This window comes from Odocoileus virginianus, chromosome 5 (assembly GCF_023699985.2).
Source record: "Odocoileus virginianus isolate 20LAN1187 ecotype Illinois chromosome 5, Ovbor_1.2, whole genome shotgun sequence".
NCBI lineage: Eukaryota > Metazoa > Chordata > Mammalia > Artiodactyla > Cervidae > Odocoileus > Odocoileus virginianus.
In genome coordinates this window covers 19,254,399-19,804,873 of record NC_069678.1, presented here as the reverse complement: position 1 = coordinate 19,804,873, position 550,475 = coordinate 19,254,399, and the positions used below count along the sequence as shown (strand labels likewise).

At 43.2% G+C, this 550,475-nt stretch overlaps 5 protein-coding genes and 1 non-coding gene across 12 annotated transcripts; 4 read left to right on the top strand and 2 right to left on the bottom strand.

The window, feature by feature from the left end:
- Nucleotides 1–25,506: 25,506 nt before the first annotated feature.
- Nucleotides 25,507–52,020, bottom strand: UHMK1 (U2AF homology motif kinase 1). Its single transcript, XM_020872860.2, has 8 exons — nucleotides 51,573–52,020; nucleotides 49,983–50,275; nucleotides 49,044–49,235; nucleotides 47,119–47,213; nucleotides 40,882–40,958; nucleotides 40,636–40,734; nucleotides 36,434–36,522; nucleotides 25,507–32,540 (listed from the first exon to the last, which is right to left on the bottom strand). The coding sequence occupies exons 1-8, from the start codon at nucleotides 51,838–51,840 to the stop codon at nucleotides 32,394–32,396; spliced, it is 1,260 nt and encodes a 419-aa protein (XP_020728519.1). The 5' UTR covers nucleotides 51,841–52,020; the 3' UTR covers nucleotides 25,507–32,393.
- A 56,855-nt stretch (nucleotides 52,021–108,875) lies between these two features.
- SH2D1B (SH2 domain containing 1B) lies at nucleotides 108,876–138,630 on the top strand. Of its 2 annotated transcripts, none has more exons than XM_020875035.2 (4): nucleotides 108,876–109,165; nucleotides 128,431–128,494; nucleotides 130,833–130,998; nucleotides 132,824–138,630. In XM_020875035.2, exons 1-4 carry the CDS (start codon nucleotides 109,032–109,034, stop codon nucleotides 132,859–132,861), a joined length of 402 nt encoding a protein of 133 aa, XP_020730694.2. In that variant the 5' UTR covers nucleotides 108,876–109,031; the 3' UTR covers nucleotides 132,862–138,630. The 2 variants fall into 2 exon arrangements, with proteins under 2 accessions (XP_020730694.2, XP_020730695.2); XM_020875036.2 differs by having other exon boundaries at nucleotides 108,878–109,165; nucleotides 130,833–130,989.
- Nucleotides 138,631–145,715: 7,085 nt separating this feature from the next.
- Nucleotides 145,716–491,054, bottom strand: LOC110125760 (uncharacterized protein C1orf226 homolog). Of its 6 annotated transcripts, none has more exons than XM_070467692.1 (13): nucleotides 490,485–491,054; nucleotides 407,036–407,107; nucleotides 252,648–252,740; nucleotides 240,633–240,706; nucleotides 209,425–209,533; nucleotides 196,618–196,759; nucleotides 175,204–175,370; nucleotides 173,340–173,519; nucleotides 169,429–169,470; nucleotides 165,777–165,942; nucleotides 164,246–164,398; nucleotides 149,935–150,244; nucleotides 145,716–149,128 (listed from the first exon to the last, which is right to left on the bottom strand). In XM_070467692.1, the coding sequence occupies exons 1-13, from the start codon at nucleotides 490,587–490,589 to the stop codon at nucleotides 148,633–148,635; spliced, it is 2,109 nt and encodes a 702-aa protein (XP_070323793.1). In that variant the 5' UTR covers nucleotides 490,590–491,054; the 3' UTR covers nucleotides 145,716–148,632. The 6 variants fall into 6 exon arrangements, with proteins under 6 accessions (XP_070323793.1, XP_070323794.1, XP_070323796.1 ...); XM_070467693.1 differs by having other exon boundaries at nucleotides 240,633–240,691; XM_070467695.1 differs by lacking the exon at nucleotides 169,429–169,470 and adding an exon at nucleotides 163,951–163,952 and having other exon boundaries at nucleotides 149,935–150,234; nucleotides 163,989–164,398; nucleotides 240,633–240,691.
- Nucleotides 154,979–157,670, top strand: SPATA46 (spermatogenesis associated 46). Its single transcript, XM_020875046.2, has 3 exons — nucleotides 154,979–155,163; nucleotides 156,279–156,392; nucleotides 157,047–157,670. The coding sequence occupies exons 1-3, from the start codon at nucleotides 154,983–154,985 to the stop codon at nucleotides 157,592–157,594; spliced, it is 843 nt and encodes a 280-aa protein (XP_020730705.2). The 5' UTR covers nucleotides 154,979–154,982; the 3' UTR covers nucleotides 157,595–157,670.
- LOC110125762 (large ribosomal subunit protein eL39) lies at nucleotides 176,078–176,436 on the top strand. The gene has a single exon (XM_020875047.2). It carries the CDS (start codon nucleotides 176,132–176,134, stop codon nucleotides 176,285–176,287), a length of 156 nt encoding a protein of 51 aa, XP_020730706.1. The 5' UTR covers nucleotides 176,078–176,131; the 3' UTR covers nucleotides 176,288–176,436.
- Nucleotides 491,055–502,672: 11,618 nt separating the features above from the next.
- LOC139035351 (small nucleolar RNA SNORA70) lies at nucleotides 502,673–502,801 on the top strand. The gene has a single exon (XR_011488014.1). It is a non-coding gene; the product is annotated as a small nucleolar RNA SNORA70 (small nucleolar RNA).
- The last annotated feature ends 47,674 nt before the right edge of the window (nucleotides 502,802–550,475 follow it).

The following is a 550,475-nucleotide window of genomic DNA, read 5'->3' as shown; positions in this document are numbered from 1 at the left end:
GAGCCACATGGGAGGAAGCTTCACACATGTTCCTGGAGCTGGGAACGGCCTCCAGCCAGCAAAGATACAAACAAACAAAAATCCAGAAATGTGCAGTCCTGCGGCCACAAGGAAATAAATTCTGCTAAAAGTTGACAGCTTGGAAGTGGACTCTACTCCAATTGAGCATCCAGAACGCAGCCCATCTGACACCTTGATTGCAGTCCAGTGAGACCTTGAAGCAGAAAGATAACCCTTGGCCAACATCTTGACCATAGCCTTTTGAGAGACGTTGAACCAGATGCCCCAAGGAGCTGAACAAGTTGGAGAAAAACACACAACCATTCTGACTGGAGTCACTTTAAATTCATAGTCGAAGTCACTCAGTAATGTCCGACTCTCTGCGACCCCATAGACTATAGATGCTAGGCTCCTCTGTCCATGGAATTCTCCAGGCAAGAATACTGGAGTTGGTGGCCATTTCCTAATCCAGGGGATATTCGTGACCCAGGGATCAAACCTACGCGTCCTATACTGCAGCAGATTTTTTACCCCTAAGCCATCGGGGAAGCCCAATTATGCAAACACCATACACGAAACTTCTTTAGTCTTTGCAATTCTTCCAGATAACTGTTTCACCTTGCTGTTCTTCTTGATAACCACTAATTCCAAAGAAGCTGAAGTTGAATGGTTCTATGAAGACCTACAAGAACTTCTAGAACTAACACCAAAAAAAGAATGTCCTTTTCATCATAGGGACTGAATGCAAAAGTAGAAAGTCAAGAGATACCTGGAGTAACAGGCAAATTTGGTCTTGGAGTACAAAATGAAGCAGGGTAAAGTCTAACAGGGTTTTGCCAAGAGAACGCACTGGTCATAGCAAACACCCTCTTCCAACACAAGAGACAGCTCTACACATGGACATCACCAGATGGTCATTGATTTGCTGCTGATTTGCAGATTGATTACATTCTTTGCAGCCAAAGATGGAGAAGCTCTCTACAGTCATCAAAAACAAGACTGGGAGCCGACTATGGCTCAGATCATGTTGCAAAATTCAGACATAAATTGAAGAATGTAGGGAAAATCACTAGGCCATTCAGGTATGACCTAAATCAAACCCCTTATGACTATACAGTGGAAGTGAGAAATAGATTCAAGGGATTAGATCTGATAGACAGAGTGCCTGAAGAACTATGGACAGAGGTTCATGACATTGTGCAGGAGGCACCAACCAAGACCATCGGCAAGAAAAAGAAATGCAAAAAAGCAAAATGGTTGTCTGAGGAGGCCTTACAAATAGCTGAGAAAAGAAGAGAAGCTAAAGGCAAAGAAGAAAAGGAAAGATATACCCATCTGAATGCAGAGTTCCATAGAATATCAAGGAGAGATAAGAAAGCCTTCCTCAGTGATCAATGCAAAGATATAGAGAAAAATAACAGAATGGGAAAGACTAGAGATCTCTTCAAGAAAATTAGAGATACTAAGGGAATATATCATGCAAAGATGGGCACAATAAAGGACAGAAATGGTATGGACCTAAGAGAAGCAGATGAAATAAAGAAGTGAGTGAAAGTTACTCAGTCATGTCCGACTCTTTGCAACACCATGGATTGTAGCCCACCAGGCTCCTCTGTCTATGGCATTTTCCAGGCAAGAATACTAGAGTCCTGAGGGCACTGGGAAGACCCTGGCATGTGTTGTAAGCCATCTTTCTATCTTCTCTTCCTATAACATAGGGCAAATGATAGACATTAATATCACAGGCTGCATTATTATGAAGTTGTTGTAATGGGCCTTACTGCTCCCAGCAAGGAAATAAAGGATCCTGTTGCGGGGCTTGAGATTCATTTTTTATTTTCCTTTTTGTCCAAAAGAAAGATTAAAAGCAGAAAATTTAAAGACTGAAACTTTCAGTGCTTTTAAAAGTTTTTTTCTTAATTCTTTTGTATTATACAAGTATCATAAATATTAAAATTTGGAACGTACAAAAGAGGTAGGAAAGGAAGGAGAAAGGAAGCAGGAGAGAGGGAAGGAGAAGGAGAAAAGGGGGAGAAAGAAAAAGTGATAGAAAGGAAGAAAAGCAAGGAAGGGAGGGAGGGAGGAAGGGAAAGAAAAGGCAGTGATAGGAAGAGAAAAGGGAAAGAAAAATCATCCCAAGAACCTGCCACACAGAACAAGTCGTATTAGCAATTATGTTAAAGTATTTTTTAAACCACCACCCCAGTTATTCTCCCCAGGGAATTGAGAGGAACAGTGCCTTCTCCTCTAAAGTCCTGACTTCATTTAGGATGTCACACCCTGCCCTAGTTGAGCTCACTTCTCATGCACAAGTTTTGGAAAAGACTTCCTGGGGTTTAAGAGTCCATGACCTTTTTATCTTTCAGTTTGTTAATGTGGTGTATCACACTGATTGATTTGTGAACATTGAAGAATCCTTGCATCCCTGGGATAAAGCCCACTTTGTCATGATGTATGATCTTTTTCATATGTTGTTGGATTCTGTTTGCTAGAATTTTGTTGAGGATTTTTGCATCTATGTTCATCAGTGATACTGGCCTGTAGTTTTCTTTTTTTGTGGCATCATTGTCTGGTTTTGGTATTAGGGTGATGGTAGCCTCATAGAATAAGTTTGGGAGTTTACCTTCCTGTGCAATTTTCTGGAAGAGTTTGAGTAGGATAGGTGTTAGTTCTTCTCTAAATTTGTGGTAGAATTCACCTGTGAAGCCATCTGGTCCTGGGCTTTTGTTTGTTTGAAGATTTTTTTTTTTTAAATTACACTTTCGATTTCCATGCTTATGATGGGTCTGTTAAGATTTTCTGTTTCTTCCTGTTTCAGTTTTTGAGGATTACAGTTTTCTAAGAATTCATCCATTTCTTCCAAGTTGTCCATTTTATTGGCATATATTTGCTGATTGTAGTCTCTTATGATCCTTTGTATTTATGTGTTGTCTGTTGTGATTTCTCCATTTTCATTTCTAATTTTGTTGATTTGCTTCTTTTCGCTTTTTTTTCTTGATGAGTCTGGCAAATTGTCTATTTTATTTATCTTCTCAAAGAACCAGCTTTTAGTTTTGTTCATTTTTCCTAGAGTCTCCTTTTTTTCTTTTTCATTTATTTCTGCTCTAATTTTTATGATTTCTTTCCTTTTACTAACCTGGGGGTTCTTCCGTTGTTCTTTTTCTAGTTGATTTAGGTGTAAAGTTAGGTTATTTATTTGATTTTTCTCTTGTTTCTTGAGGTAAGTTTGTATTGCTATGAAGTTTCTCCTTAGCACTGCTTTTACTGAATCCCGTAGGTTTTGTGTTGTTGTGTTTTCATTTGTTTCTATGCATATTTTGATTTCCTTTTTTATTTCTTCTGTGATTTGTTGGTTATTCAGAAACGTGTTGTTTAGCCTCCATATGTTTGTATTTTTAATAGTTTTTTTTTTCCTGTAGTTGATATCTAATCTTAGTGCATTGTGATCAGAAAAGATGTAGACATCAGTTAGGTCTAACTGGTCCATTGTATCATTTAAAGCTTGTGCTTCCTTGCTAATAATTTTCTATTTGGTTGGTCTATCCATAGGTATGAGTGGGGTATTAAAGTCTCCCACTATTATTGTGTTACTGTTAATTTCCCCTTTCATACTTGTTAGCATTTACTGCATGTATTGAGGTGTTCCTATGTTGGGTGCATATATATCTATAATTGTTATATCTTCTTCTTGGATTGATCCTTTCATTATTATGCAATGTCCTTCTTTGTCTCTTTTCACAGTCTTTATTTCAAAGTCTATTTTATCTGATATGATTATTTCAATAGATGCAGAGAGAGCTTTTGACAAAATTCAACACCCATTTATGATAAAAACTCTCTAGAAAGCAGGCATAGAAGGAACATACCTCAACACAATAAAAGCCATATATGATAAACCCACATCAAACATTATCCTCAAAGGTGAAAAATTGAAAGCATTTCCTCTAAAGTCAGGAACAAGACAAGGGTGCCCACTCTCACCACTACAATTCAACATAGTTTTGGAAGTTTTAGCCATAGCAATCAGAGAAGAAAAAGAAATAAAAGGAATCCGGATTGGAAAAGAAGTAAAACTCTCACTATTTGCAGATGGTATGATCCTCTACCTAGAAAACCTTAAAGACACCACCAGAAAATTACTAGAGCTAATCAAAAAGTAAAGCTGCAGGATATAAAATTAACACAGAGAAATCCCTTGCATTCCTATACACTAACAATGATAAAACAGAGAAATTAAAGAAACAATCCCATTCACCATTGTGACAAAAACAACAAAATACTTAAGAATAAATTACCTAAAGAAACAAAAGACCTGTATATAGAAAACTACAAAACACTGGTGAAAGAAATCAAAGAAGACACAAACAGATGGAGAAATATACCGTGTTCATGGATTGGAAGAATCATTATAGTGAAAATGAGTATACTACCCAAAGCAATCTATAGATTCTATGCAATCCCTATCAATCTACCAACGGTATTTTTCAGAGAACTAGAACAAATAATTTCACAATTTGTATGGAAATACAAAAAGACTCAAATAGTCAAAGCAAATAGCCATAGTAATCTTGAGAAAGAAGAATGGAACTGGAGGAATCAACCTGCCTGACTTCAGGCTCTACTACAAAGCTACAGTCATCAAGACAGTATGGCACTAACACAAAGACAGAATTATAGATCAAGGGAACAAAACAGAACGCCCAGAGATAAATCTATGCACCTATAGACACCTTATCTTTGACCAAGGAGGCAAGAATATACAATGGAGAAAAGACAATCTCTTTAACAAGTGGTGCTGGGAAAACTGGTCAACCGCCTGTAAAAGAATGAAACTAGAACACTTTCTAACACCATACACAAAAATAAACTCAAAATGGATTAAAGGTCTAAATGTAAGTCCAGAAACTATAAAACTCCTAGAGGAAATCAGGCAGAACACTCTCTGACATAAATATCAGCAAGATCCTCTATGACCAACCTCCCAGAGTAATGGAAATAAAAGCAAAAATAAACAACTGGGACCTAATTAAACTTAAAAGCAATTGCATAATGAAGGAAACTATAAGCAGGGTGAAAAGACAGCCTTCAGAATGGGAGAAAATAACAGCAAATGAAGCAACTGACAAAGAATCTCAAAAATATAAAAGCAGCTCATGCAGCTCAATATCAGAAAAATAAGCAACCCAATCGAAAAATGGGCTAAAGAACTAAACAGACATCTTTCCAAAGACGACATAGAGATGGCGAACAAACACATGAAAAGATGTTCAACATCACTTATTATTAGAGAAATGCAAATCAAAAGCACAATGAAGTACCATCTCACGCCAGTCAGAATGGCTGCTATCAAAAAGTCTACAAACAATAAATGCTGGAGAGGGTGTGGAGAAAAGAGAACCCTATTACACTGTTGGTAGGAATGCAAACTAGTACAGCCACTATGGAGAACAGTGTGGAGATTCCTTAAAAAACTGGAAATAGAACTTCCATACAACACAGCAATCCCACTTCTGGGCATACACACCGAGGAAGCCAGAACTGAAAGAGACATGTTTACCCCAATGTTTATCACAGCACTGTTTACAAAAGCTAGGACATGGAAGCAACCTAGATGTCCATCGGCAGACGAATGGATAAGAAAGCTGTGGTACATATACACAGTGGAATATTCCTCAGCTATTGAAAAGAACACATCTGAATCAGTTCTAATAATGTGGATGAAACTGAAGTCTATTATCCAGAGTGAAGTAAGTCAGAAAAAAAAAAAAAAAAAACACTAGTACAGCATATTATGGTGTCACAGCAAACACCCTCTTCCAACACACAAGAGAAGACTCTACACATGAACATCACCAGATGGTCAACAATGAAATCAGACTGATTATATTCTTTGCAGCCAAAGAAGGAGAAGCCCTATACAGTCAGCAAAAACAAGACTGGGAGCTGACTGTGGCTCAGACCATGAACTCCTTATTGCCAAATTCAGACTCAAATTGAAGAAAGTAGGGAAAACCACTAGACCACTCAGGTATGACCTAAATGAAACCCCTTATGACTATACAGTGGACGTGAGAAATAGATTTAAGTGACTAGATCTGACAGACAGAGTGCCTGATGGATGAACTATGGATGGAGGTTTGTGACATTGTACAGGAGACACAGATCAAGACCGTCCCCAAGGAAAAGAAATACAAAAAGGCAAAATGGTTGTCTAAGGAGGTCTTACAAATAGCTGTGAAAAGAAGAGAAGCAAAAAGCAAAGGATAAAAGGAAAGATATTCCCATTTGAATGCAGAGTTCAAAGAATAGCAAGGAGAGATAAGAAGGTCTTCCTCAGTGATCAGTGCAAAGAAACAGAGGAAAACAATAGAATGGGAAAGACTAGAGATCTCTTCAAGAAAATTAGAGATATCAAGGGACCATTTCATGCAAAGATGGGTTTGATAAAGGATAGAAATGGTATGGACCTAACAGAAGCAGAAGATATTAAGAAGAAGTGGCAAGAATACACAGAAGAACTGTACAAAAAAGATCTTCATGACCCAGGTAATCACGATGGTGTGATCACTCACCTAGAGCCAGACATCCTGGAATGTGAAGTCAAGTGGGCCTTAGAAAGCATCACTACGAACAAAGCTAGTGGAGGTGATGGAATTCCAGTTGAACTATTTCAAATCCTGAAAGATGATGCTGTGAAAGTGCTGCACTCAATATGCCAGCAAATTTGGAAAACTCAGCAGCGGCCACAGGACTGGAAAAGGTCAGTGTTCATTCCAATCCCAAAGAAAGGCAATGCCAAAGAATGCTCAAATTACCGCACAATTGCACTCATCTCACACACTAGTAATGATCAAAATTCTCCAAGCCAGACTTCAGCAATACGTGAACCATGAACTTCCAGATGTTTATGCTGGTTTTAGAAAAGGCAGAGAAACCAGAGATCAATTTGCCAATATCTGTTGGATCATTGAAAAAGCAAGAGAGTTCCAGAAAAACATCTATTTCTGCTTTATTGATTATGCCAAAGCCTTTGATTGTGTAGATCACAATAAACTGTGGACAATTCTGAAAGAGATGGGTATACCAGACCAATCGGCCTGCCTCTTGAGAAACCTGTATGCAGGTCAGGAAGCAACAGTTAGAACTGGACATGGAACAGACTGGTTCCCAATAGGAAAAGGAGTATGTCAAGGCTGCATATTGTCACCCTACTTATTTAACTCATATGCAGAGTACATCATGAGAAACGCTGGGCTGGAAGAAGCACAAGCTGGAATCAAGATTGCTTGGAGAAATATCAATAACCTCAGATAGGCAGATGACACCACCCTTATGGCAGAAAGTGAAGAGGAACTAAAGAGTCTCTTGATGAAAGTGAAAGAGGAGTGAAAAAGTTGGCTTAAAGCTCAACATTTAGGAAACTACGATCATGGCATCTGGTCCCATCACTTCATGGCACATAGATGGGGAAATAGTGGTTGACTTTATTTTGGGGGGCTACAAAATCACTTCAGATGGTGACTACAGCCATGAAATTAAAATACACTTACCCCTTGGAAGGCAAGTTATGACCAACCTAGATAGCATATTAAAAGCAGAGACATTACTTTGCCAATAAAGGTCTGTCTAGTCAAGACTATGGTTTTTCCGGTGGTCATGTATGGATGTGAGAGTTGGAGTATAAAGAAAGCTGAGTGCCGAAGAACTGATGCTTTTGAACTGTGGTGTTGGAGAAGAATCTTGAGAGTCCCTTGGACTGCAAGGAGATCCAACCAGTCCATCCTAAAGGAGATCAGTCCTGGGTGTCCATTGGAAGGACTGATGCTGAAGCTGAAACTCCAGTACTTTGGCCACCTGGTGCAAAGAGCTGACTCATTGGAAAAGACCCTGATGCTGGGAAGGATTGGGGGCAGGAGGAGACAGGGAAGACAGAGGATGAGATGGCTGGATGGCATCACCGACTCGATGGACATGAGTTTGAGTGAACTCCGGGAGTTGGTGATGGACAGGGAGGCCTGGCGTGCTGCAATTCATGGGGTCGCAAAGAGTCAAACATGACTGAGCGACTGAACTGAACTGAACTGACAGTATATTAATGCATATATATGGAATTTAGAAAGATGCTAAAGACGACCCTATACACAAGACAGCAAGAGAGACATAAAGAACAGACTTCTGGACTCTGTGGAAGAAGGCAAGGGTAGGATGTTTTGAGAGAATAGCACTGAAACATGTATATGTGAAACAGATGATCAGTCCAAGTTCAATGCAAAGAAACAGAGACAACCCAGAGGGATGGGATGGGGAGGGAGGTGGGAGAGAGGTTCAGGATGGGGACACATGTACACCCATGGCTGATTCATGTCAATGTATGGCAAAACCACCACAATATTGTAAAGTAATTAGCCTCCAATTAAAATAAATTAATTAATAAAGAAAAAAAAGAGTCCATGTCCTTTCTGACATTGTACTCAAGTAACTTCTGACTAGGTCTTGTCTTGGTCATAAGGCTGACTTTAAAAAAGATTCTGGGTTTTTTCTCTTGACAGAAAAAGGGTAAATTTAGTTGTACTATATTTTCAGCAGTTATAATGAATGAGTGATTAAAATATAAATGGGCCACCCAAGAACATAATACCCTGATTGAAATGAACATACAAACTTTCATCTTTTCACCAAAATATTACTAAATTACATCAGGGTAGAATTCTACTGATCTGTGTTTTTTGAAAGTTGACTTTTCCTTTTATTTATTTGTCACTGTACTATCCTATATGGGCTATACTATCCTATATGTACTATACTATCCTATGGACTTTCCAGGTGGTGCTCATGTTAAAGAAGCTGCCTACAAATACAGGAGACGTAAGAGTCAAGAGTTCAATCCATGGGTCAGGAAGATCCCCTGGAGGACATGGCAAACCACTCCAGTATTCTTGCCTGGAAAACCCCATGGACAGAGGGGCCTGGCAGGGCCCATAGGGTCTCAAAGAGTCAGAGACAACTGACTGACTTTTAATTTTTCATATTACCCTACTAGTATTAGGTTTTATTAGGTTCTATTGTAACTATGAAAAAAAAAACTTGTAATAATTTGTTTGAAGATCATTTTTGTTTAAATAACTATTTAAAGATTGATATTTATTGTTAGCCATAAAAGATGCAGCTTTAGGTCACAATTTAGTATACAGAAATAGTAATTTTATAAAAAGTAATTTAGAAGTTGAAAAATGTAAATGAAACTTTCCAAATGGCAGTTGGTGACTCATTGATTATGGCATCTGATTATAGTCAGCTTGGATTATTTTTAGAATAAGGAAAGTGCACACTCAATTAACAAACAACATGAAATCTTTCCAAATATGTACAAAAATTTAAGAACATTTTCTAATAATTATTTTGGTCATTTTTTCATTGCCTATTCTCTTCACGATTGATCCAGTAAAAGTATCCATGAACTATGCAGAGTCAGACATGATTAAGCAACTTTCACTTTCACTAGAAATATTAAGTGGCTTTTGCAAGGTTTCATACCAGTTGAAGATTTTTAATTTGAACACATATTTGTCTGACTAAAAATTTCATGTTCTTAATCACTATTTCAATAAATCCATATATCTCCAACCTTTTAATTTCCAAAATAGTAAATAATATTCTCACCATTCACCATCCATTTAGATAAATATTCCGGTCCTTTAATGGACCGGAACCTGCTGGTTCCGAGAGTAAGAGAGAGAAAGAGGCTGATACCCCCTGGTTTACGCGGAAAGCCAATAGGGCCCTGTTCTTAGGGCGGCGCGGCTGCACGTAGGCACCAGGCGCCTTCTCGAGAGGGGCTTAGAAGCCCGGGCAAGAAAGTGAGCTCAGCAGGCCTCCGCGCTCCAAGGAGTTAGCCAGAAACAGAGAGAGAGAAAGACAGAAAGAATAGAAAGAAAGACACGGGGACCAAGGCTCTGATGGAGCAAAGGTGTTTTAATCAGCATGGCGTGGGCACATATACTGTCTTACAAGGTGGTTATTCTCAGCAAAGACAAAGATCAAAATTCCAGACTTACAAAACGTAAGATGACCCCTATCAAAGAGACAGTTGCAAAGGATAACCTTTTACCATTTGGCTCATAAAAAGGAAGAGGGTACTTATCACTGTAATGAGAAATGCCTGGATTCCTCAGCCCCGGGAAAGGCGCGCCTCTCCTCTTAATTCCTGAATATTCAGGAATCAATAAGGACCAGAGGGTTCCGGACAGATCCAAAACAGCACACAGGAAGCCTCTCGTTAAATGCTTCCTGACAGTGAAGTGAAAGCTGTTCAGTCGTGTCCAACTCTTTGTGATCCCATCGTCTATACAGTCCATGGAATTCTCCAGGCCAGAATACTGGAGTGGGTAGCCTTTCCCTTCTCTGGGAATCTTCCCAACCCAGGGATGGAACTCAGGTCTCCAGCATTGCTGGTGGATTCTGTACCAGCTGAGCCACCCGGGAAGCCCAAATATTGCACGGTGATGTCTAAAAAAGACAATGGTAACTAATTAAGTATCTGTATACTTCTAATCAGTAGGACAATGATACCTTATGGTTTTAATTTGCATTTCTCTGATGACATATAATGGGGAACATTTTTTCATGTCTATTCACCAACCATCTATATATCTTCTTTGGTGAGGTGATAAGGTCTTTGGCCCATTTTTAAAGAACTGAGTTGGTATATTATTTTTTTATCTTTTTATTTTCAATCAGCTGTATCATTAATTCTGAAATTTATCTCTCATAGACAACGTATAATTGTATCTTGACCTTTGTCCAGTTTGACAACCTCTGCCACTTAATCAGTGTTTAGCCCATTTACATTTAAAGGAATTATTAATATGATTGGATTTATACTTGGCATTTTGCTATTTGTTTTCTTTAGATCTCATGTCTTTTTTGACTTCGGCTCTTCCCTTCTTGCTCTCCCTATGTTAAATATTTTTTGTGCAGCATTTTTAATTTCTCTGCTGGTTTGACTATAATTGTTTGCTGCTATTTTCCTATGGGTACTTTAAGAAATACAGTATGCTTTCTAAGTTTTCACAATCTACTTTTGGTTAATAGTAACAATCCTGGCAAGCTGAACAACTTTGCTCCAATATAGCCTCATTTTCTCATATATATTTCATATTGATATAAATCCAAAAGTGTTAAAATTATTCTTTTGTATAGGAGGTGGTGACAAAAACCATCTCAAGAAAAAGAAATGCAACAAAGCAAAATGGTTGTCTGAGGAGGCCTTACAAATAGCTGAGAAAAGAAGTAAAAGGCAAGGAAGAAAACGAAAGATATATCCATCTGAATGCAGAGTTCCAAGGAATAGCAAGGAGAGATAAGAAAGCCTACTTAAGTGAACAATGCAAAGAAATAGAGGAAAACAATAGAATGGGAAAGACTAAATATCTCTTCAAGAAAATCAGAGATACCAAGGGAATATTTCATGCAAAGATGGGCACAATAAAGGACAAAAATGGTATGGACCTAACATAACCAGAAGATATTAAGAAGAGATGGCAAGAATAGAGAGAAGAACTGTACAAAAGAGGTCTTAATGACAGGGATAACCACAATGGTGTGATTACTCACCTAGAACCAGGTATCCTGGACTGTGAAGTCAAGTGAACCTTAAGAAACGTTACTATGAATAAAGTTAGTGGAGGTAATGGAATTCCAGCTGAGATATTTCAAATTTTAAAAGATAATGCTGTTAAAGTGCTGCACTCAATGTATAGAAAATGTAGAAAACTCAGCAGTGGCCACAGGACTGGAAAAGGTCAGTTTTCATTCCAATCCCAAAGAAGGGCAATGCCAAAAATAGTTCAAACTACCACACAATCATTTTACATGCTAGCAAGGTAATGCTCATAATCTTTTAAGCTAGACTGCAACAGTACGTGAACCAAGAACTTTCAGATGTAAAGGCTGGATTTAGAAAAGGCAGAGAAACCAGAGATCAAATTGGCAACATCTGCTGGATGATAGGAAAAGCAAGAGAGTTCCAAAAATCATCTACTTCTGTTTCATTGACTATGCTAAACCCTTTGACTATGTGAATCACAACAAACTGTGGAAAAATCTTAAAGAGATGGGAATACCAGAATGCCTTACCTGTCTCCTGAAAAACCTGTATACAGATCAAGAAGCAGTAAATAGAATTGGACATGGAGCGACAGACTGGTTCAAATTTGGGGAAGGAGTACGTCAAGGCTGTATATTGTCACCCTGCTTATTTAACTTCTATGCAGAGTACATCATGTGATGGATGGATCCGTGAAAATGATCCATCCATCCATCAGTGACAATGATCCATCCATCCAGTGACAGTGGAAACAGTGGCAGACTTTATTTTCTTGGGCTCCAAAACCACTGCAGATGGTGACTGCTGCCATGAAATTAAAAGATGCTTGGTCCTTGGAAGAAAAGTTATGACAAACCTAGACCGCGTATTAAAAAGCAGAGACATTACTTTGCCAACAAAGGTTCATCTAGTCAAAGCTATGGTTTTTCCAGTAGTCATGTACGGATGTGAGAGTTGGAGTATAAAGAAAGCTGAGTGCCAAAGAATTGATGCTTTTGAACTGTGGTGTTGGAGAAGGCTCTTAAGAGTCCCTTGGACTGCAAGGAAATCCAACCAGGCAATCCTAAAGGAAATCAGTCCTGAATATTCATGGAAGGACTGATTCTAAAGCTGAAGCTCCAATACTTTGGCTCCCTGATGTGAAGAACTGACTCATTTGAAAAGACCCTGAAGTTGGGAAAGATTGAAGGTGGGAGGAGAAGGGGACAACAGAGGATGAGATGGTTGGATGGCATCACCAACTCGATGCACATGAGTCTGAGCACACTCCGGGAGTTGGTGATGGACAGGGAGGCATAGAGTGCTGTAGTCCATGGGGTCACAAAGAGTTGGACACAACTGAGTGACAGAACTGAACTGAACTGAACTGATCATGCAAAATGCCATCCGGATGAAGCACAAGCTAAAATCAAAATTGCCGGAAGAAATATCAATAACTTCAGATATGCAGATGATATCACTTTAATGACAAAGTGAACAAAAGAGCTTCTTGATGAAGGTGAGAGAGGAGAGTGAAAAAGCTCTTAAAACTCAACATTCATAAAACTAAGATTGTGGCATCTGGTCCCATCACTCCATGTCAAATAGATGGGGGGAAAATGGAAACAGTGATGACACTTTATTTTCTTGGGCTCCAATATCACTGCAGATGGTGACTGCAGACTTGAAATTACAAGATGTTTGGTCCTTAGAAGAAAAGCTATGCTATACCTAGAGAGTGTATTAAAAAGTAGAGACACCACTTTGCCGACAAAGGTCTGTCTAGTCAAAGCTCTGGTTTTTCCAGCAGTCATGGATGGATGTAAGTTGGACTATAAAGAAAGCTTAGCACCAAAGATTTGATGCTTTTGAACTGTGGTATTGGAGAAGACTCGAGAGTCCCTTAGACTGCAAGGAGATCAAACCAGTCCATTCGAAAGGGAGGAAATCAGTCCTGAATATTCATTGGAAGGACTGATGTGAAGCTGAAGCTCCAATACTTTGGCCATCTGATGCGAAGAACTGACTCACTTGAAAAGACCCTGATGCTGGGAAAGATTGAGGGCAGGAGAAGGGGACGACAGAGGATGAGATGGTTGGATGGCATCACCAACTCAATGGACAAGAGTTTGAGCAAACTCCAGGAGATGGTGATGGGCAGGGAAGACTGGTGTGCTGCAGCCCATGAAGTCATAAAGAGTTGGACACAACTGAGTGCATGAACAACAAAGACAATCTTAGATCTTTTTTTAAAAAGTTAAGAGAAGAAATATTAAAGTCTGTTTTAAAGTCATATTTACACACATATTTACCATTTCTGATACTCTTCATTTCTTTGTGTGATTTCAAATTGCCATCTGGCATCACAATACCCTTTCAGCCTGCAGTATATCCTTTAGCATTTCCTGGAGGCAAGCCTACTAGGAATAAATTTCCTAACATTTTTTAACATATGGGAATATTTGTAATTTTCCTTCATTTTCCTTTGCTCTCATTTTGAAGGACAGTTTTCTAGAACATGAAATCCACTCGTTTGTTTCTCATAAAATTTGCCATTTTTACTGACAATGCCAGTGAATATGGATTTCTCACTTTCCATCCACATCAACCCAGCCCCTTCTAGCAGTGAAGCCGCTGGTTTTTACAGCCAGCCCCACCTTGGTAGTACGATCAAGCTTGGGCTTGGGGAAGAGGAAACATTCCCAGGCAAGAATAGCACAGACTCCCACTGCTTGTTCAGAAGTTCAGCAGTTTCTCACAAGTAAATACTTCCTACTTTGTTGTCTTTGGTCTTTTCCCAGGCTCCTGAAATGATTGTTTTTTGAAAATTTTGTCTAGTTTTACACTTGTTTCTGAAGAACATTTTCTGCTAGAAATACTGCTCTCTGGTTTTATACAGATTAGATATTCTCATAGAATTAACCCACAGAACAGCCACGGACTTAAGAACACTTTATAATTTTGGCTGCTCAGGGCAGTAGAAGTGATTTTCCGTACTATCATAGAAACGTGTTGCTTCAGAATATCATATTGTAACTGCTTTCTGCTGGAAGTACAGTTAATTCCTTTTCATCAGAGATTAGAGGAGACTTTCATTCACTGAGCATATATACCAGGCCACCGGAGTGATACATTCTCTACTGCTCTATTTCTTTTCAAAAGAATGATTGTGGGCTTTTTGTAATTGTAAATGCAACATACACTTGTTTTTGAAAAGTTGAACAATACAGAAAAGAGTTCTCTCTCCAGAAATATTTTATAATGGTACCACTTAGAGAAAGACATATACAGTGTCATAATCTACTTCCCCTCTCCCCTTCTCTCCTTTCAATCTGTGTGTGTGTGTTTGTGTCTGTATTAACATTAGCTTCAGGAGGTGCACATAGATCTCCTATTGCTCTGAAGATCATAGCCCTCTTCCAAGGTTCTAAGATTTGTAAAAAATCTTTCTCATACCAACTACTGGGGTAGAAGAGAAAGTTATAGCCCTCTGAACTTGAAGAGTACCTAAGACGTACATTTTGGTTATATAAAGATCAACAAAGATTTTGTTCTTTAAGGAAAAACCAGATGTTTAGCTCCAAAAAAAAAACTATGTTGCTCTTGATATGCAAAACTTTTCTTCCTTGTGAGTACATATTTCATCCTTTAAGAATCTTTAAAATATAACATGGACTGAGACCGATTTGCTCTTAAAAACTATCATTGACAGTAGGATGGACTACCATCAGGAGAAAACTTGGACTAAGAAAGAAAAGAATCTTGAGTCAGCACCACCCTCCCTTTTTATAGGAAACAAGAAGTATTTATAGCCAGGCCTAGGAAAAAGCAAATCTTCAATTACTAAGGGGATGTTGGTTAAAAGGAGCAGCCAAATTAATAGTCATCTTTAATGTTTTATCATGTTTCTTAAAGGGAAAAAATAAATGCACTTGGTTAGTTTGAGTTTTATTCATTCTTTAGGTGAAGTCAATAGGAAATCTCTGGTTACTGTCATTGATGGGGAAACAATTGGAACTGGAGCATTCTCTTCATGCTCAGTCCAGAAAGAACAGCAGGTTCCCCTTATCCCAGGAGCTGACACGGTCTGGAAAGGAGTCATCTTCATCATTTAACCAAAGCTGGGAGCATTTCCCTGAAATGCTGAGGAAGAGTGAGAGAAGAAAAAGTTCCTTCTTCAGTAGGTGGGGCTAGAATTTCCCAAGAGAATAGTAGCTGTGGGGCGATTCGATTGAGGGCTTTTGATGGCAGAGGCTGTGAGAGAACAGAGAACTGAGGGAAGAGGGGGTGTGGAAGAGGCTGAGGGCCCAGTCAGCGGCATTCTGAAAACCCATTTGGTAGCCATGATGAGGACCTGCTCTTGACTCAGTTCTAGGGAAGCTGTTAGTCTAAGATGTATGTTGTCACTGCACCAGAGTTCCAAACTATTTCAGTGGACCCAATGTGTACGGCACCTGTACTGTAGATTTTTAGCTTCCTGAGAGCAACGTATTTTTGATATCCAAACAAAATAATCCCAATTTCTTGTGTTTGGATTCCCCACTGGCAGAAAATCAGGTGACCACTCAACTTTCTCTGTACCCAAGGAGCACAGTCCTGGCTATACAAAGCAGTTTGGCTCCTTATTTCCAAATGCTAGTCTATGAGCACTACCTTTACCCAGCCCAAATGCCCATTAAATTGCTCCCCCAAAGAAAAGCTGAATTCTCGCTGGAGCTATGAATTTGCAACTTGTAAAATCATAATATTTTTGCAATCTGTGATGGTCACCTCAAAACTCTGTTAAAATGATCAGGGATTCCCTGGTTTCTTGTTCAGATCTTATATATAGTATCTTAATTATTCCATCTAATTTTTTTTAACATGGTACCTGTTTTATTACAAATAATATCTTTAGGAGGGCGAAATGCAACTTCATCTATCACAGAAGGGTTATGTTATCCTGCAGGCATGGCTGCTAACTCAGCATGGCCAGGCAAACCTGCCCTCTTCTGTAGATGGGCTATGGGCATTTGCTGGGCAGTTCTAACAGAGATCAGTTATGGTACTTACCTTGATTAAGAACTTTGTTTTTCCATAAACAAAGTTTCAAGTCTCTATGTTGCTGAGGAACTTTAGAAGGGCTGAACGGTAGTGTGGTGCAAGAATAACGAAAGGCCTGTGAAGTCAGGCAACCAGAAGGCTGAGACATGTCATGGTCAAAGTCCATTCACATCCTCTGAGGTCACTCATTACTAGTGTGTGTGCCTTTTGTTTTCTCTGAAAAACTAGAAAATTAGTGTCCCAGATCATGTTTCTGGAACTCAAAGAAATATCATAAGCAATGAATGAAGTGTGGATTTTATCCAAGCACTACAGTCTGCCTACACAGAGCATAGTCATGTGGAGCATTATCTATAAAACTGTTCAGCAATGTTGAAGCCAACTGTGAAAAGCATAACTAAGGAGGGACTTAAGGCTGGAAATTCTGGCCACACTGGGGATAGACTGAATTAGGTCACAAAACTTTACTCTTGACATATTAAACCAACAGCTTAAGAAAAAAATTAGCTCATGCAGGGTCACACCTACATTAACAGAAAAATATCTTTTGTAAATTAATTATCAGGCAAACTACTAAGTTTTTCATCCTGAAATAATAATCCTCTTTCAGCTAATCACACAGCTATAAGCAATATGCAAAGTGAAATGCTCAAAATCTTTGGAGAGAAAAGGGAATACTAAAACCCAAAACAAAAATCTTGCTCCAATCTTCATTTAGACCTGCCTGATAGCAAAACTGTATTAATGAGCTTAACTTCATAATAATTTTATATGAAATAAAAATTTGATGGTTGCAGTATTTATTTTTTGCCCACAACATCAAAGGGTAAAGAATATATAGTTTATACTTACTTATTCCCAAGGAAGGCTTAAGAACTTACAATAATAACAGTAATAACAGGGAAGAATGAAAAAGCCTTAATAATTATACTCTGAATCCACCATAGTTGACACATTTTCCAACAATTCCAAGGAGAAATGACTTTTCCAACTGCAAACTTGTTAGAAATAAAAAAGGACGCACTTGCAAAATAAAAAAAAAACCTTCTATTTGGGATGTTTCTTACATCAAACGTGGTCAGGATTAACTGTGTACTAAACCAAAGGGTCGGAAAAATGGAGATAATACTGAAAGGAGAAAGCTGTGAAAAGTTCAACATTTCGCCTGATACGATTAGAGGATGATGCTGAAAACAACGCAAAAGGAAAGAAGAAACTCTTAATGGGGCACTTCATGTGAATTAGCTCACTTAGTCATCATAACAATTTTATGATGTAATTACAACCATTATCTCTGTTACAATGAGTTAACCAAGGCTTGGAGAGTTTAAGAAGCTGCTTGCGTGCATGTCTGACTCGTTGGGACCCTACGGACCGTAGCCTGCCAGGCTCCTCTGTCATGGGTTTTTCCAGGCAAGAACACTGGAGTGGGCTGCCATCCCTTTTCCAGGGGACCTTCCTGACCCAGGGATCCAACTTGGGTCTTCTGCATTGCAGGCAGATTCTTTACCGTCTGAGCTACCAGGGAAGTCCTAGGCAGCTGCTTAAGTCATGGTATTAATGATGGGTCTCTCCAAGTCTAAAACTGAGATGGCGAATCATACAATCCCTTATCACTCAAACTTACCAGTCTGTCTGCATTTCCAAGTCACTTCCTCTGCCTGGTCTTTAAATGTGTAATTCCATCTCTGTGTCTTTCTCTTTGTCTCTCTCATACACTCACATGTATGGCATCGGATTATCTCTTATTGTAGTAATTTGGTCTTTGTAAGCAGACAAGTAGCCCTGATGTTCTGTCCAAAAAGATACTGGGGGAAATACAGCATTGAAAAGAGCAGATACTAAAAAGAAAAAGAACCTTCTGTTCCTTTAACCCTGGCCATTATGTCCAATTGGTTATGCCAATCGGTGTTGCTCCATCAATAGGCCTTGCCAGATAGATTGTCCCTATTCCTAAAGGTTAGCCAGTTAGCTGATTTTCCTTCGAATGGGAAGAAGAAAATGATCATGTGCATAGACAGGTATATAAATAAGTTTATGGAAGCCATTTTGAGTGGCAGAATTCCAATCTGCCCAAACCTTGAAAATGACACCAAGTCACTACTCTGAAGCAGCCTAGGTCAGAGGCTACATACAGCTCCGTGTGACCTATCATCAGAGCACCAACCTCCAAGTTCTCTTGGCTACCATCTAAAAGTCAGATGCTGAGGTCCCTGATGACTATGCAGCAATGACAAGAAGAGATGATGAGTTGGGAACCATCTCTGAATCAAAGTGCTGGTTGAACACTTAGTCCCCACTTCTGCGGTTCCATGTAGAGAGAACACATTTAGAGTTTCACTCTCGCCATCAGTCCATGTTCTGACCTACTCATGTCTAGAGGACCGTGAGTGAATCAAAGGGTAAATTTGGGAATAGGAAGTGGGGCATTCATAACTCATCTTTTCTTTGGCTCGGCACAAAGCATAGGTTTTCTGCAAATGTCAGCCACTTGGTAAGCTTAAGTAGCAAATCCTCTGCACTTTCTGGGAGAGGCTGTCACTGGATGCTAAGTCTAATTCTATGGTATGGTATTAGAAAGCTTGTTGTAGTCATGCACCTGAACTGCATAAAGGTCAAGGAATAAATTTTAAATGGTATTTAAGGTGTAGGATGGGCAGGACTTAACTGACTGCATATTGACAATGAGGGAGAAACTGGGTGGTTCCTGTTCCCAACATAGGTAACTGGGTGGATAGGCTATTACCAGGAAAGAGGACAATCAAGGCAGGTTTTTTTTTTTTTTTGCCACACAGCATGTAGGATCTTAGTTCCCTGACCAGGGATCAGACCCACGCCCCCTGCATGGAGTCTCAACCACTGGACACCAGGGAAGTAAATACTTGATTTTTTTCCAAGGTAAGTTTTGAGATATCTCCTCAGCTAATGAGCAACTGTCCCTTTTACAAGGGCTGCTCCTTGCCAAAGGGAGAGTCACAACAGTCTGCACAGTGGAGGCCAGCATCTGGTCGTATCTTACTGATCTAGAATGGACACTTAAAAATACTGTGCCAAATCGTTAATCTTTTCTGATAGCTTGAGATCAGATCTATAGAAGGACAAAGTTTTTAAATCGTGGCTGGAATTTTAACTGTTTGTGCTGTGAGCAACCATATCGAGAGAGGAAACAGCAGCAGTAGTAGCCGTAGCAGGAGCAGGAAGAGGAGGGAGAGGAGAGACACGACTAGAGCAGGCACACCCCCAAACAGCAGAGAGCAGGAAGGTAACCTGAGAGAGTACTGGCAGCTTCCCAGTTTTGGCCCTTACGTCTGGGCAACACCTGGCTACATTGCTACCCATGTATTTCATAACCTCGGCCTTATGATATTTTTTGTCTCTTTTCTATTAATTCAGCTCTATTTTATGCATCATGTAGGGATAAAGATCACATACTGGCTTTTGGACATATCAAAATTTGAAGTATCCAAACGCAAGTATCTGTAGGATATTTGATATATTAGTCTGGTGTGCAACAAAGGGAGGAAACGGCTGGGATGAAATACATATTCGATAAATACATGTTTGGCATACAGGTTGAGGCTGCGTGAGAATGGCTATGGTCACTTAGATCATAGGAAAGGAGCTAAATATAATCATCTTAAAAGAGGATTAAAGTGCTAGGGCTGCACTCAATATGACAGCAAATTTGGAAAACTCAGCAGTGGCCACAAGACTGGAAAACATCAGTTTTTATTCCAAAGAAAGGCGATGCCAAATATTCAAACTACCAGACAATTGTGCTCATTTAACACACTAGCAAGGTAATGCTCAAAATCCTTCAAGCTAGGCTGTAACAGTACATGAATCAAGAACTTTCAGATGTATAAACTGGATTTTAAAAACGCAGAGGAATCAGACACCAAATTGCCAACATCCACCGGATCACAGAAAAAGCATGGGAATTCCAAAGAAACATCTAGTTCTGCTTCATTGACTATGCCAAAGCCTTTGACTGTGTAGATCACAACGAACTGTGGAAAATTCTTAAAAGAGATGGGAACACCAGACTACCTTACCTGTCTCCTGAGAAACCTGGATGCAGGTCAAGAAGCAACAGTTAGAACTAGACAGGGAACAGACTGGTTCAAAAATGGGAAAGGAGTATGTCAAGGCTGTATACTGTCACGCTTCTTATAACTAATCATGCAAAATTCTGGGTGGGAAGATTCACAAGCTGGAATGAAGGTTGCCGGAAGAAATATCAACCTCAGGTATGCAGATGATACCACTCTAATGGCAGAAAGTGAAGGGGAACTAAAGAGCCTCTTGATGAAAGAGGAGAATGAAAAAGTTGGCTTAAAATTCAACATTCAAAAAACGAAGATCATGGCATCCATTATCTTCAAAAAGCGAGATCATGGCATCCAGTCCCATCACTTCATCATGGTAAACAGATGGGGGAAAAGTGGAAATAGTGACGGATTTTATTTTCTGTGGATGTTGACTACAGTCAGAAAATTAAAAACTCTTGCTCTCTGGAAGAAAAGCTATGACATACCTAGACAGTATACTGAAAAGTAGAGATATCACTTTGCTGACAAAGTTCTGTATAGTCAAAGCTATGGTTTTTCCAGTAGTCATGTATGGATGTAAGAGTTGGACCATAAAGAAGGCTGAGTACCGAAGAATTGATGCTTTTGAACTGTGGTGCTGGAGAAGACTCTTTAGAGTCTCTTGGACAGCAAGGAGATCAAATCAGTCAATCCCAAAGGAAATAAACCCTGAATATTCACTGGAAAGACTGTTACTGAAGCTGAAGCTCCAATACTTTGGCCACCTGATGCGAAGACCCAACTCATTGGAAAAGACCCTGATGCTGGAAAAGATTGAGGGCAAGAGGTGAAGGTGGCAACAGAGGATGAGACGGTGGATGATATCACTAACTCAATGGACATGAGTGAGCAAACTCTGGTAGACAAGTGAAGGACAGGGAAGCCTGGCATGCTGCAGTCCACTGGGTCGCAAAGAGTTGGGCATGACTGAGCAAATGAACAACAAGAACCACAACACAAGACACTGATTCTGGAGGAAAGTCCAGAATAGCAGGAAAGCCTGCTATTTCTGAGGGCGTGAAAAAGATCCTTTGGTTTCTGTGGTTAAAAACAGAATTTTCCCTAACTTTTCAAGTTATTAAGTATGACTAGAAACATAATTAATCTAATAATACTATAAGTGATGAGTTAATGGCAGACTGTATTAGAAAGAAACTTCTACATGCAAAATTGACATAGTAGCATTTATTCCAGACAAGCAAGAGTGTTCATGCTATTTTCCATCTTCTTTCAGGAAAATCCAGCTACTAGTGGACAACTTTGATACCCTGTCACCTAATTCACAGAATACACAAAGCCAGGATACAGTACAACTGATTTCACTAAAGAGTTTGGGAAGGAGTTCTCCAGTTAGCTACAAATGATGACCAGAATGCCTCATGGAGTCAAAAAACTTTACCACACCTAGTAAATTAGCAGGGCCCCTGGGATGTTATGTGGTATGATTCCCAAACATGTGTTAAGCATTATTTGTCATGGAACTTTGTGCAATAAAAGTTTATCTTTTTTTTAAAGATCACAAAGACATCTGTCAATTAAGATGGTTCCTTGGATCTTACTTGTTCCTTCCTTTTCTTTTTGAAGTCACATATTCCATTAAATTATTTTTTTTAAGTTTAGGCCTTGAAGCATATGCCATTTTCAGCATGCCAATTCTTCCGCCCTAAATCCACATTTAGTGACAAAGAAAAAGGACAGGAAAGAAACATATTTTAATTCTTCCAAGTTTTCTTTGACCATAGAATTTATGTCATTGGAAATAGAATTTTTTTAAAAAAATCTACTTGCTTGTACATTAAATTTAAGAGGCATAGGGCTTCCCTTGTGGCTCAGTGGTAAAGAATCTGCCTGCCAATGCAGGAGACACAGATTTGATCCCTGTTCTGGTAAGATCCCGGAATTCCCTAGTAGCTCAGCTGGTAAAGAATCCACCTGCAGTGCAGGAAACCCCTGTTTGATTCCTGGGTCAGGAAGATCTACTAGAGAAGGGATAAGCTACCCACTCAAGTATTCTTGGGCTTCCCAAGTAGCTCAGCTGGTAACGGATCTGCCCACAATGCAGGAGACGTGGGTTCTATCCCTGGGTTGGGAAGATCCCCTGGAGAAGGGAATGTTTACCCACTCCAGTATTCTGGCCTGGAGAATTCCATGGACTATATAGTCTACAGGCTCACGAAGAGTCAGACAGGACTGAGCAAGTTTCACTTTCTGAGAAGATCCCACAGGCCGCAGAGCAACTAAGCCCATGTGCCACAACTACTGAGCCTGTGCTCTAGGGCCAGGGAGCTGCAATTACAGAATCTGTGCCACCGCCACTGAAGCCTGCGCGCCCTACTGCCTGCGCCCCACAACGGGAAGCCACTGCAGTGCGAAGCCTGCACACCGCAGCTGGGCGGCAGCCCTTGCTCGCTGCAACCAGAGACAAGTCCGCAGAGCAATGCAACCCCAGCACAGCCGAAAACAAATGAAGACAAGTTTTCAAACACTCAAAGGCATGGTCTTGAAAATAGTTACTTTTCTGTAGGATATTTACTATTTTGTCAGACATAGTCTTTAACTAACTATAGTTCTACTTCCCCTGTGGACTGAGAAATGCACAAGATAAAATATACAGTTCAGGGAATATTGTTTCCCCTAAAAACACACATTTTATTTTTAAATTTTTTAATGTTTTGGCTGTGCCACATACCTTATAGGATCCCGATTTCCTGACTAGGGACTGAACCCATATCATGGCAGTGAAAGCACTGAGTCCTAACCACCGGACCACCAAGGAATTGCTGGAAAACACATTTTAAATGAAGCATTAGCATTTATTACAAGAAAAGGGACAGATTTAAATATAAATCTAAGCTAAATGTTTTGCGAACTATTCTGCAGGACACTAATATCCCACAAATTCCCAATAGGCATTTTTAAACACAAAAGAGTTTTGATTGGGTCTTAGGGAGGAGAAAAAAAAAAGGTTATAAAAGATATTGAGACAGTGAGACAAACTGAATATAGACTGTGTATTGAATATTTCTGTGTCAATGCTAAATTCCAAGTGTGTGATAAAGCTTTCATGGATGTAAAAAGGTTGGGCAGACTTAGCTTCCACTGCAGGTCCAGCCAGATGCATGACAACAGTGGTCCCTGTGCCTGACCTTAGCAGTTCTCCACCAATAGATCCGCACTAGTGTTTTTGTACGCACGGTACCTGTCCTCAAATATAGGAAAAAGCATGGAATGTGTAAAAAGATGGGTAGTTTAGTATAGACATACATTATAAACAGAGAGAGGGAGGAAACGCAGCAGGATTTGTAGAAGCCAGATTGTGAAAAATCTTATGTGCCAATCTGAGGGAATTATATTATTTTGAAGGCAAATAGGCAGGAAAAGAGATAGGAAATAATGTGAAGAATTTTTGAAGTGCAGAGTAGCATGGTCAGGTTTGCTTTTGAGAATTAAAACTGTCAACATTGCAAAGTAGAGGCTGGAGGGCATGAGACTAAAGATGAGGATCTTGTTAGAAGATAAAGTAAGGAGATCAAGGACTAAAATAAGTAGTATCAGAGGAAATGGAAGATGGCCCATAATTGTTGAGCTAGCTGGAAGGCAATCCAGCATAGTGGTGTTAAAAGAGCATTATTTTAGAGCCAGGCACTCATTTACCTACTATGTAACCATCGGCAGTAAAATCATCTAAATGAGCATTTCCCCCCAGCAATGAAGTGAATACCAGTATCTTCTTCACAGGCTTGTGATTAAGGATTAAATGTGGGGTAAAAAATGATAATGTACAAAAAAGCATTTAGCACAGGACCTGGTACAAAAGAAGTGCTTAATTAGTTACTTATTACTGCAATCATTAGGGAGCAAGAAGGGATTGAAAATGACTCCCAATAAGCTAGAATCTGGTCTGGCTTTTCAATCCTACAGCCCACACCTTTTGTTGAGACCAGTGCTTCTCAAAGGATGGTCTCCAGAGCACCAGCAGCAGCATAACCCAACAACTGGGTAAAAATGCAAATTCTCAAACCCAGCAAAAACTACAGCCATAAACTCTAGAGGTGAGGTCCAGCAATCTACATTTTAGCAAGCCCTCCCAGGTGATTCTGTTATACACGGAGTGTGAGAATTACTAATTTAAATACTCATTTTCCCTAGTCTGAGCTCTTAAAACAGTCTCTTAGGGTATCCTTCTCGGCAGTCTCTTTCCCTTGAATTCATCATACAGAACAGCCACTGGTTTCCTAAAAAACATGCCACACCTAGAGAGACCACAATATGATTACCATCTCTAAGTCACAGTAAATGTTGGGCAAGTTTATTTATCCTATTAGGGCTTTAGTTTTCATAAACGTAAAAGGGAACATTAAACATGACATAATCTAAAATAGTACCATCATCTAGGAGATGCTCCACAACTGATGGTTGAACCTACGATCTCATACTGTTGTCAGAAATTAAGTCACTTGATTAAAGTCATCCAACTTGACAAAAGATCCAAGATTAGAACACAAGTTTCTCAATTATGAATTCTGGTTCTTTTCATGAGATAAGGTTGTTTCTACATAATCAAAAACATTTATTCCAAAATAAAAAATTACATTTTGGTATTGTCAGTGTATGCACTATTTTCAAAAGTGAAAAATTATACTCTTTAGAAATGAATGAAGCTACATGAAAAGTTTTCAATGGTAGCTCTCAGTAAAAATTAAATCATAAATAAGTATACTTACCTATTATCTAAACTTGAATGTTTATACTAAACACAGAAACAGTTGAAATATAAAAAGCAATTCATTTGTTTTTAAGCTTTATTTTATCACCCTTATCAAACACACATCAAAAAGCATATCAACAGTGCATCTTATGGTAAGTCAGTTTACAACAAAACTGAACAAGGCAATTGTGTTTACAGATAGAGTTTTCAGCAAAAAAACTATATGCAATTCAGTTAATTGAAATGCTGTGTGCATACATTTTTAGCATATAGGAAAGTGGAAAATAAAAGTTCTTTGCTACTCAGCAAGAAAAAACATGTTTAAAAGACTTGAATAGAAATCAGAAATATAGAGATTTGAGAAAAGAATTTCTTGGTACTGATACACATCTACATTTATAGTCCCACTCAGTTACTTAAAAAAAAAAAAAAATCACAAAAAAATAAGACATCACCAAGAACAGAGAGCCATTGTGCCAAGAAATGCCAAGACCAATAAATTATTGAAACAACTGGTAGAAATGTTATAGACAGCTATTGTGTACTGTAATATTCTTGTAGTTCTGAGGTGAAGGTAAACCAACAGGAGAGAATACTCCTTATAACTGGCTTTGGTTTAAGTGATCATTCACATTTTTCTAACCATACCTTCTAAGCAAAAACACAGCTATTACATGTTATTGAGGGAAAACAGTAGTAGGTTTTAATATTCACAACCAACCACTCCAGTGCCGATACAGGAAGCCATAAATTATCAAAATCTGTTGATCATAACTGGATTTCAAAGAGTGAACAAAAGAACAAAGATGGAGTCCTTTCGGGGGGGAAAATCTGTTCTACCCCAGATTTGACAGTTAGGAGAATATAAAGGAATGTTAAATTATTTACGATTTTTTTTCAAAAAAAAAAGAATGAAGGAGTTAAATTCTGCTGGAAAGAGATATGACAGCTTTACACTCTGCAAAGTAAATATTCCACAGAGATGCATCTTAACTTTTCTTTATTGTACTTAACACTACTTACTTTCATAAGATGCTACAACACTGCAGCTAGTACATACTAACGCCACCCACTGCACCCAATGTGCAAAGGCAAACACAGAGATGGCGAATCCCGTTTCTTTCTGACCCTTAATTTGCATAAGTGTTGATGTATGCCAAATACACAAAAGATAGAGTCTCATTTAAATATTTTTTTTAAAAAATTTAACCAAACTTAATATGGATATTTAATCTGGTCTCATACACTCTTAAAATAATTTTCCAGGGAAACAATGATGAGGAATGTATAGAAAAGGCAATGTTTCTATGTCACAGGTACCAAACTTGGATTTTTAAAAATAAATATCATTTTTAGGTCATAAACTATATGAACAATTAATAACACCTGAAAAAGGAAGCCGTTTTCTTTCCCCCATCTCTTTGTTTATATTACTTTTCTCTTCTTTACTCTTAAATCTGGTAGATTTCTGACAACCCATGCTAATAAAATAATGTAGCTATAGATAATTCAAATAACTGAAAAGATTTTGAGTCCATAAATGCATGATTTTGGATGTGTGATACAGAACACCTCACTACATTTTCTTTTACACACTCACTATCCTGACACCATGAATACTATTAAGGAGAGAGTTTAGAAAGGGAAGGGAATTCCAACTGGGACAGAACTGACTACACACAATTCTCTTGCTGACAATCAAGAGTTTATGATAAGAAATAGGACCTAAGAGTTTTGCAAATAGGAATAAAAATTTTGACAATTCCAGTTTGGGGTTTTTTCTTCAGAATGTGATTTATTTTCGTTATACAAAGTAGTATAACAAAATAAGCTCTTTTACTTCACAACGAGGATCAATAGTCACATGGATCAATGGTCACATAAGGCAAAACAAAACAGAATGCTCTGTTCTCTCTGACCACAAAGCTAATCATAAACCATACATGACTTTCAAAAAAGCCCTCAGTTTCCTCTAGGATGCTGTGACAGTTACTCTTTAATGGGAAATAGCTTGCAATCATTTGATAAATTTCCCATGAATTTTGGCATTGATAGTGCCACAAATGTAACTGCCATGATTATGACAACTCTCTGAAAAGCACAAATAAAGCAAATAAAACATTAATCCTTCTAAATAGTGTAACAGACAACAAAAGTGCTGAGTTGTAGGAAAATGAATACAAACTTCACATCAGGAGAACAAAGGTTATGTAAACTGTGTATCTCATATCCTGAAGATCACCTTCATGACCACCCATAGACAATTTCCTAAATGCTCTCTGGTTTACAGGTATTTCTTTTACAGCCCATTTCTCCTATAAAATTCCAGTATTGCAGCAGTTAAAACTATTCACCTTCTTAAATGTCCACAAGTACTTGTGTAAATCTACTGGGCAATCACTGTGCGAATTTAAAAAGCAGTGAAAAACACTGGATAACAAACATGATATATCCTGTGGTGTCAGAGAAGATGCTAACCTAAAACAGAACAAACTCTCTAACATTTGGGGTACTTCAAAAACAAAAACAATCATACTCCTCTAACACTAAGAAAATGTAACTTACCCAAATATACCACAAGAGGCTCAGATGAATTCCATTTCACAGAGATTCAACATTCTTTTATTCACTGAGAAAGCTAGGAAGTGATACTAACCTGAAAAGGCTAACATCTCAAAAGTAAAGGTGATTTATTGAGCACCTTAAGAAATGGAAATTCTTTTGAGCTGTGACCAAAGTGTGGTCTGTATTGTGACCACAATTAACAAGAAATAAATTTTATCAGAGAGCTAGAGTAGTAAGATTTGAAGAAGGAACGTAATATTAAAAATGGAACTACATCCAAGGAAGAATTATATTCTGCTAGACGACTCTGGCTTTCCATTATATGTAATACTGGGGAAAAAACAAAACAAATATGAACAGTTTCACACATACCAAAAAAAAAAGACAAACCACGGAAATGTTGGGAGTTTTATACTACATGACTCAAACCAGTAACTACTATCATCTGGGAAGGTTTCACCCAAATTAGTATTTTCCAGGAAACACAAGGCACTTGCTTAAATCTTTGACTGTCTACACACCCACCAGACTAAAAGTCCTGATGCGCTTCCATCTGCACCCTAATCTGAATAAAGCCACCTGGCACGTACCCTCGCCTGAAAGTCCAGGTAAAACACGTGGTCACTGAGTGTCTCCCCCAGCCCCTCACCCAGTAACTATGTCAGTATAATTACCGTCAGTTACTACGGTGCTGATTTTCATTAAATTATAAAAAATAAAATGTCACACTGCCAAATATAACTAGTAGCAGAAATTATGTAAGCTAGGCCTAATTTTATAAGGTTAGGACAAAAGCCTAAGAAAATGATGCCAAAATGCCAGTTACCTGCATTTGAGAAATAACTCAAACGAGTCCTAAAACAGCATCTGAGTAATGTAATTCTGACTACAATTTATTCCAGAAAGGTAACTGATTCCCTTAGCAGGGTGAAAGCCCAGTGTACTAAGACAGAAACCAACGTTATGCCCATAGTTTCTCTTCAACTTCCTTTACATGGCAGCACTCTTTCTGGCAGCATCCCTTATAATAAATTTGCTCAAAGGTTAAGATATAAGTACAAGTAACATGATTCTAGAAGAGAAGTTAAATAATAATTCAGATTTTTTTTTAAAACGGCTAATTTAACATAGCTCAGCACTCTTTTTATTTAGCAGCCAGAGTACCTTTAAAAAGAAGGCAATACCTGTCTCAATGAAAACAGGGAGAAGGATGAGAAAAACTGTATTTGTGGTTTTGTTCTAAAAGCAGCCATAGTAGTGGCCCAAGGCATAGCAGAGAATTTTTTTCCTAAAGATGTGCTATACTGATGGCCACAAGACAGGGAAGACATCCAGTAATAATAAATGCAATCAATCTCTTATTGCAAGAGGCTCATTTTGTTATTATGCCTTTAAAATGCAGCAAATAGTTTCTTTTAGCTAGTGCTATCTTTTACTGAGGCATCCAACCCCATTTCTTCTTCTCTAAATACAGCATTAAAGTTTTGAAAGTGGCCAACTAGCCACCTCCTCCAAATATGTTTCCAAAGAACCAAAGATTTCCTACAGAATAATCAATTTACATGCCTTTTCTGGGACAAAAATGTACCAGGACCACATCATGGGACAATAAGGAAGAAACCTGAAGGCAAGAGGGAAGGAAGCACAGATATTAATTCAGGGAAAGAAAAATTACCTGAGATAAAATTTTCCCAAACTGGTAGGGGTTACGTGAACATGAACCTTCGTATGTTTACCCTACCTCTCCAAAAGAAAATTTGTTTTTAAAACTTCAAGGAATCAAAATCTCTGTGTATATATTTCATCCTAAAGGATGATGAAAACTGCATCTTTTAATATTTGGTTCAGGTTTAAAAAAGTTAACAAGATTAAACTTCTCATAATATTAGAAGAGGGAGAAAAATCTGCAAATGTCATCTTTGGTAGTAATGGGCTAAGAGCTATAAAATAACAATTTAAATCAAAGGAGGCATCTTTTTTCAATTTTGTGGCTTAAATATAAAACATTTAATTCAATGCATGATTACTTAGGCTCATCAGTTATTCCCTCAGCACACTTAAAATCTAGTTAGCATCTGCTGTAATAAAATTCTACAGTGTTAAACACTACATATACTCATGATGTATACTCATCAACAATAAGACGATCAAAGAATGCTGTGAAATTCAGCATGAAGATGTTAGCAGCACACTGCAGCACTACGCTTAGAAGCCCACCTGCAGTTTACTTGTAAGGACTTTTCTTTTTGGTGGTGGTGGGGAAGGGAAATGAGAAAGGTGTATGTGCTAACCTAAAATACTTGCCCTTAAAAAGAACTCATTTGCACTGTGTTCATCAGTATGTATGGAAGGACATGGTGTTTTTAATCACCATAGAAGCTGCTACCCATACAAATATTTATGTTTTAGGAAAGCTTAGGTCTCCACAATACTCTCTTGAATTTTTACCTGAAACCAAACCAGCTAATAAACCTCTGAAAGGGCCAAAATGAAAAAGAATAGCTCTTCCTTCTAAGGGGACATATTAGAAGTTACTTATAAAAATTTCCCTTGGGCACCAGGCCACAAGGTCTTTTGGCAATTCATTATTTATCCTCCTTATACCAAATTTGGCTTCATAATAAATATTAAAGAGAGTTTTGAAGAATTAGGTAACTATGATTAACTAAAATATCAAATAGTAACTGTGTGAACAGGGTAAAATAATTCATCCTCTAAGACGTAAATTCTTAATTGGGCTCTCAATAACCTGCATGGCACCCACAGGGAAAAACTCTATGAGAAGCCTTCCAGCAGGGAAAGATATAAAAGTGTTTTCCTTAGGAAAATAAATAAATAAATAAATTTTTCCTTTAGTTAAGAAAACAAAAACTCACAACCTGTATATAACTTTTTTTGTATAATCAGTGCTTTATAAAGATTTCCTAAGATTTAAACCTCTGAAGACAATCTACTGTAATGTGAGAGGAATCCATTGATTATCATTCCTAAAACCACATAATCAATCTGTGCCCATGAACTTAGGAATACTAGTAGCCTCTATTTGGGGTCACGTTAGATTGCTATGAATCTTTTTAAGAATTCTTCATGAGTTTTTCTTTCTTTCTACTTCCACCTTATTATAGCTACACCTTTCTTAACTTCCTTGCAGTCAAAAGTCAGACCACCTGACCAACTAGGATGCTTTCCTCTAACTTCTCTTCAGCTTAGGATAGAGGTAAAGAATGAGGGAAGAGGAAAAGAAGGTGTGGGAGGGAGATGAGAGAAAAAGGAAGAAATAAAGAATCCTTGATTATGCACCCTTCACCTTTTTCTTTTCCTTTCACTGAACAATTAATTCTTTTTAACCAACATAAATTTTCCATCATAGTAGACAGAACTCTATCTTGAGAAATCTTACAATGATCCTAGAAGAGTCAGTATAAAACAGATGAGCTAATGCAGGGTCTAAAGCAGACCCTGAAAGATGGGCAATCTATGTGTACCCAAACTCTTACAAGAGTTTTCTCACTTTAAGAGTGTTTCAATGTAATCCGGTCTAGACTTGTGTGTTCTGGGCCTCTCAGGAATGGACTATTTTCTCATTTCATTCTTTCAGACACACCGACTCCCAAAAAACCTGTATCCTAAATCTTATAGACATTAAACAGGTAGGGAAGAGATGGGCATAGACTGTATCAACCCACAAGATTCACACTATAAAGAATGCTACTCAAATATTCTCTAACCTTTCATACCTGCACACTCACTCAAGCATACATACTAGACATAAAAATTGTGCAAGATCAAGCATCAGCTTTCTATTTTAAAAGCCTTAATTAAAAAAAAATATAGAGAGAGAGGCTCACCGCAGGTTCTTTAAAGGAATATTCAGTACTACATACTCCTTTAAAAAAATCATAACTCAGTGTTAAGAACACAGTAGGGAACTGCTGCTTGACAATTACTTACAATCACTGACAGCATCCAGTGCCAACTACGGATATCAGCAAGGAAGAACCATCTAACAACATAAAGGAATAATCTGTAAGTGATGTCACCAACGCTAACAAATTCGTTAATATACCTGTGACAAGACAGTATTCGCCCCTGCTTCATGATCACATGAAACAGTCAGTATCTTTTAAAGATACATACTGAAGAGCAGCACTGGCCCTACTGCACAAAAAAAGATGCCCCACGGATGCTCTAAAACCCTCAAGGTACAGCTAAGAGGTCCTGTCCTACTCAGTGCCAAACGTCTGCGAGGCAGTCACTGCTCGAGCATGGCTGCACATCAGTAGGGTTGAATAAATATACAAAGTATTCCCTTAAAATGATAAGGGCGGTACTCCTGCATTCAGATGTAGAATAACCCAGGAAATGGAAGAGGAGAAACAGGAAATAGTCCTCAGGTTACTGATTAAAGCAAAGTTTGATACAGATATCCCCTCTTGTAGGCACTCAGTGGGTAAAATGTAGCCACAACAAACTTTCCATCAAACATCCTTCCAGTCAGTAATTTCTGAGCAGCTTTGGAATCACCAGCATTGGCATACTCAACAAAGACCTGTAAGAGAACAGAGAAAAAAAGTAACTTCATTTTCATGAAAACTGTTTCAGAACAGTGCTTCTCCAACTTTGCACGTGTGTGTGTGCATGCGCGTGTGTGCACGTGTGTGTGTGTGTATATCACTTAGTGACCTTGTTACAATGCAGATTTTGCTTCGGTAGATCTAAGGTGGGGCCTGAGTCTCTTCATTTCTAAACCAGATTTCAGGATACGCTAATGCTGCTGGTCCACGGACCGGCAAAGTTTAGAATACTTAGAACTCAGTTCAATTCTGAAAAAAGTTCCATCAAAACATACATCCTTTTGCCAAGTTCATAAAAGTATGTGGAACAGTGCTAAACACTTGCTGAAGACAGGGTCGAACAGCCCAGAGAACAACGACATTTCAACAGTGCCTCAAAGATTTGTAGAAGCCATAACTATAGTAAGGGAGAAATTTAAAACTAGGTACTTCCTTTCCTAGGTAGATGAAATAGCTTAATTTATTAGTCTAATTTATTATGACAATCTAAAGCAAAAGTTACAAGCGAGTGAACTGACTGATCCTCAGTTACTGTGTAAGTGTGTGAACCAGGGAAAGAACTGCCTCTCCCACCTCAGTCGGATGCCCCCTTTGTTCCATCAATATTCTTCACACTGAGGTGTCAGCACTCTAGGACACTCAAGAGACTTTCAAGGTGGATGCGAGGGTAGACAGACATCAATCTCCAGATTCTTAACTGTCATTTGTACCTTTGCCTAAAAGTGGATCTACCTATAAGTTCAGGCAGGTTATCCCTTTTCACTTTCCCTCTCTTAGGAACCCTTTTCTTAGCTGAAAAATCAAAGTATTTCCAAAGGGCATAAAAACTTCCAGGACATAAAAAGAAACAACTTCAAATCCAATACTTTTTCTTTTTTTAATGGACTCTGCCTGCATTGGTCATGCAAATATTTCTGTTAAGGATAAAGTGTGACAATTAGACCTAAGATATTTTGGCCTGTGATGGCATGTTCTGAATTCATTAATATTGTAAAATGGACATGTAGAACTGATTCTGCCTCTTCCATTCTATGACATTTTAAGCTATGCATTACTCTTAAAAGAAAAAGTTTGAGACCATCCAATGCTAAAAATTGATGCCCATTTTACTCATCTTAGATATAGTTGATATTTTATATCTCTTTTTCTCCCCAAAACCAATGTGTTTAGCTGTAGTTTCTAGCAATAAATACTTTTTCATTAAATATAAAAGGAAGATTAAATGATGTCCAATGAGAATATGAAGTTCTTTTTGATTTTTTAAATTGATTATTACTCCAAAATCTATTAACCATGTTCAATAAATGAGTAGACATGCACTTATACAAGAAATACAATGCTTCCTATCTTACTTCTTGCTTCATGGATAACCTACAGTTTTACACATTATATCACTGTAAACTAAATAGAGGAAACACATTTTATAACTTATTATGTAATTAATTAGAGTTCTATCATTTTAATCTTGACTACTGTTTATAATTGTAAGAAGCATCCCATAATCTATATTCCAGTATTTTTTTAATATTCCTTAAAAAATTAACATGCTATTTTGAACTGAAAAATTCATGCTGACTTTACCAACTAGGCAACATCTTCAATGATTGAAAGAAGTTAAACCTGTGATTTCAGGAATTTATCAAAAGTTGCATTCACTCTCCACTTAGAAGCTTATTTCTTTTGTTGATAAAGAAACTTACTCTTTCTCTCAGTCATGTCAGTTCAGTTCAGTTGCTCAGTCGTGTCCGACTCTGTGACCCCATGGACTGCAGCATGCCAGGCTTCCCTGTCCATCACCAACTCCCAGAGCTTACTCAAACCCATGTCCATCAAGTCAATGATGCCATCCAACCATCTCATCCTCTGTCATCCCCTTCTCCTCCTGCCTTCAATCTTTCCCAGCATCAGGGTCTTTTCAAACGAGTCAGTTCTTCACACCAGGTGGCCAAAATATTGGGAGTTTCACCTTCAGCACCACTCCTTCCAATGAACACCCAGGACTGATCTCCTTTAGGATGGACTGGTTGGATCTCCTTGAGGTCCAAGGGACTCTCAAGAGTCTTCTCCACCACCACAGTTCAAAAGCATCAATTCTTCGGCACTGATAAACCCAATGTCTTTTTGCTCATGAAAGTGAAAGTCACTCAGCCATGCTGGACTCTGCAACCCCATGGAATGTGTAGGGGTGAATCCTCCAGGCCAGAATGCTGGCGTGGGTAGTCATTCCCTTCTCCAGGGGATCTTACCCACTGAGGGACAGAACCCAGGTCTCCTGCACTGCAGGTGCGCCACCAGGGGAGCCCCAGACTGCACTGAGAGCAGAGGGGGGTTCTGCTCCATCCCTCTCTGGTCACAGGCCCAGCACACTTCAGCGGCACCACGCTGCTGTTCCTCTTTTTGGTCATACTTATTTTTTCCCTATCATCTTAAAAGATGGATACTTCTCCCCTGAAAAGACTTTCCAGTTTCTCTATCTTGCCACTCAGATTCAGTCAGATCATGTTAATCCTTAATTCAAAAATCTTCCAACATCCTTCCTTCCCATTCCTTGATCTGTCCTATACTCCCATACTTCCCTGATCTAATCTCCCATTATTCTCCATTCTTCTCACTTTGCATAGTCACACTGCCCTCCTCAAACCTAACAGGCATACTCAGGGGCTTGAAATTTGCTGTTCTCTTTGCTAGAATTCTCTTCCTTACCTCCTTCAAATTTTGACTCAAGTGTAATCCATTATGCTCTTCCTCACCTACTTTTTTAAAACTGCACTCCACCCCTCCATAGGACTCTCTATATCTCTTCTACCATCTCTTTTCCTCCACAGCACTTATCACTATACATTGTTCTGTCTGCTTCATTCACAGTTGTATCCCACCTGTTACGCTCAACAAATATGGTTGCAAGGATGCAGTTATTAGTATGCTCCTGACACTGAATGAGGTAAATGCTGTTATTACTAGACTGGCAATAATAACTGTTCACTAAGAGGAGAGTGAAATTTCTTTCACTTTTTTTTCAGTTGCCAAGATTTTTCCTAATGTTTAACCATGAAAGACAAAATCCACAACCAGAGGTGATTTCACCAGGAGACATGTGGCACTGTCTATAGAGACATTCCTGGTGTCACAACTGAGGAGGAGGGTGGAAAGAGACCAATCCAGTGAGCAGAAGCCAAGGATGATGTTACACATCCTATAATGTACATGACAGCTCCCCAAACAAAGAATTATCCAGCTCAAATGTCAGTGGTGTTAAGATTAAGAAACAGAATAAAAGTATATTCTATTTTCTGGAAAAAAAAAAAACAAAAAACAAAACCTACAGATACAAGAACGACTTAATTTAGGATCACAGAGTTTTCTTCAGAAACTGTGATCATACTCTTGGCTTATACATTCTATAGATGAAAAAACTAAGGTTCCTCACAAAACAAGCCAAGCTGAAACTTGAACTCAGCTTTCAGGATATTTCAGTCCAGTACATTTTCCTTGTTTAAATTATCACTGATAATTCTATTACAATCAGAACCTAACCTAAATGGTTTTCCAACTGTACTTAATTAGAAAAAACTGGGCCAAATATTTCTGTAGCTGACCCTGACCTAAATTAGCATATGATTCAGCTGGCTGTGTATAATGGCTTAAAAGTAGATTTAACACTTAAGAAAAATTTTCTTAACTGATAAAAAGTACATGCATATTATAGAACTTTTGGAAAAAGAAGTACAAAAAAAGTAAAAACCGTGATAATACAAATTCTTAATTCCTAGCAACATTTTGTGTGTATCTTTCTATAAAATTGAAACATTTTGTACAGGATTTTAAAAACCACTGAATCATTTTCAAATTATGAAAAATATTCACTTACTTGTCCTCTGCCCGGATTTTCTTTTGGAACAAGCAGAGATACCACTGGTCCATATTTTTGACATTCCTCTTTTACATCTTCTACAACATCTGATTATTAATAAATACAGCAGTAATCACTTTGATGTAATTTGCAAGCATTCATTATTTTCAGATTTTAAATTCAAGAATTCAAGAATCCATATCTAGGTAATGAAGTCATTTTCTGCTTAAGTTAAGAATAATATAAATTTAATGCATTTAATAATTTTGTTTTTATATTTTAAATCTGTTTTGGTTAATACAGTCAAATAATTTGAAATCCAAAAGAAAAGCTTTCTTGCAACTTTCCAAAATGTCATCCTGTTCCCCTCTCTGAAGACAATAAGCATTATTAGTTTCTTTCTGTAACCTTCCAAAAACTTTATAAGCTTACACAAGCAAACATAATCATATATGCTTTAAATAAAAAGTTCCACTCTTTTTTAAAACTACATTTTTAGACCTTTCAATATCATTACACAAAATTTTCTCATTTATTTTTATGGTGATTTAATATTTCACTCTATAAAAGATTGATAAATTCTCTAATGTGTCCTACTGATGAATAATTAAACTATTCGCAAATTGCTTGCCATTATAAACAATACTGTAATAGATAAACGTGTATATACATCTCATTTCACTTATGTACTTACAAATTAACTTTCTGGAAATGGAACTGCTAGGTCAAAATTAATATGAACGTGTAATTGCTAGAGTTACCAATTTGCTTTTCATATAGGTTCATCAACCTAAACTCTCTCCAGTGACATATGAGAATATGCTTTCCTATACCTCACCCACATCTTCACTGTCGATGTGACAAGTGACAAAGATATCAGAGTATAGTATTAATATTACAAGTGAGAATGAAATGTGTGTGAGATACGTTGCACATCCTTTCATATAAATTGTTTGTGTCCTTTACCCACTATCTCTTGGCTTGCTTTATAAGGGTTCTTTCTGTGGTAAGAACTGTAAATATTTTGTCTATGGTGGTTACGTCAAGGTAAAATTTGTTGAATTATAATTTTGAATTCTGGGCACACTAGTGCACACTACACCTTCTCCACTCCAGGAATATATATATATTTTTTAATCTCCTATGATTTTTTAGCTACATTTTTTTTTCTTTACCTGCTCCTGCCTGCCTGCCCTTTTTCCTTCCCTCCTTACCCTCTCCCTTCTTCCTTGTTTTAATACTCTAACATATACAAAACTTGCAATTTATTTTGGTCTCACTAGAAGGTTTGAATCTAACTTCTTCCCCACTACCATCAAGATTACAAGACAGCTGTCCTAACATATATGATTTCCAGCAAGGCAAACTTACCTAAAACTATTGTAATTTGAAGATGACCTTGCTAATCAGAACTAACAAAGGTATTTAATGGTACTAAAAAGTCTGCTGCACTTTAGTTCATGTAAGACTCTTAAATAGTAAGATTTAATAGCATTTAAATATTTAAATACCATTAAATGTTTAAATTAACATTTAAGCATTTAAATGCTTAATGTATTTAGAAGGAGGAAAAAAGGTGTTACACAGCAACATACACAGAAAAGAACAGATACACTCTATCCTGAGGTTTACTCAAGAAAGTCCATGCTTGAATTTTATAGCAATCAAAATTATTAGGAGGAGACAGAATTAAATACAGTAGGTAGACACTTAAAAGGCTTAATAATTTGAAATAGATGTCAAGAGATTATTTAGAACTACTGTTCCATAATGACCTAATTAAAACAATGCTGTTGTTGTTTAATTGCTAAGCGGTATCCAGCTCTTTTGCAACTCTATGGACTGCAGCCCGCCAGGCTCCTCTGTCCATGGGACTTCCCAGGCAAGAATACTGGAGTGGGTTGCCATTTCCTTTTCTAGGGGGTCTTCCCAGCATAGGAACTGAACCCACATTTCCAGAATTGCGCATGGGTGGTTCAGTGGTAGAATTCTCGCCTGCCGCAAGGGAGGCCCAGGTTCACCTCTTGGCCCATGCAGCCATAGCGTCCCTTTCCAGGCTTCCCTTGTGGCTCAGCTGGTAAAGAATCTGCCTGCAATGCGGGAGACCTGGGTTTGATCCCTGGGGTGGGAAGATCCCCTGGAGAAGAGAAAGGCTACCCACTCCAGTATCTTGCCTGGAAAATCCCATGGATGGAGGAGCCTGGTAGGCTACAGTCCATGGGGTCACAAAGAGTCGGACACGACTGAGGGACTTCACTTCATTTCACCCACTCTAGTATTCTGAGCTGGAGAATTCCATGGATTGTATAGTCCATGGGGTCGCAACGAGTCAGACACGCAAGAGTCAGTTCACTTCACTCCTGCATTGCAGGCGGATTCTTCACAACTGAGCCACCTGGGAATTCCAAAATAATGATGAGGGTAAGACTATTCTTCCAGATAAAAAGGCATCCTAAAAAGTATAGATTGGAGATTCCTACTACTGTCACAGATTCAAAGAAATCAGGTTTGTTTCATCTGTTAGGTAACTATATAAAGCTGAGGGACATAAAATGATTTACCCTTACAAGAAACAGTGTGGTAAAATTAGCTCCATCAGTAATGGTTTAATTTTCCACAAAGAAAATGTTCAGCACTAAGCAACTGATATTTCTGGACTTCCCAAGTGGGGGAAGTGGTAAAGAACGCACCTGCCAATGCAGGAGACACAGAAGACCCAGGAGACCCGGGTTCAATCCCTGGGTCGGGAAGATCCCCTGGAAGAGGAAATGGCAACCCACTCCAGTATTCCTGCCTGGAGAACCCCATGAACAGAGGAGCCTGGAGGGCTGAAGTCCACAGAGTTGCAAAGAGTCAGACACGACTGAAGCGACTTAGCATGCGCACAATTGATCTTTTTAAGTTTGGTCCTGCTTTTTAGTCTATTCACCACTCTGCTTCCAGAATGCTCTTATTAAACCCAAGTTTGACTATAACACTCTCCTAGTTTAAATTTTAACGGCTCTTTATTGCATTTTACAATGGACAAATGTTTATTGAATAGTTATAAGAAGCCAGGAACTATTCTACCCCTGATACAAAGTTCCTTTGTGTAATTTATATTCCAGTGTTACTATCTCTGAGATTAAAGTCCAAATTCTTAAACATATCAAACAAGTCTATTAGATACCTGTATTCTGGCTATCTTTTTAGCTTTAACTGACTGTTCCCCAATATCCTAAGATACAGCCATCCCAAACAATTTGCTGTTCTCTGAATATGCCACACTTTCTCTCATTTCTGTGTCTCTGAGCTACTTTTAGCTCAACCCCTCAACTTTTAGTCAAGCAACTTCAATTACTAACAGAACTCAGATACTATATGTCTGGAGAGATGCCCATTCATGCATCACTCCGACAGAGTTAAATAGCCCTCCTCTCTGCCTCAGTACTTTATTGTAACCTTCAAATTTATATAACTAATTATTTATATACTTGTAATTGTTTATATAACTGTCTCCCCTATTACACTAAAGACAGGAAATAAATCCACGGTGGTAAGTGCATACTCAGTAAATATGTTTTGAGTGAATGAACTGTTAAAAGTAAAATAAATAAATAAAAGCTAAAAAGAAGTGAAAGCATAGGGCAGGAATAGCACAGACAGAAAGAAAGAAGTTGCTGGGAAAGATAATCTTTATGTATTTAGTAAAGGTTTATCAGATGTAAAAGAGTTGAAAGGATCTGAGGAATTGTTCCAGTCTGCCTGGACTGCTCTAACAAAATGCCACACACTAAGTGGCTTAAACAACAATCACTTGTTTCTCATAGTTCTGAAGGCTGGAATTCAAACATCAAGGTGCAGACAAATTTGATGCCTGGGTGTAGACAGCTGCCTTCCTGCTGTATACTCACACAGGCAGAGAAAGTGAACAAAGAGAAAGACTGCTCTGTCTATTCTGTTTTAAAGGCCACTAGTTCCATCAGAAGGGCCTCAGCTTCATGACCTAATCTAACCCTATTACCTCCTAAAGCTCCAACATTGGGGCTTAGAGCTTTCTCATAGGAAAATGGTGGGGGACACATTAAATCTGCTGCAGGCATCAAAAGTAAGTGTACTTCAGAGATCATACAGCTCAATATCCTCACTATATAAACTAGCAAAACATGAGAAAGCTATGAAATGGTATGTCTATTCTACACAGGAAAGACACATTAAAATAAAATGTAGGAAGCACTGACCTTCATATTCTTCTTCATTCTCAAGATAATCATCGTCCAGCACATTCAGCAGTCTTAGCACTGGCGTAGGAAGCATCACCAAATCTTCAATATGAGGGGCTGTTAAATTCATTACAACACGGTGAAATGCTAACTCCTCCAAATAAACTGATGAATATTAGGCAACGGAGCTTGGGAATATAAATTAGTTGATATCTTACTTGATTATAAAATAACCAAGAAAAAAAAAAGATGTATACAACTTACCAAAAGGAATGCTAAAGAATGGGCTGCACAATGCCATTTCAGCAGGAATTCTTCTGCTTGGATCATCATGAAGCATGCTAAAACACAAAAATAGGTATCTGTACATCAAATCTTTTGAAAATATAACCAATAAAGAAAATAAAAATGTCTAAATATCCAGCACAACATTAATATTAGCATGACTTTCTGAATCATTCAACTACAAAAAATATAAATGCCATTTATGAGTAAACAGTTGAATAAATTATTATATATACCTAAGACATAAGGCAGAAGAACCACAGATCAAATTGCCAACATCCACTGGATCATCGAAAAAGCAAGAGAGTTCTAGAAAAACATCTATTTCTGCTTTACTGACTATGCCAAAGCCTTTGACTGTGTGGATCACAATAAACTGTGGACAATTCTGAAAGAGATGGGAATACCAGACCACCTGACCTGCCTCTGGAGAAACCTACATGCAGGTCAGGAAGCAACAGTTAGAACTGGACATGGAACAAGACTGGTTCCAAATAGGAAAAGTAGTACGTCAAGGCTGTATATTGTCACCCTGCTTATTTAACTTATATGCAGAGTACATCATGAGAAATGCTGGGCTGGAAGAAACAAGCTGGAATCAAGATTGTCAGAAGAAATATCAATAATCTCGGATATGCAGATGACACCACCCTTATGTCAGAAAGTGAAGAGGAACTAAAAAGCCTCTTGATGAAAGTGAAAGAGGAGAGTGAAAAAGTTGGCTTAAAGCTCAACATTTAGGAAACTAAGATCATGGCATCTGGTCCCATCACTTCATGGCACATAGATGGGGAAACAGTGGAAACAGTGTCAGACTTTATTTTTTCGGGCTCCAAAATCACTGCAGATTGGTGACTGCAGCCATGAAATTAAAAGACGCTTACTCTTTGGAAGGAAAGTTATGACCAACCTAGATATCATGTTAAAAAGCAGAGACATTACTTTGCCAACAAAGGTCTGTCTAGTCAAGGCTATGGTTTTTCCAATGGTCATGTATGGATGTGAGAGTTGGAATATAAAGAATACTGAATGCCAAAGAACTGATGCTTTTGAACTGTGGTGTTGGAGAAGACTCTTGAGAGTCCCTTGGACTGCAAGGAGATCCAACCAGTCCATCCTAAAGGAGATCAGTCCTGGGTGTTCATTGGAAGGACTGACGCTGAAGCTGAAACTCCAATACTTTGGCCACCTCATGCGAAGAGTTGACTCGTTGGAAAAGACCCTGATGCTGGGAGGGATTGGGGGCAGAAGGAGAAGGGGACGACAGAGGATGAGATGGCTGGATGGCATCACCGACTTGATAGACATGAGTTTGAGTAAACTCCGGGAGTTGGTGATGGACAGGGAGGCCTGGAGTGCTGCAGTTCATGGGGTCACAAATAGTCGGACACAACTAAGCGACTGAACTAAACTGAAGACATAATACTATATTTTAATTTAAAATGTTTTTGATTAATAAACACAACATGAGAAAATGATCCACATCCTGTAACACTAACTGAAAAAAAGCTAGACACAGATTTACAGTAACTGAATTTAAAAAAAAAAAAAAAAAAAAAGAGGTGAGATGACTTTTGTCTTGTTAAAGCCTCCTAATAATAAAGCAACTTGATAGCAAAATTAAAAAATTTATGGATAACATCTCTAACAAAAGTAAGTAACCTCACTAGACAACAAAATCCAAGTAGCTAGGGACAAACCATCGATAGCAATAAGACTTGCACCAGATGGGCTTCTATGTAGAAGGAAGCAGAGAGAAACAACAGTTAATCTGATGACCCAGAGAAAAAAATAATCCCCCCAAACAGGTATTCACTGGAAAGCACAAAAAAACCAACTTGAGAAAAGCACTTTAAGCTAATCAAGGGGTTATAGATTCCAAATGAATGCAAGGGGTCCTCTGTAAGATTTGAGGGGGCTGAAGTAATCTAGACACTAGAACCTCTCAAAACCAATCAGCTGAAGCTGCCTTCTAGGGCAGAGTCCCGCAGAGAAAAGAAGTCTCGGGAAGAGAACCCACACTGATGGGGTAAATAAAAACTGAGAGAGAAAGAGACAAAGACATCAGGAAAAAGTAGGGAATGGGAAGAGCCCACAGGATCTCAAGAAAAAAAAAGAGACACACACAAAACAACAGGAGGAGGAGCTGTGTACAGTTAGAAAAGCTACACCTTTCTAAGTTTAGGAAAACGAATTTCACATAAAAATGAGCCACACACAAAGTATTACAGCAAAGTTCCTAGACAAGGAAAGTAGACTGCAAAATAACCTGCCCTCAGACAGCAAATGCATGCAAGAAAGACATAACCACAACACAGAGGAACACTGTTAACCAACCATCTGAAAATGAGCCCAAAGTATTTTTTACAAAGATACAAGATACTAAAGAGTAACAGTAATCAAAATTAGAAAATACCAAAAATCAGGTAACAAAACTCAGGAAAGAATTAGGAATAAAAGGAAAAAATCATTTTATAAACTAAGCTTAAGCTAGAAGTAACATAAGGATGAATAAAAACAAAAGATGATGTCCTAAAGATAAACAGAAGGCAGAAAGGAGAAAAAATTGTTAAATCAAAAAGAAATAATAAAATAAATAAAAAAACTATTCAAGAGAGTGATAATACTGAATAGTCAGAGAAAATCTATTAATAATGCATATAGAATGGGAGTGCTTCAAAGAAAAAAAAGCAAAGTAATGGAACAAACACTAAGAACTGTAACTTAAGAATACTTTCATACAACAAACAAAAAGATCTAAAACTACCTATTTCCTGAGAATTCAGACCCAGAGCAATCAAAATGTATTATTCTGGTAAAATCACTAGACTTTTAACAAAAACATGAAATTCTCATGGCATTTAGAACAAAAGACCAAATTACTTAAAACAAAGTGTCATTGGCACTGTGCTTTCAACAGCAACACTATTTGCTAAAAGAGAATGGACTACAGTTGACCCCTGAACAACTTCAGGTTAGGAGCACACCCTCTCCCCAGCTGAAAATCCACTTAACTTACAGCTGGCCCTCCATATCCACAGCTTCTCTGTATCCACAGTTCTGCAGCACGGATTCAACCAACTGCACATCAAGTAGTAACAAAATCTGTGTATAAACGGACTCACATAATTCAAACCCATGCTGTTCAACGATCAACTGTAATATGTTTAAAATGCTCAAGAAAAATGTCTGCCAAGGATTTTTATACTCAGATAAACAAGACTTTCAAGTGTAGTAACACAGTTTAACTATTGTTAATAAGCAAGAGCTCAGAGAATATTAATCCTACGATCAAAAGAACATGCTTCAGTAGACTAAAATGATTAGAATACAAGGACCAGTGATGAATATTAAATATCCAGTTAGACACAGAACTAAGACTAAATGAGAGCGTTTGAAAAATAAAAGAGTGCATAGCACGTAATAGCCATATAATCTGACAACACGGTTATAACTTTTTTCAAAGGGGAGAATAGGAAGAGCATATGCAAAAGCAACTGTTTTCAGTAATCTTACTATAGCACTATTATTGAGACTGTTTTAGTGTAATGTGGAATAAAGCAAATGAGTAATAATGGAATATTCTAATCTGGCATTCTCTTTGTCCTTAAGAACCATAATTCTTGACATAAAAGAAAAGAGACATAAAACAGAAGAAGTAAAAACACTGTGGTACTGAATTTAAGTCAGAAGTATCAGTATGAACTCCACCCACTTAACAGGCCTGGAAACAATGATCTCCCCAATAGCAATGAGTACTCTTAATACCCAGACTGTGGTTCTGAGAGCTTGTCTGGGCTTCCCTGGTGGCTCAGCTGGTAAAGAATCCACCTGCAATGCAGGAGACCTGAGTTCGATCCCTGGGCTGGGACGATCCCCTGGAGAAGGGAACGGCTACCCAGTATTCCGGCCTGGAGAATTCCACGGACTGTAAAGTCCATGGGGGTCGCAAAGAGTCGAACGTGACTGAATGCCTTTTACTTGGAGGTTCTAGCAAAGAGCACAGCTACTCGAACACCCTTGACCAAAGACCGGTTCTCCTCTATCGGGAATGGTCATCCCCTTCGCCCGAGCGCACAGCTCCGGGAGGGCCGCACATGGAGCTGGGAGGGAGGGAGGAGACAGCTGCCCAGTCAGCCAGTTTAGCTGAACGGGGTGACAGATGTCACAACCAGATCGCCTCACATCCCAGACTCTGGTTTTAAAACACTACCTCCTACTAAAAGAAACCAGGCTTCTTGGAGAAATGGCTACTTCCAGGTCTGGAGCAGGAAATGCATACTTTGAACTGGAAACATCTTATCATACCAGATAGTGATGAAGCTATTAAAGGTAATAAGGTATGCCAAAGCTAACCTGCAGAGCCTCAAGTTTATCAAAGATGAGATAATTTCAGCTTCAATTAGTATAAGAACTGGAACAGACTGAAATACACCAAATATATTTAGACTCATTAGTTAATAATGATATTTTGACCTTTCAAAAAGGAAATGATCCACTTTGAAAGATAAGCAATCAATTCATTATGAAAACAAGCCAATTAAGAGAACCAAGCATTTATTTCATCTTTAGTTAAAGAGGAGACTAAAAACATCACTGTTCTACAACTCCTAACAAAGTAATGGATCTGAGCATTGAGTATTAATAGCTGTTAACACATCAAATGAAGACAGCCACGTTATGTACTAACCTAAAAACACACAGTACCATATATACAACTACCAATTTACAGAAAATAGGGCAATATGTTAAACTATACTACAATAACACCATCTGTAAAATTCAGACTGTGGACAACTATACTGAGTCAGCAATCCAGGTTGTTCAACAAATAAACAAGGGAAAAGGCGGGTAGGAGATGGAAAGGGACCTTTTAGAGTAAATGAAACTTAAAAGGGATTCTTAATAGAACAGCAATATTAAACTATAGTGTTAATTAGCCTCCAACTAATAAAAATAAATAAAAAAAGAAAAAAGAAAAGAAAATCCAAAAAACTAAATAAACTATAGTGTTTAGGGATGCATACTTACGTTAACAGAACTATAATAAAAACAAGGAAGTAATAACAATGACACCAGGGCAGAGGTTCTTTTAGGGACAAAGAAGGGGCTTGCAATTGGGATGGAATACACAGAGGACTTCTAGAGTAGCTGGTAAAGTTCTATTTCTCAACCTAAATGGTAAATACAATAATATTCCTAAGTATTCACCAGGCTATGCATTTTTTTTCAGTATTTATGTTTTATTCTAAAAAAAAAGATTTGAATAATTTGCATGCATACACAACAAAATACGAAGGAAAATACTGAAAATACAGCAAAGTGCTAACACTAGAAAATGAGCTTATAATTTTTTTCTCATCACGATTTTTTATAGCTTCCAAATCTAGTATTAGTTGCAGAAAGAAAAAGAATAAAGCTATCATTAAAAACAAAAAAACTCTCAAGCTAAATAACAAAGTCAATGCTAGAACTTGGACTTCTGAGTCTGTCTTAGAATCCATTATATAATTTGACTTCTATCCTAGAATCCATTATATAATTTTACACTGCCTCTTTTCAATATAAAATGCTACATGCAATACCTAGTATCAATCAGCTACTAGCAGCTACTTAAAACTACTGTAATTTGTAAAACACACACACACACACACACACAAATATGTGCAAGTAAAACTGATGAGATCTGAGTTCCATGGACTCTAATATCAATTTCCTAGTCTTGATATTGTACTCAGATTTTTAAGATGTTACCACTAAGGGAAGTGGGTGAAAGCAAAACACTCTATCTGTCCCCAGAGTTTTCAATGGTAATTATTTAAAGTATAATGTATAATTACTTTACATGAAACATTATTTTGGCATTCCAAAGTAAACTTGGTCTTTAGTTAGTAAAGACTCTTTAAACACCTATTCTCCATCATTTACAGAACTGCCAGAGTTACAGAAGGCCCAACATACAGTGACTCGTCACCTATCTTCCACTGAACAGCGCAAAGTAAGAGCCTAATACCTGGTACTTGCCAAGAACACTCTTTTGAAAATAAATTTACTAAAATGACTTGACTACTTTGTTTCTTATTAGAAACCAGTCTGTATAGAATATCTAAAGATTTTTAATTCTAAGGAGGCAAAACCTCTACATGATTAAGCAAACCAGAAAATAATATAAATTCATTCAGGAAAAAAAGCAAGTTTAAAGTACATGTAATGTACCTTTTGATAAGGTCTCTTAGGTGATAGGCTGGAATTGCGGCATTCACCACTGCTTTACTGGCAAATATGTGATCAATAATAGCAGAACTATTTGCCTAAAAAGACAAAAAAGTCCTTCTTTGGTTATTCAATTCAGTCCTTATTTGTTGAGTACTAGGCACACAGCACTTAACAGTTTGGTAAGAATACAACAGAAAACACTCTCTTCTGAAAGTTTATAATCTTAATGAAGGAGATTACATACATTATTATAAAACTTCTAGAGACGAGGAACATTTTTTCTCTATTCTCAGTATCTAACACTGTGTGAACATTTACTAGGTGAATGAATAAAGAAACAAATACCAAGGCAAACACACAGAAATGTAATTTAATGCAAACTGAGAAAATAGATGTGTGCTAGGTGACCCAGAGTGTCCTCATGATGAGTCCTCAACTGGTTTTCAGATGGAAATAAACTATCAAGGAGAAACCAGGGCAGAATTTAAAAATTGCATCTGTCACATTATTCATACCTTAAATCCTTGGGGAACAAAACATTAGATATCATTTCAACACTCTTATCATCATTTTACTGAAAGTAAACTACAGTTTAGTAAACCTAAATAACTAACTTAGAGGTGAAGAGAAGATATAAACCCTAAAGATTTAACTTCAGAGCCTAAGCTCATATTTGGTAACTGTACCTCCAAGGAAAGTGATAAAATATAGAATGATACTTTTACCTAGGGGCAAATAGGGGGGACTGCTTTAATACACATCAGCCTCTAAATTTCACCAAAAAAAGAAAAAAAAATTAAATGCCTAATTTAATAATTAACTAGATCACTGAATGTGATCTAATTCTACCTGGCCCTGTCCTAAGCAGAAAAAGTCTGAAGAATTCAAAGTTAGTCAAACCTAGTGCAGGAAATTGATGTGTTTATCTGTATAAGCACTAGAGAAAGTAGCCCCAAAGTACACTGGACTGTTTGCAGGTACTAATGACAAAGAGTGATACTGGTTTTACTCCCATGGCAGCGTTGTTTTTTTTTTTTTTTTGCCAAAAGTAAGGTACAACTACTAGGCTATTAAAGTATTCCTTCCAAGAACTGTTTCACCAGATATAGATGACTAGGGGTTTAAGAGAAATAAAATTCTGTATAATAGCCACACACACTATGTATTATATGCTCAAAAAAATACTTGCTTCATATCAAAATCAGTAATCCCTAAACACCGTATTGCTTTTCAAACACCTAGCCAAAAAGGGACTGATACTATCACAACATTCAAGCCCCAATATGTTTGAAAAGATACTGCAGTTAATTCTTAACTCACAAATATGCAAAAAGTAAATTCCTATGTTAGCTGGAACTTAGAACCCATGTTCCCAAGCAAACAATGTTATAAGCAGCAGTCACTTTCTCAGGATAGTTCACAAACAGAGCACAAATAGGTAGCAGTGTGGAACTGTGGACAGAACACTGAACTTCTGACTACTAGGGACAGAATTTGGTCCAGAACATCCAGTTGTATGACCTTGAGCTAGTGGTTTTACATATTCGTGCCTCCAGGTTTTGACACATAAAAGAATAACCAAAATCCATTCTAACAATCCTCACAGAATACTACTGTATTAGTAATGTTTTAGAATGTAATACAATTACTTTACTAAACAAACCACTTTTGCTTCCTCAGGAAAAGGCATTCATTCAAACACTTTATTAAGCACTTATAACATGCCAGACCTCAGCTAAAAACAGTGAGCATGCAACGCTCCCTAGCGCATCTGTAGCGATGGGACTGATGAATGGCATTAAAGGTAACAGTAAGGGGAATACGGAGGAGATAAAGCAATCAGAGTCCTCAACGAAAATCATTATAAACTGAGTACTCTTACACTGGGATTAAGGACCTGAAAGCGAAACACTGGTTCAGTTTACCTTCCATTCCTGAGATCTGACTGTATGTTTCAATTTCATTCCTGAGAACATTTCCAGTAAAATGATTCCTAGGCTCCACAGATCAACAGCTGAGGTACATTCTGTATCACTCTGCAGGCCAGCCTGGGCCAAGCAATTCTGCAGTTCTGCTTCAGGAGCCCGATACCCGTCTGTCTGAATATACTTTACATCCTAAAGAAAATGAGTAAGTATTATAACCAATCAAAAACTGCCCACCTTCCATCCATCTCTACAGTGTATTTACCTCTCAGAATGTGTGATAAGCCAATGTCAAACTGAATGCCAGAATTTTTAGTCCTTGGGGATCATAATTCTTTGGTTCATTAACTAGATAGTTCTCGAAGGCAAGCTGTACATTTTCCATACAACTGCTCATTTCTTTAGATACTCTCTTGCCTGTGAGGCACTGCTGATAAATAAGGACACTCGGCAAAGAGCAGATAAACTATGGAGAATGGACCATTTGCCAGAACTGTCACATGAGTTCTTCCATCACTGAAGACATCAGTAATTCAGCAATTAACCAAACGGTCAAAGAAAAATAAAGTGTTCTATGTAAAGTACTTTTAATAATTTCAGAGCCCTCTTGTACTAGCTCTCTCCTACCTGACTCAAACGTGTGTTAGACACTCAGTCGTGTCCGCCTCTTTGAGACCCCATGAACTGTAGCCTGCCAGCCTCCTCTGTGCATGGAATTCTCCAGACAAGAATGCTGAAGTGGGTAGCCATTCCTTTCTCCAGGGGATCTTCCTGACCCAGGAATCAAACTTGGGTCATCTGCGTTGCAGGCAGATGTTTTATCATCTGAGCCATCAGGGAAGCCCCAAATATCTCTTAAGTCTCTACTAAATCACCTCTGTTATTTAAAAATATTTGTTTTAAACCACTGAGGGGCTGGAGAGAGAAAGTATGTCTTACCTGATTGCCTTCTTTGAAGCTAAGTCCAAAGTCAATGAGTTTAAAACATTCATTCTCGGCACTCCACAATATGTTACGTGGCTTGAGGTCTGCATGGACATAACCCTCATGATGAAGAAAAGCAAGGGCCTCTAGAACATCTCTGGCACAATGCTGTATCATCCACATGGAACAACCCTGGTGACTGGAATATAAAAGCAATTCCGAAACACTGACGTCCAGGAGTTCAAGCAACAGACAGCGTGATGGCACATTTGGAGAGAAGTGGATTGTGAAGACTCCATACAAAGTCACTAGAAAAAGAAATTAATTACAACACTTTAAAAACCAGACTCAGAATAAGTGACTAGTAAGTAGATAAAAATCTGGGGTAGTCTAGATAAGGATAGCTTTAATGAGCAAGCCACTGTAATTTATTTTTCCCATGAGTAAGATTTTTGGGCAACTCGGTTATTTTATCTTAACAAAATGAGATGAGATGACCTTCAGCAGCAGATTACTACTAAAAGATATTAAATATGACACAATAATTCAAACTGTGTTTCCCAAGCACTCAGTGATGGGTGAATATGCACTTAGGGTGCCAAGCAAAACTGATCAGAAGAAAAATCCAAATACTAAGTACTCTTAACGTAAATGTCACAACGTGCAAAATCAAAACTGAAGATCCTTTCCTGATCCAGAATAGCACTCTATAATCTAAATATTAAAAGGAGAGATTAAGACATTCAAGATGACGTTTTAACAATCTTGTAGATTCATCAAGTACTTAGGCCAAAAAAATTCCCTCCTAAATAGCCAGGTTATATACACCATTTAGCAACCCTTGAAAAAGAAAAGGAAAAAAAAAAAAAAGCAACACTAATATTAAGAAATTCTTCTTTAAATGGTAGTATTAAAGAGGTCACTCTTCAAATTAAATATGGATCATGTTTGCCAGGAAGACATTTATTAGCCAAAGCCGTAACTAATTATAAGCTCTCTGTTGGTATAATAAGAATGAAAACTGTTTTCGCAGATCAATCACCAGTAATCATTATATATCTTACATTCTAAATATCTGAATGATGAAACATGGTTTTACCTGGCTAAAAGTATAAAGTGCACATGTATAATTTTCACACTTCCATACGAACACCTATGTAAAATTTAGGAGTCATTTCTCCCAAATCCATACCAAATATGTATCAAGAACAACCTATACGAGTTATTAGTATTGACGTCACAAGTACGAGAAATATTTCCCATTTTTCACTGGTGTGCAAAGATTCAAAAATTTCCGTACAAGAGATGACAATCTACTAAAGATACACCTCCTTTCACTTGAGAAGACAATTCTCTATGCAACATTCTCTAATGAGAATTGAAGCAAAACAGCATTTACTGAGCATCTACTACGAGCAAAGCAGACAATCTTCCCCGTACTGCAGAGTGAAAGGGGGATGGGAAACGGCCTTGTACCCGGTGATGAGTACAGGGCGAGACCCACTTCTCCAGCCTAAAAGACGAAAGACGGAACGCCAGGCTGAGAGAGACAGCACGCTAAAACTGGGATCTGGGCAAGACAAGAAGGGAGACAGCGGCAATTACCGATGTTTCTGTGCCCCTGTAACTGCTCCAGCGCCGCCCTCTCTTTGCGGAAACCATACTCGGCGGCCGAGGCCGCAGCCCCGGTGGTTCCTGGCGGTAGGAACTGCTTCAGCGCTCCTGGGGGCGAGCCGGGTGTGCCGCAGCAACGCACCCGATACACCGAGGCCGAGGAGCCGCTACCCAGGCGGCTCTGTACCTGCCACAGCCGCCCGAAGGCTTCCAGAAACCGCGGCGGCTCCGCGCCCCACGCGCAGCCGGATCCCGCCATCGGTGCGGACTGAGGGGGCTGACACGGAGCTGACTCGACGCCCGGGGCAGGCCGGCAGGGACTGCGGTCACATCCCCGCCAGCCGGACCAGCGGCTCCGCAGGGACGGGCCTGCAGCCGCCTCACCGACTGCCGGGACCTCAAGCCGCCATGACACCGGAAGCCGTCTCCTGGGGCGGGGTGGGGAGGGAGGTCCCAGAAGCCGGAAATAGGGGAAGAGCCAATCCTTCCGGCTGAAGGAGGCGGGCCTAGAGGGGGCAGGGCCTAGGGGTGACGAGATCGAAATTGGCTTGGGGGAGACGCCGGAGGTTGAGAGGTGGTCAAGTTTGGAGTCCTCACTGTTCCAGGCCCTACATAAACTGGTCTCACACATGTTGTGCGTGCCTGCATGCTCAGTCGCCTCGGACTCTTTGCGACCCCATGAACTGTAGCCCGTCAAGCTCCTCTGTCCATGGAATTTCCCAAACAAGAACACTGGAGTCTGTTGCTGTTTCCTCCTGCAGACGATCTTCCTCACCTAGGGATCGAACCCCTGTCTCTTGCATTACCAGGCTGGTTCTTTTACTGCGCCACCTGGGAAACCCCTCACCCACGGTTACCTGACACTAAAGTTGCTCTTTTTTCCTGTTGAGGCACCTCACCACTGGAAACCTAGGAAAATAAAGCCCTGCCTGTATTTCTCGTAGCCAGTGTCTCAGAGGGAACACCCCACTTATTAAAACTAAAGGCATGAGTTTACTACCACCTCCACACCCATGGTCACTTGTGGCTATAATTCTGGATGTCCAGGCCTCTGTGCCTCATAGTCTACTTGGCTTGTGGCTGTCTCATCAAAAAGCATGCAATCCCAGGCAGATCTTCAAATGACTGCACCTCTGGTTGAAAGCTTGACTGCAAACCCTTGAGAGACCCCCTAAGCTAGAACCACCTATCTAAGATAGTTTTGAATTTATTCCTGCAGAAATTATGGCAACAAATATGTATTATTATATGTTCCTAACTTTTGGAGTAATTTATTATGTAGTTAAAAAAAACACTAGAAATTAGAAGGGAATAAATATATGGTTAATATCTGCAAAATTTATGATTGTCACAAACCTGTTTTGTAGACTAGTTGTATACATCTATGTTCTCTCTAATCAGCAGTCAAAGAAGGCATGACTTACTATAAACATATCAATATAAATCATTGTGATTAAAATTTTTTCTTTTTAATTTTATAAATAATAAATGATGTTTGATATGGTTTTTATTTTTGTTATTATTAGTAGTGTACACCTTTTTCATATTTTAATCAGCCATTTTAATTTCCTCTTCTGTATGTTTTCTTGCAGAATCACCTTGTAGGTTTCCTTTTCCCCTGTACTTTCCTATTCCAATGTTCTTTCTGATTAGATCCTTTTTTTTTTTTTTATTAGATCCTCATCTTTCCACATGGCTGGTACCCACCAGGAAATACTAGCCACCCACTTGGAATTTCAGTCTCTTAACTGAAAGGAATTTACTGCCCCTGTCTTTCTTGTTCTTTCTGCTCTCCTGAACAATATCTCTTTGCAATGTGCTATGGATTGAACTTCTCGGTGACCCTAATTCATATTTTAAAACCCTGATCATCAATGTGATAGTATTTGGAGATGAGGACTTTGTGAGGTAGTTAGGTCATGAGGGTTCCACCTTAATGGTAGGATTAGTGCCCTTATAAGAAGAAATGCAGGAAAGCTTGCTTTTGATAGGGACAGAGTAAAGGGACAAAGTAGGTGATTAAATAGTGAATCTCACTAGGGGGTTGTAAGTAGAAAAAATATGGGAGACCCTTGTAAATTAAAGATTATCCAAGAAAACAGGTTTGCTCAGCCACAAAACCAAGCAGGCTTGCTTAGTCACAAAACCATGCTACAGAAGCATGAGACATGCCCCCAAGCAATAAAACAATGGTGGCATGGGACCCACATGCTGCCCAATGAGCTCAGTAAGTTAATGATCTGTAGGAGATGCTCTCTGCACACACAAAAAACACTAATTTGTGGACCTAGCTTGACCATGTCAGTCAGTTCAGTTCAGTCGCTCAGTTGTGTCCAACTCTTTTCGACCCCCTGAACCACAGCACGCCAGGCCTCCCTGTCCATTGCCAACTCCCGGAGTACACCCAAACCCATGTCCATCAAGTCGGTGATGCCATCCAACCATCTCATCCTCTGTCGTCCCCTTCTCCTCCTGCCCTCAATCTTTCCCAGCATCAGGGTCTTTTCAAATGAGTCAGCTCTCCGCATGAGGTGGCCAAAGTATTGGAGTTTCAGCTTCAGCATCAGTCCTTCCAATGAGGACTGATCTCCTTTAGGATGGACTGGTTGGATCTCCTTGCTGTCCAAGGGACTCTCAAGAGTCTTCTCCAACACCACAGTTCAAAAGCATCAATTCTTCGGCGCTCAGCTTTCTTTATAGTCAACTCTCACATCCGTACATGACCACTGGAAAAACCATAGCCTTGACCAGACGGACCAGAAAATTCCCCTGCCAAACCTGGAGGAGAAACTGTTGATAAAAGCATGACATCTACTCAAGAATGAACAAGAAGTTCTCCCTCACCCTGATTTTCCTTTCATTATAAAACTGTAGTGCAGTAAGTTCTTGGGACGAAGCATTTCTTGCCTGTCTGCCTGTAAGCCTCACAAGCATCCTGTTCTAATAAATCACTTCTTCAGTATCACTTTGCCTCTCACTGAATTCTTGCTGCATTGAGGCACAAATGGCTGTGTTATCAGAGCTCTTTGGAGCCCTGGAAATGACACCAAGTGGTTTCACCTTCTCCTTCTGCTGTCTGTTGTGTGAGGCCACAACAAGAAGTTGGCAGATTCTAAGCCAAGAAGAGAGTTTCATTAAGAACCGGACTATGCTGGTACCCTGATCTCAGACTTCCAGCCCCCAGAATCATGAGAATATAAATTGTTATTTAAGCCACCCAGTCTCTGGTAATTTGTTATAGCAGCTTGAGCTAAGCACAATGATTATCATAAACTTTGGGCCACCCGAGTAGTCCTGTAATAGAACCCATTTCTTTCGGTATTTCAAAAGACTTTGTTCTCATTGCCTGTTCTACACCTGAGGTAGGTGGACCATTTTGGTGGTCTGTCATGACATTTACCATCTTTTCAATATCCACATCCTCTTTAATGTCAGAAGTAGCTCTAGAAGGAGGCTGAGCCAGGGCCTTTGACTGGTGCTTTTCCTGTGGGTCTGGAGACCACACCCTGGCTTCAGAGTCAGACTTAATTTCAATCTACCATTTAACTGTCTATGTAACTCTAAGTAAACTAACCAAACTCTCTTAGGCACAAATTCTTTGGCTAATTTGAAGACAGGATGAAATATCTGCCTTGCTTTACCATCTGAGCCACCAGGGAAGTCTATTTGCCTTGCTATAATTAAATAAAATAACAAATGTAGATGATCTCATGGAGTACTTGACACACAGTAGGTGGGATCTCAGTAAGATTTGCTTATTTCTATAATTCTACACTTGGACTTAGAGTGACCACTAGAACCTTTCTCATCATGACTCCTCCTCGGGGGACTGCAAAGTTCCTACAGATGACTAATTGTGTTTCTTGGCACTACCTCTAAATATTTCCTCCAGGTATTCTGTCCCCTTGTGGTATGTAAAGGACTGAATCACACTTCTTTTCCCGTCAAGGTTACTGCCCTTCAGATGGAGGAGGATAATGTGGTGCAGGATTCATTCTGCAGACACTTTTTGGAAACTCGGTGTGAGCCAGCTATGACAGGGAATTCCGTCACCTCCAAAAGTTTGAAATCTTAGTGTCCTGGAGGCTACTGGTGACTCACGTGGTCTGGGAGAAAGTTAAACTTAGAGGGTGCATTGGTTCCCTCTATTGTTACAATGGAGAAATTGCAGCCTCTGAGGCCCTAGAGCTATGTCACAAAAATTGCAAAAATAGTCTCCCAAACTCAGAGTAAAACAGAGATACAGAGTTTTGGCTTTTGTTTTTTATTTCCGCCCCTCCCCCCCCAGGTTGTAAAACAGGCAGGCTGAGAGGGACAACTGATTCACCCACTGGCTCTGATCCCAGGAGCACTGTCCTTGGCCAAATGGCACAAGAGAGCTAGGCAGAGTCTCTGATGCAGGAACTGCAGCCCAAGGAGGGATGGAGTGACTTGGGGGGAAAACTAATCTGTGATCAAAAAGGAGAGATTGTTTTGAGAAAATATGGAAACTAAACTTTATAGAGGACTTATTGTGAGCTGTTATATCATGAGGGCTCTTTGATAAACAGTAGCTCTTCAAAAACTGTACAAAATTACTGCTTCCTATCTACAACACTATATCACCCTTTGCAGTTATCTTCTCAAAGGAAGCATGGCAAAACTTAACAGAGATGGTTTTTCCTTCAAGCGACTTTGGGATCAAAAACCCAAAAGAATAAATTGAAGGGATATAAAAGGAGAGAGAGAGTAACTCAGCTATGCCTATGGTTAGGTATGCCTTTTCCAACTCTCATTCTTGTCAGGATAAAACAAAGTACTATGCTTGAAAAGAGTTTTCAAAGCTATAAAACATGGTATTATCATTATTTTCCTTTAGAGATGAAGGCAGCAAAAGTGGAGAAGTCACAAATAGATCATGTAAGTCTCCAACCCACTTTTTTATGAAAAGTGGGTGCTTAATAATACAGGTGGGTCTAAATAACAGAAACACTTATTACTCAAGCATTAATGAAAATCAGTCTAGTCTTGGCCTTAAGACCAAGATAGAATATTCTAGAGAGAGGACTGTGAGCCCAAATCCAGAAAGGCAGAAAAGCCAGGTAGCTTGAAACAATTTATTCATTTTTTTCCTGACTTCAATAAATATTTATAAAGAACTACTACAATTTCTGGGCAAAGAACTCAGAGTCTGGTGAAGGAAACAGATAAGATTTAAGAAAAATAAATACGAATGATGAACTATGCTTAGAACATAAGAAAAAGCTCATTATTTAAGACTGGAGAAAGTTGAGATAATACTTGTGGGAAAGTGATCTAGTAAACTGAAAAACAAAGATGACCCCAAACTTTCCCATTAAGGTGGTGTGATATCATCATCCCAAGAGGGAAGGGGAAAGAGGTGGACATTGAAAGAGAAAATAACTTCAGTGAAATGTATTGAGAAGGAGGGTGGCACTAAGCTTCTCTAGATTCAAAAGTAGGTTTAAATGGAATGGTACGTAGTTGTCCTGCAGTGATCAGAGCAGGGCAGAAGTTCCAGGACCCCAGTAGAATCCAAATTCATGGATGCACAAGTGCCTTATATAAAATTCTATAGCCCAGAGGACCTTCCATATTGCAGATTCCCCATTCTTAGATTCAACCAAACCCAGAGAAGACTGAAAATCCTGAATATGAAACTGAATGTGGAGGGTAGAGTGTATTTTGAAATTAGATTTGAGACTGGATTTTTGATAATATTTAGGAGGCAGTTCTGCATTATATACACTGTTGAGGAAAAGACCAAAGTAAGAGGTGGGGGTATGCCTCAATGTCACTCTTGTCAACCGGCCCCAGCAACTAATTGTCTCGAAAAAAAATTTTGACCTGGGAATGCCAAGTCAATGCTTTACTAATATCTCAAGCTTAATATATTTAAAACTGTACCCCTGATCTTTCTTCCCAGTCAGCTTCCAAACCCTGGAGTTATCCTTTGATTTTTATCTTTCTCCCATCTTCAAAATACCCACGGAATTCTCCAGGCCAGAATCCTGGAGTGGGTAGCCATTTCCTTCCCCAGGGGATCCTCCCAACCCAGGGATCAAACCCAGGTCTCCCACTTTGCAGGTGGATTCTTTACCAACTGAGCTATCAAGGAGTTCCCTTCAAAATATACTCAACCACTTTTTTTTAAAGCCAACTTCTAATTACCAGCCTGCTCTAAGCTTCCATCACTTCTTGCCTAGATGATTGAAATAACCTCCTAACTGGTCTTTCTGCTTCCACTCTTGTCCTCCTACAGTCTCCTCTCAACACTCTCAGGCCATTCATGTTCCTATCTTCCTTTCTTCCCTTTCTCTCCCAGCTCCAACTCTTACAACAGCCGTCTTTGCAGACAGTGACATTTATATGATGCAGACTTCTTGTGGGAGTGTTGAACAGTGAAAAGAGAATCAGCTAAACCAAGGAAAATCAAAGGCCTTGATGATCCCGAAATTTCATGAACAGTTATATATAATTAAGAATTGTCTCTAGATTCAAAAGTACTGTGTTTATATTCTTGATCCTGAAGTAATAAAAATCATAACAGAGAGATATAAATCATCACTTGTCACTGTTTTACTTAGTATCACAAATTGCCTTAATTACTAATTTGCACTGAGCTGCATTATTATTGCTTCAAGTGCTAACAGTTTTTCCTCTAAAATCTTAAGACTTTACTTATGAATTATTATCCTGATTGTTACAGTTTGAGCAAATTTCATTAAACTTTTTGTTTCATGGGTTCATATCTGATATTAAGCCGCTGATCCTTGCTAAATTACCATGTCTATATATGGGTACTATATATTTTAATGTTATATCTTTTAATACAATTTTATATCATATTTATTCTTTTGGAAAGAAATGGATGCAGAGTGAAAGCAGTTTGAAGTTTCTTTCTTTCTTTTTTCCCCCCTTGGTTAATCTTGAACTGTATTATAACATGAAACACATTGATGAGATATTGGCAAAGAAACCTAATTGGTGTCTACTGGAAAAAGATAGATTCTATTCTATTAATATCTACACCCATCTCTTCCCTGATAGCTCAGTTGGTAAAGAATCCACCTGCAATGTAGGAGACCCCGGTTGGATTCCTGGGCCGGGAAGACCCGTTGGAGAAGGGATAGGCTACCAACTCATATTCTTGGGCTTGCCTTGTGGCTCAGCTGGTAAAGAATCCACCTGTAATGCAGGAGACCTGGGTTCAATCTTTGGGACCCCTGGGTTGGGACACGACTGAGCAACTTTCACTTCACGGCACACCTACCTCAATCCTAACAAGGAACAGCAACAATTCTTTGATGTGGTAAGGATGGGTGAAGAACAGGAGAACATTTTCCTTTTCCCCGAAGTGGATCTTGCGCCTTTCTTACTAAAGTGTTCAACCTCTCTCCACACAGTAGCCGGGCATGACGTTCAGCCCATTACATAGTGCATTAACAGAGCCTACCTTAGAAAGTCAGAAAGGAAAAAAACACTAAACTTTTCTAGTTGGAGGATGTGGGGTTGGAGGAAGGGTAGATTTAGCAAATTCTTAAAAATAAAAATCCATAAATTAGCAAATGAAATTTCCCAAGAAGATAGTGTGTCTAATATGTTTAGTATTCATCATCTAAAGTCTCTGTCCTGCAAGTATGTAGCAAACCTCAGCAGAATTCCCAGTTGGGTAATACCATTTATTTGTAGATGATGTATTAAGACATCCAGGGTGATGGTTGAAAGCATAAGCTTTGGAGTGGAATTGTCTTGCTCCTAACCCTGGATTCACTTCTTTGCCATCATGTGTGTGATCTCAGTCAAGTGACTTCTCCTGACTAAACTTTCCATTCTTCAACTGTAAAACATCATTTGGTTACTATGGAGACTAAAAGAAATACTGTGTTTAAAGTGGTTGCCAAAGAATAAGTACTCAATAGATGTTAGCTATTCTTCTCTGGATTTTGACCTATTTACCATGTGACCCCTCAGACTGCCTCGGAGAATCAGATTGAAGAACTCAAACTGTCTTACTGGTTGGGGACCTACAGATGGTGCTATGACCTCATCTGCTCTATTTTCTAGGGTAGTGGTAAGCATTGGTCAGGAACCCCTCAGCAAGATCCAGTGAGTAAGGATGCCAGCTGGAACAGCAGATGAAGTAGAAGGCAAGAAACTGAACTGACGCAGTGGAAAAATTCTTCTCTTTTATCTTTGAGCCCCATCTTGGACTGTTTTCTCTGAAATTTAGCCAATGTGTTTTATTGAATGAGTAGACTTGATACCTCCAAACCCCTCCCCTCCCCAAGTGATCATGAACCCAAGACATTACCCTTAAAACTATCTTCTTTTTAATGCTAGTGGTAAATAATCGGCCTATCAATGCAGAAGATGCAGGTTCAATCCCTGGGTCAGGAAGATCCCCTGGAGAAGGAAATGGCAACCCACTCCAGTATTCTTGCCTGGGAAATTCTATGGACAGAGGAGCCTACAAACTACAGTCCATGGGATTGCAAAGAGTTGGACACGACTGAGTGCACACACACACACACACACACACACACACACATACTATAATTTTAATTTGATACACTGGCCCTGTCAGAAAAGTATGTTCTCCAAAAAATTTTTCAAGACATGAAATCTTCATTAGTTGCCGCATGCGTGCATGCCAAGTCACTTCAATCATGCCCAACTCTTGGCAACCCTATGGACAGTAGCCTGCCAGGTCTCTCTGGCCATGAGATTCTCCAGGCAGGAATACTACTTGGTTGCCATAGCCACTTTTCACACCTTTTACCAAAAGCAAGAATTATTTTTAGTCTTCTGGTTGTTGTTACTACCCAGACTAGACAAAATTCAATGGCAGGGGCTTGCCTGGTGGCTCAGTGGTAAAGAATCTGCCTGCCAATACAGGAGATGCATGTTCCATCCCTGGTCAGGAAGATCCTTTTAAAAATTGGTAAAACTGATGATTCTGAAACAAACACTATTCAGTTAGGCAACTTTCTATAAGTTTTTACCTTTATATCAAAACAACTTAAACTTTTAGATATAGGGTTTTTGCACCTAAGATTTTCTGTATTAGTCTTCTGTATAAAGAGAAAACCTAAGGGAAGATATTTTCTGTGTGTGCATTAACTTTGCACATGTAGTATTGGAGACTAATGATACAATACACCTATACATAAATTAGGCAAAAGATCATGAATATCAAAAAGGGTATGAGAGAAATATGCTAGTGAATCAGCTATAATAAGAAGAAAATATAAAATGGGAGAGTCATGTGAGTTACAAGCTAGTCAGTTCAGGCTTCACAAGAAACCCCTTGGTGAAACTTTTGAACAGTAGTGCATTATAGAGCACTAATGTTCAATGTAGACTAGAATGATTCTTTTGGAACTCAGTGCTCCCTAGATTTTTTATTTCACACACAAAAAAATCTCAAGCCATCAGGTACTAAAAATATCATCTTATTACTTGAAAGATGACAGTGAAAATTTTAAGCTATTGTAGCTGTATCATTTACAACATCATATGGCTTTAAAAGCTTGAAAATGACATTCCCATAAAGCCATCAACTTAAACTGTTGATGAAAAGTACAATCTACTTAATATGGTTTTCACTGATCAGAATAGAAATATATTAAGAGGATGGGAAATGTATTCTGTTGAGGAACAATTACACTCAATATGTTCAGTTAGAAAGTTTATAAAGATATAATTATGTGATGATATATGCTTGGAAATATTCCCCATTCTCTGTTAACAGAAATAGAACGTCCTAAGTAGAACACTTGGGAGATGTCTTGGTTAGCAGGAAGATGCAATGTGCCAGTTATCAATTTATTGCCTTTGATACAAATCCATCTTTCTTTGGCCTGCTTTGGGACACTATGAACATTTCTGCATTGCCAGCTGTCTTTATTAAGAATATTGAGGGCACTTGGAGGGACTCTACCAGAGGAGGGGGCTTCTCTCCCTGCTTCTGGAGTCCTTTGTTTTCCACCTCCAGTGTGGCTGCAAGTGACACGAGAGAGGCCTGACAGAAGCACCTTACAGTGCTTTTTCCCTGTAGACTAAGCTGCAGGGATACTGACCAGGTTCTTGGCCTTCCCCAGTTCAGGTCAGTCACTCAGACATGTCCAACTCTTTGAGACCATGGACAGCAGCACATCAGGCTTCCCTGTCCATCACCAACTCCTGGAGCTTGCTCAAACTCATGTCCATCAAATCCGTTATGCCATCCAACCACCTTATGCTCTGTCGTCCCCTTCTCCTCCCACCTCCCTTCTTTCCTAGTATCAGGATCTTTTTCAATGAGTCAGTTCTTTGCACCAGGTGGCCAAAGTATTGGAGCTTCAACTTCAGTAGCAGTCCTTCCAATGAATATTCAGGACTGATCTCCTTTAGGATGGACTGGTTGAATCTCCTTGCAGTCCAAAGGACTCTCAAGAGTCTTCTCCAACACCACAGTTCAAAAGCATCAATTCTTCAGTGCTCAGCTTTCTTTATGGTCCAACTCTCACATCCATACAGGACTACTGGAAAAACAATAGCTTTGACTAGATGGACCTTTGTTGGCAAAATAATGTCTCTGCTTTTTAATATGCTGTCTAGGTTGGTCATAGCTTTTCTTCCAAGGAGCAAGCATCTTTTAATTTCATGGCTGCAGTTACCATCTGCAGCCCAAGAAAATAGTCTATCACTGTTTCCATTGTTTCCCCATCTATTTGCCATGAAGTGATGGGACCAGATGCCATGATCTTCGTTTTTTGAAAGTTGAGTTTCAAGCCAGTTTTTTTCACTTTCCTCTTTCACATTCAACAAGAGGCTCTTTAGTTCTTCTTCATTTTCTGCCCTAAGGGTGGTGTCATCTGCATATTTGAGGTTATTGATATTTCTCCCGGCAATCTTGATTCCAGCTTGTGCTTCATCCAGCCCAGCATTTTGAATGATGTACTCTGCATACAAGTTAAATAAGCAGGGTGACAATATACAGCCTTGATGTACTCCTTTCCCAATTTGGAACCAGTCCATTGTTCCATGTCAATAGAAATTGACTAGAGGCCAGACAAGAAATCCAGGCAAGGCTTTACTGGGATTCCTGCTGCAACAGAAGGAGAGTGAAACAGACAACATTTTCCCTTGCTTGCTCACTCCCCAGGGGGTGGCGGGGGCCAGCTTGTTCTTTATATGGGGTGAGGGTAAGGGTTTGTCCAGATGTGGACCCTGCTTTTACTCCCAGCCCCATAGTTTTGCTCTGGACTCTTCATAAGTGGATTTTCCAGTCTGTTTGCATCTTTTGCTCAGAATTTGTCCCAACTGTGCATGCACAGTTATCTTTAGTGCCATATGGTTTCTTTGTGTTTTGTGGCTGGAGGAGAACACTTCAGCACAGCACCGAAGGGTCCCAGCCCCCAGCCTGTCCCATGGCCACACTCTCTCCCCCAGGATCTGAACCTCAGCCTAGTGTGGTGGGCACGCTCTGCCAAGGTCTTTGCTTCCTCTTTGGACGTTCTTTCTCTCAGCCCTGGAGGTGGAAGCTGCTTCTTCTATTTCCTCTTCTTGTTCTCATTAGTGTCCTCTCTTAGCCCTTTCAGCTAACTGCCTTTTACCACAGAAATTCTTATGTTAAATTTTGCCTGCTCAAATTACTAGTGTGGTGTCTGACCCCTAGCTGGATCCGGATTAATAAATGAGATAAGAAGAGGAGGCCAATTGACTGCTGAGGCCAGCCTTTCTCAATCTACTTACCCTGGAAAAAAACCCGGAAATAATTTTCAGGTCCCAAGGAAGCCTTACTTAGAAATTATTAAATCTCTCGTTTATATTATCAGGAAGGTGTAGATAATAATGGTCAATGCTCTGTTTAGAAGAAAATGATGATTTTCTGCAGATTTACTTATTTTGACCCACCTACTACTGTATTTTCTTGTGTGGTTCTCCCTCCCTACAAAGGATCACAACTCTACCACAAATTGTTAGTGTAGATAGAGAAAACTTTCCTAATTTTCCAAAGTTTTCCCTCTGTTACCTTGACTTTTTTACCTTATCCAACGAGGCCTAAAAGTCTTCTAACAAATTCCTACTCTGTGAGATGCTAATGAGGTATACTACGTGTACTATTTCCTAGTTTTCTCCTATTTAAAAATTACTTTTTAGCTAGACTTTCTTGAAAAATTTTGGAATTAAGTTTAGCTTATCTTTTTTGAAATCAATCTTTCTTTTCACAATTTTTTAAAATTCATAAGGAAACAATGAATTTTTGTTGGATAACTGACTTAAACTGAATAAGACTTAATTTTTCCTAAGGTAGGCTTAGGTAATTTAGATTAAATAACAGCTATATATTTATTTTAATTAATGCTATCTACATGACATTTTATTAATACTTATTGAATAGTTAATTTATTTAAATCATAAGCCAAACAAGCTGAAAAAAAATCTAGTTAAGATACAAATTTATACAAGAATTAAAAAACATTTTCTTGATGTTTGCTGTGATCTGGCTCAAATATAAAAGCAGCAGTAACAAAATTAATATATATATGACTTTTTTTATTAAAGCATTATTTTTGAAACTACAAGTGCAGAAAAACTTTCTTTAAAAAAATTTTTTAAGTTGAAGTATAGTTGATTTAAAATGTTGTGTTAGTTTCAAGCATAAAATTTATTTCTGTAATGTGTAATCTGTGCTAGATTTTCTTTTTGCTACACAAATATTTAATTTTCAGTTGAACTTGGAGTGAATTTCATTTTCATTTCATTAAAATCCATTTAAATGGATTTCATTTAAATTTCATTTTAAAATGAAATAAGATCATTTTTTGATCTGTGGTGACCTAGATGGAAAGGAAATCTAAAAATGAGTGGATATATGTATACAAAAAAATGATTCAATTTGCTATGCAGCAGAAACTAACACAACACTGTAAAGCAACAATACTTCAATAAAAATTTATGTAAAGAATTAAATGAAATAAGATCATTTTTGTCTATCCTCTTGATGCTTGGTATACCAGAAAAAACATTCTTACCCATGTAAATAGTTGAATACTGCAGCAAAATGTTTATTGTTTTTCTTTCTTTTTTTTTAATCTGGCTGTGCCAGGTCTTAGTTGCGGCATGTGGAATCTTTAGTTGCAGCATGTGAACACTTAGTTGTGGCATGTGACATCTAGTTCCCTGACCAGGGATCAAAGCCAGGCCCCCTGCATCATGAGCTTGAAGTCTCAGCCACTGGACCACCAGGGAATTCCATTATTGTTTTTCTGTGAATGGCAAAATCCAAAACTTGTCTAGGGGCAAGACAGTACATCTCATCTTTGGTGTGTGATCAAATCGTAGATCATGAATTTCTCTCTTCTATCAAAGCCAAGCACAGAACATCCAGGAAAAAAAGTTTCCTCAGCCAGTCATCCATTTGGATTGGAAGTAGGAAAAAAAAAAAACTGTTCAGTTTTATTCTCTGTTATTTCCAGGCCATTTTCAGTGAAACTCAAAACTTGCTGGTTTCTTCTAATCCCAAGCAGCAGTGAAAAGTGAAATTTTGCTTTACAATGTGATTTTTTTCAAAGACTCAGTTTCCTTTTAAATAGAAGATCTTGTGTTTACAAATTTATATTTACAAATACAAATCTTGTCACTTAAGTTCAGATATTTTCTTCAGGGCCTTACAGAGACTTATTCAGCTTGTTCATGGGATAAAAAATGTCTGCTAAGAACACTGGTTTCTGTAGTTATTCTTCATCTTCAAAGTACCCAGCAAAAGCTGGCTTCCTATTTTCTTGAAAGCAGTCCTGCAATTCACCTTTCAGTTCAAACCCCCTGTTAAGAAGTCTTCCTTTGCCAGCCACCAGATATATGTGGGTAGCAGGACACTTGTGTTCTTTGTCCAGTTTTTTTTTCATAGACTTTTAAACATTTTTTAATGAATAGGTCTCTGTTTAATAAAGTTAAGCATTTTTTGTAGCATCACCATAAGTTTTTTAAAACATTTCCCAGGGTTTTCCAATAGCACCTCTCTTTGAAGAAGTCAGTCTGCTGTGATAATATCAGGATTTTTTTTTTTTTAAATAACTAAAGGTGAAACCTCTCATGGAACCAGCCATTAATGGGACACCATTAGTTGTACTTGCCTCCAGGATAACCATCTTTTCTAGAAACTAAGACACTCAACATTTCCTGGGTTTTTCTTGCTTTGCTCTACACTTTGCCACAGAAAAGGTTTCCTTAAATATTATCATCATTTAAAAATCTTGCAAATACTACAGAATATTTATTTCTGAGGTCTGTTAACTCATCAACCTGGGTAAAGAAATTCTGCTTCTTCAGTTTCTTATACAAAGCCTCTTCAGTATCATGTGACTTGTCATTGCTGTTGATTTGCTGTACTTTTGAGAGTGGAACATTCTCAGTGTCTCATATTACATGCAGTAAACTAAATAATGGCCCCCAAAGATATCCCTAGAAACTGTAAATGTTAACTCTGCTCTGGCTTCACATCACCTTCTTCTCTATGTCAGCTACCCTTCTCATCTCCCTCTTATAAGAACGTGTGACTGCATCACCATACAATATGAGATAATATCCTTACCTTAAAACCATCCGCCACATCTGCAAAGACCATTTTTCCAAATAAAGTAACATTCACAGGTTCTGGGGATCAGAAGTGGACTTGTCTATAGCAGTCAACATGAGCCCACCAAAATGGACTAGGAGAACTTCAAATACCAGTCCATGTGAAAGCCATTGATAATCGCCCTTTACTGTAAAAATGAACTTCTTTTATGTCTTTTATTTTACCAGTGCAGTGAAGTTATTCAGATGACTGTCATTTTCATCATTAACCTCAAGAGAACTTTCCACAAGCCTAGGTCTAAACTGTTTCTCTTTCATCTTATGACTCATCTTTGAAAATCATCACAAGTGATCATTGGTCATGTAAAACATAATTATTAATATAAAATGGAAAGGTATAAAAACACAACCAAATGAAAAGATTGCAAGGAATGTGAGGACTTTACAATACAATTTAAAGTTTACATACAACAAATAATCCATGTTCTGCAATGTTTACAATAATAGCAAAGCTACATGAACAGCTGTGTGTGACACACCAAACTTCCTTCTTTAGAATAAAAATTTCCCTGTGATTTTCCATTATACTAGGTAAGTTTACTCACCACTTTTAAGGCAGCTGGTGGCTTGGTGGCTTACAAGAGGAGGTTTGGGAAGGCAAATGGAAAAGAGAGGCTGATGTCATCAGCGTATAATCACCCCATCCATGCAGTACAGTCCTCAGCAGTTATCACATTGCAAACTGAGAATGAGCTAACTTAACGAGCATGGTCCTACTGTGTGTCACACAGTGAGGCTAAAAGGCCTCTGAATGAAATTGCTAGCAGGGCTGTTGGGTCACCATCCCTCACTGTAAGCTATAGCACTGAGCAGCACACAACATATAAAAACAGTAAGTTTTCATTCACAATTTCTTGCTGAACTCACATGTGAGATTTCCATGGAACCTGACTGTAAACTCTGATTTAGACTTTTGGTGACTACAAGAGTGAAGTAAGCCAAGAACATACGCTTTTTATTTTTCTTTCTTTAAAATACTTATGGGGGTGGTCTTAAGATGGTGGAGGAATAGGACGGGGAGACCACTTTCTCCCCCACAAATTCATCAAAAGAACATTTGAATGCTGAGCGAATTCCATGAAACAACTTCTGAACGCTGGCAGAGGACATCAGAAAGGCAGCCCATTGTCTTCGAAAGGAGGTAGGACAAAATATAAAAGATAAAAAGAGATAAAAGAGTTAGAGACAGAGACCCATCCCGGGAATGGGAGGAGAAGTTTCCAAACACCAAGAGACCCTCTCACTGGTGGGTCTGTGGGGAATTTTGGAATAACAGAGGGCAACATAACTGGGAGGGAAAATAGATAAGTAAAACCTACAGATTACGTGCCTAACCAGAGGAGAAGTAGCCCAGAGGCTTGCATCCACCACCAACAAGCGGGGACTGAGCAGGGAGGTGTGGGCTGCATTGCTTAGGGTAAGGACCAGGCCTGAATGCCCTGAGGGCAATCTGAGATAGCAACCGGAACTGTGGGATAGCCAGAGAGAGAAAAAAGAGAGAGAGAGAAAGAGAACTATCCCACAAAAAGCCCTAACCTAAGGCTTTTCTTAAACCTAACTGCCTGGCCCACTCACAGAACAAAGGACTGAGCGAATACCAGAGGAGAGCTAGCGGCTGCGGACCAGCCCATCCCCCGCTGGAGGCAGGGAGGCAGGCGGGCGGCAGGCAGAGCCAGAAGGCAAGGGACAACCTCGGCCCCAGAGACGGCATCCCCTACCAAACTGCGAGCAGGCTCCCAGTTGCTAACCAAGACTTCCTGGGATTCTGGATGGTTGACATCCGCCAGGAGGGTCGCAGCCAGAGATCAGCTCCCCGAAGAGACACACAGCACGCCTGGGACGTGGACAGCGGCTGGGACAGGGGAGGGGATAAGACGCGCCGCACCCTGGGGAGACTGCGCTGGCCAAGCACCTGGTCGCCTGAGCTGCTCGGACCTGGGAAGGGCACAAACCACAGGCCCAACCGAGTCTGTGCCCCTGTGGAGTACCCAAGAACCTGAACCGGAGCGGCTTAGACCTGGCAAGTGCACACAACCCAGGGCCTGCTTTAGACAGTTCCCGGCAGAGCAACCTGGAGCCTGAGCAGTGTAGACCGGGGAAGCACACACGCCGTGAGCGGGGGCAAACCCAGTGCGGCCCAGGCACTGCGAGCGCTCCCCACACATGACAGTGGTGTTTGCTCGCAGTGAGCCTCCCTCCCGGCAGCACGACTGAACAAGTGAGCCTAGATAAGTGACCACCTTCGCCCCCTTGTGTCAGGGCGGAAGTTAGACACTGAAGAGACCTGCAAACAGAAGCCAAAATAAACAGAGGAGACGGAACTGCCTTGGAAGTGACGGGTACAACAGATTAAAACCCTGTAGTTAGCACTGACTTCAATGGAAGGGGCTTATAGATTTGAGAAGTATAAGCTGAAACAAGGAACTATCTGAAACTGAACTGACCCCACACTGCCCGCAACAGCTCCAGAGAAATTCCTACATATATTTTTACTATTATTTTTTAAACTTAAAAAAATTTTTTTTATTTTTAAGTTCTCTATTACTCCTTTAATTTTCATTCTTATAACCTACTATTACCTTGCAAAAAAAAAAAGGCCCCTATTTAAAATAAACTTATTTGTTTTGATATTTAAAACAAACTTCATATATATTTTTTAAAATTTTTGTGTTTTTTTTTTAAATATTGTATTTTTGAGAGTCTAACCTCTATTCTAGATTTTTAATTTTTGCTTTTTGGTATTTGTTATCAAATTTGTACCTTTAAGAATCCAATCTTCAGTACCCATTTTTACTTAGGAGTGTGATTACTGGCTTGATTGCTCTCTCCCCTTTTGACTCTCCTTTTTGTCCCCCAGGCAACCTCTATCTCCTCCCTCCCCCTTCTCTTCTCTACCCAGCTCTCTGAATCTCTTTGTGTGTTCCGGGCATGGAGAACATGTAGGGAACTGATCACTGGCTAGATCTGTCTCTCTTCTTTTGATTCCCCCTCTTCTCCTCCTGGTCACCTCTAGCTCCTTCCTCCCTCTTCTCTTCTCCACATAACTCTGTGAACCTCTCTGGGTGTCCCTCACTGTGGAGAATCTTTTCACCATTAACCTAGATGTTTTATCATTGGTACTATATGGATGGAGAAGTCTTGAGGCTACCATAAAAATAAGACTGAAAACCAGAGGCAGGAGGCTTAAGTCCAAAACCTGAGAACATCAGAGAACTCCCGACTCCAGGGAACATTAATCAATACGAGCTCATCCAAAAGCCTCCATGCTGCTGCTGCTGCTAAGTCACTTCATTCATGTCGAACTCTGTGCAACCCCATAGATGGCAGCCCACCAGGCTCTGCTGTCCCTGGGATTCTCTAGGCAAGAACACTGGAGTGGGCTGCCATTTCCTTCTCCAATGCATGAAAGTGAAAAGTGAAAGTGAAGTCGCTCAGTTGTGTCCAACTCTTAGTGACCCCATGGACTGCAGCCTACCACGCTCCTCCGTCCATGGGATTTTCCAAGCAAGAGTACTGGAATGGTGTGCCATTGCCTTCTCCGTACCTACGCTGAAATCAAGCACCACCCAAGAGCCAATAAGTTCCAGAGCAAGACATACCATGCAAATTCTCCAGCAATGCAGGAACATAGCCCTGAGCTTCAATATACAGGCTGCCCAAAGTCACATCAAACCCATAGACATCTCAAAACTCACTACTGGACATTCATTACACTCCAGAGAGAAGAAATCCAGCTTCACCCACCAGAACCCTGATGCAAGCTTCCCCAACCAGGAAAACTTGACAAGCCACTTGTCCAACCCCACCCACAGGGAGGAACCTCCAAAATAAAGAGGAACCACAAACTGCCAGAATACAGAAAGGCCACCCCAAACACAGCAATCTAAACAAGATGAAAAGACAGAGAAATACTCTGCAGATAAAGGAACATGATAAATGCCCACCAAACCAAACCAAAGAGGAGGAGATAGGGAGTCTACCTGAAAAAGGATTTAGAGTAATGATAGTAAAAATGATTCAAAATCTTGAAAACAAAATGGAGTCACAGATAAATAGTCTTGAGACAAGGATTGAGAAGATGCAAGAAATGTTTAACAAGGACCTAGAGGAAACAAAAGAGTCAATCAATAATGAATAGTGCAATAAATGAGATAAAAAACACTCTGGAGGGAACTAACAGTAGAATAATGGAGGCAGAAGATAGGATAAGTGAGGGAGAAGATAGAATGGTAGGAATAAATGAAGCAGAGAGGAAAAAAGAATTAAAAGAAATGAGGACAACCTCAGAGACCTCTGGGACAATGTTAAACACCCCAACATTCGAATCATATGAGTCCCAGAAGAAGACAAAAAGAAAGGCCATGAGAAAATACTTGAGGAGATAATAGTTGAAAACTTCTCTAAAATGGGGAAGGAAATAGTCACCCAAGTACAAGAAACCCAGAGAGTTCCAAACAGAATAAACCCAAGGCGAAACACCCCAAGACACATATTAATCAAATTAACAAAGGTCGAACACAAAGAACAATATTAAAAACAGCAGGGGAGAAACAACAAATAACACACAAGGGGATTCCCATAAGGATAACAGCTGATCTTTCAATAGAAACTCTTCAGGCCAGAAGGGAATGGCAGGACATACTTAAAGTGATGAAAGAGAAAAAGCTACAACCCAGATTACTGTACCCAGCAAAGATCTCATTTAAATATGAAGGAGAAATCAAAAGCTTTACAGACAAACAAAAGCTGAGAGAATTCAGCACCACCAAACCAGCTCTTCAACAAATGCTAAAGGATCTTCTCTAGACAGAAAACACATAAACTCAAACCCAAAACAACAAAGTAAATGGCAATGGGATCATACTTATCAATAATTACCTTAAATGTAAATGGGTTGAATGCCCCAACCAAAAGACAAAGACTGCCTGAATGGATACAAAAACAAGACCCCTATATATGCTGTCTACAAGAGACCCACCTCAAAACAAGAGACACATACAGACTGAAAGTGAAGGGCTGAAAAAAAGATATTTTATGCAAATGGAGACCAAAAGAAAGCAGGAGTAGCAATACTCATATCAGATAAAATAGACTTTGAAACAAAGGCCTTGAAAAGAGACAAAGAAGGACACTGCATAATGATCAAAGGATCAATCCAAGAAGAACATATAACAATTATAAATATATACACCCAACATAGGAGCACCGCAATATGTAAGGCTAATGCTAACAAGTATGAAAGGGGGAATTAACAATAACACAATAATAGTGGGAGACTTTAATACCCCACTCACACCTATGGATAGATCAACTAAACAGAAAATTAACAAGGAAACACAAACTTTAAATGATACAATGGACCAGTTAGACTTAATTGATATCTATAGGACATTTTACCCAAAACAATGAATTTCACCTTTTTCTCAAGTGCACACGGAACCTTCTCCAGGATAGATCACATCCTGGACCACAAATCTAGCCTTGGTAAATTAAAAAAAAAAACTGAAATCATTCCAAGCATCTTTTTTGACCACAATGCAGTAAGATTAGATGTCAAATACAGGAGAAAAACTATTAAAAATTCCAACATATGGAGGCTAAACAACACGTTTCTGAATAACCAACAAATCACAGAAGATATCAAAAAAGAAATCAAAATATGCATAGAAATGAATGAAAATGAAAACACAACAACCCAAAACCTGTGGGACACTGTAAAAGCAGTGCTAAGGGGGAGGTTCATAGCAATACAGGCTTACCTCAAGAAACAAGAAAAAAGTCAAATAAATAACCTAACTCTACACCTAAAGCAACTAGAGAAGGAAGAAATGAAGAACCCTAGGGTGAGTGGAAGGAAAGAAATCTTAAAAATTAGGGCAGAAATAAATGCAAAAGAAACAAAAGAGGCCATAGCAAAAATCAACAAAGCTAAAAGCTGGTTCTTGGAGAAGATAAATAAAATTGACAAACCATTAGCCAGACTCATCAAGAAACAAAGAGAGAAGAACCAAATCAACAAAATTAAAAATGAAAATGGAGATATCACAGAAATGACAACACAGACAAACAGACAACACAGAAATACAAAAGATCGTAAGAGACTACTATCAGCAACTATATGCCAATAAAATGGACAACTTGGAAGAAATGAGCAAATTCTTAGAAAAGTACAAATTTCCAAAACTGAACCAGGAAGAAATAGAAGATCTTAACAGACCCATCACAGGCACGGAAATTGAAACTGTAACCAGAAATCTTCCAGCAAACAAAAGCCCAGGACCAGACAGCTTCACAGCTGAATTCTACCAAAAATTTAGAGAAGAGCTAACACCTATCCTACTCAAACTCTTCCAGAAAATTGCAGAGGAAGGTAAACTTCCAAACTCATTCTATGAGGTCACCATCACCCTAATACCAAAACCAGACAAAGATGACAAAAAAAAAGAAAACTACAGGCCAATATCACTGATGAACATAGATGCAAAAATCCTTAACAAAATTCTAGCAAACAGAATGCAACAACATATTAAAAAGATCATACATCATGACCAAGTGGGCTTTATCCCAGGGATGCAAGGATTCTTCAATGTTCACAAATCAATCAATGTAATACACCACATTAACAAATTGAAAGATGAAAACAATATGATTATCTCAATAGATGCAGAGAAAGCCTTTGACAAAATTCAACATCCATTTATGATAAAAAGCCCTCCAGAAAGCAGAAATAGAAGGAGCATACCTCAACATAATAAAAGCTATATATGACAAACCCACAGCAAACATTATCCTCAATGGTGAAAAATTGAAAGCATTTCCCCTAAAGTCAGGAACAAGACAAGGGTGCCCACTCTCACCACTACTATTCAACATAGTTTTGGAAGTTTTAGCCACAGCAATCAAAGAAGAAAAAGAAGTAAAAGGAATTCAGATTGGAAAAGAAGAAGTAAAATTCTCACTGTTTGCAGATGACATGATCCTCTACATGGGAAACCTTAAAGACTCCACCAGAAAATTACTAGAGCTAATCAATGAATGTAGTAAAGTTTCAGGATATAAAATTAATACACAGAAATCCCTTGCATTTCTGTACACTGAGAAAACAGAGAAATTAAGGAAACAATTCCATTCACCATTGCAATGAAAAGAATAAAATACTTAGGAATTAACCTACCTAAAGAAACAAAAGACCTATATATAGAAAGCTATAAAACATTGATGAAAGGAATCAAGAGGGCACAAATAAATGGAGAAATAGACTATGTCCATGGATTGGAAGAATCAGTATAGTGAAAATGAGTATACTACCCAAAACAATCTATAGAGTCAATGCAATCCCTATCAAGCTACTAACGGTATTCTTCACAGAACTAGAACAAATAATTTCACAATTTGTATGGAAATACAAAAAACCTCAAATTTGAGAAAGAAGATCAGAAATGGAGGAATCAACCTGCCTGACTTCAGGCTCTACTACAAAGCTACAGTATGGTACCAGTGCAAAGACAGAAACATAATCAATGGAATGAAATAGAAAGCCCAGCGATAAATCCACTCACCTATGGACACCTTATCTTTGACCAAGGAGGCAAGAATATACAGTGGAGAAAAGACAGTCTCTTTAACAAGTGGTGCTGGGAAAACTGGTCAACCACTTGTAAAAGAATGAAACTAGAACACATTCTAACACCATACACAAAAATAAACTCAAAATGGATTAAAGATCTAAATGTAAGACCAGAAGCTATAAAACTTCTAGAGGAGAACATAGGCAAAACACTCTCCAACATAAATCACAGCAGGATCCTCTATGACCCACCTCCCAGAGTAATGGAAATAAAAGCAAAAATAAACAAATGGGACCTAATTAAACTTAAAATCTTTTGCAAGAAAACTATAATCTAGGTGAAAAGACAGCCTCAGAAGGGAGAAAATAATAGTAAACGAAGGAACTGACAAAGAATTAATCCCAAAAAATATACAAGCAACACCTGGAGCCCAATTCCAGAAAAATAAACGACCCAATCAAAAAATGGGCCAAAGAACTAAACAGACATTTCTCCAAACAAACACATGATAAGATGCTCAACATCTCTCATTATCAGAGAAATGCAAATCAAAAGCACAATTAGGTACCATCTCATGCCAGTCAGAATGGCTGCTGTCCAAAAGTCTACAAACAATAAATGCTGGAGAGGGTGTGAAGAAAAGGGAACACTCTTACATTGTTGGTGGGAATGCAAACTAGTACAGCCACTATGGAGAACAGTGTGGAGATTCCTTAAAAAACTGGAAATAGAACTGCTACACGACCCAGCAATCACATTGCTGGGCATACACACCAAGGAAACCAGAATTGAAAGAGACACATGTACACAAAATGTTCATCACAGCACTGTTATAATAGCCAGGACATGGAAGTGACCTAGATGCCCATCAGCAGACGAATGGATAAGAAAGCTATGGTACATATACACAATGGAATATTACTCAGCCTTTAAAAAGAATATATTTGAATCAGTTCCAAAGAGGTGGATGAAACTGGAGCCTATCATTCAGAGTGAAGTAAGTCAGAAACATATATATGGAATTTAGAAAGATGATGATGATAACTCTATATGCGAGATAGCAAAAGAGACACAGATGTACAGAACAGTCTTTTGGATTCTGTGGAAGACAGTGAGTGTGGGATGATTTGAAAGAAGAGCATTGAAACATGCAAATTATCATATGTGAAACAGATCACCAGTCCAGGTTCGATGCATGAGACAGGGTGCCCAGGGCTGGTATGCTGGGATGACCCAGAGGGATGGGACAGGGAGGGAGTTGGGAGGGGGGTTCAGCATGGGGAGCACATGTACACCCATGGCTAATTCATGTCACTGTATGGCAAAAACCACTACACATTTGTAAAGTAATTAACCTCCAATTAAAATAAATTAATTAAAATAAATTAATTAAAATAAATAAATAAAATACATGTGTCAGGCATTGCTCTACACACCTTACATACATTAATTAGTTTAATCTTCAGATCCACCCTTGAGGTGCATACACTATTACTGTCTTAATTTTACAGATGAGGAAACTGAGGTCATTAAGAATCTAAGTAATTTGTCCAAGGTAATACAGCTAGCTGTGCTTCTACTAGGTCGCTACCACTTCTGTCCTTTATTGTGCCCATCTTTGGATGAAATGTTCCCTTGATATTTCCAATTTTCCTGAAGAGATCTCTATTCTTTCCCCTTCTATTGTTTTCCTTTTTTTTATGCATTGTTCACTGAAGAAGACCCTCTTGTCTCTCCTTGCTCTTCTTTAGAACTCTGCATTTAGTTGGGTATAACTTTCCCTTTCTCCCTTGCTTTTCACTCATCCCAAATCCCAAGAAGGGCAGTACTAAAGAGTGTTCTAACCATTGGACAGTTGCTCTCATCTCCCATACTGGTAAGGTCATGCTTAAAATCTTGCATGCTAGGCTTCAGTATCATGTGAACCAAGAACTTCCAGATGTCCAAGCTGGGTTGAGAAAAGGCGGAAGAACCAGAGATCAAATTGCAAACATTTGCTGGATCATAGAGAAAGCAAGGGAATCCCAGAAAAAAAATATCTACCTCTGTTTCACTGACTACGCTAACGCCTTTGACTTTGTGGATCATGACAAATTGTGGAACGCTCTTAAAGAGATGGGAATACCAGACCATCTTACCTGTCTCTTGAGAAACCTGTATGCAGGTCAAAAAGCAACAGTTAGAACCCTATATGGAACAACTGATTGGTTTAGGATTGAGAAAGGAAAATGACAGGATTGTCTATTGTGACCCTGTTTATTTAACTTATACGCTGAGCACATCATGAGAAATGCCAGGCTGGGTCAGTCACAGGTTGGAATCAAGATAGGCGGTAGAAAGATCGACAGCCTCAGACATGAGGACGATACCACTCTATTGGCAGAAAGTGAAGAGGAACTAAAGAATCTCTTGATGAGGGTGAAGGAGGAGAGAGAAAAAGCTGGCTTAAAACTCAACATTCAAAAAACTAAGATCAAGGCATATGGGCCCAATTACTTCATGGTAATTAGGAGGGGAAAAGGTGGAAGGAGTGACAGATTTCCTCTTCTTGAACTCTAAAATCAATGAGGATGGTGACTACAGCCATGAAATCAGAGGATGTTTGCTTCTGGGCCAAAAAGCTATGACAAATCTAGACAGTGTGTTGAAAAGCAGAGATATTGCTCTGCCAACAAAGGTCCGTATAGTCAAGGCTTTGGTCTTCTTCATGGTCATGTACAGCTGTGAGAGCTGGACCACAAGGAAGGTAGAGTGTCAAGGAATTGATGCCTTTGAACTGTGGTTCTGGAGAAGACTCCCAAGTCCCTTGGGCAGCAAGCAGCTCAAACCAGTCAATCTTAAAGAAAATCAACCCTGAATACTCATTGGAAAGACTGATCCTGAAGCTGAAGCTCCAGTATTTTGGTCAACTGATGTGAAGAGCCGACTCATTGGAAAAGTCCCTGATGCTGGGAAAGATCAAGGGTAGAAGGAAAAGAGGGCATCAGAGGATGAGATGGCTGGATGACATCATCATTGCAATGGACACAAACTTGAGCAAACTCTGGGAGAAGGTAAGGGACAGGAAGGCCTGGTGTGCTGCAGTCCATGTAGTTGCAAAGAGTCAGACATGACTGGGAAATTGAACAACAATACCGCTAGCTTACACTGGGCACTGGTAACCCTAATGATAAACCAATTTATCCCAATTTATGAATGACCAACCCTCTTAAGTCTTCCAGAGATGTTAAGATGATATTTTGGTATTTAAATTAAATGAAGAAACATTTTCAAGTGAAATTATAGATTAAAATATAGCATACATAGCAATGCATCCAAGTTGTGGGTATACGGCTAAATTTCACGAAGTGAAAACACCCAGGTAAGCAGCACTCAGATGAAGCAAATTTGACAGTCTGCTGATTTAACAGGCATTTATCTTCTTTTATTCCTTACACTTGGGACAGACTCTAGTTCACTCCAGTTTTTCAGCCTACGGGTCAGGGAGCCAAGGTAGAAGCCACTGGTCTTTATAGTAATGAAACCTACCCCATAGGTCTGTGGATGAAAGCACTTTGTAATCTGTGTGATCTTCAGAACCCTCTGTGTACCACAAAAGTTTAAGCACTTTCTAAAGTCTCAGCTCCAGGTTCTTCTCCACCGCAAAAGTTGCCGTCTTTGATGATGCCATCCTGCCAAGTTCTCCTCTCTTTAATCGTTTATAGGACTCGTGCTGATATTATTCCACTGATAGTCATTCTGTGTTTCTTTTTATATCTCTGCTCACATGAATTGTCAGGGAAGAAAATATTTCTTACAGCTGACAATAATAGATACTCAAGAAATTTTTGTGGGCTTGTCCGCTAAATATTCACCACTCACTTTGCTTTGGTATACTGAGAGTGAATGAGTGTTCAGATGGACTGAATGTTTGTGTCCTATCCCCAGATTCATATGTTGAAACTCTAATCCCCGGTATGATGGCATTATGAGGCAGACATTTTAAAGTAATTAAGATTAAATCCTGTCATAAGGATGGAGCCCTCACTGAGATTAGTGCCTTTACAAGAGTCACAAGAGCTAGCTTCCTATGTTCTGCTCTCCATCATGTGATGATACACCTAGAAGCTGCAGTTACAACCCAGAAGAGGACTCTCACCACATCCTGACTATGCTGCGCACTGATCTCAGACTTCCAGCCTCCACAACTGGCAGGAATAAATGTTTATTTTTATAAGCCATTCAGTTTATGGTATTTCATTACAGAAGTCTGAACTGACTAAGACAGATGTCAGGAAGGGCTGGGACACCAGATAGATGTTTGCATGAGTTTTATGGAATAAGATTATTAACTGGAATATTAACAATACCATTAACTGGAGTTATTAACAAGATTATTGAATGGAATAAAATTTCAGAATCCACTTGTGACTTCTGCCTGACATTTTCTATGTGCAGTGATTTATACTCTCAGAAGTTACCAAGCAGTAATGGGACTGAATGGGAGGTTGTTATTTTTAGGTATAATTGACATATTACATTAGTTTCAGATGTACAATGCAATGATTCAATGTTTGTGTATCATTGAGAAATGATCACCACCAATGTCTAGTTAACATTGTCAACACATGTAGTTACAAAAAAATGTTTTCACTCTCATATGAAGAAGAAGTAAAGAGTCTCTTGATGAAAGTGAAAGAGGAGAGTGAAAAAGTTGGCTTAAAGCTTAACATTCAGAAAACTAAGATCATGGCATCCAGTCCTATGACTTCTTGGCAAATAGATAGGGAAACAGTGTCAGACTTTATTTTTTAGGGCCCCCAAATCACTGCAGATGGTGACTGCAGCCATGAAATTAAAAGACGCTTACTCTTTGGAAGGAAAGTTATGACCAACCTAGATGGCATATTAAAAAACAGAGACCTTACTTTGTCAACAAAGGTGCGTCTGGTCAAGGCTATAGTTTTTTCAGTAGTCATGTATGGATGTGAGAGTTGGGCTGTGAAGAAAGTTGAGCACCGAAGAACTGATGCTCTTGAACTGTGGTGTTGGAGAAGACTCTTGAGAGTCCGTTGGACTGCAAGGAGATCCAACCAGTCCATCCTAAAGGAGATCAGTCCTGGGTATTCATTGGAAGGACTGATGTTGAAGCTGAAACTCCAATACTTTGGCCACCTCATGCAGAGAGCTGACTCATTTGGAAAAGACCCTGATGCTGGGAGGGATTGAAGGCAGGAGGAGAAGGGGATGACAGGGATGAGATGGTTGGATGGCATCACTGACTCAATGGACATGAGTTTGGGTGAACTCTGGGAGTTGGTGATGGACAGGGAAGCCTGATGTGCTGCAGTTCATGGGGTCACAAAGAGTCAGACATGACTGAGTGACTGAACTGAACTGAACTGATGAGGGAGATATATTTAATCTGAATATGTCTGTTTTGCCCTTGTTAAAATGTTAATACATTTAAAGGTGTCAACAATGAATATTATGTGGCAACTAGTCGTGTAAGCTGAAATACATAATAAAAATGGTTTATTATAATTTTATTATAATTAACAAGTTTGCCATTGGTATCTAGTCAAAACAAACTTTCCAGTGTTCAATCTAATGGTACTGCCATTCTTAACTGAACAGCCTTAGAGTTTGGCAAAGACTATGAACTTGCTAGATCAAAACAACTATGAAATTATTAATGGCTCCATTTATTCATGTATTTTTTCATACTCACTATGTGTAAGTCATTGTAATAGCTGTTGGGCAAAAGAAATAGACCAACATGTGGCGAGAACAAATAATCTTTCTAAAACCAGAAGAGTTCAAGAAAAGAATGTCTCACTTGCGAACATAAATGCAAATAAGATATTAGCAAAATTATACTGAATGAAAAAAAGCCTTAGAAAATTGTGTACTTATCTTATGATTCCATTCGTAGGAAATTGTTGAGCAGTCAAAACTAATCTATAGTGAAAAAGATCAGAATAGTGATTGTCTGGCAGGCATGGAAGCCAGGAATTAACTGAGATGCGGCATAAGTAAACTCACAGAGATGATGGTGAAGTTCTATACTTTGATACAAGTTTGGGTTTCAGAGGCATATGTGTATAGAATTGGGGTCAGTCAAAGATGCTGAAGCCATGCACTTCAAATATGCTGTAAAAACGTTAATGTGGTATAATGCAGAAAATGCGGGCTTCTTGGTGGCTCAGACGGTAAAAAATCTGCCTGCAAGGCAGAGACTTGAGTTCGATCCCTGGGTTAGGAAGAGCCCTTGGAGAAGGTAATGGTTACCAACTCCAGTATTCTTGCTTGGAAACCCCATGGGCAGGGGAATCCACAGGGTCACAAAGAGTCGGACATGACTGAGAAAGTAAGCCCACGCACACACAATGCCGGAAACGTCCTGGGAGCGGGTGAGAGTCCATTCATGCATTCAGCGAGCTTTTATTGACTAACTGCTCGGTACAATATGCTGCTAAGGATTTTTAAAAAGTAGTCCAGTGGAGTTCTTACCTTTGAGAAGTTGTTCTTAAACTAGAGGTTCTCAGCAGATGCCTTCAGGAGCTAAAAAAATATCATAGAACCAGGTTGAATATAAATACAGCAAAAATACAGTTATTTAAAATGGTTATTACAAAAGCAGAAGTTGGATTGCAACGTGTTAAATAGAGCTGAAGAAATGGAGGCAGTGGGTGTAGAATATATATGAACTGTTTGATGAAACATACTTTCTCAATCCAGAGAATTTTATAGATGACACGAACAGTTGCAAAATGTTTATTTTTAGCACTGCTCAAATGATACATTGTGTAAGTTTCTACTGAGTTTGGGTAATATGTGGTTTATTTTTGAGCTGTTTTCTGGGAACATAACTCCTTATAGTGAGTATCAAAAGTGCATTCTACCACTGCTTTCTGCAAACCCATGTCCTAGATGCTCTCAGGAAGACAACTGTAGAAAAGATGTCTGAAAAAAAGAGGTGTCTGGATAATCCTTTAGTTCATTCTTTATTCATTCCACATACATTTATGACATGCGCATGGAACAGACACTCTTCTAGGCACTCTGGAAATATCAGTGAACAAAATAAAGATCCCTGACTTTTTGTTCAGCTTACATTTTTACCGTACTCAGACAAAAACAGTAAACATAATAAATAAATTAGTAAACTACATTGTACACATGAAAGGTATAAGCGCAATGGTAAAAACAAAAAAGAAAAAGCAGAACAGGGAGAACCAAGAGTTCATAGAGGTGGTGTGCAGGAAGCTGCAGTTTTACAAAGAGCATAACAGGGTTGAGAAGACGCCATATGAACAATAACTTAGAGGAGGTGAGGGAATTATTCAGGTGAATGAGGAAGAAGTCCAGCAAAGAGAATAGCCAGTACAAAGGCTTTGGTTCAGAGGCACGCCTGGCACATTCAGGAGCGATTAGGAGGCCAGTGTGGCTGGAGCAGAGTGAGCAAGAGGCAGAGTGAGCAAGGAGACCCGAGTGGAGAGGTGCAGGAGAACACGTCACGCAGGACTCTGTGGCCCTGCAGGGTCCGTGATGTTTACTGTGAGTGAAAGGAAAGACCATTTGCCAAATGTTGAGCAACAGGAAGACAGGAATCTGACGAATCTTTTAAAAGAGCACTGCATATATGACCCAGCAATCCCACTGCTGGGCATACACACTGAGGAAACCAGATCTGAAAGAGACACGTGCACCCCAATGTTCATCGCAGCACTGTTTATAATAGCCAGGACATGGAAGCAACCTAGATGCCCATCCGCAGACGAATGGATGAGGAAGCTGTGGTACATATACACCATGGAATATTACTCAGCCATTAAAAAGAATTCATTTGAATCAGTTCTAATGAGATGGATGAAACTGGAGCCCATTATACAGAGTGAAGTAAGCCAGAAAGAAAAACACCATTACAGCATACTAACACATATACATGGAATTTAGAAAGATGGTAATGATAACCCTGTATGCAAAACAGACAAAGAGACACAGATGTACAGAACAGACTTTTGGACTCTGTGGGAGAAGGCGAGGGTGGGATGTTTTGAAAGAACAGCATGTATATTATCTATAGTGAAACAGATCACCAGCCCAGGCTGGATGCATGAGACAAGTGCTCGGGCCTGGTGCACTGGAAAGACCCAGAGGAATCGGGTAGAGAGGGAGGTGGGAGGGGGGATCAGGATGGGGAATACATGTAACTCCATGGCTGATTCATGTCAATGTATGACAAAACCCACTGAAATGTTGTGAAGTAATTAGCCTCCAACTAATAAAAATAAATGAAAAAAAAAAAAAAAAGAGCACTGCAATGAGTATATTGAGAACAGACTGAAAGGGGGCTAAACCAGAAGCAGAGAGATGGTAGGAGGCTATCCCAGTAATTCAATGATGTACCCAAATCCATCCTCCAGCCCTATACCAATGCCCATTAGAGACACTCAAAGGGTGGGTAAAGAAGCAGAGATATCATCACTGAAGGACCTGGTGAAAGAAATAAGCACAAATCTGTGGTGGGTCTTTACCACTAGCTCATATAAGTGGATTAGTTTACCTGGTGAGTAACCCCACTAAAGAAATAACTGCTCCTTGAAGTGATACACAGTACAGGTCTTATGCTTAAATGTGAAAATTCAAGATCTCAGGACCAGCAAGGCAGCATTGGGTAGCCTGGCTAGGACTAAGAAAGCTAAGCAAGAGGAGCCTATAAAGTGAGGGGAAACAGTGATACTGAGAGCAAGCTTCATTCATCCACAAGGTATTTATGAGTATCTCGTATGTCCTAGGAATTTGACTAGGCAGTAGAGAGAGAGAAACAGAGAAGACATAGACACTGCCTTCAAGAAGTTCACAGTCATGTTGAGGAGATGAAAAAGAAAACGAATAATTGCAAACCAATGAGCAATATTTACAGGATGAACTAGGTACAGTTACAGCCACAGAGGAGTCATTGGTCAAACTTGTCCAAAGAAATCAAGGAAGGCTCATATGGGAGAAGGTATTTAAGTTTGATTTGGAAGGCTATATTTGCCAGTTAATCAAAGGAGACTGGTATCCCAGGAACTGGAAAATGTAAGACATAAATATAGACATAGATGTAAATAAAAGTATATAAAAACAGGGTCATTTGAAAGACCCTGTTCTCTTGGGGATATGCAAGTAATTCCATATGACTGGATCTTATGTATGCAAAGAAAAGCGGAAGGAAAATAGTCCTGAGAGAAAAGCAGAGGCCAAAACTCAAAGGGTTTTGGCTATTCTAAGGAATTTGCATTATATCCATGTATTTGCTCTCTTGATTCTCTACTAAATATCAATTTTGTACCACCTTCTTCATGCACAATCCAAGTGACATGACTCCTGGCTCTAGGAGCATGTCATGATTACTCTGGGCTCCCCTGGTAGCCTGACAGTGCAGGATACACAGGAGCCGGGGGTTCAATCCCTGGGTCAGGAAGATCCCCAGGAGAAGGAAATGACAACCCATTCCAATATTCTTGCCTGGAAAATCCCAGGAACAGAGAAGCCTGGTAGGCTACAGTCCATGGTGTCTCAAAAGTGTCGAGCACAACTTTGCAACTAAAAACAACAACACGAACACTCTAAGCTATTTTTAATAACCCCATAGACCTTGACAGTAGTCGGTTCAGGATCTCTAAACCAATCTGTGGATGAACTCCCTTAACCAGAGAGACAGGTTCAGGAGTTGTACACATGATGACAATGATCTAATGAAATTTGAAAAGTTTGCTAGAAGCTTCTGGGTAAAGTTTTCTCCCTCCTAAGAAAGGAAGGAAGAAAGAGGCAGTTTATTCCTCTCTCCAGCATTGTAATAATGAGTACCAAAACTGCTGCGGTCCCCCTGAAACCTACCTGAAGAACAAAACTCACAGTGGGAAAGGCACACATCAGAGAACTACAGGGGAATAGTACCAGAGCCACCAGAATAAGTCAGCACTTAGGCCTGCTTTCCCTCCCAGCTTTGTGTTACATCAGCTAAGATTCCCTACTGAATTTCCTTATTGAATTAATTTGAGATAAGTTTTCTGTTATATGCAACATAAACCATCCTAACTCATACATCCCAGTAGGGAAATGAATATATATTTTTTTATTTCAGAAAGGTCAAGTTGGGGATTTGGAAGGGGTAAAACTAGAGGTAGGGTTTAGCAGAGAGATAACTGAGCCATTCAGAAAAGATGATGAGACTGTAAACTTAAGTTACATATATGGATGGGAAGAAATGGATACAAGACTATTCAGGTGGAAAGAACATGATTAATCACTGGATGCAGGGATAAATGAGGAGGAATTTTTAATAATCTCCAGCTTTGAGTAGACAAGCTGGAGAGTAGTAACATTTAGAAAGAGAATAAAATTTGTTGTTGCTGTTGTTCAGCCACTCAGTTGTGTCCGACTCTTTGCAAGCCCATAACTGCAGCATGCCAGGCTTCCCTGTCCTGCACTATCTTCTGGAACTTGCTCAGACTCAAATTCATTGAGCTGGTGATGCCATCCAACCATCTCATCCTCTGTCATCCCCCTTTCCTCCCGTCTTCAATCTTTCCCAGCATCAGGGTCTTTTCCAAAGAGTCAGCTCTTCGCATCAGATGGCCAAAGTATTGGAGCTTCAGTTTCAGCATCAGTCCCTTCAATGAATATTCAGGGTTGATTTCCTTTAGAGTTGACTGGTTTGATCTCCTTGCAGTCCAAGGGCATCTTAAGAGTTTTCCCCAACACCATACTTCAAAAGCACAAATCCTTCAGTGCTCAGCCTTCTTCATGGCCCAGCTCTCACATCCATACATACACATGACTACTGGAAAAACAGTAGCTTTGACTAGACAGACTTCTGTTGGCAAAGTAATGTCTCTGATTTTTAATACACTGTCTAGTTTGGTCACAGCTTTTCTTCCAAGGAGCAAGTGTCTTAATTTCATGGCTACAGTCACCATGCAGTGATTTTTGGAGTCCAAGAAAATAAAGTCTGTCACTGTTTCCATTGTATCCTCATCTATTTGCTATGAAGTGGTGGGACCAAATGCCATGACCTTTCTTTTCGGAATGGTGAGTTTTACTTCAGCTTTTTCACTCTCCTCTTTCACTTTCATCAAGAGGCTCTTTAGTTCCTCTTCAATTCCTGCCATAAGGGTGGTGTCATCTGCATATCTGAAGTTATTGATATTTTTCCTGGCAATCTTGATTCTCAATTTTCCCCTCTCTTTCCCCCACTATATCTGCAAATCCATTCTCTACATCTGTGCCTCTTTTCCTGCCCTGCAAATATGTTCATCAGTACCATTTTCCCTAGATTCCTAACATATGTGTTGTAATATTCATTAGAAGGACTGATGCTGAACCTGAAGCTGCAATATTTTGGCCACATGTTGGGAAGAGCTGACTCACTAGAAAAGACCCAGATGCTGGGAAAGATAAAGGGCAAAAGGAGAAGGGGGCAACAGAGGATAAGATGGTTGGATGGCATCACTGACTCAATGGATATAAGTTTGAGCAAACTCCAGGATATGGTGAAGGACAGATAAGCCTGACATGCTGCAGCCCATGGGGTCTCAAAAAGTTGGACATGACTTAGTGACTGAACAACAAAATAATAATAGTATCATCAGAATTGTTAATAACAGCAATAAACATTGAATGAGTTTAAGATTTCTTTGCAAGTCGTACATCCTGTAACAGCTGGACCCTTTGAGGCCTTCCCAGAATAGACTGCAACCCATTAGGGTCCTCTGTCTGCCTTTTTAAAAGGGTTAAAAAACTGTATAAAAACTTTAGTCAAAGATAAATTTAATCAGAGAGTTGAGGAAACACAGAAAGAAAGGAACACAGTCAAGCAAGATAATGTAATAATACTTTAGCCCTTAAATAAAGTCAAGGAGTTTTAGTTCTTCCTCAAGGACTGTAGAAAGTATTGAGTCATGTCCTTTGAGGTGTTTTGTAGACACTGAAATCCCCGCCAGGTGAAAGAAGTTAACTTTATGCTGCCCATGAGCACATAGACCCCGGACCAGCTGGAATCAGAAGGTTGATGATGCTGACTCCCTATCACCTCACCATCAACCAAAAGAATAGCTATGAGCTGATCATACCCTACTCGTTGAATACTAGAAGACTCCTCACTACTCTCTCCAGGGTGGTCACACAGTCTTGAGGGCATTAGTCTGCTGTGGCCCCAAAGCAATGAAGCTGTTCTTTTCTATGTCACCCCAAACCCCACGTCTCCACATGTCTATTTGGCACCAGTGAACAGAGGCAGCATTTCGGCACCAGTCCTTAGATATCTTACACACAATATACAATGAATATATGGGGCTGCTTTTCTGCAATCAAACCAGCCTTAGGTACAAGAGTACTTCTCATGGATCTGCCTTATTACCATGACCCTCTGTCCGAGGGAGACTGTGAGACCTTGCTTTTGGTGGATGGCAACTGTCTGTTAAATGGTGAGCCCTGTGCATCTGTGTCTCATGAGAAGTAGCATCATCTTCCACATATTTGGAACCTTATGTTAAACATAGGACTGATAACAAGTAGAAAAGAAATTGTGCTTCACTGTTCTTTACACGCATTCTACCACCTCTGCTTACACTATTTAAAATAGTAATATTATCTTAAATACTATTAGTATTACACATTTTTATTTAGCTTTTATTTAGATTTAATATTTATTTGTCTCTGTCTCTCTCTGGGTCTACTAAGGTAAGTATAAATAATCACTATTATTTAGATAAATAAGCAAGCCCAAAATTTCTCAGATGACTTGCTCTCAGTAAAATCCATCTGATATCAGGTCAAAATGCCAGAACTATCCTACCAAAGTGATTGCTTAAAGGCTAATGTAGAAAGCAATGCTGACTTAATGATAGTCTCCCAATAGACTATGGACCACTGAAACTTTTTCACCTTTTACCTACAATAGAAGTTAAAATCAAATGAGTCAATCATAAGAAGAAGATATGTTTCTCTGGGGATACAGAGATGAGACAGGTAGCCCTAAGGTGTTCTGGGCCTATTGGAGGAAAGTGAGTTGAACAAATACTGTAGACTTAAAATTTCCAACTCTTGCCCATCTTCCTGTGCCAACAATGAAACTTCTGGCCTTCTTGGACCAGTTCTTACCTGGGTCACCACATGGATACCAGATCATGCAATGAACTACCACCTTCACTGAGTCTCTACTTCTGCTGCTCCTGGGGTCCCAACTTGGCTCTGCATTGAAGCAATTTTATTATTTGAGACTTCCTTTCTAGTCTTTGTTTTTCTTCTGTAACCCAGTTCTTTCTCCTTTTTCTTACATATATTTCTACAGAAACTTCTGGGTCCCTTATTTCATAGTCCACAAATTTCCATATCTCTTTCATTTAATTGCAGGATGTTCACTTTATTAGTTATCCATTATTAGAATCAGGCTGGCTATCAACATTACTCTCATCCGCTTCTGGGGCATCCCATAACATATGGAGTGATTAAAGATCCTTCGGAAGTCTTATGAGGACCTGCCATAGTCTGATTTGTCTCTTCAGCCTCATTGCTATTCTTCTCTGCCTTGAAGTTAACACCCCAACAACCTTAAAATGCTGTGGTCTCTCATTTATATTCCTGGCTCCAGCTATGCTGTCTGGAATGCTCTTTCTCCCACCCCTATTTCTTCTTCTTCTACACAGGGTAACTCTTAATCATTCTTTAAGAATTAGCTAAAAATAGGACGGTAGTCTAGAGGCTAAGATTCAGTATTCCCAATGCAGGGGGACCCCAGTTTTATCCCTGGTCAGGGAACTAGATCCTACATGCTACAACTAAAGATCTTGCACGCAGAAACTAAGACTCAGCCCAGGGACTTCCCTGGTGGTTCAGTGACTAAAACTCCACGCTCCCAATGCAGAGGGCCTGGGTTTGAATCCTGTCTGGGGAGTTAAGGTCCCATGTGCCACCAGTAAGACCCGGCACAGCCAAAGATTTTTTAAAAAGACCCAGCTCAGCCAAATAAATACATAAATATTTTTTAAAAGAAAAGTTTATCAATTTTACCTTTAAAAGCCATTTTTAATAAAAAATGGAAGAATTTGCTAAAGATAATTAAAACAGCAGTTAACATTTATTAAGGGCTTGCTAAGTGCCTAAAATATGGATGTTTTCCTTTAAGCCTTTCAGCACTCAAATGTGGTAGGTTTTATTATTTTTATCATTTTCTAAATGAGACAAATAAGACTTTGAGAGCACCTGAACTGCTTTCTCCAGGAGGACCCCACCCACAAACAGGGATAAATGTTCCCAAATTATTATCCTATGCATATTCTTATCAATGCACTTAGCACATAGTATTACAAGGTTATTTGTACATGTTTTATTTGTTTTCACTGGGCCAATGAATTCCTTGAGAACAGAGATTGTTTCCTACTTATCTGAATTTGCAAACCTAGCAAGATGGCTGAATTGTTGAATATTTGCTGCATGAATATCTCACTTTATGAATGAATGAATGGGTGCCATCAAATGGCCTGTTCAACTATTATAAAAACATAGAGAAGGTAACACAAACTGCCTAGGAGCAGTGAAAAAAAAAAAGGACTCATGGAGGAGGTGTCCTCTCAAATGAACTTGAATGAAGAGTAGGAGATGTCAGACAAACAAGGGAATGAGAGAATAGCAATAGCTTCAGTTCACGCCTTGCACAAGACCTCAGATTTAAGGTGTCCCAATATGTCTGTGCAAGGCTGAGAAGTAGAATATGTATATTTAGAAACAGAAGATGACAATATAAAGGGAAAGGCCAGATTATAAAGGGCTTTGCATAAAGTACCTTGAATGATTATAAGCAGGGAAGAACCTGATTAAATTATTTCAATCATCTATTTAGACAGTGCTTGGAAAATGGTTTAAAAGGAATATGAAGCAACCTGTGAGAAGTTAATTGAAACCAATCAGGAAAAAGAAAAGGACATGAGCAAGGGCGATAGCAATGAAGAAAGTGAAGAAGGTGGAATGGATATAATTTATAGGCTGTATAGATATGAATATATGGATATGATGGGATGGATATGAATAATATAGGCTGAAGTGATTGAACTTAGTTACAGGCTAATTGTGGGAGGTGTGAGAGAAGTTTCAAATGACTCCAGTTTTTTACTTCAGAAATCAGAAATGAGAAAATAGCGGTGCTATAAGCCAGTAGTGGAGGAGGAGGAGGAGGAGGCGGGGGGGAGGAGAAGAAGGGCAGATTTTGGTGAGAGGAGGCACAGACAGAGAGGAGAGATAAAGAATTCTGTTTGGGATATATCAATTCTGTGATACTTATGTGATGTCCAGGTAGGTTACATGCATTATCTCATTTATTATTTGCAAAACCCATCTTCGGGAGGTAATATATCCCTATTTTGTGGGAAAAGGAATGGAACTTCTTATTAACTAATGTGTTCCCTCTCTTATCAATGTCCCTAATTCCAGTACTCACGGTGGTCCCCTTGGAACTGTGCTGTAACACCCCAGGCAGGGAACTTGCCCAAGCTGGGAAACTGAGGGCTTAGCAGCAGATCCTGATATGTGGAATCTTGCATTCTGCTTCCTACAGATGAGCTACCTTTTCTTCTTTGCAGGCTTCCTTAGTGGCTCAGTCGGTAAAGAATCTGCCTACAATACAGGAGACCCAGGTTTGATGCCTGGGTCAGGAAGATTCCCCTGGGGACAGGAATGGCAACCCACTCTAGTATTCTTCCTGGAAAATCCCAGGGACAGAGGAGCCTGGCAGTCTACAGTCCATGGGGTCTCAAAGAGTTGGAACACGATTGCGTGACTAACACCTTCAATTTCCTCTTTATGGGCTAGAATAGCAATATGCCAACTTCCAAGCTTTCACAGATCTAAATGAAGACATTATGGAGAAGGTCAGAAGTAATGGAAGGAAGTCACAGGAGAGAGTTGGCCTTTAGCATATAGCACCAACCAGAAAGTTATGTGGTAAGCATGGACAGGATATGTTTCCTGATCTCACAGCCTGATACAGCGTGCAGAAAACACCAATGTGCAAAACATGGTCTGTGCAGGTGATACTGTGAGGTTAGAAGTTGGAACTGGGTCTGGCTTTATAATCTGTAGAGTCACAACAGAATAGATATTTGGAGATGCATGGAATTCATCAGCTGGTATGAAGGGAAAGGAGGAAAGTAGCTTTCTGTAGGAAGGTTGCAGGTGAGAAGAACATAAACCATGCTCAGGACCTGCTCACTGAGGAAGATGGCAATTAAAGAAATCAGTTAAAAAAAAAAAGAAAAGGCCTTTAGAAAGTCTCTACAGTCTAAAAAGTCACAGTCTTTATATATTTTATAGCAGTTCATAGTAGAAAAATCAAGCAAAATACAAAGGCATAAAGAAGAAAGAAGAAACCTTACCATATACTAATGATCCTTATTAATATTTTGGCAAAATTCTTTCTAGACTTCTCTCTGTCACAAACATATGCAGATACACGTACACATAAGCACACACACACACATACAAAGCCACACACATATGTGCTTAGGTGGAATCTTCTGATTTTTCTGATCTACTACATTTTACAACTCAAAAGATATACCATGGACACATTTATACATCCATGAAAGCATGTATTTGTAATAATTTTATAATCACCCAGTGTTCCATTGAGTGTATGTATCAGTTCAATTCAGTTCAGTCACGCAGTTGTGTCCAATCTTTGTGACCCCATGGACTGCAGCACGCCAGGCTTCCCTGTCCATCACCAACTCCCAGAGCTTGCTCAAACTCATGTCCATTGAGTCAGTGATGCCATCCAACCATCTCATCCTCTGTCATCCCCTTTTCCTCCTTTCTTCAATGTTTCCCAGCATCAGGATTTTTTCAAATGAGTCACTTCTTCACCTCAGGTGGCCAAATTATTGGAGCTTCAGCATCAGCATCAGTCCTTCTAATGTATAATCAGGACTGATTTCCTATAGAATTGACTGGTTGGATCTCCTTGCAGTCCAAGGGACTCTTAAGAGTCTTCTCTAACACCACAGTTTAAAGGTATCAATTCTTCAGCACTCAGTTTTCTTTATAGTCCAACTCTCACATCCATACATGACTACTGGAAAAACCATAGTTTTGACTAGATGGAACTTTGTCAGCAAAGTAATGTCTCTGATTTTTAATATGTTGTCTAGGTTGGTCATAGTTTTTCTTGCAAAGAGCAAGAAAAGCTTCTTTAATTTCATGGCTGCAGTCACCATCTGCAGTGATTTTGGAGTCCAAGAAAATAAAGTCTGTCACTGTTTCCATTGATTCCCCATCTATTTGCCATGATGTGATGGGACTGGATGCCATGATCTTCATTTTTTGAATGTTGAGTTTTAAGCCAACTTTTTCACTCTCTTTTTCTTTCATTAAGAGGCTCTTTAGTTCTTCTTTGCTTTCTGCCATAAGGGTGGTGTCATCTGCATATCTGAGGTTATTGATATTTCTCTGGCAATCTTGATTCCAGCTTGTGATACATCCAGCCCATCATTTCACATGATGTACTCTGCATACAAGTTAAATAAGCAGGGTGACAACATTCAGCCTTGACGTACTCCTTTTCCTATTTGGAACCAGTCTGTTGTTCCATGTCAGGTTCTAAATGTTGCTTCTTGACCCGCATACAGATTTCTTAGGAAGCAGGTAAAGTGGTCTGATATTCCCATCTCTTTTAGAATTTTCCACAGTTTGTTGTGATCCATACAGCTAAAGGCAAAGGAGAAAAGCTATAAGCAAAGGAGGAAAGGAAAGATGTACCCATCTGAATGCAGAGTTCCAAAGAATAGCAAGGAGAAATAAGAAAGCCTTCATCAGTGATCAATGCAAAGAAATAGAGGAAAACAATAGAATGGGAAACACTAGAGATCTCTTCAAGAAAATTAGAAATACCAAGGAAAATTTCATGCAAAAATGGGCAAATAAAGGACAGAAACAGTTATGTACCTAACAAAAGCAGAGGAGATTAACAAGAGGTGGCAAGAATACACAGAAGAACTGTACAAAAAAGATCTTCATGACCCAGATAACCACAATGGTGTGATCACTAACCCAAAGCCAGACACCCTGGAGTGCAAAGTCAAGTGGGCCTTAGGAACCATCACTATGAACAAATCTAGTGGAAGTGATGGAATTCCCGTTGAGCTATTTCAAATCCTAAATGATGAAGCTGTGAAAGTGCTGCACTCAATATGCCAGCAAATTTGGAAAACTCAGCAGTGGCCACAGGGCTGTAAAAGGTCAGTTTTCATTCCAATCCCAAAGAAAGGCAATGCCAAAAAATGCTCAAACTATTGCACAATTGTACTCATCTCACACACTAGTGAAATAATGCTCAAAATTCTCCAAGCCAGGCTTCAACAGTATGTGAGTGTATGTGTATTGATTTACATAAAACTATAAATTTTTTCCAGCAATGTAACAATAAAAGTTTTCATACTTAACTTTTTTAAATCAATTAATTTATTTTAAGCTTTCTCTTGCAGTAAATTTATAGAAATAGTACTGTTTGGTCAAGCACTTGTACATCTAAAATTTTGATAGGCATTTACAAAATAATCCTGCTGCCCAAATATTGTACCAATTTACAACATGGAAAATTCTTCAAGTATTCTGTGTGACTTGGATTCCCCTGCTTGTGTCGTGTCATGGAAAAATGAAGGTGACACAAATAACATCACACCCTCACACACATTCAATTTTATTTCCTCCAGATGACCTTTAAAGTTTGTTTAAAACAAAAATTAAAACTCCACCGTGGAGGTTCAAGAAGGAGGGGATACATGTATAAAGGAAATTAACACAACATTGTAAAGGAATTACACACTAATTAAAAATAAATTTAAAAAAGAATATACGTGGAAAAAAACCCAAAAACCTCAAGCACGAATATCAGAACAGAATGTGAGCAGGTTTCTCCTGAGATGCTGGTCATCTGCAGCTGTCGCACAGGCACATCTCCTTCATTTACTCTATAGAAACAGGATGCTCTTCCACCACAAGTGTGGTTCAAATGTCAGGCCGACGGTGCCACCCACATACCAAAAGGATCTGAAAGGTTTATTACTCCTATGATGAGACTTTCCGGCTAGAGCAGGCAGTCTCCTAGAGCTGGTCTGAAAATGAATGGAGAAAGCAATGAAAAGTGTTAAAGTCAACCACAAAGAGAGATCAGACTTGAAAATTTTCTGGGCGAGCAAAACCAGTTTAGCTATGCAAGCAAAGCTTCACCTGGCTTATTTTGCAAGACAAATGAGGTTAACTTGACTTGGGTCATTTCCACTTATGCCTCCTGAGAATCACAAATGAAACTTAAACCAATCCCCAAAACTGATGTCAGATAACCACTAACCAATTCCCGTTCATTAAGTAATTCTAATTTTGTAACAAATCACTGTAAAGAATAAACACTCCCTGCTTTCACATTACATAAGCTACTTTATAGCAATATATTTTTGAGCCTCATTTCATGTTTTGGTTTGTAAATTGTCTTTTTGTGTGTGCACAACAAACCTTTACTAATTACCACTTAAGTGATTCGCTGGTTTTATTTATGTTTTTAATGAACTTTTGACAAAGGAGACTGGCTTAGGGCTTTCACGGGTACATTGGAGTGGGGCTGGTATGAGTGTGGGGCTCATGTGTTTTGAACTTCTTGTTTATGGCAAAGGAGGGAATACCCAACCTTTCTTAACAGCTTGATCAACTTACGGAGTTGTGGGGCAGAAGGGAAAAGGATGCGATGAGGCTTAAAAACCATCAGCAGTCAAACATCAAAATTGAAATGTGAGTTTCTTATTGCAATTACAAGGCCAAAACCCTATCCACAAGAGTTTAGCAGTTTCATGAAGAGCAGAAACGGAAGTCTATAGTCTTCTTTAAACCTCAACTGAAAATACCAAGCTGAAGATTGACAAATGGACTGTGTAAGATCTAAAGAAGTTGAAGCTCCAACACTTTGGACACTTGATTCGAAGAACTGTCTCACTAGAAAAGACCCTGATGCTGGGAAAGATTGAAGGCAGGAGGATAAGGGGACCACCTTCTCCGACAGGTGACATCACATGCTACCTGTTGGATGGCATCACCGACTTGATGGACATGAGTTTGAGCAAGGTTCGGCAGTTGATAATGGACAGGGAAGCCTGGCATGCTGCAGTTCATGGGGTTGCAAAGAGTCAGACACGATTGAGAGACTGAACTGAACTGAACTGAACTGAAGATCTAAAGAGTTCTCATTTCTGAAATGAGAATAAAATTCCCACTGGAGAATTTCAAAAGCCTAAGGTGTGCAAATATTAGAGAGGATTTCATCCGTCTTCTTATTCCTAGAACTGTCATCCACTGAGGTCCAGCCAACATGTATGCATTGAAGACCTATATCAAATAGAGGAAATCCTTTTCTATGGAGAGCCAAATACCTACCAAGAAAACATCAAGATCCACATTTATCAAGTCAACTCAATTTGTTTTACATTACAATAAGAAATTTAAAATGTTTCATTCATAGTTTTAATATTAAGCACAAGATATATAAATTTATAACTATTTTTAAACAAGAATACTACTAATAATATATAATGGATATAGGGGATGAATTGGCTAAAGACAATGTGGTATAGATCTTCCTTGACTTATGATATAATTATATCCTGATAAACTCATCATGAGTTGAAAATATTGTAAGTCAAAAACGCATTTAACACACCTAATCCATTGAGTGGGCTTCTCAGGTTGTGCTAGTGGTAAAGAATCCTTCTGCCAATGCAGGAGGTGTGGGTTTGATTCCTGGGTTGGGAAAATCCCCTGGAGTAGGAAATAGCAGTATTCTTGCCTGGAGAATCCCATGGACAGAGGAGCCTGGCAGGCTACAGTCCATGGAGTCACAAAGAGCCAGACACAACTGAAGCAACTTAGCACAGCCAGTATTCTTGCCTGGAAAATTCCATGGACAGAGGAGCCTAGCAGGCTACAGTTCATGGGGTGCCAAAGAGTCAAATATGGCTGAGCAATTGAGCACACACACGTGATCCACTGAACATCACAGTTTAGCTGAACCCACCTCAGATGTGCTCAGAACACTCACATTAGCCTACAGTTGGGCAAAAATAATTGAACACAAAGGCTGTTTTTAATAAAGTATTGAATATATCATGTAATGTACTGAATTCCATACTGAAAGTGTGAAACAGAATCATTGTATGGGTACAGGATGGTTGTAAGTGTATTGGCTGTTTCACTGTATCAGTGTGATTGTGGACCGACTGGGACCTGTGGCTGCCGCCACTGCCCAACATCAAGTGAGAGTATAGATGGCATATCGCTAGCTTAGGAAAAGATAAAAATTTGAAGTATGTTTTTTACTGAGTGTGTATTACTTTTGCACCACTGTAAAGTCAAAAAATCATTAATGAAACCATTGTACCCCAGGGACCATTCATTGCTATTGTTCAGTTGCTTAATCATGTCTGACTCTTTGTGACCCCACGGGTACCAGCATGCCAGCCTCCTTTGTCCTCTAGCACCTCGCAGAGTTTGCTCAAATTCATGTCCGCTGAGTCAGTGATGATTTCTAATCTTGTCATCCTCTGCCACCCCCTTCTCCTCCTGCCCTCAATATTTCCCAACAGGAGGGTCTTTTCCAGTATGTCACCTCTTCACATCAGGTGGCCAGAATACTGAAACTTCAGCTTCAGCAACAGCCCTTCTGTTTTATTTCCTTTAGGACTTCATATGAAGAGTTTCACCATTCATACCTGGAGAAAGAAATGGCAATCTATTCCAGTATTCTTGCTGGGGAAATCACAGCTCAGAGGAGCCTGGTAGGCTACAGTCTGTGGGGTTGCAAAGAGCTGGAGATGACTTAGCAAGTAAACAACAACAATATATATACATATTACTCAGCCACAGAAAAGAATGAAATCTTGCCATTTTTGACAACATAGATGAATTGAGGGTATTATGTTAAGTGAAATAACAGAGACAAAAACAAATATTGTACCGTTTCACTTACACGTGGAATCTTTCTTAAAAATTCAAGCTCATAGATAAAAAGAGCAAGTTGGTGGTTGCCAGAGGTGGGGAGTGAAGGGGGTGGAAGAAAAGACGGAAGGAAGACAAAAGGCTCAAACTTCCAATTGTAAAATAAAAGTCATAGAAATACAATGCACAGCTTGGTGACTATAATTAATAATATATATCATAATATCTGAAAATTGCTGAGAGAATAAATCTTGAAAGTTTACATTACAAGAAAAAATGTAACTCTGTATGGTGACAAATGTTAATGAGACATATTGTGGTGATAATTCCACAATATATACGAATATTGAACCATTATGTTGTACACCTAAAGCTAATATAATTGTATATGACAATCATACCTCAATTAAAATTTTTTCAAAAGGTAGAGCCTTCCAATGAAGTCTTTTGGGTTTGAAGTTTTCTTAGTGGGAATCACTTTCCTAGTTACATGTTTATTGAACTATAACATACAGAAAAGTATTCATATGATAAATTAAGAGATCAATAAACTATCAGAAAGTAAACCCATTAGTGTCACCACTACTAACATCAGGAATTAAAAATTACTTGCAGCTCTCAAGCACCATCTCTTGCCCTCTCCCAGGAGTGTACCAACATGCAGTCTCTCCAGAAAGGTACCAGATATTCTGACTTCTATCACCATAGGTTAGTTTTGCCTATATCAGAACTTTACACAAATGGGGTCATATAGCATATGTCTTTTTCCATCTGACTTGTTTTGGTGAACATTATATTTGCAGGAGTCATTCATGTTTTAGAGGCTAGCTGAAGTTCACGCAGTCATGAAATCAAAAGACATTTCTTCCTTGGAAGAAAAGTTGTGACAAATCTAGACAGCATATTAAAAAGCAGAGACATTACTTTGCTAACAAAAGTCCATCTAGTCAAAGCTATGGTTTTCCAGTAGTCAAGTATGAATGTCAGAGTTGGACCTTAAAGAAAGCCGAGCACCAAAGAATTGATGCTTTTGAACTGTGGTGTTGGAGAAGACTCTTGAGAGTCCCTTGGACTGCAAGGGGATCAAACCAGTCAATCCTAAAGGAAATCAGCCCTGACTATTCATTGGAAGGCCTGATGCTGAAGCTGAAGCTCCAATGCTTTGGCCACCCATTGGAAAGAACTGACTCATTAGAAAAGACCCTTATGCTGGGGAAGATTGAGGGCAGAAGGAAAAGGGGGTGACAGAGGATGAGATGGTTGGATGGCATCACTGACTTGATGGGCATGAGTTTGAGCAAGCTCCAGGAGCTGGTGATGGACGGGGACTCCTGGAGTGCTGCAGTCCATGGGGTTGCAAAGAGTCAGACACGACAGAGTGACTGAACTGAACTGAAGTTCCCTCATCTTCATTGCTATATGGTATCCTCTGTATGTGTACATAACACTTTATTAATATATTCTACTAGTTGTGAGCATTTGCTTTTTCAGCTTGGCTCTATTGTAAATAATACTTCTATCAATACCATGTACATTTATCCATCTATCTACCTACCTACCTATCTTTTTATTTATTTATTTGCACTTACATGGTCTCATTTATTTAAGGTATATACCTAGGAATAGAATATTACTGCTTCATAGAGTATATCTATATTTAAACTTTGTGTATGTGTGCTAAGTTACTTCAGTCATGTCCAACTCTTTGTGATCTGATGGACTGTAACCCACCAGGCTCCTCTGTCCATGGGATACTCCAGGCAAGAAAACTGGAGTGGGTTGCTATGCCCTTCTCCAGAGAATCTTCCCAACCCAGGGATCGAACCTGTGTCTCCTGCAGCTCCTGCATTGCAGGCATATTCTTAACCACCAAGAACTTTGATAGATAATAAAATACCATGTTCCAAAGAAGTTGCACCAATTTACCCTTCCATTTATAGTATATGTGTGTTCCCACTGTTCCACATCTCATTGGGCCACTGATGATGCCTAGTGTCATTAGCCTTTTTATTTGAACTGTTCCTCCTGGGTGTATCTTGGTACCTTAATTTAGTTTTAATTTTTATTTGCCTGATTCCTAGTGAAATTGAAACATTTACAAACTTTTAGTAGTTTGTTAGATATTTTTCAACTCTTTTGCTCATTTCTGTATTGAGTTATCTGTCATTTCTTTTTCATTTGTATAAATTCTTCATCTATCCTGGATAAGACCATTTTGTTATATGTTTTGCAAATATCCTCACCTATTCTGTGCTTTCTTTACTCTTTTAATGGTGTTTTGATGAGTGGAATTTCTAAATTTTAACTTAGTACATCTTATCATTTCTTTTAGGGTTATTTCTTTTAGGTTTGGTTTAAAACTTCTTTCCCTACCGCAAAGTTGTATAGAATACAGATATTCTTCTACAAATACAGTATCTTTTAGATTTGTTATTTTACATTTCACATGAGGGTCTACAATACACTTGGAATTTTGTGTGGTGTAGGTAGGGTACACACTTCATTATTTCCCATATAGGTGGATAGTCAACTGATCTAGCACTACTTGTGAAAAACTGGTATTTCTCTACAGCTCTGCAATACTTTGCCATATGTAAGTGTCTAAATACATCCAGTTGTGTTTCTGGAGCTTTTATTCTGTTCCATTATTCTGTTCGGCCTTTCCCCTGTTTCTGAATTGAAGTAGCTTTATAGATTTTGATATCTGGTAGAAATGGTTCTGACCCCTTTCCTCATCTTCAAGGGTGTCTTGAAAATCCCTTGGACTGCAAGGAGATCAAACCAGTCAATCCTAAAAAAATCAACCCTAAATATTCATTGGAAGGACTGATGCTGAAGCTGAAGCTCTAATACTTTGGCCACCTGATGCAATGAGCCAACTCATTAGAAAAGACTGTGATGCTGCGAAAGATTGAGGGTAGGAGAAGAAGGGGACGGCAGAGGATGAAAGGGTTATAGCATCACTGATTCAGTGGACATGAATTTGAGGAAACTCTGGGAAATGGTGGAAGACAGAAGAGCTTGGCATGCTGGTGTCCATGGAGTCACAAAGTTGGACATGACTTAGCAACTCAACAGCAACAGAGTGTCTTGGTGTAGCAATCCCTTTCATTTTTATATAAATTTCAGAAACATTTGTCATTTTCCACACTAAAAAAACATGCTGTGATAGTGTTTGGAATTGTGTGTATATACATTAATCTGGAATCACTTACATCTTTGCAACATTTCTTCTTCCACATTGTATACATATTCATTCATTCATTTGCATCTTCCCTTATATCTCCAAATTATGTTTTATGATTTGATTCTGGAAATCTAACACATCTTTTCCTAGATTTACTCCTAGGTCCTTGAAGTGTTTTGATATCATAAATGGCATCATGAATATTTTCACATTTACTTTTCTAAATGGTATTGTTATATTCAAACACAATTTTTTCATAGACTTTGCATATTGCACCTTTCTATGCTCACTGATTTTTAACAAATTATCTGTATATTCTTTGGACTTTATTGTCTAAACAATATTGTTTGTGAAAAAGGATGATGCTAATTTTTCCTTTTTTATTTTTCCCCTTTTTCCAATTATTATTTCTTCCATACATAGATTATTTACAATTCTATTTCTTGTTTCAAAATACTATAAGATTTTTTTAAATCTTCTGATAATTATTCATAGTCTACATACATTATCATAAGAGAATATTATGGAGCGAATATGTCAAAATATTTTGCCTTGTGGGTTTGTCTATTTCTCCTTATTGGTCTATCAATTTTATATTCTATAGCTTAAGTTATCTTACTAGGTGCATGCAAATTTTGCATGTGTGTGCTTGCTCAGTCATGTCTGACTCTTTGCAACCCCACGAACTGTGGCTGGCCTGCTAGGCTTCTCTTTCATAGAATTTTTCAGGTAAGAATACTGGACTGGGTTGCCATTTCCTCCTCCAGGGGATCTTCCTGATCCAGGGATCAAACATGCATCTCTTGTGTCTCCTACATTACAGGCAGATTCTTTACCACCTGCCCCATGTGGGAAGCCTGCTCGCAAATTTTAAATTGTTACGTTGTTGTTCAGTCGCTAAGTCATGTCTAACTCTTTGCGAACCCATGAAATACAGTACGCCAGGCTGCCCTGTCCTTCACTCTTCCAGAGTTTGCTCAGACTCATGCTCGTTGAGCTGATGATACCACCCAACCATCTCCCCCTCCGTTGCCCTCTTATGCTTTTGCTTTCAATCTTTCCCAGCATCTGAGTCTTCTTCCAATGAATCGGCTTTTCACATCAGGTGGCCAAAGTATTGGAACTTCAGCTTCAGCACTCATTGAATATTCCAATGAATATTCAGGGCTGATTTCCTTTAGGATGGACTGGTTGGATCTCCTTGCAGTTCAAGGGACTCTCAAGAGTCTTCTCCAGCACCACAGTTCAAAAGCATCAATTCTTCAGCGCTCAGCCTTCTTTATGGTCCAACTCTCACATTCATACATGACTACTGGAAAAATCATAGCTCTGACTACATAGACCTTTGTCAGCAAAGTGATGTCTCTGCTTTTTAGTATGCTGTCTAGGTTTGTCATAGCTTTTCTTCCAAGGAGCAAGCATCTTTTAATTTTATGGCTGCAGTCACTGTATGCAGTGACTTTGGAGCCCAAGAAAATAAAATCTGCTCTGTTTCTACTTTTTCCCTATTTGGGGAAATTGTTAAATATATAGCTATATTTTAAGATTATATTACTAGGTGCATGAAAGTTTTTTTTTTCCATTTATTTTTATTAGTTGGAGGCTAATTACTTTACAATATTGTAGTGGTTTTTGTCATACATTGACATGAATCAGCCATGGATTTACAAGTATTCCCCATCCCGATCCCCCCTCCCACTTCCCTCTCCACCTGTTTCCTCTGGGTCTTCCCAGTGCACCAGGCCCGAGTACTTGTCTCATGCATCCAGCCTGGGCTGGTGATCTGTTTCACCCTAGATAATATACATGTTTCGATGCTGTTCTCTCAAAACATCCCACCCTCGCCTTCTCCCACAGAGTCCAAAGTTCTGTTTTGTACATCTGTGACTCTTTTCCTGTTTTGCATATAGGGTTATCATTACTATCTTTCTAAATTCCATATATATGCATTAGTATATTGGTCTTTAGCTTTCTGGCTTACTTCGTTCTGTATAATGGGCTCCAGTTTCATCCTTCTCATTAGAACTGATTCAAATGAATTCTTTTTAGGTGCATGAAAGTTTTTAAATGTTATGTATTACTCATAATTATGTAATGTATTACAAATTATTATATAATGAACCCATTTCATTACAAGCTGAAACTCTTCATGAATACTTTTGTCATAAATTCTGTCTGTCTGACATTAATATTACTCCAATTTTCTTCTGGTTCATATTTACATACTATAATCTTTCTCTATGCTTTTATATTCAGAATTTTTCTGTTCATGTGTTTTATTTTTTGAAGGACTAAATGTATGTTTTATTTTCCTTTCAATTTTATTTTAAATTGGAGTGTAATTGCTTTATAGTACAGGAAGCTCAGCTTTGTTATCTGTGATGACTTGGGGGGAGGGAGATACGGAGAGGGAAGCTCAAGAGGGAGGGAACATAGGTATACATATAGCTGGTTCCTGAAATTTGTATGTTTTGTATGTTCCTTTAGTAAATATTAAGAAGTTAGGCTTTGTTTATTTTAATCCTATCCATCAATGTTTGTGTTTTACCTGGAGCACTTAGCTCATTTACATTATATATAATTACTGATATATTTGAGTTTATGTTTCACGTTATTCACCAACTTTGTAATTATTCTGCTCTTAATGAATTTTTTTTCTGATTTAGGGGGATTTGAAGAATATTTAGTAATTCATGTCACATCTTTTGATTTGCACTGTTCAAAATTATATTGTGCTGTTCTTAGTCACTCAGTCATGTCCAACTCTTTGAGACCTCATGGACTATAGCCTGCCAGTCTCCTCTGTCCATGGGGATTCTCCAAGCAAGAATACTGGAGTGGGTTGCCATGCTCTCCTGGAAGATCTCCAGGAGATCTTCCCAACCCATGGATCAAACCCAGGTCTCCCACATTACAGGCAGATTCTTTACCAGCTGAGCTACCAGGGAAGCTACCAGGGACACCTTTTGATTTGCACTGTTCAAAATCATATTAAATATAACCTATCACTACATTTGATATGCAACTCAACAATGTACTCTTTTATGAGGTTTTCTTGTCTCTTTTTATGTTGTGTTTTTGTTTGCTTGTTCATTTAATTTGCCTATACACAGGGAAGTATGACAAGACTCTGTTTGTGGGAAAGGCATAAGGGTGTCAAAGAGAGTTCTTGGGATGTTGGTTGATTGAAAAGTCACCCTGGAGAGTCAGAATGTCTAAACATATTTCTAAATTGCTCGTTGCGGGATGTGCAAGGTGAACCTCTCCTCCTCTACCTCTACTGCTGCGAATCTTCAGTAAATTCTACTTTGCTCACCAACCCTTTTATAAACATTTTTAAAATTACTTTTTATTTGGGGGCTTCCCTGGTGACTTGGTAAAGAATCCGCCTGCCAGAGCAGGAGACACAGATCTGGGGGGATCCTCTCCGCCGCAGGGCAGCTAAGCTGGCGCGCCGCAACTGTTGAGCCCGTGTGCTACAGCGGGGGGATCACAGCCGTGAGCCCATGCACCACAGCTGCTGAAGCCTGTGTGTCCCGGAGCCTGTGCTCCACAACAGAAGCCACCACAGTGAGAAGCCTGCACACAGCAACTAGCAAGTGGCCCGGCTCGCCGTCACTAGAGAAAAGCCCACACAGCTTCTGATGGCACAGGGAGCAGAGTGCTCCCTTCATAACTAGAGAAAGGCAGGAAGAGTCAGCCCAGCCAAAAATAAACAAATAATTAAAAATCAATTTTTCTTGGCGTACAGTTGCTTTACAATGTTGTGTTAGTTTCTATGTGCAGTAAAATGAGTCAGCCACACATGTACACATATCCACCCCCCCTTCTGAACTTCCTCACTGTTCAAGTCTCCATGGTGCATTAAGCAGAGCTCTCTGCTATCCAGTATGTTAACAGTCCTTCCTTACGAGTGCATGTTAATTTTGACAGGGAAAGGCATTAGAAAAAGTGGTGCAGTACTGCCCTCTGCTCCGGGAGTTGCTGATGGACAGGGAAATCTGGCTTGCTGCAGTCTATGAAATCGAAAAGAGTTGGACGACTGAGTGACTGAACTGAACTGAACTGACTGCTCTCTATGTCTACATGGCAGTGTTAGGAGAGGCATGAGGCACAGGAACTTGGAGGCAGAGGAGATCATGAAAAAGTGTGTCTCTAGGAATTTACGGGCTTCATGGCATCAAATCCCATCCCTTAATGGCAAATAGATGGGGAAAAAGTAGAAACAGTGACAGACTTTATTTAACAAAATAAGTAAATTGATTTGGGCTCCAAAATCACTGTGGACAGTGACTGCAGCCATGAAATTATGAGACACTTGCTCCAAGGAAGAAAAGCTATGACAAACCTAGACAGCATATTAAAAAGCAGAGACATCACTTTGTCAACAAAGGTCCATGTAGTCAGAGCTGTGGTTTTACCAGTAGTCATGTATGGATGTGAGAGTTGGACCATAAAGTAGGTTGAGCATCGAAGAATTGATGCTTTTGAATTGTGGTGCTGGAGAAGACTCTTAAGAGTCCCTTGGACAGCAGGGAGATCAAACCAGTCAACCCTAAAGGAAAGCACCCTGAATATTCATTGGAAGGGCTGATGCTGAAGTTGAAGCTCCAAAACTTGGGCCATCTCATGCGAAGACTCATTGGAAAAAACTCTTATGCTGGGAAAGATTGGGTCAGGAGGGGAAGGGGGGGAGGATGAGATGGTTGGATGACATCATTGACTCAATGGACATGAATTTGAGCAAACTCTGGGAGTTGGTGAGGGACAGGGAAGCCTGGCATGCTGCAGTCCATGGGGCTGCCAAGAGTGGGACACAACTGAGCGACTGAACAATAACAGGGATTTACAGAAACACTGAAGGAGTTTTCCCAGGGCATGGACCTGGGGAATTCAGGTAATTCTACCTAAATTTCAAGTGGTGGGGAGGGTTCACTGCAAGCTGTGTTATGTACCTCTGGAGTTCTCCCTACATTAGCCAATCAGTCAGCTGCATTGTCTCTGAAGTCCCCAAGAAAAACACTTTATATTTGGGAGAAACACCTTAGACCTCTGACATTAGTACGTTTGGGTGGACATTAATTAATTAAATTTATCAAGCCAGTGATTGTGTGAGCAGAAAATCTCTGAAGACTAACCATCCTGACCACTCACCACCTGAGATTAGTCAAATTGGTTTGCTGAGCCTCTGTAGAGAGACTGCCCTGCCCAGGGCTAGCCAATTCCTAGAACTACTAAACAGCTCAACCCACTTCACAAATGCAAAGAATAGCTAGTCCAGAGCCTATCCTCCTGGTGGTTTAGTTACTAAGCCGTGTCCGACTCTTGTGATCCCGTGGAATGTAGCCTGCCAGGCTCCTTTATCCATGAGATTCTCCAGGCAAAAATACTGGAATGGGTTGCCATTTCCTTCTCCAGGGAACCTTCCCGACCCAGGAATAGAATCCAGCCTCCTGCATTGCAGGCAGATGATTTACCAACTGAGCTATGAGGGAAGCCCAACCTCCTGACCAGCCTCCATTATCTCATACTCCCAGCCACCAGCTTGAATCACACAGGGCCAGATACCAGAAAACTAGGAACAGGCTCTATGTTCCAGAGCCCACTGAAATGGTTCAAACCAGCCAATTCTAGGCCTGCTGACCCTGCTTCGCCTATTCCTTCCCAGGGAAACTGCAATAGAGGTTACAGCTTCAGACCCCTTCCCTGGCCCCCCCTCCCCTACATGCTCTTGCAGCTGTGATCTGTGCCTTTCCATGAGCCCCCTTCTCTTGGGAACTGTGAGAAATAAGGTGGTGGTTTTTTTCCTGGCAATAGTCTCCTGATCCTCAAGCTTGCTATGAATTCACTTTATTTTAAAACAGCACCATACCTAGATGGCGCTTCCTGGTAGTTCAGCTGGTAAAGAATCCGCCTGCAATACAGGGGACCTGGGTTCGATTCTGGCATCAGAAGTTCCCCTGGAGAAGGGATGGGCTACCCACTCCAGTATTCTTGGGCTTTCCTGGTGGCTCAGATGGTGAAGAATCCACCTGCCATGCAGGAGACCTGGGTTTGATCCCTGGGTTGGGAATATCCTCTAGAGGAGGGCATGGCAATCCATTCCGGTATTCTGGCCTAGAGAATCCCCATGAACAGGGTAGCCTGGTGGGTCAGGCATGGCTGAATGACTAAGCACATGTTTGGATGTGCCAAATTCCTAAGATGTCCAGGATTATAAGGGGTGGGAGCACTTTTCACAGGAGAATGCACATTACTGGGAAATAAGTACCTGTGATACTGAATGGTTTGCCTTGGAAATAAACAGAGATCATTCTGTCATTTTTTAAATTGCACCCAAGCACTGCATTGTGGATGCTTTTGTTGACTAAGAGGGCTATTCCATTTCTTCTAAGGGATTTTTTATTGTTGATAGATTATATTCTATGCAGCTAAAGATGGAGAAGCTCTATACAGAGCGCAAAAACCAGACTGGGAGCTGACTGTGGCTCAGATAATGAACTTCTTATTGTAAAATTCAGGTTTAAATTGAAAAAAGTAGGGAAACCAGTAGTACATTCAGGTATGACTTAAATCAAATCCCTTATGATTATACAGTGGAAGTGACAAATAGATTGAAGGCATTAGATCTGATAGAGTACCTGAAGAACCATGGACAGAAGTTCGTAACATTGTACAGGAGGCAGTGATCAAAACCATCCCCAAGAAAAAGAAATGCAAAAGAGCAAAATGGTTGTCTGAGGAGGCCTTACAGATAGCTGAGAAATGAAGAGAAGCTAAAGGCAGAGGAGAAAAGGAAAGATAAGCCCTTTTCAATGCAGAGTTCCAAAGAATGGCAAGGAGATAGACTTCCTCAGTGATCAATGGAAAGAAATAGAGGGAAATAATAAAGTGGGAAATACTAGAGATCTCTTCAAGAAAATGAGAGATACCAAAGGAGAATTTCACACAAAGATGGGCACAATAAAGGATAGAAATGGTACAGACCTAACAGAAGCAGAAGATATTAAGAAGAGGTGGCAAGAATACACAGAAGAGCTATGCAAAAAAGATCTTAATGACCCAGATAATCACAATGGTGTGATCAGTCACCTACAGCCAGATATCCTGGAGTACAAAGTCAAGTGGGGCTTAGGAAGCATCTCTAGGAACAAAGTAGTGGAAGTGATGAAATTCCAGCTGAGCTATTTAAAATCCTAAAAGATGATGCTGTGAAAGTGCTGCACTCAATATGCCAGCAAATTTGGAAAACTCAGCAGTGGCCACAGGACTGGAAAAGTTCAGTTTTCATTCCAATCTCAAAGAAGGACAATGTTTTGAACAAAGAATGTTCAAACTACTACACAGTTGCACTCATCTCACATGATAGCAAAGTAATGCTAAAAATTCCCCAAGCAAGGCTTCAACAGTACAGGAACCAAGGACTTCCAGATGTTCAAGCTAGATTTAGAAAAGGCAGAGGAACTAAAGATCAAATTGCCACCATCCATTAGATTATCAAAAAAGCAAGAGAGCTCCAAAAAAAAAAAAAAAAAATCTACTTCTGCTTTATTGATTATGCCAAAGCCTTTGACTGTGTGAATCACAACAAATTGTGGAAAATTCTTCAAGAGATGGAAATACCAGACCACCTTACCTGCCTCCTGAGAAATCTGTATGTAGGTCAAGAAGCAACAGTTAGAACTGGACATGGAACAATATACTGGTTCCAAATTGGGAAAGGAGTATATCAAGGCTGTATATTGTCACTCTGCTTATTTAACTTATATGCAGAGTACATCATGCAAAATTGCCAGGCTGGAGGAAGCACAAGCCAAAACCAAGATTACTGGGAGAAATGTCAATAACCTCAGATATGCAGATGACACCACCCTTAAGGCAGAAAGCAGAGAGGAACTGAAGAGACTCTTGATGAAAGTGAAAGAGGAGAGTAAAAAAAGCTGGCTTAAAACAACATTCAGAAAACAAAGATCATGGCATTCTATCCTATCACTTCATGGCAAATAGATGGGGAAACAGTGACAGACTTGTTTTCTTGGGCTCCAAATTCACCACAGATGGTGATTGAAGCCATGAAATTAAAAGACATTTACTCCTTGGAAGAAAAGCTATGACCAACCTAGACAGTGTTTTAAAAAGCAGAGACATCACTTTACCAACAAAGGTCCATCTAGTCAAAGCTATGGTTTTTCCAGTAGTCATGTATGGATGTGAGAGTTGGACTATAAAGAAAGCTGAGCGCTGAAAAGTTGATGATTTTGAACTGTGGTGTTGGAGAAGACTCTTGAGAGTTCCTTGGACTGCAAGGAGATCCAACCAGTCAATCCTAAAGGAAATCAGTCCTGAATATTCATTGGAAGGACTGATGCTAAAGCTGAAGCTCCAATACTTTGGCTGCCCAATGAGAAGTATTGACTCATTAGAAAAGACCTTGATGCTGGGAAAGATTGAGGCAGGGGGAGAAGGAGATGATAGAGGACAAGATGGTTGGATGGCATGATCAACTCAATGGACATGAGTTTGAGCAAGCTCTAGGAATTGGTGACCGACAGGGAAGCCTGGCATGCTGCAATCCATGGGGTTGCAAAAAATTGGATATGACTGAGCAACTGAACTGAACTGAGGCAGTCATATACTAAATGAAGGATTGACAAACTGGAGCCGGAGTCCCAAATCTTTCTATTGCCTCTTTTTGGAAATAATACTACGTAGGATGGCTTAGTTCCTCAAAAAGCCTTGGAGAAAATGAGGAGATATTGGTCAAAGAGTAGAAACTTCCAGTTATATGATTAATACATTTTGGGAATCTGAAGTACAGTATGGTGATTACAAGGAATAATACTAACTACATGAAAGTTGCCACAAGAGTAGATCTTAAATGTTCTCACAACAATAAAGAAATAGTAAGCATGTGACAAGATGCCCATGTTAGCTAATGCTATGGTAGTAATCACTTGCAAATAAGAAATTAAATGATTATACCTCAAATTTATACAATGTTACATGTCAATTGTATGTCAACAAAGCTAGGAAAAGGAGTCTTAGAAATTATAGTTAGGATGAATTCTGATCCTCAGATAACAGAAACAGTCTTTTCCAAGAATATCAGTTGATCTAAGTAGGAAAGGCTCAGCAGAAAAGATTTTTCTTGTCAACACCAGGGTAGCTAAGTGTCCTGGGTTGGATAGACCTTTTTTGGTTTTTCTTTATAAGTAACATTACTGATGCCCCAAAGGATGGAAACCTCAAAGGACCTGAGGTTTTTCAAATCGAAGCCTAATATGTTCTTTTCTTCCAGTTGGAGAAACATCCCTACACTCACTGTGCATATCCAGATCTCCCTCCCGTGTGCACCGGCCCCTTCCCCAAGAGGCTCGATGCTAGAAGATGTTAAAAATAGCCTTTGTTCACCAGTGGCTAGGCGCCTTAGCCAGGCGATAGTCCCCCCAGACCACCCTCCCCCACAGTGCCCAGGGCTTCCTATTCCCATCACTGTCTTACATTTCTCATGTCATTTGATCCATGGATGTCCTACCTTCTCGATTGTTCCACTACCTCTGGATATACTTGGATTCATTCAGCATCTGTACACTCCTTTGAGCACCTGTTCTGAGCTGAGCACATCATACTCAAAGGTGGCTTCAACAGGAGATGGGATTCCCTTTCAGCCAAAAGCATCCCTGGAAGGGAAGCCATGAGCCAGAGAAGCTGAAAACTGGTGACTTAGGGTGAACTACAAGGATGGCTGCAACCAGTTCTTAGGCGCTTGTGTTCAGCATTGAGCTTGAGCCACAAACATTGTTGATTCCACTGTGTATTTCAGACATAGTTTAACCCACTTCCGTGAGTCATACTTGGGCCACTTATAGGCTGAAAAGTCTTGGTCACTTCATCACCCCACCTCTCTCATTTCCTGAATCTTGTGAAACTATCTGAGTCCCACAGAGTAACTTTATTTCACTCCTACAAGCCAGAGCAGGAAGAGGTATTTCCACACGTCCCATTTAGGCCAGCTGCCTCCAATTCTCTCCTCAGATTCGTCCCTTGACTTGGGGTACTGGAGGGCTCCCCATGGATCTGCCTTATTACCATGGCCCTCTGTCCAAGCGAGACTGTGAGACCCTGCTGCTCAAGGAAGGAGTGGATGGCAACTATCTCTTAAGAGACAGCGAGTCTGTGCCTGGAGTCCTGTGCCTCTGTGTCTCGTGAGTAGCCTGACCTTCCACGCATATGTTAAGTGTAGGACTGATATCCAGGTGGGAAAGAAACTGTGCCTCACTGACTTCGCAGCCCAAATGAGCAGAATGAGAAATAGCTAGACACTGCTACGAGGGAATGGAAGGAACAAGTCTGTCTAAGCTCCTCCACCTTTCCTTCTCTCCATGAGCAGATCTGTGGAGCAGCAGAAGTGGGGCTGGTGGTGAGGATAAGGCTTCAGGAAGCATAGGAAGGGAGCAGAGAGACAGAGAAGGCAGCCATGTGAGAAAGCTCCTCTCCTACAGAGGCTGATTTATTTAGTACGGGAAACACGACACTTTAACCTGAGAGGCCAAGTTTTTACATGGCTGGCTCTGCTTGTGATTTTTCAGATACTAATAACATTTCAAACTTTATTACATTTGTAAAAGGCTTCAATGGACATTATCTCCTTTCATCCTGCTTGTAGTCTGTCAAGGCTACCATTTTGTAGATGCAGAAACAGACCCTGGGATGTCTAAAACAACTTGATTGTGTTGTAACACATCGGGTGTTTCCAAAGAAGCTGAGTTCCATATGAAAGTTTACGCCAGAGCATCAGAGCTACACTACTGAAGGAAGCTGCTTAGCCCAGTTTAGAAACCAACCTTAAACAGATATCAGGGGAAATCTACTATCTTTAAAGGACTCTTCTGTTTGTGGAGAACACTGAACTTTTTCTTTACCTGTTACAAGAATCAAAACCCAAGTGTCTCCAAGGATAAGCTTCATGCTTCTTAGAACTGGGAGCTACAAGGCCAAAAAAGAGTGTCATTACTGACAGAATAGACAGGGATGTCCTTCTTTCTTTATGTGACACCAGGAAGGCAGCCTTCAGGTGTTAGCAGTTTGAATTCAAGTTACAAGTGATGTTGAGAGTGCTTTCATACATTTTTTAGCCATCACTAATTCTTCTTTTGAGAACTGCATAATGTCCTTTACCCATATCCTTTACCCATTTTTAGCTTGAGTTGTTGTCTTCTAATGATTTTTTTCAATTTCTGTATATGAAGGTAAAACCTCCCCCCCCCCAAAAAAAAGACAAACACAAGAAAACTACAGACCAGTTTAAATTTCATTTACTACTAATTTTCAATAAATTATTCACAAAACAGAAGCCAGCAAGACATTAAAGCAGGAAATACACTGTGGTCCAACCTAAGAAACCAAGGATGGCTCCATGTCAGGAAAAGTATCAGTTTAATTGTGTGTTAATAGGTCAGAGGTTGCAAACTGTATAACTCATTCAAATTTGCTTAAAAGGTACTAAATAAAATTCAGCATCTACCGCTCAATTAAACACATACTCATGTGTGCACATACATGCACTCACTTACACACTCCTAACCATATATAGCTAGATAGATGCTTCCTTAACACCAGATGAAGTGCTAGAAGTATTACCCCTAAAATCATGAATGAGCCAAAGTGATTATAAGCACTATGTTACTATGTAACATTTTCTAGGAGATATCAGCAAGTGTAACTAATCAAAAGAAATAAATGTAAAAATTGAAAAGGAAGATGCAAAATTATTATTTACAGTTGACTTTATACCTTTGAAATCTAGATTTAACTGAAAAAAAGAAAAACTACTAAAATCTTTAAGAAAATTGAGTAGTGATATCAGCTTTTATAATTGAAATCTAAAAATCAACAGCTTCCATACTGAAATAATAACTAGTAAGAAAATATAATAAAACACCTCATTTACATCAGCAAAAATTAATAGTACCTAGGAATAAATATAATATGAAATGTGCAAACTTAAATATCTACTGGGGAGCTCACTAGAAGACTTAAATGGAAGGAAGAATTCAATTTGGAAGCTTACCAGTTCACAATAATTAATCTATAAATTCAGCATTTTTCTAGCAAAAAAAAAATCAACAGAATCGTAAATTTTCTCTTCAAAGATAGTAAAATTTATCCAGATGGGAAATAAAACACAGGGAACCTGCCAGAGAGCCAGAAAAGTTTTTATTAAAAGAAGGGGGACTAGCTCTACCAAATGCTAAAATACATTACTACAGTAATTACTACAATAATTAAAAGAGTTTGGTACTGAGAGATCAATTAAATATTTGGAATATAGAGTCTGGTAGAAATAAAGCCAAGTACATAAGGAATTTACTTTATATTTAAAAGATCATCTCAAATCAGTGAGGAAAATATGAATGATAATTAACTGTGTTGGGACACTTGGCTGGTCACTTAGAAAAAATAACCTGAATCCCTTTCTTAATTCTTAAAGTTAATTCAAAGTGGTTCTAATACAGAACTTATTTTTTCTAAATGAAACCATGTGTAGTAAAAGAAAATAGGAACTATTAAAAAATATTCCTGGAATTGAGAAAGTCTTTCTAACAAGACATAAAACCAGAAGACAAAAAAGAAAAGATGGTTAAATATGACCATTATAATGAGAACAATGACAAAAAACTGTTATTAATGACAAACCAACAGAAGAAAATAAAAACTTCATTAACATGGAAGAGCTCTTTAAAAACAATAGAAAACTAGACAAAATGCAAGAGGAGGAGATTCTCTGAAATGGAATACGAAAAAGAAAGAATAAGAAAATATTAGATAGCTAAATAAACACAAAAGAATAATGTGATGTCATTTTTACCATTTCAGTGGTCCAGAATTAAAACTGAAAATACCCAGAGAAAATTCAATTTTGGGAAAGTAAAAGTGCTTACACTTGCTGAATGCAACTTCTTTGAATGGTGAATAACAATTCAGTCACTGGGCTTCTCTGGTGGCTCAGACAGTAAAAGCGGCTGCCTACAATGCCGGAGACCAGCGTTCAATCCCTGGGTCAGGAAGATCCCCTGGAGAAGGAAATGGCAACCCACTCTAGTACTCTTGCCTGGAAAATTCCATGGTAGGAGGAGCCTGGTGGGCTACAGTCAATGGGGTCACAAAGAGTCGAATATGACTGAGCGACTTCATTTTGTTTCACTTCCTATTCAGTCAATAAGTCGTGTCCAACTCTTTGAGACTTTGTGGACTGTAGGCCGCTGGGATCCTCTGTCCCTTGGATTCTCCAGGCAAGAACACTGGAGTGGGTAGCCATTCCCTTCTCCAGGCGGTCTTCATTACTGGGGGATTGAACCCATAGCTCCTGCAGCTCCCGCACTACAGGCAGATTCTCTACCGCTGAGCCATTGGGAAAGCCTAACATTTGACCGCAAATCTCATTAATAAAAATGCATCTTATCGTTATTATTGCATAAGTATGTACAAATTGGCATTAACAAGATTGAGTAAATCCATATTTAATATGGAAAAAATTCCAAGATCTATTGTGAAAAAGGCAAGATATTAAGTATGATCCCATTTGTATAAAAAAAAAAAGAAAAAAAGGATGCCTATATCCCTGTATATCCATAAACACTTTTTGAAATGTATATTAGAAATTCACAATATTGGTTACAGCTGGGAAATTTAGGAGGAATAAATGAGGAAGAAAAGTTTGTGGATTCATTCTTCTTACTGGATAACTTTTTCTCACTGTTTAAATAGTTTATATGTGCAGATATTACTTTGGTGATTTTTAAAAATGTTTATAAATATGTAGTGAGTCCCTACTATCTAGGCAAACACTGTGCTAAGGCTCTGGGGGATTCTAAGGTGATTCCAATAGACAACTTACAATTTTTTCAACATGTAAATAAATAAAATAAGGGTAAAGTATAAATTTCAGAAGAGACAGTTTTATACAAATTTAAAATGAGAGGAGATGATCAGTAAAGTCTTCTTAGAGGAGGTGGTATTTGAGTTGGGACTTAAAAGAGTAGATAAGATTTAGTTACACAGAAATGAGATGGAAGGCATTGTAGGTTGGGGGAAAGGCAGGAACATAAGTCCAGAAAACGGATATTTTAAAGCATATAGGAATCACACAGGGTTCTAGAAAGGTAGTTTGGAAACAAATCAAAGTCAGTTTGGAGTAATATTATGGGTCTTAAAAGAATGACTCTGTAGTTGATGGGGAAACATGGATGGTTTCTGAGAAAGGAAATGACAAGACTGGTACTGAGTTTTGGAAACTTCAATCTAATAAGGATAATATACTGAAGTTGGCAGATAATGATGGCAATAGAGACTGCTGTGTCTCTAGATGGGAGATGGTGAGGCACTTGCTATGGTGGGGCAAGCAGTGGGAATGGAAATTAGAAGAAGGTGCAAGGGGGACTTCCTTGCTGACACAGTGGAGAAGAATCTGCCTACTATTGTAGGAGACATGGGTTCGATCCCTGGTCCAGGAAGATTCCACGGGTCGTGGAGCAACTAAAGCATGCACCACAGCTGCTGAGCCCATGCGCCTTGAGCCTGTGTTCTGCAACAAGGGAAAGCAGCTCAGTGAGGAGGCTGAGCACCGCATGAAAGAATAGCCCCCGCTCAGTACAACTTGAAAAGGCCCATGGGAAAGCAATGAAGACTCAGCATAGCCAAAATAAAAGAATAATAAATTTTAAAAATTAAAAAAAAAAAGGAGGTGCCAAGTATGTGAAATAGATAGGAGGGACCTCGGTCAAGATTTCAGCATAGGTAATCTAACCTATACTGGGATTCTCTATAATAATTGACATTTATGCACAACTGCTCTATGATACATCATGCTAACTTAAATATTCATCCAAAGCAAAAATCCCTAAAAAATTGAATACAAATAATAACAAGAAATCAAATGGAGAGGCAGGAATAAATATCCATTAGACACCTGCAGTTGATCAAGGTTCACCCTCTTCCCTGCCCATGTCACTAAAAGACAAACAAAATTTCAGGCACCCTCAGCCTTAAGGCTCAGATCAAATAGTCCCCTCAAAACCCGTTTGGCCCCTTTCATAGTTCTTGTGAAATTTTATCACATCAGTATAGACCATTCAATTGTAATTTTTCAACAATTTTTTAAAGGCTCCCATGTCAAGGATTTCCCTGGTGGCTCAGATGGTAAAGCGTCTGCCTACAATGTGGGAGACCTGGGTTCAATCCCTGGGTCAGGAAGATCCTCTGGAGAAGGAAATGGCAACCCACTCCAATACTCTTGCCTGGGAAATCCCATGGACAGAGGAGCCTGGTGGGCTACAGCCCATGGGGTCACAAAAAGTTGGACATGACTGAGTGACTAAGCTTTCGCTTTCATGTCAAGCACTATAGTAGATACTCAGTTAATGCCTTCAATACACCTCAGAGTCTAGAGCAAAAAATAGAGAAGTAAATGGGCCCTGTGAGGTGTGTGATAACTGATGACTTACGTTAGGGCATGATAGGAACTGAGAGAAAGGAATGATTCATTCATCAAGAAGTCAAGAGCCTTCATGGAAGATAGGACTTGGAGGGTGACTAAAACCATCATTCGTTCATTCAACAGCACACACTGAGTGCCTACTATGTTCTAGGTATGGTCCTATGCATTGGTGAAATAGTAATAAATGGTACAGACACTAGTCCTGCCCTCATGAAATGACATTCCAGTGAGAGGAGTCAATAAAGTGAAAACAAATCAGAGGCACATTTCAGCAAGGGCAGAGTCTACCTTAGGTTGGCTTTAGGAAAGGCTCCTCTGAGAAGGTCACATAAAGCAGTTCATATTCCAGTACACACCCTGTGTGAGCAAAGTCAAAATTATCTACAACACAAGTGTTAGCCTGTTTTTCTACATCAGTGCAACCAGAGCCACTATGAAGGTGCTTTCCATGAGCCAAAAATTGTGCTAAGCATGTTACATCAATTATTTATGCTTTGGAAAGCCATCCTTGGTGGGTGATATATCCCTATTTTGTGGGAAATGGAATGGAGCTTCTTATTAACTAAGAGGTCCATGATCGAACTGTCATAATAGGTTGTTATCTTGCCTTTCTTACCAATGTCCCTAGTTCTAATGCTCAAGGTGATCCTTTTGGAACTCTTTAAAGTGCCCAAGCAGGAGCCTTCCATGCGTTGGGCTTGGCAGTAGATCCTGGCATGTGGAATCTTGCATTTTGCTTCTTAGAAAACTACTGTTTCTTCTTTGTTGTGCTAGAATAGCAGTATACCAACTTCCATGCTTTCACAGATCTAAATGAGGGTTTTAGGGAGAAGGTTAGAAATAAAGGAAGTCACAGAGGAAAGTTGGTCTAGCAGCATATTATCACCGACCAGACAGTTATGTGGGTGGTAAGCATGGACAGGAAATGTTATCTGATCTCACAGTCTGATACAGTGTGCAGAAAACACCAATGTGAGAAACACTATGTAGGTGACTTGACAGAAGTTGGAGCTGGGTCTAGCTTTATAATCAGCAGAGTCAAAATGGAATAGATATTTGGAGATATAAGGGATTCAGCTGCTGGTATGAAGGGAAAGGAGGGACTTTTTGTAGTCATAGGAAGGTTACAGGTAAGAAGAACTCAAACCATGACTTATGGCAACAATAGAAACAGTGAGTGAGAGAGATCCCAAAAGTCATTTCCAGCTTTCATATTCTGAGATCTTTGGAAAGACTTGAGTTCAGAAAGTAAGAAAAAATTAAGCTTTTTTGTTTTAGAAAAATCAAATGTTGAGAAAGGTATAAAAAAGAGAGCAGAAATTATCTCAGTCTCACCACTCAGAAATCACCTTTCTTGATATTTCAACACACATCTCTCCAGACTGTTCTCTATTCATATGCATGTATAAGTGAATATTATATATGTACATAAATTACTCATTATATATATGATGATTTGTGACTTTCTAAAATTTTTAATTGGAGGATAATTGCTTTACAATATTGTGTTAGTCTCTGCCACACATCAACTGAATCAGTCATAGGTACAACTTCTTTTTCAATGTATCATAGGTACATTTCCAGATCAAAGAAAGCCAATAAACATCATAATTTTATGATTGCTTACTATTTATTGATTGCATATGTCATAATTTATACATAACTATTCATTTGGGCTTCCCTGATGTCTCAGACAGTAAAGAATCTGCCTGCAATGACGGAGACCCAGGTTCAATCCCTGGGTCAGGAAGATCCCCTGGAGAAGGGAATGGCTACCCACTCCAGTATTCTTGCCTGGAGAATTACATGGACAGAGGAGCCTGGTGGGCTACAGTCCATAGGGTAGCAAAGAGTTGGACATGACTGAGCAACTAACACTTTCACATATTTAGGTTATTTCCACTTTGGTCCAATGGACCCAATATAATTTGATACAACTAATATTTTTGTGCTTACATCTTTGAGAGTTTGCCCAACTCTCTCCTCAGGATAATACCCTAAACATTTTAACATTTTTACACACATTGACAAATTAGTACAATCAAAGTTTGCATGGATGTACACTCCAATCAAGAGCAGTGAGAAAGCCAAAAGTCAAGTCTTAAAACATTCTTTATTGACTTGTAACTTGTTTTATCATCCTCTTAGAAGTATATTTCAAAGAATAGAAGTTCTTGATTTTAATGAAGTTAAATTTATCTTTTAAGAGAAAAAGATGGGTTGTGATTTCAGTAATATGTCAATATATAATAAACCCTTGGCTAATGTAATTCATAAAGGTTCTCTTCTATGTTTTCTTCTAGAGTTGGAAAGTTTTAACTTTCACAATTAATGTAGCCCATCCTGATTTTTGCATTTGGATAAGGTTGGGGTTGGTGTTTTACGAAATATGGCCACATAATTGTTCTAGCTCAATTGTTGAACAGATTATTCTTTCTCCCAATAAATTGCTTTGGTGCCTTTGTAAAACAAAAACTATTAACTATACAAGTCTGGCTCTATTTCTGAGCTCTCAGCCTTGATTTTTTTTCTTTATGCAAATTCTATATTATGTTGGTTAGCATCAGTTTATAATAAGTCTTGAAATAAGATGGTGTAAATCACTCAACTTTTTCAAGGTTATTTTGACTATCTTAGATCCTTTGTATTTCCATACATATTTCAGATTCAACTTTTCAACTAAGATACACACACACAAATACTGATGATAGACTGAGATTGCATGAATCTATAGGTCAATTTGGGGAGAACCAACATGATAATATTAATTCTTCTGATCCATGAATATAGTTTAACCTCTTCTTTCATTTGTATCTTTTATAGTTTCTCTCAAAAATGTTTTGTAACAGATCTTGTACATCTTTTGTCAAATTTATCCCTAAAATTTCAAATGCTTGATGTTATTCTACATAATAACAGGTTTTAATGATTTAAATATTTAAATTATTTTAATTTCACTTTCCACTTATTCAATTGAAGTGAGTGGATACACAATTAATTTTTATGTATTGAACTTATATCCTGCAACCTTGCTAAATTCACTTATTGGTCTAGTGGCTTTTTTGGTAGAATTTCTGTATGATTTTCTATATGCCATCTGCAATTAAGATAACTGTACTTCTCCCATTTCAATGTTTCTGTTCCTTTTTTTTTTCTTGCCTTATTGCACTACCTAAGACTTTTAGAACAATGTGGAAGTGATGAGTACAAAAATCCTCATCATTTTCTGATCTTGCAGAAAAGTATTCAGTCTTTTCCTGTTAGCTATGTTTTTAGCCCTTCTATTTCTAGTAGGGCTGAGTTTTTTGTGCATCAACTTAGATGGTAGTGTGAATTTTTGTTCCTTGTCTCTTAATCAACAGGTTTTTTTTTCTTTTAAGATTCTATGTATAAGTGATGCAATTTATCTCTGACAGCATTTACCTCTGTTAGCATGATTGAATAATGTTCTACTGTTTATACATTCCACATCTTCTTTATCCATTCATCAGTTAATGAACTTGTAGGTTGTTTCTTTATCTTGGATATTGTGAATAATTCTGCAAAGAATAAGGGCGTACAGATATCTCTTAGATATCTTGTTTTCATTCCCTTTGGCCATATACTCAGAAGTGGGATTAATGAATAACATGGTAGTTCTATTTTTACTTTTTTGAGGAACCTCTATACTATTTTTCATAGTGGCTGTATCAACTTGCATTCCCACCAAGAGTGCACAAGGGTTCCCTTCTCTCCACATCTTTACCTGCACTTGCTATCTCTTGTCTCTTTGATGATAGCTGTTCCAACAGATGGGCTTCCCTAATGGCTGGCTCAGTGCTAAAGCACCTGCCTGCCAGTGCAGGAGATGCGGGTCAATCCTGGGGTTGGGAAGATCCCCTGGAGAAGGAAATGACAACTCATTCCAGCATTCTTGCCTGGGAAATCCCATGGACAGAGGAGCATGGAGGGCTGCAGTCCATGGAGTCACAAAAGAGTCAGACACAACTTAGCAACTACACAACAAAAATTCTAACTGGTATGAGGTAATACCTTACTGTTATTTTGATTTCAGTTTCCCTCATGATTAGTAATCATCAGGTTGAGCACCTTTTCATGTATCTCTTGTATCTGTATATCTTCTTTGGAAAAACATCTATCCTTTATGCATTTTGTAAAAAATACTTACATACATAAACATTTAGGGTTGTTATATCCTCTTGATTAATTGACACCTTTATGTCTTTGAAAATCCCCTTATTTATTCCTGGTTAGAGTCCCTGCTTTGAAGCCTACTTTAGCTGACATTGCTAGCTTTACTTTTATTAGTGTTAATAGGATATATTTTTCCCATCAATTAACTTTTAATTTAATTGTGTTTTTATTTTTTTCAGTTAATTATTAGACTTTATTCTGAGAATTTCAACAGGATTGCTGTTCCCCAGTGGACAGTGGGATCACACTTTTCTGTCTTTATTTTTATATCAGGTGTCTTGTAGGAAACATAAACTTGAGTCTTGCTTTCTTATCCAGTCTAAACAATAACTTCCCTTTACTCAAGGCTTCTCTTGTCCCACCTAAAAAAGATTTTAAGTAAGACTCAAAAATATTTAACTTTTTCCAAGTATATTGCACCCTTAGAAATGTGTTCAATAATATTTACAAGAATACAAAAATATCCATCACCAAATGAGGTAAAATGTCAGAATGTTATATCTGATATTCAATCATATTGATGATCATATTAAATGTAAATGGTCTAAACATTCCTATTAAAGGGAAGGAGAAATGTTAATCAATAGGAACAAATTCAGAAATGAACCAACATCATTTTTTAAAGACATTAAGATAATCAATGTCCTTCTGGGTTATATTACACCAGAAGAAGAATTGACAAATCTTTGTGGTATGACCATGACTGTGTATTGCTATTCTTCTCAAATGGAGGCAAATTGGTTCTGACTACTTTGCTATTAGGAATTTCAGATAGACAGATGGTTTGCTTTTGCTTGGCCTACAGCAAATCTTTTCACAGACCTAGGTGCCAGATTTGTAATTATTTTATCCCCAAAATGTGCACATCTAGAACAGCAGTTGAAAATACAATAACCTTTGATTGATGTTGCAATAATTCATAGTCATTCTCCAAGATATATCTAGTGATTGCACTGGCCAAATGGATGAGCTAAATGAGAATGTGGTAGGAGTCAACACACCACACAATTCATGATTTGATGGTGCTCTTAGTATAGAAATTTCTTCTAGGGATGTGAATTGCTTCAGTTTACTGTCTTGGAAGATGAAACCAGCTATAGGGGCTCATGCTTGGTGCTTCCCACTACTATAGTACTCATTTTATGATTCAAAGAACCAACAAGATTTTGCCAGTTTCCAAGTGTGTAAGTGTTAGAGACTCTTTGGGACTCCAAGGACTGTAGCCTGCCAGGCTCCTCGATCCATGGGATTCTCCAGGCAAGAATACTGGAGTGGGTTGCCATTCCCTTCTCCAGGGATCTTCCCAACCCAGGGCTCAAACCCAGTTCTCCTGCATTGCAGACAAATTCCTTACTGTCTGAGCCACCATAAACACCTCAAGATGGTTGGATGACATCACGGGCTCAATGGACATGAGTCTGAGCAAACTCCAGGAGATAGTGAAGGACAGGGAAGCCTGGCATGCTGCAGTCCATGGGATCGCAAAGAGTCAGACATGACCTAGTGACTGAACAACAATGAAGTATTTAAGTACATTCTGGAACTGGAGGAATAACCATAGGATGGTCCTGTGGTCCCACTGAACCCACTCAAAATGGACTCAGGTCAAAATTTATTATATCACCTGACCTCAGGAGTTCTCATTCTGAATTGCCGGATCAGGGGAACATTTGGGTCTCTGAGGATTAGTGTCAGTTCAGAGTCACTATCAAATAACCCTCAAAAACATGAGCACTTTTCCTTTTTCCAGTACACAGTCCCCCTGTAGGTTTTTCTGGGAAAGGCTTGAAGTGTTGTCACATTCCTTCTTAAAGGAGCCCAGAAACCCAACGTTCCTTTCAATGAAAGGGATCTGAGACTGTGGACTGGATTAAATCTATAAATTGAAGAAGTCACCCAAGAATCCCTATTCTGTGACTCAAGTCAGGGTTCTTCCACCAGCCCTAGAAGTTCTCTGTTTACTTTATATCCAACAGAACTTTTGACTGTCTATTATCATTCTCTGCTTTGCAATCCAGTGAATCAATTAAATATCACCACAAATGTCCAGTAAGTTGTTTCTTATACTGTTACATCTCTGTGGTTTTTGATAACTGGCTCTCTTTGTCTCTCATGGAACACCAATACCTAACCTCATTGTTTCAGTGCACCCCGTTATTTCCAGTGAAATCAGGGAACCCAGTTCCATTGCAGAATTCCTCAATGTCAACCCTAGCTTACAGCACAAAGCCAGAGTTTTTCCAAAGATGCTGGTACTCTCCTCGCAATTATTTTTTAGGGCATCATTAAGTCCCCTAAGGGGCTTACCTGGTGACTCAGAGCATAAAGAACCCACCTGCAATGCGGGAGACCTGGGCTGGGAAGATCCCCTGGAGGAGGGCATGGCAACCCACTCCAGTATTCTTGCCCAAGGACAGAGGAGCCTGGCAGGTGACAGTCCATGGGGTGGCAAAGAGTCGGACATGACAGTGACTAAGCATAGTTAAGTCACATAAATGGGGGAAAGGAATAACTAAATAGCTTGCATAAATACATTTATCATGACATTCTCATCTTTCTGAGTTTTTAGATTCCTTTCTCTGTAGAATGCCAAGGAAATTTTAGCATTTTAATCTCTATGGAATGTGAGCCATTATTAAATCTATGCTTTAATTTACCAGTCTAGCAAAATGTTTATGTCACTCCCAGGTACATGAGCTAATATACTAATTTCAAATCCTGGGTGAGTGTGCCTTTATTGATGAATTCAGCCTACAAACGTTCTATTTTCTCCTTTTTGGTTTAACATCTTTTTATCTATTTCCACATGTACTCTTCGTACACATGTCTCCCACTGACTAAACCAATCAGAAGTCTGAGAGTAAGGGAGCCCATAGAGGTCAGAGCACAGAGCAGAGTGGGGAAAATTAGAAAGAGGATCTGGAGATATGGAAAATATCCAGCACGCACACATATATATACTGGTACTGGATGTATTAAATTTGAAGTGCCTAACAGACATCCAAGAGAAGATGTTAAATAGTTGGAAAAAATTGAATCTGGAGTTCAGGGGCAGGTTGAAGCTAGGACTACAGATTAAAATATAATTTGGTAAGTGTTTATATTTTTACAATAGTATTTCAGTTCAAAAACATTCCACCTCCTTTTGTTCTGTGAAGTATTTTATTGGTTAGATTTTCCATATGTGTTTGGCACATTTCTTATTAAGATAATTCAATGCAACCCAACAAATAGTGAGAATATGCTATGAGACAGGTAATGCACTAGAATGAACAAAGCAGACACTATTCTGATCTGAGTGTGAATTAAAGATGTTGTTGAGATACTAAGTCATGTCTGACTCTTTGGGACCCCATGGATTGTAGCCTGCCAGGCTCCTCTGTCCACGGGTTTCTCCAGCAAGTATACTGGAGCGGTTGCCCTTTGCTTCTCCAGAGGACCTTCCTGACCAAGGAATCAGACCTGCACTGTAGGTGAATTCTTTACCACAACCACCAGGGAAGCCCCAAATTACAGAAGAGGAAGTGGATAATTAAAATTCAGTGTGTGATAAATGTGTATTTTCAAAAGTTCCCCTTTCCTACTGATGAACCCCAGGATACCTGACCTGAAGCACTAGGTGCCCAGACAGCGCAGCTGCCTTGCTCCGCCAGGTCTTTGAACAGTGCCTGGATGGCAGAGGTGTCCTGTGGCTGGTTATAGTGGTCTTTTAGATGTGACAGTATTGTGATATTGATTATCACAGTTTTATAAGATTTGAGACCTGGTAAGACAGGAATATACACACACCAGGTAAACCCCATCTACCCATCACTCCTCTCCCCAAGAGAATCAGCCTGAAGTCACCCTATCCTCTTAAAGGAACAGGGGGAAAGTCAAGGACACATATGTTAAGACTGTATTCACTTTAGATCTGTTTTTTGAAAAGTCTTTTTCATAAATATTGAAAAAAGTAAATCCTCCTTAAAAGAAAATTACTAGAGAATTAAAACATAGCCTTTACCACAAAATAGTGGACTTCAAAAGGGATAAAAGGAGTGAGGTTGCCGGCAAAAATAATACATATTCAGTGGTGGGAACTTTTTATCTCTTTGTTTTGCTTTGTGTTTGGACAAAGGCTGTTTCAGAGCAGTGGTAATTTTCTGGAATCTAGAAAGCTAACTGCTGAGATTACTAAAGGCTTAAATAACAAACTCTGTAGCTTGGTTTCCGTAAAGAGATATTAACTACTACAAAGAGTCAAATGTTCATAAAAGATTTTTTCCAAGTTGCAGAACAAGAGATGTTTGTTTGAAGATGAACAAACCATCAGAGAAGATTTTCCTAGCTTATTCTTACATCTTTAGCATCCCTCAACTAGTGTAAACAGAGTTCTGACAGATGGAAAAACTTGCACCAAAACCCCTCAGAATTCAAGGATGACACCACTGATACCCCTTCTTTCTACATTCCTTCTTCTTCCTCCCTTCATCCCTTCATTTTTTCCCTTTAATCTCAAAATTGCACTAAAAAGCTATTTTTATTTTAAATTTTTATTGTTAATTATAATTTTAAAGTTTTATGGAGTGTTATTTTTTGATTACTGTATTTTGATTAATTTAATCTGATAATAGTTTATATTAGAAAATATACATTTTCACTAATTTATACTTTTATTTGTACTTTGTAATATACTTATGACTTTTAAAGTATACTTAAATATAACAAATACATAGTTTCACTGATCTTTGCTTTATAAGTAATAAAATACTGGCATTGTCAATTTCAACAGTGCCAATGTGAATGAGTAGACACTTGGGCTCATGGTCTGTACACAGTTCAACTTTACTAAGTTTTGCCAAATTGTTCTCTAAGGCTTTGGTATCTAATTACACCCCCATTAGTAGTATATAAAACTTTGTATAGCTCCATATAACAGCCAATATTTTGAATTAGTAACTCTTACATCTTTGCCAGTTTGGTATGAGATGATATCTAATGTGGCTGCTGCTGCTGCTAAGTCGCTTCAGTCGTGTTCGACTCTGTGCGACCCCATAGACGGCAGCCCACCAGGCTCCTCCATCCCCAGGATTCTCCAGGCAAGAACACTGGAGTGGGTTGCCATTTCCTTCTCCAATCTAATGTGGCTTGATTTCTATTTCCCTGATTATTAGTGAAGCAAATTTTCATTTGCTTATTGATCATTGTACTTATCATTTTCTTATTGTACATTAATGTTTTCGTTTTACATTAGGGTTGCCATTATCTTCTCCCAAATTGTGGACTTTATCACAAAAGTATATAGTGTACTTATAGTATATTTTGATAAATAGAAGTTTTAATTTTAATATAGTGAGTTTTATTGATCTTATCTTTTGACTGGTACTTTTCGTGATTTAAGAACTCCTTCCTTAACTCAAGGTCATTAAGTTGGTCACATTTATTTCTCCTAAGTTTAGTGCTTTGTTTCTTTATAATTGGGTCTTCAATTAGAACGTGAAGCAAGAATCCAATTTTATTTGTTTCCACATGAAAACATTACCATTACCATTTAACAATCCTTCCCCTCCTCACTGATTTGTTATGCCAGCTCAGTCATATGTCAAGTTTTTACATATTTATGGGTCTGTTTCTGGGCTGTTTTATTCCATTAATGTTTTTTCCACTACAGAGCTAGTTCCTCACTGTTTTAATTATAGCTTTATAAGGAGACTTAAGACAGAAGCATCCCACTACACACACACACACCACACCAGTTTTATTTTTCAAAAGTGACTAGACCATATTTTTACGCAGAGGAACGACATGATCTGACTCATATTTTTAAAAAGGACTACCCTGACTGTTGTGCAAAGAATAATAATGACATCAGAGAGAGGGGAAAAAATTGCTAGAACTATGTCCTTGAATAGATGAAAGTGGATGACAACCAGTGGAAATAGGAAGGATTAGCTTTGTAGATCAGCATGCAAAGTCCATCCATGGTGATAAAGGCAGAATCTATGCCTGCAGATGTGTGGTGATGGGAATTTGGAAATTCTCTCCCGATTGCTTTAATCTTCTCAGTGAAGTCATCAGTTATGAGTGAAATGTTGAAGGTTTAAGAAGAAAGCAAATGGTATAGAATCACTGTTTGAGGGGAATAGGAAAATAAATGACTGCCTGGAGGAATTACGGGTCCAGCTGAGATTTGTGGTCATTGATTTAAGTGAGAACGATGAACATGGCTGTGTGTCTACCAGCCACATACAGTGGTAGTGAGTTGGACTCAGTCAGGATTCTGGGTTTGCTAATTAAGGAAATAAAACGAAAGATGGTAAAGGAGTTGAAAAGAGTGATTATAATGGTGGGCAAGCCGTCTAATCCAGGTAAAGAAGGGAGTGAAGACAAGTGAGTGAAAACCCTGAAAAGTGATAGGATTGATGGACTGGAAGGTCTGTGGGGTCAAAGGAATGTTGGGGTCTGTATACTAGGGAAAGAGAAGATGGAAAGCAGACGAAGAGAGTGGGATGCATGAAACTCATGTTATGAGAAGGTTTCCATTATTGGCAATTATACGGTCAAAGCTACAAGTGAGGCTGGCTTTATGGCATGCAACCTTATGCAGCCACACAGGGCCTGACTCAGAGAGCCTTGTACTTGGTTATCAACCAAGTACTTGTACTGCTGTTACCATCCCCAAATTCTTAATAACTTTTAAACAGGGACCCTAAATTTTCCTTTTTCTCTGGGCCCCACAAATTATGAGCCAATCCTAGTGATGAGCATGGGAATGAGTGGGCAATGTAGGGGAAGACAGGATTATTGGAGGAGGTGGGTTCAAGGAATGGAGAAATTGGGGTGTTAAAGAATAGTCATCTTGTGAATTGAAATTGCCAACAATTTAGATAGGCATAGTACTGAAGGCAGTGACAGTGAGCGAGGAGCTAGAACCTAGAGAAATGAAAGACAATAACCCAGAGTTCAGGAGTGGTCATCAATAGAGACCTTTCGATTGGGCAGTAGGTGATATAATCTACACGAAACTCAAAGCTAGAGTTTGGAGACAGGAAACGACACTGAGATGCTACAGAAGCAAGACCTCTGGCCTCTCATCCAGGCCTGCAAGGAGAGGTTATGCAGGTAACAGCAGCATCCCTTTAGTGGAGTCCCAGAGAAGCAGGGTCCTTGGGACAGAGACTTTGCCAAAAAATGTCCGTCTAGCCAAGGCTATGGTTTTTCCAGTAGTTATGTATAGATGTGAGAGTGGGACTATAAAGAAAGCTGAGCACCAAAGAATTGATGCTTTTGAACTGTGGTGTTGGAGAAGACTCTTGAGAGTCCCTTGGACTGCAAGGAGATCCAACCAGTCCATCGTTAAGGAGATCAGTCCTGCGTGTTCATTGGAAGGACTGATGTTGAAGCTGAAGCTCCAATACTTTGGCCACCTGATGCGAAGAGGTGACTCACTTGAAAAGACCCTGATGCTGGGAAAGATTGAAGGCAGGAGGAGAAGGGGATGACAGAGGATGAGATGGTTGGATGGCATCACTGACTCAATGGACATGAGTTTGGGTGAACTCTGGGAGTTGGTGATGGACAGGGAGGCCTGGAGTTCTGTGGTCCATGGGGTTGCAAAGAGTCAGACATGACTGAGCAACTGAACTGAACTGGCTGGGACAGAGACAGTGTGTCCAGGTGTCCTTGGAGCAAGAGGGTGACAGGGATGGTCAGAGAAGAGGTTGAAGATAGAGGAGAATTTGATGATGGCAGACCCTGAGCACTAGAGAACACAGGAAGGATTTCATGGCTGGGAAGAAGGGGAAACAATAAGGCTGCACAAAGCCTTGCAGGATTAGGACACAGGGGGATAGACAACATGCGAGACTGGGATTCCTGCAATGACTAACAACAGGGATAGAGGACATGATGAGATGAGCTGAATGGATTCCAGGTGAGGGTGGAGGGAAGCCTGTGAGTGCTGGAGGATAAAGATGACTCCCTTGTCACCATGGTGAGGGGGGCAGAAGGCACCAGGGTCTTTTTACCTGTCTTAAGTGTAGATGCACGCTGAAAAATCATGTATCTTTTTTTAAAGTTTTATAAATGTCATCTATAAAGTAATAATTAGAATAGGCATTAAAACAAGTTTTTATGTTGACCCAATAATATTGTGGGCTTTCTAGATGGCTCAGATGGTAAAGAATCTGCCTGCAATGTGCAGGAGACCTGGGTTTGATCCCTGAGTTGGGAAGATCCCCTGGATAAAGGAATGGCAACATCCAGTATTCTTTCCTGGAGAATCCCAAGGACAGAGGAGCCTGGTGGGCTACAGTCCATGGGGTTGCAAAGAGTTGGACATGACTGAGCAACTAACACTAATAATATTGCAGCCATATGAAGTAGATACTAACCTCAATGCTCTGTAATCTCTTACAGTGCTTTTTTTGGATAAACATTTCAAAATAAATGCATATTGGTATTACAAGGTCAATAAATCAATTTCTTCTAAAGTTTTGCTGCAATTTGGTTTATTATTTCATTAAAAGTGCTTTGCAAAGAGTAAGACTATATCTGAGCAATGTCTGTCTTTCTAACTTGATAGTTAATATATGGCTTTTGGACTAATTAACACAGAACCTCCTTTTGTTTTATTCTTTCAAACTCCTCTAGTAAATATTTTCTTAGACTGATAATACAACAATTAACTAAAAATACAGTCATCTATTTAAGAATTTAATTTAGGCCATATGATAAATGAGTTTCAAGAAATCATGTGATCAACCAAAAGCAGTGTATGAACCTTGTTTGAATCCTGATTTGAACAAGATATCTGTGAAAAGATATTTGTGGGACCTCTTCCCAAGCAGTGGAATACTTTAATATGTCACATATAGACAAGGTTTCATGTAAAAGGTTTTGTTGCTTATGTCATTCGGAGACACCCACTAGCTTATTCTGGCCTCAGGAAACACCACAAAAAGGATTGGGATTTGAAGTCAGTTAAAGCTTCCAGACAATTGGCAATGAACTGTAAGCAACTATCTGCCTTCCCAATTCAGTTGAAAGATGAGTCATCTGATTCCTTGGCGTGGGTGCAAGTGAAGGGGTGAGGAGCGATGAATCAGATCATTTGAATCTCATGTTAATGTTTTTGATCCTCATTTTTTACATTTTAATATTTCTTGGGAATCAGAACATAGGTAACAACTGAGAGAGGCATTTAAGGGATGCATTTTTTTCTCTTCAAAAGCTGTTATTAAATTGATATGGTATCCTACAATTGATGGCATCTGGGAATTGAAGAAATATTGTAATGTATGCTATTTCTCGCTCTGGAAATTGTTCAGTTGGGTCTGTTATCTAAATTCTAGATAGATTACTCATCTAGTGGCTCCTGGTCCAATGAAGAATAAGAGCCCAACACACCACTTCCTTGCACATAATTCCTAACCTTCTCTATTTTAGTTACATTAACTGTCTGTAATGAGATAAATGACATTTCAATTAATAAACAACACAGGAATGGCTCAATGGTATTTTGCATAGTGTTTCAAGTAAGTGCTAAGTGAAAAAATTAGAGAGAAATACCAAGACAATGAAAATTCTAAATTTTCTCTCCTTATTCCCTTTGCTACAGCCCAGATTTCCATCAGAATAAAAAACCTCTCTTTCAAATTCCCACAGATGAGAAAGCCTGAAATGATCAGTTTCTTTTTGGGATTCTAGAATGACAAAGGCATTGCACACAAAATACAGTGATAGATGTTACCTGGATTTGCATATAAGAACATTGTGATTCACAGAGTCATCTTTCCACAGGTTCAAAAATTTTGTCTACACATACCGAATCTTCAAAGAGAAACATGGGTATTACAACATACAGGTAAGGACATATAAGAACTCCTGTAACAAAAACAACAAAAGCTGGGGGAGAAGAACCTGAAAACATCTCTGAGATGTGGCCATGTGGAGGCATTCTGCATTGGGAAGCACTGTGTAGAGCTGGAGTCAGATCAGCAGTTAACCTGGTCTTCCTTTAAGAGAAATAGGGACACACTAGAGTTGGGTTCAATTTTTTTTTGTAAAAAAACAAACAAGGCTGTTTTCAAAAATGTGAGGCACAGAGTTCCTCCAGGGTCAAATACACCAACCTGAACCCTATGTGAGCCTGCTGTCAAATCAGAAGACTAAACGGTAGGCCGGGTGCAAAGGGAAAGCGGGGAGAGCTCCGAATGTTAGGGAGTCGGGGGATGTGCCATACCTGGATGAAAATACAAAAGGAAGCGTCGGTTATCTGGCAATTTTGGGGATTTTGTTAATGTGTCTGGTTTACTGAGCGCTGAGCAGAAAAAACCTTTTTTCTTTCGAAGTTACTTCTCTGGCAGCAAGTAGAGTATAATGAATGTCATTGAATCTTTAATTGTTACCATAAGTAGTACATAATCTGAAATAATCTTTCTGAAATACTTGCAAAATGGTTAAGCAGATTTTTTACTTCAAGAATTCTCAGAATCTTTGATATGCTAATGTGCCCTGTGACTATCTGAGATTTGAATATACAATGATCCCCAGATACACACACACACACACATATAATTTATTCTTTGAAACAAAGGACATTGTTGAGGCAATTGACAAACTTTTGAATAAGATCTATAGATTAGTAAACAGTATCATATCAAGATTAACTTCCTCATTTTAGTCTGGTTATGTAATATTCTTGCTTTTTAGGAAGTAGGAAGTATTTAGGTTAAAGGGATGTCATGTCAGTAACTTTCATATATTTTTTTTTTAAAAAGGATAAATATATGTACATTTGTATATTTAGGAAGTGAGAGGATGAAAGGCAAATACAATAAAATGCTAACCTTTGGGGTGCAGCTGAAGGATATACATGGAAATTTAAAGAACATTTTTGAAACTTTTAAAGCAACTCATTTTAAAACATTTCTTTCTTTGTTGTGCATATTTTGGGAAATTCTGGATAATTCCTTAACACCCCATTTTGTCTCTTGTCTGGACAAAACAGAGAGGCATCCGCATCTGTTGTAACAGACACAGGGGTGTTTCATGAGAAGCAGCTCTAAATTAGGGCCAGTGCTAGATGCTGCCTTGGGCTGACCCAACAGCCTTTCGTGAAGCTGACTTCCATCTCAGCCTGAGGTTGACACACTGCAGGTCCCAGAGCTTTCCCATCACCACCCCTCTCTGCAGACCAACACCTTGGCCCTCTGAGAACCACAGTGATCATCAAGAGACACAACTACATAAGAACTGAGGAAGCTTTTGTGTTTTTAAATTATTTCTGTAAGATTATAGTAGAGGGGCTTCCCAGGAGGTCAGGTGGTTAAGACATTGCCTTCCAACGCAGGCAGTGCATGTGTGACCCCTGGTTGAGGGACTAAAATCCCGTATGCTTCATGGCCAAACGCCAAAACATAAAACAGATGCAATATTGTAACAAATCCAATAAAAACTTTACAAATGGTCCACATCAAAAAAAAAAGTGAAAGCATTATTTTTTTTAAAAAAATGACTAGGAAGTTGTACTTTGCTTATAGCTGGCAAACAGAAAACAACTGTTCATAATTTTACCTGAATCATGCTGACATTTCCATTTTCAATTTAAATCCAGACATTTTGGTCTTATTTTCCTCTCACGGAGGTTCTGAATTCTAGTATGTAGGCTTTTGTGGGGTTGTTTTTTTTTTTTTTTTTTTTTTTTGGCTATGTGGCTTGGGAGATCTTAATTCCTTGATCAGGGATTGAACCCAGGACCAGGCAGGGACAGCACCAATTCCTAACCCTGAACCACAATCAAGTATAGAAATTGCATATTTTGCATTTCCCATTGAAGTCCGCAGGCATTAGTCGCTTACACACTCACATAAGCTCTTAGAGGGGTTAGCCTCCACAGGGTACCTCCAACAGCTGCCCCCAAATTGCCATGGATGGGAACTCACTCAATACTGCAGACTCACTCAATACCCAGACCCTTGATTGTTAATCGTCTTAACTCGCAGTAGCTCAAGCCAGAGCTCTGTTTTTAAAGGGAAGGTTTCTGTGTTTTGTGTGTGGTGTGCGCTCCCACACATGAGATGCCAGCCACATGTTTTCAGTTCGCGGCTCAGAGGCAGCCCTGAAAACCACTGTTGTGAGAAGTGTCACCTCTCACACATAGTTACATGGTGATGAGTGCTCTCCTTCTTGCATTTTTGCAGACCGTGGAAGGTGTTAAACGAGAGATCTTTCCAAATCTAAAGGAACTGATCTCCAAGTTTGAAAAGCCAAATCAAGGACTGGTGTTTCACCTTGTAAAGCCAATAAAGAGAACCAGATCCTCCCTGAGATGGAGAAGATCGAAGATAGAGTTGGATGGTATTTATGGTAAAAACTTTCCTAGGGGGGCCAGACAAGAGCCTTAGTCCCACTTCTACTACTGCCCTACTGGGTAGAATCCATACAGATAACTGCTCCTTTCTATGATGTTAGCTCTAAAAAACTTCATCCTGCGAGCAGCATTTTCTATCTTGGGGAGCAGAGCCTTCATGCTTCTGGTGGTGGCAAATGCACAGAGCGCTCTGTGCTCGGGCAGCCCAGGGGGAAGAGGGTTCCTGGGAATTCCGTGAGCCGACTTCAAACTCACCCTGTGACCTTGTGTCAATCACATATTTGGGAAGAGATGGCCAAAAAGCAGAATTTTCAACTGAGAAAATTGCTTCAACTTCCTTCTCCAAGCCTCATCCTGTTACATTTTGTTCAATATTTGCTAAGCATTCATTTATGTAATGTTAGTGGACAAATGGGGCTTCCCCGGTGGTGCTAGTGGTAAAGAACCTGCCTGCCATTGCAGGAGACGTAAGAGATGTGGGTTTGATCCCCAGATCTGTAAGATTCCATGGAGGAAGGCATGATGACCCACTCCAGTGTTCTTGCCTGGAGAATCCCGGGAACAGAGGAGCCTGGCAGGCAACAGTCCATGGGGTGGCACAGAGTCAGACACGACTGGAGTGCCTTAGCAGGGAGCAGGGGCTAATTATTTCAGATACACCCCAAGAGTTATTAAGCCATGGTGGGAAATGAGATTGCAGAGGATCAGTAAATCTGAGTGCACAGGATCCAGGTCCTATCCCAAGCAACTACTCTTGTGTACACCCCTTGAAATCTGTTCGCAGAAAAGAATCTTGTATCAGTCACAACATAGTTGGAACTTAGCTCAGACTTCCTGAGACATTTACAGTTTAACCCTGTTTTCTCAAGGTGGGATGCATGGTCAGAGCCCCATTCAAAGGACTTCAGTCCTCAGTGGGCAGGTGACTCATTGGGAGCAACGTGCTAGCTAGGGAGCACGGTGGGGAACAGAGGGTTCCGAGAAGTCTGCAGTCACCCCACACCCACTGTACTCTGCCTACAGGCATGCTGACCTTTAGACTGCCCGAGCAAGCTTCTTGCCTCCCCAAGACTAGGCACATTTTTTTTAATTATAAGAAAACAGCCCTCCTCTCCCATTGTTTCTCTGTTCCCCTGCCCCAGGCAGAGGCGTGTGTACCCTGTCACAGAGTTGCTTGCTATAGTTGCTGCTGATGTGGTCCCATGGCCATTTTCTACCATAACTTACAGAAAAAAATAAAAATACAAAGAACAAAAGGGGGGCAGAGGAGAAAACTAGGAACGTACCTGTGCTACAGTCCTTAGCAAACCCTGATGAACTGCTCGGGTGCTTGAGGGCGGCGGTGGTATTTGTCTCAGGGATAGTAAAATAACCACAAATCCCAAGAGGAGAACCCTTTGGAGTTCATTCCAAGAATTGAGCGAGAGTCTCGCCACACCAGTTGTCCAAGCTCAGGCAGCCTTGGCAGGACGAGCTCCCAAGTCCTCAGCCATCGAGGGGGAAGGAACTTCCTCTGACCTGCTCATCTTCTGCCCCATCCCCGTGGCCACCTCAGAACAAGCCTCTGGTGTTCCCACGCTCAGAGGGCACAGGTTCTCTGCTGCTGAGTGGAGGCGTCTGGTGCTGGAAACTGATACTTGACTTATAAACAGGCCCCCTATTTTGCCAGGAGAGCTCCCTGTGGTACCCCAGCCCTTGAAGATGCTGATGTGGCATCAAGACCGCCCTGTGCCTGGGCAGTGGGCTTCTTTCCTGCGAGAGGTATTGGTCAGGGTGACTCCTGGGTGGGGAGCCTCACGGCTGATCTCCTTGTCTCCCCAGAGAACGATGCCAGTGACTATGTGGATGTCCTGCCTTGAAGGTATGGAGACTGGATGAAGCACTTATAGAAGAGATGGGTGACAGCTCTCGCCAGTGATCCTGCTTCTCCTGCAGGTGGGGGTCTGGAAGACCAAACTCTACGGGACAATTTAGACTCTCCTGGTCTGAGTGACTGAAGATGTTTTGTTCATCAGCCTCAGAGAAATCAGTCCCCTTGCCCTGCCTCCCCATGCATACAACACGAGGGGCTTCAAAACCCCATTCCCCCTCCCACTGTTCTTTCTTGGAATACGACTGCCTGAACCTATTCTCTGACTTGTTAAAGGTGCTACCAGCACAACACAGTTGACGTCTGGTCATCTTTCGACCAGGTGACCAGAGGGGAGAGAAGACAGCGCTGGTGTCTACTTTGGAGCCTGAGTTCCAGTCATGACAATGTGGCTGCAGACAAACCTCTTCCTCTTTCTAGGTCTCTGTTCCTTCATCTAAAAAACAATTGGCTGGGCAGAGGGCAGACAACAGCCCGGCCTCCCTGCTGAGGCTGGTTGAGGCAAGTGGCGTTGGGGGGCTCCTGAGTTATGGACCTGTATACCGGACCTCAGACTCCCAAAACAGCCCACACAGGCTCTGCACCTGCCCATGCTGGTCTTGGTGATGGGGGGGAGCCCAGACTCACTCATGCACCCTTCTCCCCCGAGCCTGGGCGACCCGCCTCCTTTCTGATCTCGATCCCTGCCAAACGTTGCCCTGGAGACACTTCCTCTTTGATTCTGCCTCATTTCATTTATGCACTAACCACTTCAACAGCGGCAATGCGGTTCTGCATTGTGACATACGTGGGGATTTTGAAGGTGTGTTTCCTGATTCTGACTAGGCTTTAAAGTGTGGTTGAGTCTCCCCATGAATCCTCCACAGCGCACAGAAATGCATGATGCACAAAACTGTGACCCATTGAGAGACATTACTGACTAGGAGCCCATTCCCGAAGGGTTTGTCACCTTGGTTCTAAGGCCCTTTGTATTTTTCTGCTAGTTCTAAATTTTAAATTAAAGACCTGCTTAGTGTGGAATGTACCACATGCTATGCCCATTCTCTGATCCATCTTCAAACCTTAGTGATTCATTTCACCCCACTGACATTACCTTTTAAAGTTATTAAAAAGAGGAACTTGGAATTCTGGGAAACAAGAATAGACATTTTGGTTGGAACCCCAAAAGCATGAGCCATTCTGACTTCCTGGGTCACAGCAAACCATAGTAGAGAAGAAGGGAACTGCAGGAGTCACGTCAGCATCCTTCTGGTTGGTTCAGTAAAGGACACCAGAAGCAAACCTGCTCTCCAGGGTTCGGGCCTGGGTCTTTGATTCATTCTGCATGGTACAAAGAAGCAGGTTCCAGTTATCTGGGACTGCAGCAATCCTTGGCACAGAAAACATGGTCAGTGGCAATTTCCTGAATAAATCAATATATATGAAATGTGATCACTCATTCTGGATAGCAAAGATTTGTTTGAACTCTATACATCTCAAAATCAAGTAGAACATGATTATTACTTCAAAATCTTTCCATTATAACTCTCATAGAAGTGATTTCCTTTTTTCCTGAGCATCTATGCATAGCACCTTACGAGAAGCTTGATCCCTGGTGGAATTTCAGCCATATTTCTCAAACGAGCAAGCCACATTTAATAGTGGTTATGGATGTCATTGCATATTTCCCTGAAACTTAGAAGACCCTGAACAGGTCATATGAAGAACAGCTGAAAGATCTGAGTATGTGGGACTGGAAGGGGGAAGACAATAAACTACAGCAGCTGTTTCAATGTTGGCAGTGCCATTCTATGAAAGAGGGTGAACAGAAGATTCACTGGGTATGATGCCAGACAGAAGAACTCAGACCAGTGGCTGGGTGTTTACAGGAGGGCAGTGTTAGCCAAACGTAGGAAGAACTCAATGTCGGAAGAACTCGGAGCTGACTGGAGCTATCCTACATTCAAACAGTCCCCCGCCTTCTGGGGTCCAAATGATTTAGTTACGGAGAGTTGAATTAATCACGTTATTTAACTCTTAACTCATTATCACTGTCCATCCATATAAGACACATTCATTTTTCTTCCCTTCATCCCTCATTCCCGTTCCGATGGAACCAGCTCCGTACCATGCCCTTGTATCTATAGGCATCCCTGGGGGCTCAGATGGTAAAGAATCTGCCTGCAATGGCAGGAGACCCAGGTTCAATCCCTGGATCAGGAAGACTCCCTGGAGAAGGAAATGGCTACCCACTCCAGTATTCTCGCCTGGAGAATTCCATGGATATAGGAGCCTGGCGGGTTACAGTCCATGGGGTCACAAAGAGTCAGACACGGCTAAGCAACTAACACTTTTTTTCACTTTACTTAACATGTATGCACTCTCGTAGAATGTACAGATTTGGTTGAGACTGTATATCTCTTATATTTACATACATGATATAGTGCTATTGCTCCAATTGTTATTACTTTTTTTTCACTCGATATTATGATTAGTTCTATTCCTTACTATTGAGTGTACATCTAACCCAGTGCCTCTAACTAATGCATGGCATTCCACAGCATGCATCCATCACATTTTGTTTTCTCATCTCTCTAGAGGCAGACATCTAACTTGGTTCCAACTCCCTGCTACTACGACAACACTGTAATGAACAGCCTCTCTTTATGGACATGTAAGAGGCTTCCTCTGGACTATATGGGTGGGTCACAAAGTGTATTCAGATTTAATTACGGTATAATCAAGCCCATTAAGTGCTTTTTTGCTTGCTTTGTGATTTTTGATCCCTGTTTTACGAGCTCTTCCCTACTCCAAGCGTCTACTGGCCTTATACTTTTACCTTCTACGCTAAGGGTTTTAACGACGGCAGGGACTTTTGCCTTTTTCAGTGGCATATATCCAGTGTTAGAAAAGTCCTTCACTCCTAGTAGATGCTCAATAAATATTTATTGAGTAAAGGATGAATCTGGGGTTCACCTTTGTCCATGGTGACAGGTAAGAATCCAACTTTGTATTTTTCCATATATATTGAAGTAGTCTTCTGATTTCTTCCTGCTTAGTAATCCATTTTCCCTCCTCCAGTTTATGGTTTATGGTTTCTTCTTTATAGCACAACTGATCTAATACTCTGGCTTTGTAGTTGTCTGTTAGGATAAGCACTCACTTTTAAAAATCATTTTAGCTATTTGTGGACCTTGATTCCTCCACAGACATTTTAGAATAAATAAGTTTCTCAAAACATCTTGCTGGAATTTTGAGTAAACTTGCAGTTGGGGGAGAACTGAAATTCTTGTGATGTTTTCCCATGTATAAAATGCTACTCTATTTATTCATGCCAGCTTTTTTGCTCTTTAATGAAATCATAAATTTTCAATGTGGAAGTATTGTAAATTCTGTTAGGTTAATTCCTATTTTTAGTTGTTATAACTTTAAGTCATATATTTTATTACATTTCTAATAGACTATGACAGTAGCAAACTATTTATGCTCTTGTTAGATGTCCTGGTTTATCTGTTGATTCTACTGTAAATTAAACTATAAATTCTATATAAATGATTTTGTCAACTACAAATGATAGCATTTTGTTCTCCTTCCTTTCAACACTTAATGTATTTTATATGTTTACTTGATTGGCTAGGACCTCTAGTATACATTAAATACCAATCAGAATGTGAGCATTCTTGTGTTGTTCCCATATTGTAAGAAATACTTAGTCATCTTCTCCATTTATGCACAATGTTTGTTGTAGCCTTTAAGAAGGCTACTTTAGTTTTATCAGAAATGTTTTGAAATTTAAGTGATTTGCTTCTGTATCTACAGAGATATCTACCACATTCCTTTAATCCTCATTCCATCATAAAGGTAAATTACATTAAATTCTTAACATTATATCCTGCTTGTATTGCTTAACTTGATTATTTTACATTATTTTTAATAAATTGTTGGATTTGGTAAGTTATTTCATTTAAGATTTTTGTATTAAAACTTGTAAACCAAACAGAACCATAGTTTGTTGAATCGTGGTTATGCTAACCATGCAGAGTGGGTGAAGCAGTCTTTATCTTTTTCTATTTTTTTACAACAGCTTTTTAAGGAAAAGTCTATGTGTAGTTTGAAAGCTCATTAATACACTTACAAGAGTGAGTTTGAAGCTCTGAAGGATACGGCATCTTTTACATCTTTAAATACTGGGTTACAGAAAAGTTCATCAGGGTTTTTAGGAAAACACCCGAACAAACACTTTGGTCAAAACAGTATCTTTAATGTTCAATGGTTTATTCAATTATCTTGCCAAATTTGGCATTCTTTGTTTTTCCAGAAATTTTATAAATTTTGTCTAAGTTTTCTAAATTGTTGGCATATAGTTAATATTATTATTATTCTTTAAAACACATTGTGACCGTCATTATATCTTCTTCTTCACTATGTATTTTATTTGCATCTTACTCTTTTTACCAATCAGTTTTATGCATCTTAATTGTCTTTTTAAAGTCAGCTTTTAGTTTTAATTTTGTTACTGTTTTTTAGATTGGTATTCTATATTTCACTGATTTTTATCACCATTTTTCAGCTTATCTGGCTTATCTTCAATATTTATTGTTTTGTAATAAATGCATCTAAAAGCTATGAATTTATCTCATAGTACTACTTGACCTGTACCCCACAAATTTTAGCATGGTTTTTATTGCTGTTCAGGTCAAAGTATTTTTAATCGAAGAGAATAGTAGTTTGTAATTTTTTCAAACATGTACTTTAGCTTTCACTTGAGTATAGATTGCAAACTATATAGTATTAAATTTAACATAATTTGACTTGATTTCTGAGGCTTCATTGATGACCTGGTATATGTGAACATTTCGTTAGGAAAGAGTTGTTTTTTCCATCCATTTGAAAGCTATCTTCACCAATGCCACCAATGTATTCAAGATTATAGACCATATAAGACAAATATTTTTAAATTTTTATAGATGTTCTTATTTTTCATCTATTTGATCTATCAAAGAGAAAAGTCTCTCATTTTAACCCAATATATAATAGTTTAGTTTTCTAATTATAATAATTGACATATATTATATTGACATCTTCATAGTTCAGCTATTTTGAGGTTATATTTTTAGGTGTATATATTTTTAATAACTATTTTATCTTAATTTTTTTTTAAGTGTTTCTGTTTTTCTCAAAATTTTTGCTTTTAATTATATTTTATTATACTTAAATTGCTATCTTGACTTTCTCTTCATTCATACTTTTCAATATATAATTTTCCATCTCTTTGCTTTTAAGTTTTTTCATATCTTTTGTGTTAACCCTGTCTTCTATAGACAAATATTACTGGATGTAAATTTTTCCAATTTAAGTTTTTGTCCTTTTGTTTGGTAGGTTTGATACCCTTATATTTATTATAAACTGTTCTATTTGAGTTTATTTCTGCCACTGTCATGGGCTGAATGTTTTTGGCCTCCCGATGCCACGTGTTGAAGCTCTGACCCACAGTTTGATGGTATTTGGAGGTGGGGCCTTCAGGAAGTAACTGGGTTTAGGTAAGGTGGTGGCCTCATGGGAGGTTCAGGGCCCTTGTAAGAAGAGGAAGACCAGGCACCAGAGCGCTCTCTCTACCTGCAAGCCCCAAGGAAAGGCCTTGTGAGGACATGGCAGGAAGGTGGCTGTAGGCACCGCAGGAAGCCATCCTCACCAGACACAGAATCTGCTGGCACCTTGACCCCGGACTTCCTACCCTGCAAGAAAGTCTAGTAAAATGTGCATTGTTTAACCCACTCAACCTATGGTATTGAATATTTTCTTACAGAAACCTGAGCTAAGAGAAAAATCTTACTCTATTCTTTCCATTTTCTATATATTTGTTTTCTTTTTTTTCTCCTTTAACCCTACTGATTCGAAAGCTCTATTAAAATTTTCTTTGGTGATGGTTATCCACAGCCTACTAAGAACCAGTATTTTTGCTTTTCTCTATAATTTTGTCACCTTTGTTAATCCCATCTCATTTCCTGATCTAAAATCTGAATTATTATTATCTACTCCTTTTGAGTCCCTCACCATTTATGTAACAGTAAAATTAACTGAATCAATTATTCATCCTTACTTCCTATGTACTTACAAACACATGGAACTCTTCTGAGTTCACGTCTTTTCTTACTGGAGTATTTCCTCCAAGAATATTTTCAAAGATTTATTTGAGAAATAAATCTTTGCAGTCTTATATGCTTCATAATGGGCTTCCCATGTGACCCAGCAGTAAAGAATCCACCTGCAAATGGGTCGAGAAGATCCCTTGGAGTTGGAAATGGAAACCCACTCCAGTTTTCTGGCCTGGAAGATTTCCATGGACAGAGGAGCCTGGTGAGCTACAGTCCAGGGAGTCGTAAAGAGTTGGACATGACTGAGCGGGTGAGCACACACATACTTCATAATAGTGTTTATACTCATTCACATGATAGTTGAACTGAATACACAGGCTTAGTGTCCTTTTCTTCCAACAATATCAAACATTAAGCCATTATTTTTTGTATCTAGGATTCTTATTGAGATGTCTGATGTCAACCTGATTCTCCTTTACAGCTCATCTTTTTTTTTCTGGAAATGGTAAAGGTGGTTTCTCTTTTGGACCCTACATTTTGCTATAAATGTGTCTGAGTTTTGCCTCCTCATCCTGTTTGAAGGTCTATATGCCATTGTATTAAAATTTTAATCTCTCTATACTTTTGGAGAACTCTCATTTTTTTTTTTCAAAGATTTCCTCCCCTTCTATTTTTTCTCTCCTATGGAATTCCTAGTTAAAAAAAGTGTCATCTGTTTTATTTATCCTTTCACATACTACTTGTTGAATGATCTTAGGAAACTTACAAGACTTTCCAAAAGAGATAGTACTTACCTCTTAAATGTATGTTACTTTTGTCATGAAAAAACTGTCCCTTAGAGAAACTAGCTGCCAGAAACGGCAATGCCTAAAGCCAGCCACAAGAGGTCAGACAACCACCAAGAAAACAGATACGGAGCTGAAGTTTTTGTTGTTTTAGCACTGCTATGGTAGCTACAAAAGGCGAAACATTCCTCTCATAATACTCATCTCTCATTTGAATGCTTAATCTCCAGGCTCAGTAACAGGATTAGTGCATGAGCCAGGCTTCCTTGAGTCTGCAATTTGAGATGCAGTAGAAATACTTCTGCCACTCCTGCTTGGAGTGCAATTCATAGATCATATTCATACCAACACCCTGAAGAATGGATGTTTTCCAGAGGCACCAATCAGCTCTGTCACTTACTGGCAGAGTGACTTTGGGCAAGTTGCTGAAACTCTCTAAGCCCCTGGCCAGCCTCATCTAGAAAATGGAGTTAATAAGTCTTACTGCATAGAGTTATTGTGGGAAATCAGAGACCATGCCAGGACAGGTTAATATTGAAAAACTGTAGTCCGTGCTGTTTTCTCTTTGTAAAATGAGGGATTTGGTGAATGGGTCTCTCAATTCCCACCCCACATGAATATTCAGTGTTTAATGAAATCACATTCATCCCTGGAGAAGGTCCAACTCAACAAGATGTTTCTGGGCCATGAACATTTCTGGGAAATTTTTATCAGACTGGTGTGATGGAAACAGAGAAGAACCATGTGGTGGTGGTGATGCTGTCTGCTCCTGGAATCTAAAAATCCTGGGCCTAAATGTCTAGCTCTATATTTTTATCAGTTGTAAGACTCAGGCAATCTGCTTAGTCATTACCTCAATCTAAGTGAAAGTGCTAGTCACTCAGTAGTGTCCAACTCTGTGTTACCCATGGACCATAGCCCACCAGGCTCCTCTGTCCACAGGATTTTCTGAGAGAGAAGACTGGAGTGGGTAGCCATTCCCTTCTCTAGGGGATCTTCCTGACCCAGGGATGGAACCAGCATCTCCTGTGTCTCCTGCACTTCATTGAGCCATTGGGGAAGCCCCCAATCTCAGTTTACCCGTCTATAAAATGGGGCTGAAATAACTACCTCACAAGATACAAGGATTAATGAGATCCTGTGTGTGAATTCCTTGACTGCAGTACGTTTTGTCTAGACCTAAAGAACAGGCTTAGAAGGACTTCCCTGCAGGGCTATTGAGAAAAACAAATGAGATAATGAATGTAAACTGATTAGCACAATTCCTGGCATATACAGGAACTTTGGAAATATAATAAAGCATCAATTAATAAGAAAGCCCAGAATAGTGAAGTACAACTTTTAAGAACTGGACCTGAGAGCAGCTGGAGGAGCCGCAAGACCAGAGCTGGAGTGTGACCCTTCTCAGGTCAGGCTGGACGCATGTGCCTGCTTCTGCTGGCTGCATGGGGAGGTGCCACCTGTCCAGGGGGCAGAACTGATGAAGGCTTTGGATGAAGAGAAATGAGGACACACCGGTCCACTCATCATTTCCACTTTGGAAATGGCCTCTCCCTAACCGTCCCTGCAGTGGATGTCAGGTGCGGAAATCACCTGCGGGCGAGGCCCTGGGGAGAAGCTGAAAGGAGGGGGCTGACTTATGCCTCTGCACTCAGCACTAGACTGTGCGCGCGCCTGTCCTCGGTCACTAAGTCGCGTCTAACGCTGCAACCACATGGGCTGTAGCCCACCCAGCTTCTCTGTCCATTGGCTTCTCCAAACAATAATACTGGACTGGCTGCCATTTCTTTCTCCAGGGGATCTTCCCAACACAGGGATCGAATCCACGTCTCCTGCACTGGCAGGGGGATTCTTCACCACTGAGCTACCTGGGAAGCCTGTGTGTGTATGTGCACATGTATATAAAATCTCCCAAATCAGAGGACGAGTCCTTTGACTTTAGCTCATTTCAAGGCTCTTTATCAAGCTCCTGTGATGTGCGGGGGGCTGTGCCAGGGACCAAGGAGTCAGAGATGAAGGCGACAAGGCCCTGCCCTTGTGGGGTTCCGAGACTTGTGAGAGAGCCAGCAGGAGGCAGCTCCGGCTCGCATCACATGGCAAGTGCCCACGTGGAGAAAGGCGCAGGGTGCCACCTGGGAGCGGAGGATGGGCTGGGGGTGGCGTCTGGGCAGGGATCCCAGCGGAACGGATGCCTGAGCTGAAATACGAAGGATGAATCAACATGGCATGGCAAAGTCAGAGGACAGAGAAAGGATGAGAGGGGGTGACCAGGTGGATGGACACTCTTGAACAAAGACACGGCAGTAATTCTGAGCAGTTTAGAGTGTGGGCGCTGGGACACAGATGCAGTAGTGGCAGATGGAGCCGGGAAGCTAGGCTGGGCAGGACTGCACAGAGAACCAGGGTCACCTTCTCCCATGGGTGTCCCAGAAGAGGCCCCAGCCGTGTCACATCTATACCACCTACATAACCGCTGACTGAAGAATTAGGGGGACGTGGGGAGAGGCATGGGCGGGCTGCTGCCCATGAGCACGACCTCCTCCCTCAGCTTTATCACACATCGGGTCACCTTCCAGCTGTCCTACACAGCCTCTCCAAAAGACCCAGCTCCTAGAAATACCACACCTTGACCCAGCCTACAGAGAACTGACCAGGTCTGCTGCAAAGACTTTCTGACAGCTCGTGACACAGAGAACCCAGGATTTTAATTGAGCAAGGACGGTTGAGAGTGGACCAGATAACCAGAGTGACTGGGAGGTAGAACAAGCTTGTTCTGAGTTTTCCTATCCAGCAACTGGGTCCATCAGCTGTGGGCTTAGGATGTAGGGGGAGTACATTCCCTGGCTGAATTTGCAGGGCTGGTGGAACTCCCGTCCCTCTATTGGCCCTGCAGTGGCCTGGGCCAACTGGAATCACGCCGCAGTAACCATAGGGAGATGCTGTAAGTTGCCCATGAGTCAGCCCGTGAAGCAGGCTGAACATGTGGCTCTATTTACATGCATGCTAAGTCGCTTCAGTCATGTCCCACTCTTTGCGACCCTGTGGACCCTGTAACCCGCCAGGCTCCTCTGTCCATGGGATTCTCCAGGCAAGAACACTGGAGTGGGTTGCCGGTGCCCTCCTCCAGGGGATCTTCCTGACCCAGGGATGGAACCTGCATCTCTTAGGTGTCTCCTGCATTGGCAGGCAGGTTCTTTACCACTAGCACCACCTGCTGTACTTACCCACCAGCTCAAAGGGTGGGAGTTGCATAACAACAGGAGTGTAGAGAGGTTCCTAGGCAAATACCAAGGGAACTTTAAGGCCCATGGTACTGGAAACCGCTAGACTGGTTAAATTGTGACTCGCAGAACAAAAGCTGCAGTTTGCTGTGAGGTGTGGCTTCTGGCTTTGGGTGACTTTTTTCTTTTTTGTCTTTTCCAAGAGTGAAACACTGGCAGTGTTTCCCACCCCAAAACAGATTCCTCGGGTACCTCCCACGGGAAAGTAGCCTGGTGTGTCTGAGTTGGTCCCTAAACATTTCCCCTAGCCGGCTCCCCTGTCTGTGTGGCAGTAACCGAGTGATTTGCTCCGTGGGGTACAGCTTGCCTAGGCTCCCTTGAGCTGCACTATTTATCATGGCAGCAGCTGGAAATAAGCTGGACACAAAGAGGATTTGTGTCTCTGGGTGTCGGGCCCTAGATACGAACGCGGAGGAATTTTTTCATTAGTGGGAAGTCAGAGGAGGGGACTCCAGGCTTTCATCACACGCCCCAGTGCAAACGGCAGCAGGGAGGAGGGCACCCTGGAGGGGGAAGTCCCCGAAGGTGCTTCACTGGACGACTGAAATGAAGGTTTCCAGAGTGGATTTCCTTGGGAGAGATGAATGACACTAAATGTTGTCTGCACTCACGAAGCTGTTTAGGGGAGGTGGGGATTCTTCTATGAGAGCCGAGTTTCTTTGTGTGGAATTAATTACTTGTTCCCACTCAGAAGGGAGCCACAACGGGGCGTGGGGAGCTCCGGAATGGGGCACCTCAAGCCGAGTGGCAGGCACGGCAGGGGCAACGCTGAGGGAAGCCCAGGGAACCCCGAGAGCCCACATCTCAAAGGCAAGGAGCTATTGCCTGTAGGTGGCAAACCAAACTCGGGAGGCCTGGGGTGGTGGAGATGAGACAGAGAGGACACAGGGTATTGAAGCACAGACGGTTCTAGAACACTCCCAGGATTCACAGACTAAGAAGGGATTCTGAATAAGTCTGAGAGCAAACTCACCAGGAAGCAGCTCTCTGAGTTTGGAGCAGTATCTGAGGTGCAGTCTGGTACTAGCTACAGTCATCCCGTGACTTCTGAATCCCAACAGGAGCTCCCCACCAGACTTGAGGAATGAAGTGGGTTTCCTGAGGACCTGTGATTTGTTCATTTCCTTCAGCGATCACTACAGGCAGAGGAAAAACGCTCTCAGTTGAAACTGCCACCCCGGCCCCGTACTTCCACTGTGTAACAGGTCATGCTAACACGGCCTGTTAGGCAGGGCAGGAAGGCAGGCTCCACGGTGCCCTCAGCAACTGTGGGCGTGCACGCCTGGGGGCTCAGCCCTGCCTGACTCTGCGATCCCATGGACTGTAGCCCACCAGGCTCCTCTGTCCACTGTGGGCCTCGTGAGAGACAAGCAGGGATCTCTTCTCCACCAGCGTTACCACTGTGCCCCAGACAGCCCTCAGTACACAAACAGGCTTGGATATCTTACCCCAGCTTCCAGACCAAAGGCTCAGACCACAGCATTAAAGACCAGGTGACACATTCACATCCCTTTTCACACTTAAAAATTTCCTCAAAAAGTTTTTATTTTACATTATGATTTTTCATATTTGATCTTAGCCCCAAATAATTACTTCGCATAATAGTGGGAAAGAAAAGGCATGTGAATGGTACATTTCACACCTGAATGACTGCAGAAGTCAATCCTGAAGCTACTCAATGGGAGCGGTTGCCCAAACTGGAGCTTACACTTAAAGGAAAAAGTTGCTACCGTTAAATATTTAAAATGCCTTTTCCCATGCATGGAATATGTTGGATTGGTTTTTGCGTTATTCGTACCTTCCCAGAACAATATGCTGAGCCCCACTGCAGAGCAAGCAAGCAGAGTGAAGGCCCATTGTCTTCTTCCTCTGAGGAATGAAGTGCAGGAGTGGAATTCAGAGCAGAAAAGACTGGAGACTTAGCCTCACGCCTGAGATGTTTTTTAATTGAAGCCAGGGAGGGGTCTCAGGCATCATCGTGGGGGAGAATGACAGGGCTGGGCAGAAAGGGCCCATCCCTCCCCCTTTAGTTACGGATATGGCTTCTTCTCCTTCCTCTTCCTATCTTTTCTCCACTTTGTCCCTTTTAAGGAGGTTAAAGGTCCGGTCGGCTCTCAGCTGGGAGTCCTCTGGGTCATTCAGTCTGGCACCAGTCAGCGGATAGCCGGGGGCACCCAGGGGGCTTCAGGCCAGCACTGCTCTAAGCCATGCTCTCTCAGTAAGGAGCATCTGGGTTACTGTGGTCTGGGGTAAGTGACCACATCAGCAGTTTTGGGTGCTTTACTGACGTTACTAATGACTTGGAATCTGACAGCAGCTCCGGTCCCTCCCTGAAGGTCTGCGTGCACACCCAGCTCCGTTCCTGCCTCAATGGGAGAGAGGTATGGACCCCAGGGAGATGATCTGGTGGTCACTCTCATTTCCTGCTTCTTTCTGAGGGGGGGGGGGGTGGCACCTCTGCACATGATGTGGGTTCCCTGAAATAGTCATAGTCCAATTTGGAGGAGGGAGACTTCCACAGCGGCCAGCCAGCTAGGGGAATAAATGAGGGCACATCCCCACATTTCCGCCCAAGGTCTCGGGCTAGAGATCCGTCACGTCTCACTCTCCCAGGCTCACAAAGCAAACCGCCAGCGAACAGGTCAGCCTTCAGAAAAAGCAACCACTCCCCATGGGTTAGGAGAAAAAAGCCAAACCAGCAAAACCAAACCAAATCATTTTATTGTATAGTTTCTACCAGAAAATTACTAAAAATATAAATATAAAATCTCTAGAAAATACTCGGAATAGCTCTGTAATATTCTTCTTCCCCTAAACTGGGGCCAACCTCTTTGTTCTTTAAAAGATGATGGATTACAAGAAGGTCTTCACCACCCACATTCGTTAACACATTACATTTCTCTCTGTGCCAGTGTAGTATGAATATGCCACCTTTTGGCCAGGTTCTGGAAGCTCACCTTGCATCTGTCAGGGCAAAGCTACTGCTGAATATGGGGATTCAGGGGAGTGGGACCAGGATGTGAAGAAAACCCCACGGCCCCACTTCCTTCTGAGGACACAGAAGACATTTCTCCTCAGTGCCCTGTCCTGGAGCAGGCTGGGCCACCCCAGAGTCAAGCCTCCAGAGAAGCTGAAGTCACCCTGAGGGGTGTGTGCGGGTCACGCTGCAGTCACAGGAAGGTCAGGTGTTGAGATCGACGCAGGAAGCCAAGTGGGGTTTTGCATAGACAGCTGGTCTGCGCCAGGGCCCTCAGCAGGATAGACACTGCCGTTTCCTGTCGGCCTCTGGGCACCCCTTATCCCCTAGCACCAGGCACTCTCTGCAGCATTTAGGACTCAATTTAGCCTGAGAGCTTCCCCACCCCCTGCTGCAGAATGGCTGAGGTGGCGACCAAAGCGAGGCCACCTGGACGCTGACACAGGGTCCCTCAGCCCCCTCCTTATTCAGCACTGGACACGCGTCTGGGGACGCTGGGGTTGCCCCGCCCATGGTCCCAGGACAGCCTGGCAGGATGCCTGTGCTGACCCCTGAACCTCAGTGGCATCCGGGTGGGGAGCGGACAGCAGGGGGTTTAAGCCAGCCCTGGCCTGCCACTTCTGTGCCTATGGCTACAGTGTCATCCGGCCAGAGCCACTCTGAGCCCTGGGACAGAAGCAGGCCAGAGTGTAGATACTTAGTAAGTTTCCCATCAGAGAAGCAAACTGGACTTCCGGGACGGAAGTACAAACGAAAGCAGGCTAGCTCCCAGCACGTGGGTTTAGCTCTCTGTCCCTCACCTCCAGCTCTGTGTTTTGTGCAGAACCCCAAGCCCTTGTGGGAAAACTCACAGGCCCCCAAAATGCTAGTCCTAAGCACTTCTGAGCATTGAGGGCAGGTATCACATCCTTGTGATGTTCCTGGAATAAGGCAGGATTGACTCAATTCAGTAACAGCCTTGCTCACTTCACAATGGCCCACCAGGTGCCCGGTGCGCTGGGGCCCTTCTGAGGACAAGGAGACAAAGCTTGGCTGTGAAAAGACAAGGCAGGAGAAAGGCCGTGGCAGAGCTGGGGCTTGGCCACGTGGCTGCAGACACAAGCACACACGCTGGTGATGCCCCGAGGCTCCCAGGGCCACAGAGGTGCTGAGGGGCGGAGCAGGGATCGGGGGGTGAGAGGAAGTGGGCAGTGAGCGCTGGGGCACCCAGAAGGGGAAGCCAAGTGGCGAAGAGGACAGGAGGCAGCAGGAACTGCAGGAAGAGGAATGGAGACCCTGCTCTGGCCAGACGAGCCCCTCTCAGCCGTCTCTCAGGGACCAGCCACCCTGCTTAAGAAAAGGCACGTTCTCTTCTTGCTGCAAAGGCCCCCAAGGTTGGGATCAACCCCTGACAGGGTCTCCTGGCCACAGGAAGGCAGCAGGACAGGACTCCTGGTGGGAGACAGGAACACAGAAGCGGGTTAACACAGGAGGGCGGAAGCAGCGGGGTTGGGGGGACTGTCTGTCCGTCACAGAGACCCCGGAGGCAGGCGCATAGGGAGTGCCTCCTCCTCAAGGGCAGCCTGCCCATGCTCCTCACCACATTCCAACCTCTCACACTCTCTTCACCTTCGTCCTCGCACTTACCACGCCTAGAGCCTGGAACTACATCACGGCAGGCTGTGAGGCGCCCATAGCTGCCCTGAGTCCTTACGACTCCTCTTCCCACATTCTCCTCCACTCCTGCTGCGGGTTCTCTCGGGACCAGCTCCCTGGATGCCGGGGTCCCGGGCCCTCCCCCCAAATGACGTCAGAACTTGCTCTGCTGCTTCTGCCGGGGCCTGCCCAGCCCTGTCTCCATGCACAGCACGGGAGGCCCGGGCCCCTCCTTCTGGGCAGGGAGCATTCACATACCTGGGGCATCGTCATTCCCAAAGCCTCTGGACATGCCCACGCTGGGCAGGTGCTCGCGGAGGCTGGCTCCGTGCCCTGCCCCAGGGAGGGCTCACCGTGTTTCCCTGTCTAGATGAGCAGCACCTATGAACTCGGGGTGACAAGGCTGCCCAAGTCTCAGGCTTCGTAAGCATCTCCCTCAGCCTGCACCCACACGGGCAGAGGCAAGGTGATGGCCCCAGGCCTGCACTGTCTTGTGACCAGGAAGCGCTGTGGCTAGGCTGTGTTCAGGTGTGGCTTTCTGGGTCTGGGCCCATCACCAAGCCAAACCCAGCATCCCTCATCCACTTTGACTCCCCCTGAGGCAGGAGGCCTCTGGGTGCCCGGGGAGGAGAAGGAAGGAACCAGGAGGGCAAGGAAAAGAGAATAGCAGGCGGCATTTGGAAGACAGGCAGAGAACAGCCTTCACCCTGGGCTGCTGGCCCTGCACATTAATGGGAAGCCAGGGCACCTTGGGAGCAGAGGTGCCCCAACATCCAAGGGCTGCAGCCAGCATGCAGAGAAGCTGGGAAGGCATCCAAGTGCGTGCTTTTTCCATTCCATGGACAGACTCTTGAACTACAACCACTTGGACCTCTGGCCCTGCAATCACCAGGAGAATCACTCTGCCATGCTGTGTGCAAGGAGGACAGCAGGAGAGAGGACAGGGCCAGGGTGCACGGTGGAGCAGAGGGCAGAAGGAAGGGGCGCTCAGCAGGGGCAGACGCAGCTCTACTCAAAGGACAGCAGGTCTGGGTGAGGGCCCTCATTGTCAACGCTGGAGGTCCGCGCCCGGGGAGGCGGGCTGCCGTCCTCCAGAGACTCGGCCAGGCTGATGGGGCTCAGGCTGAGTTTGAGGCCATTTCTCTCCATGAGGCCAGGGGAGGAGGCCCTTCGGCACTCAGTCGCCTTGAGTTTGGGGTCGTCCTGGCTGTCCTTGTGGATGAGGTCAGGTACCGACACGGAAGCCTCTCCATTCGGCAGAGCGTCGCCCCTGTCCACCACCTCCGTGGTGGCCTCTGGCTGGGAAGCATCGGCTGGGCTGGGTTGGGCGGAAGACAAGACCTGGGGCTGCCCAGATGACAGCTCTGTCCCATACTCCAGACTGCTTAGGACAGGCTGTGATGAAATCAGCATGTCCTGGGTGGTCTTCAGGGCCCGAGGGGTTCGCTTCCTGGTGGTGGGAGGTGGAGGATCCAGCCGAGGGAATGCTTCTTGCAGGGCTGACCTGTAAAGTTGACGTCAGTGCTCTGAGGCTGGCGAGACACCAGTCCCTGCTGTGTTCTCCCATCTCTAGCTCCAACTGCATTTTCTACTCACCCACCCACGGGGGCGCTTTACACTCTGGACTCTCATTCTTGTTTTAGCGTTGAGTCTCAGCAGTGTGAGCACAAATGGCTTTGGGCCTGTCACATCCTCACTCCACGGAGGAAGCATGCTACGCATGTGGCTCTTCAGAGCAGTGCAGAGTGTTAACACTGGGCCCGCTGGTGAACCGCATCACATCAGACCCTACGCAGTAGCTCTCAAAAGTTGCATCACCACCCTCCAAGTCCAGGTGTCTAAAACGAGGCTCAAAATGGGAGGCTTCCCCCACATCTGCCCAAACATGGGCTTCTCATGTGGGGCTGTCAGAATCCCCCTGGGAAGCTTGCTTCCCACAATACCTGGGTTTGAATCCAGCTCTGCCCGTCACTAACTTTGTACCCTTAAGCTCCTCACGTTACCACTCTGAACCTGCACTGTCTGCAAAATGGAAATGATACCGTCTACCTCAGAGGACGGCAGCAGGGTTGGGTAAAATAGCGCAGCTGAAGTCCAGCACAGTGCTAGGACATGATGGGCATGCCGTGAACTTCGGCTGTGGTGGTGGACGGCGAAGCCGGCTTCCCCAAATGTCACCCTTCAGCTACTTCTCATGTGACAACCTCACGTCCCTGCCCCGGGGTCATTCTCCTCTCGAGACACTACAGTTTATCTGCAAGCCTCTTCCTGGTCCACAACCCGCAGGGAGGTGATAGGCAGCGCACTCACCTTCCGTCATCCCCGTCAGCCCCGCTGGCCAGCTGGGCCCCCGCCGTCTTGTTGACCTCTGTCGCGCCCACGCTGCCCAGGCTCGAGGGTTCCTTTCTCCGCAGGAAGTCATTCACTTTGGCCCCTACTGCTTTGCCCAGGCTCTTGAGGTGCTGACTGCTGCCCACCCAGAGTCCAGGCCCCCCGGACTCCGCAGACCCCTGAGCAGCAGAGCTGGGGGCCGTCGGCCTGGACAAGTGGGGGAAGGAGCGGCTCGCCTGGAGCTTGGGAGTGAGGGCTGTGTTCAGGTTCTCAAACATGCTGTGGTCGACTACAAACAAAGAGGGAAAGAGAGAGAGCTGGTGAGGGGAGGGCGTGGGGACTTCCTTCCCCATGGCTGCCGGCCTTCTCCTTAGACCACACACACAGCTCGGTAACCCCACAAGGCTCTGGGAATAGTCGAGAGCGCGCCAGCAAAGACACTCTTGAACCTTCCAATCCCATTGTCTTGATGGGCTGTGGGACCAGAAATTCTAGTTCTGCCTCACCCTGGTTAATCAGTGATGAACTCTAGCCACACAAAAAAGCTAACTTCTCCCTTTAAGCCTGCCTCCTTGACTCACAGCCTAACTCCTGACCTTGGGGTCGTGGGCCTTCTAAAGTAGAGGAAAACCAGGATGAAACAATGAGATGCACATTTTGATGGTGCGGTGAGCACACACGGCGGGGACTTGGGTATTGGGGTAGAAGCTGGTGGAGGAAGCGCAAGTGTGAAGCCTGGAGCTGGAGGTTCTCTGCCAAAGAGCCACATGCGTAGCATGCTTTCTCCGTGGAAAATGCTCACTTCTCCTGCTGTGGAATCTGGGAGAATGGACCAGCTGTTCGAGGAGGGATGGTGTGAACCAAATGGACAAGCACTCGGTGCCAAGGAAGCAGGAGGAAGCTGACAAACACCAGCTCACTTAATCCTCACGACAGCCTAGCGAGATGGGGTGTGGTTAAGGTTTTTATTGTGGAGGAGGAAAATGGGGCTCAGAGCAGTGAACTGTTGGGCCTGAGGTCACAGGCAATTACTGGTGCTGTGGGAACTAGAAACCAGGTTTTCTCACCTAAAGCTCAGAGCTTATCCCACTCCTTCCCCTGCCTTGCATGCTGTCTAAATATGCCTTGTGGACACTCCTCTTAGGGATCTCTCTTCAGGTGGAAGGATTAATTAACTCAAAGGGCTGACAGGAGACCCACAGAGTTGTTGATACCTGCAAGACAGTGGCCATATCTCATTCATCTTTGTGTCTTTGACAGCTAACACACAGTAGGTGCTCAAAATGAGTACCCTGAGCTGCCAAACCCATTTGCAGATAGAGAACTGTGGCGACCAAGACCGCAGCAGCTCTGAGACGTCTAGTTGAAACAGCTGGAGCTCAGGGTTCTAAGCCATGCTGTATATACCCTGGCATGGGGCAGCGTCTCCCCACCTGGAAATTCAGCTCAGGCCTCAGTGCAGCCAGATGCACGCTAGCACCTTGCAAGCAGGCTGGAGGCTCCTGTCCTTCCCAACTGCTCCAGATACTTTTGTCAATCTATGGGGAGGAAAGGTTGCTTTTGGTCACAGGCTCCTCTCCTAAGTGTCTATTCTTGCTGAGCCTTCCTAAGAGGAACTGAGATTAGGGTGTACATTTTCTTCTGTTGAAAAAAGTGAAACTGTTAGTCGCTCAGTCATGTCTGACTCTTTGTGACCCCGTGGACTGTAGCCTGCCAGGCTCCCCTATCCAGGGAATTCTCCATGTAGGAATACAGGAGTATCCCTTCTCCAGGGGATCGTCTCAACTCAGGGATTGAACCCAAGTCTCCTGCATTGCAGGTGGATCTCTGCCCTGCCCTGCTGAGTCCTGGGTCACAGGGAGCATTTCTCTGTATTGTGGTTTCAAGCAGAGATCTCTCTTCTGAGCCAACTACCTCAATGAGCCAGATGGTGAGGGTCTTTGGAGGTAGGAGGCAGCTGTGGGAAGAGTGGAATCTCCGCCTTTGGAAAGCCCCAGTCACCCCTGTAACTGACCCTAACCCATGTGCAGGAAAAGCACCTCTGCAGGAGACATGCCAGGAACTTGATTAGGGCATCGCTGGGACACCGGGCACAGAGCCTGCTGGTTCAGGCTGGCTGACTTCCCGGTGTAGACCCACCACACCAGCAGGAGGTCCTTGCCCATCCGACAATAGGGGTATCAACTCGAGTCTTCTCCTAGAGTGTAAATCCTGCCATGTTATCCACTTTCGCATAATTTACCTATCATGTCCCACATTCTTCAAAGTGTTCTTTGATCATGAACTCTTGAAAACTAGTGCATTTAATGATTTCCCCCCAAACTAGAAAGTATTTGGGCCACCATGAAGCTAGAGTGAGTGTTCAAGAGAGGTAGGCTGGGGAAGAAGGCCAATCCCCACCACTTCTGGGCTCACATAGTGCTGTGGCTGCTTCTTTGTTGGTTTAATGTGAACTTTCAGAGCAGACACATTCATTTCTAAAAGTGTAAGTACCAAAAACACCTGGCAAAGCAACTTGTAAATTGTAAGCCCCTTTATCATAATTATTGAGGAAACGGTCTAATAAACATAACTTTCTGACTAAACACCATTTTAGATTTCCTGTACTTCTTGTTTCTCTACCCATCAGAATGTATATGCTGAATTCTTAAGTAATTTAAAGATAGCCCATCACATACTCTCTTCACAATTCTCTGAAGTCTTCTGGTAAATATATCTTGTCTTTATAATAAAATAAGCTCCTCCATGGGCTGTAGCATCTTAAGTGATAACTTCTGGTCTACAATGCTCAGCATAGGGCCTTGCACAATAGCAGGCATTTAGCAAATAGTTTAATTGAATTGACTTTTGACGTGAACACTTAAAACTGACTGCATTAGGAGCTAACATCTTAGAAAAACGTTCTCCAAGCCCTTTTCCATTTACAAAAGTCATTCAAAACCTCCTCCTGCGGGAGTGGTCCACAGGGGCTCTTGAGGTCAGACTGGGAGGAACTGCCAGCCTCCAATGCAGGACTCTCCCTGGGGCTTCCTTCATTTCCCCATCTGAGGGGTGTGCAGCAAGCCCCTTTCCTGCTGAAAGCATTAAGACTGCGCACACTGTCAGGACCAGAAGCATGGTGGTTCAGAAAATAACAGTGATGGTGGAAAGGAAGGTAATTGGACCCCAACCAGGTGACCCTCCCAAGAGCACCCCCAGCATGCACACAGTCAAGCAGAGGGGGACATCTGGAGCCAAAGTCATCCACAAGAAAGACGGTATCTTACCTGTCCGAGAAAGGGGCTCGGAAAGCAGGTGGGAAACAAACGAGAGAGAGACACGTTTTATGTAGCGACCGACCACGTGGGGAGTGTCGTCTCCTGTCTGGGCCACCGGCAACCACACACTGCGAGGACACAGCATGCAAGACAGGTGCCCTGCCGTGAGGCACCCAGGAGGACCGGCTGCCCGTATGCTTTTTAATAACCAGGTCAAAACAGTGTTTTAAAAACCCTCCCAACAGGCAGTGATGTAGCCTCCTGTATCTTCCCCAATATTCTGAGCCCCCTTTGCATTAGGTATATCTGAAGTTCCTAGCTGGCGGAAGGAGGAATGGATGGGCCAGGGCAGGATGAAGTTCTAAGTTTCCTGGATCCTGTGTGCATCACTCCTTCCTTAGTTGTGTCATTTCCACATGCAAGTCACTAGATTTAAGACCAGGAAGATGGTCATTCATCCAATCACATCAATTAACAGAATGGAAAGGCAGGTGGCAGTATGCCTCATACCCACAGGGAGCTAAACGGTGGAGCCAAATTTAGAACTCACACAGGCTGACTCCCTGAGCCCTGATCTTTCTGCGGGCCACAACAGCCAACTGAAATTGCCAATACCTTACAGTTACCAAGGGGCATAGTATCAGTTTGCATCCCGACGCGTTCTAACATTCCAGGCCAGGCTGTGGAGGCAGCGTGAGGAGAGCACGTTCTCCACACTGCCCCCGGCAAATGTCTGAGTGTTGTGAACAAACACAGACAGGACAACTCTGGGCTCCACACGTAGTCGCTCAATCACACTTGGTCCACACACAGCAGGGTCGGTCCACTGCTGCTTACAGAGTGGACCAGATCTTTCCCACACTGCACAAACATAACCACCTTTACATCTAAAGCCCCGTATGCATCTCGAGGTGATGATCTAGAAGATCAGCTCACCCATCAACCCTCTAGCAGGCTACCCAGGCTGTTATATGACAGAAGTGAAGCAAAGAAAAGAGGCAACCTTGCCACTCTGAATTCATAACCTCATGGGAAAATAGCTTATAATGAGCAAATGGTGTTGAGTAAGCCACCCATTTATGTTTTAGTCATTTGCTAAAGAAGAGACAGCACCAACCATTTAAAACAGTATCTGGTCCCTATTCTTGGGGAGAATATATTGAGTATTTAGGCACAAAGGGACATTATGTTTGTAACTTACCTTCAAATACCTCAGGGGAAAAAAAAGTATACATGCATAGACAGAGAGGGAGGTAGGGAATTGATAAAGCAAATGGAATAAAATGTTAACAATCGGAAAATCTAGATACAGGGTGCATGGATGTTCTCTGTACTAATTTTATTTTTGCAGCTTTTTAAAAGTTTGAAATTATTTCCAAAGAAAACTATAAAAGAACACACCATATCCCAAACCAGACGCTAAATTAAAGCAACAAAGATATCTGGTGGCAGAAATTAGGCAGATGAAAAAGGAAACAAGGAGGTCACTCAGAGAGGACGGAGAACCCCAGAGCTGGGGGCAGCGACAGCGACATGGAAAAGGGACGTGAAAGAGCTGATGGGGGAGCAGACAGCATCGCGACCAGGTCTCTCCTGCATGCCTGCATCTCTCTGGACATTCCCAACTAAGACAGGCCACTGAGGAATGCCAAGTCACAAAATTCTCTAAAAGTGTTTATCTTGCTTGCACCAGACCCCATCCATCTTTGAGGGGCCCCTTACTGGTGAGTGGAATCACGTGGTCTTCCTGTGATGTCACCTGCACTCGGAATGTTTATCGTCTGGACAACCCAACCAGCCTCTGGGGAGCAGGCGTGCGTGACCTCCGTACCCTTCGGTAGTCAGAATATGGAGAACTTCTCACTCCTCAGCATTTCTGGAACTCGAATCTCTTCCCCTGCCCTGAGCACTCTTCCTAATTTTATGTCTTCACGTGCCACCAGCTTGCCAGGTAAACTCTGGTGCCCCTGGGCCCTCCCGAAATGTGGCTCTTTGAAGCTTGTAACTGAGTACTCTACCAGATCATGTTACAGGACCTCAATTTAGTGAGAAAGTTAAATTACACATGGGGAGAAAATAATTTTTCAAAATGCTGTGGGTGGGAGGCATTTTAATTGGAGAAACCAGTGGTCCCTGTTGTTTATTCATTTTTTGCAAGTGAAGAATGGGGGAAACATTTGTTGTCATGCTTTTCACCCTCTGAATCTGCATGAACACTGGAGGGGCCAGCCTGTCTATGTAAGTTGGAGAAGAGTCTGATGAGTTCACCATGGAATAAAGCTGAATGTTCTGACTTGCTGTTCAAAGCATGGTCCATGGACTTCTAACATCAGCATCACCTGGGAGCTTGTCAGAAATGCAGAATCTCAGGCCCTACCTCAGAACCCGCACTTTTGACAGTATTTCAGGTGATTCCTATGCACACTAAAGTTAAGTGCTGCTCCATGGAGGAGTAGTTCTCCTAAACACCCACTGCCTATACACAGGACATTTGTATCCATTTCCCAAGCTGAGCACAGCTACTACTCTGAGATTTGAGGAAAGCCAGTTTTTTAAGCCAAGTATTAGCAGCCATCAGACAGCTAAGGTTCATCTGCACACTTTCTGGCTATGGGTGGGAGGCACTTTTATTGGAGAAACGAGCTTTTCATCCTCAAAGGGATCTTGTAACAAAGCAACAGGGCCCATGACTCCCTCCCCTGGGCCCCGGAGGGACCCAAAACATGCAATGTAGATTGAACATACAGAAACACGTACACACACACGGTGAGCTGCAGGAGGGTCAAGAGAGGGGTGGGCCAGGCAGAAAGCTGCCATCTGGCCACTTCTTACATTCTCCTTTGGAGAGGATCTTTCCCGGGTCTCACTGAAACCACACCCTACTTGCAATTCTCCAGGAGGTCATCCAGAATAGCTCTACCTGTCTAGGTCACACTGTTTTGCTTCAGCTTTGCAGTGCCTTGAAAGTACCAAGGTTGAACCTCTAGGCACGTCTTGGGGGGAGGGTCCCAACAAGAGGACCCCCAACAATGCTCAGCTCACCGGAATGTTTCTCCTGTAACCCAGACATCGCGAAGACTGTGTTACCCACTGAGCTGTCCAGCCCAGTTCAGGCCCTGCTACCCCAATACCCAAGCAGCGTTTTCCGGCACGGGATGCACAACATAGTGCTCTCGCCAGGTGAGGCCTTCTCCGGCTGGGGCGGGCACAGATGCGAAGCCGGGGGGATGGGGCTGCTTCCCTAAGGGCATGGGGGGGCTGTGCGTGGGATCACCACCTGCTGCCTTGCCCCCTGCAGTCTTCTGCCTGGCGCTTCCTTTAGCAGAGACCTGCAGGCCTGTGGAGGCCTCTTGCTTCTCCTCTCCTGTCTCTCATGCTGATGTACAACAGCAGTCTCTGCCTGACCAGGCTGTTGAAGGCAGGCAGACAGTGAGGCTGGAAAAATGGCCACAAGCATTGGTGGAAGGAAGAGGGAGTGCAGAGGTCTGGCAGTCTGCTCCTTACAGGAGGCAGAGGGGAGGTGTCCTCAGGGAGAGACACACCTGACAAACACCAGGGCTTAGTGACTCCAACGGGAGTCCCTGCCCAGAGGTCAAACTGCCATTTGTACCGGCAGAAAAGCAAACAGCAGGAAGGAACGCCTTAGCCTGCTCTCCCCACCGCACCCTCTGCCTGCTCGCAGAACTGCACCCAAGGCGGGGCAGGGGTAACCTGCGGGCATGCCCGACTAACCTGTCTTCTTGTCCTTCTGCGTCTTTGCACAGTCTCTGGCCACCCCAGGCCTCAATGCTCCCTGCCTGGCCTGAGGCTCAGACGCAGCTCTTTCATTTGCAGATTGCATCTTGGGGGACTCCCCAAATGGAGAGCAGCTGAGGTGGAACTGCACCATCTACCGGCCCTGGTTCTCCCCTTACAGCTACTTTCTATGCAAGGACAGAGAGAGCCACCTCGAGACCTACAACTTCCCGGAGGTGCAGCGGGACGAGGGTCAGGGGGACAGCTGCCTCCCGGACGACACAGGCGAGAGCGTCTGCTCATCCTCTTCCTCCCCAGAGAGCACCTGTCCCCGAGAGGCCATCAGGAAGTCCAGGCCCGGCCCAGACTCCATCACCTCCCAGGACATCCTGATGGCCTCCAAGTGGCACCCGGTCCAGCAGACTGGCTACAAGTGTGCGTCCTGCTGCCGTCTGTACCCGACGCTGCACTCCCTTAAGAGCCACATCAAGAGGGGCTTCAGGGAGGGCTTCAGCTGCAAGGTGTACTATCGCAAGCTCAAAACCCTCTGGGGCAAGGAGCCGAAGGCCCGGCCGGCAGACAGGCTCTCCTTGGGCAGTGGCCAGGCCTCCGGTAGGCCTGCTGGACAGCAGCAGCTGCCTTGTTAGTGGATGCCGCCCGGTAAATAGGGGACGATACCTATTTATGTCTCTGTGGAGATGTCAATAAACCAAAGTCAGTGACGGCCTTTTGTTAAGTGTGAGGTCACCCTGTACCCCCATCCTTCCCAGCCCCTGGCCCCCATCCCGTTTCTCTTCTGCTGCTGGTTGCCTAGCAACACCAGGCCCATCTCCCCGCCTCTTTGTTTTGAAAGAATACCCAAAGTGTGAGAGTATCTTCCAAGATGGTGGTTTTTCAAAGTGAGGTGCACAGACCAGAAGTGTCAGTGTCCCCTGGGAATTTGCTAGAAATTAAATTCTCAGACCTACTGAATCAGAACACTGCAGGTGGACCCCTCGGTCTGTGCTGTAAACGCCCTCTAGGCGATTCTGATGTAGCTCGAGTATGAGAACCACCGCTCTAAGACCCTGACCACCCTGCTGCTCCCTCTGTGATCAGTCCTGGCCCCGCGCCATGGGGAACCTCACATGGAGGGAGAAGTGTTGAAGGCCCTTTCCTGTCAGCCTGGGGAAGCTTGCATCGGCAGAATCTGCGTGCAGTTTGAAAGCTTCTTAGGTGTTAGATCTTCTGAGGGATGGAGTGGGAAGGCCATGCCTCACACATAAGCCAGAAGAGAAGCAAATAAGGCTGGGTCCCATTCCTACCACGTATGCCATGATGCTTCTCTTGGAAGGGACATCTCTGGCTGAAGTAGGTCATTTTTGACACATGGGACATCTTTACATAGCTCTGTTGAGTCATGGCAGAAAGGCCAGGTTAAACATGTGAAAACACTGCTTCTAGTACCAAGGAATGTCCTAGCAGATAGGCCTGACCCTTATTCTATTTTCGAGCAAACCTCACAGCCCATCCTGACACAGAAACACGGATGAGCACTGAGTGGGCAGCAAGGACACCCGTTTGGCCCATTATGTGGTGGAAAAAGAAGACAGAGCGTACTGTTCGAGGTCTTATTTTTAGGCTTTATTTACCTCTCACTTCATCTTGGGCTCCTTCACTGCAGGGGGTAGGGGCGCGTTTCCCTTCGGGGACCCTGGCACCAGCCCTCCCCTTGTCTCTGCCTGCCCACTGGTTGGCCAAGGTGGGGAGTATCTCCTCTGACCCTTCCCATGGTCATAAGCCCCACATTATGGTTTAGCAAAGCTGCTTCTGCTTAGCACCGTCCTGCTCAAATACCATCTGTGGTTCCTTTGTGAGAGAGAGAGACTGGACTCATGGCCCCACCACACCCCAGTCCTTTGCTGGGAGGCCACTCCCAGCCCCACACCCAGTGCCCTGCTCCTCACCCCACTCCTTCACCTCCCTCCACCCCCCCGTCGGAGCCTCCAGCTGGACCAGGAGCCAGGACGAGCAGGGTCCCACTCTGCCCCCAGGGGGCACGGTGGTCTGCAGGCAGCCCTGACATGCCTCTACTTCTTCCAGGGCCTGGTACTCTGAGGGAGCAGATGAGAGGCTCTCATGACTCTTTAGTCCTCGCCCTGACGCCCTCCTTCCCTCAATGGAAAGCCACAGAAGCCTCGGGAGCTTCTCCTCAGAGGTCTCTGTGCACACATGTCCCCTGATGGGGGGCCCGCAGGAGCACGGGGCAGGGGGACAGGGAGTGGCCCCGGGAAGGCTGCCCACCGTCTCGGCACGGTGTATGGGGACCCAGGAGAGGAGTCATTCCCCCTCAGCCCAGCCCTCCCGCCCTTCTCCGGGCATCCGCATCACGGGCACAGCCAGGGAACCTACGTGCAGGCGTGCTCAGCTGTGTCCGTCTCTTTGCAACTCCATGGGCTGTAGCCCAGCAAACTCTTCTGTCCGTGGGATTTCCCAGGCAAGAGTATTGGAGTGGGTGGCCACTTTCTTCTCCAGAGGGATCTTCTCGACCCAGGGATTGAACCTGCGCCTCCTGCCACTGGCAATCATTGGCAGGCGATTCTTTCCCGCTGAGCCGCCTGGGCACAGAGCACAGTTTTAAAGAAGAGACAGAAAGCCATCGAAGGCTGGGGTTTGAGCCGAGGGCCTCAGCACATGCTAATCGAGCGCTGGTGGGTGCGCAGAGTTAGCGTTTTCTCCCTAAGGACACCTGCTTTCCACCTTTCACATTTAATGCAGGGTCATTATGACCCCAGTAGCATTCTCAACATACAGAGTTCTGAGGAGGTTCCGCGCGGCAGAAATGCATGCAGCACACGCCTGCACTGCCCACACCAGCGCGGCCTCCCCCTCCCGGCTCCTCAGAGGTCCCCTGCACTGTGCCCGAGCCCCAGCCAGGCACCCCGGGCAGCAACACTGACTGCTTCTAAAATGCAGCCTCATTTCCTCTTTGTCGAGGCTTTAGGGGTGTACTGTATTCCCATTTTACAGAGGAGAAAATAAGGTTCAGTTCAGTTCACTCAGCCAGAGAAGGGCAGAGCATACATAAACCTGGTTGACCTGAGCTCCCAACGTTCCTCCAGGCCTGGCTCACCACAGTCAAGTTTAACAAAACCTATGCCTTCCAAAGGGCTATATGTTCCGGTCACGGCAGCCTGACTGTCATGATGCTGATTTAGAGAGACAGCAGCTCCACGCTTCTCTAACATCCGTCTTTGACAGCCTTCTGCCTCCCCTTTCATTTCTGCTCCCTGCAGGAAAGTCCACATCTCAGTGAACAGGACCCCTCTGCTGAGCTGTCTCAGTGACACCGTAATCCTTCCAGGCAGGTGTGGGAAGGTGCCTGCTTTGCCTGCAGTATGGACATTTCTGGATTGCTCCCATCCAGCATCCTACCAACTACATATTTCAGACATTTATAGTCAGGGAATCAGTGAAATTTTTTAATCTTGATGATCTTAACTCTATCTGAAAAGATCTATGATGTACTTTTTCAAGCACTCAAAACTTTGCTGCTGCTGCCAAAATATTTCAATGATGTTTGGAGCTTGAAAGAGCCCGGGATATGGGAGAGTCTGAAGAAAAGAAACAGGTATAGACAAGGCATTACTGACATTTCGGGCTGGACAATTCTTTGTCGTGGGGGCTGTTCTGCACACTATAGAATATTTAGCAACTTTCCTGGCTTCCAATCACTATGTCTCAACAGACTCCTTCCGAGTTCTGACACCAAAAAGACGCTGTCAAACATCCCCTGGGGGAGCACCACCGCCCCTGGATACGAACTGTTGGTTCAGCCTGATCCTGCAAGGCTGGTCGGGACAAACTGCCTCTGAAGGTACCACCTTCTTTGCCTCCTTGTTGGAAGCATGAATTCTTTTTCTCAATACCACACCCTTGGGAATCGTGTATCACAGAGCTGAGGCCACCAGGCTTGGGGGGTGGGGTGGGGTGGGGTGGGGAGAAGGAGCAGGTGGAATAGAAGAAGCAAGAAAAGACAATGGAAAAGCTTTTAGAAATAAGAAAGGTTTATTTAGCAAAAGCCACTAGACTAGTGACAACATCCAGGCAGTAAGTGCACTTACATGAACAGAATCTTTTCCCAGAGAGTTGATCCAACAGAGTTAATGCCACACAGTTTTAGGAAGTAGAAGGCTCAGGAAGAGGGAGAGAAATTGGGTGAGGGGTAGCAGAAAGCAGTCAGGCAAAGAGAAAATAAAAAGGAATACAACCCCTAAACGAGAGCAGTTGAGAGACGTGAGGCTATGAAGAGGCTTTATAGACAGCATTGGTATCAGCAGGAATATAAGGAATATAATTTTCAGTTCCAATAGAGAGTCCATCCTGTGCAGAGCAATTCTTCCCTGGCTCCACACCTGTGAGAGCCTAGGGTGCCCAAGAGTCTGCTGCACCCGGGGCAGGAACTGTAAGGGAGGTGCCCCTAGTGTCCACTCGTCCTCCACACAGGGCACAGGAGAAGGATGAAAGAGAGGAGGGCAGGAGCTGAGTTAGCAGAGCAAGAAGCAAGCGGGAGGGGACAGGGTGACGTCGCCTGGAGGCTGGGGTCCGCAATGCTCCCTTTCCTGCCCAGTGGCTGGTGACCTGTGAAGGCCCCTAGATCTGTCCTTTGTCTCCTCCATCTCCACACACCCAGTGCATGCTGGCTGGGTCACACTAAGGATGATGCCAACACGCACTCCAGTGCTCCAGGGAGGGCCTGAACTGGGGAAAGGATGGGGCCAAGGTGGCTAGAAACCACTGTGGGGCCTCCTGAAGGGAAGGGTCTTGACTGGGTCCCAAGTCAGTGGTACAGAGAACTGGTCTCCCCAATTCTTCAGCCTCCCTACCATCTGCTTTCTCCTTCCCCTTTGCGATCTTTTCAAGACCCTTTTAGAAACTATCTTCCCCACCCACTCTTCGCCCCACCCCAAACACGCCCTCTCCGAGCACATTCCACACACCCAGTCCACTGGCTTCTGGCTTTGTCTTCAGCCCCTGCTTGCAGGCAGTGGGCCTGGAGAAGCCAGACCTTCCCCTCCCCTGAACACCCCAACTTCTAATGAGCAAAGAGGTCCCACACTCAAGGAAGCCTGGGTTAGGATTTTGTAAGTTAGAGAGGCTCAGCCAAACTGGACTCCTGACCTCTCTCCTTTGATTTCATGGTTCTTCCTTCCTTTCTGTCTCTGGACCTACGTCCAATGATTAAGTAGAAAGTATAACAGAACAGAGCCACCCCCGCTCCAACTAAGCGCATATTAGGAAAAGAACACAAGTCTACTGCTGATTCAAACACTCCGGAGATTCCCATTCTCTCTAGTCACTTCTCACAAGCCCACACACATATACACCTTCCCTCACACGTGCATGTCACGTGCACACACATGCACCCATCTCATTTCACTGACACCTTCATGCACCAAGGAAGGCTAGCATAAAGCTGCATATATTTCCTTTAATTTGGACTTTCTGGTCTAGAGGAAATCCAACTGTAGCTATCAGAAGATCTGCACTTTCATTTCTGTATTTTATAAAGCCAAGTTAGGCTTAAAGAACTTGATTTTGAAGCCACCACATCGTTACCAATTGATCCGCAAATACTGGGTTGGCCAGAAAGTTTGTTTGAGTTTTCCCATAGGATGCTATGGAAAAACCTGAATGAATGTTTTAGCCAACCCCATAGGAATACAGTCTGGGTCTGTAATTTGCTGTTCAAGATAAAGACATTTCCCCAAACTTACGCAGCACTAGCAAGTCTCAGCTCTCTCTTCAGACACCTTTAAATCTGTTACCAGCCACTCAGGGTCTTACTGGGATTAAAGACAAGTAAGCTTTTCCTCAGTGCCCCAATCAGCCCGGTGTATCAGGTGGTAATCTCCAGGCCTAGATGGTAAAAGAGAACTGCACATGGCACTTTTCACAGGTGTGCTCAAGGCATGCATCCACAGGGAGACCGGTCAAGGGCAAAGTGGCTCTGGTCCCTGACTTAAGTGGCAGTGATTCTGAAGAGTGGACTTGAGCAGTCTCAGCTACCAGCCTGTGTTCCTGTTTTCTTCTTTTGCAGTAAAAACTGCACACTTCCACCCAGTGGAGGGGACAGGTTGAGCGGTAAGGCTGGGGGCTCTGAGGCTTTTATAGAGGCAGAGTGCTACAACAGCTTCAGTAGGCACAGCCCTTGAGGCAGGACACAGGAGAGGGAGGGCAGCTTTCCAGCCTCCTTGGGGATGGGCTGGACTTGGAGGCAGGAGGTGGGCGGGGCATCCACACGAGGAATCAGACCTCGGTGATCTGGGGCAGTAGAGAGGCTGTCCTCCCCGCTGGCTTCCATGGCAGGGCCTGAACGGTAGTGAAGTCCCATCTCCTTCTGGAGCAACACCTGATGCCGCCCAGAGAAAGCACTTGGATCCAATCCATCTGAAAGCTTATCCCCTCAATACGACACATTCCAATCCACACTCACACTGAAAGGACTGTCCTGTCCTCTAGCCTGGAGCGTTTAAATTCTACAGTCTCTGCAAAGGCTTAGAGAAGTTATTCCTCCCAGGAAGGTCGGGGAGAGTTAGGCAACTGGTAGCATCCTGGCATCTAAACGCAAAGTACCTGAGAAGGTACCGATGGCTTCCCTTCATAGTCGGGACCACAGAAGTAGGAAGAGCAAGCGGATTATAAGGGCCTCACATGACAGACAGGGCGCCTGATGATGCAGCAGGTGGGAGCAGGTCCTTCAGAAGCCTGGTGGTCAAGAGGGACCCTCTCCCAAAGCCATGGGCTCTGAAAGTCCCCTCCACACCCAGTAGTCACAAACAGGAGGGAGGAGTTGATTCACTTTTGGCAATCCAGTCTCTTGCCCACTTGACCCTCCAAAGCAAATATCCTAATGCTTTTCTGAAACTCTAAATGTTTCCAGGCCCCTGGACATCCTCAGCAGTGCCCATCTGCCCACCGGCTGGCAGCCCTACCCAGGCAGCAGCCAGACGCGGCCCTCCACACCTCGGCCTCCGCCGCCTCGCCCCTGGGCACCTATACGGCGATTTCATCATCCAGGCTGTCGCCCAGCTCCTGCCTCTGCAGGACGTTCAGCAGGCGGGGCAGCTCCTCCTGGGACCACGAGTCCCGCTCCTCGCTCTCGTCCGTGTTGGACTCGTACTCCGAGGCGATGCCCGACTCTCGGAACTTGATGAGCTCCAGGCTGCCGAGGAGCGGCTGGCCCTGAGCGGGGGGCGGGGTGTCCTCGGGCGGGAGAAAGCGGAAGCACTCCAGCTTCACCAAGCAGTCGCGCCTACCTAAGGGGCTGCCCGCTGGGTGGGCGAAGTCGGCCAAGCCCGCGCCCAGGGGCGGCGAGTGTAGGTCCTCCGGCTTCGGGGTCGTGGGGTCGCAGAGCACGGGCAGGGCTCCAGAGCGGAAGGTGATCTCCAACAAGCTGTCCTGCGAGCCCACTGGAGGAGGAGACAACGGGAGGAGGGGTGGTATTAGCAAGGCGGTGGTTTGAAGGCCACGCTTGGCCCACCCAGGCCCCTGGCCAACGTGGGGGGAGTGGGGTAAGGGGGGGCTTTTCAGTTCTTCCCTTCGCTTGACTCAGAATGGACATGCCAGGCTAGGGGGAGGAGCCGGTGGAGGAGGCAAAGGCGGGGCCGTGACCGCGATGGGCCGGCAACACTAGCGGAAGCTTTGAATGGGGAACGTGGTAGGGAAAAGGTACAAATTGAAGAGCTATGTTAAAAGTATGTAGAAATGTTTAGCGCAAACTTGTAAATTGGCATTAATACAACAGGGCTTTGACAAAGAAATATCCAGAAGGGCTTTCAGAGTGGTCAAGTACAGTGGTTCCCTATCCATACCTTTGGGCCACTTTAAAAACAGAGATCTGAGCTCTGCCCGAGACCTACTAATGCAGAATCTCTTGGGTTGGATCTGGGAGAATCCATTTTTTAAGAAGCTCACAGGGTAGTTTGGGAGAACTACTGGTATACTTCAGAAAGCATTTGTTTTATGATCAGACCCGAGTTTGAACCTTGCCTCCACACTATGCTAGTCTTGAAACCTGGAGCTAGTTATTTAATCTCTGAGTCTGTTTCTTCATCTGTATCATGGGCACAAAATCATGTGCCACGGTAGGGATTAAATGAGGTCGTGCATATGGTCAGTCGATACTGGTCCACAGTCAGCGCGCACTTAGAGCAGCAGCCTACGGACACGTTCAGCGTGTAATAGAGACACACTCTTCCAGCACTTCCCAGGGCAGCCTGGCATCCGCTGGGAGTAGACGCAGCCATCTCAGGCTGGGAGCCAAGCAACCTCTGCCACTAGCCAGCAGAGTGTGCTGGCCACAAGGTCTCCTCTGCTTTACCCACGGAGAGGCAGACTGCTACCAGCCTTTTCTGCGCGTTATGCAGGGGGAGTGAACGACTGGACAGTCTGACGTCTCCTGCAGAGCTCTCAGAGAGCATGACTCACAGTAGATGCTCAGTGTATTTCGATTGGAAAAGCTCTCTGAGAAGAAACCAGGCAGCCTCAGGATGTCCAGAGCCTGCAGGCCCATCAAGGAGAGGCTGGGTGAACGTATGGCGGTGAGCCCTGGGCACTTTCAAGGTCAAATCTGGGCGCTGGGCTAGAAGACAGCCAGGACCCTCTCTGGCCCTGCCACTTTAGAATTCCGCTAAGTGTGTGGGTGGAACAGACAGAGCTGCTTATATTTTCTGCTCGGATACCAGGGCAGGCCAGGGGTCCAACAGAGTACCACCACAAGCTTTAGGGAAGAGAAAACGGTTCCAGAGCCTCCACAGGGAAGTGAGGCCAGGCAGGGCCTTCGCTTACTGGCATTCTGTCCTGACAACTTCAGCTCCAACTCCTGCACCTGCTTGACCAGCAGAGAGATGTGTTGGAGCATGTCCTTGTTCTGCAACAGGAGCTGGTGCACACGAGCCTGGGCCTCCAGCCGCGCTGCGGCCTCAGCAGCCAGCTGGTCCTTCAGCAAGTGAACCTGCGGAGACGGGGGAGGCAGAGAAGACAGCGAGGAGACAGGGCGGAGAGAAGAGAAGGATGTGAATGTAAACACAAGTCGCTGGTGGAGGGCCAGGGCCAGACATGCCTTCCAGGTTCAATTCAAGACGGAGAAGCCCTTTCCCGGCAAAATGGGCACCTGGGCTTGTAATGCAGAGGAGGAGCTGAAAGAAGCTGGGCCACTGGATCCGCATCCCGAGCGGGGGCCGTGACGTGTCATTCAGGTACCACTTAGAGTCCCACACGGAGAGCGAGCGGTAGGAACGAGTTGTGTCCCAGCCCCAGCCCCGTCAGAACTGCTCTGACGGCTAACACACTACCGCTGTGCTGAGGCAGGTACCTTTTCCTCATCTTGTCTTTTAAAAAACAAAGCCAAAAAACTGATATGCTGACCCACTAGCTAGGAACAGTGTCACAGCAGACCCCCATAACCATCTTCCTTCTCCCCTTCCTCACACCCAAACAGCGTGAGAAACAGGAAGCCAGGCGCATGCCCTAAGTCAGTGAGGTGACTGTAATGAAGACTGTTTCTCCACGCCTGTGGTGGGTGTCAGCTTCCTCCCCGACCTTCCCGTTCCCTTTTTATTTCTGGGGGCCTCTGGGAGCATGCCTCATACCTGGCAGAGGTCAAACAGCTGCTGGCTGACTAACCACAGGGCCTTGTCCAGCAGCCCCGGCAGGGGGCTGCCAGCCTGCGGTGACGGCTTCCAGAGCCACCCTCTCTGGGGAGAGGGGGAACCGCGGGGGACCCTCGCCCTCTCACCGTCCCCCGATAGAGCACCCGGCAACGGCACCCTGCGTGCTCGGGGCCCGGGGGCCTCTCTGCGCCCGCTGTGCAGTCTGGGTGTGGGGACACAACCCGGGGCGGGGGGGAGACATGGGGATTCTCTCAGGACTCTGGCTTGACGAAACGAAGTCACACAACAATCACAACAATGTGTGACTTCTGTGCTAAGAAGTGGATAAAGGGCCTCTGGGAGGCTTCTGAAGGTCCCTGAATAAGGGGAGCTCATGAATTTGGTGGTTAAGACCAAAGCAACCTGTACGAAAGAGGGTTTTCTTGAACCAAAAACATGGTGTGGATAAAGACACGGAGTCCGGAGGACCGGGGTGGGACAGGTAGAGCCAGGAGCAGAGGAGAGAGAGGGAACGAGTTGGGAGAGTTGATTCTCTGACTCAGATGTTCTGGGTTTCTGAAGAGCCATCTGCTCCAAAGAGATTCACATTCTGTCAGGGAGTAAAAGGTCAGGCTCACCCCATGGTCTGGCCGAGCTTGGCCCAGAGTCCTGCTAGCGCAGTGCCTGCCCTCCCGGCAGCCAGCCCTCAGAGATCACACTTTTGGATGCAGTGGCTGCTTCCTTCCCCCAACTCCTCACCCCGGCCCAGATTTGAGGACCTGACCTTGCAGTTGTTGGCTCTGCTTCTAAGTGGAACCACTAATGAGATTAGTTGCCACTTTCCATTAGCGGCTCCTGAGGTTAGGCCTATCGTTCCCAGGGGGAGGATGCCTAAGGAATCTAAAGTGAATCTGTCCTTCACCAGGAGCTGCTAAGGACAAGACTGATCTTCCAGTCCAGACATCAGCCTCAAATAAGCTAAGGAGAGATCTAGAGTGGGGCAAGAACAGGGAAAGCAGTGGCAATAATATTTTAATCTAGTATCAGATGGTAGATGGCTATTGAGCCCCTGTCTTCCTTGCAAAAATGAGGCATGGAGACAGTTCACCAAAACAGTCCCCCAAATCCTGCTGGCTCTGAGAATCAGGACAATTGCTGTGGGAACCTCACCCTTACAAGTGCCCCCAGAGGAATCCATAACCTTCCATCTGCCAGTAAATGTAATTTATTCCAACTAAGAGCATCACTGACAGGAATGTACTGGGCAGACAGAATTGCTAATTATCCATTTTCTATTTTCTTCAGAGCAAAACAGAAACACAAGGCATAAACGTGGAGCAAAACTTTCAGTGCACATAAATAGAAAAAGTGGAGAATCCCACCTACCACCAACTGACATCTACAGAGGGCCCTGCACACCAAGGCTGCAGACTCAGGTGCCCAAAGCCCACGTCTGAACCTGCCCACAGAAGAGGCCATTTGAGAGCACTGGACCAGGAGCTGAGTGCTGGAATCTGTTGGTTACTCCCTACTGAACTGTAGGTAATACCCTTCTACTTGCACCTCACTTTCTCCATTCTTCAACTGAGAGAGTTGGCCAGAGGCTTGGACAGTCTATGAGTCCATATCAGGTGAATGGAATAGTACCAGCGGCCACTGGTTAAAGGTTCAGTGAAGAACACTCCTAGATTTCCTCTGGGAAGTCAGAGAATTAGGACTAGGGACAAAAGAGGAACTCCCTCCTGCAGAAGCCAGGCGGGTTAAAAAAAACACCAAAATCTGGAAGTTTCTTTTGCACGTAACCATTCTAGCAGGGGAGTTACCATTAGTACATAAAAGATGACCCTTGAATCAAATCTCTAATCTCATATCCACAGGCACTCAGTACTACGAGACAAAGTTGTGTTTGAGTGTTCCTTGTATCAGCCTAAATAAGAACTTTAGCTTTGCAAACGCAGACTTATAACATTTCAGGTGTTTTCAAACCCTGGGAATGCGAAAGCACACGCTGCTGCTGCTGCCTAAAGCCAGCGCTAAGGAGCCCTTCTGTTCCGGCAGCCGCCTAAACGGGCAGCAGGCATAAGGCTCAGGCCTCCCACTGCAGCAGTCTGCACCCAGGAGTACGAGACCCAGGCCAAGCTGGGACAAAACAGCCCGCACTTCCTCTAAATTTGAGGCAATTTAACAGTCCTTGTGTTTCGCTTATGTGGGTCTAGCCACGAAGCACTGAAGTGAAGCTGCATTATTTTCAGCCTTGGCTTGGGCAGTCAGCTACAGCTGTGTGCTTGCTTCCCCCACTGTACAACAGTAGATACCACCTCCCCTTCCCTAGCAGATGGGACTTATTTGTATTCAGCACGCTCTTCTTTTAAAACCTCAAACACCTTTTGCCAAGGCAGGCTATGTTAATTTCTGAAAAGGTAGCAGATAGTTTTGCTTTTCCGGAGCCATGCGGTCTTTGGCAATAACTATTCTGGGCTTCCCAGGAGGCACTAGTGGTAAAGAATCTGCCTGCCAAGGGATCGATCCCTTGGAGGAGGGCATGGCAACCCACTCCAGCATTCTTGCCTGGAGAATCCCATGGACAGAGGAGCCTGGTGGGCTACGGTCCACAGGGTCGCAAAGAGTCAGACCAGACTGAGACGACTTAGCACGCAGGCATTCTGGTCAGACTAGATCGGGGGGAAGGCCACGCCTGGAGTTGGTGTCCAGTTCTGCGTTTTGGCCACAGCAGTACAAGTTCAAGCCTGTGCCGTCCAGATCTGCACCCCTTCCCCAGACTCAGACAGCCGCCCACAACCCACCCAGCAGCACCAGACCACTGCCCACTGGCCCTCCAGCCTACTTGCCTGGACTCCAGCTCCTCCGCGAGAAGTGGGGGCAGGGCCAGGCTGAAGTTAGGGAGCAGCAGGCACATGGAAATGGCAGTGGAGAGAACCAGAGCAGTTTGCCCCCCAACACACTGGACACATAAGCGAAGGCAGGAGGCTCTGGCTCTGCATGCACGAGGCAGGGGCCTGGGCAGCGCACCCAGGGTGCTGGGGACTGGAGAAGCCACGAGGACAGGGGCTACATCTAGGGCCGGGGGTGGAGGGGCTGCGGAGGGTTTTCAGCGCTGTTCCTCTAACCACGGCATACACAATTGCAAAGCATTAAGTAACCGATCGCTTGTTTCAGAACAAGTGGCAGCAGGTAGAGAAATCTTTCAATAGCAATATTGAGCTGCAGGACAACATTTTCACCAGGAGCCAGGCTAGGAGTTGGCAAACTGTGAAGGGACCTGGCCTACTTAACTGCTGCCAGTCTGCCACAGTGCCTGGATCAATTCCGGAGCTACGTGGGCCCAGCCCGTGGCCATGCGGGTGCCAGCTACAACCCAGCTTTGGTTCAAGGCTCGATTATACTTTGATTCGCACCCTTGAACTGCTTGTCCATCTAAAAGCAGGAAGCTAGTGCAGCCACGCAAGCCTCATGCTGGGGTCAGGAAAGTGGTCCAAAGGGCTTGGGGTTCACCATTTATGCACTGAGATCTAGTCTAGAAATGCTTAAGAGTCAGCTGAGCAACACCTTTGCCCACATACCTTGAAGGCCAAGGCAGGGCCTTTCTAGACCAACTTGGAACCAATTTAGGAAGAGGCTGAGAAAGGTCTTGAGGTCTGAGACCAAATCAGAACAGTGTGAAGGAGATCTAAGCCTGGTCCCAATGATAACAGTAGAACCAGATGGGTCTTTGAGAATAAATGGGGAGGGTGCATAAATCATGCAACAAGGGACCCCAAGAGTACATCTGTTTGCAAGAAACTGTCTTTATCTTTAGCTCTTCTCAGGAGTCACACAGGATACTCCCAGAACAAAGGAAAATGTGTTCCCACCTGAAAGCTGAGGTCACAGGACTACCCACTGGAATTCCGGGGACTGCTGGTAGTTTTACAAAGACAGGCAGAAACCTTGCGGTTTGATGGCAATAGCATTTGACAGCACAAGTAAAAGCTGACCTCATGCTGGACACTGTGCAGAGAAACCAAGTAAGCCAGATTTGATATATTTTAAAAGCAGGAAAGATGTTAAGAAGACCTATTTATTAATCCACCTATATATATATATATATATATCTTATATCATTGTTTACACCCAAAGATTTGGATACTAATAAAAAGCCCTTGAATCAAATGCTACAAAGAGAGTAAGAGAGGAAGATGCAGAAAAACCTGTAACTGAAGGCTGGTTTAGGACCGAATCGGTCTGGAGGACAAGAGGAGCTGAAAGCCAGTTGTGAGGTGCGACATGTCAGCTGTATTCCCAGGCAGCAAAGGAAGAAGCAAACTGAACAGACTGCCTGTGAGGACGGAGGAGGGGGGAAGACAACTTCTGCCAAGCGGCTCTGTGAGGACCTCAAGGGACTGTCTGACCTGAGCACTTTCGAAGGCTATGGCCCTACCCAAAGCCGTTTTATGCATGGGAGATACTGATGCGCTCCGGTGGCCTTTGAGTCATGTCACAGACTGCACAGATTCAACCAGGGCACTGCCAGCTACAATCAACAGATTCCAAGTGTGGAAGTGGCCAAACTGAGACAGGCTCATCAAGTGAACTGCAGGCACCGCACTCTTCCCCTCTCCTGGCTTCCCTGTCTTCTACAACACAGGCAGTTAAAACAGGGCCAGGAGAGCAATGTCTCCGTGAGACGGATGCTTGATTCTGGGCCAGAGAACCACTCGGAGGGTTTCATCCTGACTGGGAGAGACCTACGATAAGCACAGGTCCCGTGGCTTTGCAAACTGCATCCTTAGACTACCACAACACTCTTCTTCTTGTGCAGATTATACGTTTTCAAATAGTTTTTCTTCAATATTTAGCAGTGACTTCAAATTCAAAGGCCTCTCTGATAATATTCATCATGAATATGCATCAAGCTCATTCTTAGATAAACACTAATTACTTGGTAATGGATATGCTGAAAGAGAAAAGTATCGTGGTTGGAGGATGGATGTGGGTTGCCAAATGGCCCTGTGCTGGAGCATTCCGGCTTTGTGTTCCTGTCAGCCATCACACCCGCCACATCATTAATTCAGGAGATGAATACAATTATTTGAGAAAAGGCAGTGATTTTTTTCCCCCAAATATCAGAAGCCATTAATGACATCCCTCCTCTTTGTTGTTGTTTTGGGAATACCTGCAGATCCTGCCAGTATCAGCACATATCCTTTTGGTTCATGGTCAGTATTTTTTAAAAGGCTCAAATCACTTGGGAGCAGAGCCCTGCTGATTTTATTCTCTTGAAACCCAGTTGCAAAAGGCACCCATGAGGCTGGGCCTCAGGCCCATGTCAGTGTGGGACTGCTGTAAGAAGGTCTTTTTAAGACCCAAGTCATTGCATCATTTTGGTTAGGCTGCCGGATGCTTCCTCAAGGGGTTTGTGTTGGGAAGGACAGCTCTACCCGTGTGATTCACTCCACCTGGCGGTTGTGAGAAGGGTAGGAGAAGAAATGACAAGGATCAGTAACAGCTCTCTAGAGAAGTCTTCTTATTCTCATTCCAGAATGCAGAAGACCCCAGAGGCCAGCCTGACTGAACAGATGTAGAATGCCAATGCCAAGAGCTGCCTTCCCAGATCTCTCCCCAACTCTCCAAATCCTGAAGTCCCCACTCCTCACTGTTTTCATCTACCCATTAGGTCCTGACCCTATCTGACTCTTACCTTAGGAGTCAGCTTTCGAATGGTACCAATGATGTGTCCACCATCCCCTGATTGCCCGGAGAGAAGATGCAGCTCAGACTCACAAGTTCCAAGAAGATGTGGATGACAATGCCCTCCACAGAAAGCAAGCAGAAGGGATCCCTGCTAAAAGCAGCAAGGAAATCAGCTCGCCCCTCCTTTAGAAAGCAACAGCAGCCCAATGAGTCCTCGGGGCTCAAACAGTGCTTGATTCCTGAAATCTAAGCCAGATCTTCCCATTTTAGCTCAAATACCTAAGTTCCTGTAAGGAAATGTACAAGAGAAGGAGAAGAAGGTAGCAGAGGATGAGCTGGTTAGAAAGCATCACTGACTCAATGGACATGAATGTGAGCAAATTCAGGGAGATAGTGGAGGACAGAAGAGCCCAGCGTGCTATAGTCCACAGGGTTGCAAAGAGTTGGACAGGACTTAGCAACCGAATGACAAGTTCCTGGAAGATAAATCCTATTATAATCAAGGCCAGTATGGTATCAAGTCCTGCCTGGAGACATCTTTACATAAATAGAGAAATCCTGCCTGGAATGAGTAGATGACTAAAGGAGGCATGGAAACCTCTATGAACAAGGTTTGCAGGATGGTAGATTCTGCAGGGGCATTTGGCACAAATCCATATTTTAATTCTTTTAAGAGTGGTATCACAAAGTCACACCTATCCTCATACCTGTCCTGACTCCAGAAGCATCCCTTCTCACCCACACACCAGGAAAAGAAGGCAGGAAAGGAAGGGTGAAATTATGTTCCTTAGTATTTTCAAGTCATGACCCAACAACATCCAGCCAAGCCAGCCAAGCCCAACTCAGAGTCGGGGATACATGGGAAACCAAAACGTTTCTTCCCATTTCATCTGCATCCCCCTTCCTTCTCTCCCCACCTCCCCCTTCCCCAACAAGCAATGATCCAACAGCATGAGCCATCCCTCAGAGCTCCCTAGGCTTTAAAACCTGCCCTGTGCCCCTCGCTAGGGGAGGTGCGTCAAGCCCATGAGAGTGGAGCCTGCGAAGAAGGGAGGAGGCTGAGGAGAACCTGGGCCACAGCCACTTGCGTCTGCTGCTGCTGCTGCTGGAGGAGCTGCTGCAGGAGCTGCATCTGGTGGTGGGTGGACAGCGGCGTGCCCGCGCCCAGGCCCGGGGGCTTCGCGGAAGAGGAGGGAAGGAGCATCCTGGGCGAGGCTGTCAGCATGGGCTCCTGGGGGTGGGGCGAGGCCTGGAGGAGAGAAGGCCGGGTGTGAGCCTGGGCATGTGCCTCCTTTAGACAATTTGTCTTCCATATACACAGTATGTCTGATACGAGGCTGGGGTGAAATGGCCCACTTATAACCAAGAGCTGGAAATGCTGCGTCTTGAGTGGAAATGTGGACAGGAGCCCCCCCGCCCCCACCCCCCACTACCCCCAGAGGAGATGATCTGACGGCCTGTGCTGGGGCCACAGTCAGAAAACCCTATTTGTATAGCTGAGTTCCTGATGTGATACGATGGGAGTCTAGGCAGCTGATCCTGTTCCATTTCTTGCCCATGGCTTCCAACTCTACCACATTGTTGAGTTAGCTGAGGTTCTGGTCTTGGATCTGTTTCTACGAAAGAGAGCTACCTACACCCTGCTATGCGGCGGCGCCCACGTTCACTCTGCTGTGTGCTCAGGGCGCTCCCCTCCCGGGTCTGCAGGGTCTCCTGAGCTGACCACTGGAGGCAGAGGCCAGGAGGGCGGTGCTCCGACCCGGCACCGCCTCCTCACGGCGGGAGCTCCGGAGAAGGAAGTCTGGACACACACAGAGCGTGGGCTGGGGAGATCCTCTGCAGCTTCCATTGCCTTCCCTCCCGCCTCCGTCCTGATGGCTGGACAGTGTCACTGGACGGCCTCTGGGAGCCAGAGGGCCCCACTGCCGCAGCTCTGGCCCTTCTTCAGGTGTGCAAGAGGAAGTGCTGGTGACAGAGGGCTTCTGCCACGTGCAGGGTACAAACTGGGCGCCACAGAAGACAGCCGGCAGACAAGACGGAACAATACCGCCTTCAAACTTGACAGGTGTCCCCTTCCAATGAGCTAGCCTAATGACCTCCTCTTGGGAAAAGCTGTTACATGATGACTAAAGAGAGGCACTCATGATGCAGGGAATTGGCAGGGAGTCTCAGGCAAGGGCAATCTGTCAGAATTTTCCTTCTGTGAGTGTGTGTCAGCCGCTGTGCGTGTTGGGGGGGGGGGCGTGTGTGTGTGGTAGGGGGGCTGTGTGTGTGTGTGGAGGCAGGGGCCGTGTGTGGGGGTGGGGGCCAGGGGTGCTGGTTTTGTTTTCAGGTTGGAAGTTCTCAGTTTCACCTGGATCATATCAGAAACCCCTTGAGGGCATCCGTCATCTCACCCATAAAAACAGGAGGTTGAAATGGAGGATGCCTGAGGGGGTCTTGCAGTTTCCAGCCTCCAATGGGCCAATTTCCAGCCTCCCCAGGAGCATCAAAAGCACACGATCCTAGCCACAGGCAGAGACAGCCCAAACTCACCCTGCTTCTTCAGCTAAGCCCCAGGGGATCACACTGTGTTGTGCAAGGATTAGCCACAGGCACAGGTATTGTGCCCCGATGAGGTACCTTAAAGCTGGGGCTTCCAATGAGAAGAAGGGATCTGAGGACTGATGGACCCTGGAGGGTAATGCATGTCAGAAATGAGCTCTGTGAAATCCCGACATGCAGCAGCATCTAGCATCAGTTCACCAGGACTGAATCTCTAGATTCAGTCTAGAAGGAAGTAACACATGCTCTGGAGCCACCACGGGGCTGGCAGAGGCCAAGAGGTGACCGATGGGGGCTGAGGCGGGGGCTGAGGCTGTGACACAGGCCGCTCTGGGAGGTGACATGCACACAGATGTGCTGATCACCTGGCTGGGCTGCCTCCTGCCTACCTTGGGGTCTGTGTGGGCGCCTCCTTCCTTCCCTACAGCATCAAGGTCGGTCACGCCTCGGCTGAATTCCAGGGCGTCGTTCCCTGGGAGTGGGACCTCGACCGCATCGATGTCCGTCTCCTCTGCGGTGGCCGTGGAGGTCCTCTCGGCCCCGGTGAGCTGGCGGCCTACAGGGACAAGAGAGAGCGTGGGGAGGGGAAGAGCCACACCAAGAACAACATCCTCCTTCCCAACACTTCGGTTTTCAATCATGTCACGCTTCGGGACACCACTGGCTTAGTAACATTTTCATATATCCTTTCAACTCAAGTCCATTAAATCCAATCCAATAAGATGTTCTGATTTTAGTATCTTCTCATAGTTCAGAAACAAAGACAACATTTCCTCAAGACTGGACATGACTGCTTTGTCAGGCTGGCGTGATGTTTTCACTGACAGGGTGTGGGGAACCTGCAAGAAAGGGATGACAGCCACCTCGACCTCACTCAAACTCAGGAGTGGAAACAGACTAGGGGAAAAAGTACTCTTTCAGTCGTGTCTGATTCTTTGCAACCCCTCGGACTGTAGCCCACCAGATTCCTCTGTCCATGGGATTTCCCACACAAGAATACTGGAGTGGGTTGCCACTTTCTACTCCAGGGGATCCTCCTGATCCAGGGATTGAACTGGTGTCTCTTGCATTGGCAAGCAGATTCTTTACCACTGAGCCACCAGGGAAGCCCCCAAAGGTTTTAGCAGGAAAAATATTACATAAATAGGTGTATTTTTCAGTCCAGTCACTCAGTCGTATCCAACTCTTTGCGACCCCATGGACTGCAGCACACCAGGCTTCTCTGTCCATCACCAACTCCCAGAGCTTACTCAAACTTATGTCCACTCTCTTTTCTCTTCTCCGCCATCCTATGTGCGGTTGAGGTCTGTCCTCACCATGTCTTCTCACAAGACTTTCAGGATCAAGCGATTCCTGGCCAAGAAGCAAAAGCAGAATCGTCCCATTCCTCAATGGATTCGAATGAAAACTGGCAATAAAATTAGGTACAACTCCAAGAGAAGACATTGGAGAAGAACCAAGTTGGGTCTATAAGAAGCCTCACATAAAAAGTGGCACACGTGTTAAGACCACTTATTTAAGCAGCCGTATCACAGTGAGAACATCACTACTGTAATGCTTGGCTCCTGATGTTTCTTATTTCCTCACTATCAGTCGAAACCAGTAATAAATATGTAACGGAACTGTTATTGTATTAGATGGTTTGTGATGACGTACTGAATAAATACTCCTGTCAGGACACAGGGCTGTCTAATGATAAAAAAAAAAAAAAAAAAAAAAAAAACAAAAAAAACTTATGTCCATCGAGTAGGTGATGCCATCCAACAATCTCATCTTCTGTCGTCTCCTTCTCCTCCTGCCTTCAATCTTTCCCACCATCAGGGTCTTTTACAGTGAATCAGTTCTTTGCATCAGGTCGCCAGAGTAATGGAGTTTCAGCTTCAGGATGAGTCCTTCCAATGAATATTCAGGACTGATTTCCTTTAGGATGGACTGGTTGGATCTTCTTGCAGTCCAAGGGACTCTCAAGAGTCTTCTCCAAAACCATAGTATATAAGCATCAATTCTTCGGAGCTCAGTTTCCTTTATAGTCCAACTCTCACATCCATACCTGACTACTGGAAAAACCATAGCTTTGACTAGACAGACCTTTGTTGGCAGAGTAATGTCTCTGCTTTTAAATATGCTGTCTAGGTTGATCATAGCTTTTCTTTCAAGGAGCATGCATCTTTTAATTTCATGGCTGCAATCACCATCTGCAGTGATTTTGGAGCTCCCCAAAATTAAGTCTAACACTGTCTCCCCATCTATTTGCCATGAAGTGACTGGACCAGATGCCATGATCTTAGTTTTTTGAATGTTGAGCTTTAAGCCAACTTTTTCACTCTCCTCTTTCACTTTCATCAAGAGGCTCTTTAGTTCCTCTTCACTTTCTGCCATAATGGTAGTGTCATCTGCATATCTGAGGTTATTGATATTTATCCCGGCAATCTTGATTCCAGCTTGTGCTTCATCCAGCCTGGCATTCTGCATATAAGTTAAATAAGCAGGGTGACAATATGCAACCTTGACATACTCCTTTCCCAATTTGGAACCAGTCTTGCTCCATGTCCAGTTCTAACTGTTGCTTCTTGACCTGCATATAGGTTTGTCAAGAGGCAGGTCAGGTGGTCTGGTATTCCCATCTCTTGAAGAATTTTCCACAGTTTATTGTTATCCACACAGCCAAAGGCTTTAGCATAGTCAATCAAGCAGAAGTAGATGTTTTTCCGGAACTCGCTTGCTTTTTCGATGATCCAATGGATGTTAGCAATTTGATCTCTGGTTCCTCTGCCTTTTCTAAATCCAGCCTGAATATCTGGAAGTTCTTGGTTCGTGTACTGTTAAAGCCTGGCTTGGAGAATTATGAGCATTACTTTGCTAGTATGTGAGATGAGTGCAATTGTGTGGTAGTCTGAACATTCTTTGGCACTGCCTTTCTTTGGGATTGGAATGAAAACTGACCTTTTCCAGTCCTGTGGCCACTGCTGAGTTTTCTAAATTTGCTGGCACATTGAGTTCAGCACTTTCACAGCATCTTCTTTTAGGATTTGAAATAGCTCAGCTGGAATTCCATCACCTCCACTAGCTTTGTTCATAGTGATGCTTCCTAAGGCCCATGTGACTTCACATTCCAGGATGCCTGGCTCCATGTGAGTGATCACACCATTGTGGTTATCTGGGTCATTAATATCTTTCTTTGTACAGTTCTTCTGTGTGTTCTTGCCACTTTTTCTTAAGTTTCTTCTGCTTCTGTTAGGTCCATACCATTTCTGTTTTTATTGTGCCCATCTTTGCATGAAAAGTTCCCTTGGTATCTCTAATTTTCTTGAAGAAATCTGTAGTCCTTCCCATTCTACTGTTTTTCTCTATTTCTTTGTCTTGATCACTGAGGAAGGCTTTCTTATCTCTCCTTGCTTTTCTTTGGAACTCTGCATTCAGATGGGTATATCTTTTATTTTCTCCTTTGCCTTTAACTCTCTTTTCTCAGCTATTTGTAAGGCCTCCTCAGCAACAATTTTGCCTTTTTGCATTTCTTTTTCTTGGCAGTGGGCTTGATCCCTGTCTCCTGTACAATGTCACGAACCTCCGTCCATAGTTCACCAGGCACTCTGTCTATCAGATCTAATCCCTTGAATCTATTTCTCACTTCCACTGTATAACTGTAAGGAATTTGATTTATGTCAAATCTGAATGGTCTGGTGGTTTTCCCTACTTTCTTCAATTTAAGTCTGAATTTGGCAATAAGGAGTTCATGATCTGAGCCACAGTCAGCTCCGGGTCTTGTTTTTGCTGACTGTACAGCTTCTCCATCTTTGGCTGCAAAGAATATAATCAATCTGATTTCAGTATGGACCATCTGGTGATGTCCATGTGTAGAGTCTTCTCTTGTGTTGTTGGAAGAGGGTGTTTGCTATGACCAGTGTGTTCTCTTGGCAAAACTCTGTTAGCCTCTGTCCTGCTTCATTCTGTACTCCAAGGCCAAATTTGCCTGTTGTCCAGGTATTTCTTGACTTCCTACTTTGGCATTCCAGTCCTCTATAATAAAAAGGACATCTTTTTTGGGTGTTAGTTTTAGAAGGTCTTGTAGGTCTTCATAGAACCATTCAACTCCAGCTCCTTCAGCATTACTGGTTGGGGCATAGACTTGGATTACCGTGATGCTGAATGGTTTGCCTTGGAAATGAACAGAGATCATTTTGTCATTTTTGAGACTGCACCCAAGTACTGCATTTCATACTCTTTTGTTGACTATGATGGCTACTCCATTTCTTCTAAGGGATTCTTGCCCACAGTAGTAGATATAATAATGGTCGTCCAAGTTAAATTCATCCATTCCAGTCCATTTTAGTTTGCTGATTCCTAAAATGTCGATGTTCACTCTTGCCATCTCCTGTTCTACCACTTCCAATTTACCTTGATTCATGGACCTAACATTCCAGGTTCCTATGCAGTATTGCTCTTTACAGCATCGGACTTTACTTCCATCACCAGTCACATCTACAACTGGGTGTTGTTTTTGCTTTGGCTCCATCTCTTCATTCTTTCTGGAGTTATTTCTCCACTGATCTCCAGTAGCATATTGGGCACCTACCCACCTGGGGAGTTCATCTTTCAGTGCCCTATCTTTTCACCTTTTCATACTGTTCATGGGGTTCTCAAGGAAAGAATACTAAAGTGGTTTGCCATTCCCTTCTCCAGTGGACCACGTTTTGTCAGAACTCTCCACCATGACCCGTCTGTCTTGGATGGCCCTACATGGCATGGCTCATAGTTTGAGTTAGTCAAGGCTGTGATCCATGTGATCAGTTTGGTTTGTTTTCTATGATTGTGGTCTTTATTCTGTCTGCCCTCTGATGGAGAAGGATAAGAGGCTATGAAAGCTTCCTGATGGAAGAGACTGACTGAGGGGGAAATTGGGTCTTGTTCTGATGGGCAGGGCCATGCTCAGTAAATCTTTAATCCAATTTTCTGTTGATGGGCGGGGCTGTGTTCCCTCCCTGTTGTTTGACCTGAGGCCAAACTATGGTGGAGGTAATGAAGATAATGGTGACCTCCTTCAAAAGGTCCCATGCATGGGCTGCTACACTCAGTGCCTCTGACCTTGCAGCAGGCCGCGGCCAACCCATGCCTCTGCCGGAGACTCCTGGACACTCAGGGCAAGTCTGGGTCAGTCTCTTGTGGGGTCACTGCTCCTTTCTCCTGGGTCCCGGTGTGCACAAGGTTTTGTTTGTGCCCTCCAAGAGTTTGTTTCCCAGTCCTGCATAAGTTATGGTGGATCTATGGTGGGGTTAATGGCGACCTCCTCCAAAAGGGCTTATGCCATACCCAGGTCTGCTGCGCCCAGAGCCCCTGCCCCTGCAGTAGGCCACTGCTGACCCGTATCTCCACAGGAGACACTCAAACACAGTTCTGGCTCAGTCTCTGTGGGGTCTCTGGGTCCTGGTGTGCACAAGGTTTGCTTGAGCCCTCCGAGTGTCTCTGACGGGTATGGGGTTTGATTTAAACATGATTTTGCCCCTCAACTATCTTGCTGGGGCTTCTCCTTTGCCCTTGGACGTGGCGTATCTTTTTTTGGTGGGATCCAACATTCTCCTGTCGAAGGTTGTTCAGCAGCAAGCTGTAATTTTGGAGTTTTTGCAGAAGATGAGTGCACATCCTTCTACTCTGTCATCTTGTCATTCTTGTTGTATTTTTAGAAAATTTTATTTTGTATCAAACCATGCATGCATACTACGTTGCTTCTATTGTGTTGACTCTGTGTGACCCCACGGGCTGAAGCCCACCAGGCTTCTCTGTCCATGGAATTCTCCAGGCAAGAACACTGGAGTGGTTAGCCATTTCCTTTTCCAGGGCATCTTCCAGACCCCGGGATTGAACCCAGGTTTCCTGCATTGCAGGTACATTCTTTACCATTTGAAAAACCTTGAATGGGGCATCCAAGAGAGGTAGGGGTTTCCTCCACCACACCCCTATCAGGCTGTCAGGAAAGGGTTAAGTCACCTCACTCCCTGGGCCCCAGTTCCTTCAACTCTACATGGTGGCTGAGTTAGACGGGTGGGAGTGTTGCAGGCCTGGGGGAAGGGGGGTGGAAATGAGGAGATTTGAGGCCCCAGCCCACACAGTATCTGTCTGCGATCCTCAGGCCCTGTCTCTGACCATCCTCCTTCAAGAACAGAAGCCAGGGACAGGCCTGGAGCCAGCGGCAGCCACACAGGAGAGAGAGAAGGCTGGTTTGTCCTGCTTTGTCTGTGTCCCACTGAACACACTGACCATGTCTTTGATCACATGTTCAGCAAATGTATGAAAGTCCTACTGTTTCTTATTTTTCTTCATTCTCTGCTCCTCTCTCTTTCTTGGACTCTGTAGAAACAACTGGCGATTCTCAGGCATTTCCCAGGAAATACCTTTTTCTCTACATTCAGGATTAGGTTCATCACTAACTATCTTCAAATAAACCTTAAAAACTTTCAGAGACTAAGCACCAATTGTAAAACTGCACAGAGTAAGTAGGAAGTATGAAGAGTTGATTCCCTAAACCTCAAGCCAACTCAGGGAGCCAGGCTTTGATCATTTGAGGGCCTGCCTTGTAGTACAAATAGTTCTAACAAGTCTTCCCATGCAAATCCATGAGTCATCTGGGGAAGCAAGCCTGGTATGTGTGTGTATCTGTATTTATTTAACATTCAAAAATCATTTTATTCTTTAAAATTTTCATTGGCGTATGTGTGTTTGTGTGTGTGCTCAGTCACCTCTGACTCTGCAGCCCTATGGACTGTAGCCTGCCAGGCTCCTCTGTCCACGGGACTTTCCTGGCCGGAATACTGGAGTAGGTTGCCATCTCCTACTCCAGGGGATCTTCTCGACCCAGGGATCAAAACTGCATCTCCGATGTCTCGTGCTTTGCAGGCAGATTCTTTACCACTGAGCCGCTAGGGAGGCCCTTACTGGAATACAGTTGATTTAAAATGTTGTGTTAGTTTTAGTTGTACATCAAAGTGAGTCATTGATACATATACATATGAAAGTGAAAGTCACTCAGTCATGTCTTGACTCTTTTCGAGCCCATGGACTATATAGTCCATGGAATTCTCCAGACCAGAAGAGTGGAGTGGGGAGCCTTTCCCTTCTCCAAGGGATCTTCCCAACCCAGGGGTCAAAACCAGGTCTCCCACATTGCAGGCAGATTCTTTTGTCAGCTGAGCCACAAAGGAAGCCCCAAAATACTGAAGTGGGTAGCCTGTCTACTCTTTTAAAAATTCTTTTTCCAGAGCCTAGTATTTCAGAAGCAAACAGTGTGCTTGGTTTTCCTTCTGGCTGCTCTTGGAGCTGGGAGATGACTGCTGGGTGTTGCGATGGCATGTAACAGAAAGGAGGACCCTGGACCATGGCCCAGCAGGGCAGTTCTGCTTGTCAACCCGCCAGCAGGAGCATAGAGAGCAGACTGCTTTTTACCACCTCCTGCACCCAGAAGTGATCTTCTTGACAATCAGGAGGTTTACCCTGTGACAGGGAGGACTGATGGATAACTCGTGTCTATTTCTCAGTAGGTAGACAGTGCTGGGAACTGTGCATCTGGTTCTCCTTGCCCCTAGAGGAACAGACACGGTGAAATGGGGCTGCATTCGAGGAGAGCTTTCCCATCAGTCATCAGGAGAGACCGGCTTCCACAGCACGGGGCATCCATCTGTCAAGTGCTCTTAATTAGCAAAAGCAATATCAACTGTGTCTTTCTGATCTTGAGGCCAAGGGTGTGTTTCATTCACATTTCCCATGGATCTGGCACAGAGAAGGTGTTTAGTAAATACTTACAAAAGAAACGGTGCTATCACAGGGTACAAAACAGGGAAGTGGGCTATACAGGGAGGCTGCCCCTCAGCCCTGGAAATCCTAATACAGTAAGTTCCCTACATGCAGACCTTCAAGTTGCAAACTTTCAAAGATGCAAATGTGCATTCACCTGTCCAATCACGTAAGTTAGCTCACGTGGCTGGTATATACTGCCACATGAGCACATCCTCTATTAGTGGTTGTGCTTCTGTGTACTTTACTGGACAGTACTGTACAGAGTATGGAATTTTTAAGCCTGGATGTACAGAAGGAAGTATAAAAGCAGCAGTGATGTGGCTGGTACTACTGTACTTTTCAAGGTACTGTACCATATGATGAAAAATGATTTTTTTGTGTTTGTCTTTTATGTATTATTTGTGTGAAAAGTATTATAAATCTTCTACAGTGCAGTACTATATAGCTGATTGTGTTAGCTGGGTACCTAGACCAACTTTGTTGGACTTACAAACACACACTCAGACCAGAATGCATTCGAATGCAGGGGACTGACCGTAGAGAATGGAGCAGCACCCTGCAGAGGGTCTGAAGACCTGCAGGCCAGAAACTCACAGGGGACTGAAAAATCTCCAGATTCTAGTTCTGCTTCAGGGGAAGTCATCAAGAAACAAACTTCTCAGACATTCTCTTTGTACTAGTAGAGTTTCCAAACCAACCCTGATGTAACTGGATCACCAACTATGGGCTGCTTTCTGAGATGATTTCTGCCACTCAGAGGGCCCTCTGATGATCACATCTGGATTCTTACAGATTTAACACAGCTGATGGGTAGAGATCATGCATACCTATTTCATTACACTTCACAGATACTTCATTTTTACAAACTGAAGGTCTCTGGCAAATCTGCACCATTTTTTCCAACAGCATTTGCTTTCTTTGTGCCTCTGTGTCATGTTTTGGTAATTCTCACAGTATTTCAAACTTTTTCATTGTTATTAGTTGCTATTCATTATCTGTTACGATCTGTGATCAGTGATCTTTTAAAATTTGTTTTAAATTTTTAATTGGAGGATAATTGTTTTACAATGTTGTGCTGGTTTCTGCTGCACAACAAGGTGACTCAGCCGTGAGTATACATATATCCCCCTCGCTCTGGAGCCGCCCTCCCACCCCGCTCCCCACATCTCACCCCTCTAGGTCATCACGGAGCACCAGGCTGAACTCCCTGTGTTACAGAGCGACCGTCCCACTAGCTATGCATTTTCCATATGGTAATGTGTGTATTTCAATGCTACTCTCTCCATTTGTCCTACCCTCTCCTTTACCTACTGTGACCACAAGTCCATTCTCTATGTCTGTGTTCCTATTTCTGCCCTGCAAATAGGTTCATCAGAACCATTTTTCTAGATTCCATATATGTGCAATAGTATATGGTATTTGTTTTTCTGATTTACTTCACTCTGTATAACCTTCAATGTTACTATTGTAATTATTTTGGGGCAGCGTTAATTGTACCCATGTAAGACAGTAAACTTAACAAATGTGTTGTTGTTGTTTTTTTTTAACAAATTTGATATAGTATTATAGAATATTCTGAAAGTATTTTCCAGCAAAGGGACTCAGCCATACATATACATATATCTATGCTCCCCCGAATTCCCCTCCCATCCAGTCTGCCACATAACACTGGGCAGACTTCCCTGTGCTTATTGGTCCTTACTGGTTATCTGCTTTAAATATAGCAGTATGTACCTGACTGCTTCACTTGCTGCCATTTTTGCCCCCTGCTCCTCTCCACGACCACTGTGCCCATCTCTTTCTTTTTTCTTGGGCCTCCCTGTTCCCTAAGATACAACAATGTTGAAACTAGGCCAAGTAATAACCTACACTGGCCTCTAAGTATTCAAAGGAAAGGAAGAGTCACATGTCTCTCACTCTTAAATCTAAAGCTACACAGGATTAAGCTAACTGAGGAAGGCATGTTGAAAGCCAAAACAGGTCAAAAGCAAGGCTTATTGCAACAGTGAGCCAAGTTGTGAATGCCTAAATCAGAGCAAAGCCCTAACTCTCTTAAATTCTATAAAGCCTGAGAAAAGTTAGAAAGCTGCAGAAGAAAAGTTTGAAGCTAGCAGAGCTTGGTTTATGAGGTTTAAGGAAAGAAGACATAACTATAAAAAAAAAAAGTACAAAAAAGTGCTGATATAAAAGCTGCAACAAGTTATCCAAAAGATCTAGCTAAGATCACTAATGAAGGTGCCTACACTAAATAACAGGTTTTCCACATAGTGGAAAGAGCCTTCCATTGGAAAGAGGCTGCCATTCAGGACTTTCATAGCTAGAGAGGATAAGTCAATGCCAGACTTCAAAACTTCAAAGGACAGGCTGACTCTTGTTAATGTAGCTGGTGACTTCAAGTTGAAGCCAATGTTTATTTACCATTCTGAAAATCCTAGGGCCTTTAAGAATTATGCTACATCTACTCTGCCGGTGCCCTACAAATGGAACAACAAAGCCTAGATAACAGCACATCTGTTGACAACATGATTACTTGATATTTTAAGCCCACTGTTGAGACCTACTGCTTAAAAAAATGAGCAATTACCGCTCATTGACAATGCAACTAGTCACCTAAGAGCTCTGATGGAGATGTACAATGAGATTAATGTTTTCATACTTGCTAGTGTAACATTCATTCTGCAGCCCATGGATCAAGGAGTCATTTCAACTTTCGAGTCTTATTATTTAGGAAATATATTTCATAATGCTATAGCTTCTGTAAATAGCAATTCTTCTGATGAATCTGGGCGAAATAAACTGAAGGCCTTCTGGAAAGGATTCACCATTCCAGATGCCATTAAGAACATTCTGATTCATGTGAAGAGGCCAAAATGTCTCCATGAACTGGAGTTTGGAAGAAGTTGATTCCAACATCATGGATGAATTTGAGGCGTTCAAAGCTTCAGTGGAGGAAATAACTGCAAATATGGTGGAAATAGCAAGGAAACTAGCATAAGAAGGAGAGTCTGAAGATGTGACTGCATTCCCAGGATGAACCTGAACAGACGAGGGACTGCTTCTTAAGGATGACCAAAAAGAGTGGTTTCTTGAGATGGAATCTACTTCTGGTAAAGATGGGCAAAGACTGTTGAAATGACAACAAGGGGTTTGGAATATTACATAGACTTATAAAGCAGTTGATAAGCACTGGCAGGGTTCGAGAGGCCTGAGTTCAATTTTGTAAGACACAGGTAAAACACTATTAAGATGGCATTGCATGCTACAGAGAAATCATTTCTGAAAGGAGAAACAACCAATGTGGCAATCTTCATGGCTGCCTTATTTTAAGAAATTGCCTCAGCTCTCCAATCTTCAGCAACCACCACCTTAATCAGTGAGCAACCATCAGCATTGAGGCAACACTCTCTACCAGCAGAAAGATGATAGTTTTCTCAGGTGATAGCATTTTAGTAATGAGCTATTTTTAAATTAAAGTATATTCAATTATTTTTTTAGATATAATACTATTTTACACTTAACAAACTATAGTATAATGTAAAGTCAAAGTGAAAATCACTCAGTTGTATCCAACTCTTTGTGACCCATGGACTGTAGTCCACAGAATTCTCCAGGCCAGAATATTGGAGTGGGTAGCCTTCCCCTTCAGGGGATCTTCCCAACCCAGGGATCAAATCCAGGTCTCCGCCATTGCAGGCATATTCTTTACCAGCTGAGTCACAAGGGAAGGGCAAGAATACTGAAGAGGGTAGCCTACCCCTTCTCCGGCAGATCTTCCTGACCCAGGAATCGAACTGAGGTCTCCTGCATTGCAGATGGATTCTTTACCAACTTAGCTATCAGGAAAGCCTATAGTATAAAGATAACTTTAATGTGCATTGGAAAACCAAAAATTTTGTGCTACTCATATTATTATGATATTCACTTTATTGTCATGGTCTGAAACTGAACCTGCGGTATCTCCTAATGCCTGTTCAGTAACAGATCTGTTAGAAGCAGGGGGTAAAGCTAGGGCAGAGAGAAAGAACAAGCTAGATGGAGGGATATTATTATTGGGTGTGACTGTCAGCATATCGCGGCTTCCCTGATAGCTCAGTTGGTAAAGAATCCGCCTGCAATGCAGGAGACCCCAGTGAGAAGAAGTGGGCAGGGTGGAGGGGAGGCCATGGGAGGCACTCTAGGCAGAAGGCAAGACAGGGGCAAAGATACAGATGTAGAGAAATCCACAGCGTGGTGGAGGCACTGCAAATGACCCTGTAGGAAGGGACCTGACTGAGAAGAGTCAGGATCTTATCTTGAAGGAAGAAAAGTAGGCACGTGATACCGAAAGATTTTCATTCTTTCAAATTCTACCCGAGGGATGATGTAGAGGGTAGATCTATAAGGGACAAGATAGAAAGCAGTGCTCTAGGTGAGAAATATGAGGGCTAAAGCTAAATAGGTGGTGATAACAAAGAGCCAAGGAGACAAACCTGGAATATCTTCAGGGGGCAGAAATCACAGGACTTGGAAAGTAAGTGTCTATGGGCAGGGAACAGGGAGGGAAAGAGGGAAAGGAGGAGGAGAGGCAGGGAGGAGACAGGAATACATGCAGAATGAGTTTTACAATTCTGATTTAAGTGACTGAGACTGGCATCCTATACAGAGCATTCCAGAAAAGAAGGATTATGGATAAGAGAATGAAATTGGGAAAGTTTGTAACAGCTAACTGGAGATATGCACTATCCATTAAGTGGAGAGTTCAAGAAAAGATCTGGCCTAGAGATAAACATAAGTTAAAACCATGGGAAGTGGAAAAAAAAAAAAGCACCTAGGACAAATCCCAGGAGAAATCCCCTGGGGATTTCACCTAAGGGGCAGGTGGAAAAAAAGGATCCTGGAAAGCATCTAGCAGAGAAAGAAGGAAAGAGTGGCAGGAGTGGAGGTGGGGTGCCCCAGAACTAGGGAAGGGGAGTGATTCATTCCCCGTGATGCACACTGCAGAGAAAGGCTGGTTCAATTTGCCAATTAGCTGGCCCTTCAGTGACCTGGAGGCTTCCCTGATGGCTTACAGGGTAAAGCGTCTGCCTGCAATGCAGGAGACCTGGGTTCGATCCCTGGGTGGGGAAGATCCCCTGAAGAAGGAAATGGCAACCACTCCAGTACTCTTGCCTGGAAAATCCCACACATGGAGGAGCCTCGTAGGCTACAGTCCATGGGGTCACAAGGAGTCGGACACCACTGAGCAATGACAGGGGGAGATGCAGGGCCAAGAAAGGTGTGATTTTTGTTTTGTTTTTAAGATGGAAAAAGACTTGACCTTATCTATCTGCAGTGGAGAAGAAAGCACAGTGAAAGATTCAGGTGACGATTCAGGAGAGAGAGCTGATGGCTCAGGGTTTAGAAAAAGGCAAGATGAGGAGAAGGCAGGGGCAGGTGAAAGGGTTCATCTGGGACAGGAGAAGGACACTGTACCCTAAGATGGAAGCTTAGGGGACAAACAGAAAGCAGGAAGGCTGAAGGCAAAGCAGCCTGGGGCCAAGTCTAGGGACCACAGATGTGTATGAACCAGTGTCACAGGGCTAAAATGGATAGGTAATGTTGGATTAACACAGAAGTTTTTACATGTCAGTTATGCCTCAAAACAAAATGGTTGGGAAAAAAAGAACAAAAGATTATCAGCTCAGTCCAAAAGAGCTTGAAATGGTCACTTTTTGCTTCAAAATTGTAATAGTAATAACTTAGACTCAAATAGTGCTTACTGTGTTCCAGGTACTAGTTTCAGGGATGTACATGTATTATTAACTTACTTATCCTTATAACCACCCTGAAACCTAGGCACTATTATTATTCCCATTAAACAGATAAAGAAACTGAGGCACGCAGCTAGTAAGACCGAAGCTAAGGCTCAAAGCCCGCCAATCTGGCTTTAAGCGTGGTGCTTTTAACCACTGCACCACCTTGCCTCCCAATAGGCTCACTGCTTCCACCTGTAGTCTCAGCCACCCTGCTTTATCTTCTTCATTGCACTGACATCCCCTAAAAAGGCCTCTTGTGTCATCTGTTTGACCCTCCACCCCAACTTCCAATGTGAGTTCCTCACCAGCAGGAGCCTTGTCGTCTTCTTCACAGCATTCCCAGTTCCCAGAATCAAGCCTTGCATCTGGGGAAACTAATAAATATCCACTGAATGAAGGAGGGGAGCTGAAACCAAGGAGAAACAGAGCATCAGGAGACGGTGGCCTGCTGCGACGGAAGGGCAGTGTGGTGGGAGCCTGGAAGTGACAGGAGGTCGGGGTGCCCGATCCGGCAGGTCTAACAGGGACACAGGAAATGCTCTGGAGCCACCGGTCCCTGTCCAGATGACATGAGTCCTGTTTAAGAGGCTCTGATCTCCAAAGGGCTCCAAGCCCTTCCCCACGTTGGACTGTCTGCCAGTGTGGGAAGAGAGATGCCTCCAGGGGAACAGGATCTCTCCCAGGAAACCTGTCCGGGAGTCAGAGAAACTGCACAAGGCAGGGCAAGGCAAGCAGAACTGGGGCAGAGGCCCCACCTGGCTCTGAGCCCCGGGGGAATGGCCAAGGGCAGCCGCTGCCAAAGGATACAAAGGACAGATCTCCCCCAGGGCAGGGAATGGTGGGAATGCGGGAGGAAAGAAAAGCAGACAGAGAGAGAGAGCGCGCACACAATGAAAGTGAGGACCTTCATTAAAGGCGCTGCTGAAAAGCCCAGAAGGGGAAGGGCCCCACAAGACATCAAAGAGGACAGCAAAGCCTCCACACTTTTGGATTCCTCCAGAGTAAACAAGTTTCCTCTGCACAACAAAGGGCCTGCCTGGGGCAGCTCTCCTGGAAAGATAAACACCGAATTAAATGAAAGCTCTCTAATGTGCAAGCAAGACTCTCCTTACAAGGAAAAGAAAAGCTGCCAATCCGCAGTTCCAGTCTGAAGCTTCAAGGTGACCCATTACAGAGAAAAATCCTAACGGAGTCAATAAATGCTTCTGGGGGAATCATTTACGGAAAAAGCATTTACGGTAAAAAGGAATGTGTTCCTAGCGGTTTATAAACAGTGAGGAAGCAAGTGGGGCTGTAAAGAGGAAGTGACTTCAGGGCTTGATAAGAAAACGTTTCCCATTCCAGATCCGTAGAATTCCAAACACTGATACTCAAAGGTGGTTCCACATCCTGGCCATGGCACCACACCACAAACGCTGGGTACCTGATTATTCATCTAATGTGGCTCTCTCATAAGATCATGGGACTTCAGAGATCTTGTCCACTGTCCTCACAGCATACATGAGGTCATGGAATTGAGATACTGAACTGGAGAACCAGACAATGGCTAACATGTATTTAGAGTGTTCTATATGCTAGGGACGATGCTGCTTTGCCTGCATTATCTCCCAACACCTAGCTAGCAGGTAAGAAAGATCTAGAAAGGCTAGAAAGTTTGCCAAGGATCACCCAGCTAGGATCATGAACTCCTTATTGCAAAATTCAGACTTAAATTGAAGAAAGTAGGGAAAACCACTAGACCATTCAGGTGTGACCTAAATCAAATCATTTATGATTATACAGTGGAAGTGACAAATAGATTCAAGTCATTAGATTTGATAGACAGAGTGCCTATCAGAAGAACTGGACAGAGGTTCGTGACACTGTACAGGAGGCAGGGATCAAGACCATCCCCAAGAAAAAGAAATGTAAAAAGGCAACATGGTTGTCTGAGGAGGCCTTACAAATATAGCTGAGAAGAGAAGCTAAAGGCAAAGGAGAAAAGAAAAGATATACCCATTTGAATGCAAAGTTCCAAAGAATAGCAAGGAGAGATAAGAAAGCCCTCCTCAGTGATCAATATGAAGAAATAGAGGAAAATAATAGAATGGGAAAGACTAGAGATCTCTTCAAGAAAATTAGAGATATCAAGGGAACATTTCATGCAAAGATGGGCTCAATAAAGGACAGAAGCAGAAGATATTAAGAAGAGGTGGCAAGAATACACAGAAGAACTGTACAAAAAAGATCTTAATGATCCAGATAAGCACGATGGTGTGATCACTCACCTAGAGCCAGACATCCTGGAATGTGAAGTCAAGTGGGCCTTAGAAAGCATCACCATTAACAAAGCTAGTGGAGGTGATGGAATTCCAGCTGAGCTATTTGAAATCCTAAAAGAAGATGCTATGAAAGTGCTTGCACTCAATATGCCAGCAAATTTGGAAAACTCAGCAGTGACCACAGGACAGGAAAAGGTCAGTTTTCATTCCAATCCCAAAGAAAGGCAATGCCAAAGAATGTTCAAACTACCATGCAACTACACTCATCTTTCACATGCTAGCAAAGTAATGCTCAAATTCTCTAAGCCAGGCTTCAACAGTATGTGAACCGTGAACTTCCAGATGTTCAAGCTGGATTTAGAAAAGGTAGAGGAACCAAAGATCAAATTGCCAACATCCTTTGGATCATCAAAAAAGAGAGTTCTAGAAAAACATCTACTTTTGCTTTATTGACTATGCCAAAGCCTTTGACTGTGTGGATCACGACAAACTGCGGAAAATTCTTCAAGAGATGGGAATACCAGACCACCTTACCTGCCTTGTGAGAAATCTGTATGCAGGTCAAGAAGCAACAGTTAGAACTGGACATGGAACAACAGACTGGTTCCAAATTGGGAAAGGAGTACGTCAAGGCTGTATATTGTCACCCTGCTTATTTAACTTATATGCAGAGTACATCATGCAAAATGCCAGGCTGGATGAAGCACAAGTCAGAATCAAGATTGCTAGGAGAAATATCAATAACCTCAGATATGCAGATGATGCCACCCTTATGGCAGAAAGTGAAGAGGAACTAAAGAACTTCTTGATGAAACTGAAAGAGGAGAGTGAAAAAAAGCTGGCTTAAAACTCAACATTCAAAAAATGAAGATCATGGCATTCTGTCCCATCATTTCATGGCAAATAGATGGGGAAACAATGGAAACAATGACAGACTATTTTTGGGGGCTGCAAATTCACTGCAGATAGTGACTGCAGCCATGAAATTCAAAGATGTATGCTCCTTGAAAGAAAAGCTATGACCATCCTAGACAGCATAGTAAAAATCAGAGATATTACTTTACTGACAAAGGTCCATATAGTGAAAGCTATGGTTTTTCCAGTAGTCATATGAATGTGAGAGTTGGACCATAAAGAAAGTTGAGCGCCGAAGAATTGATGCTTTTGAACTGTGGTGTTGAAGAAGACCCTTGACAGTCTCTTGGACTGCAAGGAGGTCAAACTAATCAATCCTAAAGGAAATCAGTCCTGAATATTCATTGGAAGGACTGATGCTGAAGTTGAAGCTCCAATACTTTGGCCACCTAATGCGAAGAACTGACTCATTAGAAAAGACCTGATGTTAGGAAAGATTGAAGGCAGAAGGAGAAGGGGACAACAGAGGATGAGATGGCTGGATGGTATCACTGGATGGACATGAGTTTGAGCAAGATCCAGGAGTTGGTGATGGACAGGGAAGGCTGGAGTGCTGCAGTCCATGGGGTTGCAAAGAGCTGAACACATTCAAAGAGCTAGCACTCAAGCCTTGAATTCATCTGAAAAGTGCCAGAACCCAAGCTCTCTGCTGCTTCTCTAGTCTGAGGGTCCAGCACTCCCTCTGTCACACCACACGGCCTTTTCATTTCTGTGATAGTTAATTTTGTGGGCAAATTTGGTGGAGCCATGGTGTCGATACTTGACCAAACACTATTCTAGATATTGTGGTGAAGGTATTTTTCATATGAGAGTAAACATTTAAATCAATAGATTGAATAAAGCAGATTACCCTCCATAATATAGCTGGGCTTCATCCAATCAGCTGAAAGTCTTAACAAAACAAAGACAGACCTCCTTGGAAGAAGAGGGAATTGTGCCAGCAGACCACTTTAAGATTTGAACTGCAACTCTTTTCTGGGTTTTCAGCCCGGAGCCCACCCTGCAGATTTTGGACTCACCACACCCCCGTAATCATGTGAGCCAATTCCTTAAAATTAGCACGTGTGTGTGTATCTCCCTAAGACAATTTACATCACTCCACAGGCCAGACTGTCACTTACGCAAGTTGGGCAGGGCCCCACTACTTCCCTTTCTCTGCAGGGATGTATGATGCACAAAGTGTCACATTCAAGCCATGCTCAACCTCCTTAAAGAGACACCCTCAGTGCTTCAACATCTTAACAGCCTGACAGGTTTTCCTAAAATGAACCTAGATGTTTCCACATGTTGAACGTCACTTACATTCTTCTTAGGAGAATGGTATACAGAAGATGCCAAGTAGCTGAAGTCTCATGTATACTACTGTAATTTGAAAACAAACAAACAAACAAACAAACCACCAAAAAGGTCATAAAAGGAGAGGGACATGTAGCTGATGGGCCCAATATCTCAACGCTGATCACCTATCACAGCCAGAAGAGTGTTACCATGCTGGTCTCTACCTGCAGCCTCAAGCACCGTCACTCATCACCCACAGCACTGTCTCCAGCCTTCTAGTCTCCCCCTCTAGGCCATATGACCTCAATGCCACCTACTCCCAGACTTCCCAGGTGGCTCAGTGGTAAAGAAGCCCCCTACCAATACAGGGGATGCAGGAGATGCAGGTTCGATTCCTGGGTGAGGAAGATTCCTTGAAGGAGAAAATGTCAACCCACTCCAGAATTCTTTCTGGGAAAATGTCACGGACAGAGGAGCCTGGCGGGCTATAGTCCATAGGGTTGCAAAGAGTTGGACATGACTGACTGAACACACACAAACACACACACATAAAAACACACTACCTACTCCTGCCATTCAAGGTCATCCTTCTTCATCAAGCAGACTGTTAAGAAGTCACTCCCTGCTGAAATTTCTACTCAATCTTCACATTCATCTTGGCGCAGAGTAAACACTGAATAAATGCTGCTGACAATGACTAAGATGACACACATCCTTTGCCACAATCATTGACCACGGCCATCACTTTATTCAACAAGTATTTATTGGATGAGGAATAGTCCTTTCCCCGCCCCCTCACCCTAGAGCTTGTCCTCTACTGAAGATAGATGACACTGTATCTGGTAGACAGTGGGCTAAATGCTGATGGCAGCAGCGCCAGCCAAGGGTGAAAAGAACATAGAAACCTAGAGGGAGGAGGTGTTTAAATTTCTGGGAAGGGGCAGGAAAGGGAATGGGACAGTGGGAGCTGGAAGGCAGCCTTCCCAGAAGACAGGACAGTGAAGAACGACTAGAATGTCTGCCTGGAGGTGAATGCAGCAAACGCTGACAGTTGGAATGGCACTGAAAATGGGAGGGAGGTGCTGGGGGAGGAGTAGGGGGGAGGTGAGAAAGAAAAATGATAGGAAGGGGTCCCTAGTGGAACCTCTATTCACTCCCCAAAGAGAATCCTTCCTGGTATCACAGGAAATCGTATCAACCTACCCCCACCCAAAAGAGCCCCGCAGGGTCTGGAAGGGGAAGGAAATAGTAGCTCCCACAGCAGGAGGGGAAGACAACCTAGCTCTCAGAGTAGTCCCTTTGAAATGCTTTTCTCTTCAAAAGGCCAAGCCATGCCATCCTGGCCTCTTTAGCAATGGCCGAGAAGTCGGTTCTGATTAAGTACTTAGAGGCTAGCTCAAGCTCCTCAGACAGTTGTGTGATAAGAACAAAGTCCAAACACTCAGCCTCTAGATAACTTCTCTGTGTCCAACCTCTTTCACTCAAGGAATAAGTGGCTTCACCAGAGACAATGCCCTTTACTTTTCGGTTAGAATATCTCCGTATATGTGCATCCTGGCTGCCAGTTGTATCGTGGGTTCAGAAGCCTTTGAGGTGTAGCCATGACTCTCCACCAAGGGAGCTGGGCATTGACAGAGAAGAGTTAATAATGTAAAGGCATCAATCTACTCCTGCTAGCAGCTCCGAGGGCAAATCCTCCAGCTCAGAAGTGAGCAGATCAGTTTTTGTTCTCTGAGCAATGTGGCCAGCTATAGGTCTGCAATAATGAAAAGTAAAATCTTCCTCCCAGTATAGACACTTAGTTCCTTTTTCCAGAATGAACCACAGCTACTAATTCTGGAGATGTTCTATGCATAGTGGGCATATATGAAAGCACATATTTACATGTATATATTTTTATACAATATAATTGGAATGCTACCAATTCACAGTTCTACATCTTGTTTTTTGTTTTTTAAAAACTCAGCAAAATATCTTGGAGATGATTTTTTATCAGCTCACAGAGAACCAATTCATCCTTCTTAGAGGTTCTGCAATACTCCATTACTTGTAACCACAAATTATTATAAAATCCCCTCTTGCTAGTTCCAATTTTTATAAATTTGTGTATGCATCATTTTACATATGTATGGTTGTACCCTTAAGAGGAATTCTTAGAAGAGAATTTGAGGGTGATTTGGGGGTCAGAGCATGTGAAATTTTAAATTTAATGATTTCCATATTTTTCTCTATAGGGTTTCTACCCTTACCACACACTATGTCAACATGTGTGTCTGCATTTATCTCTGGGCTTTCTATTCCAATTCACTCAGACACTTACTAATGCATCAGCACAGTTTTACAGCGTTAGAGTGTGTTTTTGTGGAAGAAACATACTTTCCAGGAGTGACTGCAAAGTCACTCCTCTGTCATCACTCATCTTTTCTGGGATTTATCCTATTCCTGCTTTTTCCCATTTTTAAAAATAATAATAGATTACATGTATTTGGCGTTTACCATGTGCCAAGTACCAGATTTGGCATTTTAAATATATCTGCTTATCCAATCAACACAGTAACTCTATGAGGAAGATACTACTGCTATTCCTACTTTTTCCAGAAGAGGAAACCAAGGCACAGAGAGGTTATGGAATTTGCCCAAAATCACACAGCTAGTGACCAGTGCAACTTGAATGGAAACTGAAAATCTCTACCCCTCATCACTTAGCAAAACTGCCTTTTGCAGTGGGAGACTTCTTTTGCCATTTTCTGATGTCTTGAATTGAATGTTTAATTAATTTGATTTTCATGATTGATCATCTATCACTATAAATAATTAAACCTTTGATTTTCCTCTGAGCACTCTTTTTATCTGTAGCCTATAGTTTTTACCAAGGTGCCTACTTTGCTGATAAAAATTTGTATTATAATGTTAAATTTATAGATTAACATAAGGAGAATTAACATTTGTATGATGCTGAGATTTCCCAACCAAGAACTTCCCAACTGTTTGATTTTCTTCATATAAACATATATATTTTATTATGATTATTCAGGCATTTAATCTTTTTTAAAGATAAAAAAGTTTTGAAAGATAAAAATAGTTTTTAAAGATAAAAAAAGTTATTTCAGTGGATATTTTCTTCCACTATGACTTCCAATTGGTTGATGTTGGAACAGGAAACCACAGCTATCTATATGTATTTACTGGACCTTACCTCTAAATTCTCTTATTTCTAATAGCTTTCAGTTTATTTTCATGGGCTTCCCACATAAAAATATAAACAATATTAACTTTTTACCTAATACTTATACTTCTTGCTCCCACATTTAGTGTTAGAGAGATGATAAAGGACAGCTTGATCTTGTTCCTGACTTTTAATCAGATGTGGAGACTGGAGATACTAGAATAATGTCTACCCTGAGGGTTTACAGAACTACAGAATTTAGAAATAGGAAAAAAAAAAAAAAAAAAACTACTTAGATAAATGAAAATTATCTTATTTGTTTTACGAAGGTGATTTTGTACGAAAATTTTCTTCGGGATCTGATTTGGTACTACAAGCAGCTCTGCCATTAAAATGTGTTTCCTGATGTCCAGTTTAAATGCTTCTGTGCTTGATAGTTTAAACATCTTTAATTTTCTGTTATAAAAGTAACACACACTCTTTAAAGAAAAGTCAGAATCTAGAGAGAAACAGAGCAAATGTGCTTCGGGCGGGGTGGCCGCTCTGGACTCGGGGCACGGCCGCCGCCCGCACTGCGCACCTGCCTGCCCGCCCGCCCGCGTCCACGGCGGTGGCCGTGCCTACCTGGGCCTTCTGAGCTGCCGCTGGTCCTCTCACTCTCCCCGTCCTCTTGGCCATCAGCATTCTGCTGTGTGTGCTGCAGGCTCAGCTTGTGGCAGACCTCGAAGGCCTGCCCCACCGTCCGGACGATTCGCATGGCTTGGCTCTGGGAAGGACAAAGGAAAGAAGAGAATGAAGGAGGCGGAGACCCTCTACAAGGACACCAGAAGGGCCGAGGTGGGAGAGGATTTGCACAAGACATGCAGACAGACACCCACGAAGCCAGCAAGGGAAAGAGATGGAAAAACCTAATGCTGTTTGGCTGTGCACATACTCACAAAGAAGTATGCAAAAACATTTTCCCGTCCCTCAAATACTCCAGAAAACAGAAACTGTCACCAGAGTTTGGAAACAATCAGTCAACTGAATGGACAGATAGCAAAAATTCCAATTCTGGACTTAGCCCAATTCTACCTCCCAAGTTTGACAACAGTGGTTGACATGGTTCAGAATTCTTTTGGCAACCATGATCAAATGTTTCATGGGTTCATCACACTAAGAGTAACTCAGCTGTCATCTTCTTTTTCCTGCTAGAAATGGTGGGTTTCCCTGGTGTTCCTGCAGACCAAGGGCTGTAAAGATACAGGATTGAGAAGCATGGTCTAAACAGCAGAATCAGCTGAGGACCAGAATCCAGATCCTTTGGAACATCACTGGCAGCCAACCATATCTGAGGTGAGCTTCCCAGCCTTGCTCTAAAGACATGGCTCACTGGGTCCATTCCTTTGCTACTTTCTTTTCTTTTCATTCTTTCTTTTTCTTGCTATTTAACCTCTTCCTCTAACTGCCCAAGCATTGTGCTTAACCCTAGCTCTTGGTATTCTACTACTTAGCTAGGACAGCAGGTGGTAGTTGCTGTCTAGTTGCCAAGTCATGTCCGACTCTCTGTGACCCCATGGACTGCTGCACTCCAGGCTTCCCTGTCCTGCATCATCTCCCAGAGTTTGCTTAAACTCATGTCCATCGAGTCGGTGATGCCATCCAACCATCTCATCTTCTGTCACCCCCTACTCTTCCTGCCTTCAATCTTTCCCATCATCAGGGTCTTTTCCATTGAGTCAGCTCTTTGTATCAGATGGCCAAAGTTATTGGAGCTTCAGGACAGCAGGAGACAGGACAGAAGAGCCTGCTCCTGAAAGGAGTCTTAAGTGGCCCATACAGGCTATGAGGAACAACCACATGCAAGATTTTCAGGGCATGGTCTCCAAAGTAGACAACTGATTATAACTGGTAATCATTCTGCTTTCACTTTCCTTCAAAGACCAAGAATGAGTTCAATGTGCACAGTGTAAGAACTCAGGGTGGGAAACAGAAGGTCACTGCTCCTTTTACAAAAGTGGTCCCCAACCATTCTGCCACCACAGACTGTGGAGTATTTAACTGTGGCTGTCACTCTACGCCTTGAGTCAAAGATTAATCACATCTTGGATAATCTGACTTTAGGTCAGTTGTGACTACCTACTGATACCATCAGTTCACCCATCACATTGGGAAGAAACACAAAACAAAGTAACATCGGCAGTCAAGCAGAGCTTCTCATCAGCAAACCAATTTAATTATAGACAAAAGCAGAGTCCATTGTTTTGATAGCCTGTAAGGCCTTGTTGAAGGTAAATGGGTGATTCATTTATGCTTTTCATAATATTGAAGTTAGCTCATATTTCTCCATTACTATGCCAGGAACCCCTAAGAGCCTTAGACCCCGTGTGTGGAACTGCTGCTCTAATTCACTCTCTGCTAGGTGCAAGTCCCCAAACAGCTACCCTTACTATTGTCTCAAGCCTTCCATTTCTTCTGTGTCCCCTCCTTTCATGTGCGGTCGGAGCATTCATGTTCATGAAAAGGTATCTTAGCCAGTCACCATCACAGGCCTACTTCAGATCTCAGGCAACTTCTCTTTCTGATGTTTCCCAAACTGCTTCCTAGAAGTGGCTGTCTTACAGCCCAAACCTCTTTGAGCCCACAGTGCGCACTCTAGGGATGTTCTTAACTTATCTCTTACTTGGAACATCCTGACATGTCTGGATGATGACCACTTCCAGTGAGGCAGGAAGAAAGGAGTGACTTCCGTGGGACTCCCATCACCCAGCAGTGGGTCAGAGCCTCTGTCTGTATGTCCACGCTTAACTTCCCTCTGTTTCCCAAAGGTCAGGCTGAGGCCCCTTCTCCCACCGCGGGTTTGTGCTATCTGAGAGACAACAACTCCTTCTGCACCGGAAGCTGAGGAGCAGCAGGCCCTGGTCTTAAGCAAGAAGCCTCCATCTTTCTCATTTCTCAAATATATAAAATAGTGTGACCATGGAATATTACTCAGCCATTAAAAAGAATTCATTTGAATCAGTTCTAATGAGATGGATGAAACTGGAGCCCATTATACAGAGCGAAGTAAGCCAGAAAGATAAAGACCAATACAGTATACTAACACATATATATGGACTTTAGAAAGATGGTAACGATAACCCTATATGCAAAACAGAAAAAGAGGCTCAGATGTATGGAACAGACTTGTGGACTCTGGGAGAAGGCGAGGGTGGGATGTTTCAGGAGAACAGCATTGAAACATGTATATTATCTAGGGTGAAACGGATAACCAGCTCAGGTTGGGTACATGAGACAAGTGCTCGGGCCTGGTGCACTGGGAAGACCCAGAGGGATTGGGTGGAGAGGGAGGTGGGAGGGGGGACTGGGATGGGGAATACATGTAATTCCATGGCTAATTCATATCAATGTATAACAAAAACTACTGTAATGATGTAAAGTAATTAGCCTCCAACTAATAAAAATTAAAAAAAAAAATAAAATAAATAAATAAATAAATAAAAGGAGTCTAATAACACACTGATAAAAAAAAAATAATAAAAAAATAAAATAGTGTGATTTAGAGGGCACAGTCGCTAACCAATCCAGACCAAGTGTCCCACAGCTTTCACATCGCCTTTGGCAATCAAGCTGTGCTCTGATGAGGAGGCTGAGCCAGGAAGCTCAATCCTCGGGTGAAAATGGAGGAGAGTCTGCTCTACTCAAAAGGGTTCTCCCCCCAGGCCTTAGATCTGGTGTTGCTTATTCTCTTTAAGAGAGTAGCAGCAGACTGCCTGCCTGTGGTTAATCTTTTACAGCAATGCTCATTCCCAGTTTACCAAACCTTAGACAGGCTGTAACCTGCCTACCAAGGACAGCCTACCATGACACACAGCCTTGCCCCTTCCCCTTCTTCTGACCTTCAGAAGTTTTGCTCTCTTAAGCATCTTTACAAGAGACAGAAAAGGGCAAGTTTGGGGAAGTTTAGAAATAAAATACCGTAAGTCTAAATGATATGTAGAGATTATGTATTTAATTCCATTACTTCCTTATTTTACATAAATTAACCCAGATAAATCATAGTGCATAAGTACCTGCAAAGGCTGAGTTAGTCTTTTCCCAACTGTATCATTATCAGAGTAGAGACTCAGTTTCCCTCTTAAAAACATATGTGTCCTCAATCACTCAGTCCTGTCTGACTCTTAGTGACCCCATGAACAATAGCCCGCAAGGCTCCTCTGTCCATGGAATTTTCCAGGCAAGAATACTGGAGTGGGCTGCCATACGGAAAGTTCCCAATTTACTACGACATCTGTTGCTCTAAAATCTCAGGTTTTCCTAAGGAGGACATGTTACAAATTCCAGCAAATCTGTAAGTCACAGACACATTCCTTAACTAACTCTTAAGATGACATTAAAAATGGAAGGGTCCTCAAAAAAGTGTCCTTGAGCCTAAGGGATAAACCAGAGAAGGGACAGGATTTCTAAACCTGTCTTTGGAAGGAAACATACCGATATAAGTAACAGGATGTAGCTGGTTGGAAACGACTTTTCAGAGGACCTGCATTTCTCATGCATCAAGCCGACAAGAGATGATGAGATTCACTCAGGACTGAGCATCTGCAGAAATTGGACCCTGGCTCCAATTCCTATTCTCTCACCTTCATCAGGGACAAACATCTGACACACACCCATCAGTCTCAGCCAACTATTTACAAGCCCATGGCTGTAAGAAAGTGGCTGGTCTTAATGCTTAACATTCATATTAATATTTAATATTCCATGTCTCATTTTCACATTTTAGTACATTTACCATGATAAGCAACTGGCCCTCGCCTCTATCTGATTCCCTGGAAAAAGTGGGAAACGAAGACTTACAGTTCACTGGTCCTGATTTCCCTATTAACATTTCTAAAGAAGTGACTCGCCACCTCCCATTTCCTTCCTAGCCTCCCTTCCTCACATTTGCAGTACAAAACACCTCTGTAAACTTCAACTGAAAAGGTGAATCACTGATGTTTATATTCTCTCTTTTACCTCATAGAAGAATAAAGGTATGGCTAACAGAGATGAAAGCACCTCCCACAGTGCTTGGCATATACCAAGTGCTCAAGAAATGTTTTATTCTGAGTATGGAATTCATTGCACCAAAGGGGAAATAAGACAGAAAACAAACAGCAGCTCAGAAAAGGCTGGGCTTACTTTATCAATAACAGAAACATGAAGACATGAAGGGAACTGACTCTTAACATAGGTAAGTTAGCATCAAAAGGGCTAAAGGCATCATCTCTCTGTCCCCATAGCAACAGAGAAGAACTGGGCCAAATCATCTTTGGTCTGAGCTGCAGTGATGGTTTCTGCTGCAAGGAAATCATTGAGTAAGAGTTCCGGATTGGCACATTCAGGGCTGAATAACGTTTTGATTTATCCTTTACTCCTCTTTAATGTGAAGGCTGTATTTCCATTCACAGTAAAAGGACACAGTAGCATGTTTTATGACGAGTTCTCTGCATTTGAATACATAATGAAGCTACCCTATCTGCTTCACAGAATGATTACATACATGTAAGAGACTGCCCTTCCCATCACCACTCTAGCAGTTAGAAGAGGCTGGATGACTCCCAATTCTCTCCCAATTCTCTCCCAACTACTCGGTGAGTTCAGATGCCCCTTGACCCTTCAGGCTCCTCTTCCTTCACTAGTGAAAAGTCTCCTTTCAGAAGATTCTCTTTAAGAAGCTTGTTGGGGGAACATTATTTGGAGGTGGCTAGGAGGGCCAGCCCACAGCTGGCAGGAGCTCCCATCACTGGTACCATCTGCTGGTGCATGGCCACGCTGGTGCCCGCCTGCCAGGCCTACCCCATGTGGTGACTGGACCTTCTAGCCTTCTAAGCAAGGACAGAGTTCTGCCTGCACTTTGTAATGCAGGAATCACACATGCTGGGATGTATGGTTTATAGACCAGGTCTAGCTCAAGAGGGAGAAGGTTTCAGGAAAACCCCTTCCAACGGCCCACACAGGTCACCAGGAGGCAAGTGCTCACACTCCATGACCTTTGGGAAGCACACCGGGGTTTTAGAGACGTGAGGGTAGTCAGGGATGAAGCAGAGCCAATACCCAGCATGTTGGGAAGGCAGCCTTTTTCAGCTCTAGGATATGACCATTCTCTGGAATTTGCGAGGTTAAAAAAAAAAAAAAGCGTCATTATACTGTATTATTTCTGCACAAAACCAGTTCAGTGTTACATAAGCCACTGAAAGTACTTGGCCACATGGATCAAATCTTCCTGTTCAAAAGCCAGTTTTGTGTTCGAAGCTCTAAAGTATCTGTGGACTTTCAGCTGTCAAGATTAGAACGGATGTAACTGCTTTGATGTTTTCAAAGCCGAGAAGGCATATCTAACCTCAGAGAGGTTCTAGGCTGCAGATGGAATGCACTGAAGCCCATGGGGGTGCCAATTACAGGCAATTTTGTAAGAAGAGGACTGGGTAAGAAGCTGTCTTAGAACTTTACACCACTTACCCAAATGGCACCCAGAAATGTTTCTTTAAATCATCTATTTAATCACATCGACAAAACCCTCTTTCTCCTCCCTCCAACCTCAGTCCAACACAGAAGTCAAGGTACAAGAAACAGCTAGTCTCTTCTGTATGCTTAATGTGGGTACCAACTGTATTGGTAGTCAGCATCAATATCTGATGAACTGCAGCAAAACTCATGAAAATATTAATAAGACTATATTCTCAGTGAGAGTGGACTATCTACTCAAAAGCAGACAAGAGCCTGCAATGGTACCTTCAGAAAGACAGAAATCAGAAAGTTGATTTTTGCATTTTACTGGCCTACAGGAAAATAACAGTGAATCATGAATTTATTTTCTGTTTTCATTTTAAGCCATCTTGTTGTTGGTTTGTCCTGTAAATCTGGGGAATCTTTTGAGTGCAGCATATATGTAAAGAATGGTAATTACTGTTAGTCTTATTCTACAGCTGATTTAATAAATAACTGTGGCAGTGTTCTGAATTTCACTGTCCTGGAAAAAGTCCTCTCTACTTCACAATTCGTGGAGATAACTAAAGGAGTCATCAGATAAGTCAGGAAAGTGACTAGTGTGTGCTAAGTCACTTCAGTTGTGTTTGACTCTGTGCAACCCCGTGGACTATAGCCTGCCAGGTTCCTCTGTCCATGGGATTCTCCAGGCAACAATATTGGAGTGGGTTGCCATTTCCTTCTCCAGGGGATCTTCCCAACCCAGGGATCAAACTCATGTCTCTTATGTCTCCTGCATTGGCAGGCAGGTTCTTTACCAATAGCGCCACCTGGGAAGCCCAAAGTGACTAGAGAAAGCTCAAAATGCAAGGTGTATATGATGATGATGATGATGACGATGACAGGGAAAGAAGAGAAGACTGGGGCACACTTCTTACAAGTAGGCATCTTTCTTAGTCTACCAGCTCTCTACTCCAGTTTACATCCCCTTCCCCTGCCACTGTTTCTTCTGAGAACTTAAGATTTATCTGCCAAGTGCTTCTGAATTCTAAGAAACTTCAAACTTCAGAAACTTTAGTAAGTCAGTTCTAGAATAACTCACAGGTTTATAATTCTTTTCATTGATCACAGCAAGAAAGTACAGTGCCCTTCTCTTGACCTTAACACCACAGAATCTCAGCAAAAATAGAACTGAAGTTCATGTTTCTTTAATGTGTTTTTTGAACCTTAGTAAAAGATTTAAGCTTATATCTATCAAGTGATTTCAATCTATAGAATCTGCAATGCTGAAGCAAGAAAATACATCTGAAGTTGTACGCAGAGGGAGATCCAACAAACTCAGGCTCTGAACTGAGAAATGGGTTAGGTTTCTGTCTAACAGGTTCTTTAATGGCCTTGTCCAAGGCCATGCCTTGGACACCAGAATACTGATACTACGGAGAAAGCTGAGTTTCAAAGTAGGTTTACACTTTCAACATTGACAGGAGATAGTGGACCTTGTAATTTCCAATGGACTTCTGGGTTTTTCCTTATTCTCTGTTAGTCCATGAACCACAGCAGCATAGAGAAAAGGCCGAGTTACAACCTCAGTACTGTCAGTAACCACCCAGATGACCCCAGGTGAGTTAATTTACTTTTCCAGGTACCGACTTCCTCTCCATAAACAAAGAGTTTTGCATTACATGAATTCTGAGACTTACGATTTATGTATTTTGACTTCTCAACTGAGCCCCACACCAACATTTAAAATATAAAAAAGAGCCTCCTCCCCTAAATTTAGGACCTATCTCTCCCTAACGTGAACTTGTCCAGAAAAGTACTCATTCTTTAGCACATGACTGACATCATCATGCAAAATCCAGGGCAAGCCCTTAAGCACAGCTCACCTTTTGTGCTGTGGCCCCTAACCTGATGGTGGCAGTATTAGAGGAAGAAGTGATTTCTCCGAACCCAAACCAGTTGAGCCGTGATTGCAAGCAGAACAGTTTCAAGGAGCTACCCGTGAAGATAATGGGGAGATCCCTGTGGCTCTTGTTAATCACCAGCACTTCACGCACTGATGCGCTAATAAGTACAGTCACACTTAATCAGGGCAGACAGCCACATCCACCTGGGGCTGGGAGCATATGACAGGAGCGTGACATCCACTACACAGGAGGGGTCAAGAGAACACACAGAGTCTTCGCAGGAGGCAAAAGGCCTTGCAAACGAATACTGTTATTACATCCCCGAAGGAGGGAAATGGGAGAGCCGTGTTGCTAGGAAGTGTCACTAACACTCCGGGCGAGGAAAAGACTCTCTTCAACCCTTCCCTTCTGGCGCTGGTCTGAACAGTGCTGGGATCTCCCCACTACAATCCTGGTGATCCCTCCTAGTCACACGGAATTTGTTTCCTGAAGGTCACACCTCACTCCGTACCCACAGATCAGCATTCCTGGGATGCCTTTCATCTTATTTGGTAGCTGGAGAAACTCAGACGCAGAGAGGCTCACATATGTTTTATGAATTTCATGTAACAGAGTCAAGTGGCCAAAGCTTGGACTAGGAAGCAGGAAGCTAGGTTCTTATCTCAGGGGCATTGCTGACTCACTGTGTGACCAGTGGTATTTACTTTCCTGGGCCCTCTTTTTCTCCCACTATAAAATGGAGTCAGGATTAATCATATAATGATATTAAGAGAAAAAAAGGAAAATCTGTGTCAAAATGACTTGGACCATTCAGAGTTAAGGAGCTCTTCAGACCCCCGCTAACAATTACAGTAGAATTCATTTACAGGTAGACCTTGGAGAAATAGGTTACTCCTCAGTCATGCAATTTCCTGATGAAGATAATAAAATGCAGTGGTGAAGGAGGTAAGCTCCAGAGTCAGACTTTCTAGATATAGTTCTAACTCTACCACTTTTTACTTTAGTGGGGGGGTGTGCTACATGTGGGATCTTAGTTCCCGGACCAAGGATCAAACCTGAGCCTCATGCAGCTGGAACTCAGAGTTCCAACCACTGGACCATGAGGGAAGCCTCTGCACCACTTATTATGAGTTACATCCCTTAAGCCTCCATTTTCTCATGTGTAAAACAAAGAACATCATAGGACCTACAGCTCACAGGGCTGCTGAAGGAATAAAGTAAGATAATTTAAATGAAGAGTCTAGAATAGTCACAAGCACATAGCAAGTAACTCAACTGACTGGATATTATTTGACTTAATAATATAAGGATGGATAATATAGAGTGGTAGATGAATGACTGATAGTTTATTATCTCCCTACAATATTCTGCTATCTCACTTCTGATGAAGGCCCAACTGAAAAAAATCAGCTCAAGATTAAAGTCCCAAAGACGAGAACCACATTGGCTACATGGGTAACTGAAGGAAGATCCATAGGTATAGAATAACCATGGTGCTGGCAGCCAGGTGCAGGAAGGTCATCTACCAGGAAACTTGAGAATCTGATCTGTATTATTAATTACAGAAGAGACAATTACGTCTCCCACGGTGAACTATAAGGGATGGATGACCCGCATGAGAAGCCTGTCATGGGAAATGCCATGACGACACACTGGGGACATAACATGACGTGAAGAGTAATAACCAAGCCTTAACTAAGCAAGGAGCTCATGGGCGTTTTCTCTACACTATGATCAACATGAAGGCCCTGGAGAACACCCAGGTCCCCTGGCTTCCAGTCAAGAGCCCTCCACATATGTGCTCATTCGCTTCAGTCATGTCTGACTCTTTGCAACCCCAAGGACTGTAGCCTGTCAGGCTCCTCTGTCCATGGGATTCTCCAGGCAAGAACACTGGAGTGGGTTGCCAGGCCCTCCTCCAAGGGATCTTCCCGACCCAGGGACTGAACCCACGTCTCCTGTGGCTCCTGCATTGCAGGAATTCATTCTTTACTGCTGAGCTACCAGTCAAGAGACCTCCCTACTGACCCACAACAACCAGAAACATCCCTACTAGACACACTTACTCAGGGCATTTAGTCCTTTCCCCCTCACCCCTTAAGTATTCTTACCATGTGCCAATTAAAACTCCTTCCCAAGCTAACTATTATCTCTCCAAACCAGAAATGCTTTATAAGAAAGTAAATCACCAGATCTGGAGACTAACCAGGATAAGCTTGCAAAACCTTGCAGACGTGGTCCCACTCCTCCCCAGCTCTGTTTCCTTTGCTGAACAATTAATTCACTTTTCTTTCCTGGCGTGGAAACCAGCCCTTCCACCTATAGTTCAGCAGCAATGGGGCTCACAGCCCAGGCTGTCTGTAAACAATTCCTTCAGCCACGTGGCTACAGGCCAACAAAGGGCCTGAGAACCAGCTCGGAAGAGTTACAGTCTCAGCAGGTGAGGGCAAAAGGGACAGAGAAAATAAGCGCGCCAGAGATCAGCACTGGCGCTGAGACATGGACAAAACTGGCGTGATGGGGGACCAGATGACTACTCCTTTGTCACTGGGTAATAAGAACTTCATTCTGCGCTTCTCTTCAAGATCACAGTTCCAGGGGGCCTGTTCTCAGGCTCGGGTTTTGGCAGAAGGACTGGACGACCCCACTGTGCCTGTGCTACTGTACCAGACGAGAAGGCAAAGCAAAGACAACGATCTCCTTTGCCTGGGGTTCCTGCTCAAAATCCTTTTGTTCCGCGTGTCTCCCTGATCCTAGCCAGCCAGTGCCTGTTCATGGGACCTTGGGCAAGTCATTTAATCTTTCAATTTACTTATCCCATGAAAATTGCCATCTTAACTTCTTCACGTGGGCTTTTGGAAGGATCTAGTAAGATTAAACATTAAAGCACTCTGTAAATTTAAATATGCTCTTTGTAACTTTAATAAAGTCCCAGATTCACACAGTCCAGGCTCTGGACAAAACTAAACGTACGGTGGAGCACTCAAAATGAGTGAAAGGGAATCCTAGTCTCTGCTTCTGTTGAAGAGCACTGCAGACGATCCAGTTCGTAAGTCTCAGGAACACTCTGCATTTCCTTTCCTTCCTTCCGAGATCCACTACACCTCAAAACCACACAAGTGCTTTTCCCTCTCCCAACCCCTAAATTCTCATCTCCAGCCCCTCTGGCTTTTCTTTCTGCCCTTCTCCTTCTGTTAGGGGAAGCACGCTGATTGAAACCACCCACCCTGGCCAGGCACCATAGTAACCGTTTGCAGGAGTTGTTTTATGACAGGAGGTCCTGGTAAGGAACGCGAAACTAATATTCGGGAAAGGTCAAAAGGAGACACCACCTGTCCGACCACCTCCCAGAATCCTTCTCTCTGGCATCCATCTTGGCCGAATAAGGCTGCACCACCAGGAAGGACTCTGAGTCAGAATGACTGGCTAAGGACAACCTGGAAACTAATCCCATCACCATAAAACCCGAGACTGCAAGCCATGTGACAGAGCAGTTCTCCGGGGTTCCCTTCCCCTCCTGCTCTCCACCCGGGCGCCCTTTCCCAATAAAATCTCTTGCTTTGTCAGCACATATGTCTCCTCGGACAATTCATCTCCGAGCGTTAGACCAGAGCCCAGTTTCGGGCCCTGGAAGGGTACCCCTTCCGGCAACACTTCCTCCTCTTCCTATCAGTTCTTTCATAACCTACTTTCATTTTTTCCCCTTCTCAACTGTACTATTACCTAAAAGTGAAATCTGGCAACCTGCCCGTTCTTCCTTCTACCTTTCCAGTTCTGGCTCTTTCCCTTCAATTCCACAGTTTGCATTAAAAAGCCTGAGAGTAGGTGGGTAAGGGCACACATCTCCTTAGAGGAAGAGGCTAAATCAGCAAAGTATAATTCTCTCTGTGGAGCCAGGGCGGGAGACGGGACATATATAATATTATAGTAAGTCCCGACCCTGTCACGTTTTATTCTTATTATCCCCACTTGGCACAGCACCCACCAATCTACTAAAGATGTCTTAGGACATAAGATGCATTAAGATGCCACACAACATCAGAGAAGGGACAAGCAGGAGAGAATTCAGAAGTAGTCCTCTAGAAAGTCAGGGTCACTGGTTTGTGTCAAGAGTGGTAAGAATCTTACCATTCCACCTTTACCTGTCAGGGACCTTCCAGACACAAATAGTAGTTTGCAATTCTCTTCTACAGAAAAGTCATTCCCAGGACATTAACACATATACATGGAAAAAATATGATTTCATGGCCAATTCAGTTTGAGAAATGCTGGGTTAAAGCTAAAGGGATTTCTCTAACTTAGGACTTTCTAGCACATTTAAATTAAATAGTTTTAATGTGTTAAATGTTAACATATTATATGTTTTGGATGGTCAGTGTTTTACAGGGTACATACAGGAAATGCTGGTTTTGACGCCCCTCCTTATTTTATAGAGAAGGAAGCTGAGACCTAAGGGGGATGCTGACCCTCAGGACATCGTTCAGGGGTCCAGGAGAGAAGAGGGGTTACAGCCCAGGTTTAGGGGTTACAGCCCAGGCTTCCAAACCCCAGTTTTGTGCATTAAGACTCCTGGAGGCATGATAGAGAGGAACCCTGTCTCTACAGAACTGCAAAAGTTGCATTTACTCAAGCATCGAGGTTACTGTACCAAAATAACCATCCAGGACAACCAACATCACAAAGTCTAACTAGATCCCACCATGTCATATTTGGAGGTCACTGATCAGAATACAGAGTTACAGTGAAGGGTCACTTCAGTGAGTGACAACCTTCTTTCCTACCACACACCAATACGAGCATCACTCCTGGTGCTGTCTGCCTGCTGTGTTCCACAGCACTTTTCCAGTGGCTGAGATCTCTCCAGTTGTTTGCATACAACTAAGTACCAAGTTCAAATGAAACTAAAAGAGAATTTCATTATACACAAGCAATGACTGGCTAGTGAGAGAGGTGCCCTATATCTTGCATTCAAATAGCCACCTCCAAATCTTGCCTCTCCATCAACAGGGAGACAGGTCAATGTTGGGAATGCCCTGCTTCCATCAGAGGAAGAGATGACCAAAAACAACCCCTTTACCTTCTTCTTGGACTTAAAGACGTTACACCTGAAGACATTGCTGGCACCATCTCGAGCAATATAGCTGAAGATCTTCAAGTCTTGGGAATCATGAGAGACGTAGAAGATCCTATAGGGAGAACAACAGAAAAATGCACTGAAAATGGCTCAGGTTCAAATCTCCAACAAGAAATCCTCTGTTTGAGACACCCTGCAGACAGAGCTCTAATCAAGTTCTTAGAGAAAGCCTCCTTCCAATGAAAGTCACAATGCAGGAGGTACTTTCCACAAGCTGTACAAACACTGACGTTCCTGTGAGTGACCGCCAGAGGCTGAAGGGTGGACAGGGGTCAGACATGAACCCCACGCGAGCACTGGGCAGTACATCTTTCCTGGTCACTTGTAGGTTACAGGAAAAAATCATCTCCATCCTTATCAGAGCAGTAAGTCTGCTTCTAACCCAGGGAAACGTGGGGAGGTTTCCTAATACCTCCAGATGAGAAGACTTAGGGAACCAGCAATGCTAACCACAGAGGAGAGACTAAGACACTGTTTCATTATCTAGGTCCCCTGGTGATAGCTCCTTCACTTTCCATCCCTTCTCCATCAGGCCCGGGGCGTCCATGTATTCATTCCATCGGTCAGCCAACCCCCCCAGAGTGCATACTGTTGGCCAGGCACCGTCCTAGCAGCCAGAGGTACAAGTAACAGGACAGAAAAAAGCCCCCGAATTCATGGAGCTCACAGGCAGGAGATATCAATAAACAAATAGAAAATGAGTGCCATGAAGAAATGAAGAAGAAGAAGGGACAGGGCATGGGGCTGCTATCTTAGACAGGAAGGCCACGCAGAGAGGCAGAGACCTCATGTGAGAGTGTCCGTCACAGCGCTATGTGGGCAGAGGCAGGGCAGGAAGAGGGCCAGCAAGTTTCAAAGCCCACTGGTGTTGCTAAGGCGCTCTCAGCGTCCCAGGCGTGGCCCGAACGTCAGCGTGGCTCAAGTCGAGGGAGGGTGGTCAGAGGCAGGGTCAGGGAAACAGCCCAAGGCCAGGGCACAGGAGGCCCTGAAGGTCAGGGGCTGTATTCCAGGTGGGACGAGAAGCCATCGGAGGTTACGGAGCAGCGGCCTGCCTGCCTGATGCTTTAGACGCGAGAATCTGTCCAGCTGCCGTGGGTGGGAGGTGGGGGTGGCAAAGGGAGAATCAAAAGCAAGGCCCTAAGTGCTGCCTCTCAGAGAGACCCAGGCCGGGTACCACGGGAAATGCCCAGTCTGAGGGCTGTTAACGTGGGCAGGGGAGGGGGGTCTCGGGGGTATATCCGAGGAACTCATCTAGGGTGATCCAAGGACAGTGTCGCTCTTTTTTTAAAATTTTAACTGGAAGATAATTGCTTTAGAGTGTTGTGTTGGTTTCTGCCACATATCAGCTTGAATCAGCCATGCTCCAGATCAACCTCCTGGGGCCACATCATTTCCAAAAAAAAATATCTTTTCCTCAATGAAAACACAACTTTTCTATCCCAGGATTTCACAGGCCTGATATGTTTAACTCAGTGCTGTGCAGCAGAAAGAGAATGGAATTTAGAGTCACAGTCACATCTCTGCCCCTTACTATTTATTATTAAAAGGTGAGCAGGGCTTCCCAGGTGGTGCTAGTGGTGAAGAACCCACCTGCTTATGCAGGAGACATACAGACCCAGGTTCGATTCCTGGGTCCGGGAGATCCCCTGGAGAAGAAAATGGCAACGCACTCCAATTCTTGCCTGGAGAATCCCATAGACAGAGGAGTCTGGCAGGCTACAGTTCACAGGGTCACAAAGAATTGGACATGACTGAAGCGACTTAGCATGCACACAAAAGCCAGGCAACCCTCAGAGGTTCAGTCTTCTTATCTATAAAATGGGACTTTTTACAGTAACACCTTGCAGTGTTATTGGGGAGATCAAAGAATGAGTAAAGTGCCTTTTTACTTCTCCTTGCTGATATAGCCTCTAAGTAGTCTTTTTACTGAGATTCCAACCATGGACCCCAAGAAGTATGAAGAAAAAAAATCCAAATTCACCCTGAGGACCAAACTTTCTCTGCTGAATTCTACTAAAAGTCATTTCAGCTCATCTCACAAGTCCACCAATTCCAAACAACACTGAAATTGAGGTTATTATGTTTATTTAATGTGGCTTCTAAGAAAGCTAATTTAACGTTAGGGGCCCATACCACAAAGCACCGATCCTTCTAATGATGCCAAAGTGTCCTCCTAACACCGAGTGGACAGGCCAACAGCTGCATCTCAGCATCTCCTGCCTGAGCTCCTGGCCCACCCAGACATGCCCTCCTGATCTTCTCTCAAGCTTCAAATTCATCACACCTCCCCCAACTAATCATCTCCCCTGAATTCTCCAAGCAAGCATGGCCTTCCTTCCCCCAAGCCCTCTCTTATTATTATTTGTATGCTATTTAATGTTTGCTTAATCCTTAATACAAAACTGTCCAAATATTTACAAACTCTTAACAACTATAAATAGAAGGTTTTTATGCAGTCAATTGCATTTTTCCAAATGTTTAAGCATATATTATAACCATAATGTTTTCGTAAGTCTAACAAAGCAAATTTCCTTAAGTCTTTTAAAAATGCACTTAAAGAAACACAATGATTACAAAATTTTTTTGTTTTTATACCCGAATCAGTTTTAAAATATTAATGTTACGGCTCAAAATGTAGCTTTATCTTTTCACTCTTACACAGAAGATTTGTTACATGCAAACTAAAGAATTTCTCAGCTTTATTCCCTCCCTCATATTCTCTTTTTTAAAAACATTTTCTGTTTATTTACTGCCTGTGCTGGGTCTCTGTTGTGGTGCTCGGGCTCTCTGTTGCTGTGCATGGATTTTCTCTAGCTGTGGCGAGTGGCCGAGGCCCCCTTGATAAAGGGTATAATGTGCACTCAAGCCAGAGACCTGGGCAACACCCTCGACTCCTTCCTCCCTTGTTCTCCCATATCTGTCATTGTGACCAGGTTCTCTGCAGTCCGTCTCCTTGACACATCTCTGAAATGTCTTTTTCTTCAATTTCACAGTATTGCCTTAGCCCACAGGTCCTTACTATTCATCTGGAGTCTTGCAACTCACCTAGGGTCTCTCTGCTTCCTACTTCACCTACTGCCAACCCACTCTCTATTCGGCTAGAAAAACAGCATTTTTAATAACAGACAACATCCTGGCATTTCCCTTTAAAAACCATTCAAAGGCTTCCTACTGCCCTCAGGATAAAGCCCAAGCTCCTCAGCATGGAGTATCTTACGTTTCTGCTTTCATCCCTCTCCAGAGGCCTGACCTACATAGCTCTTCAGGACTAGTCGCATACATCTGCCTGCCTCTGCCTCTGTGGTGACGCCTTTGGCATCCTTGAAGACTTGCTTCAGAGAAGGCTTCCCTGCCCACACTGCCCCCAAATCTGAGGTGCTGACGCTCCTGGGCTCACCTTTACCATAGCACGTATCTCACATTATGATGTTTACACTGAAGCTTCTTGAAGGAACCGAGGACCACATCTTGGTATCCCAGTGGCAGCACAGTGACTGTCACAGAGGTCCCCAACATCTGCTTAGGGGGAGGCAGACATCCTTGCTGTCATTAATAAGCACCCACAAGGTGCTCTGCTTGGCTACTCATTTTCCCCCCAGAAGAAAGGGCCTGTTAGTTCAGATGCATCACACATTAAGCTCCTCTGACTTTTGAGTTTTTCATTTATTAACATCCCTATGGAAACGGCAACCCACTCTAGTATTCCTGCCTGGAGAATCCCATGGACGGAGGAGCTTGGCAGGCTACATAGGGTCACACTGAGCTGGAGATGACTGAGCACATATACAATATCCTAAGGACTGAGAATTGGAATTAAAACCGACAGAGCAGGTATGAAGGCAGACGCCAACAAGACTCAGAGACGTGGAAGGCACTCAGGACGGTAGCAAGCTAGTATGAACTTTACCTTTGTAGCCAAAGCATGTTTTTGGCAAACACGACGACAACCTGGGCATGAATGAAGCCAAACTCTTTGAACTGGAGCTCTCTGGAGACAGCTCTGTTATATCTGAGATCAGAAACTTCATGTGTAAGTTATTAAAAGCCGGGAACCTCTAGCTAACCAAAAAGCCAACTAGTTAAGAGCTTGAAAAAATATCTACAACACAATCAAGAAGCAGGAAGTTTTTCCATGGGACCTCATTCACCCACAAATTAACAGATCAACAAATTAAGGGCTCAGGTCCAAATTTCTAAAGCTACAAAATATACTCCAAATATACTATATTTCTTCATACTTTGGTTTTAAGAAGTGTGTGTGTGTATGTGTGTGTGTGTGTGTGTGTGTGTGTGTGTGTGTGTGTGTGTGTGTTGTGGGTGGGACGTGGCTGTTGCTCAGTCACTCAGTCGTATCCAACTCTTTGCAGCCCCATGGACTGCAGCACCCCAGGCTTCCCTGTCCTTCACCATCACCCGGAGTTTGCTCAAATTCATGTCCTTTGAGTCGGTGATGCCATCCAACAATATCATCCTCTGTCATCCCCTTCTCTTCCTGTCTTCAATATTTCCCAGCATCAAGGTTCTTTTCCTAATGAGTTGGAGCTTTCCACCAGGTGGCCAAAGTATTGGAGCTTCAGCTTCATCATCAGTCCTTCCAATGAATATTCAGTGTTGATTTCCTTTAGGATTGACTGGTTTGATCTCCTTGCAGTGCAGGGATTCTCAAGAGTCTTCTCCAGCAACACAGTTTGAAGACATCAGTTCTTCGGTGCTCAGCCTTTTTTTGGTCCAGCTCTCACATCCATACATGACTACTGGAAAAGCCATAGCTTTGACCATACGGACCTTTGTCGGCAAAGTAAAATCTCTGCTTTTTAACATGCTGTCTAGTTTTACCATAGCTTTTCTTCCAAGGAGCAAGGGTCTTTTGATTTCATGGCTGCAATCACCAGCTGCAGTGATTTTGCAGCCCAAGAAAATAAAGTCTGTCACTGTTTCCATTGTTTCCCCATCTATTTGCCATGAAGTGATGGGACAGAATGCCACAATCTTTGTTTTTTGAATGTTGAGCTTTAAGCCAGCTTTTCAAACCCCTCTTTCATGAACTTCCTCAAGAGGCTCTCTGATTCCTCCTTGCTTTCCATCATTTGCTATAAGGATGCTGTCCACTGCGTATGTGAGGTTATTGATATTTCTCCTCACAATCTTGACTCCAGCTTGTGCATCATCCAAGCTGGCATGAACTGACTCACTGGAAAAGACCCTGATGCTGGCAAAGATTGAGGGTGGGAGGAGAAGGGGACGACAGAGGATGAGATGGTTGGATAGCATCAGTGACACAATGGACATAAGTTTGAGTAAGCTCCGAGAATTGGTGATGGACAGGGAAGCCTGGCATGCTGTAGTCCATGGGATCACCAAGAGTTAGATACCACTGAGTGACTGAACTGAACTGAACTGAAGATCTTACTGGTTTCCTCGGTAGCTCAGCAGTAAAGAATTCACCTGCAATGCAGGAGATGTGGGTTTGATCCCTGAGTTGGGAAGAATCCCAGGAGAAGGAAATGATAACCTACTCCAGTATTCTTGCCTGGGAAATCCCAAAGACAAGAGGAGCCTGGTGAGCTACCATCCACAGGGTTTCAAAAGAGTCAGATATGACTGAGTGGCTAGACAAAAGCAAAAGATCTTTTTATATTTATTCTGACTTTAAATTTCTTATAATTTCTTGGCGTTATTTCAAAATATGCATGTAATTTTCACTCAGTAATGGAACTATATGCTTTAAAGCCAAAGCAATAGACTTTTCTGCAGATTACGGTCATAAACTTACCATAAATAACTGAAATATAAACAATAACTTGGAGAAATTGGATTTGGGGTTTATCATCATGTTGGAATTCAAGTTGGCAAACTGATAAAAACAAGACCCACCACCAACCCCAGCCCCCACTTCCTTGACTATTAATCAATAAGTAAATGTGTTTCTCTCAGGAAAATAGAAAAAAAAAAAAGTTGGAATACAGAGTAGAAAGACATCTATGTAATCATCGGATGTGTCCAACCCAGCACCCCTGTCATTCAGTATTTGTCAGTGATGGGCAATTCACGCTTGTTAGAATATCCATTCCTCCTTTTGGAGGGCTTCTAATTACTTGGAAAGTCTCCCTTACACTGATTAGAAGTCTGCCAGCAGGAATGCAGAGGGGAATGGCTGAAAACACTGTCCCTGGTGTAGGACAGACAGGGACTATAGCCTCAGACTCTGCTCCGTACTAGCGGTGAGATCCGGGTCTTTATCTTGATTTCCTCATGGCTCTTCGCTCATGAAGCGGGGGTAATCACAGTACTGCACCTCATTCACGAGGTTTAAACAATAAATGTACACAGAAAGACCAGCTTATAGCAAATATTTAGTAGATGGTAACTGCTGCTAGTACTGCCACACTACTGTCCTAGTTCTATCTTTGAGGCCTTAGAGAACAAAGCCAATCTTTCTTCCAAGTGGTGACCATTTGAATATTTGGAAACCATCACCAACTTTATATTTACTCCTCTCATTTTTCCTCTTCAAGAGTTCCTCGACCAGTCCATTTTCTAGATTATTTATTGCTCTGGTAATAAAGAGCATGGGCTTTGGGTTGAAGTCTCAGCTTTGCCACTTCCTAGCTGTTGGCCTTAAGCAAACTACTGAGTCGGCATAACTCTTTCATTCCTCATCTGAAATAGGTAAATTAATGATCTCTTCATAGTATTAAGTATTAACTCCCCTCCAACATTTAGCATAATGCCTTAACACATGGTGAGTTGTTTGCTTAGTAAATATGATCTCCATCTTCCTTGTTAACCTTTTCTGTATATACACTACAATTTGCCAATGACTCAAAATATAGTTTAAAGAATTAAATGCATACTCCTAAGGGAATGAGAACACCACAGAGTGAATCTGGATACTTTCTATGCCCCAGAACTGAATTTTTAGCAGAGCCTCTCTGATCATTTTTTTTTCTTTAGTTACAGCATTTCACTGCTTATTCACACTGTGATCACCTCAAACGTTTAAAGTTAATTTGCACAACTGCTCTCAAGGCAGATTTCTTAAGCATATCTAGTAATTGGTTTTGAGGACTGGCTCAGAGTGATCACTATTTCCTTTTCCAAGCTCTCACAGATCATCTGCTTAATGATCTCTTCTAGAATTTTGCCCAGGGGCAATGACGAGTTCACTAATCTGTAATTCCCAGACCCAGATTTTCCTCTTTTCTGACAAGTGAAATGTCTTATTCTTGTAATCTCATATCTCATCTATTCCTCATGACTTTGCAAAGGTGGCCAATAATAATTTTGTAATCACATTCTTTAGGAGCCCAGGTACTAAGTGAGAAAGACCTAGACACATTTAAAGGAGCGGGGGCGGGGGGACACCTGCCTATTTCATCATGGTTTTTGAACTTCTTCCATTTTTCAAATCACCTATGTTCTAGCGTTTCTAGTTTGAAGATCCGATAGTTCTCTACTTGAGGGAAAAAATAAAAAGGAGAGACATGGTTAGAACAAAGCAACTTCAGAATTTCTCTTTGTCATGTGCTATTCTCTTTCCTTTTTTTAATTTTTTTATTGAAAGATAATTGCTTTACAGAATTTTGTTGTTTTCTGTCAAATCTCAGCATGAATCAGGCATAGGTATACATATATCATCATCAGCCTTTTCCATGAGCCCGATGCATTCAGAGCTTGAATTCCTCTGCACTTATACTCGGCTCTAAGCTCTGATTTCCGTACTTCTCAAAGGACATTATATGAAAATGTAGGTAGGCACGTGATTCTTCTTCATGGTCTCACCTTTATGGACCCAGTTAGAATCTGAAGTTCTCACCTCTTGTTTCCTGAGGTCATAATTTTATTCTGTCATCATTCCTGTCTCTGAAAGTTACACACACTAAAATGCCATGGCCATGTACCACCCCCACCCCAGCATTAGTATCCTGCCCCTATCTCCCCTCATCTCCACGGGGACAGCTGGCTGATCTCTCAACCCACTGGCCACAGAGAATGGAAAGGCTTTTGAGTCACCTGCAACATTTCCTGAGTCCACATCCAAGCTCCCTCATCTAAGACCCACAGATACAGGGCTCCACAGAGAAGTCTCCAAGCTGCCTTCTGCTCAAATCCTGCTGGGTCTTACCTAGCCAGCTGGGACCTCAGAGCAGAGGATCGAGACCTGCCTTGGGCCCAGGCACACTCTCTTCCTTCTCTCAGCCTTCTTCCCTGATCCATAAAGTGACAGCAATAAAAACATCTTTCAGAGTAGCTGTAAATTTCTGGGATGGACAAATACTGAAAGTGGATGAGATGGCAGATGGACAAATATTCCATAACTCATTGCACAGATACTTTAAAACTAGAAATAACCCTGGAGACAGCAAATGGAAGAACAAAGAGAAATCATCACTTTCCCCCCAGTACCACCACTCTCTGGGGGTTCTCCAGTTTGAACGTGGAGCAGAGATTTTTCTTTTAAGGTCCTGGAAGGCAGGGACATCCTTATCCCTCAAGGACACATGGAAACGAACCAGGATTAAAAAGATAAGCTGCCAAGTAACTAGCAGATGGTGAGACCGAGCCCAGTGGGTCTTAAGGTAAACCTCTGCAGGAAGCAGCAGCAGCATGGTGTGAAAAATGCAGAGGGCCGACTCCAGGTGAGTGTGGCAGAAACTGCGGTCCTGGGAAATCCCAGCGTGACTTCCGCCCGTGGGAGCAGTGACTCCCCAGACAGTCCAGCCTGTGCCACTTCTGCCTGACGAGAATATCAGAAAAGGCAGCGGTCTGGAGGGAAGACCCCAATGCTTTCCTAACAGAAACAGACCCAAGAAACCTAGAGTGATGAGCAACCCCCTCCCCTACCCCCAGCCCTTCAGGCTGCCCGAACACTGCTGTGTTTTCCTCTCTTCCTACCCAGTCCTGGAGCATTCACACAGCTTCACATTTCTGCCCCAAGTCATCATTCCTTTCCCTATGTCTCTTATTTTAATCTACTCTTTAGATAAAATTGCCTTTCATTTTGATCATTTTTCTTGTTGCTGCTTTAGTCTGATTATCTCTCTCCCCCACTGTATGTCAAGGACCCTTTATCACTTTGGCTGGTTTTCTTTTTTTTTTTTTTTTGGCTGGTTTTCTTTTATCAGAAGTTAATTCAACATTCTTTTTCCTCATCCCTCAATTTAGCCATTCTTGATTTCAGTACTGGCTCCATGAGACTTACCTTTCTCCGGGCTGCTATTTGTCATAAAGGTACGGTGATCAACTCGGGAAACGGTGCCACAGTCCCTCATGGAACCGGTCTCCCACATCACGGCTGTCTGAGGTGTAGGGATACATTGTGCAAGATCCGCCTGCAGCCACGGCCCTGCCATATCTCGCAGACCTGCCTCACAGTGTGATCTGGAAAGAAGCCTGGGATCCTCGGGCTAGGAGAGACCTCATGAGACAGGCCCATCTACACAACTGCAGGTGGAGAAATTCAAGGATCACAGCTGATTTCCAAGGTTTCTTCAAGGCATTACATTATAAACATGTCTAAATTATTATGACAATTCTCTAGTGTGTACCTAGCATAAGAAGTAAGCAATCAATTGAATTTTAAAACCTAGTGAGAGTCAGACAAATACACATTTATCTTTTGAAAGCCTAGTTAAGGCACCCTCACGTCCTATCTCAGCAGTTAATTTATGTTTTAATTCCACAGCTGTTAGAGTGCTTTCTTATGCCCCACAAAATCTCTCCTGGTTTACCTGAATCAACCACAAACCACCATATAGCAACTTCTAAATGCCAAGTGCTGGGATAAGTTAATTTCTTCTTGCTTGCTACTTGACAAGCAGGCAGAAAACAGGCCAGTGTCCCTCACAAAACCACAACAATCCTTTCATACACTCCAAGGCTTTAACTTCTTTGCAACACTGGTCATTTCTACAAAATAACTGTCACCTGCTCCTGGCTTTCAAACACCAAATCTGTGTACACAGGCTGCCAATCCTTTCTCTTCTGCTTCTATGTTATCTAGGTTTGCACATTTGGCATGCTCATGTTTCCTGGGGTCAGCCATCCTTCCTATACCTATGAGGATGCTCAGGCTTCCTGAAGTCTCTTGCTCAGGGACACAGCTTTCCTCCCAGAGCCAGGGAGCAGACAGAGCACCAGCACACACAAATACAAGGGCGCTTCTTTGACTGCTGCGTGCGTGGGGAGCTTTCCTGGGAAAGCTGCATCTTCCTCTTTCCCCAGGAACAATCTGTCCTCTTGCTTCTAAGACAGCGAATACTGCCCTTCTTTTAAGTGGTATGTGGAGAGAAAGGTCAGGCAACAATCTTCCCAATGCAAAATCAATCATAACCAAAAGTTCACATCCTTCCTGATCCACTCTCCTGTTGTCCTTGAGATCCTTCGGTTTCATGGAATAACAGAATTGACAAAACAGAGCTGCAAAGCCTCAGTTGAGTTGCCAGCCCTTCTACTTTCTCAAAGCTCTGAGCTTTAGTTCTCAACGGCAGAAGAGTCTCAGAAGAGAAGAGTCTCACAGGATTGTTCTGTGAATCAAATGAAATGATTTATATACAATGCATGCACATAGTAGGCAATCAAAAAAATCTTTACTAAACTGAAGTAAACAAGAGTATTTGCTAATCTCACGTCTCTCTCTCGACTGCCAGGCACTGCTCAAATCACACTACATGTAAAAACTCATTTGATCCTCACAACTTATGAGACAGGAACTACTACCATCCTCCATTCAACTGATGAGGAGATAGGTTAGTCAACTTTCTCAAGGTCACACAGCTTGTGCATGCATATGGGCTAAGTTGCTTCAGCAACCCTATGGACTGTAGCCTGTCAAGCTCCTCTGTCCATGGAATTTTTCAGGCAAGAATACTGGAGTGAGTCGCCATTTTCTCCTCCAGGGAATCTTCCCGACCCAGGGATCAAACCCTTGGCAGGCAGGTTCTGTACCACTATGCCACCTGGGAAGCCCACAGCTAGCAGGTACCTGTATTAGTTTCTGAGAGCTGCTGCCACAAATTATCACAAAGTGGATGGTTTAAAATAACAGAAGTTTAGCCTCAGCGTTCGGGAAGCCAGAAGACAGAAATTATGATGTTGGCACGGTCAGGTCCTCTGAGAGCCTCTGCTGGGAAATCCATTCCTTGCTTCTGTCCCAGCATCTGGGGGCGGCTGGCAGTTCTTGGCATCCTTTGGCTTTTAGTGGCATCACTTCAATCTGCTCTCTCCATGTCCACAGCCTTCTTCCCTGTGTCTCCTCTTCACGTTTCTGTCTCCAAATTTCCCTCTTATAGGAACACCAGTCATGAGACTCAGGGCTTGTTGTAATCTACCATGACTTCATCCTGATTTGGTTATATCAGCAAAGTCCTTCTGCGAAATAAAGCCACGTCCATGGACACCAGGTGTGAGGACTTGCATGTATCTTTCTGAGGAGCACAATCTGGCCCGCTGCAATCTCTGAGACAGAATCTGAACTCTGGCATCTTAAAGTCCTTCACACCTGAATCACCTGCTTAGTTTATTAATAACTGTTAAACATCATTTGTTTATTAACAACTGTCAAACAGTTTATCAAATAAACTGTTATTATTATTGTTCTTATCTCTATATCCAGCTAAAAGTCAGTGCTGTGGTACATTTTATGCCGCCTGGGAAGCGTGAATTTCCTTATTCCAGGTATTTTCCCAAGCCCTGGATGTCTTTATAGATTCTTTATGGCAAAGGAATTCACTCTCACATGGGTAAGATTTTCAGTGGGCACTTGAGCGAGTGGCGCTTGAATGCTTTGCCGTCCCTGAGTGTCCACCTTACATCTGAGTTTCTTCAACTAAACCAACTCAGGAATATGATAAATGCCCTAACATCTTAGTCTGCCCAAAGGTGGACTGTTCTTAGTCTATTCAAAGGACCAGGGATCCCTCACCCTCAGGCCACTTGCTCGAGGCAGGACAGGAAGTGAAGACAAAGCATCTCCCTACCCAGGCCTTGGAGCATGGCTGGCTGGGCCTGGCTGACATCGCCAGGAACTCCTCTTTCCTAGTATTCTTCTTCCACTGATTGCTCTGACCTGCTTGCCTGATGACGCCAGATGCTACACCAGAGGAGGTCTGAGTCACAGCTCACCTGAAGGCACCTCCTCCCAGGAACGGAGGATAAGAGAACAAGCAAGAGAGCTCAGGACAGGTGTTCACTCCAGGGATCAACATCCCTAATTCTCACCGATGCCCCCAGGAAAACAGCTGAATCACTGTGATTTATCCCAGTGATAAATCATAATCATAATCATAATCTAGTTTCTTTCTGTCTTTCTTTCAAACTATAAAGGACCATGTATCTTTACTTCTAGGCCACTAACATACCTTAAAAAAAATGAACTCATATTTGACCTCATTTCAATTTCCAATCACATTTTAATGGTCTTTTGTTTTTATTTAATAAGTCTGGGAAAGGGGTGAGGTGGGAGGCCGGAGGCAGCGAGGTTTGGCTGGCTTGTTTGCTGTATGCCAGAAGTTCTCTTATTGTCTGTCTTCCTGCCACCCAAAAGCAGATGTTGAGGGACAGTGCCTTTGGGGTGGTTCTGCATAACCTTTATTCTCAGAAGCGCACATCTTGCTCTGTATCCAGCCCCTTTCCTGCCTGATATCAGACTCTCTCGGGATACAGAGCTGAGCAGTTTCAGAGCCTGTCCTTGAAAAGTTTAGCGTATGTTGATGGGGTGAGACAAGTGCAGGACAGAGGATCACCATGCTGGGGACACCGTCATGGAGGAGGACGCGGCCAGCAGCCTGCAGCCAGGACAGCTACCCACCAAAGGCGGCGGGGGTGGAGGTGGGGGGCGGCGAGGAGCTGCTGCTCAGGCAACTTCTTAAAGAACATGTGGGGGGTGGCAGGGACAGTGGCACGGGGAACACATCAATCTAGGTCCTGGTAAGAAACAGATAATTTGAGTCATCTGCAGAGGGTCAATTAGGGATGATTTACAAAGATGAAGGCAGAGTGCAGGAAACCCCCGGAGGATAATACAGCAGCCCTGGGGGCCCTCAGCACCCCAAGACCAAGAGGGGGCAGGGCAGTGAGAGGTCCCAAGAACCCAGAGAGAGAAAGAACAGTGTGCCTGGACGGCAGGAACCCTCGTGATGGTGAAGACGCCTGCCAATGCAGTCCACACACACAGGCCTCGCTGGCACCTCACCCTGTGGGCAGCAGACCTGGAGGAAGGCGCTAAGGAGAGCTACCATCACGGAGACAGAGGGGGGAGAAGGGTCTCTGCAAGGGAAACGACACAGACAAAGCCATGGCGTCACGCACGCCGCAGCGTGCCCGGGCACAGGGGCACAGACGTGCTGAAGGGCTGGCGAGAGAGGGGAGCCCAGCGCAGGCCAGGCTCTGCCGTGGTGCTCCCATGCCTCTGGGGCTCAGGCAGGGGGATGATGCAGTTGGTGGTCATGGTGGTGTGCAGGGTGGATTGAGGAGCACAGGGGCAGAAGGGAGGCCAGTAAAGACATTACTGCAACATGGAACGTCTGGGGGAAGAGGGAGAATCTGCCCCCAGGGCTCACCAGTCAGAAGAACCGGACCCAAAGCCCTGCTCTGCGGCTTACAGCTGTGAGACAATGAGTGAGTCCCTCAATTCTCAGGCTTCAGTTCTGTCATCCACAAACATGCGGGCTGTCATGAGAACTGGCGTTTGGGTAGGTCAGGGGCCGAGCACAGGGTGGGGGAAGGGCATAGCCTGCAGTTACGCAGTGCACAGACTGGGCAGCCAGACTGGTCAACCTGAGTCCAGGCGAGAAGAGCTGCAGGCCGAACGGAGGCCGTGGCAGTGCTCCTTTCTCTGGAGGTGAGAAAAAGGAGGTGGGGAGAGAAGATTCTGAGTTACGTAGCTTGGGTGACTTGATGGGTGGATTAAACACGAACTGGGCCGAGGGGCTCAGAACAAGGAAGAAGTTGAGGGTAGAGGGAAGAAAGAAGAGGAGCGTGCCTCGAGGAATGTCAACTCTAGGAGCCACCAAAGAACTCAGACAGACTTGCCCATGAGACAACTGGAAACAAGGGGTCAAGGAGAGAGGCAAGACTTAGGAGTCTCTGGACTCAGAGGGTGGCTAAAGCCATGGAAAATATGAGATCCCCAGAGAAGCCCGAAGAAGAAGAGCAAACATCATTGAGAGAATCCTACTTAACAGTGTCCATTTAAATGGAGGGCAGAACAGGGGGAGTCAGAAAAAGAAAACAGAGCAGGAAAAGGCCGGGAGAGCGAAGAGGAACAAGAGCAAACCGCCATGGAAGCTGGGGGAGGAGGCAGGCTCCAGGAGGGAAAGGCCTGGCACCAGGAGCTTTAGAGAGGACGACGACGGAAGGAGGACAGAAAGGAGCCAGAGACTTCTAACAGCAACTAAGGCAGCCCTGGTGACCTAAGCAAGGGCAGCGTTCGGAGACAGCACAGGAAGCCCAATTATCATGAGCTCAAAAATGAGTGGGGCTTGGAAATACACAGCAAATGCGATCGTTCCCAAGAGCCTGGCAGGCAAAGAGCAAGAGAGGATGGCAGGCTCTGGAAGTATCTTTTTTGCTGTTGTTCAGATGGTGAAACCTGAGTCTATTTATAGGCTAAAAAAGGAACAAAACAGAAATAGCCTCCAGATTGAGGGGAAATACAGAGAAAATGATGGCTCAAGAAACAGAGACACCAGAAGATGGGGTCCAACTTGGGGAAGAGACAGCAGTGCCTGCTCTGAGTCAATGGCACCGAGTGGGAACCTGCCGCACGGGGGGGCATGCACCCCTGGCTGGGCTTCTCTCCCCTTCCTCTGTGGCCTTTCTCGTGTAGCCGGGCCTTTCCCTGGCAGAGAGTTGAGCCTGACGTGGAAGTAGGCAGAATGAGACTGGCTGAGGCAAGAGATCACTACAACTGTTTAGTAAAGAGTCTTGATTAAAAGCAGAGGCTCTTTTACCTGTTCCAGGAAGTGAAAGCATTAGCCGCTGAGTCATGCCTGACTCTCTGCGACCCCATGGACTACAGCCCGCCAGGCCCTCTGTCCATGGAATCCTCCAGGCAAGAATACTGGGGTGGGTGGCTATCCCCTTCTTCAGGGGATCTTCCTGATTCAGGGATCAAACCTGGGTCTGCCATACTGCAGGCAGACTCTTCACCATCTGAGCCAGCTACTCCAGACCTGCATTTTACTGTCCATTAACTTACTCTCCTTTCCCCAGGACACGGGTCAACAGGAAAGCACGTGGTCAGAAACATTTTGCTGCAATCTTCTAAGGAGATACATATGAATTCATCCTGGCTCTGACAGACTGAAGGACGGGTTTCTTGTAAATACATGGAGGGTGAGGAGGGAGACCTAGCCAGGGACACTAAAAGCTCTCTGGGGACCTGGTTTATGAGCACTTGCAGTTTCACTCATACATTTAGCTTGTCAATCAAATTCCTCTTTGTCCGCTAAGGCATCTGACCAGCTTAATTGTTTCCTCAGGGCTTTGCCCTTCCCATCAATGAACAAAGGCAGTTGAGAGGGATTTGGGTTTTTTAATATAAAAAAATACTTCTTAACACACATATACACAGACATTAAAAACAGATGTGTGTGCATGTGCATTACATGCATGTATGTATATATACATATGAGCGTGCGCACACACATGTACATATTTTTTATTTTGTTATTAGTGTTTGGGAGTAGGGATAGGCAGATGCAGCCACGGGCTACTGTTTGGATGGCCACTCCAACTTTGGAAGAAAAACCATCAGCAGTACCTCACCACCTCCAGCAGTCAGGATCATCCTTAACTATTGATTACATGCTAAAAGGAGACAATGAGGGACATTGAACCAAGTGCAGATCATGAGCATCAGGAGTTGCCTTTCTGAGGCTCTTCCCCTCCAAAACACCTTTTACTGGGACCATCACCAAAAAACAAGATGTTCATTATGGCTTCATTTCTCAAATCAACCCGCTCCCATCACCCACTCACCCTCCAGTTATGAGACAAACTGGACAAGAGATAAAGTCAAACACCAAGATAATCAGAAGAAGACCACTGACCCCTCAAGTAAAGAGCCAACTGCACAGAAATAAGAGAGGATGGGCCAGCATCCATGGCCAACTTAAGGTGGGGAGTGGGTATATGTTTAAAGGCAGCCTTGTTTTGAGGGTAATCTCACTGCATGAAGAGATGCTGGGCTTTCCAAGAGCAGAGTGAATAGTTCAGTTCAGTCACTCAGTCATGTCTGACTCTTTGTGACCCCATGGACTGCAGCACGCCAGGCCTGCCTGTCCATCACCAACTCCTGGAGCTTGTTCAAACTCATGTCCACTGAGTCGGTGATGCCATCCAAACATATCATCTTCTGTTGGCCCCTTCTCCTCCTGCCTTCAATCTTTCCCAGCATCAGAGTCTTTTCCAACGAATTGGTTCTTGACATCAGGTGGCCAAAGTATTGGAGTTTTAGCTTCAGCATCAGTGCTTCCAATGAACACTCAGGACTGATCACCTTTAGGATGGACTGGTTGGATCTCCTTGCAGTCCAAGGGACTCTCAAGAGTCTTCTCCAACACCACAGTTCAAAAGCATCAATTCTTCTGCACTCAGCTTTCTTTATGGTCCAGCCCTCACAACCATACATGACCACTGGAAAAACCATAGTTTTGACTAGATGAACCTTTGTCAGCAAAGCAATGTCTCTGCTTTTTAATATGCTCTCTAGGTTGGTCATAACTTTCCTCCAAGGAGTAAGCGTCTTTTAATTTCATGGCTGCAGTCACCATCTGCAGTGATTTTGGAGCCCAAGAAAATAAAGTCAGCCACTGTTTCCACTGTTTTCCCATCTATTTGCCATAAAGTGATGGGACCAGATGCCATCATCTTAGCTATTTGAATGCTGAGTTTTAAACCAGCTTTTTCATACTCCTCTTTCACTTTCATCAAGAGGATTTTTAGTTCCTCTTCACTTTCTCTCATAAGGGAGGTGTCATCTGCATATCTGAGGTTATTGATCTATCTCCTGGCAATCTTGATTCCAGCTTATGCTCCATCCAGCCTGGCATTTTGCATGATATACTCTGCATATAAGTTAAATAAGCAGGGTGACAATATACAGCCTTGACATAGTCCTTTCCCAAGTTGGAACCAGTCTGTTGTTCCAAGTCCAGTTCTAACTGTTGCTTCTTGACCTACATACAGATTTCTCAGGAGGCAGGTCAGGTGGTCTGGTATTCCCATCTCTTGAAGAATTTTCCACAGTTTGTTGTGATCCACACAGTCAAAAGATTTGGCATAGTCAATAAAGCAGAAGTAGATGTCTTTCTGGAACCCTCTTGCTTTTTTGATGATCCAAAGGATGTTGGCAATTTGATTTCTAGTTCCTCTGCCTTTTCTAAATCCAACTTGAACATCTGGTAGTTCTCAGTTCACGTACTATTGAAGCCTCACTTGGAGAATTTTGAGCATTAGTTTGCTAGTGTGTGAGATGAGTGCCATTGTGTGATAGTTTGAACATTCTTTGGCATTGCCTTTCTTTGGAATTGGGGTGAAAACTGACCTTTTCCAGTCCTGTGGCCACCGCTGAGTTTTCCAAATTTCCAAAGCTGAACCAAGCCAGTTCATTTCTTGGTGTTCTCAACCGCAGGGATGCCTTTTCAATAGTCTTTTGTGTGTTATTCATTGTCTCCTATTAGAACATACATCCTGAATTTCTAATGTTAACACTTTTTGTCACCTTGCCCAAATATCTTTACATATGAGTCAAATTCAGGGCTCAACAAACATTTGCAGGTTGGTTGGTTCATCTGTCTGTCCATCCATCCATCCATCCAATTCTGGATAAAGGTCTATATAAATGAGTGTACCCACTTTCTGGGAATTTTGTAAAGATTTACAAAGAAATCAATTTGACTTAATAAAAAATATGATTTAAGCACAATTATGTACAAGACAATAGTCAAGGAGACATAAAGGTGAATAAGATAAAGCTCCTAAAAGATACAGGTAAACAACTATAGCACAAGGATGAACTTAAAGACGATGCAGCCTTGGAGTCCTAGGCTCTACAGGAGAAACAGAAATTAGATCCCTACTGTGGGCATGATATATATTTAAAATAAACCTGGAATGATGATTAGGAACTTGACACGCAGCAATGTTAACCAAACACTGGGAACTTGATTCATCACAACCTGGTTATAACTGCCGCCAGCAAACAGGAAAGGCTGTAACTCAATAACCGCTTCTCAGAGTCTCCTGACAAAGGATGCAGGGACTCACAGACAGTTTAGCCTGTCCCCAGGCGAATTTCCTGAATTCTATGCATTACCCTCTGGATCCCCCAGTCAGCTCACCTCCACCGTCTGTGGTCGGTGCCACTAGAAAGGAAGAGCAGGCTCCCCATGGCTATGCTCTTATACTCACCATGGCTGCACATTTAGAGGTGAGACACCGCCACCCTTCCTCCAGACTGTGCCAGGACAGGAGGAGGGGCCCACGGACGCTTCCCAGCCAGGCTGGAGGGCCAGGTGCTGCAATACAGCCTCTAGGCTGGTGTGCAGACGGCAGGTCCAGCTGCCACTGTGGGGTGAGCTGTGATTCTGTCTGCAGCAATTCTGGAGGCTAATAGTAAGGGCTAATCTGACAGGGGCTACAGCTCTGAATCAAGAGTAGTCTCTCTTTACTCATTTTTGGTGTTAAGGTTGGTCACACAATAATCCTCACACACTAGAGGGAAACGCAGACCCTGCGCCCACTTCCCCATATCCATGCAGATCCAGGATGCTCAGGTACCACGCACTCTCTCCTACACAAATCCTCTCCCCTCACGCGGCCTGAAACCCACCAACACGAAACTGGTTTGTTCTGAGTAAGACAGCTCCTCTAACAACACGCAAATACCTCCTGGGAAGCTAAAGTAATACCTGTCCATCATTCAGGCATTAAATCACTGAGACAGTTAGACTGGTTTGTTTACTTCTGCTCCTACAGGAGGACTACCAGTTATAAACCCTCCTAGCTTGAGATGCACAAAATTCAAAGAGGTTTATAGTGCTTGTTGGCATCAGGGGTCTTACCTTGGAATTCATAAACCTCAGGGCTATGGGGTCCATAAATTGTCAAAAAACAAAATCTTGCAAGTATGAAGAGATATTAATTTTTAAGGCAGAGAATCCAGTCCTCACCATATTCTGAAAGGTATTTGTGTTCCATGAAGGGTCAAGACCATTCAACGGAAAACCAGGCAAGTGCCTACTTGGCAGCAAGGAGAGAAGCCAAGCAGAGAAGGGCTGGTGTTATTTTGCACTTACTATCCTATCTGAGACTCTTTAATGCTCTGCACAAATTCTAAACTGATTCTCTTTATGTATTCAAAGAGAAAAACAGGAAGCACACAGTAACGGCATTTGAAACCAGGCAGTCATTTAGTAACAGAACTGGGACCAGGCCCGCTTTCCCTGTTCCCCAGGTTCTTCCTCCGTAGGGAAATTCCCTCCCTGGTAGACAGTGTTTAATTATGTGAAGCTTTCTAAACATGGCCTAATTGAATTTTCCATGATTATTAGTGTAAAAGATACCCTCTAAGGCCTGGCACAGAGACTGATCCAGAGGTTTTAACTCTGAGTGCACCAGTGGCTGTCCTTAGTCTTCTGCCGTGCACACCTCATCTCTCTTTGGCTGGCTTTGGGCCTCACTGAGGCTGTGCTGGCCATGAAGAAGGGTAGTCCAGTGGGTAAGACTTCACCTTCCAAGGCACGGGGTGTGGGTTCCATTCCGGTCAGGGAGTGAAGATCCCACATGCCTCGCGGCCAAAATACCAAAACATAAGACAGACACAAAATTATATCAAATTCAATAATGAATTTTAAAATGGTCCACATCAAAAAAAAAAAAAGAAGAAGGGTACAGAATAAGGCCAAGAGGATAAGCAGGCTTAGCAGCCTTTTTGAAATGAATGTTTTAGTGCAGCAAACAAGTGAATCAGGCCTGCCCTAGCGTGGACATGCAGTATTTATTGAGCACCCACTGTGTAGTAAGCATCCTTCCAGGCACTAGGATACAGTAGTACACAAAAGAGGTGTGGCTCCTGCTTCTGTGGAACTCAGGCTTAAGCGTTACCGTGACAAAATTTCCCCTTTTGCCATGATTAAATTTAATAATCAAGTGGGATCCACCAGAGGCAGAAAGCAAAGGTAAAACTATCAAAGATTCAAGCTGAAGTCACCGGAAACTTTTTTCTCCCCTTACTCCTTGAGTAAGATGATTCTCTTAATTACTCTCAATATTCAGGCTGTCACTGGCCTGAATGATCCAAGGTTATAACAGTTCACAGACCTACACCGCTCTATGCTGTCTACTGCTACCATCACTTCTATGCGGACACTCTCCCCATCAGCCTCAGATTACTGGGCCATCTCTCCCTTGTTCACTTCCCCGATACGATCTCTTCACATGTGGGGTGCACTGCATTCCCCCTCACACTGCTTACCCAAAAACACCACACTGACTTCGGAACTCTGAATCAAAGCGCCCATGGGAAGACAGTAAGCACAGATGTTGAAGCAAGCTCCTGACACATCACTGAGAGAAAAAAGGGCTCCTGGCGGAACAGAGACATACGCAGAATATCAAATCCTGAAAAAAAATACCTGAGTGTCTATATTTTCATATAGATCGGTACTAGAAGAAACAAATGTTGAAGGAAGGGCATTTGACTTCTTCCTTGGTAAAACTGTGTCGTGATTTTATTTTTATCGACAAACATGTATCATTTGGTCATTGTAAAGCTCATACATCAGGCATATTCCCCTGAGCCTTAAAGCTGTCATAGAAAAGAGGAGTCCCTGTGAGGACCTTGAGGAGACAAGCGACGACTTATCTGCTTTGGCCTTCCTGGTGCTTTCTACACAGTGCATATGAGTCTGACTCTGGAGTCAAAGAAATGAAAAAGGACGAGGAGGGAGAGAAGGAAGGTCTCGGATGTGTGTGGTAACCTGAGCGGGGACACAGAGCCAGAGGATGAGTTACATGCTGGAGGCTCACAGTCTTTCCGAGGAGTTTCTTGAGCCTTCCTAAGCACAAAGGAGTTTATCAGCCTGTGATGATTAAACAGCGGAACGTGCTTTTAAGGAAAGATAAAGAATGGCACAGGATAAAAAAAATGCACATATCTATGTAGGGTTGACAAACAAAAGAGAAGGCAGGAAAAAACGAAACAAGAGGAGACACAGAGGAAGAGAAGTGGCCCTGCATCAGAACCGAGAAAACGCTGGTGCATCTGGGGGCGTGGGGAGCACCAGCAACAAACGTGGAGGGAGTGACCTCTGCAAAGTGATGGAAGTCGATGTCGGACTGCAAGGAACCGGGGATGGCGGGCAGTGGTGAAAACATGCTCAGGGTTCGGGGAGGAAGTCGAGAGTTGACAAAAGTTGTGCCCTTGAATGGGGTTAGCAGGGATGGGGGGGCGACTTCAGGACAGCTGAAAGCAGAACACACTGCCAGGGAGAGACGGGGAGCCAGCCCGTGGACAGAGACGGGGCGGCTGGGGACGAGGGTGGCAGTGCTCACGGTGCGGAAGAAACAAGTGAAGACGGGTCTAAAACGCAGACAGGCAAGGGGCAGAGTGGCAGCAGGCAATGACAGAAAGGTGTTCGAGGAAAAGGAGGAAGTCTGAGGAACCTCAGAGAAGATGGGTGTCACCTAAGGAGAGTGAGGATGTGCCAACAGAATTGACAGGCAGTGAAAGGTTTTGGCACCTTAGCGAGTGGAGTTTCTACCAGGGACTCAACATGGAGTGCAGAGCAGCCCTGGGGAACTAAATGAAGCCAGAGAGAATGACTGTCCTTCCCCGTCTTAGTTCATGAGCTTCTCCACGCATAAAATTGGATGAGTAACTCCTACTCATGCGTATGTATAAAAAGACACTGTCTGTGAAAGGTTCCGGAGCTGGAGGGAATAAAAACATCAACTCTACATGAAACATCACTCATGACAGAATGATGGATACTCAGAGCTTCAGATGGGCTGGCCCTGAAATGACACAAAAGAAGTTAGGTAAAGATCGACAGGCTGGGCCGCTTCTAGATTCCTGGTTATCAGTTTCCCCAGTTTAGCAGAGGCCCCTCAAGAAACTCACACAAAGGGCGGCTGAAGGAGAGAACACTCATCCTCAGAAAAATTAATATGGGAAGATGCACACGGTCACCCTTGTCCCTTGTAAATCACAAATGAGCAAGGACACAAGAGACAGGTATGGAACAAAAGCAAAGAACCGGTTCCTTCAGGACCCTTCATATTTCAGCACCCCTCCATAATCCAGTGACAATGACAGGCCAGGGTTTGAGTTCAGGACTTGGGTGTGTGAAGGTTTGAGAGAAAGGAGCTCATAAAACAGAACTGTCTGTATCTGGGAGGTCTCTATCTGATCTTGGAGGGTCAACATGGATTTTGGAGAGTGAGCTGTTAGAATTCCGAGACCTTTTCAGCTCCTCAGAACAACAGAGTAATCGATTACTATTCAGTATATCTTCTCTCCTAATTATGTATCTATATATCCTAAACTAGGATAGTAACTAATTTCTTTTAAAAATAACGCTTAAAAAAACTATCTTAAATCCCTATGGGATCCCTTCCTTTTCCTTGTATAAAGGTGTTACTATCTCCTGCTTTAAAAACGTAGTTATTCGTTTGATCTCACAGCTAAGCACCAATTCATTGTACCGTGGTTCTCCTTTCTTTCCCTGGCAGATTCTGCCCCAAGCTCCCTAATAAAAATGCTCCTGTAGAACTCACTACAAACTTCATCTCAAACACCAGCCTGCCTTCTGCATTTACTCTCCTTTCAGAATGGATACCCTTTTCATTCCTCTTCAAGCCTTCCGAAATGTTGCCTCGGATTTTTTCTACTTTACTGTCATAAGTATACTTACTCTAATAAGAAAGTATTAAAGAAGCACCTCTCTACGCTTCAGCACTTGACTCTCCATGTACTACAAGATAATTCACTATCTTTTGTCTTCCATTTTCACTGTCAGCCTAATTATGTTCTTTTGTAGGCAATATTTTTTTCTCCTCCAGATTGTTTTAAGATAGTTATCTTCCAAATTCTGTAGTTTCATTACTATGAGACAACAGAGTTTAAGAATCAATTCCTTATTTTTAAAAAAGAAGAATTTTTCCTTACCTTGCTTGTAATTTGATATGCTTCCTGAATCTGAGGATATTCACCTTTCCTTAATCATGTCTGGCTTGATCATTTAAACTCTTGATTGTCCACTAAGTTAAGCTACATGGGGTGCTTGATTTCCCAAGAAATCCCCAAGTATCAGAGAACAGGTTTATCTGTCCCCGAGAGAATACATTTTGTTCACCTTAAAATCTAGTTTTCCGGCATCCTCCAAAATGTCCTGAATTGTGATAAATGAGTTTGAAATGATAACAACAAAACCAAGGAGGCACCTAAACGACCGCGCTCCTTTTGAGAGGTGTACAATACTTCATGCAGCCGCAAACAGAGTGCAAACACTCAGCTGACAGGCAGTGCTCCGACCATTTACTAATCGCGTGATCATGGAAAACTTCCAATGTCTCTGAAGCTCAGTATCTTCATCTTAAGAATGGGACTGACAGATTCTACCACTCATAGCTGTCAAGACTGAGGAAAACATACATCAAAGCTCACCTGACTGTAGATTTAAAGGCAGGAACTATGTTTTGCTCATTGCCTGTACCAGTTATCAACTTCTCGCCCTTTGAATACATGCTCTGTGATAACGGGCAGAACTCCTTCATGTCTTCACTCCCTTACACAGAGCAGGCTGCTGGAATTTCTCTGCACAGTGGAAGGACACTGCAGGAGGAATGGGCTTCGTCCCTGGCTGGTGGTCTGTCCCAGCCACAAGCCCAGAATATAGCTCTTGAGTGAACTCAGGTTCCCAGTGTGGCTGGGCGAGTCCCACCTACCCATGAAGGTCCTGGACATGCCAAGCCCCCCATCCACAGTGACACCCCTACTCCCTCTGTGCACCCACCTACCAGCCACACTTCTTGTGCACCTGGCCCCTGAGGATTGCTTCCTATTTTCCCAGCAGCTGGGGACAAGCCCGTGAGCCCCTCTGCCATTCAGATGCTACATCACATCCTCCACCGTGAAACGTGAGCCCCAGTCTGGGAGAGGGGTCTCCTCCCCAAATTGTCCTCCTTTGTGCTCCCCTTCAGCCCGAGAGGACTCCTAGAACTGCTCTTTACATCTTGAGGTCCTGTTTTGTTATAGCTTAGTAATTCTTCATAATCCTTCTCCTATTTAAACACCGTGTGAGACCGTCTCCCAGTGAGACCCAGACTGACAAACCGCTGCTCTCCTCAGAGCCGTGCACACGACCAGCAACACACATCTGCTCTCCACGCATGCTCTCCAGTTAGCCTTGAGTAATTTATCCGACTTGCTCAAAATCAAAGCATAGCTCCATGTGGAGGGTCAAAACCAGAATACACTTCCTCCAACTTCTAATCATCTCACCAATTGCCTGGATGTTAGTTAATGCCATTTCTGGGGAATGACTAGAAACTCCCTGCGGGTGGGGGATATACGTGGCTTGATCCTTTATACTCATAACTGGAGAATTACTTCCAGTCTGGCTCCGGGAAACTTCAGGTTTGATTAATCTACTTCCTCTGGTTTAAAAAAAAAAGATTTTTATTTGTTTGACAATCTGATCCCTAATATGATGAACATAAATGTCCTAGAGGCCTTTTAAATCAAATATGTAAATTCTGTCAGTGCCCAATAAATCTAAAAAGGCATAAGACATCAAGGCAGTGAAAACTGAGATTCAAAAGCACAGTGACTTCCATAACAGTATGGCCACTCCAGTGCTATTTTTAAGCTTTTTTTTTTTTTAATGAGCATGCCCTTTAAATCAGAAAAGGTAAAATAAGCATATTAACTAAAGAAGTAAAGATAGAGGAAAAATAAAAACATGAAATCTTCATTTTCCAGGCTTCCCCATTTTATTCAAGTTTTATCAGTGACTTGGATGAAAATATCAAAATTTTACTTAACAGAAAATGAAGAGGGACAGTTAACCTGTTACTAGAACCTGCTGTGATGGTTTATATTGGGTCAGTTCTGCTAAGCTACAACTATGTATCTCAGCATTCCCTTCCCTGTAGAACCACAGGGAGGACTGCTCACAACAGAAATTGGTGGGGATTTAGGAGGCTGAGATGAAGTAGCAATAATGCTCTGAAGGTCATTACTCATTAGAGGCAGGAAAGGAGGTAGGAGTGAGCTGTAATTTGCCCTCACTCTCCTGTGCCCCATAGCTGCCTCTCCTATCAGCCCTGCAGAACCACAGTGAACCGGGCACTGCCATCAGAAGCTGCAACGGCAGACCCAAAGGCAGCAGCCGCCACGGGTCACCAGCCTCCCAGAGGCATCCGTGCCTGTCCCCTCCTGATTCCACGCTAGCACGAAAGCACCTAGCATCCTGCACGCGCTGCCTTCTAACCCACGCCAGGACTGGCTCGTGACTCCTCCTTGGTCTTTTTTGGAATTTTAACTTCCTGACTCCCGCCATTATTGTGTAGGTTTAAAATGTTAGTCGCTCAGTCGTGACTAACTCTTTGAGATCCCAAGGACTGTAGGCCGCAAGGGTCCTCTGTCCATGGATTCTCCAGGCAAGAATACTGGAGTAGGTTGTCATTTCCTTCTCCAGGGGATCTTCCTGACCCTAAATCCTATAACAAATCCCTCATGCCATAACAGTCATAGTTATCTGCCTCCAGGATTCACAAGTATCCAAAAGTTCTGAATAATAGGTTCAAATGAAATGCATCTAATTGAACAAGAGTATATGTAAAGTTATGTACTTAAGCTAAAAAATAAAGCAGAAAACTGCAGAAATAAAGAATGGGTAAAAAAATCTTGATTGAAAGCAATTACTGTGAATATCCTGAGGATTCTGAACAACTAAATCCACCACAATGTATGACTTAACACAGTTTGTTTAACACATGAATAAAACATAATATGATCTAATTCTTAAAAAACAAATGCAAAATTCTCTATCATGAGGATAAATCTGTGTCTCTAAATTTACACTAAGAGAGCATCTGGAACATTATATTAAATTCTAACATAGTTTATGAAGAAATATGATGTTTTGAAATTAGGAAGTCTAAGAAAAATATGAAGAATGGCTTCAGAAACTTTAAGGAAATAAGATCAATATATATGTGGCTCCAGAGAAGAGAGCTACGATAAATGGACAAAAATTAGATAAATAGAGACATTTGCCTTCACTGAATGAAGAATGCCATAATAGCAAATATTTTGGAGAAATAGAGGCATCCTGTAATGGAGGGGAAATGAACCAGATGTTCACCACAGCACTCTATCATCTTAAAGTTCTTGACTGTAAAAGTTACATGCGGCTCAAGGAGAAGGAGTAGGGAGTTTGTACATAATGGATGCAAAGTTTAGAGTAATGAAAACATCTTGGAAGCAGATAGCAATGCTGACTGCTCAACACAGTCAATGTAATGAAGGCCACTCGTTTGTATACTTAAAAGTGGACAGAATGGCAGACTTAATGTTTATACACACACACACAGATATATACACACATATGTATATATTTCATCACAATTTAAAAAATGATTCTATTATTCTATGCAAGAGATTTAAACTGAAACTCTGACTTAATAAAAACAAAAGCTTCATTACCTCATTATATACTTTTCATTACCGCAAAGTCATCTCTTTTAACTAGGAAGACTATGTCTTCACCATAAAGGAGCTTTCCTAACGTGAATGTTGCTAATCAAAGGCAGAGCAATTACGGATTCCTCAACAGTGCTACTGAACCCAACTAGAGTGGTTACTTGAGGGCAGGAAAATAATTAACCCCAAGAAAAAGCTCATTTGTAAATGTTACTATATATTATCATGATAATAAATGTTCTTATTGATGACAAAAGGGGACACACACAGTTTAGAAAAAAGTCCTCTTTCATCTACCCACAGCACATAGATATATACACACATGTACAGAGACTAAAACACAATTTAATACATGAGGGAAAAAAACCCAGGAGGGGGGAAAAGCAACTAGGAAACTGGAATAGCATTAAGAAAACGTCATTCTTTTGTTCAAAAAACACAGGCTGCTGAATTTTGATACATCAGGAAGATACCCACAAGACATCTACAACCAGAAAGTCTGCTGTATGGAGGGTTTTGTGTTGTTTTTTTTTTTAAGGTGGGGGTTGGCCAAAGAAAAATTCACTTTAAGATTTCTTTGAAAAAAAAAAAAAAGATTTCTTTGATGTCTTCTACTCCCCACCAAAACCCATTTTTCTTCTTAAAAAATGAATGGAAAAAGATATACCATATTTATACTAATTGGGAAGAAATCTTTGAAAAAGAACAAAATTGGAAGACTAAGACTATCTGATTTCAATGATTGTTAAGCTACCGCAATCAAGACACTGTGGTACTGGTATCAAGACAGACAATTAGATAAAGGGAACAGAATAAAGAGTTCTGAATAAACCACAGAGATACGGATAACTGATTTTCAACAAAGGTACTTCAGTGGAGAAAACAATCTTTTCAACAAATGAGCCTGGAACAACTGGACATTCATTTGCAGAGCAAAAACAAAACAAAACTGCCCCTAAAATACTTTTTCCTCACATCATATAAAAATTGATTCAAAATAGATCATATACCTAAAGTCTAAAATTATAATGCTTCCAGAAGAGAACACAGAAGAAAATCTTTGTGACCTTGAGTTAGCAAAGATTTTTTAGATATGACACCAAAAGCACAAATGATATAATATGAACTTCTTCAAAAGACACTACTGACATAAAAACAACCCAGACTTGAATAAAATATTTGCAAATCATATATCTGATAAAGGACATGTGCCCAAAATTTATCAGGAACTCTCAAAACTCAATAAAAAGAAAGCAAAACACCTAAATTAAAAATGGGTTAAAAGACTGGAACTGATGCTTCACAAAAGATATACAAATGGCACATGTGATAGAAAGGTGCTCAACATAGTTACTCACTAGGAAAATGCAAATTAAAACCACAATGAGATACTATATTACGCCAATATGCAGGGCTAAAAAGACTGATGATACTAGATGCTAGCAGAGATGTGAAGGAACTAGTGGGACAATCACTTTAGAAAAAAATTTGGCGGTTTCATAAAAAATTCAACAGGGGCTTCTTTGGCAGTGCAGTGGTTAAGACTCCATGCTTCCACTGTGGGGGGCACAGGTTCTATTTCTGGTAGGGGAAGGAAGATCCTGGAGAAGGCAATGGCACCCCACTCCAGTACTCTTGCCTGGAAAATCCCACGGATGGAGGAGCCTGGTAGGCTGCAGTCCATGGGGTCGCTAAGAGTCGGACACGACTGAGCGACTTCACTTTCACTTTTCACTTTCATGCATTGGAGAAGGAAATGGCAACCCACTCCAGTGTTCTTGCCTGGAGAATCCAAGGGACGGGGGCGCCTGGTGGGCTGCCGTCTATAGGGTCGCACAGAGTCAGACACGACTGAAGCGACTTAGCAGCAGCAGCAACTAAGATCCTGCATGCCCCTGCAACACAGCCAGTAAATAAATAAAGAATGGTGCAGCCAAAAAACAAAGAGACACACCTTAAAAGTCACTCTGAGATTCACCAACCAAAGAGATAACCACTTAAAATCCACTCTAAAAAGAAGCTCAGCATACACCTAACAAATAATCATTCTACTCCTGGGTATTCACCCAAGAAAAACAAAAACATATATCTACAGAAAGACTGTATATCAACAGTTGTAGAAGTTTTCATGGTAACAGTCAAAAACTGGAAATCACCAAAATGCCCATTAAATGTGAATGGCTAAGTAAATTGTGCTATACAATGGGACACGATCAATGCACTCAGTTGTATCTGACTCTTTGCAGCCTCATGGACTGCAGCCGGCCAGGCTCCTCTGTCCGTGGAATTCAGGCAAAGATACTGGAGTGGGTTACCATTTCCTACTCTGGGACATCTTCCCGACCCAGGAATGAAGCCTGAATCTCTTGCGTCTCCTGCATTGGCAGGTGGATTCTTTACCACTAGTGCCACCTGGGAAGCCCATACAAGGGGAAACAACTTGTTAATAAAAAGGGATAAGCTACTGATATATGCAGTGGCAAGGAATTCATCTTAAAATAATTATGCTAAATGAAAGAAGCCAGACCAAGAAAAAGTAGGGGTATACTCTACTATATACTTTTTATTCTATTTATACAAAACTCAAGAAAATACAAACTCATCTCCAGTAACAGAAGGGAGATGAGTAGCTGCCTGGGGACTTCTGGGGAAGGAGGAAGGGAGATGGGGCAGGGAGGGATGAGAGGGAACGAATACAACATGGCACAAGGAAACTTTGGGGGGAGACGTATGCTTAGTATCTTGGCTGAGGTGACAATTCTAGAAGTCAAATGTAATATGTCAGAATTTACCCAATTATTCATGTTAAATATGCTCAATGTCTGTATGTCAATTATACCTCAATAAAGCTGCTATAAGAATAAATAAAAACAACAGCTTATTTGGGATATGAAACTTTGGGGAAAGTTTCTTCTTTCAAACCAGGAAAAAGGCAAGATTAAAGTTCATGGCCAGCACCCACATAGAGGTCACTTTTATATGTATATAATGCCACTGTAAAAAGTAAAAGCAAAAAACCAAGAAACTCTTCCTTTCACAAGGTGCAAATGACAGAGGTTTGTCCATTCACATCCGTCAAGCCCCATTATGATGCAACTTGTTTCTGAAGCCTTTCCTTATCACTTTAGTAGAAAGTGATCATTCCCTCTTGTGAATCACCCTAACACTTATGTTAACTTAATTTTTGGATTATTAATTCAATACATTTAACCATCTACCCATCACACATTTACTAAATGCCTCATAGAGAACAGACACAGGCTTGGTGCTAGAAATACAAAAGTGAGTTGAACACAGCTCTTCACTGATAAGAGCCTCATAGCCTAATGGTAAAAGATACATTTTTAAGTGGCAGTAACACGTCACAATTATTTCAACAAACACAAGTACAAAGGAAACAGAATGAAATTCATTTTGTCAGACACACTGTCTTGTACTACAATGATTTGCTCAGTATTCCATTTCCCTACTTCACTAAAACTTCCTGAGAACAAGGGACTTATTTTAGTCATCTACTAAATTACCTAGCATAGTACCCAGGATAAGTGTTCTAAATGCGTATATTTGTTTGAATGAATGGAAACTCCATTTCACAGTTATCTACTCTTTAATCTAGATGGCAAGGCCACCATAAATGCTGACTTCTCAGGTGAGTTCCAACCTTAATTCACTTTGCCAGCCAAGGCAAGTAATTTGAGAGGAGATAAAATCAGAACTTAAATCTAGAACCCCCAAATCCTAAAAGAATAGCTAATACCCTTTCCCCAGTGGAAAAAAACAGGAAGGAGGAAGAGGGGGACAGGGCTTGGCCAGCAGAGACCCAGGACAGAAGGAAGACACACAGGATCAAGAGCCTGTGTGGGTCCCAGCAGGGCCCTGGCTGTGTGTGTGTCTCCATCAGGCACTCCTCTGCCCGGGGTACACATGGACGGCAGTCATCTAGTCTCTGTAGGAATACCCGTCTCCCCGTGAACACAATTTCTATGGATTCCATTTGGGACTTCCTGCTGCCCCAAATGAACATAACCCCCTTATCCATGCCCAGTTTCTGAGAGGGCAGAAAGGCAGAACAGATTAACTGTGGGAAATTATAAGCATAGGGTAATGGAAAAACCCACTTCTCTCATTTTGATCAACATACATACAATCATGAAATTTCAGTTAAAATATAACTGATACCAGATGAAAAGGTCTCAAGTTACAACTAAAAGAGTTGGATTAAACATCAAGCAGAAACCCTTCAAAGTTCCCTTCGTGCAATTAAGAGAAGAATTTTCCTCTCTAAAAGATATGGCAGATCTGTTTCTTGTACTTACAACTACAGAAGCAACAGGTCTCAGGAGGGGGAAGGAGAAATTTATTTTTATTTGTCTGGACCTACCACCCCGACAGATGGCTCCAAGAGATGACCGGTGGACCCTGGAGACGGGGCTCTTACCTGTAGATAGGGTCCTGCATCACCAGCATCTTGCTCTCATCCCACGTCCACTCCTTTTTCTGCAATAAAAGAAGCTATAAATGAATAAGTTAGGCTTGTCCTCAGCTACAGAACCAGGGCACACATTGAGCTACTAATGCTTATGCAAACACATGCGTTTGCTTCTGGCCTTGTTCCCTCTAAGAGGCCTGGAGTGGATTGCTCCAAATGGACAAGTGGAAAATGTCAAGTATCTGGTCTGATGTGTCTCCTTCAAGCACTTTAGGAGAGTGTCTCTCTAGGGTGCAGAGAGTAGGCAGGAGCCAAAGGGTCTCAGGGGATCACAGTCTAAATTACACTTTTGTGGAGAAGTAACCAGGAAAAAAGATCATACATCACTCCAGTGGAGCAGGAGAAGCAGGAAGAACAGAAGAGAGGGGTTGCCACAGAGACTGAATGATGCGATCAAATTCATGTGCAATGTGGACCCCAGCCTCCCTCCCTTAAAGAGCAGAGGAAAAGGCTGAACGCAAGCCTGGCCAGCTAACTAGTACATTTATAGTCACCCCAAATAGGATATTCACCTGGCTGTGAACCTAACCTACTGTGAACACAAAGGAGATGGACGCTAAGCAGCTGGGGGAGTGGACAGGAACGGGAATGGAGGATGGCAGCGGGAGAGGATTCTAGGGCAATACTGGAACCCCAGATGCCTGATGAAGTCAGCGGCACCCTGGTACGTCGGGGGAAGCAGCCTCCTCAAGCCCTCAGGTGCACCTGCTGCAGGGACAGAGAACTCTGCTCCACCTTCACTGGCCTTTGTCAGGGGCAGTGTGTTCAGGACACCTGAGGGGAACACTCTTAGCTCTCCATGGAAGAGAACATGGGGAGTGGGTTCATTACCAGCTTGCAGGGTTGGAAGTCCTACACTCTTCTCGGCTGGGGAGTCTGCAGTCCCTTGTTACTCCTGGCAAGGGGAGCGTCTAGGCTGCCCATTCACAGTCTTTGCTGGCCTGGGGTGGGGGGAGCTTTTCCGTGTTTTCTGGCTGGAAGTTTTCTGCCTTGCTATGCCTCCCCTTCCCTCCTGCTCGGGTTGGAGAGAAAGCAGGCTTTGCTGGGGTTCTGTGTCTATTCCCAGTGTCATATCTGGGTGGCAGGCTTCTTTGACTCTGAGTCTGGGATATACGAGATGAAAACTAACCTCAGGGAACTCACAACTGCTTCCTTCCTTGTGTCCCCAGCCAGGCTGCCTTTTCTCCACCTTTCAGAATCTTACGTTTGTTTTACAGATAACAGTCAGGGTTTTCAGCTGTACTTTAGCAGGAAGAATAGAGAAAAATGCACCCATCTGAAAGGTGCAAGTCTGGCTTGTATGTTTTTACAAAACTACAGATGCCAGGGCTCCGGCTCTTCGGAGTCATTCATACGACGACGGTGTAAGCTTGTGTGAGGCCAGTAATCTTCAGCTTTAACAAACATTTTAGGTGATTGTGATGTGACCCTAGGGTTGACAGCCATTTTTCTACACCAATGAAAAGGCGTAAACTGAAATCCCTAATAGGAGAATCTCAGCATACTTCCTCTGGAGTCTTGGGCTTGGCACAGGACGGTCTCTTGACATTCTAAAGACAGCCAGCTGATGGGGATCCCATTACACTGTCCCTGGCCAGGACCCGTTCCTGGTGCTACTCCATGAACAGCCACTGTGAACTGAATACCGGGAGGGCTAACAACTGAGGCTGCTCTGCTCTTGAGGGATGCAGCTTCAGTGTGCTCACCATCAGGAAAGTCTGCTCATTAAAGTCCTTGCTACTCTGATGTAATTGCTCAAAGTTAATAGAAGAGTTAATAACTCAATGCACCAAAAAGCCCATAAAGGTCCGAGAAGCTGCCACACCCACTGTCCCTCCAGAGGAAAGTAACCTCATTAAAGTCCTTGCTACTCTGATGTAATTGCTCAAAGTTAATAGAAGAGTTAATAACTCAATGCACCAAAAAGCCCATAAAGGTCCGAGAAGCTGCCACACCCACTGTCCCTCCAGAGGAAAGTAACCTCAAAGAGGGTTCTTTCTGAGTGTGGGTGACTTGGCTTACGCTGTATGCAACTGATGAACCGTCCTTGCTAATCAGCCGTGATCGATGGGACTCAGAATCAGCACTGCCTGCACATGAGCAAGGTCAAGTGTCACAGAGGGGCTGGCCAGACCTGCCCAGTCCTTGAGCTCCATGACGAGAAGACTCAGGTGTGCACGCTAAGTCTCTTCGGTTGTTTCCGACTCTTTACTGTGCTATGGACTGTAGCCCGCCAGGCTCCTCTGTCAAAGGATTCTCCAGGCAAGATTACTGGAGTGGGTTGCCCTCCTCCAGGGGAATCTTCCCGATCCAAAGATCAAACCTGCGTCTCTTGCATCTCCTGCATTGGTTTCTTTACCACTAACGCCACCTGGGAAGCCTGAGAAGACCCAGTTCCACCCAATCAAATCCTCTCCTTGGAGACAATCAGGCCCTAGATGGAGCCTAGACGGAGCCCACAGTAATGGTAGGTGGGTTCTGAGACCAGGTGTATAGCTTTCCTCTCAGGACTGCACCCCTGAGGAAGCATCGTGTGCCAGCCCACATTTCCTCCCAGCCTGGTATAAGCCTCTGCTGAAGGTGACCTGGGCAAGACTCTTCCTTACAAGTCTAAGGAATGCAACTAATACTTTCATCAAAAGGAAAGAATAATGAAGCAAATAATATAGAATAATATTTTTCTTTCTCTGGAAGATCTGAAGAGAAGGACTCCCAGGACTCCCGACTCCCAGGGAATCTTATGTTATTTTATTGAGGAATATCAGAAGGGGACACAGCAGGCAGAAAATACTTTCCTTTTTAAAGTGATATGAGTATCTGTATAGAAAATCCTGGCCAAAAAATAAACAAACATCTTTTCACTTAATAATTTTCTTTTTCTGAAAATTCCATTAAAATCCACTTAAGTAAAAGTCATAAAATCCCATTATATTTCCCTTTAAAGGTCTTGTCATAATCCTTGCATTACTTGTAGTAATCCTTGAGAAGGGAACCACAGAGGATGAGATGGTTGGATGGCATCACTGACTCAGTGAACATGAGTTTGAGCAAGCTCCGGGAGATGGTGAAGGACAGAGAAGCCTGGGGCGCTGCAGTTTCATGAGGTCGCAAAGAATCAGACACAACTGAGCAACTAAACAACAACTACAGTAATCCTTGCATGAATCCATTCAATCTATGAAGGGATAAAGAAATTATCAAAATAACTCAAAGGGTTTGGAGGGTAGACAGGACTCAACAGTGTTTCAGTTATTCAAAGAACCTGAGGCTAATATGGTTGGAGCATTTTAACCCAGTCTCCTCAAGGTCTGGATGATGTTCCAACACCTTGAGAACTAAAGGCTCTCTACTCCTCCCCACGCATCGTATATCCTTCCTATTCCATCATCTCCCAAATAAGACCCAGAGCAGTGCAGTTTCTTGAGCAAGGTGTCCCCATAGTTAATAGCCACTCAAGACTAGACTTAAGTTCTCCTGAGTCTCTGACTAGTGTGGGTGCTCTGGGACAATTCAGACTCAATGTATTATCTCAATAGCTTGAATCAGAAGGAGGTTCTGCATGTCTTAAAAATGACTTGATTCTTCTCTTTGCTTTAAACTTGTTTTAAACATCTCCTCCCTTTTCCAAACATTATAGAGAAAAACAACAACAAAGAGGTCACCCTTCTCCCTCACTTTTCTAATAGTCTTCTAAGGAAAAAATTTTCAGGAAAAAAATGTTTTTAAAGAGGGAAAGAAAAGCTAATGACCTACCTTTATGGGATTATAAATCAAATTTGGCTTCAACTGTGGAGGAGAGATATATTACTGAGTAATAACTAGAGCCAAATTCAGTTTAACTGTCCTCAGAAAACTCAGAGCTCCAAACTATACCTGAAACCACTTTTTTAATGTGGTAGCTTTGGGAGGAAATTTTCAGTTTTGCTACTCTCTGTCCTCAATGAGCTGTGGTCTGCAAAATATGCCAGGGAATGAAGACATTTCACGTTCAAACGGGAATGGAAGAGGCGGTGGAGGAGGGAAGACAAGAGGAACGGCAGGGGCGCGCGTCTCTAAAGCCTGTGGCACCTCTGAATACTTTTCAAGGAAAAAGCACCCTGCAAACAGCCCGGGAGGACCGGCAGGACTGAGCCGGGCTGGTCTTCAGGCTCCTTCAGCCTGAGGTCCCGGCTCTGGAGGGCCCTACTGGAACCACTGGAAGCACAGGCTGAGTGACATCGCTGAGGCCAGTGAGCAAGGCCCAGGGGGACAGATCTACCTCCTCGCTAGCTCCACGGTATAAAGGAACAGAGATAAAAACGTGAGTGGGCAGAGCATGCGGACACCCTAGGGGCAGCCGTCCAGCCTTTTGCCACACATTCAGAACCGGGGAATGACTCGTTTTTCTTCCTCTCTGTCCCCTCTGTACCTACAAAGGACACCTGTGGCACTGCTGAGCCTTTTAAGAGAACTCTGAATTAGTTTATTAGCCCATCCTTCTCCACGCCTTTCCCCACCCCAGCAGCCTCCCCCCTTTTTTTTTCTTCTTTTTAAAAAATGTATTCCACACTCCAAGGTAATTAAAAAGTCATGAGATAGAGCGGCTTAACTTGAAGGAAGGTTCTGCTTCACATACTGGCTAATAAAAATTTTCTAGAGAAAGGAAGAGTCTGTCATACAAACGGAAATACACAGACCACCAATTACAGGAAGTTTAACTTACTCCAGTACTCTTGCCTGGAAAATCCCATGGACTGAGGAGTCTGATGAGCTACAGTCCATGGGGTCGCAAAGATCGGACACGACTGAGCGACTTCACCTTCCTTCCTTCCTTAACTGACCCAGGGACCCCAGGAGCTGCATTCAAAATCCATCACTACGTGCACACAGGGGCCCCACTCCCAGACAGTGACCAATGTCGGGCGATTCTGAGCAGGCCCGTCCTCAGAGACACAGGGATCCCCTGACAGACAATCAGAACTCCCTGGCGGCCCTGCCAAACCTTCCTCGGACCACACTGGAGCCTAAGAGACTTTCACCAACCTGTCTTCCTTCCTTCCTTCTGCTCTCCTTCACTTGGAGTCAGACCCACACTATACCTGACAGCTGTGCCAGCCTTGCCTCCCTACTTTCTCCCACGGGCATTTAATCCTGTCATGGCATTAAATTGTTGGAGGACCCAGAATAACACAAAGTGAGAAAGTGAAAAAGGAAAGATACACGAAAGTCATATTCAGCTGCTTCATTTTTTCATTCTTACTGGAAAGTTCCCAGTTGATAGGGAAGAAAAGTATTTTCTTCCACTTAAGAACTTTATATGCTGCTTCCCTAATACTATCAAAATTGATCTCAACTTTCAAAACAATGAGGCTCACGAAGATAACTTACTCCCCTACAAGGCCATCTAGTTCAGTGGCAATTAAAGCCCAACTTGTCTACCTCTAGACCCCACATCTCTTTGCTACCCCAAGTGACAGAATCAAAGGTTTTCACCCTCCACTGTCAGGAAGCCTTTCACTTTCAACAGAGAGAGAGGGTAATGGGCTTGCAGTGCATGTTTTTATAAGACCGCTGAATGAGGGAAGCACATCCTTAAGCACAGATTCTTCTCTTTCCTTTATCTAATAAGTGTAAATATCCAGTCCTCCATGAAAAGTTACAGCTATTCTGTTACTCCAAAATTTCCCGGCAGGGAGTGAAACCTGGTTCAGAGGTAGTCGGCCTGGAACAGTGCCAAGAACAGAAAACAGAGGCAGGGATATGGAACCCAGAAACGGATATGGCATCTTTGGAGGTCTTCCCTAGGAACCCAGAAGTAGACGAAAACTCTGCACTTCCATTTATTTCCTATCCCACTGGAAATTATCAGGAAGCACATCACAAAATCTGTAACCCTTATTAATGTTCTTGAAAGCAATGGTGACTTCTTAAACAATAAAAAAAAAAAAGAAAGAAAGAAAAAACCACCTTGCAAAGGCCAAAGTAACTCAGCTTGGCAGGTTCCCCACACCTCCAGACAGAATGGGATTAGTCTGAAAACACAGCTACCACCCATCTTAAAGTATAACCCATACAGATCTAGAAAACAATTCAAAACTGAAGCACTAATAAGCTCTCACACGATGCACAAAATCCCTAACATGCCTGTGTTAAAACTAGCAAAAAACATGGTAGAAAGAAGACTGGATTCAGTTTAGTCCCGGCTCTGTGACTGCCTGGGTGACCTCAGGACCATTTCTGGTCCTCTCCTGTCCTCTGTTAGGGGATCAGACTAAAGCACTTCTAAAGATCGTTCTCCCAAATTCTGGTTTTATAATTCTAAGCTGTGTGTTTTCATAGGAATGAACAGTACTCTTGGAGGAGGAAACTAGTTTCCTTGCGATGTGATATCCCAGTGACAGGCTACAGGTTAGAAGTTAAAGACACTGGATTGATTAATTAGGCATCTCCTATAGAGCAGTTTTTCTCTAAAGCAGTCTGAGGAGATTAGTTCACACACAGCAACAGGGTGGCAGGAAGAACCCACTTGGGATCTGAACAAGACAGACCTGGTTCAAACCCCAACTTCACCACTGAAGGGACTCGAGGCCTCGGGCAAGTCACTCAAATCTTCTTTTGCAAACCAAACCTAAAAATGGTACCTACCTCACAGGATGGCTGTGCAGACCTAATAAGTGTACACTGCATCAAACAAAGCGTAGCAAATGGCAGGGGCTAAATTTCAGCGTTAGCTATTATCGTTAGATGTACTTGTTATCATCTTAGTGTGTAATAACAATCAGATGGCTCCCACTGGTCTTCTGCCTTCCCAAACAGATAAAATAGAACCGGAGAGAACACATGATCTTTGCCCTTAATGGCTCAGAGCCTATGGGGGAAAGACACAAATAACTAAAATGCAATGCTATAGGAGCTATGGTAGACCTGTGTGTGCATACAGCTAATTTTGCTGGAAAGCTAATTAATTTTGCTAATCTAATACCCCTGTGTATCCTACTCAGTTCCTTTAGACACAATAAATATCTGTCAATGAGAACAGCAGAGCCTTTCTAAAACAAAGCTTTAGGAGATTCCAATACACTTATTGGTGTGTATAAGAAAAAAACTACAGGGAACAGAGGCCCTTCAGTCCTTTTGTAGAAAAATCCTTTGGATGAAGTTCAAGACTAATCTTCCTTACTCAGAAGTCCACTCCCTAGCCAATGGTGCTGTAGTGTGATGCCAGTACTATAATAAATAATGATTATCATATACACAGAAAAGATCAGTACTTGGGCCTTACTGGGAGTCGAAGATAATGTGCTGGTTGAGAAGCCACAAAGCAAAGCCAATCATCTTTGTGGCTGGGTTTATGCCACAAACACAACCTAAGATGCATAAGGGAACTTGAGAGTCATTATCTGTTGGTGCCAGTTAAAGACAACAGCATTTTAGGCACAGTAATATAACCAAAAAGATGTTTTTGTTTCTCTTTACATTTCAATAAGAGATGATCCCAATATATTTGGCTACTGCCTGTGTTAGAACAAAGCATCTGATGGTCAGAGTCACTGAAGAAGTCCTGCTCGTAATATAATGAAGTTAGCAGTTTCCACTGAGGCCTCTCTAGGCCTAGGAAGGCTCTGATCCATGTTTTTCCAAATGGGAAGACTGATGGAATGAGAAAAAGGGAGAAGAACATGACAGCCAAGAGTAGCAAATAAGACTTCATTTGATCCAACTGCTAAGTACTTAATTCTTCCTGATTTAATGACACCCTCATACACAAGTCATATTCACTCACCCAACCAGCCAACAGCCACAATCATTGGAAACACACTGCATGCACCAGGCGTCCAAGTAAGTGCTGGGCTTATAGAGCTGGCCTCTGAACTTGAGCACTCTCTGCAGAACAGGAAGTCCCGGTAAACACTCTTCTCCCCCAGCCGGGAGTCAGACCATCATTCAACAGTCTTGGACAGGCTATGGAGAGAGCAGCAGCTTGGAGGCTGCTTGGGGAAATTCCTGACCTCTGAGGTTCCCATCCTGCCCTGGAAGTTCAGGAGACAGAAACTTTTTACACAAGCCTATTTGGTCTCTGGGGTCTGCTTTCTCTGTAGCACAAAAGGCTCTCAAAAGCCTGAAGCAGCACAGGTAACCTATACATACACACGCAAGCCCCTAAAAGCACCATTCCAGAGTCGGTACAGAGTAACTGAGCCGACAAGGTTAAAGTGATCGCCTAACCCAGCTCATTGAAGATGACTTGCTTAGAACCACACAGCCAGGAGGTAAGAGTTGGGACTAGAACCTAGGTCTCCTCTCAGCTGAGGGCTCCTTCCGATGTGCTACACTGACCCAGTAAAAAGGAACGAGCTCTTAGCAGGAGGAGGGGACTCTTTCAACACTTTTATTGACTAGTACATCACACACACAGTGAGGCTATAACACACGGTGCCCACGGCTGAACATCAGCCATGCCTCGTCCCACACTCACAGCCACCCGGCAAGGGCTCCAGTCCTTATCACTGAGATGTGCCGACTGCTCCATTTCCTTGGAGAGGAGCATGGCCTGTCTACACTTGGCCCTTCTATTCTACAAACAGACAAACACACACACACACACACACATACACACACACGGTGTCAGCATACTCAGATACCAGAGGACAGTCACATGGGAATAAGATGACAAAAAAGGCTGATTGCTATTAATGTGCATTCATCTGTCAGAACCAGTGTAAAATGAACCCTGTGATTAAAGGCATCATCCAAATCACAACCACAGCCTGAAAGGGACACCGCCGGGCGGGGGCAGAGAGAACGAGATGGGAGGGGCTCCCCCTTTCCCAGGCCTGGCATCAGAAGAGTCACGCTGAGGAAAGACCTGTTGGATCAGCTGTTCTGGGCCGCTGGAGGGGGAGTCCACACTAGAGGTTATCGGGGATAGAGTTTCAGAGTGAGTCACCAGGTCCCAGGGACTCCAAGACACTTCTGCAGCTTGGTGTTCATGTACTCGGTGGAAGGAGGCTGGCTTCTCTGCCAGGCGACTCTGCCTCACACAGTTGTCCTTGCATGGTATGTCATCTCGGGCAAAAAGCTTAGACTCTCTAGCCTCCGTTTCTCCACATGCAGGATAAGCATGGCACCATGTTTGGCCCATGATACACAGGAGACAGGTGAGATGGGAAATGAGGCTGTCCTCTAAGGGCAGAACCACGAACGCACCCCACATGGATCAGCTCAGACGTATACTAAGTTACCTGAAAGGCACAGAAGAGGCCCCAGGACAGCAGGCCTGGGAATGTAACTAACTGCAAAGTAAGCAGAGATTACATGAGGCAGAAGTGTATGTTCACTGGCGAGGTGGGGAGATGCCGAGACATTCAGCCACAAAAGCCAGAAGTCAGAGTCACGGAGGCAAAGCCTGGACAGTCTGTTGAACAGACTCTAGGAGCAGCATGTACCCAGCAAGGTCACTCTGAACACCCGGTTTACTATGGAGCCAGAGGCCAGGAAACACTCCTGTCACACAGTCAGCTGACTTGCTCCATTTCCGTGCTCAGGGAGCGACCCTCTAGTGACGTGTCTTCTCACAGCACGCGCCTCTGACAGAAGAATGTGCTTGTGAGGCTAACGTGAGTACCTGGTCTGGAACACCGTTTAATGTCTCACACTGAACAAAGGACCTGATTTCTGGTTTATACATCGGCCTCTTTTGAGCTTTGTCAGTGTGAGTTAGTATCCTAAGGTCCATAATTTCAAAACCTATGAATCTGAGTTTCAGACTCTGAGAGGCTGACAAATCGGCCACTGGTGAGGGAGCAGTTTAGTGAGGAAACTGTCTGTGTGGTGAGTTCCCTGAAGGGATGAGGTGCCATTAATGCTGACCAAGTGAGATGTCCAGGTGACTTTCGTAGCAGGACTGGTGAGGAGATGGGACGATCATGGGTGTGAAAGCATCTTGCAACCTGAAGCGTGTCCACAAATCACAACTACCATTTTATCAGGTGGTACATGAGAGCACCAACCCATGAGTCACCCCTCACGTGAAGGCCAGAGAAAAGCGATCTGACAACACAGGAAGCCAAGCTGGGGTTCAGCCTGGCTGGCTGAGTCACGAGCTTGGGTGCATTGGCCCATTTTTCCTCTGAGGATCTCTCCTGCCTTTCAATTCACGTTGGTCATCATCTGTAATTTCTTTAACAGGGGCACAGGGATCCCACTGACCTGATAGGCCTCACTTATTCCAGTAACTCTCCTTCTCAAGAACCTCTGAGAGGACAATATTCTAAAGACTGTCTCAAGGCTAACTGCTGTGTACACATATGTGGGGTGGAGGGAAGGGGCAGAAAAGATCCCCAGGGTAAGAATACGATGGGGACTGTTGTCCCCACAGTGTAAGTTTATAAAGTCGGGGATATTTAATAAGCTATTACAAATTCCCTACTACTTGTAAATTTTTGAGGACTTAATTCTTTATAAACAGTATACCATCTTCTCTTTTCTTCCTATATGTAAATTTTTAAGGAGTTAATTCTTTATAAACAGTATACCATCTTCTATTTTCTTCCTATAAACTTCCAATCTCACAGCCATAAAACACTTTGTAGAACCACCCCTGGAGATATTCAGGAAGCATAAGAGAATGAATTTGAGTATTATATGTGGGAAATCTTTGCAAATGTCCAGCTGTCCAGAGGAAAAAAAAATGGGCTGCCTTAAGAAGTGGTAGATTCCTCATCACTGGAGAGGTCCAGTCACACACTAGGGAATGTCTTTTGTGAGGAGGACAGAGAAGATTTAAACCCTTGGATTGGCAAGACGACTACAACTTGAACATCTACCCCCTGACTTTCCTACTTCCATGTATTTATCTTTTAATACCTCTACGTATTAGGTACTACTACTATGTATTAGCATTTGTGTTTACCATCCATAACCCCCAGGCTCAAGGTCTGCCTTGAGTCCCATTTGAACTAAGAGCAATGGAGAAAAGCGAAAGTGTTATTTGCTCAGTCATGTCCGACCCTTTGTAACCCCTGGACTGTAGCCCGCCAGGCTCCTCTGTCTGTGGAATTCTCCAGGCAAGAATACTGGAGTAAGTTGCCATGTCCTTCTGCAGGGGATCTTCTCAACCCAGGGATCAAACCCAGGTTTCCTGCATTGCAGGCAGATTCTTTACCATTTGAGCCTCCCGGGAAGCCCCGAGAGCAATAGAGGCTTGGAAGCAAAGGCGGCTCAAGATGTCTATACATTAGCACAGATGTTGCTACACCAATGGGTATAAAACAAAGGCCTCAGCAGAGTCTAGAAACAGGAAAAAGAAAGTGCTTCTCCTCACACATTGCCCATCAACCAAGCCCTTTTCCATTTCTTTCTGGAAACACATACACTCTTCCCTCTGACTATTATGTGAATCTAGCCTTTCCCAGAACATCTTTCTCCCATAGCACATAAAACGGACACAAAACAGCCTGGTGTTTAAACAACGTACACTCACTTGCCTCTCCCCAACTCAGAGGATGGCCCATCACATGGACCGATATGTTCCACCCACCGGGGTCACACCCCAGCCTTCCTGCAGACTGAACAGCAGGTATGCTGGGTCTTGAGGGACTATTCAGGATGGGACAACTGCTTAGGAAGCCTCCTCTCACCTCCTCCCCCATTGAACCCTGCTGACCTTGAATTTAAAGCATTTCCCAAGATCAAGACTCAAAGGTAAAGGTATCGAATTGGGGAAAGGGGTGAATACAAGGATGCCAGGAAATGAACCTGTCACTCATAGGACACAGGACTAAGCCAGTCAACTGACCAGGCCTTTGGTCCTTGCCTTCTCTCTGCTCCAGCTGCAGCCTCTCAACACTGTTGCTGGTTAGAGCAGACCACCTCACCAGATAAGGGAAGGATTCTGCCCAGAGAGTAGCCTAGAAAGAAGAGCTACCCCACGCCCATCTACCCTGCGTCTCTCTTCACCAGAGTTTGTGGTTCAGAGTCACTTACCTTTTTCTTCTTCTTCAGAATCACTTTCACTCCATCCACTGAAACCATAATGCTCACCTTCTTCTTCTTGATGTTCTTGGCTTTAAACTCATACTGCAAGTGAGAAGAGAACAAAGAAGCGCAAACCAGTTAGAGCCGGTCATCTGCACAGACCCGGAGAGCCCGTGACCTGGAAAAGAGGGCCACGGATGGGGGTAGGGAGCTGCTGCGGTTTCTGGGGACACAAAGCACCTCAGGGGGTGTAAAAGCAGGTGGATGTCTGTAGGCAGGGGCTTGGTGATCCTTGGGATGGTACAGGGACTCTGAATGGTCGCTGGTGTCACACTCAGCTATCACACTGGGCCACGCGAGTGGATCTGATCTATTCTATCAAGATGAAAACAGAGCCTGCTTTGAGAATCTCATGAGAAATCCAGACCCTTCCCTCAATAAATCATTCTGACATTTAATGACTTTCACTGTCAGTCAAGTTTTCCTTGAGTCTACCCAAATGCTGCTGAGACTCTATTCCATCCTCAACAAAGATTAAGAAGAGCTGGAATCCATCCTCAGATCAGGACTTTTACCTTCTTAAAGATCATTATGAAATCTAAATTATTCTCTACAAGGTCAAGTCCCAAATTCCCTTATCTGTAGGCCAGTCTTCAGATGTACCCACTAGTCTGAAACATTCTAGACAGTATTCTAAAAAGGATCTGACTACTGATGGTTACAACGGAGGGCATCAGATCACAAGCCCTACATTCTAAACTTCTATCTGCAATCCTGAACAGGCCTGCTTCAGCCACAAACTACACTGCTGATGGATGCTGGCCTTCATCCTCAATCCCAGATATTCTTCTGTTATATTTCTCATTCACAGCCATTTCTTAAGTTTGTGCAGGTAGTCAGAATGGTGCTATAACTCTACATTTTCTTCACTGAACTTTATTCTAAGCACTTATCCATTTTCATCTGGTCCCCATCTTGGTATCACCACCTAGCAAACTTACCTGCCCAGCTCTCTAGTCAAACATTTGGACCAGAGATTTAAAAATAATAATAATACAGGACCCAGGGCCAAAATGTCTACTCCAACCCATAGGCTCTATTCTCTGGGACCTTTTATACTCAAGACCCTTCCCCACCATGCCACCACCCAAGCTTGGTAAAGTACCACCTCCTTGCCTGTACATCCAAAACCTATTTCTACTTGGTATTTTGAAAGACATGAATGTAATCCACCCTAACAAGATAAAAACATAACTTAAGTTGAAAATCTCACAAGAAATCTAGAACCTTTCCTCAGCCATGCTGTTATACTCTGATTTTAAGAACTCAAATGAGAGCTTCCTACCTGCCTGTACTTGATCCCCTGCACTGAAATGTCAGCTCATTTTCTTGTTCTGTTGCACAGCTAGCACTGATGCCCCTTGGCTGTCTGCTTCTTAGAGATAAGGACACGACCCGGCTAACTGAGGTGAAGTATTTTTCTTCACATCATCAGGGCAGGTTCCGGTTTACTGCTGATCTGAGTCTCTAGGTGATAGCAACATAAATCACTCCCCAGCCTGGTGTTGCATCTCCTACCCTCCCAATCACTCTATCCTGTCAACAGCTGTCCTTTTCAGCAGGGATCCTGAAAGAAGAGCAGCAGACAGAGGAGAAAGAGAAAACATCAACTTCAGACTCTGTTTCAGAGTCTGGGAACCCAGAGCCAATCAAGAAGAATACAGTGAAGGACAGGGAGACGTGCTATCGGTACTGGAGTCTGGCTTGTGAGACAGCCTTGGTCATGTTACAAATTGCTGTCTAAGTCAACAGCTGCAAGCTGGTGGAGGGCAGAGCTGTGTGATTGGCACGCAACGCAAAACACGGCTACCATCTGCAGGGTGTTCCCCCGACTGCAGCATTCCGCTCAGGTGCAGCACTAGATGAGCTGAAATTATCTCTGGGTGGGAGAGCCAGCACGAGACTCTGTAAGTCTGCTGACCTTGGCCTTGTGCCCACTGGGAGCGGTGAAGCAGCTCCATTTCCTGCCACACCTGCGTTTACCCCTGCTTGCAGGCTTTCAATGAACACAGTCTTTCAGCTCTGCCTCCCTTGGAAACAAATCACTAAAATCACAGCTGCTCCTGCCAGTAGCAGGAGAGAGGGGTGTGTTCTGATGAGCTCAGGTGGGAGATAAGGGGTTAAGAATCCAGGAAACACCCGGAGGTGGACAAAACCTGCCCCAAACAGGTCAACCTCTGCCTGCTTTATTGTCTTTGCTCTCATCCAGTACGCCATTCGCACAAGCTCCACACACTCCTTTCTTCCCTCTTTCCAGCAACAAATCAAAGTAGCGAATATTAAGGGCTTCCCTGGTAGCTCAGTCAGTAAAGAATCTGCCTGCACTGCAGAAGACCCGGCTTTGGCTTCGATTCCTGGGTTGGGAAGATTCCCCTGGAGAAGGAAATGGCAACCTACTTTCAGTATTCCTGCCTGGAAAATCCCATGGGCAGAGGAACCTGGTGGGCTACAGTCCATGGGGTCGCAAGAGTCAGACACGACTGAGCGACTAAACCACCATCTCTGCAAAGCACGATGTCACTTCCCTGCCCTGGTTCTAGAGAGCATATTATTGCCGGCTGAACCAGACCCATAAATGGCTTCTATTTCCAGAAAAATATGACTATGTCGCTTTATTGTTTGGTCCATGGTCCTATTGGTTTCATTCTCTTTGGGATTTTTCTAAAAATCAATATCCCTGCCCCCAAACCAAGGCTGGCAAGAGGCGCCCAACCAGCTCTTGGCCTGTATATCTAAAATCTAAACCATTTCCATAGTTCGTACTTTGACGACCTTGGTCATGTCTTTAATACCCTGATCGTAAGAACTCAAAGTGCAACTAAACATTCTCTTTGGAAGTGGAAAACAGCCTCTAACTCGATCACTGCCACAGCTGCAGACGGCTCTTCTTTGGTGTGTGGGCACGGGACAGCATGGAAAAGCATGACCGAGGGACTGCACTAGACCCTCAGTGACAGGGACGACACAGGTGCTCCCCCGCACGACAGCTGCTGGGCGCTCCCAGCAGTGCTTCAGAGTCGAGGGGCGCGAGAGAGGCAGGAACAGGCTTCGGGCCCCATGGCAGCGGCCAGCATGGACTGCCTGGGCACTGCCGAGGCTCTCCGCCTGGACCCACTCTGCACCCACTCCACATGTCCGGTGGCCGGATGTCTCAGACCCTTTCCAACCAGAGAACAGGTACTCAAACTGCAGTTCTGTCGAAAACCAGGGAAATGAAATCAAGTGTCTGAAAAGGTTCAAATCTTTATTATCATAAAACCATTTATTTATATGGCAATGATACTTCAATCTGACAATCATGTTATTATGCTCACTGGGGGGACAGAAAATGGATTTTAAAGAGAGGAGATGATAGGAGTGGCCGGGGAACAGAGAGAAGAGGCTCACAAGGACAAGCTCTCCTCTTTCTCAGACTGCACCATTCCAAGGGGTAGGCAGGTCCAGGAGGAAGCATCTGTGTTCTGCCGGGTAGGAATCTAGTCTGCCCAGGTTTTGCCAGGGGCCGAAGAACAAACAGGACTGCTGGTGCCACCGTCTGCGGCCCAGGCCAGCCTTCCACAAAGCCTGTGCCAGCTCTGAAGTCTGTGCCAACAGCCCTGGCTCTTCCCCCAGTGCAGCCAGGCTGACCTGATCTATTTGCTTTGCTAGTCAGAGCCCCACCAGCAAGGACAGATTAAGGCCGACAGGACCTGACCTTTTAGGAAACAAAACATCACAAGCCCTGGAACACTAACCACTGACTAGAGAGACCAAGTGTCTGGGTTCATAAACAAGAGCCTGGGGACCCTGTGTGGGAATAGTGAGTGTGCTGTGCCAACCAGTGAGGCCCGTGAAGGGGAGGCTGGGTAGAGGGAGGCCCAGATTCAGCAGGTGCCAGGAGCAAACACCCAACCAGGGACGTGAGTACGAACGTCGGCTGGACATCAGAGAGCTGCCAACAGAACAGGTTCTCTCTGAGGCCCCAGTGTTTCCTTGTCCCCAGCTCCCAGGGCTAGCCCCTAATCCTGTGTGTCTCCAGTTCCAACGACAGGGTGTCCAAGAAGGGGAAGCAGGAGGTCTGTAACAGAGGTGTGTGTTGATGAAGGGACGGGCCCAGCCCTGCTGTGCTGCAGAAATGAGTACTAATGACAATCACTTTCTTAGGAGCCAGGGGAAGCTTGGGGCTGTATAGACAGACAGACAGAAGAGACACACACACACACACACATCCATTTCCATGAAAATGTCTAGCTCCCTGAAGAATCCTGGATTTTTTAATAAGGATCTTTGGTTTTTCAATTATCTTGTCTACAATTTACCTAGTGATGCACGCTCATCAGCTACATAGGAAGCTGATCCTCTCACTCTTCTCCATAAAATTTCCTTTGCCCAGCTCCTTCCCACTGTCCCCGCAATGCTTCCACTTATGAATCAAGGTGCTACTTGACCGAGAGAGGAGATTTAGTTTGCAAACACAGATAGTGATGTTCTTGCTTGGCCAAGCCCCTGGCTTATAATCAGCTGTGTTTACTACCTTTCTAGAATAAGTCTTATGGCTTTGCTTCCTGCGACCAACCACAGAAAATTTCAAATGAATTCTGGTAGTGCAGTTAGGCATTTTAATCACATTCTGCCCACAGTCTCGGGTTCAAGAGTGCAAACACATCTCTATAGCAAAACTGTAAGCACTTCAACCAAAGGCACCATCTTATAAATGGTCTGTAGAAAATCACTTTGCACTTAAAGTTGGAAAGTTTAACAACGTACTTGAGTGTGTGCATGCTCAGTTGCTTCAGTCTTGTCTCTTTGCGACCCCAAGGACTATAGCCCGCCAGGCTCCTCTGTCCATGGGATTTTCCAGGCAAGAACACTGGAGTGGGTTGCCATGCCCTCCTCCAGGGCATCTTCCTGACCCAGGGATCTAACTTGTGTCTTCTGTGTCTCCTGCAGTGCAGGCAGATTCTTTATCTTCTGAGCTATCGGAAAAGTCCCGATTGCACCTACATGAGGTACCTAAGAGAACTCAAATTCACAGAGACAGAAAGTAGAATGGTGGTCATCAGGGGCTGGGGGAAAGGGGAGAAGGAGTTTAAGGAGTTTAAGGAGTACAGAGTTTCAGTTTTGGAAGATCTAAAGATGGACAAGGATGATGGTAGAACAATACAAATGCTGTACGTAGATTTCATAGAACTGTATGTTTAAGAATGGTTGAAATGGAAAATTTATAGCATATTTTACCAGGAGGAGATAAACATCTGAAACCACTGTAACAAACACATTTCTTCTCATGGCAAGTCCACTTTAATTCTGCTTGTGCAAGGACATTTCTGTTACTCTCCCACATGCAAGTCAAACATGCCATACTTTCCCATACCTCCCTGTAACTGCATTTGCTAATGTTTATGCCCAGAATGCCCTCCCCTCACCACCCACTTGATGAACTCCTGCTTATTCTTAAATTATCTGCTCAGCCTGCTCCACAGGGAAGCCTTGCAGGTCGACTCCCATTTGCCACATCCTCCCACAGAACCACACCATCCACTTGGCTGCTTTTGCCATAGGTGAGTCTCTACTATCACTCACCATTGATAGGTTGTGGATTTCCCACTAGGTCAGGCCCTTCTTGAGAGCAGGAAACATCTTACACATATTTGTGCCCAAGAACACAGCACCAGGACACAGGAGGGTGATAAACTAATGTCAAATAAATTAATGAACACAGCTGACAGTGGTTATTTACCAAGTCTGAGAAAACATAACACTGTCTACAAAGGTAAAATAAATCTCCCATAAGTTAATTAACTGATTAACAACTCAAGTTATTAAAACATAGGTTCCATTCCATGGGTATAAAGACTGTAAGAAGACCTGCTGCTGCTGCTAAGTTGCTTCAGTCGACCCTGTGCAACCCCATAGATGGCAGCCCACCAGGCTCCCCCGTCTCTGGGATTCTCCAGGCAAGAACACTTCAGTGGGTTGCCATTTCCTTCTCCAATGCTGGAAAGTGAAAAGTGAAAGTGAAGTTGCTCGGTCGTGTCTGACTCTTAGCGACCCCTAAGAAGATCTGACTTTCTTTAATTCTTTTAAACTCCACAGCATGCTGGTAAGTACCTTATCTTTTGCTTGATCCATACTTCATTAAGTGAAATAATTTAGAGCCTCCATCGTTGGTCAAGGCTGTTCTCAATCAACTCAGGTACAGAGGTAACAAATCAATGGGATGGTCATGCAGATGAACCTCTGTTCTCTGGGCGACCCAGCTTCCCTGAGATCCAGCCCCTGTGCCTGTGGAGCCAGAATCTGAAGGACAGGGCTGCCCAAGAGCATCCACGCAGTCCCTGACACTGCTGTGTGGCTCAGTAACTTATACTGTTCATTCCCATGAGACCTCAGAAATTTGAGCAAGACAAACACCAAAGCTGGTACTGAATCCACATTCTAGAATACCTGAGGTTTTTTGGAATACCAGGTACAGACATTTAGTTCCTATCTATCAAGCTCAAGCCCAACATAACTTATTTTTGGAAGACATATCACTGAAAGTTGGGTGTAAATAAAATCCCCATCAAGTGCACATTATTTAAAAGAAAGCAGAGGAGCTACTTTTTAAAGAAAGGAATATTCATTGCCATGGTAACATAAATGTAGAAATTACATATTCACCCAGTTCTGTAGACCAGGAGATCTCAAACTTGTTTTAAATCCTCTTGAGATACCTGATAAAATGGCAGAATCTATATCCAAAGCCAGACCTCAGAGATGCTCATTCAGCCAATATGGGATAGAGCCAGAAGTTGGCTGCTGCTGCTGCTTTTTTTAATACAGGAGGCAATACAGATCACATTGTTCACAAACATTACTCTGGTCCATAGAAGCATATTACAAGAGCTTTTACATATTTTTATTTGTATCCAGAATTGCCTTAGACAAAAATCAAAACATCTTAATTATATATGAAAATACTATATTTTAAGTGCAGATGCTATTCTAACAATTAAAATATAGATTCTTAGGAAAGCACCACTGCTATTTACAGTTATCCATTTTCTAAATCAAAGGCATTAAAATGACAAATATTATGCTGGGAGGGGATTACGCTGGGTGGTAGATATCAGGTGTTCATACATTGTGTTTTACATGTTTTGTATCTCTGAAACATTTTTTACATTAAAAAGTATTTTTACTTTACAAATATATTTTCAAATTAGTACTAACATTACTGACACCCTGATAAGTGGTCAAGAAAAGGAGTTCACTCATAGAAAAAAATACAATAAGAGAAAAAATACATATAGATGCTCAATCTCACTAATCAAAAGACAAATCAAATGAGATTCCATTTTAATGTACCAAACTGTCAAATATTTTTACAAAATGATAATTGTCAATTATAATGAGAATAAGATAGGAAAGAAATTCTAGTGAGGGTATGATAAGAGAGATACATATATACTACTGCTGGGAATCTAAACTGGTACAACCTTTTAGGAAAGCAACTTATAAATATCTATCAGTCCTAAACACTGCTCATACCATTTGATCTCAGTACTCCCATCAACAAATTATCCTAAAAAAACAGTCACAGACTGGCACCAAGATCTGTGGTCAAGGGTTTTCAGCATATCAGTTATGCAGAGGCTCAAAAATATACACTAAAATACAAATGAAAGGAAAAAGGAATTTCTCCTCCTTTCTATAAGCATCTTCTATCTTGGTGTGAAGGCTTTACTCCTACTTACTATGTAAGTTAGGGGAAATTTGAAATTTGTCCTCTTAAGGCAATTTTGTCTACTTTGGTTTAAGACAGTAGTCCTCAGGATTAACACATTCTTCTTTTGGATCATCTTTTAGGATATCCTTTCTTTTCTTCCCAAGAAGATCCAAGGTCACAAATGGCATGAGTAATTTAGAAATTCAGTCTGAAAGGCAGGAGAGAAGGTAACTTTCCCAACTTTCCATGCATGCATGTCTGCTCAGTCGCTCAAGCATGGCTGACTCTTTGTGACCTCATAGACTGTAGCCCACCAGGTTCCTCTGTCCATGGGATTTTCCAGGCAAGAATACTGGAGTGGGTTGCCATTTCCTCCTCCTCCAGGGGATCTTTCCAACCCTGGGATAGAACCCACATCTCCTGCATTGGCAGGTGATTGACTCTTTACCACTGAGTGACCTGGGAAGCTCTCCTCTTAATGCGGCTACACTGGCTACAATATACATTGTCAGTTTTTTCTTCTTTTTCATTGAATTGTAATTAGCATGCAATATTATATTAGTTTCAGGTGTACAACATAGTGATTCTGTATTTTCATACATTATAAAATGTTTACCTTGACAAGTCTATTTACCATCTGTCACCATACAGAGTTATTCCAACATTATTGACTATAGTTCCTATGGGGGCTTCCCTGATAGCTCAGTTGATAAAGAATCCGCCTGCAATGCAGGAGACCCTGGTTCAATTCCTGGGTCAGGAAGATCCACTGGAGAAGGGATAGGCTACCCACTCCAGTATTCTTGGGCTTCCCTTGTGGCTCAGCTGGTAAAGAATCCACCTACAATGCAGGAGACCTGGCTTCGATCTCTGGGTTGGGAAGATGCCCTGGAGAAGGGAGAGGCTACCCACTCCAGTATTCTGGCCTGGAGAATTCCATGGAGTATGCAGTCCATGGGGTTGCAAAGAGTCAGACTTGACTAAGTGACTTTCACTTCACTTCATTTCACTTCACAGTTTCTATGTTGTACATTACATCCATAATGTGACTTATTTATTTTATAGCTAGAAGTCTGTACCTCACCTCTTAATCTCTTTCACCTATTTCACCCATCTCCCCCGAATTCTTCCCCTTTAGGCAACCACCAGATTATTCTCTGTATCTATGAATTTGTTTCTGTTTTGTTTTTTAGATTCTGCATGTAAGTGAACTCTATACTGCATTTGCCTTTCTCATTTACTTCACTTAGCATAATACCCTCTAGGTCCACATATGTTGACCCAAATGGAAAGATTTCGTTCTTTTTTATGGTTGAGTAGTAGTCCAGTAATATTTTATGGGTGAGTACTTTTATATGCCACATCTTCTTTAACCATTCATTGATGGACACTTGGGTTGCTTCCATATGTCAGTTATTGTAAATAATGCTACTATGAAGACAGTAAGTATACCTTCTTGAATTAGTGTTTTCATTTTCTTCAGATAAATATCCAAAAGTGTAACAGCTAAATCATATGATAGTTCTATTTTCAGTGTTTTTTTTGGAAGAATTTCCATATTGTTTTCCATGGCTGTACCAATTTACATTCCCACCAACATGAGGTTCACATGAGGGTTCCCTTTTCTCCACATCCTTATCATCACTTGTTTCTTACCTTTTCGATAACAGTCATTCTGCCAGGTGTGAGGTGATATTTCACTGTGATTTTGATTTGCATTTCCCTAACGATTTGTGATGGAGAAGGCAATGGCAACCCACTCCAGTACTCTTGCCTGGAAAATCAAGAGGGCAGAGGAGCCTGGTGGGCTGCAGTCCATGGGGTCACGAAGAGTCGGACACGACTGTGCTACTTCACTTTCATGCACTGGAGAAGGAAATGGCAGCCCACTCCAGTGTTCTTGCCTGGAGAATCCCAGGGATGGCAGAGCCTGCTGGGCTGCCATCTATGGGGTCGCACAGAGTCGGACACAACTGAAGCGACTTAGCAGCAGCAGCAACGATTTGTGATGCTGACCATCTTTACATGTGCCTATTGGTCATCTATATGCTTTCTTTGCAAAAAAAAAATTTATTTAAGCCCTTTGCTCATTTTTTAATTGGGTGGTTCCCTTTTTTGATATGAAGTTATAGGAGTTATATCAACCCCTTATCAAATACATTGTTTGTAAATATCTCCTCTCATTCAGTAGGTGAATTTTGTTGGTTACCTTCCCTGTGCAAAAGCTTCTGAAATATTTAATCAACAAAAATTTAGAGGAATTCTTGTGTTTGAAATGTTTGGGATCACAGATGTTGACCAGATATTTCATCTTATGAAGAAGCCACTGCCTAAAGTCAGTAAAATAGTTCCCTAGGTTCATTCGCAGAAAACTCAAGCCTGAAGCTCATATCTTCTGACTTTTAGCCCTGTGCTCACCATCTGTTCCCTACAGCCCCAGCACCCCACCAGCCCAGAGTCTTGGCTCCAGAAAATAAAGTCATCATTCATTCCTCCCTTCATCCAATACATGTGTAATGAGCTCTCAGATATGCAGGCAAGTCCACTTATAAGAGGAAGCAAGAAAGGGTGGAAGAACTTACTGGAAATTAACTTCACAGGATCTAGAATATTCTCAGAGTACTCAACGGAAAGCATACAATCTACAGCCCAAATTCTTTCCCACACTAATCGCACTGGCTGCCCTCATTTCCTGTTGCTTCCACCCTATTCCACACCCCAGGACACATGTCAGTGACCTGGGAAGGGCACAGAATGCTAATGAGGACAGAAAACACGGCCAAGGGGCCCTCTGAACATAAGGAGGGCTTCGGGGCAGGAAACATCCAAGTTCACTGCCTTCTGGAGCACTGTGAAGTGGGGCGAGAGTTTCATCCAAACACAGATGTTCTGCGGGAGGGAGGCATTTTCAGAGTGTGGAGAGACTGGCATGGTGGTGTGGGCAAATGAAGCAGGCCCTGGATGACAGACAGCGGCAGCCTCAAGTGCAGGCGATTTCAGGCCATGTGCTCAAGGGAGCCTCTGAGCGGCGGCTGCTCCCTGCAGAGAGAAGACTAGACAGGCCCTGGAACACAGCCGTCACCCTCTCTGACTAGGAGCATGCTGACAGGTCACGGAGAGCTGAACAGCACCCCAAATGATTAAGGGGCCCCAAGGGGTGATTTATGAAGCAAGATAAGCACCGCGGCTACTAATAACCCACTGGTTTCAGGTTGCCTCTCCTTCCACTAGCTCTTGCAGCACAGTAAAAACACGTATTAGAACCTTCTCCTTTAAAGCAAAATCAGAGGCATAGATGGGTGAAAAGCCAGAAATAAAACAACAAATCCTGACTGCGACCAATTCTATCCTTCTCCTCTAATATCTAACCCAGACCATCCTCTAGATGGTTAACACAGTATCTCATGTAAGTAGGAAGATAAGGGACATTAAAGTCATCTTCCAGAGGAAGAAAATAAAGTCACAACAGTGCTTAAACAGAATAACTCCTATCTACACACACACACGTGCCTGAAGGAGTAAAAGCCTGCCAGTACTTAGTAGAGTCATGAATCTGGCTAAGGCTTGATTTATCTCTCTTTAAAAGAAAATAATCAACCATATTGTGTGACTTCCTGCATCCCTGATCATCCACCATGCACATCTCCACACTTACCTTGTAAAGTTAAACGGAAGAGTTCATATCAAATATTATAAAGTCCCTGAAGGAGCCACACTGGACAGTGAGTCAGCTGACATCCGCACTCCTGGCTGTGTGACCCTGGGCACCTGACCTCTCTGGGCATTATTCTTCCCTTCTGTGAAATCAGGGTACTAGGTTAGATGCTATTTGAGAACATTCCAGCTCTAAATGTGAGTCCAGGTAATGCAAGGCTCACAGCCCTTGTAGGAATGGTGTGATGGGCAGGCTCACTTGAAGAAGGTAAGGGAGAAGGTACGGTAACAAGGAAATGAGGGTGTTTGAGCAGGGCAATGCTGACTCAATAAGCAGAGGAGAGGATGGAAGGGAGAAAGAATGCAGACAGATAGGGGAGTGTTCTCACTTGGAAAGTAACTTATTAGAGTTTTGCATAGAAAGGAGGAGGGAGTTGCATTCTTTTGGGTTCTGAAAACAGTGAAAAACAGAGGGGCAGATGTTAAACATAACATTGGCACCAGCACTGAGGATTCCAAAAGAAGAAACTTGGGAAATGGGAAACAACCTAGGAACGACCAGGAACATATATCAAGTACTGGGTTGTAAGAATAAAAGAAATGGCCGGATGAAATCACTAGACTGAGAACCAGGATAAGGAAAAGGCCTCTAAATCTCTCTCCCTAAACCATCTCTAAATGCTCTCAACAAGGACAGCACAGCTGAGCACAGAAGACATGTTTAACATCAAAAAGTCTGCCTTGTACTGGAGAATCTGGGTGTAGAAGTTAGAAGGGAATTTAGAGGTTATGTAGGCATCATGTGGGACTCCCTTGTCCAGCCTCTCCCAAGTCTTTGATCCATTCAACCTTTCTTCCCAAGCTTAGGCTTATCAGCACAATGAGAAAGAGATGAGATCTGGATAACTTGTGCTTGCACTCATCTATTAGTCATGAGTTTCCAGGTTTGAGGAGAAAACAATGGGAAGACCACAGTGAACACAGCAGAACAGATGAATGTACCGAATTTCATGGTATAACAAAATGTATAAAGAAGGTCATTCTTGGGAGACTCTGAAGAAACTATCTGAGGAGGAGAACGATAAAATCAGACTTGGGAGGACTTGGAAGTAACCGTGTTATCTCTGTTAAGTGGTCATTCAGTCTAACTGGATTCTGGCAGCTGTGTTTGAGAAGTAGTTTCTTACTATGAATTGAAATATACTCATAGCAGCTTCCACGTAATGATTCTCTAAAACAGTACTTCTCAGACCTTAAGGTCCATATGAATCACCTGAGTATCTTGTTAAATTACAGATCCCGCAGGTCAAGGGGTGGAGCGGGCTATGGGGTGGAGGGTGGAGAAGAGAAGTTCTGCCTTTCTAACAAAGTCCCAGATGATGCTGACACTCCTGGCCCACGGCCCACACTTTGAATAGCAAGGTTCTAGGGCCAGAGTATGTAAGTCCAGAAAATACTGGATATGCTAGCTATTTGAGCTAACGACCTCTAAGGTTTTCCTCAGTGTTAATGCTCTATGATTCCTACCCAGGATTGTATATGTCAATATTCTAGGTTACATCAAAACTGAGACAGGTTGTTTCTCATTAAAGGTACTTTGAGATGGCCAAAAATCAAACTCAAATATACAGATGAGAAGCATACATTATCCAGAGCGCAAGATCCCAGACTGGAATGGGATTCAGACTGATGGACTGGTTTCCAAGCATAACAACTTCCTGCTGTCAGTAGGCGGCAACATTTCCTTGGGGTCTAAAGAATTGCAAAGTGGAATGAAGGTTCTCAACCTCGACTCCTCTTAACCTGGGAAGCTTAAATCCTGGTATCTCCATCCCACCCCTGGAAATAGGTTTAACTGGTATGGAGTGCAGGCCAGGTGATTCCAATGTGCAGCTAAGGCCGAGGACCACTGAAGTCAAGTGCAAACGCTGTTCTTCACATCTCCCCTGAGCTTCCCTCCCGCATCAGGGCTGACTCAGATATACCACATGGTCCCAACCGAGTCTCATCTTCCCTTTCAGCCCTTCATCACTAGGTTATTCCAAGGCGGCAACAGATTTTGCTTCCTCCAAATTCCTACGTCAACAGATGACATTGGATCAAAAGTTGCCAAGATGGTTTATGTAGGAAAAGTACCGTTATCCCTTGTTTTCTACAAGACTCAGTTTTAATCTCAGCCAAGTGCCCTACCCCAAAACTCAACCCCAGTACCAGTCTCAACTCCATGAGCTGGCAACACTTTTCCGTAAGGGGCAAGAGAGTAAGTATTTGATGCTTTGAGGGCCATGTCGTCTCTGTTCCAACTATCCAACTCCGCCATTGTTGCACAAAAGCAGCCACAGACAATATTTAAATCAGTGGCTATAGCTATGGTCCAGTAACACTTTATTCATAAAAACAGGCAGTGGGCTGGATTTGACCCAGAAACCAGAGTTTGCCAATCCCTGCTTCACCCCATCTGAGTTTCTTCTGAATTTTCTCTCTCTTCCCTATGATACCATGTTCAGGTACCAAACACAATGGTTGCGACATTCACACTACAGGAATGAGACCACCGCATGGAGAAAGGAAAATATATGGGGGGACCTTGGGAGGCAGATGAGATTTGAAACATGGGCCTATTCAGATTATTCAGAAATGAGGATAAAAATAGGGAGAAGAAACCTCTACTAAGATCTGCAAAATTGCCAGACTTCTGATATGGGGCCTATGCCTGGGAATCTTTTCCCATGAAGTAATAATCTGTAGTCTGAGGCGGATTTTCATCACCTCCACTGGAAATCTGAGGTCAAACTTGTCAGGAAAAGAGAATAAACTACTGGGAGTGAGATAGAACTGGACCAGGCAAGCAAATGAACTATGACATAAAGCTCACACCTTCTGCAAAAATTAATTCAAAATAGATTACAGATTTAAATGTGAAACTATAAAACTTTTAGAACCAGAGAAAATTTTCATAACCCAGGGTTATATAGAATTCTTAGACATGACACCCAATGCATGATCAAAGAAAGTTGATAAATTAAACTTCATCAAAATTTAAAACTTTTGCTCTGCAGAAGCCAATTTGAAGTGAATAAAAAGACACACTAAAGACTGGGAAAAAATATGTGCAAATTATAAATCTAGCAAAAAATATAACCAGAACACACAAGGGATTCTCAAAACTCAACAATAAAAAACCACCCAAGTAAAAAGTGGGCAAAGGACTTGGACAGAACTTCATCAGAGGATAAATATATGGAAGGCAAATAATCTCAAGAGAAGCCAATAAGGTTTGGTGGTTGGTTCAGTGTTTCTGTGTGACAGGAGGAACTGGGACTGCATCGAGATTCCTGCCTAGGAAACGAGGCTAAAAAATTATTTTTGCACATTGGAACCTTTAAAGTCTGCATCTTGAGTCTAAGTGCCTACTGAGACATGTTCAAACATCATTACAGCTCCCTCAGATAACAGGACATTCCCCCAAGTGTGGAATAATAGCCTCCCGTGAAAAGATGGTCAACATCATTAGCCATTGTTGTTCAGTCGCCATCATGTCCAACTCTTTGCAACCCCATGGACTGTAGTGCGTGAGGCTTCCCTGTTTGCTCAAGTTCATGTCTACTGAGTCAGTGATGTCATCCAACCATCTCATCCTCTGTCGTCCCCTTCTCCTCCTGCCCTCAATCTTTCCCAGCATCAGGGTCTTTTCCAATGAGTTGGCTCTTCGCATCAGGTGGCCAAAGTATTGGAGCTTCAGCATCAGTCTATCCAATGAATATTCAGGGTTGGTTTCCTTTAGGACTGACTGATGTGATCTCCCTGCAGTCCAAGGGACTCTCAAGAGTCTTCTCCAGCACCACAATTTGAAAGCATCAATTCTTCACTGCTCAGCCTTTTTTATGGTCCAACTCTCACATCCATACATGACAACTGGCAAAACCATAGCCTTGACTAGATGGACCTTTGTTGGCAAAGTAATGTCTCTGCTTTTTAATATATCCAAATTAAGACCACGATGAGATTCCACTGTATACCCATCAGAATAGGTAAATTAGAAAACACTCCCACCACCAAGTACTGGTGAAGCCACAGAGCAGCTGAACCCTTGTACACTGCTGAAAGGAATGTAAAACAGCACAACGATTCTGGAAAACTGTTCTGAAGTTCCTCACACACATACACTCACCATATGCCCAACAACACCTCCGCTATGTACTCACCCTAGAGAAAAACTTCTGTTTCTACAAACACCTGTACATGAATGTTTAGCAGCTCTATTTATAACTGCCAAAATTAGAAACAACCCAAATATCCTTCAAACATAAAAGTGAATAAAGGTGAATAAACTGTGGTACATCCATATAATGAACTACTACTGAAAAAATATAAGGAAATCATATACTTCATGTGTGAGGTAGTGCTGCTATAAAAAAATTACTGGTAAACCAGTTGAAATGTAAAAAATTAATATATAAAAGTGAATGATCTATTAATATGCACAAAACTGAAAGTGCTCAAAGATATCAATGCTGAATAAAAGAAGCCAGTCCCACAAGGTTATGAGACCAGTTCTAAAACATTCTCAGAAAGGCAAAACTACAGTTCAGAGAACAAATCGAAGTAGTTACCAGGGAGTAGGAGTGGAAGAGGGTGTGACTACAATTGGAACAGTTCTGCATCCTGATTGTGGTGGTGGTTACATGAATCTATACATAAATTAAAACTAATAAAACTGGACTTTAAAATCTATTTTACCCTGTTAATTAAAAAAAATAAAATAAAATGCTCAGGGCTGGATGAAACGTCAGGATGGGGGAGCATCCTTGCCCTCTCCCCAGGAACCCCCCGCTCCCCCAGGGTTGGTACAGACTGAATGTGGGGAGCGCTGTCCCGACTGAAGTGCAAAGCAGACCATAGGGACCCCATGCATCCCAGGCTGAGCACAGGGGTCCCGCGGAGGCCCACAGTGCGCGTCCAGCCAGGAGAACCTCGTAGCTGCCTAAGAGCATGAGGGCACTCTGCCCAATGCAAGGCGTCCCTCAGCCTATACACAGTGAGTACAGGCGCTGCCTGAATCACTCACTGCAGCAAGGACGCCCTGAAGGTGGCTGGATTCAACTCTGCGGAACTCGGCTTCTCCGGGAGGCCATTATTCCAGACCTGGAGGAATATCCTACGGCCTTAGAGACCCGTGGGCAGGCCTGGCTATGACTCTGTAGGCCCTAGAACTGAAGAGCAAACTACAGTGTTCCCAGGACAGAAACCATTTCTCAGCCTCGTTTCCGAGGCGGGAGTCGCACTGCAGCCTCAGCGCTACGGTCACATGGCAATCTCGAGCCCACAGTCCTGCTGGCTTCGGAACCCCTCTGCCTGTCTCTGAATCCACACTAAGGAAAGCTAACACACCTGTGACTCAGACAGAAGGACAAGTTGAATAATGAACACAGGCCCCAGGCAGCCAGCGGAGGGCAGGCCCGCAAGGGAGCAGCTGAGGGAATCGTCTGCTCGCAAGGACGGGGAGTCCAGAGCGCTCAGCTCTACCTCACACCCCCCGATCCAGGGGCTCCAGTCATGCCGCTGCGCCTTTGGCTTTGCTCCTCGTTCTCAGAGGATCAGACGCCTGCGTTCCCTTCCCTGCACAGAGTCCTGAGTGGACACGGCAAATCTGTGAGGCTTGCAGCAGCCCCAGCTTCAGCCCGCCATCCCGGAACACGTGCTGCAGAATCCCCTTCTGTTCTCCACACAGGCGCACGTGGGAAAGCCGCTGCCGTGAGGAATCAAGAAGTCCTGAGGGCCAGAGGGCAACAGGGAGCCGGTGGTCACTGCTGCGGACCTGGAAGCTAAGCGCGCGCCCAGAAACCAGCACACGTGAGGCTGGACGCGTGGCTCTCGGCCACAGGCCGCCTCCCCTCCGCCACAGGCTGCCTCCCCTCCGCCTCGCTTCTGCACTGTTACTGCTCCGAAGGTATCACTCTGGGCTCCCCGGCGGGCTCAGCTGGTGAAGAATCCGCCTGCAATGCGGGAGACCTGGGTTCGCTCCCTGCGTTGGGAAGATCTCCTGGAGAAGGGAACGGCTACCCACTCCAGTATTCTGGCCTGGAGAATTACAGTCCACCGGGTCGCAAGGAGTCAGACACGACTGAGCAACTTGCAGTGCTAAGATATTACTCTAACACACGGGGTTTGGTCTTTTACACACAGACTTTGATAAATTTCAGAGCACTTCCATTATATATTATCCTATTTAACCCTGGCCAGCGCTCACCAACTTGGCCCTCATATCTTTTTTAGTTTTCCTTTCTCCCCTTAAGTATTTCAGCCACACATACCTTGCTCCCTAGTCAGAAAAAGTAAACATTCTCAGGGGGCCCCTGTGAGGTGTTCTAAAGGTCATGATGTGGGGTCAGGGGGCACAAAAACCGAACCCTGCCACCTGCCTAATCTTTCTGAAACATTAAAAGACTCTGATCAAAACTTTTCTATAATTCACTGACTAAGCAAGAAATTCAAAACTGATATTCAACACTTTTTATCAACTGACACAAAGTGCTCAATTTTCCTTCTCCCACCAAGCTGCTCCCCAACACACCTGGTTTCTCAGCTTTATTTCTCAGAACCCCATGTTTGGTGAGACAGCTTCAAAGACCACCACTGTGGGGCTAAGAAATCAAGCAGGCAAAAATGAGCAAGTACTCCCCAGCTGCATACTGCTTTACCCATGGAAGCTACAGTTCTCGTATTTAATATGGTGGGTGGAATTTGATGTAATGGGCTTTGCTGGTGGCTCAGATAGTAAAGAATCTGCTTGCAATGCAAAAGACTTGGATTTGGGTCCTGGGTCAGAAAGATCCCCTGTAGAAGGTGGATGGCTACCCACTCCAGTATTCTCGCCTGGAGAATTCCATGGACAGAGGAGTCTGGCAGGCTACAGTCCATGGGATTGCAAAGATTCAGACACGACTGAGTGACTGATACTTTAACTTTCTTTACATGTAATATTCTGCTTAACAAAAAGGGTCTTGACTTTAAAAAGGAAAATTTGAAAATCATTGACTTTATGAAATACTATGTTACAATAGTTCAATTGCACCATGCTATATTCACTGTGAATCCTGAAGATACTTGGATTTTATCATGTCTGCACTCTTCCGCAATTATTATCTGAAAACTTCTTGCTTGTTCTCTTCATATATCCAAAGTATTCCCATAAGTGATACCTTAAATACCACTTCATAAAAATCTGCCCTATCATAACCTAAAGGAATTTCTTCCAAACTACTATGGCAATTAGCATGCAGGGGATTGATTTTATAATAATGCTATATATAAAATCTACCTAATACTCTTAGAACATGGTTCCTTCTCATTTTCTCAACTAACACGTAAGTTCTTTGAAAACAGGAGCTATGTAGGTTGAGCTTTATATCCTCTTTAGCAATAGTATAGGATTTTCAGTTAGCTATAAGGACTTGATGCAACAATCACTCTGGTTGCTGTGTTGAGAATATAAGAAGGCAAGTGAGGAAGCAAGAAACTCACAAAGGAGACTAATTGCCCAGTGAAGTGAGAAAGTGTACAAGAAACAATAATACTACCCATACATAGAGGCAAACGGATCCCAGGCGGGAGGAACACAACCAATGGACAAGCTCTTGGCTAGCTGCCATCTAATTTTGGAGGAAGACAGTCTTCCAAATACAGCCAATGTTCTACTTTGATTTATTTTCCCTTTTAAAATACTTGGTTATTCTAATGGCTATGATGAAGGAGAGTCGTGGCATCATAAATTCTCAGAATTGTAGGTTAAAGCTCTTCGGACACTTAGCCCAACACTTTGAAAAGTTACTTCAGTTTATGAAACAGACTCAGCTTATTTGCATCCTTTCCTAAGAGCTTAACATCTTTCAGGAAATCAGGCTGCTGACTAGACCAGAAAATTGTTCTCTTTCCTACTTTTCGAAAAGAAAATTGGAAAAAGAAAAAAAGAAACAACTATAGTCCTTAGAAAATGATTGTTAATGGTCTTCATTTTGCAGCAGTCCTCACATTCTGAGCCCAAATCAAAGTATCTTCTATGACTAAGTTACACAATGATATGTCATTTTAACAATTTATTGGCTGGGAATACTTGTGTCCCTCTCCCCAAGAAGAACTATTTTCCTTCAGGCTAAAATGAGTTGAGTTTCTTTTATTCCTTCCCAGTCCTTTTTTGATCAGGATGATAGTCAGTTGCAACTGATTACATTCAGATCACTGCTCAAAAATGAACACAGATTTTTAAAACCTGAATGAGTTTATTCATTCTAGTTCCCAAAATATCCTCTATTATCTCTTTTTAAAAATATTTCAAATTACTTCTCAAAAAGGTCCCTCATTCCACATCTCTGTATCTCTCAACACCCCCTCCAGTCACTACAAAGAATAAAAGGAAATCCAATTTAAAAACAGGGGCATTACATTTGATAGTGAATAATTAAAATAACTAAGGAACTGTGAGGGATATTTTACCGTAAGAAACTGACTGCAAAGTTTCCAAACTCAATGAGCTTAAAAGATAGAACCTGAGTCTTTATCAGATGACACACTATGGCCCCTTCTAAGATGGAAATTCCGTTCAGTTCAGTTCAGTCACTCAATTGTGTCTGACTCTTTGCGACCCCATGAACTGCAGCACGCCAGGCCTCCCTGTGCATCACCAATTCCCGGAGTTTACTCAAACTCATGTCCATTCAGATGGTAATGCCATCCAACCAACTCATCCTCTGTCGTCCCCTTCTCCTCCTGCCTTCAATCTTTCCCAGGAACAGGTTCTTTTCAAATGAGTCAGTTCTTTGCATCAGGTGGCCAAAGTATTGGAGTTTCAGCTTCAACATCAGTCCTTCCAATGAATATTCAGGACTGATTTCCTTTAGGATGGACTGGTTGGATCTTCTTGCAGTCCAAGGGACTCTCAAGAGTCTTCTCCAACTCCACAGTTTAAAAGCATCAGTTCTTCAGGGGCTCAGCTTTCTTTATAGTCCAACTCTCACATCCATACATGACTACTGGAAAAACCACAGCCCTGACTAGACAGATCTTTGTTGTCAAAGTAATGTCTTTGCTTTTTAATATGCTGTCTAGGTTGGTTATAACTTTCCTTCCAAGGAGCAAGCATCTTTTAATTTCATGGCTGCAGTCACCACCTGCAGTGATTTTGGAGTCCCCAAAAATAAAGTTTATCACTGTTTCCCCATCTATTTGCCAGGAAGTGATGGGACCAGATGCCATGATCTTAGTTCTCTGAATGTTGAGCTTTAAGCCAACTTTTTCACTCTCCTTTCATCAAGAGGCTCTTCAGTTCCTCTTCGCTTTCTGCCATAAAGGGTGGTGTCACCTGCATATCTGAGGTTATTGATATTTCTCCTGGCAATTGTGATTCCAGCTTGTGCTTCTTCCAGCCCAGCATTTCTCATTATATACTCTGAATATAAGTTAAATAAACAGGGTGACAATATACAGCCTTGACATACTCCTTTTCCTATTTGGAACCAGTCTGTTGGTCCATGTCCAGTTCTAACTGTTGCTTCCTGATCTGCATACAGATTTCTCAACAGGCAAGTCAGGTGGCCTGGTATTCCCATCACTTTAAGAATTTTCCACAGTTTGTTGTGATCCACACAGTCAAAGGCTCTGACATAGTCAATAAAGCGGAAATAGATGTTCTTCTGGAACTCTCTTGCTTTTTGGAATTACCACTTTCAAAGATGGAAAGGGGAAGCCAAAGAGAAGAGTTACAGCGCAGCTACAATCGGGAAAGGAGTTGAGCTTCAAAGTGCCTCGGTTTGCCTGGATGTGCCTTGAGCACTAACTCCTTTGCATTTTCACTGTGCTGGTTATTCAGCGGGTCCTTCTGAAACAGAGCAGGGACCTATGGTCCTTGCCCCCTGCCCCATGTCCTCTGCCTGCCTTCTGTCTTTGGAAAACTTTAGTCAAAGAATAAGTTTAGCCAGAGAAATGAAAAATGCAGAAAAAAGGAAAACAGTCAAAGAAGACCAAATAATAATAATAATGTCATTAAGCATAGTCCAGGCCCTTTAGTTCCTTCTCCAGCACTGTAGATAATATTCTGAGCCGTACTCTGTGAGCTGTCTTACAGACCCAAAACCCCAGGTGGAGGAGTTAGCTACACGATGACCAGGCTATGCCCACAACATAAGCGGCCACAATTCTGAGAACTGGCCTCAGAGAAACGGGAACAAGTGGCCCTGGAACTGAAGATCAGTTGTCCCTAAAACAATGAAGGTGATGCTGGTCAGACCACACATGACCAATCTGAAGATGACCATCAGAGCTGACAGCACTGTTTCTGCATGGAGGCTCCTGCCTCAGCCTATAAAAGGTCTCACCCCCACTTGCCAATGAGGGGGAGCGGCCTTTGGACAGATGTCTCCCCTAACCCCCAGTTGCCAGCATCTGAAAGAAAGCAAACTTTCCTTTCCACAAACCTGGCCCATTTATTGACTTTAGAGCAGCAAGCAGCTGGAACCCATACCTTTTGGTAACACTCCAATCTGAAAACTTTTTAACTAGGAATTTTTCTTGTATTGCTTCTTTGCCAATTTCCTCCCATTTGTTTTTTTATGTTTTGTTTTAAAGTCATATTTATCAGATGTTGGACTTCTCAGACTGATTCTCTGATTTGCTAATCTTTTCTCTCCCACCTTGTATTTTTATTCTAATCTTTAGCTGATTTCCTCTCTCTCTTTCTTAACCTTTCAACACTTCCACTGATTTTGTTTTTAGTTTGAATATCATATTTTTAATTTGGAAGAGTTCTCTGATTATTTCTTTTTCATAACATCCTGTTCTTATTTTAGGAAATAGTGTCTTAATTATATCCTTGTTTTTTTAGGTTGTCTTCTGATCTCTGCTATCTCTTTTTTTCAGTTTCCTCCTTCTGCTTTGTTTATTTTTGCCTCTCTATTGTGTAGGATGGTTTCCTCAGATATTCCATGATCTTGGACTGCCCACCTCTATTTGAGGAGAAAAAAAAAGGTCACAAGTTGACTTGAAAGGCTCTGTCTGTGGGTGGGGCTCATGGTCTAAAAGTGCTGACAAGTGAGCCTTTTAGTTGCAGAAATCTTCAGGTATCAAGGTCTAGAGATCATTTCTCTGGGACCATTCAGTTTCTCAGGAGATAAGTCTTCTTCTAATCAGTATTCCAGGAAGAGGGAGAGAGCTCTAGGGTCCTTTGAGTTCAATGTAAATATTTCTACTGAAGATCTTTTTTATCTTGGCACTTTACCTTTGCCTTTTGCAACAACTGGTAGCCTCCCCGTCTTGAGCCTCTCCAGAGTTTTCCCACGCCAATCAACTTACCTGTCCATCTGACACTGCCTCTGTTCAGTGAAAGCCATCAACACACCACACATTCTCTTCTTTAAAACATCACTGAAGTCTTTTATTGACAATTTCCCCTTTTGTTCTCTTTGTCCTAATTTCAGTGAAGTTTGGGAGGGAGAGGAGATGAATACAGGTAGCCCATCCACCAGGCGTTATGACCATTCGCTAATATGCATGGGACCCTTTAGGAAAATTCTGTGTGATTTTCCATACCAATTTTAGCGATGCTAAAACTCTAATAGTAGCAATTTCTCTCTCTTCAAACATGGTCTGGAAGTAGGATTACCTCCATGGGGCAGACATAGCTCTTTGACCTGACTGCTACTTTGTCCGATACCACCACTATTACCAATACTGCTGCTACTAGCTTTTCCACTCCTAGTTTTAACACAACTACAGAAGTGCAGTCATTTACACTGTGGCCTAACATTCCATGACTCACTACTGAAATATGTATCCTCTAGGAAGGAAGGGACAATAGATCAGAATGATGAGCATCCTGGTGATATGTTTTAATAATTAATAGGCTCTTCTATCAGGACTAGTTAGAAATGCAGCATGCAACAGGACAAACATTCAGTACAGAACTATTCGGAAGATGAAGAGGCAGACAGCACTTTGGTCGAAGCCTTCAACAACATCAACAAAACTAACCAGGTTTGAGACTTAGCGGTGGTGGTGCTGGTTTAGTCACCAGGTCGTGTCCAGCTCTTACAACCCCATCGACTGTAGCCCGCTGGGCTGCTCTGTCCATGGGGCTTCCCAGGCAAGAATACTGGAGTGGGTCACCATCTCCTTAACCCGTGCCTCTTGCACTGTACCCAGATTCTTTACCACTGAGCCAGCAGGGATTCTCTAACACTCATTAGGGTGGGAAACACCCAGAACCAGAAGACAAACAAAAGCTTCACTGACACTAATGAGATTAAAAAGTAACCCTCTTATAACCAGTATTAGAGTGGTGATCCATTGGATCATAGAAGAAGCTAGATGATATCAGAAAAACATCTGCTTCATTGACTACGCCAAAGTCTTTGACTATGTAGATCACAACAAACTGTGGAAAATTCTAAAAGAGATGGGAAGACCATACCACCTTACCTGCCTCCTGCAAACTGTGTAGGCAGGTCAAGAAGCAACGGTTAGAACCGAACATAGAACAACGGACCAGTTTAAAATTGGGAAAGGAGTACATCAAGGCTGTATATTGTCATCCTGCTTACTTAACTTATGTGCAGAGTACATCATGAGAAATGCTATGCTGGATGAAGCACAACCTGGAATTAAGGGAGAAATATCAATAACCTCAGATATGAAGATGACACAACCCTTATGGCAGAAACCAAAGAGGAAAGCCTCTTGATGAGCGTGAAAGAGGAAAGTGAAAAAGCTGGTGTAAAACAACATTCAAAAAATGAAGACCATAGCATCCAGTCCTATCACTTCATGGCAAATAGATGGGGAAACAATGGAAACAGTGACAGACTTATTTTCTTGGGCTCCAAAATCACTGCAGATGGTGACACTGCAGCCATGAAATTAAAAGATGCTTGCTCCTTGGAAGAAAAGCTATGACAAACTTAGTGTATTAAAAAGCAGAGACATTACTTTGCCAACAAAGGTTCATATAGTCAAAGCTATGGCTTTTCCAGCTGTCATATATGGATGTCAGAGCTGGACAATAAAAAATGCTAAGCACTGAAGAATTGATGTCTTCAAACTGTGATGTTGGAGAAGTCTCTTGAGAGTCCCTTGGATAGCAAGGAGATCAAACCAGTCAATCCTAAAGGAAATCAACCTGGAATATTCATTGGAAGGACACATGCTGAAGCTGAAGTTCCAATACTTTGGCCACCTGATGTGAAGAGCTGACTCACTGGAAAAGACACTGATGCTGGGAAAGATTGAAGGCAGGAGGAGAAGGGGACAACAGAGGATGAAATGGTTGGATGGCATCACTGACTCAATGGACATGAGTTTGAGCAAACTCTAGGAGATGGTGAAAGACAGGGAAGCCTGGCGTGCTGCAGTCCATGGGGTCACATAGAGTCGGACACAACTGAGAGACTGGACAATAAAAGAGTGGTGATAATATATGGTGGTAAAGATAAGTATCAAGTGTTGATACCATCAGAAAGAATGAAAGGGAATTAGAAAGGGAATAATTTTCTTACCAGGTGACTCATGGCTATGGACTGCCATGCCTACCTGACACTTGCATCCTTACTGGATACCACCAAAAATCATCCTTCATTCCGGAACACATATCACATGGTTGGTAATGTCTTATTACTGATATTACTGATTCACTGATATTACTGATTCACTGATATTACTTCACTTCTTTTACTGTTAACTTTTCATTTGCTTATATTTTGTTTCCCTAGTAAAATGGAAATTCTTGAGATCAGGAACTTACAAGCCCAGTGGTTAAGAACTTGGGTTTTAAAGTCTCACATAGAGACTGCCTGTAATCTCCGGATATACACCACCTCTCCTCCCAGAGTGATAGAACCCCAGTTTTTGGCTAGCATGGAGCCACCTGGAATAGTGACTTCATTTCCCCACCTCCCTTGCAGTTTATGTGGCCATTCATCTCAGTTTGAGGCAGCGGGACACACAGAAGATGCCCCATGGCAGCTTCAGGAAACCTTCCTTAACAGACAGTTGCATGTGTCCCTGTGCCCTCCTCGGCCACAGACAAGGCCACGCGGAACCATGAGGATGAGGTCCGATCGGGCGAAGAGAGACACGTAAGGAGCCAAGGTCTCTGACACCATGGGCTGCCCAAGCACCTGGGGACAGCACCACAGGCAAAAGACAGGCGTCTCCCTTGGGTAAACTTCCTCTATTGCAGGTTTTTCTGTTTCTCACACAGGAAAACTGATCCTAATGTAAACAAACATATAATTACCCAGGCTTGAGTTCAACACCCAACTGAGTCAACCCCTGAGCTGAATGATCTCAGGCAGATCACCTGCTCCAGTTAGCACGCACATAAAGTGGGATCAGCCTGACTTGGAGCTGTTATGAGATGGACACCTCTAACAATTACACGCAATTGTGAGTGCTCACTGGTGTCCACCAGGCTCCTCTGTCCATGGGACTTTCCAGGCAAGAACACTGGAGTGGGTTGCCGTTTCCCTTCCCCAGGGGATCTTTCCGACCGAGGAACCAAAACTGCGTCTCCGGCAGTGCATGTGGATTCTTTACCACTGAGCCAGCAGGGAAGCCGTAAGAATTGTAACAGGATTTTCATAAAGCAAATGAGTTTATGTTAGGGAGATGTGACTTACAGAAGGAAAGGAAGGCTTCTTCAAGGAATGGACCCTTAAAATTTATAACATAAGGAGAAGCTAAGTAGGCAAAGAAAGGAGGAAAAAATATTCCAGGCAAAGGTGACTCCCTAGGCAAAGGCCTTGGGCTGAAGGGAGTCCAGAGACTACAGGAATGGAAAGAAGAACAGTGTGAGCCCAGGAAAGATAAGGAGGGGAACAGTAAAGGGAAAAGAAGCTAAAGAAGTAGACACCCAAGACCATAGTAAGAAGTACGGCCTCTAGCCCAACAGATAAAGGAAGCAATGAATATGTTTAAGTTGCGGGGGATGGGGAGGGTCATAGCTAAAGACTCTGATTTCAAAAGCTCACCTGGTCATACTATGAAGAAGAGACCACAGGTGGGGCAAGGCTGGCACAAGTGTTGGGAGACCATTCAGATGCTCCTGTGGTACTCCACTTGAACTAGGACCACTAGGATGGGGAGAAGCTGCTGAATTTAAGACCTAGTCCGGAAGTAACTGCAACAGGGACTGGAGGAAGATCAAGGAGCCAAGAGAGAGGTTACAATGTTGGTGCAACTGTGTATGTGGTGGTGCCAGTCACTGGACCAGGATGAAAGGAGTAGAACCAAACTCACAGAAGAAGGTAAGAGTGTGACTCGACATGATGATACTTAAATCTCTGAGAAATCCAAGAAGAGACGTCAAGTAAGTGGTGGGAAAAATTAAAAAACTTGAAGTCAGATAAGTGGTCTCTATCAAAAATACAAGTTCTGGATTGTCTGTGTATAGTTGTGAATATATGAGATTACCTAATGGTAATGTAAAGACAGAAAATAAGTGAGACTCCAAAATTTATAGACTAGAAAAAGAGGATTCGCTTCTCTATGAAACCATGGGAAAATGACATTTCTTGAACCAAAATAGCTGACTACCAGCAATTTCTATATGATTTAATCTAATAGAAAGGATGGCAAGAGGGGGAAAAGTCAGGCAGGTGTAATGTACTGACAAAGCCAAAATCTTTAAAGGAAGTGATGATGACCAATGCTGACATATGTTCCTGAGAAGTCAAGGAAAATGAGTGCAAAATATCCAATGGGTTTGGAGAGACTGATCACTATTTCTTTAACAAGAATTATTCTGGCAGAAAGATGGGGCTGGAAGTCAGTTTAAGATGAGAGAGAGGTAAAAAAAAGTATGGGCAATAAGTAAGCAATTCTTCTAAAGATCAAACAAGATAATATATCTAAAGGGATTAGAAGAGTGCCTAGGCTCATTTAAAGGGCTCAATAAATGGGTTAAACGATTAAATGTTTTTTATGCTACTATTAAGACTACTGGTAGCTTTAAAACTCCCACAGCACGTTTAACAATGCTTTGCACTTAGCTGGCACTCAATAAATATTTTGGATACGATGATAACTGTTAAGCAGGAACAAAGGGATGCTAAATCATTCTAAATAATTTGCAATTTAAGTAGCTATAAATTCTTCGAGAACCAGATGCCCTATTTTCCCTTCATTAAAATACAAGCTAATCTAAATACGATTCTGTGTTCTTCATTCTCAAATGCTGTGAATTAACAAAATTTTCCCATTAGAATATCACTAAATTACTACCATGATGAAGTTACCCCCTAAAAAAATAAAATTTGAGCTAGAAGTGAAATTGGTTACATTTTATGATATTATTGACTGTTATAAGATTTAATAAGAATACCTATGAGAGCCCTATAAAAGGAAAATAAGTAGAATCAGGAGCTTCTCTTTGCTATAGTCAATAAAAAGATGAGAGCTTCAAGGATATTCCAGAAAGTACACTGGCCACAGGTTAGGTATTCCTTTGTTTTATATTTACAGGTAATTGATGCTTGTCTTACCCACAGGTGAAATTTCATAAGGCAAAGAGGGCCTCAGAAAACCAAAACAGGTGCAGGATCTTCATCATCTAGAAGAAAATCAACTAAAGGTGATTTATGAATTTTGCATTATAGATGCAAATGGAGAATGGTCTTTGCCCATCTAGCACTTTTTCAATCAGGCATGACTCCCCCTTTACACATTCTCTCCCCACAAATCACATACACATTCCTTAAGACCTGAATATTCTGGATCCCTCAAAATAAGAAAGTTGCCCCTTCTTCTGAATCCCTACTATTCTTTATTCATAATTCAATTTCAGCACCTAATACAATAGATTGTAAAGATGCTTTTATCTGTCTTTTCACAGCTCAATCTCCCAACTGGACTAGGTGCATAGCAAAGCTGATACCTGGGACAGGCTGTGTCTTACTGCATTCTGAACATCTGATACAAAATTGATAACAAATGTTTGTTGGATAGAAGGTATACCCTAATAAATTCAATCTGATATAATATATCAAATTAGGAAGGCAATAGCCAAGGGCAGTGTATTAGTTTCCTATGATTGTTGTAATAAATTCCCATGAACAAAAACGTGGCTTGCAAATGTCACAAATTTAAGGCTGTTTTCCTTCTGGAAAACTCATTTCCTCAACTTTTCCAGTTTCTAAAAGTTACCTGAATTCTTTGGCTCATGGTCCGTTCATTATTATCACAGCCAGCAGCACAGCATCTTCAGATCTCTTTGACATCCTGCCGTGCTCTCAGAAGGACCCTTATGATTACACTGGGCCCATCTGGAAAAATCAGGATAAGGAAAGGACTTCCTCATGGGAGGTTAATCACACCTGCAAAGTATCTTTTGCCACGTACGGTCACACCAGAATACAAACATCTTTTAGGGGCCATTATTTAGCCTAACGGGCTTCCCTGGTAGCTCAAATGGTCAAGAATCCACCTTCAGTGCAGGAGACCCCAGTTCGACTCCTGGGTCAGGAAGATCCCCGGGAGAAGGGACAGGCTGCCCACTGCAGTATTCTTGGGCTTCCCTGGCGGCTCAGATAGTAAAGAATCTGCCTGCAATGAGGGAGACCCGGGTTTGATCCCTGGCTTGGGAAGATCCCCTGAAGGAGGGCATGGCAACCCACTCCAGTATTCTTGCCTGGAGAATCCCATGGACAGAGGAGCCTGGTGGGCTACAGTCCACGGGATTGCAAAGAGTGGGACAGGACTGAGCGACTCAGCACAGCAAACGCGGTCTAACAGAGTCGGGCACACTGACAGCTGCAAAAACCAAAGGCCAGTAACCTAAAAACAAGGAGTAAAACAGAAAAAAAGATGGAAAGTAGAGAAAGCTAAAAATACACAAGCAACAAAAAATGGGGCAACCTGTGCCATATAACATGGGAAATAGTTACCTCTATGCTCTGTCAATGACCTGTGAGGGCAGCACTGCTTGATTTTGGTTTAATATTACAAACAGAATTCAAAATAATGACTTTGAGCCACGAAAAAAAAAAGAGTGATGTTTCATTCTGTAAAGTTCAAGAAAGAGGGCATGAGAGATTATGAAATATTTCAATAAAATGATTATCAGATTTGAAAGATAGGACTAAACCTTAGAGGGAGAAGCTTAAATTGTTCTTAAATGGAAAATCTCATTCTCCAGTACTAAATGAGATTTATTATGTGTTGTGGGCTAAATGAATGTTTGTGCTCCCCACCCCCCGCCCCAACTAAATTCCTACATTGAAATCCTAATCCCTAATGTGAGGGTACTAGAAGGTGAGGCCTTTGGGTGGTGATTAGGTCATGGGAGCGGAGCCCTCATGAACTGCCCTTAAAATAAAGACCCCAGAGAGCTCGCTCTCCTCTGCATCATGTGAAGATACAGGGAGAAAATGGCATGTGCGACCTGGCAGAGGGCCCTCACCAGAATGCAACCATCCAGGGCCTGATCCTGAACTCCAGCCTCTAAAACTGTGAGAACATAATACAGTCGAATAATGACTGTCTGAAAGTTTGACGGAATCATCCCTTAAGAAGTTATTTTAGAACCAACACATGAACTACATCATTATCAGTCTCATTACTTTGTAACAATACTTCATTTTAAACTGGAATAGCCTTGAGTTATCAAGATAGGGAAACATTAAACATGGTTTCAAATGATCTGGATCATGAAAAAAATCAAATGTCATATATCCTGATAACTTTAAAAAGACTGAGCTGCAAGATCTGGATGAAGTTCTAAAGGAGCAAAGACAAAAATAAAGCAGCGGTAATCACTAAAGTAAGAATTTAGCCTTTCCAGACCAACTCTTTGAACAGGGCATGTTCTTTGGAAGTACATTATGGTAGGCTGCTTAATGAGACTCTGGCTCTGATCATTAGTCACAACTTGTATGTATTATTCATTAAGTCATTTACATTTAAAGAACATTTAAATGCATTCAAGTTAAACTAAACTATACATCTACTGTATATCAATGCCTATTTATTACATGTATTATCACAAAACTCTGATTTGTATTAATGCTGACACTGTGATCCTTATGGATCTGGATACCAAACCCTGGAGACATATTTCTCCTCCATTTCTTCCACAGATGCTGGGAACTTGATTTCACAGGTTACAAGTTCCCACCCTCTAGACTTAAGAATCCTGATGATCTAAAGTCAAACTGTGAAGCAGGATTTATTTCACAGTCACATACACATAGCTTCACACACACACACTCCATATGGGCTGTCCAGAATCGCTAGCCATATATATTTCAAAATGCTGAGAACAGAGCCCCTTTAGCAGCTTCCTAGGTAAAGCTGGGGTCTATCATGGAACTTGATATATGGCACTCTTGGTGGTCAGTAAGCCCCCATTCATACTCTTGACACCATTGTTTCCATAGGAATAAGATCACTACATTCTCCAAGGGGGGAGAAACTAAAAGGGATTCTCAAAGACAACAAAATACAAAAGGTGCAACTGGAATACGCAAGCTATCAGTTAAAGTAGCTTTTTAAGGGTGTCTTAGTTTCTTTGGACAAACTCTGGGAGATAGTGAGGAACAGGGAGGCTCGATGTGCTGAAATCCAAGAGGTTGCCAAGAGTCAGACATGACCTAGTGACTGAACAACAATAGCAACAAAGTTTCTTTGGAGAAAAACCCAAGCAGAGAGTGCAGCTTTCTTAAGTTACAAACAAAGGGGAATAAATACAACTGCTAAGTTTCCTTCTGAAATGAATCCACTCTACTTTGCACAAGCCACATTTAAGAAATTTAGCGTTTCTTAAATTAACACTTGTAACCCTATGCCATATACATGGTAATGTTTCAATGCTTTTAAAAACATTTAAAACCTTTAAATGATTTTTGACTTTGTATGATTATACACTGTGAACTTAACAGAGAGGAAATTTTAATGATTTTTTAGCAGTTCAGCTAAGAAAAACAAATTTCATATGCAGTTAAAATCCATAAGAAAATGTAAGAACCAAGTCACAATCATGTTGAATGTTGTTCAATGATGGAACTATATGAAACTGGATGCAAAGAATGGCAAAGTCAAACTATTATACAAAATTTGAGCAGAATATTTTCAAAAGCAATCACAAAAGTAAAAAATTCATGAAGAAGAAAAGCAGACACTAGTACCATCCTCTGACTGTACAAATGTAAGAGACTATATCGGTAGTGTTGGAAATGGCCTGCTGTGCGTATAGAAAGAAAGCAGCACATTCTTTCAAGTGTTTATAATTAACAGCCTGATTCACAACTCCAGAAATATCCAAGGAATGCCTTTCTGGACAAGGGACAATCTTTTAGAAGATAGAAAATGTTGCCCAAGTCAGTCACCCAAAAGCAACCGAACTCAGAAGGGATGGGAGCGCAGTGGTGTGGTCTCAGAGAGACCACTTGTGCACAAACACATGAGCTCCGTCCCAGAGGAGAGTCACAACCAAACGAACCATGCCGGGGTTACATGTTGTCTTCCTACTCTTCCTGAGCGACGGTGAGGATGATGATACCTGAGCAACAGCGAGGACAGAAACCACGAAGCTCGCAAGTTGAGGGAAAGCGTCCTAAGGAATCAAACACCACCCTGCACCGGCCACTGTGAAGCCACACAGCACCCCCTGCCACCCCAGAGCTAGTCCTTCGTTATCCATCCTATGTCAAATCCCCTGGGCCTCTACAAGCACTTAGTATTTAATGAAATCCGAAAAGACCCATTTACTTCCCTAGCGGTAGTCTTGTTTATGGGTGTTGTGCCATTCCCGAAAACTCACATGTAAGAAGCAACTTAAAGAAATACCAGTGGCATAGAGTGACAGCAAGTACTTGCCAGAACATCACCCAATCTTGCAACAGGTGAGATAGGCACTGGTGTCAGAAGATTCCCACTGGAGACCTTAAGGGCTTGACCAATTGGGAGACACAAGCAGCTGGAGCTAAAGGTCAAGCCATGGACATGAGGTAACAGGCGACTACAAAAGACCACTTCTGTGTCCACCAAGGAAGGAGATGAGAGCTGAGGGAAGTAGGAGATTCAAGTGAGAGGAAAGACTACAGATAAGACGGGTGGTGGGGGCTGGATCTGCACCTCCTACCTATCTGAGCTGTTGTTTTTTTTGTTTTTAATTTTTTTTTATTTTTTATTTTTATTTTTTTCCATTTATTTTTATTAGTTGGAGGCTAATTACTTTACATCATTACAGTAGTTTTTCTCATACATTGAAATGAATTAGCCATGGATTTACATGTATTCCCCATCCCAGTCCCCCCTCCCACCTCCCTCTCCACCCGATCCCTCTGGGTCTTCCCAGTGCACCAGGCCCGAGCACTTGTCTCATGCACCCTCTCCACCCACCCGTCCACTGTCACCACCCCCTACACCTCACTCATGGTCCTACTGGGAGATACAGGGGTAAGAGAGACTGTTCTATATGCAAGTCATAGAAAAATTATTAGGATATGGCTCCTGATATCACGGGGCTCACAAAGAAGTGAGTAAAAGACAGATACCTAAAATAATTCTGACCCAGCATCATAAACACTGTGCAGTAAACGGAAGGATGACCAGAAGCTGGCCAGGAAGATAAGGTGGGAGTGGAATATGAAGGCAGGGAGAGAAAAAGAACGTGAACTGAGGTCTCCAGGTATCAAAGAAGTGTTCAGAAAATGCAAACAGCCCTGTGCATTTTAAAGGAAATGAGCACGGAGGAGTAGTTAGAAATAAGGCTTGGGATTTAGCCAAGGGACAGTTCATGGCCAATTTTTTAAATAACCAACACAAGGCAATAAATCTGGTACATCTGATCCATGGAGTTGCTTAAAGGGAGAAATGTCCTCCCTGAAATTTGATAAGAGAAATAGCTACAGCCCGCAAAGAAAAGCTAAAAGAGATGCATGGCTCTTCAGACTCAGCAACCATGCATTAACAATCAAGGTGGTCCATAGCACTAAAATGGCAATCTAACCTCAAGACCTGTGCATGCAGCCAGTGGCTGCTCCCACCCCGCTGCCCCTGCCCCACTATCACTCCGGATGATACTTTCACAATTCCTATGTATGTACCAGGCTGAAACCTGGATTTCTTACTGCTTACATGACCTCTGGCAGCAATTAAAAAAACCACATACAGATGTGAACAGAGAAACCCAAGGACTTCCACTGTTCTCCCAAAGTGTTAACTCCCTGACTTTTGGCAAGTCCCAGCCAGACCTCCCTTTCTGTTCCCCTCTAACCAGAAGATTCTGCAGTATTTGACATGGATTCAGGATCTGAATGTGGGTGGCTCTGGAATAAGCTAAGTTAATATTATCGTGGACGCCCATTTGTTCTTTCTATGCATCTATCTCCCCTCCAGTGTGGCCCTTTCACCTCTAACACCCAAGCTTTCTGACCAACCCTTGGGAAAGACTTGGACAAAAATCAGTTTTCCCTGGGAATAATGTGGATTGAGAAGAGAACAGCCTGTAAGTAGAAAGTGCTTCTTCTGTGTGTGTTTAGCTTCTCAATCGTGTCTGACTGACGCTTTGCAACTCTTTGGACTGTAGCCCACCAGGCTCCTCTATCCGTTAAGATTTATTCGGGCAAGAATACTGGAGTAGGTCACCATTTCCTCCTCCAGGGGATCTTCCTGACACAGATCAACCCACATTTCCTGTGTCTCAAGCACTGCAGGTGGATTCTTTACCCACTGAGCTATCTGGGAAGCCCAAAAAGTGTTTAAATGATAGAAGGCCCTGGATTCATTAAGAGATCATCTTAAAGAAGCTAATTCCTAAATAAGGGGGCACATTCACAAGCAGGTCTAGGTATCTGGCTCTGGTTGACAATCAAAATTCCTGACTCACACCGAATGTATGAGAGACGCTAAAACTCAATGATAAATGACTTTTGCTTCATCGACCACTCTATTCTTGAGGGACAAAAGACCCTGTCCATATAACAAGCACACATTTGTGTGCACACACCCACATGTATAAGTATGTGAGTGTCTCTAAGAGAGGAGGAAGGGAAGCAAAGATGTGGAGGAGCAAACCTGGTAGCGTTGGATGAGTGACACCACCATTCAAAGATAACTCATTCACACAGGCAGGTCTGAAAGGAAGCGGTGAATTAAACACTGTCCAGATAGGTGCAGGCTTTGACCAACAGCTAAAAGTCCCAAGGACTCACAAAGAGAATATAATGACCTTCTGGAAAGAGAATAAAATCCATTAGAAGATTAATTTCAGTCTAGAAGCCAAAGTAAGGAAAACAGCTCCAGAAATGTTTACTGACACGTAAGATGATGGTAAAGCAAAAACAATTACTCAGGTACTCTGATGGAATGCCAGTTATAGACTCATGGGCTGAACTCAGTATACAGTTGATGCTAACTTGTCCTCTGTCTCCTTATCTCTATGCCAATTTACTGAATGCTTATCAACTATATTCCTACCCATAAAGCCTGGGCTAGCTTGCTCACCTAGAAAACAATCACTTCCATTGTTTGTTTTTCAATGTTTCTCCTGTGTGTAAGACTGCATTTATGCCATGAGTTTACCATGCTACAGATGTCATTCTCCAAGGGATTCATCCAACTGAATTTGTTTACTTATTGCTGTTCAGTCGCTAAGTTGTGTTCGACTCTTTGTGACCCCATGGACCGCACTGCACCAGGCTTCCCTGTCCACTCCACAGCCACTGGTTACAGCTTTCACTGTGGGACTCCTGTCCTGGTCAGCACGTTATACATGGCAGTGGAAGGTCATGAAAGAGCAAATCAGAGAACGTAGATAGCTCAGAGAAACTCACTGCCTATTCTTAAAAAAAAATCTCCATCAGCAAATAACTCACACTGAAATCCCTCTCCTGGGCCAGCTAGCCAGGTCTCTCGGCAAGAAATGGTAAAAGCAGCGGAGGGAGAAGAAAGAGCTATTTGGGGAAGGGTCTAACGTGTGCACTTCAGTCTGGCCACTGGCCAGCTGGAACAGACAAGCAGAGAGAAGATGTAGATCCCGGCTTCTGGAGAAAGAGCCATCATAAATAAAAGCTGCCGGCGGCGGGGGGCGGGGGCGGAACTGACCAACCTATAATCCAAATTCTGGGAGCCACCTCAAAATAAAATGCTCTTCAAGGTCATCTTGAGTCCTTCCCAGTACTTTAGAACAGCCTGACGGATGTTAATTAACCCTCCAGATTCCATGGCCCCAAGGGAGATGTAAATGTGTTCAACTGATGAGTGTATTCAATCTGTACTATTCCTGGAGCTCTAACAGCTTCCTAAAGGGCCTTTTGAAGAAAAGCATTTTGACAGCACCACAGAATGACCGCAAAGAGCCTCTCTGGAGAGGAAGCAGGAACAGTGGCAAAAGAAAGATCTGGATCCAAATCCCACCACGTTGGGCATCCACCACTTGTGTGAGGCCAGGGGGGTCAGTCAAGCCATGTAAGCCTCAGTCTCCCTGCCTGCGCATCACCCACTCCACAGACTGTGCTGGTAAAAAGCCCAGCCCTGTTCCTGATTTACAGTAGCCTACAGTTGTAATTTGTGGCATCCTACAAACAGTGCTGTACCATACAGTCCTGCAGTAGCTTAGAGTTTAGCACATGCTATCCTCACATCCTTTCTCCTTTGTAACCACTCACCAATACCAGCCTATCATGACATAACAGCCACTGCAGAAAATACATCCATGCAGATTCTCAAGGCCTCATGCTCCTTACTGTGAAATGACCGGCATGCTTGCCTGTTACTAGTCAGTCAGCAAGACAGCAGTGAGCCAGCTTGCCACTCTTGCCTCCCAAGTCCAACTTTCTCATGCTGCTGCGCCCCTGAGGCAGTCTCAGTTCTGAACATTATTCCCTACTCATCTAGAGCCCATCTCAGATTCCTCGGCCTTTGCTGGGGTTCCAAGTTACCTCAGCTTTAATTTTCAGCTGCGGCACTCATTAACAAGCTGCGTACTACCTCTTCAGGATCCAAACACAGGCACTAAGCAAGAAGGCCTAGGGAAATGTTTCTGTACTACCAGAAGGCTTATGAAATCTTAATGAGAGGATGATCGGTCAGCCTAAACACGTTCAGATTATTTTCAAGTGAAAATCAGAAACACTTGTTGGGGTTGGCATGGTGTGTGCAGGGGGTTGGGGTGGGGGAAGGGGAGGTGTCAGCCACATGGGTGATGGCAGCTTTCATGTTCGCCCATTCCTACACAGGATGACACGTGTAATTCCCAACCGTTGGCACCCTCCCGAGCTATTCCTGGGCTCCAGAAATCTCAGTCCTATGATCTTGACTTTAAAAAAAAAAAAAACAAGAAAACCTAGTGTCAATGACACAAAACATCTCATCAAAAACCCCTATTAGAAAAATAAACAGGTCTTAACTTGGTTTGGGCTCTCCTGATGACTCAGCTGGTAAAGAATCCGCCCGCAGTGTGGGAGACCTGAGTTCGATCCCTGGGTTGGGGAGATCCCCTGGAGAAGGGAACAGCTACCCACTCCAGTACTCTGGCCTGGAGAATTCCATGGACTGTTTAGCCCATGGGGTTGTAAAGAGTCAGACACAACTGAGCGACTTTCATTTCACTAACTCGGTTTAGCCAACTTGCCCAAATCCTATCCCTTCTTTCCTCCTTAATCAGTAAGCAGCCTCTAGAGGGGCCAATATTAAGAATTATCATTTCCTTGGTGCAGCACATGTCTGCTTCTTATTTTCAGGACTCATGAACTTAAAAAGATAAATCTTCAATCAAACTGTGTCAGCAAAAACTTTCTGAAGTGGCTTGGAAAATGAAAATCAACAGGTAATCAAAAGAAAAAAGTCCACGAGATTAGTCTGTTCTGGTGGGAAAACTGCAACTGTCTCACAAGATTATATCCACAAAGGTGGTGACATTTCCTCGAATTTAAGCATTTTAAGAGTCAAGAGAGAAGCAGGTGGATCAAAGATTATGGAAACACCTAAACTTTTACTTATCTTATTGACCAGAATGTTACAGATTAGTTGTTAATTTTTGTCTTCTAAGAATGCAAAGTGGTTAGTTATGTGTGTTTAACTTTTCTCTGATAGCTCATAAAGGTAACAGGGCAAAATTTCATTTGCTCCCACATCAGTAACTGCCCTCAGCTTCATCCATGAGAAACAGGCTTTGTTCACTTGAGGACTCAATCAGTATATATTTATTTGGGCCAACTAGGTGTTACAGAACAGTCCGTTAGAACTTTCTAGAATAGTGAAAATTTTTTTTTTTTTTTTAATGAAATTTTTTTTTTTAATCTGTTCTTTATACCCTAGACGCTGGTGACATGTGACTACCAAGCACTTGGAATGTGGCTGAGGAACTGAATGTTACTTTAAACTTAAAATTCCCACATGTGCCCAGTGGCTACTGAATTGAATAGCACACCAACAAGGGACAGTAAGACATGAGAAAGCATGAATGGAAAATCATGCTGTATCTGGAAGAACAAAACAAGGACATGAGAAAAGCTAACTCGTAAGTACAAGTTAGTAAGTAAAACTGCCTCCAAGTCTTCACGTTCTCGATGCAAAAGCCCCTGTTGATCAGCCGTCAGCACAACCATCACTTGTTCAGGGAGATGCTTCCAAGGGCTAATCACACCACGGACCCTTTCCTTCAGCAGATTTTAGTTGAATGTTCACACACATGTGTAATTATCTGACTAGCCCTTGATTCCAGTTTCTATCAACTTCATCAGGGCAGAAACCATGTTGATTTTTTCTCACTACTGTGCTCCAACACAGTCCGTGGCACATAGTAGGTTTAAAATTAACATGTGTCAAACAACTGAATAAGTTATTAATTGAGCTCCCGGATATAAAAATGATCACAAAATATAAGGCACAATAGAAATGTTTGCGATTGTTACTTGGTGTGGATGATGACAAGAGAATTAATCCTCTGAGCTGCTGGAAACCATTCTGCTTTCATTTAAGTAACAAAATTGCTGCATTTGCAGGACACCACAAGGAAAGGGACTCGTACAAGCTATCCCACGGTGCCCTATTTTAGTATTCTCTTCAGGACCATGCCAAAATATCCAGCTCATCTGTGTTCAGATGCAGTACTGCTTTGTTCTAATCCAGTGCTGGTCACTGTGGGAGCTTTGGTTGAGTCATCTGGCCTTTTAAAAAGCGAGAGGCCTATTGGTTAAGTCTGCTGGGTATCTGGTGCTGGACCATAGACAATGCATTCTGGCCATGGATTAGGCTGAGAAAAGCACTCCAGGTCCCCCCAACCCCCACCTCTGCCTGAATCCAACTCTATACCCAAAGTGCCATGGGCATCAGGAGCCAAAGGAAACTGCAGTGGCCAAGGCCTGGGAGAGCTTGCTCCCCCATGCTGACACATTCAAGGGAACAAAGGCCTTCCAAGATGCACTGAGCTGGTCTGAAGATGGAAGGTCTTTATGCAGGTTTCCAAGGAGATGACTCTGATGCTGTTACCATGGAAACTGTTGCTACCATCCATTGTCCATCACCCCTTGACAGAAAGTTGGGGCAGGGGGTTTGTTGATGGAGAAAGAAACAAGAAGAGTTGGATTTAAGTCAAGATGAGGAAAACATTGAGATGGGTTCCCTAAAGACTTCAGTGGTGTATGTGAACAAAACCTCCAATCTCCAAAGGAAATGAATTAGGGACATGAGTGTCTATGGTTTGTTATTACTAGAGCTGCAGTAAAGCAGGACATGAGCATGACCTCTACCCAGTTGCTGGGCCTTGTCACCTAGGATCTCCGGAGGAAACACTCAAGCGTTAAGGGTCAGTGTGATGTACAGGCCATAATCCCTGAAGCTGCAGAACCATAAGCAAACGCCCTTCTTTCCTGCTGAAAACTTTCTTTCAGGTAGGAGAGGAGCATATTAGAAGTCCCTCTCATTTTTGTTATTATCTTATAATATCTACTACCAGCAAAGTGATAATGTTTTTAATCTAATGAGAGCAGCTTATGGGAAAAATAGAATAGTTCCATAAACAACACACACACACAGAAATGCATCTGGGTAACAGAAGACATACTGGACTTGGCATCAAGGTCATTCTCATAATTTATTATACGCAGGGCCTCGGGCACTTAACTGCTTGAGTCTCAATTATTTCATTTCATGGAAACAGTTACTGCCAAGTCTACTTCATATGGTACAAAGTCCTATGAAGGAATTACACTATCTACGCCAAGAACCAAGTACCTAACACACCTTACCCATATTAACAAAAGGCTTTGACTTCAATTACTCCAGGCAGGATTGCTATAAATCCTTTTGTGTTATCCAACTTTGTGTTTGGAAAACAGCTGGTACCCAACCAATTATTAATAATGACATTAAAATTATGGGTGATAAGATGGACTATGTCTTCACAGTCTTCTGCTTATTTTCTTAACTAGGCCCGCAGGCCATACGAAAGCATCAAGTCTGACACTTAGATATAACTTTTTCCCAAAGTAGTTTTGGAAAGTTAAATTTCAATTGAAAATAAGATACTGAAGTTACAGGGGGAGGTCTGTGGAAGAGCAGGGATAGAAAGTAGAAACTGGGGAAAAGAAATGAATCTAGCAGGCGTATTGTCAAACATGAAACATCTAAGTAGGGTAGAGAATGGGAGTTGGGAAAGATCTGGAGTCTGGACGTGGAAACAAGAATAGAAATTATATACTGATGCTACCCCAAACTAGAAAGCCTTCACATCTTTCATACTCTATAAAAAGACAACAGAAAGTTTGAGGTCCATCTTACAAAGTAAGCACTCACAAAGCTGCCAGGTAGGACCTGCAGTCTGCCATACTTTCTTCAGAAAAGGTGACTCAGGCCTGGGCACTCCAGAAGACAGACAAAGGAGGCATTCAGGATGGAGCAAAGAAAATGCAATTCAGTTCCTGTAGCTCTGAATAAGTTCCTTATTTATGTTTTTCTCTCAAATAACACTGCTGTGCATTGTTGGGATACTCTCAGGTCAGGATTCTCTCTCTTGAGGTATCAGACAGGAGGGAAAGAAAGAGGCAAGGAAAGCAAATGCCTTTCCAATCATGGGACTGGTAGCACTGATTAATCCTACATGCTAGGAAGCAAGGAACTGTGGCAACATGCTAGATGTTCTAGCTCTTGGCTTTAGGTCTTTCTTACCCATTATGAACCCAGCACCAAGCTAAGACCACACAGTCAAAAAAGGGGTCACTGAAGGACAGTGGCCAGAGAAGTTAATGTCCTTGGTCCCACCAAATAAAGATTCATGCTTTGCTTTAGCTTTAAATATGGTTCCCACAAAAATGACTTCCAGAGCGTTAACAATCTCTGAATACCATGATCTGCCCAAACTAATAAGGGACAGAATTTCTTCTCAACAATTTTGTGCTTCAATGAGGACAGAATGGCCACGCTCATTTTGCCCAGATCTCATGACATACTCACAGCACAGAAGGAGAACGCTCAAACAGATCTGACATATCATACACTATTATCCGGGCTTCTCATTTTAGAGTTGAAAATGTTAAAGCCAAGAGACCCAATAATGACTTGTCCAGGGTCAGGAACCAAGGAGCACAGATTCCAGGCCAGAATATCACTGTATTATTTCTGTCACATTAAACCACCATCAACTACCATCTTAATCCTGCATGTACTAACTTCATCTCTTCAATTAGACTAAACTCTCTTTGACAAGCATTTTATCTTTTCCTAGTAATTTTAGGCATTCATGCCATAACACATAGCACCAAGCTAAAGCATCTAAGGAAGGTACTGGGAGCTCAAGAAACAGATTCTAAAGCAGGTCTCAATTCACCAACACACCTCACAGAAATCTTGGCTATTTCTGGCGTAGGAGTTGATCACCCCACCCTCCTTTGAAACAATTTATTTTCCTAGTCCCCAGATCTTGACTCTTCAGGAAGAATTCTAGCCATAGGGGCATCTGGACTGCCATGTTTAAGGAGAGTCAATGGCAACTTCCCCGCCTCTCAGGTTTTTAATGTTTTTAGCATTGGTTTAAATACTATGGTTTAACACAGCTAGTGGCTGGAGCTGGCTGTGCTCTTTCAAAACCTTGCAATTTAAGGAATCCATCACCATCTCTCATTAAAATAGCCCACCCGATACTCTTACAGAAAGGGATTACCAATTTCACCTGCCAAAAAGAATAGAAGACTCACTCACACTACTGATATTCTGACACATCCAAAAAGCAAGCCAGTATTTGGGCCTAAATAGATCCTCGTAGTCTGACCTGTTTCTGTACTAAACCTGACTAGCTGGTATGATCTGAAAATGTCTCACTCAGAAAGCAATGTTTAAAAAGGAACTGCTGATGGACATCTGGGTTTTTTCCAGTTTGGGTTATTATTACACTTAAGGCTACCATGAACATTCACGCACAAGTCTGTGCATGCACACATGCTTTCATTTCTCTTGCATAAATATCTAGAAGTAGAATGGTTGCATTATACGGTAGGTAAATGTTTAACTTTCTAAGAAACTGCCCACCTGTTTTTCAAAGTGGCTGTACCATTTTACATTCCCGCCAACAGTATGTTAAGAGTTCCGCATCAGTACTTGATATGGTCAGTCTTCAATTTCATTCATTCTTACAGTTATATAGTAGTATCTCATTATGTTTTAATTCACATTTTCCTAATGACAAATGATGCTGAGTATCTTTTCATGTACTTATTAGTAATCCACATACCTTCTTTGGTGAAGCAATTGGATTCAAATCTTTTACCCACTTTTTAAATTGAATTGTTTTCTTATCATTGAATTTTAAGAGTACTTTGTAGATTCTAGATAAAGCCCTTTAGATAAGAAAGTCTATAGCAATTGCTTCCCTTAAAGACAAAATATCTTACTGATTTCCTTAAGCCTTTCCCTCATTCCACCAGTTATTCCTCCCCTGCTATAGCAGCATCACAATCTAAACATTTAAATGAAGGGACAAGCAATATGGTCTTATTAGCCTCTATGACCCTGTCTGGCACAGCTGAGCAAGAAGCAGATATCTTCTCATACCCCTGACTTTGACTCAAGTCCATTTTATACTCACACATTTCTGCAAATAGTCAACATTAATGTTTCTTACTTCAAGAGACACTACCTTTAATCAGTAGTTCTCAGCAGGGAGACAGTTTTGCTCCCCTGAGAACATTTGGCAATGTCCAAAGATATCTGTGTCACAACTAGGTGGGGAAGCAATTGCTAGTGGCATTCAGCAGGGTAGAGGCCAGATATACTGCCAAATACCCACAATGTACAGGTCAGCCACCCAAACAAAGAATTTTGTGGAAACCCTGCTTTAAAAGAATTAATAGCTGCAGGTACTGCTTTTAGATAATGCAACAGACATACTGATTTAAGAGTCAGTATGGGTTCCCCTAGCTCTGTCACTAACTAGCTGTGTAACCTCAGGCAAAGCACCTAAACTCTCAACGTCCCCAATTTCTCATCTGATAAAGGCAAAGGGTAACCTAAATTACCTCTAAGTTCTCCAACTGCAAAGAAATACAACCCTACGACCGTTAATGCAAAACCGCACACACCTTCACAGTCATGAAAATTACTTTATGTTTTCCATGTTTAAAGAGTTTGACAACATGATGATAAAGGTTTGTTTAACAGAATAGTCCCTGAGAATGTTTCTCATTCAAAAAGATGGGAATCAACTGCTGACCTCAGCAGGGACTCCAAACAGAGATGGGAAGACAAGAAGACCAGATGGGCTTCCAGCACCTGCCAGAAGAATTCAGGTGTTCCCAGAACAGAAACCGTCCCACTGAGCTAGATCCCTTCCCACCCTCCTTTCTATCCTAATTCACTCAACGTCAATGATGCAAACATGACTTAGAATGTGACCTCCACAGCAGAGCAGGTGAAAACCCTTCCAGGGCCAATTTGCCTAGCAGATGCAGTTTTCAACGCAAAAGTGAGATGGTGCCAGTGATACAGTGTCTTTGAAAATCCTGACAGAGCTCTGATAGGAAGAAAGTCACTGGTAATGGAACCCTGGGACTCACCTCGGTGAAACAACCGGCTTGTTACTGCAAACCTAGGCAACACAAACCCTGAATCCTAACCAAGTTTCTGCCACTCATGCCCCCTTTGGGGGGAAGAAGATCCTCCACCAATTCTTCCAACAGCTGTTCTGCAGGTTAAATGAGGCTGAAAATTGTTCCTAAGAGTCCCTGTAAGAATAAACAGACGGCTAACATCTCGGACAGCCCTGGGGTAAACTTATTTCATTTCAAACTGACAAAAAATTATAAACATTAACTAAGGAAGAAGATTTACCAGGAACAACCTGCCTCTCAAAAGTAATCCCAAGAGCTTCCCACAGATATTCCTGGTGAAAGCACCATGATTTCCACCATGACTGATGGTTAAGAAGAGCAGCAAGGTTGACTGTGCACTCCTTGCGCTTTTTCCAACAGGATAGGGTCAAAAGTTGGGACGTATTATTAACCACTGTCATCTCTCCTCTCTTTTATCTTCTGTGAAGAGAAAGAAAGCTTCCCACATGCATACCTACAGGAAAAGGGGAATACAAAGGAGACACAATGTAGAAGTGAACACCTTGGTCTCTAGTAGGAAATGTTCTCAGGCTGTAGCCCATATACCCATTACCACCCAACACCACCTACCTGGTTTGCCGCCAACTAACCCAGAGCTTGACAGAACCATGAGAAGCATGCTTCTCTGTTCCAGCTGCAGCCCTTACCCCTCAGCGCAGTCCCCTGTCTGCCACCAGAACCATTCCACAGACAAGCCTGACGCAAAGTCACTGCAGACACTTCTACAAACAGTTTAACTAATCAGGACGTCAGAACTAAAGCAGAGAGCACTATTCATTACCAGCCCAAGACTGAGAACAGCAAGCGCCATCAGTGATGCCTGTAACTTCTAGTTAATCAGGCTCCTCCTGCATTGCCTGCTGTGTATGTGGGTGGGTGTGTATGTGCGCACGGAGTGGGGGAAATGTCAGCTCAAACTCACAGCAGCACGTAAAATCAAGTCTTCTTCATTAAATTGCTCATTTTTTCTCTTCTACAGTTGCCTGTCCCCATCTTCGCAAGGACCAGTTAGCAATAAAATCTGAAAGACAGCTGGGAGTGTTATGTTCTGTGCTGAACCAGATGACTTAAGCAATTCCTCTTCTCTGGGATTTGAGCCCTATCTCCTCTGGGGGCCCTGAGGTGCTGTTCCCCTCAGTTCTTGGAGGCTGACTATCCCTGTGGCTATTTCTATATAACAAATTACAACATCGATAACATAACCACTTTTTAATTTTGCCCGCACTTTTACAAGTCAGAAAGGTGGGAGAGGCTGCACAGTTTCCCCTTGGGTTCTCATGCAGTTACAGTCAAAGGCTGGCCAGCGCTGCAGTCATCTGAAGGTCAGATGATGCTGGGCATCCAGGATGGCTCACTCACAAAGTTGGCAGCCAGTGCCAGCTGTCGACTGGAGCTCAGCTGGGGCTGTCGGCCAGAGTGCCCACGCGTGGCCTCTCCACTGAGGCTGTATACGGCTAGCAGGACTTCTTAATGGGCAGCTGGCTCCGCTCAGATAGTTGTCTGGCCCTTTCTGGGACCTAGCCTCACAAGTCCCACAACTTCGGAAGTTACGTACTTCCATTCATTCTGCGAGCTATAAGTGAGTCTCTATAGTCAGCTCTTCCTGGGGTCCCATCACTTCCTGGCAAATAAAAGAGGAAAAAGGAAAAGTAGTGACAGATTTTCTTTTTCTGGGCTCCAAAACCACTGCAGATGGTGACTGCAGGCATGAAACTGGAAGATGCTTGCTTCTTGGAAGGAAAGCTATGACAAATCTAGACAGTGTATTAAAAAGCAACGACATCACTTTGCCAACAAAGGTCTGTATAAAAAAGCTATGGTTTTTCCAGTAGTCATGTACAGATAGGAGAGTTGGACTATAAAGAAGGCCGAGCGCTGAAGAATTGATGTTTTCAAACTATGGTGTTGGAGAAGGCTCTTGAGAGTCCCTTGGACAGCAAGGAGATCAAACCAATTAATCCTAAAGGAGATCAACCCTGAATATTCACTGGAAGGACTGATGCTGAAGCTCTAATACTTTGGCCACCGGATGTGAACAGCCGACTCATTGGAAAGGACCCTGATGCTGGGAAAGCTTGAGGGCAGAAGGAGAAGGGGGCAACAGAGGATGAGATGGTTGGATGGCATCACTGACTCAATGGACGTGAACTTGGGCAAACTCCAGGAAACAGTGGAGGACAGGGAAGCCTGGCATGCTGCAGTCCATGGGTCACAAAAAGTCAGACGTGGCTTAGAGACTGAATAACAACAAAGGTCAGCCCAGACACGAGGGGAATTAGTCCTAGATCTCACCGCTCAATGGTCTGAGTGTTAAAAACACTCACAGGCATGTTTTAAAATACCACATTGGCCTGCTTTAACTGTTTGAACATTCCAGTCTGTGTGAGGTCAGGAAATGTGCCTTGTTCACTACTGTATCTCACACATAGCAGAGTGGCTGGCATACAACAGATGTTCAATAAACATATGTTGAATGAATGCATGCATGACCGAAAAGAAAAATGAGCTTCCATAGTGGAGAATCAATTTTTTAAGAGGAAAAATTATTTCCTTCTCGAATGCAGAGTTTCAAAGAATAGCAAGAGGAGATAAGAAAGCCTTCCTCAGTGATCAGTGCAAAGAAATAGAGGAAAACAATAGAATGGGAAAGACTAGAGATCTCTTCAAGAAAATCAGAGATACTGAGGGAACATTTCATGCAAAGATGGGCTCAATAAAGGACAGAAATGGTATGGACCTAACAGAAGCAGAAGATATTAAGAAGAGGTGGCAAGAATACACAGAAGAACTGTACAGAAAAGTTCTTCACGACCCAGATAATCACAATGGTGTGATCACTCACCTAGAGCCAGACATCCTGGAATGTGAAGTCAAGAGGGCCTTAGGAAGCATCCCTACGAACAAAGCTAGTGGAGGTAATGGAGTTCCAGTTGAGCTTTTTCAAATCCAAAAAGATGATGCTGTGAAAGTGCTGCACTCAATATGTCAGCAAATTTGGAAAACTCAGCAGTGGCCACGAGACTGGAAAAGGTCAGTTTTCATTCCAATCCCAAAGAAAAGCAATGCCAAAGAATTCTCAAACTACCACACAATTGCACTCATCTCACATACTAGTAGAGTAATGTTCAATTCTCCAAGCCAGGCTTCAGCAATATGTGAACCATGACATTTCAGAAGTTCAAGCTGGTTTTAGAAAAAGCAGAGGAACCAGAGATCAAATTGCCAATATCCGCTGGATCATCAAAAAAGCAAGAGAGTTGCAGAAAAACATCTATTTCTGCTTTATTGACTATGCCAAAGCCTTTGACTCTGTGGAGCACCATGAACTGTGGAAAATTCTTCAAGAGATGGGAATACCAGACCACCTGACCTGCCTCTTGACAAACCTGTATGCAGGTCAGGAGGCAACAGTTAGAACTAGACATGGAACAATAGACTGGTTCCAAATAGGAAAAGGAGTACATCAAGGCTGTATATTGTCATCCTGCTTATTTAACTTATATGCAGAGTACATCATGAGAAACGCTGGGCTGGAAGAAGCACAAGCTGGAATCAAGATTGCCAGGAGAAATATCAATAACGTCAGATATGCAGATGACACCATCCTTATATAAGAAGGCAAAGAGAAACTGAAGAGCCTCCTGATGAAAGTGAAAGAGGAGAGTGAAAAAGTTAAAGCTCAACATTCAGAAAACAAAGATCATGGCATCCGGTCCCATCACTTCATGGCAAATAGATGGGGAAACAGTGGAAACAGTGGCTGACTTTATTTTGGGGGGCTCCAAAATCACTGCAGATGGTGACTGCAGCCATGAAATTAAAATATGCTTACTCCCTTGAATAAAGTTATGACCAACCTAGACAGCATATTAAAAAGCAGAGACATTACTTTGTCAACAAGGGTTCGTCTAGTCAAGGCTATGGTTTTTCCAGTGGTCATGTATGGATATGAGAGTGGGACTGTAAAGAGAGCTGAGCGCCAAAGAATTGATGCTTTTGAACTGTGGTGTTGGAGAAGACTCTTGAGAGTCCCTTGGATTGCAAGGAGATCCAACCAGTCCGTCCTAAAGGAGATCAGTCCTGGGTGTTCATTGGAAGGTCTGATCTTGAAGCTGAAACTCCAATACTTTGGCCACCTGATGTGAAGAGCTAACTCATTTGAAAAGACCTTGATGCTGGGAAAGATTAAGGGCAGGAGGAGAAGGGGGTGACAGAGGATGAGATGGTTGCATGGCATCACTGACTCAGTGGACATGAGTTTGGGTAAACTCCGGGAGTTGGTGATGGACAGGTCGGCCTGGTGTGTTGCAGTTCATGGGGTCGCAAAGAGTCGGACACGACTGAGCGACTGAACTGAACGTGAGCCTCATCTTTGTTTCTCACTGCTATAGTGGGGATACAAATTCAACTTTGAAGGGATTGTGTTAAATGAAATAATTTATAATTTATGAGGAGGATTTTCATTTTCCCAGAGTTGCTGGAAAAGACTAGAAATGGTACCATGTGGCTAGACTCCCACACTGTTCACAGAGCTACAGCACATGCCTCCTTGTCAAGGTTGACATGTGTCATCCTCTCTCAATGGGCTTCCCTCCTGTCCTCTGCCCAGCCAATCTTTGAAGGACTGTCTCCATCTCCTTTCCTCCCAGAGAGGCAGTGTGGGGATTAAGAACCTGGAGCCTGAGTGGACATCCTGTCTCTCCCCTTCTTCAGTGTAGCCTGGGACACATTACTCAGCCTTTCTGTCTCACTTGCATCTGAAATGTGAATGAAGATAGTGATAGTACCGACCTCATAGAGTTGCTATGAGGATTATATGAGCCGCTATGCATTGAGTGCTCAGGTCACTGAGCATATAACAAGTGTGATGTGAGTGTAGTTAGCCATAATTATAACTCCGGCCTTCAGAGATCCCTCTCTCCTTTGAGCCCGCAATAAACACCCTTCAGATTCCCCCAAATGCTGTTTTCTCACACGCTGTGCCTTCCACAGGTAGCTTCTCTTAAAGGATGACCCTTGAAGCACTCAGAGCGGTACCCGGCAGAGGCCGAGAACCTCTCGCTGCTGGTGATCACGCTGCCACCCCAGAAGGCGCGTTCCCTCCTTTCCTCACCGTGGCTGCCCAATTCCTCGTCATCTTTCAAGTCTCCTTTCAAATGTTTCCCTCCAAGAAGGTTTCCCTTGCATCCTAGATTAGGCCAAGTGTCTTTCCAATCAAGATCACTGCCGGACACTAGGGGCCTTTCTGTAGCCTACAAAAAGGCTCCCTTTATGCAAGACAGCACATATCTAAACGAGTGGAGCATGGACTGAATTTCAGCCTTTACTCACTCCTTGAACCAAGAACACTTGAGCAACCCAACCCTGCCTTCAAGTGCACCCACCGCATTTCTCACACTCCACTGTCATTAGCCGTGGACACATCTGAACCATTTCAGCAGACTATAAACTCTGCCAGGGCAGGGCCACAATTGCCCCAGATGAAATCTCCAAAACCTGTATACCACTCACCACCGAACAGGTGTTCAGCAAATATCTGTTGAATAAATGAATGGACCATGTGCCTCATAACCTTCCCTGGTCACTATATTTTCCAGGATCCCAGTGTAAGTACAAAGCCACTCAGTGGCACAAACGTTTATCATCACCCTTAGGCCTGTGGTTTCTGTTGTTCTCAGTCGGGGGAAGACGGGGAGGCTTCGAGACCCTTCCTTCCCAGGGACAGTGTAATCAGGCTCCAGCTGGAAAGAGTGCTCTGCCGTAGGGCCCTCATCCGGGTGACCTACGCGTGCTCAGCCGTGTCCGACTCTGCGGCCCCTCTGTCCATGGAATTCTCCAGGAAAGAAAACTGGAGTGGAGATACTGCCATCTCCCACTCCAGAGACTCTCCCAACCTCTGCAAATGCAGTTCTCCCTATTAACTGTCAAGGAGCTATTTGAGGGCCCAACTGAGCTTGCCCCAGGCTCAGGTAGAGTGTGGAAACCTTAAGTATTTCCCGGAAGGTTCAGAAGGCCCTGGCTGAGGGTGCTGCCCCAGCCTGTGCCCACAGAGGTGGAGGGCAGCAAGCCCGAGGCCGGGGCCAGGTAAGCGGGCAAGCCTCAACACATACCCACCTGCCATGCGGTTAGGCAGTAACCAGACTTGGGTCATTTCCAGAAGTTATGCAGCCTGCATTTAGCAAACTAGCAGTAGTTGTGGCTTATTAAAAAGGAGCATCAATAAGGCAATATGGCAGTTTAACCTGAGCAGTTAAGGTATGGATTTCCACTAGGGTCTCTAGGGTGGGAGATAGGTAAGTGAATGTGCCAAAAGGATGCAAAGCTGCCTGGTCATAGTTCTGGCTTCCACTTTACTGGGACAAGTCACCTTCCTTCTATAAGGTATCCTTAAGTGTTGGTTGGCAATGTAGTGGTCTTTCTACCTCCTGGAATTATTTTGAAAATTAAATCAGATAAACTTAAAGGCAATTCAAAAGTAACTTATTCTATAACTTCTTATCACTGAGTTGTACAATTCCTCTGCAGTGTCACCCTCATTCCAAGCTGCTTTTCCAACTGAAATCCTCTCCTGCTGTCCTCATCCTACACCATGGTCTCTAATAGCCCATTTATCTTAGCCAGTGATGTGTGACTCTTTTAAGTATATCCCCAGGTTCCTTGGGGGCAATGATCACCTCAGGTATTTTCTTGGGTACTTACAGCTCACAGCACAGTAGGATTCACTGAATATTTGCTTAACTGAATATCAACACGTGTATATATACATGCATACACATACATGTTCACCCTTTGCATCCTCAGAGGATCTGACCACTGGAATAGCAAAGATATCCCTTTGGTCACAGGCATCAAAGGGCAGGGTTATTTTATGCTGAATTTATTATACTCAAAATAGAGATGCAGTTGCAGTCCACTGAGTTTCAGTAACAGTTGACGTGTTAAAATCCAATTCAACTCAATAACTGAGAAAAAAGGAGCTTGCAATAAAAGAATATGATCTGTAGATCACACCAGGTTTACCTCATAGGCACATTCTTTAGAGGAACCTAATCAGCTCACCTGCAGGCACTTGCCCACATCAGAGGGGCCATCTAGGGCTCAGATCTGATGTGGCTTCAGTGACCTTCTTACAAGACTTATCAACACAATCATGGTCAGAAAAAAGTCTATTAAAACAGATGTTAAAAGCAAAAAAAAAAAAAAAAAATCAGAGAAAATAATGTACCTACCTTAAATAGTTTATTTTAATATAAACATATAAATGTATGTTTATTCACTGATATTTCGATATGGATTGGAGATCTTACTCTACAGATACACATCTACAGATTTCCCAAAGTCTTTCTGGCATAAATAATATACTGACTGATTTCTAGTTTTGCTTTCTTCCAAGTAGATTAAGAACTTTAAAGACATGAATAAATGCAAAGGTTCCTGGGTGCAGAAATGTTCTAAGGCTTTTAGTTTCCCTCTAACTAGTTTACTGCTATTTTCTTCATTCCTAATTCATAGGCAACATATTTTTTTCTGCATTAAAAAAGTTTTTTTTTATGTTAGAACATAGTTGATTAACAATGTTTTGTTAGTTTCAGGTGTACAAAGTGATTCAGTTATACATATATCTATTTTTTTTTTTCAAATTCTTTTCCCACTTAGGTTAATACGAAAAACTGAACAGAGTTCCCTGTGCTATACAATATAGTTTATCTATTTTAAATATAGTAGGTGTACACGTTATCGCCAACTTCTTTTGTAGCAGCTCACTTTTATAAGTTTTGTTCACAACATTCAACTTAGTTCCATAAATATAGCATTGACAGAAGACTAGATGTGAAATACTGAGAAGAGTGCCTAGTGCATAGTAAGTGCTCACTGAATATTAGCTATTCTTTCTCACTGTTTCACTTATGTAATGATTATATTACTCAGTTACAGCAAAAAACTTAGTTGGTACAAACAGGTTTGGAAACAGACAACTGGCTCTTAGCACGTCGTTGGTGCTCAGCCACTACGTCGTGTCTGACTCAGAGCACAGTCAGGCCAAGTGAAGGGGCAGAACCGTGGTGGCATGTAGGACAGGAAGACCACGAGCATGTAGCAGTCGTTAGTATTAGTAACGCTGTGAATGTTTTGCAAAAGGAGTGAAGACCCACAAATAAGTTACGTGGAGGTCACCTGAGCGCTCCTCTAAGCCTTTCAAGTCTCTCACCCTTGCCTAGCGATGCCATCCCCAACCAGAGCAATGGGTCGAGGAGCACAGGCCATGATCTGCATAAATCCACCCAACTGAGGGCATGAGTGAAGGCTGAAACCCAGCCACGCTCCCCTCCCCAAACCTGGGGCTGCATCCCACTCAAGGCAGAGGTGCCTTTCCCCAACCCGCACACTGGATTCATTCTCCCTCCTCCTGCCCCAGCCTGCCTCCCACCCTATGTTCTCACTCAAGCCCCCCGATTACTCAGAACACAATGAAGCAGCACTGCAGGGCTTCCCTGCAGGCTCAGATGGTAAAGTATCTCCCTGCATCGCAGGAGACCCAGGTTCGATCCCTGGGCCGACAAAATCCCCTGGAGAAAAAGGGCATGGCTCCCCACTCCAGCAATCTTGCCTGGAAAATCTCCATGGACGGAGGAGCCTGGCGGGCTGCAGTCCATGGGGTCACAAAGAGTCGGACACGACTGAGTGACTCAGCGCAACACAGCATAGGCTTAATGCACTGCGGCATACTGGAAAAGATGCCTTCATTAAAAACAACAGAACAGTCAAATAAAGAAATGTTTGCATGTGAAATGTGATGAGTCTTTTCAGGCCTGGCTCCCACTAGCTGGATAAGCAGCACCACCTCAGACAGCAACACTGCCCAGAGCCTAGCTGCCTGCCCGGCTGTGAGCCAGCTGTCTCACGCTCGTCTTATTTTTGCCCTCAGAACAGAGACAAGGAGACTGAACAGGAGTCACACTTCTGTTTAGAGAGTGCACTTACATTTTTCAAAATACAAAGCTAAAACTTCCCCTGCGAAGTCTCCCTTTAAGTGTGATAGTTGATGAAGTGTTAGAACAGGTGGTCTGTGTCCATTTGAGTTGAACATTCTTTCTGTGATAAAGGACTTGATTGTGCTTTAATTCTATAGACCTCATTTTCATTCTTGTTAATCACCTGTCAGTTGCCTGTGTTGGTATCAGACAGATGTAGTAGAGTTAATCCAAAATCACATGCGCTTTGAAATCTAGACTGAACAGTATCTTCACCAAAGCAGGCACCCAACTGAAAAAGGAATTGTTTCCCAGGGGGCCTTAAAGCCCATGTAAATCCCTATGCAAAACCGGGAACCAGAGACAGAAAGTAAGTGACTGATGGGCAGAGGGCTGGAAAGCAAATCAAACCTCCAGACCTGTAATCTCAGAGTCGGCACTGCCTTCCCAGGTTCCAATTTTACAGTTAAATGGCTTAGCAAGGGCTTTACTGGTTTGAAGTCAACATTAGGAGACATTAGGCTCTACCAGCATGATACTGGCCCTTAGTCTCTAAAGAGAATTTGCCCAATTAAAATCTCAACATTGGTGCTACCCGAGGGACCTTAGCTTTCAGGCTGAAGCTAAAGACTTCCTTAATTCAGGTGTTCCTCCTGCAAAGAAAGAGTCAAGAATCCTTTCCAGGAAAGGTGAGCTGGCCTCAGCCATAACTGGGAAATAACTGGTTTAAACCACCACCCTTCCAGCAGACACCAAGGTGAATTCAACAGCAAGACGATTCAGCTAGATGAGGCTGCTTGGATGCCTAAGCGGGAGGGGAGACAGATGAGCAAGGCAAGCAGGACCTGAATGCAGAGCGGGCTGGTGAAGGAAGGCCCGAAACCAGCCAGCCGCTTCTGCATGAGAGGCCCAGCCTCTGAGCGCAGTTCAGGTTTAAAGAGGCTACCTCTAAACAATGAAAGCAGTAAAAGAGAAGGCAGAAGCAACAGACTCCCCCCAGAAGCTGGCGTGTTCTTTTCCAGAAGGCGAAGGGCAGAGAGAGGAGTCAGAGTACTAGAGAGACTCGTCCCACCTCCACACAGCTAATCAGGGCATCATATGGGGGAAGTCTGTTTTGACAGCAGACAACTGAATCGATGGGAGTAAAAAGCTAGATACTCCCTGGGCATCCTGGGGGCACACTGCTCAAGAGTGCATCCCTTCAACTGTGGAAATATGAATGGCATGTTGTGAGGGATAAGTCAGCTAAAAATATTTTCCTGGGGATTAAATGAGATAGCATCTGTAAAGTAACTGACACAGATATAGGCATTTATAAGGGCTCAACATAATGGCAGTTTTCTTATTAGTAAGTGAGGAAAAACTGTCAGCACACTTCAGAGGATATGGTAGGTATTCAAAACTGTTGTTGGCATTAGAAAGCTGGACAGCTACAAGCACGGGGAAGGTAGAGCTGAACTGACCCTCGGCCCTGCAGAATGGGAAGGAGCCAGATGAGTAGGAAATCAGGAAATCCAAGATCTTTGAGTAGGAAATCAGCAGTGAAATCAAAGACCTTGCCCACAGTAGGTGATCCATAAGCATCTTTGCAATGAATGAGGCCCTCAACAACTAAGTTACAGTTGTCATTTACAGCATGACACTAAGCTGGGACTGGAAGAAGAGACATGAATTACAGGCTCTGCTCCTAACCAGCTCTGAAAATCCTTCTGGCCTCAGCTCCTCATCTAAGGGATGGAACCAAATGACTTCCATGGTTCTTCCAGCTCTCAGATTCTGTATTTCTAAGAATCATTCAACTCTCAAGACAAGCTCTGGCAGATGGCCTGACCATATATACATGTACTTCCTTGCACAGGGTATGCAGGGAAACATATTCACGTCAGGAGTGGCCGTGACAGGCAGATTCTCCTGGAACTCGAGCCCCACGTGGACCAACAGACAGACTGTCAGGAATTAACCACCATCACCTTTTCATAACTGCTTCTTTGCCTTTAATCACACTGCCAGGAACATAGGCCTGGTTTTAATTAGTCAGAGCAGTGACTGCCTCAGTCCAGCCACCAAAGCTTTGATCTCCCCATGGGGCACGTTTCTGCACTGCTGACCATGTTCCAAGAGTCTGAAACATAAACCACTGAAAGCCTTTGACAGTTCAGCCTTGACAAGGCTCCCGGTGGCCCCTTTACAGGTGTGTGCCACATCGGGGCAGCGGTGGAAGAGCGGGCAGCGGAGAAAGGCAGCCAAGGCTCATGTTGAGAAAGCACCCACAGCACCAGCGCTGGGGAAGGCTTCTCAGGTTGGGGAAGTTTTTAAACAAGTGCCTGGCAAGTTATATGCTGGTTGCAACACATGCAATTACACTGTGGTGGGGAGAAAAAGGGTCTGTTGTAAGGAGATGACACAGAATCAGTTCAGATTCTGGTTGACTAAGTGAGCTTTTCCAGGAGGAGAAGGCTCACAGAATCAGGTCCTCAGGGCCTAACATCAGGACAGCTGACAAGGTGAAAAGACGTTTCAAAAGAAAACTTTATGTCTCTATGGAATCTCTTCCCCCACATATTTAGAATTCACTGAAGGAGTTCCCAAATTCAAAACAATACAAAGTAGCAGCCCACACCTAAATGAACAGGCTGAGAAAGTTATGAGCAGAAGTAATGGCCTTGTCTCCTGTACAAACACAAATTCCACTCCGTTTGGCCAAGCAGAGGTTGTGCAGGGTTGGGGGGGGCGGGGGGCAGGGGCGTGGCCGTCCACAGAGCACTGTGAACACATCACCTGCGGCTTCTGGAGTGGGCTCGCGCGTTAGATAGTGCCCACGCCTCCTGTGATGTGACTCTTTCGGATTAAACTGGGATCACGGAGATCAGGGCAGCATTTTTAAGGAGGGGAGTAAGCTGGGAAGGAGGGGACCATAAAATAATACAGGACAGAGAGAAAGGGACAGACAGACTCTGCTTGGGAGGGATTAAAAAGTTGAAGACCTTGGGCAGCAGCGATGTCAAAACGGTCTTGCCTACTTCACAAGAGAAACATTTCTATTAGAAGACACATCCTGAAACACAGCTCTAACACTGCCAGGTTCCCGTCCCCACACTCTTTGCGTTTTTGCTATCCATGGATAAGATACACAATCGCCATGGCACTCGATGCCCTATATGGTATAAACCTAATGTAGCTTCTTATGCTTAACCCCACTAAACATCTGATTGTTCCAGGGACATCATATTAACTCACTGCCTGGATACCAGGCCCTGTATCTTCTCACCACTGGGTACTATTCCCTCAGCCTATAGCTTTCACTCATCTTCTACTAAATGATACTCATTTTTCAAGATCCAAATCATTCTCCAAGAGCAAAGTAGGCTTCCTCAGCACTCCATATATATACTGGAGCCCTGATCACATTCTGTCTTGTGTTAGCAGCAGTTTCTGTGCATGGTGGTCTTTCTCACTAGACTTTAAATTCCTAGCAGACAGAGACCATGCAAGGAGATCAAACCAGTCAATTCTAAAGGAAATCAACCCTGAATATTCATTAGAAGGACTCACGCTGGAGTTCCAATACTTTCACCACCTGATTTGAAGAGCAGACTCATTGGAAAAGACCCTGATGCTGGAAATACAGAGGGCAGGAGAAGGGGACGATAGAGGATGAGAAGGTTGGATGGCATCACTGACTCAATGGACACAAGTTTGAGCAAACTCTAGGAGATAGTGAAGGACAGGGAAGCCTGGCATGCTGCAGTCTATGCGGTCACAAAGAGTTGGACAAAATTTAACGACTAAACAACCACAAGAGACTATCTCTTAATCATCTTCACTTATTTCCAACAGCAGTCGTGATGCTCTCCTCAAAAAAAGGTGATTACTATATGTGGAACTGTTGAGTTTAAGAGAGAAAAAGACAATCGTGCCCCTTCATAAACTTTCCCTATGTGCCAGCATCAGATCCCAAATCCCAGAGCATATAGGCATCTGGAAAGGTAGTTAAATATAGCACATAAGTTCTTAGCAAAAGAGGAACCACCAATTAGTCCAGGCAAACTTTCACAAGATCTGCCTCAAGGGAAAGCTTTTGAAGGCATGATTTCAAAGCTGTATCTCCCAAGTAAAACTCCCAGAGAGTCAAGTTATTCTTCACTTAGTCATGTCCGACTCTCTGAGACTCCATGGACTGTAGCCCACCAGGCTCCTCTGGCCACGAGATTCTCCAGGCAAGAAAACTGGAGTGGGTTGCCATTCCCTTCTCCAAGGGATCTTTCCAACCCAGGGATCAAGCCCAGGTCTCCTGCATTGTGGGCAGATTTTTTACCATCTAAGTCACCAGGGAAGCTGATGGGGTTGGACCACGACGGGCTAAAAGTTTAAGGATGCCTATAGCTGAAATTACTTGGGAGAAATGCAAGTGTCTGCTATGGGTACAAGGTTTTGTGTTGAATGACAAAAAACATTCTTTAATTATGGTGGTGGTAGCACAAAACTCTCAATATACTATGAACCATTGAATTATACACTTTAAGTGGGTATATTGTATAACGTGAGTAATATTTCAATGAAGCTATTTTTAAAGATGTATACCAAGTACAAGCACCTTACTCGGAAGGTAAAAAAGTGAAAGTATTAGTTGCTCAGTCATGTCCAACTCTTTGAGACCCCATGGACTGCAGCCTGCCAGGCTCCTCTGTCCATGGAATTCTCCAGGCAAATACTGGAATGGATTGCCATTCCCTTCTCCAGGGGCTCTTCCTGACCCAGTGATGGAACCCGTGTCTCCTGCATTGCAGGCAGATTTGTAACGTTCTGAGCCACCAGGGAAGCCCCTTTACACTGAGGGAGGCCGGAAAATGGCCAGGTTAGAGTCAGAAGGAGCCTGAACCTTGCACTGCGAGTCAGGGCCCAGTCAGCTGCCCCTCTGACCACCACCATGCAAGAGAGCAGCAGACACTGGGGTGAGGGGGAAGCTGCCTAGCAAGGACTACTTACTTTAGCCATGAGAATGTGCATGCTGGGTTCCCAAAGTGTAATCCCTGCACCATCACCATCAGAATTACCTGGGAACTTATTATTAATAGAAATGCCAGTTCCCGGGCCCCACCCCAGACCTACTGACAGAAGCTACAGGCAGAGCCCAGCGATCTGTGTTTGAACAAACCCTCAAATAGACTGAGACACTCTGAAATTTGGGAACCACTGCACTGCTTAATTCTTAAGTGCACAGGCTTTACAGCTAGACTGCTTCCTTCTTTTATTAGCTATGTGACATAAGTTTCCCTCTCAAAACATGGGCAAGCTATCTTGCAGCTGTGTCAGCAGACCCCACACATGCAATACACAACAGATCACAACATTCCCCATATTCAGCTTCCTTGAAGAAAAGCAAAAAGAACCGCTAAATTGCAGGACAGAGCCAAGGGGACAGAATGCTCTATACAGAGGATGCAATATATAAATCAGTTCCAACAACAGTCTTTTAATCCTCTGATTCCCAAGAGGAGAAAAGGAAATGAATAATGACCAAACTCTCCAAACCCAGCCATTCCCAAGCAGCTTTTAACAGAAATTGCATAAACCACCTGCCCTTATCCATAAATTCAGAGAGATCAGGATTTCTGCTACCTGAAGGACTCCCAATCATGACTTTTCAAACGAATGAAGTTTGAAGTCAATCCCATTTCCAGTATTTCTCGTTGGAGGTGTGACCAACTGAGACCCGAGGAACTGGGCACCCCCAGTCCCAACATCTGAAGAGTCAGAGGACAGCTCTGTGCTATACGAGCATGGGTGTTACCTGAATTAACTGTGTGCTCGCCAAAAAGAATCTGAAAATACATAAAGCTAGGAAGAAGAAACCAAGTTGCCTAGCACCACTTCCCAAAGATATCCTTTGTTAATATCTTAGTGTATATACTTTCTTTTTTGAAACACAGGTTTCAAAAAAATTTTTTGTGTGTGAAGCTATCATTTTACTACTATCTGTGAGTCATAGGCAAAGGCAGAAGTGGGTCTTGGTTGTGTTTTGTAATTTTTTTTTCCCAGGAAGAGGGTGGGGTGAGATTCAGAGATCAGATCTATATTAAAGAGGGAGGTCTGGCCAGTCAGGGAGAAAGCAGGTTTATAAAACTGAAACAATCAGAATATGGATGGCGAGATTTTATGAAGTAGTATTAACTATAATATCTGTTGGCAGGCAGTGGTAAGAGTTTAGGGATTCCTGCCTCCCATGTATGCTGATCCTAACACTTCCTAATGTCCTTGAAAGGCAGGATAACCTACTAGGTTGGTGTAAAACTAACTGTGGTTTGCATTGCTGAACTTTGCCATTTGATATTGGAATACATTCTTAAATAAATGGGGTTATGTTCTACATCATTTTAATGTACATTTCTCACTTTATGTTTTTTGCTAGTAACATTACTTGCTATGTATTTTATAATTATTTTAGACTATGGTAATGATGGTAGACAAAAAGCAAATTTGAGTGATTTCCTTATTTGAGTTCAAAAGAGGTCATCAAGCAGTGGTGACAACTCACAACATCAACAACACATTTGGTTCAGGAACTACTACTGCTAACAAATGTACAGTGCAGTGGTGGTTCAAGAAGTTTTGCAAAGGAGACAAGAGCCTTGACGGTGAGAAGAGCAGTGGCCAGCCATCGGAAGTTAACAACAATCAGTTGAGAGCCATCATTGAACCTGATTGTCTTACAACCATATGAGAAGTTGCTGAAGAGTCGGTGTCGACCATTCTACGGTCATTAGAAGCAAATTGGAAAGGTGGAAAAGCTCAGTAAGTGGGTACCTCGTGAGCTGACTGAAAATTTTTTAAAAAAAAATCATTTTGAAGTGTCATCTTCTCTTATTCTATACAACAACAACTAATCATCTCTCAATTGGATTGTGACATATGACAAAAAGTGGATTTTATATAACTGGCAACAACCAGCTAAGAGGTTGCACCGAGAAGCTCCAAAGTGCTTCCCAAAGCCAAACTTTCACCAAAAAAGGTCATGGTCGCCGTTGGGTGCTCTGCTGCGGTCCGATCCACTAGAGCTTTCTGAATCCCAGAGAAAGCATTAAACTTGAGAAGTATGGTCAGCAAATCAATAGATGCATTGAAAACTGCAATGCCTGCAGTTGGCACTGGTCAACAGAACAGGCCTGATTCTTTTCCACGACAACACCCGACTGCCATCACATAACCAGACAAGATTCAAAAGTTGAATGAACTGGGCTACAAAGTTTTGCATCACCCGCCATATTCACCTGAGCTCTTGCCAACTGACTACCACTTCTTCAAGCATCTCGACAACTTTTTGCAGGGAAAATGTTTCTACTACCAGCAGGAGGCAGAAAATGTTTTCCAAGAGTTTGTCAAACTCAGAGGCACAGATTTTTACACTACAGGAACAAACCAACTTATTTCTCACTGGCAAAACGTGTTGATTGTAATGGTTGCTATTTTGATTAATAAAGATGTATTATTTTTAGTAGTAATAAAGTGTTTTTAGTTTATTACTTCATTTATTTAGTTTATTACTTTCTTACTACTTTATTTTTAGTAGTAATAAGGTGTTTGAACCTAGTTATAATGACTGAAAATTCGTGGTCCGGAACAGCAATTATGTTTGCACCAAACTAACACGTGTTCTTAGAGTTCATGGCGCACTGCTGGATCTGATTCAGCCTTAGATCCCTTGCCGCGCTCCCAGTGCTACAGCCCAGATACTAGGTGTGAGGAGGGCAAGGCTGGCGGGGGGGGGGGGGGGGGGGCGCCTGACCCGAGACCTGGGATTGAGGTTCAGAGCGTGCAGCAACTTGTCCAAGTTCATGGGCTCATAAACTGGAGACTTGGGACTAGAATCCAGGTCTTGTAATCCCCCTACCGTTTTTCTTTCTGGAAAGCTCTTCTTGTCCTTTTTTAAAATTTACTTCCACTAGGAGGATAATCGCATTACAATGTTGTACTGGTTTCCGCTGGACAACAAAGTCAATCAGCTCTAAGTGCACACATATCCCCTCCCCGCTGAGCCTCCCTCCCACACCGCCGTGCATTCCAGCCCTCTAGGTCATCACAGAGCACTGAGTTCCCTGTGCTATCCAGCTATCTATTTTACACGTGGTGGTACATATATGTCAATAGTGTTAGTCACTTCTTCGGGTCTGACTCTTTGCAACCCCATAGTCTGCAGCCCGCCAGGTCCCTCTGTCCATGGAATTCTCCAGGCAAGAATATTGGAGCGTGTAGTCATTCTCTTCTCCAGGGGATGCCAAATGCTACTCTCTCAATTAAGCTGACACTCTCCTTCTCCGTCTGTGTCCACAAGTCTGTTGTCTACATTTGATTCTCTGTTTCTGCCCTACAAATAAGTTCATCAGTACCATATTTTTAGATTCCATGGATATGTATTGATATGATATTTTTCTCTGACATACTTCACTCTGTATAATAAGCTCTATGTTCATCCACCTCACTTCAACTGATATTACAAAATTGATATTCTACTTACATACAATTCTAAATGCTATCTGAACTTCATAAAAGCCTTTTCCAAAAGTTTCTGCAACTTTTTAGAATACCACTTTTAACTATACTTAATATTCCATTACGTGGCCACGTAATTATTATAGTTGTGCACCAGCTATCAACTTATTGCCTCTCAGCTCCAAATCCATGTGCTATGACCACCTTTCTGATACCTGAACTGGATCCCGTAAACTGCCCTGCTCGATGAGGTAGTCAACTAGCCATAGATGGTTAAGCCTCTGAAATACGGCTAGTGTGAACTAAGATGTGCTACTAAGTATAAAATACTTGCCAGACTTTTAAGACTTAGTACAAAACATGTCAACTACCTCATTAATAATTTTATACCGATTATATATCAAAATAATATTTTAATAGTAGTAGTAGTGTTAGTCGCTCAGTTGTGTCCAACTCTTTGCGATCCCACAGACTGTAGCTGCCAGGCTCTTCTGTCCATGAAACTCTCCAGGCAAGGATACTGGAGTGGATTGCCATTTCCTTCTCCAGAGGATCTTCCCGACCCAGGGATCGAACCTGGGTCTCCTGCATTGCAGGCAGATTGTTTACTATCTGAGCTATAAGATTTTGGTGTACTGGTTCAAATAAAATGCATTATTAAAATTAATATAACCTGGCTCTTTTTGCTTCTTAAACTTGACTACTGGAAAACTGAAATTAGATATATGATGTGCATTACGTTTCTGTTGGGCCGAGCCATTCTAAACGTTTTTCCTTCGCCAACTGGCACAGCATCAGGTCTTGTCAGTAGAGGGTGCTGGAAGGACAGGCTGGAAGAAGGGTTTCTCTTTCTGGTTCTCCCGCCTTTGTTCTGCCTTCTATGGCACAGCAGGCAACTTCCTGGCCGGGGGTGTGTGGGAGACTCAGTGGCATAACCAGCCCCTCGTCTTGCTGGTGCCCCCCCACTCCTCCACCCCCAAGGGGGCCCCAGATGCTCAGTCTCCAATGCCCGAATCTCAGCTTTGGGGGACTCTCTTTAGTTTATCCTTCCTTGGGGATTCTCCTTCAGCTCTACGAGATAGAAGGTGCTCTTGTGGTCTTTAAAATTCTCTTTGCCCTTCTCAGCAGTTGAGTTTTCCCTCTGGAGGCTCAGATGGTAAAGAATCTGCCTGTAGTGCAGGAGACCAGGGTTCAACCCCTGGGCCGGGAAGATTCCCTGGAGAATGGAATGGGAACCCACTCCAGTATTCTTGCTGGAAAATTCCATGGACAGAGGAGCCTGGCAGGATACAGCCCATGGGGCAGCAAAGAGCCAGACACGACCAAGCGACTTTCACTTCACTTCTCATTTACTAGTTAACAAGTCTTTACATTAAATTTTCCCTGTTCAAATCACCGGGGTGGTTTCTGTCTTCTGACTGTACCCTTATGAACAGTTTGTAATGAGGACAAAACAGGCTGCTGAAAGAATGTCAGCAAGGCTTTGAGCAGTTGCCATACGCCCTCCACTTCCTTCCATTCTCCTTCTCCAACACCATCTTCCTTATCCCCTGTTGCCACTTCCCTAAAAGCAGAAATGGATGTTGTCGTGCACCACTACGACTCTGCCACCATCACTCAGGAAATACTTTAAGAACACGAATTATTAAAAAAGTCAACCAAGAGCTCCATCTTCTATTCATCCAACAAATATTTACTCAGCTTCTACCTCCGTAAAGGTAATGTACTGCATGCTGGTTGCACAGTAGCTGAGGGGATGCAAGGGAAACAAACAGGTGAAACAGAAACTCTGGCCGGAAGGGCCTAACAGCATAGGAAGCAAACATAAAGGGTGACAACTCGCTGTCATGTGACAGGAAATAATATAAAGTGAAAATAATTAAAACCAGTAGCTGTACCATTCTAAGCACCCTAACTGGGCATAGGGCAATATATAAAGAATACAGAAATCTTTTTATAATGGCCTCTCCTCACTCCAGGATCCCTTCTCTTCCTTCTAGGCACCTGTAAAATGTCTTATTAACTAAAGGTTCTGCTTTCAATGGGCCCTGGTTCCTAGTCTCATACTGGTCTCTGCTCTCACCAAGCCACGAGTGATCCGCGCAGCGCAGGGACATTCTTGCAGACAATCTTGAACCACCAACAGCATCATTTCAAGTGGTCAAGATCATGGCTCCAGATTCCAACATCACTCCAATGCCTATGCCTATCTTTAATAAAATATTAAGATATCTCCTGCTCCCTGGTAAATTTTATTGTGCTAGGACTTCTGATTCTTTTGAAGAGATTCTCATTCTCTGCCAAAATTCTTCATCTTGTCATCTTGTTCCCTGAACTCATTCTGGTTGTTTTAAAAGTCCACATGTAATAGCTGCAACATGTGAAGCTCCTGTGCAGTTCTATTTCTTTCGCTTTTTTTCCTCTTATTTTACAGCCATTTGGTTTTACTCTTTAAAACATCTGGTAATATTTTACTGGCTGTCATACACTGCATATGAAAAAGCACTGAGTTAATTTGAGGATCTGAATGTTATTTTCCTCTGGAGAGGATTTACATTCGTTTTTGGCAACCAAAAAAGGTGGACAGAGAAAAAGCACCTCAATCCAACTGAGCTGACAAAAGCTAAGTGTCAGCTAGCAAGTGCTGGCATTTCCAGTCTGCCTTCATTCCCTGGACACAACCTTTCAGGGCTCCAAACTGAGAGCCAAGGTATTCACCACGGCCCCTCTTCCAAGGCAGGCCCGAACTGCAGTTTCTGTGTCTGCAGGTCTGAGAGACTGCTGAAAGTTCTGTGCACCTCCTGTGCCACTTAGAAACTGGCAGACACATGGGGGAGAAGACAGAACCTAACATCAGCTAGCCTCTCTGCACTTCACTCCTCTCTGGGATCCTGGCCTCTTTCAGCTGCACTCCGGCAGCCTTCTCCAGACAGATCTTATATTACTTATATTCACATACACGACACAAAAGCACATATATGTTTTTCTAGCATCCACAGTGGAAGGATCAGTATGACAGAAGCTATTCTGAAGAAAGCTTGAAGAAACCCAGGAAAGAAAACTGCTACTTGTAAGTCAGAACTTCTCAATCTAACCTGTTCTTCTAATTTTCCAGCCCTTTATGTCTCTGTGTAGTCTCATTGCTGTCTTCAAATTCACAATCTCTTCAGCTATATCTGATCTACTGCTGACACCATTTTTTCATTTTCCCCCAAGCCCCGTATTTTTCATTTCAGAAATACCCACTTAGATCCTTTTCATACTGATAAATTCTTGCTTAACACCCTACCCCCATTTTCATTTTAGAAACAACCTTTTCTGACTGTTCACTGCTCGTCTTTCTTACGTTTGGAATCCTGCTTGCAGGGTCTGCTGCCTGCCTCTCCAGCCTTGGTCTTCTTTGCATTCTCAGAAAGTTTCATTTGCAAACTTATCTTGCACAGGAGTTTTTCCCTATTTGCCATTCCCTAGCAGTTGATACCATGGGTGAATCTTGCCCTAAAAGATAATGCTGAACAAGGTTTGAAGGTAGGCTTTTAGGATTTTCTCCATTTATGGAGCAACAAAATGCTAGAGGTCATCTGTACGATGCATTGTTCTGGGCTCTATTCTCATACTCACCTCTGTTTCCTTCCTGGGACAATGGAAGCTAGCCACCACTGGGAACCACTGGGAACCACTGTGAATGATCAGGCTCCAGTCCGCTAGCAAGGATCACGGTCCTGACCATGGCTTCCTGCCGCGGTCTGGCTCTGACCTCCTGCCATGTGCAAGGTCACTAAAACCCTTTTCTAGGGCAGGTTTTGAAGTCTGGGTCATTGACCCTCACTCTTCTCCATTCCTGATCCAAGAAAGTTTCCTCTTGGTTATGAATTCATTTATGATTGTTTTAAAATTATCTATATGTGTTCGGAAAAGAGAGAATTTTCAATATGAACAAAAACTTCAACAAGAGGGAACATAAGTCGGTGCTGCCACTGGGGTCAACAGTATGGAGGTTCCTCAGAAAACTAAAGATAGAATTAACATGTGATCCAGCAATCCCACTCCTAAGAACACACCCAAATCAAACTATAATTCAAAAAGATACATTCACCCCTATGTTCACAGCAGCACTATTCACAATAGCCAAGGCATGAAAACAACCTAAATGTCCATTGACAGATGAAAGGAAAAAGACGATGTGCATATACACAGTGGAATACTATGCAGCTATAGAAAAGAACGAAATAGCCCCATTTGCAGCAACATGGATCCAACCAGAGACTCTCATATTAAGTGAAGTAAGTCAGAAAGACAAATATCATATGATATCACTTACATGTAGGATCTAAAATATGACACGAATGAATCTATCTACGAAACAGAATCAGGGACATAGAGAATAGACTGGGGGTTGTTAAAGGGAGAGTGGGGGAGACAGAGGGGTGGATTGGGAGCTTGGGGTTAACAGATGCAAACTGGTGTATATAGAATGGATAAACAACAAGATCCTACTGTATAGCACCAGGAATTATATTCAATATCTTATGGTAAACTGTAACGTTAAAGAATATGAAAAGGAATGTGTGTGTGTGTGTGTGTGTGTGTGTGTGTATGACTCACTTTGCTATACAGCAATAATTAATAACACTGTAATTCAATCATACCTCAATAAAATTCTTTTAAAAGTTAACCAAGAAATGTTAATGCAGGCCTCTTAAATACTAAAAAGTTCCCATGCTTTAAAAAGGTTATGAAAAAAAGAATGTTATGATTATATTTTTTATATAGAAATGGATATATTAAATAACAAATGCATAAGGGGAAAACAGACTGGAAGAAAACACTCCACAAATGTTAGAAGTGTTAACTTCATCAGAATTATGGATGGTATTTAAGCTAAAAAAATATTTTAAATATATTTTCTATAATCATGTATTCATTATTGTTCAGGATGCTTTTTGTTTTTTAAACTCACAACCCAAAGGGGATTGAATGGTGCAATTTCAGGCAGCAGGAAGGCCTGTTCATTCTCCTCTGATCATCCCTCTCCTCCCCACCCACCGCACCCTACCCCAGAATAATTGGCCCTTTGGAGAGAAAAGAGCTACTGGCACACAGGAGAAAGAAGAGTTAAGAGCAGAGTCCAAGGCCTGTCATCAAAGGGCTATTAAAGAGGGGAGAATTTAAGAGCTCCCTGAGGGCAATACTAGCTTAGAAAGACACAAAGTGCTAATGGACATATTTATCACTTGTTGTCTAATGAGCAGCAGATTTTAGGAAGAAATATAGTCCAAAGGAGGGAAGATGAGCTGAATCAGCCTACAGGTGAAAACTTAAAACAACCATTTAGTGATGGCTTGTTTTTTAATTCATTTATTTTAATTGGAGGATAATTACAGCATTGTGATGGTTTTTGCCATGCACCGACAGGAACCAGCCCTATTCCAGGTCTCACTCCACATCCTGAACTCCCCTCCGACCTCCCCACCCACCCTTATCCCACTGGTCTGGGTGCCCTGCTTCATGCACTGAACTTGCACTGGCCATCTATTTTACATATGGCTTCAACAGAACTTCCACACACGTCTCTTCAATACCCTCAAATTAAATCCATTATTCTGTTAGGTTCCCATTCCCTTATTACTTCTTCATGGCACTTATCACAATTTGCAAATTCACACTATTTTGGTAATATTTAGTATGGTTTTTTAGATGCCCATTCACAATTCAAGCCCCTGAGTGCAAGGACAGTGTCTCTTTCGTTCACTGCAGAATCCCCACCACCTGGTACTATCAGCTCAGTTCAGTCGCTCAGTTGTGTCCGAATCTTTGTGACCCCATGAACCACAGCACGCCAGGCCTCCCTGTCCATCACCAACTCCCGGAGTTTACTCAAATCCATGTCCATAGAGTCGGTGATGCCATCCAGCCATCTCATTCTCTGTCATCCCCTTCTCCTCCTGCCCCCAATCCCTCCCAGCATCAGGGTCTTTTCCAATGAGTCAACTCTTCGCATGAGGTGGCCAAAGTATTGAGTTTCAGTTTTAGCATCAGTCCTTCCAATGAACACCCAGGACTGATCTCCTTTAGGATGGACTGATTGAAACTCCAGGCAGTCCAAGGGACTCTCAAGAGTCTTCTCCAACACCACAGTTCGAAAGCTGGTGCTATAGCAAATGCCAATAAACTTTCCTTAAATGAATGTCGAATACAAGCAAAAATATTTTAGCTTGAGTTCTCCATTTCCTCTATAATCTTGCTTGTTCCTGAATAACAAGTAAATTTAATTTCCTAAAACAATATCATTTTTATAGAAAAAGAATTTAAGCTATCTGTATTCTGTGACTAAAGCAGAGGTAACTATTAGATTTACTATATCCTAGCGAGTCCTGCGATGTGGGAAACCTGGGTTCGATCCCTGGGTTGGGAAGATCCCCTGGAGGAGGGCATGGCAGCCCACTCCAGTACTCTTGCCTGGAGAATTCCATGGACAGAGGAGCCTGGCGGGCTACAGTCCACGGGGTCGCAAAGCATCAGACACGCCTGAGCGACTAAGCCCAGCACAGTGAGAACCATTAGTAACCCAAAGAGGACCAGCAGAGAACAGGAGGAACTCACAAGCTTCCTTGAGACATGGTTTGGAAACTTTCAACCTTTTTAAATGAACAAAACAACAGAAGCCAGCAAACTGACAGCTTTAACCTAGATGAGTTAGATCTGTGATGCAGTCAAAATTTTAAGGAATGGAATAGGGGACAATCTTGATTATTAGTGAAGCATCGGTAGGTACTTTAATCCTCTCTGGAAAAGGGAGGGCATAAGTTAATGAACCCATAATGTACAAAAGGAACTCTCACAAGCACTGGTTCACCTTATCTTTACACAAACTTGTCTTGAAAGAGAGGCAGTGCGAGCACAGCTGCACCCAGTTCACAGGCTGGGAAGGTGAACCACACTTACAGACGTACGGTTGGGCCAGAGCACCGCTCTACAGTGAGTGTGTAAGGGTGAGCGGAGAGAAGACAGGCTCAAAGGCACACTTTCCCACGACTAGTCACTTCTGCTAGACAACGGTCTAGCCCTCTAAGGAAGGGCAGAGCTACCAAAAACTAATGAAAAAGCAATAAGGGAGTGATTTCCTAACCTACCCAGGAGGAAGGACCCTGGTCAGGGAAATCTGAGCTGATATTTATCACGGTGGGCTCATGAGGAGCCAGAATTAAATGGTTTGACTTCAGTGGGCAGTATTTCTGGTTGTGGAAGAGTAGCAGACATCATTTTTCCAAGTTTCTGGGCCTCAGGTCTACTAGTGGAGACTGAATAATTTCCAAGAGGAAAACTATTTAGAGCCGGATGGTTACTAAGATGGTCCTTTTTTGGAAGCTCGCTGCCCTGTTAAATACTGCCCAAGGGCCTGCATACCACCTGTTTTGCTCATTACTCTTGAGCCCCCCCCCCCATCCCCCACCACCACCCCTAGCCTTCCTCTGATAAGACAGGGCATGTTGGATTTGTAGCCCATCCTAGAAACACCATCAGTCTTAGACAAAACCATGGAGAGAATCTAGCCAAGTCCCCTGGCAACAGAAACAAGAACAGATAGTTCTTGTCCTAAACTCCCTCTCTCTATATCATCTTATGCCAAAGTATCTCTGGATTAAAATTAGGTTCAAGGAATGGGGCCATAGCATCTCCTGTCTTCTTGTTCAGTACAATTCTTCACTTTTATTTTTTATTGATTAAAGCAAAGTTCTCTTTCAGAAGGGTTGTTATATGCATCCAACATAACACCTATTATTCTGTTTGACGTTTTTCTTGGCTTTCTCATTCTAAGGCCCCATTTCTATAAAGCTCAACCACCTTGAAAATCAAATAATGCCCTACATTTCCCCTGGCATATTTCTTTTGCCAACAAAGTTTATTGTTCTTACCAAAAGTCAAACCTCAGCTGGAGAAGAAAGTAATTTGTGAACGTCATAAGCAATTGCCAGAATGTCAATTCTGAGAATACAGTGCCTTGACTCTAGAGTCAGGCAATATATATGCATTAACTGAGTGAAGAGTCTTAAAGACCACTCCTCACACCTTATCTGCTATATAGATTCCTGACCTGCACTCATCTCAAGTGCTCCTACCTGTCAAATGTGGGCTGAGAAAGACAGGCCTTTTCTGTCTCTCTCCCCCAAAAACACTCTAAGATCTTGAACGGAAAGTGTTAGGACTGTGCGGTTTGCTAATTACAAGTTAATAACTCTGCACCGTCTTTAAACCTGTGAATGCGAAGTGCCAGCGAGTATAAATTAAAAGCATTATTTACATACTCTTCCTAAACGTGAAATAAAGGCTGCTTTTAGCAGAGGGACTCACCAGTAGAAATGATGCCATCCAGGGTATCCAGGCACAAGTGAAAGGTGCTCTTCCGAGTAGGAAAAAACTCATATACATTATATTGTCACTGTAAAATACTGAAATGTTTGTCTTGACTTTGTGGCCTTCGGTTTCCTTCAGATTTTTTTTCCCTGCAGATAGGCTATACGGCCAACATAGACAGTAGGTGCTATGAACTGTAAGGCATACACTTTGAAATTTACTTTTTACTGGTTTGTAACATTATGTAAGTTTCATGTGAATAACATTATATTTCAACTTCTGCACACAGCACAGCACACTCACCAGCAAAAGTTCAGTTTCCATCTGTCACACACCATTGACCCCCTTTACCATTTCACCCTCCCCCGCCCACCTCCCCTCTGATAACCACCACCCTGGTTCTTTGTATCTATATGCCTTTGTTTGGTTTTCTTCTTTCTTATTTTCCATTTCACATAAGTGAAATCATGGAATTTGTCTTTCTCCATCTGACTTTCTGGCTTCCTATACTCAACTAAATTATGACAATTAAAACAAGTCAACTTAGATGATTCGTAAAAAAAATATTTTATGTCAAGTAACTATAAGCTCAATTAGGCTACTTTCTCAGAAATATCCCAATCACACTTTAATTAAACCCTGTTCTTAACTTCAGATTTTCATTATAACTTTTTCTACGTATTGACTTTGGAAACCCAGCCCCCTTGAGACCTTCCTCTGAACATAAGCTCAGCTTGACCTCAGAAGCCTTTCTAACCTGTCTTTCCTTGACTATTACAGCCCCCAAGCCCTTCACCCCACCATTATCCAGTTTTGGGCAAGGAGGAATCTATTCTATGGCTGCTTTCAAATCGTCACAGGATCAGTCTTAGTTTTTTCCTCATCTCAACTGAATTTCTCTGCTTTCTCAATATAAGATTAAAAAAAGGGGGTGGTGGTGGTATGTAGTTAGGGAGGTGTGCCTACAACTGTACCTCGAAGTTTAAAGCAGAAATTTTCATAACTAGATTCTAAAGATTTTTTTTTTTCACTTAACCTCTTACATGTATAACAATCACAACTGTCTTGACACAATTTCAGAGCCATTTTCTTAAAGACTCCATATGCTTTTTACTCAACATCCTGAGTAAAATATTTAAACGTTTTTGACAGAATGGTAGGATGGTACTACAACCAATAAATGAGCTGAAATGTCAACTGATGAGAGATCATTCTTGGCTCTCAGAAGACAAAATGGTGAAAGGACAGTGTGATCTGTGTGCCCCTTCTCACACCACCACACTCGCTTTCTTCCATTCCCTTGACCTAGTCAGTCACACATGGCCTGAACCACCAGGAATGCAAATACCCATTCTTAAAATAAGATGTCACATTTCTCCTTTCATTGTTCTTTCAGCAGTTTCATGCTTTTTCAGAAGGATCAACTGGAAGCTGTTCCCAAAGAGGTAAAAACAGTACAACTTCATAACCTACCGGCAGAGGCAATGGGCCACCTGTGCTCAAGCACTTGCCTGTTTGGCTTATGGATCAGTTTGAGTAATTAAAAAAAAAAATAGTTGATTTAGCTGATTTAGCATCAAGTGATTTGCACTAAAAGCTATGAAATTTTTAAAACTCTGATGAAAGACACACCGGCGTGCATCTTCGATGCGTAAGTGTGAGATGGTGTTATTGACTGTCGTACTAGAAGGTGCTGGCAATGGAGGGCGCCCGGGTCCATAACGAGCTCTGTAACAGCGGTCCAGTGCAAGGGCCTCACAGACATCTGACTACAGTCAAGGAAGAAACGCATGACACGACAGACACTCTCCTTGGGTGCCGCCATAAAGACACTGCTCAGTAATACTGTTTCAGGTGAATATCAGTGGCAAGCATTCAACCAAACTGACATTACCTTAAAAAACTGGCACAGCCTCCAGTCGGCTATTGCAAATCCAGCAATAAATACTGCAGAAATATAAAGAGCGCAAAGAGAGAGAAATGAATATATTCATTGCCATTTTCTTTATAACATCAAGGAGATTTTTAAAAGCAAGTATCCGACAGGAGAATGATTATATAAATTATAATTTAATCTATGTAACAACACTGTGACATCATTAAAAAAGAATGAAGACCTGTGATAAACCATAATAAAAAAAGAATATTTTCAAAAGAATATATATAACAGAGCACCAGTCCAGGTTGGATGCATGAGATAAGTGCTCAGGGCTGGTGCACTGGGATGACCCAGAGGGATAGGATGGGGAGGGAGGTGGGAGGGGGGATTGGGAAGGGGAACACATGTAAATCCATGGCTGATTCATATCAATGTATGGCAAAAACCACTACAATATTATAAAGTAATAAGACTCCAACTAATATAAATAAATAAATGTTAAAAAAACAAAAAGAATATATATATACACATGTCTAACTGAATCACTTTGCTGTACAGAAGTTAACACGACACTGTGAATCATTAACACTACATTTCAATAAAAATAAAACAATAAAACTTAAAAAGGAAATTGTAGGAGTACAACAGTATGATCCCATTTTTGTTTTTAAAATTTGTACTTGAAATGTATTAAGTGCTTATGTTTTAGGTACTATGTTAAATATTGACATAGGTTTTCAATTGAATATTGACTAATAGTTCTATCAGCTATTTAATATTCTCCACTTGAAAACTGGAGGAAATGAGGCTGAGAGAGGTGTAGTGATTTGTCCTAGGTCAAAAGCCAATGAGAGCTGCGGGGGTCAGGCTGTGAACCCAGAGACCATGCTCTTAGCCTGTGTGTGTGTGGGGGGGGTGTGTGTGTGGTGTGGTGTGGTGTGTGGTGTCTGATGTGCTTAAAAAACAAAAAGGAGATAAAAACAAACACATGAAAAGATGCTCAACATCACTCATCATGAGTGAAATGCAAATCAAACCTACAATGAACTACCTCACACTGGCCAGAATGGCCATCATTAAAAAATCTACAAACAATAAATGCTGGGGAGGGTGAAGAGAAAAGGAAACCCTCTTGCGTTGTTGGTGGAAATGTAAATTGATACAGCCACCATGGAAGATGGTCTAGAGATTTCTTTAAAAACTACCAGTAGAATTCCATATGATCCAACAAGCCCACTATTGGACATATACCCTGAGAGAACCATAACTGAAAGAGACGCATGTACACCCATGTTCACGGCAGAGTTTTTACAATAGCTAGGACACAGAAGTGACATAGATGTCCATGAACAGATGAATGGATAAAGAAGCTGAGGTACATACACACAATGGAAAATTCCCAAGCCATAAAAGAGAAAGCATCGGAATCAGTCCTAATGTCAGTCAGTCCTGGATGAATCTAGAGCTTATTGTAGAGAGTGAAGTCAGTCAGAAAGAGAAAAACAAATATTGTATATTAATACAGTGCAGGGAATCTAGAAAGATGGTACCAGTGAACTTATTTGCAGGACCGCAATGGCGACACAGACATAGAGAACAGTCTTGTGGGCACAGCAAAGGAAGGAGGGGGTAAGACAGACAGAGAGAGCAGCACGGAAACACACTCAGTATTCAATGTAAAACAGCCAGCCGGCGAGAACCTGCTGCGAGACGCCGGGAGCTCAACCCAGGGCTCCGTGACCCCCGAGAGGGGTGGGTGGGGGAGGAGGTGGGAGGGGGCCCAACGGAGAGGGGAAATATGTATACCTGTGGCTGAGTCATGTGGACGCATGGCAGAAAGCAGCACAGTATGGTAAACCAATAAAAAAAATTTTTTTTAAAGGAATTGAAAGATTACCCAAAGGGTTAATTGTGGTAACCTCTGTAGAGAGAGAGTATATCAGTATGACTTGATCTTTTAAACAATTTGGATTTTTCTTCCCCAGCAAGAGATTTTAGCTGTAACTGAAAAAGTAGAAAAACGAAACACAGAAAGAAAATCAGCAGGCCTTCAATGTGAATTCCTATATATGGTAACACCACGCAATAAACCTAAGCACCACCTCAAAATGTGTTAAAATAGTGTTTAAAGGGTTTAGTCTTTTTGTCTGGGGGGTTTTTTGAAAAGAGCCCTGATCAATTTGTTCAGCCCTGATAAACAAATTCTGGATAATATGACTCATCTGATAAACATATCAAAATGGTGAATTGGAGGAAGGTGGTCAAAGATAAGACTGACAACTTTCAACCCTGTCTATTACCCTTTGTGTATTATAAGATACACAAGTATTAGGGATGTAGCCTACAATGTGATGCCTGTAGTTAATACTGCTTTATAATACATAAGAAAGTTGTTCAGAGAATAAGCTCTAAGAATTCTCTTACAAGGAGAAGCTTTTTCTTTTTTCTTTCTTCTTTTCTTGCATTTCTTTGTATTGTTTCTCTGAGAAGATGGGTGTTAGCCCAACCTACCATGGTAATCATTTCACAAAATATGTAAATCAAGCCAAAATGCTATATGTGTTAGACTTACACAGTGATAATGAAACTCACTATTAGACTCATTATTATAAGAGTCGTAACAAGTGATATGTCACTTATCTCTCAGTAAAACTGGAAAAAACTGAGCTATACCTTCTGATCACGTAAGATAACAAAACCAGGACTGTAACACATGCCGCCGTATAACCTGATACTTCACTCAACAGGTTATGTACTTTGGTTCATGTCAGTACATCTGATCATTTTAGAAGCTCCTTCACAGTATTTAGTTTAAATGTGGTTTAAAAGCCACAAATTATTCAACCAATCTACCACTCATGTTCAATTAGGTTGTTTCTAATCATAATTTATACTGTGTTTCAGTGAATATTTTCTTTCACATATATTTTGGGTATTGTCTGAGCTTCTGTGGGTTAAATTCCTGGGAGTAGAATTATTGGGCAAAAAGGGGCAGCACATTTAAAGATCTGAGAGCTATTCAATGTTACCTGGCAGCCTGGATGGGAAGTGAGTTTGGTTACATGTATATGTATCGCTAAGTCCCTTTGCCGTCCACCTTAAAATATCACAACATTGTTAACTGGCTATACTCCAACATCAAATAAAATTTTAAAAAATTGAGAGCTATTACCAAAAGCTTCACAGAAGGTTGGTCCACTTCACAATCAGAGCAAATTCCCTATAGCTTGGATATGTTGGCTATTGTGTAGAGACAACATTCGAGGAATTTTATTTCTCAGAGAAGGCTAACTAAAATCATCTAGCTGTTTTGAGGCTTTTTTCTCCCTCAAAATATCTAAAAGCAGAAGAATAAGATCTAATAATATTATCTACATTTAAATAGTGAGTCATATCAACTTCTTTTTCTATATGATCCAACGATACTGAGAGCATATGTAAAAAAAATTAAATAACCACATATAAAGTGATAGGAGGCCACAGGAAAACAACAGATTTGCTTGATGAGACAGCCAAAGTGTGAGAATTCAGACCCAAAATGGTAATCAACATCCAGGATAACACAGGGAGACCTGGTGAGTTTCTGTCCAGCAAAACTCAGGAATCAAATCAACAGTGGCTCCAGGAATGCTAGATACCACACAAATGTCTCCAACGTCCAGACCACAATTTATCCATTGTATAAATGAGAAAACTAATTTTTCGCAACTTTGCTCCCATCAGTTTGGTCAGACGACTTAGAAGTGCAGGTTCAATGGGCATCAGACTTCTTGGTATGTTGTCTGTCTAACCCCTATTCCCATTCAGATGTCTGGCTTCTGTAACGGCAGCTCAGATCTGTGTATAGCACACAGCAAATCCTTAAATTCTAGATGAACAGAAGAGAGGGAGGTAGTTAGGAAGAAGGAAGAAACCTTCCATTTCATAAGCATCTCATCCCTCACATCCACGTGTAAAAACTGAAGCTATTTCACTTAACATGTCAATATTTAGACCCAGAGGGATCAGGTGGAGAGAGAGGTGGGAGGGGGGACCGGGACGGGGAATACATGTAAATCCATGGCTAATTCATTTCAATGTATGACAAAAACCACTGCAATGTTGTAAAGTAATTAGCCTCCAACTAATAAAAATAAATGGAAAAAATAAAAATAAAAAATAAAAATAAAAAAATAAAACATGTCAATATTTACTGTTTCTCAGGGACACAAGCAGATAAAAGCTGCCTGCTGAAAGGTAAAGTTACAGGCAACATTTTTCTAAGCCATCAATCTTTCCCTCAAGCAGCAGCATAATCAGAGTAAGTCAAATGAATCACAGAATGATGCTTAAAACTTAACTCTTAGTTATCTTCTGAGAAGACATTTCCTAGAGGGCTGAACATTTCCAGGGGCTATTCTCCCCGGAACTCAGCCCTTCCCACCAGGGGCAACAAACCACTCTGAAGGTTACCATCTAACATTATCTTTAGCAGTTATTTTAATTTTTTATCTCTGGTAGTTATTTAAAAGAACAATTACTGTGCCCCATCTGTTTCCTTGAAGATGCCAGCAACAGTGACTCTTTGAAAAGGAAAGGATCTGCGGTGGGAGAGGAGAGAGCAGGTGAAGAGTCACAGCTCTGATCCCTGGCACCTGGGTAAGAGGAGAAATGGATCACAGATTTATTTACTTATTCATTTATTTTTTCTTTTATTTACCAGTTTTCTTTTTTTTTCCATTTATTTTTATTAGTTGGAGGCTAATTACTTTACATCATTACAGTAGTTTTTGTCATACACTGAAATGAATTAGCCATGGATTTACATGTATTCCCCATCCCGGTCCCCCCTCCCACCTCCCTCTCCACCCGATCCCTCTGGGTCTTCCCAGTGCACCAGGCCCGAGCACTTGTCTCATGCACCCAGCCTGGGCTGGTGTTCTGTTTCACTCTAGATAATATACATGTTTCGATGCTCTTCTCTCGAAACATCCCACCCTCGCCTTCTCCCACAGAGTCCAAAAGTCTGTTCTGTACATCTGTGTCTCTTTTTCTGTTTTGCATATAGAGTTATCGTTACCATCTTTCTAAATTCCATATATTTGCCTTAGTATACTGTACTGGTCTTTATCTTTCTGGCTTACTTCACTCTGTATAATGGGCTCCAGTTTCATCCATCTCATTAGAACTGATTCAAATGAATTCTTTTTAGTGGCTGAGTAATATTCCATGGTGTATATGTACCACAGCTTCCTTATCCATTCTTCTGCTGATGGGCATCTAGGTTGCTTCCATGTCCTGGCTATTGTAAACAGTGCTGCGATGAACACTGGGGTGCACGTGTCTCTTTCAGATCTGGTTTCCTCAGTGTGTACGCCCAGGAGTGGGATTGCTGGGTCACATGGCAGTTCTATTCCCAGTTTTTTAAGAAATCTCCACACAGTTCTCCATAGTGGCTGTACTAGTTTGCATTCCCACCAACAGTGTAAGAGGGTTCCCTTTTCTCCACACCCTCTCCAGCATTTATTGCTTGTAGACTTTTGGATAGCAGCATCCTGACTGGCATGTAATGGTACCTCATTGTGGTTTTGATTTGCATTTCTCTGATAATGAGTGATGTTGAGCATCTTTTCATGTGTTTGTTAGCCATCTGTATGTCTTCTTTGGATAAATGTCTGTTTAGTTCTTTGGCCCATTTTTTGATTGGGTCATTTATTTTTCTGGAATTGAGCTGCAGGAGTTGCTTGTATATTTTTGAGATTAATCCTTTGTCTGTTGCTTCATTTGCTATTATTTTCTCCCAATCTGAGGGTTATCTTTCCACCTTGCTTATAGTTTCCTTTGTTGTGCAAAAGCTTTTAAGTTTCATTAGGTCCCATTTGTTTATTTTTGCTTTTATTTCCAACATTCTGGGAGGTGGGTCATAGAGGATCCTGCTGTAATTTATGTCAGAGAGTGTTTTGCCTATGTTTTCCTCTAGGAGTTTTATAGTTTCTGGTCTTACATTTAGATCTTTAATCCATTTTGAGTTTATTTTTGTGTATGGTGTTAGAGAGTGTTTTAGTTTCATTCTTTTACAAGTGGTTGACCAGTTTTCCCAGCACCACTTGTTAAAGAGGTTGTCTTTTTTCCACTGGATATTCTTGCCTCCTTTGTTGAAGAAAAGGTGACCATAGGTTCGTGGATTTATCTCTGGGCTTTCTATTCTGTTCCATTAATCTATATTTCTGTCTTTGTGCCAGTACCATACTATCTTGATGACTGTGGCTTTGTAGTAGAGTCTGAAGTCAGGCAGGTTGATTCCTCCTGTTCCATTCTTCTTTCTCAAGATTACTTTGGCTATTCGAGGTTTTTTGTATTTCCATACAAATTGTGAAATTATTTGTTCTAGTTCTATGAAAAATACCATTGGTAGCTTGATAGGGATTGCATTGAATCTATAGATTGCTTTGGGTAGTATAGCCATTTTGACAATATTGAGTCTTCCAATAGGAAATGGATCACAGATTAAAAAAAAAAAAAAAAAGAGGCAGAAGGGCCAGATTCTGGGGGCTTATGGGGTGAAAGGAAAATAAAAATGGGAGCCTATCCAACACCTAAACAAATAATTCTGCAGTTTAAGTCTGACTTCCCCCATCCTCAGAGACAACTGCTACTAACAGTTAACATTACTAAGCACCTACCACATGCCAGGCAGTAATGGAACACTGGCCCTACTTTGTCATCTATCACAGCAACATAATGCAGTGGGTGTTTTCATCCCCATCCTACAAGCACAGAGCTAGGACCTGGAAGATGAAGGCGCTAGCTCGGTGTGAGACAACTGGTAAATGCGGGAGTTGTGCTTCATGACCTGGTGTCGCTGAGCGCTCCGCTCGGCTGTTAGCACCAACACCCCACTTGCACGCTGTGCTGCCGCTAAAGAGCCCTGCCCCTGGGCTCGTGGGGAATGCCCGAAGACATGGAGTACTGCACGTGAAAGGCTGTTTTAGGCCAAGTCACCAGCAAGTGCTTTGGTGGGGCAGAGAAGAGAAATTTGAAAGTGGCTGCCAAAGCAGACAGGGAGCCACTGCACTCAGAACTACCTACATCCTCCTGCAGAGGCAGCACATGGCCTCAATCCCACAGAGGGAACGGATGGGGTTCAAAGGGCAGGTTGGCCTGGGTACGCCTAACAACCTGCCCCACTGCCGGAAAGGCTAGATTCCAGGGACAGTAGGTTGGAGTCAGGAGGTCATTCCGTGAAGGAAGCTGGTCTTAAACTGTTTGTCCTGCTAACGAGCAAACCAGGTGTGATCACCTCCCCCAGAGATCAGCAAGACCTTAATCAGTCCTGAAGACGCTCTCACAGGATTTGCTGGAAAGTGACACCTACAGGACCAGGATGGTGGTAGAGCAAGAACATCAGTGGGGTAACAGTCACCCCTGTTACCACTATTATGGAATTCTGAGTGTGCCCACTTAGGGTACAACCAGAGACGTTTGGTCTCTGGTGTGTGAGAAAGCTCACAGCAGTGCTGTGGCAGTGCTTTCATTAGCCTGACATTTGAGGTTGACTGTGTGGCTCCACTTCACAGATAGGGAAACTGAGGCTAAGCAAAGGGTAAGTGACCTCCCATCAACCCCAAGTGAGCGTTTCAGTCATGAGGCTCCCAGCCAAAGATTCTTTCTCCTAGAGTGGTGGGTTTCAAGTGTTTAAAGGCTCAGAACAGCTTCAGATGGAATTGTCCCTGGAAACTCAAATTAAGTCAGTCAAAAACAGGACTCATCTGTCATACGCAGTGGTGCAGCCCAGGATCAAGCCCCACACTGGCCACTTACAGTTGTGACGTCGTGAGGAAGTCAGTCTCTGCAAGACAGCTTCTTCATGTCTAACGGGGGATTATACTGCCTCCCTCACAGCTGGTTTTGAGCGATCAGTGAGACTATCAAAGGTTCCCGATGCTTGATCCATGAAGGACACTATTGCCACCAGTCTATTTACGGATAGGAGGGATGCTACTGCCATTCAGCACCTGGGACAACGTCGTCTCCAATCACGCTCGTGAACCAAGCAGCAGAGGAGCCAAAGGTTAATTTTAGAACCTGATGCCGATCAAATCAGAGAAATATACATGATAGAGAAAAAGAAAGAAAAGTGTCCATGCATGTTTAACTATGTTCACAGAGTTAACACACAGCCTGTGCCCTTTGCTCTGGCACCAGTGAGTCAGCCACATACACTCACTCTGCATCTTTGGCACCGACAATAATTAGGGTATCCATATTCATTCAAACACACTGGTGGCTGACCCAGATGCCAACAACAGACGTGTCAGAGCCAAAATGGGAAGTGGGAGAATACAATGACAAGAATGCCAAGACGGAGCTGGACAAAAGAGTTTGAATCTTGCTCGATTTGTCCTCCGAGGCTCAGCTTCTTCATCTGAGGAGATGACACGTAGAAGTACCAGCTATAACCATCAAAACACAATACACACCAGATGAACATGGATGCTTCTCCTCCCTTCTAAGTCGCTAACTTTGGGGCCCCTTCCCTAACCAGCAGGAAAACACCTGATGATAGTCTCTATAAATGGTTACAGTACCCACAATAATAATGCTTGTAAATGTGCCAAGCCCTCTAAACATGCTATATAATGTTAACTCATCTAATGCTACCATAACCACAAGATTACAAAGTGCTGTTACTGTGCTTTAACATTTATAGCAGAGGAAACCAAGGCACAGAAAAGCTAGGAAACTAGCTCAGGGTCACACAGACAGTAACAGTAGTGGCAAGATTCAAACCCAGGCTACCTGGTTCCAGAATCAATATTCTCATAATACTATTAGTATAATGTTTCAGTTCAGTCGTTCAGTTGTGTCCAACTCTTTGTGACCCCATGGACTGAAGCATGCCAGGCTTCCCTGTCCTTCACCAACTCCCAAAGCTTGTTCAAGCTATGTCCATCAAGTCAGTGATGCCATCCAACCATCTCATCCTCTGTCATCCCCTTCTCCTCCTGCCTTCAATCTTTCCCAGCATCACGGTTTTTTCCAATGAGTCAGTCCTTCAGGTGGCCGAAAAATTGGAGTTTCAGCTTCAGCATCAGTCCTTCCAATGAACACCCAGAACTGATCTCCTTTAGGATGGAGTGGTTGGATCTCCTTGCAGTCCAAGGGACTCTCAAGAGTCTTCTCCAACACCACAGTTCAGAAGCATCAATTTTTCGGTGCTCAGCTTTCCTTATATTCCATCTCTTACATCCACACATGACTACTGGAAAAACCATAGCCTTGACTAGATGGACTTTTGTTGGCAAAGTAATGTCTCTGCTTTTTAATATGCTGTCTAATTTGGTCATAACTTTTCTTCTAAGGAGCAAGCGTCTTTTAATTTCATGGCTGCAATCACCACCTGCAGTGATTTTGGAGCCCAAGAAAATAAAAGTCTGTCACCGTTTCCATTGTTTCCCCATCTATTTCCCATGAAATGATGGGACTGGATGCCATGATCTTAGTTTTCTGAATGTTGAATTTTAAGCCAATTTTTTCACTCTTCTCTTTCACTTTCATCAAGTATAATGTTTACACCTCTCTTATTGAATATAGGCATTTTCTTTTACATTTCATAGTGCAGTTGACCCTTGAACAAAGGGGTTAGGCACTCTGACCCTCTTAGTTCAGTTCAGTTCAATTACTCAGTCGTGTCCGACTCTTTGCAACCCCATGGACTGCAGCATGCCAGGCTTCCCTGTTCATCACCAACTTCCAGAGTTTACTCAAAGTCCACATATAACTTATAATCAGCCCTCTGTGTCTGCAATTTCTCTGTGTCCACCATTCTGTATCCACAGACGCAACCAACTGCACATTATGTATTTACTGTAGTATTTGCTACTAAAAAATATCCACATATAAGTGGACCAATGCAGTTCAAATTCATGTTGTTCAAGGGTCAACTTCTGTCCAGAATTACGAAAGGCTGTCATATATCTGCAAGTACACTTGTGAGGTTAACAGGACAAATTTAACATTCCCAGTTGGCAGATGAATAAATCAAAGCACAAAGGTTAAGTGACCTACCTAAAGTACAGAGTGGGAATCAGGGGCAGGGCTGGGACTAAAATGCACATCCCAAGAGTCAAACTGAAGAAGTAAATGGCCCAGTGACTGTCTAGGCACTGATAAAATAAATTGCATAGGTGTCATCAAGGTTCCCCCATCAGCAATACTTCACATATCAGCAGTATTTACTCTCCACACTGCTTTAACCAGGGCAGAGGTAAGTACACACTGATCATGATACAATCTCCAACCCCACCCTAGACAGTCTCCTCTCATCACAACTGTGTGAAGAAGCATTTTCTTTATTGCTGGGAAGCCCACCATACATCAGCCCAATGAGGTCACCAACAGAGATAAGAGTAGAAATGGGACACAGGTGGCTCAGGGTGGTGAACAACTAATGAGAAAGAAATCTGAGAAAGCAGTGTGGGGGATGACCATCGCGGTGGTGGAGGGAAGAGAATGTAAACAAATGTCAGTGAAGAGTGATGACAGGAAGGAGGGAAAGAAGAAGACGGTGGAGCTGGAGCTCTCTGGCAGGAAATGGAAGTGCACTGGAGGTTCTCTGTACCAGTCTCTGCTTAAATGCAAGCCCACCACGGAGCACACACACACATGGAAGCCGGACTCCAACCAGAGGGTGCCAAAAGAAGAGGAAACATAACACACGCCGAGAAAGAGTCAACGAAAACCTCCAAGATGCTAACAAAACAAGGATGACCCTGAGTTATCATTTTTCCTTTCCTCTTTTTTCCAGTGCTTCTGTAAGAATGCTATAGCACCTTATAAATATTGACAGGTGCCAGCCTGAGCCCAAGGTGACTTCACCTGAGGATTCAGGGGCCTGAGTGAAGGACCTCACGGGCCACTCTGCTGGAAGACCATATGGATGATGGACTAAAGGGCCAGCTGGAAGAGAATGTATTTTCAGGGAAGACAGTTGGGTCCCCAGACTTGAACCAGTTAACTGGGCCTGGGCAGGGAGCAAGGCAATTCTGAGCATAACACAGCGCCAGTCACTCTGTTCTCTGACCCTGCATTCACGGACTTTGTTTGCATCTTAGGAAAAGACCAAACTTCAGAATATCAGAGCACAGCAGACAACACAGCCCCAAGGCCAGAAAAGAAATTAGCCCAAAGCCACAAATAAAGGTCTCACCACTTCAGTGGAGGTCACAGCACAGTCTTGCCAACTGGGGGTGTCAGCCCCATCACTAGAATGGCCCAACAAGGCAGCATATAATGGTGTGGCGGCATGACTGTGGTAAGGTGCCAACTGGCTCAACGCTGATAAGCGTCAGGAAGACCCAGTCCCCGCGCCCAGCAGGGCACTTCCGAAGACTTTGCCTCACCCCAGCTCGGGGCTGATGGCTCAGAATGGTCATCACCACACAGAGAACTCAAAAGGAAGTGACCTTCAGAATGCCAAAGGAGTGCCCCATGAGGAACCTCCCCAGGGTGCTCAGAAATACTTGGAGAGGCTTCAAGGGGAAGCAGCATAGAAGTTCTCCTGTGGAGGGCAGGGACAGAGCCAGAGGAAGACTGCTTCATATTACTGAAGTTTTCTATTTTTGGTGCCCTATTCACCAATTTGGCCGGGGGAGGTGGGGGGGTGGAAAGTAACATTTTTCAAACACATAAGAATTCAGAAATAACAGTAGTGAGCTAGTAATTTAAAGCAATTATAAGAAGCCAAAGAACAGAGAAATACGACTAATAAACAAATTTAAGCATATAGATAGAACTCCTACATGGTGTCAGCCACTCTTTATGGAAGGATAGAGTAGATAATCCCACACAAAAAATTAAGCAAAACAGCTCTATAGCTCTACAAAATGCTTCAAGAACACTATATATATAGTACATGTATATGTATAAGATGAAAGGCAAAAGAATACAGTTGACTCATGAAGAAAATATTTCAAAAAATTAAAAAGATGTGCAGGTTGGCAGAAGAGAGAGATTAATCAGCCGTTCGAATGGTAGATGGGTAAGAAAAACACTGATTCTCTTTTCAACAGAAGAGAAATTATGAAGGTACAATCTGACCTAGAAGCTAACTAGCTCTTCTGTCCTGTAGACGGCATTTTATTCCTGCCTTGACTACAGCATTTACTATTGTGTATTATCATTTCCTTCTTTCTCTCTCCAACTAGACTGCGAGCTGGTTGCGAGTCAAGTCTTTTACTCACCTCCTTGTCTAGCACGATGCCTGACAAAGAGTAAGCATTAAATTAGTGTTCATTGAATGGGTGAGTGAATAAATGAATGACTATATGAACACGTGAACTAAAAACCAAATGTTAAAGGGACTGATAAAAGCATATCTCTGGAAGACATGGGCAAAAGGAAGTTATGGTCCCACACGGCAATCAGAGAAGGCAACTCATATACTCGGCATGTCACTGACGTCCAGTTTATGTATTCCTTAAAGGTTTCAGGGACACACGTCTGTGTCCACCAAGAGGCCTTCGGTCCTAAAGAGCAAGGACCACAACTTCTATGTACCCCTTTATAGTGCCTGGCACAGGGCAAGGTTTAGAGCTTAAATAGATATTCATTAAAGAGACTTGAGTAAAGAAGATGAGAAGAGACAAGTAAAGTAACTTCTAGCAGGCAAGGTTCTTTCATTTTAATTTACAGGAGAAAGGAGCTGGCTATTTATCAGGCTTCATTGCGACAGGCATTCCTCAGGACAAAGCAGGCTTTCAGAGCTACATGAGTGGCAGCGCCTTCTCCAGAGCTCCAGGCTTGGTATTTCCAAGGGAGAGCTAGGGGTCAATAGGAAAATGCGCTGGCACAGGCACATGCCAGGGAAGTTGGCACCGCACCTGCTCAGGCTGGGACTGACTCCAGGCAGCCTGACCAAAGTCAAGAAAGCTCATAATTCACGCAGAGGAGAACTGAAAAACAACCCAGTCAGTCAGGTGGCAGTGGATTGGGCAAGTGAATGTCAACTGCACTCAACAGTCAGGACCAGAAGTAGGGGATGGGAAGAGGCATGGGCACATCATCCCTCTTTCAAAAACACAGGACCCAGGTGAGGGTGAAAGGTCTCTGCTTCTTGGATTGGGCAACTCCAGCCATAGCAACCTGCCAGCAAAAAGCCTGCAGAGGATGAATGGGAGAGTCTCCTCTCTTAATGCAAAAATTCCTAAACAGGCAGCTCCCAGCTCCTACCACTGGATTAAAGGAGCGGGACAAAGAAGCCAATCATTAGAGAAGGAAAGGCTCTGAGACAGGAAGTATAGCTCGTTATTATAGCTAGTGCTAAGGATGAGAGTTGCCAGGGTATTCAAACATGTATGGAGAATAAAGCAAGAGGGAGCTATGATCATAAGTTTATGGCCTTTCTAAGGAAGCACGTCAGGGTTTTCAGGATTACCTAACTGTACCTAGACTCTTCCAGGTAGGGGAGGTGGGCAGCCAGCCCTGCCCTGCTCCCCCTCAAAATGCCATATCATACCTGCTTTGCCTCAACACAACTCCTGTCCCACCCATATTATTCAGCAGAGTCAGAAACGGTTACACTGAGCAAGAATCATATGCTTGAGTGTCACTTGAGTGTAAATGAGTCATGGAACACTCTGAAGGGACAGTCTCTAGACTCATCCAGTAACTGGTATTGCCACATGCAGCCGGGCTCCTCGACCCTGGCCCGTGTGTGGTTGCAGTACTCCCAGGAGAGTTCAGAAGCTAGACTTTCACAGAAATAGAAAAAAAAAAAAAAAAGCATTCTAAAATGTGTATGGAACTACAAAAGACCCAAAGAGTCAAACAATCTTGAGAAAAAAGAACGAAGCTGGAGGCAAGATACTCTTGATTTCAAACTATATTACCAAACTACTATAATCAGAAACAGAACAGTATTGCCATAAAAGGACCAATGAAGCTGAAGAAAGAGTCCAGAAATAAGCCCATGGATATAGTCAACTAATTTTCAACAAAGGCCCCAATCATATATAAGGACAGTCTAAGGACAGGATAAGTGAAAGTGAAAGTCACTCAGTTGTATCTGACTCTCTGTGACCTCATGGACTATACAGGCCTTGGAATTCTCCAGGCCAGAATACTGGAATGGATAGCTGTTCCCTTCTCCAAGGGGACCTTCCCAACCCAGGGATCGAACCTAGGTCTCCTGCATTGCAGGCAGATTCTTTACCAGCTGAGCCACAAGGGAAGCCCAAGAATACTGGAGTGGGTAGAATAGTCTCTTCAAAAAATGGTGTTTGGAAAACTGGACATCCACATGTAAAAGAATGAAACGGTACCCTTATCTTACCCCATACACAAAAATCAACTGAAAATGGGTTAAATACAAACGTAAGACTTGAAATTATTAAACTGCTATAAGAAAACATTAGGGAAAAAATTTCCTGACATTGGCTTTGGCAATGATTTTTGGATATGGTACTAAAAGTTTAGCCAACAAAAGCAAAAATAAACAAGATTAATTACATCAAACTAAAAAAGCTCATAAACAGCAAAAGAAATACACCACCCCCCCAAACAAAATAAAAAGGCAATCTATAGACTGGAGAAAATATTTCCAAACCATACATCTGATAAGGGATTAATATTCAAAATATATAAGGAACTTCTACAATTAAATAGCAAAAGAAATAGCCCAACAAAAAATGGGCAAAGGGCCTAACTAACATCTTCCCCAAAGATGACATACAAATAGCCAACAGGCACATAAAAAGGTGTTCAACATCACCAATCACAGGAAAATAGAAATCAAAACCACAATGAGCTATCATCTCACATATGTTCAGATGGCTATTATCAAAAACAAACAGATAAGTGTTGGCAAGGATATGGAGAAAAGAGAACACTTGTACACTGTTGGTGTGAATGGAAATTGTGCAGCCACTATGTAAAAAAACATGGAGTTTCCTCAAGAAAATTACTATATGATTTAGCAATCCCTCTTTTGGGTATATATCCAAAGGAAATGAAATCCATACCTCAAAGAGATGTCTGTCTTCCCAAGTTCACTGCATTATTACCCATAATAGACAATACATGGTAACAACCTAAGAGTGTCTTGATGAATGAATAGATGAAGAAACAATACTGTGTGTGTACACACAAACACACAATGAAATATCATTCAGCTTCATAAAAAAAGATTGTTCTTTGCAACAAGATGAATGAACCTGGAGGTCATTATGCTGAGTAAAATAAACCACACACAGAAAGAAAAAAAATGCATAATCTCACTTATATGTAGAATCTTTAAGAAGTCTAATACATTGAAGCAGAGAGTAGAATGATTACCAGGGACAGAGAGGTAGGGGAAATGGAGACACGTTGGACAAAGGGTAAAAGTTGCAGTAATGTAGGTTTACTAAATCTAGAGAGCCAAGTATAGAATGATGCATATGTGCTCAGTCATGTCTGACTCTTTCCAACCCCATGGACTATAGCCCATGAGGTTCCTCTGTCTATGGGATTTCCCAGGCAAGAATACTCCAAGAACACTGGAGTGGGTTGCCATCTCCTCCAGGGGATCTTCCGACCCAGGGATCGAACTCTCATCTCCTGTGGCTCTTGCATTGTCAGGCAGATTCTCCATCACTGAGCCACCTGGGAAACCCTATAAAATGATGAGTATAAGTTAAATAATACTGTATGATTATGTGAAATACTAAAACTTTGCTAGGGGACTAGATTTAAGGTATTCTCATTACACCAAAAAAAAAAAAAAAAAGTGTGATGTTAACTAGCTCAACTCTAGTAGTCATTTCACTATGTGTGTGTGTGTGTGTGTGTGTGTGTGTGTGTGTATAAAATCATGTTGTACACCTTTTCAACCTTTTAAAAAGAAGCTAGACCACAGGAGTGAAAGCTTCAGGGAGCAGCCAGGACAGAAGAGACCTCTAAGCAGGAAGGAGGAGATGGTACTGATCGCTCTCCACAGCCTTCCCCCAAGTTCCTCCTCACGCCATCCAATCTGCCTTCCTAGGCCTTCACCCCTAACTGTTCCTGCTCCAGGTAAGGGCACGGTGAGGATGTGGAGGTACGCAGCATAGGAATTAGACTGTTCCATGAGGGCAGGGCAAGCCCACTTTCCTCACCATTTCCTCCCAGCATCCAGCATAGGGCTAAATATTCACTATATGTTACCTGAATGAAGGGAAAGGTTATCAGCATGCCAGTTGTAATGGAGAGGCCTTAAGTTCAAGAAGTGGATCTACAGAAGACCTGCTCCCATTACTGGCCATTAAATCCCTCATTCTTTAAATGTCACAGAACACCTTCCCAGTCTGTAGATGAACTATCTCACTCTTCCTCCACCCCCTCAAGTGTGAAATGAAGAACACTCCCCTAGAGAGCAAGGCTAGGGAAGGCTACTCAACAAAATGAGCAAAGCATTCCCTTCCATAATCTCCCAGGGAGTTCACCAGCTCTAATAACCACCAGGGGTTACAAACAGGCTTATGTTCCTGGTTCTGTCACTAATCAGTCTGAATATCTCATATCGACCATCAGAACCTTTGCAATCTTTGTTCTGTTTTCTGTAAAATGATCTTTTGACCAAGGAGGGCAATCAGTCCTGAATTTAAATATGAACCACTCCTAGTAATGCACATCTGAATCAGGACCAGGCATTTTAACCAAGCCAGTCCTCTGGTGGCTCCGTACCTAGAGACCCTAGACGTTTGTCAGTGTCCTTCAACCAGGACAACGGGATTACACGGAGAGATAAAGTAGTGCCTTCAAGGTCTCAAACAGTTAAGGGAAAAAGGAGTTCCGACAGGAAGAACAACTTATCACCTGACTGGGCTGTTAAAGCAGTAGAAAGCAACTTATTCTTTGTCTCCTGAAGCTGAAGAAAATCACCAATAAGCAGATGCTAGACTTAACTGTGTCCCGCCAAATTCATATGTTCAAGCCCTTAACCCCGCCCCTCAAAAGTGGCTGCATCTGGACATGGATCTTTTAGGAGGTAACTATTGTTAAATGGGCTCCCCTGGTGGCTCAGGCAGTAAACCCGGGTTCAGTGCCTGGGTTGGGAAGATCCTCTGGAGAAGGGAATGGCTACTCAGTCCAGCATTCTTGCCTGGAGAATTTCATGGACAGGGGAGCCTGGTGGGCTACAGTCCACAGGGTCATGACTGAGTGACTAACACTTTTTTTTTTAATTGTTAAATGAGGTCCCAAGGGTGCAGTCCTAGTCAGACAGGACGGATGGCCTTAAAGAAGAAGCTCTGTCTCTCCCCATGTCCGTGCAGCGAGGAGGCCGCCATGTGAGGACGTGAGGATAGCACAACGGTCAGCAACCGAAGGAGGAGTCCTCACCGGACACCACACCTGCTTACACATGGCCTTGGGTTTTCCAGCCTTCAGAACTGAGAGGAAACAACTGCTTGCTGTTTATACCACCCAGCATATGGTCTTTTATGGTACTGTTATGACTGCCTGAGACAAGACAGTAAGAGACTCAAGTAGACTGCTGGCTCTCCCCAACCTCATACGACGTTGGCCCTCATTTCCAAACAAGAAGGCCCCGTGTGGATTCATCACCAGGGAGAACCGTGGCTGGGCTGACAAGAGAGGTGAAGACAGCAAGAGCGTGGAGTGAGAGGCGGGGTAAGGCCAAGGGTGAGGCAGGCTGACCAACTTCTTTCAAGTGGTGAGACACCCAGAGATTCCCAGGCTTGAGGGCAGCGCTGCAGACCCTCTGGCATCACTGCCAGTTAGGACCCCGCTAGCCCAGCAGCCCCTGACAGAAAGGTCGCACCCTGTGCCACCCTGGCTGTCTGCATCAGCAGAGATGAAGAAACAAAGGCAGCCGGTGGAAAGAGGAAGTTGTGTCAGGGAACCAGCTGGGTACATCAGCTTCGCCCTTCCATCCAGATAGCACCGGCCTCCCACCCCACCGGCAGGGAGGTTGGGTATGAATGCCCCCCGAGGAGCCGCTGCCACGGCCTCAGCAGGCGACAACCTCGGGGTAATCACAAGTGGCACAAATATAGCCAGGCAACTACAGAGTGGAACAGGCCCTCCGAGGAGCCCTACAAAGACGCGCTCACGGAAAGCAAGGACTTCACGGAAAGACACTGGCCTCAGAAAGCGCAGCAATGTGACAGACACGGGCCTGAAAGAACTAATTTCCAGAGAAAGTGGATTCATTTTGGTTCTCAGTCACAGACGGCTCCCATGACAGCTGATTCAGAGTCATGAGGAGATAGACGACAGGGGCAGGGGAAACAGCGCGGCTTCTGCCTGCTGCTCAGTGAGGCGGGACGGCCCACGGTGAGACAAGCAAGCGGAGCCGTGGCTTCAGCGTGGGGACCACCCACCGGCCCAGGAAGGTCAGGCTGGGGCCCCACCACTGGTGGGCCACACACATTTACACGACACATGTCAGTGTCGACGCTTCAGGGCGCACCCCACTAAACAGTTGTTCCTGAAGAAATACAATTAAAAGTCCTGCTCTCTCCACCTCAGAGCCCTCACGTTAACACCCAGCACCACCAATGAAATAGTTTTCTAGCACCAGCTCTGCCTATCTCTTTCCCCTCTTTCCTTTTTAAGGATCCCAAGGTATACGTGGAGAAGGAAAGGGCAATCCACTCCAGTATTCTTGCCTGGAGAATTCCATGGACAGAAGAGCCTGGCAGGCTACAGCCTGTAGGGTCGCAGAGAGTCAGACTCGACTAAGCGACTTACACACACACACACACACATAGGTATACGTAATTTTTTTAAAAAACAGAATTTTTAAAAATTTACAGGGTCAGAAAGGAACTCAAGTCACCTAGTCTGATCACTCATTTGAAACTCAACTTCAAGCTGATTGTCTCAGCTGGAATGCCCCCAGGGATGAAACTTCGTCCCTCTAAAGCTTATTTCACTTTCCAACAACTCTGATAGCTAGAATTTTCTACTAAGCCAGGATCTGCCTGCCTATCATCTAGTTCTGCTCTTAGGGTATCAAAGAACAACCGCAGGCCCCCAGCATCATGACAGCCTTTTCAAAAGCTGAAGACAGCCAGCAAGAGACTAGTGTTCGCAGTGTTGGGAGATCCTGGCCCAAATTCCTAATCAGGTTCTCTTCTGTAAGAACAAAAGAAGTCGGCTTCAAGCTAAAATTTTTCAATCATAAATGTTCTGAGGTACAAGGGATGGTAAAGATAATTTAATTCATTTCTCTCCCTTCATACCTTCCCAGGTGAAACCCAGGCCCAGAGAGGAGCTACTAGTAACACCTTGCCCAAGTGTTCATAACCACTTAGTGGTATTCCGCAGCTTAGACTTGAGCCCCCATTTCCAGAGCTCTTTGTACTGAATTCTCCTAGAACACCACTTCTCCTCATTTTCCCCAACAAAACTGTACTCTGTCCTCACTAATACCTTCACACAAACACACACACACAATTCAGTCCATCACTGTTCCCAACGTAAAGACTTAGACCTCTGGCCCTTGTTTACCCTGGCACAACCATACACATAAAACTGAGTCTCTGGGGCACTTGAGCCCCATATCAGCATCCATCCCTGGAAGGGCACAGCAAATACTTCTAGAAACCATTCTGTGCAAAAACTATAAACAGAGGAGTTTTAAAGCCATAAATGAGATTCCAGAGGAGGGGAAAAACTTTCCCATAGGTCTGTTACTTTAATCAATTTTTCCAAAGGAAATCTGAACAATGGATGTGAGATTCATTCATTTACTTGCAGTACTCGCATTCAGAGAGAAGGAGACACCAGACCTGAGAGTTAGCAAGAAAGGCAAAATGGAAACCAGGAAAACTGTGAGCATTTCTTTAACTCACACTAATTGACGATGATGAAGAGGCCTTGAATATTTCTTTTTTCCCCCGCCTCACCTGAAGGTGGTACAATGATGAAAATGAGCTAAGCAGATCTAGTGAACAAACATCTATTAATTTGACGTATACTCTATGGCCATAATACAGGCATTATGGAGATAATGAAAATTCTCCCCCCAGTATTTATAATCTGAGAAGTGGCAGTCCAGTGGTCAGGGCTCAGCGCTGTCACTGCCATGGCCCAGGTTCAACTCCTGGTCAGAGCACCAGGAGCCCACAAGCCATGTGATGAGGCCAAAATAACAAAACAAAAAAACCAAACAAATAAAAACACCAAAGCCAATCAAAATAGTTACCTGGGAAAAGAAACATTAAAAAGAAAGAAAGAGACTGTGTCAAGAACACAGTAAATGGTGGCTCTCAACCAGAGTGATTTCTGCCCTACCTTCAGGGTACATTTGGCAATATCTAAAGACATTTTGGGTTGCCACAACTGGAGGGTGCTATTGGCATACAGGGGACAAAGGCCCGGGAAGCTCCTAAACATCCTACAGCACACGGAATGGCCCCACAACAATGAGTCATCTGGTTCAAAATGACAGCAGTGATGAGGCTGAGAAACCCAGAAGTACATGCTCAATAAATGTTGGTTACATTGAATTAGAATTCATCCAATTCAACATTTTTTGAGCATATGCATGTGTCAGGCACTGCTATAACCATTCAAGAATCAAGGATGAGTAAGACATGTATCTTCTCTCAAGGCTACATAAAGCAATTATAAAAATACAAGGAGGGATGTGATCCAAAGTTAAATTGGGTGTATAAATGCTTCCGGATTCTCAAAAGATGTGACGCCTGTAAGCCAGCATTAATCAGGAAGAAGATGGGTCCCCAGCTTGGTCTTGGAAGAAAGATGAGATCTGGATAGGCGAGCTGGGGTACCCTGGCAGGTGAGCAGGCTGTGTTAAGGGACCGCAGTGGCATGACTGGCCTCACGATGAGAAAGGCACAGCTGATGGAAGCAAAAGAGCACCTCTGATTGCCCCGAATCACTGCCAGCTGCAGGAGCCAAGGCTGGGCAGAACCTATGCATCTTCATCTCCTTCCTCTGTCCATTAAGGCTTTGCACAGGGTATGGCATTAGTGAATGAAGTCATCAGAAAATGACAGTAAAAACAAGAACGACCGTTTAATGAGCATTCGCTCCATGTCAGATAGTTTGCTTAACACTTTATCTGCAGTAACTCACTCAGTCCTTACTACAGGCTTGAAAAGTACACAGTATTACCACTCTTAATATGAGGAATCTCAGTGATGGAACGGACAGATAAATGAACAAATGAGTCAACCACGAAACAGCTTCAACAGCTCTGCTCCTTTCTCATCCTAACTAGGAATCTTCCCAATTCTTACCACTGTCCAGCTTTCCAGCTTGCTCCTCCTTTCAGAAGATTTACATGCAAGGGGGCTGACCAGGATCAAGCCTGAAAAGCACAGGTGTCTGGTTGGTAGATGCTCATGTATTACAGTACCTAAGGCCATACGGTGGGTTTCCCAGGTGGCTCCATGGTAAAAGAATCTACCAGCCAATGCAGGAGTCGCAGGAGATGCGGGTTCTGTCCCTGGGTGGGGAAGATGCCCTGGAGGAGGAAATGGCAAATGCACTCCAGTATTCTTGCCGGGATAATCCCATGAACAGAGGAGCCTGGGGGGCTACAGTCCATGGGGTCACAAAGAGTCGGACACGACTGAGTATGCACGCAAGGCCATGTGGCACTGGCATTATGTCTAGGACTTGCCAGAATTTCTGCTGGCCAGAGGCAGCATCACACAAGGGAAGGGGGCAAGGCTGCTATTGGAGGACATACTCAGGGAAAACATTCAGGACCCCGGGTCCACATTAGCAGACGGCAGCAGCACACAGCAGCCTCTTTTCACTAGCACATTTAGCACACCCTCTAATTATGTGATAAAAGTCCCACTGGCGACTGCTTTTTCCAGAGCAGCACATTACCACCATCCAAATATTTCTCAGCCTCTAAATAATAGGGTAGTCTTACTCGGCACGTATCTGCAGCAGCTGCAACAGCACAAATAGGTGCTAAATAATCCGTCCTATTTATGCAGTCCTCCTACCATTTATAGGATATTCCAGGGGCTTTATTTCATTGGGTCTAAACAATCATAGGACCGGTCATCTTATTTCCATTTTACAGTGGCTGAACCAAGGATCAGAGACATGAAGTGAGTTGCCCATGGTCCCACGACAGGTTCTTCTGACCACAGCTGCCCTTTCTAGCAGCCCTGATATGTACCGACCACTTGATGGCCTTTGGCTTTGGGGCAATTTTCACTCTCTATTCCTTTCCTATTTAATGTGCAAACGAATAAAGCCAACATGCATGTTAATTTTTTAAAAATCACTGTGATTCAAAACCTGATACAGAAATAATCCCCTTCTCTTATTAGAACAGGCTCAGTTGATTTAAAGAGTTGGCACACTTTTTCTGTATAAGGCCAGATAACAAATATCTTAGGCTTTGTAGGACAGACTGTCTAATCACAATGATCCAAGGCGAAAGAAGTCACAGGTAATCTAAAGATGAATGGGTGTGTTTATGTTTCAATAAACTTTATCAAAACACTGGGGCGGGGGCTGATTTGCTGAAATTAAATCATAGGGTCTTCCCATCTGTTGTGGATTCAGTTCAGTGTTTTGAAGCCCTAACCTCCAATGTGACTATATTTGGAGACAGGGCGCCGAGGGAGGTGAGTCTGATTAAACCAGGTCATAAGAGCGGCGCCCAGTCCAATAGGGCTCCAGTCCTTACAAAAAGAGGAAGAGACTGCAAGGGTGTATGGGCAGAGGGAAAAGGCTGTGTAAGGACAGAGTGAGGAGGACGCTGTCAAAAACCAGGAAGAGAGGCCTCACCAGAAACCAACCCTGACAGCACCTTGATCTGGGACTTCCAGACTCCACAAGTGGGAGACAATAAATTTCTGCTGTTTAAGCCACCAAATCCACGGGATTCTGTTATGGCAAATTGGTCTGCAGCCCCAAAAGCCTAATACACTATCCACTTACAAATCTGATCAACCCACACAAGTCAAATCTCCTACAAAGTTAGGAATCAGAAAAATATGACAATTTTTTTTCATGGAAATAGGTGAAAAATGCCTTAGTCCATTTCCCTTTCCAAAGCTCCCTGAATTAAAGATCCCTTTATCCTACTCCAACCATTTGGCTCAACACTGCTTTTCCTCACTCCTCTGAGTTTTCCAGTTACTTATATAATATCCCCTAGAAGGCTTCATGCCACTCTTTTGCCTTTTAAAATGGAAACAGACAATCCCAGGTTCCTCACAAAGTGGATTCACTTCGGCAGTATGAACGATTGCTTTGCTAGGGTAGAGTGACCAAATGGATGCACAACTTTGATTCCTGACACACAGATTTCTGGTTAATACTTTAGGAGAGCAAATACAAGTCTGTAAGTCAGAAATGGTCATCTTAAATTGTGGGAGAAGTGAACCTTTAAAATAGTTTGCAGGAAACATCTGACGAAGAGCGAGAAAAAGCCACAATAGGCCCCCAAGGGGTTTCCCAGGTGGCACAGTGGTAAATAACCTCTGGCCAATGCAGGAGATGCAGGAGACATGGGTTTGATCCCATGGGTTGGTAGGAAATGGCAACCTGCTCCAGCATTCTTGCTTGAATATTCCATGGACAGAGGAGACTGGTGGGCTATAGTCCATGGGGTTGCAAAGAGCTGACCGAGCAACTAAGCACATGTAACAGGGCCCCAAAGGATCACTTGCTCTCAGAGCAAGGTTGTCAACAGAGTTCAGAATTTTGCAGGGTGGTTCACACAGCAGAGGGAGCAATTACAACCAAGCTGACCTACAGCCAGACAGCCACAATTCCCAGACCTCTAATTCTGTGCCAATCACTCTTTCTGCAGACCTCCAAAGTCTTCCTTAATAAAAAGATCCAACAGTGATGACACCATAAAACTCCCTGGAAAGGATGTTAGAGCATTCCGGATGAAAAACAGAAATGGAAGCGTTGAGTGTGGCAATATTAGAGTGGTTTTCAGAAAGAGAGGCAAGGAAAACTCTAACTTTGAATCCCATTTCTAAGAACTAACTTGCTTGTTAACAAGTTGTGCTTTCTCTGGTCCCCGTTCACTTAATAGTCACTCTCACTCCAGAGAGGAAATGAGCGAGAGGCAGGAGAGGAGGGGAGCCACGCTCCCTAACGCTTTGTCCTGCAACCCAGCAGCACAAGTCAGCTCCACTCCCCACAAGATAAACAGTCACACAACTGAAAACAAATTCAAGAGTCTTTCTTAAAATAAAAAAAAAAAAAATCCTAAAATAAAACTCAAACAGACCCCAGAACTATGAGAAGAAATGAAGTAATGTGTATTCAACCATGAGCAAGACTAGTACATAATAATCAATAAATGTTTGCCTAATCCATGTATAAAGAATCACCAGAACCCAGTTTCCTGTCCAGGGCTCACCAGCCTTCTTTTCACATTCTAATCCATCAAGATGCGAGGCATCAGTTCTGTTTCCAAAACCAACAGATTAGCACTCCAATTTCTGGTGCTATATTTGTGCTAAATGAGGTATCAAAACACTCCTTATGCCTGTGTTCTTCCTCCTCATGAATGTTTGGCTCTACAGAGAGCCCAGACATCTTATTCACTTCAGCAAAAATCTAGGATAAATTTCAGTAGCTTCTTCTCAAAGTGTCCCAGTCCTACCCATAAACAAATCACCATCCGTTCACATCCCACACAAGCACCCACAGCCACAGGTGTGCACAGAGATAACTCTCCAGATAACTGCAGCATCACCAACCCAGTGACTCAGATTCATAATGGTTTCTAAGAATTAGGAAAAGTATAAGCTTGACATCTACTGCCCTCCAGCCCACTTCCTTCTGAAAAGCACTGACAGCTGGGGGCTGCTACACTGATCAGAAGCTGGGACTCCACACCCTGGGGCCAAAGCACTAACCCAGAGAACATGCCCAAAGCAGACACGCAACACCCTCCTCCCAGCTCCTAGTGCCAACTGTGCTCAGAGAGACCACAGCAGTCCAACACCCGCTGGCCATTTGCTGGACTGGGGTTCCATGTCCAGTCCCCACCTGCCCAGACAGGGGGCACACACATAAACCTTCTTTACTCTTTCCATCAGTGACTACTGAATGGCTATTCAGTCTCCCAGTCAAAAGAGGCACAAAAATTGGAGGAAGTGACATGTACGCTGAAATCTGAAAGATGTCTCAAAGTTTCCGAGTTGGGAGTTAAGAAGACATCAGCTCCACCTGGGAAGGTCTGAAGGCAGGAAAGGACATGGTATAGCTGAATGAAGTCCACTGTAACACAGAGACGGCAGCGGAAAAAAATAAAGCGGCGGAATCAGCTGGAGCCACACCCCCCCGAGGTGCCCCCTTCAGTCACATGAAGGAGCCCCAATAGTAGGGCTGAAACAGGGGGGTGGCATGATGGACTGGCACCTTCAGAAAGCACATGCTATGGAGGATGCAGAGGAGAGCTGCACGGCGGGGCTGCTGCCGTAACACAAGCCAAGCTCAAGTGGGGCCGTGGTGGCAGGGAAGAGAGGAAGAACCTGCATTTGTTCCACACTTTTCGAGGTCCAGATTTTCACGTGCTAAGTCAGCCTCAGAATTCCTGAATGCCCTATCAACCTCCTTTTTGGGCCTCTCTACCAAAACTTCCTCTGTGGTCCTACTGAATGGGATATGATAACTTCTTTCAGAAGGAAGGTGGAACTTGCTTTTATGCCCTAGGTACTCAACCCTTAACACATCATCTTACATTTATGCAGTACTAATATGTGCATTTTCATTTCATTTCATCCCCCAAGCCCTCTGAGAGAGGCAGAACTGGTATATTAGCCCACTTTAAATGAGGAAACGATCAGAAAGCAGATGCAAACCAGCTTCTAAAGACTGGTGAGTGACTTTGGGGGTGGACTCTGCAAATCAGCTGGAAGAAGAGAGACAGTACCCTTTGATCACACTCCCCGAGTGGCTCCATGTCCGGCTTCCCGCACTACATCCTCTAACATCTCTTCATGATGCAGCTTACCTTTTTAAAACTGCTGGAAACAAAGGCTTTGGAGGATGTGCCCCAGGAGGAGAAACCACCCCCGGATCCCAACTGTGCTTTGGTCACTGCCGTTAGGGCGCACGGCACCAGGGCTGGAACCTGGGCGAGAATTCACACCATTCAGCTCCTACACAAGGGTCAGTCCACTCTTTACCTGGACGAATGAAGAGACAAGTGGACAAGCACAGAGATGGGGAGATGGACCTTAAGGCTCTATAATCTCCCTTCTTTGTCTAATTAAAAAAAAAAAACTTCAAAGGAACAATTTTCATGTCAGCAAAACCAGATCAAATGGGACCAAAGAAAAAAGCAGATTCCCCTGAGAGCCTCCCTGGATTGAGGTTTCCTGTGCCAGTCATGGAAAGACTATTCCTCATTCAAGGCTCAATTACAGCCATACACACACACACACACACACACACACGCACACACACGTCACCACAAAGAGCTGCCCTGAGTAGCCAGCGGACTCCAGCTGACGGGGGAGGAAGGAGGACCGAATCGTGGAGACATCAGTTGAGCCCCTGTATCCAGGCATGCACGTGCGTGTGCGCATGTGTGCTCAGGTGCTCAGTCATGTCTGACTCTGCGACCCCATCGACTATAGCCCACGAAGCTTCTCTGTCCAAGGGACTTCCCAGGCAAGACTCCTGGAGCAGGTTGCCATGTCCTACTCCAGGGGATCTTCTCAACCCAGGGACTGAACCCACGTCTCCTGCACTCGCAGCAGATTCTTTGCCAGTGAGCCACCCAGAAAGCCCATGTATCCAGGCACACCTCAAGCTAAACTCCAGCCTGACATCTTTTCTTCCAGGGAGTGTGTGCGCTCACCTGCTCAGTCATGCCCCACTCTTCACAACCCCACAGACTGTAGCCCGCCAGGCTCCTCTGTCCACAGGATTCTCCAGGCAAGAATGCTGGAGATAAGCTTTTTATTCATGGTACTTAAAGTTAGGTTTTCTGATCATTTGGAGCAGAGGTGTATTAACTGATACAAAGTATAAACTAGTATTATAGTATAACATTTCTGTAAAAGCATATAGCAATATGTGTCAACAGTATAAATTGTTCATACACTTTGACCTAACAAATTCATTTCTAAAAGCCTAACCCAAGCAAATAATCTAAAATATACGCAAAGATCTATGCATAATGATATTTAGTGCAAAAGCACAAACTACAAAATAAACTTAGTGATCCATGGCCCATGGTGGAGAAAACTTTAGATCAAATTACCCTATATCTTTAGGATAGAATATTAGGAAATCATTGAAATGCTACATTTACCACAAATTATTAAATGTGAGGTTGAATGTTTTACCTGAAATCATACTTAAAAATTAAGATTCAATGAATTCCCTGCTGGTCCAGGGATTAGGATCTGCACTTTCACTGCTGAGGGCCCAGGTTCAATCACTGGTTGGGGAACTAAGATCCCACAACTCTCAAGGCATGATGAAAAAATTTAAAAATTAAGATTCAAAATTGTTTATGCACTGTGATTTCAGCTCTGCAAAGAAAAATAAAATACACAAAAATGCTAGAACATAACATACCAAATGCTAATAGTGGCCACTTCTCAATAGGAACATTATAGATGATACTTCATTTTTTTACTCTTCCCTCTTAAATGCTCCAGTATTAACATATCACTTTGATGGTCAAGGAAAAAAAATAGTAAAACTATCACTTTAAATGGAATTCATTCTTCCTCATAGTAAACAGAATTGCTCTCCTTAAAGTCTCCACTCAAGAGTTCTGTGATTTCAACATAAGGACTTCTGGGACCACACATGGATCCCTGGGACAGCCTTTCAAGTATTTCAGACCCAATCAAAGCCTGCCCTTTCCAGGTTAAAATCACTGCTTTCCCAGCCATCCTCACAGACCAGAGTGGGCTCTTCCGCTCTCCTGTAAATATGTTCCAATGTGTCCATATCCTTTAGAAAATGTGCTTTTCTGAACTCATAGCAATGCTCCAGGTGTGGTCTAATAACTGGTGTTGAGGGTGTGGGGGTCTCACCTTCCTTATTCTGGATACAGCATCTCTATTAATGCAGCCTAAGTTCTTATTATCTTTTAGCTCAGGATAGGTGTGAACAGAGCATCTCAGGCTCCTAAGACAAAGATGGAATTCACCGCAGCAATATACACATCCTCTCTCTTTGGACAACTCCTGATTCTCCAGAAGTCATCCTCCCACATTCCCCAAAGAATTCCTCAGGAGTGATATCACTCTGAACTTCACTCAGAACAAAGTCCAGCTCAGCTGCTCAGTCGTGTCTGACTCTTTGCAAACCCATGGGCTGCAGCACACCAGGCTTCCCTGTCCTTCACCAACTCCCAGAGCTTGCTCAAACTCATGTCCATCGAGTCGAACGAAGTCCAGAGCTTGCTAAACCCCAGGGGAAGAGTGCCAGGGAAGAGGCAACAGAAGGCCTCTGGAGCGTCACAGCCTTCTGGAGATAATCCTCTGCCCCCAGGGCCAGGCACCAGGGAGTGAGTGAGTGAAAGTCACTCGGTCGTGTCTGACTCTTTGTGACCCCATGGACTATACAGTCCATGGAATTCTCCAGGCCAGAATACTAGAGTGGGTAGCCTTTCCCTTCTAGAGGGGATCTTCCCAACCCAGGGATTGAACTCAGGTCTCCCGCATTGCAGGCGGATTCTTTACCAGCTGAGCCACAGGGAAGCCCTGCCAGGCACCAGGGCCTCACAGAATACATGGGGACTTGGGCCAGATTTCTATTCAACCTGTTTCTGTGGGTGCAGGGAGGGTAGCCTCAAGCCCAAGGGTCACAGAGAGCTCCTCTCCAAATCTCAGAACACACAGAGACTTTTGGGAGTTGAAGGGGGATGCTTCAGTATTATTTCTGTGTCATCCAACATGTTCCAAGTGAAGTTCAGAGAAAGGTTTGAAAAGCCTTATCCACAGCAACTATCTAGATGCAAATACTTGTGTACACATACATGCACACACACACAGGCTTTTACCCTGTTTTGAGCAGCAGTGTTCCCCTTCCCTGAAGCATTTTCTAGATAAGTCAGCACTAGGAAAGGGATGTCAAACAGCAAGTAATTTTTTTCCCTGCAAACCACAGATAGAAACTGAAGCTAAGGAAGTGAGATGGGCTTCCCAAGATCTCATATGGTCAACTGTCCCTGGTGCCAACAGATTCTGCCTCCAGGCCCTCGGCTTCTACCACCAGCCACAGCCTCCTCCTATAAAGCCAGCAAGCTGCATCAAGGGCCCCTGGATTCCAGGACCAATGAGATGGTTTGTATCCTGCTTAATTTGCATTTGCATACAGAACTCACAGTTCTTCATTTCAAGCGGGTAAATCAATTAGGCCAATCTGTTACAACAGTCCTCAAACCCAGAATTATATGTATTAGACACAAAATATTTCAACGTTAAAATACAATCCATTCAATTGTATTCCAGCACAGGAGTACTTGGGGAGTGGACAGAGGTAAAGGTTGGTGGTTTATCAGCACTCACTCAAGGGGCAGGAGAATGTGCAAGGATTTATACACATACACAAGACAAGCAAGCCATGCTCTGCTCTCCAGGGATTATCTTGAGAATTTCCAGGAGTTCTAGTCTCTCAAATGTGCTAAGTCACAAAACTAGAACTAAATCTCCTAAGCATGCTAAGTCACTTTGGTCATGTCCAACTCTTTGCAACCCCATGAACCATAGCCTGCCAGGCTCCTCTGTCCATGGGATTCTCCAGGCAAGAATACTGGAGTGGATTGTCATTTCCTTCTCCCGGGATTCCCAACCCAGGGATCGAACACTCATCTCTTACATCTCCTGCATGTCAGGTTGGTTCTTTATCACCAGCACCCCCTGGGAGCTGTGTGTGGAGTCAAACACTTCTCCGGAAAAGCAAGCGTGGAAACCACTTTTGTCTCCAGAAAAGCAAGCGTGGAAACCACTGAACACTCCTGTGTGCACGTGTGCCGTTCCCCGACGAGCTGGGAAATGGTAGCGGCACCGTGACACGGGCTACGGCCAGCTCTGCCAGTTAGCTCCTGCTTATCCTCAGCAACATCAGGATCACACCACCTACTGATCCTGACAAAGGTTTAAAGGGCTAGATAAAACAAGCGCAGTGAGGAAGCAACCAGCACAGCAGAAAGGCTATCAATGGTGCTGTTCCCTCTGACACCCTTTACGGGGTATCTTTGCAAGATTCCATTAGGAGGGTAAAGCTTCCATCTGGTCTCCTCCTGCCTCAGGTTCAAACACATAATTCTAGAAGCAGATCCTAGCAAGCTGATGGTCAAATGTAACCTAAAGCTGCATCTGTGGGAAGAGACAGTGAGAGTGTAATAAGTCATCACCCCTGGAAGGCAGGGGACTGGAACTTATCCAGGGATGAGGAAGCAGGACAACCAGAAGAAGTGCTGAGGAATATCTCAGCATCTTTAATCAATCATTCCATATTACCTACAGGGTATCACGCAGAAGAATAAAACCTGATCCTGCTCTCCAGCTGCTGACTATTTAGCTGAGAAACCAACGCCCCGACCCCTGAGACTGTGGGTAAGACAATTCTTTCTCTTTGGCCTCAGAAGACACATCTAAAAGGGGACAAGAGGTGAGAGTGTTGATCGAGACAGTCTCCTCCAGCCTCTCCACGCTAAACTCTCAAGGCAGGCACCGAGTGTCCAGCTTGCATGTCATCGCCACTGCCAACAACAAGCAAGGCATAGGGAAGGCCCTCAATAGAGATTAGGCCAATAAAATCAGCTTAAGAAGGAGGGAATTAAACTTGAATCTGAGGACTCACAGATTTAGAGAATGAACTTACTGTTGCGGGGAGGGAGAGGGATAGTTTTAAGGAGTTTGGGATGGACATGTACACACTGCAGTATTTAAAATGGATAACCAGCAAAGACCTACTGTATAGCACATAGAACTCTGCTCAGTGTTATGTGCAGCCTGGATGGGAGACGAGTTTGGGGGAGAATGGGTATGTATGGCTGAGTCCCTTCACTGTCCACCTGAAACTATCATAACATTGTTAACTGGCTATACCCCAACACAAAATTAAAAGTTGTAAAAAAAAAATTTTGAGTCTGAGGCAACAGAATTATTTGGAGGTTTGCTTGCTGCGTGCTGATGTCAACAAACATCAGGCTGATGTCCCTTGTCTCCAAAGCCTCAGGGAGAAACAGGAGTGGTTCCCAGGTCCTCCTGAGGTCCATCTTCTCAGCCAGAACAGCAAGAACCACCCAGAACACTGCGGCATCTTCAGGGTTCTCGCGGGGTTGACTTTTGCTTCAAGTTTCTTAAAAACAGATCTGAATACGATTCTCATGCCACACTGCAGGGACATTTCAGCAACTGTCAGGAGCTGGCTCCTGCTCTCTGTTAACTCCCAGGGCAAAATCACAAAAGGCTAGACTGACAGGATATTACAAAGATCAGAAATTTTAAGCCTCAGCACCTGCGATTCATATGCAGATGACTCTGAAGACTAGAAAATGAGGAGGACCATTGGGAAGATTATAGGCCTGACAACTCAGTCTGTAATTACAATGTCTTTCTCTTCCCAGCTCCCTCCCTAGGCCCCTAAAAGAACATCAGGACAGCCCACTCTCTCCAACATCCCTTTGCTCATCCTTCCCTCACCATCTTCTTAAGACGCCTTCCGGGCCAACCCCAGAGCAGGCAGTACCAAAGCCCTCAGTCAATGGGGGCCGTGATGACTCCCCACCCACCCCGCCCTGCGGCCAGCAGGAGCAGATGCAGGCACAGTCATCCTGCCTCAGAGCACATTCCAGGTGAGGCTGGTGAGTAACCTGCCCTCCTCACACTGTGCTCCGTGCCGTGAGGCTCTCTCCATCACAGCCCCAAAGAGTCACCACTGAATACAGGCTAAGCGAGGACAGTGTGACCCACCCAGGCAGGAGATACCCAGGAAGGTTAAGTGTTCTCAGCCCTACAGTCCTGCGATGTACCCTCAGGTCAGGCACTCCTGCCTCCTCACTCAGAAAAAGTGACACTCTGGACAGCTGGCACCTGCTGGCAGAAGTGTCCCAGGGTGGGAAACACCGCTGGAGAAGACTCCTGAGAGGCCCTCGGACAGCAAGGAGATCAAACCGTCAATCCTACAGGAAATCAACCCTGAATATTCATTGGAAGGACTGATGCTGAAGCTCCAGTATTCGGGCCACCTGATGCAAAGAGCTAGTTCATTGGAAAAGACCCTGATGCTGGGAAAGATTGAGGGCAGGAGGAGAAGGGGACGACAGAGGATGAGATGGTTGGATGGCATCACCGACTCAACGGACATGAGTTTGAGCACAATGCAGGAGACAGTGAAGGACAGGAAAGCCTGGCATGCTGCAGTCCATGGGGTGGCAAAGAGCCAGACACGACTTAGTGACCGAACAACAACAAGTCTTTAGGCCTAGGCCTCAGCAACCATAAGCTAGACTTCTCCTCTCTCCTGAGCCTCAAGGAGGGCTGTGGGAGAGGAGCTCTAAACTGCCTGATTTCTCAAGTCTGTGTTCCCGGGCTCTTTCTCTGCAGGCTTCCAATGGAAAAGCACTGCGTGTTTTACCTAGTTCTTGGAGATTCACTTTAAGGACAGACCAGGCTCAATGCACTTGTTCCATTTCACAGAGACTCAGGCCTGAAAACTCCCAAGGGAGCTCCAGGACAGTTGAAAACCCAGCAGCCTCTGTTTTGCACCTCTCACTGTTATCTGCCTGCCCTCCACCAGGCATGAGAAGCTTCAAGGGAAACCGACACCATCGTGCAATTAAACGTGGCAAAGCAAAACCAGCAGGATTTTTTTCTTTGTTTCTGCCTGTATTTAGTCAAAACACCACTGTCCAGGTTTGTCTGTGTGTGGTCTTCGCGTTGGCCTGAAAACTCTCATTGAAGAGAAGTGACTGAGGATTTCTTGATTGTTTACCATACAGAACCAAAGACAATGCCATTAGCAGTTAATTATTACTCAAGGCATGGACTCTGCCCTCAAAAACGTGTGTTTTATGGACTTGCCAGTAAATGTCCACACAGTACATGGCCTTACTCACAATGGAATGAGAAAAAAAGAGAGAGAGAACTACCAATAAACTCTTTTAAACTGCTCTTCACAATTTCTCATCTGGTTACAGATGGAAAATGAAAAACTCCTGCCTGAACCACCAGTGGGCTGGGTGTGAAAAAGAAAGAGGAACAAAAACGCTGGGGCCTCCTGCCCCACTCTGCCCTGAATTCATTCACTCAGTAAATGTTTACTGACCGTCTGCTAAATGCCAGGCAGTCTGCTCCCTCCAACTGGCCCCTCTGTCAATCTGTAAAATTTATGATTATTTAAATATTTATCCACTTATAGTAGAATACTGCTTGGCATTTTTTTCAAAATGCATTTATTTCTGTAAGAGGCAGTCCTCCACAGTCCATGTGGTGATGAGACCTGAGGCACCTCCTTCCTGTCCTTCTCCGAAGGGCTGGCTCCCTCTGGGGACCTAGTGCCCGCCACCCCTCCCTCTCCCCAGCCCTCACAGGGCTTCACTGTGGCCCCGGCCCAGGCTGCACATTCCTGCACGGCATGTCTTCCATTTGTATGCATCCACTCCCAAACTTCTGAAGCAGGCTTCCCTGGTGGCTCAGAGGGTAAAGAATCTGCCTGCAATGCAGGAGACCTGGGTTCGATCCCTGGGTTGGGAAGATCCCCTGGAGAAAGGAACGGCAATCCACTCCAGCATTCTTACATGGAAAACCCCATGGACAGAGGAGATTGGCAGGCTACAGTCCATGGGGTCACAACAACTGAGAAACTAGCACTTTGAACACACCCCCAAACACTGACGAAGCATCTTCTACGTGCCACACACCTCTTCTCCTGAAATCCCCACACACAGGGTTCTCTGCTGGACCTCTGGCCTCAAAAAAGTTTGAACAAAACAATCAACCATAATTTCATACTGGAACTGCTTAGTAATGAAGCTCATGAGGAGATGAACACAGCCTGAGTAAATAAAACCCAGAGGATAAACAGCAAGCCTCCGTGTTACCATTCACATTTCCTTTTTCACCACCAAACATATGACCTTGCTCCTCAGAGACAGTACACAGGCTTTCGTTTTACCACACTTTCCTTCACACCTTTAAAGAAGTGTGAATTCTTCAAATACTGTAAGAATAAAATAGTCAAGAGGAAAGACAGGGAAGACCCAGCACTCGAGGAAGACAGCAGGATCATAAACCTACGAGAAGACTCAGGTCCTTTCGACTCTTCATTTCTATGATGCCCTGAACAAGAACACTGCCAAATGAGAGCTAGGCTTTCTTTCATTACAACTGGCGGAAATGTCACCTTACAACTCTGAGAGGACATGTCCAAGTCTCAGTCAGGAAAAGAACTCACTGGAAAATACAAGAACAGGAATTGGGAAGACAGAATGCAGAAAATCCAAACCTTAACACAACATTTAGGTGTTGGTAAGGGTCAGGAAGCAACAGTTAGAACTGCACATGAAACAACAAACTGGTTCCAAATTGGAAAAGGAGTATGTCAAGGCTGTATATTGTCACCCTGCTTATTTGACTTATATGCAGAGTACATCATGAGAATCGCTGGGCTGGATGAAGCACAAACTGAAATCAAGATTACCAGGGAAATATCAATAACCTTAGATATGCAGATGATACCACCCTTATATCAGAAAGCAAAGAGGAAATGAAAAGCCTCTTGATGAAAGTGAAAGAGGAGAGTGAAAAAGTTGGCTTAAAGCTCAACATTCAGAAAACTAAGATCCTGGCATCTGGTCCCATCACTCCATGGGAAATAGATGGGCAAACAGTACAAACAGTGACAGGCTTTATTTGGGGGGGGGGGGGGGGATTTCCAAAATCACTGGAGATGGTGACTGCAGCCATGAAATTAAAAGATGCTTGCTCCTTGGAAGAAAAGTTATGACCAAACTAGACAGCTTATTAAAAAGCAGAGACCTTTGCCAACAAAGGTCCTTCTAATGAAAGCTATGGTTTTTCCAGTGGTCATGTATGGATGTGAGAGTTGGACTATAAAGAAAGCTGAGCGCAGAAGAATTGATGCTTTTGAACTGTGGTGTTGGAGAAGACTCTTGAGAATTCCTTGGGACTGCAAGGAGATCCAACCAGTCCATCCTAAAGGAGATCAGTCCTGAATATTCACTGGAAGGACTGATGTTGAAGCTGAAACCAATACTTTGGCCACCTGATGTGAAGAACTGACTCATTTAAAAAGACCCTGATGCTGGGAAAGATTGAGGGCAGGAGGAGAAGGGGATGACAGAGGATGAGATGGTTGGATGGCATCACTGACGTGATGGACAAGAGTCTGAATAGGCTCCAAGAGTTAGTGATGGACAGGGAGGCCTGGCATGCTGCAGTCCATGGGATCACAAAGAGTTGGACACAACTGAGCAGCTAAACTGAACTGAATGGTCCCTCAACCTCCATATTCACACCACCAACTCTAAAGACTGTCTTCCATCAATGAACACATTCTTATCCCATTTACCCCTTTAATCCAATAGTCTGATTCACTTAGGTATTCTGACAATGGCTTGATTATTTTCAGTTCAGTTTGGTTCAGTCGCTCAGTCGTGTCCGACTCTTTGCGACACCATGAACCACAGCATGCCAGGCCTCCCTGTCCATCACCAACTCCCAGAATCCACCCAAACCCATGTCCATCGAGTTGATGATGATGGCATCCAACCATCTCATCCTCTGTCATCCCCTTCTCCTCCTGCCTTCAATCTTTCCCAGCATCAGGGTCTTTTCAAATGAGTCAGCTCTTCACATTAGGTGGCAAAATACTGGAGTTTTAGCTTCAACATCAGTCCTTCCAATGAACACCCAGGACTGATCTCCTTTAGGATGGACTGGTTGGATCTCCTTGTAGTCCAAGAGATTCTCAAGAGTCTTCTCCAACACCACAGTTCAAAAGCATCAATTCTTCTGTGCTCAGCTTTCTTTATAGTCAAACTCTCACATCCATACATGACCACTGGAAAAGCCATTGCCTTGACTAGATGGACCTTTGTTGGCAAACTAATGTCTCTGCTTTTTAATATGCTGTCTAGGTTGGTCATAACTTTCCTTCCAAGAGTAAGCGTCTTTTAATTTCATGGCTGCAATCACCATCTGCAGTGATTTTGGAGCCCAGAAAAATAAAGTCAGCTACTGTTTCCCCATCTATCTGCCATGAAGTGATGGGACCAGATGCCATGATCTTAGTTTTATGAATGTTGAGCTTTAAGCCAACTTTTTCACTCTCCTCTTTCACTTTCATCAAGAGGCTCTTTAGTTCTTCTTCACTTTCTGCCATAAGGGTGGTGTCATCTGCACCCTTTTTATTTAGAACCAACTATGTACCTGGCTTACTTTTTATTTAGAACTAATTAGGTCCGTGGCCCTGGTACGTACCTACACTACACTACACTACACAGACACATTATGAAACACATTGTTGCTCTCAAGTAGCTGATGATCTAGTGGTAAAGATGAAGCTATCACACAAAAATTCAATCCAAGAATAAGAGCTTACCAGTGTAAATGAAATAGTATTGCGTGAATGAGATGAATATGGGCTGGAGTGGGTGGGAATGGATCATGGAAGAGAAGGAACATAGGAAGGAAAAAAGCATGCAGAATGGCAACAGAGAAGATGAACAGCATTTCTAAACAAGAGGGCAGGTATGGATAAAGGAACTGGCAACTACTGTGGCCACTGCGGAAGCAAGAAAGGAGTTCAGATAGGCACCCAGCCTGAATGAAGGACAGGATGTGCACTGGAGCCTGGAGGAGTGTGGAGTCTGGGAATGTATTTCTTTTAAAATCAATCAGAAGAGCTCATTCATGCCTTGTGCCAGGTACTGTGCTGGTGCTGGAGACGCTGGGAGGCAATGTGAACAGGACAGCAGTTTCAAGGACCCAGACATGTGGCCTCACACAGAAACAGAAAGTACACTGGCAATTAAGGGGCAGACTGATAACGCGCACGAGGTACTCACGGGCCAGTGAAGATGGGGCACCAACTTCATGCCGTCAAGAAAAATAATAACATCGGTATTAGTATTACCAATACTGTTATTCTTAATGGCAGCTTCCGTTTACTGAACACCTACTGCATGCCAAGCACTGCACTAAGTACTCATTTAATACTCAGAGAACCCAGTAGTCACTACTCCCGCCTTTTTTCAACCAAAGAGGAAGCCAGTCTTACAAAGATCTCAGAACTGTTAATGGTGTTCAGAGAACAGCATCTCTCGCACTCCCTCTAGTACGAGACACAAGCGATTCCAAAGAAGACAAGCTGCCTAGCTCGATCGGGTGACACACACCCAACTGACCCACTGCCTGAACAATCCAAAATAATGCTAGAAATCAAATCCAGTTTCTGTAAGTTCACTTTTTCAGGACTGAATGCCTCAACTTGAATTCAAATACCTCTCCCAGGAGTTAAAAAAAAAAGTGAAACTCCCTCAAAGCATTAATATCTCCCTCCTGCCTCTGCACTGTGTCTCTCCAGCCTCAGCCCCCCCAAGGACAGCCCAAGGCTGCTGGCGAGACACTGTCTCAGACCTAGGAGCCCAGACCAAAGGTGAAGCGAACACTGGCAATCCTGCCAACCCACGGTACAGCTGTTCTATGCTCCTTCTGATCCTCCATGAGATCATTTAATTTAAAAAAAAGGACCGTTTTCATTTCCAAAATTCCCTTTGGAACAGAGCACAAACCTTGAAAGGTTACAGGGAACTTTTCCACAGACACACAACTTACAACAGGGAAGGAGAAACCGCAGTGCCCTTTGAGAAAGGTCTCAAAACAGAAAAGGGCACAGCCTGCACTGAAGGCTTTTCAATATGTGGGGGGCTTTTCTCAGTCAGAGAGAAGCTCCCAAACCAACCCAGGCCCCACGACCCAATGAGATGGACCAGCCAGGCTCTCTGCCAAGCTGGGCAGAACAGTCTTGCAAAATGCTCGTGCGCAAGGGAATATATCACCTGATGCTTTGGTTCTTTTACTGGAGAAGGAGAAGGGAAGGGGCAGTACAGGTGTCTAGGAAGGTGGTGATGAGCAGTTGGGAAATCATGTTTAATAAGCATATGGACAGGGAAAAGGGAGTCAGAGATGGGAAGCAGGGCAGATCCTTCTGGGATATTTATTTAAGGCTACACATGTGAAACTGTGTGCAAAGTGTGTGCATCTGACACTTGTTGAAGTGACAGGCCCGCATCTCTGCAGAGCCTGTGAGACGGGGCGGCCCTGGCAGCCATGTCACACTCTGGTAAGTTGGCAGCTTTGCCTGGGATCTTCTAGCAAATACTTGCCAATAGCTCAGAGGGCAAGGTAATTTCTTAATTAAAAAGAAAGAAAGAAAGAAACATCCATCTAGAAATGGAAAATAAAGTAACAGAATCTATATTGTCAGGAGTAGGGATCACGAGAAAAGAAGGGTCCCAGGCTTTGGGCAATGGATCAGGAAGAAACAGAAAATATCTGGCTTGATTTCCAAAAAGTGTCCCTTTTCCCTGGCCCCTCTGAAATCAGAAGGAATTCTTTAGGGAATTGTCAGGAAGGCAAACAGACAATCCGACTAAATTATTCAGATGGCAGCCAGAAGATCTGAGAGTCTTTGGGCTGCTATTCAGCAAAACAGACACAGTTAGTAAACGGCGAAGAGAAAAGAAGACCACAGTTACCATGGGCACAAATTCTTGACTGCCCTCCTCCTCTGCTCTGGCCTGATTGCTTGTCTAGTTCCCTTTCCAGCCCTCAGGCCATTCCTACTTCTTCTCTTCTAGAGACTTTTCAGAAAGTCCACATTCCTATCAGCTATGAGTAGCTTGCGCTCTTTCCTTTAAGCCAGGGCTCTGAGACATGCTCCAGTACAAAATGGCCCAGAATCTTATCTCCCATCACCCCAGCTTACCTCTACTTCAGGACAGGAGAGCCTTTAAGTGTCTCCCTTAAGGTAGTTCAAACAACCTATTGCTAAGTGGGATTTAATACAGGGGCTCTCAAGCGGCCTATCTTATAGAACAATCCAGGCTCCCAAGTTCAGCTGCTTTCCAACCATATCAGCTCCACCTCTCAGGCATTTAGGTATTTCCTTACAGTCTGGGCTTCCCTGTGGCTCAGCTGGCAAAGAATCTGCCTGCAATGCAGGAGACATGGGATGGATCCCTGGGTCAGGAAGATCCCTTAGAGAAAGGAAAGGCTACCCACTCCAGTATTCTAGCCTGGAAAATTCCACAGACTGTATAGTCCATGGGGTCGCAAAGTGTTGGACATGACTGAGCAACTTTCATTTTTCATTTTACAGTCTGACAGTCACTCTCCACCCCCACACCCCACCAGTAACAGTTAAGAAAAACCTTTAATGGTTAGAACTTTCCTATAACATCCTGAGTGTTCTCCAAAGGTGGTGAGCTCTCTCATCACAGGAATTTCCCAGCAGAGCATACGGGCACACCCATTATTCACCAGGGGTCAGAGTGGGACATTAAGAGGGTCTGGCTGCAATCAGGGGAATGGACCAGACCCCCTCAAGTCTCATCAAGTCTGTATACAGGAGGCAGGGGGGACATGCTCTGCCCTGCAAGAAGGTGGTAAGAAGCACATCCGGTCTCCTGCGGAGCATATAACTGAAAAATCAAAAACATACCAGATCCACCAGGAAATATGCAAAAATCAACTAAGAAAAGCTGAAAAGTGCCCAGGTTGGCAAACCTGACTAGAACCAGATCAAATTACTTAAAAATCTATCTCTATATTTACACATACCGAAATCAAAAGGGGGATGAGCCATTAGTGGAAGTACAGACAAACAGATTCATAAATATAGATACATTGTGCATAGCGGCACAGACCAGAGATGGGCAACCCTGGCCCAAAGACACACTGCCAAAGCTGCAAGGCAGGAGACATCCTTTATGTCAGAGTGAAGGCTGTCATCAAGTCTCTTAGCCTGGTTCCCTAACACAAGCGTCACTTGTATTCCTTGCTGTGAATTTTTAATCTCCAATGGCCTTCTGCTACTTTTTCTACTTCAACTCCAATCTGCCACACAAGGTCTTATGCTATGCTCAAAAAACCTTCATTCCAAACAGCTAATCACCAAAACAAAACCACACATTCAACTTGCAGAACCTCTCCTGATACTTTGCCCAATTCAACCATATCTCCAGAGAAGCAACTTTCTCACTAGAGTCTGAGACATATCCTGAAATATCCATGGAAAAGAGGAAAAGAGAATTCAAGTTGATGGTGCAGATCAACAGCTCCTAAACTTAAACATACATCAGAATCACCAAAGTTCAGTTCAGTTCAGTCACTCACTGGTGTCCGTCTCCTTGTGACCCCATAGACTACAGCACACCAGGCTTCCCTGTCCATCACCAACTCCCAGAGCCTACTCAAACTCATGTCCATCGAGTCAGTAATGCCGTCCAACCATATCAGCCTCTGTCGTCCCCTTCTCCTCCTACCTTCAATCTTTCCCAGCATCTGGGTCTTTTCAAATGAGTCAGTTCCTTGCATCACGTGGCCAAAGTACTAGAGTTTCAGCTTCAGTAGCAGTCCTTCCAATTAACATGCAGGACTGATTTCCTTTAGGAGTGACTGGCTGGATCCCCTTGCTATCCAAGGGACTCTTAAGAGTCTTCTCCAATACCACAGTTCAAAAGAATCAATTCTTAGCTTTCTTTATAGTCAAACTCTCATATCCCTACATGATTACTGGAAAAACCATAGCTTTGACTAGAAGGGCCTTTGTTGGCAAAGTAATGTCTCTACTTTTTAATAAGCTGTCTAGGTTGGTCATAACTTTTCTTCCACAGAGCAAGCATCTTTTAATTTCATGGCTGCAGTCACCATCTGCAGTGATTTCAGAGCCCCAAAAAATAAAGTCTGTCACTGTTTAAAGCAAAATCCCTAATCAAATCCCTAATGATTATACAGAGGAAGTGAGAAATAGATTTAAGGGACTAGATCTGATAGACTGAGAGCCTGATGAACTATGGACGGAGGTTCATGACATTGTACAGGAGACAGGGATCAAGACCATCCCCAAGAAAAAGAAATGCAAAAAAGCAAAATGGCTGTCTGAGGAGGGCTTACAAATAGCTGTGAAAAGAAGAGAAGCCAAAAGCAAAGGAGAAAAGGAAAGATATTCCCATTTGAATGCAGAGTTCCAAAGAATAGCAAGGAGGAGATAGGAAAGCCTTCCTCAGTGATCAGTGCAAACAAATAGAGGAAAACAAAAGACTGGGAAAGACTAGAGATCTCTTCAAGAAAATAGGAGATACCGAGGTAACATTTCATGCAAAGATGGGTTCGATAAAGGACAGAAATGGTATGGACCTAACAGAAGCAGAAGATATTAAGAAGAGGTGGCAAGAATACACAGAAGAATGTACAAAAAAGATCTTCACGACCCAGATAACCACGATGGTGTGATCACTTACCTAGAGCGAGACATCCTGCAATGTGAAGTTGAGTGGGCCTTAGAAAGCATCCCTACGAACAAAGCTAGTGGAGGTGATGGAATTCCAGTTGAGCTATTTCAAATCCGAAAAGATGATGCTGTGAAAGTGCTGCACTCAATATGCCAGCAAATTTGGGAAACTCAGCAGTGGTCACAGGACTGGAAAAGGTCAGTTTTCATTCCAATCCCAAAGAAAGGCAATGCCAAAGAAGGCTCAAACTACCGCACAATTGCACTCATCTCACATGCTAGCAAAGTAATGCTCAAAATTCTCCAAGCCAGGCTTCAACAATACATGAACCGTGAACTTCCAGATGTTCAAGTTGGTTTTAGAAAAGGCAGAGGAACCAGAGATCAAATTACCAACTTCCACTGGTTCATCAAAAAAGCAAGAGAGTTCCAGAAAAACATCTACTTCTGCTTTATTGACTACGCCACAGCCTTTGACAGTGTGGATCACAATAAACTGTGGAAAATTGTGAAGGAGCTGGGAATACCAGGCCAACTGACCTGCCTCCTAAGAAATCTGCATGCAGGACAAGAAGCAACAGTTAGAACTGGACATGGAACAACAGACTGGCTCCAAATAGGAAAAGGAGTACGTCAAGGCTGTATATTGTCACTGTGCTTATTTAACTTACATGCAGAGTATATCGTGAGAAAAGCTGGGCAGGATGAAGCACAAGCTGGAATCAAGATCACTGGGAGAAATATCAATAACCTCAGATATGCAGATGACACCACCCTTATGGCAGAAAGTGAAGACAGAACTAAAGAACCTCTTGATAAAAGTGAAAGAGGAGAGTGAAAAAGTTGGCTTAAAGCTCAACATTCAGAAAACAAAGATCATGGCATCCGGTCCCACCACTTCATGGCAAATAGATGGAGAAACAGTGGAAACCGTGGCTGACTTTATTTTTCTGGGCTCTAAAATCACTGCAGATGGTGATTGCAGCCATGAAATTAAAAGACACTTACTCCTTGGAAGGAAAGTTATGACCACCTAGACAGCATATTAAAAAGCAGAGACATTATTTAGTCAACAAAGGTCCATCTAGTCAAGGCTATGGTTTTTCCAGTGGTCATGTATGGATGTGAGAGTTTGACTATAAAGAAAGCTAAGTGCCGAAAAATTGATGCTTTTGAACTGTGGTGTTGGAGAAGACTCTTGAGAATCTCTTGGACTGCAAGGAGATCCAACCAGTCCATCCTAAAGGAGATCAGTCATGGGTGTTCATTGGAAGGACTGATGTTGAAGCTGAAACTCCAGTATTTTGCCACCTGATGTGAAGAGCTGACTCATTTGAAAAGACCCTGATGCTGGGAAAGATTGAGGGCAGGAGGAGAAGGGGATGACAGAGGATGAGATGGTTGGATGCCATCATCATCAACTCGATGGACATGGGTTTGGGTGGACTCTGGGAGTTGGTGATGGACAGGGAGGCCTGGCGTGCTGTGGTTCATGGGGTCGCAAAGAGTCGGACATGACTGAGCGACTGAACTGAACTGTTTCCACTGTTTCCCCATCTATTTGTCATGAAGTGACGGGACTGGATGCTATGATCTTAGTTTTCTCAATGGTGAATTTTAAGCCAAGTTTTTCAGTCTCCTCTTTCACTTTCATCACGAGGCTCTTTGGTCCTCTTCGCTTTCTGCCATAAGGGTGGTGTCATATGCATATCTGAGGTTATTGATATTTCTCCTGGCAATCCTGATTTCAGCTTGTGCTTCATCCAGCCCAGCGTTTCTTATGATGTACTCTGCATGTAAATTACATAAGCAGGGTAACAATATACAGCCTTGACGTACTCCTTTTCCTATTTGGAACAAGCCTGTTGTTCCTTGCCCAGTTCTAACTGTTGCTTCCTGACCTGCATACAGATTTCTCACGAGGCAGGTCAGGTGGTCTGGTATTCCCATCTCTTGAAGAATTTTCCAGTTTGTGGTGATCCACACAGTCAAAGGCTTTGGCGTAGTCAATAAAGCAGAAATACATGTTTTTCTGGAACTCTTTTGTTTTTTTTGAAGATCCAATGGAAGTTGGTAATTTGATCTCTGGTTCCTCTGCCTTTTCTAAAACCAGCTTGAACATCTGGAAGTTCACGGTTCACGTATTGTTGAAGCCTGGCTTGGAGAAGTTTGAGCATTACTTTGCTAGAGATCTAGAGATCTTTCCCATTCTAGAATCACCAAAAACGCTTGTTAAAACAGACTGCGGGTTCTCCACCCCAGAGTCTCTGGTTTAGTAGATTGTAGATTGAGACTCTGCATTTCTAACAGGTTTCCAGGTGAGCCTGCTGTTTGATGGTCTGGGGACTGCATGCTGAAGCCATTCAAGTAATCCAGGATACAGAGTTGGGAGACTGAAAAGCCTGTCACTGACTGAAAACCCCAAACGATGTCCTTAACTGTAAGGAGACAATCACCCCCATCTGAGCAACAGTGCATTGTTGGTCAAACACCAAGCCAGGATCTATACAAGCAATCTGGGTAAGGCTGAGGCTAAATAAATGTTCAACTATGAAAGCAACTATTATTAATCTCATTATTAAAATTAGCGGGCCAATTTTAATTCATCAGATGGATCAAGAGTGAGTCAGTGACAAACATACAGAGGTCAATTACAGGATCAACCTGAGCTCACCTCTCTCTTGCCCCCAGGCGTCTCTATGCGCGGATGAAGAGGAAGGGAGTTTAGCCAGCTATCTGGGAGACCGCAGCAAGAATTCCTGGAATCCCTTATCTTCCTCTGCCAGCCTAAACACAACTCCTCCAGCAAGTCCGTAAATCAGTGAACACATACAAAGGGCCTGGGGGGCTAGAGGAATCTTGTCCCACTCTACCTCCACGCCCGGCCAGCAGCAGGCGGCTGGTGGACAGAACCTGGTAATGGCAAGATCCACGGGTTGCAGAGAGGAAACACAAAGAAGAAGCAAGCCAGGTGGCTGCCCCACCAGGCCTGTGCATTACAGCGCATTAAGCAGAAAGCACTCTCAGGCACGAGAAGACTCCCAGTAAAGAGTACTCAGAAAAAAGTCATGAAAAACTCTAGCCAGGAAGGAAGCAAGTCAGTAAGCTGAAGTAGAGGACAGGAGACTGAAAGATTCTCAGAGCAGTGCCCGTCACTTAGAAAGTGAGCAGTACTTTCCAATCTGAGGGCTTCATGAAAGCATCCGTGGTACGCGCACACTGAAGCGCTAAAAGAAACAAACTGAAGCCGAGAGAAGAGCTGATTCACCCAGCGCTGATGTGGGCAAGTTCAGTTACAGGGTAGTCGTAGATGGTTTGGCATGGGAACAACTGTTGGACCGTGGGGTCCAACAACTGCCCCGACGCAGGGCCCCTCCTCATTAAGGACTCCAGAAAAGCAGCATCATGGGCACTCCTCGCTTCTGGAAACAGATGCTGCTTTCGAAAACCTCCACTGTGCTCCCCCTGTTATCTCACCCCTTTTACACTACCCTCCCCACAACACCAAAATTCTACCAACTCCTGATGTTCTCAGAAAATATGTGTTCAGAAGAGACAGAAACCCTGGGAGAGGGCAGGGGGTGGGGTGGGCAGAATCCATGCAAGCAGAAGACGGATGAAAAGCTCCAGACGTTAGCCTGGGCTCCCCTGGTGGCTCAGATGGTAAAGAAACTGCCTGCAGTGTAGGAGATGTGGGTTTGATCCCTAAGTCGGGAAGACCCCCTGAAGAAGAGAATGGCTATCCACCCCAGTGTTCTTGCCTGGAGAATCCCATGCACAGAGGAACCTCGTGGGCTACACTCCACGGGGAACCAAAGAGCTGGACTCAACTGAGCAAGCAACACTAACCTGCGGAGATGGGGGAGCCAAGTATGTGCGGCGCTACCACAGGAAAGAGACGAAGCATGTGTATGTGGAGCTGAGGAGGAAGGCGAGAGGGTGAGGCTGGTACTGCACACGTTACCTGGTTTTTGCAATACCAACTACAAGAATTAAAACTCTGCAAAACCTCATTGACTGGCAGCTTACAGACCCAGATTGTAAAACATTAAACTCCTTACTAGCCACGTCCTCGAAGGGCCCTCCATGACCTAGGCCTGCCTCTCTCTCCAATCACAAGTCACGTCGCTCTTGCCCACGACACTCCATGTGACATTTCTTTGTGTTGCCGGAGAGGCCAAGCTCATTTTTGCCTCTCAGTCTTTCACTTGCTGATCCCTCAGCCATGATCAGATCTTGGCATGACTGGCTCTTCATCACCATTCAGGCCTCAGCTTGAATTACACCTCTTCAGAAACATCTGCCCCGTACCACCAAAGTGTGCCCACCCGGCCCTCTCCCAGTGTCATGCAAGGTCACATCACCCCTTTTATTTTCTTCACAAGACTCACAACTATCTGATATTATGCTATTTATTAGGCTGTTGTGTCCTTAATATAATGAATCTTCCCCACTTCAACACAAATTCCATGAGAAGAGACCTCACCCATCTGTTTCCCAATGCCAAGAACACCATCAGAGAGTGATCCTCAAATATTTGTTGATTAAATGAGTATTTATTGAAACACCAGGCACAGTCCAACTTTTTAAGTATGAGAAATCTGGCTCTGTACACAAGGCATGTGCTCCTGCAATCTAAATTAGAGAAAACTAGCTTGCATAAAAAAGAATTAGAAGAGCATTGAGAAAAATGTCAATGTTGCCGTAATAAATCATTAGAAGAACTTCAGTTCAGTTCAGTTGCTCAGCTGTGTCCGACTCTGTGACCCCAGGAACTGCAGCACGCCAAGCTTCCTGGTCCGTCACCAACTCCCAGAGACTACTCAAACTCATGTGCATTGCGTCAGTGATGCCATCCAACCATCTCATCTTCCGTCATCCCTGCCTCATCCCACCTTCAATCTTTCCCAGCATCAGAGTCTTTTCAAATGAGTCAGCTCTTCGCATCAGGTGGCCAAAGTATTGGAGTTTCAGCTTCAATAGCAATCCTTCCAATGAATATTCAGGACTGATTTCCTTTAGGATGAAATTTTCTTGTGGTCCAAGGGACTCTCAAGAGTCTTCTCCAACACCACAGGTCAAAAGCATCAACTCTTCTGCGCTCACCTTTCTCTATAGTCCAAATCTCACATCCATACATGACTACTGCAAAAACCATAGCCTTGACTAGATGGACCTTTGTTGACAAAGTAATGTCTCTGCTTTTTAATGTGCTATCTAGGTTAGTCATAACTTTTCTTTCAAGAAGCAAGTGTCTTTTAATTCATGGCTGCATTCACCATCTGCAGTCATTTTGGAGCCCAATAAAATAGTCTGTCACTGCTTTCATTCTTTCCACATCTACCTGCCATGAAGTGATGGGACCGGATGCCATGATCTTAGTTTTCTGAATGTTGAGTTTTAAGTCAGCTTTTTCACCCTCCTCTTTCACTTTCTTAGTTCTTCTTCTCTTTCTGCCATAAGATTGGTGTCATTTGCATATCTGAGGTTATTGATATTTCTCCCGGAAATCTTGATTCCAGCTTGTGCTTCATCCACTCTGGCATTTCATCTGATACACTCTGCAGGTAAGTTAAATAAGCAGGGTGACAATATACAGCCTTGATGTACTCCTTTCCCAATTTGGAACCAGTCTGTTGTTCCATGTCCAGTTCTAACTGTTGCTTCTTGACCAGCATACAGATTTCTCAGGAGGCAGGTCAGGTGGTCTGGTATTCCCATCTCTTTCACAATTTTCCACAGTTTGTTGTGATCCACAGTCAAAGCTTTGGCATAGTCAATAAAGCAAAAGTAGATGTTTTTCTGGAACTCTCTTGCTTTTTCAATGATCCAACAGATGTTGGCAATTTGACCTCTGGTTTCTCTGCCTTTTCTAAATCCAGCTTGGACATCTGGAAGTTGACAGTACACATACTGTTGAAGCCTGTCTAGGAGAATTTTGAGCATTAGTTTGCTAGCATGTGAGATGAGTGCAATTTTGCAGTAGTTTGAACATTCTTTGGCATTGCCTTTCCTTGGGATTGGAATGAAAACTGACCTTTTCCAGTCCCGTGGCCACTGTTGAGTTTTCCAGATTCACTGGCATACTGAGTGCAGCACTTTCACAGCACCATCTTTTGGGATTTGCAGTAGCTCAACTGGAATTCCATCACCTCCACTAGCTTTGTTTATAATGATACTTTCTAAGGCCCAGAAGAACTTACTTCAGTGCAGTTCAGTCACTCAGTCATGTCTGACTCTTTGTGATGCCATGGACTGCAGCATGCCAGGCCTCCCTGTCCATCACCAACTCCCGAAGTTTACCCAAACGCATATGCATTGAGTCAGTGATGCCATCCAACCATCTCATCCTCTGTCATCCCCTTCTCTTCCTGCCCTCAATCTTTCTCAGCATTAGGGTCTTTTCAAATGAGTCATCTTCGCATCATGTGGCCGAAGTATTGGAGTTTCAGCTTCAACATCAGTCCTCCCAATGAACACCCAGGACTGATCTCCTTTAGGATGGACTGGTTGGATCTCCTTGCAGTCCAAGGGACTCTCAAGAGTCTTCTCCAACACCACAGTTCAAAAGCATCAATTCTGCGCTCAGCTTTCTTTACAGTCCAACTCTCACGTCCATACATGACTACTGGAAAAACCATAGCCTTGACTAGATGGACCTTTGTTGACTAAGTAATGTCTCTGCTTTTTAATATGCTGTCTAGGTTGGTCATAACTTTCCTTCCAAGGAGAAGCCGAGAGGAGCTATCCCATGTCCAAGGCAGAACAACAGCTGTGCTTTGCTGGAGCAGCCGTGAAGAGACACCCCACATCCAAGGTAAGAGAAACCCATGTAAGATGGTGGGCACTGAGAGAGGGCATCAGAGGGCAGACGGACTGAAACCATAATCCCAGAAAACTAGCCAATCAGATCACACGGACCACAGTCCTGTCTAACTCAATGAAACTAATCTAGGCCGTGAGGGGCCACCGAAGATGGACGGGTCATGATGGAGAGGTCTGATAGAATGTGGTCCACTGGAGAAGGGAATGGCAAACCACTTCAGTATTCTTGCCTTGAGAACCCCATGAACAGTATGAAAAGGCAAATTGATAGGACACTGAAAGATGAACTCCCCAGGTCAGTAGGTGCCCAATATGCTACTGAAGATCAGTGGAGAAATAACTCCAGAAAGAATGAAGAGATGGAGCCAAAGCAAAAACAATACCCAGATGTGGGTGGGACTGGTGATAGAAGCAAGGTCTGATGCTGTAAAGAGCAATATTGCATAGGAACCTGGAATGTTAGGTCCATGAATCAAGGCAAATTGGAAGTGGTCAAACAGGACATTGCAAGAGTGAACGTTAACATTCTAGGAATCAGCGAACTAAGATGGACTGGAATGGGTGAATTTAACTCACCCATATAGATATGGATGACCATTATATCTACTACTGTGGGCAAGAATCCCTTAGAAGAAATGGATTAGCCATCATGGTCAACAAGAGAGTCCGAAATGCAGTACTCGAAAGCAATCTCAAAAACAACAGAATGATCTCTGTTCGTTTCGAAGGCAAACCATTCAATATCACAGTAATACAAGTCTATGCCCCAACCAGTAACGCTGAAGAAGCTGAAGTTGAATGGTTCTATGAAGACCTACAAGACCTTTTAGAACTAACACCCAAAAAAGATGTCCTTTTCATTACAGGAGACTGGAATGAAAAAGTAGGAAGTCAAGAAACACCTGGAGTAACAGGCAAATTTGGTCTTGGAGTATGGAATAAAGCAGGGCAAAAGGCTAATAGAGTTCTGCCAAGAGAATGCATTAGTCTTAGCTAACACCCTCTTCCAACAACACAAGAGAAGACTCTACACATGGACATCACCAGATGGTCAACACTGAAATCAGATTGATTATATTCTTTGCACCCAAAAATGGAGAAGCTCTATACAGTCAGTAAAAACAAGACCAGGAGCTGACTGTGGCTCAGATCATAAACTCCATATTGCCAAATTCAGACTCAAATTGAAGAAAGTAGGGAAAACCACTAGACCATTCAGGTATGACGTAAATCAAATCCCTTACGATTATACAGTAGAAGTGAGAAATAGATTTCAAGGGATTAGATCTGATAGAGTGCCTGAAGAACTAAGGATGGAGGTTCATGACACTGTACAGGAGACACGGATCAAGACCACCCCCATGGAAAAGACATGCAAAAAAGCAAAATGGCTGTCTGAGGAGGCCTTACAAATAGCTGTCAAAAGAAGTGAAGCAAAAAGCAAAGGAGAAGAGCGCCTTAAATTTTTTCCATGTTTCAAAAAGGTAAAGTCTGCCTAGATAGGGATGTTATTTTGGTTTTTTATAATGGTAGTTTCAAGTAATAATTTCTGGATAGTTATTAATAACTAAAATGTTGAATACATAAAAGACCATTCTTAGATGCCCTATTGTAAGGTAAAATGATGTGATATAAATACCACAGCACATATAATATCATGCTAATCCATATCTGTGAAAACTATTCAAATAATCTTACTATCAGCCAACTGTTAAATAGCTGAAGAAAAAATCAGCAGGTTTAACACACTGGTATTGTTCAACAAAACTTCTTGCACTTCACGGATGGCATGTAATACACGTAGCCTGTGTTCATACTGTATCTGTCATATTTTCCAAAGATTTAACAGTTGCCAGCCAATCTGCTCTTCTGCACCAAGTTGAAACAAAATTAAGTCATTCTCAGTGTTTGCCAGAGTTGGGTCTTCATCCTTGTGACAAACACGAGTGCATCCCCTGCACTCTAAAAACTGCATTTCAATAAACCAAGTGGTCTGCATCTTACCAGAGACATTAACAATAAAGCATTAATCAAGAATCATGAAAATGGCCCAGGAAGAGACTATATATGGGCCCAACTCCAGCAACATAAATATAGGAAGAATTATCTCATTAAGTAGAAGTTTCTGGAATAGAATACTGAGCAAGTTTCCCAGCAAGCCACAAATACCTTGCAAAACGACTGCAAAGGGCATCATTTGCTTATACCAAATAGCATCTCTTATCTGAAAACTCCAGCGAGCCTGTGACATTACCAGAGGCCACTCCTGTGGAGATCCTTAACATGAGCGAGGACCAGTGCCCCTCAGTCCAGCCTCTTTCTGCAACAGGTAGACAGAAAGTCAACAGGTGATTAAATTGGCTATGACACTGGGCTGCCACGAGTTCCCCCTGCCAGGAAGAGCGCTCCTCATGGTCAGAACGGCAAGGCAGGGGCATAACACAGAGGTCACACTTCATTTACCACATAATCCTGTGGCCCAGGGAATTCTTCCCAGTGCTTTCTCATTTATGATCTCTATATGGCTGTATGCGTGTAGCAGCAGAATCAGGCGGGGACATACACAGCCTGGCTTCTGTCCTGCACATCACATGGCGTCTCAGACACAGGGAAATTTTAAATCAGAGCAGCAGGCAACCAACTGGTCATGGGCTCCGGACACCCACTGCAACTGCAAGGCCATTCTGAGTCAGATTCCTACTCACCACCAGTGACCTGCATAGTTCCACAAACTATCCCCCAGCATCCACTCTTCAACTAGCTTCACATGTCTATAAGACACCTCTGTACATCAAAGCGAGCAACAGAGAACCTAGCACACTCTTATAGGCATATTTGGTACTATATTTGGTAGAAGGGTACAATTTGGTAACATGTATCCAAAGCCTTAGAAGCTACATACCATTCAATGCAATAATTCCATTTAGCAATTTATTCTAAATGAATAATGTTGAATGCATTCAATGACAGAACTACAAAGATGTTGACAAGAGTTGTGAGAAGCTAGCAATAAGTTAAATATCAAACAATGAAGGTCTGTTTAAATAAATTGTAGTATATCCATTTACTACCATGTAAATATATCCAGCCATTAAAAATGATGCGCTTTAGAGCCTGAAATTAAGAAAATAAAAGAAATTGTATACTTAACTTCTTTTATGTCATTCTTTCTGCAGACCTGAGCTTTTGTTTAAAAATTGTATTGCTTCTGCCCAATGATTCTTTTAACATTTTTTTTCTGGTAGTGCAAATCAATTACACATACAATAAATTTCCTCGGTTCCCATTATTTTTTAAAAATTATGCTGTAAAGGATTATTCAGGGAGATTAATTTTATAAAATATTAAGTAAAAAAAAATTACAAAATCTTCTCCAAAATCTCATTCTTGTTAAAGAGATTCCATTTTGGCTAAAACTACAATCTAGGAAAGAGGCACCAATAGGTTTTACAGTGGCTACTTCTGCCCAGTAGGATTACTGACAAATTGTCTTCTTTTTCCCCTCATTTTTCTAAAAACTTTTATATAGTAAATGTGAATCAGGTTTTACATCCAAAAACACAGAAGTTACTGTTTAAAAATAACCCTGTGCTCTGCGGAAACATCTCACAGGCTTTACACACTCATCTGCGGGAGACGATCACAACATCTCATAACCAAGCACAATGACGTGCATTATATCACAGTGCCAACCAGAATGGAGTTTCACTGAGCTTCCTGAGGCTGAACAAATGGTGTTGGATATAGACCCATCACATCAGGACTATGCTATCTTGATGTCATAATTACCAGTGTTATTTTAAAGCTTGCAAATAAATATACAAATAAACAAAAAGTTAAGAAAAGTAAGTAGGAAGGAAAGAGGAGGAGTAAAGAACTGGTTTTTCTGCCTCCAAGGCAACAGCCAATCACTAAGTTCAGTCCCTTTTAGGATCTGCTCCCAGCGCATCTTGGTAGCTTAGAACCTCAGTGTCCCCTGGAAGAGAAGAAAGGTGGTGTCAACCAAAGGTTCAGAATTTAACTCTGATTCCAAAGTAGGGAAGTGAGGGATACACATGCATTCCTTCCTGAGTGTGCATGCATAAGGTTTTGTAGTTTTTTCATCACAAATCCCAAGATAATCCTTATTACTATATTTGGCTTTTATATTGTGTGCATGTGCTGTGCTGTGCTGAGTCGCTCAGTCGTGTCCAACTCTTTGAGATGCCATGGACTGTAGCCCACCAGGCTCCTCTGCCCACAGGGATTCTCCAGGCAAGAATCCTGGAGTGGGTTGCCATGCCCTCCTCCAGGGGATCTTCCCAACTCAGGGATCGAACCCAGGTCTCCCACATTGCAGGCGGATTCTTTACTGTCTGAGCCACCAGAGAAACCCAAGAATACTGCAGTGGGTAGCTTATCCCTTCTCCAGGGATATTGTGTGTGTGTGTGTATGCAAAAATGTCACTTTATACATTATATAATAATCCTCTAATTAGTGATTCTAGCATTCCTGGAAGACAGGAGAAAAAGCTCCCTACTATTGAAAATCAAAGTAGAAGGCTATGTCACCTGTCCCATGTGCCCTGAAGGGTAAAACACCCCAGGGTCAGCTGGCACTAGAAAGGCTCCTGAAAATAGGATCCAACCTTCACAGCAAATAATGGAAAAAAAATAGAAGAGCAGACCAAGACTTAATCTTTTTAAATGAAATAAAAATCATAGAAATAGCTTATTTAAAATGCAAAACATTGCATAAAACATGAAACATTTAGGTTACATTGAATTTTGCATCAATTCTTAGATTGGACTGAAAGTTAATTAATTATTGATTTATTGTTGTAATTTTCCCCTTACTGCAACAAAACTGCACACCACCACGACATCCTTCATGCCCCCTCTGACTTCCACACAATGCTACCAACAAGGGTAATCTCTGCAAAAGTTACTTAAGGGCTTGCATTTTCCCAAAGGAACTTCTTGATATTCAAAAATATTCAAATCCTTCTCTTTTGAGACTGGTTTCTCGTCAGCATTCTGGTTATTTTTCTCACCAATTATGAGTGGGTCTAAACGTGCTCGGTCCTCATTTGTCTACAGAATGGTTTGAGTAGGGCTCCAGCAATCCTTTTATTGACTTTCATAATCCTACACCTTTTGAAAGATTTGCAATTTCACTTTGAAATATATTTGCATGGCATTTGCATTGTACAGCCATATCTGAAAGCCAAACAAGGGCTGACAGACCTCAAGGATAGACAAGAACAAATGCCACTGTTAGAAGGAAGACCGAATGGGCGACTCAATGATCTACTGCTGTGCAACAAATTACCACAAAATTCTCGGTTGAAGACAACATATTTACTACCTGCCTGTTTCCTTGGGTCAGCAGTCCAGGCACTGCTTACCAGAGTCTTCTGCCCAGGGTCTCACAGGGCATCAAGCTACCAGCCAGGCTGTGTTTCATCCTGGAGCTTTGCAGTGCCCTTCAAAGCTCACACAGTTGTTTGCAGAATTCCGCTCCCTGGAGTTATAGGAGGGAGGCACCATTTTCTTTCTGGCTGTCAGCTGGGGTCACTCTCAGCTCCTGAAAGCTGCCCACCAATGGTTTCCACATGACCACCACCTCCCCAAACATGCCCACTCACATCTTCAAAGTCTGCAAGAGATGCTCTGGCTCCAGTCTGCTAAAAGAGAGTCTTACATACTATGACAATCATGTAGGTGCTTATACAAGGGCAAGATGAACTGCAGGTCACCTTAGGGTGCATTTGTCACTTGGGACTATTTTTATAAGAAATCAATTTGTTAGTGAAAATTTAGCATTATGATCACTGTCAATTTCCCAGGCAAACTCATAATTCAGAAATCCAGATAATGAACACTTGCATAACAAGGATCCCCTAGTCCTCACCTCTCAGATCCATCCTCTTCATTCCCACAGTCAAGGCTCTGGTTTAGCCCCCAGCATTTCTTGCCAGCATCTTGACAAGGCATCCAGTCATGCTCCTCCCCCAAACCACCATCTTCACTGGCCCTGGAGAGAGCTTAGTTAACGTGCAAACCTCACCTTGCCTTTTCTCTGCTTGAAATCCATCAGTAGCGTCCCACCAGCAACAGGACAGATTCACAGATTTTCAGTAGACAAGTCAGTGCCTTCATGATTATACTGCCTTAGATGTCTAAAACCACATCCATATCTCTCCAGCCCTCCCTGGTTTCTCATCTTGAAGTCCAGGATATCCCCTCTGCCTGAATTTCCTCCGCCTCATCCATCCTGTGCTCTGAGAGTCAGGATCACAGCTTCTGTGAACCTGACCTTGACTTCCCCAGGAGGTGCCGCATGGTCTGTCTTTCACATTCCCACTGAATCTTACATGGAACTATTACAACGTTTACCCCTGTATGCTAGAGTTATCAGGCTCCGGGTCCTTCTCCCCACCGCACTGGGAGCACTGGGAGGCCAAGAGCTAATTCTTTCCTTCCTGTATCTTAGCAGTACCAGGAACAGAAGACAGTAATGGACTTGATTAATCACATCTCTAGTACAGGATTCCCAGGTGCCTTAGTGGTAAAGAATCCACCTGCCAACGCAGGAGACCTGAGTTCGATCCCTGGGTTGGGAACATCCCCTGGAGAAGGGAATGGCTACCCACTCTAGTATTCTGGCCTGGAGAATCCCATGGACAGAGGAGCCTGCTGGGCCACAGTCCAGAGGGTCGTCACAAAGAGTTGGACAGTACTGAGCACAACAGCAACTAGTACAGGATGGCGATTAAAAGCACAGACTATGAAACCATACAATCTGAGTTTGGAGACCAGCGAGACCTGCATGACTCCAACAGTCTACTCAACCTTTCTCTACCTCAATCTCATCATCTCCAAATAAAAAAATTCTCTTTTTAAAAAACCTCTAAATCTCTATGAAAGAAAAAAAATCTACTTCATAAAATGGCAATGAAGAGAAAAGAAGTTAATATTTGTAAAGAACTTAGAAAAGGGCATGGCATAGGCTTAGAACGATACCAGTATTTGTAAGTAAAATAAATACCCAACCACCACATGATACACAATAATAGAAAATCCATCCAAAGGAGAGATGCCATACAGATCAGGGAGATAAGCCAATGGTAAAACTGTTATCATCAATACTTTTTTGAAACACTCCAGCCAAAAAAAGAATAAGTAAAAAAAAATAAAAACAAAAGCAAACTACAAAAGAATAGAGAAAGCAAAAATTGCAAAACCCTGATAATCTGAGAACCTGAGTGGTGAGTGTAAGAGCAGCTCTACTAGACTCTGCTTTTCACATGCTTGACAATTTCCGAAATGAAAACAATTTAAATCTAAATAGGCCAGGTGAGGCTTAGCATCCAGGGAGAGTAAAAGCACTTGGGCAAGGTGCTTTTGCCTCTCACAAATAAAGAAACTACCCTTCCTTCTGCTGTTCACAAGCTGAGGTGCATCCCTGGTGAGCCTGAGGAGATGCCCTCTCCTCCCTCTGTAGCTGGGTGGATGCCTTCTTCTCCATCACACTTCTCTCTAGAGATGGCGTGATGCCCTGAGAAAGTACCAACACCAAGAGATACCAGCTCAGTCTCCTGTGAGCTAAGCTTCCCCAGTCTCAGTCTCCTCATCCATAAAAACGGAAAACCCTACCTCATAGGTTGTTAAATGGATTAAATCATACATTTTAAAGAACAGTGCAATGTCTGCAAAGTGGCAGGTCATCAGCCAGGGTCTTTTAAAAATAAAAGAGTAGGTGAACTCCGGATGTCTAAACCCAACTTCCACAGGCCAGCAACTGTTCTCAGATCAAGGTGTGGGTAAACTGGGAGGAAGGCTGGACAACAGTGACTGCAGTGCTGGTTCCTTTCATACCAGGGACCTGAAAACCAGACAGTAACCACATACCTGTAAGACAGACTGGCTGCCCCAACTTGACCCAGAGACCTCAAAGGACCACGCACGGGCTAGCCGCCGTCCCAAGTCCAACAGGATGAAGGGCTGGCTGTAGCAAACTCCCCACGTCACTGGCTGCTGCTTGCTGCCACACCAGGGAAAGTGAAAGAAGCTTTCAGAGATGAGGGGTGAGTTCCTACCACTTACAGACAAAGGAGAAAGCTGGTCAGTATACAGACAGCTCAGCAACAGAACTAGTTAGCTTTCAGGGTGCTGACACTGTCCAGGTGGAACTAGTGGGAGGCAGATGCTGAAAGCAAGGTACTCAAATGAGGCACATTTCTCTAGGTATTTATCCAATTGATTTGAAACTTACATCCACATAAAAACCTGCATGTGTATGTTTATAGTAGCTTTATTCATAATTGCCAACTACTGGAAGAATCCAAGATGTCCCTCAATGATGGACACTGACTGGATGAAAAGATACAGATTGCGGTGCATCCAGACTATGAACTACTATTCAGCAACAGAAATTAGTGATCTATCAAACCACAAAAAGACATGGGTGAATCTTAAATGCATATTGCTAAATGAAAGAAGCCAGTATGAATCCAATCATACAACATTCTGGAAAAGGCAAGGATATAGAGACAGTATCCACATCAGTGTATGCCAAGGGTTTGGGAGCAGAGAGAACCGAACAGGTGGAACATGGGAGGATTATTTAAAGCAGCAAAATTATTCTGTACGGTACTGTAAAGGTAAATACAAGACATTAAGCATCTGTCAAAAACCCAGAGAACTTTACAAGAGTAAACCTTAAAATGTGTGCAAACTTTTGAAAATCATTTAGAGGGAGAGAAGAGAGGACATTCCAGGATAGAATGCAAACTGTGACAAAAGAATCGAAATGTAATATCACAAACGTATGAGACAACCATGCTTAAGGAAGCGATAGAGTGGTGGGTGTGCTGACCAATGTAATAGCTGGAAATGAGTAGCATCTATAAGAGCAGAAACAAGCGGAACTTTCCATTTAAGTAGTGTACACTAGTTGTCAAAATTGTTTCCCAGAGAGTGCGGGTTAACAACTCTCACAGTGGGGGAGGGAGAGAGCGGGACAAGTGGAGAAAACAGCATCAACATATGGACACTGTCATGCGTAAGATGGGTAACACAGGGAGCCCAGCCCGGCCCTCTGTGATGACCCAGAGGGGTGGGGTAGGGGAGGGGGTGAGGCTCAAGACAGAGGGGATGTATGTGTAGTCGTGGCTGATTCACGCTGCTGTGCAGCGGACGCCAACACAACACTGTAAAAGTTAAAAAACAAAAAAGACAAAAACACATTCCACCGGAATTGAACTTGTTTCAGTCTGTCCCATTTGTCCCACTCTCTCCCTCCCCCGCTGTGAGAACTGCTAACCCACACCCTGTGGAGAACAATTCTGACAGCCAGTGTACAGTACTTGATACACAGTCCCTTTTGCCTCTAGTCTTATAGATGCTACTCATTGCCAACTACCACTGTGGTCACACACCCCACCCTCCACCAGTTCCCTAAGCACGGTCATTTCATCCATCAGCTAACACACGGTGGGAACCTGGAATAGGGAATTATAGACAAGCAAACGGAGGGGGCTACAGTGACTCATGTGCTAAGGGATTCGTTTTGGAGATAGGGGATGAATGTATGCTTAGCTTAATACAGACACAGATGGTTACATACAGAAACACTGATAAACATGTGTATATACAAGAGTTGGTATACACACACATTTCTTGACTGTCAGCAGAGAGAGCTAGAAGCAAAAACACTTAAGTAGCCACATGCACACCGAGCACCCACATTTGGCTTCTAATATTTGGCTTCAATAAAAGGAGATAGAGAATCATTCTCTTCTATCAAGGGTTTATAGGCAGCACAGGAAAGTCTCAACCTCTGTGACGATTCTCAAAATTCAGACAAAGTCAAGACCTCATGATATATATATTTCTATTGTGACAGCTAGCTTATTACCAGGAAGTGTGAGAACTGACTTATTTTCCCTTCTTGAGAACTGGCAGAACACATGCCCACCTTGAGCTGCTATCTGTTGGCGGACCCTTGGGCTTTCTCCCCTCCACAGCCTATCACGTGTTCATTCCAAACTTGAGTTCCTGGTCGGCTTTCTAAAGAGTTCTTGCTCGGGCTGGGTAAAGGACAGCGGGCAGGTGGACTGAGGCTTCAGGAAGTTTCTCCCACTGAGTGACACTGTGAAGCAGCCGGAAGGCTGGAGTCCCACCACAAGGCTAATAAGTGGCCCCTTGGGAATGACATCTTCACATAAAGGACTGAGAAGTTACAAGGAAAAAGACATATCACTCAAAAAGGGTGATGTGGAAGAACAACACCATCAACTTTCTGTCGCCGCACTAGTAAGGCTTGATGAGGAGACCGGCATGGCTGACTGCAGGATGGCCACGAGGGGAAGACGAGAAAGGAGGGGAGAGAGGCCCCGGGATGCAGTGAACTTTCAGAGGAAGGGGGGGCCCAAATGGAGGGGTGAGTGGAAGGACATGAGCTCAGAGAGAAAGGCTGGGCGATTCTGATGAAAGACCGTAAAAAGGGTGATCGTCTCAGCGTTCACCTGCAGGACCCTAAGAATCAGAAGGCTCTGAGTTCAGGGGTAGGAGCAGTTAAGACAAGGAGTAAAGAACACAACCGTAGCTGCAATAAAAGCTAAGAAAAGGGGCTTCCCTCGTGGCTCAGTGGTTAAGAATCCACCCTGCTATGCACGGGACGTGGGTTCGACTCCTGGTTGGGGAACAGGATCCCACATGCCACGGAGCAACTAAGGCCTGTGCGCCTCAACTCTTGGCACTGAGCCCGTGCTCCACAGGAAGACGTGACGCAAGCAAACAAATGAAGAAATTAATGCATTTTTAATAAATAAATATGTTTTAAAAACCAAAAAAAAACCTAAGTATAGAAGCTCCGTGCAAGAAGACTTCAAGAGATCAGGCATGAGATAGCTAGGGCCTGGACCAAAGTGGAAGTTGCAAGGACAGGGAACATGCATTATCTAAGAGATGCAGGCAGGATAAAAGTTGATGAGCAGCAGCCCCACACACCTTAAAGGACCCTCTCCAACAACAGGAAGGGAGAGAGCAAGTCATCTGTTACTCTCTACAAAGCATGAAAACAAAGCAGAAAGAACCAGAATCGCAGTCCGCACCGCTGCCCCACAGTGGGATCCAGAGCGAGTCACAACCGTTCTGGGGATCAGGTTCCTCACAAGCAGGCTTGTGAGCTTGCAGTGTGCGTCTGCCCCCATCTATCCCTGCCGGTAAAAGCTTAAGTGACACTTGGAGCATCTGTGGGAGTTGTGCCAGGATCCAGGCAATCCCTGTGTCTGCCTTCGTGTGCTGCCACCCAGCACCCATTGAACTTAATTCCAAAAGCAGGGGTCTCAAGCTTCCCCGCAGATTAGGCCCACCTTCTGTGCTCCTCTCTCTTCTGTTCTTCCATTCTCCCTCTCCTCTTGGAAGAATTCCTTCTTCTAGAAGAGAATTCCATTCTTGCCCACCTCTACGCAGCAGGTAAAAGAGAACTGCTACCTGCTGATTCTAATTTTACTTCTTCCTGTTTCTTGTTTTCAAATTAATTTATTCCTGCTCACTTACACCTCTGGACTTCAGTATAATTTTTCTTAGTAAACATATATTAAATAAGTACCTGCTACAAAAGGTCACTCAGCAAAGTCAGAGTTTGGACTAGAAAAGCAGACAATCTGAGTGGAAACTTGTGAGGGTTAACCTGATGTGTCAACTAGACTGGGAGAAGGGAAGCTGGGTTCAGCAGTAAGGAATATGCCTGCCAATGCTGGAGATGCGAGGTCAGGAAGATCCCCTGGAGAAGGGAATGGTAACCCACTCCACTGCCCTTGCCCGGGAAATCCCATGGACAGAGGAGCCCAGCAGGCTACAGTCCGTGGGGTCGCAGAGTCGGACCCAACGCAGCGACTAAACAACAAAGGAAGCCCAGAGAACTGGTGAAACGTGACGTCTGAGTGTGTGTGTGAGGCTGTTTCCAGAAGAGGTGAGCACTGGAACTGCTAGTCTGAGAAAAGGAAATCGGCCTTATCAGTGTGGTTCAGCACCAGTCAATCTACAGAGATTCCAAACAGAACAAAAAGGAGGAGGAAAGGCAAATGTGCTCTGCCTGAGCCGAGACATCCGCCTTCTCCTGCCTCAGACACCGACACCCCTGACTCTCAGGCCTTGGGACTCGGGCCTGGAATTACACCAGGGCTCCCGGGTTCTCAGGCCTTCAGGCTCGAACTGGACCACACCACAGCTTCCTGGGCCTCCAGCTTGCGGATGGCAGCTATTGGAGCGTCTCAGTTTCCATAACAGCATGAGCCAACTCTTCATCATAAATCTCTATTTATAGAGAAAAACAGAGACAGAGAGACAGAGATCCTATTGGTCCTGTTTCTTTGGAGAAGCCCGAATAATTCACTTGCTAACTAGGTGGCCTAAGACAAATGGCACAGCCTTTCTCTCCCTCTCTCTCTCTCTCTCTATATATATATATACACATATACAGGTACATGGCTATATACAGTGCATGGGGTCACAGAGTCGGACACAACTGAGTGCATGCAAACACACACACAAGAAACTCGGTTTGGCCAGAGATCTGGGCAATGATGAAAAAGGAGTTTTGACAGACACCGTGAGGCAAGCTCGGGGAAGCTCCTGACTACCATCTGAGAGCACCCCACTTCATTCACAGGCAGTGGGGAGCCACTGGCTTTTGGGCAGAGACATGACAGACTCGTGCTCACCCAGACATCGTGTGCAGGGTGGACAGGGAGAGCCCCCCAGCTCTGCCGACGCACTCTCCTCCATGAAGGTGGATGGATGCGCGCCACACACATACAGTGGTCCAACCTACAGGCTCAGGAGAAACTCCTCTCTCTCTCTGGAGACAAGGGCACTGTATTCTTCAAGGAGCAGTCTGGGTGCCCTTTACCTGCTAGTGGTAAAGTACCCACCTTCCAGTGCAGGAGACATAACAGATGCAGGTTTGATCCCTGGGTTGGGAAGATCCCCTGGAGGAGAACACGGCAACCCACCCCAGTACTCTTGCCTAGAGAATCTCATGGACAGAGGAGCCTGGAGGGCCAGAGTCCATAGGATCGCAGAGTTGGACGTGACTGAAGTGACTTAGCAAGCATGCTGGGTGCCTTTTAATGCAAGTAAGTGCAGAGGTGTCAAAACAGATTTAAATAAAAACAATAGATCAATATCTCTTTCAATAAACAATCTGGCTACTGACTCCCCACTGACCTCTGGACCGGTGAAGTTGTTCAGTTTAAAGGCATCCAGACTCCTACTTACATTAAGTGTCATCCCTGCTAAATGAAGACCAGATGTGCAAGCCAAGAAATCTAATCAGGTTTAAGGAAAGGATTTCTGTGAAAGAGAAAACTGGGGGAGAAATAGGGTTCACCAGAAGACAGAAGTGCTGAGGAGAAAAGTCAAACCAGGGCTGTCGATCAATAGAGTCACCAGTAAGGAAAGGGGGTGCAGGGCCCTGGAGCCCATCCAACGAGGACTCTTACCTGGGAATGGCACCGGGCACCCTGCTAGGCTGTTAGCATCCTCTCACTCTTGTAGAAATCCCAGCCAGGAGCACCAGGCTTTTTATTTTGACCACAGAGTCCAGTGCTTCCAAGACAGCCTGGCCCTGCTCTCCAAGTGGGAGAGAAACCTAGGGTGTAAGCTGCATACCAGATGAAGAAAACCCAACCCAAAGCAGACCTAGAGTGGGAGCTTAAACCTAAACCAAGCCAGACACGACTGCAATTCCTCACGGCCACCATCCCTTAAGCCTTCTGTTCAATAAGCAGCTTTGATACCATCCAGAGAAGGCACTGTTTTTTTGTAGCCTGGGAGCCCCTCTTCTTATCTACTATCTCCAACAGGACTGCTCATTTTTTCAATGAAAGGAGGGAGGGACAAACCAACCCACGTACCCATGAGCCTCAGACGATGCACATGGACTTTTGCTTTTAGGCTTAGGCTTTTGCTTTTTCAAGTGAGCAGGCGATTTCCCCCGGGGACCTGCCACTGCTCTCTCCCGGAGCAGTGTGACCCTGGAGGATCAGCTGTTTCTGCAGCTGTACAGTTGATGTCACAAAGCCTCGCTGAGGACCAGGGAGGAACAGACTGCTGTGGAAGCTCCTACCTGAGCAGACTGGCTCAACCAGCAGCCGGAGAGAGGTGGGGACGAGATGGCACCAGCCTTAACGGGAGTGCAAATACAGACTGCTGCCGCCTCTGCAGGGAGCAGCCCGACAGAGCGGTCAAGGCCACCCGCTGTGCACCACAAAATGTCCAACTAGCAGCCCGTCGCAACTCAAGCGACAGTGGTGATTTACATCTGCCTTAGAGAGGTAGCGTAGCAGTCAACAGCCCGGGTTCCAGAACTGGGATCCTGGCCATTTACTGACTGTGTGACCTTGGACAAGTTACTGATACTCCTCTTCAAAAAGTATTCGTGAGGATGAAGTGAGTCACTACAGGCCAGATGCTTACAACAGTACCTGTTACACAACAACTGACATTTATGTAGGCTTGCTCTCACTGTTATTTCTGAATTCTACAGTTGATTCTTGGGTCTGATGGTTGGGTACCAGTAATACCTGAAAGAGATGAAACCATCGCCTCTCTGTCCTTTTCTGGTTTTTCCACCAAATGACTTAAATAGTTGAGGAGATACCAGTCAAACTTAGAGATATTAACAACTCATATATACCCAGGACTATTCAAACTGCCTGCTCTTCCAGCTCGTCCTGGGTAAACTAAGACCCGCCTGGGGCCACAAAATCCAGCAAAGACTGATGTGGTTGTAAACAAGGACAGAGCTGAGGCCTGTGTCTGAGCTGAGAGGTCCTTCCAGGGAGTGCCCCCAGCCCTCCTCTGCAGAAAGGTACCAGGGCTGCCAGGGGGGGCCTGAGGTCTCAGCAAAGGCAGGAGCCCGGCCTCCGTGCGGAGCTGGAGAGAGAAGAGCCTGGGGAGTCTTGGGAAGGGCAGAGCCAGCTGGAGAGAAAGGAAAACAAGGATGCTGACTTCCCACAGGGAGAAGGGTTTCCCAGAACCTCCCTCAGCCCCACAGCCACCTGGAGCCAGGGGTGATTAGGTTACTCAGGAGGCAAGTCCTGGCCAGAGAGGCAAGCCAGGGGCTCTCCAGCCCCGAGACCATGCTGTCCCCACCACGGCCTCTAAAAAGACAGGAAGCAAAGGCCTCGGGACCAGGCAGTTCTGGAGAGAAGCTTTGTGAGGAGGAAGAGCTCAGAATGACTGTTTTCACTGGAAATCCAGGGTGTGCCGCTCCACCTATTTAACAAGCCCTCGGGTGATGAGACTATTCACAGAGGCAAAAAAGAATGCCAAATCTTCTCAAGATGGTTAGTGGTTAAGGAAACAGGGTAAATTGCTAATATCACACTAACAAGGGTGATTCCGACTGGGCTGGTTAGACAGAGCTCCTTGTGGAGAAGTGATTTGTTATTCCCACAGCCAACGCACACGGTGAAATGCCTCTCCAGGGAGACAGAAAGAAGACTTAGGAACAGCAGCTGCCGCCTTGCCTCTCACTGACGCGGTGCCAAAGGGCTGGGTGCCTGCCGCAGAGGCAGACACGGCAGGTTTCCCCCCGAGACCTGCCAACGGAGGCACCAGATCCAAGGACAGCGATGCCAGGCCAGAGAGTCTACCAACAGGCATCCTGACCGAGGCGGGGCACCATCTCACTGCCTGGCGGGCCCGCAGGCCGCCTATCTGGACACGCGCTTGGCAACACGCAGCCTTCTCTGCGGTATCTCACTGAACCCTCGTGAAACAGCTGAGGAAACTGGGGGACGTAACCACTTCCTCACCTTTCGGAGAGGAAGACTGACATTCAGAGAAAATCAGTTTGCGCACAGCAATGTGACAGAGACACACACACAGAGGGCTTCTGCCTCCAAGTCCAGAACAGCTCAGGAGGGAACATTATAGCAAACGAGCGTGCCTGGGGGAGGCGTCTCTCCAGCCACGCAACCAGCAGGGATGGAGAGAGGAGAGGCTGACATCCCGGAGTACCTGTTATAGGCAGGCACCTCAGGACCCAACAGCATCACTGCCTGGAAGTCCACCAGGGTTGACACTGCTCCTGCTTTACGAGAGAAGAATCAGAACCTTCAGCCCATGGTTCTCGTGATGATCATCACAGTCCCTGCCCTAAAGGAGACACATCCACGCGGTCTGCGGCGGAGACAGAGGTCTCCAGGGAGAAAGCCTCCAGGAAGGATGAAGGCCCAGACGGACTTGTGCAGGATACGCAGAAGTTCAGTCCTTAGGCCAACCGATGAGGGGAGCTTCCCAGGCAGAGGGAAGCACAGGGCTCCAGGAACAGCAGGCCTGCGGTGCCAGGCAGAAGCCCCCGTGCCAGACTCCAGCCTGCGGCTGATGACCTGTCAGCACACGGTCTGAAGCAGGACAACTCCTAGAGACGTGCCTTTAGACAGCAGGGTGGGAGATGGGGAGGAGGGGGACGAGCCCAGCGCACAGCGACAATCTGACGGGCAACTCCAGTCTCTGTAAAGTGACAGGGGTCCCACTGGGCAGGGATGAAGAGGGAGAGACACATTTGAAAAATATTTCCGGGGCAAAGTCAGTAGCGGCGACAAATGTGGAGGCTGCTGACCGAGAATAGTCTAAGGTGACTGAGGTTTCAGGCTGACATCCTTGGACCGATAAGATGCCTTTCAGGGAGGGAAGGAAACATTAACAGAAAAAACTGCAGGGGAGAAGGTTCCAAGCAAAGAAAAGAGAGTGTGGAAATGATGCATTCTATTTTCGACATACCGAATTTAAGGTGCCTTTGGGATATCCAAATGGGGGTGTCACACAGGATGTATGAGTCTCAAAATATAAAAAGAAGTTGATGAAAAAAAATCCATAGTGGCCTTATTTACATTTGGCACTGCACAGTGTCTGGCAGGGTTCCCAGACTGGAGAACCGCACAATCAGAGACACACATGACACTGCCCGGACCAAGATCCGGTAAAGCGGGGACAGTCAGCATGTTCTGGTAAGATCTCTGACCCAAGAGTAAGCAAACTGGAGTCTTGCCTTGGTTGTGATGCCACAACTGTACCTCGTTCAGGCTCAGGAGTGAATCCCAGATTCCCCACTTATCAGTTCTGTGATCTTAGGCAAGTTACTTAACCTCTCTATAGATGAGATAGCTTCCTCATCTACAAGAGGGGATGATCATCATACCTATACCACACAAAGTTAAGGTGAGGATCAAGTAATATAAAACTTGTAAAGCACTTTGCACTTGGCTTGACATTGTAACATAGCACATGGCACAGTCTATAATCGATTCTGTGTCAGCATTGACCAGGACAACAGTCAAAGGGGAGCAAGTCATTTCACGCTGATGACCCTTATCTGTAACAAAACAGGCAATATCTGCCTTAACATGCTGACTTTATAAAAAGTTACTGAAGACATGAGATGACAACAGACATGAAAACTGACTTTAATAACTATGAAGTACTACCCAAGTGAGGACTGAGCCTTTCAGCCAGGACAGAAGAGGCTTCCTGCCGGCAGTTCAGGTCCTCAGCGTTTGCTGCTGCACACACAGTTGTTCCATGACTGAGCATCCCTGTCCTGCAATACACTGCTTTTTCCCAAGAGGAAATAGCCACACACCAGCGCCTGCATAACGTGCAAGTGGAAAAAGTCACAGAAGAGAATACTATTCCGCCATAAAAACAGGAAGAAAATTTTTATTTATGCTACAACATGGGTGGTCCTCGAAAACATCATGTTTAGTAAAATAAGTCAGACAGAGAAGGACAAATATTATCTGAGATTCCACTTATATGAGGAATCTAGGACAGGCAAAAATCAGACAGATGGCAGGAAAGAGGTGACCAGAGGCTGAGAGCAAAGAGAGACTTGTTGTTCAGTGGGTATAGAGTTTATGTTGGACATGAAAAAAGGTCTGGGGTACAGATAATGGCAGTAGGTACAGAATATGTGAGTGATTTAATGTCACTGAATTGTACATTTTAGAATGGTTAAAATGACAAACATTATGTATATTCTTTTTAAAATGCACAGACATTACCAAAACAAGGAATGGATGTTCAGTGCAACCTATCACTAACATGAATAAATAGATCCCCAGAGATGGTGAATGTAGCAGTAATGATCCAGGGTTCTGTTCTTTGAGATATTGTCTATTTTTACTTTTTTGATTGAAATATCGTTGATCTACAATATTGTGCCAATCTCTGCTGTACAGAAAAGTGACTCAGGTATACACACATATACATCCTTTTTTTATATTCTTTTCCATTATGGTTCATCACAGTATATTCACTACAGTTCCTTGTGCTATAGATTACGACTTTGTTGTTTGTTCATTATAAATGCAATAGTTTGCATCTACCGACCTGAAACTCCCAGTCCACTCCCTCCTCCCCTTGGCAACCACAAGTCTGATCTCTATGTCTATGAGTCTGTTTCTGTTTTGTAGACAGGTTCATTTGTGCCATATTTTAGATTCCACATATAAGTGATATCAGGATATTTGTCTCTTTCTGACTTATTTCACTTAGCATGATAATCTCTAGTTGCATCCATGTTGCTCGAAATGGCATTATTTTGCTCTTTTTCTAATGGCTGAGTAGTATTTCACTTATATATATGTACCACATCTTTATCTATTCATCTATCAATCAACATTTAGGTTGTTTCCAAGTTTTGGCTACTGATAAAAGTGCTGCTACGAAAATACAGGTACATATATCTTTTTGAATTATACCTTTGTCTGGGTATATTCCCATGCAAAGGATTGCTGGATTATACAGTAATGCTTAAATTCCAAAACATATAAACAACTCATATAATGTAACATCAAAAAAGCAACCCAATCAAAAAATGGGCAGAAGACAACAGATGGCCAGTAGGCATATGAAAAGATGCTCGACATCACTAATTATTAGAGTAATGCAAATCAAAACTACAGTGAGGACCACTTCATACCAGTCAGAATAGCCATCATTAAAAAGTCTACAAATAAAACATGATAAAGAGGACGTGGAGAAAAGGAACTCTCCTACACTCTTGATTGGTACAGCTACTATGGAGAACAGTATAGAGGCTCCTCAGAAAACTAAGTATAGAATTACCATATGAACTGGGCTCTTCATCTCCTCCTGATGTGATGGATAAACATCACTGGCTTCAAGAAGAGCCCTGAACATTATGTCAGCACGAGAAACTGGGCTGAGCTAGGTAATATTCAAATCCTCCCATGGAAGGTCAATTACATTATTTCTTACTCTTGAACATAAATGGCTGTAATAAAATAAATAAAATAAAAGCAAGCATGTGTTAGCTTTGATAACTGATTCTTGCTAACTCTTTCTCTATGTACAGATTAATGCATGCACCAGCTCTGTCCCTGTTTTAAAATCATTCCGAACTTGTTCACCTCAGGAGGAGAACCAAAGCTCTTCACACAGAGTGACCTTCCAATCTGCTACAGACTTGGGGGAAAGATAAATGCATTTTCTCATGTGTGGTCAGGCATTCAGCAAGCAATAAGTGAACCAGATTCACATGATATGTGATTCCTAGGAATAAACTCCTGGAAATAATCTACCATTCCCACCTGGACTCTCGAGTCTCCAGCCACAGTGCGCTGCTTGCTATTTCTTGACCCTGCAAAGCCCATTTCTGCCCCACAGCCTTTGCACTTACTGTTCCTTCTGTCTGGAGGCCTCCTCCAGATATTCACATGGCTTGCTTGTTCCCTCTCTAGGTCACATTCACATCTCTAGAGATTTAAATATCACCCTAAACTAGAGGCCTTTTCCAACAATTCATATAAGCTTTCACCCCTTACCTCCTGATACTGTCTATCCTCATGCTCTGCTTTATTTCTCTGCCAACAATTTACATGTATTGTCTCCTCATTTATCTTCATCCTAGTTACCAGAATATAACCTCTGTGCAGACAGGAACATTGTTTTGCAAACTGTTATATCTCCAGAGCCCAAAACAATATTGGCTCAAAAAAGAAAGTCAATCTATTTTTTTTTTTAGTGATTTATTATCTTTATAAATTATATACCAAAGTTCTTATAATATTATTGACTGCATTTTCTGTTCTGTACATCACATTCCTGTGACTTACTGTATTATTAGGTTGGTGCAAAAGTAATTGCAGCATTGCATTGTTGAACTTTGTCATTTGTTATTGGAATACATTCTTAAATAAATATGGCTATGTTATACATCATTTTAATGAGCACTTCTAGCTTTATGGTTTTGGCTAATGACTTATCATTTGCTGTTTATTTTATATTTATTTTAGATCACAGAAATGATGTTAGACAAAAAGCAAGTTCAAGAGATTTTTTTTATTCAAATTCGAAATGGGTCATAAAACAGCAGAGATAACTCACAACATCAAAAATGCATCTGGCCCAGGAACTGCTAAAGAACACACAGTGCAGTGGTGGTTCAAGCAGTTTTGTAAAGGAGACAAGACCCTTGAAAATGAGATGCTCAGTGGCCAGCTGTCAGAAGTTGACAATGACCAGTTTAGAGGATCACTGAAGCTGACCCTCTTACAACTACACAAGAAGTTACCAAAGAAAGCAATTTCAGCCATCCTATGGTCATTCGGCCTTTGAAGCAAATATGAAAGGTGAAAAAGCTCGATAAGTGGGTGTCTCATGAGCTAACTGAAAAAAAAAAAATCACTGTTTTGAAGTGTCCTCTTCTCTTATTTTGCACAACAATGAATCATTTTTCAATTGGATCATGACACGCAACAAAAAGTGGACTTTATATAAACAACTGGAAACAACTAGCGCAGTGGCTGGACCAAGAAGAAGCTCCAAAGCACTTCCCAAAGCCAAACTTGCACCAAGAAAAGGTCCTGGTCACTGTTTGGTGGTCTGCTGCCTGTCTAATTCACTACAGCTTTCTGAATCCTAATAAAACCATTCCATCTGAGAAGCACGCTCAGCAAATCAATGAGATGCACCCAAAATTGCAATGCCTGCAGCTGGTACTGGTCAACAGAATGGGCCCAACTCTTCTCCATGACAATGCTCAACTTCATATCGCACAACCAACACTTCAAAAGTTGAGTAAACTGGGCTACAAAGTTTTGCCTCATCTGTCATATTCACCTGTCCTCTGGCCAACTGACTACCACTTCTTCAAGCATCTCAACAACTTTTTGCAGGAAAAAAGCTTTCTCGACCAGCACAAGGAAGAAAATGCTTTCCAAGAGTTTATCAAATCCCAAAGCAAGTATTTTTAAGCTGCAGGAAAAAACAAACATTTCTCGTTGGCAAAAATGTGTTGACTGTAATGCTTCCTGTTTTCATTATTAAACATGTGTTTGAGCCTACTTATGATTTAAAATTCATGGTCTGAAACCATAATTACTTTTGTATCAATGATTGCTTCCAAATAGGAAAAGGAGTACGTCAAGGCTGTATATTGTCACCCTGCTTATTTAACTTATATGCAGAGTACATCATGAGAAACACTGGGCTGGAGGAAGCACAAGCTGGAATCAAGATTGCTGAGAGAAATATCAATAACCTCAGATATGCAGATGACACCACCCTTATGGCAGAAAGTGAAAAAGAACTAAAGAGCCTCTTGATGAAAGTGAAAGAGGACAGTAAAAAAGTTGACTTAAAGCTCAACATTTATAAAACTAAGATCATGGCATCCAGTCCCGTCACTTCATGGCAAATAGATGGGGTGACTTTATTATGGCTGACTTTATTTTGGGGGGCTCTAAAATCACTGCAGATGGTGATTGCAGCCATGAAATTAAAAGATGCTTACTCCTTGGAAGGAAAGTTATGACCAACCTAGACAGCATATTAAAAAGCAGAGACATTACTTTGCCAACAAAGGTCCATCTAGTCAAGAATATGGTTTTTCCAGTGGTCATGTATGGATGTGAGAGTTAGACTGTGAAGAAAGCTGAGTGCCGAAGAATTGACGCTTTTGAACTGTGGTGTTGGAGAAGACTCTTGAGAGTCCCTTGGACTGCAAGGAGATCCAACCATTCCCATCCTAAAGGAGATCAGTCCTGGGCGTTCATTGGAAGGACTGATGTTGAAGCTGAAACTCCAATACTTTGGCCACCTGATGCGAAGAGCTGACTCATTTGAAAAGACCCTGATGCTGGGAAAGATTGAGGGCGGGAGGAAAAGGGGATGACAGAGGATGAGATGGTTGGATGGCATCCCGACTCAATGGACATGGGTTTGGGTAGACTCCGGGAGTTGGTGATGGAAGGGGGGGCCTGGTGTGCTGCGATTCACGGGGTCACAAAGAGTCAGACATGACTGAGCGACTGAACTGGATACATACCCAGTAGTTTGTACCTCTTAATCCCCTTCACCTACTTCCATCCCCTTCCCCTCTAGCAAAGATTAATTTGTTCTCTGTATCAGTGAGTCTGTTTCTGTTTTGTTATATATGTTTGTTGTGTTTTTTAGATTCCACATATGAGTGAAAGCATACAATGTTTACTTTTCTCTGATTTACTGCATTTAGTATAATACCCTTCAGGTCCTTCCAGGCTGTCACAAGTGGGAAGATTTCATTCATTTTTGTGACTGAATAATATTCTACCACAAAGTATATAAACCACATCTAACCATTCATCGGTTGGTAGGCACTTAGGCTGCACCCATGTCTCGGATACTGTAAATAGTGCTGTGAGAACGCAGAGAAAAGGGAACTCTAGCACACTGTTGGTGGGAATGTAAATTGGTACAGCCATTATGAAAAAAGTATGGAGGTTCCTCAAAAAATTAAAAACAGAACTAGCACATGATTCATCAATTCCACTGAATATTTATCCAAAGTAAATGAAAGGACTAATGCAAAGAGATATATGTACCCAATGCTCATTATACTTTTTTAATGAATGGAGAAAAAAAATAAGTTCTTGTGTCAGTACACTATTCTTTATATTGACAAGAATGCCTTGGCCAAGATTACCTAAGAAAGCAACGATTTGTTTCCTTTGGCTATGAAGACAACTGTAACATCCTCCTCAATCCACATCAAATGTTTTCTAAAATTTAATAAAGTATAGGCCCCCTTTTAAGAAAAAAAATTTGCAAACACTCAGCATTTGAATGAATAAATGAAGTGAAGTGAAATGAAAGTTGTTCAGTTGTGTCCAACTCTTTGCGACCCCATGGAGTATACAGTCCATGGAATTCTCCAGGCCAGAATACCAGAGCGTGTAGCCTTTCCCTTCTCCAGGGGATCCTCCCAACCCAGGGATCGAACCCAGGTCTCCCGCATTGCAGGCGGGTTCTTTACCAGCTGAGCCACAAGGGAAGCTGGTATATTCACACTATGGAATATCATTCAGTAATAAAAAGAAATGAAATGCTGATACATGTCATAATATAGATAAGCCTTGAAAACATTATGCTAAGTGAAAGAAACCATACACAAAAGACCATATATCATACGACTGCCATTTACATGAAACATCCAGAACAGACAAATCACAGAGACAGAAAGTAGACTAGAGGCTGCCTGGGGCTGGCATGGGGGGGACTTGGGGCTGATTCGAAGGTAATGGCTAAGAAGTACAAAGTCTCTTTGTGGGGTGATAAAAATGTTCTCAAATTGATTATGGTGATGGTTGCACAATACTAAAAACCACTGAATTATATGCCTTAAATGGATGAGTTGCAGTATATATGAGTTATGCCTCAATAAAGCTGGTACCAAAAAACTCTTGGCCAATCATACATAATTGTTTAAATATGTAAGACATAAAATTGGATATAAACTATTTATACATACAGGTCTTTTTACAAATTTATAAATCAAACACAAATTATATAACCAATAAATTCAAAGTAAAAATGTTCATGTCAGAGAAGATTTTGTTATTTAACTAAAACTACATCACTTCTCACAACAGAAATATGTTGTGAGTACCTTATCCAAGTTCTACAGGAGTCCAGCAGATGCACACTTGGGTGATAGTATTTTGACAACCAGCACACCACAGGAGCCAACAAATCAGAAGAGATACTGGAACTAATAAGAACAAATGCCAGTCACACAAGCCAGGGGCCACTCAAAACGCCACCCGGGGAGCGTAGCCGCATTGCAGCCTCGCCCGCAGTCCTGCGCACCATGAGCTGACTCATCTTTCTGCCACTCTGTTCCCACCACTGCAAAATCCTACCTCTACAAGGTATGGTACCATCACTGGTTCTTCACTTTAGGGGAATTCATTATAGACACATTGTAAAGTTTTCTTCAGTGCACAATTACGAAAGAACTGTCTGGTGCCAACACAAGAAAACAACCAAAACTATAGACAATAAAATCAGTTGGCAGCATTCGGGCATAATATGGCCCTTCCGAAAGACTGCAATAGGCTTATTTTACTTTGTCATTGGCTCAAATGACAACACAAAATTTTTAAATTCTTATAAAGAACTCAGACCCTGGAAACTACAACCTTAAATTGCGAGAGCGCCACAGAACCCATTTCGAGAAACACTTATCCACAAACGAAGGAATAAAGGTAATTGGCACACAAAGCTGATGCCTTTAACAGCTAACATTTACCCAGTGCTTAAGCGTGTCTGACAGCCAACTTGTATGGTTTTCTGAGCCCACTGCCCTGCCCAATACACATTAATTAGAAAGGAGAGAAGGGAATTATTATTTATGGTGCACAATCCACGTGCGAGGCACTCTGCTCAGTGCTTTGCACGCACTCACATAAAACTGAAAAATATATCTGCTAAGATAGCTATTTCTGCTTTATTGACTATGCCAAAGCCCTTGAATGTGTGGATCACAATAAACTGTGGAAAATTCTGAAAGAGATGGGCGTACCAGACCACCTGACCTGCCTCTTGAGAAACCTGTATGCAGGTCAGGAAGCAACAGTTATAACTGGACATGGAACAACAGACTGGTTCCAAATAGGAAAAGGAGTACGTCAAGGCTGTATATTGTCACCCTGCTTATTTAACTTATATACAGAGTACATCATGAGAAACACTGGGCTGGAGGAAGCACAAGCTGGAATCAAGATTACCAGGAGAAATATCAATAGCCTCAGATATGCAGATGACACCACCCTTATGGCAGAAAGTGAAAAAGAACTAAAGAGCCTCTTGATGAAAGTGAAAGAGGAGGGTGAAAAAGTTGGCTTAAAGCTCAACATTCAGAAAACTAAGATCATGGCATCCAGTCCCGTCACTTCATGGCAAATAGATGGGGAAACAGTGGCTGACTTTATTTTGGGGGGCTCCAAAATCACTGCAGATGGTGACTGCAGCCATGAAATGAAAAGACGCTTACTCCTTGGAAGGAAAGTTATCACCAACCTAGACAGCATATTAAAAAGCAGAGACATTACTTTGCCAACAAAGATCCATCTAGTCAAGGCTATGATTTTTCCAGAGGTCATGAATGGATGTGAGAGTTGGAGTATAAAGAAAGCTGAGAGCAGAAGAATCAATGCTTTTGAACTGTGGTATTGGAGAAGACTCTTGAGAGTCCCTTGGACTGCAAGGAGATCCAGCCAATCCATCCAAAAGGAAATCAGTCCTGGGTATTCATTGGAAGGACTGATGTTGAAGCTGAAACTCTAATATTTTGGCCACCTGATGCAAAGAGCTGACTCATTTGAAAAGACCCTGATGTTGGGAAAGATTGAAGGCAGGAGGAGAAGGGGACGACAGAGGATGAGATGGTTGGCTGGCATTACCGACTCAATGAACATGAGTTTGGGTAAACTCCAGGAGTTGGTGATGGACAGGGAGGCCTGGCGTGCTGCAGTTCATGGGGTCGCAAAGAGTAGGACACAACTGAGCGACTGAACTAAACCGAAGACATCCCAACTTTACTGATTAAAGCCTGGCAGAGTAAGAAACATGTCCAAAATCATTCAGCTAGTCAACAGAAGGAAGAGGATGTGAACTTAGTACCTATGACCCCAATACTAGAGCACCTCAGTAAAGGGGGGGGGGGGGGATCTTTCCAATCTCTGCTACAAGTCTAACTTTCAGAATAATGTCACCACCACACCACCCGTCCCCACTCCACTACCGCCATGATGACCACAACGTAATCTCCGAAACCTGTGACTATGTTACCTTACGTGGCTAAAGGGACTCTGCAGCTGCGATTAAATTAAGAACCCCGAGATAGGGATGTCATTCCGGATCGTCAGGAGGAGGACGAAGAGTCAACATAATGACCAAGGTCTTACGTGTGTTAGGGGGAGGCAGCAGCGTCAGAGGTCAGATGTGATCGCTGGCTTTGAAGATGCAAAGAGGCCAAGGACTAAGGAATTCAGGCAGCCTCTAGAAGCCAGAAAAGCAAGGGCACAGATAGATTCTCCCTCGAGCCTCAGAGGGAAAGCAGTCCTACCAACTGGGTTTTAGCCTCCTTTCAGACTTTTGACTCCAGAAGTGTAAGATAATAGACTTGCTTTGCTTTAAGCCACTCTGTTTGTAGTAATTTGTTACAGCAGCAATAGGAAATGAACAGGACCATGCTAAAGTAATGAGACGGAGGCCTGTGTTACAATCTAAGCTGCTCAGAGGCAACCTTGCCAACTCTGAATTTGGAAAGAAAAGGAAAACAATTAATGGCAAAACAGAAAATGATGCTGAGGGTAGCTGCTGAGGGGGAGAGTTATGCAAACAAATGAAATGTTTCCTGGACAAAGCCTTCCAGAAGGGGGTAAAGCATGGATTTCGTGGCTGAATGTATGAGGGGGCCACAAATGAATGAGGTGGCCGCATGCAGGGGCTGAATGCACATGGGGAGGGAAGCGCGCAGCTGGAAGGCACTCGCAACTGCTCCATACGGCCCCGGTGTCCCCCAGTGCCCGGATCTTCCCCCAAGAGCATCCAGGGCCATTTTATGTCTATTGGTTCTCCTGGGAGAAATTTCCGGAAGAGGTGGCACTACTGGAAGGGAGCTGCAGGAGTGGGGAGGGCTTGGCCATGTCCCAGTCACCTGCCCATTCTGTTCCAGGCCACTGACCCCACAACTCCTGAGCAGTCCCTCTTGAGAGATCAAGTCCCTGTTCAACAGCAAATCCGTGCTGGACTACTGTGAAAGCTATCTTCAGGGTGGCCCACACTCAGGGAGCCACGATGGGGGACCACACATCTGAGCGCATCCAGCTGCATGCACACACCCACAGAGCCAGGCTGCGCGGCCTCTGGGAGACTGCACCACAGTTCTACTGCAGAGCGCAGTCCCCTGGGCTCTTAACAGGCATAAACCCGGTCTGTGGCCGCAAAGACAGCCACCTTCTCTCCAGCCCTGAAGGTCCAGCAAGATGCCTCTACCCTTCCCCACCCGAGGCTTCCCTTCCAGCAGCTGCAACAGGTTCCCAAGGGGAGGCAGTAACAGAACATCAGCTGGCACTCAGGAGCCCAGCCTGGCTCTGCACACACCAGCGTCTTTGGCAAGTGACAAAGCAGGCCAGGTCTGACTTCACTGCAGCTTCCCCCCTCCCTGGCACCCCAGCCCTTCAGGAGAGCCTCGCTGGGTCTCACTGCTTTCTTGCTCACATGGCTATCAGCTAAGATTAATTTTCTCAGTCACTCAACAAAAGTCTGCTGAGCAAAGGCTGGCATCCTGCCAGACACTGGGAATATAGTTGTTACAAATGCTACAAGAGAGGGAAGTATGGTGCCCCGAGACCATACCAAAGGACAAAATGATCTAGTGGGGGAAGCCTCCCCAAGGAAGCAAGGCTTGCCATTGAAATCTGGAAAAAGATGCTGGCTATTAAAAGAAGCTAGATGAAGTTGTTCAGTATCTGAGGGTATTTATCTATATGAAATGTTCTGAAATCCAGAAGAAGGTGTAAAAATGACACTGATGACTATAAATGATCCTTTTTGGTTTATAAAGTAGTTTTTCATGCATCATCCCAGACTCAACAATAGCACCAGGGAAAACAACAAGTATCATCCTTTCCCCTTTATAAACAAGGAAACTGAAATTAATGGCAGTCAACACCTCACCAAGTTTACACACCAAGTCAAGGGGCTGCAAGTTCAACTCTCATTCTTCACTAAGAGTTCTTCTGACTACACAGAGCTGCCTTTCTGAGGAATCCAAAAAGTGCAATGATAGGGAATGGTATTAATATTTGGGAACAAAGGCCTTGAAAACCATACTAAATATTTGGCCACCAAATTCACCTATTCACACAGCAGACCCAATGGTGCAATCAGGTCAGCAGCCTGATTTCAGTATTACCAGCCACTCTTCAACTTTCAACCAGTAACCTCCAAGCAAGCGATCCCACTGTGTCAGACCAACTGTGGGCTCACAAAACTTCTCTGAACTTTGCGAATCATTCTAAGTTGTGCATTTTTTTTTAAAGTCAACCCCCCTCTTCTATTGTTGTCTTTGTCCAGCTGGCATCTTCTCAGACCTCTGGGTCCTTGGTAGACAAAGAGCAGGGCTTCCCAAGTGGCACAGAGGTAAAGAATCCCTCTAATGCAGGAGATGCAGGTTCAATCACTGGGTCAGGAAGATCCTCTGGAGAAGGAAATGGCAACCCACTCCAGTACTCTTGCCTGGAGAATCCCATGGACAGAGGAGCCTGGTGGGCTACAGTCCATGGGGTCACGAAGAGTCAGACACAACTGAACTGAGCAGACAAAGAGCAGGATAATCATCCAGTGCTTCTAGAGAATATCTCTTAAGCTTCCTCCCTACCTGGGTCATCACAGAGATCAGAGAAGAGCACGTGGTCAACCTAGCATGAGGCAGTGGGTGAAGTACGTGATCTGAAATTAGAGGGCCTGTTGGTTTGGCCTGGCCTCCATCACTTAGTGTATCCTATGTGGTAGACAATAAACAAGTCAGGTGTGGTAGGTGGAATGACGGGCCTCCAAAGGTGTCCATATCCCAATGCCTGGAACCTGTGACCATGTTATTTTACATGGCAAAAGGACTTTGAAGAAGTCACTTAAGAACTGTGAAATGGGACGATGATCCTGAATTCTCCATAGAGGTCCAATGTCATCAAAGGATCTCTATAAGAAGGAGGTAGGAGGGTCACAGGCAAAGAAGAGGACATGGTGATGATAGGAGAGTTTAGAGTGACGAGGCTGCAAGCCAAGGAACATAGGTGGCCTCCAGAAGCTGAAAATGACAAGGACAGACTCTCTCCTAGACCCTCCATAAGGGACGCAGCCCTGCTGACACAATTTTATTTTAGTCCTGTAAGACCCACTTCTGACCTCTAGAACTGTAAGATAATAAGCTTGCCTTGTTTTAAACCAATCAGATGGCGTTGATTTGTTTCAGTAGCAACAGTAAACTAATACAGAAAATAACAGAAAACTGAAGATTTCTTAAGAGTAAGACAAACAAGGGAACAGACCATGGTCTTTATGTGTCAAGGGTCTCAGCCTTGGGGAACACGGCAAATCCTGAAAAAGGAGACGAACAAAAAGCAGGTTCAAAAATGAGACGCAGACAAACAGAACAGACTTTTGGACTCAGTGGGGGAAGAAGAGGGTGGGATGATTTGAGAGAATAGCCCTGAAACATACACATCACCATATGTGAAATAGAGAGCCAGTGGGAGTCTGATGTGTGACACGGGGCACCCAAAGTCGGTGCTCTGTGACAAGCTGGAGGGTCGGGGTGGGGAGGGAGGTAGGAGAGGAGCTCAGGAGGGAGGAGACACATCTATGCCCATGGCTGATTCATGTTGATGTATGGTGAAAATCATCACAATACCGTAATTATCCTCCAATTAAAAATTTTTTTTAAAAACTGCCGCTACCCACACCTGCAGTTCATTCCAACTCAGTTTGACAGTCAAAGCGTCCCCAAATCCATCCCAACTCCCAATTAATCAATGGAAATTCCTAGAAGCTGTCCAAAGAAAACAAGGAACCAAAAAATGTGCAGTGAATTTCCACTGGCCTCACTCCGCAGCGGAAAGCATACTAGGCTGGGCATCGGAAGAGCTGGGTCTTCCTCTTGTGTGACCTTGGGCCTCCGTAAAATCTGACGGACAAACTGATAAACTGCCATTACAGTCACATCACACAATGAACGGTGTGTTATGACTCTGTGTGTGTGAAGTACACAATAGACTGAGTTTAATCAAGTACAGTTTATTGAGGAAAACATTGAAGTCACTTGTTCATTCACAAAACACTACTGTGTTCTAATGGTCAGGCATGAAGCCAGGAAGCGGAGGTTCAAAGACAGTGCAGTGTGATGTGGCCACCTCCCCTCAGGAAAGCAAGTCCTCCCTGAGCCACAAGAGTCTCATCTCTGGGGTCATCTGGCTGCGGTATCTACTGATCATCGACTCCAATCCTCAGTAACCCAGGAGCCTTCCCTGCCTCCCCCAAGTGGGGCAACACCTCCCAGTCACACACTTTCCTTAGCTTCTTACCCTTTCACTAATGATGTATATGTGTCTAGTTTGCCCACTGCTGAGTATCGGCACCCAGCAGAAAACAGACAGAGCCTGCGTCTGTGCCAGGCGTCCCCTTCCCTCCTTCCTCCCTGTCCCACCTTCCTGCCTCTCATCAAACAGCAGGAAGAAGACTATTCCCTTCTCCAGGGGATCTTCCCGACCCAGGTCTCCTGCACTGCAAGCAGATGTTATACCATCTGAGCCACCAGGGAAGCCCCAAATGATCTATGTAAAAGGATGTGAAAAGTTGTAAGTGTGCAAGGTACAAATACACACGAATAATCGCTACTAGCCACGGAGCAGGAGGAAGCGCTGAACACCCTTCCCCAGCTGAGCAGGGCTGGCTTTCTGCTCCTCGCTTCTTCTTCAGCCGACCCCCAGGTCTTAGCATCCCACCTACGTGGTCTCCACTCTAAGTGGTCTCCAAACATGAGAACCGGGAACACGCCACGCTGGCCTCCAGAGCCTGACCAACAGATGTGCATCCAAGCAGAGGGACCTGGGGGACCTGGGCAGGGCCTGGCAGGGCCAGAAGTAGTTCTGCTTGGAATGTTAGAGAAGCAGAAGGTGAAGGTGCTAAATTAAGGGGAGGCCTTCTAAGAGATGCTGATGAATTCATCCATTTATGTGCCAACTCATACCATGCCACCTGTGCTAAGGCTGCACTTACCATTCACAACCCCAGATCTTGCCCTCAGAAATACAGTATAAGGAACTCCCACACTCTGGCATAGGGTAGTTCAGCCAGGGGGCCCCTGTGACAGCAAGCATCCTGGCAATCCATTATGAATCCATGTCCTGCTCCCCGAAACCACCCATGAACACTCCAAGTGCCTAATGGCTCCCATCCCAACAAATCCTTACCAGAAAAAAGACAACTCATCTATTTAAAGAGCAATAAGACACACATGTTACTGAGAAAAATAAAATTTATACTGCGGGGGGATCAAAAATGGTGCAACTATTATGGAACACAGTACATAGAGTCCTCAGAAAGTTTTAAAAAAGCATTACCATCTAACCCAGTAATCCCACTTCTGAATACACATCAAATTCAAAACAGGTCTCAAAGAAAATTTGCATATTCAAGTTCACCAAAGCATTATTCACAGTAGCCCATAGCCAAAAGGTAGAAGAAACCCAAGCGTACGATGGATAAATGGATAAAGAAAATGTGCTATACACGTTCAACTGTACACACCCCTGGGAGCTCAGTCAGTGAAGAGCTGCCCAGTAGTGCAGGAGACCCGAGTTCAATCCCTGGGTTCGGAAGATCCCCTGGAGAAGGAAATGGCAACCCACTCCAGTATCCTTGCCTGGAATATCCCACGGACAGGGGAGCCTGGCGGCTTGCAGTCCATGGGGCCACAAAGGATTGGGCACAACTGAATACTATGCAGCCAAAAAAGGTAGGAAATGTCACGTGCTACAACATGGATGAACATTATGAACATTATGCCAGGTAAAATAAGCCAGGCCAGATGATAAATACAGTATGATTCCATAAATATGAGGTGTCTGAACAGTCAAATTATACACATAGACAATATAAAGGTGGTGGCCAAGGGCTGTTGGAAGAGGAAGGAAGAATTAGTGTTTAATGGGTACAGAGTCTCAGTGTTGCAAAAATTTCAGAGTGACCTATTACACAGTGTAAATATACTTAACACTATTGAATTATACACTTTCAAATGGTTAAAATGTCATGTGTTTTTAACCACCATAAAGAAAAAAATCTTTGCAAGCACATGAAAAAGAAAAAAATGCCGAAGACAGGTAACATAAATTTTAAAAGAAAATCTATATGGCAAGGGTACCCATGAGAAACGGGGAAAGAGGAAAAGCATCAGTCAAATCAACAGTCCATCTAGTTAGCCTGGAGTCGGCACTGCAGGTGAAACACGGGCGCAGGAACAGGACCCCAAATGGCCGCTGAAGCCCCAGCTCGGAAGATGAGTCTGGTGACCTCAGGGCCAGCCCATCACTGAGTGCTTCCCTCTCCAGGAAACGGAGACAATCTGCACTGCTTCATCCACTGTCCTGTCCAGGAAGACTGGCATCTAGAGGGCCTGGCATGGCACAATTCGTTTCACAGACGTAAGGCACCAAGGTCCTTAGAGGAACTGCTCTCCTCTGAGGACGAGCCCCTGCTTGGGACCAAACTGGAGGCCTGCATCTTGTGAGTCCACAAGAGCACCCAGGAACCCAACTCTGCAGCGTCCTGCCCAACGTTAGCCAGGCACCATGCAACAGAAAAGGACAAAGTCAGGAACAGTCCTTCACACAGAAATCACATGCTCTGGTTCCTGACAACTGTAATTACAGCCAAAACAGCTTCTAAAAGGGAGGGAAGAAAAGAAAATAGCATCCCGGACCTAACAGTGAATTGGGGGGTTCAGGGTAAAACACACACCCAGAGTTCTCATTGGTGGCCAGACTAAACAAGTGACTGGACAGCCAGACAAAACAGCTTTCTGGCCAATTAATTCCTCCCTCTAATTTAATGAGCTGCTCATTAAGTACTGGAAGCAGGTCATAGGGAACAGAGCTGCTGGCACACGGCCCGCCGGGCTGACAGGTGACGAGGGAGGGGAGACAGGGGCCACACTCCAGCCCAAGGACTCCAGATCCCACGCACGGCCAGCGCCACCAGACGCCACCGCCCACCTCTGCTTCCAGACGCTGTTTTCCCGTACCTCCGTTCCTTCTACAAAGCTGGATTCCTGCCACTGACTCCGTCACTGGGGAAGCTCCAAGTCCCGACCTTGCAGTTCTCCAGCGGGCGTCATCGCCCAGACCAGGGAGCAGCACAGATCTGGGTGTGGATGCCAGCTCAAACTACTGACACCAACTTGATCTAGAACTAATTATTTATGCCCCAGGCTTCCATGTCCTCATCTACAAAATATAAAAACAATACTCTCACTTCATCTAGAGCAGCTACAAATAATAAATAACATTATTTCCATATTAAAAGGCCTAGTAAAGCACCTATCACATAGTAAGTGCTGAATATTAACTACTATTATTATTAATTACTCTCATAATGATAGTAATAGTAGAAACAACATATTCACTGTGTCCGAGTCGAGTATGAAGGAAAGAGGGACTCTCTTGGTTGAAACCCCAAGGTCACAACTGTGGTGAGAGCAATAACCCACCCTCACAAGGGTAACACCCCAGATACACCCAGCCAGGCCTGAGCGGTCTCTACCTGAGTGGGAAGGTGAAGGAAGAGAAGAGGTCTGGGAATACTGAGAGCCAGACCTGAAGTCAAAGGCACGTTCTCATGAAACCAAGTGGAGAACTGCATGCAGGCTACATGCCCACCACTTCAAGACCTCTGTGACTCTGAGCCTCAGTTTAATCCATATAATGGAGGTAACGGGATCCCCTTTCACAGTTTGCTGTGAACATTAAATGAACTCATGTGAAAGTGACTCATTCCTGCATCCAAGAAAAACAGTATTGATGTATTTAAGAACACTTTCAACAAATTCAACTTAACAACAAAAAATGCTGAAGAACTGGGGGGGCCTCAAAGCAGTGAATGGCCTAAAATAAGCAGGCTGACGAACTGCTTAGAGAAAACACGATGAATTGAGGTTTCTGTTGTTCAGATGAACTGACTAAAAAAAAAACTGACAAAAAGCAAAATGAAGCTCCCAACATCTATATGTTTTCCACTGAAGTAAGTAGATTCTTCTAGAAGACAAAGAGCTTAAACCAGGCTGCATTCAGAATGACCAATCCAGCCACCTCCAATACTGATTCTCTCCAAAAAATCATTCCAATTCATTTGCCCAATCCCAGATCCACCTTCACACTGCACAAATCTAACCTCTTCTGTTTCACAACAGAGTACATGGGGAAATTCCTTCACAGTGGTCAGAAGACAAAATTAATTTTTATTCCATCTCTGATCTGTGTACCACAGACTCTGGTCCTAAAGCAATAGGTTGGAAAGTTGACCAAACTCTTTTAGAATATCCGAAATATCAGAAGAGAATGCACACACATGTCCAGAGCCTAAAGCAGCTGACCAAGGAAATTTTGTTGAAATCCCACGTTTGTTCTTAAAAATTTACATAAATTTCCTTTATGCACCACAAGAATGCTTTACTTTTTAAAAAGTGCTTTGAGCCAAGTATCAGCTAATTACTAAACCCTTTCCCTAAAAACTGAATAACTTCACCAGTCTCCCTCTCACTCCCCGGCAGACCACAGCCCCTCAGAGGTACCTTGCATCTCAGTCTGAGAAGTGGTAGTTCACAAGACAGAGAGGGTGGTAGCCCTCCGGCCATCATGTGTCCATTTTAACCCTGGCCTTTAAGCAACATCAACCAGCTAACTCAGAAGAGCTCCCCTGGACAGGACAGGTGTCCTGCAGAGGGCAGCCATCCATCCTGGCAGCCTGAGCACTTCCTAAAAGGGCAAGCAGGGAGGATGCCTGAGTTCCAGGCCCACACCGCCCCACCTCCGGCCACTCACCCGGATCCGGCGCATGGCAGCCACAATCTCCACTCTGCTGTTGGGCCTCGGCACGTCCAGACTTCCAACGTACTGTGGGGAGAGACGCAAACACTGGTTGAGCAGAGGGACAGCAAGAGTCCCTAATCACAGCAAGTCAGGGCTGGAAGGGTCTCCGGAGGTCACCAAGTTCACCTTCCCATTCTACAGATGAGGAAATTAAGAGCCAAAAGAATGTTTCCCGACTACTGCTAACTTTATAAAAAGCAAAACGAGAAACTGCTTCCTTTTTTCATCTTGTTTTTAATCAGAGAGGCAGGCAAGGACTGTGTTTAAACAAGCAGGCTTCTGAAACAGAAAGGGCTGGGTATGAAGACTCTCCCAACATCTTTGTATGCAAGCTATTTTGCCTTTGTCTCAGTTTCATCACCTGTAAAGTGGGATTACAGTAAAGATAAAGTGGGATAAGGTATAAATCTCTTACAGAAATCTGGTCTTCATGCATTAAAGCAATCTAAAAGAATAAAAAGAATAATATCTACTTCTTTTTTAATTAATGAAACTTCACCGAGTTTGCCCTGGATGTTACAGAGACCTCAGACATTTGAGTAATTTCCTGAATAGAGAAAAGGAATGGACTAGTTATGCATTTAAAAATTTAACCTGATTAAACCAAATGACATACAGGTTGTTTAATATTGTATATAATTTTTTGCTACACATGACTCAAATAATGCAGATATATGCAGAGCGCTATGGTTTCAATGGTTTCAAGTACATCTCTCTTTTGTATATTAATGGACACACAGATTCATAGACATGCAGAGGAATTTCTTTTATGTGAAAAAGTTAATACCACTCACATTGTTCTGCAACTTGATTTTTTAACTTTAAAGATAACTTGGATATCTTTCTACACCAATGGATACAAGTCTATCACATTACTTATAATGACTCCGCTACTGATGGACACTTCCCCAGGGCACTCTTACAAAACTGCTTCCACAAACCTCCTTATCTGCACACTGCTGAGCTCATCCAGGTAGCCCTTCAGGCTAGATTCCTACAAGTGGGACTACCGGATCAAAATTATAGATAATTTCTAGATATCATTACTTAGTAGGATGAAACAAGAGAAGAGGACAGCCCCATCCTATTCCACACTGACCCACTGGGATTTGCCTTTTCCTTTTTACAAGCACATATAAAACAGCCCAGAGGATATCCCAGAAATTAACAGCCCCAGGATAATTTAAAAGTCTATGCAACCAAGGACCACATTAATTGAAGGGCAGGACAGTCAGTCATCTGCAGGAAACGTGCTTCCTGTGGTTACGAGAACAGAAGGTTCTTCCTAAAATTTGGAATGAGGCTGGCCTCAGTGAAAAGGGTTTCGAAAACTAAATACTGGGAAAGAATTTCCCTGCATATTGATCCACAGTGTGTGGTAATGCACTGGAGACAGTGAATCCCTGCCCCCTCTAGGAAGTCTGGGCCCCAGATGGACGGCCTCACCACAGCAGGCAAACAAAGCCCCCTCGACCTGAGGATCTAAGTGCACCGTCAGCTTCAACCATAACTGGCACAGCTCCCCTCTGGGCTCTGCGGGACCCCGTGGTTTGTCAGCATGTCAGTGACCCACACAGCCGGGAATGACATGAGGCCAGGTTTGGGACTGCCCAAGTTCAAAGCAACTCCCCCCCGCAGCTGGGGGCAGTTTCCACCCTCCCCCTCCCGAATGCTGCATGCCTGCTGGCTCCTGCCCTGAACTCTGACCGGCCAGGACTGATGTGGCAATCAGTCTGAACGCAGATACCTACATGGATGCCCTCCCCCTCCTTTCTCAGAAAGGGGCGGCGCCGAGAACCCCAAACCAGTCTAGGGTACAGACAGAGGAGAAGCGGCATTGTCACGCTATTCGTGCCTCCTTCACGCCATCAGCCAAGTGGGCACATGTGCATGTACTCACCACGCACCTTCACGCACACAGCAGTGCACACAAGCTCACCCACCGCATGTGGCACATGCATACACATGACTCACCACACACACTCATCTCACGCAGCCCACACAAAGCATGCACACGGTCATCCCACGCTAACACATCCCACTTGTAGTCACACCACACACTCATCTTCCTTCTCAACCATCTGAAGAAAATCACAAATCTGCCTTTCTGAGAAAGAGTATGGAGCAGACACCCATCTCTACCAGAGCTAGACCTTATGGTTATTCAAGGAGATTAAAAGCAGACACGAAGCAGGGATCAAAAACTAAATATCCACACTAATGACAAAACAAAAAGCAGAGCAACAATTTCAGGGGAGCAGAGGAGGGGTCAAAAATCAGAGGGTACCATAAGAGATTACTGCCATTACGTACATGTATAACTCCATAACCAAAAGGATCTCCTTACCTAACCATTACCACCTCCACCACAACTAATCTCAGTCCACCCTGAGGCTCCATTCTGGGCAAAACACAAGACAAAGTCTTAGACCAGACAGATCAGGAAGCTAGCTCACGCAACCACTTCAGTTTAAAAATATCAGGGCCTGCTTCCTTTTCACTACCATCCAGAAAAGAAAAAAAAAAAACTAGAAGGAAGATGCAAATTGTACTAAGTAATCAACATACAAGATTTATGAGTCAGTTTTATCTATGGCTTCATCTTCCAGATAAGGAGGAGTTAAGTGCAACTAAGGTTAACCAAAGGACTTCAAATATTCCTTGTAAGTTTCCAGAGAAACCTCAGTCTTGGTGCCAGGTTAATACGTTATGAAGTTGTTTTTTTTTGGGTGGGGGGGTGCTTTTTCTTCATTTACTTGCTTCCACCCTATTTTCGAGGGATTAATTTCTGAAGACAGTGACAAATTGACCTGTACTGTTTCCTGGTGAATTGTACTAAAAGCAGCAAGACATAACAGCTTAACACAGTCACAAATATCATTACCACCCACTGACTTGTGAGACTTTCTGCCCTTACGCTCCTCAAGGAACAGCCCTTTATTTAAAAGGTTTCTGTCGAGTGTTTTTGGAGATCAGGAAAAAGCTTATATATGAATCAAAAATAAACACATCAAATGATCAGCTTGGGATAATGCTGGAGAAACTGGTATCCTCAGGCCTGGCCTCTGACAAACTGGACAAGATATAAAGAAATAACTGCATAAGATGTACAAAGAGGGAACTATGGATACACATAAACTACGCATATTAGTTAATAATAATGATCAATAGTGGCTTATAAATTGTACCAAATGTACACACTAGTGCAAGATAGTAACAGCAGGAGACTGAGCAGGGGGGTGAAGGGGTACATGGAAACTCTCCTTACTACCCAATTTTTCTCTAACCTTAAAACCACTCTAAAAAATTACGTCTATTAGTTGAAATAATAAAAATAACTTTGGAGGCACTGGAGAGAGACCAAAAGCAGGCAGAGACTGGTAGGGAATCAACCCTTGAAAGTAGGGAACCACACTAGATAAGACCTGGTGTGTGCAGTTTTGCCCAACAGCACAATCCCACACTGCAACACTGACTGCCCGGAGCTTAGGCTAAAATGCTCACTCGGGGCCTGGGAAGCTGGTCACCAGGGATGCGAGCAACCAGAGAGCCTGAAAGGAAGCAGAAATCGCTGACGGAAAAGGCGCCCCAATCATGCATAAATGCTGCTCAGGTCTTGCATGACGCCCCAGCTGCACACGTGCAAAGCAGGCTCCAAGGAGTCTGGCAGAAGGTGGCAGCTGCTCACCTCGTGTAAGTCACTCAGTCACGTCCGACTCTGTGACCCCACGGACTATAGCCCACCAGGCTCCTGTATCCATGGAATTCTCCATTCCAGGATGGAAGAATAATGGAGTGAGTGGCCATTCTCTTCTCCAGGGAATCTTCCCCACCCAAGGACTGAACCCAGCTCTCCTGCAGTGCAGGCAGATTCTTTACCATCTGAGCCACCAATCTGCTTGTACAGCTCACGTCAGCAGAGGCAAATTTAGGATTTAAGACCTGTTGTGTTAACTGTCCTTAAGAACAAAAATCTACACTCCTCAGAAGAAGACAGCAGAATCTTACGTCAGTGCAGGCAAGACCACAGGGAAAGACCAAAGTGCCACGTTCTCCTGGGGTAAAAGGACAGGGCCCCCACAAATGGGCACAATGGAATGGTCCCTGGATCTCTGCATGCCCAACTCACATCTTCTCTCTGAAAACCACTCAGTGCTACAGCCTCAGCTCCCAGCACAACCGTGTGAGGTTCAGGAGGAGGCACAACTCCTATCACAGGGATTGACAATGAGGCCTAAAGCAGTTGGCAGGTGGTAGACAAGCCCCCAGCCCCAGCTCCTGGCCCCCAGTCCAGGACCCTCCCCACTGTCGGCATTCTTATTAACTCTTCCTTCAGATCCCAAACCTAGCCAGGTTTGAATTCCAGCACTGTGCCTACCTTCTTATAGCCTTCAAGTCTCCTGGCCACTGAGTCCTCTCTCTGAAAACAGACACAAGCAGTAGGAAATCTGGTGCGTGCTAAGTGGCTTCAGCCGTGCCTGACTCTTTGCGACCCCATGGGCTGTAGCCCTCCAGGCTCCTCTGTCCATGGGGATTCTCCAGGCAAGACTACTGGAGAGGGTTGTCATGACCTCCTCCAGGGGATCTTCCTGACCCCGGGATCGAACCCGCATCTCTTATGCCTCCTGCACTGGCTAGTTCTTTACCACCAGCACCACTTGGGAAATCTGGCATTCTGCTTGCATCTAGAAATCAGCAGCTGTGATGGCCCCTCTGAGTTAGTCCTTTAACCAGCCCTCTATCAGTTGCTAAAAACTTGGAATCATAGGAGCAGATGATTCCAAATCCAAAGGAACCTTAGGGACCATGTCCAAGGTTGTGTCACAAAAGGAAGATTAAGAAAGAACATATGAAAAGCATTTAGCACAGCTGGGTATCCTGCCAATGCTTAGTAAATATTCACCATTATGACTTCATCTAAAGTTACTTTTTTTCCACATCACTCTATATCTTTCCCAGCAGTTAACATGATTTGCACTTAGGGTTCTGCCTCATTTACATGGTCACCATCTGCCATGCCCGCTAGAATGGAAGCTCCTTGACAGTTGGGACCCTGCCCTCATATTTCTGCATTCCCAGCCCTTTGAGCCTGGCAGAGTAAGACTCAAGCATCTGCTGAACAAGGGGGGGCAACTGCAGCCCACAGAGGTTAGGTGACCTGCCCAAGGATGCAGCTCATGGAGAAGTGGCCTGAAAAGCCTGATCTCGCAGGTTGCACTGGTGGTAAAGAACCCGCTTGCCACTGCAGGAGACATAAGAGGGGGTTCAATCCCTCGGTCAGAAAGAGGCCCTGGAGGACGGACAGGAAACCTACTCCAGTATTCTTGCCTGGAAAACCTCAAGGACAGAGAAGCCTGGAGGGCTATAGTCCAAAGGTCGACGCGACTAAAGCACCTTGGCGCACACACACCCACCCCATCAGCACAACTCCAGCGGAAAGTTCCTCCCTGCCCGCAGGAACTGCTCCCGGAGCACAGCGGAGCGTCCTGCTGAGCGGGACTGTGAATGTGACCTGGGTGAAAGTTCTCGCCTCATTTAGCACTGAACAAAGCAGCATTAACTGCAGCGGCAGCAGCGGGCCCAGATTCCAGGGCACGCACTCCGCCAATGGGGAAGGGGACGAAAAAGCAACGTGGCCTCGGGGTGTCCCACTCCCCACTTCTGTAGTCTGCCCCGTTCTCCAGGTGGTTCCGTGTGCAGGAGGGGCAGGGAGACTGAGAAGTGCCCACACGGACATCTAGCAGTGTTCTCACCCCCGCCTGCGACAAGACAGAAGCCTCAGTGCAGGTTCCCCTCTCCCCCCTTCCCCTACCCCCCAACACCCACACACCAGAAAAGCTTCCAAAATGCTTGAAATGCAGCTGCACACCACGTCTTTATTTATTTGTAGTCTAAGAGGAATGAAGCACTTATATTTCTTCCTCTCTCTCTCAGCCCATCTGAAAAAGGAAGTACTATTTGAAGGCCATCTGATGCTACTGTGTCACTATTGATCAGGGGCTCAGCGGGGGCCGATGAATGTGCCGGAGATCACAGCAGAATCCTTCCTGCTCCTCAACATTAAGGGACTGGGTGCAAAATAAATAATTGTGGTGACTTGTCTTTATGCTAATGCCTTGCCATTCTCTAAAAGGCACAGAGGATGAGGCTGAACTGTGCGATGTGCCCATGGGTTCTTTTAGTCTCCATTAGCACAACCTTAGATGGGTTGGTTTAATCATTTTTCTTTATTATGAGGACTCTGAATGATACAGCAAAGAGAAGAAAGCAGTAAGACAGAAAACTTGTTCTAGTCTTTCAACTATTAGCTCTTGAATGAAAGCTTCAGCTCTGCATTTGAGAGCTCTGGTTGCATCACAGTTGCAGGCGTGGGGCAGAGGCTGGCCCACATCCTGGTCAGGGAGTATTTTCCAGCCCTTACACCTGGGATGCTTACTCAGCCAGCAGGCTATTTCTCCTATAGAAAAAAAGAAAATGGGGGAAGCCCAAGGCACAGTGAGAAGCTGAGAATCATCGACAACACTAACATTCCATGATAAGGAAATCATCACCTGTAAAACAACCAGGTAAGCCAGGAAGAGAGAGGCAAAGAACATGATAAAATCATTAGGGAAATCAGACCCAATAGCAGAGCTTAAGTGGCCTTAAAGGTCATTCGATCCAACCCTTCATTTTACAGCAGGGAAAAGTGAGGTCCAAAGAGAACAGAATATATTTTGTGAGTGGCAGAACCAGAAGCAAAGTGAGTCTGCCTACCTTGCACTGAAACACTGATACTTCAGTGGGAAAGTAGCAATCAGGATGAACACGAGCCAGTGCCTCACTAAGGCCTAGTTCACTGCATCAAACTCAAATTGAGCTGGACAAGCAAGCCTGTATACGGACACCAAAATGATCATGAGGTCAAAAGCAAACCAATTAAAAATGTCAGGGCAGGGAGATTTGTAGAAAAAAGCAAATAGATCATCATTTGACTCGTTGAATGACTTAAGGTGTGGAACTGAAGATACTCACTATGAAAATGGAGCAGTGACACTGAAGGAGGAGAAACATAACCCCACCACTGGAGAGGAGCAGGGAACCGAAGAGACACAGAGATGAGGAGACCCCAGGATGACGCTGGAGAGGGTCTCCCTGCACCAACACTCTGCACCTGTCCTGCGAGATTCTAAGTATTTAAGCTCTCCAAACCTGTCTGTTGCATAGAATACAGTACATATGAACTACCTAGAAGTCAAGGCTATCGTAAGAACCAAATTAGATAATGCAGATGGAAGTGTTAGGTTTTAAAAAATCATACAATCATAAAGAGATCCTGTTCTTTACATCACTGTGCTCTTGCTCTGCGGGCTTGTAAGACCCTGGAGATGCAGAACCTGTAGCTCTACACTCATCTCATATTGGATTCTCAAAGACTAACGACTCTGCACAAAAGGAGGTGATTCAAAATGCCATAGAGTTAGTGGGAGGATGGAATCAAGAATTCAACCCCATCAGGCTCAGAGAGAAAGGACGGGATAAACAGCATGAGCAGACAGTGTCACCAGTGACCAAGCCACACAGACACAGACAGACTCCCCTTTCCCCACAACCGCTCCGAGCAGGGAGGAGCTAACTGTGACAGCACTCACAGGGCCTCACAGGATAGGCTCCATTTGCAGTGAATACTTGGCCATATTCCCTCTAGATGAACAGGCTGTCACCAGGAAAAACTTGCTCGGAGCTGGAGATGCAGGATCTCTAGTACAACAGTCATTTGTCACTGAGCAAAGCCCCACAACTGAGTAAAACTTCCAGATAACTGGCCAGTACCTCCATTTAAAAAATCTTTTCTCTATTTTCTCTTTCTTGACTAGAAATGGCCCTAAAATATATTATCCCCTTCCTTAATAATTGAGACTCTGAGCTAGAATCCAACATACTTCTTCAAGATTCAGAATAACCATTATAAATATCACTTAATAAATAAGCTAATATCAGCAATGACTCCATGAGAAATGTCTCCAGATTACTGCTAAGACTTTTGAGTCCTTGAGGCTGATTTTTAGGATTTTTCTAACGCTTCCTACAGTTAGCAGCAAGAATGATAACAAAATGCCATATATGCTTCTGCCTTTAACAACTGTCCCCAAATCCTCAAGTACTAGCAACACAAATCCAACAACATATAAAAAGGATTATATACAATGACCAAGAAGAATTTATCCCAAGAATGCAAGGTTGGTTCAATACATGAAAATCGATTAACGCATATACCATATTAGAATAAAGGACAGAGACCAAATGATCTTCCCAATAGACAAAAAGTATTTGACAAAAATCCAATATCCTTTCATGACGAAAACACTCAAACTATCAATGAAAGGGAACTTCCTCAAACTAATAAGGAACATCTTCAAAAAACCCAGAGCCGACATCACACTTAATGGTAAAAGACTAAATCTTTTTCTCTAAGGTCATGACTAAGCCAAACATGTTCACTCTCACCACTTCTATTCAACATTGATCTAGAAGTCCTAGTCAGGGAAATTAGGCAAGAAAAGAAATAAAAGGCATCCAGACTGAAAAAAAAAGAAGCAAAGCTGTATCTATTTACAGATAACATGATCTTCATATAGAAAATAAGGAATACACACAAAACTCTATTAGAACCAATGCATAAGCTAAAAATGAAGTTACGGAAATAATTCTATTCACAATAGCATACTGTAATACTCAAAAAGAGTAAAACGGTTAGGAATAAATTTAAGTATTATATAAAATGTACACTGAAAATTATAAAAAAAATTAAAAGACAGCATAAAGATAGCAAAAAATATAAATCATAATTCAAGACAGCATAAAGCAATGGAAAGACTTACCATGTTCATTATTCAAAAGACTTAATACTGTAAACAGGCAACACTACCCAAATTGATCTACAAATTCAATGCTATTTCTACTAAAACCTAGAAACTTTTTATTATCAGTGATTCTGGTATCAACTGTGTTGATTTTTCACACCAAGTAATTCTCTGTTGTTGCTGCTGCTGCTGCTAAGTCGCTTCCGTCGTGTCCAACTCTGTACGACCCCACAGACGGCAGCCCACCAGGCTCCTCCGTCCCTGGGACTCTCCAGGCAAGAGCACTGGAGTGGGGTGTCATTTCCCTCTCCTATGAGTAATTCTCTACTTCTCTGCAAACATCAACTGGGTATCCTACAATTTAATTCAATTCTGATCCTAACTATTCAGAGTGAGCACAGACCCTACAGTTAAAGGCTCAGTTCCATAAGACTGCCCTTCCACTTCAGATGCCAATCACGAGTCTTGGGTCTCCTGTATTTCTGGCCAACCAGCTAAAAATTATGGGTTCCCATGACCCCCCTCTCAGGTTTGATAATTTGCTATAACAGAACTCAGGAAAAGACTTTCCTTACTAGTACTGAATTACTATCAAGGATACAAATGAACAGCCAGATGAAGGGATGCATAAGGCAAAGTATATGGGAAGAGGAGCAAAGCTCTGGTAATCCTCTCTGGACACACCACCTTCCCAACATTAACCTGGAAGTTCCCCAAATCTCACTGTTTACGGTTTTCATGAAAGTTCTATTATACAGGCATAGTTGATTAAGTCACTGGCCATTGAGGTTGGACTTAAACTCCAGCCCCTCTCACTTGCCCTGAGGTTGAAAGATGGCTGAAAGCCCCAAACCTCTAATCATAAGATTAGTTCATCTGACACCCAGCTTCCATCTCAAAGCTATTAGGGTCCCACTAAGAGTCACCTTATTAGCATCAATTCAGGTAAGTTTGAAAGGGACTGCATATGAGTAACAACAGATGCTCCCCTCACCCCTATTATTCAGGAAATTCTAAGAGTTTTAGGAATTCTGTGCCAGAAACCAGGGGCCAAATATACATTTATTAACCACAAAATCATAGAATCCCATCTTACTTTCCTGTATAAACTGACAAGTCAATCCTAAAATTTATGCAAAAGTGCAAGGGACCCAGACTTGCCAAATCAATCAAAAAGGAAAAAGTTGTAGGACTCAGACTTCTCAATTTCAACTACATAAATACAGTAAAAGAGACTGTATGATACTGGCATAAAGCTGGACATACAGATCAATGGAACAAAACTGAGAGTCCAGAAATAAACCCTTACATTTACAGCCAACTGATTTTTGACAGCAGTGGCATGATAATTCATTGGAAGAAAAGGGTCTTTCTAACAACGGTGCTGGGACAACTAAATAGTCACATGCAGAAGAATGAAATGAGACTCCTACCACATATCCCTTAGACAATAAGGAGATCAAACCAGTCAATCCTAAAGGAAATCAACCCTGAATATTCATTGGAAGGACTGATGCTGAAGCTCCAATACTTTGGCCACCTGATATGAAGAGCCAACTCATTGGAAAAGACCCTGATGCTGGGAAAGACTGAAGGCAGGAGGAGAGGGGGAGACAAAGGATGAGATGGTTGGATGGCATCACTGATTCAATGGACATGAACTTGAGCAAACTCTGGGAGACAGTGAAGGACAGGGAAGCCTGGCATGTGCAGTTCATGGGGTCACAAAGAGTCAGACACAACTTAGCAAATGAACAACAACTACATATCATATATGAAAATTAACTCAAAATTTATCATAGACATCAATATAAGAGCTAAAACTACAACTCTAAGAAGAAATTAAGGGAGTATGCCCTCATGACCTTAGAGTGGACAACAGTTTCTTAGATATGATACAAACCAAAGAAAGAAAATAAATTGGATTTAAAAGTAAAATTACTTGTGCTTCAAAGAATATCATCAAGAAAGTTAAAATACAATTCACAGAATGGGAAAAAAGATTCATAGATCACACCTGATAAAGGAGTTTAATCCAGCATAACTCTTGGAACAATAGGAGACAAACAACCCAAAGGAAAAATGGGCCAAGAACACGCATAGACATTTCTCCAAAGAAGATAAGAAAATGGCCAACATGAACTTGAAAAGATGTTCAATCATTAGTCACGAGGGAAATGCAAATCAAGACAACAATGATATATTTCTTACCTACTAGGACCACTAAAACAAAAAAAGACAATCACAAGTGCTGACAAGGATACAGAGAAATTGCAGTAGGAAATAATGCAGCCACTTTGGAAAAGTTTGGCAGTTCCTCTAAAAGTTAAACAGAGCTAACATATAAACCAGCAATTCCACTGGTAAGTTTAAACCCAAAAGAAACGAAGGTATGACTAGGAGTTCCTTGGTGGTTCAATGGTTAAGGCTCTGTGCTTCCACTGCAGTGGGCATGGGTTCAATCCCTGGTCAAGGAAAGAAGATCCTACACGTCATACAGCACGCCCCCCACCCCAAAAAAAAGTCATATGGCTATGCAACAACTTACACACGAATATGTGTAGCAGCATTAATGGCAACCCAGTCCAGCATTCTTGCCTGAAGGACTCCATGGACAGAGGAGCCTGGCAGGCTAAAGTCCATGGGATCATAAAGAGTCGGACATGACAGAGTGACTAACACTTTCACTTTTTCACTTTATGCATAAAAGCCAAAAACTGGAAGCAACACAGATGTACATCAATGGATGCACGGATATAGAAAAGATGGCATATCCACACAATACCCTTTGGCAATAAAAAGGAATGAAATTATGGACGAATCTTGAAAATATTATGGTAACTAAGAACAGCTAGTCACAAAAGGCTACATATATGATTCTATTTATAGGAAATGTCCAGAATAGGCAAATTCATAGAAACGGGAAGTGGAACTGGTGGTTGCCAGGGGTTGGGGAAATGATTGATAATGGTACAGGTTTTCCTTGGAGATGATGAAAATATTCTGCAACTAGATACCAGTTCCACAACTGTGAATATACTAAAAACCACTGAATTGTATAGGCTTATTAGGGTGAATTTTATGGCATGTGAATTATATCTCAATAAAGCGTTATTAAAAAACAATGCCATAACTCTCCCCCTTTTGGTCTCTGTAGAAACAAAGAACCATCGCAGCCAAATCAGATTCTGAGTGCTCTCCTTCAACACAAGGCTATGAGACTCACCATCCATTTTGGCTGCTCAAATCTCTCTTCTGTGCCTTTCTGCATTGCTGCCTGTCATCAAGATGTTTGAGTTCACCAAATAAACAATCCCTGGGGGAAAATGAGCTATAACTGTACTGGATTTTAGCTCCAGTTGCAGAAGAAAAATTTCCCTCCCCCAAAGAAAATGAATTTTTTTCTATATTGTAAGAGTTTAGCAATCCCATTTCACATTCCTACTCTCCAGTGCAGTAAAACTGAACAGAACCTCACAAAGTAGACTATTTCTATATCATGCTGAAGTTTCCAGAGCACAGAGTCCAAACACCACACCATTTCTGGGACTGCCCAAGTAAATCAGGCTTACTGAAGTGACCTCCAAATACAAACAATACCAAACAAACTTCCAGACGGGAAAATATTTTTAAAGACACACCCCAAAAAAGGTAAAATAATACATTACACATTTTCCAACTTAAAAATCTCAACATTCAAAGACTGTGATTAAAATGGAAAAATGAAAAAGTTGTGTTATGACATTAAGGAAGTAGAATTTCAAGGTCAGAATGGACAGTAAATGCAGATCACACTGTCTGACAACCCCTCCTCTCCACACATACACCTGACATTTTTATCTCTTCTATAAATCCCTGCCAGGTTGTTAACCAGTCTACACTTAAACACCACCACTGATGAAGTTCATATCTCAGACAATAGCTTTAACTGTTGGAAAGTTCTCCCCAAAGCAAGCTAAAACTGTTCTCCATAAAGATTCAGACTCTACTCTCCCCTCAAACACGTAAAGATAGTCCTTATCACCCTGCACCCATGGACTTTCTCTTCTGTACATTATAGCTCTTCTCATCTTTAGAGTTCAAAGGACACTATGGATATGGCTTCACTACTCTCAAAAAGGTATGTCACATCCTCCCAGCTCTGCCAAACAGCGCCCTGAGAAGCTAAGGCATAAGGAGGGGACAGTTTAAAAGATAAATGATGATGAGAAGGGAGAGAGCGAGACAGAGAGAAGCTAAAGTGGTGCTCATGAGGACCAGCTGCTGAGAGTAAGTCTAACAGGCTGGGCTTTCACCCTAATGCCAGCTGAACCCTGAGCAGCAGCAGGTTTAAGAACACCAGATAGAGATATGAGCCAACCTACTCTTGGCTCAGCCACTAGGCTGCACAGGTTTCTGATCTGTGTGAAACAGGGGCAATAAATACCAGCTCACGTTAAGAGTTGGCAAAAAAAAAAAAGTGATGCACTTTGTATCTCAGAAGGGTGAAATGATGTAGAGAGATAAACAGGGTATCAAGACCAGCAGAGGAAAAGTTTCTCTCTAAATAGGTTTCTCACCTCTCACCTGTGGTCCCATCCTTCATCTTTCCAGGTATCCTGTTTCTAGCCCTCCTCCCAGTGCAGAACCAACCATCCAGGCAATTTCTTTCCCCGCCCCCACCCTTTCCCCACCAAAACTTACCTGTCCTGGCTCCAAGTCCCCAGTCTCCATGTATTCCACACACAGCCAGCTAAGTAGACAAACTAGGACAACACCACAGCAAACGTCCTAATTTCCTATCCTAGCCAGATGACACACTCGTATCTTAAGAGCATCTCATGAAACCAAATATCCTCAAAGGCGATTCCCTGGCCAGAGTTCTAGCACTGAGCATCAGATCAGTAGAGTGTGCATCTGAAGACAGAGATGCCTTTTAACTATAGCCTTCAAATCACAGCATAAGAGCTTCTATCTATTCTGCCCACGGTCTGGCCCTGCACAGAGAATCACAGAGTCTGGGATTAAAGACCCTTAAGGGAGGAAATGAGGTATAGGATAAAATACCTGAGCTTTGGAGTCAGACCTGGGTTGAAATCTGAGCTTCAGTTTCTTCTTTATATAATGGGGAAAAGATACCCCCTTACAGAACCCCTGTAAAGACTAACTGAGATAATGTACGCAAAGTGCTCAGCACTCACGTCTTCTTTCAGCTCACCGTCCAGGTTAGTTCTCCCTGTGACACTTGGTTTCACTTATCCAGAGTTGTGAGTTTAGAACTATTTGTTTGCTTCTTATATTATTAACTGCATTTCCCTTAATCAGACTGCAATAACTAGGTATCTTATAGTCATCACCACTGTATTTTCGACACCTGTTACAAACCTGGCCCGTCAAACCAAAACAATTAGTAGCTTTTCCAGTTGTTAAGGAAGAACCTTTAAGATGTTATTTAACTCTTTACCTACTTTCAGGCTGTCCCAGACTGTTGAGGATATTATCCAACACGCTATGACGATCCACCCAACTGTCCCCATAGCAGAGTGATTAACCATCACCATCACCTCCACGACAAAACAGTACATACTTTTGCAATAACTTTTCAGGTTCGGTGATCCAGGTAAATGACAGGAAGCACAAAGTCTGAGGGATCCGAAGTCACAGAAACAATTCCTCTCCCAAAGAGTGGAAAAGCAGCCAGGAGGAGCAGGGCTAAAGAGGGCTACACGCGGACTGTGAAGACTGGACTCCCCAGAGAGAGGAAATGATGGAAGAGAGACACGTTAGCACTGGAAGGCACCCCCTCCGGGACTAGCCTTTCAGTCCCAACTTTTGTTTTACTCCAACAAAGCAGGACACTGATGTCCGATGGTCAACTGCTTACTCAAGGCCATCCAGTTAGTCACCAAGTCCAGATGAGACTATGACCCAGGTGTTCGGGCATCCAAGCTAATGTCCTAAAAATAACAGTATGGTAGAATCTAAAGAAAAGGCGTTGGCAGTCCCCATCCCAGTTCTACGCCTTTTAAGCAGGTCTGTGAATTTCAGCCAGCTGGTCAACCTCCCTGAACCTCCTCTTCATCTGCGGAACGGAACCCCACAGGGCTATCATGGGAATTAAGTCAGACTACACAGAAAAAGCACAGCCTATCTTAGAGCTCTGTTCCGTTCTTTCTGAAAAATCACAGAGCAGTTTTTATTTGCCAAAATTCAGGGAGGTGAGAAAAAAATGAGATTTTAAGGGGAAACAGCGATAACAAAGAAAGACCGAGGTCCATCATAATAAAGAAGCAGGTCTGGGAATAACCGTCTGAATGGCTCTGAATGAGCACAAGTACCAAGTCAGGGAAAAGCAAGTGGCCCAGGGCCGGGACGAAAGAGGCTGCAGGCAGAGGTCTTCTTTGGGACGCACTAGAGATGTTTCAGAAAACAAAACTAAGTCTCTGCCACATCTACCCTGAAAGTTTAACCTCAAACCACACAGCTTGTGGCCCATTCCGATATGCCAACAAAGCACAGCAAAGGTTCAGATTTGTCTGACCAAAGTTTTTTTAAGGAGAAATTTATTTTTTAATAAAGATTTTTGTGGAGAGGCTCCTTACACACCACAGAGCTAAACCAATTGTTTAAATGTTGCTATGAGCGGTCCACGCCATCCTTGGAGGCTAGGAGAAGGAGAAAAGAATTAGGGAGGGAGTGAGGCAGAAAGCCAGGATGGGAGCAGCACTGGGTAGACGGAAATGCTGAGTCCTGAGCCAGGGCCCTCAGCCACTAAGGAGCCTCCTGCCAGATGCTCACCTGTCACGAGCCACAAGACTCCCCGGGTACAAAAGCAGGGGCAACCAGGGGTGGAGGCCAACCAGAATGATTAACCACCCTGGTTTCCAGGAGCTGTCCTGGTTTTAGCACTGCAAGCTCCACATCCTGGGCAAACTTCCATCCTAGCTGTTTGCAGTGTCTCCTCTCCTCCATCCTGGTTTCCCTAGCAAGAGGGTAAAACACTCCAGACCTACCAAGAGGGGTATAGGTGCCAGCAGCCTTGCCAGCTAAGCACACAACCTCTCAAGGAGGGGTCTTCTTAATGCCTCCACCTAGATAAAGTTATAGAAAAGGAAGAAATAGGTGCTGAAAAAATAAGACCAGTCCCTTGCGATGTCTCCCAGGTAGGCAGGATGCCAAGCCTCAGGCCCCATCTTGCCAGAGTTATAAGGATGCTCTTGGAAAAGTGACACTCAGCCATGCTTGTGTCAGCTCCTCCAGGCTTCCTGTCATTTTCCCAGGATGAATTTGGGAGTGGGAAGCAAACAGACAAAATGCTACTCAAGGGTATAAGAATTACTAATAACCAAGTATTAATATACAAATTCTAAGAACTATTTATTACTAGGAAGTCTTACCTCTAAGGCTACTTTTTCTACATATACAAAACCAAACCAAAGGAAAACCACATATCCCATTATCACCACTGCCCCACTGCCCAACAGAAGGATACACTAACCTCTCTGAACATGAGTAAGAATACCTGTTCTTCCTAACTTATAGAGGGCTTGTGAGGTCAATGTAAACATATCTTTTTTTTTGTATTGGGGCATTAACGTTGTGACAGTTTCAGGTAAACAGCAAAGGGGCTCAGACAGACGCATACACTGTGAATACATCTTGAAAAAGTATGAACCCCTACAAGGGCAAGAGGCGACGCTGTTACCAGGTAGGAGTGATGTGGCACCAGGCCCCTGCCCACTAAGCCAGGGGCAGGAGGTACAGTCAGAGGCAGGAAGAGGGGTGAGCCAGGCTGAAGCTCCAGACTTTCTGGTCTGGGGCCCACAGACTCTCCTGCGCCCGTCTACAGCCCTACCTGCCCCCAGGACACAGAGCAATGTGCTCTGGGTGGGGGATTGTCTTTGGACATCACCTCTCTCCCGGAGAGGAAGAGGCCATTCTCAAGACGCCACGGCCTAAAACTGCCACTGAAGCATCGCCAGACTGTTAGTGTTGATGGTTTCCACTTACAGATGGCTCAGTGAGGTACTGACAGAAAGGGTCTAGACTTCAACATCACCACATATTGACTGTTGGGGGGCGGTTCTCAAGAGAGTTACTTACCCTTATGAACCTTAGGAACCTTATGAACTCATCTATCAAGTGGTGACAATACCTAAGAGGAGGGTTGCATGCAAAAACTAACTAACATGACATGTAAAGCACACAGATTGCACCTCACTAAATGGAAGCTCTTCTACGAAAAGCTGAAAATGCTCAGGATACCATAGCTCTTGATCCCTCCTCGGACCACCACCCAGCTGCCCCACCAGAGGCGGCCCAGCGGTGCTGGGTATGAAAAACACCCTCAGGAAGGCATGAGGATTTGGTGACTGTGGCTGCCCTAGACAGCACCTGTCTACCTGGTTGACATGAGACCTTTCTGAATGGCACAGAGCCTTTACCATAGGGTTTATAATTTGGTGGAATATGGCAGAAGTCACGTCCTCCTCACTTTACTGAAATCACAGAATCTGGCAACACTTTCCAACCCCCCTCATGAGATGTGGCGAGTTCTGGCCGATGAAATGTGGACAGAAATGATGCTCATCACCTCCACAGCTGATTATTAACAACTCCTTGCTGTCTCTCTCTCTCAGATGAACAGAGGGCACTGTGGCCCGCGAGGAAGTCAGAACAAGATGAAAAGAATCTGCGTCCCCAAGTGATTCACATAACAGTGTCCTTTCCACACCAGAAGTGAAGTAAGAAACACCGACACAAGCCACAGAGGCTGTCTTATGTGGTGGCCAGCATGACTCTGGCCTTCCAGTATTCCTCCTTCCAGGATACAGTCCTCCTCAAGCGTGAACAGGCTGACCCAAGGAACCAGTAAGATGCTATGCTTGTGAAATAAGATGCTCTGGGTATGAAACCTGTAGCTAGGTTTTAAAAACATTCAGCCCCCAGCACACTGCCTTTCTCCCAATTCTCTTGCTCTGGGGAAACCAGCCGCCATGCTGTGAAGGCTCCCGAACAGCTCTGTGGGCAGGTCCATGATCTGAGCACCAAGGCCTCCTGGCAGCAGCCCTCCAACTTGCCAGCCATGCAAGCGAACCATCTTGAAATTGGATCCTCCAGCCAAGTCAGATCTCCAAATGACCACATCCCCGGCCAGCATCTTGACTGCAATTTCCTAAGGTCCTCTGAGCAAGAACTACCAGCTAAGCTGCTCCTAAAAACTGGATGCACAGAATCTCTGATATAATTAGTGATTACAGTTAGTTTAAGCTGCTAAATTTTGAGGTAACTGGCTATGAATACACAGAATATACTTATTCTACTAGCTCGTTACCTACCAAATCAATACAATACATGTCCAAAGAAAACTCAAAGGAGTCGTCCAATGCATTCTGTTCCCTCAGGTTACATGTAACATTTAATGTAGGGAATAGATAATGGCTCCCCTGACCACACCAGCCCTTCTTACACACTTACATATTCTCTCTCTCACACAGACCCAACTATGCTCAGATACATGCTCCAGGCCAATCCACAGCTGTATCACTTTCTTTCCAGTAAGGAGGGTGTTCTGCCTGTGGGTTCACAGATGGGAAGGAACCTGCGGAACCCTAAGAGAATGTGCAGTCTGTGCATGTTAACACCACACAGTAAGACAGAATTGCATGTGCGCGTGTACGCACGTGCTATGCCAAGGCGCAGGAGAGGGGCTGAGCAGGCACAGTGGGGGGAAAGCAGGGGACCCCGACTAACGGGACAGCAGAGCGAGGGGCAGGCAGCTGAATAAGGGACAGAGAGGATTTAGAAATAAAGCAGAGGAAGGGCGGGAAAGGTCCTCAGACACAGACTTTTAAAAAGAAAACAGAGCTATTCACTTCACCTCTCGTGCCTCTGAGTCACTGGACCACCTTGGCTTTAAAGCGAAAAACAGTTAGCAACACACCATGTGACTCCTAGGCAGCACTCCTGGAAACCGTGGTGATGGTACCATTAAATCAGATCAATAGAGAGAAAAGCATCCAGAAGCACACACCAATCCAAACCCAGTAAAGCTGCATGCAGATGGCAAATCAATAGCATTGCAGAAGTGCAGAGGGACAGACAAACGGCTCTGGGGGCAGCAGGAGTGGCCCAGAAGCTCAATGTGCTTCTCAGTGTGGCTGAGGGGCTGGTGCTGACCAAGCGGAGACACATGGTTAGAAAATGTCAAGAAGCCACACTGCTGGAGGAGACTGCGCAAAGTGTCCTGCCTCCTACTCCGGGCAGAGCATCTATCAATGCCAAAGGCAGAGAAGCAAAGGAAGATGGACTCCAGCTCCCAGCCTCCCCTCTATCTCCAAAACCAAGGCCAGCGGGGACCGAAGGTTAAAACAGAGATTCAGAGATCGAGTCCCAAGTTGCCCAGGATCTCAGACAATAAGTGAGGCCTAACTCCAGGGCGCTTTCACAGGAGTCACTGATTCCTGCACAGTAACTCAGAGCGGCTGTACTGTGACCTGCACTCTGGTTGGCCTGACACGGTCTGCCTCTTCCTCAAGTTCCAGGGCATGTTCAGAAGAGCAGTATGCAGCCCAGGAAGGCCAAGAGGCACTCCTTCTACCTGCTCAGAGGCAGCCCCCTTCATGATCCGCCAGCTAAGAAACAATGGAAGAAAAACACACACACACAAACGATCCTCTTCCTACGGTTCTTCCAACCAACTTGTCTCCTTGAACAAATCACCTGCCACCAAATTTGCCATCTATAAAGGGTAAGGAATAACCATTTACTGACCTCCATAACATGGAAGAAAAGAAATGGATCTGGAAAGCAGTGAGAGAATGAGACAGCAGGCCCAGAGTGTCACACAGGAAGATTGAATCCGTCACTCCAATCTGACACTTTTCATTTAAAGAAACTGTTGTTGGTTCTGTTTTCCAGCAGGTTGAGGTCATTTATAAAACTGAAGCTCCATAAGGAAAAGCGTACTGTCTTGCACTCATATCCAGCCCAGCCTGGGTACATGATAGGTATTCAAAGAATCAGAAGAGATTATTTTAAAAGTAAGAACAAAAAAGAGAGGCGGATGAACCCAGAGCCTGATACACAGAGTGAAGTAAGTCAGAAAGACAAATAGTGTATATTAACGCATATATATGGAATCTAGAAAGATGGTACCAACGATCCTACATATAGGCAAGCAAAGGAGACACAGACACACAGAACAGACTTTTGGACTCGGTGGGAGGAGGACAGGGTGGGATGATTGGAGAGAACAGCATTAAAACATACACATCACCATATGTAAAACAGATAACCAGTGTGAGTTCAATGCACGAAGCAGGGCACTCAAAGCCCATGCTCGGTGACAGCCTAGAGGGAAGGAGGTGGGAGGGGGATACGGGATGAAGGGGACACATGCATACCTGTGGCCAATTCACACTGACGTATGGCACAAACCATCACAATATTGTCCAGTAATTACCCTCCCTCCTAGGGAGAGCATGAGCCCAGATTTCTATAATTAACACCTAGTCAAATGAATACTATAAATCTTAAATATACTGAATGCAGGATTCCCTTCTGGTTGGCTTTGTGAATGCTGATTTCCTACCCTGGAATAACCTCCCTCCTCCATTACACATTCTCGAATTCCATTCACCTTCCAGGTAAAGCTTAAATCTCATTTCCCTTCCTATGCAGTATTTCCTGACCACTCCAGCTCAGAACAGTGCCTCCCTCCTCTGAAGATCTGTAGCATGTGTTGAAACCATTTTTATAGCTCACACTTGGGTTGTTTTAATGTTTCTCACTTGCTCGTAAAACAGAACTTTCACTAGACTCTCAGAATCTTACAGTCCCAGACTGTACTATGTACCTAAATCACATCTCCTACAACACATAACAGTAGTCATGTACACACACAAGAGATGAATACAAAAGTTTTTTAATAAATAAGTGTTCAGAGTTTCCACTTCAAATGAATCAATTCATAACATTTCACTTCCTAGAGAAACTTAAGAAACACAGACATATCAAATGACACGCAGTCCTACGTACAGTTTTTAGGATGAGACCTTTGGTGTTCTAGAAAGCAAGTCTGCCTGTTTGCTCCTGTTGGTCCTGGATTTCAGCTACTCTCCCCAAGTTTCCACAAAGGTCAGAAGTGCCCCAGCCCCACCCTCATGCTTAAAGGCAGATCCCCAGATGGTGACAGTAATTGCCAAGTTACAAAGTAAACCAGGATCAGCCACCTCCTTGCACAGACCTGGCAGTCCCCTTGGGAGATGTGGAAGCCTGCTGCTGCTCAGCGTGCAAAGCAAATGCCAGCTCTGTAGATAAAACAGGTGTCCCCCCATCACGATCATATCAACAAATTCAGGACATTTGTACCAACTGTTCTTGTCCTCTAGTACTGGAAATCTTCCAGAAGGAGAAAGAAATTCATCTTCCCACCATTCCAAAAGCCTGCCTTTTCCCCTTGCAATATAGGAAAGACAAAAGTCTTTGCGGAGAGAGACTCAGCATGAATACCATCCTTGAGGAGCTTACAGCCCAATGTGACCCAGGCAGCCCTGCCGGTAGCCAGCAGCCATCCCCACTGAGGCCAGAAAAGCTAAGAGTCGCGATGCCTGTCTTCTGAAAACCAACAGTACACCAAAAGACAGACAATGTGCTAAACAAGGTCACTGCTGTGAAGGGGTTCTGTCTACAAAACACAGCAGAAGCACAGAGGGACAAACACCGAAGTGGACCAGGTTCAGGTCAGAGGTCTTCACTGAAGCAGAATTTGAGGAGCTGCCAGCAGATGTGGGCTCCTGACAAGAACAGCAGCACACAGAGACGGAGGGAGATCAGCATGGCCCGTGGACCTGCTCGACGCCACGTGTCCTCCAGCCCCAGAACCCACAGCCAGCTTCGGTCAGGTTTGCAGGGCAGCTTCCTGGATGGGGGATTGGAGAGGGCAAGAGGAGAGACCAGAGAGATGAGGAGGACCAGAGCCAGAGCAACGAAAGTGCAGACAAGGATGAGGAAGGCTGAGAGGTAGCAGGGACAGACCTTGGAAACTAATCGGATGTGGCCATTAGGATGGAACTGAATCCAGGATGATTTTCACGGTTCCTCTAACCTTCCTTCAACCTTTTACCGACTATATCTCCACTTTTTACCCACTCTCTCCCTCTCACACCACTAAAGTTTTGCTTTGAGATATGTTATCCATTATACCTGTGCTTGCATGACTCACTCCTCAGATCCGTGTAATTTAGCATAAATTCTGACTTGATGGCTGTCATCTGTGTTTCTTCCCACTCAACTGAATTCCAGAGGTGTCCTTTTGAACTGAATTTATTTTCCCTCCCCTTTAGAACAGAGAAAATTTTCTGGAAATATCTTCTCTTCCTTTCCTCCTCCCTGCCCATCAAGTTCATTTCCCATCAAGTTCATGGGACAGGAACTAGACCTGATTCTATGTTCTACTTCACGCCAAGCATGTTCTTGGCACTCGATGAATGCTGATTACTTTGACCACAAAAAGAATAACAACCTACAAATACCCTGGCTTCCTGCAATTGAAAGGAATTAACCACACTGCAATTAAGAGAAAGCTGGAGAAAATATTTAGTTAGCAACTTCTCAAAGCAGACAATAAGACTGCGGCAATAAATACCACTTCCAACATATTTCTTTGGTAGTGTTTTATGTAACAATCCAATAAAATGCTAAAGACCACTCAATGCCACAGCGGAATGCTAACAACATGAGTCACCCAATAGCTAAAATTGAAGAGATTAATCTATCACATAAGAGACAGAACAATAAACGTCAATAATTTATACTGATGTCATATTATAAAAAGAGATCGTTCTAAAATTCAGTTTATATAAAATATCACACTGTTAGAACAAAATAGGAAGACAGTATGACCCTATTTGTAGACATTTAGAGAAAACTATAAATTGTCTCTAGGTTCAGGCACAATGGTAACCCAGAGGGATATGAAATATGCTAGAAGTAGTTCTATCAAGAATAGATAAGACAAGTAAGGGATAACTGCAGGCCAAATGTCTGGTGCTGAAAGGTCTACTGTGGCAAGCTAGGAAGTGTAACCAAATATAGGGCATCTAGTAAAACAGTGATTTGTTTTTTGCAGTTAGACTTTAATTCCAAGTGTCTAAGTTCAACATAAAGGACATAGGCAAATTAAGTGGACTAACATAAAAAGCCCACATCTGGAGACTATTTTAAGTAAATTACTTCCAGAGGACAAACTCAGATGCAACTGAAACAATGGACCCTGAAATCTCAGATAACCTGTGACATCATGATATTTCGCCAACCTCTATCCCTGGGTCTTGCTGACATCAAGCTTGAAATTAGGTGCCAAGTCAAGAGAGACCAAAAGGAAAAGAAAAAAAAAAAAGTCTACAGCTCATAGAGATCAGCTACAGCAAACAAGGAAAACCAGGGCACATTCAGATAAAGCTGGGACCTTAACAAGAAGAGAGCCCTGGTTTCAGAAGGCAGCTCTTCCCCCATCCTGGCACCCAGAGCACTGTAACCAAAGGGTCCAGAACCCAGGAGAGACCACTCACAACGCACAGGGCTGATGGAATCAACATCCACCCACCCTAATCTCTCACCGTGAGATTCCCACGAGTTTCCTTGTTTGGGCCTGCACTTTCTCCAATGTGACTTGCACTTTCTCCAATATATTTCACTCTCCCAAAAAGTTTGTGTACGCCATCACTTTCTGCTCAAGAGAGCAGTGTGGCTGATGCAGTATACCCAGTACTTGACTTTGAGTCAGGTGTCCCATAACATTCTTCCTCCCAGGAGACCTTTAAACCTCTCACAATCTTCCACCACGATCAGCAAGTTTCAGCCCACCTTTCCAAGCACACCCTGGGGTCAACCTGTCTGGGACACACACTCATGCCACTGCCGCCAAATTAGATTTCTCAATAGCCACAAAGGACTGCACTGTACAGCTTACAGTTCTCAAAACATTTTCACATATTATCTCATTTGATCCTGGTAATAATCCTACAATACAAGCAGGCAACATTGCTACTTCTATATCTCAGGTAAGAAGACTGAGGATTGGAGAAATGTGAATAGTTGCCCAAAGTTTCACAGCAATACGAGGATTAAAAGAGATTCTAACTCCCTTCCTGATGTTTTTTCTGCCTTTATCTTAATTACGATCAAAAAAAGATGCCGCTGGGTAACATTAGAGCCCACAGAACAGTCCAAGCGGCCCATAAAAAGCACTGTTCTGCTGAGCTTGGACAGCAACTGAATCAAATCATCTCTGAAAACTTTCCAAACTCCCAGGGAAATGTCCTCACAAGGACATCGGTTAAACAGGTTGACCTAAAGTAAAATCTAAATTAGAAGACTCTTTCCATGGAAAGTCACAGATTGACTTGTTTCTGGCAGGTGATACAATGAAGACCATAATAAATCCTACTGTGTTCCCCTTTACGCCCTGCTGTGCCCTGTCACTTGTCAGAGTCAGCAACATTTTAAGAAAGTTATTTGCTTACAGATCTGCTTCCTCACTGCATTGAGAGCCCCCAAACACCTCTTGAATCCCCACATCTAGCATACTGCAAGCATCAAACATTCAACCAAACACAAAATACACCTAAGTCCTGACAGGCCATGCTTCCCAATGTATTCACTGAACCCCACCACAGAGACTGAAGGGGAAACTCCTCTAGTTGCAGAAAAACGGTAAAAAAAAATTGGGAAGCATGGCTTCACTCGTGACTAAGTCTTTTTTCCAAATCCATTTCCCTAAGTCTCAATTTTCTATTATTAAAAGATGAAGACAGGCTAAATCTGTAGATGCCAAACATGGACTATCAGACCTACTTGACCTCAATCAATAAAATTTTTATCTGTTAGGCTCAGAGTGGGTCCTGAAACCCAACAATTTTTTTTAATTCCTTAAGTGATTCTAATGATCAGTAAACCATTCATCCAACAAATGCTATGGTATCCCAGGCACTGCGCAAGGTGCTGGGTTTACACCATAAAACCAGTGTGGTACCTCCCTTGTTAAGCTGACCTCAGAGCCTGGCTTGAAGATTCTGGGCTAGATGATTTCTCATGCTCAACAAAAAAGGAACCTCTGGAAACACCTCTTTCCTGCTTGGGACAATGTCATACCCTGATGTAAACCATGGAGAGACAGCCTAATGGTCTATTCCTCCTATTCTTGTAAAGAACAGAGCTTCAGCAAGAGCCAGAAGTCACGTGCATCTTGCTGGAGAACTAGAGCAGGCGTGGATACTCATCAGGGACAGCTTCAGAGGACACAGCATTTGAGCTGAGCCTATTAGAGAATCCCATGGACAGAGGAGCCTGGCGGGCTACAGTCCATGGGGTCGCAAAGACAGACACGACCAAGCGGCTAACTCACCTGTTAGGATAAACACATACACAGAAGTGGAGAGAACAGACATTCCAGGCAAGGAAACGTGAGAGGTGACGCAGAGGTAGGAAGGCACATGGCGCACTCGGGGCGGTAACAGGAGCCCTGGTTGATCAGAGCACTGGGTGTACGTTGTGGACTGGTGAGCAATAATGGCTAATCATAAAAAAAAACAAAGTCAGGTGACAAACAGTGCAGCTTATTCGACTAGGGTGAGAAGATCTAGAGAAAACAGTTATACAATAACTCAAGGCACGTGTGACCATGGGCCAAATGAGAAGGCAGAATTCTGGGGAAAGATGGAGCATAGAATGGTCAAGTTACAGGTAAAACTGAGCTTGAAGGAAGTGTACACATATGAAAAAAGGCAGCGCAGAGAAAGGCTTAGATGAAGACCCAAAACTTCACCTTGGCGTAGGAGGACAAGAACGTTCATGAAGGGCTTCCCTGGTGGCTCAGCAGTAAGGAATCCGCCTACCAGCGCAGGAGACGTGGGTTCAATCCCTCATCTGGGAAGATCCCACGTGCTGCGGAGCAACAAAGCCCGTGCGCCCTAGACCACGCTCCGCGACGAGGAGGAGCTCACACACCGTCACTACAGCGACCCTCGCTTGCCACAACTAGGGAGAAAGTCCACTCAGAAATGAAGACCCAGCACAGACAAAAATAAGTAAATAAAAATTTTTAAAAAAGAATATCCGTAAAAATCAGTACACTTAGCACCTTCACAACCTCATGAATCCCTGCGTGCAGAGTAAAGGGTAAAATCAAGCCAGGGGTTATCAGGGCCAAGGAAGAACCTCCTAAGGCTGGGGAAGAGAATCAATGACTTCATCATACCCACCCTTAGGTGACTGGACAGCCGCCCACCAAATAATCAGCTGACAGGGAAACCCCAGGCTGACATCACAGACTGGCAGCTGATCCCCAGGGGTTCAGCAGGTACTCAGTCTAAAATGAGTTCTTCAAATAATAAAGAGAAGCAAGAGTTGAATGCGGAGTAAGTTTTTCCCTGTTTGTACAATTTATACACTATACTGGAGTAGTTAAATTACCTTAATAAACAGAAGATACTCAAAAATCTATGCTGTAAGGACGGAGAAAAAGAAATTTTAAAATAGTGAAAAAATAGGAAAACCTGCACCTTTTAAAGAAAGATTACAAATAAGAAGCTACAAATAAACTTTGCTTTGGAAGACAAATATTTTTGAGGATTTTCATTCAGTGATATTGGATAATGAGGAAGAAAATTATCAGTATTTAGAGTAACACTGAATATTTCATTCTGGTATGATAAACTTTTTGTAAATATGTACAAGAAATGAATACTTCATGATTAGAATGAAACCATATGAGAAAATAGATCACTGAATGAACTGAAATAATAATTCAACTAAATGAATATATTCCCAAAGACAGACAATGAAAAATAATACAGAATACAAAAAAAATTCCCAAGTGCATAGAGAAATGAGGTACATAATAAAGGCAGTGTTTCCATGGTGGAGGGATATTTACTTACTAATAAATAGTGTTGGGACAACCAGAATGCACTTAGAAAAATATAAATTAGATTTGTATTTCATTCTATATATTAGGATAAATACCAAATGAAAGAGAGACCTGAAGTAAATTTTTTAAAAAATAATAAAACCACCCAATGAAGTACTAAAAGAAAACATGGGTAAAGTTCTTCACATTCCTCAAGAAAAATCTTACTCTGCTTCAAAATTCACAAGCATTAAAATAGAAGACTGATAAATTTAACTAAGGCATATAAACTATATAATAAACTATATAAAAGCATAGCAAAAATAAAAACTACCATAAACAAATTATTGTTCATTTTTTTCCACATGATAATGTTGCAGTTTATCCTTATTTTTAGGACATGTATCTTAAGTATTCAGTGACAAAGTGTCCATTTCTACAACATACTTTCAAATGAAACAGCAAAACTGTGTATGTAAATATGTATAAAAAAAGGGCAAAATTATTAAAAACTGATGAACTTAGGTACAGAATACAGTACTATTACACTATACTGTATTATATATTATACTATATATTATATATAATTATATATTATAATATACTATATTATATATCGGAGAAGGCAATGGCACCCCACTCCAGTACTCTTGTCTGGAAAATCCCATGGCCGGAGGAGCCTGGTAGGCTGCAGTCCATGGGGTCGCTAAGAGTCGAACACGACTAAGCAAGTTCACTTTCACTTTTCACTTTCATGCACTGGAGAAGGAAATGGCAACCCACTCCAGTGTTCTTGCCTGGAGAATCCCAGGGACGGGGGAACCTGGTGGGCTGCCGTCTATGGGGTCGCACAGAGTCGGACACGACTGAAGCGACTTAGCAGCAGCAGCAATATATTATATATAGTAGGATATACAAAGTATAATACTGTACATTCTTTCAACTTTAAAAAATTTTTTCAAACATAAAAAGTTATATGTGGTCAGGTGGGGCAGGGGAGAGCAACATAAAGTCAAATGACAAAGTAGAAAAAATATCTGCAAAGGATCACAAAGAGATCATATCCCTAATACACGAGTTCCTAAATGTTGAGAAGAAAAAGACCAAAACCCTGATACAAACATGGTAAAAGATATGAATAGCCCATTGAAAAACAAATGCCAGTGATGCTTAAACAAACAAAAAGATGCTCAACCTCACTCATAATAAGAAGAAATTCAAATTAAAACTATACAGTGATACTATTTCTCACTTATCAGATTAGCAGAAATCCATGCTTGACTATATATTGTTGGCCAGGCTATGGAAACAATCATTGCTGATGGGAATGTAAAAGGGGACAAACTTTATGGAGAAAAGCCTGGCAAAACTCTTCAAAAATGCACATGCATTTACTTTTGGACTCAAATCCCACTTCAAGGAACTCACCCTTCCTCCCACCCCCTGCTGTGCTGTCGGGGGGGGGGGGGGGGTGTTTGTCACATTATTAAATTACTTATGCCTACCCTAAGGTTATGCATTCTGACACCACTTCTAACAGCAAAAGACAAAAATCATCCAAGTTGAATAAACAACGTTCATCAGGATAGAAACTATACAGCTATAAAATGTGTACATTGGAATATTACCCAGCCATAAAAAGAGATGCCTCTGAGTCACTTCCAGTGAGGTGGATGAACCTAAAGTCTGTTACACAGAGTGAAGTCAGAAAAAGAAAAACATCATATATTAATGCATATATATGGAACCTAGAAAAATGGTACTGATAAACCTATTTGCAGGGCAGGAACAGAGAACAGATTTTTGGACATGGTAGGGGAAGGAGAAGGCGGGATGAATTGACACATTGAAACATATACCTAACCATGTATAAAATAAATAGCTTATGAGAAGTTGCTCCCTCTTCTCACAGGGAGCTCAACACAGTAGCCTGTGACACAGCCTAGAGGCGTGGGATGGGGTGGCGGGGGAGCGGGGAGGTTTGAGAGGGTGGGGACGTAAGTATGCTTATGGCTGATTCTCATCATTGTATGGCTGAAGCCAACACAATATTGTAAAGCAATTCTCAGCCAAGTAAAAATATGATTTTTAAAAAATAATAATAATACTTGCAGATACTTGCATAGATGATTTATCCACATAATTACATAGATGATTTCTAAGATATATTGCTGAATGAACAAAAAACATGAAGAAAAAAGGCAGAACCTAACCAAGTGATAAAGGTCAACATCACAAGTAATGAAAAAAAACACCACCTGTGCCTCCTTGTATGATGCACTTCTGTGGTGTTCCTGTCCCAAATGCTAACCCTGAATCTAATCACGAGGAAACAATCAGGCAAACCTCAAATAAAAGACATCTGCAAATCAGTCTGTAGTCTTAAAAAATGTCAAGATCATGAAAGACAAAGAAAAACTGAGGAGTTATTCCAGATTAAAGAAGACTAAAGAGATAACAACTTAAATATACCATACCATCCTGGATTAGATCCTAGACTAGAAAATAATTGTTTCATTTTGCTGTAAAAGATAATTAGTGGTAAAATGTGAATAAAATCTGTAGACAGGATAATGTGGATATGGATGGATGGATGGATGGATGGATGGATGGATGGACGGACGGACGAACGGACGGATGGGAGGGAAAGGGGAGAAGGGAGAAGCTAAGTGAAGGGTAAATTGGAGTTCTCTGTCATATTTTTGCGACTGTTCTGTTTGACATTAATTCAAAATAAAAACCAACATGCAAAATAGTAAATATAGCATGCCTCTTTCCGGTATGGATTTAGGGAAAGGATGAAAATGCTTTTACACTTGTAAAAAAGAAACACTGAAGATTACCAAAATCTAACAAAAATGTTTACATACAAGATGAGGGAGCACAGAAGGTAGAATGTAGATATCTCTGAATATACCATGTCAATAGCTTTGAATTTGGAATCATATGTTTTACCTACTCAAAAAAATACAATTAATTTTTTAATTGAACAACTTGAAACAAATGAACCTAATATCTCAAGTTGGCAATATAAACATACAAAGAAAATCCATATTTCAATGGCTTTTAGAACACAGTACTTAACCAACACTTGATAGAATATAGTCTAAGGAAAAGAGAACTGTGATGAATCAAACCTTATTCAGTATTATTATCAGTAGCAATGTTGATATTTTTAAAACTATTCTATATATACACTCTAAGAAAAAACAAGAGGAACCAAGATTTTCAATGAAAAGAAAAATATGCAAGCATAAAATTAAAGAAGTTAAAATCCTGTAATGTTCATTATCAGTGGAAAGAACAGCATTTTTTCAAAAATAAAAAGCTTCCTAATTCTAACATTGAAAAGGCCTCAAAGCCAGTACCCCCAATACCCAAACCACGGTCTCTAAATTTATCCTCTATTAAAAGGAATAGAGCTCCTCAAAGACAGGACTGATTCGGGTCTAGGCTAAGAAATATACAGATCAGCTTCGGATATCTTGATGTACCACTAAGTATGGAGGCTATAAAAACGAAAGCGGGGGGTGGGGGGGCGCACGGGGCCAGGGCAGAAAAAAAACAAATGGGGTCAAGTCAGAAGGACACAGGAACCGCTTTGCAGAGCACATCCCCATTAAAATGTGATACGAGTGTCAAAATAAACAACTATAAATTTATTTAACACACTGAATATATCAACATCTCCTAAAGATTGTCAAAAACATTCCAGTATGTGGGACACGCTGCCAGACAACTGAGCCAGTTTCTCCACAGTCACAGGGAAGAGGAGGAGGGGCACCACCCTCGACAGGAGCCCTGAGTCCTAACGACCCACTGCAACATGGGGACCACACTTGATCCCGATTCCAACAAGCGTAAAAAGACATTTGAAGACAACTGGAGAAAGCAAACAAAGGGCCAGGTATAAGGGGTTTTTTTGCCAGCTGTCTTGAATGTCTAAGAAAAGTCTACTTTTTGTGGAGATTTACATTCAAGTATGCAGTGGTGAAACAATGCGATCTCATGATTTCCATTAAACTACTTCAAAATGAGGGAAGCAGGGTATAGATAAAGCAAATATAGCAAAATGCTAAAAATGATTGAATCTGGGCAATAAGTATTGGGGATTCATTACAGTATCCTATTTTTGCATATTTGGGGCCTTTTTCATAATAATGAGTTCTTAAAACATAATTCCCAAAGACCAAAGACATGTAGAATGAAATATGATCTTGTTTTCTAGAGAGTTCTCTCCTCTTGCCATTAATTCAGTTCAAGATTTATTGACAATCTGTGTGGAATAAAAATTAAAATAATTTCCATTGTTATATGCCCACCAGATGGTTCACTGCACTTTTCAGCACTAGGATTGCTAAACATTGATGACACCTGAAAGCATGGTTTCTGAACATTTCTTGTATCATTAGAAGAGAGACTTATCTCAACAACAGATTGCATATGTCTTGCTTTACAGAGTTTGCATTTTGCTAATCATTGTATGAGGGGAAATTGTCAATGAATAATCTCATAATAATAGGAGCTTCTCTACTTAAATATACTTTGAAATTAATTCTTCTATAAAGTGGAGTCATTTCTAATTACTGTAATCATCCCAACTTATCTGTTGATACACACCAGCTTTTAGGCTATTCTAAAATAGAGGTTCACCGTTCACCTACATTCTACCGTGTTCATTTCAAATGGGCTTAGAAGTGAATTATTCCACCTTAACTGCAAACATTCAATTATTGCTTTACGTCCCCCATGTGGGGACATTATTCAAACAATCATCTCACATCTCCAAGGAGGTGAGGGTTATAATTTCTAAGAAGGTCCAAACAATAACAGAAGAGCCCTTTCTCTTACATAATAACAATAAAAAGTAATGACTACTGACTTTCACTGTCATTCATATTTTTATTTTTTATAATGGCTAACATCTACTGAGCACTTAATATATGACAATGTGCTGTGTGCTCAGTCACTTCAGTCGTGTCCAACTCTTTGCGACCCCATGGGTTGCAGCCCACCAGGTTCCTCTGTCCCGTAATTCTCCAGGTAAGAATACTGGAGTAGGTTGCATTCCTGCTCCAGGGGATCTTCCCGGCCCAGGGATGGAACCCATGTCTCCTGCAATTGGATTCTTTACCTACTGAGCCACCTGGGACGCTCTGGTGGCTCAGTAAATGGCAGACATGGTGCTCAACACCTCATACAATCCCAGTTTACAAATGCACCCACTAAGACTCAGATTTTTCGTCCAAAGTCACACAGCAAATAAATAGGAAAGTCACTGTCCTCCACAGTCTGCTCTGTAAAGGGGGATGCCACTCCTATCACTAGCAGCTGTGAGGTCTGGGGCACCTTACTTGGCCTATGTTTTCCCATCCACAAAATCAGGAGATGGGGCTAAATAGTCTCTCAGACTCAGAACTGATCAGTCTAGCCCTCTCAGATGCAGTTTTCCAAATGAAAATCTAATGTTCCGAGTTCTTCAGCAGAAAGTATATCCTTACACCCTGACATGGCTTTGCAATGACCATCTGGCTGAACTCCTCATGACAAATCCTGCTCTACACAGATGTGGGTAGATGGGAAATCACAGTGCAGGGGACCTTTTCAGAACCAGTATCCAGAAGAGATAAACACCAGGATTAGAAGACAGCATCAACCCCTTTACAAGCATCTGAGTAGCAACAGATTGCCAAGGCCGCACTTGGCAGTGGGAAAGAATCAGAAACAATTCTGGAAAGAATTACACACGGAGAATGTGAAGAAATACACATGAGAAGGATACATGTGTATGGAAGGCTGATTCACTTTGGTAACCTGCAGAACCTAGCGCAGCGCTGCAAAGCAACTAGACTCCAAAAAAGGTACAGGAAAGAACTGAAACGGTTCTGTCTCCTGCATCAGATTCATAATTCTTTCTGTGCTTCCCTGTTCATAAACAAGCTTAATGGCTGTACAAATTTCCATCATTTGAATTAACTGTCACTTGCCTAGCAATTCCTCAATTGTGAGCACTTAAGCTATCTTTCCACTTCTCACTATTACAAATAAAACTGCACTGAATATAAAGATGTACGGCACAAAAGATTTTACCATACTTATGCTATTTCTTTAGGACAGATCTCCAGAAGCAGGATTATTTGGTTAAAGCATATGAAATGTTGAAGCATTGTAATATATATACACAAACACATATGTGTATATATCATATACAGATATATAATCAAATTCCTTTCTTAAAAAGTTTACAATCCCACTGGCAGCACAGGAGACATCCTATTGCTCATAGCACAGGTTCGCAGTTGTCACCCTGGCCATATGCCCATTATTACCATCTCTCTGCCTCCCCCATGCCATCCGTTTTCCTTTCAACAAGCCAAGGCTCCCCAATATGTTTCACTCTTCAAGTCTTCCGAGGGCAAATCTAGGCAATTCCAAGGGCCTCCATAAATCCCCTCATCTGACATGAATACCTTTCGCTACCCTCCAATATTTCATAAAGACAAGACAGAGATTCCTTTGCTCCCGCTGTTGAGTACTCCAGGATCCAAGAGCAAGCTACAGCTGCATAAAGGATTAGGAAGACTCTCATATAAATTTTAATAAAGGCAGAAAACAAAGGTCATCCAAGTAGGCTCCTACTGCTTCTCTTAAACTGACTGCACTCCCGTCATGTTGGCATTTTTTTAAATAAAGGATGAACAGCAGAAGTACACCTCTGCTTACTTTCTGCCAGGTGCTGCGTTTCGTTTCTTGGCTCTTGGGGAACATGGAGTAAACCAGCAGATAGCTCGGCTTTAGTGAAACAGGGAAAAGCAGGGGCATCCCGATACCACTCCCAGGGACACGCAGACGCACGGGCTTGCTGCCTGCACAGTTAGGTCTGCAGAGGAAGTCCTTCCCAGTTCACCAGGCTCCTCGGTGCCTCTGCCCGACACTGAGCTCCCAGACCCCCCTGCAGGCTGGAGGCAGGCTCCACCTCTCTGGAACGCCAGGATGGCCTGCTCCCGACCTCTCACTGCTCTTCCCCACAGGCTACTGGAAAGAGATCCGTCCACGGTCCCCAAACAGACCCTCTTCAGGTTATTATGCCTGTGAAATGATCCAGTTTCTTTTAAAAAGAACACATACTCTGAAGGTCCAGAAATCAGTGCCTCTAGCTCCCAAAATACACATGATGACAAATCTGATGACAAATCTCTTAAGTGACCTGTCATGTCATTAGGACGAGTGGCTCTTATGCGGAGTCACAAGAATCGCATGAACTTTCTCGTGGGTTCCATGGGCCCCCTGAAGTTCTATGCTGAGGTGTCTGTTTATGAGCAGTTTTCTGAGAGAAGCCAAAACTTTCATTAGATTTTCATGGGATCCACAACTCAAAAGAACCAAGGGTCCTTCCGGAGCAAAGTTTTGACTTATCCCCAGTGAATAGACACTCGCCCCCACTTTGACCCCAATCTCTTGCACAGCCCTGGACACAGTGAGTGCTTAGTATATGTGGAGCAATTTGAAAACTATCAATTGACTAACATTACTATTCAAAACATGATGGGTACACATAAGGGCTCTACAAACACTGGTTAATCATGAAAGAAAAAGTATGGAGGCTAGAAAGGTTTTTCTTAAAAAAAAAAAAAATTGTAATATCACAGCACACAGCACCTGCTAAGCAACTGGTATTGAGGAAACATCTCACAATCATTTTAGCCATTATCTTTTTCTAACAATTTTATGAAGAACAACGAGATGTACCTGGTGCCCAGGAGATAAATGTTCACTGGCTGATATGTTAGAAAGTACAGACGAAAATGCAAAAAGAAGAAGGAGGGCTTCTCCATCATCAGATGGCAAGAAGCCGTGATGGGTCTCTAAGGTCCCCAGGAGATGATGGAAGGCCCTCTGTATTTGTACACACAGGCGTGCACGTGTGCCAGGCAGCTTTTCCGGCACAGACCTTCCTGGAGGGGCTGGAAGGATACAGCCTCAACAAGTACTCACAGTGGGACCCTTAGTAGAAAGAGAACTAAAAGGTCTCCAAGCTGCAGCCAGACAAGGTGCATTCAGTCCCTCTTTATGCCAGGAGCACAGTGGCACATTCACTCACCAGCGGGCTCAACAACATGCTTGAAAGGCCAGGAGGACGAAGGTGGGCAGCCTTAGTGGAGAGTTAGCTGGCGTTCCACAAGGTACAAGGTTCTGAGCTGCCAGAGTCTTGATATGTCCCTGGGCTTCCCTTTGTCTCCCTCCTTTCCTCTCAAACAAAAAGGGACAAACGCTGGAGTGCATGAGTTCATGCCTCCCTGTCTACAGAAAGAAAAATTCATGGTAAATTACCTGGCAAGAATTCAGTTTAAAAAAAAAAACAGCTACCAAGAAGTCGGCAGTCAAGTGTCAGACACAGACTACAATCCATTAAGCAACAGCAGATGAATCGACAAGCATCTAGTCACTACTGCCTGACATTAATCTGATAAAGAGGACCGATGTATGGAAACCTGCAGGATCTGAAGACACAGCCAATGCAAACAGAACAAAATGCATAAAATGAGCTCCTATCCCCAGGACACCAAAGCCAGCATTTTCTGATTATTAGATTATACCCTAGAAAATGAATTAACTGTCCACAGAGGCACTTTTAACTCTGTTCTTACTCCCACAGTATATGTATCTGCAAGCAGCTTCATGAGAGCTCAAATAACTTAAAAAATGAAATGGGCTTAACTCTGATTCAGGCTGAACAAAGGCTGCCTCTTGTTTCAAAACTGATGGAACAAGCTCTTTTTGGGCTCTCCCAAAAAGAGCCCACAGATCTATGTAGAAGCATCAAAAAATATAGAGGGAAATGTCTCTGAGGAAATTCCCCTTGTTAAAGAGGATGCTAGAGAAAAGGGGCACATGGGGCTGTGTTTGTGTCATTCATGGTCACTGCTAAGACACCCACTCACCCTGAATCGGTGAAGTCAATAAATCATAACGCCAAGATGTTCAATCAGAAGCCACCTGTCCTCTGCCGGCCCCACTGTCTTTTCCACATATGTCATCTCTGGAATACAATATTTTTGAAAGAAAACCTCACAGCATTCACAATTGTCCCTAACTAGGACTGATTCCAAGGTGACATCATACAAATCTATCATAGTAAGTTACCAGCTCAGCCAAGATCTTTTCTGAATTGTAGTTGCATTAAATACAGATCAGGAACAACGCCCAATACAAAGCAAGTGTTGAATGATGTAAACACCCTTAGAGTGATGGATTCCGGGAAAGACAAAAGAAGAAACGTGAGGAGGAAACAGTCGTCCTCTGGGGGATAAAGTCCACAAGCATGTCAATCGCGTGAATGGATAGCTGTCCACACAATTTTACTAGGGAGCAATCTGTTCTGGAAACACTGAAGAGATAGAATCACGGAGTCTCCCACAGGGCATCAAGCAGCAGCCAACCTACAAAAGGATTAACACACAACAGTCCTAGGAGTCAGAACTCAACAGGAAGACAGTGACGCAGTGACCTGCACACAAAGGGGATCCATCGCCTGGCTTCTGGAGAGGGTGACAGCGGCTGTGACCCAGAGCACACACTTCAGAGGCCAGCGCTCAACAGCCCGAAGTCTGAGACGAGATCCGTAAAGGCAACATTCCTGAAGCAACAGACCGACCCATCCAGCAATGGTAACTTGAATATCCTTTATGATAAGGGCCGATTCCAACTTCTTTCCAAACAACCTGCTACCTTGTATATTTGACATCTGGAAGGGATTTGGGACCCAGGAAGAAACGTCCCATATGCAGAGAACAGTTCAAGTGCTCAGTATTTTAAACCTCATACCTCCCAGTATTGGCAATTTTGGGAATGAGTCCATTTCTTAAAGATCAATTCTTCACAGAATGACCTCACCCAGAATAAAATCTAAGCCAAAATAACCTTCTGAATTCATTTTCTTTTTTCCTCTCCATTTCTTTTCTGAATCCAAAACTTTACTGCAGCCTTCTGGATTGCCTCAGCCTCTTTCACGCCAATGCTTCTCAAACTTTAGCATACAAACAAATCACTGAGGGATTTGATTTAGAGGGTCTGAGACAGGGCTTGAGAGTCTGCATCTAACGAGACCTCCAATGATACTGATGCTGCTGGACAACAAACCACACTCAGGAACAAAGCTCCAACCACCCCCAAAAGGTTTTTTCTAGACAACTCATCTTTCTAGAACCTCTTGCCAAAAACTTACAATGGGTCCCACCACAGGTGGGTCAGACTCCGAACATCTCAGAGATTCTTTTTTTTTTCCCCTCACTGCAGTGACTTCTCCTGTTTCGGGCACAAGTTCTAGGTGCGTGGGTTTCAACAGCTGTGGCACACGGGCCCTACAGTGTGAGAGCTCGGTAGCTGTGGCATATGCCCAGCTGTCCTGTGTGTGTGCAACCTCCTGGATCAGGGACTGGACCCGTGTCTCCTGCATTGGCAGCTGGACTCCCGACGACCAGGGAATTCCATCTCACGGCTTCTTAACCCCGGTGGAAAATCTCCCAGGCTCAAAGAGATGAATTTGCCCAACATCATGCAACTTGGAAGTCATTACTTGGTTACTCAGAAAGTAACCAACAAAATTTAGAGTCACAGTGCCCTGCTTTATTTTCCTCAACACACTGAGCACTCGCTGCGATTAGCTAGTTCATTTGTACAGTTATTCATTGTTACCCTCCTTCCCTCTTCCCATATTCCCAACACCCATGACAGTTTGTAAAGCTCCAAAGGAGCAGGGTAGTGTTTTGTTTTGTTCACTGTTACATCTTCAGTACATAGAAAAGTGCCCAGCTCATAGTGGGCACTTGAAAATATATCTGGTGCATAAACAAAACAAATTGCTTTTTCTTCCATGAGGAGAGAATCTCGGCCATTCTGGGCCCCAGAAGTAAGTCACTGCTCACTGAGGAGCCACTTAAGAGCATGGCAGCAAGGATTAAGACCAAAAACAGACAAATGCAACAGAAGGTACCATCCTACTCCTGCAAGAACTTCCAACGTCCAAGACTTCCAAAGGTCATGGATAAGCAAAAGAAGACTTAAGCATATTTATAAAGCAGAAGTACAAGCGAATATAACAAAAGTTCAAGAACATGAAAGTCTGGGGAGACAGGTCTAAGTGAGACCTGTGGAATCTTCTTTAGACCTGATGATTATATCCCAGCAGGGAGGGTTGTGGAAGAGGAGGCTGGGCTACCAAGGTAGTGAGGCAGTGGGCTACCAAGGATGCATCCGACTCTCCAGATTAATTTTCAAATAGGATAGTTTACTTTTAATATGTCAACCTGGCGAGGCTACAGTACCCAGTCATCCAATCAAACACTAATCCAGGTGTTGCTGTAAACACCTTCTGTAGATATGATTAAGATCCATAATCAGTTGACTTTAAGATTATCCTCAGTAATCTAAATGGGCCTGAGAATTCCATGAAGAAGAAATTCTGCCAGAGGACAGCAGCTTCAGTCCATGCCCAAGAGCTCCAGTCTGAGAGTTTGCCCTAAAAGTGTTAGACTTGCCTAATAGCGCCCACAACCACCTAAGCCAGTTCCCAGCTATAAATCTCTTCATGCATCTCTCTCTTTCCAACTGGTCTGTTTCTCTGGGTGAACTGTGGCTGATACTCAGCGAAGCAGGGCGATCCTGTCCTGCCAGGCAGCAACATGGCCTCTTCCAACACTGGGGTTTATGATGAATGATAGCAGTTCTTCCCATTCAAATCAAGTAATGGTCTATGTGCCAAACACTGTGCTACCTTAAACTAAGACTATGAGTAAAGGGAACCATATACTCCCCCTCACCACTTGAAATATTCTCTCTGTAAGCTCTGAGTGTTCAAGCCCTCTATCACGACATTATTCTCCCACATGAGAAGGGTACTCGGGAGCAACCGCAGGCAGGCGCTTTCCTGCAGCTTCCCTCCCTCCAAGGAGACAAAGGATGGACAAGAGAGCAGAGACACCCTCCTCAGCAGCCCGAGTCCCACCACACACTCCAATGCAAGGCTGGCAGGACTCCACAGGGACACCAGACACTTCCGCAGGCCCGATGCACAACTGTGCTGCCAACCAGGTCACTCCTGGACTGCCTCCAGTTCTGCCCCAACAGCCGTGCTTACTATAGAAAGCAAGACCCCCCAGATCCACCTCCCCACAAGGCCATGGGGAGGAGAGGAAAGGGGTCAGCTTCCTCTCACCCCATCTCCAGACACCAAGATGCTTCACTTCGGATCCTGTCAACTTGCCTCCTCCAGTGACCCCATCCCCATCTCCCCTACGCAGTACACCCACCGACAGGCAGGCCTATTCAAGAAGCAGCCCACACGTCAAAAAAAGCACAGACGCTGATGTCCGACAAAATGGAAGGGCCACAGAACCTTCAGGAGGCTATCTGACCTCTTTGAATTCACTCATCTTTTCACTGGAAATTATAGCAACTCACCCTGCAGAGTTGTCATAGAGAATATAAATAGTATGTCCAAAGTGCTGCTATTATAGTCAGCCCTTCACCAACCACAGGGTCCACCAACCGCCGGACTATGCCATTTGCTATAAGGGGTTGAGCATTCTCGGATTTTAGCATGGGGGAGGGGTGGAGAGGGAGCTCCTGGGACCAATCACCCATGGATACTGAGGACAACTGTATTCACTCCCTTGACATGCTTAAACTGCTAATACAATCAGCCTATGGTGTATGCATGCCTATACCTGAGGGAGTTCTTAAGTCAAATGATTTAACCTAAGTAGTGAAAAGAAAAAAACACACGTCCCTTTTCCAGACGTGACATCTTCATCACACTACAGACTGAACTGTTCCATAATCTGCTGGGTGCCTGTCTTTTAAATGTGCATCCATGTCAGAAAGTCTCTGATTGCAAGTTTTGAGAAGTTCAGAGCCTGTCTACAAGTCCAATTATGTTTCTGATGGTGCAGAGCATGGGCAAAGAACACTTCTGAACGATCTCAGAGTTGGACTGCGCTCTACAGACAGCCACTGCTCTAAAGCCATCAACTGGTTTAGAGATAAAAGAACTGGAGTCCAGAGACGTCGAAAGAGGTGACCAAGGCTGTGCAACAGAGCCCAATGACAAAGGGATCACAACCCAGAGGCGACTCTCATACACCCTATATTGAAGGCACGATGCTCTGGCCGTGAGATGACAACTGAAACCTCTGTTCTAAGGCTTTTGCTGGCTTCCACAGAGGCTATACAGTACCTCTGTTGGCCACATCAAGCAAAAATGTTAAGTACAGCAAGTCACTGAGAATACATCTAGTTCCCAAGCTATCAGATAGGCGGGCAGACTGCTGACAAGGAGGCAGCCTGCAAAGTGTGATTACAGACAGATGGTACCAAGAAGCTGGAAAATCTAGAAATGCATCAAATAAGACAGCACTGAGAACAATCAGGATCCCGGAGTGAACTGGTGACCTATGTAACAGTGCAACAAGAAGTCAGGGCAGGAGGGACCAGTGGCCTCGACTGTGAAGTGGACAGGAACAAAATTGAGGTTCCGGATCCTTCATCTCCCATAAACTGCTACTAACCACTATTACCACTGACCGCCACCCCAGCAATGAGGCCCTCAGGACTGCAGGTGGAAGGCCCGGAGGTCACCCTGTCCTCCCCCACTCCCAGCCCAGGCTTAAATCATCTGGCAACAATCCCGACCAGGAGCAGTGCAGCTTCTCATCAGCTGTGAGGGAATGCACTCGCATCCCAAGAAGCCTATTCCGTCTCTGGCCAGGAACATCCTCCTGGCACTTGGCAGGCACCCCACCTCTCCATTCATCCTGCAGGGACGCTTCTGACTGCAGCGACTTTTTTGGCAACCACATCATACTGTTGACATTGCTTCCACTTGATGTCACTAAAGACCCTAAAATTGTTTTCAACTCCTGCCATCAAGCCAGGTCTCCCCTTATACTTGTCCTACTAGTTTTGAGATGAGAGAGCCAACAATCTTAGAGAAATACGTCATTTCTCTGGAATGGAACTTCTCAGAAATGAGACCTACTCCACGGTCAAAGGCATCAACTCCTTACCCGAGCTATGCCCACTGCACCACCGGGCAGGCAACCCTGCCCTTTCCATCGGCTTCCACATCCCCTCCTGTAGTCTCTTCCTGTATCCCAGACAAACCAAGCCAGCGCCCACGATCGGGCTTAAGTTTCCCTTGTTCCCTCTGTCTGTGCTCTGCTTACCCGCTCAGTCCTGTCCGACTCCTTGCAGCCCCGTGGACTGTACCCCACCAGGCTCCTCTGCCCATGGGGCTCTCCAGGCAAGAATACTGGAGTGGGTTAGCATGCCCTCCTCCCAGGCTTCCTCTGTCTACTCGAGTCCTATCTATCCTCAGAGACGCCCCGATCAGCTTAAAACAGCACCCCAGTCACACACTTAAGATGTTCTGTGTAACACTGCCCAGTTCTATTTCCTCACCATTGCCTTAAAATATCTTGTTTCACTGTCTCATACCACCAGTTTTAAGTTGTTTAAGGACAAGAGAGCATGTCTGTCTTGTTCTCAAACATATCCCTGGTGTCTGAAAAGTACCTGGTACAGAATAGGTGCTCAGTAAACACCTGTTAATTGAATGAATTAATGAAAATCAATGGATGAGTCAAAGTAAGAGCAAGCTCTGGCATCAGACACACCTGGGTTCAAATCATGGTTCAGCTCTTTATCAGTGCTGTGACCTTGGGCAAGTATTTAATTCTACCCAAGTTCCCACAGCTAGTAAGATTTTCATATGCATGCCAATAACAGGGTTTGTATCAGAATTTTATTGTTTTTAAATATTAGAAATCCTGTTTCCTACCATGTCCAACACACAATAAGTCCCAAATTGATTTTACTAGTAATCATTACTCATTCGGTAACGCCGATGGTGTGGACAGTGACAGCAACAGCCTATGCTATAATAACGATGGGTCACTGACATCATCTAAACGTATCACACATTATTAGTTTCAGCGTCTGCTCAAAGAAAAGGGCGGTGTGACAAAGATGAGACAGCACGGAGTCTGGAGTCAGAAGACCCTGACTACAGTCTCTGACTTGACAAGCCACTCCATCGCTGATAAGAGCAGATGTGGTGAAGAGGAACACGTGAGACGGCGTATTTATGTGAAGCACTTTCCAAACTTTACAGCACTATATTTATGAGTATTATCGATATTAAAAATGTCCTCATCCCCAGTTTAATGTTCCTCAGACCCTGGAGGCTGTGTTCATTTCCTTGGACTAGTTATCTGGCTAGTGAATGTTACCCAGACAGGAACAGTGGTCTATAAATTATCCAAGGCAACAATTCTCTCTAACAAAGAAGAATACAGGCACCCTTCATCACATAGAATTCAACACATAGAATTTAATCCACCAAATAAGGGCAAAGTGTAGAGTACATGGAAGTGGAAGTCTTGAGGCTCTGGTTCAAATCCCAGCTATTCCACTAATTGGCCAAGTGACATTTGGAGGTCACAGACCATCTCTAGGATGATGGCTTTTCAAAGGGCCCTTGAACACTTGGGACTACAGACACTCTTTTCCAACCACAGAGACACTGCAGTCTGCAGTTGGCTTGAGGTGATGATGAGAGAAGTCAGAGCCAGATGAAAAGGACAATCATATTCCACACCAAGAAGTCTTTCTATGAGTGGTGTTCCAAGGGAGCAAGCATGAGTGGTCTCCCTCAGCAGTCATGGGCTTAGAGGGCTTGGTGAGCAGCTGAATCCCTGAATTAAAACCAGACTGATTCCGGACACCCAGTGTGTGTTCTGTTTCCCCCTAGGAATTGATTTCTAATGTAAAAGACAAAATGAAAATGAGGTTTAATATAGAATCCCATTTTATATAACTTTTCAGAAATTCACCTCTTCTGAGCCATATTTATGTTAAGAATGCTATTTTCATTTAAAGTTTTACCAATGAAAACCTTAAACATATATGAAAGTAGAGGGGACAGTACAACGAATGAACTCCCATGATATCCATCCAGTTCCTCAAGAGCGCTTTATTTTAAAGCAAATCCAGCCATCATATTATTTTGAAAGCACATGATGCAGCAAAAACAGTTCTAAAGGGGAAGTTTATAGAGATACAAGCTTACCTCAGGAAACAAGAAAAATTCCTAAATAAACAACCTAACCCTACACCTAAAGGAACCAGAAAAAGAAGAACAGATATAACCCAAGTTAGTAGAAGGAAAGAAATCCTAAATATTAGAGCAGAAATAAAAGAAATAGAGTCAAAAAAAAAAAAAGAAAGGAAAACACAAAAGATCAATAAAACTAAAACCTGGTTCTTTGAAAAGATAAGCAAAATTGATAAACCTTTAGCCAAACTCATCAAGGAAATAAAGGAGAGCACCTAAATCAATAAAATCAGAAATGAGAAAGAAGTTACAACCTACATTACAGAAATACAAACAGCACAATCTTGAGACTACTATGGACTCAGTATGCATCTTTAAAAGATTAAGACCTTTCTTTAAAACATAACTGCAACATTATTTCACCTGAAAAGAATTACCAACTTCTTTCATCAAATATCCAGTATTTAAGTTTTGCCTGTCTGTCTCAAAAGATTTTTGAAGTTTGTTTTAATTAAAATCCAAACTAAATCCAAACACAACAACTGGTTGTTAATATGTCTATTCTAACCTACAGGTTTACCTACCATTTCTTTCATAACTTAATGCTGGTAATTATTTTAAAACCTAGGTTATTTCCCTATGGCATTTTCAATAGTCTGGATTTTGCTAACTGCATTCCCATGGTACTGTTTAATATATTCCTCTGCCCCGTGTGTATCATTAAAAAAACATTTGTGAAATCTGGAGGTTTGATGCTATTAGGTTCAATTTTCTTGGCAAGGCTATGCCAAGAGCTACCACATGTCTTTTCTGCTATCAGAAGTCCTTGTTGTTCATTGCCTGGATTCATGAGTTTATGAAGTGTTACAAAATGGTAATGATTTTTATCATTCCTTCTTTATTTCTTAGCTTTACTACTTCTAAAGAGAAGCTTCCCTCTTCCCTTCATCAGTTCTTTGATCACCCTAAAGTACCACTTGTAAAATGTTTCTTTTCCCTTACCTACTTGCTTTCAAAATAATAAGCTAATTTCATTCCACAAAAAAAGCGACTGATTTTTTGAGTATCATTATAAACTCAAGTATTTAAACCTGTGTAATATATCTCAATCCACTGTAGTATTATCCTTAATGAGGCTCAAACTGCAAACTTGGGCAATGAAGCCTCTTCAAGTTGGTCCTTTTCTAACATGAACCTGGAGGTCCTTCCCTGTTTTCTGGTGTGAAATCATGATTCTATCTTATATCTTTCTTCTGTCTCCTGCCCCATATTGGAAAGCAGATATTTCTCCAAAGAGCCCTGGTTCTTTTTATATGGAAACTGTATTTGGCAATCACTGTACAAACACTAGGAATACTCATTGTCATTATTTCTGGGCCTTGCCAGTGGACAGTGCTAGAACAATTTTTTAACTTTTTATTTTGTATTGGGGTACTATTAAACAATGTGTGATGGTGGAACGCTTTTTTAATAACAAACTACTTTATGAGCTCATGCTGCTGCTGCTGCCGCTAAGTCACTTCAGGCGTGTCCGACTCTGTGCGACCCCATAGATGGGAGCCCACGAGGCTTCCCCCGTCCCTGGGATTCTCCAGGCAAGAACACTGGAGTGGGTTGCCATTTCCCTCTCCAACGCATGAAAGTGAAAAGGGAAAGTGAAGTCGCTCAGTCGTGTCCGACTCCTAGCGACCCCATGGACTGCAGCCCACCAGGCTCCTCCGTCCATGGGATTTTCCAGGCGAGAGTACTGGAGTGGGGTGCCACTGCCTTCTCTGTTATGAGCTCATACATATGTCCAATTCAAATTCAAGACTGTGGAGATTTTACTTACCTCACTGTTCTCACGCTGGCTTCCTTTCCCCCACCAATGTGATTAGCTGTTCACTCTTTCCCACAATGCACACACAAGAGTCTCAGAATGACAACACCAACACCAAGGACAATAATATTAAAAAACCGCTTAGAATTTCTCTGCACTTTTGGTATCTTTATGGTATATGTCACTAGAAATGTATAATCAAATCACTGTCTTAAAGCCAGTTGGCAGAATTCTTCTCTGTGCATTATGCCAACCAGCTCAATATACAGCTTTATTTGGTTTTCTCAGGGATTGCCTGTTTTTTATTTAGTTTTAAAACTATGTTTAAAATGTGCATGATTCAAAGCCAAACTAAAAAACAAGGTATCTTTAGAGAAGGCAAAGTTTTATTTCTTTTCCCTCCAGCCTATTACCTCTCTTTTCTTGACAATAACCATTTCCTAAATTATTATTTTCTGGTTTATTCTTTTTTTTTTCCCATTTATTTTTATTAGTTGGAGGCTAATTACTTTACAACATTGCAGTGGTTTTTGTCATACATTGAAATGAATTAGCCATGGATTTACATGTATTCTCCATCCCGGTCCCCCCTCCCACCTCCCTCTCCACCCCATCCCTCTGGGTCTTCCCAGTGCACCAGGCCTGAGCACTTGTCTCATGCATCCAACCTGGGCTGGTGATCTGTTTCACCCTAGATATACATGTTTCGATGCTGTTCTCTTGAAACATCCCGCCCTCGCCTTCTCCCACAGAGTCCACAAGTCTGTTCTATACATCTGAGTCTCTTTTTCTTTTTTTGCATATAAGGTTATTGTTACCATCTTTCTAAATTCCATATATATGTGTTAGTATACTGTAATGGTCTTTATCTTTCTGGCTTACTTCGCTCTGTATAATGGGCTCCAGTTTCACCAATCTCATTAGAACTGATTCAAATGAATTCTTTTTAATGGCTGAGTAATATTCCATGGTGTATATGTACCACAGCTTCCTCATCCATTCGTCTGCTAATGGGCATCTAGGTTGCTTCCATGTCCTGGCTATTATAAACAGTGCTGCGATGAACATTGGGGTGCACGTGTCTCTTTCGGATCTGGTTTCCTCAGTGTGTATGCCTAGAAGTGGTATTGCTGGGTCATATGGCAGATCTATTTCCAGCTTTTTAAGGAATCTCCACACTGTTTTCCATAGTGGCTGTACTAATTTGCATTCCCACCAACAGTGTAAGAGGGTTCCCTTTTCTCCACACCCTCTCCAGCATTTATTGCTTGTAGACTTTTGGATAGCAGCCATCCTGACTGGCGTGTAATGGTACCTCATTGTGGTTTTGATTTGCATTTCTCTGATAATGAGTGATGTTGAGCATCTTTTCATGTGTTTTTTTGCCATCTGTATGTCTTCCTTGGAGAAATGTCTGTTTAGTTCTTTGGCCCATTTTTTGATTGGGTCATTTATTTTTCTGGAATTGAGCTGCAGGAGTTGCTTGTATATTTTTGAGATTAATCCTTTGTCTGTTGCTTCATTTGCTATTATTTTCTCCCAATCTGAGGGCTGTCTTTTCACCTTGCTTATAGTTTCCTTTGTTGTGCAAAAGCTTTTAAGTTTCATTAGGTCCCATTTGTTTATTTTTGCTTTTGTTTCTAAAATTCTGGGATGTGGGTCATAGAGGATCCTGCTGTGATTTATGTCGGAGAGTGTTTTGCCTATGTTCTCCTCTAGGAGTTTTATAGTTTCTGGTCTTACATTTAAATCTTTAATCCATTCTGAGTTTATTTTTGTGTATGGTGTTAGAAAGTGTTCTAGTTTCATTCTTTTACAGGTGGTTGACCAGTTTTCCCAGCACCACTTGTTAAAGAGGTTGTCTTTTTTCCATTGTATATCCTTGCCTCCTTTGTCGAAGATAAGGTGACCATAGGTTCGTGGATTTATCTCTGGGCTTTCTATTCTGTTCCATTGATCTATATTTCTGTCTTTGTGCCAGTACCATACTGTCTTGATGACTGTGGCTTTGTAGTAGAGTCTGAAGTCAGGCAGGTTGATTCCTCCAGTTCCATTCTTCTTTCTCATGGTTTATTCTTTTTTAATGTAAAAATATTCTTTACCTTCTTAAGTAAATTATATATTGCCCTTTCACTTAACACATACTGATGAGGGGATTTTTGCAGAAACTAACACCTATGGTTGGCAATTTGCTATGTTAGTGAATATTGATAGGACTCCAGTCAATAATGTTCATGTAACAAAAGACAAGAGTTTCCCAGGTGGCTCAGTGGTAAAGAATCCTTCTGCCGAGCAGGAAACACAGGTTCAACCTCTGGGTTGGGAGGATCCCCTGGAGAAGGAAATGGCAACCCACTCCAGTATTCTTGCCTGGGAAATACCATGGACAGAAGAGCTGGTGGGCTACAGAGTCCATGGGGTCACAAAAGAGTCGGACATGACTTAGCAATTAAACAACAATAACAAAAGATGTATTACTACACTTCTGGTCAATAAGCTGTTTATATATCTAAGCTATCACTGCATTACTGATCTATTCTCTATTCCTTTTTTCAGCCTCATAGTTCTCCACCGTGTGAAGGCATCAGAGTACATCCAACTGGTGCTCTAGTGAGGAAATTTGGATCATGTTCAGCCTTTTATTACTCCAGAGAGCAAAACACAGAATTTCAAAAAATATTTTGCCAGTAAGTCTTTGGAATAGAATTACAGAAAAGGGATTGCTAGATCAAAGAGTAAATGCATATGCAGTTGTACAAGGTACTGCCTATTCCCCTTACAAAGATAAGTACTGGACTATTTTGCATTCCCCCCAGCAAATGGGAAAATGTATTTCTTCCATGGCCTTATCAAGAGAGTAAGGAGTCAAACTTGAAATTTCGCCAATCTTTTCAGTGAGAAATGCTCTCAGTATAGTCTGCATTGCTCTTATGAGTCAAGTTGAGCATTCTCTCATATGATTATGAGCCATTTGGAGTAATAATTCTTCACATTTCTGATAAGTTCAAAGGTCTATCATTGAACAGCATACGCAGGAAAGATCATAGACATGTGGAATAGAGAAGATATGGCCTAGTGGGAAAAGAGCCATGAAATGCAAGCAAAAATATAAGCCCCCAACCTTTAGAAAATGTCAGTTTGAAACAGATACTACTTATTGTGGCAACCAAAACTATAAAACACCTGCAAACCAATAAAAGGTGGATAGAAATTTAAGAAATTACAAAATTTCATTGAAAGACATTTGTATTATCTAAATAAAAGAGATAAATTATATTCATGGGTTGGATGATTAAGTATCACAAAGATGTTAATTATCTCCAAAAAGATTCTATACATTCAATGAAATTCTGATTAAAACCCTCAACTCAAGAAGACAAATCAATAAAGGAATTGATAAATACAAAGATCTCTATTTTAAAGAACTTACTAAACTGCTTCTAAAATTTTTATGAAAAAGCTAAGACCCAAGAATAATCAAGACCATAAGATTGGGAATCGTCCTACTAAATCACAAGGCTTACAATAAAACTATAATATTTAATTAAGACAGATGCTCTGAAGGAATGAGGAACAATACACAGATAGAACAGAAAGCCTTGAAACAAACCTCTACATATACAGACAACTTGATATAGGACAAAAGTGGCACAGAAAAGTAGTGACTTGGCAGACGAAAATAGTGCCAGGACAACTGGCTATCTACATAAAGGAAAAAATAAAACTAGACTCCTATTTCAGACCATATGTAAAAATAAATTCCAGAGCTAAATGTGAAAAACAAATCTTTAAAACTTTTAGAAGGTTTTTTTAAGAGCTTTTTTGTGATCTTATAGAAAAATTTTTAAAACACAAGGGAAATGGAGAAGACATACATTTTATGTTAAAATCTAAAACTTACATATCAGAAAATAAACCATAAAGATAGTGAAAACACAGGCCACAGAGTGGAAAAAAGATAATTGTAATACACATAATCAAGCTTAGCATTCAGATAAAATTTCTATAAATCAAGGAAAAGACAAGATTCCATTGGAAACTAGAGAAGAAATATGAGGAAAAAACTAGTAAGAAATAAAGAACTGATACTCTAGCTCAGTGGTGGTGGTGGTAATGAGGAAAATGCAAATTCTAGAAAAATATTTCACATCCAGCATATTGGCAAAAAGTGTTAAAGCTAACAAAACTAAGTGTTAGCAAAGCAGCATGCAAGCACTGCTTATCTGTTTACATTCCACCAGTGACCTTACAGTTATCCAATAAAGTGGAGGATGTGCTCAGCCTACAGTCCAGCAAGTCTACTGGTGGGTACATAACAAATTTACCATGGGGTTCAGAAGACCTGGAGATCTGTACAAGGATTTCACTACAACATTGTCTATAGCTTCAAAAACCTGGAATTAACCTAAATACCAATTAATAGAATGGACAGACTGTGCTATACCCATAAAATGGAATACGACTACTTAGTAGTGAAAAGTTAATAAAACTATATGGCTATACCACGAAAGCACAGCGTTGAGTAGGGGGTGGGGGAAGCAGAGTGTAGAAGCGTAACCAAGGATGCCCTCTCTAGCTACTTTTATTCAAGATGGTCTCAGACATCCTAGTCAGAGCAGTTAGGCAAAAGAAATAAAAGACATCCATATTGAAAAGGAAGATGTAAATGTCACTATTTGCAGATGACATGATATTGTATACAGAAAATCCTAAAGACTCTACCAAAAATACTCAAAAAACTGTTAGAACTAATAAATGAATTCAGTAAAGTTGCAGGATATCAAGCCAATATACACACAAAAATGTATTTTTATACACTAACATCAAACAATCAGAAAGAGAAATTAAGAAAGCAATCCCATTTACAAATGCATCCAAAAAAAAAAAAAAAACCATAGGAATAAACTTAACCAAAGAGATAAAAGACCTATATACCAAAAACTATAAAACACTGATGAAAAAAATTAAAAACAAAACAAGTACATGGAAAGATATTCCATGCTCCTAGATTGGAAAAATGTTGTTAAAAATGTCCATATTACTCAAAGAAATCCATAGTTTCAATGCAATCTCTGTCAAAATTCCAATAGTATTTCCCACAGAAATAAAACAAACAACCCTAAAATTTACATGGATCCACCAAAGATCCTGAATAGCCAAAGCAATTCAGAGAGAGAAGAACAAGGCTGAAGGCAATACACTTCCTGATTTCAAACTGTATTACAAAGCAACAGTAATCACAACAAAATGGTACTGCATTAAAACAACACAGAGCAAAGGAATAAAACAGAGGCCAGGAACATACCCATCGATATATGTTCAATTAGTTCACAACAAAAAAGTCAAAAATATACAATGGGGGATGGACTGTCTATTCAATAAACGGTGTTGGGAAAACTGGACAGCCACATGCAAAAGAATGAATCTGGACCACTGTGGATCCCATGGACTGTAGCCTCTGTCCATGGAATTCTCCAGGCAAGAATACTGGAGTGGGTTCCCATTCCCTTCTTGAGGGGATCTTCCCAACCCAGGGACTGAACCCAGGGTCCACGACACTGCAGACAGGTTCTTCACCATCTGGGCCACCAGTGAAGCCCATCTGACAACAGACACAAACTCAAAATGGATTAAAGACTTGAGCATAAGACCTAAAGCCATAAAACTTCTAAAAGAAAACTTAGATGGTAAAAGCTCCTTGACGTAAGTCCTGGCTATGGTTGTTTCGACCTGACACCAAAAGCAAAAACCAAATAGGACTACATCAAACTAAAAAGCTTCTGCAGCGCAAAGGAAACCAGCAAAGTAAAAAAGGCAGCCTACTGAATGGGAGAGAACATTTGCAAATTAAATCATCTGATAAGAGGTTAGTATCTAAAATATATACAAGAACTCAAATAATTCAACACCAAAAATGTTAATCCAATTTAAAAACTGAGCAGATCTGAATAGACCTTTTTCCAAAGGTGCCATACAGATGGCCAACAGATATTCAACAGCACTCATCATCAGGGAAATGCAAATCAAAACCACAGTGAGATCACTTCCATTTGTTAAAATGACTATTATCAAAAAGATAAGAAGTACGTATTGGCAAGCACGTGGGGAAAAGGGGACCCTTGTGCTACTGGTGGCAATGCAAACGGGTACAGCCGCTACAGAAAACAGTATGGAGGTTCCTCAAAAAATTAAAAACAGAACTACCATATGATCCAGCAATTTCACTTCTGATCATTTATCCTAAGAAAAGGAAAACACTAATTTGAAAAGATATATGCACCCCCATGTTCACTGCATTATTATTTACAACCTAAGTGTCCATCAGTGAATGAATGAATAAAGAAAATATGGGACTGGGGGGGATTGTATATACATAGACACACACAGAGGAATATTACCAAACCGTAAAAAAGAATGAAATCTTGGAATTTTTGACAACATGGACAAAACTTGAGGGCATTATGCTAAGTGAAACAAGTCAGAGAAAGACAAATATGCTGTGATCTCACTTTACTGGAATCAAAAAAAAAAAAACCCCACAAAACAAACAAAAATCAAGCTCATAAGTACAGAGAACAGATTGGTGGTTGCTGGGATGGGGATTGGAGTGGGGGGGTTAGGGAAAAGGGTTAAAAGAGTCCAAAGGTACAAATGTCCAATTATAAATAAGTCATGCAAATGTGATACACACCATGGTCACTATAGTTAATAACTTGTTGTTTAGTCACCAAGTAGTGTCCAACTCTTGTAACCCCATGAACTATAGTCTGCCAGGCTCCTGTCCATGGACTTCCCAGGCAAGAATACTGGAGTGGCTTGCCACTTCCTTCTCCAAGGGAGCTTCCTGACCCAGGGATGAAACCCGCATCTCCTACACTGGCAGGGGGGTTCTTTACCACTGAGTCACCAGGGAAGCCCTCAGTTAATAATACTGTATTGCATATATGAAAGGTAATAAGAGAACAAATCTTAAAGTTCTCACCACAAGAAAAAAAATTATATGCATGGTGACAGATGTTAACCAGACTTATTGTGGTGATCAATTTGCAACATAATGTTATGTGTCAATTACATCAAAAAAATTTTTAAATGTCAAAGGAGAAAAAAACAGGTGAAAAACACAGGTGGTGCATACCTACATGATCTTTATATTGTCTATATTTTTGCATGCCTAAAATCCTTAATCTTTTTTTTTCCATTTATTTTCATTAGTTGGAGGCTAATCACCTTACAACATTGCAGTGGTTTTTGTCATACCTTAATCTTTTTAAAAAATAAAATACATCAAGAGGTCCAACTATGGTTCAATTGATCATTTACACTGAAAGACATTGGTTCAATACCAACACAAGGGAGAGTCTTCCAAAAATTCAAGTCATTTCTACATAAAATATGCTAACCAGGAAACTGAATTTCCCATCACTGGAGCTATTTAAGCAAAAGAAAATGCCCTCCTAAGGAAGATGACTTAGAGGAAAGAACCATTAATATCTTGTTTACCATTCTATCTCCATGGCAGAGACTATGCTTAGAAATAGCTTGATTAATATTTGTTGAATGTTAAAAGCATTTCCTAAAAGTCTCATTAAATGTTAGTGAAATGGAAAAGAATAAAAACAACTCTAGAAGCTAGAAGCAATAAAGTATATTAATTTATATTCACTAACAAGGATTAAATAGGATGAATGATAAGAGACTGAAAAAGAAAGCAATGTTAGACATCAGTTCAGTTCAGTCGTTCAGTCATATCCAACTCTTTGCAAACCTAGGGACTGTACCACACCAGGCCTCCCTGTCCATCACCAACTCCTGCAGCTTGGTCAAACTCATGTCCATCGAGTTGGTGATGCCATCCAACCATCTAATCCTCTGTCGGCCCCTTCTCCTCCCACCTTCCATCTTTCCCAGCATCAGGGTCTTTTCAAATGAGTCAGTTCTTTGCATCAGGTGACCAAAGTATTGGAGCTTCAGCTTCAGCATCAGTCCTTCTAATGAATATTCAGAACTGATTTCCTTTAGGATGGACTGGTTTGATCTCCTTGCAGTTCAAGGGACTCTCAAGAGTCTTCTCCAACACCACAGTTCAAAAGCATCAGTTCTTCAGCACTCAGCCTTCTTTATGGTCCAACTTTCACATCCATACATGACTATTAGAAAAACTAGAGCTTTGACTAGATGGACCTTTGTCAGTAATGTAATGTCTCTGCTTTTTAATATGCTCTTAGCTTGATCATAGCTTTTCTCCCAAGGAGCAAGCGTCTTTTAATTTCAGGGCTTCAGTCACCATTTGCAGTGATTCTGGAGCCCATGAAAATTAAGTCTCTCACTGTTTCCATTGGTTCCCATCTATTTGCCATGAAGTGATGGGACCAGATGTCATGATCTTAGGTTTCTAAATGCTGAGTTTTAAGCCAACTTTTTCACTCTCCTCTTTCACTTTCATCAAGAGGTTAGTTCTTCGCTTTCTACCATAAGGGTGGTGTTACCTGCGTATCTGAGGTTATTGTTATTTCTCCTGGCAATCTTGATTCCAGCTTGTGCTTCATCCAAGCCCAGCATTTCACATGATGTACTCTGCATATAAGTTAAATAAGCAGAGTGACAATATATAGCCTTGACGTACTCCTTTCCCAATTTGAAAACCGTCTGTTGTTCCATGTCCAGTTCTAACTGTTGCTTCTTGGCCTGCATACAGATTTCTCAGGAAGCAGGTAAGGTGGTCTGGTATTCCTATCTCTTTCAGAATTTTCCACAGTTTATTGTGATCCACACTGTCAAAGGTTTGACATAGTCAATAAAGCAAAAATAGATGCTTTTCTGGAACTCTCTTGCTTTTTCGATGATCCAACGGATGTTGGCAATTTGATCTCTGGTTCCTCTGCCTTTTCTAAATCCAGCTTGAACATCTGGAAGTTCACAGTTCACATATTGCTGAAGCCTGGCTTGGAGAATTTTGAACATTACTTTGCTAGCATGTGAGATGAGTGCAATTGTGCGGTAGTTTGAGCATTCTTTGGCATTGCCTTTCTTTGGTATTGGAATGAAAACTAACCTTTTCCAGTCCTGTGGCCACTGCTGAGTTTCCCAAATTTGCTGGCATACTGAGTGTAGCACTTTCACAGCATCATCCTTTAGGATTTAAAATAGCTCAGCTGGAATTCCATCACCTCCACTAGCTTTGTTTATATTGATGCTTCCTAAGGCCCACTTGACTTCACACTCCAGGATGTCTGGCTCTGAGTGTTCACACCATCACAGTTATCTGGGTCATTAAGATCTTTTTTGTATAGCTCTTCTGTGTATTTTTGCCATCTCTTCTGCTTCGGTTAAGTCCATACCATTTCTTAAAATTATAGAGACTGTCTATAGTGGATTCGAAAACTATTCTAATAAAGTCCACATAATTAGCCTTTGAAGAGTGTTTTACAGCTTATGTGTGTTATTTAATACTCAAAATAATCCAGTGAGGATGCTTTAACTCAATTCTATCAATTAAGAAATTGAAGCTGAGAAAGGTTGGCGGTGGTTTGTGGTGGTTTAGTCACTAAGCCATGTCCAACTCTTGTGATCCCGTGGACTGTAGCCCACCAGGCTCCTCTGTACATGGGATTTTCCAGGCAAGAATACTGGAGTGGTGTGCCATTTCCTTCTCTAGGGGATCTTCCCAACCCAGGGATCGAACCCAGGTATTCTGCACTGCAGGCAGATTCTTTACCAACTGAGCTACCAGGAAAGCCGGAGAAAAGTTAAGGGACTGGCCCAAAAAGGCTGAGCATCAAAGAATTGATGCTTTCAAACTGTATTGCTGGAGAAGACTCTTGAGAGTCCCTCGGACAGCAAGGAGATTAAGCTAGTCAATCCTAAAGGAAATCAACCCTATATATTCATTGGAAGGACTGATGCTCCAATACTCTGGCCACCTGTTAGGAAGAGCTGACTCACTGGAAAAGACCCTGATGCTTGGAAAGGTTGAGGACAGGAGGGGAAGGGGGTGACAGAGGATGAGATGGTTGTATGACATCACTGGCTCAACGGACATGAGTTTGAGCAAGCTCTGGGAGATAGTGAAAAACAAGGAGGCCTGGCATGCTGCAGTCCATGGGGTTGAAAAAGTCAGACATGACTGAGCAACTTAACAAGAAAAGTGTCAAGGCTGCTCCTACAACACATGTCTGCAGACACCAAGTTCCTCCATCATTCTGTGGCAGAAGTAACCATGACTACAGGAAGAGAACTCCACTTTCGGATGGTTCAGGGTCTAAGAGGGTCCCTGAAGATGCTGACATACAGATAGTATAAAAGACAATTTAACATTCTCTCCCTGACTCCCAACTTTATCTTCTAATATGATATAGTACCCACATATCCTGTCTCTATGCCATTAATCAATCACCAGTAAGAAACGTAAGTTACGATGCCCTAGTTCCTAGAGTTGTTACCCCACGCTAAGCTATAAAAAAGAAACTTGGGTCACAGTCACAGTCACATTCATGACATAAAATCCCTGCAGAATCCCAGAGTGGAAGCTCAAATGGATTTGAGAACTGCTTCACACCACCACTACTACCACAGTCCTACCTCATGGCAAACAGTACAAATTCGCAGAAGCACTGTAAGGAGCAGAGGATGGCATGTGGCTGCCCAGTGCTGGGCTTGGAGCTGGAACAGACAATGACATCAGGGACACCCCACGCACACTTTGAGAGCTGGACCAGTTTGGAAGGGACTGTGATAGGACAGAAGTCAAGACTCAATCCTCAACTGTATGATCTTGGATAAATCACCAAATTTATCTGAGTCTGACCTTCAGCTAGCATCAAGTCAGAAGAAAGGAAGACCTCACCTCAAAATGCCAATGAATCCGCCACATGTCCACATCCACCTCCCAGCCAGGTCCAGGACAGGTCCAGCTCAGATGCTCAAAGGAAGTTTATTAAACTATCCACCCATCAACAAGACTGTGTTTACAGTTAGCACTAACAGGCATGGTTCGGGACTGGTTCTTGAACTCTGTTTCACAGGTTTCATGGGCTCCAGGGGAAGAATAAATCCGGCAGGAGTTTACCAAGTCTGACCTGGCATATATCACCAACATTTCAATGAGATACCAAAATCTGCAAAAGAAGCAAAGATTACCCTCCCCACCAACTCATTTGCTGTACTAATGGAATATTAGGGTTGGTGAAGTCACCAGTATGGAGGAGGATCAGGAACCAACCTATGTCTAAGATGCTATCAGTGCTATTCCATCAGAAGGCCAAGTCTACGTTCAGGGTGAGGCAAGAGTAGGCCATGAACTTCTCTCCCTCTTGGGGGTAACAACTTAGTCCCACCCATCAGCTGAGAGCTGAGTTATGTACTCTGTTATTAGCATAGGTCTCTCATACCATACGCACATGGACATACTTGCTTTGAGGAAGTCTAGGAAGGTTACAAAGGAACTCTCTACACCTGCTGAGTTCTGAATCAGTCATAGGTAACTGGGCTGCCAGAGGAACCTTAGAGCCTACCTTCCTGGTCACAAACAGCACAAATCCTAGAGGACAAGAAATTATACTGTGGTTTCATATGGCCTAACTGCTTCACACAGCTGAATTTTTCAAAATGTTCCCAGTGCCCCCTCCACAAACCTATAGTATATGTACCCTGGGAGAGACAAAATGCCTACCACACACCTAGGGCCCTACCTAGAGCCCTACCACACACCAAAAAAAAAAAAAGAGTCATGATACAGAGTTCTGTTCTGTTGCCTGGATAATCCTGAAGAGTCCATGGGATAAAGACAACCTTACATGACCTACATCACACATTTCTATACCACATGACCCTTGCAGCCAACAATGTCTTCTTGTGTACGGTCATAACCCTATAACCTGGCTTGCCATAGTACTCAGGAAGCGCTTGCTGACTGCAATAATGAAATAGTCTTCCATGATCCTCTTATCTTTGCACATTCCCACTGATTCTCTGCTCAGTGGAGCTCTGAGAGGTGGCAAACAATACAGCAGGGACTCCTGAGTCCTAGTTCCACTGGGAACTGCCTTTCACTAGCCAAAGGATGTTATGATACTCAGAGGCGGGGACCTAAACTGTTAGTGGAAATAGCCTTCCACAAGTGCAAATTGAACCACTGTTGGATCAAAAATAGTCCAGAAAAAAATCCAGAAAGTTTCAAAAAGTAAAACTTGAATTTGCCATATACTGGCAACTATTTGCATAGTATTTACATTGTATTTACAGCTATTTACATATTTACATTCCCTGATAGCTCAGTTGGTAAAGGAGACCCCTAGTTCAATTTCTGGGTTGAGAACATACACTGGAGAAGGCATAGGCTACCCACTCCAGTATTCTTTCTGTCCTAGAGAATTCCATGGACTGTATAGTCCATGGGGTCATAAACAGTCAGACATGACTAAGCGACTTTCACTCACTACACTGTATTATACATAATACAAGGTATTATACATAATCTAGAGATAATTAAAAATATACTGGAAGATGAGATGCAAATCTCATTTGCACCTATAGGTTAGATGCAAATACTATACAATTTTATAAAACAGGCCTAAGCATCCTCAAATTTTAGTATCTGCGGGGGACCTAGGACAAATCCCCAGTGGATATCAGGGGACAACTATAACTATCTCAAGTGAAGGATGCAAAGATCAAACACAGTAATTAAATGGTTGAAAAGCTACAAAAGATAACAGGCTGTGGTAGGGATGAGAACACTGCAGATGAAAACCTGCCTCTCTCTTCAAGGAACCATTTTTCTCTGAGGGCAAATATACTTTTCCGATCGTCTTCCCTCATTTGATGTCACTATCACAGCACTGGGCTTTCCTAGTAGCTCAGCTGGTAAAGAATCCGCCTGCAATGCAGGAGACCCCAGTTCAATTCCTAGGTCAGGAAGATCTCCTGGAGAAGGGATAGGTTACCCACTCCAGTATTCTTGGGCTTCCCTGGTGGCTTAGATGGTAAAGAATCTGCCTGCAATGCGGGAGACCTCGGTTTGATCCCTGGTTTGGAAGATCCCCTGGAGGAGGGCATGGCAACCCACTCCAGTATTCTTGCCTGGAGAATCCCACGGACAGAGAAGCCTGGCGGGCTACAGTCCATGGGGCCGCAAAGAGTCGGACACGACTGAGTGACTAAGCACACGCACATCACAGCACTGTAGTAAGGAGAACGGTGCTGGTGAGTGCAGGAGAGGGTAAGCACTCAAATCCTCCTTCCCGTTTCATCCAGGGAGGCTTCCCGTCCTGCACACATTCTCAGGATTTGCGGCCTATTATTTAGTACTCCACCATGCAAGGGAATTTGACTATGTTCATCCTTTCACGTGTTAGCCTCACTTCTCCAAACAGATTCATTCAACGCACATAATATATGTGGAACACAAATCATGTTCCAGGCACTGGGTACCCAGCTATGAATTACTACCTTCCTGGCCAAAGAAACAAGAAGACCATTAGGAGAATATATGTTGAGATGAATAAATATCAACTCATTAAATCAGTCATCAATCATCATTCAATGAATAGCATACAGCTTTCAGACAAACACTTCCTTTTCTTGGAAGTGGCAAGGCCAGATTTATCACCTGGTAAAGTGAAAAGTTCAGTGGTACTGACAACGCAATTAGGTCTTCAGGTTCTGTCTCAATTCAGCCACCGGAAAGAGAGGATACTGATGAAATCCTGTGCTCCACCCCTCATTTACTCCACACAAACACCCAATTATGTGTGTCTCTATTTTAAGAAAACCCACTAAATGAGAACCTGAACTTCATAAAACAAAAGAGTGAATACCCTTCAATTTACTCTACATAAGGCCTCTTTGCTTCATACCAGTCTGTTTGCTCATTACACAACAGGGAGGCCAGGGTCTTTGAGGCTAGGAGGAGGCACGGAAGAATTCTGCGCTGGCTGCAATGCCAGTCCTACCCTATTTTGGATGAAACAAGTCTCGAGTAAGTCACCTAAATCTCTCTGCAGTCTAGTCCCCTGGTTTGTAAAATAACAGCTACACTGATAGCTTATGTACTTATATTTACACTTATACTTGGAACCTAAACCTAGATGGTCTCTGAGATCCAACTGGAACACTGTGCAATTCTTTTATTCTTCCCGTATCTTCTGTGGTCACATCCCAATGACTTAAGGCCCACCTACCGGCTAACAGATCAGTTAGAGCAAACAGCCAGAACCCAGCCAGACTGCACGTGGGGCTGCGCTTGCTCCGGGCTGTGGAGGTGCCCTCTCTCTCTCTCTCGGAGGCGTGGGAGGCGGCAACTCGCACCTTCCTCCCCTAGCTGTTCATCAATATGTTGCTCAAGTGTAACTACATGTAAGCAGAATTTATTCATTACTTGTCTTCTGTTCTCAAATATTTACATCTTTTACTGCTCCATGGGGGGGGGGGTGGGGAGGGAACTTTTAAAATCTCAGTGAGCAATTTGACCTATAATAGTGAAAGTAAAAAGATGATATCAATTCTGGTTCAATGGCAGCAATGGTGGTAGTGTAATTATTGGATCTTCTGTGTTCCTTACAAAAACAGATTGACTAAATAACAAAATTTAAACCTCATGGACAATATCCAACAAAATTTGGTGACAGGGCATCCCCATGGGTGCATGTTAAGTTGCTTCCTCCATCATGTCCAACTCTTTGCGACCCCAAGGACTGTGGCCCACCAGGCTCCTCTGTTCTTGGGATTCTCCAGACAAGAATACTGGAGTGGGCTGCCATGCCCTCCTCCGGGGATCTTCCCGACCCAGGGTGGAACTCAGGTCTCTTTATGTCTCCTGCACCAGCAGGCGGGTTCTTCACCACTAGCACCGCCAAGTCCCAAGTACATGCAGTGGGAAACAATGATGAACAGCCAGCATGACACTGGCGTCCATGAGGGAGAACAAGGGGAAGCGACGGGGCACGTGGGAAGCCTGGAGGAGGGGAACCTGGAGGACCAGCAGGGGCTCCTATAAGAAAAAGAGATTAAGCAGCAAAAATGTCATCTCTGGAGATGCGTGACAATCAAAGCATGCCAAAATGACATATTCAAAAAACCAGATAAGAATATAACATTTTAGAATGAGCTTAGAATATTTTAAATTATGCAAGACATGAAAGAAAAACATAAATTTGAATTATGGAAATTCAGATGAAGTGACTGAATTCAAGAAAGAATCAGAAATTTTAAAAAGAAAATCATTTTAGAAATGAAAGCTAAACTAGAAGGAATATAAGAAAAAATAACCTTAAACTATCTGAAAAGTAGAGAAAGTTTTAAAATGAAAAAAAAATATATAGGAGTTGACTTGTCTGACTCCCACTTTAGTCCCAAACATTTAGTGTGATCTGGACATTTATATCCGAAAACACTTTAGAAAACTTTTAACACACTTAAGATCCAGTGTGCTTCTCCATATTTCTGTCTCTCTAAACTTCATTGCAAAACAAGAAAACAAACAAAAAATACAGCAACATAAAAGCTGTGCTTCATCAAAAACACATTTGTACTTCAAAGGACACCATTAGGAAGGTAAAAAGAACTCACAGAACAAGAGAAATATATACAAATCATATCCGACAGGGGACTTTATCCAGCATAGAGAACATTCATAGCTCAACAGCAAAGACAAAGAACTCAATTTAAAAAATAAACAAAGAATCTGAACAGACATTCCAGATTAGACATTTTACGAACAGACATTCATAAGATGACGGACAAATGGATAATAAGCACATGAAAAGACACTGAATGTCTTTAAGGAAATGCATATCAAAACCACAAGGAGAGACCACTTCACACTCTGTAGGGTGGCTATAATCAGAAAGTCATAATAAGAAATGTTAAGAATATGGAGAAATAAATTGGAACTCTGATCCATTGCTAATGGGAATGTAAAATAGTGCAGCTACCTTGGAGTAGTCTGGCATGTCCTCATAAGGTTAAACATTAACTTACTATTTGATCTAGCAATTCCACACTCAAGAATAAACCTAAGAGAAAAAAGAAAATACATCTACACAAAAGTTTGTACACAGAAATTTCAGAGCAGCATTATTCATAATAACCACAAAGGAAAAACACCCTAAATATCCATTAAATGATGAAAAGATAAATAAAATGTAGTATATGAATACAAAGAAATATTATTAGCAATGAAAACCAATTAAGTACTGATACACCCACCAACTGGATGAATCTTGAAAACATTATATCAAGTGAAAGAAGTCAGTCCCAAAGACCACATATTTTAAGATTCCATTTATACAAAAGGTCCAGAATAGGAAAGTTTATAGATATAGGAAGTAGACTAGTGATTGCATGGTGCTAAGGCAGGGATGGAGGAGGGGACTGGTTTGGAGGAAATAAGAAGTAACCATGTGACAGCTAATGAATGAGAGATTTTTGAAATAAAAACATTCTAAACTGATTTGATTACAGTGATAGTTGTACAACTTGGAGCACATTAAAAATCATTAAATTGTATACATGATAATAGGTGATAGGATTTTATGCTATGTGGTTTATATCTCCATAAACATGTCTCTAAAATTTTTTAAATATATATATATACAAAGAGATAAAAGGAATCTGAAAGTGACAGATACTGAAGATGGGCAAAGAACAGCCAACATTTGGTTAACAGGGATTTCTGAATAACAGAACCAAAGCAAGGGAACAGAATTCTAAAAAAAAAAAAAAAAAAAAAAAAACTTATTCATGAAAACATTCCCAAAAAAGAAAAATATTTGATAATTGAAACCTCATACCTGAAGAGATTATGAACCTGAGAATACTGACTCAAAACAACTAATATCAAGCTATACTGTAGAAAAATTACAGGACTTTAAAGATCACTTGACCATCTAAGAAAAAAAGTATGTAAATTATAAAAGAGAGAAAATTATCAGACTTACAAGATTTATGTGAGAAGAAAATACAGTAATATTTAAAATAAAGAAAATGTGGATCAAGAATTTTGTATCCAGCAGTTTTGACAAAACTTTAGCAACATTGGATCCTACAGAATAAACTTTAGGTGGCCAAAATAACTAGACACATGGAAGTATGTACTGGTAGTATTAAATATGTAATTATTAAGGAACTAATAGTCTGCAAGGCTTGCAGAAAGATACACAATGTTTAATGGCTGTATGATGGTGTTAGTTTCCTACGGCTGTTATTACAAATTACCATAAATTTGGTGTCTTAAAATAACAGATATTTATTTTAAATATTTTTTAAATCTCTTAGCTCTGGAGGCCAGAATTTCAAAATCAGTTTCACTTGACCAATATTAAAGCGCCAGCAGGCTGCCTTCCCTCCAGAGACTCTGGGGGAATACGTTCCCTGCTCTTGCGGCTTCTGGCTGTCGCCAAACTACTTCAGCTTGTGGCTGCATTATTCCAATCTCAGACTCCAGGATCACACTGTCATTGCCTCTTCTGTGTATAATCTCCCCCTACTTCCCTCTTATAAAAACATTTGTGATAGCATTTAGGGCCCACCCAGATAATCCAGGGTAACAGCCCCATCTCAAGACCCTTAGTCACATATGCAACACCTTTGCCTTATAAAGTAATATTCACAGGTACTAAAGGTTAGGACCTGGACACTTTCTATAGTGCCTTCTTCAAGAGAATCTTTAATGAAAAGTAGCTTTAAAGAAAGTATCAAGAGTAGTACGTCATGGAAGTGAGGCCTTTCTACTGCCGTCAAGGAAAGAAAAAACGCTAGACAGATGGTTAGAGGCAACGAGACCCATGTATTACACACACTCTTTCTTCCTTTGCCTGGAGTCTCAGGGCTCCTGTCTCCAGCTTCTAAAGGTAGGGACCTGGACACTTTCTTGAAGGGTCATTATTAAGTCCACCACCGACAATCTAGTACAATCTTCTTTTTAAATGATGGAGGAGAAGGATGGCATGTGCAAAAGAAAGTTTTGGGTGTTTTCAGTATCATTATTGATGCTGGGGTTAGTATTGTTATTCTGAGACTGCTGATTGGATATTGTGGAATAAAGCAAATGGGATAAATAAAGCAAATGGAGAATAAAGCAAGTCTTCATTCCCTACATAATTCACAGTATGGAAGAACAAACAGATGAAATATAGAAAAGACAGGTAAAAACCCTGAAGCCTTGAATTCTAATTGGAAATATGAACTCACAAGTATGTTCACATCTATTCATTCTCATGCTCTCTTCATAGTTTCCCAATTCTGTCTGCTGAAAAAGATCTAGAAACAATGGCCACCTCAAAAAAAAAAAAAAAAAAAAAAAAAAAACCAGCATCCCAAGTGCCTATATGGTGGTCCTGAGAAAATATTTTGCATTAAAAGACATCAAGTCTTCCTGGAGAAATGCTGATTTGAGTCTGAATCGGAAAATAAATGAAGAGTGGAAGAGATGGGGAAGAAGAGTGGAGGACACAGAGAGGATCAACCTCCAGAGCTCAAAGAGGTGCCAGTTACCAGCCTGGGTATTCACAAAGGTTAAGAGAGAAGGAATCATAGGGAGGGGAGGAAGGCATCGATAGGCCCTGGACATAGTCTCTCACAAGAAGCCAACACAGAAAGGCAACTGCTGGCAGTGTCCAGCCAAATACTTTGCAGACAGAGGACAGCTTTGACCTATGGACTTCGAATATTCCAGCGTCACCAAGGAAATCATCACCATCGTGTGGGAGGGCACCCCAAACCCTCTTGGCCTGCTGACATTAAGGGTACACCCAATCACCCCTCTGATGGGGATCTATGCCCCTATAACCCCCACTCTCTTATCTGCAGGGAGATGAGAGCTGCTTCTGCATCTACAAGAATATCCAGTCACTCCCTCAATTACATATCCCACCATAAACCCATCAAAAGGCATCCCGGCCCAATAAACCAGGCTCGTCAACTGGCATAACCCAGGTCTATTCATAAATGTCCCTGTTCAGTGAACACATCAGCAGTTCTCCTGGCTACATACTGCAATCACCTGGGAGCTTTTAAAGTTACAGTGATAGTGGAACTCCGGCCCAGATATATGAAATAAGAATCCCGAGGAGTAGTAAGCATCTGTTTCTAAGTTCTCCAAGTGATCCCAAAGTACAACTGGGTTGCAAAGTACCGTTAAAATATGAAATTAGGTTTCAGAGAAAGCAAGACTAAAGGTTAACTCTTGAAAAATGGGTTGCCCTTTAAGGCTAAGACTCTGATCCCTATGAAGCACACAGAGGTCTCTTTCTTCTTAAATGTGTACAATATCCAAGATCATAGCTCAGTCTTTTTCCTCCTTTGCCTTTCTGCAGAATGTGACCCTGCAAGATTCTGCAGTTTTTCAAAACTCTTCTCCTTTGGCTGAAATAGGGAAAATTGATGACTAAGATGTAAAAGACTTTTTTTCATGGAGCAGCAAAAGGTGTAAATATTTGAGAAGAGAAGACAATGAACAGCTAGGGGGAAAGCTCGAGTTTCCGCCTCCCACGCCTCTGAGAGAGAGAGAGAGAGAACCTCCACAGCCCGGAGCAAGCGCAGCCCCACGAGCAATCTGGCTGGGTTCTGGCTGTTCACTCTAATTGATCTGTCAGCCAGTAGGTGGGCCTTAAGTCATTGGGATGTGACCACAGAAGATACGGGAAGAATAAAAGAGAAATGCAGAGTGTTCCAGTTGGAAGGGATCTCAGAGACCATCTAAGACTTCGTTCCTAAGGAACTCTTATTTTACAAACCAGGGGACTGGAGTACAGAGAGATGAAAGCAACTTGTTCAAAGCTTGTCTGATCTAACAGAGTAGGACTGGCACTGAAAACCAGTGCAGAACTCTTCCATGCCTCCTTCTAGTCTTGCAGATCCTGGCCTGCCTGCTGCATAAATAGCCTATTATGAGCAACGAGTACTTGGGATGGGGGGGTAAGAGGAGGGCCCACATCCCTCCACATGACATAGCCGAGGCATCAAGGCTTCTCCCTTAGAAGAGGTGAGTCAGCAGCCTCAACTGTGTGCTTCAGACATACTTCTAACAGAAAACAACTTCAATCTACTGCTGGAAAGAGGAAATAAAGAATCCCTAAAAGGCATCACTGTCATCATGCACTTGACATCCAAAGGACCCAAAGGTCATTGGCCTCACTCTCTAACAGACCAAACTCTTGCCGAATTTCATGCATCCCCTACATCAGTTCAGTTCAGTTGTTTAGTCATGTCTGACTCTTTGCAACCCCATGGACTGCAGCACACCAGGCTTTCCTGTCCATCACCAACTCCCAGAGCTTGCTCAAACTCATGTGCATCAGGTCAGCGATGCCATCCAATCATCTCATCCTCTGTAGGCCCCTTCTCCTCCCGCCTTTGATCTTTCCCAGCATCAGGGTCTTTTCAAATGAGTCAGTTCTTCACATCAGGTGGGCACAGTACTGGAGCTTCAGCATCAGTCCTTCCAACGAATATTCAAGACTGATTTCCTTTAGGATGGACTGGTTGGATCTCTTTGCAGTCCAAGAGACTCTCAAGAGTCTTCTCCAACACCACAGGTCAAAAGCATCAATTCTTCGGTGCTCAGCTTTCTTTATAGTCCAACTCTCACATCCATACATGACTACTGGAAAAACCAGAACTTTGACTAGACAGATCATTGTTGACAAAGTAATGTCTCTGCTTTTTAATATGTTGTCTAGGTTGGTGGACTCTTGGAGGACACAAACAGAACCCCTTACATATCCTTACTGTAATAGCTACTGTGTGCCAGGCCCTGTGCTGGTACTACAGAAGAGATTGTGTTGCCCATAAAGTTTGCTCTGGTTCCTCAGCAAACCCAAATGAGCTTTTTGGCCAACCCAATATAAAGTTTAACTATAATACATTTTATGGAGCCTATGCTAAGTCCACAAATATCAGATTATAAACCAAACAGTGCTATAGTAATTCAAGGAATAAGAAAGAACAAAGAGTTGGGAGGTGAGGAAAAAATTAGTATCTGATGAACTAAGCCTCATAAGATAAGTGTGGAGTTGATATTTTCATCCCAGGTCTACAAAAACAAAGCCAGCTTCAGGCCACAGGTTAAATGATCCTCAGGAGAAGAAAAGTGAAACCCATACCATAAAAATTTTTATCATCTTGCCAAGGGAATGGCTGGGAGAGCACCGTCACCAAATACTGCATTCTTGCCCCAAAATGTTTTTTGAAAAACACAACCAACAGGATCAGGAAGACCTCTGGGCTGGGCAGGAGAAGCAGAATTACTACAGTGGACAAGAGCCGTATTTGGGATCCCACTCCTAGCAAAGGCACCAGGTAAATGGGGTGAGGAGCAAAGCAGTGTGCTGTGTACCCAGTGACATCAGCTTCATTCATTCATTTGTTCATTCAGATCAACAGTGCGCCTGTAACGTGTCATGCCCTGTGCGAAGCCTGAGGAATTCAAAAGTGAATCAGACAGGGTGCTCGTTTCTACTCCCACAGGCCAGGGGGAGTACCACCTGGAGGGGGCCTGGGGGTGGAGGGAGATTGTAGGAAACAAATAATTGTAACATAGGCAGTCAGGATAAACAGACAGCCTAGGGTCACAAAGGGAGTTGCTATCTAATATCCCAAACAATCTAATTAGCCTCAGAAATCCATCATGGATTTGTCATCAGTTTCTTACAGAATCCCTGCATGAAGTTTTCGTATTTCAGCAATGTCTAACAAGAGGCTGGAAGGGAGAAAGAAATGATCTAATCCTAACTGGCTGTGACTGTCAACTACCTAGGGTCTATGTTTTTACAGCCTTGATTAGCATCCCACTCAGCCCTTTTCTCATTTCTCAGAAGGGTTCATTCGGACACAGTTAAATCTCATCATTTTGACTAAATCGACCGTAAATTGCCAAATCTCAGCAGCCTAACGTGATTCCTAAACTCTGAGGTAGTGTAAGACATCAAGATTCTCTAAAAAGAGAAATCCATATAGGATATCAGGACACAGTGTAACCAAGGGCCCGACCCACCCAGGGCCGCTGAGGAGCCCATACAGAGGTGAGGTCAACCGCCCTTCAAGCTCATGCAGCTCCCACGGGAGTGTCCCCCCAGTGGATGGGGCTTCAAGCTGCCTGTGACCTGTACTAACTGAGACTGAGTTCCCTAAACAGTCTACTTAACTCTGTATCTTTCCTACTTCTGACTCTCCTTCCCAAATAAAGCCGGGCCCTAAGAACACAATATATGCTGCTGTACTAAGCCTCTCTCTACAATCTCACTTACACCTACCCTTCCATCTCCACGCCTGCTGTGACCGGCCTCGTTCAGGTCCTCACCTGTGGAGATGTCCTCAGCATGCTTTTCTATTTTTACAACTCTTATCCATTTCCTCCTCCTAATACATAATTCTGTGTGTGCACACATATACATACGTGTGTATGTAAATATGTGTGTGCATGCTAAGTCGCGCGGTTGTGTTAGACTCTTTGCAACCTATGGACTGTAGCCCACCAGGCCCCTCTGTCTATGGGATTTTCCAGGCAAGAATACTGGAGTGGGTTGCCATGTCCTCCTACAGGGGATCTTCCCCACCAGGGATCAAACCCACTTCTCCTACACTGCAGACAAATTCTTCACTGCTGAGCCACTGGGGAAATGCGTGTGTGTGTGTAGCCCGTGTGTGTGTGTGTGAAGCTGGTGTATGTGTGTATGTATACATTATATATACATATGTGTGTACATCTCTGAGAGGCACACATTTTTGTTCCCTACGAAATGGGCTTCCCCAGTGGCTCAGATGGTAAAGAATACGCCTGCAATGCAGGAGACCTGGGTTCGATCCCTGTGTCAGGAAGACCCCCTGGAGATGGGAATGATTACCCACTGCAGAATTCTGGCCTGGAGGATCCACGGACAGAGGAGCCCGCTGAGCTCCTTTGCTGCTCCATGGGGTTGCAAAGAGTCAGAGACAACTGAGTGACCAGCACGTTCATTACAAGATGAAGCCACATCTCTCAAGCCTGATATTTAAAGCTTCCTGGGGTATGTAAGGGTCTTCTTACTGCTATTATTTTATTATCTCCTCTCCCCCACTAACACCACAGAGTTACCTTTCCTCTCCTCTTCACTTACCTTAAAGCTACCCATTCACTTTATTTATACACAAAATCATTTCAAACTAAGAGATGCCTTCCTTATACCTCTTGGCAACTTCTGGAGTAGAACACGGGCCCTCATTCCAGCCACTAGCATCTCTCACCTGAAATATGGGATGAGCTTCCTGAACAGTCTCTCCAGGCCCCTCCAACCCACTCTCCACAAAACTGCTACAGTGACATTTCTAAATCTTAAGATGTATCATCTCATGCTCCTGCAAGATCCCTTCCAAAGTCACAGACTCAGCCACCAACAACAGCTGCTTCTAAACTGTCCTGGGTTTCAGGGACGAATATAAATGGACGAGCTCTACCCCAACACAGCAATGCCCCCACGAACAAGCTCATGAACAAAGCTAAGTAGAACATCTCTGTGTGGAAAAAGCAAAGCCTCATTCCTGCAAAGCCTTGGTCCAATTCTGTCCCAAAATTGGATAGGGAATGACCTTGAAAAAGTCACTTAATACTGAGTCTTTGAAACTACAACGATAAAAGGGAGAGAATGACATCATGCAGCACAGTTGGGAGGATTAAATGAGAAAGTTTATAAAACACCTGGCAGAATGTCCAGCACATAGTACATGCTCAGTACACAATACTATCACTGTGCCTGTCTTTCTGCATCTCCCCAGCTGGGCTGGCTGATTTCCTTCAAGTCACCATCCTGTTCCATCTCTCTAACCTTCAACACCAAGCACAGTGCTGTAAACAGAGGACAAGCATAATAAACACTTCCTATGTGATTGGATATACTACCTCTGCATTTAGAAATGTAGGAACACATCAAAGAACACAAGTTAGATTCAGAAAAGACTATCTGGGGGAAAAGAACTCAACAAATCTAAGGGAGTAAAATGAAGTTAAGTGATAAGAATTGACAAGGGAGTACACAGTGATTCATAAAGACCTCTACTTAGTAAAGACACCAGGTCCTTTCGATCTTTCCACCAAAACTACCTTGGCCTGTTCCAGCAAACACTGAGATTCTCCAGTTGTGCTCCTCGATTTGACTGGATTTGATAGAATCCGCCGGGGAGCTTCTAAAACTCCCAACATGCAGAACCTCCATTTCCAGAAAGATGGAGTCAACATACTTTTCCCTATTCCTTCTGCGATCAACCACCAAAACTCCAGGAATTATAGACCAAACAAGTACAAGACAACTCCAAACGATGAAGAGAAGTCAGACCAGCCAGGGACCTCAGCACTCAAGAACCACGTGACAGCTGAGTTCTCTGGGTTCTTTTTGCCTCACACCTCCAGACCTGTTGCTGAAGAAGCCAGTGACCCAGAAATGCCAATGAACACAGATCAAAAAAAAAAAAAGATTCCAAGAGAAACCCTCTTTCCCTAGCAAAAGAACCAGGAAACAAAGGCAGCTTCATATGAAATGCCTCAGAAAAGGCTGAAAGGGAAGCTGGGATGCCAGGAAGTGACCTACAGGTGACAAGGCCTCCTCCTCTCCTTGCTGGGGTTTCAGAAGAGTCCCAGTGAAGAGTCAGAACTTTCACCACCAGCCAGGGTCATGAGGCAGAGTGTCAGGGGAGACCACCTGAGCAACAGTAATGAGGCACTCTGGCCCATCCCAGAGTGACATCAGCGCAGGCTGATAAATGATCTAGTCTTCCACCCCACCCAAGAGTAAGGAGGCAGCACTCCCCTCCCCTCATTAGCCCACTGGCAGAGACGTCTTGCCAAAACAGATTTAACTAAGGTCCAGAAAGTCATAACATAATACCCAAACCACCCAGGTTTCTGGTTTTGTTTTAATTATTTATTATTTTATTTTTGGGTTGTGCTGGGTCTTTGTCACTATGCACAGGGCTTCTCTAGTTGCGAACACCGGCTCTAGGGCATGCAGGCTTCAGCAGTTGCAGCACACGGGCTGAGGCCGCTCCACGGCATGTGGAATCCTCCCAGACCATGGATCAAGCCCACGTCTCCTGCATCGGCAGGTGGCTTCATACCCACTGCACCACCAGGGAAGTCCCACCATCCAGGCTTCAATCAAAAATAATGATTTTTGACCATCATTGTAGGGAAAGAGCAAATTAGCCAAGATGGTAGTGGTCAGGCTCCTCGCCCCACACCCTCTGGCTCTTGCCCCACATTTTGTAAATAATGATTATGTAACAGCTGAGTTCACTTATAGCACTGTGCATGCACATCAGGAGGTACTCGCTTGGCCACAGGCTTTTGTTCTGCAAGCATATATAAGCTCCACCTGAAAAAGCTCTTGTGGCTGTTTTATGGCTGCGTTACGGCTGTGTCCGCTGGGTCAACCACAAGAGAATACAGCGTGTCTGCTGCTGCTACCGCTGCTGCGCCGGCCTGGAGAGGATAAACGCATCTCCAGTTCCTACACCTCCAGTTCTCTTCCAGCTTCCCCACTCACGCCTTGCCTAACATGGATTCGGCGAACAGTGCACACAGTGGGGAACAGCAAGACAATCATCATTCTAGGAACAGGGCTTCCCAGGCGGCTCAGTGATAAAGAATCCACCTGCCGAGCAGCAAATGTGGGTTTGATCCCTGGGTCAGGGAGATCCCAGGCTCCTCAGCACCCATGAACCCCATGACAGCTGAGTTCCCTGGGTTCTTTTTCCCTCACATCTCCCAGACCTGTTGCTGGAGAAGCCAGGGACCCAGAAACGTCAAGGAACACAGAAACGCAACCCACTCCAGAATTCGTGCCTGGACAATTCCACAGACAGAGGAGAATGGCAGAGTACAACCCATGGCATTGCAAAAGAGTCGGGCATGACTTAGTGACTAAACAACAGCAATAATTCTAGGAACCAGAAAAATCTCAACATGAATGAGAAAAGATCATCAAAAGATGCCAGCACCAAGATGACAGATATATTAGAATTATCTGACAAGGACTTTAAATTGGCCTTCACAAAAATGCTTCAAGAAGCAACTATGAATATGCTTGAAACAAATGGAAAAACAAAATTTCAACAAAGAAACAGAAGATATAAAAACTGCAGCACCCACGCCACACCCCATACTAATTGGATTAAAATTGCTGAGACTTCCCAGCCATCAGTAATTATTTTTAACTCCCTAATGATTCCAATGAGCAGCCAAGCTTGAGAATCAGTGCTCCAACTTAATGGTTCTCAAACTAAGGTAAGCATCAGAATCACCTGGACAAAGGTGATAAAGGCAACGCGATCCAGGCCCTCAGCTACTCCAAGACTGGGCAGTAGCGTTTTAATCAGATTTCATGTGATTCTAATAGAGCCAAAAGTCTTAACTAATCAAAGCAAGTTGCAGGTGATTCTCCTCATTTCAGGAGGCTGCAAAATTCCTGACCGGAGAGAGGAAACAGCAAAATTTAAGTGACTTTGAAGCAAGAGGTAAAGGTTCAATTATACTTTAAAAAAAGTTCCAATCACACGTTGGATACAGGTGCCCAGGATATAGTGTGTTTAACCTGGACTGCCAAATTTAAGAGAAAAAATCCACACATATTGAGGGACAGTTTGAAAATGTAGTTACAGTACAGGTTATACATGTTTATGGGAAATAGCACGGGAGCGAGATTAAACAGGAGCTGTCACTTGGCCCATGGGAGACATTAATCTTGGCAGCAGAAAAAGAAAGAGCTTTCACATAAGCACCTCTTCCCACTCAAAGAGACCACACAAAAAGGGAAGAGGTTAAAATAAAGATAGAAAAAAAAGAACACATCCAAAGAGCTTTTCCATTATGTACTGTGGGCTAAGATTTCCAACCAAAAGGCACCGTCTCCTGGGCTGGAAGTTTTTTCTGGCATTTATACTTTCCTGGAAGGACCCTGGAGGCTCCAAGTGGAGTGGAGAGAACTGGTCCTCAGAAAAAGAGCTGAAAAAGGCAAGGAAGAGGGCGTGGAAGTTGACAGAAGGGAGAGATGCAGTGGGGGAGTGGATGGGCCCCGTCACACAGGAAGTGCATAGGCAGAAGCTCAGCGAAGAATAACTCTCTCCAGGAAGAAGGGCCTCCCAAAGCCCCTCTCCTGCCCTGCTACTTACTCACTGATGCCTTATTTCCACATCTGGAGACCATCAACATGGCCCAGCAGAGGTGGCCTGTTGCCCACTGGCACACAGCAGCTGACCAGCCCCTGGTTACAGATTTAACCTCAATGAGAGGGGCTGAGACCACCGCCTTTAATAGACCATTTGCCCACTCAACCCAACCTAGAAGGATGGTCTCAGCTTCCTCATCTGAGAAAATGGAACCAAGAATACCTACCCTCAGGGAGCCACTGTAAAGGTTAAATTAGTTTTGCATATGTAAAATTCTGAGAACCTCGAATTGAAAGTAGTGAGTACTGGGCAAACATTAGTTCTTAGCATTCTCAGATATAGTCAGCAAAGAACTTAACAGTGCTAGACTTCTGGGATGTGACTCGGGAATTTTTTCATTACTAAATGTGGGCCATGAGCAAGTTTCTCTGCCTCTCTATGCCTCAGCTTCCCCATGAGTAAAACTCAAATGATGAGAGACCTTACCTCACAGGGTTGTTGCGGAAGACTAATCATTTCCTAGAAAGAACTTGGCACTGTTATTACAGCACTATATTACAAAGCACATGACTGTAAGTAACAGTGATTGTTATTAGCCTTCTGCCATGTGGACTGCATGAGGCAGCTATGTGAGGAGTCCCTTTCGTCCTTAAAGAGCTTATAGCCTAGATCAGGACAGAAGAAATGTACACCAGCAGGGAAGAACATCTCAGAACAGGGTACATGTGATGGTTCTGCAAGCACGCACACAGTATCTCCCTCTGATGTGCTCACATCCAGGCTAACAGAGTTCAGAATGTTCTGAATACAGGGAGCATTGGGCAAGTACACTCTTCTTAGCTCCGCCTCAGTAGGAGTCCCAGGTTGCATTCAACTCTCAAGGCTGATCATTTCAACAGTTCTGGAAAGCACTGCAGCTTCAAGAACAGGCAGAGAGGGGACTTCCCTTGTGGTCTAGTGGTTAAGAATCCACCTCCCACGCGGGGAACACGAGTTCAATCCTGGTTGGAAAGATCCCACATGTCTCTGGGCAGCTAAGCCCATATGCCACAACTACTGAAGCCTGCATGCCCTAGGGCCCACCCTCTGCACCAAGAGAAACCACCTTAACAAGAAGCCACCACAAGGAGAAGCCAGCGCACCACAACTAGAGAGGAACCCCCGACTGCTGCAACAGAGAAAGCCTGAGCGGAGCAACAAAGATCCAGCACAGCCAAAAATAAAAACACATAAATTAAAACAAAAAAAACTTCAAAAAAATAAATGATAGCAGGAGCCACTGTCCTCAGTTCTCATAGATGGACCCGTAAGAGTATCTATCAGACACACAAGTCTCACTGAAGTGTTGCAGAAAACCAATGGAGTTTCCCACATGGGTAGGGGACTAGGAATACAAAAGCGCTCCAACACTCTGGGCACAGAACTTGCTGGAAGTGCCATTTTAAGTAACTTTTAAAGCCAGCTGCTCCAGTACTTAAAAGGAAACATGATGCCGAATATAACAATTGAAAAGGGAATTGTAAGCATCACAAGGTACTAATTAATCCCATGATGCAAGATTCCTCCTGCTTAGATTACCTCTGCTTAAAGAAGTATTTATCCAAGAAATTCAGAGAAAGACTGTGAAGACAGACGACATACTGTACTTAAGAGTCTGTGATTTTTAATCCGAATGAGGATTAAAAGGCTGGAACAAATGTGATGGGGGCATGTACCAGAAGCCAGTTAACCCCTCCTTATTCCTTCCCTAGGAGGCTGACAGCTATTTTAAGTCCACAAAGCAGTCGCACTGTCTGATTTGCAACTTTAGGAATCAAGAATAATACAGTAGCTAGATTTTTTTAAGCAGACATGTAAAATGAAGATAATACCCTACTAGGCCTTTAATTCATTAGAAAAAAAAAGAGTATATGACAACTTTTAGATTAAACCATGCACAGATGAAAATTAAATTGCAATCTGCAGGACTAAAGAACAACAATATTAAAAATAGCGATCCACTCATTGCCAGGCACTATGCTGGGTATTTGCATACGTAACTCATTTTCTCCTCTCATTAACCCTATGAGACATGTGACATTTGTATTCTCTTTTTACAGATGAGGATGCTAAAGAAGAAATGTTAACTAACTCAAACAAGTTCACACAGCAAGTGAGGGACAGAGCCAGGATTTGAACCCAAACACAATTTGGCTCCTGAATCCATTTATGCTATGCTGTCAATCAAATTCATGTTATAAAAACTATAAAATAAAAAATAAAGAACTAAGGGAAAGGGTATCAAATCATTGATAAGAACATAACAGGTTGAAAATATTTTTTACTGCTAAATTAAAATAACAATTATCTACTCCTAAAATTGGCCATATGTTCTACAATCAAAGATTCTAAATCTGCTGCACGTTGATCACCGGAATTTCATTTAATTCACGGAAAACGTTTACTTTCTTTGGAAGGCAGTGGCATTCTGTCAGGTGGGGATGGGGGATTCCTCCTGGGATCAGGGACTAGTCTCACTGGGGCCTGAGAGTTTCAGGCCTAAAGCAAGGGAAAAAAAGCCAGAGACCGGAGCCAGCTGAGGCATCTCCCACCCTTGGGTAATACAGCAAGGTCCTAGCAGTCCTTGTAGAGAGCACCTTAGAAATTATATTCATTGATTCAAAATAGATTTTTTTCTATATGCAAGGCACTGCAGTCAGCAACGCAGAAGACTCAAGGGGGCAGAGTGACAGGGATCCCAACGGTGACCACTGGGGGATGAAAATCAGACCAGGGCAAGCAGCTGGAATACACCCCAGGGTTCAGTCGGCTCCTGCCCCATAGAAAGAACCAGCAGCACCCACTTCAGAGCGACAGTGGGCTGGGCCTGAGACACAGATGGGATCACAGGAAAGGCTGAGGGAATGGTAGGTACCCCATTTGGGATGAAGCATGGAGTGATTAAAGGGAACCACTCAAAACCAGAGAGCCCTGAATATCAGGCTAAGAATTTCTGACCTAGTATGGTAGGCTTAGAAACTTTTCGTGTTTTGAGTAGAAGGATATCACAATCATATTTCAGGATAATTAACAGAGCAAAAGTTTATAGGATAAAGTAGAGGTCTCCAGAAAGTAACTGAAACAGTATGATGAGAGGTGGTGTGCATCTGAACCAGCCAGAAATGAGAAGGAACAAGCAGAACGCATGGATGGATATCACTGTGAAAATTCAAGGATGCAGCAACTGACTTGAAGTTGGGGGCAGGGGATGTCTGGGAAGAGCCTGGCCACAAAAGGTACTCAATCCATAGCTGAGTTCACTGTTACATGAAAGGACTCAAGCTCTGCTCCAAAGTGTCAATCCTGGGGCCTGAGAGGATAGTGGGGTCATCTCAAGAAGTATAAAGTGTCAGAGAGATTTGAATTCAAGATGATTGAGTGATGGGATTAGCAACATGTTCAGTGGGGTAGAGCCAGCCAGCAGGAAGCTGAAGGAAAGATCTGGAAACTGAACTGGAGTTAGAGATCCAGGAGCCAACAAACATAATAAGGGGTAAGGAGGAAGGATGGAATCAAGCATTCACCAGAGAAGTCAATGAGTGAAGAAAGATCAGCCAGCAAAGAGGAGAAGGTACAGACAGGGGCGCTATGCATGGCCAACAGAAAGCCTGCAGAGAACTGAATGAGGCATCCCAAGAAAGACAAGGACAGGCTGCCCAAGAAGAAAACTCAAAAAGGTTGAGGACAGAAGGGTGACCATCGAACAATTCCTATGGGACAGCCAGGAGTCGGAAGGACACAGCCAGGGACTGAATGAAAATGGAGAAACTGCAGACAGCAGATCGCTCTTTCATGAGGCGTAGCTACAAAAGGAAGAAGACAACATGCTGATGAATAAAAAGGTGGAGAGGAGAGAGTTTCCACATAAGGGAAGGTCACAGCACACTCCTGGGCAGAGGAGTGAGCCAACAAGGGAAGATGGAGGCTTGCAAACATTAGGGTGGGGAGCGGTGGGGTAATGAACAGACTAAGGAAAGGTGGGTTACAGCAGATGGAGGGCCAATGAGTCTTAAAAAGAAAGAGGGGGGAAGAAATTAATTCTACTTTATAATTTAAAACTTTTGTGTTTCAAAAGCATACCAAGAAAGCGAAAAGACCACCCATAGAATAGGTGAAAATACTTGCAAACCTACATAATGAATTTGAATACAGAACATATAAAGAACTCTTACCGCGCAGCAATAAAAAAAAAAAAGATAATCCAATTTAAAAATGGGCAAAAGATCTGAACAGACATTTCTCAAAAGATTTGCAAATGGCCAATAAATGGCCATAAAAAAATGTTCTACATTGCTAGTCATCAGGGAAATACAAATCAAAACCACAATGAGATACCACTTCATACCTACTAGGATGATTAGAATCAAAAAGGTGGATTAAAAGAAGTGTCAGTGAGAATATAGAGAAATCAGAATCCTAACGCATTGCTGTGGAAAAGTAAAATGCTGCAGCCACACTAGAAAAACATCTACTTCTGCTTTATTATCTACGCCAAAGCCTTTGACTATGTGGATCACAACAAACTGGAAAATTCTTAACAAGATGGGAATACCAGACCACCTTATCTGCCTCTTGAGAAACCTGTATGCAGGTCAAGAAGCAACAGTTAGAACTGGGCATGGAACAAGACTGGTTCCAAATAGGAAAAGGAGTATGTCAAGACTGTATATTGTCACCCTGCTTATTTAACTTATTTGCAGAGTACATCATGTGAAATGCTGGGCTGGAAGAAGCACAAGCTGGAATCGAGATTGCCGGGAGAAATATCAATAACTTCAGATATGCAAATGACACCACCCTTGTGGCAGAAAGCAAAGAATAAAGAGCTTCTTGATGAAAGTGAAAGAGGAGAGTGAAAAGGTTGGCTTAAAATTCAACATTCAGAAAACTAAGATCATGGCATCTGGTCCCATCACTTCATGGCAAATAGATGGGAAAACAGTGTAAACAGTGACAGACTTTATTTTCTTGGGCTCCAAAGTCACTGCAGACAGTGACTGCAGTCATGAAATTAAAAGACACTTGCTCCCTGGAAGAAAAGCTATGACCAACCTAGACAGCATATTAAAAAGCAGAGACATTACTTTGCCAACAAAGGTCCATCTAGTCAAAGCTGTGGTTTTTCCAATAGTCATGTATGGATGTGAGAGCTGGACTATACAAAAAGCTGAGTGCTGAAGAACTGATGTTTTAGAACTGTGGTGTTGAAGAAGATTCTTGAGATTCCCTTGGACTGCAAGGAGATCCAAACAGTCCATCCTAAAGGAAATCAGTCCTGAATATTCAATGGAAGGACTGATGCTGAAGCTGAAGCACCAATACTTTGGCCACCTGATGTGAAGAACTGACTCATTTGAAAAGACCATGATACTGGGAAAGACTGAAGGCAGGAGCAGAAGGGAATGACAGATAAGATGGTTGGCATCACTGACTCGATGCATATGAGTTTGAGCAAGCTCCAGGAGGTGGTGAAGGACAGGGAAACCTGGTGTGCTACAGTCCATGCAGTCGCAAAGAGTTGGACCATGACTAAGCAACTGAACTGAACTGAACACTGGAAAACACTGCGGTAGTCCCATAATGGTTAAACACAGTTACCATACAATCCAGCAGTTTCACTCTTACCTATCTACCCATGAGAAATTTAAGCATATATCACACAAAACTTGTACTCGAAATATTTACAGCAGCATTATTCATAATAGTTGAAAAACAAACAAGCTAAATGTTCATCAACTGATAAATGGATAAACAAAATGTGATATATCCATATGATGGAATATTATTTGACCATAAAAAGGAATGAAGTCCTGATACATGCTACAATATGCATGAACCCTGAAAATATCATACACAGTGAAAGAAGCCAGTCACAAAAACCCACACACTCCATGACTCCATTCATATAATATGTCCAGAATAGCCAAGTCTTGAGACAGAAAATAGATGAATCATTGCTTAGGGCTGAGGTGAATGGAGAAGCAGGGGGATCATAGCTAAAGGGTACAGAGTTTCTTTTTGAGGTGATGAAAATATTGTAAAACTGATTATTGTGATGGTTGCACAACACTATGAACATATTAAAAGCTACTTAATGGTATATTTAATTAGTGAATTGTATGGTATGTGAATTATATCTCAATAAAGCTATTAGGGAAAAGGGAGTGGAGAAAAAATAACTTCTTCCAAAAACAGGGGGGAAAAAAGTAGCAGAGACCAAGCCCATAGCGTCAAGCAGGAAACTGGGAGGGAAGAAAAGGGTGATGGGCATGGCCCCAGGCTTCTGGGAGAACAGAAGTGCAGCAGGAGGTCACAGCTAAGGGCAGCCTCAAAGCAATGAGGTGAGAGGAGGCAGGTAACTGTGATCAAAGGAAACATTCTGAAGATCTGAGTTCTGGAAGTAGCACATTATGAGTGAACAATAATAAACAGCCAGTCTGATTAGGGTCTTGGATATGGGTGATTTAGGTTGCATGTCACAGACAGTGTAATATTGACCACTAAATGGACTAATGGGACATTTTGGGCAAAGGAGATGTGGCAACATCATGGAATGTACTGATAGGATAGAAAGAGATTTGCTCTCATCAAGTTCTAAAATACCGCTGTGGAGTAACACCCTGCGACGCCTGAGAGCAAAATGAGGCTGAATAAAAACAGGTATCGTTTCTAAGCAGTACTGTATCTTTGAGACTCATCATCCCCCAGACTCATGTGGTCCAGACAGAAGGGAACAATGGATTTTAAAGCATCTGGACAAATACCTACTAAGGTGAAATAACCTGCACTTCAATGATGACATCAGCGAATACACAAGGGCATCTATCTGAATCTGTACGTGTCCACAATCCTGGAAGACAGGACTCTTGCGGATGGGGGGGGCGGGGGTGGAGAGGGTGTGGAGAGCACACACCTGGAACATATCAGTGTTGGTTCTGATCACAGAACCAAAATCACAGCTTCTTATGAAGCTGTTAGGCTAGGTTCGAGTTAGAGTACCCCATTTGTGGTGAATCAATGTATGTAACATCCTAACCTGGAAGCCTCAAGACAGTGTGTTTAAGATTCATTCATAGGAAACCTGTGGTGTGGGGTTATTGGAATCTCTAAAATCCACAACCACATCATCAGCCAGTCAAGCCATTTAGCAAACAGGGAAATAATGACTAGAGAATTCAGTTCAGATTTGACCAAGAACTCACAAATCCCCCACATCGCTCAGCAATAAGACAATATATTTACAGCTTTCAGACTTTTTAAAATTGGTCATTTCTTCCACTCGATAAATAATTTGATACTGTTGGTATATATATATGTACCTGATGTTGGGGGAAGGAGATATACACAGAAGCACGAGACAAGGTCCTCAGAGAACACTCCTCACTGGAGAAGGCACATGAAGAAGGGAGAGAACACAAAATTTTACGGCTGATCGTGATCCCAAGACGGCTTCAGCATTATCTCTCATCCGACGTGCACTCCTGCAGCTGACCATGACGCTCTGCACCAAGAAGTGAGGTCTCCTGCTCCTCCTCTTGAATCTAAGCTAGGCGATGGCCTGATGTGACCAACGGAACACAGAAGTGATTCTGTGTACTTCGGAGCCCAGGCCTTAAGAGCTTCCACCTTCCCTGCATGAAACATTCCCTGTTGAAAGCCAGCTGCCAGATCCAAGGGCCACCATGCTATGAGGAAACCCAAGCTACCCAGTGGAGAGAACCGCCATTGGAGGATCACCTCGGCACAGCCATGAGGTGGAGCCTTCTAGGACAAGACCCGCCACTGCAGAATGGAGCCGAGTGAGTGAGCAGGTCAGCACCACGGTGAACAGAAGAACAGCCCGGCAAAGCCCTGACTGAATTCCTGGCTTAGGAATCATGAGCAGGTTAAACAGACCTTGTCATGAGCCACTGAGTTTTGAGATAGCTTGTTACACAGCAACAGATAACTGAAACCACCTTGAAGCCAGGAAACTAGGAATGAGTCCCGGTTCTGTTCTTACCTAGCTACGGGTCCTTGGGTCAACAACTTCCCCTCTGGACCTCAATTTCCTCATCTGTAAAATGAGGAAGTTGTAGGAGTGAGCTAAGGTGCTTTTTATTTCTGATAGGCTATGCCATACACGCCCAGATCAGTGAGTGTACTAGGCAATGAGGGCGAAGAACACAGAGGGAGCTACTACTCAGGGTGAGGTGACGGGCCACGCACTAGGACTCAAAAGCGCTGCAATCTGAGACTTAAGTGAGGCAGCATCTCAAACAATGCATGGTCCATAGTAACTATTCACCAAACATCAGCTATAATCATTACCCTCTCATCAGTTCTGTGACCCTGGGCAAGTTAATCTCTCTGATTCCCTTTTTTTTTTCCATCTGAAAAATGGAAACAACTCTATCGTTCCCCCTGCCACATAAGGAACATTTTTTGTGTGTGAAAGTCCCATGAAAATCAAAAATCAACCTACAAATGTAAAGCATAACTTTGCTATTAATATTCTTCTTCTTTGCACCATTATCATCAGAGGTCTTCTTCGCACCCAGCAAGCAGAGACAGCCAGTTGATGGCACTGGTCACCAGGAAGGTATACTGAGAGAGAGAAAGAGGGAGGCAGATAGAAAGGAGCCACAGAGGCTTTCAAGCCTCGAAGGACTTCTACCACCCACCCATCAGCAATGGTCAGTGAGCCAAGTGCCCTTTCGGACCCAGAGGGCAGTATCCCTTAAGAGCAGCCCCCAGCCCAAGATTATATCTGAAAGAGTCCAGCACTAAAAACTTGAATAATTTTCTACATCAGAGTCAGAGAGGCCAGCAACCTAAGGATGCCCCACCAGTGAACCGTAAATCAGACCAACCCCCCAGCACAGAGTGAACATTCCATAAAAATTAGTAAATGAATGAGCATTGGATTTGAGAGTCTACAGTCAAAGCTCCCAGGTTTAAACCATAACTCTGCCATACACAGAGCTAAAGCAGGCAACATATCCTCATTGATAAGATACAAGGAGACGCACCTACAGAGACCTCCAGGGAAGCAGTGAGAATCACATGAAGTACTGCAGGTGAAACACTTCTAGGATTCTGCTTGATAATTAAATGGGTGGTGTGGTTTTTAAGTGCACAGAACCTTTGACACCCAGATGCCTTTCAGTTCCTAGCCATAACCTTTCAATCTCTGCAGCACCCTGAAAATGAACACATCCATCCAAAAAGTCACTCCATCCAGTGTTGATCCTGAAAAACTGCCAGCCCTTGGGAGGCAAAGATCTGGGCTCATTTTCCAAGGGTATTTGACAAGGCAGCATGGATACATTTACATTTTACAGCCTGTGCTTTTCCAAAACAAGGAATGAGTGTGGCGTGTATTTAACCCTGAAATCCCAGTGATCATGCACTTCCATGGACACTGCTCAGGAGGGATGTGAAAGCCAGCCAGACGAGGCACTTGCCAGATGCTCACAGGACAGAAAAGCTTCTACTTCCACCTCTGCTCAGGTCTCAGCTGACATGATTTGAATGTACTGGTGTCCAGCATCGATTACAAACAGCTGGGATTTAGGACCCAGTTCTCAAAGTCAGCCCTGCCCTTTCTTCCCCACTTCACCATTCTCAAAGCAGAACCCTTGGTGTGCTGCAGTCCAGATCTGTAATGGGAACACAGCGGGGACCAACTGTGGTTCCCCCTCCTCTTATCGGGCACCACTGTGTGTGAATCCAAGGAAGTTACTATAGGAACTGCACCCCCAGTGTTTCTCCAATTCTGGTCCCAACCACCTGCATTAAAGCACCTGGAATGCTCCTTAGAGGTGCAGTCCCGGTCTCTCCCCAGATGTGTCAGGCTAGGACTGGGGGCAGCAACAATCAGAGTTTTCAACCTCGCCTGGTGATTCTTATGCATGCTAGGTTATGAGTCCTAGTTAGGACCAAACTAGCAGAGATTGTGAGAAAAGAATTAAAAGGTTAAAAACACTTTAATTCTGATCTCTCTTCTGCCGCCCAGCCTTGCAAAGCAGAGTACTGGTGAACCAAACAAGACCACAGCCAACTGCCCAGTTCATGCGTGTCCAAGAAAATTAAGTCATGATGTGATGAAAACTCATACCTTAAAATTTAAAAACCTGCTCACCAAAGCAACAGGCCCAGACAAAAATTAACCCATCTGATCTGGTATCAGACCAACCAGATCTATTCTGAGAGAAGCAAGATAAGATCTTGGCTACAGCCCCACTCTGGTCCCAGCCATACCCAGTAATTCAGTTCTGCATTCCACTGCAGGGCTGGATATCTAGGGGAACAGGGGGTGTCCTCCTAGCTCTAGCAAATATGGTTGGGGGAAGGTTATTCAGGAAGTGGGAGAAAAGGTAAGATTTAACATCACCACGAGAAGGAAAAAAAAAAAACTGAAAGATAACTGACTGCACTGGACTCATATCAGACACTCAAAAAGATGTCTCATGAATCGAAGGAAATAGCCACCTGATGGAGTAATCTTTGCCTGAGATGCTTAACACCTTACCTACAAAGTCACAAAGGAGAAAAAGGGAGCAGAGAGTAAAACTGCCTCCCTGTCGAAAGCATTACCTTTTCAAAACCAGCAAGACACAACCGACTAGGAGGGCTGTATTTTCTGTCACTTGTCAGTGACAGGCACACAGTAGGTGCTGAGCATCCTTGAGTCTTGAGGAGAGGGCGTCAAGAGGCATGAAGGAAGAGCAGAAGCACTCCTCCCTTGTGATGGGCAGGAACCCCGGCTGCAGTCTCAGAAACCAGAACTCCTCACTCTGGGAAGTGCCTGACAGGGGGCCAGCCTTATTCACACCTGGTGGTGCAGTTCAGAGGCTTCCGCCCACCACCCCCCTTCTCCCAAGGACGGACCTGGGGCTCTGAGCTGAAAATTCCTGTTGCCGCCCCACCCCGGCCCCCACCGATAAATTCTTCAGCAGCAGTCCCCTACTAGCTGTTGAAACTTAACATTATGCCACAAAACTAGCAACCGGGCAGCTTTCACCACACCTCCCCCTTCAATGACTGGCACTTGCAAAGGAGTCGTGGCTAACAAGGCATTTAGGAAGTGACTCTGACACCTGGCTGGGTTTACCAGGAATCTAAAAACAAACCCATCCCTGTATTATTTTCTTCAATCAGGAAGCAGGTATTCCCCTTATAAAAGACCTTCCTGAAAGCACCTCTCCCACGGGATCCCAACAGGTAAATGACACCAAAGCTTCCCTAAACCGATTCTAAAGAACCAAGTCCAGGCTGCGCTCCCCGACTGGCTTCTTCTCAGAAGGAGGGATCCGGGAAGTAACTCAGTGAGTCCTGGGTGGGTAAGGATGGGGCAGTTTGCAGGTGGGAGGAGGGGAATGAAGCAATACCGCTCAAACTTTGCAGTTAACTCTTTAGCAGTTCTGGGCAGGAACCTGCGGAATTCTATACAGAGAAGGGGAGTCATCCTCCCTAACAGAAAGGCCCCCAAGTCAGCCTAACCCAGCAGTTCTGCGTCCGGGATGGCTGCGCATCCCATCCGCTCAGACATGCCCCCTCCGGGACAGTCCCTTCCCCGGGCCCCTCACCTTGGCCTCGAAGCAGATGCCGTGCTGGAAGGCGTCTTCGTTGTGCAAGGGGATCCGCAGGTCGTGACCATCGTCCACAAGGTTGTACTTGGTTTTGCTGGGCATGGTGACCCGCGGTGGACCGGCTCCTTCAGAGGCGGCGGTGGCAGGAAGGGGCTGGCGAGACCGCGGCGAGGGGAGGCGGGAGCCGGGGGCGCAAGCGGAGGGTCGCCGGGCGGGAGGCGCCCCGGCCGCACGGCGGCCGTGGAAGCCCGGACTCGGAGAGACGCCGAGGGCCGGGCTGCGCGGATGCGGGCGACGCGAGCGGCGCTGTGGCCGCGCAATTCCTGCCGGCGAGGAAGGCGGCGGGGGCGGCGGTGGGAGCGGGCAGCGCGGCGCCCAGGCCGGGGGAGGGGAGCGGTGGGCGCGCGGCCCGCGCTGGGACTGGGCGCGGCGCTGGCCCGGGAACAGAGGCGCGGACAGCCCAGGACGAGGAAGAAAAGGCGGCGGCGGCGGCGGCGGCGGCGGAGCTGGGTGCCTGTCACGGAGACGCCGGAGCAGCCGCCGGCGAGCGACTCCTCCTGCGGGGCGGGCCCGGGCCGGCTCCTCCCGCAGGGCGCCCAGGCTCCGCCCGCCGCCGGGGCCGCCCCCGCGCTGCCCGCCGAGCAGGTGAAAGTCCCCGGGAGCCTCGCGCCCGGCTCTGCCCGCGTCCTAGGGCCGGACCCCGGGAACTTCGCCCTGACCCTGGACCGCCGGGGTCCCAGGAACGCAGGCTCCTGTTTTTGTTTTTTACAGGCAGCCTGAGCCAGGCTGCTAATAGTTAGCAGCAGCGGCCCCGTGGGTTTTCTGGTTTTGCTTTGGAGGGGGGAGGGGCTGGTGTTTGTTGTTTTGTTTGTGTTTTACCGGGAAGGCCCAAGTCCTGGCCCGCATGTATTCAGACCTCTAGTTCTGAGAGTTTCCTCTCTCTGGAGAATCAAGACTGCACCCAAATGGAGGACGGTCGCAGGTGCTTTGTGTTCGTTCCTTTGAGCTGTGTTTTGTGACTTGCATTATTGGGGGGCTGTGGGGGGGGTGCCTTTGGGGGTGGTGTTAGTATTCATATTAAAACCATAAACCTCATGGAAATGGAATAGGCCGAAGAAGAGTACCAAGGACAAAAGAACCCACAACGTTTCTATTTTCTTAAACAACCTACAACTGGCTGTGGACAAAATGGGCTTCCAAGTCGTTTCTGACATATTACTCTTCCTATCATAGGAAGTGCTTCAGTTCATTTGCTTATTGTTAAGAAGCGGCGCATTCACTTTTCTCCTTTACACCAAGAGTTTTTTGCCATGCAAAAATGTGCAGGGGGTCGGGGCGCAAAGGGACAGTTGGTGACCAATTATATATTAGACCACATGGGGAGAGGAACATGGTTTAATACTATCCCCGTCAAAAGTAACCAGACAGACTGGTGCCAATGCTAGCCCAACCCGAGATCACTGAGAGCCAATGGGCAGCAACTCTGTTGGATTCAAGTAAAACCTACTAATATCTTGTGGACACACCCACGCAGGACAACTTGCCATACAGACGCTATTGTTGTATAGTCAAGGCCCCAAAAGCATCACAATAAAATCACTTCTGAGAGGCATGTCTTCCTATAATATTTCTGTGATACATTCATATAGGAGAACACCTTATTGTCATAAATCTATTTCTTATTTTGCCCCATAGTGAGAAGTACAATTGCTCTTTCCTATATGTTGCCTGATCCCTACCTGCTGAAATTACTGGTCAAGACGTAGCCTCTTCTGGGATATCTCCTTACATGAAAGCAAGCTGATGACTAAAACAAATTAATCACATACCTTCTGCTGTGTAAACTTTATTATATTCATAAATATTAGTAAGAACCAAAAATAATTTGCACGGAGGAAATGCACCACTAACCTTTTTATAAATACAGGACATGAAAGTCTAATCAGGCATGTTTGACTCTTTGAATGTCACCGTGGTTTTAATATGCATCATAATGCCCTCTCTAAAACCTGGCACAGGAACTCAACAACTAATAGGAAAGACCTTAAGTAACTACTTTATTTGCATCTCATATTCCCTCCTGAATTTAAAAGTCTTCTGAACTCCAAACTCTTTATTTTAATAGATTAACTTGGGTCCCACTGGAATGCTATATTTACCAGAATTTTGTATCTAACTCTGTAACACATTCTTTGTACACCAGACACAAAAAGCTAAAGCCCCACAGATATTTCAGGATCTAGTACAGAGACTGCTACATAGTAGACATCCAATAATTATTTATGGAATTGAATAATAATAATAGCTAATATTCATTGAGCTTTATGTGTCAGGCATTGTTGTTAGAGCCTTGCCTATATTATCTCATGTAATAGTCACAACAACTCTAAAGTAAGCCCCATTTTATGAAGAAACTGAGGCAGAGAGGATTGCATAACTTGTCCAAGGTCACACACTTAAGAGTGGAAAGAAGCCAAAATTTGAATCCAATTCTTTGTCAAGGAGTGTTTCCATTAGCCTGGATTGCCACAAAAATCTTACTGCAAATGACATGCATATCAAATGCAGGGTCCATGTTTTATTTAGGTGTTTTTTTGTTGCTAAGCTATATTTGCTCCGCTTCAGTTAGATGAAATGTTCCCAAAAGGAGGGATCTGTCCTCATCTTTGGCCTCCACTTACTATAACATCAGAGCCACACAGGCACAAAAACACCCTTCTTCCAGAAACAATGGGCATCCAAAGTAATTTCCTTTTTTTTTTAGCAGATATTGCAATCTTTGTACAGATATTGCAATCTTGTTTTTGCACCTTTAAATACAATTGAACTTCACTCACAGTATTTCCGATTTTTTTGTATCTCTTAAAGTGAATGATAGGTACATGTATCATTTTTCATATCCTTCAGTATTTTTAACACTGCATAATATGATTTTAATCTGATGTACATTTAATTTAAAAAAATATATTGCTAAAGCATACAATGCTTCTTAATGTCCGTGTTTAAAAATGAATTGGAAAAAAAATCCTAACACTGAACTCAAGAAATGGAAACTACTCAGAGATCTTCTAATCCAGCTCCTTCATAAATCCAAAGGAATAGAAACCCAGAGAGGTTAATTTGCCTAGTCATCACTATAGGCTGAAGAAGTCAAGTCGCTCAGTCATGTCCAGCTCTTTACCACCCTATAGACTGTAACCTGCCGGGCTCCTCCATTCATGGGATTCTCTAGGCAAGAATACTGGAGTGGGTTGCCATTTCCTTCTCCAGAGGATCTTCCCAACGCACAGACTGAACCTGGGTCTCCCACATTGCTGGCAGATTCTTTACCCTCTGAGCCACCAGGGAAGCCTAGATCTCCTGACTCAGTAAACTTTTCATCACACAAATATGGATTTAAAATAAATTGATGGTAAACTTTATTCTTAGCACATTTAAAACTGAGAAAATTAGTTTTTGATCATAAAATACTTGCTTTGCTATGCTAAGTACATCCTATGCTTTGTGTCACTTGACCATGTGTGGTAGGTACTATCAGTCCCCATTTTAGAGGTGAGGAAACTGGGGCTGAGTGAGAGAAGTAGCTGGTGTAGGTCATAAAGCAGTAAGTCCTAAGAATCCTTTCATGACTATAACCAACAAAGAATGAAGAGTATGTCAGCTTGCTCAGTACTGCTCAGATACACAAACAGAGCTCATAAAATCTTCTTATAAATAATAATATTAAATGTTAATATGTAATGGTTTCTTTCCATTAGCTAACACTTAACTCCAAAAAGCTCTGATTATTTTTTTCAAGGCACCATTTTTACTTGACAGTGTCTCCATAGGCACATAGATTTAGAAATCATTAGCCTGTTTTAAAAGGTGTCAGTAAAAATGTTAAGTGATTTCTCTGCCATTCCCCCAACAATATCCTGTATCATTAATAGTCTCTAACCCAAGCTTGGTTTATTGTGATCTTTTATTTTGTAAGCAACAATTTTCTTTTGGCTGTGCTGAGTGTGGCATAGTAGTTGCAGTGCTTGGGAGCTTGGTTACCCTGCAGCATGTGGGATCTTAGTTCCCCATCCTGGGATCGAACCTGCATCCCCTGCATTAGAAGGCAGATTCTTAACCACGGGACCACCAGGGAAGTTATAAGCAACAATTTAGGATGTTTGTCCCATAAAAAAAAAGATTATTCTAAAAGGTATTGCATATTTTGATGCTGACCTACATATTTTTCCCCTTGTGATTGAAGTTGACTCCCCACACTGGTAAGCAATGGGGGTACCCCATTACAAGAGCAAGCTACATTTGCTATTGAGTCATTTATTTCTGTTTTAAAGGTAAGTTTTGGGGGTTTCCCTGGTGACTCAGTGGTAAAGAATCCGCCTGCCAGTGTGGAGGCACGGGTTCAATCCCTGGTCCAGGAAGATCCCACATGCCACAGCGCAACTAAGCCATGTGCCACTCCATAGCTACTAAGCCTGTGTTTCAGAGCCTAGAAGCCACAACTACTGAAGCCTGCAAGCCCTAGATCCTGTGCTTGGCAGTAAGAGAAGCCAGCTCAGTGAGAAGCTCATGTACTAGAGAGCCGCCACTCGCCACAACTAGAGAAAAGCCCACGCAGCAATGAAGACCCAACACAACTAATAAATAAATATTTTTTAGAGTCTTTTTCTACAAAATTATGCAAGTTGTATTTTTATAAATTAAATACCTTTTCTAAGCAACTTCCAGACGGAATGCTTTCTGGGTTCCAAGCTTTCCTCAACAGCTCACAAGTGCAGGCAAAATTAGAGAAAGGGGGAATGCAGGCTGAGTGGGAGGCAGTGGCTGGAGACCTTCCCTCCATGACACTTTCCCACCCGCCTCTGGGCCAGAAAGGCATGAAGCAAATGGCACAGAAAGGTATGGCTACTTTCAGAGGGCCCACGGGCTGCTTAACAACCTTCTTTCTCTTGGAACGCTTAGGGGGAATTAAAAGATCTAGAGAAGGGAGCAAGGTTTGAAGAATTTTGAGTTGAAGAAAGATGGTTGGGTTTCCCTTTTTCTTGTACATTCTTCTAAGAATATTTCTTGGATGGTGTAGCCATTCTCAGCTTCCAATTCAAAATGTTGTTTTTCAAGTTAAAGTTAATAGCTGTGTTTCTTGGCCCTGCCTAATATTTCAGGTGAGAAATAGTTATTGATGCAACAGTTTTTGGTCAAAAAGCCTTTTGATTAAAGGCAATAAAATCATATTTAACAAGTATTTCTGCCATAATAGTTTCCCAGGGGTAGCAGGGTTTATAAGAGTGTTATATACACCCTTAATGTGACATACACTTTTAAATGCAAAAAGTAATTTAAGTACCATCAAAGTATAAAGTGAGAGGCATCATTTCTAAGTATCATGGAGGGAAAGGAAGAATAAAGCTCATTGGGACCAGCATGGTCAGGAAGGACTTCAAGAAGGAGGTGAGGCTGATTATTAGAGAAATATAAATCAAAACTACAATGAGGTGTCACCTCACCCCTGTCAGAATGGCCATCATTAAAAAGCCTCCCAGGAATTCCCTAGCAGTCTGGTGGTTAGGACTCAGCTTTAACTGCCAAGGGTGCCCATTCAACTTATTATCAAATAAATAATAAAAAGTCTACAAATAACAAATGCTGGAGAGGGTGTGGAGAAATTGGTACCCTCCTGCACTGTTGGTGGGAATGTAAATTGGTGTAGCCACTATGGAAAACAGTGTGGGGGTTCCTCAAAAACTAAAAATAGAATTACCATATGACCCAGCAGTGCCATTCCTGGGCATATATTCAGATAAAACCATAATTCAAAAAGATACATACACCCCAATATTCATAGCAGCGCTATGCACAGTAGCCAAAACATGGAAACAATCTAAATGTCAATCAGCAGATGGGTGGATAAAAATGACATGATACATATATGCCATGGAGTATACTTTTTATACTCAGCCATAAAAAAGTACAAACCAATGCCATTTGCAGCAACGTGGATGCAACTGGAGATTATCATACGAAGTGAAGTGAGTCACAAAGAGAAAGACAAATACTATATGATATCACTTGTATGTGGAATCTAAAATATGGTACTAATGAACCTATCTACAAAACAGAAGCAGATTCGCAGGACTTCCCTGGTGGTACAGTGGATTGGAATCCACCTGCCAATGCAAGGGACGTGGGTTTGGTTCCTGGTCCAGGAGTCCACGTGCCATGGAGCGACTCGGGCCTGTACGCCCCAAATACTGAGCCTGCATGCTGCAACTCCGCAAGCCCGTGTGCTGAGAGTCTGTGCTGCACAATAAGAGAAGCCGCTGCAATGGGAAACCCACACACCCAGCAGAGGAGGTCTGCTCACTGCAGCTAGAGAAAGCCCTCGTGGCAAAGGAGAGCCAGTGCAACCCAAAAGTTAATTAATTATTTTAAAAAGGAAACAGACACCAGATCAGACTCGTCACTGCCGAGGGGGGGCGGGGAGGGAGAGAGATGTACGGGGGATTTCTAATTGGAAGATACAAACTATTACATTTAGGATGGATAACAACAAGGGGGAACTGTATTCAGTCTCCTGGGATAAGCTATAAAAGAAAAGAATATTTTGAAAAGAATGTATAAAACTGAGTCACTTTGCTCTATAGCAGAGATTGGCAGGACGTTGTAAATCACCTGTGAAGTGAGATGAACGTGAAAGTCGCCCAGTCGTGTCCTATTCTTTGTGACCCCAGGGACTGTATTCTCCAGGCCAGAATACTGGAGTGGGTAGCCATTCCCTTCTCCAGGGGATCTTCCCAACCCAGGGATTGAAGCCAGGCCTCCCGAATTGCAGGCAGATTCTCTACCAACTGAGCCACCAGGGAAGCCCAGCTCTCCTTCAGTTAAAAAGAAAGAACCGTCGTCCAGATTGGGTGGGAGGGAGCAGACGAAAGAGGTGAGGCTCGAGCCCAGCTTGAAAAGGGAAAGGATTTTAGTAAACAGCAGAACAGGAGGTGAGCAGAAGACACGGAAACGGGGTCTGTAGAGACCTTAATCTGGGCCCCGGGTGATAAGACAACCAGCCAGTCTGGAGGCAGCTCAGTAGGGCTGCGGTGTGGGGCCCAGATGACAGCCCTCTGTGGGAAATGTTGGAACTGGGATATGACCCAGGGTGCCAATTCAGAGAGATTACCCTCCTCCCCACGCCCACCGAAAAAGTGAAGGAAAACAACATATGTTTCCTGACCCTTTTGTTTAAGCTACAATTGAAAATGGCACTTAAAGCTGGATGATTGGGTTTTCCGTATTATAAGAGCATGTGAGGGTGGACTGGCCAGTCCCTGTGCTGTTCCCCTCTACCCCCAAGTAAATAGAGCCGATAAAGCTGCAACCAATTATGCCTTAGGATAGTGGGTCCCAAAGTGCCTCCACACTGCTCACTTCCAGATGCTAGTTTCCAATTCCTGCTTCCAGTCCACTCTAGCTTTGGGCCTTCTCACGAACTGGCAGTTTGAATATTATTTATGTGGGCCATTAGTTTTGTTTATTTGTTTGTTTGTTCATTGGTTTGTTTTAGAGCTCCATAATGGCAAACAGAATTTCTTTATTTTAACTGCTCCACTGAAAATTGATTTCTAGAGCCTTCACTTTTACCCCTCCAAACTTGAGTCTCTATTCCTAAATCTGGGATGACTTTTCATTAGTTATCTATTTAAAACACCAAGTAAGCCCAACTATTAAAAGTTGGAGCTTGTCTACTCAACTATTAATAAATCTACCCTGTCACTGTAAATGATCCTGGTTCCTCCTTATAAAAGCCACATTCTTAAGAAAGGATGACACAAGGCTGGTGAAAAGACTAGGCAAACACTTGGAAATGCAGTATAAGTAAATATTTTATTTTCAGATCTCTCTCTGGAGGTGTAAATCTTTTAAGCAGCTTTGTAGCTACTTAAAAAATAAAGCTTCCTCCAGACCCCCCACTAGTATTAAAAAAAATAAGGAAGAAAGAAAGAAAAATACAGATGTGCAGTGCACCCAGGTCCATTTGGGCATTTAATTCTCCTTCCCAGGTCCTGTATCACTCACTTGGGGCTTTGTGTGTGTGAGTTCAGTTTCAGTTACCCCAGACTTTGATTAACATAACAGGTTCTTCTCTCCACACGCTAATGTTGTCTTTTGAAGTGCACACAAAGGGAGTGGTACTGTGTTTTTTAAAACTCACAAGCATTTCAGGATAACTAGCAAATTAAATGTTCAGGCCGTATCCAGATCCAGCTTTAGCAGTTTTCCATCATTAGCAACTGCCTCATTCCCTTAAAAGGTCTTGTAATCTCTTTTATAAATCCCTTGACATCACCAGCTGGCCCCTCTCCACACCACTCAGAGCGTTTTTCCTGAAACAGTGCTGGAGGGGCCTCAGAATTTTCCACCTCTCTGAGCAGCCAGGGCAATACCATTCACTGGCCAAAGGCAGCCTCTGTAATCTGAGCTCCATATACATGATAACACTTTAATTGCAGCCAAGCTTAATTCAAAACAAATGTTCCTCAAGTCCGTACCTTTTTGGAGAAGCAGCCCAGCTAACAGCTAGAGGAGTGACAGCGTTGAGGTGAGGGTGGGGTTGGTTAACGCAGATCTGTCTGGACGAACGTGCTGAGCACATTACTAATATGCTACTGTGGCCCCATCATCCGCCTCCTTGTGGCCCATGTCCACTCCTGGGACAGGGGCATCATTCCCTGTCTCTGCCTGTTGCCCATGACCGCGTATTCCAAGAAAGATCCTTGCCAAGCCTAATGGTGGAATGGGGTTTTCTAATTACTCAAATTTTCTGGTTAGTGGGAAGTTACCGTGGATATAGGGTTGACGAGTGAGAATAAGGGACTTCCTTGGCGGCTAAGTGGCTCAAACTCTGAGCTCCCAATGCAGGGGGCCTGGGTTTGATCCCTAATGAGGGGACTAGATCCTGCATGCCACAGCTAAGACCCAGCACAGCCAAATAAATAAATAAAAGTATTCTGTGCTTCCCAGGCAGCTCAGTGGTTAAGAATCCACCTGCCAATGCAGGAGAAGCAGGAAACAGGGGTTTGACCCCTGTGTCAGGAAGATCCCCTGGAGGAGGAAATGGCAACCCACTCCAGTGTTCTTGCCTGGAGTTTTCCTAGAATACTAGAGTGGATTGCCATTTACTCCTCCAGGGGGTCTTCCCGAGCCAGGGATCAAACCCATATCTCCTGCCTTACAGGCAGATTCTTTACCTTCTGAACCACCAAAGAAGCAATGGAATATTACTCAGCCTTAAAAAGAATGAGATGCTGAGGCATGTTCAACATGGGTGAACCTGATTACATGATGCTAAGTAAACCAATCACAAAAGGACAAATAGTGTATGGTCCCACTGTATGGGGTTCCTAGAACAGCCAAATTCATGGGGACAGAAAGTATAATAGAGATTACCAGGGACAGAAGGGAGGGGAAAATAGGGAGTTAGAGTTTACTGGGTATTGAGTTTCTGTTTGGAATGATGAAAAGTTTCTGAAGATGAATAGTGGTGATGGTTGTTCCACAATATGAATGTGATTAATACCACAGAACTGTATATTTTTAAATGCTGTAAGTGGCTTTTTAAAAGCTTGTTTCTGGAGCCATGGTATCTTTAAGCAAGGTGTTTTGGTTTCTTGTGTAACTGCAGAGTCACTGTTACAAATATCAGTGATCGTTCTTCTGATAAGCAGGAAATATCTGATAACCAGATGTTGATTGACATGATCTTGAATCATCACACATGCACTCTACTTTGTGACACTTCAAGTTCTTCTGGAGACAGGCGGGATATTATATACACAAAGACAATGACATATTTTGAAATGTTAGAATATTTGAAACACCTTGAGACCATCTCACATGCTACCTCAAGGCAAGTTTTATGGTTATTTCCATTGAAGTTTTGACAGATTTTAGAACTCAAAGTGTTGTGTGGGATTGGTTTCCATCTAAATATCAAGGGTAGGGTAAAAAGTCTCTTACAAATTCCAGTCATGGGAGAGGGATGTCATTACACTCAGTATGCATTTGCTGAATGCCTACTATGTGTCATTGTCATGAAATATTTATTCAACAGATATTTATTTGTTGCTAATTATGTGCCTATGAAGAGGTCTGAACAGTAAAAGGAATAGATGAAGTGATTCCTCTTCTCAAGGAACTCACTTCAATCTATCAGAGTTAATACTGGTATTCAGATAGTAAAAAGATAAAGTAGCAAAAATGCCTCAAAGGGTACAAAAGTGATGCCATAAGGGTTCAGAGTGAGAGAAATTACTCTGTATGGCAGTGGGAGTGGCTGGCAGTGGGAGATGGGTGGTGATGTAGGAAAAGCTTCGTGGAGGAGGTGGTATTTGAGCTTGGCATTAAAGGATTATATTGTGTTGGCCAAAAAGTTCTTTTGGGTTTTTTTCATAAGATGTTACAGAAAAACCTGAACAAACTTTTTGGCCAACCCAATATTACTTCCAAGATCAGAAAGGGGCATTCCAGGAAGAGGAAAGAGCCAATCAGACTCTTGCTAACTGCCACTTAATATACTGCAGGCTGCAGTGCCCACCTCCCAAGCCTCCTCTGCAGGGACATCATGAGGTCACCTGAGACTCGTCTGTTGTAAATCAGTGAGTCCTGCTCAGTTGTCCACTGAGCCCTGCAGGCCCTCCCAGATTAATTCAAGGGGCCTGACTACAGAAATTTAGAATAAGATAAGGAGCACTGGCCAAAACCTGCCTGAACTCAGACCTCCAGCCTGTAGCTTTGTGTCCTTGGACCAGAAAATGACAAGGCTCCCAAACAGGCCTTTGCTTCCGGTTTTAGCCAGTAAGAGCAAACGGAGATAGAGAAAGTAGTTGCTTGTTTTGAACGCAATTCTTTATAGAAAAGAAAGCAATTAATGCTCTGGGCAGAGAATGAAGCCTGAACTTACTTACTAGCCTGTCTTACACACTTGTGCACACACATGCATACACATACATACATGATTTCAGGGGCCAGAAGGAATTGCAACACCTCTGTTCTGCACTCACCCACAGCCTGCACCACAAGACCAAAGGATAAAATCCCTTATTTCGCAACACAAATCCCCCAGCAGCGATTACACATTGACCTCTGAGAGTCACACTCTGATAGAGCATGTTTTCTTGACATTTGCTTCTATGGAGAGAAGGTAGGCCTTCCCCCACCCTCCCCACCCCCACCCCCCCAACCCCCGCCCAAGGAGAGGATGTGAAATTACATGTAATGATCTCCTGCCACATGCTAGGAAGTGCCTGGCACTTTCACTGACTTTATCTCACTTAATCCTCACAGCAACTCTGGAGGTTGGGGATCACCAACTCTACTTAGACCTACTAAGTAAGGTCTACTAAGACCTTAGACCTCAAATTCATGCCTATCTATTCCAGATTCCAGGCAACATCCAAGTGTAGAAAAAATGTAGGAAGAGGCAAACTTTTCTAAATGCACTTTTCCAACGTTCCCAGAGTTGACCTGATGCATGTGTGTGTGTTTGCGTAAACACAGGTGTAGCAGAGACACAAGCATGGGCTCAGCCATCACACTGCCTGAATTTAAATCCTGGCTGCATCTTTAGGAGTTCTGTAACCTTGGTAACATAATTAACCTCTCTGTGCCTTTCCATTTTGTAAAATGTAAACAATGATAACATTTATGATATTTGAGATAGTCTTCAAAGTAATATGGAATGAAGAATTATGTATAGATATAAGTGAAACAAGATTGGTCATGAGTTGATAATTATAGTTGTTCAGTCCCTAAGTTGTGTCTAATTCTTTTGTGACCCTATGGACTGTAGCCCACCAGGCTACATGGTGGGCTGTCCATGGGATTTCCCAGGCAAGAACACTTGAATCAGTTGCCAATTCCTTCTCCAGGGAATCTTCCTGACTGATCAAACCCATGTTTCCTGCATTGTCAGGCAGATTCTTTACCACTAAGCCACCAGGGAAGCCCTTGATAATTATTGTACATGGACGTTTATCACATTCTTTTGGTCTGCTTTTGCATATGTTTGGCATCTTCCATTAGAAAAGTTTTAAAGAGTATCATTCACAAGAGCCCAAATGTGGAGACAACCCAGACGTCCATTAACAGATGAATAAATCAATAAAACGTACTGTGTACATATAGTGGGATATCATCCCGCTTTGAAAAGGAGTGAAATTCTCCTCTCTTCCCTGTGGGGTCAGGCGTGCAGTGTCTGCAGACAGCAGCCTCCTGCAGTGTATGCAGCCTGTGGCCTCTGTGGGGGGCCCTAAGCAGACCTGGAGTCAGCCCTTGCCAGTGGACATTCATGACTGACGTGCGTCCCCAGTCTAGGCTCCAGATAGGTGTGTGCAGTGCCTTTGGAAAGCCCCTGGGCACAGTAGCCAGGGTTCACATTGCCCAAGTCATGATGTCCAAGCTGCAAAACAAGGAGCCTGTGACTGAGGCCCTAACAGGGCCAAGCTCAAGTTCCCTGGCCACCAGAAGATCCATGTCTCCCAGAAGTGGGGGTTTACTAAGTTAAAGGCTGGTGAATTTGAAAACATAGTGGCAGGAAAGTGACTCATCCTGGATAGCTGTGGGGTCAAATATGTCCCTAATTGTGGCCCCCTGGTCAAATGGCTGGCCCTGCATTTATGAGAGCCTTGTCTTGTCCCCTCCTTACTCACACCCACCAATAAATCCTACTTTCTTGTTAAAAAAAAAAAAAATGAACGAAATTCTGACACATACTATAGTATGGGTGAACTTTAAAGAATTATGCTAAGTGAAATAAGCCAGTCACAAAAGGACAGATATTGAACTATTCCACTTACATGAGATACCTAGAATAGACAATTTCATAGAGAGCGAAAGTGGAATAGAGATTGCCAGGCTTCTCTGTCCGTGGGGATTCTCCAGGCAAGAATACAGGAGTGGGTTGCCATGCCTTCCTCCAGGGGATCTTCCCAACCCAGGGATCAAACCCAGGTCTCCCATATTGCAGGCAGATTCTTTACTATCTGAGCCCCCAGGGAAGCCTGGAAAGAGAGAGGTAATGAGGTGTTATTGGGAATAGAGTTTCTGTTTGGGATAATGAAAAATTTCTGGAGATGGGCAGTGATGATGGTTACACAACATTTAGAATGTGCTTGATACCACTGAATTGCACAATTCCACTGAATTGTACACTTAAAAATGGTTAAAATAAAATCCATGGCTAATTCATATCAATGTATAACAAAAACTACTGTAATGATGTAAAGTAATTAGCCTCCAACTAATAAAATTTAAAAAAAAAAAAAAAAATGGTTAAAATAATGAGTATTATATATGAATGTGTGTATGCTCAGTAGCTCAGCTGTGTCAGACTCTTTGCAACCCCATGGACTGTAGCCCGTCAGGCTCCTCAGTCCATATAATTTTCCAGGCAAGAATATTGAAGCCTGGAGTAGGAAAGTTGCCATTTTCTACTCCAAGTTTTATATATATTTCCCCACAATCAAACAAACAAACAATGAGGTCATTCATTAAAAGTACTTAGAATTTTGGACACATTGTAAACTCTCAGTGTTTGACATTTGGACTTCCCTGGTGGTCCAGTGGCTAAGGTGGAGCTCCCAACGCAGGGGGCCCAGGTCCAGTCCCTGGTCAGGGAACTAGATCTCACATGCTGCAACTGAGTTCACATGCCACAACTAAGGATCCAACATGCCACAACGAAGACCCAATGCAGTCAAATAGATTTTTTTTAATTTGTTTCAAAAAATGTGTTATTATTATCGGATGCACACCACAGTGGCATTGGTGGTACATGGAGACAAGAGGGTCCATGCGGCCTTTCAAAGACATGTTTTGGGACTGTGTTACATTGTCTGTCCCCACGGAGTTCTCTTCTCAGGCCCTGTGTGCAAACCTGTGCATGTCTAAATTGCCTGGATGTACAACCATGTGATGTGGGACTTCTTGGCACACCCGGAGAGGAATTCATGACCCAGTGAGCTACAAAACAATGTTTTGTAGTCACTACTGCTAGCTGTCAAATCAGTTGTAGGTTACCATGGCCAAATAGGAGCAGTTCTCCTATGTAGAGAGCTAGAAGAAAATTTGCAGGTACCCAGCAAGTCTCCTTCCAGCCTACTACAAAAAGTGATTTCAGGTGACAATGCAAGGATTCAGGCCACATACAGAATGCTCTTGAGCCCATTCAAAAACTTAATTAGCCACCACCGCAGTCACCCATTAGAAGTAGTTCTGGCAAACCTGTAGGATCTTGAAAAACCCACCAAGCAGGAACAGATATAATCCTGGTGCTCTGGCTGCACACACACACACACACACACACACACACACACACGCACACACACGCACCACCTCTGTCATTCATAATAAAGTTTATTTTCATACCATACATTACAGTTTTCCTAAGCTCTTTCGCTGGTATTCTCTCATCTAATCATCATGAGAACGCTCTGAGAGAATTGTGAGTATGGTTCCCATTGCGCAGAGAAAAAAACTAAAAATCAGTCAGGGAGGATATTGGATTTTTCCAACAACAGGTAGGCAGAGTTCAGTTCAGTTCTGTCACTCAGTTGTGTCTGACTCTTTGTGACCCCGTGGACTGCAGCACGGCAGGCCTCCCTGTCCATCATCAACTCCCGGACTTTATTCAAACTCATGTCCATCGAGTCGGCGATGCCATCCAGCCATCTCATCCTCTGTCATCCCCTTCTCCTCCTGCCTTCAATCTTTCCCAGCATCAGGGTCTTTTCAAATGTGTCAACTCTTCGCATCAGGGGTGGCCAAAGTGTTGGAGTTTCAGCTTCAACATCAGTCCTTCCAATGAATATTCAGAACTGATTTCCTTTAGGATGGACTGGCTGGATCTCCTTGCAGTCGAAGAGACTCTCAAGAGTCTTCACCAACACCACAGTTGAAGAGCATCAATTCTTTGACACTTAGCTTTGTGTATAGTCCAAGTCTCACATCGATACATGACTACTAGAAAAACCATAACTTTGACCAGACAGATCTTTGTTGGCAAAGTATTGCCTCTGCTCTTTAAAATGTTGTCTAGATTGGTCATAACTTTTCTTCCAACGTACAGGGTCTTTGAATTTCTGCCTGCAGTCACCACCTGCAGTGATTTTGGAGCCCCCAAAATTAAGTCTGTCACTGTTTCTATTTTTTCTCCATCTGTTTGTCACCAAATGATGGGACCAGATGCCATGATCTTAGTTTTCTGAATGTTGAGCTTTAAGCCAACTTTTTCACTCTCCTCTTTCACTTTCATCAAGAGACTCTTTAGTTCCTCTTCACTTTCTGCCATAAGGGTGGCATCATCTGCATATCTGAGGTTATTGATATTTCTCCCGGCAATCTTGATTCCAGCTTGTGCTTCCTCCACCCAGTGTTTCTCATGATGTACTTTGCATATAAGCTAAATAAGCAGGGTGACAACATACAGCCTTGACATACTCCTTTTCCTATTTGGAAGCAGTCTGTTGTTCCATGTCCAGTTCTAACTGTTGCTTCCTGACCTGCATACAGATTTCTCAAGAGGCAGGTCAGGTGGTCTGGGATGCTCATCTCTTGAGAATTTTCCACAGTTTGTGGTGATCCACACAGTCAAAAGCTTGGTCATAGTCAATAAAGCAGAAATAGACATTTTTCTGGAACTCTCTTGCTTTTTCAATAATCCAATGGATGTTGGCAATTTGATCTCTGGTTCTTCTGCCCTTTCTAAATCCAGCTTGAACATCTGGAAGTTCACGGTTCACATACTGTTGAAACCTGGCTTGGAGAATTTTGAACATTGCTTTGCTAACGTGTGAGATGCGTGCAATTGTGCAGTAGTTTGAGCATTCTTTGGCATTGCCTTTCTTTCGGATTGGAATGAAAACTGAACTTTTCCAGTCCTGTGGCCACTGCTGAGTTTTCCAGATTTGCTGGCATATTGAGTGCAAGCACTTTCATAGCATCATCTTTTAAGATTTGAAATAGCTCAACTGGAATTCCATCACCTCCACCAGCTTTGTTCATAGTGATGCTTTCTAAGGCCCACTTGACTTCACATTCCAGGATGTCTGGCTCTAGCTGAGTGATCACACCATTGTGATTATGGGTCATGAAGATCTTTTTTGTATAGTTCTTCTGTGTATTCTTGCCACCTCTTCTTAATATCTTCTGCTTCTGTTAGGTCCATTTCTGTCCTTTATTGAGCCCATCTTTGCAGGAAATGTCCCCTTGGTATCTCTAATTTCCTTGAAGAGAACTCTAGTCTTTCCCATTCTATTGTTTTCCTCTATTTCTTTGCACTGATCACTGAAGAAGGCTTTCTTATCTCTCCTTGCTATTCTTTGGAACTCTGCATTCAAATGGGAATATCTTTCTTTTTCTCCTTTGCTTTTCACTTCTCTTCTTTTCACAGCTATTTGTAAGACCTCCTCAGACAGCCATCTTTCTTTTTGCATTTCTTTTTCTTGGGAATGGTCTTGATCCCTGCCTCCTGTACGATGTCACAAACCTCCGTCCATAGTTCATCAGGCACTCTGTCTATCAGATCTAGTCCCTTGAATCTATTTCTCACTTCCACTGTATAATCATGAGGGGTTTGATCTAGGTCATACCTGAATGGTCTGGTGGTTTTCTCCACTTTCTTCAATTTAAGTCTGAATTTGGCAATAAAGAGTTCATGATCTGAACCTCAGTCAGCTCCCAGTCTTGTTTCTGCTGCCTGAATAGAGCTTCTCCATATATGGCTGCAAAGAATACAATCAATCTGATTTCTGTGTTGACCATCTGGTGATGTCCATGTGTAGAGTCTTCTCTTGTGTTGGTGGAAGAGGGTGTTTGCTATGACCAGTGTGTTCTCTTGGCAAAACTCTATTAGCCTTTGCCCTGCTTCATTCTGTACTCCAAGGCCAAATTTGTCTGTTACTCCAGGTGTTTCTTGACTTCCTACTTTTGCATTCCAGTCCCCTATAAGAAAAAGGACATCCTTTTTGGGTGTTAGTTCTAGAAGGTCTTGTAGGTCTTCATAGAACCGTTCAACTTCAGCTTCTTCAGCATTCCTGGTCAGGGCATAGACTTTGATTACCATGATATTGAATGGTTTGCCTTGGAAACAAAGAGAGATCATTCTGTCGTTTTTGAGATTTCATCCAAGTACTGCATTTCGGACTCTTTAGTTGACTATGATGGCTACTCCATTTCTTCTAAGGGATTCTTGCCCACAGTAGTAGATATAATGGTCATCTGAGTTAAATTCACCCATTCCAGTCTATTTTAGTGTACTGATTCCTAAAATGTTGACGTTCACTCTTGCGGTGTCCTGTTTGACCACTTCCAATTTGCCTTGATTCATGGACCTAACATTCTAGTTTCCTATGCAATACTGCTCTTTACAGCATCGGACCTTGCTTCTATCACCCATCACATCCACAGCTGGGTGTTGTTTTTGCTTTGGCTCTCTCTCTTCATTCTTTCTGGTAGGCACAAGCCAGGTCTAAAAGGCAAGCCCTCTGTTCATATCCCATACCTTCTGTGCATTCCTTCTCTCCAGTCCTTGACTTCCGTACCCCTACTCCTCTATAAGCCTATCTGCCTGCAGCTCCTTTGACAGGAGGGGTTTCTAGAAAGTCTTACTTCTGCAAAGCTGAGGCTGAAGACTTGCTTCTTTGCCTTCATTAGGGCTCCTCAGGAGGATTGATGAACGCTGTAAACTGGGGGTCAGTGCTGTCTCAGAAAGACTTCCATGGATCCCCCAACCCTGACACCCCCCTCTAAAATCTTCTTTCCCATACTTCTACTCAGCTTTGCTGATCCGTGTCCCCCATGGCATCACTGCAAGATGAGGAGTGAAATGTCCCATACTGTCCCCAACAGAATGACAGTGTTGTTTTCCCAGCATTTATAACATCTTAGGCTTCCTTGATTTCTACTTCTGACATTTACAACACAGGGCCCCCTCTTTCCCCCACTCCTCACAGAGTCTCCTTAGGGTCTTTTGTGACACCCCAGTCTCTGAGTTTAACCTACAAGCACCAGTTGGGACAGTGGACTGGACCCCATTGACCAGCCACCATGCTCTCTCTGCCTAGGAGCCAGAGACTAACACTCTGCAAAGCTGTGGCTGACTCAGAATCACCTTCACTGTCCTCACAGCCAAGACCCTTCCCCTCAGGGCTCACTCTCTCTTAGTCATTGACTGCTTCATTCATGTATTCAGGAATGATGTTACATGCTCACATTTCATCTCCCTACGCCAGTGAGTTGGTGTGAACCAAAATATCATGCATGACTTGGGAATGGAAATGCATTGTCAGGGAAAGCTCATCTGTGCCTGAAAATAATATTGCGATGACCACCCCTTCTTCAGTGGAGCTCGTGAGTGATATCTGACATTCCTGAGTAGGTCTGGGTTACGCTGTGCTCCCAGCTGCCATTTCGCACACAGCTAGACTACTCAGTATGGTTACAGGAAACGGTTATCCCGTCTTTCTCCAGATTCTACTAGCGTTGGCTAGGATCATGGGTTAGGGAGACCTTGTGAGATTCCCACCTCCAGTTTACCTCTGAGCCTCATTCTCCTCCCTGGTCATTCACAATTCTGATATCATTGCCATCCCCAATCTCCTGCCGTACGTGCTCCTGGTCATGCTAAGGTCTGTGCCCAGGACAGGGATATTTTCAAAGGCTCCAGGAAATACAAATCCATGCTGTCCTATCATTTCCCATTTTCTTTATGATTTAGAGAGATTTTATTAAGCTGGAAGACACCTTTGGGGTCAGCTTCTTTAACCCCATCTTTTTACACAGGGGGACTAAAACCCAGAGAAGTTAAATGAATTTTGAAAAGCCACGCAGCTGATAGCAGAGTTGGAGTTTGAACTCAAACTTTTAGGTCCTGTCATCATCCCAGTCACCAGCTATCATCCATCGGCCATGCGGAATGCTGCAGGCTATGCCCATGGCAGGGCTCCCAGGGCAGGCAGACACTGACTCTATCCACTAGTCGCAAAGCTGATTGCTGCCCTAGAGCCCATCTGGTTTGCATCAAAGCACCATTTTCTTCAGCAAAGCAGTCTCTGGTGCCCTCAAGGGGCAGAACTGAGTAGTGATGAACAGCTCCAACGGCAAGACAAAGCGTGGAAGCTGCCTGAGGAATAAACCCTCTGATCTACCCCTACCCCAATTTTACAGACTACTTGGGTTCACCTTTTTGTTTTAAAGATCATGGACCATTTTTAAGAATATCAAAATGTGCTTGAAACACAAACTGCCCGTGATACTTTCATGCCCAGCCCCCAGGGGAAAACTGGAGAGCCCGCAGGGCCATGCCGAGTGCCTGCCCCCCAAAGAATTTGAACTTGAAATGTGTGAGCAGAAGGAAAAGTGGTGAGATGACCCTCAGCTGGAGCAAGAGCTGCTTGTTTCCTCCCTCTGGGTCCTTGGAGTCACAGGGCCGCCTTCTCATAAAGGACAGGAGATGAGTGTTCAGAGTCCAGAGCAATTAGTGACCTGGGTGGGAGGGACCATGAAAGGAAGAGTCCAGAGTCCTGGGAGTTTCCAGAGCAGCAATGACGGGCAGTAAGACCCAAGCTGTGATCTTCCTTTCTGCCCAAGGGCTGTAAAGAACCCAGTGCTGTCTATGTGATTGTTCTGTGAGAGACATCTAGAAACTGTGGCTTTTTCTCCACGAACAACTGACATAGACTATATGTAAGCAAAGCTAGTTGTTCTGTCATCTGTTCCCATGGCCCTGTTAGGACGCTTTTCTTGTGTTGTATCTTGTTTCATCTCTGACTCCCAAACTATCCAATTCCACAAACACTTATCAAGTGCATCTATTTGGCAGGGACTGTGGGCTGCCGCAGACTTAAGGAACTCTGATTTGTTTCCGAACTTCCTGCTTGACCAGCACAGTGCAGTAATAGTTTTGAGTGCTGTGTTTTTTGTGTCTTCCCTCATGACTCAGATGATAAAGAGTCTGCCTGCAATGCAGGAGACCTGGGCTTGCTCCCTGGGTCAGGAAGATCCCCTGGAGGAGGGCATGGCAACCCACTCCAGTGCCCTTGCCTGGAGAATTCCATGGACAGAGGAGCCTGGCGGGCTGCAGTCCGCGGGGCCACACAAGAGGTGGACACGTCTGAGCAACTAACACTTTCACTTTTTTCACTGTGTTTTTAGGCAAGATGACTAGAGATACGGATTCTCCATGTGAAGTGTGCAAGTCTAGATACCTAGGTTTCTAGTTATATGTGTTGTTCTCACATATGTGACCAACAGGTCTTGTCCCCTTTTCACTCCCTTTTGTGCTTGATGGTTGTATAAATTGGGGTAATTGACTCTAGCACTTATAACAAGCAATCCCACCTCTCAGTAATACAGCACAAGATAGAAGTTTATTCCTCACGCACACTGACTTGGAGTGGATGTTCCTGGCCAAGAAGCCCTTCTGGGCAGCTGTCTCCTAAGGCAGTGACTCGGGATTCAGGTTTCTTCTTTGCTGCAGTCTAGCTCTTCATCTCGATCAGATCCTCTCCATGCAGTCAGATGGCAGAGAGAGATGAACATCCACGCATCTGGAACTTCACCAGCTCAGCCAGAGGTGACACACACTTCTGCTCAAGATCTTTTGATAAAGACCAGTTACATGGTTCCTGCCACATGCACTACGAGCAGAGACTTGTGGGATCTGGCTGGACCACTGCTTGCTCACAGTTACTCTTCATCTTGGAAGGAGCATGAATTTTTGGCTAGTCATCCCTGCCAAAACAGCACTTTAGGATAATTAGACATTAAAGTTCTCCTATGAGAGACAGAAAAACTTAAAAAAAAAAAAGAATGATTGTTTGGCTTACAAGGGTTTTATTCTGCAAAATCCAGAAGATGACCTGTTACTAAGAAGATATGTTAAAAAAAATTTTAAGCAATTTTTAATCCCAAGATCCTCCATAACCCTCGCAAGATCTGCATAGCTGCTTGTCTAGGTCACCACCATATGGGAGCTGGAGCCAGAGTTACAGATAGAGAAGGAGGAGAAGTGAGCAATCGAGGACGATATAGTTGGATGGCATCACCGACTCAAAGGACATGAGTTTGAGCAAACTCAGGGAGATAGTGAAAGGGAAGTCTGGCATGCTGCAGTCCACAGGGTTGCAAAGAGTCAGACATGACTTAGCAACTGAACAAACAAACCTTTCAAGGCTGAAAGAGAGCTTGATGGAAAAACAAAAAAACTCCTGCATTATCCTCTGGGAGGAAGATTATCTTTTTTTTCTGGTCCAGGTCCTTTTTCTTTTCACACTTCTAGGCATAACAGGGCTTAAAGACAGGTCACAGAAAAAAAGTGGGCTCCCTGTACCAGAAATTCTGAGCTGAGAAAGACAGGTGGCTATATGAGATGTTTGGCACTAAAGGAAGAAGCAGTTTGAGGAATCAGCTAGAGATGAAAATGAAGGCCTGGCCTCCTCTGGTTCTTTCACTAGCCCAGGAAGAACTGGATTTGAGGCCTCTGGTGTCTACCTCACTTTTATTAAAACATGAGACAAACATCAAAGGCTTTCTGGGATGTAGGTGAGGCATAACCTACAGGTGACGACTTGTCAGTGATATATGTTAAATTGAGTGGTGATCAGACTACAGAGGAGAGTGTAATTAAAACCTAGAGATAGTTCTAAGACCTGTGCAAAGACCCAAAACTGTCTGTTTTGGATAAAAATGAATAATAATATTTCACTCTTCCATCAAAACATGGATGTAAATATTCCTCAAGTCTCAAATCCTACCCGCCCAGCCGCTTTGTGTGGGTCTAGGGGAGAGAGGGAAGGAGGAGGGTGAGTTTGAAGGCTGTATGGTAAGTTTTGTGGGATAAGCCGGCTCACTAGTGAGAAATGGGCCTCCTAGAGGTGAGGGGGCTCCCACATTACAATAGGTACCCTCCACCTCCCCTGGAGCTACCAAAAGAGAGAAAAAGAGGGAGGGGCCAGAATAGATATTGATATCACAGCATCATCACCCTCACTGCTGAACCCTGGACCACTGACTTATGGGTTTTGAAATGCTCCTTGAATAAGTACAAGACTGATGCAAAAAACTAGGTGGGGATTAGCCTGTAAGTAGGAGCTGGAAAGCTATAGCTACAAGGGATTTAAAACAGGAACTTAGTAAACATTACATTATCACCATCAGAGAATGCAGTGTCAAGAACCTGGCATGGTTTGTGATGTTTAAACTAAGGTTATTAAACTGTCTTCTAGGCCAGTGCTACAAACTTTGTGCACATAAGAATCATCCTGGGAGTGGGGAAGAGAGTGTTTTAAAGTGCAAAGTCCCAGGGTGCCAATTAGAAAAGACGTCTGGGAGAGAAGCAGAAGTCTGCATTTTTAATTAGCAGAACCAGGTAATTCTCATATACATGCTAGAGACATAGCTGAAAATAGCTGTTGAGTCAGAGGCTACAATGAATTTGACAGAAATAAAAATGATTTCTATCACCATCCAGGAAAAAGTAAAATTTTTTTATTTCTAAACGGAAAACATTATTACTTGATATAATGTTTTCTTGAGCTTTCAGATTTTGAATATGTGTATTTCATTTTTTGGCAGTGCACACTTTACATTTTAAAGCAGATCTATTTTTTACTTTTTAAGACTGATTTTGTATCTTGAGAAAGCTGAATATCAATTTATTTTTTTAGGTGCAGTTGTGTTGAGTCACTGCAAATGAACGTTTCCAACATGACAGGGGAATCATGGGTCTTTATTGAAACAGGTGATAGAAGGACAACCACTTATCCTATAAATGCAAATAGTCACAGCAAGATTGTTCTGTTTAACTAAAACATGTATATGAATTCAAAGGTAGTAGTGATTCTAATTAAACTGGCCTACAATCAACTTTTTAGAAACTCTTGTTTTTAATTTGAAATATTTCTTTATGCAGGGAGAATAGCATAAAATACTTCAAATATTAGTTTTTGTAGGACTAATAAAATTCTAAATATAATAAAATAAAATAGGGACTTCCTTGGCAGTCCAGTGTTTAGGACTCCACTCTTGCAATGCAGAGGGCATTGGTTTGATCCCTGGTCAAGAAACTAAGATCCCATATGCTTCAGGGAATGGCCATTAAAAAAGAAGAAGAAGAAAATAACAAAAGACTCTTTGAGTTGAAAGCAATCTTGAAAGTAAACTATTCCAGGCTTTCATTTGATGCTTATCAGACTGTGGAAATGGAAATAATGCAGGCCTTGAGAACAGAAGACCTGCATTTGAAAGACCTGAGCTTTGCCACTGGGACAGTAGTGGTGTAATCTTAGACATGTGGCTTAAGTTTCTAGGCCACAATTTCCCCGTCTGTGAAATGGCACGTTGACCTGTGCAGTCTTTCAGTCCTGTCATTCTGTGATTCTCTCCTACAGTTTTACCTTCCTCTTCATGTTCATTCATAATCTGCAGAAGGAATATGAGCTGATTTTCACTTTGCAAATTATTCTCCAATTTAGATTGAATGAATTAGAACATACATACGTACAAAGATTTTTTTAAAATCTAGACCTAAAATTAAAACTTCCTCAACTAAAATGGTTATAGTAAGAATAGATTAACTCCCAATAAAATCAGAAAGGACATTCTCTGATATGATGCCTAAAGAAGACAGTGGCAATTACCAAACCTATGGTACTGCTCCATAAGTTCAGCTTATATTTGAAGTGGAATTCTTCAACACAGATAAAGAGAGTCACAAATGCATCGTTGTTATTGCAAATTATCTCTGGAGACACAACCCAATGCTCTAAGAACTAAAACTCAGCATCTCTTTGATGCTTAATGAGATGTGCCATCCTGATTGAACATTATTTCCCATCAGTAAAGTGACTTCCTCTCATCTTTCTAAATAATCTATACAAGAATCTTCCACAAACCTTTCTTAAAAGATAACCTAGGTATCACCTTAATTTTAAAATTAAATAAATAACTTTAATTCAGTTCTTTGCACTTTCAAAACACAGCACATAAATATGAACTCGATAATTGTTTACCACATGAATGATTTAAATTGAATAAAGCACTAGGCACTTGACAAACTGGATCATTGGTACAGTCAAAATAGTGCTGGTATTGGGGTCTTGACCACCTCTTGCTAGCTGCATAATTGTAGGTAATTTACACAATGTGTTTGAGCCTCAGTATTCTCATCTGTAAATGGGATAATTCTTCCCAAACACTAAGGAGAATTAAAATAGATAAGACCAAAAAATATCTATGAAAAACTTCAGCTCATGCTATTCTTTTGGCAAAAGTCTGAAATTTTTTCTTCTAAAGCTTTCTGAACATCAATTCTGATGTGTGGGCTTTTCTTCCCTCACATCAATCAACTCTCGGCCACTAGCCGAGTGTCCTACAAGTCAACTCTATTCCAACACTATCTGCCTGGACAGATTCCACACGTTAAGGATTAAGTCCCACAAGACTTCTCTCCAGCCCCTACCTCACTTCAGACACCAGTCCCAAGTCCAGGTTGTCACTTGCATTTATGACTGATTAGCTGTACATCAGAGGTTCCCACACCCACTCCTTGGGTTTGATTAATTTGCTAGAGCAGCTTACAGAAATGAGAGGAACATTTAATTACTAGATTACCAGTTAATTATAGAAGGACACCACTTAGGAACAGTCAGATGGAAGAGATGCATAGGACAAGATAAGGGGAAAGGGCCTAGAGGTTCCATGATCTCTCTGAGAGGACCCCTCTCCTCCAATCTCCACATGTCCACCATCCCAGAGGCTCTCCAAGCCTTGTCCTTTTGAATTTTTAATGAAGGATTCATTACATTGGCAAGACTAATTAAGTAATTGGCCATTTGTGATTGATTCAACCTGCAACTCCTCCTCTTCAGAGGTCACGGGGTGTGGAAGTGAAAGTTCAAACTCTCTAAACTCACAGTTGGCTCCCCTGACAACCAGCCCCCATCCTTAGGTGGGGTCCAAAAGTTACCTCATTAATATGACAAAAGACACCTTTAGTGCTTTTGTCACTTAGAAAATTTCAAGGGTTTTAGGAGCACTGTGCCAGAAAGGGAGATGAAGACCAAATATATATTTCTTATTATAAATCACTTTATCACACCTCTTATGACTGGGAAAAAGTGCTTTCCTGTCTATTCAACACCAAACTGGAAGTCCCAGCATTAAGGCAAGAAAAAGAAATAAAAGACACACAGATTGAAAAGGAAGTGTTACTGTCTCGATTCTCAGACCTGGAATTAATAAGTGGGTATATAGCAAGTCATGGAGAACATGCAAGAGGAGAGGGTATTACTAAGAGTCTCAGAAATATAAACAATAGATGGATAATTTAGACAACAAATAGAAGCTAGGGCCACCAGTCATGGCATGTATCCCACACCTTAGTTTCATGAGAATTGTGTAGTACACTTGATATATTTTCATAAGCTTGCCTTGAAAGGACAAATTTAAGCTTTTTGAATCTGTGAGATAAGCTAGTTTGCAAGGTCAGTCTCAATAATGACCACAATCTTACAGAGTGATGAGTTCCTTCTGGAAGCCCTGAAGTTTTTCTTGCAACTTAAATAGATAAGAAATGGTTTTTCCCTATGAAAGCCACTGAACTTGAGAATGAAACAAATGTTGCTTATGGATACCACCTATCTGAGAAAAAAATGTCAAGAATGTATTGTCCTACTCTTAACGTGTTTTAACAGATTTGTTAAATCTTCATGCAGTTCTCTGGTGAGAAAGATTTCCCTGTGTTTATATCAGTAAGAAAATTTTCCTATTGCTGTGATAGATTAGATATGAGAAACAAGTCTTTGTATTGATTTTGCAAATAACTGAGAATTTACGGAAGAAAGACTTCAATATTTGCCTGAAAAGGATATATGAGAAGCCATATAAGTTATCTGTATCATTGCTAATCTCAATAATTTTATATAACAGATGATTCAGTTACTGGAATTTGGAAACATCAATATACTTGCCTGACCATACTCCTGTGTTTTATGTGTTCTGACTAAAATAAAATTTTATGGTACTAACTACCTTCTGTCCTATGAAAAACCGTGAGAAATCAGAGTATAATTTTGATATAAAACTAATTATATTTTCAGTTACAATTGTTTAAAATGTTTTCCTGTTTATCATCTAAGATAACCAGACATATCACCAGTGGTTTGCATACCAGCTAGGAAAACAGTGGTGTAGATGGAAAAGCACTATAATCGGAGGCAAAGAGGCCTCCATTCAAATTACAGTTCCTCTGCTCAGTAGTTCTGCAACCCTGAAGAGTCACTTAACAATTCTGAGCTTCAGCCATTTTAAAAGGAAGAAATGTAATAAAAAATATACCGGGGAATCATCTGGCATGTGATCATATAACTAAATACTGTCACATATTTCAAGGACTGTGTTTGCATTTGCACCAAGTAGAGTGTGATACAGTCACAGTGAATAAAACCTTTCTTGTAGTTCAAAATAGAGAAAAATGGGGGAAGGACAGAGGCACAGGCCAGAGGCATGCTGGACTCAAAATAATCTGCACTTTGGACATCAACATACTCAAGAGATTTACTTCTTTAGAAATATGAATAATGCATTCATGCCAAAGGTAGACTACTTGATGTAACATGACTTATCATTGCAGAAGAAAAGCTTTGTCCTTAAACTGTTTAAAAATTTCGACATGGTAATAATTATGAGTCAGTGATCATTTTGACATCAGAACTTATCAGACTTTATTACAACACATTAAAAATTAAGCACTGTCACTAAAGGGATCACCAGGTAACAACACAATCATAAACACCAATGTAAATGTGAGCCCAGTTTTAGAATATCCTTATATCTCACTTTTAAAATATTTTCAAATGGAAATGTAAGATTAAAAATTTTGATGTGTAGGGAATTCCCTGGGGTTCCAGTGGTTCGGACTTCTCGCTCTCACAGCTGAGGGCATAGTTTCAATTCCTGGTTGGGGAACTAAGATCCCACAAGCCATGAGAGGGGAAAAAATGGAGATTTAAAGGTCACCAGATTTTCATAGGATTCCCTGTAGTTCAGATGGTAAAGAATCTACCTGCAAAGCAGGAGACCCAGGTTTGATCCCTGGATCAGGAAGATCCCCTGGAGAAGGAAATGGCAACCCACTCCAATATTCTTGCCTGGACAATTCCATGGACAGAGGAGCCTGGCAGGCTACGATCCATGAGGTTGAAAAGAATTGGACATGACTAAGCAACTAACACACAGATTTTCATAGCATCAGACCATCATTATGCCAGCTTAACTCTCATCTTACTCTTACATTTATACAAGAATCTCTATGTAGGATGTTTTAATAAAACCTTTATATATGAGTAAGCTAGTGGAGGTGATAGAATTCCGGATGAGCTATTTGAAATTCTAAAAGATGATGCTGTTAAAGTGCTGCACTCAATATGTCAGCAAATTTGGAAAACTCAACAGTGGCCACAGGACTGGAAAAGGTCAGTTTTCATTCCAATCCGAAAGAAAGACAATGCCAAAGAATGTTCAAATTACCATACATTTACACTCATCTCACACACTAGCAAAGTAATGTTCAACATTCTCCAAGCTAGGCTTCAACAGTACATGAACCGAGAACTTCCAGACATTCAAGCTGGATTTAGAAAAGGCAGAAGAATCAGAGATCAAATTGCCAACATCCGTTGTATCATCAAAAAAGCAAGAGAATTCCAGAAAAACATCTGCTTCATTGACTACACTAAAGCCTTTGACTGTGTGGATCACAACAAACTGTGGAAAATTCTTTATGAGATGGGAATACCAGGTCACCTTACCTGTCTTCTGAGAAACCTGTATACAGGTCAAGAAGCAACAGTTAGAACTGGATGTGGAATGACGGGCTGGTTCAAAATTGGGAAAGGAGTACGTCAAGGCTGTATATTGTCACCCTGCTTATTTAACTTATATGTAGAGAACATCATGCAAAGTGCTGGGCTGGATGAAGCACAAGTTGGAATCAAGATTGCCAGGAGAAATATCAATAACCTCAGATATGCAGATGACACCACCCTTATGGCAGAAAGAGAAGAGGAACTAAAGAGCCTTTTGATGAAGGTGAAAGGAGAGTGAAAGTTTGGCTTAAAAGTCAGCATTCAAAAAACGAAGATCATGGCAAATGGTCCCACCACTTCATGGCAGATAGATGGGGAAACAATGGAAACAGTGGCAGACTTTATTTTCTTGGGCTCCAAATTCACCACAGATGGTGACTTCAACCATGAAATTCAAAGACACTTCCTCCTTGGAAGAAACACCATGACCAACCTAGATAGCATATTAAAAAGCAGAGACTTGACTTTACCGACAAAGGCCCATATAATCAAAGCTATGGTTTTTCCAGTAGTCATGTATGAGTGTGAAAGTTGGATCATAAAGAAAGCTGAGCACTGAAGAATTGATGCTTTTGAACTGTGGTTTTGGAGAAGACTCCTGAGAGTCCCCTGGACTGCAAGGAGATCCAACCAGTCCATCCTAAAGGAAATCAGTCCTGAATATTCATTAGAGGGACTGATGCTGAAGCTGAAGCTCCAATACCTTGGCCACCTGATGCAAAGAACTGACTCATTTGAAAAGACCCTGATGCTGGGAAAGATTGAAGGAGGGGAGATGGCAGAGGACAAGATGGTTGGATGGCATCACTGACTCAATGGACATGAGTTTGAGCAAGCTCCAGGAGATGGTGAAGGACAGGGAGGCCTGGCGTGCTGCAGTCCATGGGGTTGCAAAGAGTCAGACACAACTGAGCGACTGAACAGCAACAACAACAGAAGTCTTAGTAGCACCCACCACATTTCAGAGGCCAGAGATGGGTCACATGCTCATCCTTAAATAAGAGATTGGCAGGGGAAACAGGACTAACACAAGTTACTTAAACTAATCAGAACCTAACCCTGAGCAGGGGATGGGGCTACTCTCTGATGAGTCACTTGGAATGGGTCACTGTGAGCAAGAAACAGGGAGGAAATTGGTACTAATGGGTACAAATATATTAACAAACAAACATATTCCGTTCACCAAAGTGCCTGAACTGGAAATGAAAAGAGTAGTTAACCAGTTTAACTCTATAGGGATTTGACAATATTGTTTTCCATATCTGGAGAGGTGGTCCACTTTCTGTTTAATTTCCACTTTTGGCCTCTTGGCTGTACTGAGTTGAATAGTGTCCCCCAAATTCATGTTCTCTGGAACATCAGAATGAAAACCTATTTGGAAATAATGCTTGCAAATAGAGTTAAGATTAGGTCATAGTGGATTATGAAGGACCTTAATCCAATAACTTATATCCTTATAAGAAAATAAAACGAGACACACAGACACTCGGGAGAATGCCAGATGATGGATGCAGAGACTTGAGTGATGCATCTGCAAACCAAGGAATGCCACAATTGCCAGCAGCCACCAGAAGCTAGAAAGAGGCAAAAAAAAAAAAAAATGCTTCCCTACCGCCATCAGTCACCTTGGCCCTGCTGACACCTTGATTTCAGACTTTCAGTCTTAAAACTGTGAGAGAATAAATTTTGGCCATTTTAAGCCACTCAGTTTATGATATGCTGTTACGGCAGTCCTAAGAAACTAACACGTTAGCCACGTACCTTTTAATCTTAGTTTTAGGGGTTTCTTTAGAGTTTCCAATATTTTTAATTCATTACAGCCTACTTTCAAATGTTATACAATCTCAGTTATAATTTAAGATCAACTTAAAAAATTTTCCCCTCCCATCTTTTGTGCCATTTTTGTATTTTATTTCTGCTTTTGTTATAAAACTCAGAATATATTATGGTATTTTTTTTTAAAGTTTTGCTTTAAACAATTACATTTAAAGATATTTTAAATTAGGAAATGTCTCTTTTATATATATATACATATCTCATATATATACATATCTCTTAATTCCTTTTGTACATCTGGTTTTCCATCTGGTATTATTTTTCTTCAGTCCAAAGAGCTTCCTTTAGCATTTATCTTAATGCAGATCTGCTGGTGACAAATTTCCTCAGCTTCTGCTTCTCTAAAGATGTCTTAATTTTGCCTTTATCTTTGAAGAATATTTTTGCGAGATATAAAATTCTAGGTTGACGGGCTATTTTTTTAAATTTTGGTATTTAAAACAGATCATCCCATTATCTCCTGCATGCATGCTAAATCGCTTAGTCCTGTCTGACTCTTTGAGACCCCTTGGACTGTAGCCCACCAGACTCCTCTGTTCAAGAGACTTTCCAGGCAAGAATGCTGGAGTGGGTTGTGATGCCCTCCTCCAGGGGATCTTCCTAACCCAGCGATCAAACCAGTGTCTCTTACATTTTCTGCACTGTCAGCAGGTTCTTTACCACAAGCGCCACCCAGGAAGTTCCCATTGTCTCCTGACTTTCATTATTTATGGTAAGAAGTTATTAAATTCTTATTTTTGTATTCCTGCATCTAGTGTCTTTTTTTTTTTCTGGTTGCTTCCAGGATTTTCTCTTTACTACTGGTTTTTAATATTTTTTTTTATTATGTTCCTTTGTTTTCTTGTTTGTGGGTGTGTGTATATTCTGCTTGAGTTTCATTTAGCTCCTTAGATAAAAGTTTTCAGTATTAATCAAAATGGAAATTTTGGGGGTAATGCATTTAAGTATTTTTTGGAGTCACCCTATGACTCCAATTACACATATATTATGCCAATTGATATTGTCCCACAGGTCACTGTGCTATTTGTTGTGGGATTTTGTTTCCAGCTTTTTCTCCCTCTGAGGTTCAATTTACATAGTTTCTATTGCAGTCTTCAAGATTATTATTCTTTTTTCCTTTAATTTATAATATACTACTAAGTCTATCCAGTGAATTTTTCACTTTAGATATTATATTTTTCAGCTTTAGAGAGTCCATTTGTTTCATTTTTTCATATCTTTTACTTCTCATACTCATATTTTGCAGTAAATCTTTTCAAGGCTCACTTTATTTATTTGTTTGTTTGCTGTATAGGACAATCTAGATATTTTTCCCATTAAATCGTGAACATATTTATAATACTTGTTTTAAAATTTCACCTGCTAATTTTATTTGGGTCTGTTTCTATTGAATAATTTTTCTCTTGGTGATGGACAACACCTACTTGCTTCTTCACGTGTTTAGTCATTTTTATTGGATGTTGGACATTTTAAATATAACACAGTTGATTGCATTCTGATGTCTTTCTTTAAAGAAAATTTAATTTTGTTTGAGAAGCAGTTTAGCTATTGCAAACCACCTTGAGACTTTTTAAAGAATCTTTTTAGGGTAGATTTTGAATAGGCTTTACTCAGCGGTATTAATAGCCTTTTTTTCCCCCCTGATACCAACGAATTCTGACATCCACTGGGTGTCCTACAATGCAATTCAATTCTGACACTATCTGCAGTTCGTGTCAAACTCTATATGACAGAACCAGTCTTAGTCCCTCAAGACTGGTCTCATTTCAGATGACAGTTACAAGTATTGGGTCCATAGGTTACCCACACTTCTGTTCATTTTGGCTACAAAGTTGAGGATTTTCATGATGCCTCTCCCTTCAGTTTCAATAATTTGCTAGAATAACACACAAAACCCATTACCTACTATTACAGGTTTATCATAAAGGATACAATTCGAACAATCAAATGTAAGAGATATATAAATATAATGGGATCCAGTGGGGGCACATCATCCTCCCCTAGCACACTTCCAAGATACCCCATGTCCAAGGTCTGGAGCAGCAGCTGCGCTTCACTGGAGCAGCTGTGAGCGGATACCCCATGTCCAAGGTCAGGAGCAGTGGCTGCACTTCGCTGGAGTGGCCGTGAGGGGATAACCCACGTCCAAGGTCAGAGAAACCCCAGCAAGACGGTAGGCACTGGAACGGCTGTGGGGAGATACCACATGCCCAAGGGCAAAGGAGAAGCCCCAGCAAGATGATAGGAGGGACAAAATCGAATTTAGAATCAAACCCCACTCCTGCCAGAGACGCTCAGAGAGCTCAAACAAACTTTGTGTGCACCAGGACTCAGGGAATCCACAGAGACTGAGACAGAACTGTGTTTGAGCATCTCCTGTGGAGGTCCGGGTCAGCAGTGGACTGCAACAGGGACAGGGGCTCTGGGTGCAGCAGGCCTGGGTGTGGCATAAGCCCTCTTGGAGGAGGTCACCATTAACCCCACCATAGAGCTGCCAGAACTTACACAGGGCTGGGAAATAGACACTTAAGAGGGCAAAGACAGAACCTTGTGTGCACCAGGACCCAGAAGGAAGGAGCAGCGACCCCATAAGACTGACCCAGACTTGCCTGTGAGTGTCCAGGAGTCTCTAGCAGAGGCGTGGGTCGGTGGTGGCCTGCTGCAGGGCTGGGGGCAGTGAGTGTAGCAGTACATGCATGAGATCTTTTGAAGGATGTCACCATTATCTTCATTACCTCCACCATAGTTTGGCCCCAGGTAAATAGCAGGGAGGGGACACAGCTCCACCCATCAACAGAAAATTGGATTAAAGATTTAATGGCATGGCCCTGTCCATCAGAACAGGACCCAGTTTCCCCCTCAGTCAGTCTCTCCCATCAGGAAGTGACCATAAGCCTCTTAGCCTTCTCCATCAGAGGTCAGACAGACTGAAAACCACAATCACAGAGAACTAACCAATCTGATCACATACATGGACCACAGCCTTGTCTAACTCAATGAAACAGCCATGCCATGTAGGGCCACTCAAGACGGTCATGATGGAGAGTTCTGACAAAACGTGATCCACTGGAGAAGGGAATAGCAAACCACTTCAGTATTCTTGCCTTCAGAACCCCATGAACAGTATCAAAAGGCAAAAAGATAGGACACTGAAAGATGAACTCCCCAGGTCAGAAGGTGCCCAATATACTGGAGATCAGTGGAGAAATAACTCCACAAAGAATGAAGAGATGGAGCCAAAGCAAAAACAACACTCAGTTGTGGATGTGACTGGTGATAGGAGCAAAGTCTGATGCTGTAAAGAGCAATATTGCATAGAAACCTGGATTGTTAGGTCCATGAATCAAGGCAAATTGGAAGTGGTCAAACAGTAGATGGCAAGAGTGAACGTCGATATTTTAGGAATCAGTGAACTAAAATGGACTGGAATGGGTGAATTTAACTCAGATGACCATTATATCTACTACTGTGGGCAAGAATCCCTTAGAAGAAATGGAGTAGCCCTCATAGTCAACAAAAGAGTCCGAAATGCAGTATTTGGATGCAATCTCATAAACGACAGAATGATCTCTGCTCATTTCCAAGGCAAACCATTCAACATCATCATAATCCAAGGCTATGCCCTGACCAGTAATGCTGAAGAAGCTGAAGTTGAATGATTCTATGAAGACCTACAAGACCTTCTAGAACTAACACCCAAAAAGGATGTCCTTCTCATTATAGGGGACTGGAATGCAAAAGTAGGAAGTCAAGAAACACCTGGAGTAACAGACAAATTTGGCCTGGGACTACAGAATGAAGCAGGGCAAAGGCTAATAGAGTTTTGCCAAGAGAACACACTGGTCATAGCAAACACCCTCTTCCACCAACACAAGAGAAGACTCTACACATGGACATCACCAGACAGTCAATACTGAAATCAGATTTATTATATTCTTTGCAGCCATATATGGAGAAGCTCTATTCAGGCAGCAGAAACAAGACTGGGAGCTGACTGTGGCTCAGATCATGAACTCTTTATTGGCAAATTCAGACTTAAATTGAAGAAAGTAGGGAAAACCACCAGACCATTCAGGTATGACCTAGATCAAACCCCTTATGATTATACAGTGGAAGTGAGAAATAGATTCAAGGGACTAGATCTGATAGACAGAGTGCCTGATGAACTATGGATGGAGGTTCATGACATTGTACAGGAGACAGGGATCAAGACCATCCCCAAGAGAAAGAAATGCAAAAAGAAAGATGGCTGTCTGAGGAGGTCTTACAAATAGCTGTGAAAAGAAGAGAAGTGAAAAGCAAAGGAGAAAAGGTAAGATATTCCCATTTGAATGCAGAGTTCCAAAGAATAGCAAGGAGAGATAAGAAAGCCTTCCTCAGTGAGCAGTGCAAAGAAATAGAGGAAAACAACAGAATGGGAAAGACTAGAGATCTCTTCAAGAAAATTAGAAATACCAAGGGGACATTTCCTGCAAAGATGGGCTCAATAAAGGACAGAAATGGACCTAACAGAAGCAGAAGATATTAAGAAGAGGTGGCAAGAATACACAGAAGAACTATACAAAAAAGATCTTCACGACCCAGATAATCACGATGGTGTGATCACTCACCTAGAGCCAGACATCCTGGAATGTGAAGTCAAGAGGGCCTTAGGAAGCATCACTACGAACAAAGCTAGTGGAGGTGATGGAATTCCAGTTGAGCTATTTCAAATCCTGGAAGATGATGCTGTGAAAGTGCTTGCACTCAATATGCCAGCAAATTTGGAAAACTCGGGTGGCCACAGGACTGGAAAAGTTCAGTTTTCATTCCAATCCCAAAGAAAGGCAATGCCAAAAATGCTCAAACTATCACAAAATTGCACTCATCTCACACGTTAGCAAAGTAATGTTCAAAATTCTCCAAGCCAAGTTTCAACAGTATGTGAATCGTGACCTTCCAGATGTTCAAGCTGGATTTAGGAAAGGCAGAGGAACCAGAGATCAAATTGCCAACATCCACTGGCTCATCGAAAAAGCAAGAGAGTTTCAGAAAAACATTGCTTTATTGACTACGCCAAAGCCTTTGACTGTGTGGATCACAACAAACTGTGGAAAATTCTGAAAGAGATGGGAATACCAGACCACCTGATCTGCCTCTTGAGAAATCTGTATGCAGGTCAGGAAGCAACTGTTAGAACTGGGCATGGAACAACAGACTGGTTCCAAATCAGGAAAGGAGTACGTCAAGGCTGTATATTGTCACCCTGCTTATTTAACTTATATTCAGAGTACATCATGAAAAACACTGGGCTGGGTGAAACACAAGCTCGAATCAAGATTGCCGGGAGAAATATCAATAACCTCAGATATGCAGATGACACCACCCTTCTGGCAGAGAGTGAAGAGGAACTAGAGTCTCTTGATGAAAGTGAAAGAAGAGAGTGAGAAAATTGGCTTAAAGCTCAACATTTAGAAAACTAAGATCATGGCATCTGGTCCCATCACTTCATGGCAAATAGATGGGGAAACAGTGTAAACAGTGGCTGACTTCGGGGCGGCTCCAAAATCACTGTAGATGGTGACTGCAGCCATGAAATTAAAAGATGCTTACTCCTTGGAAGAAAAGTTATGCCCAACCTAGGCAGCATATTATAAAGCAGAGACATTACTTTGCCAACAAAGATTTGTCTGGTCAAGGCTATGGTTTTTCCAACAGTCATGTAAGGCTGTGAGACTTGGGTTATTCAGAAAGCTAAGCGCCAAAGAATTGATGCATTTGAACTGTGGAGTTGGAGAAGACTCTTGAGAATCCTTTGGACTGCAAGAAGATCCAGCCAGTTCATCCAAAAGGAGTTCAGTCCTGACTATTCATTGGAAGGACTGATGCTGAAGCTGAAACTCCAATACTTTGGCTACCTGATGCGAAGAAATGACTCATTTGAGAATACTCTGATGCTGGGAAAGATTGAAGGCAGGAGAAGGGGAGGACAGAGGATGAGATGGTTGGATGGCATCACCAACTCAATGGACATGAGTTTGGGTAAACTCTGGGAGTTGGTGATGGACAGGGAGGCCTGGCGTGCTGCGGTTCATGGGGTCACAATGAGTCAGACATGACTGAGCGACTGAACTGAACTGAACCCGAAAACCTCTCTAAACCCTACTATTTAGGATTTTTTCCATCTTAGGAGGTTTTTATGTAGGCATGACTGATTAAATCATTAACCGCTAACAACTCAATCTCCAACCAGTCTCACTTCTCCAGAGGTTTGGCAACATGGCTAAAAATTTCAAGTTTCTAACTGAAGCCTGGTATTTCTGGTAACCAGCTCCCACCCTGACACTAGCTAGGGGCCTGTCAAGAGGTGCCTCATTAGAACAGAAGACACTCCTGTCATTCTTATCACTCAGGAAATTCCAAGAGTTTTAGGAGCTCTAGACTAGGAACCAGAGACAAAAACCAAACATCTTTCTATGACACAACAGCTATGCTGGTAAATGTTTAACAACCAATTTTCCTGGGGAAAATAAAACAACACAGATTTGTAATGTATGCTGATGTCTTTAATGTAAATATCCCACCATGGCTCATATCCAGCCACCAGCATGATGTCACTAAAGGTGGTGATGGGAGGAGGTGTGCACAGTTGGCCCCACAAACTGGTGTGAACCAGCTCCACACACCACTGCCTTTACTCTGATTTAGCTCTAATACTGAAAAATAACTGTCTTGACCTCGCTACTGAATGCATAGGTGTTGGAAGAAGAACACTCTGATGGTTAGAAATTAAACATCTGTTCAACCTATGTGAGCTCCGACATCTCTCCAGTAACTGTTTCTTCTCTCACAGTTTTATTTGCAGAATCTTCATGGAGTTTTATTCTATGTATGTAGACCTTAGTGTTCAGCCAAGAATTCAAGAGGAACCCTTATGCAAATTTCTGAATCTCTTTCTCTATGTAACTGCCTTCTTTCTGGTACTCTACCTTGAGTGTTGAGGCTGTCTTGCTTTCCTGAACTCTAGTTCTTCAACTCAGGCTGCTGTGATCCTCTTGGGTTTCCACTTCTGCACTGCATTCTAGAAAGCGCCTGCAGCCAGGAAACTGTTCATTGTAGGTATCACTTGGTTTCCTTTCTCTCAAGGATCACAGGGATGCGCTGCCTGTTGTGCAATGTCTGAAGCAGTTGTCTCACACATTTTGTTCAAATTTCTAGCTGTTTATGGAGGGAGTACAAGTCTGTTATCAGTTACTCCAGAAGCCAGAAGAGGGAGTCTTTCTGCTTTCACTGAAGTAAAGCAGAATCCTTTCTTATAGGGAGATCCCACATTTCTGATTTCATATTTTCCTTTTATAAAAATGGGCTCATCTTATTTCTGTTTCCACAGAAACTATCAGCTTGCTACTGTTTTACCCGACCTTGCTTTAGATTGTCCATGCAGCCTGGAATAAGCCTTCTGAAGATAGCATTTTCAGGCACAGTCATCTGGCTTACAGATTCCAAGGGACAGGCCTTGACTGCTATACCAGGTGGGGGCCATGGGGTCCAAAAATATCCACAACAGTATCAGAGGAGTTCTTTAGCTCAGGAGATTGTGAAGATGGCATGAGGACTCGTTGAAAGTAACTGCACTCACATCCACAAAAGAGAATCAAGTACAGTTTGTTACCTTAGTTCAGGATAAAATAATCATTTCAGGATAAAATAAGACATTTGACGTCTTTTTTAATATTAACTTCAAATTTTTTCTATGAGGAAAGTAGGAAAAAAGTCTTTAGCCAAGTATGCCTAAGAGGCTTGCGTCTGTCCTGGCAAAATCTGGGTTTCTCTTTTCTCACCTCCTGCAGGATCAGCTGATCCTCCTCTGAGTGTCCCAGGCTGTTCTTACACCATATGTATCTGTGCTGGAATGAAGCGTTCTTTATATCAGTGCCTTTCTTGCCAGATGCACAACTATTTTCAGCTTCTGCCTAAAATTGTCAGGGTCTTAAAAACTAAAACGTAATGAGATTTTTCTTTCTTCTATTATGATCTGCCAAATGCCCCCACTGGCTACTTGTCGTCGGGGAATGGTGTCTTCTTAGTGGTGTGGTGTATTGTTTCCTGTGGCTGCCGTGACAAATCACCACAGACTCAGTGACTTCAAACAGTAGAAATTTATTCTCTCACAGCTCTGGAGGCCAGAGGCCTGAAATCAGTGTCCCTGGACCAACAGCAAGGTGTTTACAAGGCTGTATTCCTTCCAGAAGCTGCTACAGGAGAGAGTCTGTGCCTTGTCTCTTTCAAATCTTAGTGGACGCAGGCATTCCTTGCCTTGTGGCCGCATTACTCCAGTTTTCAAGGTCAGCATCTTCAAATCTCTATCTGCTACTTCCTCACACTGTTTTCTCCTCTATGTGTATCAACTCTCCCCTCCGTCTCTCCAACAAGGACATTTGGGATGATATTTAGGGCCCACCCAGATAATCCAGGATCATCTCCTCATCTCATTGTCTGTAAAGATGCTCTTTACAAATAAAGTAACATTTACAGTTTCCATAGATTAAGATGTGGATATCTTTTCGGGGAAGGGGCAGATTTTTCAGGCTACTGTGTGGGAGAGTTCTGCTTCATGTTCAAGTGTATCACCTCAATGGCTATTGAATTCTGAGAGACACGTCTTCTGACCATGCTGTGGCATTTTGGGGACAACATCTAAAGAAAGAAAAAAAATCAAAAAACTGAACTGAGTAGAAATGTGGATGCTACTGGGTTCAGTTCAGTTCAGTTCAGTCAGTCAGTCAAGTTCGACTCTTTGAGACCCCATGCACTGCAGCATGCCAGGCCTCCCTGTCCATCACCAACTCCCGAAGTTTATTCAAATTCATGTCTATTGAGTCAGTGATGCCATCCAACCATCTCATCCTCTGTCATCCCCTTCTTCTCCCACCTTGAATCTTTCCCAGCATCAGGGTCTTTTCAAATGAGTCAGTTCTTTGCATCAGGTAGCCAAAGTATTGGAGTTTCAGCTTCAGCATCAGTCCCTCCAATGAATATTCAGGACTGATTTTCTTTAGGATGGACTGGTTGGATCTCCTTGCAGTCCGAAGGGACTCTCAAGAGTCTTCTCCAACACCACAGTTCAAAAGCATCAATTCTTCTGTGCTCAGCTTTCTGTATAGTCCAACTTTCACATCCATACATGACTACTGGGAAAATCATAGCTTTAACTAGATGGATCTTTGTTGGCAAAGTAATGTCTCTGATGTTTAAAAACACTGTCTAGGTTGGTCATAACTTTTCTTCCAAGGAGCAAGCATCTTTTATTTTCATGGCTGCAGTCACCATCTGCAGTGATTTTGGAGCCCCCCAAATAAAGTCTGTCACTGTTTACACTGTTTCCCCATCTATTTGCCATGAAGTGATGGGACCAGATGCCATGATCTTAGTTTTCTGAATGTTGAGCTTTAAGCCAACTTTTTCACTCTCCTCTTTCACTTTCATCAAGAGGCTCTTTAGTTCTTCTTTGCTTTCTGCCATAAGGGTGGTGTCATCTGCATATCTGAGGTTATGGATATTTCTCCCAGCAACCTTGATTCCAGCTTGTGCTTCATCCAGCCCAGCATTTCACATGGTGTATTCTGCATATAAGTTAAATAAGCAGGGTGACAATATGCAGCCTTGACATACTCCTTTCCTGATTTGGAACCAGTCTGTTGTTCCATGTCCAGTTCTAACTGTTGCTTCTTTTGCATACAGATTTCTCAGGAGGCAGGTCAAGTGGTCTGGTATTCCCATCTCTTTAAGAATTTTACACAGTTTGTTGTGATCCACATAGTCCAAGGCTTTGGCGTAGTCAATAAAGCAGAAGTAGATGTTTTTCTGTAACTCTTTTGCTTTTTCTATGCTATTGGGTAGCAGAAGTTAAATATCCTTTCTTTCTGCAGTAGGTGAATATTCTTCTTTGGGAGGAATTTCCAGAAGTCCAGTCGTTAGGGCTGCCGTGTTTCCACTGTAGGGGCACAAGTTCAGTCCCTGATTGGGGAACTATGATCCTGTAAGATGTGGTGCAGCCAAAAAAAGGTTCTTCTTTTTATCCATTTTGGCTCCATCCTATTATCAAGGCTTCCTGACATCTATAAGAAGTACAGTGATATAGGCAAGGAGTGACAGATGACTATGACACTAGCATCTACTCCTGTTACAGGGTCTTCATTTATCCTAGAACTGTCCTGTTCAATTAGCCTCAAGAGAACCTAGATCAGCCAGGCAGTGCTAATCAGAGTCCAAGCAGAGTCTCCAAGAGTGTAAACAGAGAAGAAAAAATAGAAAGAGCTGAAAGATAGGTTCTGGGACCCAGACAGAAAGAACTGAAAAAGTAATAAAGGAAGAAAAATAAAGGATAAAGGAAAGAAGTAGTCTCATCTGGAGAGAAATAGTCAGCAATAAGTGAGCAAGCATTTAACTAGCAACCATGATACAATGGAACATACTTGGCCTTGTTGTCCGACTCTTGGCGACCCTTTGGACCGTAGCCCACCAGGCTCCTCTGTCCATGGGATTCTCCAGGCAAGAACACTGAAGTGGGTTGCCGTGGCCTTCTCCAAGGTATCTTTCTGACCCAGGATCAAACCAGTATCTCTTACATCTCCTGCATTGGCAGGTAAGTTCTTTACCCCTAGTGCCACCAAGAAGCTCAGGCCTTGGTGAGGGAAAGAAAGCGAGTATGACATCATTCCTGTCATTAGAAAACCTTCAATCTAGGAAGACAGAAATGTACAAATCTAACTATAACACCAGGTGTATTACTAGAAGGACCATACAAAAGAGATAAAATTAATGTGGGAAAGTTCACATCTGGCTAGAAGGATCAGGGAAAGTTTAGTGAAGGAGACAGTGTTTGAGTGGTACCTAGACTTGGTATAGACCAGAGAATGCGCACCCTATGCGGCTGAGGCCTTATAAATCACTGAAGCAAGGTTGACTCCAGGTCCTCACAGTTCCTCTTTCATTCCCCACAGCAACTATTTTAGACTCTCCCTACTCTCCTCAAGCTCCTTACCCACCACCCCTCCCCCTAATTCTCAACAGAGAACTCTTGGCAAGAATATTTCCAACTTCTTTCCTCAATCTATGGGTCTAACTCCACCATCCTCATTTCTCCTAGCTCAGGGAAGAGGTGTTCCCTTTCTCCTAGCTCAGGGAAGAGATGTTTCTTTTCTGTGTAAGGCTGATGGATGACCACCCGACTCCAAGCTTGGAATTATCCCTCCTCCCACCTCTTAAGGGACTCTGCTGTTATCCCCTCTCTCTTATGTGAAATAAGAGAGCACACTGGTAGTTGAACAGCTTGGGTTCAAATCTCAACTCTACTTCCTTCTGGCTCTTACATGAATACATGGCTTCTCTGGGCCTCAGTGTCCCTATCTGTACAATGGGAGCAGCAAAGGTGCCTACTTTGTGATGTTGCTGAGAGGACTGAAATTAATTATTTCCTGTAAAACAGAGTCAAGTCTCTGGTCCCCAGATGGTTTTCAGAGAGTGCCAGTATATATCTTTTACCTCCCCCACAATGAATTCTTTAATCTCTGCCTTAAATCATGTTCAAGTGATTGCTGTTCATCAGAATAAAACTCCTTCTCTGATCATCTTTTTTACCTTTTGCTCTATCTCTATACTTTTCTTTATAACCAGCCCTCTTGAAAGAGTGATTCATGTAGGGGGAAGCAGTGACATAAGCTGCAGAAAGTCTGGAACATTACTCAAGAACACAGGAATAGCAAAAAATGACAGAAGGGTAGCCAGGGGCCAAGTCATGAACAGTCGGAAGTATTAGGCTTTGTTCTGCAGGTTGTGGGAAACCAATAGCGCAGGGGAGTGATCCGATGGAACTGTACTTTAAAAATGTTAATCAGGCAGTGATATGTAGTTGAGAACTCTGAGAAAGTTATTACACTGAGAGAGATGAATTTATGAGCCAAAGAGAGGCAATTACAAGAAGGGGCGAGACATGTAAAATCAACGCAAGTCAAATTGCAAGACACTGGCAGTGGGTAGGATGAGGGGTGGAGGAGACAAAAAAGAAATTACTGGTGATGACTGAGAAGTTTTCAACCTGATACCAGGCTGTCTGCACCCAAACAGGGGAATAAAGGGGAGGAAGAGAAATGGTTCTGGGAGGGAGACTTATGCTGGGAACTGCTGGGTGTAAAGAATGACACAAGACACCAGGTGTCACTCTACTCCTAGTCTGAAAATCTCAAAGAGGTCACTGTGGTACCAAAGAGCCATAAAAAGCTGTGATGATTGCCATCCACTGGCTCTGGCTCCTGTCCTGACTTCCCCTCCTGCAAGGAGGGTACAGAAACTCCACAAGCATTGGAGACTCACGGTGTATCACAAACATACACAGTTGACAGCTCCTTGGGAAGGTGATGCTCTGAAATCCCACCATTGAAGAACCAGTCCTTTGGGCCTTTAAGGATTTTGACCTTGGGAAAGATAAGACTTTAAACCAATGGTCACAGCCTCATATGCCTCGGTTACCTGGAGTTAAGAAGGTTAATGTTATGTGAAGTGAAATGTGCTAAAACTAGAGTATGTCCTCCCTAAAGACATTCAAATTCAGAAATAAAAAACAATCACTGTGCTGGTCTAATTAAATACATCCGCAGCCAATCACTTTGCAACTTACACCTTAAGCTTCTCACTCAAGGAGTATGTTGAGATTTCTAACAGTGAAGTCTTGGATATATAGGAGATAGGATTGTGGAGGTGGGGTAGGCATTAGAAGTGGGATAAATTGAGACTTGGCCTGTTAGATCTTCTGTATACACAATTCGTTTCTCTCCATTCAGAGGGATCCACAGGCCCAGGCATTGGAGGCACAGTTCCAAAGGCTCAGGGAGGCCATGGTTCTGCTCTGTCCTTATGGAACCAGTGCAGCATATTATCTGATTCATCAGTCCCCAAACCTCAGGCATTTGTGAAGCTCCCAACTTCACAATCTTTGCTACATCACTTCTACTGACTTAACCTTTTGGACCTTAAATCAACTCATTTTTAAATTTGGCTTCTTCCTAAGCAATTTTGGGCTTCCCTGGTGGCTCAGATGGTAAAGAATCCACCTGCAATCCAGGAGACCCTGGTTCGATCCCTAGGTTGGGAAGATCCCCTGGAGGAAGAAATGACAACCCACTCCAGTATTCTTGCCTGGAGAATCCCCATGGAGAGAGGGGCCTGGTGGACTACAGTCCATGGGATAGCAAAGAGTCAGACACGACTGAGTGATCAACACTTAACACTAAGCAATATTTAAGAAATAGCAAGTTTTATGTGCGTGATGCTCTGCACCACCAGAAGGTGGATGCAGGCGTGTTGCTCCCCGACCAGATGGCAGCGCCATGGACATTATGTCTGCACAGGGTCCCAGAGTTCCGGTGCCCGGAGCAGTCATTAGACGCTAGGAACCCTAGTCTGAAGTGACTAACTGGGCACCACCTGAAATATTTTCAAGTGCCCCCAACAGTATGCATGTCACATGCCAGGAAGCAGTGGTTCAGTGCTTCAGTCCACAAATGAGGAATGTCGCACTGGTTCTGAATAAATAAGCCCAAGCTCCAATCCACCATCTGTGACTTTGGTTGCATTACGTACACTTTCTGAGTTTCTGTTTCTAATCCAAAAAGTGGGGAAAACTATACCTGTCTCCTAGCAATGCTTTGCAAATTAGCGACAGTACGCATAAAGCCACGAAGAATCAGTTCTATCATGAATTCTGCTACTGTTAATGACCTCTCAAGTTGGGACTTCAACAAGGGTCCTTGTGCCCCATGTCACTCAAGGCAACAGGACAAGACCTAATTCAGTTGAGAAGCCAAGAAAAGCTTCACTCTTGGACCAGAGAATGGAGAGCTGTGAGCTCGCACTGTGGAGTCCACACTTTGTGACAGTCTGCCGGGGCTGCTGTCAACGAGAAGGGGGCGGAGTTCTCACAGGACAGAGCGGGGGGCAGGCGTGGCGCTCCCCGACCAGACGGCGGTGCCGGGCGCATTATCTCCGCACAGGGCCCCAGAGTTCCGGTGCCAGGCGCAGTCGTTAGGTCCTGGGAGCCCTAGTCTGAAGTGCCAGCCCGTGTGGCCAGTCTCGTGTGGCCAGCCCTCTGTGAGCTGCGAAACCAGACTAAGCACAGAAGGAAAGGAAAAATGGGTTGGACGTTATCACCCGGACTCTATTTTTATTTTCTGGGGATTGTTAATGGCCTTCGCCAGTGACAAAGCCCTCCTCTGCCTTTGTCCTGCACCTCATTCTCGAGGGGACGGGCCTGTCTCCTGACGGCTTCCTCTGGAGGCTGTGTGCTGCCATCGCCCCGGGCCGAGGGGCAGAGCGTCTCCTCAGCTGCCGCTAGTGGCGTCGGTTTGTCGCCAGGTCTCAGCCCTGACTCCTCATCTCCCTGAGCGACCACCACGTCTCCAACCTTCTGGAGACAAAGGGTAGCCGGCGATCTCGGATGCGTGGAACACATATTAGCAAGAGAGTAACGGTCACATGTCAGTTTTTTCCTAATAATGCAGGTATCTAGGTCTTTTGTCTACAGGCAAAAGTGTGCCCTGAGGTGGAGGCTCACTGTTGTGGCCTGAGTATCCCTGGTCACACTTGGTAGTTTTTCAGAAAAGAAGCTTAAGGTCAGAGAGAGGGTTACATGAGGAACCAAGAGGGTCTCTTGCTCCAGGTTTTTTCTCCAGAGGCTGTGGCTCTGGGGCCACTTCACTGCCATGTGATGGCCCCATGGAGTGACCCCTGAAACTTCAAGGCGGAAGAGCTCAACTTCTTGCTTAGGATCACCAAGTGGGGTTCATTCCCCTTGGGACTGAACTGATCTTGCAAGCTGCCGTTCTCTAGGTTTTCAGATACACCCAGTCTCCTGACCAGAGGCAACGGAGGGCCAGGTCAGTGGGTGCAGGCATCACCTGGTACCACGGTCCGTGAGGACTTTCGTGATTTCTCCTACCTGGGGGGCATACATGAGTTGTTCCATTTCAAGGGGGTTAAGTTTTCCCTTCTTCAGGCCTGGGTCTTCATGTAAGAGTTCAAATAAACTTAACTTGAACTTATCCCTTGGGGCTAACTGCATGTGGAGCAGGGCAATTGGAAGCAATTTAATAATTTCCTGAGTCTCCTGACACAGCTTTGCTAAGGGCCATTTCTGAGGTCTGATTGGATCTTTCTACTTTCCCTGACAATTGAGATCTCCAAACTGAGTGTAAGGTCCCTTTTTATGCTCTGGGCACTCATTATCCCTTTGTTACTTGAGACACAAGTGCTGGACAACCATTGCTTTGTAGGGATCCTAGAAGCCTACCTAGAGATTGTTCTTTTAGTAACGCTTCTACCCACCCAGAAAACATGTCTACTAGCACTAAAAGATACCTGAAATTGCCCATACTCTTGGCATGACTGTAAAATCAATCTACCAGTCTTCCCCAGGATATGTCCCTCTGCTCTGAATGGACCTTATATCTGGGGCCTTCAGGGAGGTCTGGTGTTGGGGATGTTCACTGTACAGATGGAGAAGGTTCCAAGTATTGAACTGATTATATTTTTCATGCCAAGTGTTACTGTCACCTTAACTAACCACTTATATTGAATTGGCCAAAAAGTTCCTTCAGTTTTTAAAGTAAAACTAAAAGACACATTTTTTCATTTTCATCAATAACTTTATTGACCAATGTATTTATTGTTTTGTTTCACTACCTTCTGCCATTTTCCAGGCAACTTCATAATTCCATCTTTCCGAAACTTTTTCCTCTTTTTCAGCAAAGAACTGTCCCAGCTGCTGTTTATAGTCTTTCAGGGAAGTGAAATTTTTCCCTTAAGGAAACTTCATAAAGACCAAAATAAATGGATATCTGAAAGAGCAGTGTCTTGTGAATACAGGGGATGAATCAGAGCTTCCCAGCCAAGCTGTAACAATTTTTTGCCTGGTCATCAAAGAAACATGTGATCCTTCACCATCCTGATGGAAGATGACGTGTTTTCTGTTGACTAATTCTGAACACTTTTCAGCGAGTGCCGGTTTCAGTTAGTTTAATTGAGAGTGGTACCTTTGGGAATTAATTGTTTGGTTTTCCAGGAGGAGCTCATAATAGAGGATTCCCTTCCAATCCCACCATATATGCAACATCACCTTCTTTGGATGAAGACTGGCCTTTGATGGTGGTCATTTCACTTGCCCCATAATCTCTTACATTTCACATTATCATACAGTATCCACGTTCCATCACTCATCATAATTTGTTTTAAAAGTGGAAGATTTTTGTTATGTTTAAGTAGAGAGTCACATGTGGAATTATGTTTTTTCACTTACTTACGTAGAACCCAAACATCAAAGTGATGAACACAACTAAGTTGGTGTAAATAATCTGGATATTTTCAGTATGTCAGCTATCTCCCACATGGTATATAATATTGATTATTCTCAATTAATGTCTTTATTTGATCACTATCAACTTCAACTGTCTACCCAACCATGGAACATGATCCAGCGAGAAATCTCCAGGATGAAGCCACAAAAAGCACTTTTGACACATTAAATCAGTTAGAGCACCTTCTCCACACACTGCACAGTTTGTTTGTTGTTGTTTTTTTTTGCATTTCAGTTGCCTTTTTAACCTTTCTTGAAATACTAAAGCTTAATATGATAAAAATGTTGCTTTTTTCTTCCATCTTCAATATTAAAATTCACCAATTTTGAAAGTGACTATAGAGGATGCTACCACTGACTCCTGGATGCCAGTGAGGAGGACAAGAAGTCCTGGTGTGGCTGCTCCTGCCTTGTCCAGGGGTCAAGAGGACAGCGCTACTAGCAAGAGAGTGGACAAGATGGCCTTGGCTCTCTCTCACCCCCAGGCCCCCACTGTCTGTGGGGCATCCAGCACTGCAGAAGCCTAGCCAGAGGCAGTGGGCAGATGTGTGAATTTCAGCATCTAGTCCCTAATGATGCCACAGGGTGGCAAGCAGGCACAGTCCAGATGACTCTGGACCTACGGCAGTGTGCACACCACACCCAGGTTCAGGTTGTTGGACAGACTTGCTCTGAATCCCCTGTCAGAGGGAACTCAAAGACTTGAATCAGTGATCCTCATGCAATACTTGAAAGCCTCCACCGTCCTCCCATTGGAGCCTAGTGGATAAATGCAGCTGAAAAGGCCATACCTCTGTGGCTGCTGAAATTTTGTTACTGACCCTCTTGTGTCTGTTTCCAACAAGGGGCCTTATGCCAGGTGTCTTTTGAGACAATAGAAAGAGGCCGAGTTAAGTTCAGGAGCAGAGGAGGTTTGGTCTCTGACCAAAGAATGGAGAGGAGGGAGCTCCTGCTTCAAAGTACATGTTCTCTCCAAAAGTCCTTTGGTGGAACCGCTTTATAGGGTTCTTACCAGTGGGGAGGGGAGGGGGATGGAGTTCTTGCTGGTCATCGCTCCAGGCTGCATTGCTCCAGGCGCAGCGTCTCTGCACAGGTCCTGCCATCACCATCTTGAACTGAGTTGTTGTGCAGTGTTTATGCACATCGTCCCTGAGCTAAGTGTGAGGTGCAGCCACTTCCCACTAGGAACTCCGGTCTGAAGTGCTGGGTGCAAGGACTCCACACATGGTGCTCTATGACCAAGTAAACCAGACTAAGCACAAGAAGAAAAGAAAACTGTTAGACTTTATTTTATTATCTGGGTTCTACTTTTATTTCTTGGGAATTGCTAATGAACTTTGCCAGTGGCACTCACTGCTTAATTTGTCCCCATCCCAGAGTGAGCCCAGCTGGAACCAGATCACTTCTCCTGCTTCCTGGGCCAGGACACATGCTCTCCAGAGAGTGATCCATCACTCCTGACCAGACCAGTCAAATTCCTGGCAGCACGCCTGGGGCAGCCCTGATACTCCTCCCTCCTCTCTTGCCTGTCTTCAGATGTGGACTGGGCATGATCACACAATGGTTATGCAATCACCAAGCTTCAATTTAAGGAAACCCAGGAGACACAAGTGTTAAGCAAAGTGCCGTGAAAAACACGGGATATCTGTGTATCTACCCTTCTCATAACTCAAGTATTCAACACCATCTAGAGTGACTAATGGCCTTAGAGAAACAAAACAATTTTTTTTTGTGGGTAGCTACATTCAAGCCAACTGTGTTTACAATACAGTAAAGAAGTATCAATAAATCAACTGCTTGGGCTGAAGACTTTAGAATGTTAAGGCTGAAAGGGACCACCTTGGAAATCACTCTTGATTTCCAATCAATTCTCTTGAAAAATAGACAAGACTAAAACCCAGGACTTCCCGAGTTTCACACACACAGCTGGAAAGGCAGCACTGTGACTAGACGCTGGGTCTCCTAGATGGGACGTCTCACCGTCCACCGCTTCTGTAGGCTTCTGTAGTCGGTTCTTTTTCCATAGACATGCCCCTTTGCGCCTAAGTGATTAGAGACGCTTAAGTATGGAATTCCAGGAGGGGAGATGGCATGTGGGTGAGGAGACAAAGTTGGGTTTCAAAAGTTAACTGTAGGATGGGGTGTCGTTAACAGCATGAGCTTGGAGTTAGATAGACCTGAACCTGAAATCAAAGCTAGCTTACCATTAATAAATTGTGTATTTTTGTTCTTGGGCATGTTAGTCAATCTCTCTGCTTCATTTTCCTCACCTGCAGCCTGCGGGTTAAAAACACCTCCACTGCAGGACAGTTGTGATGATGAAATGAGATACTTGCACCTGGCCATATTAGATGCTGAAACCATCCTTAACCCCTCAGGACACTATTTACATTGTATGGTCAGTCCTCCTGGAGTTATACAAAAGCAGTATGTTACTGGACATATCATTCTAGGTCTATGAACGGTGAAGTGCAGATGCTGAAAACCTTCTGTGAAGGAATGGAAAACTTCAACAGCATGTGGTTTTTCAGGAGCCACAGTTATCACTTTCAGATAACAGATCTCTGAATGTTTTTTCCTTGCAAGAAGGGAAGAAGGAGGGATAAGAGGCAAACAGAGCAATATCAATGAACTTGAAGGCAGGCTGAGAAAGATGCGGGCATGAGGGAAGATCCAAAGATTAACTGGAATGAACTTGGATTGGGTTATTTGAAAGAAACAAAGTAATTTTAGAGGAGGGGGGAGAAAGCTGGAGAAAGCAGAAAATGGAACTCTAGGATGATACCACTCTGTGTCGGTCATGATGCTGCTAATTTGGGTGTCTTTCTCTCTGGATGAGGGAGTTGGCTTTCAGAGTACATAACAGGGTTTCCTCCTGTGTGGAGTGAGACGGCCCTTGGTTTTCACTCAGGACTCTGTCGGGCCAGGCATGCTTGTGGCAGCCTTGCTCTACTCACCATCTTGCTCTGGGCAATGCTGGATGTCCTCCAAGACAAGCCCCCGCCTTGCCCACCTCCACCCCACCCTTCTGCCCCCACTGGACGTAGTATCTGCCTGGGCAGCTGCACCTGCTGGACATACCTGGGCTATGCTGCCAACAAAAGCAAGGGGCTGGCAGTTGGCTCCAAACACCTCAAGAACTGCTTAAGCTTTAGAAAGTTATCTTGTTCAAGTTTAGTCCCTGCAACGAGCAAATCCCCCAAAGGGAAAAACCTGTGTATGTAAGTCACAATCACCACATGGAAGGAACAAAGAACAGAAAATGGTAGTTTCTGGTTTTAGATAAGTGAACTGAGGCTCAGAGAGAGTTCCTACTAAGTTCACATAGTGAGTCAGAAACAGAATAACGGAGAAGGAAATGGCAAACCACTCTAGTATTCTTGCCTGGGAAATCCCATGGACAGAGGAGCTTAGCAGGCTATAGTCCACGAGGTTGCAACGAGTCGGACATGGCTTAGCCACTAAACAACACCATGATCGTGTGCTAAAGTTAAGTTTTTAAGCACATGCATTTGAACTGATAAATTTATATCAATTGATGTATAATAAAAAAGAAACAGGATAATAATATCTCTATTTAATAAAGAGTTATTATTTTATCATTCATTCAACAAATATTTGTGGAAGTGGCAAGCTATGTCACGCATTTTCATACATCTCTAATCTCTACAACAATGTAGCAATGGTTAGAAAACTAAGGCTCAGAAGAGAAAAACTTGCCCAAAACCATCCACCAGAAAGGTGGCAGGATTAAGACTGGAGCCCAGGTATGTGGCTCTAAAACCACAACAAAACTCAGACTAGAATCATTTCTCCTGCTTACAGGTAAACTTTCACCTTTGCATCAGTGTCTGGGTTTCCTGTTGATGCCACCTCTAAGACTCACCCTTTCATTAAGTCTTCTGTGACCTTTGTATACCTCATGATTTTAACCTTAGAATTGGGATTGGAGTTCATTCCCACCAGAGTCAGAAAAGAACACATGGTGAGCACCTAGTAATCAGAGGGGGATGTTTACATGACTCCCAGGTGAGAAGGAGGAGACAGAGATCCATGGAGGTGAACTGACTTTCCCAAATGCCATAGTAAGTGTGGGAAATCAGGGTTCCATGGGCCATCTGTCTAACCTGAAGTCCAGGCTCCCCTACGGCTCCAGGCTGCCTAACAAGGCTAAATTAAATGACATTCATGCACCCCAGTGAACAGGAGAGAGTGTCCTGAAGAACAAATGCATGTATCACATATTTTCAGTGGCTATACCACCAAGTGAAATCTCTACACTGAGCTGAGATCTATATACACAAAGCAGGTTAAACTATGGTTGAATCTGGTGCCTGTCGGGTGGTAAGTCACATCTGGATCAGATTCAAGCTGCTCTGGGAAAGACATCACCTGGACAGATACCTTCCTGGACATACAGAAGAGCTGTCATTCCAAGATCATCATTTGGGTTGTCTCTTTCTGGGGAGTCATTTTTGCTTTTCTCTAAGAAGATTAATTTATGTTAAGTAAGTGCATCTTGGAAGCAGAGGGAAGACAGAGTCAGCCAACCATGGGCTAGAATATAGTGGATACTTGTCCATTTGTCTGGTCTATTAGCCCTTCCCTGGGACTTGCCCTCCTTCCCATTTCTCCACAGTGACCTGAATCCCTCCATATGCACCTTAGGTTATCAGCTCAGGACTGGGCACCTGACCCTTGTTGCATCAGAGTCCCTTTCCTGGGCATTTGGAATTGACCCTGAGGAGAAAGCCTCACTCTCTCTTCAAACAACTGTGGCCTGGACACCTTCTGTCTGTTGTGTGGAGAAGTTCTTGATGACCCAAGAGACACTGCGGCCTTCAGGTTCTGTGAGACAATCCTATATCCTTATAATAAAACCCTCTCCCTCACCCCTTTTCTTTGATTAATCTGGATAAAGTTATCTTGTTACTTACAACCTGGAATTCTTAGTCAAGAATACTTTTGTCTTACTCTCTCCCCCATATCTAGAGGTTTACTGACTCCTATTCTTTCTACCTCATTCCGTATCTCCTACCCACCCCTTTCCCTCTATCCCATTGCCTTTATCAGCACCTTTCCATCTCATACTTCCAAACAGGTCTACCTACTTGAGTTTGAGCCTCCAATTCATTCTACTGCCAGGACCATCAACCAGAACTCAGGTTTAATTATTTCACTCCCTTGCTTACAGCAATTTTGGAGTCTCTCCAGAGCCTTTGGTTCCAAATCCAAACCCCCAGCACAGTGCACGGGCGCGGTATGATGTGGCCCTGCCTTCTCGCCCATGTTGCTTCCCCTTCTCTCTGGCCCACTGTGCCTTATGCTCCGGCTGCACTTCCCAATAACTCACCACAGTTTTATCGTCTCTGGTTTCCACCTGGAGGGCCCTCTCCCAGTCTTCACCGAACCAATTCCTATGCACCTGTCATGATCAAGAATGAATCCCTACACCTCACTTATAGCCTGGGTGGTAGAGCATGGACCAGGCCTTGTCTTTCTCCACATTCTCCTCTCTGCGACTGCCCAGTAATGTGTCCTTCGGACTTTGCAATGTTTTCCCACTGCTGCTTCCCTAGCAAAATCTGTTATCAGTTGTTTATTTATTCCCTGGTATAGATTCCAGGCAACTCATTGCCTCTACCAGAAGTATTTATGCCTAAAGACTCATCTCTGAAGGCAGAACTCATTAAAGGGCTATCAGTGAAAAGATAGGGGAGGCATGTGAATGTCTTGAAAAAGCACACCACAAGTACGTAATGTGTGCCCATCTGCTCTCTGCTTGTAAGCATGGAGGGCTCCTGGAACCAGGAGAGAGGCGGTGGGAGAGGAGGGAGGCAGAGAGAGGGGGAGGGACGAGAGACAGGGGGAGGGAGAAAACGCTGTGTAGAAGCCACAGGCTCTATGCAGCGCTTCTGGCCTGTCCCAGGACAGTGTGTGGGCTGTGCCTACACTATTTTGGAGGGCTCCACTCATGTGAGCTATGATGGGGATGATATCTCCTGCAGCTCTGCCATGGAGCAGTCATGGGAACTTCTTTGGTAGGGCAAAGGGCCTCTGCCTACCTATCCCTCCTTGGGTCACTACAAGTCATAGAGGGCAGGGGAGCTTCCCTCTAAATCAGAGCAATGACCTATCCGGTGCAGGACTCCGGCTTGGGCAGAGCCAACCCAGGAGGCCAGGGGGTCTGCCAACAGAGAACTGTAGTTAATTGTATTGTCTTTCCCTCTGCTTTCGACTCGTCACCACATGAGTGAGTCATCTAATCGGACCATGGCCATTCTCCCGGCCCAAATCTTTTAATGACTCCTCACTGCCCAGCTCTCTTGCAGTGACGAACAATTTTGTTTTTACTAAATACTTTCAGAGGGAATAAAGCTCTTTTGTACGCCTCCCCAGGATGACACGTAATCTTTATAACATGAGCTCATAAAGGCAGAGGTTTTGTCCTTTTCATCTTTTGTGTTCAGCAGGCCATAGAGCACCCGGCTCATAATATACATTCAATAAATGAGTTAAACTGAACTAAAAGAGAGAGAAAACCTAGAAGATCAGAGGCAAAATAAGAAGCAAACAGCAAAGCAGAGAGAACAGGGGAAAAAAGACCTCATTTTCGGCCATGCTTTCCATCATGCTTTTCCAGCATTTTATGGCAGTTCCCTGGCCAGGCTCCCACTCTACGGTGAGCCAGGGAAGCGAGGTGGCAGAATGATGTGGCTCGGGGGATTTTGCCCTGCTCTTTGATTCTGATGCTGTGGGGCAGGTGCATTTTCTAAATTACACACGAAGGTGGCAGGTCATTTCTAGCCAACCCAGCCCCGCCTGGCAAATGAAGCCTTGGTTTTCAACAGACAGGCATTTTAGAGCAAAGCCAGGAGGCTCCCAGGTAAACTGGAAAACAGATGCTCTTGCCAGTAGCAAACTTGGCTGGGGAGGCCTGGTGGATGCAACATCTGAGGGAGTCCCAGAGACCCACAACCTGCCAACTGGCCAAAACCTATAAAGGTTCTGAGTCTCAGGTTGCTCAAGTGGCATGCTCAGGACTTTCTGGGACGCTCTTCTTTGAACATTTCCACAGTAAGTATGTCCCTCTTTGAAGCTGTTTCCTCGTTTGCAACAGGGGATGATACTACATAGCTGAGTGTTTTGTTTTTTTTAACACCAAATGACACCCGTGCTCAGTAAGCACTCAGTACAGGGTGGCCATCATACAGCTCACTGTCTAGGTGCCTCAGAGACTTCATCTGTAAACAGGTAGACCAGTACTGATTTTACATGAATATGCTGACGACTAAGCGAAGTGGGATCTTTAGGCATTTAACAAAGGTTTCACAGAGTTTGCGTCAGCTTGGGAGCTCTAAAGCCAAACCCAGCTCATCTCAGGATCTTCAGATCAGGTTATCTTCCTGGCGGTGGGAGTTTGCTACAGTATATCTGGATTTCTGAAAGGTAGGTGACAAAAGTGTGTCTGGAAATGCTTTTAGACATGATGAAAACATGTGGCCTAGGCATCAATGGCTCTGACTGCCTAAGTAATTAACAAAATGCTAATATCAATAAGGTAAGACTTTTCCTATTATGCGTAGGGCTCTAGAATATGAATAATTATGATTTTTTCAAATTAGTGATCTGCATTAAGATAGAAACTACGCTTATTGAATTTGGAAATTATCCCAAACTGGGACAAGAGCAAAAAGCGCAAGATTTCAACAGAATGAAAAGATGGGCCAAAACCATCATAATATTCAGTGGGAAAAAATGTAAAGGCTTACACTTGGGTTAAGAAAAAATAAAAAGAACTCAGCTGAAAAGCACAGAATGGGGAAAATAAGTATAAAATTCATGCTAAGAAGTAACAGGAAAAACTACATTTAAAAAATAGATCAATATGAATCATTGGTGTGATGTAACTACTGAAAAAACTAAGGCAATCTTGGGTTGTGTTAATAAAACAACAGTGCCCAGAAAAATAGAGAAAATATTTTCAACATGCTGTAACAGATACTCAAACTGGAGTTTTTCTAGAGAAAAAAAATAACCAGAATAATAGAAGGTCTATAAGGTTATGTGGTTTTAGGAGCAGGTGAATAAAAAGGAGACAAAAGGTGAAAAAAATGGGTTTAGTTCACTTGAGAAAGAGACATTCTATCTTTAAGCGAAAGGAAAGCTAAGACATATGCTGTATTAGAACCATGGGCTTGAACTTTGAAATGATTTAAAAGTGGACTTTGAAAGGAGGAACATTTCAGTTCAGCATAGGAGAAAGGACTCATGGTTATGAAAAGGCTGCCACAGCTCCAGGAGCCATGACCACAGTCAAAGACAAAGTGGGGAAGGGTGACCCTGGGAAGCTCCTCCCTCCTATTTGTTTCTTTTATCAGGAAGTAAAATATCTTCTGTAAAAACTCTGCAGATTTATTTTATTCTATTAGCAAGAATTGAATCATTTAGCTATCCCTAACCTCATGCGAGGGAGAAGGCAATGACACCCCACTCCAGTTCTCTTGCCTGGAAAATCCCATGGACGGAGGAGCCTGGTGGGCTGCAGTCCATGGGGTCGCAAAGAGTCGGACAGGACTGAGTGACCTCACTTTCACTTTTCACTTTCATGCATTGGAGAAGGAAATGGCAACCCACTCTAGTGTTCTTGCCTGGAGAATCCCAGGGATGGGGGAGCCTGGTGGGCTGCTGTCTATGCGGTCGCACAGAGTCGGACACGACTGAAGCGACTTAGCAGCAGTAGCAGCAGCAACCTCATGCGAAGAGCTGACTCATTGGAAAAGACCCTGATGCTGGGAGGGACTGGGGGCAGGAGGAGAACGGGACGACAGAGGATGAGATGGCTGCATGGCATCACCGACTCGATGGGCATGAGTTTGAGTAAACTCCGGGAGTTGGTGATAGACAGGGAGGCCTAGCATACTGCGATTCATGGGGTCGCAAAGAGTCGGACACGCCTGAGTGACTGAACTGAACTGAACTGAAACAGAGATTGGGAAGTTGAATGTCTAGCAAAAGAGAATGGTCAAGGGATGTATGGAACTGACTTAAGCCAGTTACAATTAGGTCAAACAAAAAAAATCTTTTAAAAGCCCAAAGAATAACAGAGTGGGAAATGAAAGAGCTTGGGTCCTTGATGATATCACTGAGCCATTAAACCATCTTTCAAACAGTCAACCTCCAGTCTTTTAGAGTGGGAGGAAAATAAATGACAATTTGATTAAGCCATTGTTGATAACATGTTCCTTGCAGCCAAATGCATGCTAATAGGTACAAAAATGATATTTATGAAGGTAACTAGGAGTACATCCAACTGGACTATTTATACTCCATTCATTCAACCAATTTAATTGAGTGTCTACTTCCTTCCAGGTACTAGCTAAACTCTGATAATATGGTTGTGGTTTAGTTGCTAAGTCATATCTGACTCTTGCAACCCCAGGGACTGCAGCCTGCCAGGCTCCTCTGTCCATGGGATTCTCCAGGCCAGAATACTAGAGTGGGTTATCATTTTCTCCTCCAGGAGATCTTCCTGACCCAAGAATCGCTACAAGGGAAGCCTCTGAGAATGTAATGGTGAACAAAACCAGACAAAAGCTTGCCATCATGGAGCTTACAGCCTAGTGGTAAAGACAGGCACAACTGAAACAGCTCACAAAAAAGTATAAAAATGTAATTCCCATAATTCTATGAAGAAAAAATACATGGTACCGTGTGTATGTGCTGCTCAGCTGTGTCCAGCTCTTTTTGATCCCATGGACTATAGCCTGCCAGGCTCGTCTGTCCACAGAATTTTCCAGGCAAAAATACTGCAGTGGTTGTCATTCCTACTCCAGGGGATCTCCCTGACCAGGGATCAAACCCATGTTTCCTGTGTCTCCTGCGCTTGCAGCTGGATTCTTTACTACTGCGCCACCTGGGAAACCGGACACTGTGGTACTGTGGGAGCATATAAGAGGAAGTATGCTGGAGATGGAGTCAGGAAGTCTTCCCTGAGAAGTGAGCATCAGTCTTAGATCTGAATATGCACATTCAGGCTGATGGCTTTTCCCAGAATGGCTCCTCTCATCTTGCCTACATCTTACTGCCTTGCTGAGACCTTCCCATCCTCCCAGCCATCTACCTGTCACCTTTTCATGAAATCCTGACCTTTCAACTTGAAGTGACCTAATCCTTCTTTAAGCTCCTTGGGATATGCTCTTACTCTGCCTGACAACTTGAATACTTGTTCTGCTTACCTCCTTACTCCTAGTCCACTTCTTCAGGAAAATGTGGACTATCTCTTGTTCCAATTAAATATCTAGCAAATTGTCCTATACTTAGCCAACATTCAACACTTATTTTAATTGAATTTTAAAACTATATTTTATAGTTGTTTACTTCCATCTAGTTTTGAAAAAAGATTTGATAGCTTTAATATTCTCTGAGATATTCCCACAAGTCCAGATAACTAGAATCTTGAATTTTTGCCCATAAACTGGATTTGAAAAAACTATTGTTATATTAATACCCTGAAGTGTTTATAACCTAAAAGTTTTATAAACTTTTTCAGTTCAGTTTAGTTCAGTCACTCAGTCGTGTCCAACTCTTTGCAACCCCATGGATGCAGCATGCCAGGCTTCCCAGTTCACCGCCAACACCTGGAGCCTGCTCAAACTCATGTGCATCGACTCGATGATGCCATCCAACCATCTCATCCTCAGTCGTCCCTTTCTCCTGCTTTCAATCTTTCCCAGCATCAGGGGCTTTTCCAGCTAGTCAGTTCTTCACGTCACATGGCCAAGGAGCTTCAGCTTCAGCATCAGACCTTATTTCCTTTAGGATTGACTGGTTTGATTTCCTTACAGTCCAAGGGACTCTCAAGAGCCTTCTCCAACGCCACAGTTCAAAAGCATCAGTTCTTCAGCACTCAGCTTTCTTTATGGTTCAACTCGAACATCCATACATGACCACAGGAAAAACCATAGTTTTGACTAGACACATCTTTGTCAGCAAAGTGATGTCTCTGCTTTTTAATATGCCGTCTAGGTTGGTCAGAGCTCTTCTTCCAAGGAGCAAGTGACTTTTAATTTCATGGCTGCAGTCACCACCTGCAGTGATTTGGGAGCCTATGCCACTGTCTCCACTATTTCCCCATCTATTTGCCATGAAGTGATTGATGGGACCAGATGCCATGACCTTCCTTTTTTGAATTTTGAGTTTTAAGCCAGCTTTTTCACTCTTTTCTTTCACTTTCATCAAGAAGCTCTTTAGTTCCTCTTCACTTTCTGCCATAAGGGTGGTGTCATCTGCCTGTCTGAGGTTATTGATATTTCTCCCAGAAATCTTGATTCCAGCTTATACTTCATCCAGCCCAGCATTTCACATGATGTACTCTGCATATAAGTTAAATAAGCAGGGTGACAATATACAGCCTTGACATACTGCTTACCCAATTTGGAACCAGTCCATTGTTCTAGGTGTGGTTTTAACTGTTGCTTCTTGACCTGCATTCGGATTTCTCAGGAGGCAGGTCAGGTGGTTTGGTAGTCCCATCACTTTAAGAATTTTCCACACTTTGTTGTGATCCATGCAGTCAAAGGCTTTGGCGTAGTCAATGAAGCAGAAGTAGATGTTTTTCTGGAAATCTTTTGCTTTTTCTGTGATTCATTGGATGTTTGGACATTGGCAATTTGATCTCTGATTCCTCTGCCTTTTCTAAATCCAGCTTGAACATCTGGAAGTTCTTGGTTCATGTACATCTGGAAGTTCAAGTCTTCTGTTGAAGCCTTGCTTGGAAAATTTTGAACATGACTTTGTTGGCATGTGAAATGAGTGCAATTATGCAGTAGTTTGAACATTCTTTGGCATTGACTTTCTTTGGGACTGGAATGAAAACTGACCTTTTCCTGTCCTGTGGTCCCTGCTGAGTTTTCCAAATTTGCTGGCATATTGAGTGCGGCACTTTCACAGCATTATCTTCTAGGATTTGAAATAGCTCAACTGGAACTCCATCACCTCCACTAGCTTTGTTTGTAGTGATGCTTCCTAAGGCTCACTTGACTTCATACTCTAGGATGTCTGGCTCTAGGTGAGTGATCACACCATCATGGTTATCTGGGTCGTGAAGATCTTTTTTTTTTCATATAGTTCTTCTGTGTATTCTTGCTACCTCTTCTTAATATCCTCTGCTTCTGTTATGTCCATACCATTTCTGTCCTTTATTGTGCCCATCTTTGCATGAAATGTTCCCTTGGTATCTCTAATTTTCTTGAAAAGATCTCTAGTCTTTCCCAGTCTATCATTTTCCTCTATTTCTTTGCATTGATCACTGAAGAAGGCTTTCTTATCTCCTTGCTATTCTTTGGAACTCTGCATTCAAATGGGTATATCTTTCCTTTTCTCCTTTGCTTTTTGCTTCTCTTCTTTTCACAGCTATTTGTAAGGCCTCCTCAGACAACCGTTTTGCCTTTTTGCATTTCTTTTTCTTGGGGATGGTCTTGATCACTGCCTACACTAAATGTCATGAACCTCTGTCCATAGTTCATCAGGCTTTCTGCCTATCAGATCTAATCCCCTTGAATCTATTTGTCATTTCTACTGTATAATTATAAGGCATTTGATTTAGGTCATACCTGAATGGTCCAGTGGTTTTCCCTACTTTTTCAATTTAAGTCTGAATTTTGCAATAAGGAGTTCATGATCTGAGCCACAGTCAGCTCCCGGTCTTATTTTTGCTGATCTTCCCCATCTTCGGCAGCAAAGAATATAATCAATCTGATTTCAGTACTGACCATCTGGTGATGTCCGTGTAGAGTCTTCTCTTGTGCTCTTAGAAGACAATGTTTGCTATGACCAGTGCTTTCTCTTGGCAAAACTCTGTGCTTCTGTCAACTATCATTATTTATATGAGCTGAAATTTCACAGCTTATTATTTAGATTATGAGGACCCTTTCCCCTTACTGTAAAAGGCAAGGTGTTTGAATTTCCCAAAGATGCGTGACACTTTTCACATCTTCTAATGAATCTGGCTCTGTTTTGCATTTCCACAGTTGTCTCAAAAGGTGCAGTGCCTTCCGTTTAATTCAGACACTGTTAATCTTCACAGTTGGTTTATAAAATGGAACCTAATTAAGGCATACTGTAACACAGTTGCACACTGTTGAGGGTGGACATCTTCTAAGAGATCATCTAGTGACAGAGATCCTGACAATTGTCCTAAACCACGAAGACAGTAAGAGTTGTCCCCTTGGACAATCAACTGCATCTGTGATAGTAGCTCCCCCCTCCTCACCCCGGTACCCTGGCCTCCACCCACAGACTGTCAGAGATTTACTGAAAAAACTATTCTCTTATTTAGTAATTACACAACTTGGCTATGGTTTTTCCAGTACTCATGTATGGATGTGAGAGTTGGACTATAAAGAAGGCTGAGCGCCGAAGAATTGATGCTTTCGAACTCTGGTATTGGAGAAGACTCTTGAGAGTCCCTTGGACTGCAAGGAGATCCAACCAGTGCATCCTAAAGGAGGTCAGTCCTCGGTGTTCATTGGAAGGACTGATGTTGAAGCTGAAACTTCAATACTTTGGCCACCTGATGAGAAGAGCTGACTCACTTGAAAAGACCCTGATGCTGGGAAAGATTGAGGGCGGGAGGAGAAGGGGACGACAGAGGATGAGATGGCTAGATTGCATCACCAACTCAATGGACATGAGTTTGGGTAAACTCTGGGAGTTGCTGATGGACAGGGAGGCCTGGCGTGCTGCGGTTCATGGGGTCGCAAAGAGTCGGACACGACTGAGCGACTGAACTGAACTGAGGACACTCCTGCAGGGAGTTCAGTAGTTATCCTCTGGGTGGAGGTATTACCAGGTTCTAAAGCT

Excerpts from the sequence above, each read along its gene's own strand:
- UHMK1 (XM_020872860.2), bottom strand. The coding sequence starts at position 51,840 with ATGGCGGGATCCGGCTGCGCGTGGGGCGCGGAGCCGCCGCGGTTTCTG. Across the intron at positions 47,214-49,043 it reads TCAGATCTCAGGAATGGAAG|GCAAATAGTTCTGCTATTAT; the intron begins GTAAACTGAACC and ends TTGTCTTTTTAG. Across the intron at positions 40,959-47,118 it reads CTAAGAGACCTTATCAAAAG|CATGCTTCATGATGATCCAA; the intron begins GTACATTACATG and ends TTTGTGTTTTAG.
- SH2D1B (XM_020875035.2), top strand. The coding sequence starts at position 109,032 with ATGGATCTGCCTTATTACCATGGCCCTCTGTCCAAGCGAGACTGTGAG. Across the intron at positions 109,166-128,430 it reads GTCCTGTGCCTCTGTGTCTC|GTTCAAAAATTTTGTCTACA; the intron begins GTGAGTAGCCTG and ends ATCTTTCCACAG. Across the intron at positions 128,495-130,832 it reads ATGGGTATTACAACATACAG|ACCGTGGAAGGTGTTAAACG; the intron begins GTAAGGACATAT and ends GCATTTTTGCAG.
- SPATA46 (XM_020875046.2), top strand. The coding sequence starts at position 154,983 with ATGTTTATCGTCTGGACAACCCAACCAGCCTCTGGGGAGCAGGCGTGC. Across the intron at positions 155,164-156,278 it reads ACGTGCCACCAGCTTGCCAG|ACATCGCGAAGACTGTGTTA; the intron begins GTAAACTCTGGT and ends CCTGTAACCCAG. Across the intron at positions 156,393-157,046 it reads CAACATAGTGCTCTCGCCAG|ATTGCATCTTGGGGGACTCC; the intron begins GTGAGGCCTTCT and ends TTTCATTTGCAG.
- LOC110125762 (XM_020875047.2), top strand. The coding sequence starts at position 176,132 with ATGTCTTCTCACAAGACTTTCAGGATCAAGCGATTCCTGGCCAAGAAG.
- LOC110125760 (XM_070467695.1), bottom strand. The coding sequence starts at position 490,589 with ATGCCCAGCAAAACCAAGTACAACCTTGTGGACGATGGTCACGACCTG. Across the intron at positions 240,692-252,647 it reads TTCTGAAGAAGAAGAAAAAG|AAAAAGGAGTGGACGTGGGA; the intron begins GTAAGTGACTCT and ends CTTTTATTGCAG. Across the intron at positions 209,534-240,632 it reads ATGCAGGACCCTATCTACAG|GATCTTCTACGTCTCTCATG; the intron begins GTAAGAGCCCCG and ends TTCTCCCTATAG.